A 561,005-nucleotide genomic window follows, 5' to 3' on the forward strand; every position below is an offset into this window, starting at 1 on the left:
GCCTGTCCTTAGGCCTCTCTGCCTTGTCTGGGCCTGGCGCCAGATTGTCCATCTGTCTGTCCTGGCTTGGCCCTTACACTCTCATTGTCTGTGCCCAGTCTATATGGCCCCTCCGTCTGTCTGTCCTGGCTCTTACACTCTCATTGTCTGTGCCCAGTCTATATGGCCCGTCTGTCTGGCCTGGCCTGGCCCTTATACTCTCATTGTCTGTGCCCAGTCTATATGGCCCCTCCGTCTGTCTGTCCTGTCCTGGCCCTTATACTCTCATTGTCTGTGCCCAGTCTATATGGCCCCTCCGTCTGTCTGTCCCCTGGTCTGTCTCTGTCCCTCCCCCCCGTCTGTCTGCCCCTGCCGGTAGATTGCCCATCTCCATCTGTCGTGCCCAGGGTCGCCCAGAGGATTCAGGGGGTCTGGGGGTCTTCCTTGCTGCCGAGTGAAGGACCCCGCACCAGGGCCCCCAAAAAACTCTTGCCTGGGGCAAATTGCCCCACTTGCCCCTCTCCCCCAGGTGGCCCTGCTCATGCCCTGGCCTGGCCCTTACACTCATTGTCTGTGCCTAGTCTATATGGCCCTTCCGTCTGTCTGTCCCTGTCCCCCGCCTTGCCTTGCCCTGACGGTAGATTTTCCATCTCCATCTTTCTGTCCTGCCCTGGCCTTTACATCTCATTGCTTGTACCCAGTCTATCTGACCCTGCCCTTAGACCCTCTCTCTGTCTCTGTCCCCCGTCTGTCTGTCCCCTGGTCTGTCTGTCTCTGTCCCCCGTCTGTCTGGCCCTGCTGGTAGACTGTCTGTCTGTCTGTACTCCTGTCTCTCTGTCTCTGGCCTCCTTTGTCTGTCTGTCACTGGCCCTTAGACTCTCACTGCATGTACCCCCATCTGTTTGTGCCTTTGATTCTCACCTTGCCTACTCCTGTCCTGACTTTCCCTCTGTCTGTCCTACAGTCTGACTCTGAAATAGAGGTTTTGCAAATTGCTGCATCGTCCCCCAGAACAATAGTGTTGTGGCAGTTGGCAGGTCGCATCCCATCGCAGCGCAGTCGTTTTTCAACAGTTGAGATGCTGCCATGCATGTTGCAAGATGAGAAAGTTTGGACAGTCCTGCAAATGGTAGGGCAGATAGCAGCCTTGCTGTGCCGCACTCCTCCAGCTTTAGATTCTCAAAGTGCCTTACTGACGTGAATGAATTAATCCTCGTAACTTGCTGTTACCAGGGCATAAACTAAGGCGTAGAGGCTGTGATTGACTAACATTTGTTCCTAAAATCTCTGTTATACTAGCACTAGTGTAGCCAAGGCACAGGCGCTTTAATCATAGTGTCTGAAGTGGAGTAGGTGCTGCTCTGTAAAAATTTATAAGTACTGTATGTCAGGGGTTCTCAACCTTTTTCTTTCTGAGGCCCTCTCCCTCCCCCCCGAACATGCTATAAAAAGTCCATGGCCCACCTGTGCCACAGTAACTGGTTTTCTGCATATAAAGGCCAGGGCTGACGTTAGGAGATAGCAAGCAGGGCAATTGCCTGAGGTCCCATGCCACAGGGGCCCCCACGAAGCTACATTGCTCAGGCTTCGGCTTCAGCCCTTGGTGGCAGGGCTCAGGGCCCTGGGCTTCAGCACCATGCGGTGGGTCTTCAACTTTCTACCCTGGACCCCAGCGAGTCTAATACTGGCCCTGCTTGGCGCCCCCCCTGAAACCTGTTCACTGCCCCCCAGGGGGCCCCGGACCCCTGATTGAGAACTACTATGTGAGTACAGTATATTGGTATAGTTTAGTAGGGAGCTGTTGGGAAAAACAAGCAGGAAGGGAAAAAAATGGCTCAAAATCAGCCAGAAAAGCATAGTTGTGGAGGAATCAGGCTGAGACACAGGGATCACGCTGGGGTGTTTGAAGAAATCAGTAGGGCTGTCAATTAATTGCAATTAACTCATGCGATTAACAAAAATTAATCGTTATTAAAAATTAATTGCAATTAATCAAACTTTTAAATAATAGACTACCAATTGAAACTTATTAAATATTTTCGATGTTTTTCTAAATTTTCAAATATATTGATTTCAGTTACAACACAGAATACAAAGTATACACTGCTCACTTTATATTATTATTTTTTATTACAAATATTTGCACTGTAAAAATGATAAAAGAAACAGTATTTTTCAGTTCATCTCATACGAGTACTTTAGTGCAATCTCTTTATCGTGAAAGTACAACTTACAAATGTAGACATAGGAATCTTTAGTGCATCTGGCATGTAAATATCTTGCGACGCCAGCTACAAAAGTGCCATGAGAACACCTGTTCTCACTTTCAGGTGACATTGCGAACAAGAAGTGGGCAGCATTATCTCCTGCAAATGTAAACAAATGTGTTTGTTTGAGCGATTGGCTGAACAAGAAATAGGACTGAATGGACTTGTAGGCTCTGAAGTTTTACATTGTTTTATTTTTTAATACAGTTATATTTTTGTACATAATTCTATATTTGTAAGTTCAACTTTCGCAATAAAAGAGTTGTACTACAGTACTTGTATTAGGTGAATAGAAAAATACTATATCTTTTGTTTTTTACAGTGCAAATATTTGTAATAAAAAATAAATATAAAGTGAGCACTGTACACTTTGTATTCTGTGTTATAATTGAAATCAATATATTTGAAAATATAGAAAACATTGAAAATATTAAAAATAAATGGTATTCTATTATTGTTTAACATTGCGATTAATCGCTATTAATTTTTTAAATTGTGATTAATTTTTTTAATCGCTTGACAGCCCTAGAAATTAGGCCTGCATAGGTTATCATCGGGGTAGGTAAGACTTTAGGTAGGTCAGGCAGGTATGTACGTAGACAGGTGTTTTAAAAAAAACTTTTTATCTAAATGCTTTGTTTCTAATGCAAAATAAACAATACTTTGTTAAAAAGGCTGTTTTGTCACTGTCAGAGATGCCTGAAGCGTAAAACCATAGGTGCCTGAACTCACTTGGACCTGCTAGATAACAACAATTGATGCATAAGGTACTGTAGCTCAGAGCCCAGTCTAGGAGTGGGGGAATCGTGGGATTCCGCCCTGGAATAGGTAAAGGTATGAGGCTCAGTACCGGGAGGAGATACGCCCAGGCCAAGTTACATTAAAAAATTATCTTGGTTTAACTACGTCAGTCTGGGATGTGAAAAATACACACCCCTGAGCGGCATTGTTAAGACAACCTAAATCCACATGTAGACAGAGCTAGGTTGATGGAAGAATTCTTCCATCAACCTAGCTACTACCTTTTGGGGAGGTAGATTACCTAGGCCGATGTAGAACCCCTCCCCTCAGCATAAGTAGTTTCTGCACTGAAGCAGTGTAGCTGTACCGCAGTAGTGTTTTAAGTGTAGACAAGACCTCAGAGAGGCCACAAAGGGGACAGAGGAGCAGCCAGACCTGTAACGATGACAGTGTCATTTAACGCTGCTCAGAGCAGGTCTACATTAAATGGTTTAAAATGTCGGCAGTTGCTGCTGCCTGATCTATACTAGAGCTACCTCCTTGGAAAGCACCAGTGCAGGAGCAAAAGTGGGAGGTTTTAAGAAAAATATGAAGTGTAGCTGAAGCCAGATTTTCCTAAATTCATACAGTGAGTCAAACTGAATTAGAACCCATGTCTCCTGACTGCTAGTCCTCTACTCTTACATCTTGTGTTTGAATCATGTTTTCTGAAAACTTTGCTTCAAAATCCTTCTTTTGGAAATCTTTGTTTATCTCCATGGGATCATCAGTAAAGTTATTGTTAAATCACTGCTTTTTAATTTCCATGAAATCTGGCAATGCCCTGAAAACATACTGCTGAAATGTAGAATTGTTAAATTACCCTGTGTAAATTAACAAACTGGACACCTAGCTCCAGTCAACCAAAAAGTTATTTTTAAATTGTTTGTTCTAGCTGAAAGGGATTTGGTTAAAAAGGATCCAATTTGTTCACGATAGAATATTTATAAAGTCAGTTGAATTGGGTAACAGGAGGAATCTGGCTAATGATTTGCCTTGAGTGGCTACATAATATTATGGGAAAGCAGATGATAGGGAAATAGGCAAAAATAAAGAGGTAGCCCAGCTCTTGAGCCTATGCCAGTAATAGGATTTATTAAACATGCATTAAGCCTAGTTTACTCTGTTCTTAAAGATATGGCTTCCTACTTGTTAAATTTAGTTTATTTTTTTTTAAATAAAAACTTTGATCATTAAAATATTGAGTTCTGGTTATGAATATGATAAGTATATTTTTGGTGTAGAGGAAACGTTACCTCTCGTGTGACTGCAACCTTTGTAATGCATTCTCTCTCCTAAAATATAAAACTTCCTTACCCTCTGCTTTAGAAACTGAGAACCAATCACCTCCCACATTAGTACTGTAACATATCTATTAATATTGTGGAATACAATACTTGCTGCTGTGGAACATAAAATACCTTTATATATGGCATCGTTTGCTATGTATTACAGCCATCTAAAAATACACCTTAAAGCATGTCTAAACAGACATGCCTTTCACTGTGTCCTGAAAACTACCAAACCCTGGGAAACTCAGAAGAAGCAAGTGTGATCCTGTAAGGGGCTTGATCCTGCAAAGTGTGGAGGTCCTGATGCAGCATCGCACATGGTTAACTTTAAATACATGAATAATCCCTATTGAAGTCATGATTATGTGTGTCACGTTACTGGGACTGCATGTATTTGAAGTTAAGGGCCTTGGGCTTCAGGGCAAAAAATTGCTGTGTAGACATTTGGGCGTGAGCTGGAGCCCGAGCCTGAACATCTGCATGGCAGTTTTTCAGCCCCAGAGCCCAAGGCACATGTGCCAGAGTCAGCTGACCTGGACCAGCTATGGTTTTTTTTATCCCCGTGTAAACATACCCCATATGGTTAAACACTTTGCTCGGTCACAGTGCTTGGCTTTTTGCAGGGTTGAGCCTTGAGTCTTTCTGATGAGACTGCCTTGTTGCCAGACCTAGAGAGTTCTATCCCAAGAACCAACTCCAAAAATGCTCCAGCAGATAGTCACAAAAATTAAGAAACATAAAAGGCAGAGGTAGTTTCTCAAGTAACCAGGTCCCAGGCTATTGCTGTTATCGCTGATTGTGACTAGCACCTAGAATTGCACCCGGAAGCAGAGAGAGCCCATGTATAGGATAGAACTCAGGTGTGATATGCTCCCAATGCTCCAGCTCCTTCCACTCAGAAGGTAGATAGCAACACTCTGCACCAGATTTAGCTTCAGGGATCAGCAAAAACGGCAACTTAATCTCTTTCTGGAAAGGTATTTGAAATACTGTACAAAACTTGCCAAACTGGTACCTGTTGTACTGCATTTTTAAAAACTCCTCCAGGGTGTGACTGAATCTTAATATGTGCAGTGTGTACCTACACACCTAACATACCTAACACAGTGGGCCGAAGAGATCCTTTTTGGGGACTATGGGCACTAATATACTGCAAACAATACCGATAAGTTCATGGAAGATAGCCATCAATGGACCTATTAGCCAAGATGGTCAGGGATGCAATGCCATGCTTTGGGTGTCCCTAAACCTCTGACTGCCAGAAGCTGGGACAGGACGACAGGATCCATCACTCCATAATTGCCCTGTTCTGTTTATTCCCTCTGAAGTATCTGCCACCAACCACTGTTGAAAGACTGGATATTGGGCTAGATGAACCATTGGTCTGACCCAGTGTTGCCATTTTTAACTTCTTATCCTTTTGTGAGTAGAATAATAGTTCTCTGCAATAATATTGCCACAGGGCACGTCTTGGTACATATACCGTATTTTCCGGCGAATAAGGCGACTGGGTGTATAAGGCAACCCCCTAATTTTACAGTTAAAACATAGGTTTTGGCCTATACTCGCCGTATAAGACTACCCCCCCTTCCGAGGGGGGGAGCCCAGAGCCTTTTAAATCCCAGCCGCAGCGGGGAATCAGAGGGCTCTGGGCTGCCCGCTGCAGCGGGGAGCCCAGAGCCTTTTAAATCCCAGCCGCGGCGGGGAGTCAGAGGGCTCTGGGCTGCCTGAAACCGCAGGGAGCCCAGAGCCTTTTAAATCCCAGCCGCGGCGGGGAGTCAGAGGGCTCTGGGCTGCCCGCTGTTTATACCCGGCGTATAAGACGACCCTCAATTTTTGGGGGTTGTTTTTTAGTATAAAAAGTCGTCTTATACGCCGGAAAATACGGTATGCTTTCAAAAACGATGGAGTGTTTCTCCGCATAGCAAACAACAGGAATTAATTTATCTACAACACGCTGAGTTTTCCAGCAGGCTAAATGGCATACTGGATCTGGATGCAGTATTCCTGGGGGCTTTTCCATCAATTTCTGCAGAATTTAGGTTTTGAATTTAAAAAATATTTTCATTCTTATGATTATGTAGAAAACCTTCAGCATGTAAACAGGCAGTGATGTCTTTTTGAATCTGCAGACAGCCTGAAGGCCCAAAGCCTGGCTCCAGGATACACCCAAAGTTCTCCTCTGCATGCCACTGTAGAAGTAGTGTTGCTACCCATCCGATTTTCATCCGGACAGTCCAGGTTTCGTGTGTCTGAGTGCCACTTGATAAGCCCTGATGTCCATTTTTTTTTTTATCTGTGGAAAGATGGCAACCCTCAGCAGAAGGAAGGAGGCAGCGCAGCAGCAGCAGACATCGACATCGCTTTTGGGGCTAGGCTGCTTGTGTGTCTTGTGGCAGCAGATAGCCCTGTGCAGCCCACACGTGGCAGGCAAGGTGGCTTCGATCATGCTGTTGAAGTCCTGTGAGCGATGGGTGTGGGGTCTTGGGGGGAAGAGGTGGAGAAGAGGCGGGGCTTTGGGGAAAGAGGCAGGGCAGGGGGCCAGGCCTCAGAGTTCCAGTTACTAGCTATTAGAAAGGTGGCAACCCTATGTAGAAATGGAGTCTTTCCTTGACCACTCCTATATGGACCATTCCCTTCAAGAGATGCTTCAGCTCCTTCTCTTCATGCAATGGGGAAAAGGGCGTGACTACAGAGCCACTGCTCCTTTGTTGTAGTCTAACTCCTTAAAACTGTTAAGTGACTGGAAGTTTTCATTCATCCCCACTCCTTTGTCCCAAGCCCTTTGAGCACTAACAGCAAGTAGATAAGTCTTCTGGCCAGTGGCCTACCAGATGAATTGTTTTAATACTGCTGGATCTACACAGAGAGATAAATCAATAGACCTAACTCCTAGATTTAAAAACCACATAATACAGATTTTAAAAAATGCCATGTATACAACTACAGTTGAACTCAAGATCTTTGGCTATTGTTACTTTTGTCCTTTCTCTCCACTCTTTGTTTTGTTTGTTACCTCTTTGTCATGTCTAATGTGGGCCCCAACCCTCCTCCTTGGGGTAGGGTCTTGTCTATGATCTGTCTGCTAAGTACCATGCACTGTTGCTGTAGGAATAATGGTGAATATTGTAGACCCAGAAAAGATCTAAATGCAACAGAACAAATCTCCTCTATATGTTATACCCTCTGCACAAGTGAAGTGATATTTGATTTCAATTTACTCTGTTTATATATATAAGCGCATCTTTACTCACTGGCATCATCATGTCTGAGATTTTTTTCACCTTTGCTGTTTGAAATTGATAGATTAGGACTACCTGAATGGCTTCATAGGTCTTTGAATTGTAATTAGTTGCAGTTGCAGGGATTTTACAAGAGCTCTTTGAAACCACTCTTGAAAAATATATTTGGAGTTGGTGTCAGAATCAAAAGCCTTAGGGAAAGTTTCTCACAGACCTTTAGCGTGTTCAGAATTTACTAAAGAGGTGGACTGCAATCTATAGGGTAGGTATTGAGACTGGTGTATTACACTATTCAGACTTTAGGATCGAGAATCAATCATTGGTAAGATCTAATGGGTTCTAGTTTGACATACTGAAAGCAGAAAAGTTGAAACGCTCATGTTATTTATGTTGAAGTTTGAACTGTCCAGAGCCATGTGTGCTGCCTGACAGTTGTTATAACTTATACAGACTTCACAGAAAAGAATTTGAAAGCCCAATTCTAATAATAAAATAGAGTACTGTAAATCCTTAAATAACTGGATTTACTCCAGATTTATATTGCTGTAACTGTGATTAGAATTGGGCTCTACATCTTTTCAATGATATATCAGAATCTGCTTTTGGCAGAGACAAAATAGCTTGCACTTGTCTACAGTTTCCTTAGCTACTCCTGTGAAAAAGAAAATCAATAAGAATTTGGGTATGAAATTAGAAGAAAGAACATTAAAATTAATCCCCCTATATTTCAGTAGAATGAGAGGGGTAAAATGACAATTCCAATTGGTTCTCAGGTTTATGGGTGGTCAACTTTCTTTATTCAACAGATCTTTTAAAATTGCTTTTTAGTGGAAAATCTTGGTTTGTTTCCATGGGGAATCCCTGGAACACACTGACTGTACTCTGAAGCAAAACAGTGAGAACAGGAAACCAAACATTTGGCAAGCTAAACATTTTGAGAACCACACCCAGTTAGAGGGGGGAAAAAATTCTGATGCTGAGCTGGTGTACTTTACATGGCAACATCTTCCAAATAGGGAAATATACAAATAAACATATGACCAAAACAAAATAAAGAAACATATAAACCTTAAGAAATTGTGGTTCTGCTTCAACCACTTGGATTGAATGTTAACAGAGAAGTCCAGAATGGGTTGATTTCTTTTTATGGCTCACACAATAAATGTTAGATTTGCTGGGTGATAACATTGATGACTTGGCTATGTTCCATCATGTCAAGGTGTTGAAAGTTCTGTTGAGTTTATGTCAGTTTTGGATTATGTTGCAGGCCAGTTTATTGATGTAAACAGTCTAATGCCTTTACTTTTATCAAATGGTATGTAGCGGACAGAGTTCTGTAAGCTCATTAGGAAAGCAGCAGCAGATTGTTAAAGGTTGAGCTTCTCTTTGCTTCAAAAGTCTGTGGTTAAGATAGGAACCTGATAAAAACCAGGTAATTCCAACTGGCAGGGTAAAGCTAATATGGATTTAATCTTCACTACAGATACACTGCTACTGAAATTGTCCACTCTTTACCAAGCAGGCTCAAAATCTTGGGGAGGTTTTGGAGCTTGGACATGGGTCATTCAACACGTTTTCATAGGTGACTGGTAAAGAATTTTATTTGTTAATTTATTTTGACTGAGACAAAATAAAAAGCACCTATTCACAAGCTCTGGGTGCCCTGCCAATTACAAAAATAAAATAACAGTGCAATCAGCTGAACTTTCTCCTCCAGTCGCAGCACCTACTCAGACAGTGACCAATACCTGAATTCACTTACACCTCTTTAAAGGCCAGATGAAGTTCATGGGTCCTACAGTGTGCCCAGAAAGTGATTACCTCTAGGCTATTTTGGACCGGGGCAAGAAGGCATTTATGGAGAACACACTATCAGCCACTCCCTCTCTGTTAGGGATCTAACCTCAACACCGCCACTTAGAGCCCTGCATGGATACAAAAAGGTGTATCTGCATCTGAGTCGTGATCCACAAAAATTGTCTGTGGATATCCATGTCCAAGCTGCAGACATCCACGTATCACAGGTCACCACACAGCAGTGAGGCAGGGCTGTGTCAAGCACCACTTCTCCCCAGAGACCTCCTGCCCTGCCTCCCGCTCCACCCCTACCGTACCTCCTTCCCCGCTCCAGGCAGGGAGGCTACAATTTGGCCTGTGGGGGGCTCGGACGCAGTTACAGTGGCTCTAATGCAGGCAGCCATTGCCGCTTGCTCCTTTAAAGAACCACCCTAACTTCAAAATAGTTGTTGGCTCACTCCCTTCTGGGAGTTGTAGTTTACCTTCTCCCTCCGAGCAAGCTAGGGCTACAACTCCCAGAATTGACTACAACTGCCCTGCACACTGCTGTGTGATTCAGAGAGCCGAGCTGGAGCCTGCAGGCTGGGTGACAACCGCTCCCTTCGGGTGAGTGTGTGCTGCAGAGCCCTGTGCGCCAGATACAAAATTTGTATCCGCATCCACACTGCGATCCGCAAAAATGATCTCTGAATATCCGTGGATCCAAAGCGGATACCCGCAGATTTGCAGGGCTCTACCTCCACTGACTGTAATGATGACAGGGCATCACAAGGAGAGCTATGGCCTTTATTTGCTGATCTGAACCTTGACATAGTCAGCCACACCTTTGTCGGATCTAGGGTGGGCTACAGCAAGGCATCCCCTTTGGAGTTACTCTTGAGGCCCACTAGTGGCAGAATGCAGTTGCTGACTCATTTAGCTGAGTGGGTGGATATGAGCACACATTGCAACTTTGCTCCGTGAATGGCAGTGGCAGACCTCAGCGATCACTTCTCTCCCTCAGCACCGTTGTGACAGCTGAGATCAGCTCAGACACTTTTACTTTATAGGCCATGATGTGCACTCTTCGTCTTCTGATGCAGTGATTTGTGTGTACATCTCGTGTCCTTTTTCTTACCCAGCTGAAACCAAAAGCCTGGTACTTGCTTTGTCTGTAGTCAAGCACCAAGCACATTAACAGAACTGATATTTTTTTTTTTTAAAGGTAATTTGCACATACCTCAGAAACTGTATCACCTATTATCTTAAAACAGTGGTTCTCAAACTTGGACCGCTGCTTGTTCAGGGAAAAACCCTAGCAGGCCAGGCCTGTTTGTTTACCTGCCACATCCGCAGGTTCGGCCGATTGCGGCTCCCGCTGGCCATGGTTCACCGCTCCAGGGCAATGGGGGCTGCGGGAAGCAGCAGCCAGCACATCACTCGGCTGTGCCACTTCCTGCCGCCCCCATTGGCCTGGAGCAGCGAACCGCGGCCAGTGGGAATCGCGATCGGCCGAACCTGCGTACGTGGCAGGTAAACAAACAGGCCTGGCCCGCTAGGGGCTTTCCCTGAATAAGCAGCGGACCAGCTTTGAGAACCACTGTCTTAAAAGACAGATGTGGGTCTATAATCCAATCTGATGCTTCAGAGTTTCAGGATGTCACGTGATCACCTGCCATGGGGACGGGAGAACTTGCCCCACCTCCATACAATGCATCACATAGCTAGTTGGATTGAGAAGTGAGGTATGGGGAAATTCACCATTCTCTGCAGCTTCAGGAATTGACCACTGTCAGAAGTAGGATGCTGAACTAGATGGACCAGTGGCCTCAACCACTTTGGTGGTTCCAGCCTTTAGTCTTCAAAGAATCAGGCATCACTCCTGGGATCTGATTCTCTCCCTGTGGGCTATAAGCAAAGTCAATGGGAGTTAATTGTATCTTTGGGTACGTCTACACAGCAAAAGCTGTGCACACCGCGGGGTAGCATACCTGAGTTAGTGCTGTGCGCAAGCTAGCTTGAATCCAGCTAGCACGGGAAACAATTATGAGGGGAAGACAGCGTAGCACGGGCTTCAGGGCAGGCTAGCAAGCAGAGTACGTACACAGGGGCTGTGCCAAGCTTGTACTACCCCTGCTAAAGTCTGCTGTGCGCTATCTTCACTGCTATGTTACTTGTGCTAACTGGATTCCAGATAGCTCAGATAGACTAGCCTGCCTGTGCACAGCTTCTGCTGTGCAGACTCCTCTGGGACCCGGGTGGTCTCTTTTCTTTAAGTGTAATGCTCTCTTACTCTAAATTAGGAAGCAAATCTACCCTGGGTTACATCTGTGAAACCCCACATACATAAATGAGGTTGGTTGGGTTTACCATAAATGAAGATAGATTCTGACCTCTGTTTTTAGATCAGTTTAGAGAAACTTAGGCCTTGTCTACACTAGGAGGGGAGCTCGATCTAAATTACGCAACTTCAGCTATGTGAATAATGTAGCTGAAGTCGACATACTTAGATCTGCTTATCGCAGGGTACAAATTATGCTAAGTCAATGGGAGAGGGATCTGCAGTCAATTTAGCAGGTCTTCACTAGACCCGCTAAATCAACCACCGATGCATCAATTGCCACAAGTCGATCCCCCGGTAAGTGTAGACAAATCCAATTCTCAACACACACACACACACACTTCGGAACATGCTACACACAGTAAATTAATTCCCTTAAACTCTATTCAGAGCTAATAATTGATAATGTCTGATCTTTCTGATTTTAAAACTAACACAGCGTCACTCTTCTTCAAACAAATGAACAATGCCTTGATCTTTTTTTTTTTTTTAAATGTAATAAGTCAAGCTTCCTGAACAGGCCTGCAATAGAAATAAAACTGGCAGGGTAGCAAGTACAAAATTTTTGAACAGACGGTCATCTTGTGCTAAGAACACATCTAAAAAGGTCAGAAAAGGGAAAATTACTGTCATCTGACTAATTCAAACTGTGCACTAGAAATAAATTACTAGATGTTTTTTGTGGATCTGTTTCTACATTAACAAGGTCTGGTGCTAAGCTTAGTTCTGGAGAGAGAAAGTATGCATTTTTTCCAGATTAAAAAGTAAAGGACAGTTTTCAATGATGGTGAAAGACCTATAGTTACAAGTCGTGCCACTGGTTGAACGACTTATTCTGTCTGTTCTAAGAGGATTTAGTGCAGCTTTTTTCACTGAAATTTTCAGAACACAATAAACCAACTTTACATTTTCTGTTCTGTGGAGGACAAAACAAGGAATTGGCTGAAATTAATTCAAATTCATTAGGGTAACATTGCAAATGCAATTTACATGCTTGTAAAATTATGTTATGAATTAATATGGAATTGCTGAGTGACAAAAAGTCTTGCATGTTGTATGTTACATAAGGCTTCCATGCTCTGGAAGATTTATACAATACAATAATGCATCACTGCATTTGGAGACTAATCTCACAATAACTGGCTTATTGAAATACCAAGCAATCAATGGCAGAATATTTATTTTGTGGTGTCACCTGCCAAAATGCATTTATGAATGAGGAGCTATTAAACATCTGCATTCTGCTTTGTTTTCTGCCACCCAAGTAAAATAAAGCTGTTTGGTCATCATGTAAGTGGATATAAAGAGTACTGATTGATTATTCAATTGAACAAAGTATCACTTTTCTCTGTATTCAAACAGGGCCAAAATCGCATTTTTGAGAAAACTGAACAAAACTAATAGATTTACAGAAATGAAAAAAGTATTCTGGATGAAATGCACTTTCTATATGTAGGATTTTATTATTTGTTATTACTCTGTGACATGATCTCCATACAAGGGATTAGACATGCCTACCTCATGAATAGCCCAACCACAAGTCATTTGTAGATATGTTAATAGTATTGTATACCACTAAACCCCTTGTATCACCCATATTATTTTGAATTTTAGTAAGGAATTTAATGTGGATCTTCCATACAGCCCATTTGGGGGCTTTATGTATTTCTATCAAACCCTGTTTTCTTAAATTAATCATTTCAGTGTTTAATCTGTATGAGCCTGATCCAAAGCTCTTTGAAGCAATGGGAATCTTTCCACTGACTTTGGATGAAGCCCTAAATGTGGTTTCAGTTACATTTACAAATGCAGCTTTCATAGAAATCAGTTAGATCATCAGGTAGAAAAAAATGCTTCTTTTGCACCCTGTGCATGGTTACTAATTTAGAATCATAACCAACCCAATGACACCCATTGGCTCTCACTGCACAAATACTGAAGAATGATGTTTTAATCTTACACAACCAGGAGTGAAGGAAATAGTCTAGATAACATCAGGCGTTTCCATCTCCAGTTTCTCTCATTCTATTATCTTTTGAAATTCTACTCCTTATTTATTTATTTATTTAGCAATCTCTTTTCAAGGTCTCAAGTTTTGTTGGTCTCTGCTGCTATATTAGAAAGACAGTGAGAGCACAACTTGTTATTCCTATTGTCTGTGCCCGGCCCTTCTTTGATAGCCCTCACTGTGGCTAACTCATACAGGTGTTCAGGGCACTATTTTAATGAAAATGAAATATACTCACATGCTGCATTCCTGTTTATCTGAGTGCAGGTGACCATGCTGCAGGGTCTTGCTGGCACCAGTCGCTGCCCCCAGATAGTTTTCAGCTGCTTGCATAAATGTGCCAGACTAATTACCTTTATGCTATTCATTAGCACAATCCTGGCCCTTCGGTCAGACTTACAGCCAAAATAGCTTTCAAGAGCCTGACAACCTATCGACACAAAGCAGAGATAAAAAGCTATGCAAGTACAGCTTTAAGATAACCAAATGATCTCCAATCCTTTTTATAAACCATTCTGAGTGCATGGTACACACCTTTCTTTAGGGGGAAAAGAAACAACCACCCCCGAACAAACAGTTAAATTTCAACAGCTCCCTGGTCTGGCTTCCTCATTGGTTGTACAAAAATTGGGGGGGTAGGGCTAGTTGATGATTATTCTGCATGTGCTTTTCATGCCTCTTTTTGTTGTGTGGCTCTACAAACTCTGCAGATTCGGAGAAATCATTCTTGTCATATGGAAGGAAAGGTTTCTTATTCATAAATATTACAATTGCTTCAAAAAATCTTCATGTTTTGTTACTTTTGTGATGTTAAATTGATCTTAATTTTGTTTTTATAACAATCACAAGCACGAGGATTGCTTGTTACTCAAGCTGAGCAATGTACAGAAGGCAACTGGGGCAGGGAAGATATAAAGCCCTTGGAGGAGAACAGATGGAGAAAATATTTTAATACAACATGCCATGCAGTGCAATCTGATGAATTTCAAAGGCTATGAATTTGTTCTTTAGAATTATCTTGATAAGACACCCCAGGAGAGGAGTAGTTTTGTAGTATCTAGAGACAAGGATGAACTTCCCCAGAATCAAGGAAATCTCCCTCACTGTCCCTCCCTTTCGTAACAGTTCAACCACTGTATTAGCCAGGTGGTAGTGTTTCCATTTGGGGACAGATTTAGGATTTTTCCAGTCCTGTATTTTTAGGAATAAAAGCACAAAAATTCTATTCTCTATTTGTTATTCTTTCACATAGCTTTCCAATAACTCTGTTGCTTTATATATGACTGTATGTAAATCCCTTCCTTTCATTTCTTCATTTTCCCCTCGCAGTGCTCAATATTGTGACATGGCACATGGCTTCTGAATTTCTGTGGTGGTACTGATACAACAAGTAGCTTCTGGAGCAGGGTTTCATTCAGGCCAGGTGTGCAATCTTGGGAAAGCGTTTCACTTGGTAACAGCTATTCATAATGTTATAAAGTAGCAACCAGGCCTGGACGAAGTGAAGCTATTAGAAACTGAACCCCCTAAATGCCTGATGGCACTTTTCAGGGTTCTCAAACAAGTGATTACAGAAGTTACATGATTATGTACACATTGTAAGGAGAGTTTCAGGAAGAATGTATTTGTAACTGTGTTTAAGGAAGAGGAAAGTCCCTCAGGGTAAAATAGAGTCATTTATGAACTGGTAGCAACTGTAAGACGTTGATTAAATTGTTAGGTTAAGTGTGTGTTGCTTTATTTTGATCTTAGCCCTCGATCCTCCCTATGTTGCTGTATATTAGAGTCTAATTAGAGGAAGGATGAAGAGGACCTATGTAGGAGACAATAGTCCCTGAGTTCTACCACACTGTGTTGCCCCTTAGGTTTGTTGATGTGTGAAAATAAAATACCAAATAAATTCAAGTGTCAGTCTTTATCTAATAATGTAATTTTTTCCCCACAATATTACCTAACCAATAAGTCAGAGAACCAATGACTGGCATGGGTCAGGCCAGATCCTCAGCTATTGAAAAATCAACATCATTCCACTGAAGTCCGTTGAACATAGCTCCATTGAGGTAGATCTGGCATTTTGCATGGCTGTACAACAAAAATGGCCGTACAGTTTGGATGCTTTGCAAAATCCTATATGTTGGTATCTACTTCTAAGCTTAGAGCTGCTCCCCAAAATGTCCTTGGTTCCAAGACCTGGTCAACAAATTTTGAAGCCAAAGCAAGTTTATTTTTGGCTTTAGCCAATTATGGCTTTGGTTAAGTGCACCAGAGTTTCCAATGTATGCTTCCTGCAATGAGTCTAGTTTAGCAAGTGGGTTTAAAAAATATTTGCTGATCTGTCTTTTCAGAGGCTTCTCATTCCAATACCATATTTTAATCTTTCCCAATTAATGAGTTAGATTAATTAATATCTTGAGAGCACTTTGAAGATGGAAAATGCTACATAAGGACTATTACTATTAATAACTTAATCAAACTTTCTCTACAAAAAGGAATATTAGCAAAAGTAATAAACACACATCTGACCTACTTTTTCTTATGTTTGTTTGCAAACTCCGTGCAGTTTTAACCCTACAAAACAAATGCATCAATCAGTACTGGCCACTCATTAGTTTATGATTAGTCTCACAAGATTTGGGGTTCTCTTTAAAGCTCCCTCCCTTCCTGGAGTCAGGGGACTACATGAAAATTTTAGCATTAATTGAAATAGAAGGTACGTTTCTAGCCTTCTCGGTTGTAAAATAAAGTTTGGAAAATCTGACGCATGCCTGCGACTCAAAAACAGAAGGCAAATGAAAAGTACTCCAAATGTACTGGTAACCAGCTCTCAGTTTTTAGGGGCTGACTCACAATTTTTGAATGCTTGGGCTCAGTAATATTTGTTCAATGCCCGTTTTTTCCCTAAACACTGAGGAACTGTATGCTAGGCCAGGCCAATAGCTTACCTATGACAATGCAGATATAATAGGCATGGCCAAAATCTGCTCTTATTTACCCTATATAAATCTGCAGTCTCTTCACTGAAATTCACTGAGTGCAAGTGAGAGCAAAATTTGGTTTATATATTTTGAAGCATCAAGATTCAACCACAGGAAAATGGAAGTGAAGAAATATGAACTTTCAGACCTAAAAAAAATTTTTTTTTAAGTTCACTAAAAGTAAACGTGAAGCATTTTAAAAAAGTTTTAATGTTTTTTAAATTTTCTCGCTCTGGCTTCAGGCTAACTGATGCTTCAGTTTCCCCCACTCAGGTTGGATCCTTTGACCTTCCCAGGAAGGACACACTCCCATGCTCAAATTTCCTTCCAGGCACAATTTTATTCTTCAAATATAAAACTTTGGCAAAACATCAGATCTGAAATTGTTCTTCTGCCCGCTACAGATCCCAGGGACTTTTCCCTTTGCGTCTCTCAATGCTGAAAGAATACACCCTTCCTTTCAGTCCCCCTGCATCAGGGCCTAGTACAGGAACCCATTTCCCCTCCCCAACTCCTCTCAGCTGATAGCCCTCTGTCCTTTACAGGGATCACCTGACACACACCCTCCCCCTTCCCAGCTGGGTCTGATAACTGATCAGGGCTGAATTGACCCAGGCCCTTAAAGGTGCAGATTACCTTGTTACAAACTCAGTTATAACAAATGGGGTTTTGAATAGGAAATGTCTTTCCTTACTGAAACTGGTTTTTGTTCATCATGCACATGTACTTCAATGTGTTATTGTGGGGTTGCTCCTCATGAATGCAAAGCTGAAGGTGTTAGTTTTGCACCCTTTAATCTCATTTGCTTTAGTGGTCTACCAAGGTTGATTTTCCTTTCTAAAACCTACTGCTTAGAGTGAGCTCTCTGTTAATACATTGATTCACTACCTTAGCTGCCAGCCTGGAATCAAGGTGCCTACAGACCACATGAAGTCAATGAGAGTTCTGCCTCCAAAAGGGCTGCAAGATCAGGCCTTTAAGCAGGCTCACAGATGTGAGTGGTTGAATGCCTGCTGTATCCCTGACTTGTGCACAATAGAGACACACTCTTTCTCTTCATGGAAACTGAAAATCTGTTGTCGTCACTGTCAATTTCACTTCTGCTGGGTGTCCTTTTCAGATTGCATGGGCAAAACTGATGCAATTAATTAAATATTTGCTTTCTTTCAACATACACCGGGGTACTGCCATTATGTAAGCCCCAGCCAGCCGGTTCAAAAACCATGATTTTAGTCAGAAGAAAATATTGCCCCAATTACAATTCTGATTCATGCCACTGGTTTGGAGTTGTCCCACTTGATTTTGGACTGAGAGGAAGAAATGTTATGAATATTCTTCATATACCAGGACGTGGAAACAACAGGTGCCCACCCACAGACCATATCAGCACTTCTCTGAGGCTATCTTTTTCTCACAAGCTCAGCTTTCATTCAGAAAAGAAGATTCAAGCTGTTATGGTTGCAAATAAAACCTCAAAAAAAAAATGAACTGAGGGCTTGTCTACACGTGAAACGCAACAGCAGCTTAGCTGCAGAGTTGCAGCTGAACTGCTGTGCCACTTCAATGTAGATGCTTACTACAGTGATGGACAGATTCTCCCATCGGTGTAGTTAATCCACCTCCCTGAGCGCTTGTCTTCACTTGCAGCACTACAGCATCCCAGCTGCATCCCTTTAGTGAAGATGCTACTATGTGTCGGTGTAGTTAATCCACCTTCCTGAGAGGTGATAGCTATATTGATGGGAGATGATCTCCCATCAACGTAGCGCTGTCTATACCAGGGTTTAGGTCAGTATAACTGTGTCACAGGGGTGTGGATTATGCCTGAGCAATGTAGTTATACCAATATAGGTCTGTACTGTAAACCTGCCTGAGATGCAGTAGCTAGGTGGACAGCAGAATTCTTCTGTCAACCTAGTGCACTGCTCTCTACACCAGGGATTAGGTTGGTTTAACTCTGTCGCTCAGGGTGTGGATTTTTCACATCCCTGAGAGATGTAGCTGAATCATCTTAACTTTTAAGTATATACCTGGCCTGAGTATAACAGATACAGAGATGAGTCTGCAGAGAGTCTGGAACAATAGCTCTGCAAGGGCTGAACTGCCCCATTGATATCAATGAGGTGTTAACTCAGATGCTCAGTGATTATAATTTGAAAGTCAACATCATTGGCTATTTCATTATGCATGAAAGAGAAGAGAGGGTGGGTCACAGATGTGCACAGTTTACTCGGAGTAATGTCTCATTTCCATGCCATAAGTGGGTGATGTTCGGGAGGTGTCACCACTTTTTGTTCCCCAGTCAAGAAGGAGCCAAACCCACGAACCCAGGAGAAGCCTTTTACTGTTAGAAAGACAGTTTAAGTGAATGAAATAGACACTTAAAACAATTCTCAAAAGAAAAGAAGCAATGGTTGCTCAGAATTGCTGGGTACATTTTAGATCTGGAATTTGGTGACCTTGAGCAGTCATCAAGTCCAGTCCCTTGCGCTGAGGCAGGACCAAGTAAACCTAGATCACCTCTGGCAGGGGTTTGTCCCACCTGTCCTTAAAACCTCCAGTGACGGAGATTTCACAACCTCAGTTGGAAGCATATTCCAGAGTTAAACTACTCTTACAGTTAAAACGCGTTTTCTTAATATCTAACCTAGATCTCCCTTGCTGCAGATTAAGCCCATTACTTCTTGTCCTGTCTTCAGTGGACATGAGAACAATTGATTCCTGGCCTTTGCATAACAGCCCTTAATGTATTTGGAGACTGTTATCAGGTCCCCCCTCAGTCTTCTTTTCTCAAGGCTAAACATGCCTAGTTTTTTTAACCTTTGCTCATAGGCATAGACACTGACCTAGGGTGCTCTCCCTGGCTCCGCCTCAGGCCCTGCCCACACACCACCCCTTCTCCAAACCCCACCCCTATCCTTCCTCTTCCCGTCCCCACTCCACCTTTTCCCATCCCGCCCTGCCCTGCCTCTTCCTGCCCCTTCCCCCGAGTGCACCCCACCTTACTCCACCCCCTTCCTCACTGTATACCCAGTGCGTCCTGCACACTGTGGAACAGCTGATCCATGGTGGGTGGAAGGCACTGGGGGGAGGAGATCACTTGATCATTGCCTGTTAGGTTCACTCCCTCTGGGGCACCTGGCATTGGCCACTGTCGGGAGACAGGATACTGGGCTAGATGGACCTTTGGTCTGACCCGGTATGGCTGTTCTTATGTTCTTATGAGGAGGCACTGATGGGCAGCTGCTGGTGGGTGCTAAGCACCCACCATTTTTTTTACATTTCTCTGGTACCTGAAATCAAGGGGGCTACTTATGGGGCTACTTATGTGCATGTTTGCAGGACTGAGGCCTATGAGACTGAATTGCTGCTTAGGGTAAGGCCATGTCTGTACTCCAAACTTTGGTCAATACAAGTTATGGTAGCATACAGCTGCCAAAGTTTGTACATCGCTCGTGCACATGCATATTTGTCTGCTTGCATTAGTGCTGCTCATACTCACCAGGAGTGCTTGTGTTGTTGCAAAGTGAGGTGCACGACAAGCAGACATTCCAGTGTGACACAAGCCACCATCTGGTGCAATGCTCTTTGGGAACTTTTCATAATGTGTTGTGGAATAGAAATGACTTGTCAGGCACCTCTGAGAGCCAGCGATCAAGTTCCCAGAATACAACATTTCCCATCCCATAATACCATCCAAATCCCGTAATTTTCATACCCTTTTTTTTTTAATTCCATAAACCCTTGCAGCATTTTTCGGTGTCCCATAGCTTGCACAGCCCCTTCTGCCCACAGGACCAGGAGATCCAATATCTCTTGTCTGCTCCAGGCAGGACCGTGTCTAGTGCAAGGAGCCAGCATGGTCGGTTGGGCAGTGGCACACAACAAAGGAGAGCTGCTAAGTGTGCTCACCAAGGTGAGCAATCAGGAAAAGGCATTTCAAAAACATGTAAGGTGTCTTAAAGGGGGAGAGGGATGGCCTCCATTCTCTGTGATCCCCTGGGCAGTGGAGTTTAAAATAATGACCCGTGTTACAGGGAATGGGGCATTGTGGGACAGCTGCTGAAGGACTGACAGGATCCACGTAGGTCATGCAGTATCTACACTCACATTGCGTTGACCTCAGTAGGTCAACCGTGGCTCCATGCGATTGGAGAGGCGGTTCTATTGCATCACTGAAACATATTTGATCTTAGACACATGGGCCAATAGGTCAACGCAAGGCGACTTACATCAGCCTAACCTAACTTTGTAGTGTAGTTTGAGAGTGAAATACATTTAGCAGAGCTGTGGAAGCAGTATTGAAATTGCAAGAGACGCTGCAGGTTGGGATTGAGGTGCACTGACAGATATGACTATGGGAATCCAGGGTTTCAGTAGCATGGATGTTTCAGATCAAACAGACGTGAATTAATAGACAAGGCTTACAAATCTCATTATCAGTCATAAGATGATACCATTACAGTGCTCTGTTTCAAAAATGCATATTATGTATTTTGTGACATTTTGATTGAACAGCTTTTCTTTTAACATGCACCGTATGTCAATTCAATGTATTGCTACAGCACAATGTGCCTAGGGCCATATGTGTGCTTCTTCCTGGGTGTAAGGTTTATTATCCAGAAACTTAATAAAGTAAACTCAAACAGAAGTCTCCAAATATAGATCATATCCAGAAGCCATCAGTGATCTTAATTGCAAATTCCTGACCACAGATTTTATGCATGGTCAAAGAAAACATCCCTAAAGAGATACTGTAGCTAATGTTCTTCAGCTGCTCATATTCGCTGATCACCTCTTCTCTTTTCCTTCTATGTTCGGTTTTCATCTGCCCACAAATACCAATGAGTTCAAATTGTGAATGCCTGTCACTTGTTTAAACAAATGCCCTGGAAGAATACATCTGTCTCTTTGGCAACCTTTGTTCTCCTCGTGTTGGTACAGTTGCAAAACTGTGTGCACAGAGAGTTAATTTTTTACCTCTGATCCTATGCTAGGCCTTGTGATTTTTCTAAGAGCAAGAAAGGGAAACTGATGAATGAGATACCAACTGGTGCCAAACATGGTGATCCATACTGGAGATGTGAGAGTAGCAATTTCCCCAGGAAATTCTTCTCAAATGAAAGCTAAAACAAGGGGGAAATAAAACAGATGTCATCTGTGAGCAAATGCTTTTTAATAGCACTGTAGATAAAAGTTAGCGTATATCTATCTATGTTGCAAAAAAAAAAGTGTGGGACAAAATTTGGCCTTTTGAGTTCAAATAACAAATCAGGTATTGTTATCTGAGTGGGAATAACAAAGCGCCTTCTGGTAAGACACATTTGGAACTATATAAATAAAGAATACATTTAATATCCTGAAATTCTCACTCATTTTTCACTCCTGTTGAAGTCTATGGGAATTTGACCCAAGTTGAAAACTGAGATCCAGATCAGGTCCTGTTGCTCTGAGTGCAGAGAAGGTCTCCAAGGTGGATTCCCTCCCTGCCTTGCATGGAGGAAATGGGCGGATCAGTTACCTCTTCCATGAGTCACCATACCCTCCACAGGGATCCCGCTCTGGCTGTGTGGATACATATGAACAGGGAGAGATGTGGGGGCTGAGATGGCAAGAGTGAGATGGAGATTACTGTGTGACTGTCTTAACAAAAGCTTTCATAAGAAAAAGCAAATTGGCACTGATGATTATAAAAAATCTAAAATAACGCTTCCCAGTAAACTAAGTGAAAAACCCCTAATGGAGTTAATATACTTTTATACTACCACCTAGTGGCCACATTTTGTTTTCAATAGTAAGAGGTCCTAGATATTTCCTACAAACCCCAATGCACAGGACAACAGAGCCACATTCAGCCAAATGCAGCGAGCTATTGTAACTAATTTGGTAGCTTTGGAGCCAAATTCAATGATGACATAAATGGTAGTATAAATAGGTAGTAAGATGGGTGTCGGAGTAAAGTACTGTAACTTGTACGGATTTGGGATTCAGCGGCTGTGCAAAACATGTGGAACTGATATGCCAAGGGAGGAGAAAAATAACTAACAGGAAGGTATATGAAGGTGCTGCACAAATACACCTAATTCAGAGTCTGGCTGTGAGCTTCAAGGCTCTTCTTATGCACAAATGTTTTATATTAGACATGCTTATGTGCTATACGGTTACTTTAGAAGATGTTAAATAAATGCAGAACATAATCTCAGTCCTACACTCTGGTCTCCTTTGCCTGATTCATGCTCCAAACACAGGAATGGAGCAATGGAAACCCAAGCCCAGTGTGTTATTTTTGCCAATTTTTGCAATATGCTGAACCTTGCTAAATGCTGCTATTTTTTTTTGAAGCAGCACAAGTGCTGCAAGATCCATTAGCCTTCCCACAGGGATGAAGATGTTGGAGTTTCCTTTGAACTCACATTAGGATCTGCAGTTGACTGACAAGCCACCATTTGGGCATGGGTAGACTTCTTCGGGAGACTTGGGAAGGGAGAGGTAGAAGGCAATGTGTCAATATGTGACAGGCGTTATGGTGGAGGACCTGTAGTTCTCATGCAGTTAGCCAGCCTGCTGCCAATTTTACAAGCTCAGTCAAGTGGCTCCTTGAATTGACAAATCTGGAGGGGTTTAAAAATACAAGACACAACACTGGGTTTTGCAAAACCCCAGCGATACCAGACCAGGAACAGAAAAATGGGTACAGTCCTGGTTTTCAGCAATAACCAGACACAAGGGAGACCAAACAGCAAATGTGAAAAACTGGGACAGGGGGTGGGGGTAATAGGAGCCTATATAAGAAAAAGACCCAAAAATCGGGACATCTGGTGACCCTACCAGACACAGAAGCCCCAGTGTGACTCAGCATTGGTGGTTATGTATTAAACCTCACCAAGCCCTGTGATGAAGTCATGGGAAAATCTCCTTACTCCACAACTCAGTGCGAGAGCACTGCACAACGTGGTGCCAGTGTGCGAAAACACCATAATGCTGCACGATGATGTTATGTCATGTCATGTCATGATGCCCCAGCTCAAGGTGATGAGATTTCATGGATTCCCAAAATTCATCCCTCTGGGGGACATGGGGATGTAGTCACCCAAGGGTGGCACCTAACTGGCATGAAATGGGGCTAACTACTCGCACCAGCTTTCACAGAAGATCCAGGGCTCCTTTGGACTACAACTCCCAGCAGGTACGGCTACACGCTATGGTACTACACATCCCAGCCTGCCCCACGAGAGCGCCGGCCACCAGGCGGCGCGCGGTGTGTTCTGGGAGTTGTAGTCGACATTGGCCGCGCGGCCGTTAAGGGCGGTTGCGAGGAGGCTTCTCTGGGCGGCTGCGCAGCCTCTCGGGGAGGGCGGGGGAAGGAGTGGGAGCGGCAGCGGCGCGGCGGCGCCTGCGCAGTGAGGACGCGGAGATCTCTCGCGAGGAAGGACGCCATTATCGCAGCCGCTCGACAAACACCACGAGAATTCGCCACCACACACGGTAACCGCGGCTTCCCGCGGCCGGATGGCTCGGGCCGGCCTCTCTGGGGCCCGAGGGCCGGGGCCCAGCACGGCTTCCCCGCTCCTCACAGCGTCGGCCAGGCAACCGGGCCGCGAGCGAGAGGCTCAGGGAGGGGCCGAGCCGGGGGGGGGCTCTGCCCCCGCCCCTACGGTCTGCGGGCGCTGGCGAGTCTCCGCCCCTCCCCCATGGGGCTGCTGCCCCCTGGCACTGTGGTGGGGTCTCCCCGGTGGGCTGCTCTCCCCCCACGTCCGGGGCTTTGGCGGGGGGGGGTGTCTCCGCTTTGACTCCCCCTCCCCCGGCACTGGGCCCCTCGCCGTACTGTGGGGGAGGGGCAGGTCTCTGCCTACCCCAGTGCTGTCCCCCCCCCATAGTCCTACTGGGAGGGGTGGGGCTCGGCTCAGCTCCCCCCCGCCCGCCCGCCCGTTGGGTTGCAAGGCTAGCACTGAGGAGCGGGGAGTACCCTACATTTCTCCTTCCCCCATGAGTAGCACTATAATGGGGGAGCTATTCCCACCCCCGGTTTTGTGATGCTCTTCCTGAGAGGGCTGTAATTCCACCCCCACCCTCCCAATGTAGCACATACACTGCCTGGCGAGGGAGTTTTTAGAAGGGATGCCTATTTCTCCAGGTGCACGTTCTACCCCCATAATGGATTGTAAATAAAACTAGAGCGGGTGTTTACTCCCTTTTCCCACCCCATGTATCACTTGTGGAATTCTGTAATGGAAAGGGGTTTTTGCTTGCACATACAAACACTTGATTGCAAAAATTATGTAGCTGGGTATGTTCTTCATGCAGTTGGAAGCGGTGGATGACCTTTCCCTTCTCACTCCCCCAATTGGAGTTGATATTTTCTGAATCAGTCTGCCCTTAGCCATCAGACATTTTCTTCCTCTTGTCTTTGGAATATTAAGATGTTTTTAATTTTTTTTCCTCCTTATATGGTGAAAAGTACTAAACTTGTAACCAAATATAGTCAATTCTGCTAGGGGGCTATATAGTTTGTATACCTGTTTATTTTTAGTATTCCCAAGAGAAGAGTTTTGTTTTATATTTTAACAGAAGCACAAATTTAAAGGGGCATTATGAACTTAAAAAAAACCTCATTTTCTGAAGATTGTTTGCCTACTGTTTTTACTGATAACAACACTTCATATTACTGTAAAGGAAAGTTTAGAGCATCTTTTTTTGGTTTTGCTACTTCTCCAGATAGTTTACTTTATGTCTAACCTTCCTTTCTGTATAGTTAATTTCAGTTTAATTATAGTTTCCCCTCTTTTGTAGTTCTTTCACACAACATACAGAGAGAGAGAAACACTTAAAATGTGGCTGTAAAACCATCAAAATATGCAGGGGCAAGAGTGGTACTTGAAACTTTATCGTTTGAACACTAGAACTTAAGTTGAGTGTCCCTTTAGTATTTTCTCTGAATAAAACAACCAATAAATTAATTTATTTAAATACATGTTAAATGAATGTTGTGTAAAATCTAACAACTAAAATCTAATTGATTCTGAAACACTGTAATAAACTTCAGTAAGTACAGTAAACTGTATTTTAGCCTAATAACTCAGTTTGCAATAAGACATTGGAAGATGATAGGTAGCAGAACTTTATAAATTGTTAGGGCAGTTAAAGGTTGAATCCAGTTTTGTGAACATTCTGCCTGTTTCAGAAAGTGTTGAGCACATTTTGTGGATGTGGCTTTGTCCCAAAATCTAATTTATGGTAACGTACAGTTTTTAAAATCTTTATGATCCTGTCAAGTTTAATTCATCAGGTGGCTGCAATACAGGCCTAAAATTGTAAGGCTCTTTAAAATACTAGTAATGTTTAATGCCTAATAGTATCGCACTAATCTAGTGGACATTAATTCTGGTGTCTGATAATGTTATGTTTAGTGTTTAGCAGAACGTGCACCGGCTGAATCCTTAATAAATTTTTTAAAAATAGTCCAGTGCTTATGTTTAAGGCCATATTTATGTCAGGGAAGTCATGGAATCCGAGACCTCGTGACATTCTCTGCTTCAGCCCCAGGGGCTGTGGGACTCGAGCTGGCAGCTAGCTGGGCCCTGGCAGGGTTCCAGTGACAGGTGATAGTGCATAAGAACATAAGAAAGGCCATACCGGGTCAGGCCAAAGGCCCATCTAGCCCAGTATCTGTCTACCGACAGTGGCCAATGCCAGGTGCCCCTGAGGGAGTGAACCTAACAGGCAATGATGAAGTGATCTCTCTCCTGCCATCCATCTCCATCTTCTGACGAACAGAGGCTAGGGACACCGTTCTTACCCATCCTGGCTAATAGCCATTTATGGACTTAGCCACCATGAATTTATCCAGTCCCCTTTTAAACAATTGTTTAAAATTGTTTAAGTGCACTCCCTGCAAGGTTCCAGCGAAAGGTGACAGACTCCTGAAGGGGCCCTCAGGGTCCCAGGGATGGGCGACAGCCTTTCATGAGGCGAAGGGGTATGCCTTGGGCAAGGGCTGGGCGTGACCCGTTTTGTCTTTGGGAAATATGGTCACCCTGCCGATCACAGGCACCATGGGTGGAGGGGCGCGCCCCCCCTCCCCAGCTTCCAGCTGCCCTGGGCGGAAGGGGAACCCCATAGCTCCCAGCCACCACGGTGGCATGGGAAATCATGGAGCCACAGTAGCAAAAGTCACAGACAGGTCACAGCTTCTGTGGATTTTTGGTTATTGCCCATGACTTCCATGACTTTTACTAAAATTAACCATGACAAAATCTGAGCCTTACTTATGTTCCCTGGACAAAAATCAGACTTTTCTGTGGTGCACAAGATACGTTTTATACTGTTTTCCATTGATTATCTAAGGAAAGGTTAAATATATGAGATATCTTCATACCATAAAAGATTATTCAAGGTTGTCCTGATTAAGATCCTGATTCTATAGTGAGTGCAGTGCAGGTTCAACCCACGTTAACCAAATTTGCAATGACTTACATAGGCATATTGTAGGTTCTCTCTACCTCTTATTTTCATAGGAAAAAAATGAGATGAATTCACAGAACATGTACATTCTCATCTTTTTATCAGAACTTCCATACTCTTAATATTTTTTAATGAGGCATTGCTTGAGTTGGAATTTCTGTGGTTGTTGTAAGAAATGTATACATAAGGATACTTCTCACAATAAAGTCAACCATTTGTTTTTAATGGGAAGAGATGGGAACTTGTCTGCATACATAGAAGCACATACAAAAACAACACTATTCTATAGGTCTGCAGAATATTTTTTGTGCACTGAATCTAACAGGCCAACCAATGCTATAATTGAAGCAGGAATATATGCAAACCTACCAGCCACACATTTTTGTTGTTGAATGCAGTTATGCTATGCATACTAAACTCATTTTCAATAAAATCTTTTCTTCATGGGCGTAATTTCTCTCGCCCTGGAATTTGGTACTTAGTTGCGATTTTTAATTATTGAAATTACTTACTTTTTATTTATATTTTAGTTTAAAAAAATTCCATATTTTCATTTTTTTTAATTTGTGTGAAAAAGGAAATAAACAATTTATTTGAAATCAGGTGCATGGCCTGTCTCACTATAGTTTAAGATTTTGTTAAAGCTACGTCTAAATCCTTAATTTGCTCTGTCATTGTGTTGCAGAACATATATTAAGGCGCTAATCAGAATGCGCAATAATTTAAAATTTCCTTATCTTAAGTTCACTTGTATTCTGGCCTATAAATGAGACTATGTTTTGACAAATAAAATCATCCACTGGACAGAGCCCTCTAATACCTTTCTGCAAAACAGTCATTTAAGGATCAGTTGGAATTTTGAACTTAATTTACTTTTGTTCTCTTACTGTAAATTAGAGCTTAATTATTTTACAATTAAAAATCAAATACTTCTTTATGTCTAGGGTGTGGATTTGTAGAAATAATGAAAATTAGAACTGGATCTATTGCATAAATTCACTCATTGCATTTGTCTTCTAAAGATCAGTGAGTAACTTTTGAAAGCACATAAACTTTCATAGGTTTAAAGGCTGTAGCTATCATGTTTTCTGGGAAGACTTACAAAGTGGTATAAGCACAACAGGATTGTGCTAGGAACATGAAGTAAAATTCAGAAGGTGAGGAAGAACTTTGAGAATCAGTGTTCTCCTTATGATTGTAGATTTTTCTTCAATTTAATTATTTTGAATTATGTATACTCAGCAAGAATTTGAACAATATTAGTATTCTCCCTGTATCTTAAAGCTCAGTGTGATAATTACATCAGTTTCCTAAAGCTTAATGCCCTGAATAAACAATTAAACTACTTCCTTTTTGTAGAAATCTAGTGTGTGTTTGCAGGAAGTAAACATTTTGAAACAGTTCTTTTGGGGAATAAGGAAGGGCCTCAATAAATGGAAGTAATCAAAACTGACTTGTTTTACAGTATATTTTACAGGTTCACTACCATACTTTTTCTAAATTAGCTTGATTGGAAGCTTGTATTAAAATGTTCACTTTTTCTAAAATGCTAGGTCGGACTATTTTAATATAGAAATTTAATAATACATGCTAGAAAGAGAAGATAAAGTAACGTTGCTCTTTCTGGTTGTGAAGCGTTCTGAGACGAATTGCATAAGAATAAAACAGATACAACTTAGATAATGTTTTCACCCCTCGAGCCAGAAGGCATACATTTCCCTCACCTCTCAGCTAGATGGAAGTGTATCCAAATCTGAAGTCTACAGATTTGTGTTTAAAAAAATTATTAAAGGCTAGTTTCCTGAGTCAAATAAGGCAACTTGAGTCAGTATTTATTACTAATATAAGTAATGGTGTCTGTCCTCGTACTAAGTGCATGCTTTTGCCTGATACAAATAACATTTCTCCAGGCAGAAACCTCCATGACACCATAACAAAGCAGCTTAACTAGATAGAGAAAGGAAAACTTAGCATGCAAGGTGAAACTTTGCAGTACTGTGTCTGGCAGTGAAAAGTCTGAATTAAGTGTTGCATCTTGCAAAGCTTCCTGAATGAAGCCAGATCCATGTATACGTCTTATTCCTTGATGGTGGCTAAGGTCTTTCACTGAAAACACTGCCTGCTGCTCCCTTCAGCTTTACCCTTATAAAACAGCTGGACAAATATAGTTGGTCTAGTGGGTCAGAGAGATGCTGACCGTTGAAAGAGCTGTGCCGTATGCTCTATACATAACTCACAAAGTCCTATCACTTCTAATTTTACCAGGAAGGTAACTGAAACTTACTGCAGAATTCATCTTGCTGCAGCTGTTTTCCGCGCTAACTAAAGTCTCCCAATGGTCTTCATAGTTAGCTCAGGAAGGTATTGTTATAGTTCTCCATCCTAAAATAAACACCGGCATGTATATAACCTTGGTGATGCAGGAAAAGGCTTAAGCTTTTGATCAGCCAAAGATTAACAAAGGCGTTTCTGGCCACTGTTGTAAGCTGGCAGTGAAAGAAGAGCTGAATTTAGTAAGACCTAAACAGAGATGGAAAGGTAGCGAATAGAACTTTCTTTGAATGGTTTTCCGTACCTGCTTTAAAGTTTTCACAAGTGATATTGAGTAGAACTCATCATTTTACCAAAAATAATATTGCAGAATAATTCATTTTTTGATATTTTTTGTTTTTTTGATGGAAAACTTTTTTTCTTTTTTTGGAAGAGTTATTTTGTTGAGGGAACCCCCTCCCCCCCGAAAAAAAATGTCATGGGCAATTTTGATAAACGTTTTCCCAACTAAACTTCCTATAAAACATTAGAAGTACCTTTTTTTAACCAGAACTTAAAAACTATTGAAACAACATATACTGTTTTGTAACAGATGTTTTTCAACAGGTACTAATAACATTTTCCAGGTACTAATAAGCAATATTTATTGATCTGTGAACCAAGGTAGAATTTTCTTCTGCAACATTTTTAACTTATTTGGTGTTAGCTTTAGATTTCTAAGGCAAATTGGTGAGAGCCTTTGGTTTAAATCACTCTCTCAGAATCTCATCCATCTACCCCAGTGGTGGGCAACCTGTGTGCTGCACGTGGCCTGTCAGAGTAATCCACTGGCGGACGGTGAGACAGTTTGTTTACATTGCCTGACTGGAGGCACAGCCGCCCGCAGCTCCCAGTGGCTGAGGTTCGCCATTCCTGGCCAATGGGAGCTGCCGAAAGCGGCATCCGTCATGTCTCTGCGGCCTGCACCGCTTACAGCTGATCCCACTGTCCAGGAACGGCGGCCACTGGGAGCTGTGGGTGGCCATGCCTGCAGACGGTCAGTGTAAACAAATTGTCTCGTGGCTGCAGGTTGACCACTACTGATCTACCCTTTTCTCTGTGGAAATGGTGTTAGCTTGCTGCCATGACTCTATCCTTCCCTTCCCATGAATATCACTCTGTAAAGCTGGGGTTCATGTTATAGAAAGGGTTGAAAGATATGGGGTGGCTCCTTGTAATGTGGCTGTATTGGAGCAGAGCTGTCTGGGGCAAGATCTGATGAAGAGGTGCATGACCTCCATGTGATTTCCATGCCGTCACCCATGTTTGGGGGCAGATTGTGCAGCCTTTTGCATGGAGTCAAACCCTGACCTGAACCCTCTCCCCCCAGGATAAAGTTGAGCTCTGCAAGGAAGAGTCCATCTTTAGAGTCCTTTCTTGTGGGTTTTCCATAAAAGAGGGTGGTTAAACTTTTATAATTAGGTAACTGCATTCATTTGAACCAGACAGAAATACTCTCTGTTTAGTTTTCTGTTGGACTCAACTTGTCACTGTGTTTGTTAAGCTATATATTGTAAATGCTAAAATATAGAGATTTCGTGTCAAAATCCTTACTTTGTTGTACTGAAACGTATGTAGCGGAAATCTGAAATTACATCTGAAGATAATGAAGAATGTGGCAGTTTCTCTAAAACTTCTTCATAGACACTAGTACAAATACATTCCAATCTAGTACAAAATAAAATGGCTTAATATTAAATAGGGATGTTTTGTTCAAAATATCAAAAACAAGGAAAGGCAACAAACAGATGTCATAAAATACCTAAGGTGGTGTATATGTTGTGTATTATTTGTTTAGCAATAAGAACAAAGCATTAGAGGAGAAAATAGGATATTAAAACAAGCAGCCAACACACATTTGTTGCCTAAAGTCCTGCTACCCTTTGATGCTGAAAGGCAGGTTTAACTTCTCCAGTTCAGCAGGTTCCGGTGTCTGTCTGTCTGGTTTCCTCCAAACAACTACTGCTTCTCTCTTGAAAAAGTGTCTTAGTGCTGCCAGAGTTTCTTGTTCTGTGCTTGGTGGTTCATAAGTAAGGCTGCATGTCTGTCACAGATTCTGTGACATTTCATGACCTCCGTGACTTCTGCAGTAGCTGGTGTCAAAAAAGTTTACTAGAACACCCAGTAGTTGGAGGCTGATATGAAAGAGGAATGGGGGGCGGGGGGCACAAACAAGGTACAGGAACAATGAGATTGTGAGAAATCTAGTTGCAACTAACCTACCCCTGCTGAGAAGGGTGCTGTCCCTAGATCCTGCTTGCAATTGCCTATCTTTCATATACAGAACACGCACATATTTCTGCTGGAAGGAAGATTGAACTTTCTCTTTTCCCACACCATTTTGACAGTTGTGGGTTCACGCTGTGTTGGCTGTATGGTGGGAGAGGTCTTTACTACTTTTCTTTCTTTCTAGCTGTCTTTAGTGGTAGTGAAACTCATCAGCCTTGTTAATTTCACTCTGCTATCACAGTACTTAGGAAAGCTGTGAGGTGCTGCAAGAAATGGTATTGGTTATTCAGTACGGGGCAGTCTTCATTCTGAATTTATACTAAGCCCATGGCCCAGCAAGATGTTATGAACAAAAGGGTTTTTTTGAGTTATTAGCTTTGCAGTGAGATACAAAATAAAGTTTGTAATCAAAGGAGTAAGAGAGTTAGCCTGGGTGTTCTGGCCAAGTTACCTCTGACAACTGTTTCCTCACCTAATTCATTCTGCAAGTTTAATAATCTTGCCAGAGCTCTTACAATATTTTTCATCCATAGTGCTAAAAGTATCATCCCCATTTTACAGATGGGGAAACTGAGGCACATATAGGGGAAGTGACTTGTGTAATGTCACTTAGCAGTCCTGAGAACCCAGGTCTCCTCTGCCCCCTAGGCAACTCTGCTTTCCTCTTTCTATTAGTTACATCTGATACTCTTCCTGTGTAGAATTGCTGAATAGCTATTACATTCCACTCTGCTTATGGCTGGCTTTCATTGGTGGGTAAATGATCCCTTAGCATTCCTTAACTATCTTCGATAGCCATTGTGTTTTGAAGCTTAATGTTTTAAAGTGCTTTGAGATCCACTGAGGGTCACCAGAAGTACAAAATATTTTTAAAATACTTTAAATATTTAAACTCACCTCTGCCTTTGTTGTGTATATATATATTTTTTTACACACATTGTGTCAATCAAACTAGTTTAAACAAAGTTTTACTAAGTATATCTTCTCATTCACCTAAAATTGTATTGCGGACAGTCAAGTCCTCTGTGCCATATGTTCTGGTTTACAACAATAAGGCACAATAACAGTGCTGAATTTTGGCTTTACTATATTAATGTTCTATCATTTCTGTCTTGTTCCCGCTTGTTACCTCAGTTCAAAAAAAAGTTTTGGTTTTTTTTTTAAACTGTACAATTGAATCATCATTTTGTTGGGAAAGTATGAGACCAGACCTTTCATAAAAGCAGTCCAAAATAGTATTTGAATTTATCATGTATTCATAGTAAGAATTGAGCCAGTATCTCTTTTGATTCCCTTCTGCCCTGAGACATCTTATGACACTGAGTTTCAACTGTGTTGTATGTGTTATACTGAGGAGGATATTCCTTCCCTGAACACAAACCTCAATGATTTTCATTGAGTTGAATGAAAACATGTTAGTAAGTGGAAATTTTTTTACCTCCCATGCAATCTACACTTCTCTGCATTCATCAAAAATAGGTTTAAAAATATCCATGAACGTAAACTTCAAAGCATATGCTTCAGATTGGTATAGATACATAGGTCAAGCTGTCTAGAGTAGCTCATGAGCATGAGTGCCAACCTCAGGGCAGAAGACTATCAAGGGACAGGACACAAATCCCCAACTGGTTGTAAGTTCTGTAATTAGATTTCACCAACCAAGTAACAAGTGTGAACTCCTAAAGCACTGTAATGTGGAGTGTCAGTCTCCTTGGGCACTCTGGTCTATCTTGCCACCTGGCATGCCTGTTTTTGTGATAGATGGTCCCTTACATCAAAAATCACAACAGTTACTTACAGTCCCAAAGGACCAATCACTTACCCAGGTCAGTTGTTTTTAGTTTGAGATCAGAGTTACAATATTTGTAGCCAAGCCTATAATACCAACTAAAGATTTATTAACTATGGCCTTGTCTACACTGGCAAGTTCCTGCACAGTAAAGCAGCTTTCTGTGGTGTAACTCCCGAGGTGTACACACTGCCAAGCCACTTAGTGCGCAGAAACTGCGCAGTTGCAGCACTGTAAAACAAAACAAAAACCCACCCCGACAAGAGGTGTACAGCGCCGCAGAGCCAGTGTAGACACCCTGGTCGATTACAGCGCTGCGATTGGCTTTGAGGAGGTGTCCCGCAATGCCTGTTCTTGCCTTTCTGGTCATTGGTTTGAATTCTACTGCTCTGCCCTCAGGTGACCAACCATGAGCCCCACCCCTTAAATTCCTTGGGAATTTTGAAAGTCCCCTTCCTGCAGTGGTCTCAGTGCATCTTTCCAGGTGACCATGCCTGCTCCACGCACCAGGCGATCCCCCTCTTGGAGCAATGCCGAGCTGCTGGACCTCATCAGCATTTGGGGAGAGGAGGCTGTCCAGTCCTAGCTGTGCTCCAGCCATAGGAATTACGATACCTGTGGACAGATTTCATGATGCATGACAGAAAGGGGCCATGACTGGGACACACTGCAGTGTAGGGTCAAAGTGAAGGAGCTGCGGAAGGCAAACGGCTGCTCTGGTGTTGAGCCCTTGAGCTGCCGATTCTACAAAGAGCTGGACGCAATACTCAGTGGCAACCCCACCTTCGTTGCGAAGGCCACTGTGGATACTTCGGTAGCTTGTGTGCCAGTCGAGAGTGGACCAAGCCAGGAAGAGGAAATCTTGGACGAAGAGTGGGAGGGGGACCCAGAGGCAGAGGACGACTCGGAGGTCAGGGATGCATGCAGCCAGGAGCTCTTATCTACCCCGGAGGAGGCTAGCCAGTCACAGCTGTTGGAGTTTGGCAAAGCGCAAACAGGAGAGGAGGGCCCTGGTAAGAGGCTTTGATTTTGGGAATCACTGAAGCGAGTTGTTGGGGGCAGGAGGGTTGCAGAAAGGAGGCTTGTGTCTGTATGATGACATACCACCACATTCCTAGACTGAATGGCAGAACAGAGTGTTGATTGACTCCCTCACTTCACGGGAGTCTGCCTTAGAGATCTCCGTGAAACTCTCATGGAGATACTGGGCAATCCACTGCCGCAAGTTCTTTGGCAGAGCTGCTTTGTTTCTTACCCCCATTAAGGGTAACTTTCCCGTGCCACTCTGCCGTCATAGGGTGGCATTACAGCACACAGGCGAGCTGCATAAGGGCCAGGGTGGAAGCCAGAGTCTTTGAGAAGACCCTCCCTTGATTCCCTGCTCACCCTCAGCAGCGAGATACCTTCCATAATGAACAGAGCCTGGGGAAAATGTGGGGACAGTAATGATTATAAGCCCCCCCACCCAGTGCTGGTTCTCCCCAAGAGCCATGTGTCCAGTGTCCAGTATGGTCCAGGGACCATGATTTCCCTTGTCCCTGTGGTTACTTACCATTTTGGGGGTCTTGTAGCTCATGTGTGCTTGGTTGGGGTCAGCCAGTTAGTGAATAGTGGCTGTTTTTTAACTCACTGAATGAGTGTTCTGTGTGTTGCAAACAATACTGCTTCTGTAAAATGTTGCATTTTGGCTTCACAGATACGACCTTGGGAGCCCAGCCTCCCTCTTTGGTAGCGCCGCTTGAACAGCTACACAGAATTAGAAAGCAGCCACGAAGAACTAAAGAGGACTTTCTGCATTGTGTTATGATGCACTCCACGGCCAAAAAACAAGACTTGAAGGAGTGGCGGGACAGCGATAAGAGGGACCGAAAGGAGAACGCGGCATGCCAGAACAAAGCCACGGAGCGTTTCTTAAACGTTATGGAGCACCAAGCGGACACGCTCCAGGTGCTACTAGCACTGCAAACTGAACAGCTCCGATCCCACCCTCCCCTACAGCCGCTGTTGCAAAACTCTTTCCCATGCGCCCCGCAGACACCCCCAACTCACTCTTATCAACCTCCTGACTCCAGTCTGTAACCGCTGCATTCCACTCCTGCCCCATCACAATCCAGCCCTGCAGACTCCCAGTACCCACTGCACTCAACGCCCATCTCTCTGCAGGTTAGCCCTGCTGAGGTACAGTACCTGCTGCACTGTAGTCCAAAGGAGAAGGTTGGATATGATACCTGGACATACACAAACCTGTAGCCATCCCAGGACTCCACCTCCTCCTGGGACCCTGCCTTCCCTCATCCCCCACAGTGCTGATGTGTTGTTTTTTGTTTCTTTCTCCTCTGTTTTTTTTTTTCTTTTAAATAAAAGAATTGTTTTGGTTTGAAAGCAATGTGTATTCCATTTATTGAAAGAAAAAAGAGCTCTGCAAAGTAACAGGCAATTTTCTTAAACCTTCCTAGTGCATCATCTGCACCAATCACAATCAACTCCTAGCATTACAAGCACCGCACTCCCGAGCATAGCAACAAATATTAGTGGCTTTCAGCTTCAAATTGCTGCTTCAAGGCATCCCTGATCCTTATGGCTGCATGCTGTGCCCCTCTAATAGCCCTGGTCTCTGGCTGTTCAAATTCAGCCTCCAGGCGCTGAGCCTCAGTGGTCCAGCCCTGAGTGAAGCTTTCACCCTTCCCTTCACAAATATTATGGAGCATACGCACGCAGCTATAAGCACAGGAATATTGTCATTGGCCAGGTCCAGCCTTCCAGATTGGCAGTGCCAGCGAGCCTTCAGTACTTGCTCAACCTGTTGAACCGCTCCTTGCTGCTGTCAAGGTTCCCGTGTATGGCTTCATAAGCCATGGCATGAAGGGGTAGGCAGGGTCTCCCAGGATCACAATGGGCATTTTGACTTTCCCTATGGTGATCTAGTCTGGGAGAAAAGTCCCTGCTTGCAGCTTCCTGAACAGGCCAGTGTTCCGAAAGATGCGTGCATCTTGCACCTTTCTGGACCAACCTGTATTAATATCCATGAAACGCCCACGTTGATCCACAAGCGCCTGGAGAACCCTAAAGAAATACCCCTTCCGATTAATGTGCTAGGTGGTCTGGTGCCAGAATTGGAATATGCGTGCCATCTATTGCCCCTCTGCAGTTAGGGAAGCCCATTTGTGCAAAGCCATCCATAATGTCCCGCACATTGCCCAGAGTCGCGGTCTTTCGGCGCAGGATGTGATTAATGGCCCTGCACACTTCCGTCAACCCGTGTCCAACGGTCGACTTTCCCACTCCGAACTGATTAGCGACCGATCGGTAGCAGCCTGGAGTAGCCAGCTTCCACAGTGGAATCACCACACGCTTCTCCAGCGACAGGGCAGCTCTCATTCTCGTGTCCTTGTGCCACAGGGCTGGGGCGAGCTCATCACACAGCCCATGAATATGGCTTTCCTTCTCCAAAAGTTCTGCAGCCCCTGCTCATTGTCCCAGACGTGCATGACAATGTGATCTCACCATTCAGTGTTTGTTTCCCGAGCCCAAAAGCGGCATTCCACTGTGGTCAGCACCTCTGTGAATGCCACAAGCAATCTTGTGTCATAGCTAGTACGCGTGGCGAGATCAATATCAAATTCCTCTTGCCTTTGTAGTTTAAGGAATAACTCTACTGCTACTCATGACATGTTAGTGAGAGTGAGCAGCATATTGGTCAACAGTGCAGGATCCATTCCTGCAGATCGAAAAGGCAGAGTGCGCAGTACACAAACCATTGAAAGATGGCGTGAAATGCAGATGGAAGCACAGGGATTGCTGGGATGCGAAGCAATGCATCACAGGACATTGGGACAGGACCCAGCATGCCCCGCGACTCCCTCTGCCTTCCCACAACTCTTAGCAGCAGAAGAGATGCTCTATGGGATAGCTGCCCAGAGTGCACCACTCCAAATACCTCTGCAAGTGTCGCAAGTGTGAACACGCTATTGCACAGGCAGCCGACAGTGTGAATACACGACAGCAGTTTCCCTTCAGTGCACTTTGAGTGGTGCTGTAACTGCCAGTGCTGTAACTCTACCAGTGTAGGCATACCCTAAGAAAAAGAAGTGAGTTATTTACAAGGTTAAAGCAGGTAAACATACACGCACAAATCAGATATAGTCTTAGGCTCCAAAATGTAATAGTTGCTGATGTAATACGCAAGCTCCGTATGTCCTTTAGAACTAATCCAAGCCAAGCAGCTTGGGGGTCCTTTGCTTATGCTTAGAAATTTTGCCCTCTCTGAATTTCAAGCAGCATAGTGATAACAATTCCTCTTTGACAGGGATTTTTATACCCTTCCCTCAGAATTCAGGCTACGATAGGACTAAGGCTTGGGGGGAAGCAATCAACAAAGTCTTTTGTCTACTGATGTCCCACAATGGCTTGTCTGGTATCTATAGGCCTTCTATTGTTGGGGAGAAGATGACACCTCTTGTGGTTAAAAGAACAGGAGTACTTGTGGCTCCTTAGAGACTAACAAATTTATTTCAGTATAAGCTTTTGTGAGCAACAGCTCACTTCTTCAGATGCATAGAATGGAACACACAGACAGGAGATACTCAGGGCTTGGCTACACTTGAGAGTTGCAGCGCTGGTGGAGGCTTTCCAGCGCTGCAATTAGTAACCGTCCACACCTGCAAGGCACATCCAGCGCTGCAACTCCCTGGCTGCAGCGCTGGCTGAACACCTGGTCTGCTTGGGGTGTAGCGAGTGCAGCGCTGGTGATCCAGCGCTGCTCATCAAGTGTGGACACACACACCAGCGCTGTTATTGGCCTCCAGGGTATTAGCAGGTATCCCGGAATGCTTTTAACTAAATTACTCTTTGTTTTGTTATGCAGCCTCTCTTTGTTTTGTTGTGAACTCGGAGCTCCGGTGCTCCGGGAGCTGCTTATCAAACACCTCCTGTTTGCTGTGATCAATCTGTACCTGACTGTGAACAATCAAATGAGAGAACCCCTGTGAATGAGGCAGGCAGGGAGTGAGTGTTTGCTTGACAGAAACAGCGGGGGCAGAGGGGAGAAAGGGAGTCCGTTGGATGCAGGCTGTTTGCAGTTAAGAGTTAAGGGTAAGGGATCGGGAACATTTTCTGATTTTGCAAGACAGGAAGCTAACACACAGTGTTGGCTCCAAAAATCCACTCTCTTTCTCTCCCCCGCTCCCTGTCACACTACGCCCCACCCCACCCCCCTCTTTTGAAAAGCACGTTGCTGCCACTTGAACGCTGGGATAGCTGCCCATAATGCATCACTCCCAACAGCGCTGCAAATGCTGCAAATGTGGCCACACACCAGCGCTGGTAGCTGTGAGTGTGGCCACACACCAGCGCTGTTCCTACACAGCTGGATGACCAGTGCTGTAAACTCCCAGCGCTGCAACTCTCAAGTGTAGCCAAGCCCTCATACATACAGAGAACATGAAAAGGTGGAAGTATGCATGCCAACAGGAAGAGTCTAATCAATTGAGATGAGCTATCATCAGCAGGAAGAAAAAAAAAACTTTTGAAGTGATAATTGAGATGACCCATAGAAGGTGTGAGGAGAACTTAACATAGGGATATAGATTCAATTAGTGTAATGACCCAACCATTCCCAGTCTCTGTTTAAACCTAAGTTAATTGTATCTAATTTGCATATTAATTCGAGTTCAGCAGTCTCTCTTTGGAGTCTGTTTTTGAAGCTTTTTGTTGCAAAATTGCCACCTTCAAGGCTGTCACTGAGTGGTTAGAGAGGTTGAAGTGTTTTCCCACTGGTTTTTGAATGTTATGATTCCTGATGTCAGATTTGTGTCCACTTATTCTTTTGCGTAGAGACTGTTCGGTTTGGCTAACTCTTGTGGTTAGTTAGCATTTCACGCTTGGTAATGCTTCTCCACTGGCTGTGGGGATTTTCAGTCTTAGCAAACGTTTTTATGGTTACAGAGCAAACATTTAAATGTTACCAAATAACATGGCATACAGATCTAATAAGCAAGATCTTACAAGCATTTAATAAAGTCTAAACACTAAACTCACTTTTCTAACTCTGTCTGTTTTAACAATACTAACACAAAGGTGAGTCAGATTGCTTTTCAGCTGTGTATTTGTCAATATTCAGTGAGGCCCAGGGGCTTTAGCATGAGCTGGCATCGTTCTGCCAGCATCACTACATACGCACAGTTATTCTCAAGGGATGACTATCTTCTGTACCATGCTAGAAGTTCCTTTCTGTTATTTGTTTTTAGAGGCAGTCTAAACAGCTTGGGTAACTGAATTAAAATTTGCTCAGGCCGAACTTGCAGACAGGTTGTTCTTGCACAAGCATTCACAAACACATTTCTGAATAGCAGATGAATTAAATTACGAGTAAGATTTTTTAAATCTTGGATATTTTCCCCTTTCTGTGACCATTTTTTTTTTTTTTTTCATATGTGAGTACTTCATTTGGTCAGAACTTTAAGGTATGGTGAATCTTCCTCTCCTACCGCCCCAGCTATTGGGTATATGCCGCCACCTACTTTTCTCAAACATCACCAAAGCAATATTGCTGAGATGTAGCCAACATTTAACTACTTGTATTTTTCAGACCCCCTACATAAGTACCCACAATGGCAACTACAGTTGTTACCCCAGGATGCCCCTTCAGGCAGCAAAGCATTGTTCAGTGTTCTTTGAATGGAAGATAAAATATACAGGAATTGGTCCCTGAGGTGTCCACCTGGAGTAATATCCTTGTCTAGACCAATTCTCTGAAAATTAGGAGCAATTGTCAGTAAAGATTCTCTACCTAGTGGATGCAAGCAATACAACTAAATAACTACATCAAATTCTGTACATTGTATTAACCCTAGGAAGGGCTATAACTGATGTGGGTAGCTCTTGTTTCTTAGAGCTGGTCGATACAGAAAACTTACATTGGCATAGCTACGTGTCTCAGGAATGTGGAAAATCCACACCCCTGAAAGATGTACCTATGCTAACCTAACTCCCAGTGTAGTCAGTGGTAGGCCAAGAATAATTCTGCCATTGACCTATCTATCTCCTCTCACAGAGGTGGATTGACTACAGCAATGGGAGAACCTCCCCTGTCGCTGTAGAGCATGTCTATATTGAACTGCTACAGTGGCACAGCTGCAGCCGTGCTGCTGTAGAGTTTTAAGTGTGGATTTTTCACACCCCTGGGAGATGTAGCTATGACGATGTAAATTTTCAGTTTAGATCAGTCCTGATTGGCTACTGACCAGTAATGAAACCTATGGCTGAAGTTAATTAATAGCCAGGATAATTAAGTGTTGCATACTGGCTATGGTACCTCAATGTATGCATAAACTTGGATTAATTTGGGCCTGGTCTAAACCTAAAACGTAGCTTGACCTAATTGTCACTCAAGGCTCTGAAAAATTCACACTCCCGAGGGACATAGTTAAGCCGACGCCATTGTGCAGACACTGCTAGGTTGATGAATGAATACTTTTGACCCAGCTACAACCTCTCAGAGGGTGGATTAACTACTGCAGTGGAAAAGCTCCTTATGTCACTGTAGCAAGTTTCTATGCTACCGTGCTACGGCAGTACAGCTGCACTGCTGTAGCGTTTGTCTGTAGACAAACCCTTAGGCTGACGTCATTCTGCACATACCTCTCTCTGGGTATGTCGACCTTAGAACCGCTACAGCGACACAGCTGCAGCACTGTAGTGTGGACACTTCCTACACCGACAGAAGGGAGTTTTCCGTTTCTGTAGAAAATTCACCTCTCTAGCTAGATCGATGGAAGAATTCTTCTGTTGACCTACGGCTGTGTACACTGGGGCTTAGGTAGGCTTAACTGAATCTTTCAGATATGTGGATTTTTCACACTCCTGAGTGGCATAGCTAGGATGACCTAATATTTTGGTGTAGACCAGCCTTATTTGTTCAAAGGCCTGGTCTGCAACTAAAAATTAGGTTGACCTAGCCATGCTGCTCAGGAATGTGAAAAATTCAGATCCCTGAGAGAGACAGTTAAGCCAATCTAAGCCCTGGAGTAGACATTGGTAGGTTGATGGGAGAATACTTCTGTCTATCTAGTTACTATCTTTTGTGGAGATGGGTTAACTACAATGATGGAAAAACCACTTCCATTGCTGAAGCAAGTGTCTGTGCTATGTAGCTGCCGCTGTAGCTCTTGTAGTGTAGATGTACTCTTAGAGGCAAATAACTTGTATGTAACAGCAACTCACCAAAGGGGATGAGTAGTTGTGAAGGCACTCATCACATTTCTTAAATGTGCTGTGAAAATCAACAATTTAAGACTTTGATTCTGCAAACATTTATATGCACCCTTAATGCTTGTGAATAATCTCAGTGAGTTCAGTAGGACTGTTTATATCTGTAAAGTTAAACATTTGCTTGTTTTGTTTGCAGGAGGAGGGCCTAAGTCATCAAAGTAGTGTTACCATTACTTTTTCAAACCAAGACTTGAAAAATTTACTTGATACCTGCTAGCCATAGTGAAAAATACTTGCACTGCTACACCTTCAAAGACACACTCCCTACAATTTATAAAGTAATAAAACAAGTTGTGTATTGTTCATTTTATACTATAGTTCATTGTAACCGATTATCATTGTTACCTGGTGAGCTGTAGTCATCATGGTGTCAGCTAACGTGACTCTTCACAATTATGTTTAAACACTAACATTTTTGTAATGTAGATAAGTCCTTTCAGTGTTTGGTTTAATAAGAATAAATAAATAAAACAGACATGGACAAATGGAGAAGTATCATGAGAGAGCATCCAAGCAAAGCTTAGTGGTGGGATACTGGGCAAAAGTAGAGTTAGAATGGTAAGTAAGGAGAGAAAGAAAAAGATGACCAAGAAAAACAGAGACTTGTATCAGCCAGGATGCAAAAGAAGGGAAATTATCCTAAGAGAATCAAGACAATGAACCTGAAGAGAACTGCTCAGCTCCCACAAGAGTTTCTGCAGATTGTGGAGCTTTTATGGGTTTAAAACTGAATCAATTTTATTTAAGTTTTTAAGTTCTGACTTCTTACCAGAGGAGGACCGAACTTCCAAGATCCTTTGCTTTTAAGGCATCTATTTCATTTTTCCTGCTGTCATCCTCAACTTTTGGGATTTGCACTGTATCCCATCAGCCCAGTGTCTGAGCACCACATTATCAAAGTGATGTTTTTAGGCTACCTACTTGTCTTACCTTCACTTTCATGCCAATTGACACAGACTCTCACAGGCCAGATTTCTGTGCTCTGGCTGCAGTAATATGTTTCTGTAACCTGAATTCCTGTCTTTTGATTTTTTTCAACACAGAGGTTGAAAGAATTCTCAATGTCAGCATACAATAGTAGCTCATTCTTAAAGGATAAACAGACTAACACCTGTGCATGAGGCTGTAATGACTCCCAGTTTGTCCACTTGCCCCACTCACAGTTGCCAGAAAGACAATAGTGAAGCATTAAATATAGTGATTTTTTTTAGTGAACAAAGTCTAGTATTGTGATGATGCCTGGCTTTTTGCCTATCGGATCTTTCAGGGGCATCTCATTACAAACATACATTTTGTTTTCTTCTGTATAGGGAAACTGAAAAGTATAATCTCTGAAATTCCTTAGCACTTTATAAACTTTCATATGTAAGCCCCCATAGTCCTCGGTCAGTTGTGCAATATCGTTAGGTATGGCCTAACAGGGACAAAAGCATTTACATTACATTTTGGAAACTAAGAACTTCCTAATATCACATGTAATAGAACTTGTTATAATTCTTATTATACATTATAATATCCTAGTATTTTTATAATTAAACAGTAACAGTTGTGGTCCAGTTTAGTTACAGAATATAGGGTATAAACAATTAATGTTTTTACTTACCATTTTTGAGTAATGTGGAGTGGGAAGAAGAAAGGTAAAAGTGCTAATAGCAGTTCAGAAATTTTAAGGTGCGTTCTTTTCTCTTCATAGTTTACAGTGCAAGTCAATGCAGTGTAAAATCGGACCTTCTATTTAAAATACTTTTGAGGTTTCATATTTCTATTTCCAATATGTTGGTGCATGAAGTCCCATAGGAGGCTTGGCAGTTCTTGTATTTACAATGCATTTGACCTTATACGCTATTAAAAAGGCTGCTTTTTATTATGTTTTACTTATTAATATGTTGATATCTAATGTACTTTGTTAGGGAATTATTCACTAGTGCAGGAAGACTCAGTTCTGGCTGCCAAATGGAGTGACTCTGGTCTAGACACAGAGCCAGACTTTGGGTTTATAAAGGTTTTGAAAGTCACAGAGTGAAAACCTGGGAAGAGCACTGTTGGGCTCTGTTCCAGCAAATATTTATGCACCTGCTTAACTTAACACATGGTGAGTAGTTCCATTGACTTCAATAGGACTGCTCACAGTGTGTAAGGCTAAGCACGTGTTTAAGTCTGTAGGACTGAGGCCTAAATCAGTAGTACGCACACTGGATGCAGGACAAATAAGGTTGACTGGCGGCCAGTAGGTGCATGGAGAAGAAAATACATATTTGCAACAAAAAATAGCTATTTGAAAATGTGTGCTTCTGTTGATCATTTTTTCCTCTTCTTTGGATTTATTCTTGTTTAAAACAAAACAAATGTAATTTAAAGGTTTGGAGCAGGCAGAGGGGAAGTAAAATGTCACATTTTGGATTATGTGGTAAATTGGAACAAATGTCCTCCTGTTACATACAATTTAAGTATTGTAGCAACCTTGCAACAGTAAAGTAGCACTCAGGAACATCAGGCAATGTTTGCTGTCACTGAAACAGGATCAGCTAATGTATACATTTCATGTACTGAAACTCTACATTTCTAAATCACCCTATTCACACCCCACCCCCTCAAACTTTTTTTAGAAAGTAAAACTATGTTTCATAGATTCATAGACTCTAGGACTGGAAGGGACCTCGAGAGGTCATCGAGTCCAGTCCCCTGCCCTCATGGCAGGACCAATTACTGTCTAGACCATCCCTGATAGCCATTTATCTAACCTACTCTTAAATATCTCCAGAGATGGAGATTCCACAACCTCCCTAGGCAATTTATTCCAGTGTTTAACTAACCTGACAGGAACTTTTTCCTAATGTCCAGCCTAAATCTCCCTTGCTGCAGTTTAAGCCCATTGCTCCTTGTTCTATCTTTAGAGGCTAAGGTGAACAAGTTTTCTCCCTCCTCCTGATGACACCCTTTTAGATACCTGAAAACTACTATCATGTCCCCTCTCAGTCTTCTCTTTTCCAAACTAAACAAACCCAGTTCTTTCAGTCTTCCTTCATAGGTCATGTTCTCATGACCTTTAATCATTCTTGTTGCTCTTCTCTGGACCCTCTCCAATTTCTCCACATCTTTCTTGAAATGCGGTGCCCAGAACTGGACACAATACTCCAGTTGAGGCCTAACCAGCGCAGAGTAGAGCAGAAGAATGACTTCTCGTGTCTTGCTCACAACACACCTGTTGTTGCATCCCAGAATCACGTTTGCTTTTTTTGCAACTGCATCACACTGTTGACTCATATTTAGCTTGTGGTCCACTATAACCCCTAGATCCCTTTCTGCCGTACTCCTTCCTAGACAGTCTCTTCCCATTCTGTATGTGTGAAACTGATTGTTCCTTCCTAAGTGGAGAACTTTGCATTTGTCTTTATTAAACTTCATCTGGTTTACCTCAGACCATTTCTCCAATTTGTCCAGATCATTTTGAATTATGACCCTGTCCTCCAAAGCAGTTGCAATCCCTCCCAGTTTGGTTTGATACCTGTTTGTATGTTAGTAAGGCTGTTGACCACACACCTGTAAGCTGTTTCCCCACAGATTTTAGTATTTTAAATGAAATTTAGCCAAAAAAGATAATGCAGTCATCTACATTTACTTATAAATATTTGTGTTCTTAAAGAAACATGGAATGTAAACAAAAATAGTTCTGCCCTTGTCAGCTGTACCTGTTATACACTGGTGCTTGTTTACAGTTCAAACATCACAAATAGGGCTTCTAGTTTTACGTTTAACTCCATGTATTTGTGAATAAATCCTTTCGGGTAAAAACCAGAGTTACCTCTTTCTGGGGTTTCAGGCAGCTTTCTGTCTTTGCCCCTTTTCCCATTCATCAGCTTGCACTTTTCCTAGTTAATTTCACTGTTGGAGTATCAGCAGTGATAGTAATGTTAAAAAAGCCCCCAAAATGTTCTTAGCTTTATACATTTGCTATCAACAGGCCTCTCTTCCCTCCTCCTCCTTTTCCCTCCTCCCCCCCCAAAAAAAATCTTAAACATAAATATTCTATTACGTTGAAAAAGAAACAAAATATGGGAGTCTGGAAGGTAAAAAAACTTCAAATATTGGCTTCATTAATATTTATTGTTAACCATACTTGGCTCTGTACAGAACATAGATTAGGTAAGGTCCCTCAAAGAGCCTACAGTCTAGGTATTGTGTTTATTTGAATTGATAAAAATTGTATATTCAAGACTCAAGTTATTTTACAGTCAGTCATTCTACATTGATCCAAACCGATTAGATGGAAAAACATCTCTACGCTATGATTGACATCTCCTTTTTCGCCCACTTCAAATCCTATTCAAAAACCCCACCTCCCAGAAAAATAGACTAATTTTGCACTGTGACATCAGGGTCACAATATACAGAATGTGTTAGGCCATGCCCAGAGGGATTATGGTTGGGGTGGAGGCTGAAAAGAGAGAGAGTCTTTTACAATTGAGGAACTGCCACAGAGAACATCCTGCCACTACCACCACCTCGTTTAAACAAGGGGGTTGTAATCTTGAGCAGCTCAGTTAATCACAGCTTCCAGAATTTTACATGATGAAAGAGATGGACCAAAGATTCAAACCCTTTAGGGACTGCATAGGCCAATACTATCACCATCTTAAAGTTCACCTAAAATGCAGTGGTGATCCTTGTAAAACATCATTAGTGAATGGGCAGCCCCATTCTACACTAACTGTGATTTTCAAATGATCTTAAAATTTAGACCTAGGTGGAATACATGAAAGTAATCCTACCACAAGGTGAGAAACTGAGACAAAATCTGAACCAAAAGAAATGTTGCAACTTTTTTTCGCTTGGTTCAGTGAAGCATTACTTTAATCTTATTTGGAGTGATTTTTTGTTGTTCAAGAATTAACTAAACAAAATGTACGGTTATGATCAAGCAAGTAGCATTCTGGATCCATCATCTCTCAGTCTGTTTTAATATGAATTCATATATAGTTTTAAATCATTGACACCCATCCCACCAATCACAGTTCACAGAACACTGTATAACAGGGGTCATCATACATTGGTTTATAGGACCATCATATGATGATTAGAAAAGCAACATCAGGAAGACTGAATGGAAGCACACAGAGAAATGGACCTGCATTTGGGACCTTGCACCACAGCACACACTGTGCTTGGGGGAGTGGGAACTAAAGTCACTCTTTAATTCTGTCTGTTCACAAATTACCATGTTTCAATCCTTAATAAAAAGTTTCCAGGTACTCTTTGCTAGCCTTTCTCTGGAATGATAAACTATTGCTGCAAGCCATTTGACAGGGTAGATTGATTGATTTAAATCAAAGCGATTTAAATACTGATTTTAATTATCCTAAAAAAAGATTGATTTTTCATTGGTCAGTCACCATTAAAATGTTGATTTGCAATCAAAAATAAACTTCATGCTAAATTTGGTGCTTCCCTTTGCTAACCAAGAGGATACACCATATCTACATACATTTATTTAAGCAATTATTTAATATATAGTTTTTTTGTGTCTTGTGTCAAGCTGGATTTGGATGGAAATTCAAATTCTATTAAAATGCACAAAAAGCATTTAAATTTTTATTAAATGTAACTACTTTTAAGAAAAAAATTAGCAAAATATGTTTTGCATTTAAAACTAGCCGATTAAGACTATGTCTACACTACAAAGATAAGTCGACCTATGTTAGGTTGACTTAAGCCATTGTATTAATTGCTGTGGTGGCTGATGTCCACACTACCCTTCTTCTGTTGGTGGTGTGCTCCTGGTGAGGATGCACTTCCACTGACTGAAGAGGGGCAGTGTGGGGGACTGAGAGCCAGGACTCAACCCCACCAGGAACTCAGAGTCCAGTCGACTGCCGTGCACCTGGCGGGGAGTGGGGAGCCTTGGCGGGAGCCCAAGTCAGGAGCCTGGGTTACAGCCTGGCTTGGAGTGGAGGCTGGGCAGGAGCCTTTCTCGGAAGCCAGGAGCTGGAGTCATGAAATTGACACGAACGACGGCCAACAGCAGATGTAAGAAACGTAGTGTCTACACAGACATGCATTGCTCTAACTACACCGACATAAGCCCTCCACCTCTCCTTGAGGTGGTTTTATTATGTCAGCATAGCAGGGGAGTTACACTGGTGGGAGGAGCATTAAATTTAGTGTGTATACTTCCTCTTTTGTTTCAACAAAAGCTGGCTTTTGTTGAAGAAACTGTGAAGTGTGGACAAGACCTTATTAAACAAAAGAAGTAATTGTTTTTGGTCACCTTGTCCTTCAAGATTTTATAACTAGAAGATTTTATCCTTTTACACCTAGTTTTTATGTACAGCTTGGAAGTGGAAAACAAGCTTTCCTGCTTTTACAACTCCAAATTGGCTTCTTAACTTCAAATGCAATAGTCATTGAACTGAACTAGTTGAATAAACTGAAATGAAGAAGATATTCTCTCTGCACCTGCAGAAGAGGCTACTGCTTTCAAAAGCTGGTTTAGCACTTCTGGAACCATAGTTTGTTGGTGCTCAGCCAGTGACTTCCACCAGGTCAATGGTTTGACTTTCTTTAAAACTTGGCAGCAGTCATATACTGATTAATATTCTTTTTTGCATTTAATTTAAATGATTTTAATATAATAAATTTAGGCCTTAATACAAGTTGTCAATTTCAAATTTAATTTCAAATAGGTTTGTTTTTAAAAAAGAAACTTGTATTTAATTAAAAATAAAAAATCCATTTTTATGCACTCTGCTATTTGAACAACTTCAATTAATGCTTATTTTCAGTTTAAGATGCTTGGAATTTCCCTAGGTATCTTTCGCCACTCTGTATAGCCCTTTATTCGCTGCTGCCCACCCTGTCTCCTTGGCTCACCAGATGTATATAGGGAGCACAGCTGGTGATGGGAAATAGATAGCTGATGCATCTGAGTTCATAGATTTTTAAGGCCAGAAGGGACCATTGGATCAGCTAGTCTGACCTTGACCTTATGTCCACTATTCTTTGTGTAGCTCTAAACTTGTTCTGAATAAGAGGAATCACTTCTCTTTTTATGTATTTAATTTTTAACATTTCAGAAACGGCCTAAGATTAGGATATTAAAAGAATGTGTATGACATTTGGAGTTTGTGAGGACTGATTTTTCAACTAGAGGAATCCAAAGAAATGTTGGGAAAACAGCACAATTTAAAAATAGGAGCATTTTAAAATGTTTCCTCTGGAAAAGTTAATAAATACTTGACAAGAAAAATTGTGTACAAGGAAAATTCTGTTGTGAACTGAAGTCTTATTTTGCAAAATTTGTGGACTAAAGGTAGGAGTTCCAAAAGTGCTTAGTGCTGGCCTAATTCTTCTCCTTTTGAAGTTAATAGGGGTTTTACCATTTACTTCAGTGAGAGCAAAGTTAGACCAATGTTGAACTCTTCTGAAAACTCTACCCTGAATTTAATCATTGAATGTGAAATGAAAGGCATTTTACTCCAGCTTTAATTTCAAATTTCTGTGCAACTTCTACTATGTTACCAGTGCCTCCATAATCCGTGTATTGTCTGTGTGTGTGTGTGTATACAAATAAATACATTTTTCCCTAATGTTTTGCTAGAACAGAGATTGACAATCTTTGGCACACAGCCCATCAGAGAAAGCCGCTGGCGGGCCTGGACGGTTTGTTTACCTGCAGCGTCTGCAGGTTCAGCCGATTGCAGCTCCCACTGGCCACTGTTTGCTGTTCCAGGCCAATGGGGGTTGGGGAAAACGGCGCGGGCCAAGGGATGTGCTGACCGCCGCTTCCCGCAGCCCCCATTGGCCTAGAACGGTGAATCATGGCCAGTGGGAACTGCGATCGGCCGAACCTGCAGGCGCTGCAGGTAAACAAACTGTCCCGGCCTGCCAGCGGCTTTCCCTGACAGGCCACATGCCAAAGATTGCCTGAGCCCTGTGATAGAGGTTCTTTTTGAGTCTGGGGGCAGCAGACTTACGTTGTGCTCTGCCCGGTGAGAATGTAGAAATGGCAGATTCTTGTTTGTAAAATACTATGCTTCATCATGACCTTGGCCAGTTGCCTATGCGCAATATCTGATTTATTGAAAATATGTTAAAAAAGGTGAACATTTCTAATGTTATGAAGAAACATTACCATATATGTGTGCCATTTTATAAATTACCATATCTTGGCTGTTTTAATCCTTTATATTCATTAACTGCTAAGAGACATCTGTCCAAGCTAGGATAAAGTGGGGGCTTTGTGCCTGGATTTTTTTTTTTTTTTTTTAAAAACGTATGCCAGTATTTCACCAGAACAAGACACAAGAGGCTGGGAGTGGAGAAAGGAGGTCAGAAACGGGAAATTGTTTTTCACTTGCATTAAGAGAGGGCTTTAACTAACTTGAACTAATTTTGTTATAACAAATGGATTTTGGAAGGGGAAAAGGTGAGCATTGTATATCGGCCTAAATTGAATTTAAATAAGTGAGTTCTAGATCCCTTGAAAGTGATTTATGATATGCTGATGTATTCATAACTAGAACAGCACTGCTGGGCAAGGCTAAAATGAACCATATGAAGTATGACTGCTATCTAGCATTGTAAATACGATTATTTTTTTTAACATCAATATTTGACATAGTTTGTCCCTTTTCTAATGTGTGGATTGAAAGATGCATCCCTTCAGATTAAGGGCAGGGTTCTGAACAGTATGCAGTTAGTGACATTATGAAACAGTAATTCTAGCACAGCTGTTTTCTTATGTTAAGACTGGCCGGTTCCCAGGACTTCTGAGAAATGGCAAATTTAACTTGCCAAAATGGCAACCACATGTACTAACCTATTGCCAGTTTTCTTGGGCACTTTTCCATAGTCTATACGATCCCAACAGTTTTCATAGTGATCAGAATTTCAAATGAGTCAATATTGGCAGCAACATCATTTTGAGTAAACAACTCTGATATTCGGTGGTGTCCTCATTCAAAAGATACAGGCTTTTCTAATGAGCAGCTGCTGCTGAGGCCAATCTCAGAAGTCTCAGAAGTAACACTGTATTTTTTTTTTTTAAATTGCACTCCACCTGCCTGGTTTAATTGCTTTCATGTGTTCAAGTGGAAGAAGGAAAGAGGAAAATGTTTATGCATAGTTGGATTTGATTCAGCATCAAGGTTAAGGGATAAATTACCATTTCCATTGGTAAACCTCAAATTATTCTTCTAGTATTCTTTGCGCCAGGTATTAAAAAAGACTGGTCTCCTGGCACGCATTGTCCATCCTTCTGTAACTGTGGGGAAACACAGATGTGAACTGTTCCTATGATTTTTATTCAACTTTAGAGGCTGAAGATTTTCCTTAATATGGTTACTAAAGACCTTTGACAGAGAATTCTGCAGGAGCAGGGCTGAGAAATGTTTGGCTCTAGAATCAGGACCACGCTTTGGAAATAGAATTAAGCTTCATCAGAGCTGAGCTGTAGAAACGCCAGGCAGAGGTTGGAGCCAAGAGAGTAAAAATTGAACTTTGGTTCAAATTTAGTTTTAATTAGCAGCAGAGAAGTCCCTAATCCAGTGTATGTTAACCAAGATTTTTACAGATCCCACAGGAATGTCACACTTGCAGGGACAATGTCTCCATATATGTTTGTATTGTGCATTGCAGAATGGGGGTGCAATGCTGATTTGGGTCTTTGGATGCTATTGCAATATAAATGTTAAATAATTTTCCTGTTTTAAAAAAGATAGCCCATAAATGAAAAGAACCCTGCAATTTAGGAATGTTATTCCCTTAGTAAAGAGGCCAAAGTGTCATATTATTTATTGCTGTATATGTATGTGTAAGTATTGTTGCTATTTTTTAAAATTAAATTTTAAACAAAAATTACATTTAAAATAAAACACAAACACTTTACAGTGTATTTAGTGCTGGTGAATGGCATTGAAGTGCCAAACTGGGGAGTCAAGGGACTAATTGTCTTTATTCACAGAAGAGGTACAGCACATACGTTGGAATAGTGCAGGCTTTCCTCACAGGTCCAGGTAGGACCAACTCAGAAGTGATAGGCGTATTTCAGTCTTGGTCTTCTTTGGAGATGTTACCAAACAAAGTGGCAATTAATGGCAGTTGGCATAGTAGTTTCTGGGATGTGGACACGTACCCACTAGGAACTGGGCCAATATTTACCCTGTCTGTTTCACAAGGATCACTGAATGTTCATTAGGTGGCCATAACCAAACCAATCTGGATTTGAACCAATGACCTAAAGGTGAAAGGCTCTGATTCTCACTATCAATCCTCTGAATCAGCTCCTTTTAAAGAACATGAATAAAGTATTAATTTACTTGTGTGTGTTAACATTCTTTTTTGCTGCTGTCTTTCAGGGTTGTACGAAGTGGCAGACCTCTTAGAGTGTGAGTTTGGGGCCTTCCGTGGCATTTGAGCGAATATTGTTGCCTGATTCTGAATGATGTCAGAACAGGATTTGGCAGATGTGGTTCAGATTGCAGTGGAAGACTTGAACCCAGATCATCCAGGTACAGTAGGGGGTAGTATTGACACAAGGAAGAGCAGTGAAATGTTACCTTCTAAACAGGGAATAAAAATCACTATTGGACTCCTTTTACAAATTCAAAATGGCACAAAAGTTTCCTAGAGAATTTAATTCTGCCTTTAAAAGTGAGTTTGTTAACATTACTTTCCAGTAACTTTATCAACATGGTCTGAATTTTCTTACTACAACAGTTTTTATAGTTAACATTTTGCATTTAACATCTTTAAAAATAGAGGGCTATATCCTCTCCCTGTTCTTTGTACAGAAGTACTTTTGTGCAAAATATCTAGGGTTAAACATTGCCTACAGTAAGTTTTTCTTCTTGCTGAGCATCTTTCTCAGGCTTTCCTCCAAATGAGAATTGCTACCCAACGAGTTATGAACCATAGTTTTGTACTTGGTATTTACTATTTCCTCCTTTACATGTTTGAAATTCTTTGTATTGTACCAAAGTGGTAGCAGATTGAAATCACCTCCAAAAGCATTATTGTGACATTCATTGTTCTTGAGAGTTTGCTCATTAAGGGAAAATATCAGTATTGGATGCTAGTTATTGGCCTCAATCCATATATGGCCCCATTGGAGGTAGTGGGTCTATGTGTATGAGTAAACGTGGGCAGGAGTGTTTGTAGGATTGTGCCCATAATTTGGGAAGACACTGGTGTTGTTAAGGCCCCATTCTCACACTCAGAACCATGTGGGTGAACCTCTGCACTAATGAAGAACTTCAGTGAAGCTGTTTGGGTTCTGCGTGTGTGCAGTGGTCTACCTATATAGTTCCTATAGCAAGACTGGGGACTAGCTTTGGAATGCGGTATTAGAGGATATGAGGAAGCAATGAAACACCAAAGACATTGTAAGCCTCTTTGTTACATTTTTTTTTCTTGTTTTTGTCCAATCTATATATTTAGGACGTATTATTTGTTTTTGGGGAGCTATGTTATTTATTTAACTTAGCTTTCTGCAAGATTTATTAATGCCAAATGCATCTTCGTGAATAGACGTTAATATCCAAGTGCCTAGATGCTTTGATAGGTACCTTTAAACAACAAATGTGAATACAGAAAATCTAGAATAAGAGAGGTCACAAAAACGTTATGTTGGTACATCAGTACTTTTCTGATGAAGTTTAAATAAAAGGTGAGAGGTGTGTAATATACAAATGTAACTTATATGCTAGTGATTATCTTAATGTGTAGTATTAGAGTTCATTTGCTGTAAAATGCTATATCCATGAAAAAGATCTGGAACATTCTTGAATTTTTTTTGAGTAAACATGGTTTTACATCAACAACATGAGGATATTCACAGCTGAGTGTAGATCTTAAGAAGGCTGAATATTAAAAAATATATTTCTCAAAAAACAGACTACAAATCCCATAGAAATCATAGAAACATAGGGTGGAAAGGACCTTGAAAGGACCCTGTGCTGAGGCAGGGCCAGGTATACCTAGACAATCATTGACAGGTGTTTGTCTATCCTGTTCTTAAAAACCTCCAGTGATGTGGATTCTGAAACCTCCCTTAGAACCTTATTCCAGAATTTATACTTAGAAAGTTTTCCTAAGTGTCTAATTTAAATCTCCCTTGCTGCAGATTAAGCCCAACACTTTCTTGTTCTATCTTCAGTGGACATGGAAAACAGTTGATCACCATCCTCTTTAAAACAGATTGTACTATATTCGAACACTGTTATCCGGTCCTCTCTCAACCTTTTTTTCTCAAGACTAAATATGCCCAGTATTTTTAATCTTTCCACATAGTTCAGATTTTTTAAACATTTTGTCATTTTTGTTGCTCTTTTCTGGGCTCTCGACAATATATCCACATCTTTCTTAAATTGTGGCACCCAGAAGTGGACACAGTACTCCAGCTAAGATTTCACATTTGCTGAGTAGAGGAGGACAGTTACCTCCGGTGTCTTACATATGCCACTCATGTTAATGTATCCCAGAATGATATTGGCCTTTTTTGCAGCTGCATCACACTGTGGACTCTCATTCAATTTGTGATACACTATAATCCCCAGATCCATCTCAGCAGTACTACCACCTAGCCAGTTATTCCCCATTTTGTAGTTGTGCATTTGATTTTTAGCTTCCCAAGTGTAGTACTTTGCACTTGTCTTTATTTAATTTCATCTTGTTGAATTCAGATCAGTTCTCCAATTTGTCAAGGTAATTTTGAATTCTAATTCTGTCTGCCAAAGTGCTTGCAATCCGTCCCATCTTGGGATCATCTGCAACCTTTATAAACATATGCTCCACTCCATTATCCAAGTCATTAATGAAAATATTCAATATTACTGGACCCAGGACAGATCTTGTGGGATGCCACTAGATATGTCTCCCCGGTTTGACAGTGAACCATTGATAACTAGTCTTTGAGTTCGGTCTTTTAACCAATTTAATCTAGAACACGTTTGCTTATGGGGATGTCATATGGGACTGTCAAAAGCCTTACTAAAATCAAGATATATCATGACATGCTGCACTCAGCATTTCAGTGATGCTCTTTATGAATACGCCCTTAGAATTATTTCATAATTTCACATAATATTGACATGATTTTCCTCATTCAAAAGTAAGCATATTACCAGTATCGCAGTAGTTTCTCCCCCAGAGATAAGATCACCCTTATTTTTTCTAGATAATCTACATGAGATATTTAAGAGGCTAATATGCAACACATCGTACTTAAGTTGTACATGGACATACCATATATGTACAGTGCTGGATATTTTCATTAGTCCAGGTGATGTATTTTAGGACTGACATTGTTTCAGAGAGAAATATGAGAGCAAATATGAGATCAAATAATTGAAATATTCAGTGTGCAAAAGGTGCTTTTCTTATGAAGTGGTAAGTAGAGTGCTTACCCATTGTTGTTACGTTTTAAAATAAATAAGCAAATAACCGCTCTGCATAAAGCTAAGTCAGGCTAGAGCTGTTTTTCTCTGTGCTGCTGGATTCTTTCAGTTAGTTGCTTCAGTGTCTTCATAATTTATTTTGCCCCCAGAATTGTAGTGTGACAATGCTTACTTTTGCTTGCAGTTGTATTGGAGAATCATGAGGTGACAGATGAAGATGTAGAACCTGCTCTGAAACGCCAACGGATAGAAATTAACTGCCAGGATCCCTCTATTAAGGTTGTGATAATATACTTTTCTGTTGTTCAGAAGATGAGATACATGCAATTGCTTTTCTTTGCTGGAAAAAGTATGTTAAAAGCAGAGGATGGATAATAAAATATAAATAGTATATTTAAATGTGAACCAGGGGCGGAGGGTGGTGGTTACCCTTTCTGCAAATGTTTTAGAATTATTATTATTTTAATTGTTTATCATTATTTATACAATTATAGTGCTATTAGTTACGGATCAGGACCCCGTACTAGGCAGAAAAAACACAGGAAAATAAAAGGTTCCTCCCTTAAGGGCTTACAATCTAGATGGTGATGTCCGCAGTGATGGAGAAAGGAGGTAGCAGGGAGGGCTTGCAGGGAGGGGGAGAAAAACTCTATTTTAGCTATGTTGAGCTTGAGCTGATTGCTAGATATTCCTAAAGAGATCTGAGAGAGAGAGACCTAGACTCTAGTTTGGACAGAAGGAGACAGGTCTGGAGTAGAGAGGTAGATCTGTGAGTTGTCAGCATAGAAATGTTAGTTGAATTTGTTTTGTGTGGATGAGATCACCCAGAGATGAGGTGCAGAGGGAGAAGGGGACAAATATGGAGTTCTGTGGATCCCCCATGGAAAGCTGTGGAGGGGGGATGAGGAAGACCCTCCTAAGGACACAATGAAGAAGTGATTAGAGGTAGGAAGAGAACCACGAATGGAAGTCACAGAAGCCAAGTGAGGACAAGATTTCCAAGAATATGTGCATGGTTCACAGTGTTGAAAGCAGCTATGGCAGGCCAAGGAGATGAAGATGAAATACTGATTTTGAGCTTTAACTAGGATTATGTCATTAAAGACTTTGGTGAGAAAAGTTTCAATGGAATACAAAGAATGGAAGCCAGATTGGAGAGGGTCTAAAATGAATCGGGGCGGAACTTCAGACAGTGATTATAAACAGCACATTCAGTGATCTTAGAACTGAAAGGGAGAAAGAAAGTGGGGTAGTAATGGGAAAGGCAAGCTGGGTCATGCGTGGGAGTTTTTAAGATGGGAGAGACTCAATAATGCTTGTTTGTATGGGGAAAGAGCCAGAGGAAAGTGAGAGGTGAATGAGAAGAATAAAGGAGGGGATGAGAGTAGGCATGAAGAAGATCAGGAGATGGGATGGGATGAGGTCACTGGGATTAGAAGAGGAGAGCAGATGAGAACCTTCTGCCTCCCTGACAGGAGAAAAGGACAGAATTGTAGGAGGGGAAGGAAAGGCAAGCTATGGGGAGTGGGAAAGTCTCATCAGATTTTGTCAGTTTTCTCTTGGAAGAAATTGGTGAGATCCTGTGTGTTTTATTGGTAGTTAGCACAAACACCCATATGGCTTAAAACCTGGAGGATTGCTAAATACCTTGTTATCTTCCAGAGCCAAATCAGCTCAGTCATCTTTTAATAATTCTTTTAAAATTATAGTTTTCTTTGAATCAGTCCAGCCACATTTGACTTGATTTCCCTGTGCTCACAACCCTTCCCCACCTCTCCCACATATGTTTCTTATTGGTATTGTGTATTGATAATGTTTCAGTCTTGAGCACTGACAAACATGTAGATAATATTCTGCTGCTACACAGTTTGGTGTATATAGTCTTACCTTCTTAAGATTGCCCTAGAAGCTGTGAAGGTCAGACAAGTCTTCCCAAATTAAGAGTGCAAGCTGGCCAGCAGCATTATCAAATAGTTCTATACTGCTCATTTTATACAATGTTTTCTGTAAGCTAGGCTAGCTGTTTAAATTAATTTTAAATGGAGGCCACTAGGTGGCATGCTGGCTGTTTCTTAAAGTCAATTCAAGGCATATGTATTATCACTAGGGCTGTCAGTTAATCACAGTTAATTCGTGTGATTAACTCAAAAAAAATAATTGCAATTAAAAAAATTAATCACGATTAATCACAGTTTTAATCACACTGTTAGATAATAGAATACTAATTGAAATTTATTAAATATTTTGGATGTTTTTCTACATTTTCAAATATATTGATTTCAGTTACAACACAGAATACAAAGTGTACGGTGCTCATTTTATATTATTTTTATTACAAATATTTGCACTGTAAAAATGATAAAAGAAATAGTATTTTTTAATTCACCTAATACAAGTTACAACTGTAGTGCAATCTCTTTATTGTGAAAGTGCAATTTACAAATGTAGATTTTTTTTGTTATGTAACTGCACTCAAAAACAAAACAATGTAAAACTTTAGAGCCTACAAGTCCACTCAGTCCTATTTCTTGTTCAGCCAATCACTAAGACAAACAAGTTTGTTTACATTTATGGGAGATACTGCTGCCTGCTTCTTTTTACAATGTCACCTGAAAGTGAGAACAGGCATTTGCATGGCACTTTTGTAGCTGGCATTGCAAGGTATTTACATGCCAGATATCTAAACATTCGTATGCCCCTTCATGCTTCAGCCACCATTCTGGAGGACATGCTTCCATGGTGATGACGCACGTTAAAAAAAAATGTGTTAATTAAACTTGTGACTGAACTCCTTGGGGAAGAATTGTATGTCTCCTGCTCTGTGTTTTATCCGCCTTCTGCCATATATTTCATGTTACAGCAGTCTCGGATGATAACCCAGCAAGTTGTTCGTTTTAAGAACACTTTCACTGCAGATTTGACAAAATTAAAGAAGGTACCAGTGTGAGATTTCTAAAGATAGCTACAGCACTCGACCCCAGGTTTAAGAATCCAAAGTGCCTTCCAAAATCTGAGAGGGACAAGGTGTGGAGCATGCTTTCAGAAGTGTTAAAAGAGCAACACTCCGCTCCAGAAACTACAGAACCCGAATCACCGAAAAAGAAAATCAGCCTCCTGCTGGTGGTATTTGACTTAGATGATGAAAATGAACATGCATTGGTCTGCACTGCTTTGGATTGTTATTGAGCAGAACCCTCTGGAATGGTGGTTGAAGCATGAAGGAACATATGAATCTGGCACGTAAATATCTTGCAACCAGACATGCCAAACCCATGAAAAAAACACAGAAATTCAGCTTGGTTTTGGCTTAATTGGCTTGTGAGTTGCCTGTTGGTTAGTTTTTGTCTTTTAGCTTGTTGCTTGTTGTAGCTTGTTGCTTCTTTTTTTTTTTTTTTGGATTGGTTTCCGGCAAGTAGGAGCAAGGGGCAAGCAGGGGTAGACGGGGGAGAGAGCCAGGGGTGCATAGCAGGCCCACCACAGTCCCAGACTGTGCGCCGGAAGGTCTCTAGTCACAGAGAGTGTTGGGGTTCTTAGGGATTCGCTTGTTAAGGTCTTGTTTTGAAATGGGATTTACTTGATTTTTGGCTTATTGTGAATGTCTTGGGGGCTTATTTACTGCGAGAAAGTTGGCAACTGTGTGTTGCAACGCTGGCTACAACAATGCCGTGCGAATGCCTGTTCTCACTTTCAGGTGACATTGTAAACAAGAGGTGGGCAGCATTATCTTCTGCACATGTAAATAAACTTGTTTGAGTGGACTTGTAGGCTCTAAAGTTTGATATTGTTTTATTTTTGAATGCAGTTATTATTTTGTGCATAATTCTACATTTGTAAATTCAACTTTCATGATAAAGAGATTGCACTACAGTACTTGTGTTAAGTGATTGAAAAACACTATTTCTTTTTTTTTGGTGGTGCAAATATTTATAATAAAAAATAAATATAAAGTGAGCACTGTACACTTTGTATTCTTTGTTCAAATTGAAATCAATATATTTGAAAATGTGGAAAAGTCCAAAAATATTTAAATAAATGGTATTCTGTTATTGTGTAATAGTGTGATTATTTGTGATTAATTTTTTAAATCATGCATTTAATTGTGATTAATTTTTTTAATCGCTTGCCAGCCCTATTTATCACTGTTTAATTGCGTAATTTCCTCTAGAAAAATCTTGCAAAATATGCCTTTCAAAAATGGATATATTTGCTTAGGAAAACAGATCTTATTTCTTTCTTTGTGTATGTCCAAGTTAGCTGTTTGATATGGAATGAAAGTCAGCTACACTTGTTGCCTTTGAGGTTATGTTATTTGTTTTAATGTATTGATATGATCATTCTACACATTTGTAAGCGCATAACTTTATCTTTTTGGGGAGATCTTTTCAGACTTATCCATTAGTGTGCTGAAGCATGTTTATAATCTTTTCTTTTTTATTCATGAGAGAGTGAGATGTTTTGGCTTGTCATCTTAAACTTTGTTGTGGCAGGTGAAATCACATTAATAAGATGTTTGGTTTGGATGCTGTTGGCTTCTACATGAAAAATTACAGGAAGTCTGAGAATGGTAATGCTGCTGGATTTCATCAGTTTTAAGGATGATCAAACTGTGACTAGAAAGGTTGATAGTGTCCCTTGAATTGTTTGCCAATCATATTTTAGGTGGCTCTTGCTATATGTAAGTTCCTGAAGATAAATTTGTAAGTTTCTAAAAATGGCTCTTTTTACCTTCTCTCCTCCTCAGTCGTTCCTGTTTTCCATTAACCAGACAATATGCCTACGACTGGATAGTATTGAGGCAAAGCTGCTGGCACTAGAGGCTACCTGCAAATCATTGGAAGAGAAATTGGACCTTGTAATGAACAAACAGCATAGCCCTATCCAAGTCCCCATGGTGGCGGGTTCTCCCCTTGGTGCTACACAGACATGCAATAAAGTGCGATGGTAAGAAAAGAACAGGCCAGTCATCAATGTACTTTTTCAATACTATCCCAAATCCATCTCTCTGGCAGTACCAAGCTCTGCAGCTTTATGTATACCTGTCAGCAGCTTGGTATTTTGGTTAGAATATAGAATTAATTCATCTTGAAGGTAATTGCTATGCCAGTTCATGACGTTACTTCTATTTAGACTGAGACTAAACATATCACATTGGTCCATGAATGGCTTGGAACTATTTCCACATTTCATTTTGATTTAAACCAGACTGATTCATCCTTCCTTTGGAAAAGTCGCATCAAATATTAGATGTATTTTTTAAGCTTTTCTTTTCTTTATTTTATATTAACATTTCTAGTTAATGTGTTTATTGATTGTTTACGCCATATCATTCTAATCACTTCTCATTTTACTTTTATCTACTACAAATTAAACAGAATTACTTAGTTACATGTCCCTGTTCCCTAAAAGTTCTCAGTAAAATAATATCTAGTGTTTATTTCTCAGATAGAATCATAGAGGTTAGAGATGGAAAATACCTATTAAATAATCTGATCCATTTCACTGCAACTGCAGACTTGACCACAGTACATTTACGTGTATATTGTCCAGTATTGTTTTAAATGTCTGAAGCATTGGTAGTCCATCCCTGCGCTTTGAGGATTCGTCCAGTCTAATAGATTTGACTGTCAAAGGGTTTTGTGTAATGATGAGCATAATTTTTCCCCATTCATAATTTCATTCAGTTTTCCTAGATATGCTTCCATAAATAATTTGACCTAAATAATTAATCTCTGTCCTTGTTTACATCTTTGTAATATTTATAGAGTGTTCTCATAGTCCATATCCTCCTTGGTCAATTTGTAGCCAAGGTACACATATTTAACTTTGCTTTCATAAATCAATTTTTCCAGCCTCTGATCTCTTTCATTACTCTTCTCTGAACTCTGACTAGTTTCTGAATATTTTTCTGATCTGTGGTGCTCAGAAATAAATACAATATTCTAGGTGCACTAAAGCCGTATATAAAAAAGCTATTACCGTCTTGCTTCATGCTGTAAGGCCCATGAATGTACACGTTTTAAAAAAAAAAACTTTGTCCTCCTTTTACTGCCATATTGAACCCCAAATATCTGTGTAATTTGCTGGCCACTGTCATGTCGGGTTCCCCTTAAGCTTTACTACTTTATAAGTTAATATGTCTTTCAGATTGTATTTCCCCCAAGATACACATTTATATTTTTGCATTTCTGTTCTGAGGGTTGTTTGCAGCTAGCTTCAATTTCGTAATGGCAGTTCATTAACATGCTGTTTACACCCTCTCTCAGTTCATTAATGAAGATGCTAAACCAGACTGGACCTAATACTGATACCTTAAAAAAACCCATAGATTAAGATATTTTACAGTCAGAAGGAACCATTATGATCATGTGATCATTCTTTCTTACTGCATAACACAGGCCATATAATTTTGCCCAGTAATTCCTGCATTGAGCCCAATAACTTGTAGTGGAAGTAGAGTATATATTTTAGAAAGACATCCAGTCTTGATTTAAAGACTTCAGATGATGGATGTTCTTTGGTAAACTGTTTCAATGGTTCAAATGCATCTTTTTTTTTTTCTAGTTTGAATTTGTCTAGGCTTCAACTTGAACTTTAATCTACTACTAGATAGTGTGCTGGTCACACATAACTCAAATGACTTCTTTGGGAGCAGTTGTGTGCCCAGTACTTTTGAATCTAACTTTTAAAAAAAATATTGGCCTCTGCTGCTTTACTCATGGGGGATAGAAGTTACTCATGGGGGATCCATAAATGTCAGGATTATTTTTCTTTGAAACAGGTACCTCATAATTGTCTATGATCTTAAGAAATAATTGTCAGCAATAGGTAATTCCCTTAATAACTCAGCTGCATTTTTCAGACTGTGGACTTGTATGGCAGGTGCTGAAATGTTGTATGTTAAAACATTCCAAGTACCCTTTCACCTACTCTTTATCATTATCTATTGTTACAGGGACTTCCTTTCTTATTATTCAAATTATTTGTATATATTTGTTTTTGTTATATACAGATTTTTAGAAAGGAATTCAGGGTCCTGTATATAATTTAAAATGTCCCCTTATAATGGGCTTTATACACAAAGCATACATTTAAAAGATTTATTCACAAGTATGTGACCTGGTCAGGAACCTATCCAGTGAGCATTATCCTTCCTCAGTAGGTTTTTCTAATTATACTGTTTTAATTCCTATGAAGCTTAGCAGTTAATCTCTCACTTTAGGATTTCAGATTTTTGTGACTGTTTTTCTGGTAGTCTGAAAACATTTTAGGTGATGAGGCCCCTGCCACCCAGCTTCACATATACTTTTCAGAATTATAACTGTGAACTAGATGATCTTAAATACTTTGTGCATTTGTTATTAAATACTAGAGAAAATGGATTCCTGATCCAATGATTTCCAGCTAGTGTGTGGCTTAGGGTACGTCTACACTACCCACTGGATCGGCGGGTAGCGATCGATTTATTGGGGATCTATTTATTGCATGTAGTGTAGACACGATAAATCTATCCCCGATCGCTCTCCCGTCGACTGCTGAACTCCAGCAGTGCGAGAGGCGGAAGCAAAGTCGACGGGGGAGTCGCAGCCGTCGATTCAGCGCTGCGAGGATGCGAAGTAAGTAATTTTAATTCGATCTAAGATACATCGACTTTCGCTACGCTATTCTTGTAGCTGAAGTTGCGTATCTTAGATTGATTCCCCCCTTTACCCCCCCCAGTGTAGACCAGGCCTAACTAGAAGCTAATAGCTTCTTCGCTACTCAGGGGAGAAGGTAGGGAGAAGAGATACTTGATATAGCTGTGTCTGTGTGTGTTTGAAACATTCAGTTTGGTTTTTCTATTTTGTAGAATTACTTTTGTCCTTTGATTTTAATTAAAAAGATATTTAGCATGATACCCAACAAACAGCAGCATTCCCTCCATTAATTATTTTTATGAAATATGACTGACAGGTATAGTACATGAACTTAAAAAAGTTTTAAATTTTTGACAGCAAGTAATAAATTGTTAGGAATAGCTTCAGCTTTGTTGTGAAGAAAACATTGACTTTCCCTGAAGTTCAGTTAAATTTCTGGGCTATATAACCAAAAAGAAAAATAGGAGTATATACTCAAAGGACACGTATTTAACTTACAGATCATTTCTGCTTTAACAAAGCTTCTGGAGAGTAGGTGAAGAGCTGTCAGCTAAATACCAGAGACTCATTCATGTGGAAAGGATCCAGACCTGGTTCTGAGCCAGCCCAGCTTTGTTAATGGCTGGCTCAGTTTCACCGTGATAGGATGTATCACTAAATGCCCTATCTCTCATCTCATAGAAACTAGTTCCACTTGTTGATTATTTCTAATTAAAAACCTGCATTGACTGTTCTGTCGTAGGACTCTCTCTTTATGTTCTCCCCCTTCTTAAAACACAGATGGCGGTGGAGAACTGCCAACTTCAGTTGGTATTTCAGACACAGATTTACAGATTCTACACATGAATGAGATCCTTCAACCCCTTTCTTTTCCTCCTGCCATTACACTGATACCAGTTCTAACATTGTAATAAAACCATTGTGTACAGATAGCAGAGCCATGTCAACCAGATGGTGTTACACTTCACAACAGTATCTTAGTTGTGTGTCAGCAACGCAGACTTTCCATTTTTTCCCAGTAAATGATTTAAGGTTGTGATATCTCCTCTTTTCCCTCCAAGCAACTTTGAATGTTGTTTGTGTATTTTATTTAGTGATTAGCTGCTTGTATTAATGTGCTATAGATTTACCACAATCAAGTTTCATTTGTTACAATATTGTACATAGTAGAGTGTATACATTATAAATTCACACATCAATTTTATTGCTCTGTGATATTTTGCTATTTTTAAATACTTGTTATATAAATTTGTTCCCTCAGGTATGTTGGTTTCAAGTGTGTCTAGGCCATCTTGTAAGGAGAAAAAGGGTGACTTGGATGCAAGCTATTTTTTTTCCTGCGTCACCGTGTGGCTGGATCTGACAACTGTAGTGAAGCAGCAGAGTTCATAGCTAAGCATTCAGGCCATCCTAGATTATGATTTGGAATGTCATACTACCTGCTTCTGCTGCAGAGGTCAGAATAAAATTACACAAGGCTTGTTTATAAGATTGAGTGATATAATGTAATCTGGCTATGCAACTGATGTTTTATAGAGCCAGGAGTCTCACTTATGTAAAAATTGGCAGCTTGAAGCTCAACTTTCTATTGTTTTCCCTAGTAAGCTTAACATGCTGATTTATTGAGATAACTCATGCTTTCCTCCTTTTTTAAAATGCCAACGTGTAGTTTCCAAGTTTTTAAAATTCTCATTAGGGAAATAAAGCAGAAGTTTCAAGGAGATTTGCAGTAAATCACGGATCTCACTACATTATTAGCTTTCAGAGCAGAAATTTGTTGCATTCAGAATCTGAATCTGATTTTGATTTTTATTAAACATAGGAGAATTGATATATCAGGGTAGAACTTTTCCAGCACTCTTCCTTGGTTTTATTTTTTTGTTTTGTTTTTCTTGAAGACTTGCTGACACCTCTTGGGAAAACTACAAAATATTGAAAAATGACGATTTCCCGTGCTTTTGGTGTTTTCACTAAATACAGTGCATAAAAGCTGAAGTCTTGTTCCCACAGTTGTTCTGCTCCTCTTAACTCCCACCGGCTGTCATGGAACTCTATGACACACCAACTAACTCCAGTGGAGATGGATTTGATGTTACTCTAAGGTTATAATCTTGGGTAGCAAACAAGCTGCATGAACATGTGGAGTCTTGAGAAACAAAAAAGATTAATCTTCAGAACTCTTAATAGAAAGGAACAGATAAAGAAGTCACAGAAAATCTGACACACAAGAGGAATTCTTTCTAAGCAGAATGTTACTGAGTTTTCCATAAGATGTTGGTAGATTTTTAAAAGGGACTTAAAGACAGTAAATAAACACAAATAAGCCTTGCAATCATTAAAACTTAATAAAAGAGACTTAGAAAATAATTTCTTAATGCTTAATGACTGTTGTTTAAAAATATGTGGTTTTCAACCTTATCTATGAAGCCAGGACTATGATGGTTCCATAATATTACTGTTAATATGAATTAATCTCCCCTCCCCCCCAAAATTAGTGGAATAGAAAGATGTTCTCAGGCTATATACAGAATTGTGTTTAACTGTATAGAGCCTTAAAATAGCCAAGAACAGTAGTACAGTAATGTAATAAATATCTTAGTAGGAGAATGTGTATTGTTTTGGTGTTCTGAGTCTTGTCTTGTCTGATGTCATTCAGCCTCTCACTCAATCTGTCCAGAATCTGACTGGCTCTGTGTCGCTGCCTTCATCATTTTTTGGTAGAATGACCATCAGCAGTACCTTATTTTTGAGATAACATGCAACCAGAACTTTCAATAGCTCCCATAAGATTGTTGGAGAATTTAAGGTAGTTCCTTCAGTTTGCAGTAGTGCAACACTTGATATCACTTAAATGCAACCTCAAACAGAAATTTGCAAACTTGGAACATGTTCAGACAGAAGAGAGGTGGTTCATAGGTTTGCTAACTAAATATATGGACCTGATAGTGCAATGAAACTCATGTTCGTATGTCTTTTTAAAACATTTTCCCTGGAAAAATTCAACCTAGATACAGCATTTTTTTATTTTTTTTTGTTAGCATACTGGTGTTACCCAGTTTCTGAACTGGGTTAATCTAGGTAAAAGCTGTTCAAATGGCTAGTTAATTGGTTAATTATGCCAACCACTGATTAAAAATCAACATTGTAGTTTTATATTTTTCTGTACAGAACATGGACTGCAAGGCTAAATGCACTGCTCACCATTGTCAAAAGATCTCGAGTGACATCTATGAATAGGAAGTTTTGCTCATGTTGGCAAGGGAAGGGGGATGGTGTCACCTTTTAAAAATGGAATTACTCTCCATAGACTCTCTTCCAGCATACCATGTAGGTAGCGTCTATCAACTTACTTTTTTTTTTCAAAAAGCAGCATTTGTAGCTTTTGACTAAGGTTGCTAAATAGAAAACAAAAGGGGCATGACACAGTTCCACTACTAGGTGGGATATGCAAACTTGTTTTTATTTGTTTTTATATGAGGTGGTGTTTATCCTCTAGTCAAGTAAAATCTGTCAACAGGGTGGGTTAGGTTTTGATTAATAGGATTTATTCTTCTAGTTTGTATCTCCAGTGTGCCAATTGGAATGCCTTTTGGCTTTGGATTTTCTCAGTTCAAGGAGTTCAACAACTGTATTTCTGGACAAATGTTTTTTTGTTTTCAAGTTGTTTTGTATTCCAGTGATATGGAAAATTAAAAATTAAGAGAAAGATTTCATTTAAATGGATTTGCAAAGCATTGAAGCAAGAAAACAGAATTAGAGCACAGTTGTAATTCAGGAATAAGATCAAAGAATGTAAGTTAAACTGCTGCATAGAAGGTCTTTTTAAGAAAAAACAAACATGAACAACAACAACAAAAAAAAATCCAGTCTATAGAAATTGAATTACAACCAGAATAGAAAAAAGTAATTAAACTATATATAATATGAAAAAATATATTTTCTATCAACTACGAGTAAGTAGCATTACGCACATGCTTATGTGCTTTGCTGGATTGGCGCCTGTAGCATCAGTGAAGTAACTAATGCAGCTCCCAGACTTCTGCAGTTCTCGGTCAATAAAACTGGTGTACAAAACAAAGCTATTTTAACTTGTTAATTACTATGAGCCCAAATCTGTAGCTCCAGCCTACACAGAGTTCCTTTTAAAATCAGTGGGATTTTTGCATGAAAATCAGCTCCTGAAAGGGCATGATTGTTCAGCCCTCATGTGAACAGTTCTTAATCACACAAGTCATCCCACTGATGTTAATGCATGGGAAAAGATTGGATGATTAGGTCTAAGATCTGTGCTAAACAAAATCCACCAAGTTAATTTTAGGTCTGTTTGCAAAATGGGGGAATAAAACCAGTATTTGGAAAATGGAAAAGTGTGAAAAAATATATCTCCAATTTTCCAGAATGTGTTACAAAAATAAAATGGGAAAAACCTTCAAAACGATAAAGAGAATGTCTTGTTCTTGTAAAGATAAATTGTATTTTTCATATTGAAGTACACCTTAAAATAATTTTGATATTAAAAATATTAGACTATTAAAAAATACAGAGCAAATCCTGCAATTTAGGCTGGTGAAGGTTAGTAGCATTATTGAGATGACTTTGGAAGAGAAGGAAGTTAGTGGTTATGTCCTTAGAATTGCAGTTGTTCCTTGGAGGAGTTTAGTGCATATTTTTTTTCTGTGATATTCCATGCCAGGGGAAATACTGTGGCTCCTAATAAAGGGATGGATGAAAATCCAAAGACACTGCATTAGTAGCACAGTCATTTTTGGGTCGATGATTGCATATTTGACAGTGCTGCTGGAATGTAAGGAGGGGCTATTTTAATTTAGTCTTTTTGAAACTGTTTAACAAATCAAAGACTGGAGTGCTTAGTGTAGTCTAGTTGCGTATCTTTCCCCATATCCATGTCACCCAGAATAGTAGAGTTTTAGTTTCTTGGATTCAGTCTGAACAAGTTCTGGCCTAGTTAGTAAACCTCCTCATTTGTCACACGACCACTTCAGTGACATGTTTGAAAAGTTTGATGTTGATTCTTCCTTTGTTGGATCATGCAGTTACTGATTTATACTGATTACTTACCTTGCTGGCCAAGCCACTCTGTGTGTCACGTGCATGTATTCATGCTCCGGACGAGGTGGACCTGTATCATTCTTTGTACTTAAATGCAGCATAATTCTGCACTGAAAATATTTTAGCCCAGTTCTTATGTTTGGTTTTTGATATTTTATCATTCGTGCTAGTTTAAGGGTACAGATCCGGTGGGTAGTAATCGATCTATTGGGGATCGATTTATCGTGTCTTATCTAGACGCGATAAATCGATCCGCAAATCAATGCCTGTACTCCACCTCGGCAGGAGGAGTAAGCAGTGTCGATGGGGGAGCCGCGGCGGTCGACTTGCCGCTGTGAGAACGGCCAGGTAAGTCGAACTAAGATACTTCGACTTCAGCTACGCAAATAGCATAGCTGAAGTTGTGCATCTTAGATCGATTCCCCCCCGTAGTGTAGACCAGCCCTAAGATGCACAGAAGCACTCTTCTAAACTACAGTTAGATCCTCATTCTGAATATTAGAGCTGGATACTAGGTACTTCTGAATGTAACCTTTCCCATTTCCTTTATTTTAGTTATATGAAGTCTTCATAAATTCAGACTTAGTGTTTGTATTATGAATTGTTGAACAAATACTGAAATGCTGTGTGTTTTATCATTAGTGTAGATTGCACTTCTTCGAGTGATTGCTCATGTTGATTCCAACTAGGTGTATGCGTGCCACATGCACAGTCGCCGGAAAGTTTTTCCCCTAGTGGTACCTATCAGGTTGGCTGTGGAGTCCCCTGGAGTTTCTCCTTCATGGCGGTGTATATAGGTCCGTGCCGACTCTCCGCCTCTTCAGTTCCTTCTTGCTGCCAGTGACAGTCATAGGAGCAGCTCCTCTCTTGCTAACAGCAAGCAATTCCATACTGGACTTTTTCTCATTACCTGTAAATAGTTAAAAAACTAAGTGTGTTAGTTCAAATAGTCCTAGTTAGTTTAGATAAGTTTCAGTTGGGGTCCCCCCCCTCATGTCCCGACCGGGGCATGCTTTAGGGTTTCAAACTGTGCGGGTCCTGTCTGAAGCCTATGCCAAAGGGAGACTCACAGGACTCCAATACAACCATGTGCTTGAGGGAAGCCCATCAAACAGATAAGTGTAAGATATGCAGAGGCTTCTGACCCAGGACCAAGAAGGAGAGGGACTTTAGGCTGAAACTATTCCTCATGGAGTCAGCCCTTCGTCCCCAGCCGGCACAGGCGGCGTCTGACCCCAAGCCCAGCACTTCAGTGCGGAGCGTGGTGAGCATCACCCACTATCAGTTCACGACAGCCCCTCGGATGTTCACCAAATGCATGGTGGTTGTGGCAGCCTTCCTGCGGAAGCAGCAAATGCAAGTATTCCCATATCTAGACAACTGGCTAACCAAGTGGAGGACCATGTGAGCCTTGTGTGGACAACATTCCACAGGCTCGGCCTCATTCTGAACGTGGAAAAGTCAACCATAGCCCCCACTCAGAGGATAGAGTTCATAGGAGCTCTTCTAGACTCCGGTCAGGCAAGAGCATTCCTCTCGGAATCTCGCTTCCTAGCCATGGGCACCATCATAGAGATTTCTCAGAAGATTCCCCACTACTATGGTGTGAAATTGCCTGAAGCTGTTTGGACATAGCCCAGGTATACCGGCTGAATTGAGACTGCCTAGACAAATTGGTCACACTCACTTCTCCAGTCCTCGAGTCCCTCCGGTGGTGGCTTGACCCGCAAGCAGTATGTGCGAGAATACCCTTCTCCAGGCTTCAACCATCGCTGTCCCTGGATGTGTCAGCGATGGGTTGGGGGGTCACTTAGGAAGATTCAGGACCCAAGGTCTCTGGTCTCAGGCAGAACTTTCGCTGCACATCAACGTCAGGAAGCTGTGTGCAGTTCACCTCGCTTGCCAGACGTTTCAAACTCATCTACAGAGCATATGTGTATTGGTATTGACAGACAATACCATAGCAATGTTCTGTATAAACAGACACGGTCGTGCTCACTCCTCTCTACTGTGTCAGGAAGCCCTCAAGCTGTGGAACTTCTGCATTGCCCACTCCATACATTAGGAGGAATCGTACCTTCTGGGCTTGCAGAATGAACTAGCCAATCACCTCAACAGGTCCTTTCATGGCCATGTGTGGTCCCTCCGCTCAGATGTCACAATCAACATCTTCCAAAGGTGAGGATTTTCCAGATAGACCTGTTCGTGACACGGCGCAACAGGAAGTATCAACAGTTCTGTTCATCCTGAATCACAGCCTGGGTTCGCTGACAGACACCTTTTTCCTCCCTTGGAAGGGGCACCTGCTGTATGTATTTCCGCCCTTCCCACTCGTTCACAAGGTCCTGCTGAAGGTCCAACAAGAGGGAGCATCAATAATCTTGATAGCACCAGCATGGCCATGTAAGCACTGGTTCACCACGCTTCTATACCTGTCAGTGGACACATCTATAACTCTACCCCTGGTCCCGGACTTGATCACGTAGGACACTGCTGCCTCCAACATCCCAATCTAGAGTCTTTCCACCTCACGACATGGAAACTCCATGGCTGAATCTGTTAGAGCTTGCATGCTCAGACTCAGGCTATGTCTACACTACCATGGTAAGTCCACCTATGCTACACAACTCCAGCTTCGTGAATAACGTAGCTGGAATTGACATAGCTTAAGTCGAGTTACCACAGGGCCTACACTGCAGGGGGTCGATGGGAGAAACTCGGCACCAGTCCTGCAACCGATCGGCGGAACGGGGTCACCGGTCACCCTCCTGCTGGCACCCATCCTTGAGACACGAATCCCCTCAATCAGGGAGATTCTACCGGCGATTGGCCCACTCTGACTCTCAGACCCACTCTAGATCTCGGTACAGGTCAAGCAGCGTGAGGCGTAGATCGCTGGTCTTTCGATGAAGATCCACCAAATGCCGAAGATCCCCAGGGTCCTGCAGGAGGGACTCGTCCTGATCGGAGAGGTCAGCGTCGAGGCACAATGGCCAGCACCACAGTGAGGAGGCCCACTGGGCCAGCCGATCATGGTCACTCTGCAGTGTCCGCTCTGCTTACAATTCTGGTGTTGATCAGGAGTCCCTGGTAGCAGAACAGGCTCTGGCACCAGTGGTACCATCGACTTCATCGGCACTGCAACTGACCCCATGGTCTCTGGGCCAATGGCTGGCAGTGTGGTACCCCTAGAATCTTTGGGAGTTCACCCAGCCTTCCCAGGCCGCCTGGTCAGTAGAGTATCAGAGAGGTAGCCGTGTTAGTCTGGTTCTGTAAAAGCAGCAAAGAATCCTGTGGCACCTTATAGACTAACAGACGTTTTGCAGCATGAGCTTTCGTGGGTGAATGCCCACTTCGTCAGATGCAAGAATGTCCAGCTTGTAAGCGGTTCAAACCGCAGCAATCTCGGGGCCAAGGGAGTCAACCCTGCCAGGAGCGCCCCCCCATAAGTAGAGTAGGAGCTACAAGCGCCGGCTGAGCCACCTACCTTCTCCCTCTGCCCAGTTGGGTTCGACCTACAATAAGCAGGGAGGCAAGCGAGCATTTTGAGGATGCGCTTGAGAGTAACCTACCAGACTTTACCCTGGATTGGTCTATCCTGCTGTTATCCAACCGCCTTCCTTTTTTCTTCCCTCCATGGACAACTATAACTTCAGACTGCTGGGTTCTCAATACTGTGGCAGAGAGTTATACCCTACAGTTTACTTCTTCCCACCCTGCGTCCCCCTCCCTCTTCAGGGACCCATCTTTCGAGAGTCTCCTTGTGCAAGAGGTTGCTGCAATTGGGTGCAGTGGAAGAAGTTCCCCTTCAGTACAGGAACAAGGGGTTCTATTCTCAGTACTTCTGTATCCCAAAGGCCAAGGGCGGTCTGTGGCCCATCCTGGCCCTTAGAGACCTCAACAAGTGTCTAAAGAAGCTGAAGTTCCGCATGGTTTCCTTGGCTTCTTCGAGATATGTTGCCCATGTCCATTCCCTGACCCGCCCTCCTTCCCCACTGTCAGAGTTTCCGGCAAGAAGGAACTGAGGGTTGGAGAGCAGGTGGTGCCCCTTATACCACGTCATGTTGCCACCACTCTAGAGAGTGCCAGAGCCAATCCCCTATGGATACTGCTAAGGGAAAAACTTCCGCCACTGGTGCATGTGGTGAGCGCACACACCTAATATGGAATGCACATGAGCAACGTCTCTCAAAGAACACCAGTTACAGAAAAGGTAACTGTCTTCCACTATTGTTGCACTAAGATGTTAAGGAGCCAAGTATGCAGTAATTTGGTGTCAGGATATCGCAAGTCCAGGAAAACATACAACTTCCAATGTAAATGTTTAGTGTTGAGTTTCACAAGGTCAATTAAAATAACCACTTAATAACAAAATTTCATCTACGTTTAAGAGAGGAATACAATACTTTATACAAATATGTTGCTTAATGCATCTGTCAAAACATTTTGATCTGACCAAGATTTGACCTGGGTTGATTCACATTTCCTAAGCCAATTGCTATTAGTTAAATGGTTTCTAATGAGACATTCTGAATGGTTGTTGAATGATTCAGGTGGCAGTTTATTAATGAAGATTCAAGCATTTGAAAGATAGAAACAGATTGGAGTTCACATTTTTTATTTGGGGCTTGACTTTTAATTAGGCATAAAACAAAAACCTACCTTTTAAAAAAAGATATTACTTTAAATTCTTTTATAAAATTTAATACTGTTCAGTGAAACTTTTCAGTAACATGAACTTAACATAAACCCTACTTAAAATCTCTGCAAGCTTTAGACTTAGACTGATTTTATTATTTTTTAAAGCAAAAAGAAATCTGAGAAAATAATCTTAATGATAAATAAAGGAATTTACAGAAGCACAAAGGTCTGTTTTATAATGGAACACACAGATATTTATAATAGTGCACCAAGAAACAACAGAGTGCTGAACACAAACACACACAAAATTGACCTTGACCTCTCAGAAATGAATCTAGTTTGATTATAAGTGGCCTGAGGATGAAAAACAAGAATAAACGCCTCTGGCTTTCATTAATAAAGGTTTGGTAGGGTGACTGGTTTCTAAGAACATAGAATAGAAGTGTAGGGATATAAAAGTCCTTGGATTAAAAAACAAAAGCATAGGATTAGATTAGAGGATTTGTGGTTAAATCCTAGTACCCCCATCAATTATTGGATTCTGTGAATGTTAATAAGTCATGAGTTAAACACTTCTGTTAGCCAGGTGTTAGATGCGACTGACTTGGGAGAATGGTTCAAGACAATCCCCTTCATTTATTAATTTGTTTCTCCCTCTGTCCAAGTAAATAGAAGGAGGAAGTTGTACAGTCTAGTTAATATAATTTTTATCTCAGCAATATAAACTATTTAGAATAGTGGCTGCAATCCTTGCTACGTAAAATCATCAAGAGAAATAGCTTCATTGAGTGTTTGTAAAGTGAAGAGTGACTATTCAAGATAATATTACAATGTAGCCCTAAAAATTTTGATTATATGTTTGAAAGCAATACAACCATGTCTTTGGAGCATATGTTATACACTGGATATTGATTGGGCTATAATATATTAAGTTTATAATAAACAGAAGGGGGCAGAAAATCCTTATATATTAATCTTAGCTTCTGTCAGTGAGAGTTTAGAATGTATTGCCAAATATTTTTATGAAAATGCAGAATTAGATTGAGAACCAATTTTTAAAAGCAACCTTCCTGAAATTTGTCCCATAAATCAGGGTACTTGCAACTAAGGTACCATAAAAAGAGTGAATCAGAAGAGATCATGTTACCAAATCATGACTGAAGGGGATTAACTTTCATCCCTCTTTGGAGGGCATTAGGTGCATAATGTCCAAGTTGTAAATAAATGTGCAGATTATTATGAGTCACACCAGAGTAAGGTGTCTATAACAAATATCACCCATTACAAATATCTGCCAGAAAACTAATGGTCTGATCTTGTAAGTTAATTAAAGTAATATATAAAAGTTAACGTTTTTTTTTAAAGTTTTTTAAAAAGGAAGAAGTAATATGACCCATGAGTGTGTCTTTGGTGGATTTCATTTAATTTCTTTGGGGTAAGTGGATTGAACTTTAGATGAATAGGGTGAGATAGCCCAACTTCAAAAAGGTCTGTACAAGAGATTGGTGTAGTGCCATATGCCTTAGTTGGCAGTTGATGCCATTTTAATGATACACTTCCAAATGTAAAACACAGATTATTTGGAATCTGAAAGACTTCCCAAATAGACTTTTTCCTTTCTGTAGCACTGTGTGTTTTCATACATCTTTATCCCACTCTCTGTTTGTTCCACACTGAAGGGTGAAGTATGAGAAACTGAAAGCAAAACTGTGCATAACTTCTTTTAAAAATTATTTTTGTTTTAAAACTGAGTAGCTGTGTTTGTTTAACATCACATACGCTCGTGTGCTGGAATGGCAGCATAATTAACCATTTTATAAAATGATGCATTATCATGGTGCTAAGTGTGGATACCTTCATGGCTAAATATGAAAAATAAGGTATCTTTCTATAATGCTAATATCAGTGGTTTATGTGCTTAAGGTGTCTTTTAGGTGTAGAAAAAATACCACACATATTTGTTATTCCATCTTCATTCTCACACTCTGTCTTCAATTGCTGCACTTTTCCTGGTGCTTTCCTTCAAAGGCTACTGTATAAAATTGTTTTTCCCTGGGTAAATCAGTTGCATGGTGAGCTGTGCAGCAAACATTAAAACCTTAAAATTGCCTATCATGTAATCATACTAATCAGTCACTGCGTAGTATTGAAGCTTTACACAAATCTTTGATCTAGGAGTAAAAATATTCTTCTAAAAATATAATATATAAAAATATATACTAATGTGAACATAATGTTTAAAGCAAGTACAGTATTCATTGGGCCTTTTGAGTATTACCTTAGTCCAGAGAAGCCTCATTAAATAGTTTTGAAGGAACATATTTAAAATTAAACTCTGGATGTAGTGGGCTCAGGTTGTGCAACTATTGACTTTTCTTATTTCTTCTGACGGTGGTGTTTTTTGAATACAATGGCTCCCTCTGACAATAAGAGATGTTGGCTAAAAAGCCCTCAAATTGAGAATATTAATTGCATGACAGGAATAAAAATGGTCCAGTTAATGCAATAGCATTCACTGAGGCACTGGAAATCTGTGGATAATTTTGAAAAATAAGCACAGATGTAATCAAATTTATGTGAGTATTAGTACCCAGGATAATTTGTCCCTTGATAGGAGTATGTCCTTTTTAGATAATAAAGTCTGCATTACTTAGAACTGTGGCTGCATTTTTTTGCCCAAGTGAAATCTGGATAGTTAAAGTCTCCCATGAATATTGTAAACTGTGGTTTCAGATACCTTGATAATTATAATTGGTGCAGGAATTTTTCATTTTCTCTCTTCTACACTCTTGATGGATGATAACTTATATGTTCTGTGATGCCTTTTCAGTTTCATTCCTTGTCTCCTTACCTGAATAATTTTACTATCATATTCTGTTTAATTGAATCTGTCTGACTCTGCAGATACTTTTGAAATCTAAAATGTGTAGCCACCCTTTTGCTTCTTCACTTTTTTACCTGTGCAAATTATATGCATCTATGTTGATATTTGGGTTATGTGAATCAGCTGATAGGTTTGTGGCATGCCCATCAGATCACTATTAGTTCTTGCTGTTTATTGTACTCCTTGCATATGAAGCTCTTTGACACAGGAACTGCCTTTTTGTTATATGTTGGGCTCATAGCTATAGATTCTAAAATGAGAAAAGGTTAAAAAAAAAACTGGGCATGTTTTGTCTTGGGAAAAGTAGACTGAGGAGGGACCTGAAAAGTCTTAAAATATGATAAGGGCTGTTACAAAGAAGATGGTTCTCAATTGTTCTCCATGGGAGAGACAACATGAGTGAGGTAATATCTTTTATAGGAGCAACTTCTGTTGGTGAAAGAGACAAGCTTTTGAGCTACACACAGCTTTTCTTTAGGTCTTTGTATAGCTTGAAAGCTTGTCTCTTTCACCAACAGAAGCTGTTCCAAAAAAAGGTATTACCTCATCCACCTTGTCTCTCTCTTAGCTGTGTTTGGTCCCAGGATGTAAGAACTCTGCAAACAATGTCCACTGAAGGTAGGACAAGAAGTAATGGGCTTAATATGTAGCAAGGGAGATTTAGGTTAGATATGAGGAAAAACTGTCTAACTATAAGGATAGTTGAGCATTAGAATAGGCTTCCACAGAATGTTGTGGAATCCCTATCATTGGACGATTTTAACAATAGGTTAGACAAACACCTGTCAGAGATGGTGTAGGTGTACTTGGTTCTCAGTGCAGGGGGTTGGACTAGATGACCTCTTGAGGTTCCTTCCACCCCTACATTTGTATGATTCTCTGCTACCACAATAAAAACAATAATATTTTTAGGTGGAGACTAGCGAATATAAACACATCTTCTTTCTCAAAGGTAGTCTAACATTCTGTGACCCTAGAATCCTCCTCTGTGCTGGTCTCTCTTGTCAGTCGTTCTTTCCTCTCACTCAGTTTGGAAGGATATCAAAAACGTTCTTCTTCACTGTCTTTGTTTCGCTCCAGTTGCCATATTCCCAAAGTTATCCTTGATATTTGCCAGATTTACAAAAGCATTTAGCAGATAGGTGCCTAGTGGGATTCATAAAAGTGCCTAACCTGCTATCTGTATCTTTAGGCACCTGAATACCTTTGGAAATTTGCCCTCTTATCCTGTCTTCCTTTTCTTGCATTTTTTTGTTTCCATATGGACTGTAATTTTTGGAAGTCTACCTTCGTTCTGCAGTGTCCTCCACTCTTCTTATCATATATCTCCTATTCCAGTACCAGGAGCCAGTATTCTGTACACTTGATCTGTAATCCAGGTAAGTCTGGCCAACTCCTTTCCTATGAAGAATTATGTATACCTCTTCCTTAGTGGGAAAGTTAGTGAGGATGAGATCAACCTTTCTGATCCCTAGTTGCATATGATCTTCAATGAGCTGCATTACCTGGCCATAACTCAGAAATTTAAGGCTCAGGGAATGGTTAACAGCCATACATTTCTTTTTATGGTTGGGTCAAATATTTAGTTACTCTAATGTTTTCATTTTATCTATATTTTATTCATATTTATATATCTATATTTTGTTCACTTTAAGTTACAAGTTAGTAGTATGTATTGTTCTATTTTTGTAACCTTTACCTGTCTCTGCCTAACAGTAGAATGTTAATAGTTAAAGGAGTTAATACAATTTCTGACTGTTTTAAAATAGCCCAGTTTTCTTAAACTCTGCCTCTGTCAATTGTAACACTGTCCAGAGCTACTGTTTTTTTCTATTTCTCTATATCACCAGTCAAGAGCTGAGGCCAAAGGGTTCTTTGGAGACCGTATATTGCTGTAAATTTAATTTTCAAAGCACTTCAGTTGTGTTAACAATAACAGGCGTAATAAAGAAAATGCATGACAGTTATATTTATGGACACACAGGTATTGTAAACCCCCTTAAGTAACCAGCCTTTTTTTTTTTTTGTGGTGGTAGGATCCTGGGGTCCCTTGTACCATCATCTTACTATTGCTTAGTAGGTAAACTTTTTGAAATCTTCATTTATGAATGGTTACAGTGGACCATGTCAATGTGTTAAATGGCATCCCTCAGAGAACAATAAACCAAAACAGACTTTCTTTAAATAGCTTTCCTCATTGGTTGGTGAAATTTGTCTTGAAACCAGTAAATCATCTCTGTGTGCTTGTCAGCCAGTTCAAAGGCTCTCTGTGTGTAGCTAAGGCTGATGGTAACACGAGCCTTTGTACATAAACTCTGCATAAATGTCTTTTGTAATTTGGAAAATCTCTGGTTCTGACTTACATATTTGAGCTGAAAATATCAGAATGCTTAAAATGTTAACACTATGTTTTAATAAATGCTGTTTTTTGCTTTGCCTTTTTGTACTATCAATTGCCTACAACTTCATAAATCTGTTAAATACATAAGAAATTATTCTGGGATGATGGCTGGTGTACTTTGGCCTCTGTCTGTAAAGAACCTAATCATAAATGCTAATATGTCTGTCCATATGGAGCTTTTGACACCTCATCCTCCAGACATCAGCTTGTTATTTTCCTTTACTGTGGTGCATGATGCATTCATTCTGATGATCTTTCCTCTCTGGGACTTTAGGGACCTGATTTTTTTAAAAAAATTTGGATTTGTGCATTGCTTTGCGTCCACCCATATAGTAATGCAAATCCTCAAGTCAGGGATTTCCCTATTCACTGGTAGTTGGGAAATCTCAAGTGCTTGTACAATTCCTGTTAGAAAGATCAGCCTAGAGTAGAAGGACCCTGTGAATGAAAGCAGTATTGACCAAGATAAAAAAAATCCAGTAATCTGCTGATCAGGAGAAGTGAAAAGATCTGTAAGAACAGATATACTTCTTAAAGATGCACTCGGGTTCCAGTGAAAGAAAAAAAGGTGTGGATAAAGAGTTAAATTTATAAAATTTATAAAATTTCCTGTACATTACTAATTTGTCTGCTTGTGGGTGCAGTTCTCTGATTTGTGCATGCATATGTGGGATTGTACATGCAGAATAGGCTCAAAGAGTCTGTCCAAACATGAGGCTCTGTAAGTTCCCCTCCGCCCATCCTACTTTCCTTACCAGTTGGAGTTTTGCTATAAATATCTCATCAGTCTATATAAGTGTGTCTAAGGATGCAAGAAGAGAAACTGCCTGTCTGAAATGTTCCAGTCTCAGTTTTTCCATAACTCATTTCCATCCATCTGAAGAAACTCTTGATCTTGTACAATATGGGAGATGAAATGTCAGTTGGTTCCTACTATTTTATTTTTCTCTCCTAATTAAAAAACTAATCTGGGAAGGGGAGGAGATGTTGGTTTTAGGGGCGGCAAAAGTTCTCTTCTTTTATTGTCTGCATTCTGTATGATTGAAAGGTGATTGTCCAAGAAAAAACAACAGCTAAGACTGATGGAGAGTCATACATTTTCCCTGTTAAAAATTACCTTTGGCAGGAACCTTCCTTTGCAAAGTGTACAAGGTTCTTTTGTTGTTGTTTTTTAAAAAGTCAGAGACCAAAATATGAATACTTGAAAATAATTATATTACTTGAAAATCATTGTATTTCATGTTCATTACTTATATAAATAATATTTTGTTTGGAGGTGTCATGGATTGTTGACCTGGTAAATTGCATATATTTTTTTTCAATCCATAAATATGTATTTACCTATAGACAATGTAGATTTTTTTTAAAGAATTTTTTATTGTATTCAGAGCTCAAAAAATAGCCATGAGTATTTTCTTTCCATACTCCCTCAGCTCCCTAATCTGTCCCCAAAAGTGTGTGTGCTGGCAGCATTGATAGGAAGAGCTGTCTCATTCTTCCTGTTGCTAGTTGATCTTTCTATATTAACACAGGAGTCAACGTCACATTATTATTCATCTTCACTGATGAATGTGCAGCTTCTGATAAGCTCTGTCAGTTTCTGCACTGAATATTTAGTCTGTTTATTCTGCTTCCTTCTTAACTATGGAAGAGGAACAATTTTAATAGGGCTACCTAAAGATGATAATAAAATGTTGTTATATTATTTTCCTCTTTCAGATCTCCTAAGGCTGGCTGTGTCCAGGATTTTCATAGAGTCATAGAATTGTAGGACTGTAAGGGACCTCAAGAGGTCTTCTAGTCCATTTCCCTGAACCCAAGGCAGGACTAAGTATTATCTAGACCATCCCTGACAGATGTTTGTCTAACCTGCTCTAAAAATCTCCAATGATGGAGATTCCAGAACTTCCCTAGGCAATTTATTCCAGTGCTTAACTACCCTGACAGTTAGGAAGTTTTTCCTAATGTCCAACCTAAACTGCCCTTCCTGCAATTTACAGTCATTACTCCTTGTCCTATCCTCAGGGCTTAAAGAGATCAATATTTCTCCCTTTTCCTTGTAATAACATTTTATATACATAAAAACTGTTATCATGTTCCTCCTCAGTCTTCTCTTCTTCAGACTAAACAAACCCAAGTTTTTCAATCTTTTGACCTGGTGTAGAGCTCGTTGGTAGTTTTGTAGGTATTGTGCAGACTTCTTCATATTGTCCCTGAAAACCTTGATCTGAAGGTCCTGTTCTCATCTAGATTTTGCTTTTTTTCTCTTGCAAGTGCAGAATTGAATTCTCTTTGAGAATAGTTCTGTAGATAGCTGTTCAGAATGTTGTGGTATTGTGATTTGTTTGTTTTAATAAAAAAGCCCTGGCATCTTGGAGGATGGAGGAGTGTTTGTAAAGGGGCTTTATTCCACAAACTGATCTATGAAGGCACACTCTTGTGCCTGTGTAGTGTCCCATGGATTTCAGTGGAACTCCATGCAAGGGGGCCTCCGGTGTGGAGCAATTTACAGGATTGAGGCATTGGTGTGTAACTGTTGTCTCTTAAAAAAGTCATTATGCTTGCAGATTGGTAAAGTGGCCTAAATCATAAACTCCTTTATCTCCCAAATAGGTAATTGCTTGGGCTTGAAAACATCAGCCCAGAATAAACTTCATCTGGTATAAAGTACAGCCGCGTACCTCAGCAACATGCATTGCCAAGAGCACATCAGCCACGCTGGTGGCTCCCCTATAGGATACTGATCTAAATTTAAGATTTCGATCAAGTTATTTTTGAGGTTCTGAATGGACAGGAACCAGGTTACCTAAAGGACTTGCCTCATCCTCCGGACATGGATTGCCCTCGACAGCTCCACTCCTCAGGAATGGTAGAATGCATTAAGAATTGTAAACTCCTTCATATTTAGGACCAATGTCAAATTCAATAATTAATACGAGTGTCTTTGGACTAGTAGATGAAAAGTTTCTGTTTCCATGTTCTGTATCTACCACCAATATTTCCTGGCAATAGATGGGGAGCTATGTACTGTTATTCTGAAACCAGATGTAGCCTCCCCACACTGTTAAATTAGCCAGTGCCAAAGGTTTAATAAATCTGTGTCTGGATTAGTAACCCAGGGTTTAATGCTTCCAGATAGAGCCTCTTTCTAGCTTTTTTTGTTTGGTTTTGGTTTTGCTGTGACCCAGTTTCCTCCCCAAAGAGACTATTGTCCCCAGCAGTTGTTGAAGCAGAGTAGCTATTTAGTTCCAAAAGAATAACATAATACACACAATTTGGCAGTTGCTTGCTTACAATGACTTAATCGTGGTAATTGTACATGGTGTCTGTATAAGTCTGTGTATGCACCATGATATACAGCACTTTTTCAACAAAAGCATGGTTAGTGGCCATACAAGGAGTATAGTGGCTTAAAATCTGAATCACCATGCTATCATCTCGCTACTTGTATTCCATTTGACCCATTTGGCCAAATTCATCCCTGGTGTAAGACCACTGATTTCATGGGCTTTTACTGGGGACAAATTTGGCCTCATACAGAAACACTGAATGAAGCAACCGTGAGCATGCTGTGGTGTGGTTGCAGAAGAGGTGGGATAAACAAAAAATTGCAGTGTATTGGCAAAGCAAAATTCACCCCCAGTACTGAGGAGCCAACACACTATGTGACTCTTAAATCCAATATTAATGGCTTATACCAGAGTGTTTCTTCTCCATTCATTTTTAAGTTGGCTTATGTTAACTAAACGCCATCAGGCACACTTTAAAATGCTCTTAAAAATGAATTAGTTATTTTCTTAAAAAATAGGTTTTTCCCATTTTATATCAATTCTGAGTTCTAAGACTTTGGGGTGGGGGGAAGAAAGCCCGAGGACTTCATAAATAGAAGCTTAATTTTACTGCATTTATCTCTATAGCTGCAATTAATTAGTCAGTGTATCCATTAAAAATTAAGCCTTGGTAAGTGACACTTTTAAACATGCATTCAAAATTTATTGAAAATGGGGGAAGTGATGATAAAAAGAACAATGTCTAAAAGAAAAATAAAATGTCTTAAGAGTCTCAATCTGTCCTTAAAAACTTCAATATATAACCTGTGGTACATATAAAAAGTAGAAAAGGAGGGGAGTAGAGCTGGGAAGGAGTGGGTAGAGCAGGGCAGCTTCCAGTGTTGCTAACTTTCATGATTTTATTGAGAGTCTCATGATATTCGGTGCTTTCTTAAAACGGCAGCTGCTGGAATCACAAGATTACATCAGAATCTGAGCTTTTGTTAGATAAAAATTCTATTACATAGTCATGGAGAAATGCTTGAAAATGTGACTTGAGTGCACCATAAACACTCAGAACCCAGAAAGCAAATAAAAAGAATTTCAGATGCATTATTTAAAACAATCTCATGATTTTAGGCCAGTCTTGTGATCTTTTGAGATTCATTTTAAACGTTTGGGGTTGGCACATACAAGGCCCAGAACGTTCTGTACTTGTTCACAGTTCGATTAAACCCCCTCCAGAGTATGTGAGGTTCACAGGGCTTCAGAGCCAACAGATGGTTGTCAATCTATAATGAATCCCATTTGTTCAATTATACATAGATTACACACATATCCCTTGGCAGTGGGGCTAGAATGCTGTTCTTTTAGCTCATAAAACACAGACTTCCATCATGAGAGATAAAGAACAACTCCCTTAATTTACTGTTAGTTCTTGTAGTATGTGGCTTATTGTCTCCGTAGGCCCGTCATGAAAGGGGTAACATCACATGCATATGGAGACATGCATATACACACACAAACATACAGTATGTAACAGCTGAAATAGATAGAATATTGCTATGAGATTGCTCATGTTATTTCTTATGTGTGATTCTAATATATGGCAGACTAAAGTTAAGAAAAATGAATAAATATCAGTGATATTTTTCAGATGTTGACCAATAAAAACAATAGAAAAAATGTGTACAGTGATGAGAAATTAGCTAGTCTTCTCTTGCCACCCCAGCAGGGGAAAATGTGTGTGTGTTTTAAGCGTATCATTGAGTATAATGAAAACATTTAGTTTTGCACACCAAAACTATCCCATACTTTTGAAAGATTTTTGTAATAGGATGATGATAATCTCTGAAACCAATTAAAATAATAAACTGCATGCCAAATAAGTTTATTTACTTTACCTTTATTTTTATATTAACCCAAAATGTTACCCTATGCATTTTTTGTTTGGATCGTGGAATTCTTATCAGATTATTTTTGCACATTAAATACACACAAACAATGGTCTAGTCCCATCAGTAACTAAAATTAGAGTCTTTTCCCTTTTCTCCATTCTGTCCCCATGTCCTAAAAAAAATAAAATAGATTTGTTAGAAGATCAGATGTCTTCTCGGTTAAGCCCATCAGCTCAGTTTACAGCAGAATGCCTTTCCCCTACTTTTCCTTTGGGGGAAATATTCCATTAAAATGTTGCTTTTTATTGTACAATGGCCAGTTTACCTCACAAAATCTTCACCTTCGTAGTAATTCTCCAAAGCAGAAATTTGAGGGCCCTTAGTAACTTTTTTGTTTACAGACTTCCTCCTGGTTATCTTGAGTTGATAAATTCTTTATCACCCTGGAAGGGGTCACAGACTGTTAATAATTTCAGTGAAGCAGTCAGTCCCTTGGAATGGTATGGATGTCAAATATGTGGATTACAAGCTGTAGCATTTGATACATAGTATATAGCTCTGATGTTGGGGGTGGGGGAAAAACAAACCCAGAAACAGCCTTTCAGTTTTAGTGTAGGAGTTCATTTAAATACAAAGACTTGGGTTAATGTATTATTTAAAAAGGTTTGCTTCTTTAAGTTCTGTTTCTCTCTGATTTTTGTCTTGTAGTGTTGTCCCACAGACTACAGTTATACTGAACAATGATCGGCAGAATTCAATAGTAGCCAAGATGGTTGGGCAGGAAGAGCCATTGAGCAGAACAGCGGATTCTCTGGAAAATATCCTTAGCAAGTTAGTAGCAACAATTGCAATCCTTCCCCTACACTTCATTATTTCTTACAGGAAATCCAATAGAGGTCTGCCTACTGCAATTACAAGTGCAAAATAAGGACATCCTAGGCAACTGAGCTTGAGGAAAAAATATTCACAAAGTAGTGAAAAGGGCCAAATTGACAGTCCTGCACAGCAAAGTCCTCTATCAACAGAACAGGTACAGCGCAGTGCCTCAACTTTGAAGTGTAGGGAGCATCTCTGAGGGGGAAGGGTTAATTCAGTCTCTTTGGCCCACTGAGTCCTTAGTATCCATGCTGAGCTTTCCAAGAAGGGGGCCCATTGTGATTGGTTTTGCAATGTCGACTCTTGTCCACTTCGAACTGTACTGAGACCTACCAACTCATTAACGAAAGGACATTCAGTGGCCATCTGTAGTAACTTTTGTTCTAGCCAAAGCTGGATTTGAACTAGTTACTTGAAAACAAAGGCTCTGTATAGAAAACTGTTTGAAGTAACTAGCCATGCTAATTTAACAGTTATGTAAAGAAGTTTCTTTATACTTATTGGTTATATGTTGTGTATAGACATTTCATTGATAAAATTTTCAAATAGACTTAAACAGCAAACTACTTTCTGAGTAATTAACATTAGATAGTAACTATAAAGCAAGCCAAAGAGCACTTACTTTTAAACAAATATTGACACTTACAAAAGGTTTTCATCTTCTAATGCGTTTATTTGTAAATAGTATGTATAGCTTTTTTGTGCAATTTGTATAACGTTAACACATGGACATTTATTTTAGAAAGCTGGGGTTATTGTTAAAATGTCTTTCATCTGTACAGAACATGTTTCTTTCTATAAACTTTTTTAGCTCTTTTTGGAGGCTAATGGAGTCAGTTGAGATGTCTTCAGTTCATTCATGCCATACAATTAATAGAATATACATTTTATTTAAAGCTTACTTAACTGAATAGCTAAAAGTTATGGAAGGAAATTAGTCAATTGAGTTTTCTATAAATTGTCCTTCATCTGAACCAGAGGCAAATGGATTTATTTTTATTTAATGTCCTACAGGGAATCATGTTTTGATGCTTTCTGAAGAAGAAACAAAATTCTTGTGTAGCTTCTTGTGTATTAATTTTTGTTAATATCAAAATATTTTTGGGTTTTATGTTAACTTAATTTGTAGAAATATAGTATGTAATTCATTACTTGATGTCAAACACCTGCTGAATGTAATCAGTTTTAGGGTTATTCTGCTACTGCTGTCAAGGTAGCTCTTAATCTAGACCAGCGGTCAGCAACCTTTGAGAAGAGGTATGCCGAGTCTTCATTTATTCACTCTAATTTAAGGTCTCGCATGCAGTAATACATTTTAATGTTTTTAGAAGGTCTCTTTCTATAAGTCTATAATATATAACTAAACTATTGTTGTATGTAAAGTAAATAAGGTTTTAAAAATGTTTAAGAAGCTTCATTTAAAATTAAATTCAAATGCAGAGCCCTCCGGACTGGTGGCTGGGACCCGGTCAGTGTGAGTGCCACTGAAAATTAGCTCGCGTGCCGCCTTCGGCACATGGGCCATAGGTTGCCTACCCCTGATCTAGACAGACTAGCTTTTACAAGAAAAGTCATATAATCAGTAAGAAATCAAGTTATTAATATTTTTAATGCACTAGAAACAGTATATTACATTCTTTGAGTCTGTAATCATGCTTTGCCAAAGTATGAATTCTTCTTTTCTTTCTCAGTGCTGTTCCCGGTCGTAGACAGAACACCATTGTGGTGAAGGTGCCAGGGCATGATGATAGCCACAATGAAGATGGAGAGAGTGGGTCTGAGGCCAGTGACTCAGTTTCCAACAGTGGCCAGTTAGGAAGCCAAAGTATTGGGAACAATGTTACTCTTATTACACTGAACTCTGAAGGTATGTGATCAAAATGAGCAAAATGAGCAGGGTGGAGGAATGAGCTAAAATTCTATCAGAAGCTCTTGAGATCATTTCGCAGTTCAATCCTTAAAGAACTATGAAAAAATGTTGAAGTGACCTATCCTATAGGAAGCATCAGATAAGACCGAGTAACAGGACAAAATAATTCAGTTTCCTTTAACTTGCTGTTCATTTTTCTAGGCCAAAGCAAATTAAGTGTATTTGTAATACTTAATAGGTATGCCCCAGAGCACAGCCCTTGATTTAACAGACTCTTTTGCATTAGCAGTATAAGAACACTTAATTTCAATGTTTTTAAATGTAAAGATTTGCAAAATGATAACAAAATACTTTGGTCCCATCTCAGAATTGAAATAGAGAACTAGGGAAATAACTGCATTCTCTGGGAAGCATCAAAATGTACCAGTTCATTGCCTCCTGTAACTACTTATGCCGTTCCACTGATGCTGAATTCATCTGAAAGTAAACAGTTAGTTATTTTGGAAACTCTAAACAGTTTTTTAACAGGAAATTCCTATCAAAAATGTATTGTTTATAGGATAGTCCTGTCAACAGCTTTCACAGTTTCCTACAACCTCTACACAACCCAAAATCTCTGCAAAACAAAGAGAGTGGAATCTAAGACTTTGAAATGTGTCTTCTGTAGACAATCTGTTATATGTTGTAAGTACTTAGGGTATTAAAATACAAAATGAATGCTAGCTGCAATATTTTATGCAATCACAAAAATGATGAAAATATAAAACAATTAGAAAGACACATGTTTTAGGTGAAAAGTGTCATGTAAGTAAAAAAAAAAATAGACAATCGCAATAAATCATAGGGTTTTTTTATAATTGGTTTGATTAATCATGTCACTAATTTTTAAACAGAGGCCTGTAATTTGAACCTTAGACCATAGAGTCTTTTAATTAAGATAATTACCCACTAACTCTTCTTTTATTGAATTCATAAGTGAACCATTCCTTATATTTATTTCATATATGTTAGTTTGTGTTTATATTCATGCACCACAGGGGAATATATTAGTATTTGGGTACTCAATTTATCACATCTTAATGCCTGATTTTTCAGAAAATGCTGAGCATCCACCCTCTGAAAAATATGTCCCTTTAAGGTATCTTACACTGAGCACCCAAAAACTGAGGCTCTCAGAATGACTAGCCACTTTTGAAAATGTTGGCCCATGCTACTTGGGGCAGAGACTATACATCTTTTATATATACACAGGTTATGGTCACTACCAGAAATTAATGAATAATGATTTGACTATTTCTCATGGAGAGCTTCTTGACTCTTCCAACCTCTGACATGTCTCCTGTGACAAAATCTGTGTCCAAAAAGTAGTTTGTATTGGGAGGAAAGACAGGAGATCCAAATTTTGAAGCTCCCACATTACAAAATAGGCTGGTTGAGGATAGTAATGGCATTGCCATTTGAAAAATCAGGTCCTGTAGCAATGGGACTTGGAACACCTTTATTTGCACAGTTGCTGATGTTTTTGGCAATTTATTTATTTATGTATGTGAAGAAATTGAGTTTCACTGTTCTGGTGTCTACAGAGTCAAATTCTTCTCTCAGACACATATGTTCATGTCTTATTGGCTCCCACTGTGAGGACACTTGTTCATACTTTGTGGATAAAATCATGTGGAATTAGTCCCGAGCTGACTGCTTTGTTAGGGTCAGGGAATAACTTAAAGGACGAATGCCAAGTCATCTGCTCTCAAGTTTCAGCCAGTGTCACTCTCTGAGATACTAGATGTGTTGGGTGTACTTCAGTTTTACAGTCCATGTTCTGGACATATGTGTTCTTCCTCACTGGAAAAAGCCATTGAGAAGGATGCTCAGTCAGATAAGACTGAGGTTTATATCGGTTAGCTGGGGGAAGCAACTGGAAGATATGGCACTGATGGCATTTGGCCTTCTGATTGCTGTTTTATTGTTTGTTTTCACAATGTGGAATTCTGATTAGATCACTGGCTGCTGCTAGATGATTTGGTAGGAGCAACAGCTAGGAGTGCATTTTCAATTTACCAATGCTTAGGAGGGTTGTGACTATTCAACTGGACCGTGCGACTGTCAGAAGTGCCTTTGTCACTTTGAGATTAGATTAGTGCAGTATGTTGCACATGGGGCTACATCTTAAATACATCCAGAAACTAAACCTGGTGCAGAATTTGGCAGCCCATTTGGTCTAAGCAGCATATGTTACAGTGAGCATTTTACACCAGTGCTCCATGATCTGCAGTGGCTGCCATTTGGTTTCTGGGTGGAGTTTAAGGTCCTGGTTTTGACATAGAAAGCCCTGAATGGCATAGGATCTGCCTACCACTCTCCTCCATGCCACGTTTGTGGCCTGCAAAGGTATTAAATTTGGAGTTCCTTCAGTATAAAAGATGGGAGCTGCAGACATGGTGTTCTCAATGAGGGCCCCTTTGTATATATCTTCATTGGAGCTAGGGGGCTCAAGGTAGCATGTTAAAAATAGATGTGTGGCTGTTGCGGCACCAGCAGAGGCTTGGGATAGCCACCTGATATTGGACACAGGAAGAAGAGTGAGCTTGAGCTCCAGTGGCTAGACCAGCTTCCGTTGGTGCTGCTATGCCCACTCAGCTATTAGCCTGCTAGCACAAGCCCTACCTGGGCTGGGAGGCTTGCTCCCAGCTGCAATGTAGACATATGCCTTGACTTTGGAACTCATTTTCACCTCCTTCATCTACTTTTGTCTAAGCCTGTTGACCAGTAGAGTGTACTGCAAACTCTTTGTATTTTCCCTAGCTTCCAGAGAGCTGGGAGGATGATGAGTAAGGGGCTTTCTTGCTGTTACATTTTTACCAGGCTGTAATTCGTTAGGATGAGTGAGGTACAATTGGTAGAACAGTAAATTATAACAACTGTATTTCTAAATATTGTCAAGGGCCCTAGAGGATGTGCTAAACTTTTTTTATTTTGTAAAACGGAAATTGAAATAAGTAATATAAATAAATATATATTTTATTTTTAAAGGTCAATGTCATGTTTGTGTTTGTTTTCTCCCGAAGATGGCCTTTGCAAAAGTCTAATGTAAGTCTGACTAGTTTCTGAGATGAGAATTTTGACATGCACAGTGTTGTCAGAAAAGACAATTTGTGACATTGTAATCCAGATATAGTTAAATACTTACAACAGCAAAAAAGTATTCAGTAACTCTTTCCTAAACTCTTGTCAGGTGGCACTAAAATGTTGCATGTTGCAAAGACTGTGCACTTTCTGGGAAGAGAGATCCTCTGCAATTTAAATTTCAATTATCTCACGTTTGACTGAAATTGTGCTGATTTTGCAACTACTCAGGCTTTCAAGACGGATTTAATTTTCCTGGGTTTAGGGCTTTTTCCTGCAAGGGAATCTATCTACAGGGGAGGCTGATGTTGCTCAGCACCTTGCAAAAACCAGACCCTTAATCCTCTGCTCCTTTGGAATGGCAAAATTCATCTTTTGGAACTACCCCATTTTTATCAGCAAAATACAGACCAAATGGTTTATTTGTTAAAATTTCATACAGCTCTGTGTCAGTTATTTGTTGCAGGGACGAAGTTTCTAATACTATGAAAATATTTGTTGTAATCTGCCCTCTTTGACATGCTTGTTTGGCATAGGTTTTTACAGAGACAGACGTTGGCCTTTTCTGTGATTGTTGTATATGTAAATGTAGATGAAACAGCTAATCCATTAATGTCTCATATCCGATTTACCTTGGACTTTTGGTAGAATCATCCATTAAAAATCTCTCTGAGATTTATGAATGCTTTGAGAAATGGATTAGCAATCCCCCTCTCCCCCACCCCTCTTTCACTCCAAGATTAGAGAAAGCTTTGCTCAGCTGTAGAGAATACTAAGGAAACGAGTTTACCATATGTCACAGAAATTAAATGATTAATAAGAAAAGTTCTGCAGAATGATAGATCTGTCTTGCAGATTCTTTTTCTTTACTGATAAAAGCCAGAAGTTCCAGTTTACTCTTATATTTTGCAAAGAGCAGAATTTTGAATGGCTAAAGTTGTTCAGAGAAATCTTGAATGGTCATAAAAATTTGTACTATTTCTTGAGGCCAGAATGGCACAGAATAAGTAAGCCTATCTAGTGGTAACAAAAATTATCTAGTCCTATCTACTTTACAAAAATAATCATGTTTAAACAAGTTTGTGAAATGCTATGGTTTCTGTCAAAGGATAGTCACAATCCTGTAAAGGGATTCACGTGTACTGACTACTGTGGACCTGCAGAGATCTAAGGGTCTGTCATTGCCCATTTAGATGCCTTTGCAGGAACAGCACCCATATGATAACATTTATATTACTTGTCAGTAAATACAAAAACCGTGTTATAACCATGTTGAAGAGCCATGTTTTAACTCTTGTAGATTACTAGACTAAAACATAGTTTTCCAATATGATTGTAACATGTTTTTTTCTATCCACAGAGGCAAGAATAAACCATGTTAAACATAGTTTGGCCACAACTGGCTTTGAATATGGTAATTTATGTTGTGACAGTGTGGATAAGGCCAAAATTATGTCAAGACATACTACAGGCTTTCAAGACGTATCACAAGATAATCCTTTCTGGGGGATGTTACTGTGCCTCATTCCTTGTAGCTTGTGATGCTTCATAAACTAACCTGGAAATTCAGTATATCTAGAGACTCAGCACTACGGACCGGATGCTTGTAAGGTGCTGAATGCTTCCTCAGAGGCCAGGGGATTTAGCACCTTGAAGAATCAGGTTCATAGTATTGGATAACCACATATTTAGGTGTTTGTTCGCTGTTTACATAGGCCATTTTCCCCTACCCAATAGTCTTGCTCAGTCTTAGCAACACAGTTTGTGCTCCATATCTGAAAAATCCAGGTACTTCTAGAGGTGCACTGAATCAAACCCCCAGATTCAAGAAGCTCCAAATCATGAATTTTGTAGCTTGTTTTTATTAATAGTTATTCAAAATAGTTTTGTATGTGAGGTAAGGGATAGTCTTTGTTTCTTAATAAAACAGTCTGCTTTAAAAAAAACTCATAAAAACCTAAGGTATTTACCCATATTATAAATACAAATTATTGCCTGCAGAATTTCAGTTTTAAAATTTTTGCAGTAATTTATATGAAAAAAAGCATTTGAAAGTGACACGCTTTTAATTTTTAAATGTTAAATTTCACCGCCTGAAAATGGGGCTCACAGTGGAAATACTGACAACTTAGTGAAATACAAATGGGACTGTAGTAATAAAACTGGTGCATATGAAGTAATCATGCTGTATTGAAGATAAAGCTCAACAACATGTGTTTTTTGGAGAACAATATCGGTCAAGAAATTCCCAGTGTGAGTCCGCATTAAACAGGCTGAAAGGCTTATTTTAAATAATAACCATTACTTTCTCATGTTCTTACATTAATCCCATATTTTTTGGCATAGAAAATAGCAGGTGCATCCTTAATTAGTCCACTAAGAAATAAGTCTTGATACTGAACTCATATTTTACCCCTCAGCTATTAATAATACTGTCAGTAAAGATTAGCCTATTGTCATTTTGAGTGTAGGCTTAATAAAGTGTGTGTCTTGTATAGTATATAACATCTTAGTTACAGCCTGAGTTTATCTCTGGGGAGATCAGAGAAGCGTGGTGTGTGAGGACTGGTTGTGTGAAGTGTAGTACAAGGACATGGTGAAGCATTTTAGATTAAAAACCATGTGTCTGAGGATGGGTGATCAAGTAATGTTGATGCAAATTGGAAACCTTTATTCCAGAGTGTCTCTTTTGAAGAGACTACCTCTTCCAGAAATAATATTGTAAAAATAAGCGCCACTGGTTTGCTAAGTGATTAAATGGTGCTTTGCTTTGGGCCTTCTGTTTCTGGGGTTCTGGGTTTAAGCCTTCACTTGATTCCTAAGTGAAAATAAGTTTGTGCTCACCTTAGTCCACATCAGAAAATCCCCCATTCAGTTAAAGCTGCTAACAATATTTTTTTTTCTTAAAGATGAGACTAGTTGAATATGTGTGCCATTAATTCAAACTTCTCAAGACTTTAATGAGGGTACAACATCTACTTTTTAAAGTTTATCATCCATGTGTTCTTTTTTAAGATATATTTTGACTTTTGTGTCTCTGGGTCTTCTCTTGTCTTGGTTATTATTTTGAATAAAAGTCCCCAATTAACTCACTGACTTTACATAAAATATTTCTGTTTATCAGAAACTGACTAGACAGCTATTGGATTTAGCTGACATGGTTTATCTGAACAGAATATAATTTTTTCCCCAATATTTAATCACTTCCAAAGCAAATTAAGCTAAACTGAATTAAGGTCAATAGACTTCTAAATGAGTGTGTCCACACAAGGAACAGTTTAACTAATCCATGTTAAATTCTCATTTTTAATTCATTTGGATTAATTTTCCTGAGTGTCCCTGTATAGCCAAGCCCTAATATACCAGTGAAAACAAGAAACCAAAATTATGCAAATTTTAAAGCATTGATTACATGCATCTATAGGAAGACAAAATAAATAATATCAACAATTACTCCATTGGAAAAAATGCCAAGAATCATAGCTAAATCTCCAGTGGAATACCAAAAACATGTGATTGAAAGCTGCCTGTCTTTTATCCTGCCTTCTGAAGTTAAATCTTTTACAATCTTTTTATATATTATTTTACACTCCAGGGGGAGCTCTGTGTCAAGTGAACTCAACTAAAGCTTTTTTGATTGCATCTAGTTTAATTTACAGACTTTTTAAAAAGAAATTTAAATGTTTCATAATGTTTGAATTAATATTTGTAGTTGATTATAGACCTAAGAAGGGAACTGAAATATAAACTCTTTTTCTGTATGGGATTTTCTTATTCTTTACGTAATTTGCCTGTAAAATTGTACATACATTTTATTGAACGTCCCACTCTGGTTAAAATAGATTGAAGTCTTTCTAGGTGATATAGGTTAAAACTTCCAGAAATGCTGAACTAACTTGAACCTAAATCTCATTTTCAAAACAGAGTTAGGCACTTAAAGGCTTATGTTTCATTGACAGTTAATGGAAGTAAGGCTCCTGAGTGCCTAAAGTCACTTTTGAAAATGGAATTTAGGCTCCTAAAATCAACTGTGTGCTTTTGAAAATGTTACTTATAGACTGAAAGATGTGTGTTAAACACTCTTTAGATCCATGACAGAGTTTGTTGTTCTTTCGTTGTTGAATGTGTGCTCAGGGTAACACTGAGCAATATTTGGAGGAATCGTTGGATTAGAATTGGCTAAACTGCTGGCTCTGTTGTGACTGTTTCGATTTACATTACAGTTATGATGAGAAAAATGAACTGTTTTAGTCTTTTGCTATATGCATTTCTAGTTGTCAAGGTCATAAATATGAAGATTATATCTTGTGGTGGAAGCACATCAATGGAGTGTCCATCTGCAGTGAAGTGTTTTCATATGAGCGACAAGGTGATAGGTTGAATATTTGTCAAAATGTAGCATTAAATGTTCTTATAAATCCATTTTTTCCCTCTGAAGTATGGCTTTTAGATATTTGATGAGTTACCCGAATGTTTCCATGTGCACACTGTTCCCATCTGCTTCAGAAGTCTTTTGGATAACAGTCATTCTCTGAATATATAGACATTCTTGTTTCAGTACAAATGCTTACTTAAAAAAACATTCTTATGAGTTATAGCATGACCTGTCAAGTGTTAAACAAAACATTTTGCCACGCTAGCATTTATAAATTTGAATAGAGACTGGTCTTCTCAAAAGTTTTGGTGGATAAAAACAGAGTTAACATTCATGAAAACCAACGTTTTTTTTCTTCTTTTTTTTTTCCGCTTTCTCATCAGGCATTTTACATTTTTCTTACTCTAGAGGAAACCTGAGTTTAAGATTGTCCATAGAGATCTTTTTCTTTTAATTGTTCTTAATTAAAAGTAACTTTTTTTGACAGTGCAGATTTTTTTAAAGTGTATTTTGTTTTGTTTTTTAAAGATTAAAGGTGGTTAAGGGGGAGAGATTTTATGACCAGGATTAATTTGAGGTTGACATTGGTGATAGATAGATGTGCCTTTGTTCTCTGTTTTGTTTAGCAGTCCAATATTATTGTCACATTAACATTTTCTTAATGTTGTTTTGGTGGGCAGCATATTCTCAACCTTTATTCGACTGTTGCAGCTTTTTTGTCTGAGAACTACTTTTAGTTAAAGTTTATAAAAATATAAATCAATCATTCTGAAAATTCTCATTTAAGATTCTGTCCCCATTTAGCTTCTAATGATGGCTCAGAGACCCTCACCAACTGCTATTTACAGCCTGGTTGTGTATAGGAATTCCAACAATATATATATTTTAGGTATATGGTGCATTTACCCACACTTGGTCTTTTAGCTTCTATTAGGTATGGGATGGATGTGTGTCTGTTATATTTTGGGAGGGTGTTGGGGGGAGAAAAAGAGAAGAATCATTGATCTAGGCTATCTTCTGGAAAGGCCCCCAAAGCATGGAATAAGTTACACTTTCTCTTTCTGAGTTTATGTATCTTGACTACAGCTGTGTGAATAACTGATATTTTTGACTTGCTGACAGTTCTGAATAATCAGAAAAAAAACTGGTTTGGGTTGAACCAAAACTGAAGATTTTCAGAGTTTTTTGGGAAATTGAAAAAGTCAGGAAAAATTTGTTGGGGGTATTTTTAATAAAAGCAAAGGCAGTTTCTGAAAGAGAGAGTATTAAAGGCACAACCTCAGATTATCCTGATGTGAAGGAAATATAGGAAGGTCCTCTCATGTATCAGTAACTAGTTAATATAGGAAGAATATAAACCGACCATTTATTCCTAGCCTTTGTACTGTGTGTACTTCCTTTTGTTTGTTTTAAACCTGATGCTTATGAATTTCATTGTGTGACCCCCGGTTCTTGTGTTGTATGAAGGGGTAAATAACACTTCCTTATTCACTTTCTCCACACCAGTCATGATTTTATAGACCTCTATAATATTCCCCTTTAGTCATCTCTTTTCCAAGGTGAACAGTTCCAGTCTTTTTAATCTCTCCTCATATGGAAGCAGTTCCATACCCTTACTCATTTTTGTTGCCCTTCTCTATAATTTTTCCATTTCTAATATATCTTTTTTAAGATGGAGTGACCAGAACTACATGCAAGATTCAAGGTGTGGGCAGGCCATGGATTTATATAGTGGGATTATGATTATTTTTTATCCCTCTCCTGATGATTCCAAACATTCTGTTCGCTTTTTTTGACTGCTGCGGCACATGTCTATCAGGGATGGTCTAGACAGTATTTGGTCCTGCCATGAGGGCAGGGAACTGGACTCGATGACCTCTTGAGGTCCCTTCCAGTCCTAGAATCTATTAATCGAGTGGATGTTTCCAGAGAACTGTCCACAATGATACCAAGAGCTCTTTCTTGAGTGGTAACTGTTATCGTTTTGGATGTATAATTGGGATTGTTTTCCAATATGCATTACTTAGCATTTATAATTTCATCTACCATTTTGTTGCTCAGTCACCCAGTTTTGTGAGATCCCTTTGTAACTCTTCACAGTCTGCTTTGAACTTAACTATTCTGAGTAATTTTTTTATCATCTCCAAACTTAGCAGCCTCACTTTCCACCTGTTTTTCCAGATCATGTATGAATATATTGAACAACACTGGTCCCAGTACAGGTCCCTAGGGGACACTACAATTTACCTCTCTCCATTCTGGAAACCGACCATTTATTCCTAGCCCTTGTTTCCTGTCTTTTAACTAGTTAATGGTATCTGAGAGGACCTTCCCTTTTGTCCCATGACTGCTTACTTTGTTTAAGAGCCTATGGTGAAGGACCTTGAAGTCCAAGTATGCTATATACACTGGATCACCCTTGTCCTCATGTTTTTGACCTCCTTCAAAGAATTCTAATAATTTGGTGAGGCATGATTTCCCTTTACAAAGGTTGTGCTGACTCTTAGCCAACAAATAGATTACATTCCACAATTAGTAGTTCTGCAATTTCATATTTGAGTACCTTCAGAACTACTAGGGGAATACCATCTGTTCCCTCCCCCACTCCAAATTTTGTGGTGCTCTGGATGCAGGTATTGTGCTTTAGGCCTATCTCTACTGAAAAGATAGTTACTTTATTTTAATTGTGGATTTGTACATTTTCATGGTTTGTAGCAGCAGTCATGACCTCTGGGTCAGGGATTTCCTGGCAGTTAAAGACTAGCTGTAAATGGGCCCAAAGCAAAATTAAAGCAGACTTGGATTCTTCACTGTAGCTGATCATTAGCTGACAGAACGTCTGACTTGAAGGTTATTATTGCTTAATTATTTTCTACTTATCTCTCTGTATGCTTGCACAAGTCTGTTACCACACCTTGGTCATAAGGTCTCTTTTCCTACACTTCGTAAATCAGTCACATTCCATTTATTGTTATTGGGTCATGTCTGGGCTGCATTAATTCCCTCAGGATTTTATGCCTATCATGGGCCTTTTTCTTTTGCTTATGTGTTGTTTTCACTACTAGATACATGGTTTATTCATTGATACATCCTACCCTTTGAACTGTCTTTACATTCATCAGTTTGTAGCTCTCTCCTTATTACTTTCCTTGTTCAGAATCCCTGAAATTGCAATTTAAGATGACTATCGGATGAGGATGTCATATTGTAGAACAGAGGTTCTCAGACTTTTGTACTGGTGACCAGGGGCGGCTCCAGACCCCAGCACGCCAAGCGCGTACTTAGGGCGGCATGCCGCGGGGTGTGCTCTGCTGGTCGCCGGGAGGGCGGCAGGCGGCTCTGGTGGACCTCCTGCAGGCGTGCCTGCGGAGGGTCTGCTGGTCCCGCGTGCCTTCGGTGGCTGCGCAGGACCAGCGCACCCTCCGCAGGCACGTCTGCGGGAGGTCCACCGGAGCTGCGGGACCAGCGACTGGCAGAGCACCTCCCGCGGCGTGCCGCCCTGCTTGGGGCGGCGAAATGGTGACCCCCTTGACACAGCAAGCCTCTGAGTGTGATCCCCCCCTTGTACATTAAAAACACTTTTAAATATATTCAACACTATTATAAATGCTGGAGGCAAAGTGGGGTGTGGGGTGGAGGCTGACCGCTCGTGACCCTCCATGTAATAACCTCACGACCCCCTTAGGGGTCCCAACCCCCAGTTTGAGAACCCCTATCATAAAACATCAGCAAGTCCTGCTCGATAATCTAGATAATCGGGGCAGGGATAGCTCAGTGGTTTGAGCATTGGCCTGCTAAACCCAGGGTTGTGAGTTCAATTCTTGAGGAGGCCACTTAGGGATCTGGGGCAAAAATTGGTCCTGCTAGTGAAGGCAGGGGGCTGGACTCGATGACCTTTCAAGGTCCCTTCCAGTTCTAGGAGACTGGTATATCTGCAATTATAAAATATAAAAAATATAAAGTTTTTCCAAGTCCTCCTATTGCGTTTTGTAACATATTTTCTGTTTCTAGTTATATGCTCATATCAACCCTGCATTTGTCACTGGGTTTCAGACTAGCAAATTATATGATGGAAAGGGAGGTCTTGTCATGTAACTAAGCAATGGGCTCATTCTGAGCTGTTCTGCCATTCTCTTCGGTGCTTTTCAGCTATTTTCTTTCTTGCCCTTAATGCCTGGGTAGAGGAACCTTTAGGTGATAAGTTGTGATTTGGCATCTGGTTTTTCTGCTTCTCTAATGTTTTATGTTGTCCATTAATGGCTATTAGCCAGGATGGGTAAGGAATGTGTCCCTAGCCTCTGTTTGTCAGAGGATGGAGATGATGGCAGGAGAGAGATCACTTGATCATTGCCTGTTAGGTCCACTCCCTCTGGGGCACCTGGCATTGGCCACTGTCGGTAGACAGGATACTGGGCTATATGGACCTTTGGTCTGACCCGGTACGGCCGTTCTTATGTTTTTATGTTCTTATGTTCTTAAAAGTGTCTATGCAGACTCTGAAAACATTTCACCAAGTTGAGAAGATACTATAGATGTTTTTGTACGTCTGCTGCAGCTAGTCACAGAGTTTATTTTAGCAATTGATTCCTCAGGTTTTCATGAAGTCCTTGCAAGTAGCTGCCAGGTATTTTTCTTCATTCTGATGTTACTAATTCGATGGTTTTGGTGTATGGCTGTAAACTTTCCAAGGAATTGTTTTTCTCCTGGTTAAGTTGTAGCATGGTAACAGCAGAAACTTTCAAACTCACCAGTCTGTTCTGCAAATACATTTGAGAATGTAATGGAAGAACTTTTATAAAACATGCATCTGACGAAGTGGGTATTCACCCACGAAAGCTTATGCTCCAATACGTCTGTTAGTCTATAAAGTGCCACAGGATTCTTTGTCACTTTTTATAAAACTCGTTAATGAGTGAGAAGTATTTGTCAGCATGAAGCGAAGCTCCAATATTTAAGAGTAGCTTTTATGTCTTGCATATTCTTTCTGCATAGCATCTGTAAGATATGGCCTTTCCTGATTCATCCACACAGTTAAAACTCTCATCCAGGCTCTGATTATTTTGTGTCTCAGTTATTGCAACACCCTGCTCTCTGGCCTTGACAAAAGCAATCTTGCTCCACTCAGTTCTGTCCACAATGCTGCAGCAAGGATAATTTTGCTAGCCATTTGTTTGACCATGTCACCTCTCTCTTTTTTATCCCTCTGCTGACTTCTCTGTTGCATCAAACATAAGCTACTTGTCTTCACTTTCAAGGCCTTTCACAGTCTATCCTTACCCTGCCTATCCTCTCTCATTCACTGTTGAGATGCCAGACCCTGCCTCTGACTGGCCCATGATGCCAGCCTCTGTTGCCCACTTGTTAAATTTTCAAACGAGCACCTTTGTGCTTTCTCCCATGCTGCCCCTCACATTTGGGTTCCCTATAAACATCTGCAAAATTAACTTATTTTTCTCCTTCAAAACCCTCATGAAAACTCTTTTTCTGTGGTCCCTCCAAAAAGCTTGACAATAGCTAATCCACTGGGTGCGCTGAGACCACTGCTTATCATGCTTACTAATACTGTCTCATTGTTTCCTTGTGTTCCCCTGTCTGTAGCCATTTGTTGTTTCTTGCATTATAGATACTGATTATAGATTATTAGATAGTAAGCTCGTTGGGGCAGGGAGTGTGGTGTGTATTTTGTGTTGTGTGGGTGCAGTGCCCAGCACAATAGGATCCTGGTCCATGACTATTGTTCCTAGGTGCTAAAGTAATACAAATAAAAAAATATCTCATAAGCTTTTTTGAGATTCTTTTATAGTCTTCCCTTTTTCTCCCTGTTGGAGATTAAAAACAAAAACAAACAAAAAAAACCCCAGGATTTTTTCCTAAGTTCTTTACTGGATTCCTTGTCTTTTTCTGTTTTGTTTCCTTTTTTATTTGTTTCTGGATTAAAAGCAAAGTAGTCATATCTTTTATATTTAACTGGGGTGTGTTGTGAGTCTGTGTAGCCAGATGTGGACTTTGCAGGGGTGAGGTGGTAGAAAAGGCCTCATGAGGGCCCTCCGTCCAGCAGTGAACTTCATCCAAATATTATTATTTTCCAGCTTGGAAATGGATACTGTAGAAAACATTAGATCCTCGACAGTTTTTAATTACGTCACAGTCATAAGCCTAATTGTAAACAACAAACATGATTCAACATTTGCTCTAATGTTAAAAACATAAAAGGAAAACTACAAGTGTTAACAAATGAGGATAAACAGCCTTTTCACAGAGGGAAAAGAATAACCTTAGGGTACAGTTGCTCAGTTTATTAAATATTGAAATCTGACCAAGGATTTTTGGTTCATATTGCTTCCAGACAGAGGGACAAAAATTAATGAGCCAATAATGATGATGATAATTAATTTATTGTATATGTCAAGGTTACAGGGGTAGCTGCAACTCTGTCCTCTTTCTAGTTTTTCTGAATGCAGCCCTCAGGTCAGGCCTTGTGCCATTATTCCTACTGAGGTGGAAGATCATGAGTTTCTGACTTTAGACTGGGCCCTGGGCTACAGTAGTATCAACCATTCATATCCTGCAGGTCTGCCTGAGTTCTGACACCTGTTGTTCTTCCTTTGGGAGTCTGTGACCCATTGTATACAGTGACAAAATAGCCTTTTAAAACCAAAAATATTATTTATTTTGCAGTAGGAACAAAGCATTTAGAGAAAAAATATTTTTAAAATTGCACAGTCTACAGTTGTCTATCTTACCTGAAGTCTTACCATCTCAGGATGGTAACCTAGGCAGGAATAATTTCTTCAGATACCCCAACCAGGGTCTTGTGTCTCAGCCTGGTTCCCCCGAACATCTACCCCTTCCTTCGGGAGAGTGTTACTTTTTAAGCTGCCAGAGGTCTCTAATCTTTTCCTTTCCTGGCATTGTCTCTTAACAACCCTCAAGTGTTTGCAGAGAAGTGGCTTATCTTGAGCCAGTCTTTCCTTTCCTGATTGTTTTCTCCAATAGTCCCCTATCAAACTAAACTAATATATTATACCACTACTTCCCAATAACCATATAAATGTATAGTATTCATAAATTATTACAGAACAACTCCAGATCTGTCACAACATAAAAGTGTGTACTGTCACACAGATTTTTTTGTACAGATACTGTCTACTGTCTGTAGAAAAGTCTGGTTTATTTTGGAAGGGTAAAAGTTACAGAACCCCACATTGTGGTGGAGAAAACTACTCCTGACTCGGTCGTCATAGTGATTTTCATCTTAGTAACAAACAGCAAGAGTATGACTGGCTGCTCTGTACATACCAATTTTGGTGGAAAAAAGTGACTTACTGAATTAGTAAATTTAGTTCAATTCTGATGACATTTGAAAAAATAATGTACCAGGATGCTACGGATGGATTCACGCATTTTTAGAAATACATGTGTGCAAACAAAGTGTGGCTAATTTGAATATGCAGTTACCATGGTTGTGTGAACAACTTGGTCAAGTGCACATGCAAGTGGTCAATTCTATAGTTATGGTTGTTTGCAATCTCAGTTGTGGCAGCTGCACACACAGTTGGTACTTGGATGCACAAACTATGTTTGTATATACATTTCTAAAAATTTGGCTCAGAAATGAAATAGAACTGTTAAGGAAACAACATTAGACAATTATACTCTTGGTTTTAACAGTTTTCACTTGAAAATTCTTTTTTATATTGAAATTCCATTTTGGATGTTTTAGGAAGTCTGAGGATTTGGAATGTGTATGTAACATTTTTTGGCTTCATACTATCTTTAGGCTTCTTTCAATTTGTTCAATGTCAGCAGCTAACTTGCTTCAAACAAATCAAAGGATGTTCTAGCAATTCCAAACAATGCCCTAAAACCAAAGCTGTGAATTTCGCCGTTTCAGATGAGGTTGTTCAAGTATAATGCTTGTATTTAACAGATACTAAAACCAGTTTTAGGCCTTGTCTACAATACCAAGTTTTGTCGACAGTAGTGATGTTGACTCTCAAAAATCGGCACAATAAAAATCGGAATGTCATGCGAGCAATGCACTGTGGGTACCTATCCCATAGTCCAGCTCAACATCTTCTGTCACTAGGTGGTGTGGGAAAGTGGAGAGGATTGCAGTGCATCTTGGAACTGGGCTCAATGTCCTGTGATGCATTGCTTTCTGTCACAGCACTCCCCGGGCTTCCGGCTTCCTTTTGTGGGTTTTTTCAACAGCCCTTCTTTGCTGTGCACCCCTGCATCTTTTGCGAGAAGAGATGGAACCCATACTGCTCTTCTATGCTCTGTTAACTGTCATGAAGACATCGCGGATTGCAGTGCAGTTAATCCTGAAGTTCCTAACTGAAGAAGACTCCCAGTTGCCTGACATGCTGTGTGATATGGATAGGAGCAACTTTAGAGTGCTTTTGGCATTCACAGAACAGCTGCATAGGGTAGACCGTTGCTTTTAGTTTTGGGAAACAAGCACTGAATGGTGGGATCATATCATCGTGCAGGTCTGGATTGATGAGCAGTGCTAATAGCACTTTCGGATGTAGAAAGCCACCTTCCCGGAACTGTGTGCGGAGCTTTCCCCAGCACCTCAATGCAAGGACACCAGAACGAGAGCTGACTTATCAGTAGAGAAGCATGTGGCAATCGCTGTGTGGAAGCTGGCAACTCCAGACTGCTACCAGTCTGCCATGAATCAATTTGGAGTCGGGAAGTCGACCACTAGGGCTGCGTTAATGCAGTTGTGCAGGGCAATTAATTGCATCCTGCTACGAAGGACCGTGACTCTGGGAAATGTGCATGAAATAATGGATGGATTTGTAGAAGTAGGTTTCCCTAACTGTGGAGGAGTGATAGATGGCACACACATTCCAATTTTGGCACCAGACCACCTTGCGACGGAGTACATCAATAGGAAGGGGTACTTTGCCATGGTGTTGTAGGTGCTTGTGGATCACTGTGGGCATTTCACTGACATCAACGCAGGGTGGTCCAGGAAGGTGCATTTTGACGTACTCATCTTCAGGAATGCTGGCCTGTATAGAAAGCTACAAGCAAGGACTTTCTTTCCAAACCAGAAGATTACAGTGGGAGATGTTAAAATGTCCATGGTGATCCTGGGAGACCCAGCGTACCCCTTACAGCCATGGCTCATGAAACCTTATATTGGAAACCTAGACAGAAGTAAGGAGTGATTTAACAACAGGCTGAGCAGGTGACAATGGAATGTGGCTATAGCAGATTAAAGGCATGCTGGCAATGCCTTAATGGAAGGTTAGACTTCAATGAGGATAATATTCCCATGGTCATAGCTGCGTATTGTACGTTACACAATCTTTGTGACGCTAAGGGTGAAAGGTTTATTCAGGGGTGGAGTGTTGAGGCAGACTGCTTGGTAGCTGATTTTGAGCAGCCAGATACCAGGGCGCAATTCGAATCAGGGAGGCTTTGAGGCAACCCTTTGGAAATGAGAACCAATAATGTATATCTCTTTGATTGGTACTGCAATGTTACATTACATGTAGTTTTCTTATCTGGCATAGATGCTCAGTCGTTGTGTGTGGGGTGCTCCGGAAGGCCACATCTGCCGAAGCACAAGGAACAAATGCACAGCAGCATGATTATTAAATTTACGCACAGCATTGAAACATTTCAGTAAAATACACGTTTTGTAATGTAACAATCACTCTCTCGTTGACCCTAGCCAGGCACACATCTCCGTGAACACCCAAAGCATGGGGAGTGTTGGCGGGAGGCACTCCACATGGGGAAAGGAGCACTTTCTCTACAAGAGTTGTAGTGCAGCTGAGTAGGGAAAGAAGTCTAAAATTCTCTCACACTTTCCCACAAGTGGGGGTCATTCTAGCAGATATCTTAATAAGACAGGACCTTAATAACTGCAGGGAAAGCAGTATCCTTTTGAAAACAGTCATCTGCATGAAAACTGATATGGTAAATTTTCAGCATTGTTTATGTCAGATCAAATATGCAGATTCTGCTATTGTTAATGTGTGTTGTATATCTAATCTACCATACACAAATCATTCTTGTGTTCAGAAAGGTACATAAGCACATGGCTAACTCAATATTGGTAATTCCAGGCATTCAAAATTCATGAGTCAGGCTCCCCAGAATAGTTAGAATTAAATAAATAAATTAGGTGCTTTTTATTTGCCTTCTGGTATTTGAGCTTTTAGTTGGCATTTGGGGTCACGTTTTCTCTGCAGCCATGAGGGCTAGAAACTTCCTTTTTTAAAACGAAAGCCATGATTCTCAAGATCACACAATTTCAAGAGCTGTGACTTTAAGTAAATATTAAATATAGCAAGACACACATTAAAATCACAAGAGTTGGCAACAATGCAAGTTAACTTTCAGCATCTGAGTAGTACTATTGAACTCAGTTAGAACTACCTGCATACTTAAAGTAAGGAACAACCGGTTAAGAACCTTGCTGAATCAGAGCCACAACTGGTAGAACTATACTTAGAGAGATTTAAAAGGTATTTTTGAAAATATCTTTAATTTTACAAGCCTAACCCTTTAGAAATTTGAAAATGATATTTAAAAAAGTTCTAAATAACTCTATTCTGTGTGCACATTTGTTTGGTATTGTAGGGTTATTTGTGAATGTTGTGTTGCTGACATTAGACCTGATCCAGAGCCCAAAGGAGTCTCCCAACTTGACTACAGTGGGCTTAGGTCAGGCCCATTGATATGTTTTTTTTGTTTGTTTATTTTATTTGAAAAAATAACACCATTTCCTGTCCTGCTTCTTGTACCTAACACAATAAATAAATAAATGTAAAGAATTATAGTTAGCAAAGAGGTGATTTAAAAAGTACATCTTTGTGCTTCCAACTTTGTAAGTGTGTCACTTTAAGAATAATTGCTGAAGAATAGATAGGAAAGCATCTTGACATATCATGATGCATTTGTATTTGGCAAAGTACTTGGAAAACAGCTAATAACTTACAGATTATTAAATATAATAAATAGGATTTAACAGTTAAAATAGATTAGAGATTTATTTTCCTACAAGCACAGTAGCTTGACAGTGTTTTTCATATCTTTTTTTGTTTTGTTTTTATTCCATTTTATGTTTTGTAAGTGTTCTTCCTGCTCCTTCTAATGCAAGGCTTTGATAGATGATTGGAAAACGTAAGAAAGCCTAAAATCAGGAAGAGGTGATTGAGGTCTGTCATACTTTTTCCTTATTTGTTTTCCACATACCTCTTTAAAATGGGTACTGACAAATGGATCTTATTGTCCCTAAGCACAGTGGTGCTTCTTTCAGTGGCCCTTCTTGGTAATTTATTCCAGATGTTTAGAACCCTTTGGGTGTAAATGTTTTTCCAAAAGTATTTGTGTTCCCAGTTTCCTAGTGTTGAGATCATTTTCCTCGGGTTTATTTTCTTGATCATTTTGAAGTGTTTGTCAGTTTCATAAATCCTCTTCATAATGTAACGAAAAAAAAAACAATTAAGTCACCAGAAATTCATTTTTCTTGCAAAAGTCCAACAGCAAAGGAGCCAGTATTACAGTAGATGTTGGAACCAGTGTCGTGTAGAAAATCACAGGAGGGTCTGTGTGTATTGTATGTGGGATAAGTAATAACTAAAACTAGCTAAAGAATAGAACCTCAAGGTAAATTTTCTTAGAAGTGGCACTTGTGCCATCCTCATGGCTAGTTGATTCTGCCAAAGTAGGAGCTTGAATTCAAGGCTGAAAAATTGGTTCAGACAATTGGCTGTTTGGTTGGTGCTACTTTGGAGCTGTTTTTGTATGTGAAGGTGTCTGGGTGAGATATAACTTAATCGAACCATCACCAACATACTTGCAGAGAAGGACAGTTTGTCTCCTTTTTAATACTATAGTATATGCCAGAAACCATGCTGAAAAGAATACCATACAGTTAGTGAGGGATAGCTAGTATCAGCCAAGGTCCTCTTGTAAGGCAGTAGCTAAATAGTAACAATCATTAACATTAAAGTCCCCATTTGCATAGCTGTCTTCTTCCATACAAGTTTCTGGCTATAACACCTATGAAAATGTTGAACTTTCCATTGTATATCTGCTGAATTTTCTGTTTTTGAGGGAGGGAAGCTTCTCCAAATTATTCTGTTTGGAACCTGTAATAAATTTCCTTTAATTCATATTTCATTTCTGTAGATGTACACTCCTATTTCCTGTTTGCTGCTTTGCTACATCTGCATGTTCAGCTGGAAGCATTAAGGACTTTTCCAGAATAATTACCCATTTCTTTATTTTTCCTCCTTACAATGCTATAGTGCTTTCTGTTTAGTGAATTTATGTATTTTTTCTTTGAATCAGTTCTTCGCTTCAGTACAGTTTTACATATATGTCTGCAGAGCTGCTTTTGACGTATAAGACCTCAACTATCCAAATTGTCCAAAATCATCCTTTCTAGCCTGCTATTTTAGACCTCGATCCTGCAAAAACAAATACATGCTTCATTTAAACCATGTGAGTGACCCCAATGAGTTCAGTGGGACTACTTTATGTAAAGTTAAGCATACTTCGAAATCTTTGCAGGAAATAGAACCATAGAATTTAATCTCACATATGAGACTTTGTCAGATGTATATTGTATTATCCCTGAGATTAATACCTACAAATAATAGGGCAAAGTTAGTGAAGCATGACCGTTCCTTCTGAAATGAGGGTTGCAGTATTGTATGCTGGTTAGAGCATGAGACTTGGAGTCAGGATTCCTGATTCTAGTCTTGTCTCTGCTGTGGACTAGCCAGATCTTTCTCCACTTCCATTCACCTTAATAGTAAAGTGGAGATAGTAACACCTACCTAACTTAAGAACTTTAATATCCTCTCCTTAAAAGGTGATATATAATTATAAAATGCTATTATTACATAAACCTTGTTGATATCCTTAATCAAACTTCTTCCTCCCTACAGTTCCTTTGTTTGATCACACAAATTGGGTTTACAGCCTTTCTTTCCTCTCCTTCCATCTATAATAAAATAAAATTAAATAATTAAATAATATATAAGTATATACCTTGAAAAAAAAAAATCATTTTCATTTCTCTCCTCATTCATTCTTACATACATTGCATCTAACCTAAAAGATGAACAAACAAAAAAGAAACACAACTGACAGTAGTAGTCGTTCTGGATCAAGAGTTCTGTTCTGCTTGAGGTTACATGCATGAGTCAGTGAGTGGGATTACATGTGTAAAGTGTTTGCATGACCAGCATAAACTATAGCTAGTAACTTCTTTTTCTTTTTTTCTTTTCTCTTGTCTATGAACATCTAAAACACTTAAAAAAATAAAAAAAATAAAAAATAAAAAATATTAATAATGTTGTGATTTGATTTGTTAATTGTTGTTTGATTGTTGATGACTAGCTTGTTGTTGAACAATTTTTTCACATTTGATGCACTTCTTTTCTTGAGTGTTCAATCGGCCTACTAAAGCTTTTAGTACTCTGGGATGAGTGTGGAGTTCAGATGTGCAGCCTTAGGTGTCTTTCTGTTTTTATTTTTTAATTAATAAATAACTTCTTTTTTTCTCTTAATTCTTTTCTTTTTTTATTCTCTTTTTTTTTTTTTTAGAAAGAAAAAAAAAGGGGGGAAGAAATAAAAGCAACTATCTGATCATATGTGTTGTGTTGTGTCTCCTCTCTCCCCCCCCCTTCTTTCTGATGATTTTTGCCTTTTTATGTTTTTCTGTTCTGATGTTCATGCCTTGTGTGTTGTGCTTTTTTATTCTTTTATTCTACTGTATTCCTTTTTGTTTTTTTTTTTTTTTTTTTTTTTTTTTTTTTTTTTTCATTTTTTTTTTTTTTGGATTTTCTTCTTTGGTTTAGATTTCTGATAATTTTTTTATTGTTATATTGTTCCTTTGTAATTGATCCTTAAAATGATTGCCCCCCCTTTGATTTATTTGCCTATTTGCTTGATTCTGTTTATTCTTTTTTAATAAACATTCTGCATGCCTTTCAATCTGCCCAATAAATAACAAAAAAAAAATTTAGTCTTCAGCACTCTCTTCTTAACCCTTCATTTTTCATTTTTCAGATGTCATTCAGAAGTATGCTATGCAAAAATTAAATCAAACATCAAATGTTGTTGAGTTTTGAGTTGAGGCTTAGTATGAGTATATTTGTGAATGTGCTGTTGGTCTTGTTCCCCTCTTCTTTAAATCCTCCCCCCTTCCATTGATTGCATCCTTGTTTTTGGCTTGGGCTTCAGTGTTTTGCTTTCAGCAATGCTTTTCTTTCCAAATCGATTCCCCCCCCAGTGAGCATGTGAGCATTCATCACATGTGCATGTTGCTTTGTGCAGTTTTTTGCTGATGGATTTTGGATGGTTGGATTGACTGGATGCTAGTTGGACTGTGTCTGGATCATCCAGATCTTCATCCTAAAGGGACTTTTGGAGTCGGAGAGAGGCACAAATAGCTTGTCTCCCAGTAGTAGCACAGGGAGCTGCCTATGGCTGCTGCCATGCTGTCTGCAGAGCTCAGGAGAGGAGCTCAGGTTTGCGCCTTTTCTCAAATTTCAAATTTGAATGTCCAAGTGAAATGAATGAATCAAAATTGATTGCCCAAATGAATTTATTTTTGAATTAATGATGCAAACCAATTTGAGTTTTTAGAAAATTAACTTTTTTTTTAAAACACAAAACAAACAAAAAAACAAACTCACAGTTGTGAACATCACAGTTATGTAACAAACAAGCAATCTGCTAAAAACAAACTCTGTGTGTGTGAGAGGGAGATGTGTGAGAGGGCTGTGTGTGCATGAGGCTGTGACACTGTTGTAGCTGAGTGTGCAGAAGTAAGGTGCAGAAGTAGTCTGTCTTGCAGTGAGGCTGAGACAGTTTCCTAATAAACAGCAATATGTATTGCAGGATGTAAATCCACAGTTCAGTTAGGAAGTAAATAATAATGATGATGTTTTCAAATACCGTATTCAAAATTTGAGCTGTTGCTTAGTTGCGATTGTTCAGGTAAATCTCTTTTGGTGTGTTGCTCCATGATTGGATAAGCTGCAAATATTAGTGTGTATAAAGACTGCATAGGCAGTTCACATAGTACTATTTCTACTAAGCTTTGAACTCAAACTAATCCCAACTGGAGCTTCAGAATTTTCTCCTATTCAGTCCTGTGTTACTCATCATCTGGTCAGTTTGTATTGTGCAGAGTACATCTGGGCAAATAATGCAAAAAATTGTCCAAAAATATTCATTGTAATTTTTCAATGAATTCTTTTCTGATGTGTTCATGCGCCTTTTGTGCATTGCTTTCAGTGAACATTCAAGGCATTGAGTTGTACCTTTACATGTTTTTTTCCCCAAGGAAATCTCATTGCAGAGTTCCACGTCTGAGTATTGGCAGAAACGGAAATTTTAATTTGTGTGCATATTTGCAGTTCATCCAGTCAAGGAACAGAAATATCCTGTGATTTAAATAAGCTGTTGCAACTAAGCAACACAGCTCAAAATTTGAATGTGTGTGAACAAGCCATAGAGTAAAATATTTAAAAATATCATGATTATTATATACTTCTCCTACTTCATGGATTTGTGGGGAGACTATTGATTAATATTGGTGCAGCACTTTCAAAATTAAAGGACTATTTAAGCGTTAAGTAATATTATGCATACCTTATATTTACATACTCTATTTATGGTGTCTTGAAATATTTAGGTTACTGTGCATAAGCATATGAAGTAGAGCTGCTGATATCCTTTGTATAGTGAATGTATTCTAAATTTGGTAGGATGCTGCATCATGCCTTTCTTTGAGATCTCTGACAACAAATGGCATTATTATTCTTTTTCTAGGATGAGAAAAAAGCATGACCTGTTCTCTTTGTACCATAAGATGCCCCATCTTTTAGTCAGTTTCCTCATGCTGGCTTAAAAACTGTTATTCTTTTTAATGTCTAAGCTAAAGTGTAGGCTTTGAATTACCAAGAAACATACTGTGTCAACTGTTAAGAGTCTCAGAGATATGTGAAGATGCATTTTTAAATTTCAGAGCACTCCACTTATGTGGTTAAAATAAAACTGCAACATTAGTTGCTTTAGGCTTCTAAGTAAAGCCTGGGGAGTGTGGGATCTGAAGCTTTGTTTTCTATGTTTTGAGAGAGACATTTACTTTTAAACATTTTTTTGGTATGTGTTATTGACACACATTTTACTGGGTTAGTAGCAATTAGATATTGATAATACTGTCTAAAGGCAGGTATAGTGTAGGCTGGTGTTGTATAAGCTTTCTCTGCACAGCTTGGCTGTTGGGTCTCAGGGCTGTCTTGCAACCAGGGTTAAAAATTATCTTTTTTGGAGGGCTAGGGGGAATCTGATCCACACAGATTTGTTCAGCAAAGGGCAAAAAGTTCTGTTTAAATATAAGTGCTTTATCACAAAAGTGCCTCTGCAAGGGTTATTTGTCACTATACTGTAACTGGCCAATGGTGTTCAGAATTTGTCATCTTAAGTTCTGGATACCAACAGCTTATCCAAATCGGCAGGCTGGAGGTTTAGGCTGATCTATCCTTAGGATTTTCTTTCACTTAACCAATTTAATTCCCAGTTTTTAAGTCCTACTTGCAGCAATGCTGGTTTTGTAGTGTCAAAGCTCCTTCTGAGCAGAGGCTGATAGTCACAGCAAAATCTGTGCTGGTTTTGTGATTTTTAGCAATGCCCACTGGAAGCTTATTAGAGACCTTCAAATTCATTTCACTTGTGATATCAGAATTAAATCTTTGTATTAAAATATGAAAGGCTGGTGCACTACAGGATTGCTCCACTTAAGCCTTCACATCCTCACCCCAAAATGTTTATTTTTTACATTAAACCCAAGCTATATTATAGTAGACATTAGGACACTGAACATAGCTCTTGTGAGAACAGTCTTTATTGAACTCCTCAGTGACATATTAAAGCCAAATAAAACTAAAGAAACTAAACTCTCTAGCCAAATGTTCCTGCTAAATTCCTTCTTGTTTTGAAAAGATTTTTATTTATTTTCCGATTACAGAGAAATAGACAAGTGAGGAATAATAGCTCTCAGGAGTATTTCCAATGTTTAAAATGACCCCGATAACAATACAGATCCAAGTCAATAAGTGTAAAGTTGGATATAATAAAGGAAAGAGAAACTGGAAAGTGTGCATAACTTAATCAGTTTAGATTGTCTAAGCACATGACATTAAATACTTTCCTGAGTGTATCTAAATCCACAGATGTTAATTTGTTGAATATTATCCAGGTTTACAGCTAAACAATTTTAAATAATGGCTGTTCAAATCATATTTAAATGCCCTAGCCCACCATGAGCCACTAAGTATGTGTCTCCTCTTTATGTCCCCAATTCAGCAAGGTACTGAAGCACATGCCTTATTTTAAGCATGTGAGTAATCCCATTGACTTTGTGCTTAAAGTTAGGCACACACTTCAGTACCTTGCTGAACTTGAGCGTATACAAGTGCTTTGATACAGATGTGCATGTGTTTTTCTCCTTAATATATATGGCATCACAAATAAATGTTCAGCGATGGAAAAACTAAATGATGTTTATATACAGTATTCAGAATGGCTCGCTTGGTAGTGCACCCATCTTCCAGCCTGAAGAGTATGGGTTCATAGAAGTATACTGGAGCTATCTACTTCATGTAATCCAATTTTTTGTGCCATCCTTCAGATGAGGCTTCAAACATAAGTCTTTTCTAACTATCTTTGATGGCTAATGTCCTCATGGACATTAAATATATATTTTCCAAAAGAATACAGGAGAAACCCAAGTGTTGTAGCCAAGGTTCTTCTTCAAGTGCTTGCTCATATCGATTCCAATTAGGTGTGCGTATGCTGCATGCACAGCTGTCAGAGAATTTTTTACCCTAGCAACACCCGGTGGGTCAGCTGTGGAGCCCCCTGGAGTGGCGCCTTCATGGGGCTCGATATATGCCCCAGCCAACCCACCGCGTCCTCAGTTCCTTCTTACCGCCCATGACGGTTGTTGGAACTGTGGAGTCCTGCTTCACTTCCGTGACCAAGACCCGTGGCACTGACACTCCCCAGCACCGCAACCAACATCGTCGGCCTGGCACCGCTCCCATTCTCCTGGCCAGAAGCAGCACTGGAAGCCGGAAAATGGTGGCCCACCTCCACAGAGACCAGCCTCCCTGGAACGCCCATGGAGATGCGTCCCGGAGAGGAGCGTCTAGGGGCACAGCCTACGGCCTCAGCACCGTTGGGGAGAACTGTTGAGTCCGGTACTGCTGGACTCCCCAATACGCAGTGTGGTTAAGGTCCAGTTGCTGTCTACCCCGGATACTTTTGCGGCCGCAAAGGATCTTATTGCCATGACGGCATCGGCATCTCCTCAGCCACACGCCAAGGCCCCAGTGCCTCTACGCGCAGCACCGTCCCGGTGCAAGCTGGCCCTAATCCACTTGTCGGCACCATTGGTCAAGCCACAGCACCAGTCCCACTGTTGGCACTGTTCCCATTCCCACCACCACTCACAGTTCCGGCACTGCGCTCCTTCGTGGCGTCAGTCATACTCGCAGCACCAGTCATACTCATGGCACCGCTCCAACTCCCATTGCCGGTCCCAGTCATGGCACTGCTCTGCCCCCAGTCGTTGTCGAGGAGCAGATCCTGGACCCGACACCGCTCTCGACACCGGTCATCTCAGCCCAGGCCCAGATCCAGATCCAGGTTCCGGTACCAGTCCAGGTCCTGGCACCACTCCCCAGAATTGCGGCACTGTTACTCATCGACATGAACTGGCATAGATCCGCTCGGCACCACCGTGGCCCTCACATTCCCTTTCTCGCTCTTCAGGATCGGAGGCAGAGTCGTGTTTTTCAGACCGCCGCCATTTGGACCATAGCTGCCTGGAGTCGGGACTGGGCCTTGGCATGCGCAGGGGCCGGGACCCGCTCAGGGGCAAACTCAATGGCCGTTTTAGATGCCCTGGGCGTACCACCAGGCCCAGGGTGCTCTGTCTGGGGCTTCCCGATCGGCCCTGGCCGAGCTGCGAGTGCCAGAGGCTACCGCCAGTCGGCCTGCCCTGGGGGGCATTGAGACTGTGGCAGCTTCTCTTCCCGCTACAGGACCTCCTCCAACACTGATTCCTGGTCCGGGTCCTGAGGTCAGTGGCACAGAACAGCTGGCCTCAGCTCCGCAAGACGCCCTAGATGACCCTCTTCCCCCCCGTGGCCGCCTACTCCTCCTCACCCGACGAGGCGGTGGCAGGCACTACAGTCTCGGGTCCCCCTCCAATAGACCTCCGTGCCCACCAGGACCTCCTATGCAGGGTGGCACGGAACATGAACCTGCAGGCAGAGGAGGTGGTAGAGGTGGGGGACCCCATGGTGGATATTTTGACCGCGGAAGCTCCATCAAGGGTGGCCCTGCCCCTTATTCAGACCATCCAAAATAATGCCAGGACAATCTGGCAGACACCTGCGTCCATCCCCCCAACTGCTAAAGGGGTGGAGCAGATATACGTTGTCCCCTCAAAGGGGTATGATTATCTGTTCACCCACCCACAGCCCTGTTTGCTCGTGGTGGCATCAATGAATGAAAAAGAATGGCATGGCCACCAGGCCCCAGTGCCCAAATCAAAGGATGCCAAGCGCCTTGATTTGTTTGGGCGCAAAGTTTATTCTTCGGGGGGACTTCAGCTCAGGATTGCTAATCAGCAGGCGCCCCTGAGTTGTTACAATTTTAACTCCTGGAACTCCATGCTGAAGTTTAAGGAGTTAGTACTGCCTGAGTCCAGAGAGGAGTTTGGGGCTTTGGTGGATGAGTGCAAAACAGTGGCACAGACCTCGTTGCAGGCCTCGCTGGATGCTGTGGACTCCGCCGCACGTACTTTGTCCTCAGGGATTGCGATGAGGCGTATCTCCTGGCTATAAGCCTCCGGCCTGCCACTGGAGCTTCAGCAAACAGTGCAGGACCTCCCCTTTCATGGAGAGGGCCTGTTCTCAGAAAAGACCGACTCAAGGCTACATACCCTTAAGGATTCAAGGGCGACAACGAAGTCCCTGGGCATGCACACACCGGCTACCCAGCGGAAACCTTTCAACTCCCAGAACAACGCTCCTATTCTCCTCCTTGGCCAAGGCAGGATTTCTATAGGAGGCGGGGGCGTAATAGCAGGACAAAGCCCTCCAACCCCACGTCTGGGCAAGGCCAGGGCACGTCAAAGCCTTTGTCAGGCTCAAAACTGGCCTTTTAAAGGGATGCCATTCAGGATCCTACCCCACCTTTCTTGAATCATTTATCCCATTTCCACAGTGCTTGGTCTCGTCCCAAGGTGGTGTTGGCCTTCCATATCAGCCATGACATTTTTCTCCCATTTTTTTATCCAAAACCACATGCCAGTTGCCAGGAACAGCGGCTGCACTCCCCCAATGTCAGTAGGGCCCTCACCTTCTACATTGAGCGTACAAAGCCATTCAGGAAGACGACCCAGCTCTTCATTGTGGTGGCGGACCGGATGAAAGGCCTCCTGGTCTCCTCTCAGTGGATCTCTTCATGGATCATGTCCTGCATCTGTGCTTGCTATGATCTGGCTGGTGTACCAACCCGCTCGTCATTGCTCACTCCACAAGGGCCCAGGCCTTGTCTGCGGCATTTCTGGCCCAGGTGCCAATCCAGGAGATCTGCAGAACTGCGACTTGGTCCTCGGTACACACTTTTGCTTCGCACTATGCCATCGTCCAGCATGCCAGAGACGACGTGATGTTTGATAGAGCAGTCCTGCAATCCACGTTACTTCACTCCGACCCCACCACCTAGGTAAGGCTTGGGAGTCACCTAATTGGAATTGATATGAGCAAGCAAAAAATGATGTTCTTTGAGATGTGTTGCTCATATCCATTCCAAACCTGCCCCCCTTCCCCTCTGTCAGGGTAGCCTGCAAGAAGGAACTGAGGAGGCGCTGGTTCGGCCGGGGTATATATTGAGCGCCATGAAGGCACCACTCCAGGGGACTCCACAGCTGACCCATCAGGTGTTGCTAGGGTAAAAAATTCTCTGATGGCCGTGCACGTGGTGCGCGCACACCTAATTGGAATGGATATGAGCAACACATCTCGAAGAACAACAGTTACAAAGGTGAGTAACCGTTTTTTCCTATTCCATAAATAAACATGTTTTATGTTTGTGTGTCTCTTTTTTCCTGAACTGTCACTTTTTTTGCTTAAAAGTCTTTTGGAGAGCATACGTTTAAAACTAGTTCTCCTGGGTTCTTTTCCGTAAGGTTCATGTTATGTGACTAGTCCTGGATTTTAACTCACTGCTTGTTTTCAGTCTGTGATGCTCAAGCATAAACCTGGTTTTAACTGTGCTAGGATTGGAAATTAATAAAGTCTGCACTCTAAAGTCTTCCCATTAATCACTGCCACTTTGAACTCTGGCAGTGGCAAAGGAGTCAGCCTAATTGTTGGAGGTTTATTTAAAAAAAAAAAGTTGAATCTCTTACAAATCTGCCAAAATATTATTTAATTTCTCTGGAGACAGGAGTTTATTTTTGTAGAGTAGGAATTGGTTTATTTTCAGAAGATTAATTCTGCTTTGTGCCTTTGTACTGCAGCTACCAGGCATTTTCCTCCGGCACAAGTGCCAGAATTGCACCCAGCTTTGTTAGTAAAATAAATAAAACTATTCTGAATAATGGAACAAGTTAATTCTTTAAATATTTACATGGGCAGGTGTTTCACTTTATTTTTCTTTGTTTTAAAGGGATGATTGACGGCACCTAGTGAGAGAGCGGAACCTAGCTTTGCTTCTAGTCTTATTGCTAATACTCATATATCAAGCTAGTTAAGGGAATGAATCCCAGAAGAACGAAGTGAGTAACAGTTAAGGGTCAACCATCTCCCTGTGCAGGAAAAACGCACACGCACACACATCAGAAAGTATTCCATGAGGCTGAAACAGCAGCAAACCTTGTCTGTTTTTTGTTCTCTTGACGCAAGGGTTTCTCTTTACTAAAAGTTTTAAGTCTCCCACTCTGTTTCTACAGCAACAAATGTTAGTGCAACAGCTCATAACACCCCTTTCACTCCACCTCTCTCTCACACACATACATTCTTGTTGAAGCCAGTACAGTCTCTGGTCACAGTGAGTGGCCAACTGTCTTGTGAGATGAAAGAAATTAACATAATATGGCTAAGAAGGATTTGAGAATGGCATTGAAAAGCAAGCTGCTTTTCTATGCAGTAGAATGGGGCTAAAAGAAAATGTGTGATCTTGAAAGAACAGCAGAGAAGAGCTAGATGTTCTGATCAGTGTCATGAACTGAGCTCCTGAATTAGTGAAGAGAGCAAGCCAGACAGAAACAGCATGTCTTAAAACTCTGTATTTAAAAGTACTGATGAGCCTAAAAGTCCAGATCCGACCCCCCCCCCCCAATATTTTGGAGAAGAGGTTCAGGATCTGAATGTGGATCCAAACGTAAATGTATACGCCTAACTGCATGCACACGTATAGTAACTGCTTTGCCAATAATCAGTTACCAGTATGCCTCTAACTCCTTGGCCTCTTCAGCTCCATCAGTAATGCCAGCTTTGCCCACCCCTTTACTTTCTCAGTCCAGCTTCTCTCACTTCAGCCCTTTCTGCATGGAACACTCTCCTTGTACACATCTGTAAAGCCCCCTCCTTTAAATCCCCTCTTCAGGACCCACCTTTGCTGCCATGCATACAAGACATTAGCTAATTAAGGACAGCTAGGTTGAGGGGCAGATGGAGAAAGTTGCCAGTGTTTTTGTAAATATATCATTATTTTTAAAAATGCATGTGTATATTTGACTGTGTCCCTGGTCCTACATCCTTTGTGTTTCTTTTATCTTTAAAAATTCTGAGCTCTTGGGGGTAGAGTCGAGGGCTTTATATGTGTTTGTACATTGCCAGGCATAGTGGGACCGCTGGCTACTAAAATATACATATTAAATAATAATAATTGGTTAATTGGATGTGTAGCTCCTGCAGCTAGAGTGCAGTCAGTGTTGGGAACTGAAAATCTGTCTTTTAATCTAAACTGCCTACCCCTGTAGTATTTGTGTGCCAGAATCATTCCCCTCTGAACCCCCTCCATTCCAACTCCACTGGCCTTCATTCTTCTTTTGATTGCTCCATTCCCTCATTCTTTCTTCCATGCCACTGGAGCAGACACTTAACTCCCATATGGCTGGCAACCTCCCTGACCTTTAATCCTCTCTGAAAACTCCATTGTTTCTATGATTCTTCCACCATTAACCTTTACTCATGTTCTCCTCTACCACTTGCATATCAGACCTTGACAGATGAACTAAATAAAAATAACCAAAATGGATTGTAAACTCCCTGGGGCTGGGACCTTGTCTTATTTTCTATGGGTAAAGTGCCAGTTACATCTATGATACTGTATAAATAATAATGCATATGTATATAATAATGATACTTAGTAGCTATATTGCCTTCATACAGTGTGAGTGTAACACAAATGCTAGCTAATTATTCTCCTGATCCTGCAAAGACTTACGCATGAGCTTAATTTAAAGCATGTGAATAGTACCGTTGAACTGAAAGTTAATTTAAAGCTTTTCAGGATTGGGGGCTTAGTATAGCAATATTATATGTATATGTAGCCTAAACTACAAACTCATATGTGTATCCTGTATCTGAATGGTTGGCAGACCCTTTGAAGTGTCTAGTCAATGTATTTTGTAATGTTAAAGATTACAATACGTGAATTTTTATGTATACTTTTATTAAATATATATAAGGCCTTGAAATACTAAAATAAATTTAAAAAGTACTACAATATTGTAGCAACTTTTTCACAATATACTTTGTGGTTCTGAAATAATATTGTACTTACAGGGATCACTGGTATGAAAATAATAAATATTTTCTATTTTTTAAAATAAGGAAAGGAAACAACATAGGTGTTTTTCTAAGAGAAGGCAGAAAACTCCACAAATGACCTGTTAAGCAACAGAAACTTATAATAAAATACAAATGAACAATTCAGTTAAAAAGTTTAACAAATTAGTACTACAGTTGAATTTCTTATATTATTAAAAAACTGTGCCCAACCCACAGAGGAAATGCTGGTGATTGATATCATTGTTATTCAGAATATTAGAAGTAACATTATCTGTTGTCACAGATTTCAGAAAAAAATTCTACCACGTTATTTGTTTTTCTTTATATTTTGGCATAGTTGTGGAATTTAGATTCAATTACACTTTGAGTAAGCTCTAGTCAAACTTGAAAACACTCCAGCTTTAAGATAATTCTTTCCTGGGTTTTTCAATTTTTCTTATATTGTTGGTTTAAAGATAGTATGACATGTTGATTCATCTTTAGATATTTGTGTGTTTTCTGTATCTCCTCTGTGTACTGTAAGTGCATTGTATTCAGGAAAAAAAGCTTCTGGATAATTTCTCCTTATAAAAACAGAAGATACTTCAGTTGCTGTTTATTCTGAGATGCAATTTCCCTATTAATTATTGGGGGTTGAATAAAGGAAAACTAATTATACTGTCAGTTTAATTTCTTTGCAGAAATACTAGGCTGTTTTAACCCACTGATCTCTCATCACTGGGAGCACTTTGGTACCATTTCCAGATGTCTATCAGTCTCCAGAAAGGTTTTCATTTCAAAGGCCGCACTCCAACGCAGAGAAATGCAATAGCCTGACACATTCAAGACGATTTTGTTTGGATTGAATCAAAGAATTGCTGTAAACATTGAGTAGAAATGTAAAAGGGCCATTGAAGGTTCCACACAAGCCATTTTTTGTTTGGTGAATTTCACATTTACCAGTCCTCCTGCTATGGGATATAGAGGCAAAGGCAGAATCTATTGTAATATTTTGAAAGTACAATGTGAATGCAAGAGCTGAAATCATTATGCAGGGCTTACTGTATAGGTCAGCACAATCAAGTGCTGTATTCTCTCCCAAACTGTAAGTAATAAAAGTAGAATTACACATAGTAAAAGCTGTAACTTCAGTAATCAGTACTACTAGTAAACTTGCATTATTCTGTGAATGGAAAAGTCTTTGATTCATATATGCTGAGATCATTCATTAGCATGGCTGCAGATGAAAGGTTCTTTATGATTGTAATGAATTATATTATTAGAAATATTTTTAATCATTTGAGCTAAATTGAAATCAGGCAAAAGAGTTCTGATAGCAGTTTATAGACTAGTTCACTCAAGTTTGCTAGATTCTCTTGGAAATAAAAACATAGGAGATATATTGGAAAACTAACACAGCCACACAGTCATTTCTCTGCTTTGCCTGGTGTGTCCTGTTTGATCATTAGTAGCAGGATATTTTTTTCAAATGTTATTAAATGCCAGGAATATTTGCATTCTGAACAAGTTATAATCAATCTGAGCAATTGACTTCCCTACCAAATTGCGCAGATGCCATCTTGCACATTGCAAAGTGGAACTAATGTACTGCAGGTTGAGTATTAAAAAAAAATATGAACAAAAACAATTAGGGTTCTTCATTTTTCTAGACCAGTGATAGAAATGTAAGAAACAAGCAAATTCATTAGGGAAAATCAGATTTTTCTAAATTAAAAATATAATTATAACATTACATTATGCTCACATTTTGATGCTCTACAATAGTTTGATATAACAGTAATGGTTTATGTGTGGAGGTAAATATTTTCCTTTACTTACAAATATATGACCATTTGAGATTTCTGTATCAATACTGTATAATTTAACATTTACTTCATATTACCACTATTCATTGCAATAAACTTGGATCTGATACTAGCTTCATCAGTCAGTCCCAGAGATCTTGTCTTAAAAGCATTCTTTAGAGTGTGAGTTTCTTCCTTATTGCTTGCTTCTGGACTATAATCTAACAGAATGCAGACTAACACAATCCAATAGCTGGAAATAAAGATAATGCTTTTTCAGGGGTCACATAAGCCTATTCACCTTGAAAAGTGCTCATTCATCTGAACTTTTTCATGGTTAGCAGATGAATAGGATGATTATGAAAAACAGGCATTTGTGCCTTTGTCTATACCATAATACTTCACTACATGCATGTCTTAAAAAACAAACAAACCATATAGTTAAAAGATCTGTTTCATATTTATACCACTTTTTGAAAATATGTAAAAAAGCAACACAATGCTAGCATGGCATGAATGAATGGCATGAATCCCAAGCCAGCAGTCTTTATGCCTTTTACCTCACAAAGCTGTGCGAACGTTGAAATTAAATCCATACAGTCTGTGTCAGTCATTATTGAAATGTTAGGCTTGACCACTGGGTTATTCCCAATATATTGTCAAGATTGTTATAGGAAATTTCATTTTAACTGGAACGAGCAAACTCAGCCTGGCTTAGCATCTCACCCAAAGGGCCTGTATATTTCCTTGCAGCTGTATTCCACACTCCAGGTGTGACTCTGGTGTCCACACTGAACTTTAGTCCAATTTGTGATTAGTGGCTTGAATTCACAGACTTCTGGCATTGCCAACAAAATTTTATTTCTATTAAGAATTCAGTGCTTCCCTTAGCTTAAAATGAGTATTTATTTTCCCAAACCATGAGAGGCCAGAGCAAGAGCAAAATCCACGGTCTTCTGGATACAATATAAGCCAGGTATAGCGCGGGAAGCCAGTATAACGAATACATTTTCTTCTGCTAATGACCTCACCCTTGACCAGGAGGAAAGAGACACTAGAGAGATGAATGGTGATTCATTCTCAGTGCTGGGGCTGGTCCTTTGGTATATGACATGTTTAGGAAATAATGCAGACTACCGTTCAGTAAGTCTGAAACAAAAAACAAAACAAAAAGTTTCATTTGGGATCTTCAGCTACAGTTGAGTAATTGTCCTTGGTAAACCCCTTAAGTAATTAATCAAGGAAATTACCCCTCATCACTAATTATTTATTTTCTCAAGTTGTCAGCCTTGATTAAGTTCATCTTGTTGCATTGCTTAAGGGGAAAATTGTGATTCAAATTAATGAGGTTGGAGGGACAAGCCTTACCAGAAAAGTGGCTCACTTTAAGATCTTAGCTTCCTTATCCCACAAATATGCCCTGATCTTTATCTTGAGGGGGCTGAACGAGCACGACTGAGGGTGAGAAGATTTTCTGTGTTCTTTTGCTCATTGGCCTCTTCAGAGACTGTTTAATTTCATTTGTGAGTTGGATGTCTGGACCAAGACCAATTGCTCATTTTTTGCAGGCCACAGAACAGCTGTTAATGGTAACCACTTTTGGTCACTGCTGATGTGGGTTGGATAAACACTCTTAATCCATTACAAATCTTGTGAGCCAGCCAGTCACTATGAGCTTTGAAACAAGTTAATGGAGGACATAAAGAAAATGGGAAGAGCTGATGATATTTATACATTTTAAATATAACTCTTGCAGCCTGTGCCATCACTTAGAATTTCCTCGTTTTCTGTTTTTAGAGGATTACCCCAATGGGACATGGCTTGGAGATGAAAACAATCCTGAGATGCGAGTCCGTTGCCCCATCACCCCAGCTGATATGCTGCATATCAGCACCAACTGCCGCACAGCTGAGAAGATGGCACTGACGTTGCTAGATTATCTCTTCCACCGGGAAATTCAGGCCATCTCCAACCTTTCAGGGCAAGGGAAGCATGGGAAGAAGCAGCTTGATCCTCTCATGATTTATGGTATTCGCTGTGAGTATCACTGAAGTTTCTGATCTTGTGCTGTATAGAGAGATTTCATCTGCTTTGTCTGACAATTGAGAGCAAAAGAGACAAACAGAGCTAAATCTTTAGAACCAAGTGTTCTAAAATGTTCATGCACATTCCTTTTTTGGTTTATTTGTCTCAATAATTTTGGGTAGGCCTTCTCAGTAATGGCTAATGTTATAACCTGCTCAGGTATTTGTATAAACAGCGAGGAGTATGCATCTCTTGACTCCAATCCTGCCTCTCCTTCTCCCCCTCTCTGGTCTTCTTCCCCCTCCCCCAAAAAACCAACAACCCATAATAATTAAATTGTCCTCTGGACATCACACATTAGATATAATGTTGATTGCCCTTTACTGAAATAAGAGTGGGGCCTATCTTATTTATTCTGGTGCCATCTATGCCTCTAATTTATTTAGTCTAATCTCTGTATGAATAAAGCTTCCATTGCTGTGGTACCTATGTGCAGTCATTAATGCAGCTAATCACTTCCACCTGCTTGTTGCTCAGATATTGCATTATCTGCTCCATGCTCTGTATTTTTTGTGGTTCCATTTTGAATCTCACTATAGGAAGTACAATCCCTGAAAGATGATTGGCCGACCTGGTAATATTATTCTAGGCAGCAGCCCAAGTCTACAGATATGGTCAGGCAGGTCATGCATCAATCTGACCAACTCCTCCTTTACTCTACAGTTATTTTGATCTGCATGTTTATTTTTAAATAATATATTTTATGTGGGAGGGGTTAGCTCTAAAGAACTACAGCACATTATAACAAATCATGGTCCAAATTCATTTTTCTAATATCTATGTTTTGTGAAGTGTGGTTCTGCTCTAAAAAGTAACTTCATAATGTTACTTCTTGAGTTATTTTTGTAACAGACATTTATGCTCATCCCTCATGTAACATTGAGCATACTTTGCAAGGTTTTGATTTAACAGCAGATATTATCTTCCAAAAATAACTTGTTCTGCTCCCTTCCCCTCTATGGCACCAAACTAGCTAATCCTAGGGAAACCTCGCTAGCAGGCTGTGTGACAGTGGATTCCAGAACTTGCAGTCATGGAAAACCTGGACAAAAAATGCATCAAATTCAAAATGTGTTCAGGGGTCAGCTCAGATGTATTTTCCTTCGGGTGAGTTGTAGACAACGCTCTGCCTCCCTGTTTCTGCCAGTCTCACTCTTCGGACAGACAGCTGAATGTAGGTGGCACGGTGGAACACAGAGGACGTTTGAAATTGCTACTACAGTGGTGCTGAAGTGTGTATTGCACAATCGTCTTCCAAAGAGCTGGGCTGAGACTGTCCATTTATGTTGGGCCCAATCCTTTTCTCACTGAAATAATTGAAAACACTTATCTTGACTTCATTGATAGCAGGATTAGGCCAATTATCTTATTTAGAAACATGTTGTGGGTATAGATCTTATGCTGCTGTAGTGTAGGAGGCAGGTGGATCAGTCCTTAGAAACACCACATACAAACTAAAATGCTTCTCTTAATTTACTGTGGTCAGAAGCGTAATGATAGGATCTGGAAACATAGAGAATTGCAGGTTTTAAAGATTCTTTTTATATCATGACAGTTTTCACCAAGTTTCTCATAGCTCATGGTAGGCTGAGTAGAAAGACATTTATGGGGAATAGTCTTGGTGAATATTCGAATTCTGGATTTGTTTTTTAAGTCATGAAAACATTAGAAGTAACATTAGAATTGTAGTCAGCTATCCCAAATGATCAAATTAAATTACATTCTGTGAGAGTTGTGTGTGTTTTTTGTTGCTGTTGCCACCAGACAGATGTTTTCTTAGCTTCTATTTATGGGAGGATCCTAAAGGAGCGATTTAAATTAGTCTGCAGTGGGTGTTTCCTAGAAATCTCTCGGGCTTTCTTTTTGGTTTAGGAAGCCACTCTGAGTTCATACTAGTTCACAGGTACAGAACATACCAAATGTAGCACATTTCTAGTTGAGAAATACCAACCATGGTGATAACTGAAATAACGAAAAAAAATCAACTTGTTTTTGTTAGAAATATAAATACAGTTCACGTAATCAAAATAATATGAGCTTGGATCTCAGTTTTGACCAGCTGGAAACAAATGGGGAGTGTGGATTGTCTGTAAATTCAATGGAACAAACTCATTTTATTTTTTATCAGTATGTATCATTTCAAAGGGTGGATCTCACTCAAATTGAGATGAAGGAAATTGTAGCAGGCTCACTGCAGTTCACACAAATGTTTCTCTACTTTAGGGAAAAGTTAAATACCATAAAGTGTGTGGATTCAAGATAGGAACTCTTTGGATGATAAAGCACTATGGTTCATATTGTCTCTCCTTGTCAGGGTGAGTGTTAGGAGGCTATCACAGGCCTACAAACAGTGTTGCAATGTATATTAGGGATATAGACAGGTTTTTTCTGTAGCTTTATAGGTAACGAAGATGCTGTGGGAAGTAGATTATGGTACATAAAGTGTCTGAAATGTTCTTAGACATGGGTGATGGACAGCCTGACTGTTTGAGTAAGCAGTAGGCACCATGCTGATATGACACGATGGTTACTAGCAGGGGATTACTCAACCAATTGTTTGACAGCAGCCAAGTTGACTTTATAAGCATAGTTTACAGTTTACATTTCAGGCAAGGTAAACCTGCAAATGCCTTCTGAATAGTTGAAATCCTGACACAAGCTATAGCACATATCGGGTACCTCTGCTATCCATATTGTCTAAAGCAGTGGTTTTCAAAGTGGGGTACTTATACCCCTAGGAGTATGTGAGCTCTTGTCAGGAGGTAAGTGAGAAAAATCCTGTAATGGTGGACAATGCATTTAATTTAGTAAGACTTGGTAATCTAATCATAGATATATTCTGACCCTATCTCAGATGGGGGTACATGGTAGACTACATTATTTGGAAGGAAGTATGCAGCCTAAAAAACTTTGAAAACCACTGGTCTTAAGTATACAAAAATACTAATGTTAACGTGGAATTATATGGGGAACCATTGAAAAAAATGAGCAACATTCCTGATTGAAACAAGCTTTATAGGCTACAAAAGCACCACTTAGAGCCTGTTTTAATTTTTCTGAGGAATTCAATACTGCATCATTATATTTCTGCTAGGGCAATAGAGAGTTACATGGAGAAAATCTGTGGAAAGTGATTGCTAATGAGCCTGATAGCACTGTTCCTTCTTCAGGCTGGACTGAGTTTGGGAAGTACGCTCCTAATGGCCTCATTTTGTTGATGGTGATGTCACCTGACTACTGTGGTGGGGACCAGTGGGCTAAACTAGAAATAGCCTGTTGGACTTGCTGCATTGTGGCCTATCATTGGTTCACTCTGTAAGGGAAACAGAAGCCTTCAAAGGCTTTCACGGTGTTGTTTGATCATGTAAAAAATGTGTTGATGGCTCTGTAAGGGCTAAGAAGACCTACAGATAATTTTGTTCTTGCAAATTTTGGAGACCTCTTCAGATACTTATGCAATGTAAATGGTACTTTTCTAGGTTACTGCATGTAACACACTTATTTTCACAAGTTTTTATAAGGCTAAATAGGTTTTGTTTGAAAATTTGTTCATAAAATGAAGGGGAGGGGGAAGCAGTGTGCTTGCAAAAAGTGCACATGCGACCCCCTAAACTGAGGTGTGCAAATCGGATTATTGTAGCCCTAAGTGCTGTTTATATGTGCAATTACCAGATTTGTATATGCAAAGCAGGCTTTTGAAAATGAGGCTCCTTAAGTGAAAGTGTGATCATATTGGCACTATACGACTAAGCTGATATAATTGAAAAGGGAGATTCATTGTAAAAGTAGCATTGATTGAAGTTAGGGGTACTTACAGCATCTAAAACAGAGGTCTATTGGCTTCACTCAGTATCTCCACTAACGTGTTGCCTTTGTTCTGGAACAAATCCCCATGCATCAAAAGAAAAATACACTCCCTAAATATAGACTGTTGCAAGAATACCCACATACCAGTGTGTTTAGAGAATCTGAAAGTGATTGTGTAGTTAGTGAGGCTTAAAATAACATAGCCAAGGCATCATAAAATTACTACAGCACTGAATATAGGCGAGGGGACCAAGTAACCTATCCAAAAAGGGGTCCAATACTAATGTGACTGGCTCAGCTGTAATGATTTCATGCTGTAAACTTGCATATCATCACTGGTAATAAGTGAGTGAAAATGAAATTCCCTTTTGGTAGCTTGTTTATTAATTGTCTGTAACGTAAGTGAGCATGTGGGTGACTGCATATCTGTAACGACTAGGGTTGCTAACTTTCTAATCGCACAAAACTGAACATCCTTGCCCCGCCCCTGCCCTGCCCCTTCTCCTATGCCCCGACCCCGTACTGCCCCTTCTCCAAGGACTTGCCACTGCACCACCCCTTCTCTGAGGCCCTGCCCCCACTCATTCCATCTCCCCTCTGTCACTCACTCTCCCCCACCCTCACTCATTTTCACTGGGCTGGGGCAGGGGTTGGGATGCCGGAGGGGGTGTGGGCTCCAGCTGGGGGTGCAGGCTCTGGGGTGGGGCCAGAAATGAGGGGTTCAAAGTGCAGGAGGTGGCTAGGGCAGGGGGTTGAGGGGTGTGGGTGTGGGAGGGGTCCGGCTGGGGGTGTGGGCTCTGGGGTGGGGCTGGGGATGAAGGGTTTGGGGTGCAGGAGGGGTCTCTGGACTGGAGCCGAGGGGTTTGGAGTGCAGGAGTGGACTGAGGGCTGGGGAAGGGGGTTCGAGTGCGGGAGGGAGTGTGAGGTGCGGGCTCTGGGAGGGAGTTTGGGTGCAGGAGGGGACTCAGGCTGGGGCAGGAGACTGGGGTGTGGGGTGGGGTGTGGGCTCTGGAAGGGAGTTTGGGTGTGGGAGGAGGCTCAGGGATGGGGTTGGGGTGTGGGAGGGGATGTGGGCTCCGGGAGGGAGTTTGGGTGCAGGAGGGGACTCAGGCTGTGGCAGGAGACTGGGGTGTGGGGTGGGGTGTGGGCTCCGGGCGGGAGTTTGGGTGCAGTAGGGGACTCAGGCTCTGGCAGGGGTTTGGAGTGCGGAAGGGTGTGCGGGCTCCGGAAGGGGGCTCAGGGCTGGAGAAGGGTGTTGGGGTGCAGGCTTTGGGAGGGAGTTAGGGTGCGGGAGAGGGTTCCAACCTCGGGCATGAGGGTTGGGTGTGGGAGGGGGTTCAGGGTGTGAGCTCCAGCTGAGCAGCATTTACCTCAGGTGACTCCCAGTCGGCAGCGCAGTGGGGCTAAGGCAGGCTCCCTGCCTGCCCTGGCTCCCCGTGGATCCTGGAAGTGGCTGGCATATCTGGTTCCTAGGCTCGGTGGGGGGGCCCAAGCAGCTCTGTGCAGTGCCCACTGCCCACACCCGCAGGCACTGTCCCTGCAGTTCCCATTGGCCTCGGTTCCTGGACATGCCCATCTGTTTCCAGGAGCCGCGGAGAGCCAGGGCAGGCAGGGAGCCTACCTTAAGCCTGCTGCACCGCCGACTGGACTTTTAACGGCGCAGTCAGCGATGCTGACCAGAGCCGCCGGGGTTCCTTTTCGACTGGTCATTCTGGTCGAAAACCGAATGCCTGGCAATCCTAATAATGATTCATAAACACCAAGGAGGAAAGCCTGTCCCCATTGAAGTCAGGGATAAAACTCCCATTGACTTCAATGTGGCCAGGATTTCATCCCTACAGTTTATCAATGATGCACTGAAAGAAATGCGAAGCCCTGCAGTGCTGTGTTCTCTTGGCCTCACCAGTCTGTAGACCAGCTGTCTTTTATTGCTGATATGTTGTTCCATAAACTCCAACAAAAACTAAGTACAGCAGTAGGGTGGGAACTGAATCATATCATTGTCCTCCATATGCAGTTTGATGCTGCTCTGTGCAGTAATACTGTGCTGCGTTTATTTTAAACTTACATGAAGATCTAATGTCATCAGTAAAGCATATGCCAATCATAGCTAGCAAGTTCAGGTCATCATGGAGATCTTTTTGGTTCAAGTTTCGTCTTCTAGTTTATCAGTGGAAAGATTTTCCTCCCTTTCTTTTTCTGGGGAAAAAATAGCCAACCAAATCTGTATTTAATAGAAAATATTTTGAAAAGTATAGCATGCAGAAGCCACTTTTTCCAAATGAAGAGATGTATGTTTATTAAAATTTCTTGATATATTGCATACATTCTGCCACAACAGAAAGGCAGAGTTTATCTTTGGAGGTATATATTTTCATTTAGTTGCTTGTGGGGTGACAGTGGTAGTGAAGAGTTTTGGGCAAGTAACCAGAGCAGTATAAATATACTATGGCTTTAAGTAGCTCATTACTTCAGCCTACCAAAAATGTAGGGATTTTCTGGTGAAATATGATCTAAGAATGCCAGCAGTTAGGACTTTCTTTATTGTAACTGAAAATGTAGGCTTAGCTCTTATGAGATTTTATGGTAGCGTCTGCAAACATGCTTTTTTAAAAAAGATCCCAAACTCAAAATTTGTACCGTCGAAAGTGAGAAATGCAATAAAATGATGGATTGCTAAATGGCTTTACTTGTGATCTTAGAAAATACTGTAAAAGAGGGAATTTGTTGTTGGTGATGAGCACTAGTGGAATAGCACTAGTGCCCTTATAAGTCACTTTCAATATTTCACAGTTCTTTTAAATTATCTAACAATATAGATAAGCTGTAAAATGTTAGTTACCGCCTGAATGTGAAAAAGACTTGAGGTTTTGCAGTTTTGTAATAATTTTCACATTAGCAAACATGATAGCTATGAAAACAATTCCATTATAAAATCCTCTCTCCCCTAGCTTGTAACTTTCTGGAAAATTTATCTGTGTAGAAAGTTTAGGCAAAATCTACGCAGCCTTTTTCAAGTTCTTTCTAAAAGGAAGTAGAAACTAAATCTGAAAACTGATGAGCAATACCAATGTCGGAAGTAAGAGGCATTAGATTAAAAATGTCTGTGTAATGCTGCAGAGAACTTAGTACTGTTCTGCTGAATCTTGCCCTCAGCCTGTTACAGCACAAACTGTTGCCGACTTCAGTTCATGGTGGGTTAACATTATTTCATCTTGAATACATCTGTGTGGAGATGTTTAAAATAGCACAGATCTACTGCTAAAATTGAAAACACAGATTATATGGCACTATCAAAATATATGTAGGAAAACAAGCTTCCACATTTTTCATATTATGTTAAAGTCCATCTGAGAATATGTCCGAGTCAGAGCTGTGCTATACAATGTGTCTTTTCTTTTTCACTTGGCATGTGGCTGTTACATTTTTTTTTTTAGGAAGGTCAAAATCATATGATAGAAGAGACTTGGTTACCAAAGTTTAGTACTCTTGTTAGGTCATACTCCTAATACCGGTAAAAGTAGATCTGTCTTTCTAAGTGACCAGATTAGCTCAAAGAGTGTAAACATAGTGCCTGATAGAAAAATGACCTATAGGTTTGCCTGGTCCAGGAGAAGTAGTGTGAACAGCTTAATGAGAATTAAGCACCCTACTCCTTTACAAAAAATCATTAACATGACCTTTCTTCTCATGATGGAGAGGCAGATCACCCAAATCTGTGTATTAGGAAATGCATTTGATTTGTGCCTGATTGTGTAATTTGTTCTAGTCTGACCGGTGTATGTATATAGACATTCATTCACATAACCCAAATATACGTTACAAGTTGTGCTTGTCTGAGCAGCTCATAAATTAAAAACGTATCATGCCCCAGCTTGCTAGGCCATGCATTGTGTGGAGAGGCCCTGCAGGTGAATTGTGTGCCGACTGCGTTTGAGAAAAACTGAGCTGTAGCCAATGAACTACACAGATCATTGGAGAAAAACTCTGCAGAGGAGAGCACAATGGGCTCAAACACTAGATGGCTATGTAGAAGTGTTCTGCTGCATGAAATGGGGATTTCTTCGCTTCTAGCCACCTACATAATTACCCCCACCAAACCTCTTTACTTGGGCATTGCACAGTTTACAATGACCTCAAGATGGGACTCTTATAAAAGTGAGGGAAGTGATCAAAGTGATTCCATGTACGGGGATTTCTTTTATTATTTTTTGGCCTTCTCAGGAAATATATTTGAGTATTATAAGCTGTGCATGTGATCTTGAATATCCAGATCTATGACTGAGGAGACTACCCTTTAAATATTAGCATCTTGACTGGTCAACAAGTTGTTGTTTAAAATACACAGATCACTATTAATTTATTGTTGTGTCAGCTTCAGCCTCTCTCTTTCTGAGGATTTTGGTCTTAACAATAACATAAGTTAAATCACAGATGTTCCATGGGTCAATTTCATCTTCAGTAGACACTGAACATTTAATACCAGAGGAGGAGCAACAGAAAGTCCTGCATTCACAGACCATAAGCCCTAGAACCACTACGCCAATGTGACTGCTTTATAGGTTACTGCTAGTAATTGCCATTATTATAACTATTGAATAAAGGGCTATCAAACTTCATTTATAAAATAACAGAAATAGAAAAGATCCCTAACCATTCTCCCTTTGTCCTTCTCTTTGCTCTCTCATCTTTTTATGGGTTTTTTTGGCACCCTTTAATTTTTTTGCCTCACCTCTATTTTTATGTTGTCCTTTCCTTTCAATGATTCTGCACTGCACCATGTGTGATGTATGGACACTGATTCTATGCCTTGTATCAGTCTCTGTATGATGGAATATAACCAGAAATACAGTTTAAAAACATTTGGACCAGATAAAACAAATGTAGCCACAAGCCCTTCTTGGGCCCAACACTTGGAGCCATGCATGCAGCACTTGGATTCCATCAGGAGAGCTAGAAACTCAAGCTGTTCTCATTTTGTTTAATGTCTTGTTCTAATAAAATGCTCATTAGAGAGCTTAAATGACTTGTAGAGCAATCTGTATTTTATACACCAGATGAACTGTGTAGGGGTATGTAGATTTGAGAAAAACTAAAAATCCTCTCTTTAAAGAGGGTGTATATTTTAACTGGGGTGGGTTAATACTCTAGGGAGCCCACTGTAGAAGGCCATGTCAATCATGTTTTAAAAAAACACCCATCACACTGATTTCATCTGATCCTTAATTCCAAGATCACTGGCAAACTAAAGAGAATGGGTCCATATTTCATACTTAAGTCCATAGCTGGGGTATTAGGGAGAATAATAAAGGAGTGTTGGGAAAACAACAGTCCAGTGGAAAGATTGGGTACAATTCAAATTCAGTGTTTATATCTAGGCTCCATTAATTAGGATAAATTTTGGTGTGATTTTTCCTTTCTTCAACCTGTGGCAATGACTGGTCATTCCTTATCAGCCTCCTGCCTTACTAATAGCCCTCCAATGGCTGGCACTATAATAGAACCTCAGAGTTATGAACTGGCTGGTCAACCACACACCTCCTTTGGAATTGGAAGTATGCAATCAGTCGTCAGCAGAGCCGGAAAGAAAAAACAGAAATACCGTACTGTGTTAAATGTATACTACTAAAAAAAGTAAAGGAAAAGTTAAAAAAAGATTTGACAGGGTAAGGGAACTGTTGTTTCATTTAAATTAAGGCAGTTAAAAGCAGCATTTTTCTTCTGCATAGTAAAATTTCAAAGCTGTATTAAGTCAATGTTCAGTTGTAAACTTTTGAAAGAATAACTATAAAGTTTTGTTCAGCGTTATGAATATTTCAGAGAAATGAACAACCTCTGTTCTGGAGGTGTTTGTAAGTCCTGAGGTTCTACTGCATATAGTATGCGGACATACATAAGGGGCCAAAGCAGGTTTGGACATGGTGCTTTAACTACCACCAGTTTACTGAACAGAAATAAGCCTGGCAAAAAGGAACAAAGAAATAAAAGATGCACACTTTCTTTTACCAATAACCTTTCCTGTGTTCTAGAGTAGCCCTTTGAATCCAGTCTCTTAAGACTGTGTAATGCAACAAGTGCAGGCAGGAACTGATGTTGATCCATATGTGGTGCCTCAGGATGACCCTTAAGTCTCCCACTGATGTGAGTTGCCTTCAAATATTGTAATCTCATATTACAGCTACTAGTTTCCCAGTATGCCTTGCTCTTAAAGGTGCCACACACAGAGTAATAATAATAGTGTGTTTTGTGAGTCTCCGTCTATGCTGGATTCACAGAGGATCTGAGTCCGTTACAGCCCCAGCTATTAGGGCGTGTGTGTCTGCACTAGTGAGCTGTTTTTAAGGCAGTGGGAAGTGCTTTTAGTGAGAGATTTCTTCTACCAGTAATGCTTTGAACTATGGCTGTTTGAAGACACACCATTACTTCTGCCTGCCCCCGTCAGATGCCATAGTCTATCTCTACTGCTGTCAGTGTGTTATGTCATGGCTTTGAGGTAGGGCAGTGCTATTATCTCCATTCTACAGACGGGGAACTGAGGCACAGGGAGATTAAGTGCCTTCCCAAGGTTATACAGGAAATCTATGGCAGCGTGGGGAATTGAACCAGGTCTCCTGAGTCCCAGGCGAGTGCCCTAATAACCACTGCTATAGTTTCCCTGTCTAACGAACCAGCCCCTTTTGATAGCCTCCCAGCACCTAAATCATGGGTCACTCTTGGGTCATGTGCTGTGGATTCCCAGTTAGAAGTGGTATTTTCTACAAAGGAGGACTTGAAAACAAAGGAAAAAGGAGGTGGAGGCAGTGCTGGCCTCCTCAAATGGAGGAGAGTGCTGGTTAGCATAGAGCCATTCAACAGATCTTTAAAGAGAAGAGGTAAATCTTTTTGTTGCCCCCTACCCCCAAAGAAACCCCATTATTTTTTGTAGAGTGTCTTAGGGGAGGGTGCTGATGCCACAATGCTGCGTTTTACAAACACTTCTCATTCCTTACAAGGAGCTGCAGAATTGTGGCTTCAGTTCCAAATGGCTCCTCCTTTGTAAATCAGTTAAATGCTGCCACATGGAGGGACGTGATAACCCTTTTTTGGGCTAGGCAAGAGGATGATAGGAGAGCCTATTGAGTTTATCTCAGCACCACAGTTCTAATCAATGGCACCAGTGCTGGCATCTGCTTATAGATTTGATGTAAAATACTATAATTTTATATTGGCAGGTGTTCCCCTCTTTTCTGGGTACTTGTGTGGATTACATTTACTTTTCCTGGCCAGTTACTGTTTAATAAACTGACATTAAGGCAGCAAAATTCAAGAAATAAATTATTGGCAATGTTTTTTTCCTCTCCTTCCCACCCTCTCTTTCCCTGTTATTTTGCATTACACTAATGGAGAATTTATTTTCCACATCTGAGCACAACTGTTTAGCCAGTCAATCATGAACATGATATCTTTTAGCTTGATTGCGCATAATATGCTATCAAGAAGCCATCTGTTCATAGACTTATAGAAGCTAGAGATGGAAAAGACCTCTACTGTATTAGGTCATCTACACCCTCCATTTCCAGCCAATGCAGGATTGTTCTATACTGTCTGTTCCGACTCCAGTACTTTGGTCAGACTAGTTTTAAATATCTCAAGTGCAGGAGGTTCCCCCCCACTTCTCCTGGGAGGCTGCTCATGTTGTAAAAGGCTTCAAACTAGGTTGAATCCCCCATCTCTCCTCAGATTTTGCATGTCACTCAGGCATACACAAGATCAGTTTACAGCAGGGGGAACAAAGATTGTTTAGGAAATGCTGATGCCTTTAAACATGAGAATTGGTGCTGCACCTGGATGGCTGAGATGAAGAGAAGGAGGAGGAGAGTGCTTGTTTTTTTTAAATGAAATCCAGTAAGTTCTTGCATTTTTTTAAGCCCTTGTGTGCAACGCCCTCCTTCACTGTTCTTTGCCCGCTGCAAACTTGCCATCTCTAATTACTAATATGTAATGTGTTGCATCATAAGAGCTTCTTTACTGTACTATGAATCTATCCAAAGCCATGAAATTACAGATGGAATGAAAGTGTGTTTGTATCACAGTTGTTCTAATCACTACTTGCTTTGGGTTAATTCTTCCATATGTGAAACTTTTCTAGAGTAATGGCTACTTGCCTGTTTATTTACAATGCAGGACAGTTACTAGAGTAACGGAGTGGCAATGTTGATTTAGGGCAGAGGTCTCCAACCTTTTTTACGCCCAAGATCACTTTTTGAATTTAAGTGCAACCCAGGATCTACCCCACCCCTTCCCTGAGGCCCTGCCCCTTCCCCAAAACCCCGCCCCACTCACTCCATCTCCCTGCCTCTCCCCCTGCTCACTAACTTTCACCGGGCCGGAGCAGAGGGTTGGGGTTTGGGAGGGGGTGTGGGTTCTGGGCTGGGGCTGAGGGGTTCGGAGTGTGGGAGGTGGCTCCAGGCTGAGCCTGGGGCAGAGTGTTGGGTGCAGGAGGGGGTCAGGGCTGGGGCAGGGGGTTGGGGTACAGGAGGGAGTATGGGGTGCTGGCTCTGGGAGGGGCTCGGGTGGGGCAGGGGCTTGGGTGCAGGAGAGGGTTCGTGGTGCAGGAGGGTATATGGGGTGCTGACTCCGGGAGGGGGCTCACGGCTGGGGGTTGGGGTGTGGACTCCCGCCAGGCGGCACTTACCTCAGGTGGCTCCTAGTCAGTGGCGCAGCCTGCCCCAGCTACACCCATACCCAGAAGGGCCCAATGTGCCCCTGCGGCTCCTGGGGGGAGGCATTTGGCTCCGCGCACTGCCCATCTCTGCAGGCACCACCCCTGCAGCTCCCATTGGCCACAGTTCCCTGTTCCTGGTCAATGGGAGCTGTGGGGGCGGTGCTTACAAGCAGGAGCAGCGTACGGAGACCCCTGCCCTCCCTCCTCCCACCTAGGGCTGCGAGTGTGTGCTGGCCCCTTCCAAAAGCGGCGTGGGGCCGGGGCAGGCAGGGAGCCTGCCTTAGTGGCAACCCTGCTGCACCACCGCCTATTAGTGGCCAGAGATCGCAATCGACTGGGATAGTCTCCGGGATCGACCAGTTGATCGCGATCGACCAGTTGGTGACCACTGCTTAAGGGCATGATTCTGAGATGTGCTTAGCACTCTCAATCCTCATTGACTTCAGTGGGAGCTGGTGTTTACTCACTATTTCTTTGGCTCAGGCCCTGAATAAGCAAAGTATCCTAACAGTGCTTGAATGGATTCTGGAAAAGAAACTATCAAAGGCCTTGTAAATGACGGAGCAATATTTTTATCACAGGGCTTAGAAGACAGAAAGCATCTATGAAAACATTTAATCCCTATTATCATGGTGAGAGGAAAAGCAGTCCAGCCACTGAATACAGATTGTTCGGTTGCGCAAGAATTAATGTACATCTCATCTGGAAAATGCATTGCTTCATGCAAGAAAAGTTATGATTTCATGAAACTCATAAATTGAATTCCAGAAAGTTGCATAGCCATTTCTCTCAGGCTTGGAAACCTACATATTTCCTTTTTGTTTGTTTTTTGTTTTGTTTTGAAAGGGTTAAACAATGAACTATAGAGATGCCTAAGGCTGATAGTTCCACTGGTGGTAAAATGTAAATAAATTCATACAGTGTTCAGATTTCTGTCATGCCAGTCCTTTCCAAACCCACAAACTCCTTCGGAAGGGGAGAAATTTTCGTTGTTGATTCATAAGTTAGTTTTTCTTGGCGGCACATATGGTGGCTTTTGCCATCCAGATGGAATTCTGAGACACTGTGGAAAGGGCTTATGTAACAGGATGTCTCAGAAAGGATTTTAAATTATATATATTTTAAAGTGACAGACCTACATTTTTCCATCAGCTTTGCTGCACATTGTGATGTCAGACTAAATTGTGCTGCTTTTTCCAGCATAAACATAACTGTTTTTGTTAATTTATCTTTCAATATGTGGATATCAGAAACTGTATAGAGCATGGCTGTTGGCAACAGCTGCTTAGAATCAGAAATATTTATTTTCACAGAGGAAGCACTGTCATTTCTGTTATAGGTGATTCCTTCTACTTAAACATCAGGCTTTAATTTCAAACTGTGGATTGCCCCACACAGCTGTAAATTCATCAATTATTTAGTTTTGTTCCAAGGCAAAACAGAATTACATTTGAGGAACACTGGGGATCTGTTTCTCCATAAAGATCAAATGCAGAAAATTACCGCTTATTCACCCAGGTCATAAATAGATGCTGTGATATTAGTACCTGCAGTTCGGAAAGGTAAATGTAATTACAGCACTTTGGGGGATGGCCTGCTTGAAGAATGAAAGTTCTAGTAGAGAGAGTTATGGTTACTCAGTAAGGTGACAGACAATATATCCTTTTTTGCTTGCTTGCTGTTTTAACAGAATATCTGGGGAAGGCTAAGGCAAGCAACAGTTGAAGTCCGTTGCAATTCTTAACACTGTTAAAAACCATTTAAGAGCTGAAGACGTTTTGAAGATCATTTTCAATCTATCATGAAAATGGTTGTGTGCTATTCAGTAAAAGTGCTTTGGTCTAGTATTGTAATTACAATTTATAATTGTTTAGATATAGGAATATAAAGTTTACACTATATTAGTATACTTGGATGCAGGTTTCAGGTAAAAATATATATTTGACAAAAGGAAATGAAATGTGAATTGTTTGTCCATTTAGAGGCAACTTCTTTTGTGTGCCATGGATTCCTGGAGCTGCAAGACACACCTCAGAGCCTGTTTGTGCAGGATGCTGCAAAGGGAAGGGTAGATCTACATGGTGGAAGGGAGGGAATTTTTGTGTTTTGTAGGGCTTTGAGCTCTGAGGGCGTGTGGATAGCTATTTAATTTTAATTTTGGTTCTTGTAACTTTTGTTCGGGGCACCTCAAGCCTTCGATAGATGCTCCTTTTAATTTCTCTGTAAATCAAAATAAATCAATATATTTTAAAAAATGTAACCCATGTTACTAATTAAATTTGGATTCATTGGTATTTTTTTTAGAAACATTCCAACATATTGGGAGTAGCAGGTAGTTTGCCTTTGTTTTATTTTAGCTTTTTTTTTTAAATGCTGATGCTGGCTCTTTTAATGTGTTAATATGTGTCTATGCAAGAGTCCAGTGGGAAATGGGCACCAGTATTTGAGTCCAATGGCTTTGGTTTGTGGTGTTTTGTAGCACAATATACCACTAACATCGCATTCTGGTCCAGAACTTAAACTCTGGACTAAGTGCACCTGTCACTTCATCATTTTACAGGGGGCAGGGAGAGGATTCCCTCCTTGGGTTTAATTGCCTCTCCCCAGCCTTCCCACTTTTGCTTGTCTAGCTATGGGCCCACTTTAAGTCAAAGTATTATAGTTTAAAATCAAAATACCATAGACAGTTGTCTGGAAGGGGCAAGATTTCTGGCAATTAACTGTAAAGGATGAACAATCTGATGCCCTCATCCTGAAATTTGTAATGCATGGGCAGCAGTTGCATTTGCGTGGAGCCTTGTTGACTTGAATGGAGCTCCATGCGGGTGCAGCTCATCTGTCCTCACATAGCAAATTGCAGCGTCCAAGACTTGCAGAAGAATGTGTTCTGATTGAAGCAGTGAAAAATATATATGCTCATTTCATCTAATGTGTGTAGATATTTATTTCCGGAAAAGTTGATTTTTGAAATTCTTTCTTGATTTGATGGAATAGTTTGGCTTTTATTATAGCTCCAGTGCAGCTTCTTGTGTGATCTTCCAAACTATTAGAGCTCTATTTACATAACACTTTCATCAGTAAATTGTCTGAACTGTCTAACAATTTTTACAAATACTAGTTAGAACCTGGCAGACTATAGTTTAACATTTCATCTGGTTGTCTTTAATGTTGGCAGATTAAACCATTCCATGTTGATCCCCAAGAAGTGTTCCGACCAGACAGACATTTAGTTAGAGCTCTGTTTTGTTTTGGGAGTTGGGGCAAGGGATGATGGTTTCGAGTTGGTTATGATGAAATGGCTACAGTATGTTTTATCCATATTTATTAGAAACTAGCATTTTCATTGTAAAGAGATGGCAGTGAAGGATAGGCTGCAATGTCAACCGGTCACATTGCTGAATTTAGGGACTTCTTACAGAGTAAGAAACAGATAGTACAAGGACAGGTACAGTTACAGCTGCATTATTGGATTTGGGGGAACAATGAAATAGACTAACAGTTGTATGTTCAAAGCTATATTTGAAATAGACTAATTTTTCTGTCTTTGTAGTTTTAGGGACATAGTTTCATTTCTCATTCCAAACATTTTGTAAAACGAATACAAATCTAATGTTTAGGGTTCAAGTCCTTAAAGGCTAACACGCAAATCTGTGCAACCTCTGCACATGCAGTAGACCCATTACCATAGTCTTTGGAAGCCAGCAAAATTATGCCAAGCAACATACTCTCAGAAGGACCATAATCTCCACCTTTCCTGCACTTAGTCCCCAATTCAGCAGAGTACTTAATCACATGCTTCACTTTAAGTCAGTTGACTTCAGTGGGCTTACTCAGGTGCTTAAAGTGAAGCACATGATTAAGTGATTTGTTGAATTGGGGCCTTAATGCTATTTGTGTGGGGGTTTCTTTTTCTTTTAATGTTGGTTAATTTCTCTTGCTTTTCTCAAGGGAAATGATTCCTGGGTCACTCTGCAATATTTATTGTGGGGAGGATTGTGCAAAGTGATGGACTCTGCGTTTTGCCATAACGTGACATGGGGACAGCTTCATTGTGTTCTCTAGTGGGATAACCGAGGGGTCTCGGCAGAGGAAGTATTGCTCTGCCAACTGAGAGTTTCCCTTTAAATCACATTTGTGATGCACATTTGTGATGCACAAAGGCTCCGAATATTGCCTTTTAGAGCTGGTAACATCTAGTTAGAAAATGTAAAGCCACATGTCTGAAGGGAGCATTTAAAATATTTGATTTCATATGCCAAGATTTTTTGTTTTTGGTGTCAGCAACAAAATGTTTCATAAACCTATCTGTAGCCATGTGATGGCATAGGACTTCCACAATTTTTGAGACTATATTTTCAAATGGGCCCTGTATACAATTTTTATTGTAGTGCACACATCTTGCACTCTGTAATAGTCTTTGAGTAGTAAGCATGCCTCTTTGTTTGATAGCTCTGGGTGTGGAGTTTTAAAAAGGACCGTGGAAATAAAATGGAAAACAAGAATTTTTACTCGGTAGCTGAGTCGTTTCCCCCTTTTTAAAAAGGCCCGTCTTTCTCCCTTTCTTTCTTTTTGGATGTGGGTTAGCTAGGGAATGAGAACGCTATTCTGGGATGTGATCACCTGATGCCATAATTGTGCTTTGGAAACATTGCCAAATGTAGGCAGTTCTGGCAACAGGCTAGCTTTTCCATGAATGTGCACATTTTTACTCTCTTCTCCTTCCTCTCCTCTTCCCCACAAACTTGAACATTTTTGGGTTATTTAAGAGAGATACGTTGGCCTCCATGCTGTGGATATGAAATATGGAATTTACAAAAAATAAAAAATCTCAAGCAAACAATGACTCTTCTAAAATTATTTCTGTATGGTCAGTGCATGACCACAATTATGCTTGGAAGAATTGAAACCTAAAGGCACAAAACCAACTTCAGAGGTGTATTACTCAGAATTTAGTTGTCACATGCTATTATCATTGCCAGCGTTAGACTCGCTGGGGCTCAGGGCACAAACCAAGGAGTGAGCCTGCAGACCAAGGCTGAAGCCCAAGCCCTGGGACTGGGCCCGAAGCTTGAGCTGCCTGGCGTCACTGCTCGCCCCTCTGCACCACCCTACGGGGATGCACCCCACAGTTTGAAAACCTTTGCTTTAAGTGTGATTTATTTCCACTTTTAGAGATTAAATTACTGTAATACTCACATTACATTTACCCACAGTGACTCTCTAGATATGGTGTAACTTAGCTTCACTGGCCCCCCCGTGCCATGGGGTCCCGGGTAATTGCCCTGCTTGCTACCCCAACACCAGCCCGACTATTAGTTTAGTAGAAATGACTCCAAATTTGACACCTTCTATTAAAAAGAAAAAAGAGTTTTGCCAGACAAAGCCCCAAATAATCACCCCACTTCACTGTTCCATGCATGCAGTAATTCAAAGCCTAAAATGTTTGACTTACAGTTTTCATCTTATTCTGGTCAATTTTTTGTTTTAAAAAAATGAAAAAAAATTGTGCATCTTTTAAATTTCTAGTTTGACAATCTACTTTTCCTTCAGAAGTTTGAAAAACATGTTGTAATTGTAAAAAGAAAAGAACACGACCTTTATTTATAGATTAAAATATATATTTATTTAAATTTATGAAAATGCACCTATCTAGTGGTTATGGGGTATGTGTATTTATTATATGTAAAAAAACAAAATAAAACAAAAAAGAAATCCCATGGTAACTAGGATCAGTGAGAAGTAAATATGGAATTCTCTCAGATACCTGACTATAATAAAAATATAAACACTCTTATCTTTCATATTCATAGAGCAAAGGCGGCATTCTTAATTGTCAGTATTTATAAATAAGCAGCAAAGGCTTATCAAGAATCCTTCTAATTTTATTATTAGGAAATTAAACTGTTGGTATCAAGTTTTGTGTTTTAGGGGATAAAATATTGCATTTCTTCTTTTAATATTATAATTGTATTCTCATACATCTGTTCTTAAATATGTTCCTTTCTTTATAATTTAATGCTTGCTGTGGATTGCTTCCTCTGCTGAATGAATTCTGACTTTTAAAGAAACAAGAGGGCTATTCTTGTGTATGTACTTAAACAAACAAGCAAAAAAAAGACTATCCACTTTTCTCAATACACTGCCCATCAGGTTTCTCTAGAACTTGAAAGTACATGTTGGTTTTACATGCAGATTGTGACTGGAATTTTTTTTCTGATGTTCGTTGCATAGATATTGTCAGGCCATCTATAAAATCTTCCAAAACATTTTTTTTCTGACTTACACAAACATGGTAAAGAAGAAACCTTCTAGTTTTGGAAATATGTTGAATCCTGTTTCATTTGAGTCATATTTTAACTTTTCCATAAATGTATCCCAAATTAGAATTCAAATTGAATCCCAAATTAGAATTCAAAAACAAACTTGTACTCCAATCCAGGGTTTCACCTCAAAGAGTTACTAAGAAATTCTTGTTTAGTTTTAGGGTGTTTTTTTGTTTCCCTGGACAATTTATTTTCTTTCCTGTCTTTGTTTAGTGTGATGGGACCATTTGTTTTATAACATTGCAAAAAATTGAAGACGGGAGGCAAACCAAATGGCTTTCTCTGTGTGTATTTCCAAGAACCCAGAAGTGCTCTATGAATCCTTTGTGCAGATCCCATGCTGCTCCTGCTGCTATCTGGGCCACAGAAATTGCTCAAGCTCTTAGCTCAGATTTGTTTTAAGTTGTATTTTGAGTCTCACGTGTATTTTTTTTTTTTTGTAGAGAACTTTGTTTAGGAAGTGAGGATCCCAAAGAAAGCAAACATTGACCCCTTAATGTTTAAAAACAAGCACATCCTTTGTTTTGAAAATTACCATTGCCCATTCACAGCCCTAAAGGAAAGGATCTTCTGAAAATATATTAATCTGTCATTACATAGGCTATATTCTTTACTTCCACTATTGCCTGTATAAGGGCATCTAGCTCCCAAAATACTGTTATTGCCTCTTTTCCCAAACTGGTGAATTGTAACTGTTTTTCTGTGCTTTTCATCAAAATGGTTACATGGTTCCTGCATTTATTCAGAGATGGATTCTGTTGGAATCTGTACTCTTTAGACACCAGAATGATTATTGTATTGTCTGAGTATTCTCCATGCTGCCTTTGTTTGTAGCTGATAGAAGCAATTCCCTTATATACTGAGTGATCCCCATGCTTTTCTAGTGTGGACACCCCCAAGTTAGGAATCTCATTCACAATATCTTATTTTATTCCTTCTCTGCCATTCTCTTTGGAGGGTTGGCATCATCAGAGTTGCAGTTTGTGTCCACTTGAGGCCCTTGACTAAATGCTGGTCCAGAATGTAGTCAGTTACTGCTCGAGGACAAAACAGGAGATAGTATTGTAGTTTTCTCATGTTATTAATGCTCAAATTGCCATTATCTGTACATGAGTCCCTGGTACATCACATCCCTAATTTAGTTATACTGAACCTTTTTGTTAGGATGAATTTATCCACTTCTAAAGGATTCCACTGTACTTCTATTTACCATTTAGCTGAATGGTAAAAAATGTTCTTCTTCGAGTGCTTGATCATGTAGATTCCAGTTTGATGTGTGTGCCGTGTGCACGGTCATTGGAAAGTTTTTCCCCTAGCAGCACCTGTCGGGTTGGCTGTGGAGATCCCTGGAGTCGTGCCTCCATCGCAGTGAATATAGGTCCCTGCCGACCTGCCGCCTCTTCAGTTCCTTCTTACTGCCATGGCGGTCGTTGGAACTGCGGTTGCTTGCTTCGCAAGTGCTTCCCCTAGTCTTTCTTATTCATAGTTGTTAGTCAGTTTGTAGTTTTAGTTAGTAGTAGTTAGTTGCTAGTTGTTACAATTAGTTTTAGTTGGGGTGGGATGTTCCCCCCCCCCAACCCTTTCTTCTCTTCTTGGGCTTCAGGGCATGCCTCGGTCCCAAGGGTTTAAGCCCTGTGGAACCTGCCACAAGCCCATGCCAATGGGCAATCCCTGCGACTCTTGCCTTTCGTGTCTGGGGGAGGTGCATCAAACAGAGAGGTGCAAAATCTGTAAAGGGTTCTGCTCAAGGACGAAAAAGGAGCTAGACTACAGGCTCAAGCAGATCCTGATGGAAGCAGCTCTTTGTCCCCAACCGGCCCTGGGCCAGCAGGATCTGGCACCAAGCACTTCCTTGCAGAGCGCTCCAGCCTTCATGCGTAAGACGGTGCCGAGGAAGGACTCTGGCCATAGAGACCCTCGGCACTGGCACTCCCCAGCACCGAAGCCTCTGGAGACGGCTTGGCACCGCTCCCACTCCCTGGTGCCACATAAGCTGCACAGGAAAGCGGACGGGGTGGCTGGAGTGCATCTGATGCAGGAGCAGTCTGCGCTGACTACACAGGAGGCTGCAAAGGGGACCGTTGAGTTCGGTGCCACTTGACTCTCCTGATCAGGAGTGACAGGTGTGGGAGCTATAGCTTCCTTCCACCCCGGACACTTTGGAGGCCGCAAGGGACCTGATCACCATGACGGTTCCCCAGCCAGCAGGGACAGGCTTCCAGTGCCGCAGTGAGCGGCATCGTCTAGAGGCATGCCCGCCATGATGAGTCCTTTGCCATCCCCAAGACGTCGCTTTCCATGGCAGTGGTCTCTGCACTGTTACCCGACACTGCCATTGTGGCTTCATTCTGTGGCACTGACGTCGAGACGGGGTTCCCTGGCACTGGCTTTGCAGCATTGTGACACCATTCTCCTGCACAGACTGCTCAGTACCGCTCCCCAGCACTGTACCGCCTGGCACCGCCATGGTCATCATGGTCTAGGTCCCGTTCATCGTACTCAGAGGCGGAGTCCTACTATTCTAGGTGCAGCCAGTACTGATCAGACCAGCATAGGTACAAACACCAGCATGGTGCTGTGGCAGGCGCAGTGGCAGGGGCCCGCGCAATGGCCATTTTGGACCCTGTAGGCTTATCACCAGGCCCAGGGCACATTTTCCAGGGGTTCACAGTCAGTGGCCTCAGAGGGACGTGCACCCCCACCAACCAGGGAGCGTCTCTCACCTCGAGGTTCTGAGGCAGCGTCGGCTCGTGGCGCTCAACAGGATCCAGTTCCACCTGCTCCCAGCACCGAGACCACAGTCGGCACCAAGAGCCACAGCACCAAGCAGGACGACCCCAGGGAGCCAGAGGTCCAGGAGGGCCTGGTGCCACCTCTAGCTTTGTCGTCTCCATCACCTGACGAAGCAGTGGCAAGGTCTTCCTCCTCTGGACCGCTCCGCATTGATAGCAGGGCACATCAGGACCTGCTGCACAGGATTGCCGCAATGTGGGACTACAGGCGGAGGAGGTGTTTGAACCAGAGGACCCTATGGTTTATATCCTAACACCTAAAGGGCCATCCAGGGTCGATCTACCCCTTATAAAGACCACTTAGGCCACTACAAAAAATCTGTGGCAAAACCTTGCTTCCACCCTCTCACGACAGCCAAAGGGGTGGAGAGAAAGTATTTCATAACCTCTAAAAAGATATGAGTAACTATTGTCACACCTGCAGCCCTGCTTTTTGGTGGCGGCGGCGGTTAACGAGAAGGAGTGACAAGGGCAACAGGGCCCAAGTAGAAAGACTCAAAAAAGATGGACCTTTTTGGCCGGAAGGTCTACTCAACTGGGGAGCTCCAGCTGAGGATAGCTAACCAACAAGTAGAGTTCACGTTAATAGTGGATGAGGGCAAGGCAGTGGCATGGACCTCTTTACAGGCCTCACTGGATGCTACGGATTTGGCCGCGCGAACCACCTCCTCTGGCATAGCCATGAGGAGGTGCTCCTGGCTATAATCACAGTACTGGATCCTCATCCCTGTTTCCTGAACTGTCTGTCCCACTTTTACCCTTCTTGGTCCCAAATAACATCAGACCTTCGGGTCCTTCACACAGTAGAAGTGGGATATTCTCTCCAGTTCTGCTCCTCCCCTCCCTTTCACCTCCCTTCCCTGTCCCTCTTCAGAGACTCTTCTTACGAGCATCTCCTCATACAGGAAATACAGATGCTCCTCGCCACAGGACCAGTGGAGGAGGTTCCTCGGGAGCTAAGGGGCAAGGGATTCTACTCCTGTTATTTCCTAATCCCCTAAGCCAAAGGAGGTCTCAGACCCATTCTAGAAAAAGTTGAGGTTCCACACGGTCTCCCTAAGTGCGATTATCCCCTCTCTGGATCCAGGAGACTGGTACGCCACCCTCTACCTCAAGGACACATACTTCCACATATTCATATTTCTGCCCACAGACAAGTCCTCAGGTTTGTGGTCACCCACTACCAATGTACGGTCCTGCCATTTGGCTTGTCAACAGCCCCACAAATGTTTACCAAGTGCATGTCAGTCGTGGCGGCCTTCTGACCGTCGGAGGCAGGTGCAGGTATACCCATACCTCAACAACTGGCTGCTTAGGGGGCGTTCCAGGTGGAGACACAGGTCCGCTTTGTCACATGCACCTTTGACAACTTGGGTCTCCTCTTCAACGAGAACAAGTCGACCCTGTTACCAACGCAAAGAATTGAGTTTATCGGGCCAGGCCAGGGCGTCCCTGCTGGAGGCTCATTTCCAAGCGATGATGGACATCATACAAGGCCTCAGAGAGTACCTTACCACCACAGCAAGGGGTTGCCTGGGGCTCCTCAGCCACATGGTGGCATGCACATACATAATACAGCATGCCAGGCTGAGGCTCAGACCTCTCCAAACTTGGCTTGCATCGGCTTACCGTCCAGGGCGCGACTGCCTGGACATAGTGGTCACCCTTCTGGTGCAGGTCCTCGAGTCCCTCTGCTGGTGGCTCAACTCACAGGAGGTGTGCGAGGGAGTCCCCTTCAACAGACCCCAGCCCTCTCTGTGTCTGGTAGTGGACACATCAGCACTGGGATGGGGTGTGCACCTGGGAGACATTCAGATGCAGGGCCTCTTGTCTCAGGACAAGCTCTCACTCCGTATCAACATCAAGGAGTTGAGGGTGGTCAGACTAGCGTGCCAAACCTTCCAAGCTCATCTACAAGGGCAGTGCATGGCAGTTATGATGGACAACACAACTGCAATGTTTTACATAAGCAAGCAGGGTGGAGCCCATTCCTCTCCTCTATGTCAGGAAGTCCTCAAGCTGTGGGAGTTCTGCATAGCCCACTCCATTCGCCTGGAAGCGTCCTACATCCCAGGTTCCCAAAATGAGCAGGTGGACTACCTCAGCAGATCCTTCCACAACCATGAGTGGTCCATCCGTCCAGATGTAATTCACAGCATTTTTCAGAGGTGGAGAGTTCCCCAGATCGACCTGTTTGCCACACGAGGCAACAGAAAGGGCACAAAATTCTGCTCCTTTCAGAATCACAGCCTGGGCTCGCTTGTGGACGCATTTCTCCTCCCCTGGATGGAACATCTGCTGTATGCGTTCCCACTAGTACACAAGGTCCTGCTCAAGATCTGCAGAGACGGGGTGATCATAATGGTGGCACTGGCGTGGCCTCACCAACACTGACACACCACGCTCTTGGAGCTGTCAGAGGACACCCCAATCGCACTGTCACAGGTCCGAGACCTGATCACCCAAGACTATGGTCGGCTTCATCACCCCGACCTCCAGTCCCTTCATCACACAGCCTGGAAGCTTCATGGCTGAACCCCATGGAACTTATGTGCTCTGAGCCTGTTAGGGAGGTCTTGCTTGGTAGCAGGAAGTCCTCCACCAGGGCCACCTACCTGGCCAAGTGGAAAAGGTTTACAATCTGGTGCGCTCAGAGCTGCACTCCTCCAATGCAGGCGCCAATACCGCTCATCTTGGACTACCTACTGTACTTGAAACAGCATCATCGATCAAGGTGCACTTGGCAGCCATTTCTGCCTTCCATCCAGGAGCAGCTGGGCATTCCGTCTTTGCCAACCCCATGGTTGGGCGTTTCCTGAAAGATCTGGAAAGGCTGTACCCGCAGGTTAGAAAACTGGTCCCAGCGTGGGACCTCAACCTGGTCCTTTCCATACTAACGGGACCCCCATTTTAACCCCTGGTGACTTGCTTCTATACCTATCATGGAAGGTGGCCTTCCTAGTCACCCATGTGACTATCCATACCATTTGTAGGGCTTCCATCGCCATATTATTTAGGTAGGAATTGCATGATCTAACTGCACATGTGCATGCATGGTTCTGAAAATCTGAGCCCAAAATCTGTTCTCTCCTCCTAGTTTAAAATCTGCTTCTTGCCTCCTTACCCCTGTTTAGCTTATGAGTGCAGTGATTTACAAAATCTCATTTGTGAGCTATTTCACTCTAAACAGGTGTCCTCATCTTTTTCCAGTGTTTCGGTATTACTACCCGTTACACTGGTGATATGGTGAAATGTATCCATTATCTGTTTGTAACAGAGAGAGGCCTCCTTTCCCTATGCTTCATCAACATGGCAAATTCTGAGGCATCCTTAATGTACAGCCCCAGTACGCAACATCTGTTCTCATATGCTCTTGGCATGCAAGCACTGATTCCCCTAGCATGAGCAGCTTGCTGCAGCTCTGATCATCATGTCTCCAACAGCTTATATTGTTTGATTCCTGTTTGTATAAAGTGACAGTTAGCCTGAGATGTCCCATGAATTACTTTGTAAAACTTAAACCTTCCCCTGCTGTATTATGCTGCCAGTTCCAAATAGTGTATGCCCTTCTCCTCAACCCCAGAATCCACCTGCAATTTGTTGATTTACCTTTACTGGAGGCAGTGTGCAACCTGAAGAAGTGTTTAAATGTATTTATTAATGACATTTGAACATACGGAAGAAGAATATATGGAAATCCAGGGTTACAAGAGTGATCGCCACAGTATGTGACAATATATCTTATCTGGAAAGCTTTGGCACATAGTGGCAGCTGAGATGTACTCAGAGTGAAAATGCAACTGCTTTTGCTGGATGTTATTGAAAAAAATTATAAACCTATTTCTGTGTATACAGCATATTAGGTTACAGGGCAATAGATGACACTCAGAAAAATGTGGTCTCAGTATTTACAGTACAGAATGTGCTTTCATTTTGCTGACACCTATGGAAAGGAAAATATTACACAGCAACAGATAGTTTCAGTCAATTTTCTGCCTCCTTTCTGAGGCAAAATGTAGTAGTTGTAAAACAATCTTGAAAAAGCATATTTGCTTGCTGTCAGTTGCCAGTGAGAACTTTTGGGGCTTGCAGTGCTTCTGTAATGGGCTCTTTGATGCCAATTCTTTCCTGACTTTAATTAGTTTGCCTTTGTTCATTTTCTGGTTGCTCTTTAAACAAATATGCAGCTAATTTAGACCAACAGTAAACAGAACCAGTGTTAAAAAATGGTGATGGCTTAATCCATATAATAAACCAAATAGACGGTAAGATATGCATATGAATAAGTGAAATTCTACAAGAACTTCCCTTTATTTAAAAATTAAAAGAAAGCAGCAAATGTTATAATATTTACAGTCTTGTGAATCTAGAATTTTAGCCCTTTCAGCCCCAGTCTGGCAAAGCACTTACACCCAGGTTTAACGTTAACCACACGAGCAGTCCCCATGATTTCAGTGGGACTACACAAAAGCTTGAAGTTAAGCACATGTTTAAGTACTTCACAGGATCAGGGTTTTAATGGAAGGCTTGATGGTAAAACTAGCTGGTTGTTGAGAGAAGAGACAGTTTATGTCAAGAGAGGAGGCATAAGAAACAACTGTATATTAAAAATCAGACATTTAGACTCAAAATAATGTTTTGTGTGTTGAGCCTATTAGAATAGGATTTTCAGCTAAATATATTACAATTAGCAAAGCCCTGTGAACAGGCCGACAAAATAAAAAGCACGAAGGAAGCCTAAAGAGAGCTTTATTGGTTTAACAAAAATGGTTGTCTTTCCATTCTAGGAATTTAGGGTGACCTCATAGTCAGCTGAGATGAATTGGAAACTCAGTACTATGTTGCTGGGCATATTGATTGGTTTAGCTGAGAAGCATCCAATTCAATTTTCGATCAGAAATTGGACTAAGTAGTAGCTGTGGGTTTTGTAACATGACTCTTTCATCATTAAGGTCGTTAGATGGGATTTAATTGCAATATTGCCAAATCCAAAAGTTTAATCGTGACTCAGCCCCTCAAAATCAACATTTTAAAGAATAATATACATATTTTTGTGCCTTATAGTTTTTGAAATGTTAGGGTTTATTCTTTCAAACTTTTCCTCTTCAACTGTGAGGGCTAGAAACTTCTTCTTGTTCTTTTTTTTTTTAAATGAAAGATGAGATTACCGTATAATGAAATGACTTCAGGCAACTGGGGCTTTAAGAAAAACACCAAATATTGCAAGACTTGCAATAGAATCATGAGAATTGGCAATGTTGTATTGGGAACTCGTGAAAATGCTGATAATGCCTTATGTATTTCTTTCCCATTATTTTTAACCATACTGTCCTGGAAACTGAACCCATTTCTGTTACAGTTGAAACACAACCCTGTGTTTGGTGCTTGCTGCTTCTGTTTCTCTTGAAACTAGGCCCATGTTTACTGCAAAGCTTGCGAACCTGGACTGAGTTTGCAACAAAACCAAACCAATGAGCTTCACTGGAAAATCTTCATGCAGCTTAACTCACAAGATCCTTTTATTTTTACACAGTGGATGGAGAAACCAAAATAATCTGTTGAAACGGCTATATTAGGAAAGTGTAGAAAAGCTTCCTTAGAATGACCTGACTAGATAGCACTAGGAATACCTTCAAAAGGTCACTTCTTTCATCTTCCAGTTTACAGTTAGGTGATTTTGACATGCTCTAGAACAGTGGTTTTCAAACTTTTTTCCTCGTGACCCAGTTGAAGAAAATTGTTGGTGCCTGTGACGCAACATAATTATATCCGTTGACTACAGTTTTCATAAAATCATAATGTTGCAATAGATTCCAGCTTAACCCACTTTACATAACTAACACTAGACACTAGCCTTAGTAGGCCTATGATAAGGAGTGTGGGAGGTGGCCCAGGGTGGGGTGAGGGCTAAGTCTGGGGGTGAGGCCTGTGGCGTGGGGCTGGGGATGAGGGGTTCAGGATGCAGGAGGGGGCTCAGGGCTGGGGCAGGGGGTTGGGATGTGGGGGAGGTGAGGGCTCTGGCTGGGGGTGCGGGCTCTGGGGTGGGGCCAGGGATGAGGAGTTTGGGTGCAGGCAGGCTGCCCCAGGGCTGGGGCCAGAGGACCCCCCGCCAGCCCTCTCCCTGCTGGCAGCAGCTAGCTTCGGGGAAGGGGCCTCTCTCTCTCCCTGGCAGCAGGCAGCTCCGAGCACGGAGCTCTGGGGGAAGAGCCTCTCTCTCCCCTTGCCCGCAGGGAGCACAGAGTTCCGGGGAAAGAGTCCTTCTCTCCCGGCCAGCAACAGCGAGATCCGGGGCCAGGGGAGAGGCCTGCAGGACCCCTGCAAGCTCCAACTTGCTCCTCTCCCAGTTCCCACCCACCCCCTACCTCTGTTCTCTCCAGGTCCCTGCTGTGGGGCCCTTTAGAGCTGCTGCGCGGCAATAATCATTATAATTTGAATCAGCAAGGTGTCCCAGTGTCTGACAATCCGCGACCCAGTATTGACTCACGACCCGTACTTTGAAAAACACTGCTCTCTATAAGGCCATTAAACAAAACCAAAAAACACTTCAGTTTATATATCAATCCTGTTAGAGAATTAGTCCTGGCATCGCGTCACCATTAGTTTTCTAGAAATTGTGACTGTAGGGGAGGTTTAAATATAGTTTTGTCCACATTTGGCCAAGGAGCAACTCATCTATCAAATTTTCATTACTGTGCATCTCAAACCTGATGGTGCCATTTCCACAAATGCACATGCAAATTGGGAAATTGCATATACTGGTGGCCAGTTAAATACACAACTGATCATTTGCACATATTCAGTTACTTGATTTGTGTGTGGTAATTTGTGTGAGGTTGCTGTAATTGCACACAACTGCAGTTTTGATAATCTCTGCCATCGAGCATCTCATGTTCCTTGAGGTAACTTTGGGCAATGCCTTCATCTCTTTGAATGTGTGAGAGTCCTTGCAGCCCCATGTAGATAAAAGCATTTCATACAGAATATGGATTTATATTCTGTCCTATCCTTTTGTGTTTTTCCCCCCCTCTTTCTAGGTCACCTTTTCTATAAATTTGGAATTACAGAGTCCGACTGGTACCGGATCAAGCAGAGCATAGACTCCAAATGCCGGACAGCTTGGCGGCGAAAACAGCGAGGCCAGAGTCTTGCAGTGAAAAGTTTTTCCAGGCGAACGCCTTCCTCTTCATCTTATAGTGGCTCAGGTAAAAGAAACATTGGAGAAATGGAAATTTACCCTAAACATTTCATTTGTCTTTCAAAACATTTGAAAACAAAATTAGCTCCTATTAATCTACATTTACAACAGGCTCATACGTAGACACTACACATTGCAGTATCTTTATGTAGCTATAACGTACTATCTATACTTGAATATAAACTGAGAAAGAGATGATGAAATTTCAAGTGATCATTTTGGAATAAGACGGTGGCTTGTTGCAGCTTTTCTTGCAAGTAGAGTTTAATGTTGATGAACAGACGTGTGTGTGTGTTTCTGGCTTGAGATGGAGGAAGAGAAGCCATCCACCAAACAATCAATAAATATGTTCTTGTTTTGAAATGAAATTGTAACCGATTTCAGTAGGTAAGAAACATAATAGTTTCAATGGGTTATATACGTATGTCTCAACTGCTTTCTGCAATAATATTCTGGTTTGACTACCCCTTCCCTGACCCCAAACAAAAATTTTGGCTGTTTAAATACAAAATCCTCGTATACTAATAATTTATGTGCAAGTTCATTCCATTATGTAGTATACCCACTACGTGGTAACCAGATTGTTAAGCTTTTTCAGTAGAGAGGCTGTATATTTATCTGTGATTAAGATTCATAATAAGAATAAAAGAAAAATGAATCTTGTTAAAGTCTTTTTCACAGTCTGTTCATACAGTTTATTAGGACATGTTTAATTTTGTTCACAAAATATTTATCAGCTATTCTTAAAAATCTAGTAGGCAGTTCTCTGTTTCCACATAGATATAGGAATGAACAATAATAAAATGAAAAATGTTGACCTAGGAAATACTCTCATGGGATATTTTTGGCTCATACTTATACTGAAAGCAGTATTGTGGGGTGTTTGTACATCATATATTAAAAGCAGCATTTTGGAGGTGAGCCCAAAGAAGAGGAAGTAAATTTGCTTGCCTCCATGAAGTTTTGGTTGCATGTTAACACTAACCGCTGGATCTTATGCAAAAATGTCAAAATCTGCTTTCAATGGACAATTTTATATACTGAAACTTGAAATAATTTCCAGAATTCTCAGATTAAAACAACTAATCAGCATAATGGTTACCATAAGCTATATTTATTGATGGGATTTTATTTTGAAGCTCTGTTTGAAATCTGTTTTCTTTATACGAAATGCAATAGTTGTGGACCTTAGAGCCACATTAGCATGTACATATTAACCGGTGTTGGAGTTCATTATGGAAAGCTATTAATCATTAATCTGCTGGATGAAAAAAGGACCAACAGTGAGATGTAAAGCCCACAGATGCAGGTTGAGGGCATTTTGTCCTCTGAAGTCCACTATATTAACTCAAGAGGCAGTAGTCTCCTATCTAAACAAAAACTGCATTCTCTCTGTCTCTTTCTGTAATAGCCTTTAAAGATTTCTTTTTATCCTGAATATGATGAAGTTCTACTGAAACATCTGCACATTTAGCTTTCAGGGCAATGAGACCCTCTTTGCCAGTGGTGGGACACAGACAGTAATAGTAGCCTCCATCTTTGATAAATGTGGATGAAATGTTCCATGGATTTCATGGTTTCTGTGTCTTGCGTTTTCCTCAGAACATGGTTGATCCTACTTCCTGGGAGTGTTTGAGGTCCTGTGTGAATCCACCAGGTACCTTCACATCCAGGAACTATGAAAACACTGTTAACAAAAAGCAGCAAACTCTGGTCAGGCTCCACTGCTGCTCTGAAAACATTTATGGCATCCCAAGAACAAGTGGGAGCAGTAGTCCTGAAGCTTCTCCAGCAGCAATTTGAAAAGAGTGGAAGAGGTATAAAGAGAGCAGGAAGGAAGGGATAAGAAGTAGGATGAGAGTATAAGGAAAAGGAAGAGGGGAAATATATATATTTTTAAATTGATTCATGCAGTGTGTGTGTGTGATAACTTTTGGATGACAGAGTTGTAATTCCATCTCAGTGTTCAGGTAAATACATGAACCACTTAGGCTTTGCTTTTGTGGTTTGACATCCCTGGAGCCCCTCGGTTGAATTACAGGCCCATAATTCATAGGCATCTGTTACTTATTATATATACACTGTATAATGGATGTGGCAAAATTCCCATTGCCAGCTAGTAGGGAAAATAAGTCATATTTTACAGCTCTGAAGTAATCTAAGGTCTGTATTTCACAGTTATGACAACATAGCTGTCAAATATGGCTTTTTAAAGTGTTACATATGAACCCAGACAACTTTTTATGGTAGCATTTGCCTCAGGGAGCAATGTAAGGTGAGCCTTGAATGATCTGAAATTCAGCTACTTGAGAAACTCTCTCTTTCCCTGTTTTTTGTCCAAGCTGTTGAGATAAGCTCGAGTGTTTCTTTAGTCAGGTCTTAGGATACAACACTATGAGATAAGGGGAAGGGGGAGGAATAGCTCAGTAGTTTGAGCATTGGCCTGCTAAACCCAGGGTTGTGAGCTCAAGCCCTGAGGGAGCCATTTGGGGATTGGTCCTGCTTTGAGCAGGGGGTTGGACTAGATGACCTCTTGAGGTCCCTTCCATCCCTAATAATCTATGATTCTATGATAGATTGCAGGGTCTTCTCAATACATATCCTTCCCTCACCTATGGAACTCTCTTATCCTGCTTGTTTGCTGGAGTTGATATATTACTGCTTTCACGTCATATTACTGCACCTACTTAGACAGATATTTAGTTTAGAATTTTGTTCTTGGCTGGTCAGTGAATGTTGCCATTGGGCAACAATAACAGTAATGACTGGACTGTCAAGTGTAGATGCTTCTGTTTGATTTAATTAAATTGTAGAAACTGTTAGGTGACTAAGTACAATGAGTGATCTGTATTAATAGGTATATAATGTATATTTTAATTAAACATCATCTACCTTTCAGGTAAAATATGGTAGCTGCTTCACGCAGTAGAGGAAGACTATGATTTACATAAAAAATACATCTCAGGATTAGTCTGCCATCAAAAACGATTCAGTTTTCTTTCTGTGTTCACTGTGATGTCATCAAAACATTCTGAAGAGTGTGTGGCCTTATAGCTCAGTTTCTTGTGGAGTATTACAGTGATTAACAGGAGTCGTAATCTTTGCACAGTCAACAATAATAGTAATTATTTTCAATGAACACTTTTGTGCACTCAAATAAGTAAAAAAGAGAGTCTAAATTTCACAGGATGTGATAAGTGAGGGTCATAAACAGACCAGAAAAGTAGGGTGGGAGAGGAAGGACAAAGTTTACAGTAATATCTCAGACTTAATCAATAAGGCATAGTCATATCTATATAGTTTCTTTAAACTAGTTTATCTGTGTTTCTTTTAATGCTTCATAAGACAAGGTGGCTGAGGTAGTATCTCTTATTGGACCAGCTTCTGTTGATGAGAGAGACAAGCATTCGAGCTTACACGGAGCTCTTCTTCAAGTCTGGGAAATGTAGAGTGTCACAGTTGTCTTGTAAATATTTGAGGCAGGCAGCGATGATGTCACTGTGAGGGATGTTGGTATATCGGGAAATAATATATATGGTGGTGAGGATGGTGTTCTGAGGGAGATAGTTAACATTGTGGAGTTTGCGGAAGAAGTCAGTTGTGTCCTGGAGGAAGCTGGCCCTTTGTGTAGTGAGTGGTTTGAGGATGGGTTCTATGAGTGCCGACATTTCTTCAGTGAGAGTGCCGTGGCCAGTTATGATGGGTCTGCCTGGGTTCCCTGGTCGAAGGACCTTGGGGTGGATTTCTGGGGGACGAGTTTATAGAGTGTTTCTTGGAGTTGTTTGGGGAAAGATTTGATGATATCCTTAAATTCCTGGGTAAATTGTGGTGTGGGGTCTTCTTTAATTTCCATATACTAGGTGGTGTCAGACAGTTGTCAGTTGGCCTTGTTAATGTAGTCGTCATGGTTGAGCACTATGATGGCACCCTTTGTCTGTTGGTTTGATCACTACCTGGTGGTTAGATTTCAGGGACTGTATAGCTGTCCCCTTGGCTTCATGGCAGTACAGAGCTTTTAGGATGGATGTAAATGAGGTGAGAGAGGTGGCTTGGTTGAATAGGTTTAGGAAGCTTGTTTCATACATAGGTGGCAGCACATAGGAAGGCCTACAGTATAGTAAAATAATATATAAAACATTGCCATTATAGAATTTAACAGTGAAATTATTCTACTGCAGAAATCATAGTTGAACAGTAGCATGGACATCCAATAGGTGGATGTTACTCTTCACTAAATTTTCTCTTTAATATGTGTTTAAAGTCCAAGATACTTTTATCTTCCAGCCACAAATCAGGTTCCCATGATGCATACAGAAGACAAGAATGTTTGAGGTACCTATGATGGCCTTTGGTATGGAAAACACATTTTTTAATAACTGTTTGTTTTGTAGATCCCATTCAGCTCTGAAATACAGCTAACTGCCGTCCACCCCAAACTTGGTAGTACTCCAGTCCGTAGTGCAGGATAGCAGTTTAAATCAAATGCATAATTCAACCAATAAATAAAAATAATATTCCAGCCATGTTTTTGTTGATGTGGACTGGAATGTTGTAGAGTCTGATCTGATCTGTCAAGGTTAGCTGTTCATACAGTTCCAAATATTTTTAACGTTTTAAACCTGAATAGCTTATCTCTGTTGCTGATGATGATAATTAGCAAGCCAGCTGTATAAAAAGTCTTTTAGCTAGTGGATTTCTGGAAAGGAAGAACTGAACTTCAAGAATCTCAGTGAATAACATATGTGTTTTAAAAACAAATAGTTTTTAACTGAGAATATCACTGATGTATTTTTTTTTTGCACAATACGAGGCATGTATTGACGATTGATTTGGGTGTACTTCTACCACAGCACATTTTAAAATTAGTTTTAGAATTTTACATATCCTTTTGGCATCTTTTGGTGTCCCTAGCCTCTGTTGCACGAAGCTGGGAATGGGTGACAGGGGAGGGATCACTTGATTACCTGTTCTGTTCATTCCCTCTGAAGCACCTGTCATTGGCCACTGTCAGGAGCCAGGATACTGGGCTAGATGGACCTTTGGTCTGACCCAGTATGGCCGTTCTTATATTCTTAATTAACTAAATTGAATGAGTTTGCTAAAATGTAGCCAGCTTAAAAGCCACTGTCAATTTATTAAGGGCTAGACCTTTGCTTCTAGCCCCGAGTGTGGGGTTGTGTGTAACTGTGCTGCCCTAGGAGAAACTCTCAGGCAGAATTGTGACTCCCTCATTATTCCCATGAGCTTCCAGTCTACTTTGGTTCCCCCCAGTCCATATCTCTCCTCCATCCCTTTTCCATTCACTTGTTTGCATATGGGGGGAGGGGACTAGTCGCCCTACTCAACTTATCTACCTCCCTGTGCCTGGAGCAGCCATCTGAGCAGGCTGCGCAGTTAGGAGGATGAGCCTTACAACCCCTTACTCCCCGTACATCTGCGTTAGGCTGGGCCACAATGTGGCCCGAAGGCTTTAAAAGCTAAAACATCTCAAAACTGTTATCTGGGGAGAAATATTCTGCAAAGTCTGAATATTTATTTTATTTTAAAATCCACCACTGTGATCCCCGAGCCCCACAGAAACATAACACGTCTCCATTTCAGTGTGATCACACCAGAGCACAGCATGTACACTGCCTGCCTGAGCTGCTCCTTTTTCTCTGTGGTAGCAGCCGTCTAACAAAACACTGCATTTTATTCAGAGGAGACTATAATGAACTGGGCACACTGTAGCAGCACCCTAGTGCAAGTCCCTCGAGAGGTGGGTGTAACCAACCTGGTGTCCTGGAGGAAATAAACTATACAGCAAGCTCATATAGTACTCTAGGGTGGGGAGCAATATAACGTTTACCAAATAATGAGGGACAAATTGAAACACATTTTCTAAGCTTGTAAGAAAGCATTGCAGGTAATGGAGAGTGGAAAAACTTTATTGACCCTTTCACCAGGTTCAAGGTGATAAAATAACTGTTGTTTTGTAGCTCTGTTTAAACTCATTGGCTGCCAGATAGTTAATGCTTCTTAATATCCCCTTGAGAAGTGTTAGTGGGGGTTCAGAAAGTATTTCTGTGTTCTTTTGAAAATGTATTTTCTTTCTTATTATTTCTGCCAACTGATATGTGAAGTGGGTGCACAGTGTCAGTTTGTCTGCATTGCAGCCCAGCTGTTCTGAAAACATCATTTAGAAGCTTAAAAATATTTGTGAGGGCTTGGGAGGGGGGCTGGGCATGAGGGTTTACTATAGTCTCTGTATTAGCTGTTTTCCTGAGTTTTAGGTTAGTTTTTTCCCCCTCCTGAGTTTATTAATGAACCCGAATCTTTATTTGAATATAGTGAATGAAAGGCACTAATGAGGAAAAAGATCTAACGTAGATCTGAATTACAGACCAGTAATTAGCATGCAGTGATGTTTTTAATCACATATCTCTAAGGGCTGATTAATCTCAGAATAGCTTTCAATTATAAATCCCAGTGTGTGTGTTTCAGTCAGGGGATGCTTATTAGTACTTTTTAAAAGTGCTGTAAAACAATGACATTCTCTTCTGTATGGGACATTTGCTTGCCCTTGTTCAAAACTCGGCAAGTACAAAGTAATAGTTTAATACTTTTATATTTGGGAATGGTAAATATCTAACACGTCTCACCATCATTTAAACCAATGTGTTCTATTAGTCCTGGCATTTCTTTTAAGAACACAGTGAATGAGCTGTTATATAATAGCTTTTGATGAAAATGCAGGCCCTAATTAATTTGTACTTTTATAATGACCATCCGTGTGGAAGAGAGCTTAATACATGACTGGGTTAAAATGCTTAACTACCTTCTTTGTGGTGGAAATGTGTGGTGGATGTGCTGAACTGCAGCCATCCATGTTGATGTGGGTAGTGCTGCTGAATGGCATATTTTGAGGAGCGAGACAAGGATTATACTGAGCGTGTAATTGTAGGGGACTGGATGTATGGCTCAGGGGATTAGTAATGGGTTCTAACATCTTTTATCTCTAGGTTGCTGGTCTGTCTGTAGTTCTGGTTTGTAGTAACTGATAGCTGTTCAGTATATGATTTGAAATGAATTTGGTGTCAGTCTAGTTCCCAGCAGAGAGGTACAAAACTCGCCACTATTGCCCTCCTTGTTGGCAGTCCCAGCAGACTGGCTAAGGACTGGGGTAGCTGGGAAGACTGAACTGTTGGTGGGAATGTGGAGAAGCTGGCATGGTCACTGCCCTGCAGTATGTCCTATTCTACAACCCAGTAAGTGACTTCAGTCTCCAGAGCTTCTGAGCTGGTATTTTTCACCATCACTTCATTTTTTAAAATGTGATTTCCTGAAACCTATCTGGCTTTAACGTTGGGTTCCTTTTTTGTGGGTCTGAAGAGCCCATTATGAGAATTGAATTGTTACGTGCTTCCTAGTCAAAATGATCTGGATACATTCACATTTAAGGAGGTTGCACATGCTTGAGTTGCGTTCTTAGATGCTTGTGCTGACTATCATTAGACATGTTAAACTTTATGAGTGAAATGTTCAAACTGAAGTCTTTTTCTGCTTTTGCAGTACAGATAAGTTCATATGATGTGACTAGCTTTATATCATATATCTTAAAAATAACAAATTTCCTCTTGTCTTTTCAATATATCACAATTAGAAGTTAACTGTGCTGACCCCTGGTCTGCGATGCCTAGGACAGCATGAGATGGATACTACAGTTCTTAATCAGGCATTGTCAATGTGAGTTTTGCCTGAGTAATTATTGCATCGTGATACTGAAATCCTAAACGTTCAAAAGTAACTAATTTCTCGACTACATATGTCTAATGAAGCTGTTAGGAAAAAAAAATGAACTTATGCCTTTTCACTGCTATTTCCCTCCCCTCCCCCCAAAGTTATTCATTAAGATTCTTCTAAATGTAATTGACTGTGCAAGTTTACAGCAGCCACAGGATTTATGGGCTGTGTAAAGAAATTAGAGTAGATTGTTGGGCTCAGGGAGACATCGTATTCCCATATTTCATCTGGCACTTCAGTTTGAAAATGTCACCCTTTGTTGTGCTTGAGGTATTAATTGCAATGGTCTGTCCTGCTCTTTTCCAAGCCAGGGTTTTAGTTCTCAACATGTGTATTTTTTCTGACAAGAGCCATACACATGGCTGCCAGAGTAGGTTAAGCAGATATCCTTTTAAAAAACATGCATGGGGGGTGGGGGTGGAGCAGAGGGAGGAGGAAATTGGGTCCATTTTTATTTCTGTGAATTGTCCAGTAGAGGGTGATGTAAGGTGACGTAGCCAGTACTTGTGCCCTTTTTTGGAAGGGTAGATTTCTTTGATTTTAATTTGTTTTCCTTATTCCTCTTTTTCTAAGAAAAGAGTTCAGGCCACCCAAAACTGCATTCCCATTTGTTAGTAGAGCACTGACAGTGTTATGTAATAACTGTGAAGTGGACGAGCACTCTGGATAATAATATGCAAATAAGCAGAGCAAGCAAAAAACCACTTTGCTCCAGAATCCAAACCTCCATCCCTTCTTGCCAGAAGAGGGGGAAGATCCTCAACTCGTGTAAATTGTCATAGCTCCATTGACGTCAATGGAGTTATAACCGTTTATTCCAGCTGAGGCTTTGCCGCCAGAGTCTTTGAAGAGAAGTAGAGGTACACTTATGGTGTTTAGCTCCTATTTAAAATAAAATTGGAGTGTGAAGACAAATATCTACCAGTCGATTTTAGAAATAAAGATGCAGAAACCCACAGGGAGATTTAAATAGAGATTAATTCAAAGAATGAATGAAGCAAAATGACAGTGGAAAAAGTGATACGGAAAATACCAGAGGTTTTTCCTTTGGCATAAGGAATTTTCAAATTGTTCTTAGTTGAAAGTTAAATACACACATGCTTGAAAGAGTTGTGAATTAAATTTGTCAGACAAATCCCATCTTGCTTTCACAACTCCTGAAGAGGATTAACTTTGAAAAATATGCCACAGAAACAAGTGTTTAGTGGGGTGACTTTGTCAAGTGTTGAGGATTAGCCCAAAAAGATAAAGACCTTTTTTAGATAGATTTACTTTTTTTGGCTCATGAGAACATACAGTAAACACATATTTTAAAGGATCTAATTTTCTGTTCATGAAAAAGGAACTAGTCATTTATAACATTTTCCATTTCATAACCCTCCATTTGTGAAAAGGTAAAAGCAGCATCTTCCGTTCAAAGGATAACTGCGCCCTCTATTGCATCTGATCCACCTGAAAAAAAAAAAAAGATGCTGTGATAATACCACACAGCACTAACTCAACTGTTCAGATGATGTCCAAGCAAATCCTCCATTCTAAAAAACGTGGTGGAAAATTTCAACATGAGAGTTCAGCTGTACAATTTCTCAGAGCCAGGGATTCTCTGTTATATCAAAGTTGTAAATGTGAGGCCAGATAGTTTACATTATAGTGATTTATAACTGTTGACATATCCTCCATTCAAGCTGTGTGCTGTTCAAGTTTGTATTTGTTTTTTATGGGGAATGTTTAAAAATGGATAAATATTACTTTTGCCTGGTCAGAGCTTTAGAGGGGAAAAAACAATTATACATAAAGGATGTTTTGTTTTTGGACACTGCTGAGTTCTCTTTTCCTTTCTTCTTTTTTTGTTACTAACTCTGGCCATTGCAATGAAGCCAAAGATTTGAGTCTATTTATAAGCAAGTTTGCTTCTTGAGAGATGTACAGTTCTGAATGCATTTGACCGCATTCCTCCCACTTCAGATTGAGTTTGGTATATGCAATTCTTACCAGCCCCTGTTTAAGCTTGTTGATGCAAAAATAGTTTTTAACATCTGTAAAGTAACAGCTGGACTACAGCAAATACAGGTCTCTTTGTATTATTCAGTTACAAACAAATTTCAATATTTCTTTAATGGGCTGCAGGCCTTGCTAACTCATGGATACTCTTGAGTTACAGGGTGTTCTTGGTAGGGAAATAAGAACATATTTATAATGGGGGTTTAAGGTTTTCTCTGAAATATTGTATTGCACTGATATAATTGTCAGGTCCAAGCTAGAGGAAATGTACTTTTAAAATGTTGCTGAAGTTATAGGTGAAACATATTTCTTACCCCATCATTCACTTCCATCTTGAGTCCAACAGTTACTGGATGGAAAAAAATGAGAATATAGGATTATGTGTATGGACCCCAGGACTGATCAGCTTTTGATTTGTGCAGTGGGGTTTGAAAAACATGCTGAAAGCAAGAAGTCACAGCTGGATGTACTAGAGGTGGTCTGTAAGGAGCAAGGTGAAAAACAGAATTGGCATTCCTTATAATCTAATAGCCTAGTATGTGGGAATAAATTGATGTTTAATAAAACAGAAATGATGGAAAATCAGTTACGTGAAGACAACATGAAAATTCATGGCACATAGACAGGAGAAGGTAAAAAGATGTTTGTTTTTCTGAAAGAATCATTTACTCAATTAATTTAACTAAATAATAATCCAATCCTTGATTCCCTTCAGTGGTGGCTCGACTGCAAGCAGTATGTGCGGGAATACCTTTCTCCAGGCCTCATCCATCGCTGTCCCTAGTCACAGATGCATCAGCGATGGGATGGGATGCACACCTAGGAAGACTCAGGACCCAAGGTGTCTGGTCCCAGGCAGAACTTCCGCTGCACATCAATGTCAGTGAGGTGTATGCGGTTTGCCTTGCTTGCCAGATGTTTCAAACCCATCTACAGGGGAGATGTGTATCAGTATTGACAGACAATACCACAGCGATGTTCTATATAAACAAGAAGTCAGGAAGTCTTCAAACTGTGGGACTTCTGCATTGCCCATTCAATACATTATACATTCCAACAGAACCCATTTACTCTGAACAGGGGTATCTCAGAGTAAATCATATGTTGGGCCTGATTAGTGACATCAAGTACAAAGTCTCTGGTCCTTATAACTAGTACAGGGAGATTTTGGTTTTCCTTCAGTGTGGGTCCATTAGGCCCCGGCCAAATATTTGGTCCTGACTCTTGTGCAAAAACTTGTATTACAATATATAGAAATCACATACCCATGAAACTTCATGAAAATTGTGAGGGTGTATTTAAGCACTGACTTTCTGTAAATTAGGATAATAGTCAGCCATATGGCAACTGACCCAGCCTCCATGAATAGCAGGAATAGAACCACAATTAGAGCATAATATATAACAATTATACATGAGTTACTTTTCTCTTTTTGGTAGCTTTACTTGGCTGCTTTATTCATACTTTCTCTTGACAGCCTTTTATGTAATGAAATGTAAAAGTAATTTAAAGCTATTTATTTGGACTACAAAAACAAGTAAACTTTCCACCAGATAACTAGATTCTAGCTTAGCCATATTGAGTTGGTTTTCAGTTTCTAGACTCAGGTTTAAAAGCACAAATTTGTTGTCTTGCACTAGTCTGTTCATAAACAATGAGTGTGAGAACAGATACTAATTAAACAAACTATTTTTTCAGAGCACTGCAGCTAAAATATTAGCACAGTAGGATAAAGCGACAAGGAGTCCTGTGGCACCTTATAGACTAAAGAACGCTCTAGTAAAAGTAGCCACCAATGACTGCGCCTCACATTAAGCAGGGCAGGGACGGCGACTGTTTACAATACTCTGGCAATGTAAGGAATCCTCTTGAAGTGATGGGATGCTAGATGGGTTGGGATCTGAGTTACTACAGAGAATTCTTTCCTGGGTGCTGGCTGGTGAATCTTGCCCACATGCTCAGGGTTTAACTGATCGCCATATTTGGGGTCGGGAAGGAATTTTCCTCCAGGGCAGATTGGCAGAGGCCCTGGAGGTTTTTCGCCTTCCTCTGCAGCATGGGGCAGGGGTCACTTTCTGGAGGATTCTCTGCAGCTTGAGGTCTTCAAACTGCAATTTGGGGACTTCGATAACTCAGACATAGGCTAGGGGTTTGTTATAGAAGTGGATGGGTGGGATTCTGTGGCCTGCGTTGTGCAGGAGGTCAGACTAGATGATCATAATGGTCCCTTCTGACCTTAAAGTCTATGAATCTATGAATCTATAAGTGGATGTAAATGTAATTTTACACCCACTTTAAGATGCCTTTACTCACCTCTGGCAGGTAAGGGGGAGAGAGAGAGAGAGTGATTTTGCAGCAGCTGCAGATCAGAGTGGCGATGCTGACCCAGGAGACCAGAAGAGAGAGGAAGTTATATAAGTAAATGCCAGGCAGGAGAAGCCCTCTTTTACCTGGATCAGGTGGAGCAGCACCCGTGGAAGTGGTGAAATAGCAGGTTTGGTCAGGATCCACTGTCAGCATTGCGCTGGTTGCTTCTTTCTCAGGGGAGCTGGGAAGGAATTTGTTCTTCCCTCCATTGGTGAGGGAAAAAGGGAAAGTGTGTGTGTGCGCGTGGTGGTGGTTTGCCTTCCCCACAGCTGGTTCAGGGAGGGGGCTTCGTTGGGGCGAACATGGCACAGGAATTAGGCCATGATATAGCAACTCATTATGTTGATTTGGGACGGATGTCCAGTGCAGGTGCTCCGCAGGGAAGGGATACAGCGATCTGATAAATGGAGTAGTAAAGGATTTAAAGGAGGTATTTGTTAAAGGAGCAGAAACAGAATAGTTCAGGGCTTCTATGACTAACCCCTCCCCCTTTATAGCCCATCTTAACACTCATTAAAGGATTGGGGGAGGGTAAGGTCCCAGAAGCAGGTGGGCTGGGGAACCAGGATGGGAAAGGGGGAGGGTTGATGGACGCACCCCTGTTGTATGTTGAAATGATCATGGAATTACCTGAACTGTGCACTTTTTTTTTTGCTGGGTACTCCCAGATAATTGTTAATAAAGTTGTGGCCTAATTAAACTACATCCAGTGTCTCCTGTCCTTCCTAAATAGCTGGACAGTGAGCACTATTGTACTAAAGATCATTTAGTGGTTCTAGAATAAGCCTTCAAAAAGATTAAAGTGGAAGTTTTCCATTGTGGAATAGGGTTCCTTTGTTTTGTTTTGTGTTTCAATAACTGAGCCCCCTGAACTGGGTCCTTTAAAATGAAAATATGTAGCTCATTAGTCATCTGCTGTAAGGACTAGGCTCATCTAATCTTTATTTAAACAATAAATAAAATGTTAAGTTATTAATATAACACAGTTGTCCACTGTACAAGCGCAGTAACATTTAATGTCTTTAATATTTTCATTATGGTTTCCTGTACTAATATAGATTCATACTCTCTTTATGGAATGCTACAGTGTGTGGCAAGGCGCACCCCATTACGTTACCATATAGTGAAGAAGTCATTATTGGGAGTGGGGGGGGGCAAGAATGGGGAGTGAAATCCACATTTCTAAGAATTTCCTAAATGTATATTTATATGATTTACCAAAATAGCACAGAGAAAACGGTTACAAATTATCAAGGAAATAAAATACAATTAAGTTTTTTCTAAATCCATGTTGACATGACAATGCTGTCTATATACATGAGACATTATGGTCTCAGTTAAACTTAAAAAATGCCCTCCAAATAATAGTCCAACATAAAAGGAAGGGAATACAGGACTGATGCTGAATTTTAATCATCCCTGTTGTGTTAGGTATTTTAAGGTTCATCCAAATAGATGATCTGACGTACCATGTGTGCTGCCAGAACCATGTGTAACTGAGCTTTAACTAGCTGTGTCTCAGTTTGTGGATGCACACAAAAACCTTGTCCCCATGCTCTGCGACTCTGTTCCAGTCTCTTTTTTCAGAGAAGGATTCTTGACTGTGTCAGTATCTCAGTATTGCTAACCCCAAATGTTACAAAATGGAATCAGGCTTCAAAAAAATTGTGATTAGTTAAAAATCCCGGAATTAAAAAAAATACACTTTTGGTTCTTTTTTATTTATCTTCTAGTTTTTAAATTTTAGGATACACTTTTCTCTGCAACGAGGGCTAGCAACTTACATATTTTTTAATGGAGGTTGAGATTCTCATGAAATCCTGACTCCAGCAATTGGGGCGTTAAGAAAAATACACAAGACTTGCAATAAAATCACAAGAGTTGGCAACACTTTGCCTGCTCACAAGAACAGAACAGTTTAGTCCTCCATGTTGCAATACTGAATGCACTGCAGATATGATATAATCTTCAATAGCTCCAGTCAGGCAATCCAGAGGAACAGCATGATTTGGTATGTGTATTACAGAAAGTTGCTTTCCAACCTTGAAGGAAGATGGTGTGCTGGCAGATGCTGAACAGGTGGATTGAGGATTAGAGATGCTGAGAAAAATTGAAAATTTTGCTACTTCGATGGTCCATTCACCTTCTTGTCACTACCTTCTGAGTTTCTTCTTGTAGCATAACTTGCATTTATAGCAAAAATACCTGTGTGAATTTGTCATGTTCCAGAGAGTAAACTATAACAAAAGCCTTTTTATTGTTCCTGAATTTGTAACCTGACCCGTAGGCTAGTAATGAAACTGCAGGCGAAGCATGAGGGTAACATAAACATTCTTCATCTGCTTATTCTCTGTTTGTTTGTTAGTTTCCCACCTATCCATTATTGCATGGCAACTGGCATGGAGATGTGCAAACGAAATAAGGTTGGATTTTGTCTTTTCTTTTTCTTTCCAGAGGGTACTCAGAGCACAGTGTCAGCAACTAATGAAATCCAGCCGAACCAGCCACAGGCGCTACACTATGCACTGGCTAATGCTCAACAGGTTCAAATCCACCAAATAGGAGAAGATGGCCAAGTCCAAGTAGTATGTACTCATTCTTCATAATCTCTTCCAGTTTAAAAAGTCCAGAACACTGAACATTTTATGTGCCACATAGCTCAGATTCAGCTCTTTCTGTGCTCCAAAAAGATGATTAGCTTATATCCCCACACCTGGGCCTCTTAATCATGTTTCAAAAAAATCCCACCCTCCAAATAGTAATCCATCCATTTATGATTCACGTGTCTTCCTTTTTTTTGTAAAATGCATTCAAAACCCTTTTGGGACATCTGTTAGCTGAATCCTTTACATGTGCGTTCATTTAAATGTATGTATATAAGCAAAAGCTGTAAATATTGATGTTAAATTATAAAAAAACGTTTTAATAAACTTAACATTTTGACCCAAATCCACAAAAGCCAGGAAATGTAAAAGTTAAGCCTGACACTACTATAATAAGTCAAGCCATTGTGCTTTTTAAATGCATGGTGTTGGTATACTCTGAGGAAACTTTCCCTGGCTTTTGTAGTTTTATGTCACAATCTTAATGCAAGAACTATTTTGTATGTAATTCAATATTTTTAAAGGAAAAAGCAGAAGTGAGGTGAAAAAGTTATTGGAATATGTAGTATTGTGGACCCCTGGCTTTCCGAATTAAGACGTTATTATCTGTATTAATGTGTTGTGCTTAGGAGCCCTAGTAATGGACCAGGACCCCATTGTGCTAAGTGCCGTGCAAACAGAAAACAAAAAGTTGATCCCGTCCCCAAAGAGCTTACTATCTGAGTATAAAATAAGAGAAGACAAATGGAGACAGAGGAGTACAAGGAAACAATGAGACAATATTGGTCAGCATGATAGGCAGTGGTAGAGGTAGAGAAGGGAGAAGCAATGGAGGGATGCAATGAGGAGAGAGTAACATGATCTGAGCAATGAGCCAGGAAAATGATCTTTGCAGCAGCATTCTGAATGGATATAGTAAAGCAAGATTGCTTTTGACAAGGTCAGAGAAAAGGATTTTACAGTAATTGAGATGTAAGATGATGAAAGTTTGAACAAGACTTTTAACTGTGTAGATGCACAGGAAAGGCCATACTGCAGAGGTGCTACGCACAAAGAATCTTCAATACGTAGACTTGAACATAGCCTGGCTGTGAGGACTTCTGAGTTGAAGATAATACCCTGAGTGACAGGCAGGATGGTGGTGGTGCCTACTGCAATCAAGAAAGGAAGTATCAGGGAGAGCTTGCGTGGAGGGTTGGGGAGAGGAAGGGAGCAGGAGATTAAGAACTCTGTTTAAGACATATTAAGCTTGATCTGATGCTAGGCATCCATTAAAAGATATCAGAGAGACATGCCAAGATTTTAGTTTGGAGAGAAGGTCTGGAGTGGAGAGGTAGATCTGCGAGTCATCAGCATAGAAGTGGTTGAATTTGTGTTTGTAGATAAGATTATCCAGACATAAGATGTAGAGGGAGAAGAGGAGACTAAGGACGGAGCCCTCTGGAAACTCCCTCAAAAAGTTGAAAACGGGATGAGACAGATCAAGGATAGGCTGAAGAAGTGGTTAGAGACTTAGGAGGAGAACCAGGCAAAAATAGAGTTAAAGAAGCCAAAGGAGGACAAGATTTCAAGAAGAGCAGCATGGTCAATGGAGTCAAAGGCAGCAGACAGGTCAATGAGGCTGAGGATAGAGTACTGATTTTGAGCTTTGGTTAGGAAGAGGTCATTAGAGACTTGGGTGAGAGCGATTTTAGAGGAGTGACAGGGTGGAGGCCAAATTAGAGAGGCTCTAGGATAGAATCGGAGGAGAGGAACTCCAAACAGCAGGTTCAGATATTTTAGAGATGAAAGGGAAAAGGGGTGGCAGTTTGAGAGGAAAATGGTGTCAAGGATGGGGGTTTTTTAGATGGCAGAGGTTTAAGCATGCTTGTATTGTGGAGATAACAAGCCAGAAGAGAGTGAGAGGTTAAGAGGAGGAGTAAGGAAGGTTGGATGGGACTGGGTATGAGAGAGAGAGTGAATCCTGGAGCTATGAGTCTGGCTTTAAGAAAAACAGCAGATACCATGTGAGACTTGCCATAAAATAGCAAGAGTTGGCAACAGTGCATCAAGCAAGTCTTTCAGGCCTAAAGATTAAGGCAGAGCTGATTTTCAGAGGTACTAAAAACTCACAACACTCATTAATTTAAGTGGGAGCTGCAAGTGCCCAACATGTCCGACAATCAGTTCATAAATACTTAGTGTATTTGCGATTTTTACTTGTCGATTATTATATAATTCCATATTTAGTATTGCAACAGTCTGTAGCAATCTGTGTTATTTATTTACGTAACATCAAGCAACTTTTCTCTGTTGTAGGGGAATTGCCTGGTGAAATAAAGCTGGCATAATCAGGGCCTGAAGGGAACATGCAATGTACTCTGATTTTTCACAGGCACAAAAGTACCTAGGGATCCATTCTAGCCAACATAAATTAGAGCAGGCCTGTAGCTACTGGAATTTGTGCCCCAGGATCAGAAGGAGGTATGGCTCCATGTCTGTCCTCCTTTTCTCAGAGGCACCAAGTGGTGATAAACTGGTATAAACTTTTTTTTATGAGAGTCTGTCCTAACTTGTACAGCATCGCACAATTGGCTTGATGCAATTATGAATTTTTACAGCTTTCCTTGGAGCATCATGCACAATGGATGGCAAATCCTATATTTCTCTGGAAAGGACCATTGCCTCCAAACAGCAACATATCACAGGCTAATTGCTTTCCTTGAGGGTCTGTAGGCTAGATTTCCTATTGGAGTTAGTCTATAGGCCAAATGATTAAACCTCTGAAATTTGGCAGACCTGTAAAGAAACTTTCAAACCCAGTGGTGTAAACCCTCTTCTGCAGTAAGCTTGTAAAAGAGAAACCTCCGTTTGAGAAATAGTGTTCTTTAAAAGAACTGGGAGTCAGGGCTATTGGGATCCACTCCCAGCTCTGCCATTGACTAGCTGTGTGATCTTGGAAATTCCTTTGTACCTTAGTTTTGCCATCATATTAATTCTTACCTACCTCCCAGGGGTTTTGTGAGGTTTTATAAAGGCTTTTAAAGAATGTTTGAGATCCTTGAATGAAGAGCACTCTAGAAATGCAAATTACCATTATAAGATATGTAGACAAAAAGTCTGTAGCAGTAGATGTAAAAGGTAAGGGCATGCCAAATAAAACTAAATTTTCATCTGTGGAATCAAAGTTTAAATCTAACTTGGAGTTTCGGAAACCTGTTGCACTCTCCAGTCAAAATCTAAACATTGCTGCTATAAATCTGGTCCAGTAGGTTCTGTAGAGAGGCCCAGGACTGCACCAGATGGAAACGACATTACACTTTGTTCTCTGGAAAATGATTTGCGTAGATCAAGCTTTGGGTCGTTAGCAGGGCATGAAGCATTTGTGGTTACATGCCCCATACAGTGTATGTGAATTGCTGATGGCCTTCAGATTTCAGCATTGCCCACGCTTGCACATTCAGTCACAAACAAATATTTACACAGAAAATGCAAAAACACAAACCAACAGTGCTGGAATTGAACTGGATGCCCAGGAATTGCAAATGCAAATTTTCTTTGGGGGATAGGACTAAAAGTAATGATTTCTTTTTTTTATGCTTGAATTGCTTAGGTGGCCATACTAAAATCATTGGCCTTGAAGATTAACTATGTATCTGCAATGGATGAGTGAGCAGGTTTTTTTTCAAATGATCTGTGGTACAAAGATGAACAAAGTCACCTTTTTGCCTTATTCTGAAAGAATTACCAAAACTATAAACGCAGCATAATAATACCTTTTTAATTTTCAATGCTCTTCCCTGGGAACTGCTGAGAGTTTGGTGTTAAGAAGGGAAAGCGATTCTTATCTCAACATGGATTGAGTCTATGCTCTAATTTTATATACAGTCCCTATTGTCAGTTTGATACTTTCAGTATGTTTTTTTTTCTCCCTATAAATAGACAGTTTCCTTTCAAAGGAAATGAAACTGTTTGAAATAGAGGGATCTGTGTTTCTTTGAAATTCACATGCAATTGTTCTTGTGTTATAAGAAAGGCTTTTGACCGTATTCCAAATGGATATCTTTAATCTCAGTTTCATACAGGCATATTAAAATGAAAACAAAGCCTTATAAACCCCAAAGTAGGTTATTTAGAATCCAATTTATCAGCAGGTAAAGTACAGTAGCAAAAGCTTCTTTAGGCCAGTCAGGATGCACAAGGAATTCTTTCACTTTCCTCCCCAAATTTTTACCTAATGGAATACTTGATTTCTTTCAGGAGTGGTTGTTAAGGGGCAGCAATATAAAGTATCAACTTTATTAAAACCACATTAGGGCCAGATTCTCAACAGGAGTAAAAGTCTGGCCACAATATATCCCTTCTTGTATTCAGTTCAGCTGTGGCTGCATTTCATCCGTGGCAGAAGTGATCCTTATATTTTACTGATATACATTAGGCCCTGATCCTGTAGTCTCTCTGAGTTGTTTGCAGGTTTGGTCCCATAGTTTGTGGAACAGTTAAAATTGCAAACTGCTCTGAGATCTTTTGAGGAGAAAGGCACTCTATAAATGTAATCATTATTCCCATTTGTGTCCTTTCTATCATTGGACAGTTAAATGCTTTTCCCACAAGGAGTTCTATTCCATTTGAACTTCCTATAAAAGAATGGAGAAATGTGGATACACTTAATTTTTTTAAGCAATTTTTATACGTTTGTGAGTTTCAGTGAATCATTTCCCTCCATCCTCGAATACATAAAACTATAACGAATCTGAGATAATAGGTTCTTCCTCTAGTTTTGATTTTCTTCTGATGCTTCTTGGTGTTTTCTTTTGTTGCGGATCCCACAGGGTCACCTCCACATAGCCCAGGTGCCTCAAGGGGAGCAGGTCCAAATCACACAGGACAGCGAGGTGAGCAAAAATGCCACGTCATGTGAGTAGATACTGGTCAGAGACTAGGGCTGTGGTTCTTAAAGCACTGTTCTCAGTGATGCTGAAATAAGCGAAAGAACCCAGTGAAAGTGGAACTGAATGCATGTGGTAGAGCCACATTGAAATATGCCTCAATCTCAGCAAATGTAGCACACTCCTTCTCTGTCTATGGTTTTATTTGGCCAACCAAGGAATGCATATGTGTTTTGTATTAGCAAATTGTGGCTTATAGCTGATGTGCTTTATAATGGGCTTCATGGGAGGCAAAGTATAGTACATTCAGGGTACTACTATAACTAGTAACAACTTTTGTGCTTAACAAGTGCTGCAGTTCAGCAGTAAAGGATTTTAGTAATGCAGCCTGCAGAATATTTCCAAAATACCTAACGGTGTCTTTCACTGTGGGAGCTGCAGAACTGTACTAGGAGGATTTTTGAGATTCCTGTTAGTGAAAGTATTTAGAGAATGAAGCAGTTTCTAGAAGCCTGGCAGTGACTACATGCCTCAATTACAGTTCTGTCAACCCCCTGGCATAAAAATAGTGCAGCAAAAAGGAAACTGATTCTCCAGAATTATAGCCCCAGCCTGGAAATTATTACACAGGCAAAACTCCCATTGGAGCCAATCTGTCCTATGTGTTTTAGAATGCATGGAATAGTGTGGTATACTGGGGTCCTTTGGTGAAGGGTATGTTCTGATTCCCTGCACTCTGAGGTTAAAATTATAACAATAAATATGAGTGAGTTTTAGTGAAAAGAATTCTCCTTTCAGGGGCTGGATGGGGTAAAGAGAAACAAGAATGATTTTTCAAATTCTGTGGCTCCGAATGCAGCTGAGGTCAGGTGGATATTTGTTGTGAAAGAGTCTAGTGTGGGCATGAGAAGTCACTACAGAGACTAAACTCTATTGACCTCAGTGGGAGTTGCCTGCATATAAAGACTCCAGGAACAGGCTTACGTTTTAGCCATGTGGTTTGAAAACATCTGGATTATAATTTATTCCAATATATACTCCTTTGAAAGAAAGTGGAATTGCAGCTAGTCCAGATGGATTGATTTAAACCATGATGATTTAAATAATTGATTTTAATCAACTTTTCCATTTGTTCTTCAGTTATTTTCTAAAGAAAGGTGCATTCTCATTGGTTGATATAACCATTAAACCATGTTGATTTACAACTAAATACAGCCTTTCCACTAGATTTGTTACATATTTTTGCTATCTAGCAGGGTACACTATAACTATATATGTTTATTTAGGGAATTATATAGCTTAATGCTTTTGGATTTCTATTAATTGTACATTTTTAGTATATTGGGAAATGGTGAATGATATATTGCTTATTTACTGGATAATTAACTTTTTGTCATGATTTGTGTCAAACTGCATTAGGATGGTAACTGTAATTTAATTAAACACACAAAACAAAATTTACTTTTATTAAACAAAACAGCCTTAAATGTTTTAGATACATAAGCTTTCTGTCAAAACATGTTTCACTTTACAACTAAATGATTTACTAAACAGAGGGATTAACTGTAGTCAGTAAATTCAGCTGATTATTTCAGGTCAGCCTGGGAACATTTTCAAATACGCCTAAGTGAAGGTGACTGGAGCTTAAATTCTCTTGAAAATGAGACAGTCGTCTAAGTTACTTAGGCTGATCGATTGTGCCGTATTCATAAAGCTTGGCCTCAAAAGTTAAATGTTTTCTTCCTGATTCTTTCTTTATATAGAAAAGCAGTCTTTAATTCAAAATTTTTGATATTCACTCATGGATTCAGCATATTTATTTTTTATTAAAATGTTTTAAGAGATTATAATAAATTAAAGCCTTGACATATTTTGTATTAAATGCAGATTTTATTTTAAACAGGTTTATTTTTAAAGAGAAAAACTTATTATAATTTAAATAACAAAATAAAAAAATCCAATTTAATTTTTTTTCATAATAAAATTGTTGATTTTTATTCACCGTGCTGGCAGTATTATGGAGTGTAAAAAGATGAAAATGAAAGAACTGGGTGTGTTTTTCCCACAGAAATTTGCCATTTTATCTCTTGTGCTTAAATTGTTTTGGGGAGTTTTTTTCTTGATTTGTTTTGTTTCTTTTTACTTAAACATATTTTTAAAGGACCTTTTTAAGAACTTAAATCAGAGTTTCTTTCTGTAATGAAGTTCCTTCCCTTTTCAATGTTCATAGCTGAAGGTCTTTTGCAAATAGTTTACAACATTTAGAATCTTTTGTAATACGTGCCTTGGAATTCCTATACTAGAACTCTTTGTTCACATTTTGGGTTGAGTTTTAATAAAGTAAAATAAATGGCTGTTAGTACTAATGATAGCTTAGTAATAACAGACATTATATCCATTAGGAATGGCACATACTATAAACAGCCACAGATTAAAAAAATTACTTTAGTAATTTTAGGATGACAAATGTTTTGAATTGTGCATGTTTGCAATTTTACAAAAATGAGGGAATATGAGAAGGGAAAATCTACCTCCATAAAAGCCATATAAACAGATTGCTCCTTAATCATTTTACTATAACACTCCCTTGCCCCCACCTCACCCCTGAAGAACTCTTTTTTAAAAAAATTGAAAAAACAGTAAAGTAGTACAGGCATCCATTCTCTGTGATTAAAGTGCAGGAGCACTTTACTTGAGTTTTACTGCCAAAAACATAGACCTTCAGAAGAATTTCCTAAATTAATAGATTTCCTCAAATAAATACACAGCTCCTTGAGAAGTGCTGCTTTATTTCTAATTCCTGAGTTCTGTTTCTTCTTCTTATTTTACAGGGTAATCTGCAGATACATCAGGTTCATGTCGGTCAAGATGGACAGGTAGGAATTGATCCTTCTCAGTTGAGTTTTAGGTAGTGTTGCAGTTCAGTCTTCATAATTAAACGTTACATATGGATTGACTTCATATTACCAAAAGTTGTTTTAATGACCAAAATGTGTGCTATGTCTTCTATTTAAATTTTATGGCATAAACAGAAAAAAATGTTAAGCCACCAGTTAATATTTTGCCTACTTATGATGAAACAGTTTGATATTTGACCATAATTATTTCATCACTCATGCAATAATATATTTCATCCATATGTTCTATAATTTCTTGTCTTTGGCTACTTCGTTGTTGTGCTAAACTAGACTGATTATCTTGTGCACAGGATGTTCCTTGTACATGCTTTTGTCATTGACTGTCAATGTGGCCATACGTGGACCACAAGCTATGCAGACATAAGAACATTTGTTGCTAAGATTTAAGCAGATATTTTTGTATTGTATGAATGTCTAGAGAGAGAGAGAGATCTTTCACATCTGGTTGTGTTCTTTTTGATAAGATAGCTTTATTAGGCACTTATGCATATGTGGGACAGGGTGAAAATGAGTCCCAAGCTGCAGCAATGACTCTGGGAGATTGTTTGAATTAACATCCTTTCCATATCAGGTGAAAGTGAAATTGCTAACATCTGATCACAGGACATCCTTTACCAAGTTATGTTAGGTTAAAATACCCACAGTAAAAAGTACTCATGTAAGGGAAGCTTCTGTCCAGGCCACTTGAATGAACAACTGTTTTTGTTCATGCTGAATATTATAATACAAGCTGTGTTAAGATCTATGACCAGGGGCTTGAGCTTTGGCAAGACACAAGCCACTTGGACTCTGAACCTCTGGGGAACTATTGGAACTCTCAATCTTTGGCCATTCCTGGCCTTTTGTGTGGAGAAACAACCTAACCTGTTGTTACAATTAATTTTCTAAAGAGATTTTTTTTAATCAATTTTAATCTGAAGTGTCTTGTTGTTGTACTATTATTAGGTCACTGAAACAGGATAATATGGAAGTCACATGTTGGAGCATTCTTTTTGGCATTTCACTATTTCCTTTATCCCCCATTGGCCCTTCTGCATGTAACAAAATGCCAAGTAAAGTCTTATTGGAAGAAATAGTGCATATTTAACCCTGGATCTTTTATTTCTCTGTGACACTAACAAGGTGTGCAGATTATTTGCAATTTTCTGGTATTACAAACCTAGCGGTTTTTTCCTTGAAATGTTATTTCATACCACATAGGGCACATATTTGCCATAGTAAATGTTCTGAATCTCTGCATCTGTAAATAGACCCAATACATGACAGTTAAAATATTTTTATTATTATAACAGTGTCAACTTGCAAGCAAAAAGATTTGGATGATCACATTTTGCTGATGGTATCTTTGCGGTGATGGTTAAGTGAACCCATTAGAGCAGTGCTTCTCAGAATTGGGCTGCTGCTTGTTCAGGGAAAGCCCCTGGCAGTCTGGGACAGTTTGTTTACCTGCCGCGCCTGCAGGTTTGGCCAGTCGCGTCTCCCACTGGCTGCGGTTTGCCGTTCCAGGCCAATGGGGGCTGGGGAAAGCGATGCGGGCCGAGGGATGTGCTGGCCGCCTTTCCTGCAGCCCCCGTTGGCCTGGAGCAGTGAACTGCGGCCAGTGGGATCGGCTGAACCTGCATACACTGCAGGTAAACAAAACGGCCTGGCCCACCAGGGGCTTTCCCTAAACAAATGGCAGACCGGCTTTGAGAAGCACTGCATTAGAGTATCATACATCCTATGTGGCTGTTTCCCAAGCTGGAATAAAAAGTTATGATGTAAACATGAGTTTTCACGGCTGAACTATTTTTTAAAGAGTTCATGAAATTTTGGAGATCTAATAAATGATTTCTAAGAGATGCAAACTTAGAAAGGATAAGTAAGAAAAATATATTCCAGAATTAGGGTTGTATTACAGAAGAGAAGAAGAATACAGATGAATCAGTTTTGGCTTGATTAACATCAGTAGTTCATGTATACTAGGGGATTTTTCACTGTTACTGGAGTTAAACATCAATGTGTGTTGATAAGAACAGTTCTGGCCCTGCAGAAGTGATTGTGGCTACAATTGGTTGGAAAACTTCTGCCTACATTTTTTCCCCCGATTTCTTATTAGTTTTAGTTGTGAACCACAAATGATAGTATTGCAGATATCATTGACCCTACTTTTCAAACTTCATTTTCACAGTATGTTACAGGATGCAAAACTAATAGTGTAAGTCTTTTTATTGTTTTCTTCACGCACGCTTGTATTTGAATTCACAGAACTAACTGCTACGCCATGTGAATCACCAGGGACTTTTGCATGTGTAGCAAAGCAAGTACCTTCCCCTAGGCACCAGTTTTCAATAACTTTTGCACTCTTGGAAACACTACTGGCTACTTCCTGTTTCCCTGCAATCTTAGAAGTGTGAACAAGTGTGCAATGGCTGGGGTGATACTAGCTCCAGTCTTAATTAAATGTATGTGCCCCTGATTTTCTGCATATTATCAATGCTTTATTATTTGGAGTGTAGAAGTGCCAAGTGGTCTCAGTGAGGACTGGAGCTCAGTGTGCCAGGAAGGAAGAATGGCAGCTCTGGGAAAGGCCCTTGTGTAGCATTGTAGATGTACACTGTGCTGTGTAATGGCTGTACCTGACGTTTCCTCAGTCCTTTCCCCAAGCGTAGTATATTATCTGAAGGTTGAATATGTACATAGGGTGACCAGATAGAAAGTGTGAAAAATTGGAAAAGAAGGTGGGGGGTAATAGGCGCCTATATAAGAAAAAGCTCCAAATATGGGGACTGTCCCTATAAAATCAGGACATCTGGCCACCCTATATGTACAATACAGCCCAGAATCAAACGGGAGAAGTAGTAGTGTGTGGTCTCTACTGCTGGAGTACTTCTCAGAACATTGCCCGCTGTATTCTCCCAACTGTCCATCACCACTTTGAAAAGTCACTTTATCCCCCCCCCCCTTTTTTTTTTTTGAGCTTAATGCACCTTACCAGGGGAACTTAAGGACATCAGTAATGAGGGAAGTGAATAATTTGTCACTTTGATGGCTTTCAAGCAGGTATTGAATATTCTTGCAAACCAAGATTTTATTAGATCTTAAGTTTTGCTGCCAGCAATCCCATTGGAGCACTAATCCCTGGCTTCCAGATTCCACCTATTAATGTACACGTTATTAGCACAAATATGCAGGCAGACCTTCAGAGGGCTTCCACTATTCAGATACCGTTTTGTACTACAGCTTTCCTGATCTAAATTGTCACCCTGATCCTCAGAAAAGGGCTTGTACATCAATTAGTCCAGGGTATAAAGAATAGGATTGTGTTAGCTCCATATTAACTAAAACAAAACGTAGTTTAAATCTACCATTACATTTTATCTGTGAAACTTTTCCAAACTGATAGCTATATTTCAAACCTTGCAGAGGCTGGTAATACTAGCTCTTTCTGCTTAATGTTGCCAGCTGTTTTAATTTTTTGTTTTTGTTTTTTCCTGTTTAATTTTCTGTCCTGGTAGTTGCATTGAATTTAGATCTTGCTTTTCTGGCATGACTGTCCATGGAACCAATGAAATCATGCCAGAAAGAAAACTCTACCTACACATGTGTTCTATTAGCTCAAAGTTTCATATTTCAGTGGACGTTTAATAAAAATACCAAACTGCAAAAATAATTAAACTTTGTATTAACTAATAGCTTAAGTCCTCAGACCAATGGGAGTTTTTTTGTATTTGGCAGTGATTGTGGATTACCAGAAGTTTCCTCCATTGTCTTTTCTCTCCCTTGATTCCACCCCTCGGCCCACCCCCAACCCTTCACTGCATCCCCTTCTTCCTTTTGCTGATCTTTAGGTCCCCAAAGGTATTAGATGTATACATGCTCCACAGCATATGTGAAGATCAGTCTATGGTGTTCAGAAACCCTATCCTATGTGTAGAGGTAGGCAGAAGTGTAACACATTCAGCATTTCAATACCCCTTTATTTCATTTTCTAGATTGTTCTTTGTACAGTTAGCCAATTTAGGAAGTATTTAAAATGACACCAGAGAAATGGTTTTCAGCTAGTCACTTTTAGTTTACAAACAAAACAAAAAGTCAATGCTGTTTTAAAAGTCAGAATTTGATTGAATTTATTCCTAATGAGCAAAGAGTTTGCTATGTGTATAGGTTCTTCACAGAGGGCGCATCCATAAGATTAGTTTGCTTCTTTATCTGAAGTGTGTGTGTGTGTGTGTGTGTGTGTGTGGCAGGCATCTAGAGAAGTTAGGAGAATCCAAAACAAACTGTAGCATCTGTCACAGGTTTAGTGAAGAGAAAGCTAACTATTGTAAATTGCTTTTGCAATATCTGTCTATGTAATCTATCTATTGCGTGTATGTGTAATATATACATTGTATATGATATTAAATATATAAATATGATATTTTTCTACCACCCAAATATATGCTAGGCACCTCACAGAAACAAGTACAGGCATGGTCCCTGCCCAGAGGAGTTTACAATCTCAAATCAAAATAACGTGCCAAATGAGGTTCATAAATGGAGTAGGTAGTGAAAGGATCCTGGTGACATTAACAACACATAGGTACTCAGTTCAGTGAGGCATGTATACATTGTAGTGGTAGCATTAGTTTTTTTCTGCACTGTTTTGCCCACCTCAGTCACGCCTCATAGGCTTCATGACAGCAGTGAGTTTAAAGAGTGGTTGGCTGTGGCAAGGGAGGTGGTTCAGCAAACAGGTTTTTACAAGAGCATCTCAAACATAAGAAACGGCATGGAAGTCACAGAGCTGATTTTTGAGAGGCAGAGATGAATCAGTGTCCTTGGTAGAGTGGAGAGAGTGATGGTGGAGGAATGTGAAAGGAGTTCAGAGTTGTAGGGAGGGGCTGCCTTCTGGAGGGCGAGTTCAAGAAGTGTGTGCATATCTATGTAATACGTGTGTGATGTTGAACTGTGAAGTTCGGGTCTGAACATCCCCAGAATGGATATGTGTCTGGTATGCAGATCAGACTATCTCTCACACACACTGCACTCAGTGTGCAATATGTTAAAATGATATATAGAGATCTGGAACATCATAAGAACACAAGAATGGCCAGACTGGGTCAGACCAAAGGTCCATCCAGCCCAGTATCCTGTCTACCGACAGTGACCAATACCAGGTATCCCAGAGGGAGTGAACCTAACAGGTAATCATCAAGTGATCTCTCTCCTGCCATCCATCTCCACCCTCTGATAGAGGCTAAGGACATCATTCCTTACCCATCCTGGCTAATAGCCATTAATGGACTTAACCTCCATGAATTTATCTAGTTCTCTTTTAAACGCTGTTATAGTCCTAACCTTCACAACCTCCTCAGGCAAGGAGTTCCCACAAGTTGACTGCACTGTGTGAAGAAGAACTTCCTTTTATTTGTTTTAAACCTGCTGCCCATTAATTTCATTTGGTGACCTCTAGTTCTTATATTATGGGAACAAGTAAATAACTTTTCTTTATTCACTTTCTCCACACCACTCATGATTTTATATACCTCTATCATATCCCCCCATAGGCTCCTCTTTTCCAAGCTGAAAAGTCCTAGCCTCTTTAATCTCGCCTCATAAGGGACCCATTCCAAACCCCCTCATCATTTTAGTTGCCCTTCTCTGAACCTTTTCTAATGCCAATATATCTTTTTTGAGATGAGGAGACCACATCTGTACATCCCATGTGTTTCTGTACGATCTGCTTGTTATGATCTGATGTGAAGGACAATCTATACATCTTTGTTAGGGGGAATGGAAGTGGAAGAGAAGAAGGGGCCCCAAATGTTTAAAAGATATCTAATTGGTCTGCCAGTTGATAGATAGTATACTCCAATGACCATTTATTTCCGATTAGCTTAAACCAAAAGGTAAATATGCTTGTTTATAAAGGAAATTATTTAGAAACCCATCTGTCTCTGAGAAAATTTTGAACCAGTCCTGTTAAGATCTACTTTCTGTTCTTTTTCCCTCGGTGCTAATTACTCCTTATTAGGTATCTCCCTTAACATGAAGTAATGGCACCATATAACTGATTATTATCTCATTAAGATGCAATTTAACCAGCGACTCCAAGAACAATTTTTAATAATAATACAAATTATATTGATTTTAATTCTACTTTTGCTGAATTTTAGGCTATAGAACAAGTTAAATATAGCCAGTGAAAATATTGGAAATAATCTTTTCTTATCTGAAAAACATAACCATAGACCAGTAAATAATTTTTTTAAAAACTATTTTACTAGGACTATTTTGCCAGTTAGATTTTTTTTCAGGGCTATGAAAATCATTATCAGGCAAAATGTCTCAGATGTATTGATTATATGCAGTATATTGCAGTGAGGAACATAACATTTTCATTATGTTTGTATGCAGCACCTCATTACCCAGGTAGCTAGCACTCTATAACTAGAATAATGTGTGTGTGTGTGTGTGTGTTATTTCATAGAAAAATCAATTACAATAAACTGTTTTAATTCTCTTTTCTGAATACTCATTTTAATTGTTCATTTTGATACTGTAGAGCAGATACTGCTAATATGTATTAATAAGGCCAGTATAAACATTTTTAATCATGCCTTGACTTGAACAGCTGAAAGAACACCTGTATACTACAGGTATTGTTTTGTTGGCACTGGGAATCAGGCTACTATAAGGTAGTGTTGAAATCCCTACTTCAAGTCCTTGACTATGGCATTCTGCTCTTCCTCTGTGCCTCACTTCTGAGCAGCAGAGGGCAGTGCTGTTAAGATCATTGTCAGATGCATGTTTCCTTAGCAAAAGGTTGAGAAAAGGGGGTGGATTTTTGAATTGCAGGCACGGTGCTGCTCTGATATCCCCCTTGTGAACTGTCATACCATGGGACACAGAGACATTCATATTGTGGGGGTTTTTTGCATATGCCACCGACAGAGAGGAGTGAGAGAGTGTGTGTGCGCGCACGCGCATAGCCCTCAACTTCCGTGCCAGCTGTGTAGTAGATTGTTGAAAAAGCTGTTTTCCTGTTTCAGCACATCTGCTTTGAATAATCTACATAGAGAAACAAACAGAATTGTTAGAACAAAAACAACAAAATGAAAAAGGCAATGTTGTACAGCTGGAAATTAGAATCTGTTAGTCTTGTTTTGAAAAAAAAAAGATTTATAACTGGCAATTCTTTGAGAATTGATTGTACAAAGTTCTTGCAGAGCTGCTTTGTTCTTCAGAAATAAAGGTAATGAGCAAAGCTCATTTACTTGTCTGTGCTTTATACACATTTGAAACAAAAGTGTTAAGTATTTGCGAAAGAAAAATAAGGTTGCTTGAAGTCATTGATTGTGATCATTTTAATTGTGAAGTGGTTTTTTTGTTTTAGTTTAGCTTGAAGACCATCCCTTATGCATGCGAGTGTGTGTATATATGTATATATTTATTGACATTAGTCCACACAGTAGAACAGCTGTTCCCCACTTTGTGCACTGCTCTTTCAGGTCCTGTTTACTATCAGCATTCACCGAACTGCTTACATTTGAAAGCTTAGCCTAGGCTGGTATAGTGGGACATTATTTTGCTGCGGTGATGAAATTTGGCAGATATTATAGCAAACTAAGACTGGAAAATGAATGTAATTAGTTTGATATGAAGATTTTTAGAATATTTTTCCATTTTATTTAAATGTACTATATATTGTAAGATATAAAGTACCTCTGGAAATAATAAGCATGGTAAAGCCTTAAGACCAGTATAATCTTTTTCTAAAGTAAGAAATGGGTAATAAATATCATAGAAATAATAAATTACATCTTTAAATACTGCATTTAAAAGCTGTATAAAGTTTAAATATTTAGAAAAAAAAGTTTCTGGACGTCTGTTTTAATCATTTACATGGAATGGTATCAATCACTCAACACACAAATATTTTTTCCACAGTTAATAAACGTTGATGAGGCAGGCTGTTAAAATTTGCACACTTGTACCCAGTTTGTAAAAGTTATGCACGTTTTCTATAATGGCAGACAGAGCACCATGAAATAATGTTCTGTGGTATAGTAACTGCTTTGGGATCATAGTCCTGGGCTCTGTATAATGCCCTTTGATATTCAGCTGAGGAAATTCTGATTTGACATGTAAAATGTCAACTACAGGTTATTAAATTTGATTACTACCGAGCAAACTTATTTGTGCCTTAATAGAGTGGAAAATGTATTATATACTGTGATGACAATCAGCACGAAAATAAAAAGATGAGTAAAATGTGAAAAAAATAAAGGAGGGGCGCTAGTGCTGAGGAGGTATTAACTAAGATAGAAGATACAGTGTACACTCCAAGTATACACATAGAAGATATCAGAGAATGCTTTTGATTTTTGAATGGAAGTGGTATTGACTTACAGGCCAACTACACAGTATATTTTAATAGGAATTAGAATGGTTGATTCGGTACACTACTGGTGTGATTTTTCAAAAGTGCCTCAGTGATTTCAGAGCACCATGTTTGACTGGGCTTCAGCTCATCTTTTGAATTACCTGGTCAGGATGCAACTGGATTCTGTAGTGGTTGTGTAGACAGGACCACACTGAACCATGTCTTACCATGTATAGTTAGACAATTCTCCTGTCTCCCAGGTATCTTTGAGAGAACATCCCAATGTGTATTAACAACTAGATTACATAAAAATATTTGAGTTCTAGTTATACCTCTATAACAATTATCTATAGTAAATGTCAGAGGTGAGTTGGTAGACAGGCCAACTTTGCCAGTGGTTACTGCAAGTCTGGGTTTCTCTAGGAAGAGACATCATTCCCAGATCGTTGCTTCTGTTTCTAGTTTCACTGTTTGGAGCCTGGTAATCTGTAAAATATTTTCCTTGTTTTTCTCCTAAGTCACTTAAAGAATGCAAAACTTTCTGAAATTCTTGCCAGACCGATACTTTATACTCTGTTACTTTTAAAGTTTTTTCTTTTCTTTTTCACTTCAAGAAGGACAAAAGTCTTTGGTTTTTTAATTTTGGTAACAGTTCCATCCCATTAATTTGACCACTCCTAATAATTTCAGTCACTATTTTTACTGCTTATGAATGTTTTCAAGACGTTTGGGCATGTTTTGGAACACAGCAGCACTGAGACAATCACTGTGTTCTTTTTTTTAAAAGAAACCTAGCAATATTCATAACCTCTTTACAGAGGACACCAAAGCAATATTAGTTACAGGGCTTTTCTTTCTGCTCGCTATTTCTCTTCTCACTGCACTATCCCTCTCTTCTTTCTTCTTGTTACTTTCCCTGAAATGCACTACCATGAAGGAGTTTTAAGGACTCCTGCTTCATTATACCACATAGTCAGCAAGGTCACACCCTGCAGAACTCTATCATACTGTAACATTGTTTAGCAAACCCAGACTGTCTACACTTAACTTCTTGCAGAGAGAGTTGCTGGTTTATGACCTTGTTTTCCAGAGAAGATCATCCACATCCAGTATGTTCTGATAAGCCACCAAGAACATGCTTAGCGCAGGACAAGAAACACAACTGCCTGCTTCCAATAATTTGGGCCACTCCCCAAGTTGTAGTCATGGAAGCATTGATGGCAATCAGGTTACTGCTTTTCACTTTTACTCTTCGCTGTTCATCAACAAACATTCCTGTTTCTCCTCCAAGAAGCTGCAGGGGTGAATGGGAGCACCTTGACGTCGCTCAGGTTCTTCTTCAGATCAGACCTACGGGGTCATTAGGAGCAACTGTTCCTCCACTTCCAGAGTCCTCACCTGTGAGTCCCACAAAACTCAGCCTTCTTCCCATGTTATCCAGCTTCTGTCTGAAGCCGTTGAGAGAGTTGGTGAGACAATGTGCCAGCTCTACTTCTCCTTTACTTCAAACATAGGCTGCACCATTTCCCCATCTTTCTTGATGCCTAGCTGTAATCAGCTGGCTAAATCTGAATCTTAAGCTAGGCAAAGATCATGCTAGTAGAAAGAAGGAAGGGCTTAGAAGAATTTGTCTCCTTTATGGCATCCCCCGTTATCAAGACAATTCTCTCACTTGTTTGTCCACAGCCTTGGCATCCTTTGGACTTTTCAGTGTGATTGGATGCCTGCATAGCCATGGCAGCAAAAAATGACCGCTTCCATCTGTCATTGACCAAAAAGTGATGCTCTATCCTGTCAGACTTAGACCTAACCATAGTGATCATTTGTGATCTCTAGACTTGGTAATTGCAACGTGTTATATCTAAGAATGGAGCCATGCACCCTGGAAGCTCCAAGTGGTACAAAATACAACAGGCCCTCTTCTTAGCAGCATAGGTAGTTGTGAATATATCACCCTAATGCGTTTCTTTGCACTGGCTCCCCATTGACAGCAGAATCCAGTTCAAAGTATCTGCCAGATAGTCAAAGCCATCCAAGAGATTGTACCTAATTTCCTGACAGATCGCCTCTGTCTCCATGGAACCACGAAGGAGACAAAACATTCATAGGAGCTTAACCTAGACTATGGAACTCACTCCCAAAAGAGACAAGAACCACCACAGGCCTCACTGCCCCTCAAAAATAAATGCAAAGCTCACCTCTGTAACTTGCAATATCTTTTAATATGGTCTTATCTTAATTCATTTTTATTTGTGTGGATGTGTTCAGTTCCTCTCATGTTAGCCATAGAAGTCCCTACCATAGGTAGATAGATGTACTCCTGTGAGACTGCCACAGAGAATTTCTTCAGCAGTGCCCAGCTACTACTAATAGTAACATGAGCCAGAGCAGCAGTGCATCTAGAGTTAGCAGAGAGAACAGAATGCAGCTGTGTGGAGATGGCAAAAACATTCTGTGGGTATTTGAAGCTATCTGCCAAGTTGCCTTCATGTAACCAGTTTATTCTTCCAAAGATCTCATCTTCTGTGATGCAATAAGTTTTTTGATAATTAATATAGTAATCCTGAGTGGTTAACCTGCCATAGAATGAATGGGGAGTTTAGCTAAATTATAGGTAAGCATTATTTAATTTCTTTAAGTCACTGTTTCCTGAGAAAGCTCACTGGATAGTGATTGAACAGAAGCTTGGTGGTAGAGCTGGCATTAATTTAGTTTAAATTTGTATTTCCCCCCCCCTTTTTTTTTTGTATGATGTGCATAGAGCAGCCATTTGAGTAATTTATTTTATCCTTGCAGAGTTGTGTGGAGCAATAGGCTGTAACTATGACTTTTCTTATTAATGTATACATTTGTGCCCATGTCATGCAACTGAACAAGTGTGTGAGGTTTTCATCCTTTAATACAGTGGTTTTCAGCCTGTGGTCCGCGGACCTTGGGAGTCCGAAGACTGTGTCTAAGGGGTCTGCAGACTCTGGGGGTCCGAAGACTATGTCTAAGGGGACCGCAAAAGGTTGTTGTTACCAGAGAACAGTGGTTTTCAACCTGTGGTCTGCAGACCCCTGGGGGTCTGCAGACTATGTCTAAGATTTCCGAAGGGGTACGCACCTCCATTTGAAATTTTTTAGAGGTCCACAAATGAAAAAAGGTTGAGAACCACTGCTTTAATAGGATAAAGTTTGGAAGCAGTATTTTGTATTTCTAGTACCTAATGCTATTAGACACATGGTTCCAGTTATATATCATTGTGGGAGGAAAAAGAAAAGCATGGAGGGGAAAAATGATGCTCAGATTAATTACTTATATCAAGACTAGAACAGGCTTTTTGAAATAAACTAAGATGAATGAATGTTTTTAGTGTACTTAGGGTTTGGTTTGAAGATGTTTGTATGCTTTGGATTAGCTGATATATGTAGTGTTTAATCTTTACTATAGTATTTTACAGTTCAGCATGTATTTAAAGATGCTAACTTAGCTATACAGTAGGCAAATGTACTGTATATCTGTCTTCCCTGGGGTAGGATAGTGTTCCACTGATGAGCATAATACTGCTCCAGGAGGTATAAAGCCACTTCGTTTTACAATTTGAAATGCGCATGAGATAAATTCTAACTTTAAAGAAGACTGTAATTTCAGAAATAGGGGCCTGGTCTTGCAAGGTGCTGAGTTAGTGTTGTGGTTTTTTAAACTAACTCATACACACACACACACACTTTTCAAATTACCACCATATTTTTCATTTAAAATCTATCCAATTTCTAGTACTTTAATCTACAAATGTAATTTAGGCAAGTTGGAAAAACGTGTCTTGCAGAAACTATAAACTGAGCTGATGTAATGAGAAGATGAAAGTCCAGTGTTATAAAACCTCAGGAAAAGAAAGCATGTTGTTGGTAATAAAAATGTGGGTGTGAGCAAGTTAAATACGATTCAACTTGCATAAGACGTCAAGTGTTTTTTATCAATAGAGCCTCTTGAAAAACTCCCAGCATTCTTGTGTATTTGTCATCAACCATTTTTGGACTATAATTTGACAGTAGCTGCTTAATATTAAAATTAAGGCCCTAATCCTGGAATGGGACCAGCTATTATTTATTTATTTATTTATTTATTTGTATTGTGGTAGCACTTAAGGGCCCCAATCATGAATCATGGCTCTGTGGTGTACAAACTCCTGACCAAAGAGTTTACAATCTCAGATTAAGAGCCTGGAGAGTTTACAGTCTAAGTTAGATTTGTGATTCTCAATGTTTTCCATAGTGTCAATATGTTACAACAGAAAACAATTATAATGATCCCTTCCTCCCTGCAAGACCTGTTCATAACACTCACAGGGGTCATTACTTCCAGGCTGAGAAATCATAAGTTAATGCATCCATACGACAGATTATTAAATTCAGTGGTACTTTGCACAGGAACAGGGGTCTATGCTAATGGTCACATAGCAGGATCATGACTAAAGTCAGCTGTTTGTGCTAGCACATGGTTGTCTCAGTCCTGCTGTGGATGTTGTGACGAGCTATTTGCCCAGATATATCTAGTTGTCTGTGGCAAAAATCAGTGCTGTTGTGGGTGCCCTGCACTTCTCAGGATGAGCTACTTACTATTTATTTGTTAGAAATAACTATCTCCTAGATATAACAAACATGAGTGGAAATATATTGAGATGTCTTGCAATCTGTACCTTGGGCAAACATTTAAAAAAGTGCCATAAAAGGAAACTAGATGCAGAAAAATTGTAAACACTTATCCCAGTTTTCCAGATACTAGTCAGTGGTTGGGAAATTTGCTCTGTTATCATACAACAAGTATTCTCTTTCTGCTTCAAATCCTTCCTTTGAAATCTACTCATTGAGCAATTTTTCTCTTCTTTTTCCAGTTATCAATAATCAACATACTTCAACTGTGTTGTCCACTGTCTTGTGGGGTTTTTGTTGTTGTTGTTGTTCTTTTCTAATTTAGGGCCCAATCCTGCAAATCCTTTGTTTATATGAGTAGCTCCACTGGAGGCAAAACAAGAAGAAAATCTTAAAGTTATATGGAGCAAAATGTGTAACAATAATATAATTATGGAGTTGTTTTGTCACTTATCCATATTTTAAAGGAAATAGTTTCAAATTAATAGTAAAGGATTTGAATTTGGCCACACTTTACCTGCCTGACTCTTACATGAAGCATGAAAGATTTATTTTGAGAGCAAACAGTATATTCCAGGGGATAGTTGGCTACATTCATATAATATAACATCTGTATTTTAAACTTTAAATTTACTCTTAGCACTTCCCATCAATTTTAGACATTATATCATACGACTATTTTTGTCCTCCATTCAGAGTTCTTTGCGTTCCCATTACTATATCAATCTTAATGGCCTAAAACATCATATAATATTACTTTTTTCTCTCCACACACCTGTTTGTTTGTTTGGCATGCTGATTCAAGGCATTGACAGAAAAGCAGTGAGATGTAAAATGCACAGACGCACATTCAAATCAAGTAACATAAAATATATTAGGAAATAATTTTTTGTGTGTGCAAATTATTTGTTTCCATTTGTAAAATGACCTGGGAAGTGGACAGATTTTGTAAAGGTGATTTGCTGCTAATGTTCTGCAGGTGCTTTGTTTTGGTGCACTTCCTGAGTGACAGAGTCCATAAAGTGGTCTCTTGTGATTGTAGAGCAAGACTGCATAATGAGTCTTCTGGAAAAGGATAACGTGTTTATCATCCTTTTGCCTTTCTCCTAAGAGGATGGGTTGTTCCATTGAAATTCCATTCAAGCAGCCAGGAGTATTTACAGTGCGTCAAAGAATATGTTCTCTACTTGGAGTATAATGTTTCTTTATTCACCCAAATCTTGTTTTAATATTGCTGTAAACTTAACAAGGAGAGATGAGATAAGAAATGATAATCTTTTAAATGTAGGCAAAATAATTTTCTGTACCTTCAAGGAAGACATATATGCCTAGGCTGTCTCTTATTACAGGTTTTGGTAATAAAATTCCCTTGCTTGTAAATAGCAGTGATCACAAAGCTACCATTCTGTGCTAATCTATGGAAATCATTCCTTTTCTATTTGTTTTTTAAATCCTCTTCATTTATGCTTTTCTCATTATCTGATATGACTATGTCTTTATGCTGCAGCGTTGCCCTTAGCCAAACACTGTCCCACTTGATATGTTCCAAAACTTCAATAGTTTTAAATAGTTTTGGTTCCATGCCCTTGTTGAAAGATCACACACTCGTATTATAGATTCCAATCCAAGAGAGGGCGTTAAGGGAGTTAAATCGGGATGGCAAGACCCATGGTCAGTGGAAATGGAGTACATCACAGTGCTGACACTCTTGGCTGGGTACCAGCCACTCATTTGCTGCTGGATAATCATGATGATGCCGTGGCTCTTTCTTTTGGAGAATCTAGTTATTTTGTCTTGGTGGAAAGCACTAAGTGTATATTTCAGAGAGACAGTGTGAAAATGTTGTCAGGCTACTAAAAAGCATATCAGAACTGAGGTGTTTAAAGGATACTAACCTCTTCATGGAGTCTACATTAAGCACAACAGTAAATGACTGATGAAAATCAAATCCATCTCTGGTCCACCATAAGGTCTGACTATGTCATTTTGTGCAGTGAGAATTTTATGACATTTCAGCCAGATGTCTTCATGTCAAAACCAGAAATCTTCTGCAACTCATTTAAGTGTGTTAAAACTAAAATGCATTTCTTTATGTCTCCATCTCCCCTAAGACAATTGTTTTCTTGGGGTTTAGATTACATAGGATACAGGATATATGCTTTTTAAGTTTAAAATATAATGTAATATTCTGCAAATGAAGAACACACTTGTCTTTTAAGAAAGTACTAGGCGATTTGCACTGAGTTTTCAATCCCTTGCCAAATGAGTGTTTAAGATATAGTAAAGTATGATTAATTGATTGACTTTTTATCTCTATTGTTCATCTGTCTAATCCTTTTCATAGCTTCTATTTTTTCAAGCCAGCCACACTAGGACAAAGTACTTATAATACTTTAAATCAGCTGAGAGAATATGCAGTAATTAGGGGAATATGTTTCACACAGCTGGGTGTATCATTTTGTGTTTAACATTATTTTAGAGGTGTGTAGAGAGAGAGAAATCCATACAGTTTGCAGTAGGGACTTTTAATGCTTTGTTTAGAGCTGTTTCAAACAGGTACTGACATTCTAGGACTATTAAATGACCAGTAGATGAGTTATTTTAGACACTGAAATCCCACAGGAACAACATAGAATGTTCTCAGTTCTGATCTCAGATGATGTTTTTATTAGATTTTCAAAATCGGTGTCTCTCTTACTCTAAATAAAATTTAGTAAGTGTATTTGGAAAAGTAGTCACTCTGGATTGCTCAGGCTCCAAGCCATTCTTTTCTAAGAATTAGTATTCTCTGTACAAAATTCTCAGTGTTAAATTGGAAGAAGCATTTTAACTTAAACTTATTTTATTTTCTCCCGCCTCCAGGGGCTATTAGTAGATGATCAGTTCTTGATTGAAAGCTAACAGTTCATAACTTGTATGTCTTGAAGCACAGATCAATTTTACTTGCAAGGATTCTTTTTTTCTTTGCTACATAGGCTCAGCTCAAAAGAGTCTTGAGTTCTAAATGATCAAGTTTTATAAATCACTTTGTTGTTTACATCTGTTTTCCTCTGAAACATCTCATTCCGTGTATCTGTTGCTAAATATTTGTGTTAAAAAGAACAAATGCCATAGAGCACAAAAGAAGGACTAATTAAGTTATTTAGCCAGTTGGTGTGATGTTTCAGTTAACTTTTTTAATATAGGGCTCTTGTAAAGACAGTGAAAAAAGGGATACTGCAATTCCAAAGTACGAAAACAAAAGGTCCACTGTCTTCAAATCCAGTCCATCTGTCCTAGCTTGTGTAGTGCTTTCCAAGACTCCCGGGACTTTTCTTCTCTCACTGAGTTGGCACTGCAGTGTTGTTTGCCAAAAATAGGTTGGTTCATTAGGTTGTCTGGTAAAAATGTTGAAGACGCCACAATTTGGTGTAATGCAATAAATTCAGACCTTGGTAAAGTTTTACTGCTACCAGCAAGTAAATATAACTAGTCTTATGAAACTTGAAGCGAGAAGAATACCAGCCAGTAAGTATTTTTAAACTCCAGAAGTGCATATTTTTGTTAGGAATGAGACAAGTATTACATTTCACTTTTATTAAAGTCAGAGAAGAGTGGTACAGCTCAGGGATATGAAAACATTATTGCTGTCTGTATGGTGTAAGTGTGAACAAATGAAATGCCCTAGGAGTGGGGAGGGGAGTCAACCTAGAGAAATCAGTGAAATTTCAGACACATGTAGCACAAAATGAAGTCACAAAGGCTGAACCAAGAGGCAATGCTCTAAAGTGAAGTGAATAAGGCTCACGTAGAAATGACACAACTCCTGTCCGTTGGAGTTTTGCCATTGACTTCACTGGGGTCACATTTTGCCTCATAATGAATTTGTTTTATATTATCGCAATGTGCAGTGAGGATCCTGTCTAACTACTATACTGGCTTTGCAGTTTTTAGACCTAATGTATCTGCTAGTACACACACCATAGTGTTTGAAAATCAGGGGAAGCCTTAGGCTTAGGCTGAGTAGGTGGCTGGTTAGGGCACCATGTCTAAAGATAATAGCAATGGGTCTAAGAGGTCCCAAACTCTGCTTCTCCAGCTGTGGAATTTTTGCCCACATGGTCTCCCCCTCTCTCCTCCATTCAGATATAAAGACTGGTCACCTATAAATTGCAGTTGTGACCCATAATCCTTTGTATTGACAACCACAGTGCAAAGGACTGTGAGGTGCCCACCACACACGACTGGGCAGAAGTCCTATTAGACTGGATGAGGAAATGATGTGGCTGGGAGAATAGATGTGTTGCTGAAATAAAGGAAGGGTGGCTATGAGCAAGAGGGTAGGGCCTCAAATCCCAGTTTTGCCTCTGGACTCATCACACCTAGGGCTCCTCTGAAAATCAAGCATCTGTCCTTAATCCCTCCCCTCCCCAGCACATGTACTCCTACCTTGTCCGTGTATCTCTGGGCTTGGCTACACTTGCAAGTTAGAGCACATTAAAGCAGCCCCAGGCACCCTAACTCACAACTCGTCCACACTGGCAAGACACTTAGAGTGCCTGGACTCTGCAGCTGGAGTGCTCCTGGTAATCCACCTCCACGAGAAGCATAACGCTTGTTGTGCCTCGGCTGAAACGCCCCAGTGTCATTGTGAACAAGGTGTTACATTACTGTGCTGTGATTGGCCTCCGGAAACATCCCATAATCCCCTTAAGTCAAGTGGCCACTCTTGTCATTGTTTTGAACTTGGCTATAGGAATGCGGCTATTGCCCTTTCAAAGCTCCTTCTCTGACAGCCGGCATGCTTATCTGGACAAAGCAACCATTAGTGTGGAATGTTGCTGCTGTGAGTGTGTGAGAGAGAGAGAGGCAGGGAGGAGGGGGGTCTGCTGCTGTCTGAACTTACAAGGCAGCATGCTGACATGCTCTCAGCTCCCCAAAAACCCACTCTTTCCCCCCACATACACCCAACTCACTTCCTGTCACACTCCACCCCCTCCATTTGAAAAGCACATTGCAGCCACTTGCATGCTGGGATAGCTACCACAAGGCACTGCTCTCTGTGCTGTTGCAAGAGCTGCTAATGTGGCCACGCCAGTGCGCTTGAATCTGACAGTGTGGACATACTGCAGCGCTTTTCCTACTGCACTCTCTGAGGGCTGGTTTAACTCACAGCACTCTACATCTGCAAGTGTAGCCATGCTTTTTGTCTCACTCAAACCCTTACACACTTATCTGTCTCGTTCACCCATTGTGAGCTCTCTAGGGCGGGTACTGTATTCTTTATTACTTGTTTGACAGCACCTAGCAGTGGGGCCCTGATCCTTGACTGGGGCCCCTAAGCACTGCTATAATACAAATAATAAATCATTTTACCATCAACACTAAATGTTCTATTGTTGCTAAAAACGTGATAGAAACACCATCTCTTTGGAATTTGAAATGCAGAGTAACCAAAGAATGACCTCTTTGGACATAAACAAAGCATGATTAACACTTGAACAAGAGAGATGGGATTTTCTAAAGCACTCGTGTTGCCCTAACTCTGCCCCCAGTGAAGTCAGTTGGAGTTTTATCATTTACTTAGTTGGGTACAGGGCCGGCTTTAGGAAGTGCAGGGCCCAATTCGAACAGTTTTGATGGGGCCCCGGCAGGGATGACTAAAAAACCAACCAAACAAAAAAACACATGTAAAAAAACACGTGGGGCTTGTACTCACCTGGCGGCGCTCCAAGTCTTTGGTGGCACTTTGGCGGTGGGTCCTCCACTCGCTCCAGGTCTTCGGCGGCACTGAAGGACCCGCCGCCGAAGTGCCACCAAAGACCCAGAGCAAGCGAAGGACCCGCCGCCGAAGGGTCAACGAAGACCCAAAGCGCCTCCAGGTGAGTAAAAATTAAAAAGGCGCCTCTAGCCAGGGAAGAGATTCTCACTGTTGCCCCATCTTAAGGACAGAATGTGCTTAATGGGGTACAACGCAAAGGCATACATGGAGTTTTACAGTCTAAAATCACAAATCTGTGAGGTTCCGACCAACTCCTTTAGGGTTGTTGAACTTTTTTTTTTACCTCCACTAGGATAAATGGTAGTTGAGGACGCTCTGCATTTTGCAGGATCAAACAGTAAATGGGAAGATAAAATTATGCAGACTAGACTGGTCTGGAAGGCCAAAGGGGAAGTTCATGAAGTTTTTAAATATACTCTAGGTGCGTAAGAGTCTTTGTTAGTAAAGTCGATTGCCACTGTTCTCTTGCTCATGATGCTCAAGATGAGAACTGTATTTTTTCCCTTCTGTGGAAGAAATTAAATGAGATTAATCATCACTGAAGAACAAAATAGAATAGAATAAGCTGCTCTTTTTATGTCTAAATCGAATGCTTTTAAGTATACGTGTATGAGCATGGGGTCTAGCTGCACCTTTGACCCCTGCCTTCTTAAAGTGTTGTTTAATCTTAACACTGTCACAGTTTCAGGGCACGCACTCCCAGCCACATCCTCTCTTGGGCGCAGACCCTCATCTCTCTCCCTCTTCACTGGGGGTTTTAAGGCTGCACAGCCCTCTGCCATACACTGTGACAACCCCAGCAAGCCAGTGAGCCTGAAGGCCATCCCTGTGCATTGCTTTCTCTTTGAGAACAATGACAATATTTTTACCAGTGACCACTCAGCTTTTCCAAAGCAAAGGACACGTATTCTTAAGGCAAAAGCATTATGGAGAAAACACAAAAAAACACTAAACAGGTTTAAACCCACACTAAACATACCAGAAATCATCCATCAGACTTATAGGACCCTAATAGGCTGAAGTCTTTTGAAACTTTCAGCACAGACTGGGGCCCCCCTATGACCCAAGCCCCTGTCTGTTTGTTGAATCAAAAGGAAGGCCTTGAGTCAATGCAAGCTTATCCTTTTATACTGAAAGCCCTTTCTTTGTTTCTTAGTCTCTGGAAAATTCAGCCTGACATAGTATATGCAATCCATCTTAAGGACTGGCACTTCTGTGGAGCTGTTTATGATCTCAGGAACTGTAGTAATCACACCCCACTGTTTATTGGTTCCTGGAGTAGCTGTGCTAACCCTTGCCCAGTGGAGTTGCATAGAATCCCCGACCCACAATGATCCATAAAACATTCATAAATGTAATAATATGATCCCCCAAAATACAGCATGGGGTTGCAATGTCTGTCACACACACTGCGTAACAAAAGAAAAGGATTTTAAAACAACAAAAGCATTACACACACCTGTCTTATCAGGAGTCTTTTTATCTTCCACCTAGGCACCATAATAAGTCTAACTTCCTACAGACACCCCAAACTCTTGGAGGTCTTCAGCGTTCAGTCTCTTCCCAAGACTCACAAAACCTGTCTCCTTTAGGGAGCATGTGAATCTATAAATGATCCCCGCCTTCCTGGGAGGGATGATGATGGTGATTCAGCCATGGGAAAAGCCTAGCTGGTGGGAGTGGGGAGAAGTGGAGGTAGCATATCACACTTAACAGTTCTGGGTGTTTGTGGAGGAGCTATTATCTGCCTTCCTGGGTAGTTTCCTGAGCACCTAGCTGTTGAATTAACCTACTATATGCATTCAGTGAACATCTTTACAATACTCCAACAAACCTACAGAATTCCTAGATTATTACAGGCAACTCCAAATCTATCACACATACCAAGGTTTGTGCTGGGGCTGTGGGTTTTGAACCCTGGATCACAGTATACTTAGGAGCCAGTATGGTCCAACCAGCCACCCAGTGACATGTTAACAGTCACCCGAACTAGAAGTTCAACTTTAGTAGAGGACTCCAGTCCTGGGATCTGATTGGCAAAACTCCAGGGGTCCTGTTTGGTTTCCTGCTTCTGTTTAAACCAAGCAGAGGAACAGGAAGTCATCTGTGAAGCTGGGTTTTCCCTGTTTAGGATGGTCTCTCCTGCCCTACTTGCTGCCTGACTCTGACCTCCTGGTATAGTGGTCTGGTGCCTTTTGGTCTGCACTCTTGTCTCAGACTCTGATCTTCTGGTAACCTAACCCAACCTGCCTCCTGACACCTGCCCCTCTGTCTGTCATCTGGCTTGCCTTAGATTCCAATCTCCTGCTATCCAGACCCGGCCGCACACCTCTTGGCTCCTGACTCCTGTACCGACCACAAGGTCAGACCCCCTATGTCCTGGTCATGACATTCTGCAGCCTCCTCACACTAAATATTTACATGGATAACCATCTTTTGTGTGTCACATAGCATGTTTTCTCCTTTTTTATGGCAAAAGAGTGAAATGTCAGCTCAGTGCCACTAGTAGCCATGGTTGAATGCTGCTAGATGGAGTAATTGTAATTTGTTCTTTCACTCCACAATCCAGCAAAGCTTTGTTTTTCAAGAGAGCTGTTATGAAAAGCCATACAAAGTCTAATGAAGTCAGAAGCTTCCTGTTGATATTGTTAGTAGTAGTAGCATTAACACATTAATATGTTTGCCATTTCTTGGAGCACTGTCAGTTTGCTGTGACATGTTAGTTATCCTTTTCTAAAGTAAATGTTCTGTTCACTTTGGGAAATGTTGATGGCTTCTGTGCAGAGTTTGGAAGCAAACATATTCTGAAGTGATGTAAGGACATTCTGCTTTAATGCAGTTTAAAAACTAATAACTCCTGTTCCATTAAATCTTAAATCTTCTAGATTCATAATCATATTAAGGCAAATTAGTTTTGTTTTTTTAATTTTATGGTTCTCCTTTGTCAACTGTTTCTCCTTTGTTAAATATAAAGCAGAAGAACCTTCCTTGCATTATCTTACGGTCTGTCAAAAAAAAATCTAATGATTACAAAATTAAGCTACCTCTGCACTGTCCCGCAGTTCACACTGCAGGGTGGAATAGCAATCTACACCAACGTGCTGCTCTGTACCTTACTCACATGGACACTGTGGAAAGGTTCCTAACTCGCGTTAATGTAGTGCTGTTTGGCGAGAACTATGTTAACACAAACTACTAACCTTTTTTGTTCGGGCCCACAGTGTCCACACGGGGGAATTGCAGTGCAGCACTTTGGTGCAGATTGCTGTTCATACCCTGTAGTCCAAACTGTAGGGCAGCATCAGTGGTGCCGGAACAGTTCTTATAGGGAGGGGTGCTGAAGGCAGAAATCATGTATTTGGGCTGTTACTACTTCAAGCCAGGCGGTGCGGCAGCACCCCCAGCACCTCTAGTTCCAGCAATTATGGGCAGCATAGACAAGCCCTTAGTCTTGAATCCCTGTGTGAAGGGACAGCACAAACTTTGGGTGAACCACATTTTGACTTACCTTGGTTCTCTCTTTTTGTTGCCCCTCCCTGCCCCCAAATCGTTTGCAAATTCCAGAAAAATCTTTATATTTTCTCTATACAGTGTTTTTTTAATAAAAAAATAATAATCAGCAACCATGTAACAACAAACTAATATCTACATGCAACAGATGAAAGTACGTTTGAGAAAGAAAATAAATCACTATTTAAAGCATGCCAGCGTTTGGGGAGATTTTTTAAATTATTAGAAAAACCTTGAATTTTTTTTTTAACCTGGTATTATGCGGTTTTATATATACCTGAGTAAAGATAATTGAGAAGTAAAGCTGGGACTCCATTCCTAATTCATTCAGCCTACTGTGATGAGATGTTGTCATATGTAAAGACACGTAACATCCATCACCAGTTGTTCTGAGCCTTTGTAAAAACCTAGAGCAAAGAGGCTGTGAGAAGCTTCAGCCAGATCAATTAATTGTCTTGCTTTCATTAATTTGAGTCAGATGCTTACATCTGTGCTTAGAGAATATTTATTTTGGATTTTTTGCCAGAATTCATACAAATGCACATATTAACTCCAAAAGCTGAATACATTAGCAGTGGCATTTTCTGTTAAAAGGAAATACCTTTTTCTTTATAAAAAATTTAAAAAAGATGTTTTTCCTACTCTCAGTTGTAACTATTTTTTAACCATGTAGCAGAGTTTGGTGGTGGTTTTATGGTGATATGTCGCAATTATATAATTAGAGTGGTTCAAAAAAGCTATATTTTTGGGGAATTTAAAAAAAAAATACATTAAAAAAATCTCATGGAATTTCTCTCTTTTTCAACACAACAAAATCCCGAAAGGTTTCAGTCTCTCTCCACACACACAGAGTTCTGACACTTTTTTCTCCTTTTTTTCCCCACTAGAAAAGGTGTAATGGGGGGGAGGGGAAACACCCAAAAAATCTCTTCCCCCCCCGCCCCCCCAATCGAAACCACTAGGTTTCTCCAGTGTTTCAAAACCCAACAATTTTGACCAAAACTAACATTTTTTGTATTCTAGATATAGAGAAAGGTTGACCAGTCATTTTTCATCTATTTTTTTCACAATATGTTTTTAACAGCTGTAGAAATAATATTTTAAAAGAAAACTTACAAATTTGCAGAATGTAAAAATAAGTAAGAGATGCCCCTTATCTAGCTATGATTATGTGGCTCCATGTATCAGTGTGGTTTTATGGTCGATGTGACGTTACCTGCATAGTCACTGCTGGAATCTCAAAGGGGGAAAGACTGAGCAATATGAGCAAAATGCCCCTGATTCTGCAAACATGCATATGCTTAACTTTACTAACATCAGCAGTTCCATTGACTTTAATGGGGCTACTCATGGTAGTAAAGTTAAGCAAGTGGTTAAGGGTTAACAGGATCAGGGCCTAAGTATAGTTTTAGTAATGCTGTGATGTGATTGAGAGGGAAGGAGGAGAGTAGTGAATTCATAATACGTTGCTCAATGACCCTTGTAGGCTGACTAGTGAGGAGCATTTGTTTCAAGGAATTTTGATAAATTCCTTTGAGCAGGTCACTTTCACGATACTTGTTGGATTGTAACAGCTGTGAAGAACGCCAAGTTTCAATGCCATGCCTTTGAGCTATAAACATCTGAGTGCTGATTAACCGCAATGTAGCTATGGGAACTCTATTAAACTGTTTTTATATTAGATAAGCAGCACTATCAGTCTGTAGACATCAAGTGAAAAATAGTTGCATAAACAGATGTGTAAGGAAGAAATTTGCCTCTTTTTGGAGAGCTGAAGGAGTATAATTGCTTAAACCAAAAGATAGGGGGTGAGAGAAACACTATCCAAATGTGTCTCAGCTAAGATGTTGATCAATACTACTGCGGATTAGTGGTGCTATAGGAAATGCAGTGGTTGCAAAATACAAAATCAGATTAAAATCATTTACGTAGAACTATAAGTGCTATGAATAGTTTGCAAGCTAAAGGAACATTTTCAAGGCAGTAGTTTGGAAGTCCTGTCTTTCTGCGGTTTCTCAGAAAGAGGTTATGTAGGTAAAGAAAGTCTTCTGGTGAACAAAAGTATTTTGTTTCAGTGAACAAGAAGCTTTGCAAGCTAATAACCTTGCCATGTAGCTAGCTAGCTAGCTTTCTTCCTTTCCTTTCCTTTCAACAGCAGAGTGGCAATTTGAAGAGATCTGAAAAATTTGCACTCCTCAGCTTTATTTGAAGACACTGGCTGTGATATTAGTTTTGCAAACTATAAATCACGGTTCCTAAATGATGTTATAAAACCATCATCCTCCCAAGAGTGAATGTATCATGGCTGAGACCAGCCGTTATTACTGATCAAAGAAAAATGTTGTCCCTCCATTCAGAAAATATATAAGAAACATGTAATGCTTAAAAATAAAGAAATAAAAAAAAATCTTGATGCATTAGAGGTTTTAGCCTTAGGAATTAGAACCATGTGTTCTCATTGTAAAAAAAAAAAAAGTTAAGGTCATTGTTTCAGATTTACATAAAAATTGGCAATACAAATAGCTTTGTTTTAGCTAATACTTAACACAAGCAATACTTTATTTTTTGTCTAGAATTTAGAGCATGGTAATATTTTGGTCTCCAGGATCTAAGAGCCTCTGTTAAATTTAATATGATTTGATCATCTGATTCCTTTACACTCCTTTATAAATCCCAGCCTCAAACCTTAGTGACTTACCTACAAAAGCCAGCTTTCATCCCTGTTATTCCAGTGTGTGCAGGACCAGAGATGCTGGCACAACACCATAATATGGTCCCAAATCATAATTTCATGCAAAAATTGTGACATTTGAGAGACCTGCACGTAATATTAAAGATCAGAAAATGCAATGTAGTGTCCAGTTTTTCTGTGTTTTCATTTCCTGTTTATTATTTCATTGATTCAGTACTCATGTCATCTTGATTTGATTGCATGTTTCTGACCGTTTTCCTCATCAGTCTGTAGTCTTTAAAAAATGAAAGTTTTCTGCCATACATTTAGACTCTCCCTTCCTTGGTAACAAAATAAAGACTTAAAATCTTTGCATTTTATGAGTACATAAACATGTCAGGATTCTGCTCGCTCAAATTAATCAACCCATAACATATTCTTGCATAAGAAAACCACATTTTTATTATATTGTACCAGCCATAAAGATAGATTTAAAAACATGTCTATAACTAACATCAGAAAGAAGGCACCAATACTTAGGGTTTATATTTATGATTGTTTTATACTGTGGCAAATTGCCGGCACTATTATGATGGGTCTTGCGCTTTCTCTTCTTTGGGGGGGGGTTCAGGGCACCATTTCTTGCCCCTGAATTGGAATATTAATTGCCCCACTAGTGTCTTTGAGGAGGGGAGTGGAGAGGGAGGGACCTGGGCCCGTCCTCTACTCCAGGTCCCAGCCCAGGGGCCCTGAGGATAGTGGTGAACCACTTGAACTGGTGGTTCCTTCCCCTGGGCTACTTCCCTCTCCTGCCCTTCAGCTTGTGGAGGGGCTTCCTGCCCTCCCTCTGCACAGGGCCGGCTCCAGACCCCAGCGCGCCAAGCAGGCGCGTGGGGTGGCATTGTCCCGGCAGGGCGGCATTTGGCTCCGGCGGACCTTCCGCAGTCATGCCTGCGGGAGGTCCACCGGAGCCCCGGGACGAGCGGACCTGCCACAGGCATGACTGCGGAGGGTCCTCTCTTCCCGCAGCTCCGCTTGAGCTCCCGCAGGCATGACTGCGGCGGGTGCGCTGATCCCGCGGCTCGGACGGAGCTCCCGCAGGCATGCTCCACCGGAGCCACGGAAACAGCGCACCCGCCGTAGACACTTCTGCCCCAGCCGCGGGACCGGGGAAGGGCGGCGAGCGCGCTGCCCTGCTTGGGGCGGCGTAATTTCTAGAGCCGCCCCTGCCTCTGCACAAGCCAGGTGCCCCTTACCTAGGGTCTTGGACTTCTTAGCCCACTGCAGAACTCCTCCAAACTTTCCTCTGCTTCTCTTCAAACTGTTCTGTGCTCCAATACCAATCTTATCTGCTCCAACTCCTTCAAACTGTTCTGTGGTCCAATACCAATCCTTTCTGCTCCAACTCCCACACTGTCTGATTGAAGCAGGGGTTTTTATCATGTGACTGACTGCAGGTGCTCTAATTGGCTTCAGGTGCTCTAGTTAATCTATAGCAAACTTTCTTCCCCTTACAGGGAATAAGGCTCCCTTCTAACCCTCTCCTGCTGCCCTCTGGCCATGCTGTATCACAATACCCAGGAAGAAATAAATGCTGACTGCCAAACAAGGCAAGACCGTACTAGTTCTCTTAATTTTCCTTTTGAGCTGATCTTTTAATTTGGGAGACATAACTCTTCCAGGTACACAGAACAAGCTACATTGTTTTGCCACTTAACCCTTTGAATGAAACCTCTCATGTCCTATTTCCCAGAAGACAATGATTATCTCTGGGTCCCTGCCATTTTCATCTACTTTTATCCTTCTTGAAAGAATCTATAAAGGGGATGATTCTTTAAGTGAAAATTCTTAGTTTCTGTTTTGTTTGTATGTAGAGCTAAAGTTCCCAGATTGTTGTTAGAATAACTTCAAATAATCTTTATCTTGTATCTCATTATTATGGTGATTTATATCAGTGATACATCTTTATAGGAAATTGCCTTCCTAAATCTAATACCCACCACTCACAACAATCTTTTCCAACAAATTATCTCTCTGGCAGATTTTATTCATTAAACCTATTTAAGGCACAGAACTGATCAGAACATACAGTATTTCACAACAGAATAAACAAAGACAAGTTCGTGGTCACAAGCATCTGACATGTTCTCTCAGTGATGCTGGGAAGCATTGGATTCATGTTCTTGTTGTTACTGTGGCTTTTAATTGCCATTGCTTTCAGGCTTATTGGAGCAGTCAGTGTGAGTATGGAAGACCCCATAAATTTCTCAGCATTTAAAGTTGGACTGTGAATCATTTCTTTCTTGGAACAACTTTAATAGAAAACAAAGACACAACCCAATGAGAAAAATGTGTAAGACCATTTCTTCCTTTATTTGTTCTGTATTTGAATGTTTTCTCCAAACTGTTTTTATCATGAATGCATGAGTAGTTTGAGAAACACGAGAAACTTTTAGAATTCTAACACTTGCAGAACCACAGAGTAGACTGCAAATCCTCTGCAGCACTTCAAGAAGCATTTCATTATGAGTAGAGCTGAGCAAGAGCTGGAATTTCTGTCCTATGAGAAGTTATGCATTTTGAGGGTGGGGGGGAATCCAATTTGGAGCAAAAAGTTGGAAATGCAAATTTCTTGTACAACAGAAATTTAAAAAAAATGTTTTGAGAAAAAATAAACATATTTTTTTCAAAAATTCCAGTCTGATCTCCCTGCGGCTGCTAGGGCTCCCAGTTCCTTGGCAGCCCACCTGGAAGGTTGCAGTGGAGCTGGGAACCTGGAAGCATTTTGTCAAAATTGACATGTTCCTGTGGAATTTTTAGCTTGTGACAGATTGGCATTTTTCAACAGAAAAATGTTCCGTTGAAAAATTTCCAACCAGGTGTAGTTATGAGTACTTTAAGAAACAGAATGAAGGTTCAACAAAGTTGAAGAAGAATACTTATTACCTGGGATATACATAGTTCACAGATTCAAACTTGCAAATTAGATATTTTTTTTACCCAATTTCTGCAGTTTCTGCAGTGCTCAGAAAATGCTGGATTGCAGAGTGGGTTATGGAAAAACATATACAGCACTGTTCCTGGTGTATTTAACTAAGAAGTATGTACAGGAATATTACATGGCTAAAACAAAGTGCAATTCCTGTATTCCTGCTGCTGCTGCTTTTGCTAAAACATTATAGTGTGTTTCCTTCTATGTAGCAGGGAAATGACAATTATATAGCACCTTGCGTCTCGATGGATCCCAACATGCTTTACAGGGTCCAAACATGGACACAGTCAACTCACCGAAGCTCAGTTTAATGATCTAAAGGAAAATCAGTCTGTCTCTCTCTTCCTGAGCCTGAAGTCTGCTGTTCTAGGGAGTTTAGGGTCCATTCCTTATATGGGCAGTATAATACACAGTATAATGGATTGAGCACTGAACAGAAAGCTAAAACTCCTGAATTCTAATCTTGTATCTGCCTCTGACTCACTGTATGACCTAACCCTAACATTTTTAAAAGTACCAATAATATTGGCTCAAAACACCACAGGAGAATTAATGCAATATTTGAGGCTATTGTTGAAGAATTCTGTAGTAATTTCTTTGTATAAGTGTTGGGCAAGTCACAAAGGCCTAAAGTTTCCATAGTGTGAAAACACACAGTCCCCAGTCTTCTCTAGTGCAGATTGTGGGGTTTGCACGTGCACTAATCTATATGCCCAGGTACATCTGAAAATATAGGGTTAAATCTTCCTGCCTCCATTTCATTGTCTATAAGATAGAAATAATACAAAGGTGTTGTGATTCCAGTTTAATTGTTTGTAGAGCACATTGAAGTTGTAGAGCATTGTAGGTACTAAGTATTATTATTCATCCATGATATGGTTTGACCAAAATTGTATTCAGCATTTGACTGTAACTTCTTGTTTGGCCTCTTGAGTTGCAGATCACACCCGGAATTATTGTAACTCAGTTTGGAGGTGGCAAATCTTAAACACAAGTACTTCCTTTGCACCTACCCAACCTCCCTAAGCACTTCAACATGGTTAGAAGAGATAAGAAAGTGCTTTGCTGTGCTTAAAAAAAAGACATAAATGGTGCAAAAATCTTGCAAGATTTACAATCGATTGCCACAGTATCCAGTATTTTCTAGCTATATATACTGAGCGAAAACAGTACAATCTTCTCTTTGCTACTGGGATTCTGATGAATTTCAATAGCAAATTTTATATTTAAATTTTTATAAGAACAGCCATATTGGGTCAGACCAAAGGTCCGTCTAGCCCAGTATCCTGTCTTCCAACAGTCGTCAATGCCAGGTGCCCCAAGAGGGAATGAACAGAACAGGGAATCATCAAGTGATCCATCCCCTGTCGCCCATTCCCAGCTTCTGGCAAACAGAGGCTAGGGACACCATCCCTGCCCATCCTGGCTAATAGCCATTGATTGACCTATCCTCCATGAACTTATCTAGTTCTTTTTGAACCCTGTTATAATCTTGGCCTTTACAACATCCTCTGGCAAAGAGTTCCATAGACTGACTGTGTGTTGTGTGAAAAAATATTTGCTTTTGTTTGTTTAAAACCTGCTGCCTATTTGGTGACCCCTAGTTTGTGTGGTAGGAGGAGTAAATAATACTTCCTTATTTACTTACTCCACACAGTCATGATTTTATACACCTTTTATCATATCCCCCCCTTAGTCATCTCTTTTCCAAGCTGAAAAGTCCCAATCTTATTAATCTTTCCTCATATGGAAGCTGTTCCATACCCCTAATCATTTTTGTTGCTCTTTTCTGTACCGTTTCCAATTCCAATATCTTTTTTTTTGAGATGGGGCAACCACATCTGCACACAGTATTGAAGATGTGGGCGTACCATGGATTTATATAGAGGCAATATGATATTTTCTGTCTTATTATCTAGCCCTTTCTTAATGATTCCCAACATTCTGTTCACTTTTTTGACTGCTGTTGCACATTTAGTGGATGTTTTCAGAGAACTATCCACAATGACACCAAGATCTCTTTCTTGAGTGGTAACAGCTAATTTAGACCTCATAATTTTATATGTATAGTTATGATTATATTTTCCAATGTGCATTACTTTGCATTTATCAATACTGAATTTCATCTGCCATTTTGTTGCCCAGTCACCAAGTTTTGTGAGATCCTTATTTTAGCTCTTTGCAGTCTGCCTGGGACTTAACTATCTTGAGTAGTTTTGTATCGTCTGGAGATTTTGCCACCTCACAGTTTACCCTTTTTTCCAGATAATTTATGAATATGTTGAATAGGACTGGTCCCAGTACAGACCCCTGGGGACACCACCATTTCTCTCCATTTCACACTATGGAAACTTTAGGCCTTTGTAGGGGGGAAGGATAGCTCAGTGGTTTGAGCATTGGCCTGCTAAACCCAGGGTTGTGAGTTCAATCCTTGAGGAGGCCACTTAGGGATCTGGGGCAAAAATTGGTCCTGCTAGTGAAGGCAGGGGGCTGGACTCAATGACCTTTCAAGGTCCCTTCCAGTTCTAGGAGATTGGTATATCTCCAATTATTACCTTTTTATTACCTATTACCTCTCTCTTCATTCTTAAAACTGATCATTTATTCCTACCCTTTGTTTCCTATCTTTTAACCAGTTATCTATGAGACGACCTTCCCTCTTATCCCATGACAGCTTACTTTAAGAGTCTTTGGTGAGAGACCTTGTCAAAGGCTTTCTGAAAATCTAAGTACACTATATCCACTGGATCCCCCTTGTCCACAGCTTCTTGACACCCTCAACAAATTCTAATAGATTGACAAGGCATGATTTCCCTTTACAAAAACTATGTTGACCTTTCGCCAACAAATTATGTTCCTCTATGTGTCTGACAATTTTGTTCTTTATTATAGTTTCAACCAGTTTGCCTGGTACTGAAGTCAGGCTTACTGGCCTGTAATTGCCGGGATCACCTCTGGAGCCCTTTTTAAAAAAATTGGCACCACATGAGCTATTCTCCAGTCATTTGGTACAGAAACTGATTTAAATGATAGGTTACAAACTACAGTTAGTAGTTCTGAAATTTCACATTTGAGTTCCTTCAGAACTCTTGGGTGAATACCATCTGGTCCTGGTGACTTATTACTGTTTAGTTTATCAATTTGTTCCAAAACCTCCTCTGATGACACCTCAATCTGGGACAGTTCCTCAGATTTGTCACCTAAAAAGTCCTGTCTCAGATTTGGGAATCTCCCTCACATCCTCAGCCGTGAAGACTGATGCAAAGAATTCATTTAGTTTCTCCTCAATGGGCTTATTGTCCTTGAGTGCTCCTTTAGCATCTCGATCATCCAATGCCCCACAGGTTGTTTAGCAGGCTTCCTGCTTCTCATGTACTTTACATTTTTTTTTGCTATTAATTACTTTTTGAGTCTTTGGCTAGCTTTCCTTTAAATTCTTTTTTTGGCCTTTCTAATTATATTTTTACACTTCATTTGCCAGAGTTTATGGCTCCTTTCTATTTTCCTCACTAGGATTTAACTTCCACTTTTTAAAGGATGCCTTTTTCCCTCTCGTTGCTTCTTTTACTTTGTTGTTTAGCCATGGTGGCACTTTTTTGGTTCTCTTACTATGTTTTATAATTTTGAGGTATACATATATATCAAGCCTCTATTATGGTGTCTTTAAAAAGTTTCCATGCAGGTTGCAGGGATTTGACTTTTGGCACTGTACCTTTTAATTTCTGTTTAACTAACTTCCTCATTTTTGTGTAGTCCCCTTTCTGAAATTAAATGCTACAGTGTTGGGCTGCTGTATATTATGGTCAATATTACCAAGCGATCCAGCTATAGTCACCTCTTGGACCAGATCCTGCGTTGCACTTAGGACTAAATCAAGAATTGTCTCTCCTCTCGTGGGTTCCAGGACTAGCTGCTCCAAGAAGCAGTCATTTAAGGTGTCAAGAAACTTTATCTCTGCATCCCGTCCTAAGGTGACATGTACCTAGTCAATATGGGGATAGTTGAAATCCCTCATTATTTTTGAGTTTTTTATTTTTATAGCCTCTCTAATCTCCCTGAGCATTTCACAGTCACTATCATCATCCTGGTCAGGCAGGGGTGCTGGAACAATGTGTTTAATGGGGGTGCTGAGAGCCATTGAACCAAACTGTAAACCAGTGGTTCTCAACCTATTTCCCATTGTGGGCCACATCCAATACTACCTGTATGGCCCTGAGGATGTCACATGGGCCTCAGCTATGTGCTGACTGGCCACAAGTAGCCCACGGGCCGCATATTCAGAACCACCGTAAACCCTGTATATAATGGAAACCACTTCAAGCCAGCGAGTGCGGCAGCACCCCCAGTACCCCTAGTTCCAGCACCTATGTGCTCAGGTGGTCAGTAATATATCCCTATGCTATATTCTTATTGTTAAAGTATGGAATTTACTATCCATAGAGATTCTATGGTACAGTTTGGTTCATTTAAGATTTTTACTTCGTTTGATTCTACGCTTTCTTTCACATATAATGCCACTTCCCCCGCAGCACGACCTGTTCTGTCCTTCCAATATATTTTGTACCCTGGTATTACTGTGTCCTATTGATTATCCTCATTCCACTAAGTTTCTGTGATGCCTATTGTATCAATATCCTCATTTAATACAAGGCACTCTAGTTAACCTGTCTTATTATTTAGACTTCTAGCATTGGTATATAAGCACTTAAAAAACGTGTCACTTTTTAGCTGTCTGACATTACTTGATATTATTGAATGGGATTCTTTTTTATTTGACTGTTTCTCATCAGATCCTACCCGCATTTTATCACCTTCCATCCTCTCCTACTTACTAGGAAATAGAGAATCTCCATTAATAGATCTTCCCCAAGGGATGTCTTTGTCCGAACCACATGCTTCTCTGCACCTGTCGGCTTTCCCCCAGCCCTTAGTTTAAAAACTGCTCTACGACCTTTTTAATTTTAAGTGCCAGCAATCTGGTTCCATTTTGGTTTAGCCTGTATAGGCTCCCCCTTTCCCAAAAGTTTCCCCAGTTCCTAATAAATCTAACTAATTATATTTAACTTTTGAGTAGAGTGCTTTTTTCTGAAGTTTTAAAAATTAATTTGCATATGTAATTGTGTTTAAAAAGTTTATTTTGTTTTATATATAAATCATTTACAGAGCGAAACTTCACACTGGCATAACTTAATTGGATTCAGCAGGTGTTATACTTTGGGATGAACTTGGGGCTCTGGATTCATATTTTACCTCCTGAGATCTTAGCCATATTTTCATACTGATTTATGTTTACAATGTTACGTATTTTTGGTTTGCATTCTTTAACTGGTATGGTGGATAAATAGAAGTAAGTTTGAATCTGTGTTGTATTAAAACAGTGCAGCATAACAAACATCTTTGCTGGTTCGAAGGAAAGAGTCTTTGCAATATTTGATGGTCTGAAGGAAGGACCATTGGATTGGGAGTCGGAAATTGTGCGTTCTAATCCAATCTGTAATTCTAATCCCAGCCATTTGGTGGATTTGGGCAGATCATTTCAGCTCTTGCTTCAGATTTGTTGTGTGTATAATGGGAAAATAACAGTTACCTGCCTCGGGTGTTCTGCAGTGCTTTGAATATGTAAAGTGATACGTTTATGATTAGTATTACTAATATATGATATATATTTTTAGTAAAGAAAAACTAAATTACTATTATCCAGTATTTGAGACTATCAGTGAGATCTTTCAGCTTGAAATCAGTGCATCCCACTTCTTTCAAGAGTTTTTTTTTTTAAACAATATTTATTACTAGGGCCTAAAAATTATACCCCAGTGATAAACCCTTTTTTTTTTTAGAAGATTGGCATCAACTGTTGGCTGACCTAGAATGTTTCTTTAATGACAGTGTCTATGATCCAGCTGGGTTTGCTGAACCATTGAATAAACAAAGACAGATAGAAAAATTTGTGGGAAGAAAGGCTATTTTTTTTCTTTTTTTTTGGTATTATGCAACTTGTCTTTAGCGAACTACAGGACTGATTTTTAATGCCAGATCTACAAAAATGCACCCAAGTTAAGTCCCCTTATGGACTCCATTGTATTTATGGAATTTCATCCCTGTGTCATCTAGCTTCTTATCTAGATTTAGAGGTGTTTAACACATGATAAATAAGTCACCCGATGCTTTATGGATGTCTTCACACAGTGAGTTAAGGATAGAAGAGAAACATTATGTCTCATTTGCATTGGTACTGCTAATTAAGTTTCTCACATCCTGACTTAATGTAGTCTTTCTTCATTTCATTTACCGTCTTTTTTTAGAGGAAAAAAGGAGAAGTTCAAAGTTCCATAGACAACAGGTGGTAAATTGGCCAAGGCCAATTAGTGCATTTCAACATCATTAGTAAACTGCAAGCTTGCAGCCAAAAGCTAAGCTGGCAGCAAATAACACTGCTGGCTAAGGATGCATTTTCATACCAGTACATATTTATACCCACACTGCACAGTTTAAAAATCCTTAATACATGTTTCCCACACCCTGCATCAGCCCTCCAATAGTCCTCCAATTTGTGTTGGGGTTGGAGTCCTCCAATTTGTGTGGGGTTGGAGTATTTATTGAGGGTTAAAGCAATATCTAAGTTTTAGATCATTTCATGCCGCTTTAAACAGTGTATGGTTTAAGATCAGTTTGAGCTGCTTGATTTTTCGGTTAAAATTTTCAAAAATAGGAACCTAAAGTTAAGCTCCTAAATCCATATCTATGCTCCCAAATAAATAAGCTTGATTTTTTAAAAGTGCTGAGCATGCAGCTGCACTTACTAAAATCTATTGATCCCCAGCAATTTTCAAAACAAGACCATTTATTTCAGAGACCAAATATATGTTTAGGAGCTCATTTTTTAAGGTCCTTCTTTTTGAAATCTTGGCCTAAATTGTTTTAAACTGGCAAATATTTTATCATAACACAGCCTGAGTGGGGGGACAGCGATAGTGATGGCAGGTATATTTTCAGCCATGGATGCCCTGCATCAGGTTTACAAAGGCTGAAGAAACCTGAATGCAGGGCAACTTGTAAATTGTTGCCTGAGCTATGGATTGTGTATTAATTATATCGATTACTTAAGAATTCCCAGTTAACATTCTAAAGCTTGATAGGTTCTTGTCCCAAAATCAGGCCCAGTATTATTAGAATTGTTGTTCAGTTGGAAACCCCGACATGCATGGCTGCAACACTCACGCTTAGGAAAAACCTTCTGTATTTTATAATAGCTCCCTCCTAGCAAGTAAGAAATAAGTCTTGAGAAGGGATAAGAAAAATCCAAGTGAGGTTGCATAGGTAAGGGAGGCTATTCCAGGCAGAAGGGATTGTCTGAGTGAGAGAAGGGAGGACACAATGATGGATGGCTTGAAGTCACTGGTGGAAGATGAAGACCAAGAGTCTGATCCAAAGCTCACTGATATCAATGACTGCCTTTCCATTTACTTCAGTAGACATTGGGTCTGGCCCTTGAGAGTTAACAAGGCAATATGAGTTGATACCATGAGCAGGAAAAAAAGGGTAAGATGATCTATGGATGTAGAAAGGACTGTACAAGGCTTTGAAGATGATGAATTTGAATGTGGAAGGAGATCAGTAGCTAATGCAGGCATTCAGAGAGGGGTGACATTCCTGGAGCAGCAGGCAAGGAAGACTTTAGTTGATGCACTTTGCATGGAGTTGAAGGGTATAATGTGAAAAATTGGGAAGGCAGAGAGAGGTTGCAGTGCTAAAGATGAGATTGTTACATCATATTTAGTTCCAGCTTCTTCAGAACCAACTTATTTATGAGGGCAACACTACAAGCAGACCAAAGACCCCCATGTAGTGAAGCACTCAAGCTTCCTCCTAGCAAACTAACTAGCATCAAATCTGCAACATTAAAAAGGAATTTCAGCAAACAACATGGTGCTTCTCTGTCATCTCCTTTTATTCATAAAGAAGAGCATTAAAATAGATCTGCCACCATGAGAGCAAGAGACAGTGGGCCAAATTTGGCACTGGCACAAATCCTCTTGTAAAGTTAGAGCAATATCTGGCACAATATGAGAGACTAAGGACCAGGTACTAGACTGAGTAAATGCCCCTTTCTTTCCATCACTTTAGCCACTGGCTTCAAATCCAGGAGCAGTTCAAAAAAGAAAAATTGCATTATGGGCTCATCTTAATTTTCATTTTCAACATATGGCTCATTGCCAATCACTTAGACACAGTTGGTAGTCTCTCAGGCAAACATAGCTGCCAGTACAGAAAGAAACCAACCAAGTCCCTAAACTCTGCAGGGCTTGGTAGCAGCTGGGGGGCAGAGAAACCCCATTGTTATTTTCTCTGTAGAAAATATTTTTGCAGATCAGAGTCACAACACAAATATTGTGAAAATATTTTTACAGTGAAAACAGCCCGTTGTATGGTATATTTGTAGTAGTTACTGTGTGTCAGAACAATAAGCCATTTTCAGTGTATGTAAATTAAAGAACCAGCTGCTCTCAAGCTATTAAATACCACTGTGCTATCAGCAGAAGAGGTTATTTCTACCATATGAAACAATTAGTGTGCCCAGCAAAAGCCCTCCAGAAACTTTCTACAATCATAATAATTATGTTTGTCTTGGATTAGGATTTATTAGCTTTGAAGGATTTATTTAGATTCTCTTCTGTTTATCTGTTGCCAGAATGTTAAAAATGGCCTTTCACGTGTAATATACTAAGCTTGATGGCTTAGTATAACTTTTCCATGGTTCATATTTTCTGTAGCAATAAATAAAATGTAATAAGAATAAGTTATAAATATTTTAAGAATGTTTTTGTCTTTCGTTAGGGCTTTATGATTTAGACTTTAACGAGCCAGCCAAAGTTTCAGTTGGAGCTCTTCAGTCTAATGTCAAAAGGATTGTTCAGAATTTTACTGCTGAAAAATAAGGTTGGCACTTTAGAATTCATCTTAACGACTGCAAAATCCTCATCTATATCCATGCCAAGGAAAGCATATGGTAACAAAGTTAGCCGAACTCAGACACCCAGATTGGGATTATAGGGTTCAACTGCCCCAAGCCTTCTTACTTCCAGTCCCATGCCCTAGCTACCAGACCAGATAGATTTGTGGTATCACAGTCTCTTGTCTAGTGCACAATGGGTACTTTAAGAAATATACTTTTTTTTTTTCCTTCTCACAAATCAAGAAAAGTAACTTTCTGTACTACAGGATGAAAATGAACTCATGCAACTAGCCTCAACTCAAGAGACTCCTGACATTTTGTTTGAATCAAATCTGTATTTCATTTGTAGTCTGCTTTTCTTGTAAAATTTGGAAGCTAGTTTTCTGGGCCAGAAGAACATGGGTGACAGTTGTAGAAATTAAATGAATGCAATCTGCTTTTACCCATTTGTTGTTGGAAAAATGTTCTCAGAGACACTTATTCTGTGACCAGATGTGAAAACTGAAATGTCACCATAGATGGGATTACTCTAATCTGCTGCGATTTTTTTTTTTTAGTTTGCTGTATGGAGCATGTTATTCTGAAACACTTCCCACTGGAATATATTACTGATGTTTAGTACATATAATGGATTAAAAATATACCACCTAAGACAGTTTTATTACACTCTCTAGCAATCAATTACACAGTCATTGGATTAGTTTCCTACTGTTACCAGTCCAAAAGTAAAAGTGGAAATCTCCCACTCTAAATCTATTAATGTTGGTGATTGAATAGAATGTATTGATTTAGATTTCTTGTTAAAGATGAAGCATGTTTTAAAATAATGGTAGAATAGATAACAGAATTGTTTACGCACTGTTTTTGTAATCCACTATATACTTTGTTCCTTGGGTGACATTTTCATTAGTGACCTGCTTAATTTGTTGTTCTGAAAAATGCCTTATTACCAACTGTCTAGAAGGTAATTGATTCAGTGAAATGAGTGTTTTCAATAGAGTATTTGTGTAAAACTATGTTACTATTTTAATTTTGATTAATATCTTCATATGTAAAAAATGTCCAGGGCAGAAATAGGGTTTTGCTGAGTTAGTGACTAAATTAAATACCAGAGGGGTAGCCGTGTTAGTCTGGATCTGTAAAAGCAGCAAAGAATCCTGTGGCACCTTATAGACTAACAGACGTTTTTCAGCATGAGCTTTCGTGGGTGAATACCCACCTACTTGCATCCGACGAAGTGGGTATTCACCCACGAAAGCTCATGCTGCAAAATGTCTGTTAGTCTATAAGGTGCCACAGGATTCTTTGCTGCTTTTAAATTAAATACATGGCTCGAATAAAAATATTATCTAACTTTCTAGTGTTTTTTACTGATTGATATAGTCTACTTAAAGGATTTAGAGAGAGATTTCCTATTCCTAATGTAAAACAGATCTTTTTAAAAATGAGATGACAGATTTCTGTTTTGATTAGATTCTGCAAAAGCTTTAAGTACTAGTTTTGGATTTCACAGATCACTAAGTTGGAGGAAATAGAAGTGAAAGAATTTTCTCACTAGATACCTCGGGAGGCTCATCTTAACTTGTTGTTGTTGTTGCAGAGTACGAAGTTCATACTGTATATACATAGAGAAAAGATAGTTTGATTAAATCAACCTCAGATAGTACTTTTATATTCTTAAATGTTAAGATATTAACTAGATGGTGATATATAGTAATTAGAAATGTATTTCTTCTGCTGTACCTGTTAAACAAAGCTATTAGTGTGCAGTCTTCTTGCTAGAATTTTTAAACTTTATTTTTAAACCTATTATATATTTCTGTTTTCTGAAAAATATGACCTCTTATAGCATTTGAGCTGGGTTCCCAACTGCAGCTGCTGTATCTTGGTGGGTAACATTTAAGTCAGTTCAGTATAATATTAAGAATATTAACATTGTTAATATATAATTGGAATGAACACCCAGAAAATTGTAGTTAGCCTATAGCAATTTGCTGTGAGGAGGGTGCTCATTTTTCATCAGGGATGTGTAAGATAAACCCATTTTAGAGAGTGGAATTCTTCCAAGCACTCATCTATATTGTGCCCAAAGACAGGTAAGGGCATGGAATTTGTAAGGCTTCTTATGTACCATTCTGCCATCTGATATTTTGTTATATCGTTTAATCTGAAGTGTATGGTCAATTTCAAGCCCCTCCATTTTATTTAAGGTGGTGCAAATTTATTTGGCAATGAAATTTGCAATATCCTTTTTTTAAGTTTCAAAATTGGACAAACTGTACCATATTTTTGGTTGCTGTTGGAATAATCCAAACTGGCTACGTGTATGTGTTTGTGTGTTCAATATATGCAGTGCTCAGAAGCAGTACTCAGCAGTATTAGTGGATCGTTTTCAGCATTTTCATTTTACATATTTATGTCTGTGTAGAGATATATAATTTTCAGCTATTAAAATGAAATATGGGCTTAAACTCCACATTCCGGTTCCCCATTTGCAGAATTCTTTCTGATGTTTGGACTCAGGATGGCCATTTTTCTTAATTAACAACAGCAAAAAAGAAAAGAGTAAGTGGATTGTTTTGGAAACATTTTTTTATTCATCTCAAATATGGCTTCATTTTAAAAAATATTCTATGCTCTCGGTCGAAACTCTTTTTTCCTCCTCTGACCTCTAGTTTTGTACTCAGTTCACCCTGCTATGCTTAGGTGTTGCAGCAGCAGCTGCTGATTTTAATGCTGATGTATGGTTTGAAGAGTCCTGCAGTACCTCAGCACACCAGTGTGAGCTAAAGATGGAAAGGTATCCTTAATCAGACATTTCTTAGCTTTGCTTCGTTTAAGAATATTGGAAATTAATGTTACCTAATATATAAAGAGAGGATATACCTTAAGTATTGACATAATAAGTCAATATATAAAGAGAGGGTATGCCTTAAGTATTGCATCAGCATTAGTTTTAAAAAAAAATGCTGCAAGAAGAGCTAAGATGAAAAATATCTCTTGTTATTCTACACTAAATCAGAGCAATTAATGAAAACAGTTTTTTCCAGTATTTTCTTTTGGACAGTCCATAGCAGATATGAAAGGAACAAAATAACTTTCATTCTTATATATTCATAATGTTTATTAATTTTTCCAAGTATAACAAATATACCAAAATACCAGATTTCCCATAGTACACAAAATAAATAAAGAGGCTTAGGATACAGAAAGGCGAAGGGCAGCGACTTGTCTGTCTTAAGGTCTGTGTTAACCATAAACCTCTAAAAAGTCAGCCCAAATAGCTTTGAATTTTTTGCGCATTCCCCTTCTGCAGAATGCCAGATGTTCATTAGCTACAAGGTCAGTCTTCCTTTCCTTGTGGATGGTTCTTCTGTCTTCACTCACCCAACCACCGTCTGCTTCGTTCATGGCCTACTCAGCACCTTCCCATCAGTGTGGAAACCTACCCTCTCCTGAGACCTGAATCTCATCCTCTCTGCCCTCAGTAAGCTGCTCTTTGAATCCCTTGCAACCTGCTCTCTCGCCCACCTCTCCATGAAGGTGATCTTTTTGATAGCCATCACCTCGGTTTAGCGAACTGGCAGCCATGATGGCCGACCCACCCTTTACTGCCTTCCATAAGGACAAAGTCCTACAGACTATGTCTTCTTGTGAGTCCTCGCACCCGCCTCCAGACTGATCACTGCTCTCTGTTCTCCCACGTCTGGAATCCATTTAGGGACCAGCACTCAAAGAAGAAGGGAAGATTGCTTACAATAACTTGAGGCTCTTGGAGATGTGTGGTTCCTATTTGGATTCCAATATCTTCCCTCCATCCCTTTTGCTGTGGACTCCATCGCTTGCTGGTAAGAGGGACCTGGAGCGGCGTCAACCCACACAACATCTTAAAGCCCCGGGCACACCACCTGGCTGACACATAACATACATGCAGGTCAATGGATACTACTACAAGCAGTTCCAGCTCCGCAGCATGGCGTGCATACGCACCCATGTTGGAATCCAAATAGGGACAACACATCTCAAAGAACTTTCAGTTAGAGTAAGTCACCTCCCCTCACATCTTTTTACAGTACTTTCCTACTTGAGTATTGGCTTTGTACATTTGTATAGTGTTAGGTCTCTTTTTACGCTATATCTTTTTAACTTGAAAATCGTATATTATCTTTAAAACATCTCTGTGTGAAAACACCTGCCAGATGAAGGTGTGTCTTATTTGTTGTTGTAATCCAGCAGAAAGCTAGACCATTTTTACAGGAACACTTCTCAACATATATTTTCAAACAATTCACAGTCAGCCAGCCAAGAATAGCACTGGCATCTTTCAACTTTAACCTTGTGTTCCTTGAAATTCATTTAACAGCAGCAACAGCAACATAATCATCTAATAACTTTTAGAATCTTTCCCATGAAATGATTGCTTTGAAATCCATATGGGAAAAGATATTAGGAGAGGTGAGAATGTTCATCTACTTCATATTTTATATGAATTTATATGCATAAAACTGTGTTTGTGTGTATGTATGTATATATACAGGAAAGTACTGTAAAACAATGCAACAAAAAAATTCATCCTGTTACTTCCTACCTCAGGTCAATTAAAATCCCTGAGATTACCACATAACCCTCATTGACCCAATGAATTTGACAAAAGATATAAAAATGGGATATGGATTCAAAGTCTGAGGAAGTTCAGATCCAGAGGCTTGGTAGGGGCCCATCTCTTTATTAAATGACCAAAATGTTTAATCAAAGCCTTTTAAACAATGATGCAACTCAGTAGTGCAGAGGTCCCCAAACTTGGGGGTGCACCCCCTCCCCAGGGGGGCATGGAGGAACATCCAGTTGGGGGTCCCTGTGGGACCCAGGCCAGCCCCTCTCTCCTCCCCCTACCCCCAGCCGTGTCCCTGGCTCCCGGCCCTGCACATGGCCCCAGTCCCAGCCTCGGCGTGACACTGCTCCTGGCCTCGCTGCTGGCCGCAGCTCCATTCCCAGCCTGGGGCCGAGGCTGAGGGCGAGGCCAGGAGCGGAGATGCACTTGGCTGCTGGCCCCCACTGCAGCCTGGCTGCAGTTTTGCTCCCACCCCCAGCCTTGGCACCTGGCTGCGGCCCCACTCCCGGCCCCAGATCCACCCCCAGCCTTGGCCCTCTTACCCCTATCTGCCCTGTCCCGCCCCCGACCCGTGGCCCTGGTCCCAGCTCCAGCTCCGGGGGTGGGAGGGAGCGTGGATATGGGTAAGGGGGGGGCACGACCCTCAAAAGTTTGGGGACTGCTGCAGTAGTGCATACTGAGACATCACAACAATGTACCGTATTAATATTTAGGAATGTGCATTGCAGTGCCAAATTAAACCCATCCCCAGAGAATTCTATGAAATACCACTATTACTTTGCTTTTCTAAATATTTTATATTTATACACACAGCAAAAAGTGTGTCCTGTAGCCATTTCCAAAAAGTCTTTGCCCAGCTTTAATTGTTTGTCACATATGAATGTAGCCTGATACTTGAATGGTTAATAATTGTATTGGTTGCCAAATGATAACCAATTTAATGAGCTGGGGGCAATAGGGTTCTAATCCCAGAATCAGACACAACAGAATTAAAACTAACAAGTTCAATATCTTGTAGGGAACCCCAGGGTGTACGGCAAAGACACTCACATTGAGGGCAAAGCAAAGCCTTAGCCACTTTTATTAACACAATCAATAAGACAAGACAACTCCAAACTATATAAACAAATAGCAGTAATATAGTGCTGGGGATATCTGTGGTATCATTCCTTGCATATGCTCATGGACTTACATACTCACATCTTTCCTTGGGATTCTGGTGGTCAGAGACAAAGGGCCAGCTGTCCCTAGCATGCCAAATGAGTCCAGTGATCCAAACCCCAATGCCCAAAGGTCGGTGGTAGATAATAACCGTGAAGAGCTGAAGGGTCAAGGACGGAAAGCTTGCCACCCAGCCAGCGGCGGCTCCAGGCACCAGCGCTCCAAGCGTGTGCCGGGGGCGGCCTGCCAGTCTCTGCAAGGGTGGCAGTCAGGCTGCCTTCGGTGGCTTGCCTGCGGGAGGTCTGCCAGTCCCGCGGATTCGGCGGCAATTCGCCAGCGGGTATGCCAAATCCACGGGACTGGTGGACCTCCTGCAGGCAAGCCACCAAAGGCTGCCTGCCTGCCATGCTTGGGGCGGCAAAAAAGCTAGAACCGCCCCTGCACCCAGATACATGGGGACCTAGCCTATTATAGGCCTGGCATGAGCATTCAGATGCCCAGCCTTCCATGTCTATATCTAACTTCCTCACCCTAATAACGTTGGGGTGCCTTTATCCTATATTTAGCACATTAATGTCTTTTACTTCATTACCATATATGTCAACTATTGCTAAAGCAAGTTTGTGGTTAAACATCTGCCAATGATTTTATCCCAAAATATCCAAGTCTACTATCAGTTCAGTATTCCTGCAGTTGCCTGATATCATTATGTACCAACTCTCCTCTTAAACAAGTTATTCCCACTTCCCCAAAATCTAGGGTAACTGTCGGGCCATTGTACCTATGCTAAGGGTCACAGGCCTGCTTCACTTATGCTGACCTGCTTAAGACAATGTCTTACAGGATAGAGGGCTATAGGTTCCTTTTTACTGCTAAGTAAAATACAAGGCTAAGCTAGCTCTATGGGCTATGGGGAGAATAATCTTAATGCAGCAGGCAAGCACATTCTGTCACTTTTCTTCTGACAAAAATGTTTCTTTCAAGTAAAAATGTTCCTGCATTGTATGCCAAAGCAAAAACAGAAATCTTGGAGAGCCTAGGTAGCTCAGGGAATTAATCCCTTATGGGAAACCCTTCCCTACCAGAATTAGTGGAAAATATCATTTAAGCCATAAGTGAAATGGGTTTGGTATTGACTAGTTCCAAGAAGCATCCTATTAAAGTCACAAAAACAACTGTACATCAAGTGCAGGTCTGGCAAAGGGAAATGTGGCCAAAAGAGGCCCATGACAGAATGCGTTAGATAAATATCCACTTTCAACAATTGATCTCTGCCGGCTATTGTGCGTTGCCTGGCTTATGTTGTCTCTGAATAGGAAATGTACATTTTTCCACTAAGTTTTCACTGTTAAATCATATTCCTCCAAATTATAAAATCATAAAGCTTAGAACTTTACAAATATTAACTACTGCTTACAGTGTGTCCGTGGGATAGGTGAGGGTTAGCTCTAATTTACAGAGTGTGATGCCTAGGCAGGAAAGTTCAGCAATTTGCCCCAAGTCACAACAAGAGTCAGAATTATGAAAGAGAATTTCCTGGCTGTTAGTTCTGTGCGCAGACCACTAGACCACACCTTTCTCTAAACATAATGAACTTTAACAGTAAAGCACAGCTGTCAAAGTAGGTGTAGGATTCAGCAGTACATAGCTACTCCTGTTTTTTCCATGTGACTTGCTATAAAAAGTTAGATTTAGGAATTTTCTATGGCCTGGCACATTGAAATCATAGTAGTTTGTTCCAATTTATATGCACCATGATCTATTTTTAGTGATACCCATCTATTTTTTTATTTTTTTTTAGTAGCGATTTCTAGTTGTTGCTAGCTAAAAGTGTTCCAAACTGGACAAAGAGCCCAAGATATTCCTGGAAAATAATTCTCAGCCGGGAAGGCTGTTAGCTTTCTTGGAGAAAAGGAAAAACCTGAACATTTAATGACCTTAATTACTAATTAATTTTTAGTAGTTCGTGAGACTGTTGAAAATGTGTAGACATGGCTAAACGGATATGTTAAAATATTCACTACATGAAGCTTTTAGGTAGCATGAGGTTTTTAGGTTTGTTCTGGCAACATTTCAAAAGGGTTTGTAATCTGATAAATGGAAAACGTGAGCAGTGTTTGCGAAATGTACTTATATCTTACATTAGTACTTGCACTTAAGTGCTCTTGGCTTTCTCTTTGCTTTACACTTGAACGGATATATTATCCTTCTGGTACTAATAAAATAATAGGTGGCTTGAGAGCCTGGTGTTTAATATTATATTACCACATACTGACATACATGTAGGTATTTGTGTACTCCTCTCCACTCTGATTTATAGAGCAGTGGATTGCTTATTTGTGGTTTAGTGACTCTATGGTACAATGCCAAACTGAGCAGCCGTGATGCACTGAGTAGGTATTGTTAAGACTGTAAACCTTTATATTAACACTAATTAGCCTCCAAGGTGTTGTTGGAGAAAGAGGGAAACTGGCCTAGGCATATACAGTAGTAGTTATTGTTAACTATCCAATGATTTAATTGCATTTGGTTGAACATACTGTTCAGGGTCTGTGGCAAGTCCATTAGCTTAACATGATAGAGAGTTTTTCCAGTTCAAGCATTTAAAAAAAAATACTATGGTGTTAAGCCAGCATCTGCCTAAATAAAGAGAGATACAAATGAGAGAATGGCAGCATTCCTCAGCAATGTCTTTGTCTGAGAAAAGACTTCCTGGATCTGAACACCTCTCCAGAATCTCACAGGAATTCTCAGCCACTTCATTTGTTTGTAGAATCATAGATATTGGAGATGGAAGAGACATATTTGGCATGTAGTAAACCTCCTGCTGGTATAGAATTTGTTCTCTTCAATGTATTCTCAAGAGCATCATACGCTCAATTTTTCATAGGATGGAGGTATTTTTTCTCCCTCCAATTATGGTTGCATTTTGGCACTAGTTTATACATTTCAAGAACAGTTGCCTCCTAGAGTGAGAGGAAAACCCGGAGAGACCTGTTTGGATGGAGTAGAATACAGTACTAATAGAGCTATAGCCAGAACTGGCTGGCCTCAAGACTGAACGTGTAAAATGGACTAAGGGGCTAATATTACAAAGGCACTATTAATACCAATAAGTCACTTTTAGGTAACTCTGAGAGGGGAACAAAATGACAATGGGCAGGAAGGTGTGTTACACAACTTATTATGTATTCTGATAAAACAGGACATATAACAACATCTGAGAAAAAGTGTTTTGTCTGGGCATTGATTAAAATAATCTCCAAGATGGCCTCCTGTTGGGACAGTTTTATTACAAAAAGAAACTCTGAGTAATTATTGTGAAATCTGGCACCCATTTGCAGACTTGGAAGGATGACCATTAAACAAGGGCAAATGTGAGATTCATTGTATTTTATGAAGACTGGTGATTCTTGTAAGCACTGAACCTGGACCCAATGGCCCCTACAACAAACATTTTGTTTAAAATAGCTGTTGGTAAACACAAAGACCAAACAACCTGGATAACTATTACATAAGCCTTTAGCATTTGTATTTAAAATCGCAATTGATTAATCAATACAAAAATGTTTGAAATAGTGTCTTTGGGAACTGAGAATTAATACAGGACTGTGTGTCTGAGAACTGAGGGCTTTTTATGAATGCCTACTGGAGAGAGATCCATATCACTCTGTGTGTGTTTATGTTTGCATAAAAACAAGACTGGCTAATTGAGAGAGACAAAACAGGAGGTCATGTAGGGCAGGAAACAATTGATAGAGCCCTATGTGATACAAAATTTGTATCCATTCCGCAAAAAATGATTTGCGGATATCTGCATATTTCAAGGGCCCTAATGATTGACCTTTCTAAGGGCCAGTTCTGCACTCATATTCACATTGAGTAGCAAGTTAAGCTACTCAATGAATAAGTTTATTCAGTGCTAGTAAGAGCGGCAGAACATATGAAGTAAATATTCAGTAAAGACTTACTGATTTTGGAACGTGATACTACAGCTGTGAAAAGAACGAGGAGTACTTGTGGCACCTTAGAGACTAACATTTATTTGAGCATAAGAGCTAAAACCCACTTCATCAGATGCATCCAGTGGAAAATACATAGAGAATCATAGAATATCAGGGTTGGAAGGGACCTCAGGAGGTCATCTAGTCCAACCCCCTGCTCAAAGCAGGACCAGTCCGCAGACAGATTTTTGCCCCAGATTCCTAAGCGGCCCCCTCAAGGATTGAACTCACAACCCTGAGTTTAGCAGGCCAATGCTCAAACTACTGAGGTTTTCCTGTTGCTGTAGTTAATCTACCTCCTGAGAAGCAGTACCTAGGTTGATGGAAGAATTTTTCCTAGAGCAGCACAAACTCCAAAGCCTGAGGTTATAGTTTTCTTTTAACTGACCTGTATTTTCAGTTAAACTGGTCACATTCCGTAGTAAAGTTCTGTGAATATCAGTTAGTACTTCATTCTCTTCACTCTATCGTAACATACCCTGTTATTTCAGGATAGGGCTCATTTCTATTCCCATCAAAGCCAATGGAAATTTTGCTATTGACTTTAATGGACATCAAATTCGGACTTGAAATCTTACACTCCATCTACAGATGCTCATTTGTTTGTTTAAGATTTTTTCTCTTTTTTGTATGCTCAGTAGTTTGCAGTTGAGACTATTGTTCAAGTTACTATATGCCACTTTGTGATATATAAATCCAATGCAATACATTCCTATACTTTTCTTCGTTGGAAATCTTATATTGTAATTGTTCTACTTAAATTAATTCAATATAAATCTTATTAAAAAATTCCCAGTCAGCTCTTCTTAAAGGTGTTTTCTCGTATTTTCCTCTTTCTCTGCAGTTGACAAAGTTCTGCAGTCCTAACACCCATAGACACATTCTTTCCTTTCCTTTCTCCATCAGTTAAAAAGTTTTAACGTTCCCAAATTTTGTGTGAAAATTCTCATGCAGTCCTTTGCATTTCCTCTCAGGATTCTGAGTCCAGGAATGAAATATGTGTGAAGTGCCCTCCGGGTTCTGGGAGGAGGTAGAGACTGGTTCAAATTGGCAAAAGGTGAATGTCTGAGAACATGAGATTTTTTTTTTAAAGTAACATTAAGAGAAATTAAAAGCATATTGAACTAGTTTACCTAATTGGCCAAGTTAGTGAAATATATATGTGTATGCACATAATATAAAAAAGTGAGTTCAGGAAATATTTTTATTCTATGACAAATGTAGCCATTTGTTTTCATACTTTGGAACTAGACTATAAAATGACTCCTAAGGCTGGAAGAAATGTGGTTGTGATGAGTCCAATTCTGTCCTGCTATTTGCAAAATCTGTACTAATTCAGCTATAGAATGAGTTGTAATGTCAAACATGTAAGATCACTAATTATGCAAAAGATAAAACCTTTTATTCTTATGTAATGTTCTACATACAGAATGCCACAAAGCACTAAAAGAGGATGTTGGCTAGAGCAAATACTTTATGAATCTGGATATGGCAACTCTCAGAGAGACAGCACAGGAGAAATAACGTATGAAGATAGAACAGAGTTAGATAGAACTGAGATTTACAAGGATGCAGAGAAGTATTTTTACTGGCTAGTTGCTGTGAGGGGAGCAGTAGTAAGAGAAACAAAAAGTGATTGAGAGTTAGAGTGAAACATTTTAAATCAAGCAAAGATTATACGTATACAATTGATCTTTTTATTTTAAGAACAGAACTATTGGTATGAATTCATTTACATCAAGGCAAATACTAACCCCTCTTTCCAAAAATCTCTTACTACTGTAGCCTTTTAAAATATTGCCATATAAATAAAGATTTTGAGTATACACCAACACAGTGTACAATACTCAGTGCATACAACATATGCAATGAAGACTATCCTTAAATATTTAGAAAAATGAATGTGTTGTATATGTGGCTGTATGTCAGCTTTCCCGCATCCTGTCTCCTGGGGTTTTATATTGATTGGTTTTTTAAATTTTTTTTATACTTCATTCATTTTACAACTGTAATTTTAGTCGGTGTACCAGAAAAGCCAGTATTCAGCCAAATACAGAATTTGCTTTCAGTGACAGGACTCAGTTCTTAAGTAACTTTGCAAAATGTTTTTGTCAGCTTTAAGTCATGAATAATCCTTGTGAGCTAGTCTGAGAAATGTCGTACTGCCAATTTTAAAATAAAAGTGGTCTCTCTTTTTTTTGTTTTACTGTCTTTGCTTTAAAACCCATTAAGAAGTGTGCTGCAGTTGTGCAATAGTTGCAGCCTCAGCCTCACTGTTCAGCAGTTATTGTAACGCCATCTTTTACATTTTAACAGGCTGGGAGAGAAGACAATGAAAATAAATATGTGGGCTTGTTCCAGGGCCATAATGTCACAACAGTTTATGCATAGTATGAATGGATATGGCAGTTGCCTTTGAATTGGAAAACATTATGCAAGGACATTAAAACATGCGACCCTCCTTAAAAGCCAGTGTATCACCACAACACTAGTAAAGTGATAATAATCAGCCACGTTTGTGTGCAACTGGCCTACATCGGCCTGTGCATGGAACCTAAGCTTTAAGTTATAATGTGAATAATGCCTAAAACTTATCCTAAACATAACATTAAAAATAATAACCGCCCCCTCAAAGAAACACACACAACCAAACAAATCCACTCCTCAATACACCAGATCTACTGTGGATATTCCCAAGTTCTGGGTATACAGACAACATTTTTAAGAGGTATCAGTCAACAATAAAAAATCATTGGTGTGCTTTGTGAGAAAGGAATTTGTCAGCCTCCACCGTTCTCATACCACGTGGTGCTTAGGGGTTCTGCCTTTGTGCTTTATCAGCAGCAGTGGTGCAGTGGAGCCAGAATGCCCCTGCAGTGTGAGGGCGGTGCTGGTAAGTAATCAAGCTTTTGCTGTGGCAGCCCCGACAGTGTGGCACTTGGTCCCTCATTTAATCTCGTCCCATTTTTAAGAAAAATGCTTGAACTTATTTTTTCCAGAGGTGGTTATTAATTTACTGCCACTGTTGTTGTTTTATTGTGTTTTGTTGTTGTTGTTTTTCTGTTTACCCAACTTGTTTGTAATTTTGTCAAGGTTGGGATGTTCTTTTTGTTTAATGAGAAATTGTTTTATGACTGCTGTTCAACACTCTCAGTGCTTTTGAGTGGGGTGCTTTGTAAATACAATTTATTATTATTATTGTAAACCCATTTTAGAATGCAGCATTAATTATGGAGTGACTATCAGGTGCTTCCATAATAATAGCATCTCTTACAGAGCACTTTTCATCTTCCAAACTTGTCACACACGCTAATGCTCTTAACATCCTGCAAGGCAGTATTATTAACCTCATTTTGCACACTAGTAAATGGAAGCAGTGACTTGCCCAAGGTCACCAAAGGCAGTAGAAGTGCTGGGGTTAGAACACAGGAGTCCTTGGTTCCCTGTCTGTGCACTCAAGCCATGGCTTTATACCCCTGAATGTCTGGGTAGCTTATCTTCTGCTTCATGTCTTCAATTGGGGTAAATCGTCATAGCGCCATTGGCTTCAATCAGTGGAAATCATAAAAACATAGGTCTGGAAGCGACCTCAACAGGTGATTGCGTGCATTCCCCTGTGCTAAGGCAGGATTACATATACATAGGCCATCCCTGACACATCTTTGTCTGTGGAGGCATGACAGTTTGCACCAGCTGAGGATCTTCTCTCATGTGTTTTCCTTACACTTTCTTAAAATAGTAGGAGCTTCCAAGATTGATTGTGCAATGTACAAAAAACTTCTCCTTTAGTTTTGGGGTAACCATAATAGCTCTCAATTTGCCAAAGGATCCCATTGTAAATGAAGAAAGCAGAGTTTAAAGGCAGATATTCTTCCCCGGGAAAGGAATAAGACAGTGCCCTTTGTTAAAACTCTCCTTACTCATTCAGTATCATTTCTATAGACTTCGCTGTGAATCATAGAATCATAGACTTTAAGGTCAGAAGGGACCATTATGATCATCTAGTCTGACCTCCTGCACGAATAATCCAATTTAATCTGGGGTATTAATAATGTACCTATTGCTGTGATATTTAGACTTTGATTTTAGCTTTTGAAGGAAGATCTGCTTCTTGACTTGACTCCATTCTCTCTTGGTCAGAGAGCATTTACTACTGAAAATCTCTTCACCTGGTCCTCCCTTGCTTAGGATTAGTACTGAAAAAACTAGCACCTTCCTCTTGTTGCATAGGCACCCTCCATGTAGACACCCCCAATATACACACTTTGCTTTGCTACGCTCTCAAAGATACTCCTGAATGGACCAACTCTACATAGTTGAGGCTGCATTAGAAAGCCTTTTAAATACTTGCAATCTATTCATCAGGTCAGGTTTTAGGCAGATTCCTGAATGTCACTGCATCTCCTGGTCCAGAGTGCAGGTGACTTGGAAGTAGGTTTAACATATGATGATCTGTACTGTGGCAAAAGCACTTTCCTCTGTATCCAGATGTCTTGTGATTTCAGATGGCCATAAGCATATTTGGGGGAAAGTATAATTCAATAGTTTGTGTTATTTGCTATTGGGATTGAGGACCTTTACTTTTCTGTGCAATTATTTCAGTGTGCCTTGTCTGCCTTTGGTTTGCTGAATGGTTATGTTTCGGACCACTCCATTATGATTCATTATTTTCAAAATGCAACTTTTTAAAGCAACTTTTAAATTAATGGTGAATTTTAAATGACTTGTTTATGCCAAATTTTATATTTATTTTAGGGTTTTTTTTAAATAACAGAGCTTGGCAAATGATATAATACACAGTTATCTAAAATACAGCAGTTAATTCATTATGGCTCAGATTTTGAAAAGCCTAAGGGGTTTAGGTACCCAAATCCTACTGAAATGTGTTAGCCAGGTGTTTAAAAATGAGCCTCTGTGTTTTCAGTACATATATGGTGATGGGTCTACTTATGGATTATTATTTCTGAGTTTCTTTAGGATTACATTCTCTATTTACTACAAGTAAGTAGTTTGAAGGACAATATTTCTACTGAAATACACTTCATTTTACATATCCTCAAAAATCATACTTTCAACGTGACTGTAATTTCAGTGATATTTATTCCATGTATCATCCTTGCTTTACTAGTGTAACGTTTTGTCTTTAGGATGTATTTTATTACACACACATATATGCACCTCTGTATTAGGAAGTGCCAGTATTATGGTTGCTCATGCAATTCTGTTATGTGCATCTGCAACAACCTCCCCCACCTTAGTGTTAAGGATTCTTGAAACTTTTTTTAAGACACTTTTGCACCTCCAGTATTTGCTACAGCCCTTTGTTTGGCTAGAGAGGATGCCTCAAGCTACGGAAATAGCTTTTCTTTGTCCCAGGGGTTTGGTTCAACTTTTGCTAAAATTTGCATACATCAGGAAAATGTTGGTAGCCATGCCAAATAATAACATATTGCTGCCAAAGCATCCGCAGCCACTCTACTGGGAACACCTTGGAACAGCCACAATGGGGAGTTGTTACAGTTGCATATAACATAATCTGTTTTACCTTTATTCTTAAGAAGGAAATTGCATATAAAAATTATGTTAGAAGAACATTATTTAGGTTCAAGCTCCGGAAAGTTAGGAAATGCCAGATTTGTGGTTGCCTGGGCAATCTTAATTTTGCCTCCTTGTGTTTCTGCATTATAATACAATATTTAATTACATGATCACATACAATTTTTGCCACAGGACCCCTGCTCCATTAAGTCCCTAGGATGAACACACAATGGGCAAAATTAAAGTTGCACAGGCAGCAGTAAATCTAGCACTTGTAACTTTCGAGTGCTTGACTCTGCAACATAAATAACATTATTTTAATGTGTTTTAATATAATTGTATATACTGGACTGTAACAGCCTCATGGTGTCTCAAATTGTTTTTGTTAGCAGCATTTTATGAGAAACAGAAGAGCTTTGATGAAATATATCATCCCCACATACACTCAGTATGTTACGTGTCAGATTGCTCTCAGTTGTTTTGTATCTATAGGCGCCAACTCCATGGGTGCTTGGGGGCTCAAGCAGCAACCGAAAAAATAGGACATGCTCATTAATCTTCTGTGAGCCCTTGTGCCCAGATCGTAGCCCTGCTCTGCCCTGAAGCCCCGCCCCCACTCGGTCTCTTCCAGCCGAGGCCCCAACTGCCCTTGCATGCGCGGGGAGAGTGGAGAGGAGCTCCCACTGGCAAAAACAAAAGTCAGTGCCTGTGTTTATATCCTTGTTTCTTGTGCCTAGTTACTCATTCAGTTTCTTTGCTTCAGTTTCCGGTAATGTTAACCAAGAGTCAGCAGTAATAGCCCAAAGCCAGCAATTTGTGTCTTTTGATATTGGCTTTTAATCTTCATAATTAAACTAGAAATATTTGTCTCTCATTAGTTGGCTGCAGAAATTTTCTATTCATCTAGTAGTTACCTAGAGCTGGAATATGAGACAGAGAAAATGAACTTGAAGTGCCATTTGTTTTCAGATAAAATAAATACTTTCTTTCAGAATGTTTTTGATTAAAAAATATCAGAGGCAACTTTCGAATATCTTCTGTCTTGTTTTTTCCCTTTACTCTTTTTCACATAATTAATTTACAAGCTAATGAAAAAGGTTATGAATTCAAGAAAGCTGTGTACTTTGGGCCATAAATTACAAAGTCTGTAAAAGTAGTTAGCAGTATCTGGTTAGATATAGATGAGATAAAATTTTATTCTGGCCTGCTTGGGTCCAGAAGGGTGTGGATCAAATCTGTCCAAATTCCCATCTCTGCTAGATCCAGGCAGAACAGAATAAGCTGCTCCTTAGTATCTATCAGCAGTCTCCAGCTGGAGGATGTACCTTGGTCAGATATTTCATCAGTTCCTCTTTCAAGATGTTTTGCTTTTTTGTTAATCCGTACAGCTAAAAATGCTCCACCTTTCATAGTCATTAAGAATACCTACTGGCAATTCCATTTGAATAGCTGGTTGAGGATGCATCTGAAGAAGTGAGTTTTTTTTTACCCACAAAAGCTTATGCCCAAATAAATCTGTTAGTCTTCAAGGTGCCACCGGACTCCTTGTTGTTTTGGTTGAGGCCTGTAATAGAGGAGGCTACAATGAGATCATATTTGTATTTTAAAAACTCCTCTTTTATTACAAGAAAATGTGATTTGACCTTTCTCTTGACTCTTGCCTTTAAGCAATCTTTGGAAACAAGTTCAGTCAGTTTCTTTCTCTCAAATTATTTTGTCAAGGGCCTCAAATTCATATGTAATTTTGATGATTTTTTGCTATAACATTTTTAAAGCACTAACAGAGTTCTTCACTTTGACAGAAGTATGCTAAACATTTTAGGAATAATAATACATATTACTTATGCATCTTTTTAAAACAGACCCATCTCAGACCATAGGCACATAAGCAACCAAGGTTAAATTGAAACATTTCAGATAGGCCTTTGATATAATAAACTCTTCCCAGCCCACTGCAAAATATATTTCAGCTTACTCCTTGCCATCCTAACTCAGTCCCTTTGCATATGCAGCACGACCCCAAAATCATAAAACTCAATCAGTGTTAGACCAGGTTCCATAGTCTTGGACCCTTTGTTGAGAACATTGTACTGTCAGTCGGCTCCTGTTTAACAAGTTACTCTACAGACATTAACTTATTAGCCGGATGAATCAGAATACAGATATTTTTCAAATGAATATTTATTAACAGTTGTTGTTTGCAGTGTAGTTATAGCTGTGTTTGTCCCAGGATATTAGCGAAACAAGGTGGGTGAGGTAATACTTTTTATTGGGACCAACTTTTGTTGGCGAGAGAGACAGTTTATGAGCTATGCAGAGCTCTTCTTTGATTCAGAACTTGGTGTAGCTCAAAAGTGTCTCTCTCACCAACAGAAGTTGGTCCAATAAAAGATTTTACCTCAACTACCTTTGTCTCTCTAATAACAAGGCCGCCTAAAACAACAAAACAAACCCTCATGGTTTAAGTGAAAACTCTGAAAAACTCTTGATTTTAAGCTCTTGTTTTTAATAAAAATGAAAAATCTATAACAAAAAGGTTTGAGCAAAGGAGCTAAAAGCAGAATTTGTCAAGTCGACCAATTAGAAGGGTCAGTTCAGTCTTAGCCCTGTCTCTCTTTACAAAATCACACGTGATTCTCTTAAGTACTGTTACTCATAACTAACCAACAGAATCTATAACCCATTAAAGAATTAAAGCCTTTCTGCAGCAGTTCACTTCGTTACAACTGAGTGAATAACAGGTCTGCAATGTGTAGTAGATTAGCATTTTATTAAGATTCATTTCTTTGCCTTTGTATTTTGGTGATCCATGAAGGGTTTTATCTAATGAAATATCCTCATATTCATTTCCTTTTTAAATTCCATGAGACACGCCTTGGCTATTAAGCTATTTTCGCTTCTCCAGTGTTAGATGGTCATTTGGTAAAGCAACATTGTCAGAGTAAAACAACTTAAAATGTAATTATAATGCATTAAAAAAAACATACTTTTTTTCATTTTGTAACTCTTCTCCATCATAATCCTTTGTTAGTTCTGCCAAATGAGAATTGAGCAGTCCCATTTTATTGTACTGGGTAATCCACTAGCCACAAATGTAGAGGTCTAGGTGGTGGTAATCCCATGTCCACTTCATTCTGCCCCTTGTAAGCAGCCAGGGTATTGAAACACACAAACATCCCGCTCTACCAGTTTTTTACAGATCTGGATTCTTGTCAGTTGTAATCATCTACCAGCTCACAAGCACATAGCCAAAAAGAACAAATGGACAGTAGTCTCAACAAATGAGACTCCTAGAAGTTTGTGGATGAGTTGCCAGTTTAAATCTGGGTTAACACTATTGGCAACCCTGTCTTTGGGAGGGGCTGATAATGAGAAGAATTACCAGGAGAGCAGTTTATAACAGGAAGGGTCAAATGTAACAATCCTAGTGTAACTCTACTGCAGTCAGTGAAGTTAAACCATAAATGACTTTGTCTTAAAAGCTCAGATACTTTGTCTTAAAAGCTCAGAGACGGGGCATACAGCTGAAGAGGGAGCTGTCAGCTCGGGGCAGAGAAGGGGGTGTGTGCGTGCACATACAAAGGGGTGACATAAGACTCGATACGCTGGATCGATGCCACCAGAGGATCCTCTTATGCTGATGGCTATTTTGAAGCTTCTTGAAGGCGAAAATCTGATTGTGCTTTAATACAAAGCTGTTACGGCCACAGGAGGATCTGGGCCAAAACTTTCAGTGCATGGGAAATTTTGGGTTTGTCAAACTCATGATTGTCTCTTCAGTCACACATAATTCAGCAGCATGATTTGTATCCTTAACATACAGACTGATTACTCTCTCACCCTGTGATTTGGAAGGTCAGGTTTAATTGCTTTGTTTTCTTTGGATGGAAAGCTTGTGCTGTTATCGACCTACAAATAAACAAAAATTCATTTTCAGACATGAGCCCAAATACTCTTTCTCCCTTCTTCAGTTAATAAGCTTGTATTTGAAGCTGAAGTCAAACTGCAAACCATAGTCAAAATGAGGGAAATACTCTTAACTTTCTCTGTAATGAAGATGCAGTGTTACAATTTTCATACATTTATCCGAAGTATTCATATGGTAGATTCTGTGATCCAGCCATGCCTATATTGTACAGAAAGGTGTTGATCAAGCTGTTAAAACTCAGTGTGGGGATAGAAAGAAGGTTTTGCTGCTTCTATAGATCAGTTATCAGAGGGGTAGTCATGTTAGTCTGGATCTGTAAAAGCAGCAAAGAGTCCTATGGCACCGTATAGACTAACAGACGTATTGGAGCATGAGCTTTCGTGGGTGAACACCCACTTTGTCGGAAGCAGCCAACGAAGTAGATATTCACCCACGAAAGCTCATGCTCTAATACGTCTGTTAGTCTATAAGGTGCCACAGGGCTCTATACATCAGTTGTTATAGCCACATCAGCAATTTCAAATATGGAGCTAAATGTAGCGCCTGGGACTCTAGCTACCTTTAAATTTTTCTCAATTAAGAAAATATTCAGAACTCACTTTTTGGCCTTTTGATTATATGGTTTTAATGGAGCTGGCAGAGGAAATGCAGTGTGCTATTCAAACTGCTCTTAAACTGTCTTACAGTCTAGTATTTCTTCAACGTCATGCCCATGAACTCTCAAATATTTACCATAAAATAAATTGAATCCATTGTACACTAAACTTATCTTTATGTACAGTAATAAAATTGTTTACAGTGTGTATTGCTTAACTGCAATAACATCATTGCTTGGCAGGAGGGTTTCTTAAGGGTTATAGATGGTCTACCCAGTTTTTCCTGTAGAGTAGCCTGTTCAGAATCAAACACTCTTGGATTTCTGTTAATTTTCCCCGCTTATATGTCTATTCTGAAATCTGTGATGGATCATCTCTGCCTTTTTTTATTAGGTGCTTATTTGGATGGTATTCTTTGAAAAAGCTAAATGTACATATGACTGTTTGAGTATGTGTGAGAGAGACCCCCTCATGTACATGGGCACATTTTCAGATTTGTGTGTTACTGCAGTTGTGTGCACAACCTGTATTTTAATGTGTACCACAAGGTACTTTAATAGAATTCCATTTAGTAGTTTGAAATGTCTAAGGATATGAAAACTGCTTTCCCCTCATCAGTTAAGAAATTTCAGACAAGCACACAACTAAAAATCTACTTGTTTTTGAAATCTCATCCTTGCCTTGGATTGAAGACAAATAAATGCCTTTTACCTGTCTGAAGAATTTGTATTTAGCAGTAACAAAGTTGATGAGCGTATCAAAACAGCTCTGCTCGTTGAAGGCACAAAGCTGCAGATGTGGGCATGCATAAGCTTCCTTTGTAAACTACATGGAATAGTGTGCAAGCAGAGGGAGAATATGTCTGTGGTCTGTTTTATGTTTTAATCTGTTGCTCAGTAGAGATCCTGAAAACTCCTATGGGAGCTGTGTCATGTAGCCATTCTGCTGTTTTCTTATACAATGCCTTGATAGCTTAGAAATTCATTTTGAATGTCAGATACTGTAGTCGTGTTTTACATAGTGAAACCCCACTGATTTGTAATGGTTCAAGGAAGTGCATCCATCTGTATGGAACTTGGCACTACATTCAAAAGGATTCTTTGTAAATAAAGCTTGTAATGGGTATAGAACAGGCCTGCGTGGGCCCCTGCAAAGAACACAGTAAATGTCATAGTAGGCCAGTTCAGTTATGTGAACAAAATGACAATATACTTTTACAGCAGTGGAAATTAGCAATGTGGCAAATTTTGAACCCGGTACAGAAATATCAAAGGTTATCAAAGGTTCATCCCATAGTATTTGCCTTGTTGTAAACATTACTTAAGGCTATTTTATTCCCTTGCTAGAGAGAAGAGTTGGGTTGCCTCTTGATATTTCAGACCATGGTAATATATTCTAATGTAAAACATTCAGCAAAAGACCTAGCACAAACCCATGAAAAATAATCTAGTATGTCGCTAGTCAGAATAATTTTCATATGTGTATTCATGTAGGGTTTTGGGAGCACGGGATGGTTGAAGTCTTCTGAACGTTTCATTTGTAGCTTTGAGAGTATATTGAAAAGTGACAAGTGGTGTTTTAGTATAAATACCTCCAAGATGAATTTGCCATCTGATTCTGGCCTGCCCCCAACAGGGAGGCCCCAAGAAGCAAACCTATTCATTGCTTAGTGGTTGAACCATCCTGTGATCCTCAAATCTTTTCTCTCACACTGCCCTGCGACACCCAGTTCTGCTGTATCTGGCAGACTCCGCACTTGTAGAGAGTGGGGCGAGATTTGCCCTTTAGGAAGTCCTTTCCAGCTGTCTGGCTGCACAATCAAGCAGGGAAACCCTACATAGTTGTGCTCAGGAGATTGCAAAGCTAAGGGCTAGGAATTTCCTTAAAATAAACACATTTTGTAGAAAATTTGATCTAAGGGTATGTGTACACTTGGAGCTGGGAGTGTGATTCCCAGCTCATGCAGACATATTTGTGCTAGGACTCTTCAAGCTAGTGTGCTAGAAATAGTAGTATAGCTGAGGTAGCCTGGGCAGAAGTGAATGGTGGCGCAGACTTTTGGTGCTGAGTACAAACCTGCCTGCACCCCATGGGCATGGCTAACCTGTGCCACCACTTGCCGTTACTGTGGCTGCACTACTATTTTTAGCATGCTAGCTGGATTACAGATAGCACAAATATGTCTACACAAATTGGGAATCACACCCTTAGCTCCAAGTGTAGATGCAGCATAAGTCTCTCACACATCTGGGAAAGTTTCCTGTTCACCAGGGGCAAGTATGTCTGTCAAGGCCTGCATGCTGCCGTTGACTTTTAAAGTCCAGTTTTTAGCTTGCTATATAGACATACAACATTAGCTACAGATGCCATGAGATGTTCAACAGTTTTCACCCCTATGGTGTTTTAGAGTTATTCCTCAAGGTGTTATCTTAGCATTTGAAAATACACAGTATAGGGGATTGCTGAAGGTTTTTGCTCTGGGTATGAAAGGAAGGAGGAGGCATTTTTAAGTTAATCTTTCCCAAAGCCATTCTGCTACTTATCTCCTGCCTGTGTTATCGACTGCTGTGTGTGCTGCTATTCTACATTGAGTGTGTGATCTAGTTTCTAAGTCAGACCCATGGGATTGATCTCATTACCACTCTATGAAAATTGGTATGTGACAGCTGATTTCAAAAGGTCATGGGTGCTGAGCTCTCTCAGCCTATGCTTGGAGTTCTCAAAATATTTTCGAATTGTTGTGACTTTTGTTACATCCAGTTCATACAAGTAATGAAAATAAAAACTGGATCTAGTAGAGGTCACGAGTTACGTAAACACATATAAAGTGAAGTTTGGAGTCCTTGCATTATGATTGCTGTCACAATTACAACAAGATGTAATCAATTAATTTTCTTCAGGAAGACTTTGGTACATAGGGATAAGATTTGATCCTGGAAATGCTGTCTTATTTGGAAGGAAAGGAAAATGTGTCAAAATCAGACTTCCCTGGTCCACATCATACTGCAAACGTAGGGGTAAAATCTGCCACTGTTATTCACAGAGATTAATAATTCACTCCTCCAATAGGCCAAATGATTTCAGTGGAGTAGCTTATGGAGAGAGCATGGTACTTATGACAAGTAACGGTGGCAGAATCTAGCCCTTCATATTTATTTATTGATTGACTGATTAAGCCCAAAATTGTGCTGTGGTTTTCTACACAGATGTAGCATGTTCTGTGTTATATATGAAGGAAAAATGTTTTGTTACCACATGCTATATGGAATCTTTATATTAATAGCATCTTGGCATTTTACATTCCCAAGTCAGTCCCAGAAACCATCTGAGAGCTGCAAATCTGGTTCATAAATACTGTAATTTGTATCAGGACCAGATTTTATCAAGTCCAAATGTTTTTATTTCCAAAATGTTGAATCTATTTTAAGTCTTTATACAAATCTGTAGAAATAGCCAGCCATACAAGGCCAAATTCAGAGGTGATATGTAAAGAGTGTACAGTAAGTTACTATGTGGGTACTGTGTCAATTTTAAGTTGAAGTTATTTACACATCAAGGAAGAAAGAGTAAATTACACCAATTTAGGCTTACCTCATACCACTTTACATATCACCTCTGAATTTGGCCATGGGATAATTTCTATATATAGACATATATGTTACACTTACTGATACCATTATTAGGTTCCTGCCTTTATCATTTTGAAGGCTACACGTTCTGAATCACTCACTTCTGCCAATCAAATGTGAGATTGTGTGTATATGCAAGAGAAGTCTATAGATTCAGTTTTATGAGTGCAATACCTGCTATTTAGTTCACAGTTTCTCTGTACATGCTTCAATATGCTTAGATTCCTAAGAATTAAACTTTTATCATTTGTTCTTCCCACAGTCTGAATGGAAAAAGGTTCATGCTGGCAGGACAAAAGATTGTCTAACAGTCTGGGGAATGTTAATACAATACACTTTTTTTTTTTAGTCATGAGAAAAACACTCTTTAAATATGTGTGTTATAAAAAGCTTGTGTTTTGATTGTAATAGTAAAACAAATTAAACATTTTAAAAGCAGGCTGTTTATGCTGCTCTTGTGAGTTTCAGTTCTGGTCTCGGATTGTGTGGCCACACACATGCATGGGGTATGATTTTGAGTGTGGTTTTTTTTTTAATTCCTTCTCATTGATATGACCTTTCTGTATGTTGGTAAAATTCTGGTCAGGTTCAACTTAATACATGCAAGTATTGCTGAACAAAAAAAGTGCTTATTGCATTTAATTTTAGGTTATACACTAGTTTTACATTATCCCAGCTGGGTATTAAACTGTGTTACAGAACTGGCAGTATGTTGGGGAAAACCAGATGTGTACTCTAAGAAAACATTAGTTTCAGGTCCAGAGCTTTCATAGAAGTCTGCTTCAAATTCACACCCCATATTATTGCTCTCCTTTTCCCTGAAAGAAATTGAGTTTTATTAAAAAATGTGGGTTGTTTTTGTTGTTGTTTTTTTTTAAAGTCCAAATGATGATTGGAAAGTGCAACATGCATGCAAATGTTATCTGGATATCGCTTCAGAAAGCAAAGAACTTTGGTTGGCTCAGTGGCTCAACTGGTTGTGAAATATCTTGCACTATGGGAAACCCTGTTTTAAGTTCAAGCACAGAGCCAGCAATGGCATGAAGCTCTCAGAACATCAGGAAAGAAGAGAAGAGCTGTGCAGATTGCATTACTGATGGACATTTCCTATTGACAGGCCACAGAGTAGCCATCGAGCTTGGCTTTCACTGCAGAGGAAAATAAATATAAAAGGTAAATGAGCAAATGGCAGCTCTAAATAAGGCAGTACAAAACCTTTCAGCCCCATTCAAACTGTCTCATGTGCTTGGGGAATAAGTGTGTCCTTGACAATAGGCACATGGTTGGAGTCAAATCTGATGAACAAGGGAGAACCAATACTCAGCTATCTGTGCCAGCTGTCCTCTACCCCATAAACAAAGAGAGAGAAGAATTGTGCATGTGTTTCCTAAATATGTTTACAATGAATTGAAGTAGTTTTCTAAGACATGCTGGAGGCGAAGTGCGTAAACAATTTATTTCTGCTCTTTTGTATTTAAACCTTATGTACAGCTAGGTTTCAGCTATCAGTAATGTTACAAATGCCTTATCATAAATTTTAGAACTTCATGGTATAGGCTTACATTGCAGGCAAGCCACAAAACAAACCTGAAAACCCCACCTCAACAAAGATTTCACTTATTTTCTCATTGTGAAATGTAACTGGGTCTCAACACAGATTTTTAATGGTCTGTATAATTCTTGTGTGTCAGATTATTGGCTCCAAGTCAAGGAAACTTGATTAAAAATAATAAATGAAAACATCCACTCAATAACCAAGCCCTTCATTCTCACAAATGGGTAAATATCATCTGTGTAACTGTAACATTTAGAACTTGACATATTCAAACAACTTGACGGTCTGTTAGGATTCATTCTGATTTTATTACTCTAAATAAGAAAGCGCATGTTTGCATCATTACAAAGTCTGGTGTGAAAGAAACATCAATTCACAGGCTTCTCTAGGGTATAATAAACATTTGTCCCGCTATTGCAGTGTCTAAAAGGAAAGCAGATGTGAAATAAAATTACTGAGAAGGTTCTCGCCCGATGGAGAAATTGAATGGAAGTGGTAAGGTCCCACCTGAAGAGCAGTGTGTGTGTGCGCACGTTCTGGGTCTGCTCAGTGAAATCTGAATGGAGTTCAGAGGTTCTAATAAACAGAGAGAAGTGATTCACACTAGTCTTAAGGCACCTTTAAATCCCTCCGGGTGGAGGGTGCAGAGAAAATCTTCTATAGAAATTACCATTGATGCAAGCGGGAGCATCCAACTCAAAAAAAAAAATCAGTGTTTCAAAATGCACTTATTTCAAAACTGCTGTATTTAAATTATTTTTGATGTTCTGAATTGTAAAATGGTCATTTTATTGTAGTGAAATGTATATGGTCAGTTTATTGTAATGAAATACTATTTTCAAATATACATATTTTATATACACACTTATACATAAAACTTATGTATTTGCAATATAAGTTTAGTTTTTTGCCACCATTGCAAAGTGAGTACATTTTCATTGAGGTGTTCACAGTGATACCTTTGTCTTTTTCTTGAGTAGTTACAGATAATTTAGGGCCCATCAATGTCTGTAAATACAGTTGTTAAACTGGATTACATAGGATTTATTAGCATGAATTTTACTATAGGGCAGTAATCAAGATTAGAGCCAGAGTTAAGTATCTAAAGTGTGTCCTCTGTGGAACCTTTGTTTTGTCCTATTAGTATTGAAAACAGGATTAACCTCCCACTCCTATTTCTGAATGATTGGGTTCAATTCCCCCTTTAGTTATTCTTCCATTGGTCTCTTATAGTCTGTTCTATATGTGTTTTGAGAAATTCAGGTATTTTTGCCAGATATTATTCATTCCATAGGCCATTTGATAAGTGTTTATTTCTGGATTACATTCTGCTGCTCTGTACATAGGATCTTAGATTTGTATTTCCCTTTTTCTCCACAGAGAGACTCAGAACTGTAGCTTTTCTGCTTTCACAAACTTACATTTGTTTTCAACTTTCTGAGTGATTGGAAGGTCCAAGAATTTAAGGGTCTCCTGTTTCTGTATAAACTGAGACAGATTGGATCTTTGTGTCTGAGAGAATTAAGGCTTGGGCACCCTTAAATCCATTTTACTAAGGCCATAACCATGTGTTGGGTAGAAATGATTCAACCATAACAAACGTTTCTCTGGATGGTTACATGGAATCCTTCTCTTTCGAGTAGGGTAGAAGTTGGTCTTCTAGAATGTGACCTTGGCCACAAGAATCTCAGTACCATATTTTAGGATATTTTCGTAGGCTTGGCTCTTTTTGTAGTCAGGTACTCTTTCAGGTTTTAACTAATGCAATTTTAATTTGGAACACAGTAATCTGAATTGTTAGATTTAATGAGCAGAAAGCATATTTTTTAATTTGTAAATAGTTTGTGAAATTCAGATCCACCATGCTGAAATCTGCCAAGCTTCATCTCTGGCTGGCATGTTAGTTTATCTGCAACTGTCTGTTATACTTGAAAAGCAAAAACAAAAAACAAACGAGACAGACAGACAAGATATATTTTTCCAGCGTTAAAATTCTGGATTCCAGTTCATGTATCAGCTTAATTGTCAGCCATGAGATTGTGCAAGAACCTCCATTTAGGCTGTATCTTCACTGGGAAAAAACAAAAACCCCATAATCTTCAATCTATTAACTCATGTGAAACCTACTACCTTGTTTTCGCTATGATTTTACCTCGACTTAGGTAATTCAGGTTAACACATCTTTTTTTTCCGAGTGAAGACTCCGCTTTAGACCAGTGGCCTTGAACCAAAAACTTGATTTCTAGGCACTGTGGAATAATTCCACTTTCTTCACCCATGGCTGCAAAGCATGTATGACTGGTATAAAGGGAATAGTATTGGCTACCTTTCAAACAACCCTAATTAAGATAACTTGGGTAGTTTTCAAAAGTACTAAACTATTGTAATGGTTCCTCTAACTGCCAAGTACTTTCTTATGACTTTCTCACACGTTAAATAAGATCTCCTGGTACTATGAGTTCATGTTCTGCTGGAGTTAAATTTTTGCCGAGGTATTTCTTTCCACGCTTTTTGTGAAGAAGCCATCAGATGCCTTTGTTTCTGTTTAAAATATAAATTGTGCTGAGTACATCATTTCCTATTTAAAATACAGGAGACAGTATATTTATTTTTTCTTCCTTTGAACTTACCAGAAACACAGTACAATGGCCGTCCTGTGCTTCTGTGTACAGGAGGTTTGTGCCACAGTCACATGTAGTTTTCTCCGCAGTTCTCCCAATTTATTATGAGCCTGCAGTGGGCTGTAGAAACAATGTTTTGTTACCCTGACAACAAAAGCCCAACTTTTGGATGTTATTTTGCTTGTGTTTTTTTAGATGCTGCCAGTTATGATGTAAATTAAACATTTGAAGAGTTAACTTTTTTTTTTTTTGGTTAACATTTTTCTGCTTTTTCATTCTGGAATTAAAATTAAATCACAGTTTTGAGTGTAGATAGATTGTTTTAGATTTTTAAGAGCCAAATATTATACTTATGTGATACTGGTAGATATTTGGCAGTGAGGAAATGCTAGTTTTAAGCAGTGCATTTGCTACAATTGTGGTTTTTTTGCTTTATTTAAAAGGTATAAGCCCCATTCAGCTTAGCCTCTCATCAGAAGTGGTATCCAAAATTCTACTGATAAGAAATTACTTTCAAAGGGACAGAATATTGTTTCTCATTGAAATTGTCTGAAGATTTTGGCAAATGTCCACACTTCATATTTCTCTTAAAGGGAAGTCCTTCAGCCTGCATCTTGAACTTCTATTTTTCAGCATAACTAATCCCATCAGGAATTTGATGACTGGAGGATGAGACCAGCAACTTGACATTTTAGAACCTTATTTACATTTATTGTGCGGCTGGGACTTGCCATATAAAAATGTAAAGGGGAAAATCCATGACCTTGGAATATTGAGTAATCGTCTCCCTCTTGGCTACGTTACGTCACAACAAAATATTTTCCACCAGCCAGACACTGTGGTGACTCACCGTTTATTATTCACTGAATAACTTTTATCTGTGCTGGGGAGAGAGTATGGGTCACTCTTTTATGGCTTGCTCCTCATGCTTTTGTGTTCAGCAACAGCATCCCAGTCAGATTTCTATGAAGTGGAAGTATTTTTCTCTGATATATCCATCTCTTAAGAATAATCAGTTGTAAATTTGACTAAACCCCTAAAATTCTAATGTGTAGAAAAACATTTAAGCTAAAAACCTTCTTTAGTACTCAAAATAGGGAGTTATTGTAGAATCATATGTAGTGTCTGCTTCTGAAACTCTTACTTATGGGTGTAAATCTAGTAAAATCAACGGAACAGCCAACATAAATAAGAGTTTCAGAAGCAGACCCTTTATCATAAAATGTTCCTGTTATGTGTATAGATTTAGATAATCTTTTCCCCTTTTTAGACTGAATTTATAGAAGGATTACAAGTGCATTAACAGAACCTACATGGCATTGAATTGGAATGCTTGAGTATGGAATTTCTGGAATTTTATTGACACTTTTTCTGAAAATGTGTTTGTGTGTAAAATTATAGATCACCTTTTTAAAAAAAATAATTTTAAAACTAATTTGAATCCCTTCTTCCTTATGGCAATGTTCTCATTTTTTCGACTGCTACAACATCTGCATCTTTGATAACCAAGAGAGCATAAATCCTCAGTTGAAGTTTGACCTTTGTTTAGGTGGAATATGGCCCCAGGAAGAAGGATGGCCATTAGGGTTGCCAGTTTTGGTTGGATGTATTCCTGGAGGTTTCATCACGACAATCCTAGAGGGTTAGCAACTCTAATGGTCATGTGGATTGGGAGTCTGCACTCATCACAGACTTTGAGCAGATCATTTTCTGTGCCTAAACATCCTCCCCTGTAAAATATAAGGGTGATTATACTTCCCTACCTCACGAGGTGTTTCTGATCCCTATTTTACTAATGTTTGTAATGCACATTGAGATTCTCTAATGCTGTAGAGGCCTGACCCAGTGCCCACTGAAGTCAATGAGAGTCTTTCAAAAGGCATTGGTTCAAGCCTTGTATATGCAAAGTATTACGACTTTCACCAGCAGTTTGGTTGGTAAAATGTCCAGTGCATCACAACATGGCATAAATGTTTCTTTGAGATATTTCCCTCACTGGAGCTGTCTAGTGAGAAAAGTCCATTCCCCCACTAGTATATCAGCAGCAGACAATAAAAAACAGGGTAAACCAGGTTCTCTAAGAATTTGTGATGAGTCAGATGCACAAATATGATTTGGTTACAAACCTCTGACCTCAAAATAGCCTCTCTAATTAATGACAGAAAATGAGTCAAGATGAAGTAACTCTTCCTCTAGTAACAAGATAACACCCTAAAATTACAACCTCGCCTAATCACCAATTCATGATAAATAACTTCTTTGAGTCTGTGCCATCTTTATAATCTGATCTGAACCGTAAGTGTTTGTTTTGTCTTGTGTACTGTAGTGTGTCTGCTGTGCTTTTTAGGTCCACAGGTTGGCTCTAACCCCCATAACAGTCAATGGAAAGATCCCTTTTAACCGATGCGAGTTGGATCGAGGCCCAGGCACCTTGGGGAAACGTTTGTTTCTTTGGCAGACCTCACCTGTTGTGTACATTTGTTTGTGGATATGGTGCTGCCTGTCTGCAGTATCTATCAGTCTCTGAATAATAATAAAGAAGTGCATTTGACGCAGATGTGAATTACTCATGCTTAAGAATTCTTGCAATCTCTCTGTATTTAGACCGAATGATATAAATCTTGGTTTAGACCATTATTTCATTGCAGCTAGCTTTGAATCCTTTTCAGACACGATAATAGTTCATAGAATACATTTTCATTTATGCTGATTACCCTTGTTCCTCCATAGCATGCAATTCTCCTAGGAGTTATTAGTCTGCTTAGAGCGCTCAAGCCTGTAATGCTACAGTACATTTGTCATTTCCGTTGATATAGTGAAAACAGGCACTAAAACATATTTGGCTGCCACACCTTTGTTTTCATACATTTGTTTTAGTTTAGGCATAAAGTACAAGTGGCAGGATGTGTTTTGGTACATTGGGCTGCAGGCTTTAAATGCCCATTATTAAATATTATATCTCATATAGTTTTAAATATATAATATAAATATAAATAGAGATTGGGCCAGATCCTCCAATCCAGCTGATCTCCTCTGGTTCAAGCCCTCAGCACTAGTTAGAACAGCCTGAGTCCTGGTCTAATTTATGTCAGCTGACCAAAGGCAGTGGTATCTGGGGATTACTGGGGCATAGGGATGTGGCCCTTTTCCTTAGATAAGCCCCAGTATCATGGACTGGGAGAAGGGATGACACAGGTACCACTATGGTGTTACTCTGATAATGAAGAGGGAAACTTCAGATAGTTTGGGGAGCTGCTGTGCACTGCCAGACCAGCCCAAATCAGTCAGGGTGGACCTGGCCCGCTGATTGTAACTGAGAGTTGGTAATTTTACTTCTTGATTGCTTTGTACAGTCTTTTCTGATCTTTTCAGGGTGGATAATTATTGGAACTGGTTTTAATACAGGAAGCCATCATGGGATACTTCCTTGTAGTATCTTTCAGTGTTGCTAACATTTTGCTGTCATTTTATCAAGAATCTTGCAATACTACGTTATTTTTCTTAAAGCTCCATCTCCTGGAGTCATGTTATTTCATGTGACACAGCTCTCGTTTTTTTAAAAAAGTAAGTTTGTAGCCCTCATCATTGCAGAGAAAAGCTTTAAACAAGTCCCCATGGTATGCAACAAGTTCAAAAGCCAGAAATCAAATAAAAAGAACTGTGCATTTACTATATTTTAAAAATCTCATGATTTTGGAGCTTGTTTTGTAATTTTTAAATGTTTGTGGTTAGCAATGCCATATGTTACATACAAGTTAATATAGACAAAATGTCCATACTGTAGCTTGCACAGAGCCTCTATTGACTGTGGCTAGCAGAGGGTGACAGAACAGTCTCACTGTGTTGCTAGAGGTGCTGTCTTTTGGTTGACACACAAATTGATGTCCTAGCTGTTAGCAGAATGACAAGGACATGTTTTCAAACACAGCTTCTGAAATTGTTGCTACAGATATGCATCCGACGAAGTGGGTATTCACCCATGAAAGCTCATGCTCCAAAACGTCTGTTAGTCTATAAGGTGCCACAGGACTCTTTGCTGCTTGCACATGCCATGTATGCCATACAAATGGGTAATTATTAATTTAACTACACACAGATTGAAGAGTGTGCAAAATTATCATGCACAGATTTATAAGTTGGTGTGTAGACAGCTGAACATATGACCTAAAGGTCTGGTGGCAATGTTTGTTATAGTGGAGGTATTCATTTAAGCTTTCTGGGCAAAATCCAATTATCCTGCCTCTCATTAACTTCCTATTTGTTGTTTTAGTTGGCTGTTATTCTGTGCTTCCTGTCCAAAACAGTTGTGTAGCTTTGTTACAAACTTTAGAACAGTGTTTTTATTCTAAAGTTATGGGTTGTTATCTTACACATTTGAAAACAAAATAGAAGAGCTATATGTCCTATCCAGAAGGTACTGGTGCTGCCTCAGACATTCTTTTTCAAAACTCAACTCCTCTCCACATTTATATTCTATTGTTTGAAGTACTACTATGGATTTTCCAGGTGATCATGCAGAATTAACAGGTCATAAAATATTGTTTCAGTTGATTAGAATCAAGAAAAGAGGAAAATAGATCAATTGATTGATAGATCGATTGATCAATCTAATCTATCTACAACATGTGTGTGAGAGAAAAAGATAATATGATAGAGAAATGTGTCTATGCTATTTCTATTTTATTACATTTTGGTTCTTATACTACACCCATCTCTGTGTTTCATAACGGTTCACGGTTTTTTAAATGAATTATTTTTCTCTCATTTGAATTATTTCCAAGAATATCTTCTTGTTTCTCAGTTATGCTAGTACTACAATAGAAAAATAAAAGCAACAAAACACTATAAAGTTTGTTAAAAGGCAAACGTGAAAATGGATGAAACCTTACATTTTGTGCTTATAATATATTAATACTTTTAAGGCAGAAACATTATTGAATCAAATCCATATTTTCTTTGGAGCTCTGTGTTGTAGCACAGTGTACAGCTTTATGTAAAGTAGTTATGGAAATTACCACCTTTGCTAAAAATTGTTGTTTTCCAAAATCTATGCTTCTTTAAAGCTAGATACCAATAATGAATGAACTCACAAAATGTTATGAAAAAGATTATTAGTGTTACTCTGCTGCTATCATTAGATCCTTTTACTCCTTATAGATTGAAAATTAAATGATGTAATGAATTTATTGGTTTATTTTTGCTGTGGGGAGCAGTAACATTTAAATGTGGGGTATCCCTTATCCCATCAGATCCTAACCATGATGCATGTTAAGAAGTACCCCCCCTTCCATCTAGATAGTTCCTTGGGATCTGAATGGAGGTCTAGGGGCTTTCCACCGTCCTTTCATAGACTCATAGACTTTAAGGTCAGAAGGGACAATTACGATCATCTAGTCTGACCTCCTGCACAATGCAGGCCACAGAATCTCACCCACCCACTCCTGTAACAAGCCCCTAACCTTTGTCTGAGTTATTGAAGTCCTCTGGAAGATGCCTTCTCTGTTTCCTACCATATTCTTCCCTTTGTACAGTGCCTAGCCTAGCCTAGCACACGGGGGTTTTGATATTGGTTGAGAGGGCTCTAAGAGCTATTGTAATATAAATAATAAGTGTTATAACAACATTAAACAACTGTGGCTAATTCCCTATATCCCATTCCGCTTCTCACAGGGCTCCATGGAGTATTGCACTGATCCCTACAGCTCTCCCTGATACCATTAATGGGGATTTTAGATTGGTGGCAATCACTCTGAGTAGTACTCTTACTTCACCAACGTAGGCTGAGAACTTTACTTCTGAGATCTCCTAGCCTTGAGGCACAAAGGGCTTAATAATCCATAGGCATCTGAAACCTGGATCTCATGCAATAAGGTGTGCTACAGATTTGTTAATATTCTTCTGAAGATGCATATAGTGAAAATACAGTAAACCACAACATGCCATGGTTTATCTAACTCAAACTAACTGCATTACTCAAAAAAATTGGCATTTTTTGGTTAAATTTGTATCATTAATCACAACAGCTGTGGTGTATGTTCTCTCCGCTTCTTCAGTTGTTTGTACAGGCACAATCTTAAAGTAGACATTACACAATAAATCTATGATGTAATATATGCTAAAAGTAAAAGCTGGTGAGACGGGTATTTTATTATTTGTTATGCAAGGAAACGATACAGATAATAAAAATGGACTCTGGAATTATTCTTTCCCCCTTTTTCCTTTTGGTAAAGTTGAAATTGGTTTTGGTTTTCATGGCACTTAGATTATACTGTACAGGTGTTAGCTAATAAAGTTTTGACAGATTTAAGGTCACTTTTACATGGATGGATTCAAGACGCTTAGAAACACACAGCAATGGGAGTGTCTCTCTCCTTGTATGTTGAACTTTTCATATGCTCAACCTAACTTAACTTCTTATTTCATTGGCTTATGGCATGTAAACAATGAGTTGCAAATTTAGGACCAGATTCTGAAATTGAAATTAAAGAGATTGTTGGTGGAGTGAAGGTGCTACTCTTTGTGAATAAGATTTTATGATGAGTCTGGCCCTTAACTTTTGAAGGATATCCTGATCTTTAAGAGAAGTGTATTGCTGCTATATAAATGTTTCCAGTTCATTTAAATCAAGTATAGCTTTCTTGTAAAATACAGACATTTCTTTTAAATTCCCTAAGTGGTTTGGGATCTGGCTTTCAGAGAAACTACTGTTCTCACCAAGCAGCACCACAACAATTGAGGTCAGAGGGGTGTTCTTGCTACCAGTCCCTAGATTTGAATGTCTTAGGCTAGTGATAGGACATTCTCAGCAAAGGGCCCTTGACTTTGGAATTCACTTCCCTGCCACTGATGCCACAGAGCCTAACTCTTCTGTTCTCCAGGGTACAGGGTCTGGCCCATCTCTTACTTATGTGGGGCAGTGGGGTTATTTTGTGGCAGAATCTTTTGTTGATTTTGGTCAGTGTATAATGCTTTTAGATATTCTGCATGCACTCAGAGAACTTTATCTTGGGTGCATTTTATAAATTAAATAAATAAGTCTGTGAATTTTGACAGTTCAGAGAATAGAGAAGGTGATTTGGGTGCACTTAGTAAAGAATTAAAGGACGTTAAGAATGATTAATATCAGTCAACAAGGTTTTATGGATTAGATCTTGTCATACAAATTTAATAATTTTTTGATGAGATCACAAGAGAGAGTTAAGCAGTGATTTGATTATGGTCTACAGGTACCTATATGGGGAAGAAATTTGACAATAGACAACTCTTTACATTAGCAGAAAAAGGCATAACAAGATCCAGTGATTGGAAGCTGAAGCTAGATCTCTTCAGATTAGAAATAAAGCACAGTTTTTTAACAGTGAGAATAATTAACCATTGGAGCAGTTTACCAAGGGATGTGATGGATTCTCCATCACTTGAAGTCTTTAAATTGAGACTGAATATCTTTCTAAAAGATACGCTGTATCTTAGACAGAAATTATGGACTTGATGCAGAGATTATGGGATAAGGTTCTTTGGCTTGTGTCATGCAGAAAGTCAGACTAGACAATGAATGGTCCTTTCTGGCCTTAAAATTTACGAATCTGTGAACCCCCGGAAATCAAATTGGATAAAAAAAAAATGTTGAGTTCGTACATACATGTCAGAGGCTGTCATTTCTTTCCTACTGATACCAGTTATAGTGGCAATAGTAATTAATGCAACTTCATCTTGAAAAAATAAGGAATTACTATATTTTACTCTTTTGGAGGATATGTCAACCTTTCATAGTCTAGCTGTTTCCTAGGTCTTGGTGTTATCGTAATAATTAAAAGGCAGATTGGCCCCAGATGTTTAGGAGTATCTTAAAGAGAATGGAAGCCTTATGTTGGGAGGTGTCTGTTTAAAAAATGATGATTGCCAATAAATTATCTAAAGCAGGAATTGCTCCTTCTATCCTCTCACTTGCACCTGTGCATGTTTCTCATCATTAGTTGTTGAGAGATAAAAGCCACTTTCATTGAAATCTAACAGTTTATCTCTGTGACACTGCAGATCATGTGTTCTTTATCTCTATGGAAGAGAAACCTTCAGTATTCCATTGTCATGATTTTAAAAAGCTTGGCAGGTAAATACTTCTTACAGTCCTTAAAACTACTGGAGTAATTTCCCAGAGGTTTTTAACAAAATACAATGATCATCACTTAATTTTTAATACTGTATAGAAAGAAAGTCATTATATAGAGGTGATCCCTCATGCAGATTGTCAATTCTTTGGTATTAGATGAGTTATGTATTTTACACTAATTTAGTTCTCTGGAAAGGTGCCAGAGTGATAGCTCTGGAAACTGCAGGCATTTTTTAGTATGGGGGTGTGCATGTATGTTTTATATCACACACACACACACACACACACACCAGCTTTGGCTTGGCCCAGACATAGAGAAGACCTCCTCTGGAGGGAGAAGGTAGTTCAGTCTCTATCTCCATTCACTCCTTTTCTGCTCTGCTGATGCTGCCAAGAGATCAGTTTTATGGGAAGTGGAAATGATTTTGCATCAGTCACCAAACAGCCATGAGATAATAAGAACTTTCAGTTGCTGATGACCTGGGTTGAATTTGAACCAGCGACCTAGAGGTGAAAGGATGTAACATAGATCCCATTACCAACACCTGGAAACCTCTACGCCCTTCTATATTGGGTTTGGTTTTAATGTCATACATTATTCTATGATTGCTCTGCATTCTCCTTTGGCAAACTTAGCAGAACAAATTTCTCCACTGAAGTGAACAAAAAAGAAATTATTCTTTATGGATGGATGGTAGAGCCTTAGAATTCCTCCTATTTGACTCACAATTGCACTGACATACTGTGTGTACCCTTCTTAATTCTTCAATTAGTTGTGTATTGTTTGAGAACTAGATTGGACCAGACCTCTGATTTCTTGGAGAAACCGATTAATTCACAATGATAAAAAATAAGTTAATGTTGTAAAAACTGCAGCTTATCAGAGTCTGGTTGCTCCAGTTATATTCATCTACCTGCCCAGTAAATCTACTGAATAAACAATGTTTTGCTGGCACCATCTATACTGGATCTTATTAGTCTTAAGGCTCCATGAAGAAAACATTGACTGGAAAGAATGTGTTAATGGGTGTAATAAATCTTATTTAAGTGAATAGATTTATCAGTTCAGCTTATAAATATTTAAAGAAACTACATGTGCTACTTTGAATGCCTTCATATTATTTTTGCTATCATTGCAGAAGGAAAGTGCATGCCCATCTCAGAAGAATAGGCAGATGTTTCTTAAATATATGCCTCAAGATTAAACGCAGCTTTCTGTGAATCATCTAAACCTATAGTTTTCTTTGTGCCTTCAGGCCCAAACTGCCATTTTAAACAAATTTATTAATTGGAATGTGTCACTGGGGTCTTTCCTTTTTCCTGGGCATGAATCTTTTCTTTTGCGCAAAATTTGCTGAAACACTTATTTGCCAACAACCAGCACTGCAGTATTTCAGACGTGAATATTCAATAAACCACCTCACTCTGAGTGATTCAAGGTCTCATTCTTTAAAGGAACAGCATATTTTATTGCATTCCAGCATTAGAAATATGAAGAAACGATGGAAAAAAGACATAAAATTCCTTTTGTGTGGTGTTATTGAGCTTTTTATAGGTAGACCAACGTATATGTTTGCCCAGGTTAATAAAAAAGCACAACACTACAGTAGCAAGAATTTGACAGAAATGAGTGTGAGTAACTTGTTTTTTTTCTGGAAAAAGACTTTCAACTTTTCCAAAACAATTACCCTCTTTTGCAATTCGGGGCTTAGAGAGTGGCTTCATATACTGTTGCTATCTAGAAGAATAATTTTCAGTGATAAGTATAAATCCTCTGAGAATGTGATATGTACTGTGCCAAGTTTGGAAACTATGCTAGAATGATTTCAGAAGAAACCAGAGGAAAGGTGCATTTTAATCTTTTTTTTTCTTCCTTATCTTGCAGTTGAATTCTAAATGGGAACTATTAGTTATGGACTGAAAGCTGTTTTTAAATGGGAAGGAGGAGAGCAGAGAATGTAGCTGGGTTTTATTATTATTATTATATTTTATTATTAATTTATTTATTATTACATGCATTTGTATGGCAACCATCACCATGTTACCTGGCTTAAAATGAAGTTAAAACTTTTTCCGGGGTTCACAGAGCTAATACCCTACACATACCCAGTGCACAGTCAACTTCTGGAACTCATTGCCAGGGGATTCTGTGAAGGCCAAAAGTATAACTGAGTTAAGAAAAAGAATTAGATAAGTTCATGGAGGATAGGTCCATCAATGGCTATTTGCCAAGATGGTCAGGGATCCAACCCTATGCTCTGGGTGTCATTAAATCTGTGACTGCCAGAATCTGGGACTGGAAGACAGGGGCTGGATCACTTGATAATAACCCTGCTTTGTTCATTTCCTCTGAAGCATCTGGAATGGGCAACTGTCAGAAGACAGGGTCCTGGACTTGGTGGACCATTGATCTGATCCAGTGTGGCCATTCTTATGTTCTTATCCTTCAGCAGCAAGACAGACTTCAAAGGAAAGAGATGAGAAGAATATTGAGAGAAGACTAGATAAAAAGGAGCAAGTGAGGCTGAAATTCAAGTCAATGAGAGGATAGTGGTATAATACTGCAAAACTCTATGTCTCTGTTATATTTCTAAGCAGCACACCTCCATAGATTGTTGCTGCTGGGAAAAGGGGTAGTGTGGGTTTTTGTGTGTGGGTGGGGGGGATCTGTTTGTTTTGTTTTAGTTCATTTTATCTAATCTACCTGCCTAATATGTTTATCACCTGTTCTGAAGCAGTGAGAAGGGATGCCAGAGAAAAGCCCACTGGAATTGGGAAAGAGAGTTCATTTTTAGGACAGATTGTTTGTTTAGTTTTTCAATACAGTTCCTTTGTTTTTAAGGTCAGTGGCAGGTAAGAATTATAGAATTGAACTGGTAGTCCAGAGATCTTATGAACAGCCAAACAAAGACTGTATTCTTCTCATTTGCTAAGGTTTTCACACACAACTCTTGGTTTCCTAGTGTTTTATGATATAAAACCTTCAGTCTTTTGTCTCTCTTTTTTTAGCATTTGCGACATACTTGATCCAGGAATTGCCATGAAATCTGTAAACACGTTAAAGTAAAAATCAGGCTGACTGAAGTGTCCAGCATTAAGATAATTTACTGAACTCAAGCTGCTGCAATTGTTTGTATTAGTGGGGAGCATGATCTATCGGTTAGAAAACAAGACTGGATTTTATTCTCGTCTCTGTCACTGACTCTCGGTGCGACACTGGGCAAGTCACTTCCCCTCTCTAGACTTTGGTTTCCTCATGTGTAAAATGAGGATAATAATATCCACCTTTGTAAAAAGTACTTCGAGTATCTTGGATTAAAAATGCCCAATCCAAAAGATGGAAACACTCCCATTGAGTTTAGTGGGCGGTGGATCAGGTCCTTTATTTGCAGTGGTTATTATTACTGTAGCAAGTAGAAAGTCAGAAGATAGTTCTTTTAGTATAAGCCATTTTCTAATATCTTTTTAATTTTGGTATTAAGGCAGGGATATACAGTAATATAGCTATATAACCTATCGCCTGTGAATGAAGAAAAGAATTTTCTGTAATGCCTACATGGAAATTACATGGGTGTTTGTTTAATATATTTCATCCAGTTGAGTCTTCCTCTGAGGGGGGACTGTACTTCTCTGATTATTTGCATTGTCTTATGAATACAGTGTGGTGGCTTTTGTTCTGTTTGGTAGGTCCTCTTGTCATTTGATATAGAGAAAGTGTGAAGTCATGTGGAGGGGGTCAAGTATGCTGAGCTGTGACTGAATTTGGATTGATCCTCTCTTTGGCTCAACAAATTGAAAATAATATACTGCACCATTATCGCTGCAGTTCTAGGTTGTGTTTCCAAGTTCTTTTTCAATAAAAAGGATGGGTCAAGTCAGGAATTTTCCATCTCCACTCTCATCCGTTCATGTTGTAATCTCAGAAGCAGGGCAGTAGTTTGAATAGAAGTTACAAGAATTATTTTATTTTATTTAGAATATAATCTGTAAACTTTGAAGACATTAAGAACTTTCCCCTTGCTCCCCTCTTTGAAGTTCCATCCTGGGTTTAATTTAGGGTTGGGATTTTTTTTTCTTGTTTTCACTTTTACTCTCTCATTTGTCCAATGGGTGCTTCACATGGTCAGTTACGCCACTTTCAGTAGTTAAGCATGATTTAATCAGATCTAAGACAACAATTAATATAATTTGTGCAGTGGCTGGGGAACACTAATAAATCATTGTCAGCATCAGATTATTTTATCTTTAATTCATAAATACCAGACTTGTTTTGAAGTGTTATAAACAAACTGTGGTTGGGCCTGGAATACAAATGTGTAAAAAGGAGCACAGAAGAGTTTTGTTTGTTTACTAGTTTTGAAAGAAGGCTGTGGTCTCACTTCCAAATCATAAAATAGCCTAGCGTGCTTGACGTTGCATGTGTAGCGTGTTGACACTAGAATTCCCTTTTCTAGACCACAAAATGCACACAATATTGCTCATACCTGTGACGTTACCTACTAATATGAAGTTAAAAGAAACTTTTGATTGCTGCTACTGTATAATCTCAAGGAAACATGCCTGTTAAATAATAATAATAAAAAAAGTAAACCATGAGATACATTTATTTTATTTGAACTACTGTAGCAGTTAGGGGCACCAGTCATGACCAAGGACCCCACCGTGCTCGGGGCTGTACAAACATAGAACAAAAAATAGTTCCTGCCCCAGAGAGCTCACAATCTAACTATAATACAAGAGAGAATAGATGGGTAGAGATAATTAGATGGGGGAATACAAGGAAACAATGAGACAATATTTGTCAGCATGATAGGCAGTGGTATCAGCCCACCAGTGGCCTAACTCTTGAAAAACCTGTGTTCCATCCTGTGACATACCATAAATAAACCATCTTGCTTTTTTTGCAAAAGTAGAGGTGTAAACCCCAGTGTTCTAACCAATTCCATTTTGTATAACTACATTCCTAAGATGTTTGAAATGTACTAAGATTTCCAATTACCATTTTAAAATGCATTTTTAACAGTTAAAGTATTTAGAATGAGACTACAGTATATCTTAGCCTCAGGTGAGATTTTCCGTCTCTTCAAGGTTCTGATAACTTTGTAAGATGAAAAATATGTTTGGTATTTTCACCAATATGGCAATAGGGATGGTAGATCTATTTATGAGATAGGAGATCTCCTACTATACATATCACTAATAACTTGAACGAAGAATATTTGAAATTATTTGATTATCTTTTTTGAATACTAGAATGTTGTTGCTTCAACTACATTTCCAATGGTCAAGCCATTTTTTTGACCAAGGCTTTCTTGCACTGTGCAGTTCACTTGTTCTCATAGATATTGCAATAATATATTTCATGTCATTATTGGTTAAACACATTGTGCACAGTGTATTCTTTTCATCACCAAAATCCTCATTATCTTTAGTGTTGTCTTTGTTACTCTTATCAATGTGGATTCACAGTGAGTCTCCTAAACAAATATGCTGACAGAGAGAGATGGGAATTGAACTTAAATGCACTAACTTTATATACTGTATACAAAAATGAGTTCTGTAATGCGAAAAAGTGAGAAAAATGCAGGTGAATAGGGGAAAAAAAGGTTTCACTCAATAAAAATAAATTGAGATGGATGATGCATGTATAGGGGTTCCAAAAAAATCAGTGAATGGAAATGTTACAGTATCTCGTTTTAAGTATTTAGATATTTTAATAGGCCAAGATATACACACAAAGCCATTCAGTTCATGCAGATTTACAACAGGTAGTTAACAATGCTTTATTACCATCAAGGAAACAACTTCTGTTTCCTTGTTTAATACTCCAGAGTGAGACTTTGGAATTTGAATAAAAGTTGAAGTGATAGCTGCCACAGTTTCAGTATAACTGCACCTGTGTTCCTCCTCTGTGGTCCACCAAAGGCACTCACTTCAGGTATCCTGGTCCCAGATGGCACCACTCTTGGGTGAAGATCTGCATCTCCCACCCTTCCTGCTGGGGATTTTAAGGTTATACAGATCCATGCCTTACATGATGATATTCCTAAACTGCCTAAAACGTCCAGCCTCTGCACTTTACTTCATCTCCAAGGGCTATGAGTCTGAGCACTGCATTGCCCATAGTTATAAGTTACCACACAGCTCCTTCCAAGCAAGCACAATTATTTTATGGTAAAAGCATTACAGAAAAAACACATTAAAACAGTAAAGGAACTAACATGCATGCTAAAGAGCTTACTAGAGGTCACCCCCAACTCCAGCCTAGGGCTCTAGTAGGTTTTAGTCCTTCAAAACCCACAGCTGGGTTTTCCCCGTGATTACAAGTTAATCCATCTTAGATCCAGAACCCAGGTTGGGCAGATCAACTGTTTCTTTATACACCTCAGGCTTTGATCTTGGCCTTCTGTAACAGGTAATCAGCAGACAAACACCCTTTTCTCCTTTGGGGGGAGAGATAGCTCAGTGGTTTGAGCATTGGCCTGCTAAACCCAGGGTTGTGAGTTCAATCCTTGAGGAGGCCACTTAGGGATCTGGGGCAAAAAAATTGGTCCTGCTAGTGAAGGCAGGGGGCTGGACTCAATGACCTTTCAAGGTCCCTTCCAGTTCTAGGAGATTGGTATATCTCCAATTATTACCTATTACCTCATGGTGTAGCTTCACAAGGCTGCATTTTTGCATAAGCAGAATTGGGGAATTTGTATTAACCTCTCCCTAGGGATTCCCAGGATTGTCCCAAAAGTCCACACTTGTCTGGCACATTTTCAATAAAGTGTTTTGAACTCCCAGGCAGGGTTGGCAATTTCCTGGGAAAAACTAGTTAAGGACAGAGTGCTGGTAAATACCAGCTTAAACTGGGAATAATAAAATTATTATTAGAATATACTAATAAAAAGTATTGCAAAATATTTAGCAATTTGATAATACTTTTGCAGTAATATAAACTGTTTAATTTTCATTAAAGGAAATAAAACAAAAGAAGAGCCTCAATCTAAAGCTATATGCTATTGAGTTGGCTACCTCAAATAGAAATTGAAACTTCTGAATCTGGGAATTCCCTTTCTTTATCAATGAAAATGTCATACAAACAAAGAAGGGGAATTCCCAGATCCCAAACTTTCAGTTTCTGTTTGAGGAAGCCTGCCAAACTAATTGTCCAGTCCAGTACTCTGTCTCTTGATGTCACTGGCTGGATTGCAGCTGAACTCCTGGAGTTCAGTGACTCAAATCCAAATATCTCAACATGAGCAAAGGTAGAAGACCACTTGCCCTAATTCACAGCTATTTTGAGAAAGTCCATGAAGATGGCAAAGAGATTTTTAGATGCAGAAATTGCAAAGAAAAAGTGATTGGAAGGCAGACCATATGAGGAAGCATTTTGTAAAATACAGTGGGAAGAACAAAGGGACACAAGAATCACTGCCTTTGGCTAAACGTATGCAAGTATCAGAATCTGAGGATGAAGGTGCTGATAATACTGCATTGCCATTGCCTACTACACCAAAACAAAGTGAGATTCAAGTTAGCCAAAGATGAAGAGGAGGAATTATCATGGTTTTTCAACCACAAACAGATATCTTAATAACAAAAACAACTATTTAACTGAAACAAAAACTGCAGAATTTTTATGGTGGTAATATTCCCTTTTCTGTTATTGAGCACAAAGTTTTTCAAGCAATGATCAGCTGCCTCAGGCTAGATTACAAAGCACCCAACCAAAAGCTGGTAGTGGGTGAACTGTTAGATGCCGTTACTGATGGCTTGAGGGTGTAAGTACACAATGAATTACATAGAAAAGCAGTTATATTGATACAAGACAGCTGAAGTAATATGCACGACTCACTAATAGTTAACTGTGTGCAGATAGGGAAAAAGCTGTGGTTTATGTATCAGCTGTTGATACTGGAAGCAATAAGAAGATTGGAAAGTACTGTGCTACGCTGGCAAGAGAAATCAAGGCATTAGCAAATAAACTGTATGATTGTGTTTTTGAGAGCTACCTGACAAACAATTTGGAACTGGATGATGCCACTTTGGTTACGTATGGATGTGTATCACATTGGCTCAACCAACTTGGACAAGACCTTACACCAATTGCTTTCATGAAACATGTAGATTTACAAAAGTATTTCCATAATCACCATCAACCTGGAGCCTGGTTAAAAGAAGGTATAGGATCTGTAAACACCAAATTCCTGGTGACACATGATGGAACAGTCAATGAACATGCCTGGAAACGTACATTAAAAACCAGCCCCATTCTCTCAGAATTGTGAGTGATCGTGAGGCTCACTTGAAGATAGAGTGATCAGTATAATTAATAATCAAGGGATTTACGAAGAAGCAAAGAACTTGATCAGTCAGTTGAAACCAGTTGTTGTGGCACTTGACACATTCCAAAGGGATGCATCACCAGTTGCTGCAGCATGCAAAATCTGGTTGCCTCTACTGAAAAATGAAGATCTTGCACCACACAGAGCAAAAGCACAAAAGAGATTTCATGAATCAATTGCTCCTGTACACACGTTGGACAATCTCCTTTATCCAAAATACACAGGAAAGAAATTGTCAGCTGAACAAGGAGAAACTGCAAGGCAGTGATTGCTCATCAAAAATCCTGACTTTCTGCCATATTTACTTGCATTTAAAGTAGAAGAAGCTCCCTGTCCAGAATCAATGTTTTCATCCATTATCAAGGAAACGGTATCTGCCTATAACATGGCTGAAGAATGCTGATATTCCATTTGGCTTCACAGAACTGGTGGTGCAATTGCATCAGTGTCCAGCAAGTTCAGCAAGCCAACTTTGGATACATCAATTAAAAACTGAGGAATAGGCTCATTCTATTCCACTGCATGGAAGTTAGTCTTCTGTTGCAGAATGCTGCGTGGCCAAATGGACCTGGACTGATAGTCTGCAACTCCGCATGCTTCTGATTGCTTGATGCTTCATGCCTACAACTCTGCATTATTATTGTTTTAATATACTCCATTCTTTTATTTTTCTGTATATAATATTGAAAACTGAAATGAGTCATGGCATGCATACCTTCCTTGAGAGAATATCAAGCCAAAATATATAGACATTCCAATGTTCAGCATTATAGTTATATATATTAGTATTACACCAACTGTTTTATTTTTTGTTTGTACAATCCTCTATTAATCTCTGAATCTACTGCCTTTTGTAACCAATTTGAATATGCAACTAAAACTAAGTGTAATATGGTATGCATTTAACGAAACAGTTTTAAAAATAAAAAATGCCTTAAACTAGCACTAAGTAGTTTTCCTGGGGTGGTAAAAACCACCTTTGGTAAATACCATGCCATCCCTGCTCCCAGGTCTTACATCTGTGTGTGCCCCCTCCCCTCCCCCCGAGAGGTTATATACTATCCTGGCCCACAATAATACATAAACTTAATAAAATAAGGTCTTTCAAAGATATTGCTGGAAATTGCCATCTCTGTCACAATAGCATCACAGCATCTACACAACAGTGAGACTGAATCAAGGGAAAAATTGTGAAACTGGGTTATTTTCTGAAATGTTGGTGGTTAGCCATTAATGCTGTTTATCCAGATGTTTTAGAACACTACTATTTTATGGTTCTGTCTGTGAGATTTTATGACTTGGATACAAAGGATTTATATGAGTGATTTCCTTTACTTCTGAATTCATGAAGACATTGCACAAATATAGTGCCAGAAGAGAGGAGAACTTTTTTTAAATGTATTTTAGCAATTTATTATACTGACCGGTATAAAGTGACATTTTAAAAGCCATCATCTTAGGGATAGATATGCATTGCATTTTTTTCTGTATGAACTGTAAAGAGCTGTCATAGTAACTCATTGGAAGCATGGTTTATTCTTAGTGTAGGGAAAACTTTTCTGATTTAAACACTTCTTGTGTATTACAGGAAGGGCAGATACAAGTCAATGTACTTGTTGCTATAGTCAGTGGAATCTTTGTCAGCCAAGCAGATGACTGCAGTGTTGTGATAGCCGTGTTGGTCCCAAGATATTAGAGAGACAAGGTGGGTGAGGTAATATCTTTTGGAAGTTGGTCCAATAAAATATGTTACCTCACCCACCTGTGTGTCTTTAAGCAGATGGCTGATATTTATTCTCCGATACACTTAAAAAAATTAAAAATCTAGGACTACTTAATCTCAAACAGTACTATTAGTTAGATAATCTTAGAAGCATTACTTATGGAATTAGTAACTGTTAAAAGATAGGAAACAGGTAGGAATAAATGGTCAGTTTTCAGAAAGGAGAGAGGTAAATAGAGGTGTCCCCCAAGGGTTTGTACTGGGCCCAGTCCTATTCAACATATTCATAAATGATCTGAAAAAGGGGTAAACAGTGAGGTGGCAAAATTTGCAGATGATACAAAACTACTCAAGATAGTTAAATCCCAGGCAGACTGCAAAGAGCTGCAAAAGGATCTCACAAAACTGGGTGACTGGGCAACAAAATGGCAGATGAAATTCAATGTTGATAAATGCATAGTAATGCACATTGGAAAACAATCCTAATTATACATATAAAATGATGGGGTCTAAATTAGCTGTTACCACTCAAGAAAGAGATCTTGGAGTCATTGTGGATCGTTCTCTGAAAATATCCACTTAATGTGCAGCAGCACTCAAAAAAGCAAACAGAATTTTGGGAATCATTAAGAAAGGGCTAGATAATAAGACAGAAAATATAATATTGCCTCTACATATATCCATGGTACACCCACATCTTGAATACTGCATGCAGATGTGGTCGCCCCATCTCAACAAAGATATATTGGAATTGGAAAAGGTTCAGAAAAGGGCAACAAAAATGATTAGGGGTATGTAATGGCTGCCGTATGAGGAGAGATTAATAACACTAGGACTTTTCAGCTTGAAAAAGAGATAACTAAGGAGGGATATGATAGAAGTCTATAAAATCATGACTGGTATGGAGAAAGTAAATAAGGAAGTGTAATTTACTCTTTCTCCTGCCATACGAACTAGGGGTCACCAAATGAAATTAATAGGCAGCAGGTTTTAAACAAACAAAAGGAAGTATTTTTTCACACAACGCAGTCAACCTGTGGAACTCCTTGCCAGAGGATGTTGTGAAGGCCAAAACTACAACAGGGTTCAAAAAAGAACTAGATAAGTTCATGGAGGATTGGTCCATCAATGGCTATTAGCCAGGATGGGCAGGCATGGTGTCTCTAGCCTCTGTTTGCCAGAAGCTGGGAATGGGCGACAGGGGATGGATCACTTGATGATTACCTATTCTGTTCATCCCCTCTAGAACACCTGGTATTGGCCACTGTTGGAAGACAGGATACTGGACTAGATGGACCTTTGGTCTGACCCAGTATGGCCATTCTTATGTTCTTATGATGGACAATAAAGAAGGCCATTGGATTGTTAGTCTAGAGCAGATGCTGACTCAAATTATAACCTTCTGAGATTCCTTCCTTGGACTGATCAGTGCAATAGCCAAATTGGAAACAATTCTGTAGTTAATAGAACTCCAGGAATTTGGTTTAAAATTAGGGGAAATTAATATGTGCTTTTCTCCCATCTTGACCTCCACTGAGGGAAACAGGCACCTCTGATCCCCCAGGTTTGCATGAATAGAAGGTGATCAAAAAGAAGATATTTTTGTGGTATAAACACCTATACCACAATCACATTTTTATCATTCTTGATGTACTAAGAAAGAAGCCTTTCCCTTAATGTCTGTTCTTTCAAATTTTGGAAAGGAAAAATTGAAAAAGAAATAGATCCCAAGAGAGATGACTGAATTACAAAGTTACCCAACAGAAAGGTATAACATGAAAAGTCTTTCTCATTATGTAAAAATTCAGTATAAAATAACATAAATGATTATATATCCCCTCCAAATTATACACCACTAAAATGAGTAGTACTAAAGCTTGCTGGAAGGAATGCAATCACAAAGGTACTGTAGAACACAACCTGGTACTATTGTAAGCTTTGCATTATTTTCATGTAATATAATTTCTATAATATAGATATAATGTAAAAGGGATGTAGAAGTCCAATCACCCACCCAATTCTGGGGTTTGGCCATCAGCGATAATGTACGTCAGAAATTGTCAAGAATTGCTGCTCTTGGCTGGTAAATACTCATAAATTCAGACTGTGAAGTGCCTCCAGTACAGCATATCACATGGTTACAAAATATATGGCATGGAGAGGAAATGGATAAATTAACATAGTCCTTTAAAACAAAATCAAGCAGTCTTTTGCAGTGTGGTCTCCTTGTGGGCCTCAGCACACCCAAAATCCCTGTGAGATTCTGAAAATGACCCTTGAGGTCACTCTAGGACAGGAGTGGGCAAACTACGGCCTGCGGGCCCGATCCAGCCCATGAGCTGTTTTAAGCCTGCTGGGTCAGGGCCTAATCACGCGCCTCAGCCCTGCTCTGGCGCTCCAACCAGGGCACTGGGTCAGGGCCACGCCATGCTTGAAGAAAGTGCCGCTCGGAGCCTGCACCCCTGAGCCTCTCCCGACTCTCCATCTCCCTGCCTCAGCCCTGATCCCCCTTCCGCTCTCCAAACCCCTCGATCCCAGCCTGGAGCACCCTCCTGCATCCCAAACTTCTCGTCCCCAACTCCTCTTCCCCAGCTCCACCCCAGAGCTCGCACCCTAACTCCAATTCTGTGAGCATTCATGGCCCGCCATACAATTTCTATTCCCCGATGTGGCCCTCGGGCCAAAAAGTTTGCCCACCCCTGCTCTAGGAGGTCACCTCCTTTTATCCCCTATACTCCTCAGGGAATTTCTGACTTACCCACTCCTCTGTGGCCATCCATAAATAATAATTTATATAATTATTTGTTCTTTGTTCTCTGTTGGGTTTTTTTGCTTGTTAATTTTGTTTGTTTAAATCTGCTGATCGATGTGGTTTGAAAAGTTTATTGTACAAATTACAGCATATGGAAGCTAATGATTTCAGCATTTGGTATAGGTTTAAACGAAGAGATTACTGGGGAGACATTATTGATTAGATATGCCTAAAATGTATGCTGACCTCATACTTCTCCTTAGAAAAGTACATACTTAAACTGTTCTGTAATAAGTAAGATGGTTTCTGCTTGCTCAGAGCCAATAATGAACCTAACCTAAAGCAGTCAGCATGCAGATCTATAATGATTCATTGAGTACAAACAGTCATTAGAAATAATTATTAAATCTACACATTTATTATACAGTAGGAACACAGTGTAACAATATATTGTCAAAAATTAATGTCTTTGGCTGTGAGAATGACTATCTTGGCTTTGTCTCCTTATTTATGCGGCAGCAAGAGGCCATTCTTTTATAAGAATGTTCTATTCCGTTGACATTATCACATAACTAGGCCAACCAATTCAAAGCCTCTACAATAGCCACTACCAGAATTATAACCCCTTCATTAGTTATCACAGCTGGCTCCAATAAGGTATTACATTCAGCAGAAGAGTAATAGCTGTTAAATATTTTTGAAAATGTATATAGATGTAATATGCTTCCCTAATTACTAGGGCTGTCAAGCAATTAAAAAAATTAATTGTGATTAATCGCACGGTTAATAATAGAATAACATTATTTAAATATTTTTTGATGTTTTCTATGTTTTCAAATACATTGATTTCAGTTACAACACAGAACACAGTGTACAGTGCTCACTTTGTTTTATTTTTGTATGCAGTTTTTTTAACATAATTCTACATTTGTAAGTTCAACTTTCATGATAAAGTGATTGTATCACAGTACTTGTATGAGGTGAATTGAAAAATACTATTTCTTTTGTTTTTATAGCACAAATATTTGTAATAAATATAATCTCAAACTTTAGAGCTTAAAAGTCCACTTAGTTCTCCTTATTCAGTCAGTCACTCAGACAAACAAGTTTGTTTACATTTGCTGGAGACAATGCCACCCACTGAGAGATGTCCCTGTGGGTGCTCCACTTCAGGACAAGGTGCATCCCAGCGCCTTTGATCGGAGATTTCTACAGTAGTACCCCTACGGGCCGCGCACGCACTGTGCCTGCCTCACGATCTGTCAGTGTTTGAATAGCGCATGCACGGCCTGGGCTCCTCAGTTCCTTCTCTACCGTCCCCGGCTAGAGATGGAGTGCAGCAGTGCTCTCAGATGTACTCAGAGATAGTTCTGTGTCTCAGTTTAATTTAGATAGTTTAGTCATAGAGTTACTATTTAAGAAAAATAGTTTAGTTTTTAGAGTTATTAAAAAAAACCAAACCCTCGGCTACGGACGTGCCCAGCTCCCCCGGCTTCAAGAGATATGCTTCCTGCAACAAAGCCATCCCTATCTCAGATGGTCATTCATAGTGTGTACGCTGTTTGGGGGAGTCTCATGTACCCCCAAAATGCATTCACTTTAATAAGCTTAAAGCGCAAATCCGCAAGGACACAGAGTTCAAACTGAAACTGCTCCTCTTAGAAAACTCCTTCAGACCTTTGTCTGACCCTGGCCAGCAAAGCTCTTTAAAACCCTCAAGGGAGAAAGGTAAAACAAAGAAATGGCCAGTTTCCTCCCTCCTCAGGGGCTGCTCCTCAGCAAAGAAGTCTCAAGTGACTTCCACCTCACAAGTACCCACTGCTCATTGGCTCAGCACTTTTAACTCTGCAGGCACCTCAGGCACGGCTGCTCAGCTTCCTGGTGCCGAGGCTCAGGGCTTTCAGCTGCCCGCCTCCTACAGCTCTCCCTCGGCAACCTTTGACAGCACAGTGCCGAGAGCTGTCACGGTGCCGAGAGCACAAACAGAGATCATGGCACCGCCGTTTGATCTTGTGGAGCCGCTTTCTCGCCCACCGCAGCGCTCCCGGCACCAAGCCACCTCATGTCACCTGCCTGCCTGACAGTGCCCACGTCTGGGGCACCTACTCCTGTGGCACAGTATGCACCCCAGTGCAACCTCCAGTACAGCAGCTGCCGCCACAGACTCTGCCTACATCAACAGCAGCAGCACCAGCTCCACTTCAGTTAACCCTGACTCCTCTCCTGCCTTATCATTCGGCACCTCGAGTCACTGCACCACCTCAGTTTTTACATCCAGGGGATTTAAGAGTGTCACATACCCCTCAATCTCTGCTACTCGGCACCAATCTATCACCAGGACCTTCAGCACCCTATCTGCAGTACTCCCCTACCGCTCCAAGCCTCTCAAGTGGAAAAGAGGAGGAGGAGGAGGATGACCATAAGTTTTCCTCACAATATTCCTCCCAGGTTCGCTTACCTACAAGTGGGAGATGCACTGTACTGCACTCCTCCTATCCTAGTGGCTACCCACAGTGGTATGGCAACCCCTGGATGGGACCACCTACCCCCTTTCCTGGGCAATGGCCACACTGGGGTCCATGGAACTACACCACTGCACAATCGAGCGTTCACCGTGCCGCCCGTAGAAAAGCTGTCAGGCGCTCCACGATGCTTTCTTACAAGGATAGGCAGATAAGACCTGAAATAGCTGCTCCGTCTGCACAGGACATATCTCCCCATCCTACAATGATAGCACCACAGGAGGCCACGGTGCCCCCACCACCTACCACTACCAATGAGCTCATTCACTATCAGGAATTATTTAAAAGGGTAGCTGATGAACTCAAGATTACCCTAGAGGAGGTACCAGAAACCCACTATGAACTCACTGACATATTACAAGCTACCACCTCATCTAAAATAGCCCTATCAATTAATGGGGCCATCATGGAACCAGCTAAAATTATCTGGCAGACCCTGGTCATGATAACCCCCTCTAGCAAGAGACTGGGCCGCAAATATTTTGTCCCGTTGAAGGATTAGGAGTTTCTATTTACTCACCCATCAACCAATTCGCTAGTGGTTGAGGTGGCCAACCAGAAAAATAAGCACCAGCCTTTCCAATTTACCCCGTCTTACAAGGAGAACAAGAGACTGAACTCCTTTGGGTGCAAAGTGTATTCATCTTCCACTTTGCAATTTCGAGTAGCGAATTATGTGGCACTCTTAGCAAAATATGACCACAAACATTATGCTAAAGTAATGCAATTTATTGATAACGTGTCAGAAAACAAACAACAACAATTCAAAGCAGTAGTGTCCGAGGGCCAATTGATCTCCCGCACAACTCTTCAGGTCGCTCTCGATGCAGCTGCCAGATACACGGCCATGGCCATCGTCATGCGGCGTGCCTCATGGTTTACTTCTTCCTCCTTTCCCAAGGAGATACAGAGCACTGTCCAGGATCTTCCCTTCGATGGGGACAAGCTCTTCACCTCTACAACCAATGAGGTCCTCCATTCCTTGAAAGAATCACATGCCACACTCAGATCTTTAGGCCTCCAGCCACCTGCCACAAAAAAGAGGCAGGACAGATATCAGCCATACCAACAGCCACACTACCATGCTTTTGTGCAAAATCAACACTTCAGACAATATGGTACGCAGCAACAACAACTCCATACACCCAGAACCCAACAACACCTCCTGCCTCAAACAAACAGATTTGAAGCTTTCTCTTCAGCATCAGTTTCAACCATCCATTTCTTTGGACACCGTCTGCACCCGTTCCTTACCAATTGGGAAGCTATCAGTCTGAACAGATGCGTCCTGGAAATTATCAGATCGGGTTATGCCATCCCCTTCCTCTCCGTACCTCCTACCCATCCTCCCACCCAGTCCCTCTTCAGGGACCCCCTCATGAACAGTTGCTCCATCAAGAGGTAAAACACCTCATAAAACTAGGAGCAATAGAGTGGGTACCAGCTCAATACAGAGGGAAAGGATTTTACTCCAACTACTTCTTGACAGAAAAGAAAAACGGCGGATGGTGCCCTATCCTCGACCTTCGACGCATAAACAAGTTTGTCAAGAAACAGAAATTCCAGATGGTTACTCTATCAATAGGAGAACACTTCAACCTCTCTGGCTATTTCATAACAGATTTAAAGGTGGCAATTTTCCCCAAAACCTCATGCTAATGCTTTTGAAACAGCAGTGCACATTCTTGATGTGTGCAGAGCGCTATCCTTTTACCTGGATAGAACAAAACCCCTGTTTAGGAAAATCCCCAAACTTTTCGTCTCTACCACTCAGTGATCACAGGGAAAAGCTATCTCTACCCAGAGACTCTCCAAATGGACTGCAGACTGCATAAGTCTCTGCTACCAACTGAAGCACATACAACCCCCGACATCAATTAGGACACACTCTACTAGAGCTATCTCCACTTCCACTGCCTTTCTCCGTAATGTCCCGCTTTCTGACATATGCAAGGCAGGTACCTGGGCATCGAACCTCACCTTCGCCAATCATTACGCTCTCGTGCACACGCAGCATCCGATGCCAGGATGGGTAGAGCTGTCTTGTCAACAGCCTTCTTACCTGGTCCAAAGTCCCAACCACCCTAAAGGATACTGCTTTTCAGTCACCTGAAGTGGAGCACCCACAGCGACATCTCTCTCTCGAAGAGGAGGGTACTCACCCTGTGCAGTAACTGACATTCTTTGAGATGAGTGTGAATCTGGAACGGACTCCCTTGCAGAGAAGGAACTGAGGAGCCTGGGCCATGCATGCGCTATTCAAACACTGACAGCTTGTGAGGCAGGCACAGCGTGTGCGCAGCCCATTGGGGTACTGCTGTAGAAATCTCCGATCAAAGGCGCTGGGAAGCACCTTGACCTGAAGTGGAGCACCCACAGAGACACTCATCTTGAAGAACGTCCTTTACTGCACAGGGTGAGTAACCTCCTCTTCACATGGCACTGTTGTAGCCGGTGTTACAAGATATTTATGTGCCAGATGTGTTAAAGACTCATATGTCCCTTCATGCTTCCACCACCCTCCCAAAGGACATGTGTCCATGGTAATGAGGGGTTGTGCTCGATAACGATCCAAAGTAGTGCAGACTGATGCATGTTCACTTTCATCATCTGAGTCAGATGCCACCAGCAGAAAGTTGATTTTCTTTTTTGGTGGTTCGAGTTCTGGAGTTTTCACACTGGAGTGTTGCTCTTTTAAGACTTCTGAAAGCATGTTCCACACCTTGTCCCTCTCAGATTTTGGAAGGCATTTCAGATTCTTAAACCTTGGGTCAAGTGCTGTAGCTATCTTTAGAAATCTCACATTGGTATCTTTTTTTGTGTGTTTTGTCAAATCTGTAGTGAAAATGTTTTTAAAATGAACAACATGTGCTGGGTCATCTTCCGAGACTGCTATAACATGAAATATATGGCAGAATGTGGGTAAAACAAAGCAGGAGACATACTATTCTTCCTCAAGTAGTTCAGTCACAAATGTAATTAATGCATTATTATTTTAACAAGCATCATCAGCATGGAAGTATGTCCTCTGGAATGGTGGCCAAAGTATGAAGGGGCATATGAATTTTTAGCATATCTGGTGCGTAAATACCTTGCAATGCCGGCTACAAAAGTGCTATGCGAACGCCTGTTCTCACTTTCAGGTGACGTAAATAAGAAGCCGGCAACATTATCTCCTGTAAATGTAAACAAATGTGTTTATCTTAATGATTGGCTGAACAAGAAGTAGAATGAGTGGACTTGTAGGCTCTAAAGTTTTACATTGTTTTGTTTTTGAGTGATGTACATAACAAAACCCCCAAAATTGGTAAGAACATAAGAACATAAGAACATAAGAAAGGCCGTACCGGGTCAGACCAAAGGTCCATCTAGCCCAGTATCTGTCTACCGACAGTGGCCAATGCCAGGTGCCCCTGAGGGAGTGAACCTAACAGGCAATGATCAAGTGATCTCTCTCCTGCCATCCATCTCCATCCTCTGACGAACAGAGGCTAGGGACACCATTCTTACCCACAAGTTGTGCTTTCACGATAAGGAGATTGCATTACGGTATTGTATGAGGTGAATTGAAAAAAACTGTTTCTTTTGTTTATCATTTTTATAGTACAAATATTTGTAATAAAAATAATAATATAAAGTGAGCTCTGTACACTTTGTATTATATGTTGTAATTGAAATCAATATATTTGAAAATGTACAAAAACATCAAAAATATTTAATAAATTTCAATTGGTATTCTATTGTTTAACGGTGCAATTAAAACTGTGATTAATTGCAATTAATATTTTTGTGTTAATCGATTGAGTTAACTGCAAATAATCGACAGCCCTACTACTTACCTTTTCCAAAGTGATTTTAAGAATGTAAAAAATTGCAAATTTTGTGAAAATGTGGCCTATGGCATTAACAGCAATGTATATCCTTGTAAGCTAGGGGCATCAGATACCTGGTCCAGTAACAAGAGCCAATCGTCCCTGCAAAGCCTTTCTCCTACCCCATATCATGGGCTTTAGGATACAGCTGTAATAACAAATGAAGCCAAAGGTTTTTATGCAAACATAAAATCTAGCAGAAAAAGCCCCAGCTCTGGTTAATTACAACACAGCAACACTGGTCACTGGCTGCAGGGCTGTAGCTCCTCCTCTCTTCTCACTGAGCAGTTTATGTAGAGCTTCTGGGTTTCTTCTGGAGGTGTCATTGGGCCATTAGCCCCCAGTGCTGCTTTATTACCCTCCCCCCGTATACTTATAGGCGACCTGGGCAGAGATCTTCCTCTGACTATTGGGATTCAGGCAGGGCCTCTGATTCTACACCCTGATTGAAAGGCCACTGGAATAATGGACATGCTCCCATTGACTTGGCTGGGCTTTGGATTAGGGCCACAGAACAGCATGATGTAAACACCAGTGTTCCATTTTGTTTCTCTCTTCAGAATGTTGGCGTAACCCCCACTAGACTAATGGGAATTGGGTGCACTCGTTACAAGGAAAATAGGTTCAGCAGTTAGTTATAGGAAGCAATGTGTAAGTGCTGCATAACAGCCTCATTCCGTTTGTGTTAATCAAAGGTGGTTTTATTTTAATTAAAGAAATGAAACCAGGAGTATTTAGCATAATCCCTCGGGATGGTTTTGTGCCATCACTAGTGCTGTTTTGTATTACAGAATCATAAGAGGTAAATGTTTCCAGGTATGTTGGCTGTTAACCGTTTCACTAAAAAACGGAAGGAATCTGGATTTTATAAAGCACAACAAAGTGCTTCTGGTCTAACTGTCCTTCAGTATGAATACCATATTCTCTTGAAAAACCTTGCAATTTAACTTAACCATTATTGATGGATAGTTTTTTGGTGGGGTTCTTTTTTTTTTTTTGGTCTCACATCTGTTTTGTAGTTACAGATGTTTCACAATGTTCACAAGGCCTTTGTAACTATGGTTGTTTACAGGATATTTTCTCTGTTGGTTTGTCTGCAGGTGTTACAGGGTGCTCAGTTGATAGCTGTTGCCTCTGCAGATCCTGCATCCGGGGGCGTAGATGGATCCCCACTCCAAGGGAGTGATATCCAGGTCCAATATGTCCAGCTGGCGCCAGTGACAGACCACGCTGCTACTAATCAAGTATGTATTTTTTCCCATTTGAAAGTACTTAAAAAGATGCAAATGCCTGTCAGAATAACTATGTTTCTGTCCACAAATATTCCATTCCTTTAGGGTTTATAATACGCAATTTCTCAACTCTAAAAATGTCTCCTATAATGAGTGCCTCCTTTTATAAACAGCCTTTGACTATTCCTGGTCTTGTTCCTACCTCTGAGTCCTTGCTTGATTGCTCCTAGAGTAGAGTCATTTTAGTCATCATCATTTTCCTGAATCAGTGAAAGAGGCACACCAAGCTGATAGGACAGGAGGAAGATGTTTGCCTGGAGTCATAATAGGAAAGCTTCTTTCAGCCTGAGGTTCTCAAGTCCAGTGTTCTTGAAGGGTGCCTGCCCTTCCTGCCTGCAGTTCAATCATTTTGATCCACTGCTTGGATTTCCCACATCAGCTGCAGTGTTAGCAATTATAAGCAAACACTTGAGGCTCTCTTTTAAAATGGAGGCATTATCCTTCACGCCAACATGAATGTTCATGTGCCTGGCTATAGAAAACTCTTGTTTTTCTCAGGAACTATAAAGGTACTTGAACTCGGCAGTGATCTCAGGCCATCTGACTGCAGCCTGACAGTCACTCACCAAGAGTACATGCCTAATTTCTCATCCGCTCAAAGCAGCGACTGATGCTGATGGCAACAAAACGAGGCTGGTCTCAAACAGTGTCAAATTTTCGAAGGTAGTTGCTTTACTCCCAAAACTGCTCAAAGGAGCCCAGAAGGAATGCAAACTGAACTGCCAGTTACGACAGCAGTGCCACTAGCTGGCTCCAGAGTTGGATTTTGTCACCATTCCTATTGTAAACCCCTATTTTGTGGGGATGTCTAATCTGGCTGCAAACATTGACTATGGGCAAAAAATTGCTTTGTCAGCTCTCTGGAAAAGAAAATGGTGCATTTTGTAAGTTAAGATGTTCTCCAGTATTGTGTATGTGTATTGAAGGTTACTAGTTTGACCGGCTTGTTTTGGACTGTTAAGATTAAAAAATCATTTTGTTTTACAAACCAAAGTCCTCCTTTTTTAGGGCCTCCTGAAAGCATCCTGGACTCAAATTGGAGTGAATGCAAGTTGAGGTTGCTCAGCAACTTCAAGTTGTGGGAACAAAAGAGTTTTAAATGGCCTGACTTTTACATGAATTTTGAATACAGAGGTATAATAAGCAAGGCCTGCTGCTGACAGCGTATTCTGTCGTGAGTGGAAAGAAACCCTTCCCAAGTGTGCTGGAAGTGTGCATATGCAGAATGACATGCAAGAGCGATAAGCCTTGACATGTAACCTGAAGCTGGTCTATTGTGTCCAGGAGCCTTCTGGTGTTTTAAGACCACCGTAAAAAATAATAATAATAGTGATTATGCATTTTTATTTATAGATCCCCTATGCCTGAAGGCCTCTGTGTGCCTAAAATAATATAGCCAGAACTATTCCTTAACAGAATATACAGCCCAATAAATTATCAAACCAGTGTTGAAACAAAATATTCCTGTACATTCTCTGCCCGTAACGTACAATAAATAAGGACAAAAATAGTGTTTTTACTAATGTCCGCATGGCTCTTCCAAAGCAAAGTACACTTAATCTTAAGGCAGAAGCATCACAGAGAAAATATATGAAAACAAAGAGAGGTCCCACACGCGTACTAAACATACTAGAAATTGCCCATCTTCCACATGAGGAGGCTAGTAGTACAATATCCGTTCCAACCCTTCAGCAAGGGTTGGGGTCTCCCCTTGTACAGAAGATCCCATCCGTTTGCTCACTCAAAATGAAGGCCCGGAGTCTGTTTAAATTCAGAGAAACATCTTTCTTTGTCTCTTGGTCTCTGGAAAACCAAGTTTGAACTGGTATATGCAAACCACCTCAGGGCATGGTATCTCTCTGGAGTTGTTTATAGTCTTCGGTCTGGTCTACACTACAGACCTATATCAGCATAGCTGTGTCACTCAGGGATGTGAGAAATCCGTCCCCCCAGAGCAACGTAATTACACCGAGCTAGCCGTCCATGTGGACAGTGCTATGTCACTGGGAGAGCTTCTCCTGCCAACAAAGCTACTGCCGCTCAGGGAGGTGAATTAACTAGCATCTTCATTAAAGCACTACAGCAGCACAGGTGCACTGATGCAGCATTTTAACTGTAGAAGTGCCCTTACCAGCTCATCTTAGTCTGTTTTGAGTTCCTGGAAGAGTTGTGGTAACCCTCCCCTATGGCGCAGAACACAATCATACATACATCATTCATAAATTTAAAACAACGGTCCGCAAAGATACTGCATGGGATTGCAGTGTCTATCACAAATGTCACAGACAAGAAGCTTCTCAGTATGGGGCTCTTGCCATATTTATTTATTTTAAATCTTTAAAGTGCCATGCATACTTCTGGCTCGATCCAAGTAATAAAATACTGCTGCATCACACATTCAGAGGTGCTCGTTCATAGTAAATTGCCATTGCAGATCTGGGCCCCCAGAGTGTTCCCATAAATCAGTTCCCACTGAATTTGTTAAGGAGCCAGTTTTTTGTGACATTATCATCCCTCTCAGCTATTAGATCTGACAGGCAGTTGGTTGTCGAGTCCAGCCGTTAACATAGGCATCTGTCTCCCACACGATTGGCAACCACAAAAGGAGTCACTTTCTTTCAGAGACACTTTGCACTGTGTTAGGTTTTAACATTGTGGCTAACCACAGAGATTTATACCAAGTTGTAGATAAACTGAAAGGAATGTAAAACAAGAGGGGTATGGAAAGAAATGCAAAAAGGCTAAAAATAAGTTCACGGTAAATATTTCCTAGTTTACGCAGACTAAAAACGAAGGAACTATAAATGTAAATTAGTAAAACAAACCTAATATTTGCGTCACCTTAAAATGTATGGATTACTATGAACTCATAAACAAATAACCAGTTTGGCTGAAATGATGGAGTGGTCCTGCATAACTGGAAATGAACTGATTGGATAAAGGGAAAAATATTAAATGCACATCTTAGCTCAGTAATGCAGCAGCAACCTGTATTATTTCTTTTTCCAGAAAGTTCTATGCAGAGATATTTTGGTGGTCTCAAACATTTTGAATCTGTTTATGTATCCAAGCTTGTCAAAAATGGGGCTCATTGTTGTCCTCCAGGGCCAAAATCCAGTACCCTGCACAAATTCCAAGTTGAAAACATCACAAACACCTACTTCAGGTCTGAAAATCAGCCTCTAATTTCTCATCTTTGTGCCCTCCAAACAGTGCCTTATTGTTTATGGATGCCGGTTGCACATGTCAAATTAGAGGCAGAAATGAGGCTCCTTTGAAATTAATCACTCCTTTGAGTTGAACTGAAGCAGATACGAATGCCCTGATGTTCAATACTAATTTCAGTTTATTCAAGTTTTGTATTTGCAAGTTAATTTAAGGCACAAGTGTTAATAACTAGAAGTCTGACTGGTAATTTGTGCTCACAAAATCAGGTACTTAGACATCTAACTAATAGTATGTCAGCGGCGCATCGCAGGCACAGAATTGCAACTACATGTCCAAAGGTCGGGTTGAGATCTGGCTGATATTCAGGGCCTAGAAGTAGTTTGCGTACTTTCATGTCCTGATTTCATTCTTTACTTATAGAAACTCTAACGATTCTTGACATATTAATTTGCAAGAACAAAATGTGGTAATATCACATATTATTTTTTCACTGAAATCTCCTGATTGGGGCTCAAATTTGGTTAACGTGGGAGGAAAAACACACAATGCAGCTCACTTGCAAGCCCTTCGAACACTCTCGTACTTTGGGCCTGACAGCCTGAATCCTGGATATATAGTCAGTGCTTGTGTTATAGATTTTTTTCCCAGGTGTTTAGGTGGTTGCTTTACAGCTTAGCTGTTGACAAGCTGTTAGCATCATTCTTCTGATTGGCACTGTTATATAGGACAAGTAAATAATCAAATGACTCGTAGAATTCCACAGGGAAAAAAATTGTAGCTACATGTAATTACTGGCAACAAAACACAAAAAAGCAGGGAAACCTTAATTTAAGAAGAAAGCTTTGACAAGTTGAACCTCACAGTATTTTTATTTGAATAAGCCACTACAGTCCAGCAGTGTTTGGGTAGGAAAACCATTAGCTGTGTTTCACTCCTGGTTTCTCTGAAGCCCCATCCCAAGTGTTGATGCTAGTTTTTCCGTATTAGAGGAGAGAGGGCAGTAAATAGGGTGCCAAAAAGTATCTTTTCCTGTAATGGCAGTGTTGCTACTCTATTGCTCTTGCACCCTGTCCTGTTCCCAGAGCATCAGTTGGCTCAAAGTACAACTTATAATGACAATCTGGGTTTGTTTGCTTCATGCAGAATCTCTGTCACAAACCCCTGAGGCTCGCCACATTAGCTACTCACTTGGAGGCCTCACTTGACTGGACCAATATGTGAATAACTCACATTCTTAATGCAAACATCTTTTTTTTTCTTTTTAAGAGTAAATCAGTTGTATGGGGTTTTGGTTTGTTTTTTGTTTTAATCCTGTTCATACAGGTCTATCTCCTCTCTGTAGGAATTGAGAATTCTTTACCTCCTTTTAGAGGGAAAAAGTTAATTTCCCAGAAAACACCAGGATTATTTACAGTATTTTTATTCTTATTTGACTTTTATTTGGTGTGAATTGCACTTAAATGCACCTGTCTTGTGTTGTCTGAGAACCCCAGGAGGAGTATACAAAAGGCCCATTGTACACGGTAAAGGTGGAATGCTACTGTGCTAAAACTTATATAAACTCCCATTTCAATTCCAGTGTATGCCTGATCCACACACAAGCTTTGGGTTGGTGTAACTATTTTGGTTAGGGTTTTGATTTTTTTCTATTGAAATGGTTGTACTGATACAACCTTTAGTGTGGATGGAGTTATATCAGTATAAAGGTGCCTTTTAACAGTAGAGTATATTCCCCTTCCCATACAAACATTAAGCACCTTTATATCAGTGTAACTGCGACCATGCTGGAGAGAGAGCTGGGGGTGGTGTACTGCTTAAAGTGTGTGTGTGTGTGTGTGTGTGTGTGTGTGTGTGTGTGTGTCTTCATCTTCATTTTACTTTGCTCTGGTTTAGGTCCCCTTGATCATCGTCCTTTCCAGCTTCTTTAAAAAAAAAATTGGGATTTACAATTTATTTCCTGAGCAGCTTCCTAAGTATTTTATTTATTTTAGATGGCATTTTACCAAAACTCATAACTTGGGTTGGCACTAATGGTTCTCCTACATTCTCTGCCCATCTTTGGAAAAATAAACTCCTTTAATTTTGGACACATTAGGAGGATCTGGTAATTAATTGAGATTTATATGTGGCCAAAAGGGAGATGAGAAAATATTTAGCATCAAAAAAATATAGTGTTTTAATAACACTTTGCATTTTTATTAGCTTTTATGTTTTTCAAAAAGCGATACAAACATGTACTCACCAGTTTTCCCTATACTCCCGTGAGCCAGGTAAGTGACATTATCCCTTTCTCCCAGGTGGGGAGGATGAGACGGTGAAGCAACTGGCATAGAAGTCCACGTAGCAAGTCAGTGGTGGAGCGGGGGTTAAAGATCTTGAGTAACTTGCTTTTAGCATCTTCTTTAATGCACTTGTGTTGAGAAGATAATATGAAGTAAAATATGAAATTCATTTTTTTGTGTTTCTTTCCATAGAGCACAGATTCCCTTCAATCAACTATCCAGCCAGAAATGCAGATAGAACACGGAGCAATCCAGATCGAGTAAAGCAGGAATTGTGGAAGCTTCATAGATCCAGATGCCAGTGACCACAGTCAGAAGCTAAGCGTTGCTGCCCACATACAACAACAGGAGAAAGGATGTGACCATCAGACTAACAGACATTTTCATTTACGTCTCCTGTAAATAGCACTGTTCTGTTGGTCTGTTTGTTTTTACACACATGGCTAGATCCTCACCTGGTGTAAATCAGTGCAGCTCTGACTTCAGTGGAACTACATCACTTTATACCAGCTGAGGAGCTGGCCCTCTAAATATACAGGTTCATCCCTTAGGTATTTAAGGAAAAATATTCCCTCCATGAGAAAAAAAAAAACCTAATCAATCAAAACATTAAAACCAAATTAATATTTTATCCCATCATTTCTTCTGTGAATCATACCACTGAATGTCCGTAGCTCTCTTATCGAACACATTGCTGCTTTGCAGTACACGCTTTATCACATATAGAAATCAAGAGCTCAAATATTTTTCATTGTTTAAATGGCTTTTTTATTTGCTAAGGTGTTTATAACAAAAAAAGAAAATGTTTAAAAAAAGAAAAAAAACCCATACTGCAAGTATTAGCCTTTTGCTGGTGATTTCTGTTCAGTGTAATGAAAAATTGTATTTGCAAAAGACTAACAATTTTGTTTGTATTGTTGCTTAACTACTTTTCTAAGGAAAAAATTCTATCAAATGCTGTAATTATGCATTTCTAAAGAAACAAATAAATGTGTATTTATGAACAGTGTAATTTCCCTCTCCCCTCCACCCCCCATTGTATGTCCTTAGCTGAAGTTGCGTATCTTAGGTCGACACCACACCACCCCCACGCCCCCGCTGTAGACCTAGCCTAAGTAAAGTCTACAGGGAAGACAAGGTTTAGTCTTACTTTGATCCCACCAAATAGGCATGATGCTGTTGTTAGCCAAACCCCGGTCTATGGATTTGCAGTGCATTTCCCATCATGGGAAAAATGTGGTTTGTTCCAATGTGAACCTTTCTGAGCTTCAGAGTCTGCAAATTGCATCGTACACAGTAAATTGATGAAGCCATTTCAAACCAAACTTTATAAGGGCTCCTCAGAATTCTTCTCCCTGGAGCAACTCCTAACTCCTGCCTCCAGCCCTGTGGGGAATGTTGCACTTTGAGTGACAACATTGCATGTCAGCTGTACTTTCTGTAAGCAATAAGTAAGTGGGTGTGGGTTACACCTGGTTAGATGATTTGTTGTCAATAACTTAGGCTGGGATTAAGTAAATTGGAGGTGGTCACCTGACTCCTTTAGACAGTCCCCTTTGAAACCCCAACCTTATTCTGTTCATTTTTGCTCTATTGATTGACTACATCGTTCCTGGATAGATGTTTTCTACTTAGGATACTGTTCTGCTGCTGCCACGTACAGTATATGCGATATGAGGGTTTCTTTCTCAGGAAGTGTTGATCTAGTTATTTATTCCAATTATTTATCTCTGTTGAGCCAGCTGAGTAGTGCCCTTTAGATTAAATGATTTTGTAAGATTTGTGATTCAGTAGTTCAGTAATGATGTCTAATTTAGTAGGATTCATGATCTTGAAATCACTGATCTCTCTCTGTAAGAGACTTTCCTACACCACCCTGGGTTCCTTTACATTCACAAGGGACTCTGAACTTACTCTGCTAAAAGCTTTCAAAAAATAGAGCAGGTCCATAGTTACCTCAAAGGCCACCTCTCCGCCTGCCCGCCCTGAAATATTGGCCCCATTGAAGTCAATAGGAGTTTTGCCACTGATTTCAACACAGCCAGGATTTCACCTCAGATGTGTTTATTAAGTAAGCTAATTTAAGGGGAAGAGATATTGTTTGCAGGACCATTATTGGCTTAGAGAACAGACCTACTTGTGTGTTTCAGCCAATGAGAAAAATATAGTTGTTTATTTTTTTAACTGAATAAGCTAGGTTCTTACTGACAGATAATATATTGTATACCTATTAAAATGTTAGTGAATGAGAAATAGCCACAAATTCTATTTGGCTTAACTTAGGAAAACATCCCTCCTGAGCTGTGGGCCTCAACACCCAAGATTTCTTGCAAATATTGTCCCTGGTAAGTAATAAGTTTACTATAAGTTCACACTTTTCATTAGGATATTTGCTGAGGTACAAATACAATACAAATTACCAGCCAGAGTCTGTCAAAACTACATTTACAACAGGTTAAAGAATATGGCTACTTGCCAGTTTAATTTTTTAATAGTGCTTCCCAAACTGGGTGATGTTTAAATAACTTTGCATCCAAAGGGAAGCCTAAAAATACAGTGATTCCTGCATATTTTAGAGTGGCTGTTTAATAAGAAAACACTATTTGGAAGTGATAGTGCAGAAGCTTGGGAAGGTGAAGTTCTGGTTACTGAGGACAAAGTTACATAATCCTCCCATACGATATTCCTGTTGGAGGTAAAACCTTCTTACTGTCCATCTTACTGTCCATTCTTCCCCCTGCTCTGAGACCTGAGGAAAACAACAAGTGCACACGCTGCATTGTGTAAACACAGCACACATGCATTTAATCCACAGAGTTCTCTCTCTCTCGTTCTCTATGCAGCTAGATCAATGGTCCCTAACGTGGTGCCCGCGGGTGCCATGACTGCCGCGGAGGCATCTTAATGCGCCCGCGTCCTGGCCCACGGGAGAGCACCCGCCGAAATGCCGGCGAATTTCAGCGGCATTTCGGCGGGGACACCTCTCGATGACGACGCTTGTCGCTGACATGTGATGTAATCGAGAGGCGTCGCCCCCGAATTTCGGCGGGGACGCCTCTCGCTGACGCTGCTTGCCGTCGACAAGTGACGTCATTGAGAGGCATCGCTCTCGAATTTCGGCGGGGACGCCTCTCGATGACGTCGCGTGTCGACGGCAAGTGGCGTCATCGAGGCGCCGCGAAATTCAGCAGCATTTCGGCGGGTGCTCTACCGCCGCAGTGGTCCTTCGGCTGGCACCCGCCAGCCAAAAAGGTTAGGGACCACTGAGCTAGAGTACCAGATGGAGCAGATGGCAAAGGCTTGTTGTCAAGTGATTTTCCATTAACCATTTGAGCACTGCATGCTCTTGGCAGGAGATGATGAAAGTGATGATAGTTGTGTGTGTGTGTGTCTATATATATATATATATATAATATATCAAAAAAGAACTAGATAAATTCATGGAGGGTAGGTCCATCAATGGCTATTAGCCAGGATGGGCAGGGATGGTGTCCCTAGACTCTGTTTGCCAGAAGCTGGGAATAGGCGACGGGATGGATCACTTGATGGTTACCTGTTCTGTTCATGCCCTCTGGGGCACCTGGCATTGGCCACTGTCTGATCAGGGTGAGTGCAAATCACTTAAAATAAATAAGAAAAGAATATTAAGGTTTTCTTATGGATTCAGATATTTAGATTGTGCACTCCTAGAGGTAGGGACTATATCTTCCTCTGTGTTTGGCTAACACCTAACACATTATGGGCAGTATCATAGTATAAATAATAGTACTTCAGAGAACAAAGGGCATCAGTGTTGGATCCAGATACTTCTATTAGTTGTTCCCCTTCCCCTAGCCTCTGTCTTTAGATTAGCAGCTCTTTGAGGAAGGGCCATCCCTTCTTGAATGTCTAGAAAGCAGCTAGTTCATCATGGGCCCTACCATATACAAATAATATTAGTCCTGCATGGGAGGACATAGGCTTTAATTCTAAACTGAGTTTCCCTCCAATGGACCCTTGCATCTGTGAAGAGCTGCAATGGGCCTCTGTGCCAGTGCAGGGGTCTGCCCATGTAGAGTTCATTGCAGGATTGGGACCACAGCGATCAAAAACTCTGTGAGGTCTTACAGTTTGCCTGGCTCTGCATGTGGCCAAGTTAGCGTTGTTTCGCTTAGTTTATGTCCAAAGTGGTGGTGGCTTGACCTTTTAAGCAGGCCTGTTGGGAATGGAGCTTTCTTGTTATGTCTCCCTCATTATTTTCAGTCTCTGCCTTTTTAATAAGAAAATGGCTCTTTTCCCTTGCAATAAAACGTCTTTAACATCCTGCATTTTTTAAAAATTGCATTTTTCACCATGCTTCTTTTGTTGGAGCTGCAGATATTGATAACATGTGACTGCAACTATTCAGAAAGAGAGAATGTTTATAACAAAGTAAGACCAGAAGAAATGGGAGTTCTAGTCCTAGTCTTGTCAGCAACTCACCTTATGACTGATGGGATAAATAATGCCTGAATAGTGTTTTATTATTTAATAATATTTAGACTTGAAGCTTTTCAGGGCAGAGACCTTGGATGACATCTTGGCCCCTTTGAAGTCGATGGGATTCTTTCCACTGACATCAAAGGGGCCAGGATTTCACCACTTCTATTCTCACATGTCTAAAATTCCTACCACACTGTTGGTGCTGTATCTACAATAATACTGAAAAATGCTTTGAGATCTTTTACCATTAGAGGCCTGATTCAAAACCCAGCTAAGTTGTGTGTCTGTCCATTAACTAATAAGGGCTTCTATGGTCCTCACCCAGCAAAGCATTTAAGCATGTGCTTAACAGTAAGTATGTGAGTAATTCCACTGAAGTCAATAGGATTTGTCCTTAAAGTTAAGTGACAGCTTTTCTGGATCACAGCCTTTTCCAATTCTAATATAACTTTTCTGAGAAGGGGTAACCAGAACTGCGTACAGTAGTCAAGGTGTGGGCGTAAAATAGATTTACCGGTATATAGTAGCATTATGATATTTTGTCTTATTTATTCCTTTCCTAATGGTTCCTAACATTCTGTTGCTTTTTTGAACGCCGCTGCACATTGAGCAAATGTTTTCAGAGAACTATCCACAATGACTCCAAGATCTCTTTCTTGAGTGGTAGCAGCTAATTTAGACCCCATCGTTTTATATGTATAGATGTTTATACTTTACACATATCAGTACTGAATTACATCTGCCATTTTGTTACTCAGTTTTGTGATATCCCTTTATAACTCTTTGCAGTCTGCTTTGGACTTAATTATCTTGAGTAACATTGTATCTTCTGCAAACTTTGCCACTTCACTGTTTACCCCCTTTTCCAGATCGTTTATGAATATATTGAACAGCACTGGTTCCAATACAGATCCTTAGGGAACCTCGCTATTTACCTCTTTCCATTGTGAAAACTGATAATTTATTCCTAACCTTCGTTTCCCATCACTGCTTGCTTTGCTTAAGGGTCTTTGGTGAGGGATCTTGTCAAAGGCTTTCTGGACGTTTAAGTACACTATATCCACGGGATCACCCTTGTCCACATGCTTGTTGACATCTTCAAAGAATTCCTATAGGTGAGGCATGATATCCCTTTATAAAAGCCGTGTTGACTCTTCCCCAGCATATTGTTTTCATCTATGTATTTGATCATTCTGTTCTTTACTGTAGTTTCAACCAATTAACCTGGTACTGAAGTTAGGCTTACTAGTATGTAATAGCCAGGATCGCCTCTGGAGTCTTTTTTAAAAAATGGTGTTACATTAGCCATCCTTCCAGTAGTGTGGTACAGAGGCTGATTTAAGCATAGGTTACATTCCACAGGGTGAAATGCTGGCTGTATTGAAGTCAATGACAAAACTCCTATTGACCCTTCAGTGGGTCCTAGATTTCATCCCATCTGTCTGCCTGTTTTAGAGTTTTATACTATTGCCCATCAGCGTAGCATCTTGTATGTAAAACTGAACGCAATAGTGAAGTCCCTGGTGGGCTTTGCAAAGTCTGAGCGCCCCTGCAATGTGCAACAGAAGCCAAAGTAACAGGAAAGGTGAAGTAGCTGCACTTCAACTTCCTACAATAAGTCAAGCTTTTATAGATGCTATTGGATTCTAATGGTGCACTAGCTGAAAGTTCCTACAAGTTGATTCAGAACTTAAGCTCAGGGATCAGAGCAGAGAATCATCTCCTGGTATTCTGTAAAGCACCAGTGTAAGTACTGAAGACAAAATGAAAACATCACAAAGTGCTTTAAAATATAATAAGTAAAAGGAAGTTTTAGGAATCCTGGGACTGAGGTGAGATTGATCTCCACATCCTAGGACTGCATTTGCTGAGGGACCGGAGCACCTCTGAAGACCTACAACCTTTCTATCCCCTTGAAGTCAATGACAGTTCAGACCTCTCAGCACTGGAAGCTCAAACCACAAGTGTATTAAAGTTTGATGGACTGGAGCTCAAATTTAAACTACCTAAAAGTATCTCTTTTTTTGGTTTATCACAGTGTCACTTTGTGCTGCAAAAGTGGCAGTGGAAGAATAGACAGTGACTCACTGCGTCTGCTGTAACCCAAACAACAGCTGAATTTGTTCCTTAGGTTTGGTTTTAGGCCTATTAATCCTGTTAAAATCCCTTTAAAGTAGGGAATGCTTACCAAACCCCTAGTAAATACCTCTTTCAATCTGGGAGTACCTGAAATGCATCTCTCTGCATCCTGCTTGCTGCATTGGTGAATATCTGCTTCACAGAGCTTCTTGTGAGCTTCACATTAGGAAGTTCAATGTGGCAACTAGCATTAAAAAAAATCCTTGCAGAATCTGATTTTAGGGAATTATTTCTTTGGCAATCTGTGAGCCTTTTGCATTTTTAAATGTCAGAAATAATAATGATCTTATATTTATAGAGCTCCTTTTGTACAAATGGATCCTAAAGCACTTTACAAGCTCTGCTAATTTAGACCAGCTATCTGCAGTCAAACTTCATTTATTTGGATGAGACTGGGGATGTGAGTCATTCAGATGTTCTGGGGTTTGGGGTAAATTGAGGCCTTTTCTTTTTTGAATGTGTTGGTACAAGCTAAGGTAAGTGATCTCTCAACTAAACACAGTTTGACAGTACGTATAGGAAATGCTTGACACCCCGCGAAAGCACAACTACTGAACAGTGAACAACAACAATACATAAGACTTAGGTACAGCGGTAAAGAATCCTGCTACAAGTTGAAATTACAGGGAGAATTTAAGTGGTTGGAATGTAATTACCCATTTACAATTTGGCCAGAACACTGGGGTTAACACCCCTATTCTTTCAAAAAGTACCCTGGGATTTTCGATAATGTTTTCTTCCGCAGCAAGATATATTTGGCTGGAAATGGACCAAAAAAAAAACTTGCTCTCAGCTGCAGCTTTACATGAGAAATCTTGATCAAGAGCAAATATTACATCTACTTTGTTTTTTTAAACAAGATGTATTCCAGTTGTGAAAATTTTCTCATGATTGTTTTCTATGAAAAAGAAAAAAATGCTTAAAAGAAACTGGCAAAGGAAAATGATTCTCCAATATTGTTTAAACAATTTTGGTTTTTGAGCTAAATACATAAAAGAATAAATAAAGAAAACATGCTTAAGGTTTTGCTTATTGTTACAGATACTACAGCTATCCAGTACACTGGAAAAAACCCAGAACCTCATCTAGTTTTCAGGTAAACAGTGCATGTTTGTAAGTGCTTCACCAAACTGTCCAGCAGACTGGAGTGGGCCTGAATGACTCAATAGCCTTCGGTGGAATAGTTTCTTTCAAATTTTTCATTCAATTTTTAAACACAACAGAAATCTTTAAATAATCTGGTTGTGAAACAGATCAACAAAAGCCAGGAAATTCTGAGTTAAACCTGACACCTCTGCACCATTATCCATGGTGTAAGCTAACTAAGGCGAGATTATTCACCTTCATTTTGTGGGTCACCGTCTGAACACCTGTGGCGTTTAATTTTGAAAACAAAATCCCTGCTTACCCCCTGGTCCCCCACTTTTTAAAGCCAAGCTCCCTCTGTGAGTCCCATTTGTATTTAGGATTCATTGGCCTTTGCTTCCCAGGTTACCCTCGGTGTCATAATGTAGAACCTGGAATTGGAGCAGAGGACTGGAAATCAGAGGGACTTTCCCATTTGTCACTTCCAAAGGGAAAAAAAAATCTTTCCTGAATTTATGTCTAAAAATAATCTCATTTTAAACTGTGAACTATATATAACATTTACTGCAGGCTTCCTGAAGAAGCGAGGAGAAGTTGGGGAGCTGGCCAGCACCAGCCGAGTGTGTGTGTGAAATATGAATTTGAACAGTCATTTTTTTTGACATGCATATAAGCTGCCGAGATGTCTTTGTTGCCTGAATTTGGCACAGCCATGCCTCTCCCTTCAGAACTTCGGATTCAATTTCTAGCTGAAAAATGCTGCTTTCCCCCCGTCCTTGGCGGGATATTCCCCCCCTTTCTCAGTAATACTTCTTTTTGAATCCAATGAAAAAACAGAACTGTTGTCACTGCATTGATCCTATCAGAGAAGTTAGGTCAGCTACTTTAAATTTAAAAAAAATAAATCATAAACCCATGGGCTGCTGGGTGCCAAACAGCTTTTAACAGAGAAAACAGCTGTAGGCTTTACCTTGTCCATGGAGAGTGCTCTCTCTTGCTGCTTAGCTTATTTAACAGCCAGGATTAATGTCACAGCTGGAACGTGTGTGTCAGCCATTAATTATTAATATAACCAGTTTTGTATTTCCCCTGAGCTGTCTACTGTAGCAAAATTAAACCTTCTGAGCATCCCCGTTGGCAATGAGATGCTGGTAAACAGTAAATCACCTTGCACAGAAAGGGCGACTTATCTCTCAAGCTAGGTTCTTATATGGCCAGGGGCGGCTCTAGCAATTTCGCTGCCCCAAGCAGGGCGGCATGCCGTGGGGGGCGCTCTGGCGGTCGCCGGTCCCGCGGCTCCAGTGGACCTCCCACAGATGTGCCTGTGGAGGGTCCGCTGGTCCTGCGGCTCCGGTGGACCTCCTGCAGGTGTGCCTGCGGATGCTCCACCGAAGCCACGGGATCAGCGGACCCTCCGCAGGCACGCCTGTGGGAGGTCCACCGGAGCCGCCTGCCGCCCTCCCGGTGACCGGCAGAGCACCCCCCGCGGCATGCCGCCCCAAGCACGCACTTGACGTGCTGGGGCCTGGAGCTGCCCCTGTAGATGGCAACCAAAATCATGATTTCAGTGATGGTCTTTCTTTCCCACAACCCCCATTCCCACCCTCACACCTCCCCATCCACTCAGCTGTCTTTCTCCTCCTAGCTGAGGGTCACTCTCTTAACGGCGACTTACACTCGTCTGAATCAGAGAGCCTGGATGATCCTGGTGCAAAGCTGTATGGTTTTGTCTCCCCTGCCCATCCCCTAACAGTTTAGAAATTGTCTGCTCTCCAGCTGGTCATGAGTGTCTGACTTGCATAACTGCTGTTATTTAACAGCAATTTTATTTCTCAATAATATCTCTTTAAATATGCAAATGTCTCTATTCCAGCCACCTTAATCCTGCTCTGATTGGCTCTGAGTATTAAAAGTTTCTTTCTCTCTTTTGGCAGTGACTCAGTGTGTACAACACCTTATAAATATGTGTGGTCTTTGTGCTATAGATATGCACCTGACTAGTAAAGTTTGTTCTGGAATCTCAATTTCCCCAGGATTTGGAGGCATGTGGATCTGAGCCCCTTTGAATCTTTCCTGCATTAATCAGTGTATATTGCGGCACTAGCCTTTAAGGCCAGAGAAGATAATCTGAGAGGCCAGTTACCCTGTTCCACGTCCAGGGAAGCAAATGTAGCAGTAATTGGGACAGAGGAAGATGGTCCCAGCGAGCAGTTAGTGTCTGGGCCCTTTAAGGATCTGATAGCAGGAGTCGGTCGAGTGGTTGGGACAAGGGTCCCCTCCCTCCCAGCCAGCACAAACAGGTGTTAGTGGTTATTAGACCCAGCTGGGGAAGTTCAAGAGACTGATTAATTGACCAGGTGGGTGACTCAAAAGGAGGCTCCAAGCTCAGTCAAGGAGCTGCCAGGAAGCTGTTGAGGGGAAAGCGCAGCCTGGACACACGCCCAAGGGGGAGGACTGTGCAACCCCCAGCATCCGAGGGGAGAGTTGACAGGCCCGGAGATGGCCAGGCCCCAAGGAGGAGGACTGTAAAACCATGAATCTTAACAGGGGAGCTCTTGTGGGAGAGCTGAATCAATGAGACCCCGAGAGGGAGGGAATAGCATTTTAACGGCTCTGGGTATAAAGTGAGGGCTTTGCTTTCTTTTTTTTTTTTAACTTCAGAGGGGAATTGAAGCAGGGTGCTTGCAGGACCATGCCGGGCCACAAGGGAGCACCCTGGGACAGCACCTGTCTATGCAACGTACAGCGATCAAATCCTCAAACACGGGGGTAAGTACAGGGTAAGACTCAGAGGCGACGTGATTAGAGTGTATAAGTATCTTTTTGGGGAGATAATACTGGTGCTGAAGGGCTCTTTAATCTAGCAGAGGAAGGCAGAACAAGAGTTAATGGCAGGAAGCTAAAATCAGACTGGTTCAAATTAGAAACTGAATGTTAACCACTTGGCAAAACTACCAAGGGCAGTGCAGAGGGGGTGGGGGGGTCTCCATCTCTTGATGTTTCTAACCACGACTGGATGCCTTTCTGGAGATCTGCTGTAGCCAAACACAAACTGTGCTTTAGTCCAGCACAAGTTATTGGGCTTGACACAGAGGCAAGGGGGTGAAAAGTAATGGCCTGTGATATACATGAGGCCAGGCTAGATGATCTAATGAAGTCTTTTCTGGCTTTAAACTCTGTGAGTCTCTGAATTTACAGCCCTAGGGATGCTCAGCTCCACTGGTGTGATTAGGCCTTGACATGTGTGCAGCTCAGATGGTTCGGCTTGAGTAGGTTTTGCAGGACTCTCTCCCCTAATTTAGGAGACGGGACTGGAACCTCATGGCTTGGGATATGCAGCTCCAGGCTGACCAACATGAGATAGTGTCCTGTAGGGAGCTGTAACACGGTACTGGCCCTTTAAGGCCAGAGAAGGTAGTTACTCTGTTCCATCCAGCCAGGGAAAGTAGAGGAAGGCCTTGACTCAGTCATCTGGAGAAAGGAAATTGGTTCCTGGGAGAAGACAGGTGTAGGAAAACCCAGACCACTGTTCCTTTAAGGGCCTGAGCCCAGGAGCCAGGACAGGGCTCCCCTCTCTCCCAGCTGGCCCAGACGGGTTTGGGGTAATTAGACCCACCTGGTAAAGGTCAAGTGGTCAGGTGGCTGGCGGGTAGGTTACTCAAAAGAAGGCTCCAAGCCCAATCAGAGAGAATGAACTATTAAAGCCAGGGTGGGAGAGGAAATCAACCAGGAGAAGAGAGCTGTGCGACCCCATAAACTGGAAGGGTGAGTTATAGGCCAGGGAGCCAGAGTTTAAAGCCACAGTCCCTACAAGAAGGGCTGTGCAAATCTCTGTGCGTAAGGAGAGAAGAGTAGGCTGGGGAGCATAGCTGCCAACTTACTCAGATCCCGGGGGGTGCTCAACCCCCGTTCCGCCCCAGGTCCCATCCCCACTTCACCACTTCCTCCAAGCCCCCACTGTCACCCCCACCCTGCCTCTTCCTGCCCCAGGCCCTGCCCCCACTCATATCCTGCCTCTTCTTGCCCCCACTCCTCCCCCTCCCCCACAGTGCCTCCTACATGCTGCTGAACAGCTGATCCATGGTGGGCAGGAGGCGCTGGGAGGGAGGGGGAGGTGCTGATCTGCGGGGTGGCCTGTGGGTGCTCCAGCCCCAGAGCACCCACAGAGTTGGTGCCTATGCTGGGGAGGCTGGTACTTAAAGGGCAGTCCCTAAGAGGCGGGCTGTGAAACCCTGAACTTTGGGGGTAGGAATGGGGGCTCTTTTGGGAGCTGGATGGTGCTTAATAAATTAGATCCCAGGAGAGGGGGAATAATCACTTTAAAGACCTTTTGCTGTGACTAAATTACTTCTGGGACCTTGGAGGGAAACTGAGGCAAGATGTCTCAAGGGCCATTCCAGGCCACAAGCAGGCTCCCGGGGATTGCACTTGTCTACAAGGAGAGTCTTGCTTTGGCTGGGAGATGGCCCAGATGATCTAAGAGGCCTCTCTTTACACAAGCCTTGATAATTCCAGAGCGGGGAGGCACAAATGGAAGCTGGGAGGATGCACTCTGCAGCCTCCGCTGTATGACTGCCCTAAGAACCTAGACACCCTGGCTGGATGCTATTCCGCATGGAAGCCATTGAGTCTATATTCTCCAAATGGCCTGCAGATTGCCCTCAACATCCAGACTAGGAGCACCCTGTGCCTTTTACCCTCTTACGCCTTGCCGGGCTAGGTGGAGCACTGTGATGGGGTCTGCAAGCACCACACTGGGGTTGTGAGCTGCTGTGGGCTCAGTCAGCTCCACCCTGCTGCACTGTCTGAGGTGTCGGGCCTGGAGAGAGAGGGGGCTTCAAAGGGGGGGGGCCCTGCTCGCTTGGGAGCTGACTCTGAGGGATGGCAGACTTCCAGCTCTCGCTCTGAGAGAGAGGCCTAGCGGGGCCAGGAACTGCGTGAGAGATGCTGCCTGCCAGACCTCCCCAGGGGAAGGTGGGCCTGGGTAGCACTGCTGCAACAGCCAAATCAAAACCTTTCCCCTTGTGCACCTGACCACAGCACGCAGCAGGGGGTGGCTCTGAGCCCAGGCCAGATCCCGTCACAAGCGCTCGGTGCCTTTCGCCCCCCTGCCAGGCAAGGAGAGGCACTTGGCATGCAGATAAAACCAGACTTTCCTTCATAGGCCCCCCGGATTTGTGGCTTGGCAGCTCTCACTTCCCAAGGACTTCGTGGCTTGTCTGGAGACCCTGTGAGGGGTCTGAATCCATCCTGGAGGGCTCAGGTCAGTCATCTCTCTAGCACATCAGGTGGCTTTTCAGACTGGTTTATGGAGGCCCCTGCAGGCAGGTGTGGGGGGAGCTCGCCCTGCTGTGCGGCTTGTTCTTTAGGCCCATTTACTGGGACTCTCCCCAGCTGCTCAGGAAGATCTCAGAAAACATCCTTCCCAGGCATTAGCATGTCGCGAACCGCCCGTTTAGGTGCCTGGGCCAAAGACACCTGCATAGGCTCCTGGCTCGGCTTGTTTTGTGGCCAGCTCAGCCGCGGTATGGCGGGAAGGAGGGGATGGGTGGCTAGGCCGCTTTCTTCAGCACGTTCACCTAGTATCTGTCAAAGTGCTGAACTCCTCTGTCGATGCCCTGCTGGGCAGCAGCAGGGCAAAGTTCCCCAGCTCGCCCTTGGCTAATGCTTCTCATCTGTCATTGGGGTCGGGTGGGGAGGCAGTTCACTCTCCAGGTCCCGTTCGGTCCATAGCCTGGACTCCAAGCCTGCCCTGGAGCACGGCAGTGAGGGCTGGTGGGGGTCATCTGTGGGAGGTCTCCATGGGGGAGGCTGAGAGGTTACATGACTATAGTGGACGCTCTAGCATTCAGGTTTTTCCTGTAAGGGCAGAATTCACCCTAGATGTGCTGGGCATGCACAAGTCCCTCCGGTGGGACTGCAGAGAGGGCCTCTACGCGTTGTGTGTTTCGGAAGGGTCTTCTCCCCAGCTCTTAACAGGCTGTTGCAGAAGGGGCCAGTGCAGGCAGCCTGGGTTGTGGGGTTGCCAGTAAAGGACCCTTTGGCTCCAAATCCAGACACTGATGGCAGTGGCAGCAGTTATCCCGTCCCATCCCACAAAACATCAGATTGGGGGCTGTGTGGTTCCTAATTGACTAGGGCTGTGTGGGACCGGGGTGAATTTCATCATCAGTGTAAACAGGGAGTGTGATAGGTTCCAGTTCATAGTTGATTGTTTGTGGTGGTCTAGGATGGGAGGAGGGGGTTGGAACGGATTAATAACAAATAAAACTCAAGACAGAAACAAGCAATTAAAAAAAAGTTCCTTGACATCTGTGATTCTCAATGAACAAAAATCCCTAAAGGTCCAGGATTAAAAAGAGTTTTCTTGAAGCCCAGAGTTAGCAAACGGAGCATCTGTGATCTTCCTTTCCCTGAGAATTCAGCCTTCCTGCTTTCTCTCTTTGCAGTCTCTGTACCCAAGAGTTTTCTGTGGGTGTTCACTAGACACTGCCAGCAGGAGGAGGGTTAAGTGAGTGGGAAGGGGGTGGAGAGGGAATCCCAGCTTGGAACTTGAGACTTTCCAGCTGAGAAGGAAAGATTCAGAGATGCAGACGTAATCATACAACACTGCAATCAACTCCTGTGTCAAAAGAAGTCAGGAAAAGCACATAAATAACTCCACAGCCACATTTAATATAGTGCAGGACATATATCAATAATGCCACCACTTCCTCCAGGGTAAGTATAGAAAAGCTTCATGTCAAAAACGCTTGCAAATGGTTTGAATACTTTGAACTGGTTCGGTGTGGACTTCAGAAATTGAGGTAGCTTTAAATTCAAGCTTTTCTGGTACCAGCTCAACTAGAAACTCTCTAGCTTAATGCAAGTTTCAGGCTTGCTTGCAAATAATCTCCAGAACTAAACTCTGATGTGGATGATGTGGAAGGAAGACAAAGTGTAATCTATATTGTTTCCTGCCGTAAATTCAAAACTCCAAATGGAGTGCCAAGAAATTGAAAAGCACACTCATTTAGTAGGAATGCAAATCTGTCTGTGATCTTTTATCTGCAAATGTAAGGGCACTTAATGAATTTACTCCTCGCTGCAGTCAGTTGGATTGGCTCTGGGTACCTTCCTGCTTCAGTGTAATGCGCAGCACAGCATCAGGTAATCCACATGTTAGGATGGTCTCTCCTGAAGCTGTCACTTTAATGCTCTCAAGTGTCTACAGAAAGTCTGGCGTAAGCAATAAATTTTGCTCTGCTTCATGTATAATGTACGATAGCTTCTGTGATCACTGAGGCGGATGTGTGGTCAGTCCATTTGTCTGAATGATCCATAGGGGTTTTGTTGATGTAGGCAGAATAAAATGGCTGGAAGGAGAGGAGGGATGATTCGAACTAGATTCTCAGCAGGACACTCTCTCCCTTACTTGGATGATGATGTTAGGAACAGTGATTTATTGCGTTCTGATTAATACCAGTCTGTATAGAATGGCTTTTGGTCAGTATGTTTCAGTTCAGAAACAGTTTCATGCCGAGGTATTTGTGTGTGTGTTTTTGTGAAATGTCTGTTTTCCATTATTAAACTGGGAGACAAACTAAGATGACTGTCACATTTTCCTAATATAATTTTCTCTCAAACCTTGAAAACCATTAATTTCAGCTGTGTGTCCTGATGATCCAGCTGTCAAAAAGCCACATGCTTGGAGGTGGGTTTGCAAGCCCAGTGTTTCCCTGGGTCAGGTCCTCACTGAAGGAAAGGATGGATGCCCAAATGGAAACATGGAAAGAGGGAAGGGTTGGAAAAGAAGGATGCACAATGTGGGAGGGGAAGAGAGAAGTTCTGATGCTGAGTCTCAGATGATGTAACTCAGGTGGCGGATGGGGATTTTCCGCCCATTTCCAATCCCAAGACATCATCCCTCTTGTCCTTCTGTTTCCTGCACTGATTGTTCTTGGCTATAAATGCTTGTCAGTTGCAGCTGTCTGGATCTGGGCTTGTTATTGATGTGAAGCAGCAATTGCTTACACCTTAGGACTAGTGCCCAGGGATCCTGGGAACCCATCTGAATTAGCCTGGGGTCTGCGCTCATTAATGAAACCAACAGTTAGCCCAGGTTGTGGGTCTGAAACCTTGAGCTGATTTGGCCTAGGTTTACCTACCCCGCAGGCCCTTTCCTTTCCACAGTAGCAGACTACTGCTCCCTTATCAATGAAGTCTTCCACAACCCTGTATCCAACATGCCCATCGCTGTTGTCTGGGTACCAATATTCTGTAGGGCCTTGGCCTGCAACCCTACCGTCTTCCCACTCTGATCTGCTCTCCTCTGTAGGGATTTTCTATGGCTGCTCCCCTTTGTGATGAGACTTCTGGGGAGCCCTCTGGTGTGACCATCCCCATCCCCCTGATCCAGGAAAGTCTTCAAGTGGCAGGAAGCACCTGGTCCCTTTGCCTCAGCTGCGACAGGAGTAGCGGTATGCAGCTTCCTGTACCGAGCCAGGCCCAGAGACCCTCTGAGGTTCCCTGCAGCGTTGCTGGGAAAACTCAGACCTACCATAGCTACACATTCTGAGCTTTGTGCTGTAGCTGGGGAATCCCTTGGCTGTTGAGATGTTCCTGGGGAAAGCCTTGACGTGCGCTTAATGAAGCGTCTCTGCACTAGGCCCAGTTCAGGTGTCTGATAGCAGAACTGTCATCTCCTGGATGTTGTCCTGGTTCCCGGGAAGAGTTATCCCTCCAGGCAGCAGCCCTCCACCCCCAAGGATTCTCTGTAGGGGGGAAAGGCCAGCTAGTACCCACTGAAAGTCACAGGAGAGTCAGGTTGGAATTGTGGCAGTGGAGGCTGGTGAATTGGGGTTATAGGCTGGCACAGATGCCAGCCCCAAGAAAACTTCCATGGAAAAGGCCAGGATCCCAGTCCAGGGTGATAAACACAACCCTGTAATAAAGGAAACAAATCTGTCTTTCCGCCTTGCTCTGGAAGTGTGTGGTCTTCTGCTGAGCAGGCCAGACAGATCTTCAGCTCGGATGACCTGATGCTGCAGCAGCAGGGTGATGGGTAGTCCTCAGTGCGCAGCATCCTCTTGCAGTGTATGGCCGGTAAATCCAGTCCCATGTAGAAATACGCAGTCTTCTCATTTGTGCCCAGGTGTGTTTTTTAGCCTAGTAGAATTTGCCACAGATAAGATTAGTTTGGGAAGAAAAAACCTCCCTGTCATTTTGCGTGGTTGGGTGGCTGCCTGTCCAGAGCTAGTCTGAGCTCTGGTCTTCATGCTTTGAGAGCACTCATGGCTCCATTACCACTAGGGTGGCCACCTTTTCAAAAGGCAAAGCGGGACACATGCAGGAGCCCCGTCCCCTCTGTGGCCCCACCCCACCCCTGCCCCTCCTCTCCTCCTGAGGCCCCACCTTCTGCTGCTCTTCTCCCCCCGAGGCCCCTCCCTCTGGCCAGGCTGGAAGCCGGAGCCGGCCTGTGGTAAGAGCCGCCCAGGTTGCTGCAGGGAGTCCTGGACCCTCCACCTTACGGAGGCTCTTATGGAGTTCACTACCATGGCCTGGCTTGGGCGGGGAGCCGCAGGGGGAAGAGGAGGAGCAGGGGTGCGGCCTCGTGGTGAGGGGGGGGTATAAGCCCACCTCAGCCCCCCCTGCGCCTTGGGCAGGCATGGAGCAGCACCAAAGGGAATCCGGGACAAATGCTGTCCCAGAGTCATTCAGCCTGGGACCAGGACTTGAACTCTGCGTTTCAGGACTGTCCCGCCCACTTTGGGCTGGTGGTCACCTTAGTTCAAATTCTGCCAGTGCACTGGAGTTTTGCTATAGATCGGCCTATTGAATAGTCTCTGTTCCGTTTACCACGTGTTTTCAGCCTGTGACCCTCCCACCCCCCTTCGGTGTTGTAAATTCAGCTGTTTTCATTCTTGGGGGTGGGGAGGGGAGGTGGCAGAAGACCTAGTACTGGGTCATTTCTTCACAGTAGCAGTGCTTGAATCGAGGCCTGTGGTGACTCACTGACACCTTGTTCTCCCTGAGGTTGTGTGGGGGAGGGTAAATTAGAGATGGGGAGGAAAAATAAACAAAGGTTTCCTTGTATTTATTGCTGGTGTAACAGTACCCCCCAGAGACACCAGCTGAGAGCCGGGGCCCATTGGGCTAGTTGCTGCACAGACGCAGGGAGAGACAGTCCCTGCCCTGAATAATTTATAATCTAAATCGACAAGACAAAGGGAATATTACCCCCATTTTACAGATGGGGAGCTGAGGCACAGAGCGATTAAGTGATCTACGCTAGGGAGTCTGGTGGAGCCAAGAATTGAACCCAGGTGTCCTGAGACCCAGTCCAGTGCCTTAATCACAATCCCTTCGTTTCTCTCGTTTCAGCATCAGAATCACAAATGGAGAAGCCCTTTTAGGTCTCATCTAGTCCATCCTCCCGTGAGTGCAGGATTGTTCCCCGCTGTACATGTTGATAGTGGTTTTGACTGGATTCGTTTTTAATGTTCCCAGGAATGAGTCGTCTTCTACTGTTGTAGCCTAGTTGAGCTCAGTTTCAGGAAAACTAGGCAGCTGAAATTCCCTTTCTCAGCCTCATCCCATGATCCCTAGTTATACCCACCTGAAATCCATCATAATCCATCGTGCTGGAGTTTACTGGTGCCATGATTTTTCATTTAAACTAACTGCTGAACAAACTTACCTAAATGGACAAGTGCAGTGGGCTGGGACTCAGGAAATGTGACTTCTATTCTGGGGTCTTCCACTGGCCTGCTGGGTGACTTTGGGCAAGTCACATCACTGCTCTGTGCCTCTGTTTCCCCCTATGTAAAATGAAGATAATGATTCTTATTCTTTTTTTAAAGTACTTTGAGATCTACACTGAAAAACATTCTAAGATCTAGGTATTATATTCTTCTTGTCCCTGAGTGCCATTTTTGTCCTCCTTTAAACCTTCATCTATGAATGCTTCTAAAAATTCCTGCGCTCACTGGTTTTGTTCCTGAACTGAAATGTTGGAAAGGCCATTAACTGGGGACAAGATTTTGTGCTTAGCCTGATCGTGTGTCTGTTTAGGAGCATGGTGCAAACCGACAACAATTCTCAGCCAGGAAGCTGCAGCCTCATTGTACAGAGATTAAATTTGATTGTTGCTCCTGGCTGCAAGGAACCCTCTGGAGAGAAATTCTCTAACTGTAGATCAGGGATTCTTCAGTAAGTGGGATACATGGGTTGGCGTATGTGGGGAGCGGGGAGAAGGAACTAGCAACAAACAGAACAATTATTCATCCAAATTGGAACCACACCGACTTATTTTGTATAAATCCTCTGTCACCAGGCCCAGTTTCAGATGTAGGTTGCCTCTTTGAAGTTTAAATTTAAGGGAGCTGTGATGGATGGACCAAAGCTGGTTTCTCTTCACTGCCATCTTGGCAGAGACACTAGGGAGTGGCCAGAGCTAAAAGGATGAGCTTGTGCTAGAGAGTCGGGCTCTGTAGCTGAGGGCTGTAACAGACTCACTTCCTCTGGGTTGGGCACGGGATATGTGTGTGTGTATGTGTAAGACACACTCACCAGTAGGTTACACTAGCACTCTTCAGAGCTGGGGTCTTGGAACATGGCTGCTCCTAAGCTTTCCAGAGGGAGAGGAAACCTCTAGTTGTTAATGCAGTATCTTCTCCAAGAGGCCACTTCAGCTTGAGCCAGCCCTGACTCATTTTCTAAAATAACCCCAGGGATGCTCAGAACAGAGCTCATCATTCTCCAGTGCTTGAGCACTAGTGACTTAGCTACCAGGTGGCAGCCGGACATTGGAGTGGATTTAGCTAGTTAGCAAATGTCTCCGCCCACTCCCCAGACTCACTGTGTCCCCTGACTCATAGCTGAGGCTGACTGGAGACCTTGTGTTCAGCAGGCAGCAAATTCTGCTAGGTGAGCCGATCTCCAGCCAAGCCAAAAGGAGCTGTGCCATGATAATCTTGCTCGCAGGGCCTCTTGTCTCAACCGGACCATCCAGCCCTGCCCTGTTCCAGCAGCAAGGGCTGCTGGGACTTGTGGTGTGAGGGCAGTGCTTGGGTGTTATGGAAGCCAACTGCAAGGCATCCTGGGTAGAGAACTCTGTCTCCACAGTTGTGAGGATCTGCAGTTTCCAATAACCACCCCTACATGGGCCAAGCAGCCAGAGATGGAGCCACAAGCAGGTTTTCAACCAGTGGGTGGGGAGACTGGTGGAACTGGGGGATATGAGCTGAATTCAGTCTTTGCATCAGCTTGCTGCACTGGGGGATGTGGGGAGAGCCTTGGCGGAGGAATCACGGATAGTGCTTTGATTGGTCAGGTTTGTGTGCATGTGTGGCCCACGGACCCCTTGATGCCAACTGGCAGAGGACACAGGGGGCGAATAGGGATTTACAGGGATCCCCAGGGTCAAATATCTGCAGAGCAGTTCACCAAAGGGTGGCATGGGAGGTCTCTACCAAGAGCCAGTAGCCCACTGGTCACCATCGTCATCGCGAGATGTATGTACGGACCTTATGTAAGGAGTGATGTATCTGTATTCAAACTCAGGTTGTTACGGTGCTGGCGTTAAGGCAGGTCACCAGGAGGTGATGTGCGCTGGAAATGTTCCTTTCAGGGAGGAGATAACAGACACTTGTCTTCCTGTCTGGAGTATTGGGTATTGGATGCCTATTTGCATACGGAGCCAGCTGTCTCTTAGGGTACATCTACGCTGCAAGAAAAAGCACCTGTGGCAGCACGTCTCGGGCTTGTGCTACAGCGCTAAAAATAACAGGGGAGATGTTTCCAGTCAGGCTCTGAGAGCCACGCCGCTCGCTGGGTCTCCAAGCCCAAGCGGGAACATCTACTCTGCTGTTTTCAGTGCCATAGCACGAGCCTTTCCAGTGCAGACATACCCCTAGGGCCCATGGAAGCACAGGGCTGTCGATGGGTCGGTGAATGCGTTGGTGAATGCTGCCACTAGCAAAGTGCCCTAGATAAAGTAAGAATGGACCTGAACTCTTCCTCAAATCCTTGAATGGAGCTGTTTGTGGCTCAGTTAAATATATATCCACACATCTCTGCACTAGCCCTGAGTGGGAGTATCTGAATATCATGCAGGAGACTATTCTGGCAGCATTTCTGACCTGGCCAGAACAGAAGCTATTGGGAATCCTGATATGGGGTGATGGATGGACAGGTCCTAGCTGGAAGCTTGGCATATTCTAGCCCAAAGCAGGTATCGGTAATGGATCTAATCCAGGGCTATGCATCTTGTCTGATTTTCACAAGCCATGACTGGCAAGGGTCCTACCCTAGCTCCCGTGGCACCCATTAAAGCCCGGTGAGTATTTGAGTGTGTTTGTGCCCTCCAGTTCTATCACTGTCAGGTTCAGAGCAGACAACCTGAGCAGACCATGTTCCGCACCGCCCTGAACCCCCCACACTAGGTGACCCTCCCCTATAATGGTCTATAATGGTAAACATCTGAGAGGAGAGGCCACTGATTCACAGCGATCTGGATCGCCTGGTACACTGGGGGCAGGCAATCAATATGTGTTTTAATATGGCTAAATGGATACATCAAGGAACTAAGAATGCCATACTTAAAGGATGGGGGACTCTATCCTGGGAAGCAGTGACTCTGAAAATGATTGGAGGGCTGTGATGGATTATCAGCTGAACAAAGACTCCCAGTGTGACACTGTGGCATAGGTGCTGGAAATAATAACAACCCAAATACATGGTTTCCGCCTTCAGCACCCCAACTATAAAAAGTGTTCCAGCACTAACTGCGCTGTGGCCAAAAGAACTAATGTGATCCTGGAATTCACAACTGGGAATTTCAAGGAGGAGCAGAGAGACTATTTTACCTCTGTGTTTGGCACTGGTACGACAGCAGCTGGAATCCTGTGTCCAGTTCTGGTGCCCACAACTCAAGAAGGATGTTGATAAATTGGAGAGTGGTCAGAGATGAGTTATTAGAATGATTAGAGGATTAGAAAACCAGTCTTAGAGTGGTAGACTCAGAGCTCCATCTGTTTAGCTCAGGGGTGGGCAAACTATGGCCTGGGGGCCACATCCGGCCCTTCAGATGTTTTAATCCAGCCCTCGAGCTCGCACCGGGGAGCAAGGTCCGGAGCTTGCCCTGCTCCTGCACTCCAGCTGGGAAGTGGGTCAGGGTTGGCCCCGCTCCGCGTGGCTCCCAGAAGCAGCAGCATGTCCCCCATCTGGCTCCTACGTGTAGGGGCAGCCAGAGGGCTCCGCACGCTGTCCCCGCTCCAAGTGCGGCCCCCGCAGCTCCCATTGACCGGGAATCACGGTCAGTGGGGGCTGCCAGGGCAGTGCCTGCAGACAAGGCAACACACAGAGCCGCCTGGCCATGCCTCTGCTTCTGGGAGCTGCTTGAGGTAAGTGCTGCCCGGAGCCTGCACCCCCCCGTCCCTCTCCCATGCCCCAGCCCCCTGCTCCCAGCCCAGAGCACCCTCCTACACCCCAAACCCCAGAGAGCATGCCCCCCAGCCGGAGCTCTCACCCCTCCCCACACCAACCCCCTGCCCAGGGCCGGCTCCAGCTTTTTTGCCACCCCAAGAAAAAAAAACAAAAAACGATTGAGCTGCCACCAAAGCCCCACCAAAGAAGAAGAGGGGGAGCAAAGGACCCACTGCTGAATTGCCGCCGAAGACCCAGATGTGCTGCCCCAATCAGGGGCGGCTCTACAAAGTAGGCTGCCCCAAGCAGCGCTTCACTGGTGCCTGGAGCCGGCCCTGCCCCTGCCCCAGCCCGGAGCCCCCTCCTGCACTCTGAACTCCTCATTTCTGACCCCAGAGCCCGCACCCCCTGCTGGAGCCCTCACCTCCTCCCCACACATCAGCCCCCAATTCCATGAGCAATCGTGGCCCGCCATACAATTTCCATACCCAGATGTGGCCCTCAGGCCAAAAAGTTTGCCCACCCCTGATTAAGCTTAACAAAGAGAAGGTTAAGGTGTGACTTAATTGCAGTCTATAAGTATTTACATGGGGAACAAATATTTAATAATGGGCTCTTCAGTCTAGCAGAGAAAGGTCTAACAGGATCCAACTGTTGGAAGTTAAAGCTTGACAATTTCAGACTGGAAATAAGTCGTAAATATTTAACGGTCTAAGTAGCTAACCATTGGAACAACTTACCAAGGGTCGTGGTGGATTCTCCATCACTGACCATTTTCAAATCAAGGTGGGATGTTTTTCTAAAAGCTCGGCTCTAGGAATTGTTTTGGGCCTGTGTTATACAGGAGGTCAGACTAGATGATCACAATGGTTCCTTCTAGCTTTGGAATCGATGAATATGGTGATACTCCAAACATCCAAAACATAGAAAACTGCATGGCCCTGAGCAGTAACTAACAGCTCCCTTTATGCTCTAGTGCCGGCACTGAAATGTTGAAGTTGCCCATTAGTTTAGGGTTCTTGCCTGACAACCAGGCATTCAAAGAAACAGGCATGGGCAAAAAAGCCAAATCTTGCCTTCCCTTTTTTTGTTGGTTTCATTCACTGGTTCAGCTGGCGGCCTCTCTAGAGGCTTAGCACAAACAGAGCTGATGTGTGGTGCAAGAAGCGGGATTGTCAGGATATTTACCTCCATGGTCTCTTTACAACATGAAATGTTTGATGGGTTTGGGCACCAAAGCCGCAGGAATTGAGTTAATTTTTTTTGTCAGCCGTCCACTCTGTTCAACACCTTTTTCCAGTGGCCTGTTTCTCTCCTGTGACTGGTTGTAATTAACGTCCTCTTCCCCAGGATGTGAATGGTCTTGGTCAAATTGCTGTCTTCAAATTGCTTCCATTGCCCATTTGCATGGAGTAATAGGGAGAATTTGTTCCAGTGTGGCTGGCTGGGTCATGCCTGCCTGAGTTTTCATTTGCTTGGCATGATTTCTTGCAGCTGATTCCCTAGTCCTAAATTCTCCTACCAATGTATGTGATAATGCGTAATGCTGTAGGATTTGACTGTTTCTCTAGTACCTTAGAGATGTGAAATGCTACAGAGGAGCTATGGACTACGCTAGCATTTATCACCTGATTCTATACAGGTCAGAACCCTGTCATCTTAGTCAGGTTCGACGACATAACAATGATGGGAAAAAAACCCTACAAATATTAGTTTTGCTTTTAAAATGAATTGACTTCTGTTGCACTAATACCCCTCTTTCGTTGACAGACTGTGATTCAGTGTGACCCAAAAGTAAGAACAGATCCACCTCCAGTGTTTTGAATTTCAGAGTCCCTGCATCTCGGGCCACTGAATGTTTAAAGACAATTCAGGAACTAACAAAGGCTGCTGCACCTTTCTGCTTTTCGTAGATGTTTCCCCACAGGAATTTAATCCAAACATCATGCACAGAAATATCCGAAGGCTACTTAGACCTAGGTACAGAAGAGTAAAATTTTCGCTTTCCCTTCAAAGATCCAATACCGTGTTCAAGCCAAAACTATCTGTAGATAGTGTAGAATATTCACGTGTTACAGTATGTGTGTGAAAAACTCTTACAATCTGCTTTCCTCACCTGTCTGTGTGCCTGAGCAGTGTTTGACCTCAAAGCTCTTCATCCTGAGAACAGCCAGTTGGGAAATACCCTACAGAATTTAATAGAAATCTATCCACTTCCTCTGTTTTTTTAACCCTCATAGAATTGAATAGAGAATCCTTGCTGTCCAGCTCTATAGGATGGTCCCTATACAGAGTATCTTATCCCCTATTAATTTCTATAGAACGCTACTAAGTTTCTATAGATCCCTGTTAAATTCTGTCGGTCTCATTCATAATTGTGTGCTTCCTTGGTGGTGGTGGGGCATTAACTAATGAAACCCCAGAGCAGGCTGACTAGAAACATTTCTGTTGTAGACAGTTTCTGTGCACAATCACTGGTTGTGGTGGTAAAGGAAGTGATGGCTTCTCAACAGGTGTGGCATTAAGGGTAAAAGTCCAGGGAGTAAAGGCTGGGGGGTGAGGGGATGGGGGGGAACTGAAGGGGGCTCAAATGCAGAGACACTGATTAGGAGTCCCTGAAGTCTCTTCACTAAGGGCTCTATCTTGCAAGGCACAGATCACCTCTAGGGAGGGGCTGATTTACTCTCACCTCTCGTTGATCTCAAATGAATTTGTGGGTGCTCAGCAGCTCCCAGGAGAAACTCCCCATCTTGCAGGACTGGGGCCAAGGAAGGCCCAGTAGGCATTTGCCAACTTTGCCCATCCATAAATACCCCTCTGGTTCATGATGAATTAGAGAGGAAAAATCATTCCATAACCATTGCCTCACCAGTGTATGTTACCATATCTTATCCACTTCTAAGCAGAGCAGGCTGGAAAATGTGAATACATTTTTTTGCAGAAGATTTGGATATAACTTTTTCAAAAGGGAATGCATTTTTGTTTTTTTTAAATGCTGAGTTTTTCAGACCGATTCTCTCCCAGTGTTTTGGGGTTTGTTTTCTTTTTTGCCTTTTGGTGTTTTTCCCTTTCACCCATTTTGCCACTGAAAAAGGGGGGAAAGTAAAATAAGGGGAAAATCAAAAATCACTCATAGTCCACAATATTTTAAGATGAGCTTTTTTCTATTTGTCCTTTTTTAAAGCCTTTGGGATTGCAATGTCATGTTGAAATCACTTTTTTGAAAATAAATATGATCTGCAACCTAACTTTCACACTAGTAGCCCGACATATTTAATGAACACGGTTGTCAGTTGAATCTGTCCGTCTTTCTCTCTCTCTTTCTCTTTCTTTCTTTTGCTATCAGAAAAACTTCCAACGCCAGATGGAAGAGAAGCAAGTTTTTTTCATTTCTTGCTAGATACATAATTAATGACATACTCTCTAATTGGAAACATTTAGATCAGTTTGCTTCATCTTAAGTAAACTGTAACGGGAGTAAAAATACCCTTATAGTTGGGAAGAGTATAGTTGTGATTCCTTCTCCTAATGAAGCTACTGTGGGTTCTGCCACTGGGAGTTTGGTAATTAATTACAGTTTCTGACTTTTCTGTTTGAATGTTTGAATGGGTTGGGATTTATTTGTAGAGTTTCTTCCTAGCACTTGACTTCTCTTACAGGGAACACTGGCAAATAATTTTAGGCCCCAGTAATTAAAACCCTTTCTAAAAAGTGATGCAAATAGAAAGCGGCGATTAATCTTAACTAATGTAAATGAAGGGTTGTGGAATGTAATCTGCTGCAACGCTGGAAGACCCAATGCCTTCTGCAAGAATCCACACTCCTGAGTGACGCAGTTATACTGACCTAACCTCCCATGTAGACAGCGCTATGTTGACAGGAGGACTTCTCCTGTCAACATAGCTACTGCCTCTCAGGGAGCTGGATTAACTACGCTGACGGGAGAAGCTCATAGTAGCATCTTCACTAAAGTGCTGCAGTGATCCAGCTTTTTAAGTGTATACCTGCCCTCAGTGTGTGAGGACAAGAAAGTGAAACAGAAATGAAAAGTGCAAATGACTTTCTTATATGCAGTAGGTAGGAGGGCAGTGCCAAAGTAAAACATGAAGCAGAAGGCATGAAAATGAAATTAGACTTTTAAACGCTTTGCATGGTTTTAATAATCTGTGATATGTGGAAGAATAAAACTAGTAAACATTCACTTTTAAAATTAATAATGCTTGTTGCGGGGGCACCTGGTTACCCTTCTGAAAAACAGCATCAATTTAAAATCAGCACAGCTATGTCCTGCAGGGCAAAAAGAGCTTTATGAAGTTTAGTCAGTGTGAATGTATTCAGTGGTTTTTAAAAGACCTGTGTATATCTCTATCTATGTCTGTGAATAGAAAAAAATCAAATAATGCTTTATCACTTTTTAAAACACTTTGGGCTAGATTCACAAAGAGTAGTGAAGCATTGCAATGCTAAACCGTTAGGTGCCCTGCTTCCTAATGGACTTCACAACCCAGAGTTAGGTGCCCAGGCTCCCTGTATAAAGCACAGAGAGAATTAGGCATCTAAAATGGGATTAACAGAAGCCAGCACATTGAGCAGGGAGCTAGCCAGCTGGAAATACCAAGGAAGAGATGGAGCCTAAGCCTCACCCCTCAAAGTGAAGTTGATAGTAATGAATATAAATCAGATGTTAGAAATTGTAGAAAATTGATAAGGGAAGCCAAGGGACACAAGGAGAACTCTGTGGCCAGCAGAGATAAAATCCTTATTTTCCTTAAGTTATATTTGGAACAAAAAGAATCCTGACAATGGTATTGATCCATTACTAGATAAAAATGGTTGAATTATCAATAATGATGCAGAAAAGAGAGAAGTGTTCAATAAATATTTCTGTTGTGTATTGGGGAAAAACAGATGATCTTGTCCCATCATATGGTGATGGTTACACTCTTTTCATTCCTCTAGTATCTCAGGAGGATGTTAAACAGAAGCTATTCAAGTTAGACATTTTTAAATCAGCAGGTCCAGATAACTTGCCTCCAAGAGTTTTCAAAGAGCTGTCCGAGGAGCTTGATGGACCATTAATGTTGCTTTTCAATAAGTCTTGGAGCACTGGGGAAATTCCAGAAAACTGGATGAAAGCTAATGTTGTGCTGATTTAGTAAAGGATAAATGGGATGGCTCAGGCAATTATAGGCCAGTTAGTCTGACATCAATGCCAGGCAAAATAACGGTGCAGCTGATATGGGTCTTGATATATAAAGAATTAAAGGAGGGTAATGTAATTAATGCAAATCAACATGGGTTTATGGAAAACAGATCCTGTCAAACTAACTTGATTTTGTTAAAAGATTACAAATTTGGTCAATAAAGGTAATAGTGTTGACTTAATATTCTTAGATTTCTGCAAAGCATTTAACCTAGTACCACATTATATTTTGATTAAAAATCTAAAATGATGTAAAATTAATGTGGCACACATTAAATGGATTAAAAACTGGCTGGCTGGCCTCAAAGTGTAACTGTAAATGAGGAATCGTAGTTGAGTGGGAGTGTTTCTAGTGGGGTCCTGCAGGAATCAGTTCTCGGCCCTATGCTCATGAACATTTATCAATGACCTGGAAGAAAACATAAACTCATCACAGAAGAAGTTTGCAGATGACATAAAAATTGGGGGAAGCAATAAATAATGAAGAGGGCAGGTCACTGATTCAGAGTGATCTAGATTACTTGGTAAACTGGGCGCAAGCAAAAAAATATGCATTTTAATATGGCTAAATGTAAATATGTACATGAAGGAACAAAGAATGTTGCCCATGCTTAGAGGATGGGGGACTCTATCCCAGGAAGCAGAGACTCTGAAAATGATGTGAGTGTCGTGGAGGATAATCAGCTGAACAAATGCTCCCAGTACAATGGGGTGGCCACAAGAGCTAATGAGATCCTGGGATTCATAACCGGGAATTTCGAGGAGGAGTAGAGAGGCTATTTTACCTCTGTATTTGGGACTGGTATGAGAGCAGCTGGAGCACCATGTCCTGTTCTGATGCCCCCAGCTCAAGAAGGATGATGATAAATTGGCGAGGGTTCAGAGAAGAGTCATGAGAATGATTAGAAGCTTAGAAAACTGCCTTGGAGAGGTAGACTCAAAGCTCTCCATCTATTTAGCTTAACAAAGAGCGTTACATGATTATAGTCTATAAGTATCTGTATGGGGAACAAATATTTAATAACGGGCTCTTCAATCTAGCAGAGAAGTGTCTAACATGATCCAGTGGCAGAAAGTGCTAGAAATAAAACAGACATTTTTAACACTGAGAGTAATTAACCACTGGAACAATTTACTAAGGGTCATTGTGGATTCTCCATCACTGGCAATTTTCAAATCAAGACTGAATATTTTCCTAAACAATCTGTTCTGGGAATTATTTGGGGGAGGTTCCGTGGCCTGTGTTATACAGGAGGTCAGACTAGATGATCACAATGGTCCCTTCCGGCCTTGGACTCTATGTATCAAAGGAACCTAAGCACCAAGCCCTAGCCTAGAAAAAACAAGGAGATGATGTCAGTGTCGCCTCCATATCCAAAAGCCCAGGGGTTAGACCATTCACCCAGGATGCAGGAGACCTGGGTTCAAATCCCCTGTTAGCCTGATTCAGAGGAGGGCTTGAACTCCAGTCTCCTGCGGCCTCGGTGAGTGCTCTAACCAGTGGGTTATAGAGTTATTCTCACTTCTTCTCTGGCCCAGTGTATGTTTCATATTTTTCATACGAAGTGGAATGGTGTCAAGAGGGGATATTGAGCCCCACACCAGAATCCCCAATAGCATGGTGGTCAGGTCACTCACCTGGGAGGTGGGTGCCTGGGTCTCTGGCGCATGGTGGTGCAATTCTGGTTCTGCCCAGCAGACGGCGGTGTTGCACATAAACACTAGCCAGCTCACTACCATGTTATAGTTGTTGACACTCTGTAAGAGAAGAGGGGACTTGGTTGATGACATTCCCTGTGTGTTTCCCTCTGGGGTTTGAAATACAGGTGCAGAATGGCATCACCAGAAGTCTCTCATCAGCCAGTCAAATGACAGCGCTGGAGAGGCAGCGATTGTTTGTATCTGATTTATCTCTAGTCTTGCTTGCAGTCTAGAGTCTCTTCCCCGGGGAGACAGGAGGAGATCTGGACACCCTGGCTTTATCCCCAGGGCTGTCTGAGGATAGCTTCATGTGTAAAGCTGTCGCGGGAAATGTGTGGAGATCAGCTGCTTGCCCTAGAGCCATTGCCAGCAGCTCTTAGCAGGCCCACTTGAACAAAAAGCAATGGCGTTTAAGCCATCCCTTCCAGCTGGTTACATCTGTGTGGTCTGCTGTGTTGGTGAATTATTGCTTTTGAATGTCTCCCTTGCTCGGGGAGGGCTGTGGTGGGGGTTAGTACACTGGCTTTCCTTCTCTGGAGACCTGGGTTCGAATGTTGGCCTCAGCCCCAGGAGGAGGTGAGATCCACGTCACCAAACCACCATTTGGCATGAGTGGTGAAGTCCAGCGTGGCCCAGGAATGAGGTGGCAGGGAGGGGTATTACAGGTCAGCCTTACAATGCCCTGCTGGTGCTTTGTGATGGGACTGGAACGTGACGGGTTAGCCTGACGGGTACTGGCAGAGCTGTGTCACAGGCCCAAGGCGGAACAGCAGGGTCAGGCTTGAGGTGCATTCGCTGAGCTGCGGATGAGGCCCAGGAATAGCAGGACAGAGATGCACTGACACAGCTTTTGGGGCTGGCGACGGGCGCGGTGAAAGCTGTTGGGTGCGGAGCAGCTATTGGTACAGATCAACAACTGGGCCTTGTCCATACTGGAATTCCAATCATTGCCACAGCCACAGTGGTGCAAAGCCCCTGATGTAGACGTGGAAGATGCATGTAGAGAGCTCTGTGTTACCTTGTGCCTGCCTGCCCTGTGCCTGGGTGAGGACAGCACTGTCAGGTCCTTATTTACAGACCTCCCAGGGCTAACCACATCCACCCATATCCTTAAAAAGGAGCAGGGGGCTCGATTGGGAGTTATCCTGGATTCACATGAGTTTGATGATGCCAGAGTCTGGTCCGGAGTCTCTTAGTTACGCAGCCATTTGTTCTGCTCCGAGCTGCCTCCTCCATTACTGGTATTTCCAAAGGCTGGCCTGCTCTCTCCCTTGTGGCAGAGGTTTTCTTGCGGTTGGACACGCATTAGAACGAAGCAGATGATGATGAATTCGTTTCTACGTACGAATTTTTTGTTTCAGTTGACACAACGGCGTCCGCGCCTTCCAAAGGGAGTTATTAGCTGGTTGTGGGATTTAAATGAAAATGACTTCTAAATGCACTGTTAATAAGAGACAGCTGTTACCAACAGCACCAATGGCCTCACCTCTTTAGCATCAGATTAAAAATCATTAATAATAATCAGTGGGAAGCCAGCAAATTTCCACCTGGCTAAACGCTTGCCCCAGCTGATCTTGATGGCTTGGGGGGACGGTGGACACGAGTGAGCTATCCCCAGTGACGGGGGCTTGTGAGTGCAGCCAGGGGCGGGTTTGACTGAGCACACGTGGCTCTCGCATTCTTCGGGCACTAAAAAAAAAGAGTGTGAAATGAGCAATCTTTGGAAAACGCAAACGGGTGGAAGTGCAGAGCGAAGCACTTGGCTTTGGGTTCTTTTTCCCTCCTTAGAGTGATCTGGATTTAAACAACACAACTGGCAAGTGAGCAAATACTCTCTCTCTCTTTCAATTCCCACTGGTCTTTATATTAAACTCCCTCAACTTGTCCAAGTTTGTGAGCAGAACAAAAGCTTTTTTCGTTTAAAGTTATGTGCTCGTTTCCAAATACTCTCAGGGGTCCCTCTACAGATGCCCTTGCTCCGCACGCGACATCTCTCACCTGCAGGCTTAAATGGGAACTCCATGCACCAATCGAGGGAAGCGTGTGGCGCAGTCATTGCATCCATCCAAGGTTCCCCTCTGTCTGATGCTCTCTGAGGAGGGATCTGCTAAGGGCTTGTCCTCACATGGAGTTGTTCCTGAATAACTTCATCAGTGGCAATCTTATTCCAGAAGAAGAGTGCCTTTGAAAATGGATTAAACTAAACGGGCTCACAGCTCTCTTGTTCCGGAATAAGAGTGTCCACACATGGTGTTATTCGGGAACAGCTATTGCTCTTGAAAGCCACAGCCGACCTTAATCCTTGTTAGCTTTCAAGAGTAGACAGAGTGAATGGAGGTGTCTGTAAGGTTTGCTTGGGAAGATGGGATGCTGCAGAGCACCTGACTGATGGATTCAGTTTGCAAAACAAACTCATTTCATACAGGCAGCAGAAGTTTATATTGGCGAGGAAAGACAGTTTTGTGGTCTCTGCCACAAGCTCCCTGGCTGATCTTGGGCAAGTGGCTGAGGGCCAGATGTTTCAAGGTGGTGAAGCACCTGGCTCCCATAGAAATCAGTTGGAGCACCATGCCTACATACCTTCTAAACATCTGGCTGTGAGGGCCTGATCCAAGCCTATTCAAGTCAAAGCGAGCCTTTCCACTGACTACAACTGGCTTTGGCTCAGGCCCTCAGTCTTTCTGTGCCATCCATAAAATGGGAAAGCCGTGCTTTTCTACACTCAGTCTGTCAGACCAGTTTTAACTAGCGCTCTTTGGGCAGGACTGCCTCTCGCCACATGTCTGTAAAGCACATGGCCCGGATCTCGGTCTGGGCCTCCAGACCCCACCCAAATACAAATAATAATTGTGTCCTAGCCTGGGAAGATTCCTGACCCAGACTTGGTGGTTACCAAAGAGACCGAGCCTCAGAGGTCTGATATGGAGCTAGTGCCGGCTCTGTTGATGCCCATGCAGTGCAGATGTGATTAGTGAAGCTCAGAGGCATGGCTCATACTGGTGAGCCTCCGTGCATTGATTTAAGGTGCTCCCTGTAACCAGAGACTCAACAGAACCCTCTTGTCTTTCCTGAGTTCCCAGAAGCACTGAGAACCTACAGCTTCTACTCCGCACTCCAGGAAATCAGCATCACTTAGAATATTGCAAGGAGCTAAGACCAGATCCTAAAAGGCCCCTAACTGCTGTTGAAATCGAAGGGAGTTAAGTGCCTACGTACCTGTGAGGACCTGAGCCCTAAAGCCCAAACGAGTCATTCTCTATGATGTGGAACTAGCTAACACTGCATTCCTTCCCCATTCCACAGATGCATCCAGCTTCATTCACTTATCCTGAGCTTAACACATACTGCAGGTGCAGGCTAACAGTTGTGACTCTTCCACATTGTCTATTTCCCAGACTCCTCTAGCTAGGAGGAATATAGCTTTGCTCCTAGTTAACCCAGGGGAAAGAAACCCCAATAATTAGCCCTTCAGCTGCCAAATAATGCTATTGTGCAAAGCACAGACCTCGTACCATGAACTTCTGCTGTCCCTCCACACTGCTTTAATATGCCATGAATAATATAAAGGAACAGAGCCATTAAACAGCCTCTAGGTGAACTAACAATTCCCATCTCTCTTGATGACATTCCTTCAGGGAGCGAAGCTGCACTTTGTAAATTGCAGTTGTACGGTAGGATCCCATTAAAGAAGCTTGTAAACATTCAGTCCAGAATAGATAGAATCCTTTTTTTGGTGACCAAGACTTTGCATGAAGCTTGTTGCCCTGGAGTGCCCAGATGCTGTCTATCTCCAGCAGACATTTGGCAATCAGGTTGTTACCGCTCCAGTCCCATTTCTAATTTGTCCCAGCAGGGAAACGGCAGAAGGCAGGAGGCCATCTGGATCAGCGGCTTTGCAGGCAACACAAGCTGTAGAGCAGAGTGTTCCGAGCAGATGTCTGAGCCTGGAAGCAGTATCTGCAGGGATCCTACTCCCACCAAAGCCGGGGTCGGGCTGCAGAGAACGGAATATTCCTGTGATAGACATGACCTGTGTGTTATATGCATTTGCACAGATGCTCAGCAGAGGGAGCAGGAAGCCAGTTTTCCCACCAGCCCCAGGGGAAATGACAACCCCACCAGTTATGCTCCAGTAGGGCCAAGTACAGGAGAAGTGATAATGAATGCCACCTGTGTTATTACACATCTCAAAGTGGGTGTGGCGGGTCAGGGGCATGTCCTTAGCCTCACCCTCACTCAGCACAAGCTGATGTTCCAGGTCTGGCCGCAGAGGCTGAGTCCACGCTGCTCTCGCATGCACCTCCCAAGCCGCATACAGGCAGATAAAACACCAAGCAAAACTCGGTCCAACCCAGCTAGAGCTCTGCCCAGTTTCAATCCACGTTCACTAGGATTTGGAACTGAACCTGGTGAGAGCTGGTCAGGATTCTCTAGGGCTGCTGAACAGAACTTGCCTGAATCGGGGATGAACGAAGTGAGTTCTCTCTCCCCCTTTGGGCTGCATATTCAGAGGCAGCCTGTCCCAGAGTCAAGAGGTAACAGTCATCCTCTCTGTAGCTTTGGTGTGACTATACCTGCCCTATTCAGCTCTAACCGCAGCCCTGATCAAAACGTTTGTGTCATGGGCTGCATCTAGGGTGATCAGATAGCAAGTGTGAACAATCGGGACAGGCGGTGTGGGTAATAGGCACCTATCTAAGCCCTGAATATCAGGACTCTCCCTATAAAATCGGGACATCTGGTTACCCTAGCTGCATCATAGGAATAACAGACAGACTTAGGGTGACAAGCTGCTATTCACTGATCTAGCTCTTTGCTCCAAGCCGCGGAGTCACTACTCAGCTGTTGACCCTCTTCCTCTGCATTTTGGGGTGAAACAAACACATCCTTATTTTGGCCTTCCCCTGGGTTCTGCCTCTCTCCCTATTAACTCGTGGCAAAAAACCCCCCGCAGCCCGGGCGACAGCGTGCTCGGCTCAACACAGCGCTAAAGCCTGCACATGTCGATGTCTGCGCTCGGCTACTCCACCCATCTGGAACTGTACGTGTCTCTCTCATTCCGTCTCCTTCCCAACTCTGCTGAAAACACGTCTGTCCTTTGCCCGTGCTTGTCATTTCTCTCTTCCTCCGCTACTATTTGGCTTCACTTGGTCACCCTAATTTAGGCCCACGTGCTCCCTGCTGTTCTAGGAATTACAGCCCAGATCGTCAAAAGGTGTTTAGGTGCCTAACTTCAGTTGAGCCTCACTACTTCGAGGGTCTGGCCCTACAACCTGGGCACTATTAACGTGGTGCTACCCACAGATCTCAGGCCACCTCACAGAGTTTGGGACGTGTATTTACCCCCAGCTTACAAGTGAGGAAGGTGAGTCACACAGAGCTGACGGGACCTGCCCGAGGTCTCACAGGCTGAGTCCGGAGTTCAAATCTTTGGATGCCAACTCCCGTCTGAGCCCCTGGACCCCAAATTCGTTCATGCAGGCAAACGTTTGGAGGCTCTTTTGCAGCTATTACTCTTCAAAGCAAATTGCCAGGTGCTATCTCGTTTCTGGGGATGTAGAGCTGCCCAGTTGTCCCATGTGGCTCATGCTTCCAGAGTAGGCTCCTGAGAAAGGGTGAGTTCCTGCAGCATGCTCCGGTCACAGGGAAAAAGAGGCAGGAGCTCCCCCGCCATCCCAACCCATTCATTTGCCTTCTGGCACATGATGATTTTGCTGGTTTCGCTCTACAGCAGATGCACGCCTGCAAGGCGCCGCTCCAAACGTGCCTTCTGCTTTCAGATCTGATGGCGGCAGAACCTAATGGGCTGGCAGGCTTCAGCCTCCTGCTGCAGCCTGTCGCAATCCCCCAGCAACCAGGAGAATATTTAGCTCCCCAACGCAGCTTACTGCACATAGCCCTGATCTGTCATCTGTTTCTGAGAGACAGGTTTCCATGGTGGCTCCAGGACAATCATAGACGCTTGGATTTTAAAGTTAGAAGGGACCATTATGACTCTCTAATCTGACCTCCTGCACGACGCACTGTCTCACACAGATTCCTGCATCAAGCCCATTTCATGTGGACACTCTTTAGCAAGACGTTCGCTCTTGATTTAAGGATTTTAAGGGGCAGAGAATCCACCATATCCCTGGTAACCGACTCTCCTCTTGGAAAGAGGCTCTAGGTGCACAGTGTTTTATATAATAGTGCCTCAAGCTGGATATTTATGGCTCCAGGCACCATACCAGCTGCATACCTCACAACCCCAGTGTCCTTGTTGGACACATGGAGACTGGAGGAACAGAGATGAAGTGACTGGCCTGTCTGTGGCAGCACCAGGAATTGAACCCAAATCTCTGCCCAGGGCATTAACCCAAAGCCCCTCCTTCAAATTCTAGGAGATTTGTTTCCTCCTTGAGGGGGGCAAGGGGAATCCCATTTCATTTTCTCTCTCACCTCCCCCATGCAATCTCTTCCTTAAAAGCCTCCCCTACATCTTTAAGCATCGTGAAGATTGTGCCCAAATAAACTTATTTCTTTAAATGCATGGGTGCCGACTGCATGGGTGCTCCGGGGCTCAAGCACCCACCCCAAAAAATAGGGGGTGCTCACCACCCGCAGGGCTGGATGAATCTTTGGTGGGCCCTGGTGCCTGGACTGCGGCCCGGCTCTGCCCGTGCTCTGCCTTTTCTCCCCAAGGCCCCACCCACCATTCCGCCCTGAGGCCCTGCCCCCGCTCAGCCTCTTTGCCCCGAGGCCACGCCCACCGCTTGCGCTGGGGGTCGGGTCGGGTCGGCGCACCCACCGGCAAAAATGAACGTCAGAGCCTGTGTTTAAATATTTCCAGTATCCCGGGGCCCAATCCTATAGGGGCCTCTCCCCTCCCTTCTCAGGCTGCAAGTGAAAGAGGAAGCCTGACTTTGTGTCTCTTCAGCCTTGCGAATAAAAAAATAATACGTCCCCCCCAAACCATGTGCCTGGAGCACTGAGTGATCCTTGAAGCCAACGGTCAAGACAGTAACTGCCTTGTGAGCTGCTTCTAAGTGAAGTCCTCTGAATAGCTGTATAGACTGGAGCTCTGTCATTGCTCTAACGGGTTACTGTCACAAATCCTACCTTTGGCTGCAAATGCACTTGGCTGATTGCCAAGGTCAGTGCAATCATTTAAAGATTAAAATCTTCAACGAGCCACTCACTGTCCCTGCCAGCCTCAATGCACTTTGGTGAGTGTCACCTCAGGAAGGTTTTCACGGCCCATAGGGTAACGGGGAAATGCTCTGCCTGAGTGCAGCTCGGCGCTCTGTCCAGAGGAAAGAGCTGAGGGCAGCCATCTCTCCATTTATGTTGACTAGCAATTCGCTGGTCTGTGCAGTCTGAATGAAAACCTATTAACTAGCCTTGCAATCAGCTTTGGCCCAGACCTCTCAAGATCTAGGCCTTTGTGGGAATCACAGATGGTAAAGCTAAGAAAGATGCTAAAGGGATCCTGTGGTCCCTCTCCCTAGGGAGGAGTATGGGATGCTTTCTAGTGCTTAGTCCAGTCTAGTTTTTGAAATCTCAAGAGATGGGGCTTCGACAAAGCCCCTTGGGAGATCGTTTCACTGTCAGGGCACTGACAACGGAAAGATGCACGTATACAATGAATCCTTGTGTTTTTATCTCCATGAGTTTAAACTGAGCTGAAATAAAATGGAAATAACTTCCTGTAGAATTGCCGTTGGTCTAGGCTGGGATTTTGATGGGCTCAGTGCTGGGTGCAGCTTGAAAGGTATGGAGGCTGTGATTACACTTGGCTGCTTATCTTGGCTATCAGAACTGCCTGGGCGTGGAAGTCTCCAGAGGGATGACTCTCTCACGTCACTTCAGCATTTCTGCTTCAGTTCTAGCTTGAACTGAAGACGTGCAAAATAATGGGGTGGGGGAGGAAGCAAAATGTGTGATCTCTCATTCTGGGAGAGCGGCAGAACTCGGGCCTTTGCCGCTTGTGAGTTATGTCCTATCCCTCACTCATGCCAAGAACTCTTCTACAGCACTGCACCAACCGCATACCCTGGATATTACAGAATTGTCCCCTAGATGTCTCTTCCCTTGTCCTCCAGGAAAACAGCATCAAGTGCACACATCCTCTTTGCCTGCTGCTCAGGCGGAAGGAGACTGCCCTCATGCCACCCCTTTTCCCTGAGGCTCCGCTCTTCTCTGTCCCCTTCCCCCCATCACTTGCCCTTATGGCCAGTAAAAGTTGGGGGGAGCATGGTCCCATGGCCCTCCCTCTGTTCCAGCACCCCTACAACACAGCATAAACCTCAACTTCTTGAAGTGGCTTCCTACTTTGGGTGCCCCTTGGGATACACAGGGCCTGATATTTTCAGAGGTGCTGAGAACCCACTGAATTCCTTTTGAGATGCTGGATGCGTTAAGAACTCTCAAAATCAGGTGCTAGTTTCTAAAGCTGAGTGCCTCAGAAATTGAAGACCCCCAAATTAGAGGCCACATGGGGCCGTAAGGTTGCTGCACTTCAATTTCCCCAAATGAAAACTTAGATCTGGAGAATGAGTTAGTGTTTGTAAAACACCCTGAAGGTCCCATGACAGAAAGGGCTTTATAGTCGTTATTAGAGCTGCAATTAGGCAACATGTGCAGATGAACTCTTTAACTAGCACCTTGGTTTCATGCAAATGTCCCTTAGTAACAAGGGCTCTGATTTTCTATGGAAGCCAAGTGAGTTAGGTGCCGAACTCCCACTGTAATTCAAAATACCCTGGCAGAACCATCTCTAAATTGAATACTGGTGAAGTCTGCAATGGCACTGTCATCCGGAGGCGATGGGCCTGTTGGAAAGGCCTGAATAGAGCATCTCAAACCAGTTCCCCAACAGCCAGTTAAATCACAAAACTAGCCACTCCAGCTGGCAAGGAGCGGCCCCAGTAGAGTAGCTAGGGATTGACTAGCCACTGGCAGAGACCTGTGCTCTCTCTCGGAGGGGTGTTTGCTCCAGCCACATGCTGAGGCACGTTGATGGAGCAGGCCTGTGCATGCCAACTAGCTCCGGATCCCTAATGTTGCAGGTGTGGCCGGTGGGGGAACTCATACTGGTGCTGTACCTGTTCTTTGGGATTGGCAATCTCCTCGGCTGCTGGTCTGGCTCCTTTCACCAGCACTTACCTCCATGTGAAAAAAGTGTGCTTTAAAAACCTTCCATCAGTGGCTTTCTACAAGCAGGGCGACTTCCTCCAGTGTTTCTCTGGGGAGTTGTTTCGCGCTTGGTGGACCAGGGTGCCTTATGTTTTGGCCTCTACAGGGTCTCTTTCTGGATGTCTGGTCGCTCCTGGGGCATAGGCCATGCTGAGCGCTTGCTATTGCTCAGCTAGGGAGAATTGTAAAGGAAGAATTAAGCATTTAAGCAAACAAAACTTGGAAGCTCTGACGGCCTGTGGTCAGAGGAGACACCCTATTGTGACAGGACACCATGTTTTCTGAGTTCTGGTTGCTTTGCCTGGCTGAAAAATCCTCTGGCACATCTTGGATTTTAGGATAAACTTCTCCTAGCTGGGCATTACATCTTTTTAAGTTGAAGGAAGCGATGCTGATTCAGGGCAAACCAGCAAAAGTTATTTTATTTTAAAACTGGCAATTCTTACATGGAGCAGTTCAGAGAGTGCTTCCGACATCTCTTCTCTCCTTAGCTCAAACACCCGCTTCCCGTCTGGTCATAGGGTGGCCTGCTCAGCGCACGCCTGTGGATGAGCTGGGAAGGAGGGGGGATGGATTATAACAGAGGTGGGCCCAGGCTGCCAAATCAGGATTTTTGAGCAGCCAAATGTGCAGGAGCTTTGGTTTGGGTCCCTTTCTTGGGCCCCTAGAACATCTTGTCCTCCCAAGAATGACTGTGGTGCAGCCACAGATGAGGTTGAATCAGCAGCTGAACAGCATTCCGCTGGGTTGTAATTTCGGCTGGGGTAATGGCTTACAGAGAAAGCACCAGGGAGAGAAATCCAGGCCATGCTCTGCCAACTTATCTAGTCCCATTGCCCAAGCAGGGGAGCAGTGTTGGTGGCCAATTGTTAGCTTATTTTCCAGTCCCAAGGGTGGAAGACAGATCTACACCTTGAGGACTCCCCCCTGGCTACCCTTGTTACTTGCGTGTGTGACTGGGCTTGCTCCGTGGTTCTTGTGACTCTGACCCCTCTCAAGTGACTGAGGTCTGGAAATTAAGGATCGGTCTTCAAATACTTGAAAGGCTGCCGTAAAAAAGCTGGAGAAAAGATGTTCTCTCTTGCCACAGAGGGCAGGACAAGAAGCGATGGGTTCTAAGTCCAGCAGAGCAGATATAGGTTAAATCTCAGGAAAAACTTCGTAACGGTAAGAACAGAAGGACAGTGGAACGGACGCCTGGGGAAGTCATGGAAGCTCGCTAACTGGAGGCTTCAAAAAGAGACTGGAGAGCCATCTGTTTGGGATGGTTTAGACACAACAAATCCTGCATCTTGGCAGGGGGTTAGACTTGCTGACCTTTCTAATCCTATGACTCTATGAGTCTGTGATTCAGTCTCTTATTACAATGGGTGTCTGGGTGGTGGTAAAGTGTTAGGATGGTACTTTTCATTGGATGAGGTGAAAGGGAAAGGAGTAGACAGCTCAAGGTTGTGTAAGTGGCATGTGTCTGTGTGTGTAGGGGGGGGTAGAGGGATGCCATATTGAATCTGTGCTTCTTCAGGTCAGCATGGCCCAATGGGTAGGGTGCTGGACTGGGAATCAGGAAACCCGGTTTCTAATCTTGTCTTGATTCTGATCAAGGGCAAGTCACACCCCTTTCTGTGCCGCAGTTTCCTCGTCTGTAAAATGGGGATAATGTTACTGACCTTTCTTTGTAAAGTGCTTTGAGATCCACAGACCCAAAGTGCTGACCAGGAGCAAAGCTTTGGTAATAACGGTCAGTCCATCCAAATATTGCTTCATCCCTGTACTGAAGGGCAGCCAGCGTGAGAGCCAACAAAAATGTGGCTGGAGCACAGTCACAGACCCAGGGCCTCTGGGAGGGTGGAGGGCAGACGGCCGGGCAGCCTGACAAATGGAGAGAGCTGCATCTCTGTTTCAGCTGATGTCATTTTGTAGCACCAAAAAGCTGCTCCATGTGTATAGCTTGGCCCTGCTGCAAGTGTGATCTGCAAGTGCTGATGGGTTTAATGGTCCCAGCACGCCATGTGAAAGGGGACAAACTGGAAATGAATGTTAATTCTTTACTATCCACCTCTTTGAAAGCACTACATGACTCCAGAGCTAACGAGCCAGCCCTGCCTGCGTCCCATGCTCCCTTAATTGCCTCACTGCGTGCAAACCGAGCTAGTTTCTGTCAGTGAAAGACATTTTTTTTGTTATCTGCAAAGCATTTTTTTAAACCAAGAGACATGCAAGATAAGAACAGCAAAATATCATCCCTTCCAAGTGCCGTGCAGAAGGAGAGGGGGCTGTGGGCGGGGAGGCAGGGCTGTCTCCCATGCCCAGGGATTGCCAAGTATGTGCTGACTAAACACAGCAAACTACTACTAAAGGGGGACTGTAGGGCTCTGAGGAACTGGATGTGAAGCCCTTCACCTCTGGAGCACGTCTGTCCCCGGTCTGGTAGTGGTGAGGCGATGTCACTATCTGATAAACAAGACGCTGTTGTGTCTATGTAGCCGGGGTGGCCAAACGGTGGCTCATGAGCCACATGCAGCTCTTTTGCCATTAAAGTGCAGCTCGTTGAGTCCCCAGTGTGCCCCCCCCACACACCTACCAGACTGGGTTGGGAGCTCAGGACCTCTGACTTGCAGCAGGGTGGTGCGGTCTCAGGGCTTCTCCCCAGTGGGGACAGGGGGGTCTCAGAGCTTCAGGCACGCACTGGCTCTCAAACGTCTGAAGATTGTCGCATGCGCATTGGAGGGTCGATACGTTTGGGCACCCCGCTATGTGGTATGGTGCTGGGTGCCTTTATAAATACAGTGTTAGATCCTGGAGAGGTCTGCTTGCTGCTTTATGTGAACTTAGCGTGCTGGCCTCAGGCTAGTTCGTACAGGGCAAGTGTCCATTTCACAAAACCCCGCCGGAACGATTAGCACAATTTGGCATCTTTGTTGAAAGCCTCAGCAAACTGGCCAAGGAACATCTGAATGTTGGAGGCTGAACTTTTCATTCATCGTTAGTGGATGGGCTGGAGGGACAGAGTTTGGATAAGATTCAATTTCCCCAGACTAGGGGGTGATTAGATTTAGTGTTGGGATACAGGCCCAGGGTTGTATGTAGGGAAATGTGCCCTGCGTTTGTCCATGTTGTACCTGCTGTCTCGACAGAAAGTATCCCTCGCTGTCAATACAGCCCCGCTCACCAGCACTACGTTCACTTAGATTTCTTAAAGGGGACATCTGCTCAGATTGCTCATGAGCACAAATTTTCTCAGGGGACATCCTGTCTCCAACCAGCCTGGAAATACGCTGAGAATAACTCTTGGGATATTTTGATTTGTGGTCCCAGGCTAACCCCCACTCCAAACTCAAAAGGGGATGGTGCCTTTAGAAATAAATCCCTTTTGTTCCATTAAAGAGATGACCCAAACTTATCCCAACTCTGCAAAGTAACCCTATGTGGCTTGCAAACTTACTCTTCTTTAGGTGTCTCTTTGCGACACATCCTTGCCGCTAGGCTTCCAGCCCTGACTTCCAACCTGGAACCATGCTCATTTCAACTCCAAGAATGCACCAGCAGATTGCATAACAATGAGGGTATCCCAGGAGTCAGCTTGTGGCATGCGGGTGCAAGAAACTGGGGGAAGCTCTCTGGTTCCTTGTACACCGTCCTTGGGACCATTAGATTGTAAACAGTTGTGGGCAGAGACCTGCTATTTCAATGCTATAACAGCACCATAGGAAATAATAAATGGCAAAGCACTGCGTGTGCTAGTTAGCAATCTTTGCTGTGCATTGAAGATCTCCGTGCTGCTCCCTGTCACCCCAACACACAGCAGAGCCTTTCCTTCGCCTCCCATTCGCTCCTAGATCTGTCTCTCTTGGAAATGGTTGATCCTGTGCAGAGATGGCCCCCAACTGGAGTCTTTTATCTGATCCTTCCTGAACTCTGGGTAAAATGGAGCTTGGATCGGAGCAGTTGCTGAGTTTGCTCTCTTTTTTTTTTTTTTTTGCAAAACCACAACCTGACCGATGAATTTTTGCAACCTCCAGAGATCTCCCAGCTGGATGTAGCAAGTTCCTGGGGCCTGTACCTTGCCCATTCCTGCAGCTGTGTCTCAAACCAATAGCAACAGAGCCACTCCAGCTCATCACCTTTTGCACAGGTTGCAGGGGAAAAAGAGCTTTATGATGTCACCTGGCCGCTTGTATGAAGACAACACCCAGCAGGCCTGATTTCGTAATGCCCTGTGACTACTTCTCACCAGCTACCTTGGTGCAAAGGGGTTGCAAAGAAGCCACACAGGGCTCCCATGGGATAACCCGGGCAGAGTCCCTGGTGCAGGAGGTTGCTGGTGGGAGGTTCAGGAGTTGGAGCAGGCATGGCCAGGGCGTCCCTATGTTCCAGCTTCTGTAAGGCCCATAGGCATCACAGCTTCCGGATTGGCCTGCATGACGATAAGGGAAGTGCAAACTGCCTCTCCTTTGTTTCTGTACCAGATTCTGCACCACAGATTGGGCCCAGAGGATGGATTCAGAACTGCTTTCTACCCACCTGGTGCCTAGCAAGTTTTCCACCATCCACTCCATGCCTTGCAGCAGTGGCCATTTGGTTTGCTCTTTAGAGTCCGTAGCTGGTGGCTGTTGATGTTAATATCCTGCCAAAGACAGATGGATAAACAAGCCTTTGAGAGCTCTGTGTGTGTTGTCATCACACCCACTGAAGTCAAGGCATCGGCGATAAACACTGCAGCCTGGCAGAGGAAGAGTCTCCCCTGTTCTGTGCACAGTACACATGGGGCTGATTATAAATGTGCTTGCTTGGGTGTTGTGGCTTGGAGAGTGTAACATGCCCCACGCAGACAACCACAGGCTGGAGGAACTGCCTCTGCTGGCAGGTCTGAGGTGCGAAGAGAGAGAGAGTGTGTGTGTGTGTGTGGAAGATAATCTGTTCCATTGAGCAGAAATTGCAAGGGGGAGGGGGCACTGTTTTATTTTAATTTTGACATAGCATCAAAAAACTGTCCCAGGCCCAGTGGTTTGTTCGCAGCTTATCATCATCCCTTTCCTGTCACGTCCTGTAAACAGGCAAGACACGGAACCAGATGTTGGACAGTGTGGAGGCCAAGAATTAATTAATTGTATAAACAAATGCAAATGTTTACTTTTACTGTCTGCAAGTATGCTAATCATGGTCTGCTAGAAAGGTATAAAGATTGTTATGATTGTTTACTAATTAGTATTAAAATAAAGTATTTGTTTCTGCTGCACCTAAACATAGAAGTGAGAACTGAGTTTTTCTTCGACAACAGGGAGTGCTGTGAATGAAACCAGCGAGCCATTCTGCTTTCTCCTTTCCAACTGGATCTGTGTTAGCTGAACTCCCTGGGCCTGACTCCCTGTTGACCTGCACTTTGTGCAGCCATTTACTCCAGTGAAAAGGATGTGAAAGTGGGTGTAAAATCAGAGGTGTAATGAGTCTCAGCCGACTGCGTTTGAGGGGTGGGAGAGGCTCTGGTTACATTTTCAGCCTAGCAGATCAGATTGTTTGGAAGGTGATGGTCCACAGAGCAGGCACGGAGAATGGGAAGCTGCTTTTTCAAAGAGATTGGACAGTAATACAAACCAGGTGGGATGGTTCTGGTGGTGACACTTATTTTACTGGCAAAGAATGTATCACTGACAGCTCTCTGCAGCGGTGCTACTCCGACTTTCCCACGTGGACAGCTGCTATGATATTCTTCGCCGTGTTCTGCTGGAGGCACGTAACCTGTGCGTGGGTGGGAAAGGTTTCAGATTTGCCAAACTTGAGTTGACAAACAGTTCATCTGATCTTATATCTTTGCCCAGCAACAGCCACTGTAATAGGACGCAGGTGAACATGTAACATCCAAATCTTATTATTTTATCATTTATATGTTGCCATAGGGGCTCCCGCCCGATAATGCAAGTAAGTGCATAGCTCTATATCCCATGGAGGAAACCGCTTCCCTGAGGCCAGCCTGCGACCAGCTAGGGTTTGCTTTTCAGAAGACCTGAGCATCTGCATCTCCTGCTGAAGACAACTGGCACTATTCTGAAAAATCAGCTCTCTAGAGTCCAGATGCAAGAGGATCGATGCACTTTAGAATTTGTATCCTAGCATAATCCCAGAAGCAGAACTGGGTAAAAAAGGGAAGTCGCTATGAATGCCTCTGAGAACTGATTTTCAAAATTAGCAAATTCCCCCCCCCGTTGTTAAAACCCATTACACTGGGAAAATCCATCTTAGATCCTATTGCGTAGTATCCCCATGTTGACGCCATTGCAGACAAAAAGGGTTGGACTCCAAAAGGACAAGAAAAAGCTAAGTTGTCTTATATATATATATATATATATATATATATATATATATATATATATATATATATTTGTAATGTTGCTAAATTTATCACTCAGACCAAGATAGCAATTTCTGAGGCATGAAATAGAGAATCTGGTTCTATTTTCCTCAAAACGTCGCTGTGTTCTGAAAGCCACGACGTTCAATTTGCAACCTGTATCTGCTGACCTTCACCGTGTGTTAACATGTGCTCGGCAGAGCTGCAAGCTCGCCCGCAGAATGTGCAGCGTGACCTCAGTTAAGAAAACACTCGGCCTAATCGCCTCCAGATCTGCTGCTGTCTTTGATCAGCTTAAATATCAATCTATCTTATGGTATAAATATGTAAAACATCCATTTGTTTCCACGCTGGATGCAAATAAATCATTGCGTAAGTTTATGCATGAGCGAGGGAGTGTGGGGAGGGGCAGCGATGGGCTCATAACTCAGGAGAGGTGCCGACTTGAAGGTCATTACTTCATGAATGTTGATGTTTCCTTTTCCAGCAAGTCCCCGTTCTGCATTATTTAAATATACCAGATCACCCACCCTAACCGCAGCAATTGCGAACAGCACTGTCAATGACATTCGGGTGCGCTCCGACTTGACATTTCGGATTAGCCTGATTTCAATACTGCCGTGGTGCATGGGCATTGCCTTGGTTAGTATGTATGTCACCGCTGCCCCCTGGTGGGTGGAGTATGTCAAGACCTGGTCGTGTCTGTTATAGTTCTCTCTCTTCACCCAGGGAGGCGGGGCTGTTCCTCTCCATCACCAAGCTAGATTCCTGTTTTGTTTTTGAAGCCGGTTATGGCACTGGACCTGTGTGACCTTGGTCAAACACCTCACCCTTTTTTCCCCTTCCCCTTGCTCTGTATAGTCTGTTTAGATTCTCAGCTCTTCATAGCAGGGACTGTCTCTTGGTATGTGCTTGTGCAGCGCCTTGCACAATGGGACCTCGATCTCAGTTGGGGCCTTTACAATGTATGGTGTAATACAAATAACCTGTGCAACTGGCTGCTCACCGAGGTTTATGTATATGTACCAAGCATGGTTACGTTATAGTCTAGATTTTGCTTTGGATTAATTTTAATTGTGTGACTGTTGCTAGAGTTTCCCCTACATGTCTATCCCAGATCCTAATAAATCCATTCTTATGTCTTGGTTGGAGCTTACGGAATCCCTCTATTAATATTACTCAGAAGTAATTCCAACATACCTTCACGTCGGGTTCAAGCACCTGACACCAGGATGACTCTGTAGAGTAGGCTTACATCCCCAGAGTCTGCCAGACATTATGCTGATCTTTGGCTGAAGGACAGGGTTAAGCCCCTCAGCATGCAACAATTCCCATGTGGTATTAAATCAGCTTATACAAATATCTGGCAGGAAAATTGAGTACAACACAATCAGCTGTTTAGCGTACTGCAAATAAAGCCCTTGTATCAGGACATTGCCAAAGGCTCAATGTCCCCACTTTGTTTCTGTCTGTACGTAATAATCAGTGACTGCTAGTCTGTGTCAGCTGACCTCTTCCTTGGATCAGGCCCAATACTGATCTAGCAGTGCTGCTGGCTGTTTGATTTGAAATAGCAATTTGGGCTTATTCATGCCTCTACTTGTACGTTTCATTTTTCAGCCTGTTCCCTTCTAGGAATAAATACACCCCATATTTACCATAGCAGAGAATTGAAATCAGTGCCAGAAGGCTCTGTAAAAATATAAAGCAACATGATAACTGATGATTAGGGAATCTACTGTACTGCTGATCCATAAACCAGGAAAATAAACAGAATCTCTTTCATGTATGGTGGAAAACTGAATCCCTAACCAGCTGTGGTCACCTAAAATCCCATAACAATTTTTCCCAAGAGAAGGGGCTTCAGCTTTAGTGTTCTGCCTTAATTCCTACTTGTGTCATTATAGTCTACCTGCCTAAATTCCCCACGCTGTCTCTGGCTGTTAGAGAATCCTTCACTTCCTATCCTAACCCGCTGGGAGGCATGCTTGATATGTTATACCGGCTGCCACAGTCCCCCTTAAAGGTGGCTGCATTTTGGGCAAAGTGATTCCCATATGCAAACTTCGTGAAAAAAGCAGCATCAGTAAATAATATTAAACCATATTTCACTGGTGTTATTGTTGCTCTCAGATGTCCTGTAAAGAGAGCAATACGGAGATAAGATACTGTGCATAAAATAGTGCACCATGATGAATGAACCCCTTGTCCCAGTGAGTGTGATAGGATATCTTGTGCTACTGCCCTGCATCAACAGTATTTATATATCACATTTTTCTTATTATTCTTATTCAAAAGGTATTTTGCTGTCTCTCGTTGTTCAAGGACAGATGTGAAGCCTGGTGAACCGAACACCAAAATCTGTCATTTGTCCTGACTGAATTTTATTCTTCGATCACAAAGACCTTTTTTCCCTTCTTGTTTGTTTGTTCCATTTTGTCGCCTTTGCCCTGAGTTTGTCTAGGCTTCCAGCAGTGTCCATGACAATTAAAAGCCCAATTTATCAGCATCTGCTAATATGGCAGCACCAGCAGCTGGCTGCAAAGGGGCTTAGGCCTTTCTGTTTCCAACTGTAAAATGTACCGTAGGAAAAATCTGATGACACTAGCATTCAGTTCCTTCCCTATAAAGACTGGCTCATGTGGTGTCCAAAATTAAATGAAATACAGTGCAATGGTGCCATTTGACCTTTCCTATTTTCTGGGTATTGAGTTTTATTTGAATTTATACCTTTCCCTTGGCTGCTTAGCAGCAGCTGACAGATATTTGCCTTGCGTACAAATCCGTCCCACCTCAGGTACACACTGTTGCCTTTGAACTGAGCTCGAGAGCCATAAGTAATGGTGTGTTCGTTTCACATCTGTTCCCAACATCTGTTCTTCTCCACATGTGATTTGGAGTGTGGCGCTGACAGTGCATAGGTAGTACTTTGCACTAGCTTCCCCCCTCTTCTAGTGTTCATCCTCTTTTGGACAGGTTTTATATTCATGCTGGTTAATTCTTTTATGGCTGATCCTGTGACACATTGTGCAGCTGGTTATGCTTTTAGATTATAGAAATAGCACTGAGCCTGTGATAAGAAAGGAGTGTTGTGTGCTGTAATTAGAGGCCTGAATCTGATCCTGCAGTGGTTTTACACCAGTTTACACATCCTTTGACTTCAGTGGAGTTACTCCTCATTTACACCAATGTACACGAGGTGAGAATTGGTCTGTTAAAGGAACAGAATAGCTTTTTAGAAAGTTGGCTACCAAAGTAGCAAAAGTGCTCAACTGTCTCCAAAGTCTGTCCTTGGATGGTGACTTGTGGAGGGTCATGTGCAAGGCCCGAAACAGGCTGATGGAGCACTTTAGTCTTCTCAATATTGAGTGAGAGTCTGAGGCTTCGATAAGCTTGTGCCAAAATATCCAGTGTGGACTGAAGGTCATTCTCCATGTGTGCAAGCATGGCCCCATCATCAGCATGCTGAAGATCAGTAATGGACGCCCTGAGGACTTTAGACTTCCAGCGGAGACTTAAATCTTAATTTTAATCTAGCAAAGATTAAAAAGCCCCCCATCCATTCTGTATTGAATGTCAACTTCACTGGGGAGGCGATCTTTAATGAGGACCAAAATGACTGCTAAATAGATGGAGAACAGGGTTGGGGCAAAAATCGACAGTGAAATCCAGCACCAGACCCAGTGCACAAGTGTTTCCTTTGGGAAATTGCTCCGACGTGTTTTCACAGACTGTGACCTACGGCGGGACACCCAGATCCAAGTCTATAGGACAGTTGTTATTCCTACACTCCTCTATGGATGCAAAACCTGGGTGACCTATTGCCAGCACCTCATACCTCTGGAGAGGTACCACCAACGATGCCTCCGGAAGATCGTTCTCATCAGGTGGGAAGATCGCTGCACTAACGCCAGCATCCTCACTGAAGCCAATGTCACCAGCATTGAAGCAACGATACTTGTGCACCAACTCCACTGGGCTGGACATCGTGGGTGGATGCCAGACTCTCACCTCCCAAAACAAATCCTCTACTCTCAGCTCACCCATGGTCAGAGATCCGTGGTGGTCAGAGGAAATGTTACAAAGAGACACTGAAAGTGTATCTCAAGAAAACTGATGTGAGCATCACAAGCTGGGAGGAGCAAACCACCGTCCAGTCCCAATGGCACCACATCCTCTGTCAGGAAGTGTCCTTGCCCTTGAAGCTGAAGAGAGAGAGAGAGAAGGAAGGAAAAAGAAAACTTTCTCCTAGCAGGCAGCTGGCCCCCCACAAAAGATCTGTACCTACTGTGGGCGGATCTATGGTGCCAGGATCGGATTCCTGAGTCATCTCAGGGCCCATATGTAAATCCGTGGTAGAGATCATCCTCGAATTGAGAGATCACTGATGGTGATGATGAATAGCTTTTTAAACATTTCTGCTGCCTTGAAAAAAGGAAATTAATGCCTAAAAATGAAACTAAACTGGAAAAAAAGTAGACTGTAGTTTGGGTGACGTTGCTAAGCACAGTGGCCTCATTTTCTCCTACCAGGGAAAAGCAAGATGAAAGACTGCGAAGCCTGTCTCATCCAAGCAGCAATTTGAAGTGCAAATCAGAGCAAAGAATCTGCTAGTGCTCTGAGTTCCGGAGCACAAGGAGACCCCAGAGAGCACCAGACACCAGAGTTCAGCTCATAAATACCTTTCCAGGATCTCGACCCAGGTTCTTTTTCTCTTTATGGATGGAGACTTCATGCATCTCTTCTAAATCTGGGGACATTGAAGAGGGCTGTAATTAGCAGAGGATTCAATTCACCCCTATGCAGAGAGCCAGCACAAGACCTGTTCACCACATAAGCCCTATTTTAATGACTTAAATGGGACTGAATTGGAGTGTAGACAGTGAACTGGCCCTCTGCACAGGGGTGGATTTCACTTGGAAGAAACTGTAGGACGCCCTCTGCCAGTTGCTCCAGAAGGAGACGCTGGACCTATCATTCTGACCCTTGCTAATTTTTGGGGGGTGTTCCAAATACACAACCCTGCAGATTAACCTTTCCAGAAGAGAAACTCACCAGTGCAGATCCTTCTCCTTTGTATTTTATTTCAAAATTTCCCTTCACCACTCAAAAAAAAAAATTCTACCCAGATGGCAGGTGAGTGGTGCATTAGCTGCCTCTCGGTTGTCCCAGGAGGTGTGTCAGTACCATCACTGCTTCCCATCCTCCATACGGGTAGATGACTGCCTACCATTGATCGTCTCCAGGGACCTACTCTTCCTCTCATTGATAATCTCAGATGCACTGTGCCTGGGGATTGCAAAAGTGATTAGCCCCCACCCCAGCTATCTGTTATATCTATCTCACGTGTAAGGCACCGCTCGTTTGTATTTTGCAGCCCTGGGGCTTCAGCAGATGTGCTCTTATCACCCACCTTCAGGTGGTGGCGGCTGAATGGCAAATCAGGTTTTTTTTTAATGCTGCTAATTAGAACTCTTGCTTTATGGGTTTCACTGCTCACAAACCTAGACAGGAAGACGATTCCTGGCAAATGTCTGCCCAGCTGGCTGGGTTCTCTATGGCATTGGTTGGCCCTGGTGAAGCCTGAGTGGATTACTGCTGCCTCTGCCCCCTTCCTTTCTGGTCTACATTCCTCTCTCTGCCACATGGCGTTTCACACGTCCTGTCACTGGCTGCTGCTGCTGCATTTTAACTTATTTGTTACACATTGGAAAATAACCAAATTGCTTAGTGCGAAGAGCCCTTCATCCTTATGTCACGGGCAATGGAAGGAGAGTTTGGGCTTGAACCTGAGTCTGGGCTTATGCTGCAGTGTAGACATACCCTCAGTTGCATGGGGAAGGGGCGTTTTAAATGGTCTATGGATGGAAAGGGCTGGCCAAAAATAAGAGAAACTGAAGGCTGGGATGGGATCTTTCCCCTTGTTATAGCTGGGCTGGGCTGCTACCATCACTCCTTGCCTTCTCTTCACCCAGTCCTAATGATACCATCTCTCCTCTGCACTTTAGGTAACTCTACAGTGGAATATATATATATAATTGCTTTCACAACTGACCTAAGGGCTGTGTGATTTTGTGATCAGAGCATGGGTCAGAGAGTCAAGAATATTGGATTCTGTCTCCTGTCCTGCCACTGATTTGTGTGACCTTGGGCAAGTCTCTTAATCTCTCTGCCTCAGTTTTCCCAAGCTGTAAAGCCTGGCTAATATTTGCCTCAATCACAGAGGTGCTGTCAGGGTTCATTAATGTTTGTACAGCCCTTGGAGATCCTATTATTAGCTGCCTTCCTCCATTTACTATGCTTTGGCCACCTTTGCTCTGCCCTGATCTATTACCCATCATCATCCTGTTACAATTCCCTCACTACTAGGGAAGAGGCTGATTTTTGTACAAATTTCTGATCTGCCCAGTACAACCCTCGTGCATGCTTAAGGATTGGAGTGCATCTGCGTCTCCATCAGAGGATCTAATCATGTGCAGAGGATGATACGTGTCAGGAATGGACAGAAGATTCAGTTCTATTGGGATAAACACTCTGAAGTTGGAATTCTTATCCAGACCTCTTAGACCTGCAAAATGTGGGTGGAGGAGGCAGCAAGGTCGAGCAACTAATGTGCAGGACTGGACATCAGCACCTCAATGTCTCAATGAAATGTGCAACAAATTCCTTCATAAGAGAGAGATGCTTTAAAATTGTGCCCTAAAATAAATGCAACATGAAGGATTCCCACTTCAGAGGAGAGAGACATGGGCAGCTCTGTCTGCTTCTTGGAATGAGACAATACTAAATGTGAGGGATTAATTATCGCGCAGCACTCAAAAGATCACTGCATTAGAAAGCTCCAGTACGAATGAAATACTGACCTGTGCTGGAATAGAGGCCCCGTTGGGAACCGCTTCTTGCATTCTCTATGCAGGCAGAAGGAAAGGAGAATTGGATTCCTGCGTGCAGAGGGAGTTCAATATTTGTTCCTAAAGGTGAGATTTCCAAAAGCCTCTGAGAGTTAAGAGCACAGTTTCCATTGACTTTCAGTGAGACTTGTGCTCCTAACTCTCTTAGATGCTTTTGAAACAAATCTCCTCCTAAAGGCTTCGACCCAACTTGCTAGAAAATGTCAATTAATGCCTGTACATTGCGCACCCATCTCTGGTATGTAAATACTGTGCAAGATTTAACGGCAAGATAACAGCTGCCCTAGCAAGGCCTTTTGCTCTGTTTCTCCGTATTCTGGTAGTTTTCAGGCCAGGCTGTTGGGTCTGAGTGTATTATTAGTTCTCGGCCCTGCTCTGGATTCATTCGTGGGCTGTTATCAACACACTCTTGGGGTTCTTCTCTTCTGTCTCTTTGGGGAATACTAGCTTGAAGATGTATTGATTGCACATTAAAATTCAGGCATGACACATTGATAGGAGCTGATCTTATTCCATTTATATTGTAGCTGCTTTGATTAAATTTGGACATAAATACTGGTGATGTGCCCCTTTCTTTTTATAAGAAAATATTCAGGTTTCCATCGTAGATAGAAAGCCTGCAAAAATTCACTTACCATCAGGACAGGCTTGGTCTGGATAACTAGACAGGTGCAAAACAAAACTTCAGAGATGCAACCGGAGGAAATGTTTGACTGTGTGTTGGTGACGGAATTATAGAAACACGGATATTTAAAAAAAAAGTGTTTTGAAAATTTACTATTGGGCAGAGATTTGTGCTGAGAATTACTTTTTATTACAGCTGATTTATTACCCTGTGAAAATGGGCTTTACTCTTGGAAAAACGTATACTGCAAATACCAGAATAGTACTATCCTGTTTCCTAAGGGCCCTCCAGCATTCATATAGAGCGTTTTCGCAAGGGGTGTCACAGCTGGTTTCCACTGGACCACTTTTTGTTGGGGAAGTAGGAATCTTGGCAGTCGTGATTTTTGTTGCTCCTCCAAAGGCAGACTTGACACCGTTAATATGCCATGAAAGGTTTCTCCATAGGAATTGCACGTCATAAGTTGAAATGTGCATATAGGATTGAAGAAGAGCTGTCGTCTTCTGCATTTTAAAACGTTTTTTGGTGTGAGGTTCTAGGCTCTGCACCCTGTATTCCCTGCACGTGCCCAAATCACTGATGTGGGTTTTCAGATTCCGAGAAACACAGTGTAGCAAAGATGATAAAGTGAACTTGTTAATAACTTTATTGCAATAAAGATTTAAGATGACGCCTTGCAGAGGTGTTAAATGTAAGGGCAATAACTTGCACTCTTCTCAGTGTCTTGAATGCATTAGAAAAGCAACCCATTCAGTGCCCCTTGATTGGCCCACCAGTTTGGTTAAGAAGTTCATTTCAAATGTAGTAGGTAAGGTTATAAAGGCTGCCTCTTTGTTAGCAAGACAGTATAATCCCCTTGATGAAGATAATATGACTCCAGTGGGACGCTGGTTCTAATGAGTCCCTGCTTGTATTAATGACTTTCAGGGGTGCCGCTAACACGAAGGAATTGATTGTGTTTGGGGCAGGGTTAAGATAGACCTAGACAGCAAGGGAAGGACAAAATTATAAAGTGTGTTTAAGCTCCCCACCTCTATCTACACTATGTCAACGTCAGGGGACTTGGTTACAATACTGATGATCACAGCTTGGATGGACAAGAGAATCTAGGCTGTTATTTTTCTACTTAATGAATCCTGAGAAGCCCAGGAAGCATGGGAGAAACTGTTCTTTTTCTCTTCTGTAGTTTGGCAGAAAAGGAGCATGATTCAGCTGCAGCGGAAATGTTCTTAACAGCTGCTGATCATAAAGGATTTTACAACTGATAAGAGATTAAACTGCTTGTTGCCCAGAAAGTGGAGTGAGGTGGGGAGAGGCACCTCTGTGCATCTGCAGTGGATGTGCAGTGTGGATACGTGAAGCAACAACTGGCGAAGAAGCTGTACTAAGTAGTTTTGCAGCAGAAGGCTGCGTTCCAGCTGCAGAACGAGGCCAGTTAATTTTATGAGTCATTAGTATGGCCTTCCTTGGGAGAAGGTGAATGGTGTCAGCCTTTTTATTGATGAAAAATGGGAGCTGCCTGGCAGGTCCTGTGGTGTTACCCCATTGCAGATGGGTGCATGCATAAGATCTACTTCTCTCTTTTCTAGAGCTGGCTGGAAAATTTTGACCTAGCGAAAAATCAAAAAGTGAAATATTTCAGTTCAGAAATGCAACTACTGTGTGTTATAGGACTTGTTGTCCGGATGCTTCTTGCTCCCATTTTCTTCTGTGGCTGGGCTCACGGGCTGGACTACAGCTCTCATAATGCACCAAGGTCTTCCATATTGGTGAAGGGAGGCTGTGCAGCGTGGGAGTCCCTGTTAATGGTGCATCATGGGAGATGTAGTCCGACTGGGGAGCCCATAAAAAAGAATGGGGACAACTGAACTGTAGTTCTCACGAGCCACTGTGGCAGCATATAAAATACAAATATCTTGATTTTTGGTTGAAATATTTTTTTTTGGCTGAAAATTGAATTTTTTTTGGGTTTCAAGTTTTTTTTTTTAAACAAAAACCTGACACTTTCCACAGAAAGCAAATGCTTTTCATGAAGAATTTCGTTTTACTGAAAACCCAGTTTTTCATCAAAAAACAATTTCGGCAGAAACTTTTGCCCAGCCCTGCTCTTTGATTCCCTTGTTGGCGTCACTGTGGGCAGGCTGGATTGAGGAAATGGGTTTTACGTTTCCTTACCGCATTGCTGAGATCTGCACGCATCCTGATCTCTTCTAGGTGTGAGTTTCAAATTTCTAGGCCAGCTGATGAGAAAACTCCATATTGTGTACACAGGAGCCTCACCCTTGAACACAGTCCCTGTGGAATACAGATGTCTTGGGGGGGTAATAATTGCACACAGTGGAGTGGCCTGTAGCTTACTAGGGCCAGTCTCATAAAAGTCTTTGAAGATGAGGACTTTGAATTTGAATAGCTGTTCAATGGGAGGGAGGCAGTGCAGAGAGCAGAGCGCTGGGGTGTTGTGTTGGGCAGATGGGTTGCTGGTTCTAAACCACCAGTAGCTCTTTTTAAAGGTCACTGGTTTCAAACCTACATGTGACCTTGTGTGTCTTTTACTGTTTTAAAAAATAAAGGAAAGCTGCTGATGCTTCATGGAGAATTTTAAAGAAGTTTTCTTTAGAGGCAATTCAGCTGTAGACACTTCCATGGAAAGAGCAACTTTCTTTATTATGGGTCCTATCTTGACTTCAGTAGGCACTCGGCTCAAGGGAAGACTACAGGGTTGGAATCCATAGGAGCTTATCAGGCCATTATGTCCCATGATGGGGATACCTTGTCTCAGAAGTGTTTGCTCGGGGAAATGGATATACAGTAACACCACACACCAGAGAATCACATCTTCAGGTGAGAGAGAAACACGATGAGAAGATGGTCATATAAGAAATAAAGAAGATGCTTTCACACCCAGTAACCTTAGCAATGGAGAACAAGGGAAGAGAAACTCAGAAGGTGCAAGGTACAGTATATCAAAAGGAGTGGTCCTCAACTACAGACTAAGGTCCCGATCCAAGTCTTTCCATTGACTTTCCAATGAGAGTTGGATTGGACTCTGTGCTGTTTGTTCATGTCAGGGGTCCGGAGTAGCAGTAGGCTGGAGACTAGATCTGACAGCAAGCTTAGTTCATAAATTTTTGCACGACTTTTGCCAGGAGCTGGGGGATGGATCACCTGACGATTACCTGTTCTGTTCATTCCTTCTGGGGCACCTGGCATTGGCTACGGTCGGAAGACAGGATACTGGGCTAGATGGACCATTGCTCTGACCTAGTCTGGCTGTTCTTAAATGGGCACCTCCCTTTTCTACCAGCTTGAAGGATGGAAATATCGAGGGCTCAGCTCTTCTCTTGAGATTTCTGGCTGAATTTGATAAAGTATAGCCCTTTTTTATGGTTTTGGCTCTGTCCTAAAACCAAAACTATTGACAGGTGCAGGCCCAGAGACTTGACATTCAGATCTGAGGTCCTGACTCTGCTGTGGTAAAAACAGAATGTCTTTCACAAGGCTCCCGTTGTCCCTTTAATCCGCAGAGCAGCAGCAGCATAATGCATTTCTTCATGAATGTGCTGTTGGACTTATCCTTGAGGTTTCATGCACTATACATGACATCTACACTCTGTACTAGGCCTTGCTTGTTTCATATGGTGCCTTGGGATGTCAAGCATGCAACCCACAATAAAAATGTTATTGTATTGTATAGAGCAGCCTTTGATTCAACCCCTCTCCCACCCCCTTAACTCCAGATTAATTATATTTTGCTGTGGGCTTCTGGATATTATGATGAAGTCTTTTCCTGTCTGATCTGTAACGTACCTTCAGATACTAAGGACCTGATTTTGAGTGATGCAGCCAGGGGAGGATGACCAGATGTGGTTTTGTGCGGTCTCAATTCTGGCCTGCTCCTTGGGCCAGTGCAATCTGTGGCATAAATTGACCCACTGCTCAGTGTTGGTCCAATTTATGGCAGCCTCCTGAGGGCTGGCTGGAGGCTGCATCACAGCCTGAAACCTCGGTAGCAGCATGTACCCCATGCCCACGCAGTGTCTGCACCAACGGAAACTCCCTTGAAGCATCTTCCTGGTCCCCATGTGTTGCTAGAGCAGAATATAGGGCTGCATAGGGAATCTCTCCCAGTGGAAATTGTGCATGCTCAGAATGTCTGAAAACCAGGCCCTAAGGCTTTTAAAGAAAAATCAGAGGTGTTGTCTGCAGTAATTGAAGGAGTAAGACTAAGCCATGTGATGGAGAATGTCTCCAAGGGGTTTAAAACCCTTCCTCCTGCTCCCCTCCAGGGCGACTGCTGTGTCAGCTCCTAGCAATGGGAGCAAGTTGCCCCTCCCTGGGTGAGCTAGTCAGTGAGGGAATCTGCTGAGGTCAGTTAAGAGCACAGGTGAGAGAGCGGTGCCCTGGCTTTCTCCTCTTGGTGGTGTGCTTGACTGATTGCAAGAGCCGGGCTGTGTGCTGCTCCGGAGGGAAGGGATTCTGTGCGAGCTGGCATGCTGGTGCCACTGAGACTATGATCTCGTTTCTTAGTTAATAACTCCCTAGCATATGTAAATGAGACACAGCTGGGCTGAATGGGCCTTCTGGGATGTCTTGTCTTGGGGCCAGCAGGCTGACCACGTTCAAGCCACTTGGGGGCTAACTCCTAGCTTAAAAAGCAAATTTACCATCTATTTTGTGGCCTGGCACTTCTTACATTAACCTGGGGCATGGAACTTCACACATATTCCCAGCTATGTAACCCAACTTTTTGACACCAAAGACGTTTACAGAGAATATTGCAGCCCGCTCTGGGGTGTAGCGTGTCAGTTGTTTAACAGCCCACAGAACCCCTGACTTTCTACATAGGCAGTAAAAAATACCTCTGAGCCTAGCAAATTATTGAAGGCTATGGGGGTATTTATTACCCCCCAATTTACAGATGTGCCCTCTGGGGGAGCTAAGACAAAAGGGCAAATGATCTACTGAAGTCCATGTGAAGAGTCCTTCTGAGAGTGGGATTTGACAGCTATAGACCCTGGCTCCCACTCCTGTGCTTAGCCCATACCCTTGTCTGATATTTAGCTAACTGGTGTATGCAGTGGGTTTTGATCTTCTGTTTGTTTAAGGAACGCTATCTTGCTGGACTCTTCCCAGGTTATCGCATCCAAATTCAGTAACCTTTAGATTTGCTAAACCTCTCCAATTTCTCCACTAGCTATTGTCTGAAAGCATTATTTAGTACTAATCCTTTGGCCCTGGGGCTGTGAAATCTCATCATATAGCCAACGGTGACCCTATTTCAGAGGAATATTCCCTACTTTATTAGCAAAATAGTGATCATTTTTCCACTCTGTCCCTGCAAGAAACTCTCCCCGTCCTAGTGTTCTGATGTGGTTTAAAGGTGTGTCCGTATTTTTCTCCCCACATGTCTCTCTTTGGCTTTCAAATGTTGGCAGGTGGACTTGGTGAGCCTCTAAGTTTTATCATTGCCAGATGTCGATATTTATCCTCCTTTTGTTTTCCCGATCTTGTGTCCCTGTAAATCCGATTTAGGACAACAGCTTTCTTAAACTTAAATAATTACGTAATGTCTCTGCTATGTACCACACTTACCTTCTGCTTCTTCACTGTCGCTCTGGAGAGGGTCCGCTTTCTTTCACTAACAGCTGTCCATTTTGTATAGCAATAAACCAAAACAAAACTACCCCCAAACCCACTGTTGCTCCTAGTGAAGACAGGTGGATATTGATCAAAACGCACTATCTGTGTCACATGCGTGAAACTTGGTTGACTTGCCCGCTCCTGTTTCCCACTCTCTCTCTTGTGGTTGGGAGACAGCGTGATCCATGAGATAAGGCACTGGACTGGGAGCTAGGAAGTCTGAGTTCTCTTCCCAGTTCTGGTGTGTGACCTTGGACAGGTCACTTCAGCTGTCGGTGCCTCAGTTTCCCCATCTCCAAAATGATCACCTCTCTTTTTGTAAAATCTGTGAGATCTAGGGCTGAAAAGTGATCTACGGACCTGATCCAAACCCCATCCAAGTGAATGGAAAGGCTCCCATTAATTTTTAATGGGGTTTGGCACAGCTCCCATAAGAGCTAAGTATTTTATTAATTCACTCTTTTTTTTACCTTCATTAGCACGTCCGCAGCTTCCACATCGGTTCTTGTAGCTGCCCTCGTTTCTGACTGTACTGAAGTGAAACCCCTCGATCAGTTCTAAATGAATAGTTTAACGAATTCTTTCAGGCTGTCCCTCTCAATGTGGTAACAGTCCTCTAGGCTGACCTTTTACAGTTGTACATTCTTATAGGGATCCTTAATTTTCAGACAATACAACCACACACCAAAGTGGAAGCCACACACCTAACTGGAATATGGGCTCCCCATGGGAGTTAGGCACTTCTGAATATTCTAACCGGCTTCTAGCTGCATCTTTAGGCACCTAAATACCTTTGAAAACCTGCCCCAAAGTTCTTTCTGTTTAAGGTTCCTCTGTTGGCCCTAGAGCATCTTTGCAAACCTTCCTTATGGCTTTCTGGAAAGTAGCTGGTGTCAATTTTAATCCATCAAAGTCATGTTTAATTAAAGGCACCTGATGCGGTTATTTCCTATTCCTTCAGTGTTTGCTTTTGAAAGTACAATGTGCTAGCACAGCTCTAAGACATAAGTGGAAGCAATTGTTTGTTCATAGGAAACCATGGCAAAGCTCTCCCTGGCTACCTCACACCGTGCACACATTCATGCTGCCTCTGGTATCATGTCCCAAGTTGCCTTTCTCTAAAGTTTGTCTGAGTATAAGAAAGATTGGTCCTTCTTCAATGTGTTATGGTATCCCTAGCGGCAGCCTCTGTAATGGTGTTTGCCTCTGTTTGCCAGAAGCCGGGAATGGGTGACGGGATGGATCACTTGATGATTCCCTGTTCTGTTCATTCCCTCTGGGGCACCTGGCACTGGCCACTGTGGGAAGACAGGATACTGGGCTAGATGGACCTTTGGTCTGACCCAATATGGCCGTTCTTATATGAATTTTTCACCAAGCCCATACCAATATGATAACTAGAGGGCACATGCTTTCTTCAGAACAACGTTCGCTTCCGGGCTGGCTCTCATTTACTTTAGTCTTGTTTCCATTGTTGGGTTTAGTGTGCGGGCGCTGGGTGCAGGTTGTGACTGGTGATACGCAGGAGGTCAGACTAGGTGATTGGGCCTTAAACTCGGACTCGCTAGAGAAAACAAAATCCCTGTCTTTGAGGATGGTGCCCAGGGAGGAAGGATGGTCTCAGAGCTGATGCACAGGGCTAGGTACTGAGACAGCTCAAGTGAAATTCTGCCTCTGTGGAAATGAACAGCAAAATTCTCACTGGTGTCAGTGGGGCCAGGATCTCACCCCTCAGTCCTGTTCCTCATTCTACCATTGATTGTGAAAGTAAATTGTTTTCCCAGTCTGAGCTTCAGTTTCCCCATCCATAAAGTGGGCACAATAATATAACTTGAACCCATAACGTACAGGAGAAAATCCAGCCTGGCCCTAAGGGTGAGACTCTGTAGAGCACAGGCAATGGGGAGACTTTACAGCCCAAACGTTCTTTTGGTGTAGCGGTGTGAGACTCACCGCCATGGCGCCTCCTGCTGGCCACTCTGGAATTAGCTCAAGTCCTTCCTCAGGGCGCTTTCCTGCGGTGGTGTCTCGCTTGCCGTTACTCCCGCTTTGCTGTCTCCACTGCTCTGGGACCCGCATCGCTCCCTGGACCGTGGCATCCTCTTCTGGGCACAGCCCTTTGGCTGTGCCCTGCTCAGCTGTTGTCTTCCTCCCTTTTGAGGGAACCGGCAGTCTATAGTCCAGCCACTCGCCTTGGTGGCCTGCTGCAGTCACCAGTCTAGTCCCTTGCTCCAGGGGCAAACTGCAGTCTCTTGGCCACTTCCCTCAGGGCAAGTGGAGGCAGCCCTAGCATCTTATTTGCCTAGCATCCAGGGCCTCAGTCTGGCAGTGGTCAGCTGGAAGCTCCTTCTGCTCTGCTACCCAGCACTGCTCTAGTCATGGTGCTCCTAGGCAGCCAGTCCTTCTCCCTAGCAGGCCAGGGAGAGACTGCCCTCTGCTCTGTTGAGCGGCCCTTTATATATGACCCCTGCTGGCCCTGATTGGCTGCTGCAACAAGCCACCTCCCAATTGGCTCCCTCTGGCCTGCTTTAACCCTTCCTCTTCCTGGTGTGAGGCAACTGCCTCACTACAGTATACATTGTACAGCTGCAGTATGTCCAGAGTCTAAATGGCTTGCGTTCTTTCGGCTGGAGGGAGGTTTGCTTTACATTAGAGAGCATGAAAGAAACGTGCAGACCAAATTTGATAAGATTAAGGTCCAATTGTAACGTATTAGCATCCATTTTCCATAACGACCTAGGAATGTAATCTCGACGGTGAGATGGAAGTATCAGAATGTCATTTTCATGGACTCTGCCGCTGAGAAGTCACAAAATTATTCTGTTGAAATGGGACTTTAATAGACTTTCTCCCTTTCCCTGATACTCTTCACAAAGGCTTTTCTGCAGCAAAAGGTGCAGGAGCTTGTATGAAGATTGAGCTTTTGCGGCCAGCCTAGTTAACATGTAATTATGCTGTTGACCATTCAGTAAAAACCTGGCTCCAAGAAGCGCCCTTTTAGGAAAGGAGTTTTTTCTTAGAGATGAGAATTGAAATGTGGAACATTTGATACTTAAATGTCTCTCTGTTTGCTACTCCTTTACCATGCTAGTAACAACAAAAAAGAAAAGCAGATCATTGTTTTCTGTAAGGCCAGGTCATTCTAAGTTTTACTAGCTTGTTAATTTCAAGTTGTTAATTTAAAGTGATGCACCCTCCACATGCAGTGGTGAAGCCTAGAAATGCTCTTTGTTTGACTTTTGAGATAATTAGCTAATACAGGGAGATTAGATCTCTGGAAAGGATACTGGGCGGGGGAGGTGGGGTGAAATGTACAATAAAAACAAAAATGTGGACATAAAATTGATGCAAATGGGAAAAGTAGAAAAGTCCCTGCAAAACACAGGAAATCAGTTTTAACTGCTTAATGATCTACTTTCAAACAGGCAGAGATCTCTGCTGTGCTGTTGAGTGGTGTTCTCATCTGGGAGTTTTTTGTCCTTCAGATATATTGTAGCAGGTCAGCATTGGTTGCTACCATTGGGTAAATGTTTTCTTTGTCATACTCTGATGCCACAAGAAGTGCTAAGGTGAAAACTTGGGAAACAAAGTCGGACCAGGTGTGTGAAAAAAACGTTTTTTTGGTCAGTTTGGTGCCTACTTTTATGCCTTTAGGCATAAAAGAGGGTGTTTGACGGAGCTGGCAGGCCTGCGTACAGATAGGTTTGTTGTTTTTGTCACCACAGTGCTGCTTTCAGAGGTTCACCTATGGGGGTGACCGATGGGGTTCCCAGTACCAGCCTCTTTGACACTTTTCAGGTTTACCTGAGGTGTCTGGGGGGAATCGATCCCACCTCCTTGTAGCCTGAGGGAGTCTAGTCTGTGCCCATCAGAGGAGGTTCTCGGAAAGTGACCAGCTGAAGGCAACACAAGCTCTCCACTCCCAGCTCCACATGCTCTGCTCTCTCCCTGTGTAGACCCCCATCTCATTATAGTCAAGTGCCCAGTCCCTTGTCTTCTGGACACCCATAACATGCACTGGTCTGCGGCCTCTGTGGAAGCAGTGTGTCCCGTTCACTCACTTCACCCGAGTTCAACACAAGGCACTTAGACAAGCTTATAGGAAAACCAAATTGAAGTTTGTTTAACAAAGCTTGAGAAAAAGATTCAAATAAAAGCCAGTAAAAGGGGTGGGAAATAGAAGGTTACAGGTAAAAGAAAAACATAAAACTCAATGTATAGCTTATACTTATTAACAAGTTACTCTCTCGGCTAATATATTTCTGACCCAGTGGCCAGTCAGCCCATACAGTGCTTCTCCAGTCCAAAACCTGGGATCCACTTTTCACGATACATTGACTAGCAGAGTATCTTGTCCATAATGCATAACATCTTGTGCCCTTTCTTTTTCTCTTATACAGTCCCAGGCCTTTTGGCTGTTTCCATAATCAAAGTGTTTGATTAACTTCAGCTCAACCCTGAGGGTCCCCTGTTCAGAATCATTTCTTAGGGTTCTCTTGTCTTTGTAAAAGCTCAGGCCTGCATCTGGTCCAGACTGTAAACCCAGGGCTGGGCTGGGTTGAAAGATTTTGATAGGTCTCACTCTTGAGTGAGTTAGCAGAGATCCCCCCTGCTTCTGGTGACTTCATCTCCAACAGGTTGCTTCATCTCCAACAGTTTTGGACCATAGAATATTCTGTTTTACATATCTATTAAAATATTTCCCATACAAACATCTCACAATAACCATGCCAATCAGCTAGTTTTTAGCTTTCGGCAGAGACCATACTCTTAGCAATGTAATTTTTGTCATATATTCCTGGATTAAACATGCCAGACTTACTTTAGAGAAAGGGGTGATGTTGATTCTTGGATCCCCATTGCTAGAAATACGACTATCAAGGGCTTCCTGGAATATCGGGAGGATGATCAGACACAGGTGTAATGTACCGCTGCCTAGGCATGTCTGTGGGTTTTGATGGGAGAGAGCGGCTTTAATTTCCACCGGGGGCTCTGGAGGAGAGTCACTGGTAGAGGCTGCAGCTGGGATGTCTTTCATTGGCTTAAACCCTAGCTGACCACATCACCTTCCCAGGTGCCTGGCCTGCTGAGATAATTTCAAAATGTTTTGTTTTGAATTTTGACCTTTTAAAAACCTTTGTTGCAGTCTAACTAGGTGACATTTTGAAGCAGTCATTTTGAACTGGAAAATAGGAATTTTTCATTTCAAACTTGTTTCATTTTGACAATTTCAAAACTTTTTCCTCAACTCTTTTTCGAGTTGGGAAATAGTTTGAGACTGACACTGTTTCGCAGACAGTTTTGGTTTTGATACGTCAACGTTTGATGAAAAATGATTAGTCAAATAATTCCCAACCAACTCTCCTTTTGTGTCTACTGCTAGTGTGGTGGGATCTCCTTCCTAAGTAAACCTTGCCTTGATCTCCCTACCTAACCTGGACTTTCCATTGGCACAAAGGTTTTATGGGGATCTGGTTACATGAAAACACATCCCTGCTCAAAATTGGAACAAAACACTCTTATTTATTTATTTAAAAATATATATAACTGCAGTTTTGGCCCTTGGAAACCAGTGGCAGGTGGGAATGATGCAGTAGCATTGATGCTTCGTTGTTAACAATTCTGGAATGTTGACAGCGGCAGGCACAGTATCATGTAATCCAGTGTTTCTCAACCCTGTTGCAAGTGCAGGGCCAGTGTTCGGGGGTGGCAAACAGGGCAATTGCATGGGACCACACACCACGGGGGACCCCACACAGCTTAACTACATGCTTCAGCCCTGGGTGGCGGGGCTCGAGCTTGGGCGTGAGTCCTGGGCGGCAGGGCTGAAGTCCCAGCTTAAGGAAGGAGGTTGCAATTTTTTTTGAGAGTCCAAAGGGGGTCACCAGCACACACAGGTTAAGAAACCGATGTAACCATTTCATTGGATGGTCTCACTCTGCCCAGGCATCAAAGGAACCGTGAGTTTGGACTGCCTTGTAAACTCCCCTGCCGTGAGCATTTCAGAGGGGAACAATGCAGCTGAATCAGAACTAAACCAAGGCTTTGGCAAGGTGCTACGGGACACCGTGCTGGTAGGAGGTACCACCGCTCAGGCTGCTGTCGAGAACAGTGGGGCAATGGTGGGTGCTGAGCAGTACTCACAACTGGCTGGAGAGATATTACGTCAAAGAACTGGACTGAGCCCAGGTGTAAATGGCAATTCTGGAGAGCATAGGATTTGAGCCTGCTTAGGCCAGGATTCAACTTGTTCCCGGGGGTTAAAATGGTGCAGAATCAACTGGAGATGAAATCAAACCAAACCCAGTTTTGATCACCCCTGGATCTTGCAGAACTTTTGGATCCTGATCCAAATATTGCAGCTTTGGACCACTTCTGGTATTGCCTAAATGAAGAATCGACCCATGTAATGAAATTCCTAGGCACTCTTCCCCCCCCCCCCCTTAGTATCTCCCTTCTCCCCCTGCAGTTCTGACATTTCCCTTGTACAAGTAAATGCACTTTAGTATTCTCTGGACAGTCCTCATTGCAGAGGTACCTGATGGCTGGAGCTGGGCTCTGGGCTGTGCACGCTTTCCCTGCATGAGCACATCTCTGCTAAACAATGTACAGCGTGAAGCAAAGCTGGCTGCTGCTCTTGCACATCTGTTTGAATACTCCCTTTACAATGACAAGTGCCTTTGCCTTGTCTTCGTCCACAGAATACAACATTGTCCTTGTTGTTTGTAGCTTATTGTGTAATTAGGCAAGCTAGACAGAAGATGAAAGAAAAGTAGTCATAGTATCCCCATTTGTTTACAGGTGGGGAAACTGAGGCACAGAGCGATGAAGTGACATGCCCAGGGGAACACAGGGAGACTGAGTCAGATCTGGGAACGGAACCCATTTCTCTTGAGTCCCAGACCACTGACTTAACCAGAAGACCATTTTTCCTCCCCTCAATGGCTGGCTTTCTTAGACATCTCTGGAAAGTAAATCTTTCAGGCATTGGCTTAAGTGTGAGGGGCCATCAAAAACAGGAGCACAGCATAAAACATCCTGGGTTCTCACCAGATGCCTGGTAGAAGATGCTGACGTAGCCTGCACTTGCCTTTTCCCCCCACTAGCCCTAGCACATAACACTTGCAAAACACTTGAGCTCCTTGACTTGAGGACCAGGAGAAAGGTGTGTGTGTGTGCGGGGAGGGGGGTGTCGCCCTGTGGCAGGATGTGGAGTTCACTCCTGGTACACTAGACTCGCTCAGCAGCACTTTTGGCTCCTTTGTCTTCAACATACCAGTGTTACAGCAGGATGCGTTGATACCTCACTCAAAGCTAGAGCTGGCTGGAGGACAACAAGTCAATTTTGCAGCAGCTTTCGAGGTTTCAGAATTTGTTTTTGTTCCGCATTGGAACAAACTTGAAACCTTTCGATTGTCTGCATGGAACTGAATTGTGTTGAAATACCCAGTTTTGGCTTGAAAAGGTCAGGTTTTTTGATTCGAGTGGGTTTCTCTCTGGAAGTGACTGGAGAGCCCACCTTGGAATACAGAAACCTTTCCACCGAGAACATTGCCAGAACCTATAGGTCTCCAAAACTTGGTGGCTTCGACAAAACTGCATTTTTCCACCCCCCCCCCCAAAAAAAAGTCTTATCAAAAAAGTTGCGACTCTAGTCACAACAAAAAATTCTGCTGGGTTCCCATGTCCTGGAACCATGCCTCAGAGAACTGGGAAGAGAAGCCAGCCTCCCATGCCATAAAGGACGCCCCATTTACCTATGCCGACCTCTATTATAAAAAATAAAATAGTATTCTACTGTAACTCTCTGAATCACTCCAGTTTAGGGAGTGACTGAAGAAGCAGTGTGGCTCAGTGGTTAGAGCATGGTTCTGGGATTACAAAAAATTGGGTGCTGTTTTTGGCTCTGTCGCTGACCTGATTTGTAACCTTAGGCCAGTAGTGTTACTTCTCTCTGCCTCAGTTTTCCCCATACATAAAACGGCAGTAATGCTGCTTACCTCCTTTTAAAATGCTTTAACACATATTACATATTGCAACATTTCTTTTTTATAAGGGTAAAGCCAGCCTTGTTTTTCCACATACTTTTAAAGACCTTTTGGAGCATGATATTTTTGGCTCTTTGACCTTCAAAGAAGTATTGGGTTGCGGAAGGCAGCAGTTGCCAGTTTCGGTATAAAACACCCTATTAGTCAAAACCCCCTTTGGAAGTGCCACTGAATAATATATCCGTTCCTGAGTGGCTGCTGACTGAACTCTTGCTTTAGTTGCTTGGGTGGAGGTTTGACGCTAGTGAGGGTCAATCTGTTAGCAAAATAGATTTCGAAGATGGGCAGTCTGTCAAGGTCCCGCCCACACCCCCATTTGTGTTCAGATTTGCCACCAGGCGTTTTTTATCGTACTAGCTGACCATTTCAGGAGGTTAGGCTGTCAGCAATGAAGAGCTTATCAACCATTTTAAGAATGGATAGGTTGTCTATTAATGTACCCATGATCTAGGGTATAAGTTTGTCCAACGGTTCTAAAAGACGCTGCACATGGGGTGCTGTGTGTCACAATAAGACAAGTGTTTTCTTGGGATGAGCAGTTTTTCTGTTTTATTCTTTTGGAAGTGCAGGTGTTTCAGAATACGATCGTAAGAGTCATAGGCAGCCGATTCCTATCTGTTTTATTTGTACTAGGGGAGTGTAATTTAACTCAAAGGACATTTATATTGAATATCTGGAATATCTTTTACTGGGTGGGACACTCACGGTGTCTAGGGAAGAGTCCTGGCCCTAGAATCTACCAGAACAACTGTCTGGAAATTGGACTTGATACTGTTTTGCACTTACAGCATCTTCCATCTGCAAATCTCAAAGTGCTTCTATTGGAACATTAAGGAATTAAGCTTCCCAGCGCTTCTAGCCTCTCCATCCTTGAGTTTGATATTGTATTTGTCATTGCAAGCGGTTGGACTGATTCAAGAGAAGCAAAACAGGCAATCAGGAGGGAGGTTCCTGAGACAAGAAGTAACGGAATTTCCCCAGCCCAGTGTCCTACGGCCTTTGTGTCTCCTCCACATCTGTGTCTTAAACAGTGGACAAATATTCCTTCCCTTGGGCACCTGGGAAAGGGGGAACTGAGCTAAAGGTAACCCTTTGTTCACTGGGGTTAACCTGAGCCCAGGTGCCATCTGCTCATGTATACTGTTAACAAGAATGCACCCTATTGTAGTACATGTGGTGCTGTTAGGACTGGAAAAATAGAACTGAAATAGTCAATGTGATTTTTGTTAGCATTTTTCCGCACAGCAGAGCAAAGGGTTACTCAAAGCTCCACGTATCTGTATGCGATTCACCACCATGCGCAATCTCTCTGCCATCAGAACATTATATAAATTGCCTCTTTGAATAGTAAGATTTTCATTAAAGTCTTATTCATCTTGGATAAAGGACAGTTCAAGCACATTTCTTAAGTCTTGATTTCATTAGCACAGTACTGCAGTTCATCAAAACTCATAAATATTTATCTTTAAACATTCTTTGCACAATTTCAAAAACATTTGCCATATTTTAACAGGAGGTTTCATGTTGTTTATTGTGCAATAACCTTTCCTTTCCATAGATGCACTGACAAATCTCTCTGATGGCCGTAATGAATGGGAAGACGTGTTCTCTTCCAGACATTTCATAAAACCTGGCATCTCATTTTTGCAGAAGCACTCCCAGAGGGGGAGTGACACACAGGGATTCCTCTGGCGCATGTCATGAGTCAAAAGGGTTTGCAGTATTGCCAGCCACAGCCACATAAAAATCATGAATCAGGAGCTAAAAATCATGAGATTTTTTTTAATAAATAAATTTTTGTGGGGTTGGTTCTTTTTGGTTATTTTATTTGCCTTCTGGCTTTTGAGCCTTTAGAGGTGCCCTGGGTTCATGTTTGCAAGCTTTTATCTGCAGCCACAAGGCTTAGAAACTTACTTTTTTATTTTCATGAAGCTGAGATTTCCACCTAATCACATGCCTCCGGACACTGAGGATTTATAAAACACATTGAATATTGTGAGATTCATGATAAAACCATGAGTTGGCCACACTGGGCTTGCTAACCATTGATAAATTAGGGAAGCCTCCAGGATGGATGCAGGACCTTTCCTTGGGCATTAGGGACCAGCAGGGAGAAACTGATGGCCTGAAGAACTATTTACAGAGACATGAAAATAGCAATGGGAGAATGTACAAAATGTGAGACATTAATTTGGGTTAAGAATCCTGACCTTCCTTCTCGGGTACACTACAGCTCCTTTGTACTGCTGCAGCTATTCTGGAAAAACGGGAGTAAATTACAACATGTAGCGGGGCCTTACTGTAAATGAAAGTCACGCCCCTGACATTTGGGATGTTTATTTCAACTCCTCTTGCAATATTCCTGATATTTTCTGGTGTTCACCAGGTTAAAAATGAAATGGAAACAGCCTTTCTCCTTCACTTCTACTCTCAGTAGAACACAGGAGCAGAGGCACCAGAAAAGTGGGGTAAAGGTGCTTGAAAAGAGATCCATCTATTATATGTATGGATAGACATAACTTGAGATGTAAATACATTTATACATTAACCAGACTTTTATTAATATTAAAATGTTTGATATTTAAGCAAGGTTTTTAAAAAGCTTTGGCTTTTACTCCAAATAGGCTGCTCACTTTAATAAATAGACACTTTTGTTTTAAAACATGGATTTTTGAGGGGCCACTGAGTATTTCACATTGTTGTAAAAAACGTTTTTGATTTTTTTGTTTTTCACATTATGAAACAGATTCTCTGATTTAAAAAAAAACAACCCTCAACGTGTTATTGAAAAGTGGGTAGGACTGATCACAAATTGTTCGATGGAAAGATGTTTGGCGGAGGGGAGATGGTCACTTTTTATTTTAACAGGTTTCAGAGTAGCAGCCGTGTTAGTCTGTATCCAAAAAAAAAAAGAGCTTTGTTGCACCCTAGAGAGAAACAATCAGCATGCATGAGCAGCAGCAGCTGCTAAAGCTTCTTTCTCATAGAGAAGAACACACAGACAGGATATACACACAGCAGAGTACAACAAAGACATGAAAGAAGGTGGGTATGCAGAGAGACTTGAGCAGAGTGAGATTGAGAGATGATGAGCAGAAGTGGAAGGGAAAAAAAGTTTGAAAATATAGAAGATAGATTCAATAGAAAATAGTAGGGAACAATTGTAGTAACATATTTTTAATTGTAATAATTAACATTCCACACCATACAATTAACTTTAAACCAAACATAATACAATATGATGCATTGTATATGGTGTGGGACATTATTACAATTAAATACAAACTTAAACACACCTCACCTGGGCCAACTTAATTTTCATCTCACTCCTTCTTTTCTAACCTCTTTTCCTCTACTTATCACACTTGCATCCTTTTTTTCTCCTCCTCACAGTGATATCTCTCTTGTTGGTCTGCATATCTGTTGGCTGTTCTCTGTATTGTGTTCTCTCTGTGTCTGTTCTTCTGTTCTGTCTGTGTCGTAAAAAGCTCTGTTCATCTTCAATGCTGATGCTATCTTCTCCTAAAGCTCATGCTGTTTTTTATTTTAAATTATTCTCCCCCCTCTCTTGTTTGTTTTCCTGTCTTAGGTGGCCCATTGATTCCAAGCACCGAGTCCATCCCGAGTGAAGTCCTCTCCAGAAGTCCTGAACCTGGTATTTATTTCTTTCATTTTAGTTACATTAAAATGCCAGGCCTGCTTCTGCTTTCACTTACCCCAGCATATCTGCATCCAATTCAGCGGCGTTACTCCTGGCCTAGAACCTGATCCAAAGCCCATCCACTCATTGGAAGGATTCCTGTTGACGTCAATGGACATTGTGTGTGTGGTGTATGTGAGGTGCATGGAGCCCATTGGTTTTATCCCAGTTCTTTATCTGCAATAAAGTGGCCAGTGTATCTGTCTTCCTAGCTGACAATTGCAGGAGTTCAATTGTTCTGTGAACCGTATTGGTATACTAAAGGGACACATCACCCAAACCTATTTGTGTTATATTTTGCTTTTTATTGTGTTAATTAAGCAGGAACCTTTTTATTATTAAACAGTTTGTTTCAATTTGTCATTGTGGCAGGTGGGGCTGCTCTGCAATGCCCACCCTATGGGACCAGGCGTGGTACTGCAGGCATGCCCACCTTACTCTGTAAGTTGCCATCAACTCAGCGTCATTTTGTTATTCAGTTGTTGAGAGACTAGCAACTCACGATCTGGCTGTCTGAGCCTTTGCATAAAGAAACAAAATCTCAAATGCAAACACTTCCTTGTAGCGCTTGGAGGCAAGGCCCTAACCTAGCCTAAGGGTTCTGTGCTTGCACTGACGAACTTCTCTGCTCCAGTCTTGCCCAGCTCTGCCCCTGGGGAGATGCAAGTAATCCTTCTTAACTGGCCTGCTGGCTCTTGATTGGTCAGTGTTTCCTTCAGGCCCTTCTATGCCCCTGGAGGACTGTCTTGTTGGCAATCTGGTCTGAGCAGGTTTTCTTTGAGCATAGGGTGTCAGGGCACCAGGGCCTCCAGCAGAGGGCAGGAAGGCCTGATGGACCCTCTCATGGTCATGATTCAAAGTAAAATTGCTGTGGAGTTGCTTTTTAATCGTTGCAATAGAAATTGCTCGTTTTATTTTCCTTTGTGATATTGATTGATAAATGCTAGTTTTAAAATAATTTTAGTGAGTGATACAATGTTTCATTCTTCAGCCCTCATATAGTAGTTAATCTATAGGCCTCAAAGCAATTTACAAAAGAAGGTGAGTATAATTAACCCCCTTTTAAGATGGGGAAATTGAGGCACAAAGGTGAAGTGAGTTACAGGCGATCGCACGGCAGGTCAGTGTCTGAACCAGACCCTCCTGTTCCCTGTTCAGTGCTCTGCCCTCTGTACCACAGGCTAATAACTGACTGCCCTTGAATGGTGCTGACGATACCAGAAATAATCAAGTAGAATACACCTGCAGTTTTTCTGAATGGACCAGGGATAAACTAACTTTCACTGCAATGGAAAGTTGCAGCAGGGTGTGTGCAGCTGAGAGCTAGATCATTGTCATGGAGAATGCCAAAGGGCTGTGGCCTCTGAGCAAATCAAGTGCCTCCTTCATCCATCCAGGAGACAAGAACAACCGTGTTAATTGATTTATTCAGTGTCAGTGAGATGCGGTGAATGTGGGACAGGCCTTGGTGTGTCTCCAGGAAGGAATCCTTATCTCCTTATTAACAAGGGTGTCCTTAGAATCTGCTTGTTAGCATCCAGCACAGTCATATGCCCTAACAGAGGAGCTAGCTCTCTGGTCAGCAAGGCACCAATCGGTTCCCCTAGAGCAGGCTGGTTGGGGATATGCAGCTAATCAGGCCCGGGGGCTGATGAACCAATTAGCATCAGCCAAGGGATATAAAAGAAGAAACGGGAAGGCAGTGGGGGAGAGTAGACCTGGGCTAGCTGAGCTCAGTGTGTGTTGAGATCCCAAGGAGGGGAGACCTCTGTTTCTCTCTGGATCCGTGGGAAAGGGCTAAAGCAGTGTTTCTCAAACTATTGTACTGGTGACCCCTTTCACACAGCAAGCCACTGAGTGTGACCCACCCGCAGAGGTGAAAGTAAGCCGGTCCGGTCCGGTCCGGTCCGGCATAGCGGCAAGAGCCAGTACACTGTGCCGGACCGCACCTGCTTCCGTGGCGGGGATTTAAAGGGCTCTGGGCTCCTCGCTGCAGCAGGCAGCCCAGAGCCCTTTGAATCCCGCCCGCGGCTCTGGCAGCTGGGCTGGGGCTGGGATTTAAAGGGCTCAGAGCTCCCGCTACTGCGGGCAGCCCAGAGCCCTTTGAATCCCGCCCGCGGCTCTGGCAGCCGGGATTTAAAGGGCTCAGAGCTCCCGCGACTGCGGGCAGCCCAGAGCCCTTTGAATCCCGCCCGCGGCTCTGGCAGCCGGGCTGGGGCCGGGATTTAAAGGGCTCAGAGCTCCCGCGACTGCGGGCAGCCCAGAGCCCTTTGAATCCCGCCTGCGGCTCCGGCAGCCGGGCTGGGGCTGGGATTTAAAGGGCTCAGAGCTCCCGTGACTGCGGGCAGCCCAGAGCCCTTTGAATCCTCCCCGCAGCCCTGGCGCCTGGGCTGGGGACGGATTTAAAGGGCTCAGAGCTTCCCGCAGCAGCAGGAGCTCTGGGCCCTTTAAATCCCAGCCCCAGCCTGGCAAGGCTCGGGATTCCTCGCAGCCGTGGGAGCTCTGGGCCCTTTAAATCCCGCCTGCAGCTCCGGCAGCCGGAGCTGCGGTAGGGATTTAAAGGGCCTGGAGCTCCGCAGCGGCTGGAGCCCTGGGCCCTTTAATTTGCCCGTGAGCCCAGGGGGCTCCCAGCCACCTGTGCAGCTGGGAGCCCCAGGTTGATTTAAAGGCCCTGGGGCTCCCAGCCACAGCCGGTGCCCCATGGCCTTTAAATCTTGAGGCCACGCCTCTTCCGGATGAGGCCACGCCCCCCTCAGGACTCCAGCAGTTGCCGGTAAGTCCTGTAAGTTACTTTCACCCCTGCCCCCCCCATACATTAAAATACTTGTTTATATATTTAACACCATTCTAAATGCTGGAGGCAAAGCGGGGTTGGGGTGGAGGCTGATAGCTCGTGACCCCCCATGTAATAACCTCGCAACACTCTGAAGGGTCCCGACCCCCAGTTTGAGAACCCCTGGGCTAAAGGGCAGGAAACACTGTACACAAGCCTGTATTGGTGCGGGTGATGGCAAGGTCATGTCGGGGCGCTGGAGCCATGTGTAGAATGGGGGGGGGGCTGAGAGCCATTGAACCAAACTGTAACCCCTGGATATGATGGAAACCACTTCAAACCAGGGGGTGCTGCAGCACCCCTAGATCCAGCACCTGTGTTTCATGTGAGTATTTATATTCCCACTTGCTGGAGAGTCTGAGAGGTGTCTGGGGCATCAGAGGGTGGCGATGGAGGTGCCCTGTTACGGGGCCATATAACCCCCTCGGTCCCTGTCTGCTAGTTTTGGTCCACTTCTTGCAAGCTGCTGTGCAGGGATGGCGTCTTGTGCCTGTGCAGAGCCCCATAGACTTCCCAGATGCTTCTTATCATAAATCTGATGTGTGGAAGAGGAAAAGCCCTGCACGTGTCTCGAGAAATCCTACATTTCTAAAGTACTTGAAATCTTGTCAATTCTTGTCATCCCAATCCTCAGGCTCCTTTCATCACGTTAAAGTGAGGGCTGTATCACGTTCTCAAGTGACCGCAGAGACCCTGGGAGGTGTGTGAAGTTCTGGTTGTGCAGTTAAGCCATACTGAAGTACTTCACCTACGCATGTGATAGTTTTCATGTGTCTCTTCCCGGTGTTATTTATTACTGTACATTATTTATAACCCCGTTAACATAGACAGAAGTAGAGCTGCAAGAATACAGCAACAAGAAAAAATCATCTGGGTAAAATTCACCCCTTTGCAGAGGGCCAGCATAAGAGCTATACGTCTCTTTAATGTGGGACATATGTGGTGCACAAGCACTGAGCCATCCATTTGCATAAGAGTCAATGTCACGCTTAGTGAATATTCTTCCACATAGAAACCGCTGATCTGCTTTCCTGGTATTTGTGACTCCCTTTTCTGTGCTTATTCCCCAATCGATTCAGATGAACAAGACTGCATTGGCAGGAACATTTATAGGAAAGCAAAAGTACAGCGTGTACTTGTGCGAATAAATATTCACAAGAGGATTTACATCGAAAGTGCTCGCACGGCCATTTTGGACGCTCTTCTTATAACTCACCAGATAGACGTGTTGAATGTTTATGAATGTTTGTGGGCAACTAGCAAACAGAAGAAGTTGGGGAGACTCCTAACAGAGCAAGTTTTGATCACCACGGCTGCGACAGAAATGAAAGTATGTGGCTGGGGTGAGTAACTGGCTGCCATGAATAACAGAGACTTGTAGCAACTGGTTTGTGTTTGTAACAACCACAATAGCTTTCCATTTTTGTATGTAAACATCTGTTAAAGCAAGTGAGTGGGGAATCATTTCCTCTTGTGCTTACATTTCAGGGCTTTGGTCTATGGCTCTGCTTCCCCATCACAAAAATCTGGGACAGGGTAAAGAGGGCAGCTGCTGTCAACACTTGTTGCTAGAGAAACACAGGAGCCTGATGTTGGGACTTGACAGGTTTAAAAAAGAGGTTTCCAATTCCTGATGATTGGGTGAGCTAAAGTGGGGGTGCAAAACATGTGCAGTTTACACGCTGTGGCAGACGAAGTGTGTCACAGGTAAAGCAGCCAACAGGAGGTTGTACCTTTTGGGAGCCAAGTCTGGTTAGATTTTTCCTGGCAAAACTAACAAGTTACTGCTCAACTCAGTGAAGTTAGGTGGAATTTAGATTGTTGCAACTCAGATCATAATCTGGCCCTATATTTATTTTCTCTCTGTGTGTCCCTGCTTTGCATTACACCTTCCTGTTAGTTGTTTTTCTTGCTACATCCCTCCTTCCACCCCTTCAGCACTAATTTTTCACACCCACTGGATGTTAAATCAGGACAAAGTATGCTACTTAACGACTGATACCTTTTTTCTCACTAATTTACAAATTCGTCCCTGATATCATTCCAAGGCCCCCGATTTGTAACATTTATATCCGTGTTGAATTTGACCGGAGAAGCTTAGATCAGTTTGGTTAAGAGTCAAATAAGTATTCAAATGTTAGGTTTCTTATCCAGACAGAATCAAATCTCTGAACCTTTCGAAATTCTCAGCACCACATGTATAACCACTGGTTTCTGCCCGGCTGATTCCTGTAGCAAAATATGGGTTGTAATGCAGAGTTCATTTTCTGTCTAAATGCAAGTCAGCTGCAATGCAGTAATCTTGAAAATGATAATAGTGATAATTGTGGTGAAATAAATGGTCTGACTGCGAATGGAAATCAGACTGGGAATTGCGATCACTGGAGTGGAGAATAGTTTAAGATATGAAAATGCTGAATTAATTGGCAGCTCTGATTCTAGCAACACAATTAGTTTACTCAGAGAAGGTCTAATTATTTGGACTAGCACAAGTATTTTCCCTTGTAGTGCATGATTCAGTTGTGCGTTATCCCCTCTGCTACAGCACACTGCCCTCTGGTGTCCAGACAAGAGATGATGAGGAGAGATAATAGAATCCTTTTCTGTGGTAGAAGCAGTTTTGGAAAGTCAGCAACTGTTTTTGTAAACAAGACAGACCTGTTACTATGAACCACATGCTGCTTTCAGCTTTTTTCCAGTCTTTAATAAAGTGTAATCGCTTTATTTAGTATGTGAACGTATCTAAATTTGTGGCCCAATGTTGAAATACAAACAGATTCTGTCTGTTAAAACACCAGCAGCTGTACTGCCTGGCTCAGGATAGATGCCTTGTTTGGGGATAGAAACTGGGTATATTATAGAGGGGATGCATGTCATTTGTAGAGGTGTGGAATAGAGGAAAAGTTAGTTTGATAAGGAGAGACACCATTTGCCTATCCAGGGCTGGGTCTAGGATTTTTGCTGCCCCCAAGCAAAAATTTTTTTGGTTGCCCCCAGCCCTGGGCTCTCACTCCCCCCCACCAATGCCCTCCCCCACCCGCACCCCCTGCCACGCGAGCCCTGGGCTCTCTCACCCCACCCGCACCCCTGCCACCCGAGCCCTGGGCTCTCTCACCCCATCTGCCGCCCCAGCCCTGGGCTCTCACCCCCAAGCAGTGCCCTCCCCACCCGTACCCCTGCCGCCCCAGTCCTGAGCTCCCCCCGCCAGTGCTGACTCCACCCACTCCCCCCTCGCCTCCAGCCGGTCCGGCGCTGGCAGGGTTGGGGGTAAGCAGTGGGGATCCTGGGCTGTGCCTCAGCCCAGGGTCCCTCCAGCCAGAGCTCCCACCTCCAGGACCGGCCAGGACCCAGGAGGGCAGAGCCGGGGGACCACCCCAGCAGGGGGCTGACGTGCTGGGGCAGGATAGCCCCAGAGGGAGCGGAGCCCCAGAGAGTGGGATGCAGGCCCCACATGGCAGCACCCCGCCATCTATGGCCCCGTTGCTGCTGCTGCTTCTGGCCACCCTGCCGCAGTCCCTGGGTGACTCCGGTTGCTTCGCCTAGCCCCGGCTGCAGCGCTGCAGGGCGGCCAGCCTGCGGCACCTGCAGGCGGCTCCATGTGCCCCGCGGGGCAGCCCCCAGCCAGAGTGTCCCCTGCTCGGATCCTGGCCAGCCCAGCCACAAGGTGCGGGCACTGCTCCCCCACGGCGTGAATCGCAGTGGCCCCAGGGTGCCCCCCGTGCACGCCATGCTGCTGCTGCCACCAGGGCTGGCTCGAGACTTTTGCTTCCCCAAGCAAAAAAAAAAAAAAAAAGGTATGGCCGGTATGCCGCCCCTGAAAATGTGCAGCCCCAAGCACGTGCTTGGTTTGCTGGTGCCTAGAGCCGGCCCTGTGCCTACCTGTAGTTATATTAACCCTTTGGAGTTTCGTCTATTTCGTCTTTGGAGAGTCTCTGTCATGAAATCTCAATTATTTCCAGATCTATAGATATAATGCTACTCTTCCTCATAAGCATCAGTTTTGCTGACAGTGTCTGGAAATTGCCTCTGTCATCAAAGTTTTCACAGTGCAAACGGAAAGAAGCCAAATACTTCAATAGAATGAACTAGGGGAAGAACACTGATTTTTTTTTTTAATTTCCTTTCTTTTTCATGGCTGTTCGTTGAATATATTTAATGCATTATCTTTAGTCCATCAAAGTACATGTTTAATAAAAGTTTTACATTTCTTCCTGTATCTGACCATCGAATGATGGTTCAGAATGGCATATCCTAATTTCATGGCAACAAGCTGTGGTGAAGGTGCAACCCATGGCCTTTACAGTGAAAGGAAACGTTAAAAAGGAGAAGGCAGTTTGAGAACAGTGCCAGCTATTTGATCCACAATGGAAAAGAGATTCAAGGAATAAACGAGTATATTTTATATTGCTGATGAGTTCTTGTAAATATGTGTTGCATTGCAGTAATGGCAAATAGTGCTGTGTTTAAATACATCATGGAATAAGGGAGGGTCTTGTGGTTAAGGCACTGGACTGGTAATCAGGAGATCTCGGTTGAATTCCTTGTTCTGTCACAGGCGTGACCCTGGACAAATCATTTAATCTGTTTGTGCCCCAGTTCCCCATCAGTAAAATGGGGATAGCACTTCTCATCTTGCAGGGGAGTTTAAAGATAAATGCATTAATGAAGGTATAGTCTACTGGGTGGGCTTTTCTTTGTGAACATCGTTGGAAATAATTACTCAAGGGGTAGGACTCAGATACCTTCTATGAGAATAATCTTGTTTTGCTGACCCCGTCAAGATCGGCTGCTACGAACGGAGGAGAGAGGATTCCTGTGTTTGTGGAATGCATTAAGGCCATGTATATCTGGCTGGATTTATTTAAGCTTCTCTGTGTTGGAAGAATGTATGTAAAGTAAAATAAACATTGACTTGGGCATTTTGCAGAGCTTGGTGCAATTTGCCTGATGTTTTGGGAAGGGTGATGCCTTTGGACGGGTGATTATAATAAGCAGTCTGGTTCCCTTTGAGTTTACTCCAGTTGCTGAGATTGATGTCCAGAGAGAATGTGATGAGTTCAACCCAAGAAAGGTGGAAATTAACTGGAATTTTATCTAGCTTCAGGCTTAGTTCACACAGGTGCACCTCTGTACCCATGCTGAGTCCCAATGAAGGTCTGCGGGAGCAAGGGTCTGCCTATAGTGATCTCATTGCAGGACTGGGGCCATCAACTGCATCAACTTTGTTCACTCCCAGTTTTACCTATAATAGACCTGTTGGCACAAACCAGGGCTCCTGATCTAGCTTGTTATGTTGGAGGATGTTGGCAGCTGTGATTAAGGGTGTCTTTGATTTATGCACAATCACAGACCTCTCTGAAGCTGGTGGGAATGCTGGCTACCCTTGATTCTGGCTAAGTAGAAGAAGCAATTAAGCTTCTTTTATGGAATAAGATAACAGAAACCATGGAAGCCACCACCCAAGGTACTGGCCACATGGAAGGCCTGAGAAAGAACTAACTCAAGGAAAATAAGAAGGGTTTTCCTGGGAATTGTTTGCAAATACAGGGACTGGGGCATTGATAGGATTGCAGCTGTGTGTCAGAAGCAGAAAACGGCTAGAAAAGTGAGAAGAAAGTCACAGAAGCACTGGTAGCATGGCCCTGAGAGAAAGCCAAGCAAGAGAATTTCTTTTGGGCAGAGTGCTGACTGGAAAGGCTGGCTTGGAATTGTGAGCGATGAAATTGCCTGCTGCTGTTTGTCCTTGCTGTGCTCAGGGACACAGGAGGTTGTGTTAATTCTTTGTAAATAAACAGGATTGCACCAAGCAAATATCAGACTCGTGAAAAATTTCTCGTCATAGTGAAAACAACCCAGCAAGCCTTTGAATATAAGCTAACTGCTGGGACTAACAGGGGCAAGAGTTTCTCTCTGGTACTTATTCCTATAATGTGTCTGAGTGCCTCAAACACCCCTGCAGTTCCATTTTCCCTTCCTTACAGAGGGGAGCTGAGATACAAAAAGACTAAGTAACTTGCCCAAGGTCAGACAGGAAATCTGTTGCAGAGCAGGGAACTGAACCTGGCTCGCCTGAGTTCCAGGCTAGCATCCTAACCACAGAACTGTCCTTCCTCTTTGTCACAACAAACTAGTGTGCAAAACCTAGCCCTCATGATCAGCTCTGAGTATCCAGTGTGGAAGCATATCCAAGAGGAAAGACGCATTGACTAAAGGGGCTTGAAAAGGGGTGGCTATAATAAACCAGCGTTTAAAGTGACGGAAAAATATTTGGGGCCTGTCCTTTTTAATGTTGATTTTGCTGGTATGTGGCAGTGGCTGCTGGATGGATGCTCATTTCTCTGGGTTTCCTGTCTCTTGTGGATTGAATGAAGAAATGTAATGTCCGATAGGACATCGCTTTTGTGTTTAAATGCAGTAAAGGCAATGCCATGTCAACATAATCAGATTTTAACAAACGAGCGCACACGCAAAATAAAGACGCTTCACTGCAATATCGTTTTAATTGTTAAGAAAAAAATTACATTTTACAAATTATGATAAATTGAATTTGATTGCAGTTCATGTGAGGACTTATTGAATAGTAAATTACATTAGACACTAACAAAATCCTTTCCCCCTCTAAGGTTTATTTGAAGCTTGTTGAACTTTAACTGGAAAAATGAGCTGTGAATTGACTCTGAGGCTTGCAGAGGCAGTCCAAATGGTGGTTTGTATATACGGTTTAGATTAGCCCAGTTTAATTCCAGATTGCATGCATACATTTCTAACATCTGTGAAATCAAAACCAGACACTTCTGCTTTATTAAAATAGAGCTTCTCATGTGTCCCCCTTCCCCCTAGTTAATTTGGTAGGATTCAAATACTGAGCTGTGCCTCTTTTGTTTTGGAGCAAATGTCTCTTTCTTTTTCCCCCCTTTATCGGTTCATTCTAGTTGATAATCTCTGGGCTCTGACAACTCAGACCTACCTCCTGAGCCGCCTATCAAGTCCTACAGTGGAGTGGGTGGCGTTTGTGATAAGGATGCTGTGTGTCAGCCAAGAACTAGAATTAAACCACATGGAGACGTTACACATCACTCTTGTGCGAGTTGACTCACTACTAGTGTGCAGCACATTCCAGCTGGCCAGCAGTGACTTTCCTCTCTCTCTCTCCTGCATCTCCCCATTCCCATTCCCCTGAGCTAGCCATTTGTCCCCAAAATCTGTCTTTTTTTAAAAAAAATTCTCATTCCTCCTCTTTTTTTTATCATGGCTGTTCAATTTCATTGTGACTGGCATTGAGCTTTGATTTGTCTAGGGGGACGGGGGACCCCACCTGCATTTAATAAATAGGTGAAACCTGTCTTGGTCCGGTCTGACAGGACCACGTTATCAATTGCTTCAAGGAGGTGGCATTTTAAAAAAAAAAAAGCACAAAGAGTGGACTGAGACTTGGGGGTTTGGGGGGGTAGATACTTTGTGGTGATATCTCAAGGCAATGGGATGCCTAGTACAGTGATCCATAATCCTTACTAATAACCAGATAGCCTCGTTACTTAGGTTTGGGGAGGATGTAACTTTCTATAATGTCTCCCAGGGGAGCAAGGTTGTGAAACTGATCTGTGCCATCTTGGGTTCTTCATTAACTCATTTTAAAGAGCTTTGCCTATTCTTTACATCACACCATTCCCGAGGGCCCTGATTCAGCAAATCCCTTCGTATGTGCATCAGACTGGGGCCTAGGACGCTGATTTTCACTGAACAAATACTGAGGAGCTCTATTAACAGACCAGACCGGCAAGACACAGGAAGCTCAGTCTATCCAAATAACTGAACCTCCCTCTGTAAGTATCGCTGTGGCGAGAAGATTTTGGAGAGTAGAGGGCTCTCTGATATAGCAAACAAAGGCACCATAAGATCCAGGGGCTGGAAGCTGAAACTAGATACATTCTGGCCAGGGCCAGCTCCAGTGTTTTTGCCCCCCAAGCAGTGGAAAAAAAGAAAAAAGCCGCGATCGGTGGCACTTTGGAGGCAGCTCTACCACTGCCGCTTCATTCTTCGGCGGCAAATCGGCGGCAGGTCCTTCCCTCCGAGAGGGACTGACGGACCAGCTGCCGAATTTCCGCCGAAGAGCCGACATGCTGCCCCTTTCCATTGGCCACCCCAAGCACCTGCTTGCTGCGCTGGTGCCTGGAGCCTGCCCTGATTCTGGCTAGCAATAAGGTGTGAATCTTCAACAGGGAGGGTAATCAACCATTGGGACATATTACCAGGCAATGCAGTGGCATCTCCATCACTTGAAGTCTTTAAATCAAGACTGATCTTATTGTTAAACAGCAGCAACAAAAACCCCACTCGAGCTCAACCACCAGCCATGAGATTGATGCAGGAATTACTGGAAGAAATGATCTGGCCTGGGTTATGCAGGAGGTTGGACTAGATAGTCGCCATAATGGTCTCTTTGTAGATTTTAAGGCCAGAAATCTGGTATTCTTCCTTTGGCAATGGCCATTATCTAAGGCTGTAGAGGAGAATGAGCCCCTCCCCACAACTGCGTGGCAGTGCACTTAATCAACTCTTCAGTGCTGTACCCGAGAGGAAGAGAATCCTCCCTGATTCCTGCAAGTAATCGGTTTATGCCCTGATGCATAAGATTTGATAACCATTCTGAGTAGCCAGTGGCTACCCTTACAAAAAGGGTAACATTACAAGCAGTGGATCATAGAATCATAGGCCTGGAAGGGACCTCAAGAGGTCATCTAGTCCAATCCCCTGCACTCATGGCAGGACTAAGTATTATCTAGACCATCCCTGACAGGTGTTTGTCCAACCTACTCTTAAAAATCTCTAATGATGGAGAATCCAAAACCTCCCTAGGCAATTTATTCCAGTGCTTAACCACCCTGACAGGAAGTTTTTCCTAATGTCCAACCTAAACCGCCCTTGCTGCAATTTAAGCCCTTTGCTTCTTGTCCTATCCCCAGAGGCTAACAAGAACATTTTTTTTCTCCTTCCTCCTTGTAACGACCTTTTATGTACTTGAAAACTGTTATCATGTCCCCTCTGAGTCTTCTCTTCTCCAGACTAAACAAACCCAGTTTTTTTCAATCTTCCCTCATAGTCATGTTTTCTAGACCTTTAATCCTTTTTGTTGCTCTTTTCTGGACTTTCTCCAATTTGTCCACATCCTTCCTGAAATGTGGTGCCCAGAATGGGACACCATACTCCAATATGAGGCCTAATCACTGTGGAAGAATGACTTCTTGTGTCTTGCTTACAACATTCCTGCTAATACACTCAGAATGATGTTTGCTTTTTTTTTTTGTTGGCAGCAGTGTTACACTGTTGACTCATGTTTAGCTTGTGATCCACTATAGCCTCCAGGTCCCTTTCTGCCGTACTCCTCCCTAGGCAGTCATTTCCCATTTTGTATGTGTGCAACGTATTGTTCCTTCCTAAGTGGAGTACTTTGCATTTGTCATTACTGAATTTCATCCTATTTACTTCAGACCATTTCTCTAGTTTGTCCTGATCATTTTGAATTTTAATCCTGTCCTCCAAAGCACTTGCAACCCCTCCCAGGTTAGTTGTTATCTTGATAGACAATGGGCCAAATTTGCCAATGGAATTATACCAGGGATGAATTAAGTCTGTTGCAGGAAAGGATCTGCAACTACTTAAGTGTGTTCTATTTATCTTAAAGTGTAATTGACGATACTTATGTGCCCTGCACTGATTAAGAGGGAAGAACTAGGTTAATATAGTCCAGGGTTTCTAATCTTGAACATACTGTGCTGTGTAAATAGATAGCAGGTTTATGCTTCCATTTTAATTACATTCCCTAAAAAAAGTTGAAAAGAATAAAATAAAATTATAAACAGTTACAAACATTTTCTGATCCAGTGGCCACATCAAACATATGCTTGAAAGGGGCTGTTTCATATGGGCATAATTGAATATGCACTCAGTCAGCTCAGCTTTCCCTCCAGAATGTTAGAAGACAAGAGTTTGTGTACAATTTATAATAAATTATTCATCCCTTTTTTTATTAGCATCATAATTGCTTTTTGTGGTAGCCCAAGTGAATGCTGAAGCTGTATGAAAGCACAGAAATTCCATTAATAATTTTTCCAGGGTTTTTTTTTTCATTTAGTTTTGTCCTGGATTTTTCCCACTCTTTGGATTTGGATGTTATCGGAGCGCAATGCATTTATTGTTTTCTGTTGTACAGGTAAAAGGCACAAAACATTTCCCCCCCCAGCATTGTGCACTAATACTTGCAGTGCTAAAGAAACATGAAAACAGTTTAGTCAGAGAGGATGCCAGTCCTTTCCACACACCTCTGAGAGGAAACCTACCTGTCAGCAGCTATATTCAGAAGTATTCTAGTGCTCTGTCTCCATCCTGGATTGAAATTCTTAGCAGTGACCTCCTATGCTTTTATGTCAACAGAGCCGCAGATTTGAGTGTCTCACACTCTATGCATTTGCAAACTGTTGTGCCTTAAGACTGCTGAGGTCACTGTTAAGGTTTTGCGTTAGAGCGCAAGTTTGATGAAGTTGGGGTATGTATTGCTTTTGAGCAGCTGCTGGGGATGGAACTGAAAGCCTCATGAAGTGTTGGAGTGTGTAGTTGACAGCATTATATGCAATATGAAGGGGAAAAGGAATGCACAAGTCTTTCCCTTTGACTTATTATTTCCGGGCTTTTCAGGTTTTGGGTGGGTGAAGTGTGTCCTGATGCAGTCTTAACTGTCACTAATTAATGCTAATTAATTTGAGTGGCTTCCATGAGATCACTAGGTCACTTAGACTGCATGTTAATGGTCCTTTAAATTAAATAGGATTAAACCTAGGGAACCCTTTCCTTCCCTATCATTTCACAATAAAGTAATAATCTTGATTTTTATTTAACGTAGGAGGGTGAATCCAACTTCTAAAATTGGCTGCTTAAGTTGTATGTATAAATGGCAACTTAGAAGTTCAGTTGCTTGTTTTGCATGCTGTGGGGGTCCTTTGCTGTGCAGATGTGGGGTTTGTGCACACAGTTCTTGCGTGACATTTTTCAGTAATGATCTGCCAAAGAGTAAAATTATAACCAAACACACACCTTGTGCCATTGAGTTTGGATCCTATCTGATTCAGCACTTTATTATGTCTCTGGTGCTCCAAATCTAACCTCCCCCAATGAAAGTGCTCTCTGTCTTTCAGCATAGAATAAACCAGTAAAGTCTCAGTTAAGCAGTGTACTTAAGCATGTGCCTAACTTCAAGCATGTGAGTAGCATATGAGTACCTTGAGGCTAGGAACCATATCAACTTCTGGCTCTTGCCAGAGCCAGACTGGTGCTTAACAAAGTCCTACTCATCTGTCTCATCTCTCTAGTTTAGGTCATAAGCCATTTGGAGAAGGGACTGCACTTTCCTCAGCACTGAGCCCTCTGCTAATGCTCAGTAAACTCAACAGTCTCTTTTGAGAGTTGTATCTGTATTACAAAGTGCCTTCCAGCTTTAATAATGGTTGCGGGTCTACATTTCCGAGCCGATAACAGAACTAGATCTGTATGGAATTACACAGTACAGTTACATGCAGCATGTGATTCAGAGAGAATAGCACAGGAAGACAATTGCACTAAGTAAGGGAAGTAAAGCGAGATTTGAAAGAGGTGGCTAGTTGATCAGGCAGAGAGATAGAGGAAAACCTTTTGAGGTGATAGGAGATGCAAAGAAGATGGTTCTTGCACCAGCATTGGTGGGATTGTGGGAAAGAACAGCAGTTAGATGCTAGATATGGGGATCTGAGAGAGAGAGGTGATGGGATAAAGCTGGAACAAGTCCAGAGACAATTTCAAACCAAACCAAGACTGAGCTAGGGAACACGGTCAGTTTCTGCAAGAGGATCTCCTGCTACCTACATTTCCCAGCTTCACCAGACACAGTATTTCTACTTGTGATTTTCACTGTAGTGGTGGAAAGTAATATCCTTGCTTGGAGCTGACACATCCTTCAGTGAACGCTCTGGGAGGTCTGTTTATTACCAATGAGTGACAAGCTGAAATCCTGACACCAAAGTACTTATGTTCCAACGTAATTATTGACTTTCTGCCAGGGAATGTGCATGTCCTTCCAAGAGCTGCTTTCATCCATGCTGTGACAGACACACACAGACACACACACTCTCTCTCTCTCTCTTTTGAGCTGCCTTTAAAGAAGCAAGCAAGGAAGGGCATGATGTAGGTTGAACACATTGCACTAATCATTGCTTAGCCATGCAGCTTGATTTGGATGCAGGAACGCTGACGTGAGGCAGTCCTCTGGCATTTCAGTGCTTCTATATCAATGCCAGCAGATGCCCCTGGTGTAGCAAAAGATGAACCATCAATTTAAGATCTCCATTCCGGGGCATCATGGTTTGCCATGAAGTTGCCTCTCCAATATCAATCAGAGCAGGAGAGAACATGGAGGAAAGATGGCAAACCTTAAACTGAGTGATGAAGCCCAACCCTTTCTCTCAGGTGTGGGTAAATGTCCTGGATTATTTGTCAATGGAAATTTTAAAATAAATGTAATCCACATGTGCCTAGAAGGAAAAGGGTTAATAGTGAAATGTATGGCTTGTGTAAATCCTGGTGAATCAAAGAAAATGGGGGTGCAAGTAATTGTGCAGTCTCCATTCATTATTTATTAATTAAATAAAAATATTAATGGAAATAATTAAAAATAAAACAATAATTAAGATAATGCAGGCTAGCAATATCATCTGCCCGTAGCATTTGCTATTCTTGTTTTATACACCAACTTAATGCCGGATCACTGCATTACTTGTCTTCACCCATTTTTTTTTAACCAACAGAACTTGCGTTCTGCATCAGGTGTTGAACTTGGGTTGTTCTTGTCTCCACCAACGGCTAAGCCTGACAGTGTTCTACCATGTTTGGAGGAAGCAGGTAGCTTTGTTTGGCATCACATTTCAACTATAGACATGGCCTTAGAAGTGGAACACGCAGAGCAGAGTGGTATTACTTGGCTTTTGGGAAGAAGCAGAGGGAAGCTCATTATGGATGGAAGTCATTGGTGACAAATGCTAAGTAATCCTACCTCGGAGGAAATAATTGAATTGCTCCTACAGTTTTCTATGTTCTAAATGTACTGTATCAACTCAGGAGAAAGCCCTGGATTTCTTTTGTGGACTGCTCAGTGAAGATCTCAGCTCAATGGACAGTAGTGGTAACAGAGGAAAAGAAGTGAACAGCGATGTTAGGGTTCATTAGAAACTGAACAGAGAATAATAGGGATCATGTTATAATGCCATAATATAAATCGGTGGTATATCTTCCGCTGGAATACTGTGCTGAGCTCTGTTCAACTCATCTCAAATAAGATATAGCAGCATTAGGAGGGATTCAGAGATAGGAGATGAAAATAGAGAGGTAGGAAAACTCAGGAAGAGAGCTGGGACACTGTTTACTTTAGAGAGGAAGTGAACAAGAAGAGGAATGATAAAAGCATAAAAACAATGAAGGGTCTAGAAAGGGGAGAGCTGCGAAAGGCAGACTAGCAGTTCTCTAATATAAGAGCAAAGGGGACTTTCAATGATGTGGAAAACTGGCAAATTCAAAACCGATAAAAGACTAGGCTTTTTCATACAATGTGTAATGAGCCTGTGGAACTCATTGCCACAAGATACCATTGAGAAAGATTCAAAGAAAGATCAGACATTTCTATGGAGAGTGAAAATGTCTGTGCCCCTGGGAGGTAGGGAAGTATTACCCCTATTTTACAGACTAGGGGCTAAGGCAGAGAGACTGAAGTGACTTGCCCAAAATCACATAGTGTGTCTGTGGCGGTACAAGGACTTGAGCCCATGTCTTGGACTAGTGCCGTAACAACTGGCTCATCCTTCCTAACTGACGGGTGTTAAGAATAAGCTTTGTCTGGGGACAGGTTATCCCATAACTGTCCACCACAGAATTTCTTACATCTTCATCTGAAGCAGCTGGTTACTGGCCAGTGTGTGAGAGAGGTTGCTGAACTATATGGATCTCTGGTCTGATCCAGTCTGGCAATGCCATGCTCCAGTAGCTGGCCTTCCCTACAGGGGCATCTCTGGGAAGGAGAATTTAAAACCAAAAGCAGCTTCAGGAAAAGGTTTTTGATTTATTTACCTGAAATATGGCCCTGTAAGTCACTGGGATCAGAAAGTGGTGCTGTCTTGCTGCATACCACTGAACAGCCTCTATTTCTCACCTGTCGCTACTTCTTTCCATCACCTTTCGTCTGCCCGTAGTTAACTTTCCCCATTCTACAGCCAGGTACGTACCCCAGAGGTTAATGTACGAGGAAACACAGAACTTCAGAAGAGTTGAAAATCAATTTGTCCTCTTCCATGTGCCTGCCACAGCCTGAGTTCAGGGTTGGAGTTTGTCTTCCAACATCGAATGGTATCGCAGCTACCTACAGTCACCTGCCCTTCACTGTTAAAAGGAGTTAGCAGCGATGCCCTAGCTAAATTTCAGTTTGAATCATTACATTCAGTCAAACAGGAAGTGTTGATTCTTTGTAAGAGCAGGGAACTGAGAATCAGGTGGTCTAATAATGAAGTGAAGGAAACGGGAATTCCGGATGCCTGGGTTCCACTCCTCTCCAGGGTTAGTCTCTCACTGCTATTGAACTGGACGAAGAGTCTGGTTTTGCAGCTAAATACTCCTTCATCCAAAGTAATGCCAGTGTGCAAAGTAATCATCAATAGCTTGCACAGTTTCATTAGCTGAGCCGCGTGATAGGCTTCTGCGTTGCCAGCAAACCGTCTTTACTGGTGTTTGGTGCGAAGTTACGTAATATCATCTGCGCTAGTGATATGCCAGAAACTGTACAATTATGGGGTTAAATCATGTTGTATACTCACCTCTACCCCCAATAAAACCATTACAATGTAGATCCAGGTGGGACCTTGAGGTTTTAGATCTCTTAGTATCCAGGAAGTCAATTGTTTACATTTTTTAATTTCTAAGTATTTTATTTCTATAGGATGCAGTGAGGCTGAGTGGAGAAAGAGAAATACCCTACGGAATGCTTAGGCACATGCAAACTGAGGGATATTCCAGTGAAGCATCGTGTGGTAGAGAGAAATCAAATGCCCTTAGTGATTGAACTGCATGTTTGTGTACTAGTAGCAACAAATAACACCCCTCCGCTCCCTATAAGGATTAAACATAGCCAGAGAAATGCCAGCCAGTAACAATTAGAGTATGACATACAGTGGTGGGGTGGTAGTTTTGTCACAAACCCTGTATAGAGGCCAGCACATAGTTATGTGGTTCCGGAAGCAGACTGGAAGCTTTGATTGAGAAATATGGGTCATAAGCTGCCTGCTGGTGTGGTCTCTCACTACAGATTCTGTGCCGGCGCTAGACCATCCTCTAGCGTTGGAGATGGCAGATGCAAGACTCCATCCACATAGGGCAGGGGAACGTAGCATCCTCATGGGAGCTGCTCTCCCCTCCTTGCTGCTCCTCACGGTACAGGGCAGGCCTTACATGCCATTAACCCTATACGGAGCACACAGGCGTGGGCCTTGACTCTCACATGTACTATTCCGTCAAAACGTTCAAACCTAGATGCCTGAGCTTAGTCTCCTAAATCTATATATAGGCACTTACTTGCTGTACTTGTGCTTTTTTCCCCCTTACCCCTATTGCCTTCTAATTCAATAACAACTCAGTTGACTGGCTGGATTCTGAGAGATGTCCCATGGCTGAATGGGACATGGAGATCTAGATCCGGCATGTGCTTAGATACAGTAACTTCTCGCTTAACACTGTAGTTATGTTCCTGAAAAATGCGACTTTAAGCAAAATGATGTTAACCGAATCCAATTTCCCCATAAGAATGAATGTAAATGGGGGGGGGGGGGGGGTTAAGTTCCAGGGAAATTTTTTTCACCAGACAAAAGATTTTATATATACAGCATAAGTTTTAAACAAACAATTTAATACTATAAACAGCAATGATGATTGTGAAGCTTGGTTGGGGTGGTGGAGTCAGAGGGTGCAAGAGGATGGGCTATTTCCCAGGGAATGTCTTACTGCTAAATGGTGAACTAGCACTCGGCTGAGCCCTCAAGGGTTAACACATTGTTGTTAATGTAGCCTCACACTCTACAAGGCAGCACAAATGGAGGGAGGGGAGACAGCATGGCAGACAGAGACAGAGACCGTGTGTGAGAGGGAGAGAGATATGCGCATTGCCCCTTTAAGTACGCTGACCACACTCTAAGTACATTGCCTTTTTAAGTAGATCAGCAAGTTGAGACAGCTGCTGCTGCCAGCAAGCTCCCTCCATCCTGAGCCCTGAGGGACAGCAAGCAGGAGGCTCCGGGGAGCAGCTCCAAGGCAGAGGGCAGGAGCAGCACATGGCAGTAGGGGGAGGGACAGCTGAACTGCTGGCAATCGATAGCCTGCTGGGCTGCTGCCGCACAGGGAACTTAGGAGAGCGGGGAGTTGATAGGGGGCTGCCGGTCCACCCTGGTTCCAAGCCCCCACCAGCTAGCTGCAACGGGCTGCTCTTCCTGCAAGCAGTGGACAAAGCAGGCGGCTGCCAAATGATGTTAGAAGGGAGCACTGCGCAACTTTAAATGAGCATGTTCCCTAATTGATCAGCAACCTAACAAGGAAACAACGTTAACCGGGACGACTTTAAGTGAGGAGTTACCTTACTATAGGATTTGGGAACCTAGCATCCAGCAGCCAGATTGGAAAAGGAGCCTAAGAGAGAAAAATGCCCCAGTGCCATTACATTTCAATGCGATGTGAGTGCCCAATTCCCTTAGGCTCCTTGGAAAATCCTAACCCCAGAGTGTAGGGTGGTGGTGTTCTAACCGATCAAACCAAAGGGTGTGTGTACTTGACTTTCTAACTCTTAAGCACCCTGGTTTTTAGCACTATCAGCTGGTGGGCAGACATGCCAGCTAGGGAAGGTTAAGTAAAGCCTCGAACTCCAAGTCAGTCCAAGGCCCTGTGCTCAAGGCTGGCTTTATTAACACCATGAAGATTCCAATCCCAGAACAAAGGAACTCACCCATTTGGTGACAGCCGCCAGGATCCTTTCCAGCTCCCAGCAAGTGGGGAGGGGAGGGACAGGGAACACCTCCCCCTTAGGTAGCAGCTGCTCCACCAGCTCCCTATTTGCTTTCATAGATGCACATGAGGAGAGGAAAGAACTGAGACAAGAGCCCACTGCATAAGCACCTCTTGTTGGCCAGCTCGGTGGGTAGCCCTGGCAAGACTTTAAAACACTGGACTTGAGTATAGTTCTCTCCACCAAGCTGATGTTTGTATTAAATTCAAATGCATTTTCAGGACATTATTTCACTTAGGAGCAGGCAAACCAATGAATAATGCACTAGGGTGATCAAGACAAGTATTTGCAGAAGAGCTGCTCTTTACACAGCCCAAACATACTCTGTGGCCAGATGTAAAGGTGGCGTGTTATGTCCCAGTATAGTTTTTTTTTTAGATGTTTCTCTAGTCGGTTGCTCCCAGTTGAAACGGCATGTCCTGAAGATGCGTTTGAATGTAATATGATTAGGGCTTGGCCTACACTACAGACTTATGTGGGCATAACTATGTTGCTCGGATTTTCCACACCGCTGAGCAACACAGTTATACCAATCGCACCCCTGGTGTAGACAGCGCTGTGTTGACGCTGTATGTGTAGACGAGCTTGAGGGTAGCCTCCAGAGTGGCGCTAGCTAGGACGACAATCACAAGCGGAGTTGGTCAGAAAGACGTTGATGGAACATTTTTCATCAGAATTTGCCAGTTCTTCAAAATCGAAACATTCTGCAGGACCATGGAGATTTTGATCAAATTCCAGCGCAAACCTGCCTGCTTCCCTGCCAACTCACCCACTTGACCCCTCAGCAGCCTGCCTGGCTCCCAGTCCTCCTGGCTTGAGTGCAGCCCACCCTGGGGCTGGGGCACCCAGTAATGCTGGGTGGAGAACAGTAACTTGATTTTTATAGAGAATTTTGAAGGTTTTGGTTTCCGTTCTGAACTGGAACTAAACCGAATTTAAGAATCTTAAAATCCTCCATGAACGCGAATTACCATTCTCCACCCAGCTCTAATTATGAGGGCTAGCACCCCTCCTGCTTCAGTGCATAAGCTTCTTCTGCTGAGCTGAGGAAGAAAAGCCGCCTGGTGTTACAGAACTGCAAACCTAGGGACATCCTGGGGAGAGTTACATATTCTGCTGAAGCATCGTGTGCTGCCCACTCACAAAAACAGGTTACCAGAGTATGGACCATTGATCTGTTCACAGATTTGAAGGCCAGAAGGGACAATTATGATTATCTAATCTGTCCTCCTGCACAACATAATCTGGAGAATTATGGTTCTTCTGCCTTTAAATTTTATGCAGTATTCTTTCTCCTTTTTTTCTTTGTTGTTGTGATTGGCTTTAGCCTAGTTTTCTTTTCTTTTCAAATCCAGTAATTTGTCAACATGTCAGTGAATGAGAATAAAACTTACTCAGGGCCAAGACAATACTTGGAGAAACGGCAATGTCAGAAGTTGGGCATCTCTTTTGTTTTAGGGGAAAGTGAAACACAGATCATGAAACTAATTGTCCTGAACTGGTAATTAATGGGCTGTGATTTACAAAAAGAGATACTAATTAGGAGGCTCCGAAATGCTTTATTCAGCAAATAGGCTGTCGGTCTGTTAGATTTCAGGTGTCCTGGAACAAAAGTTACATTGAAAAATTATTTTTATTTCCATTGTTCTGCTCTGAATTGCAACACTGTACTGTTTCTACTTTAAATTAGTGCTCAGGCGTTTTATGATTGGAGTTCTGGTCTCATCCAAGTGCTAGCATGTTAGCCAGTATCTAAAGTTCAGTATCTGGGTTAGGAACCAGAGCTAGAGTTTGGTTCGATGGCATGAAATCATACAAGATTTCTACCATCCTAGATAGCTGTCAGTTTGGAAAACCAACCCCTCCTGGTTTGGGGCCTGATCTGGAACCAAAATTGACAGGTCAGATTTGGAGCTGGGAGTTAAAAATCTTAGGGGGAGGGGAAGAAGGGGTTTTGCCGCTAGATACACTGTGGAACTCCACCTCCCCTTCCACCGTCATCCAGTGATGACAAATGGGGGCGGAGGAGGGGCTACATATTTTTGGGTCTCCAGATCTGCACTTGCCTGTTCAGTTCTTGTCCCAGACAGAAGGGGCATGTTTTCCAGGTCTGATTTGGATGCAAAGTAGGTTGCAGGTTATCGTGTATGATTTCAGCACCATTAAATCTGAACCCTAACTCTGGTTTAACTTCTAACCCCAGAACACTGAACTTCAGTTTGGGCCTGCCCCAGCTCTGAAGTCTGCCATCTTAGCCTGTCTCCCCTATAGACGTTTGATGTATGAAAGAAAGAGACCTCTCCCGGCTAGAGACGTTATTGAAGCATACCCATGCTTTTGCTCCCTTGGCGCTTGTTATGGGAAGAGGGAGGAAGGGTTCTTCAAATAATTCTTCTGATTTTTGCCAGAGTTTCTGCTTGAAAATTACTTAGTGGGACAGATTTTTAAGGACCTGATTGTGACTGGCCCTTGCACAAATGTTCGGGAAGGTGGGGAGGACACGAGTAACCTCACCCCTCTAGAATGCCCTGCACAAGTACCAGTCACAATTGCAGTCCCCACACTCAAAGTGCAAGGACCCAAATAGTGCAATCTACATACACTCTGGCCTGTGCGCTGGGTGTCTTAGAGAAGCACTGATGAGGTGGCACTGCACTGCGCCCTCGTGGGTCAGTGCCTAAATGGCAGTGTTTGGCCCAGAGGTGAAGTAGAGGGTATTTGTGTTGTGGTAGCACCTAGGAGTCCAAGTCATGGATCAGGCCCCTACAGTGCTAGGTGCTGTACAAACACAGAACTCAAACTGTCCCCGCCTCCAAAAGCAGCATGTGCATGCATATTTTAGAGCATACAAGCTATGTGCATATGCAGATAGGTCTCAGAAACCCATTCACTTGTTTGTGTATTTTCTCCATCTCCGCACGCATATCCAGTAAATGTCCATGCAAAAGTAGGTGTCGAGGTGCATGCACAAACGATACCTCTGGTAGATATAAAAGCCAAGAGTTAGATGTCCATCCATCCATCCATATTTTATCTGGTCCTGGGTTTTGAAGCACATGGGGAAAGTACATAAGATTCTTTTACTGCTGCTCCAGTTTCCCCCCCAACAACAGCTTTTGCGCTGGTATGTGACTGGTGGTTATACAGACTGTGAGGCAGCCTGTGAATAAATAACAAAAGACGTGCGGCCAAATAGCTAGTTGCATGCCCATGTGGTTTAACTTTTAAAAAGCCATCCATCTATTCCGGGCTTACCTCCCAGTAACATTGGCACTGTCACTTCCAGAACCCGGTGGCTTATTGCTTAAGCTTGTCTGAGAAGGAGCAAATAGGAGGATCTCATGTTTAAAGCAACTTCACCAAGGCATAGCAATGCTTTTGTTTAACGTTATGACAAATCTATGGGCATATAGCTGTCCTTGCTGGCTTTCCCTTTGGGTCTCTTGTATTTTGCAGGTCCATTATAGATGGGTCAGAACTAGAACCAGCACAGGATGCTTACCAGAAAGAGCTGATTGCTTTTATTGGAAAGTGGGTTTATGAAGTGGGGAATCTGATTTAGCTGATACCAGGTTTTGACTTTTAGTATTGTGACTTATTTGCATTACAGCAGCACCTAGAGACTCAAACCAAGATCACGGCTCTATTGTGCAAGGCAGCAGGTTTAAAACAAACAAAAGGAAGTGCTTTGCCACACAATGCACAGTCAACCTGTGGAACAGGGGATGTTGTGATGACCAAAACTATAATGGGGTTCAAAAAAGTACTAGATAAGATCATGGCAGATAGATCCATCGGTGGCTATTAGCCAAGGTGGTCAGGGATGCAAACCCATGCTCTGGATGTCCCTAGCCTCTGACTGCCAGAAGCTGGGGGTGGATGAGGGGATGGATCGGACAATAATTGCCTGGTCTGTTTATTCCCTCTGTAGCACCTGGCATTGGCCAAAGTTAGAAGACTGCATACTGGACTAGATGGACAGTGATCCAACCCAGTATGGCTGGTCTTAGGTTTTTATATTCTTATGCTGAACCCAGGGCCGGTGCTACCGTTCAGACGAACTAGGCGGTTGCCCTGGGCGCCAAGATTTGGGGGTGCCAAAAAGCAGTGCCCCCAAGTTTTTTTTTACAGCGGTTCCTCCCTGAGCGCGCGGTCGCTGCTCCACTTCTCCCGCCTCCCAGGCTTGCAGCACCAATCAGCTGTTTGGCGCCGCAAGCCTGGGAGGAGAATTAGAGCAGGGTCTGCGTGCTCGGGGAGGAGGTGGAGCAGAAGTGAGCTGGGGTGGGGAGGTGCCGCATGGCTGGGGGCGGGGGGAGCTGCCGCGGCAGGGCACCTCAGAGCGGGGGGGGGGGGGTGCCACGGGTGGGTGCCTCAGGGTGGGGGGGGGGCGGGGAGCTGCCGCAGGGCTGTGGGGGGAGGGGGCACAAGGTGGAAGTTTTGCCTAGGGCGCGAAACTTCCTTGCACTGGCCCTGGCTGAACGTACCCAATAAGACACAGGGTCTGTAGTCTAAATAGACAAGTCAAACAAAGAGTTGGGGAGAGGAAATATTATTGCCATTGTACAGATGGGGAACAAAGAGACAGAGATTAAGTGACTGGCCCATGGTCACACAAGGAGTCTGTGGCAGAACCAAGAATTGAACCCAGATTTTCTGAGTCCCACTCTAGTGCCTGAGGTGGGTTCTATTTCAATTGGCCAAGATGAGTCTGACTCTTAAAATTCAGGGCTGGCTCTGAATTCTCCTGAAGTCTGCGAAGATGTTGCTTCCTATCTCTATTTATGCTTCCAAGTGTTTGGAGTGATCAAAGCTAATTGTTACCAAAAATGTAACCAGGTTTGACCAAAGCAACGGCACACTTCAAGAAGGGTAGCTCCTTAGAGGCTGACCTCCTTCAGTCTCAGTGACATTCATCCTTTTGCCTCCCAATACAGCTGAAGTGTGTGGGTGTCCCGCTAACTTCACACCTTGCTGTACTTTATAATCCTAGACTCATGGAAATGTCGGACTGGAAAGGACATTGAGAGGTCATCTAGCCCAGCCCCCTGCCCTGAGGCAGGACCAAGTGAACCTAAACCACCCTGACAGGTATTTGTCCGACCTGTTCTTAAAAAACTCCAGTGATGGGGATTCCACAACTTCCCTTGGAAGCCTGTTCCGTCCCTGTCTCTAGCATTGCCGATGGCTGCTCCATCTCACTATAGAACAACCATTCACTGCTATTGTTGTTTTTCCAGTACAGCTGATTGTAGAAACGACCGGCAATTTCACGGTGACTTGCATGGGAGATCACTGTCAGCGAGCTGTAAAGCAGAGGAGAGGTATAAAAAACAGCTGAACCTTCCTTGGGGAAAATGTCAGACATTTCGAAGCAATCGTGTACATTCCATCCACTGGAGCTCTCTTTCTCATGCCTCGTTACAAAGGACATTTTCATGAACAAAGTGTGTCTTGTTTTGCCCTGACTTGTGTACTGTACCACGCCACTAAAAAACAATTGGGAATTACTGGATATAGATCAGGGCTGAATTTAACTCAGGGTCTTTGTTTCTTTGGCATTTCTGCTTATTCCCCATCTGAAGTTACAATCCTCGTCTGTCAGGTTGTCGTCATTTCCTCAGTAACACAATATTTTGATTGTTTTGTGTTGAAATGACTGTGCTGAAATGTTTTGATGTAATATTCTAGTTTACATTATAATCCAATACAAAATAAGAATGTGTAAATGGAAACTAAATCTTTTGGTTGACCCAGAATGTTTTTTCCCCCAGAATTTTCCTTCACAGAGAATTTTGATTTTTTTTCCCCATTCTGATTCAGAACAAAGCCAGATTTTGAAATCTTGAAATCCCTTGTGAAACAGAACATCCGTCCTCTAGCCTTTAGCTCTGCATCAGCGTCAGTCTGCATCTTGCTCTGGCTGGTAGGGATGAGAAACTGCAAGTGGTTGCAGCTGCATCGGTTCCTGTGGCTGTCCTGTGTCCATTCCACAATCCTGGGTTCAGTTCCAGGGCTGGACACACGTTATTATTAGATTGTGCTTGTAACTAGGGACCCCAATGATAGACCAGGTGCTGAATACACACATAATGAAACGATACTTCCTTGTGCCAAGGAGTTTACAATCTAAGTATTAGGGGCTTCCAGAGTTCCAAAATGAACCGATACCCCATAGTTGTGAGGTGCACCGTGTGCGAATGCACCAAAATAGTTCTGTCTACAGCAGTATTGCTGTGCAGAGGTGCTAAGGGTCTGACCCAGAGCCAAAGGGAGTCTTTCCATTGACTTCAATCAGTTCTGGATCAGAGTCTAAACCACTGCAAGGACAAGAGAGTTGCTCGCCCGCTGTGTGGAAATGACAGCCCTGCTGTGGTTTCCTGGCTTAGTATCAACACATTAAGGCCCTTGGGACGGGAAGATTTGAAAGGGTGGGGAAACCTTCGCTTCGGTTGCTCCAGGTCTACATGCGCTTTTCATCTGGTCTGGTTACGATCATCATCCTGGGGAGTAACTGACCATGATGATTACTCTGTAGCAGCTCCGTCTATGACTCTTCAGTCACGCAGCTGTATCAGACTTACAACAAAAACAACCTCAGCTATCCTATTTGGATGTAAAAGTGGGAGCGTGTTCCATGAGAAACAGTGATGCCAGAACATAGAGGTCAATGTTGCTCAGTGTTTCTTGGCAAGCGAAAGCACCGTCATGTGGAAGCAGGTGCCTGGGGATCCACATGAGGGATGAGTTGAGCTCCAAAACATGACTGGAAATAATGGCACGCGGGAAGGTGATTGAGCCAGAGAAAGATCGCAGAGCAGCGCTGGCAGGCAGCCAGATCACCAGCAGTCCCCCAAAACCCACTGGCCACCCTCATGTGCGATGAAGTCATTAGAAGCTACACAACTGTTTAATCTGGTGTGGGTTGCCAGGGAGATGACAGCTGCCAGTGAGTTCCTGTAGTGCACCAGTGGCCATGTGTGAAGACAAGTACATAAGTCTGGAGCTTACATGGACGCTCTCACTACTGATACCCTAAACACTCTCGGATCAGCATGTCGAGCCAGCGTGTTTCCTCTGTTCAGGCGATCCTGCTTTTCTTCCTTGGAGGAAAAAGTGCTTAGTGCCATCACCCCAGTACTCGGGAGGGATCCTACAGTAACAAACCAGTCTGCACAGGGGTGCAGGGAAACATCTCTGTAAAGGAACAGACTTTGGTTTCAGGTATCCACTGAGATTATTATAAATAACAAGTGGAGACAGTTATGTTCATAGAAGTATGGAAAACACCATTGACTGTGTTCTTTCATTTTCAACCTCCTTTGATAGTGTGATGAGGCCAGGGCACAAAGTTTTGAGTCTTGATTTTCAGTGTCCAAAGGTTCAGGGGTATTTGGATCATAGGTGGGTTTCTCTCTTCATCTGCAGCAATGGAGGTCTAGGTTGGACATTAGGAAAAACTTCCTAACTGTCGGGGTAGTTAGGCACTGAACAAGTTACCTAGGGAGGTTGTAGAATATCCATCACTGTAGGTTTTTAAGAACAGGTTAGACAAACAACTGTCAGGGATGCTCTAGATAATACTTAGTCCTTCTTCCATGCAGGGGACTCAGTTAGATGACCTATTGCAGGAAAGATGTGGATAAATTGGAGAAAGTCCAGAGAAGAGCAACAAAAATTATCAAAGAGCTAGAAAACAGGACCTTATGAGGGAAGATTAAAAAAATGGGGTTTTGTTTAGTCTGGAGAAGAGAAGACTGAGGAAGGACATGAGAAGTTTTCAGGTACATAAAAGGTTGTTACAAGGAGGAGGGAGAAAAATTTGTTCTCCTTAATCTTTGAGGATAGGGCAAGAAGTAATGGGCTTAAATTGAAGTCAGATAATACTTAGTCCTGCCTCGAGTGCAGGGGTCTGGTCCAGAAAACCTCTCAAGGTCCCTTTCAGTCCTAGGATTCTACGATTCTGCTAAAGTCTAAGCTAGTCTCCAAGGGGCAGGACTCGGGGGTGAGAGAGTTGCAAACCTGGACAATAAATGGAGCTATTTCTACTCTCCTGGAGCAATCCAGACAGGCTGCCCTGTTGCTCAAATTACTGTGGCCCCATGTAATGGCCTATAATGCAGTTTTGATAAGTTTCACATTTTGCTCTGAGAAATCTGCAGCTTTTCATTGTCACTCTCAAGAGCTGGATCCACTCTGAAGTGCAACAATACATGGAAAATGGAATATTTTGCTTATTAAAGTAAGTTGGAATCCCATTTTAGGGGCTGGCAACCAAAACTCTGAGAGCCTAAGGAGCTGGAGAGCATAAAGCCGCCCCCTTCCAAAAGAAACCTCGGTGCGTGCCAGTTCTTTTATTGATATTGTTAAAATAAGTTGAGTACATTAGAAGGTATTATTGAGAGCACAGAACTTAAAATATATCATTTTAATGTTATTAGGCCTTTCTAAGTGAGGTGTCCTACTGCAACCAGATAAGCCGTCCCATTGCCTGGATTACATGCTGGAACTTACTGGAAGCTTTTCGCCACAAGAATTTGAGGGAACAGATTATTTTCAAGAAAATAAATGGGAGAAAGAAGAAAATAATATCAAAATACATAACCTCAAACCACACTGGAGAAATTTCCTGACAGAAATTCTGTGTCTCATGACCACCTGATTATTTCTGTTTATATTAGGGGGTTTTGCTGATGCCCTGGGGGAATCTCAACTAGCTGGGAAGGGTTTGGGTGGGGGCGAGGGAGGTCAGCTGCACCTGGAAGCTTGGAATCTGGAGTCAGTTTCCCCCCTCTTGCATTCCACTCTTTTTTATTTTACGGGAAAGAAAGCAAGGGAAGTCCTGAAGGAGTCCAGACATTTTTAAGAAGTGTAAAGTAATTGACCATACTGACTGGTCTATAATGTTTAATGTTTTGTGATTTGAACCAAGACTTGACCAGATACTGACATCTGGGAAAAGGACTCTGGTGTACTAGGGGGGGCTTCTAAATGAAGAAGCAATTACAATGAGAATAGCCAGCTAAGTATTAAGACAAGGAGAAGAGAAAGAGGTCATAGTTAATACAGCTGCCCACAGGATGATGGAATTTAAACATCATAGGATACATTGCAGAGGGTAAAGTCTCTATGCCCAACTGCATCCCTGCAGTAGGGAAAATACAAGGGTTACACTTTCAAAGTTGGGTGTGCCTGTACAGGGAGATGTGTGAGCATGTAGCAGGCTTTTGTGCACAATGTATGTCCAGTTTGACACCCGAGTGGCATATTCACATACATACTTGATGCGTGCGTGTATATTGGGTGTTTGTGTTCCCATTAGGTATACATGAATTTACGTGTGCAGTTGCACATGCCTAACTTTGAAAATGCAGCCTGTCATTTTGGCATTTGAATGAGTGTAGAAAAGAGAGGAGTGTTTATCTCTGAACTGGAAACAGAGAAGGAAAAAATATCTGACAGGTTAACAGAGGGAGAAGTGATCCTACCTGCACACACTCCTAGCTTAGGGTAAGAACAGTCTGAAAGACTGGTTAGCTGAATAGTGCTGGAATACAGAAATACTGCTATACTGTCCGAATGCTGCAGGCACAAAGCAGGAAATACAGCCAAAGGAACGAGGAGTCCTTGTGGCACCTTAGAGACTAACACATTTATTTGGGTATAAGCTTTCGTGGGCTAGAACCCATTTCATCAGATACATGGAGTGAAAAATACAGGAGCAGGTATAAATACATGAAAGGATGGTGGTGCTTTACCAAGTGTGAGGTCAGTCTAACAAGATAAATCAATTAACAGCAGGTTACCGAGGGAGGAAAAATAACTCCTGACGTGGTAAGAGAATGGCCCATTACAGACAGTTGACAAGAAGGTGTGAGTAACAGTAGGGAGAAATTAGTGTTGGAGAAATTAGGTTTAGGTTTTGTAATGACCCAACCACACCCAGTCTTTATTCAGGCCTAATCTGATGGTATCCACGTTTGCAAATTAATTCCAGTTCTGCAGCTTCACATTGGAGTCTGTTTTTGAAGTTTTTTTGGTTGAAGAATTGCCAGTTTTAGGTCTGTTATTGAGTGACCAGAGAGATTGAAGTGTTCTCCTACTGGTTTTGGAATGTTATGATTCCTGATGTCAGATTCGTGTCCATTTATTCTTTTGCATAGAGACTGTCCAGTTTGGCCAATGTACATGGCAGAGGGGAATTGCTGGCACATGATGGCATATATCACATTGGTAGATGTGCAGGTGAATGAGCCCCTGATGGTGTGGCTGATGTGGTTAGGTCCTATAATGGTGTCCCTGGAATACATATGTGGACAGAGTTGGCACCGGGGTTTGTAGCAGGATTTGGTTCCCGGGTTGGTGTTTTTGTTGTGTGGTGTGTAGTTGCTGGTGAGTATTTGCTTCAGGTTCGGGGGCTGTCTGTGAGTGAGGACTGGCCTGTCTCCAAAGGTCTGTGAGAGTGAGGGACTGTCCTTCAGGATAGGTTGTAGATCCTTGATGAGCGCTGGAGAGGTTTTAGTTGGGGGCTGTAGGTGATAGCTAGTGGCATTCTGTTACTTTCTTTGTTGGGTCTGTCTTGTAGTAGGTGACTTCTGGGTACCCTTCCAGCTCTGTCAGTCTGTTTCTTCACTTCACCAGGTGGGTATTGTAGTTTTAAGAATGCTTGATAGAGATCCTGTAGGTGTTTGTCTCTGTCTGAGGGATCAGAGCAAATGCGGTTGTATCTTAGAGCTTGGCTGTAGACAATGGATCATGTGATGTGGTCTGGATGAAAGCTGGAGGCGTGTAGGTAAATATAGCCGTCAGTGGGTTTCCGGTATAGGGTGGTGTTTACGTGACCATCGCTTATTAGCACTGTAGTGTCTAGGAAGTGGACCTCTTGTGTGGACAGGTCCAGGCTGAGCTTGATGGTAGGGTGGAAATTGTTGAAATCTTGGTGGAATTCCTTAAGAGCCTCCTTCCCATGGGTCCAGATGATGAAGATGTCATCAATGTAGCACAAGTAGAGTAGGGGTGCAAGAGCTGAGGAAGCGTTGTTCTAAATCAGCCATAAAAATGTTGTCATACTGAGGGGCCATGCGGGTGCCCATAGCAGTCCCGCTGACTTGAAGGTATATGTGATGCTGTACCCCATAATGCTTTATGGGAATATGACTATTCATCCTATTTGTACACATATATCATTTTTGTACTTGAAGTTAAGACTATTGGCTGTATATTTGCTTGATTTCTAAGTAAGCTTTGTAAGGCATTTGGTCAGCTTCTTTAGAAAGGAATTTGCAAAGCTAAGTGCCCAGTCAAGAAGCATTTAAGGAACAATGGAGGAACAATGGATCTTGGAATGTTCCAATTCACATAAGAAGTCTACTTGAAAGGCGTTCAAGGTAGTATATGAACCATGGCTGATACCTGTAGTTCTGAGTCATGCATGGACATGTGACTTGCCCATGTGACTCCAAAACTCCATCTTGGAGCTGGACTTTGCATAGGAGAGAGGAGGGGGTCTCCACCCACAAAAAAGTCTATTTAAACGCCAGGAGACCCCTCCATTTTGTCTTCAGCTGGCTAAAGAGAGAGCCTCTCCACCCCCAAAGATACTTGAAAGAAACTGGAACAAAGGACAGTAACTACAGGGGGTGTGAGTGATTGCTGGACCCAGACTAGCAGGAGACTAGTCTGTAAAAGGAAGCTTACTGGAACTGGTGAAGTGTTATTTGTATTAAGTTTCTTAGACAGAGACTTGCATGTTCTATTTTATTTTACTTGGTAATTCACTTTGTTCTGTCTGTTACTACTTGAAACCACTTAAATCCTACTTTCTGTATTTAATAAAATTACTTTTACTTATTAATTAACTCAGAGTATGTGTTAATACCTGGGAGGGGGCAAACAGCGGAGCATATCTCTCTATCAGTGTTATAGAGGGTGAACAATTTATGAGTTTACCCTGTATAAGCTTCATACAGGGTAAAATGGATTTATTTGGGTTTAGACCCCATTGGGAGTTGGTCATCTGAGTGTTAAAGACAAGAAAACTTCTGTAAGCTGCTTTCAGTTAAGTCTGCAGCTTTGGGCAAGTAATTCAGACCCTGGGTCTGTGTTGGAGCAGACGGGAATGTCTGGCTCAGCAAGACAGGGTGCTGGGGTCCCGAGCTGGCAGGGAAAGCAGGGGAAGAAGTAGTCTTGGCACATCACTTGGCAGTTCCCAAGGGGGTTTCTGTAATCCAACCCGTCACAATATAAATTGTCCCCAAATCTGAAATAGTTGTGGGTGAGGACAAAGTCACAAAGTTCAGCCACCAGGTTTGCCGTGATGGTATTGGGGATGCTATTCCTGATGGCTTGTATTCCATCTTTGTGTGGAATGTTGGTGTAGAGAGCTTCTACATCCATAGTGCTAGCTTGGTGTTTTCTGGAAAATCACCAAAGGATTGTAGTTTCCTCAGGAAGTCAGTGGTGTCTCGAAGATAGCTGGGAGTGCTGGTAGCGTAGGGCCTGAGGAGAGAGTCTACATAGCCAGATAATCCTGCTGTCAGGGTGCCAATGCCTGAGATGTTGGGGCATCCAGGATTCCCAGGTTTATGGATTTTGGGTAGCAGGTAGAATACCCCTGGTCGGGGCTCTAGGGGTATGTCAGTGTAGATTTGTTCCTGTGCTTCTTTAGGGAGTTTCTTAAGCAGATGGTGTCGTTTCTTTTGATAATCCTCAGTGAGGTCATAGGGTAATGGCCTATAGAATGTGGTGTCAGAGAATTGTCTTGTTCATATTCCGACCTGTTCATGATGACTCCAAAAGGAGCTGGAGATGAGACTAGTTTGATCCAAAAGGAGCTAAAAACATGTAAATGGAAATTATGATGATCCCATTGCAGGGTGCAATCCAGACCAGTGAGAGGTTGTATTACCACTTCCCCTGCAACTTCACAATGATTTGCTGCTGTGGCTCCCAACCTGGGCCTCACACAAACAGCCTAACATGCAGGTCACACCCTTTATCAGTTACCATGCCCCACAACTGATGCCACCACAGAAAAGGGTTTGTCTTTCTCCCCGTACAGCTAGGCTCAAATCATGCCCGTTTAGTATCTGTAATTTCTAGACTCAAATATTCTCGACGCCAGACAGAGGTCTCGGTCTTGAGAAGTATCAAAATAAATATCGTAGCAGTGCCCAGCTGTTTTAAGTGAAATAGAAAGTGGTGGTTTATAGCTGTAAATAAATGGGTTGGGGAAATTTTCAGACCACTTATGTATGCAAAGGTCCAGGAAGTTGTGAACGTAAATTATAAGCAGTGATTATATCCTTTAAATCCCCTGTCTACAAAGGTCTGCATTTCCACAGAAAGGATTCATTGAATTTCAGCATTTTCCGTCAGACCACATCAGACCTGCCTTTGATGCTTTCAGTCCCTGCAGCTTGCCTACAGCAGCAAACAACTATGAAGAGGATGCTCAGAGCATGGACAAAACCATCAGCTGCCAGTGTCTCGCTGGGTCTGCCAAAGGGTGATCAGGCCCTGGAGTGCACTTAACTAATTAGCAGAGCCCCCATGCCAGTGGCTGTGTTTGCCAGGTGTGTTGGCGGAATGTTGCCATGGCTAAGTCACATAAATCCACCACAAAGGGTCCCCCTATCAGGAGACCCAGAAGGGAGCAGCTCTTTTGCCACATGGAGAAGGGCTGTGTTATGCGGGTCTTAGCAGAAAGTTGCTCTTTGCATAGCGTATGTTGCTCAGCTCTGTACCGAGATAGAAAAATGAAGAGCCGGACTATAAAGGCAGCGAGCCCGGGGCAATTTTCCTTAGCTACAAGACAGAGTGAGTATTGCTGGTGAATGGAGTGAACCAGATGCTATGTCTACACTACCTTGCAGTTCAGACTCAAGGAGTGTGAATAGCAGTGCGCACTGAAGTGCTGAGCTGGAACTCCCCTGTGTGAATGCTGTGTGTGCAAACTAAAAGGTTCCTAGTTCCCATTAATGTAGTTCTGTTTGAAAAGGATTGCATTAGTGCGAACTAGGAACCTTTTAGCTCATGCCCCCAGTGTCCACATGGAGGAATTACAGTGCGGCACTTTGATACGCACTGATATTCACACCCCAGTAGTCCGAACTATGGGACATTGTATAGACAAGCCAGGGCCGCCCAGAGGATTCCGGGGGCCCGGGGTCTTTGGCGGGGGGGGCCTGTCTGGGACCCCGCGCGCCGCGCTCGCCGGCGCGGCCCCGGCGCCGCCCCGCCGCCGCCGCGGGCCGCGCCGCGCGCGCCGCGCCCGGGGCGGCGGGTCCCGGGCGGCGCCCCGGGGCCAGGCGGCCCCCGCCCGCGCGCCCCCGCCGCCGCCGCCGGCGGCGCGGCGGGCGGCGTCCCGGCCGCTTTGGCGGGGCGGGGTCCTCCCCTCCGGGAGCGGCGAGGACCCCGCCGCGCGAAGACCGGGAGGCTCGCTCCCCGGCCCCCCCCGCCCGCCCCCCCCCCGGGGGAGCGAGACCCCCCAGGGGGCCCCCCCCCTGCGTGGGGGGGGGGGGGTCTGGGGGGGGGGGGGGGGCCCAAGTGTCCCTCCCCCCCCCCTCTGGGCGGCCCTGAGACAAGCCCAGAATCGGCGGATTCTCAAACAAAATCAGATTAGTATGTCCTGCCAGGTTTCAAGTGTGGAGAGAATGTTTCCCAAAGAAGACTGTTCCTCGTGCCCACATGGCCCACCCTGCAGAAGGGATTGCCTAGTGGATCCTCTCCCTTGGAATTCCACCAGACATTTCCCCCCATATGGGGCATGCAAGTGGTGAGAGGCTATTCTAGCCTAGAGGCTGGAATAATGGCATGGGAGGAGGGAAGGTTTCCTTCTTCCCAGCCCCTCACCCCCTGAGGAACTCCTCAGCACACAGTCTGACTGCTGAAGCCATGCATTGTGGTCAGAGCTTTGGCCTCAGTTATTTCCCACTAAAACATGCTCAGTTTGCCAGTGGAAAAAAATCCATTTTTCTAACTGTCAAGACCAAAAGCTCCCCTTGGGCTCAGAAAATCCATCTGTGTCTTCCTGCCTCAGATATCCTCAACAGTCTCTACAATCGGACCTGTGGTGACCATTTCGCTGCTGATGCACAAATGGGAATAGAACTCGGCTTGCCGCTTTGGTAGATACAGATAAGGGCAAGTGGAATGAGAGGTCGGGACTCTCATCGGTCTTTCTGCAACTTTCTTGTAAACAAACTGATGCTTCGCTTTATTTTAGTCAGTTCCTCTAGTCCAGTAGCACAAGAATAACAAACAAGCGAGGCAGGGAGTGTCTTTTTGTTCTGCATCTGTACAGTCCCTAGCACAATGAGTTTGCATCGTGTCAGTATTTTTAAAAAATATTTTTATAATTCTAAAATGATTAGGCTAATTTTTGAGGGTAGGGAACTAACTTGCTCCTGGCTTTGAGGTGAGGGTTTGAACTGGTTCAGAAGGATACTGTGCCACTGGTGTGAGGCAGAATGGCACAAGCAGGGTTAAAGTCTCCTGGGGTAAGCAGGTGTGGCTCCATGGACTTCAGCGGGGCTGGAGTTGCTGAAGTGGTGATCGTTCCCCGAAACATGAGCCAGTGATCACCTGTGTTCGTTCGGGGCAGGTGCTCAGTCATTATTGGAGTTAAAGATCCTGAAAAAGGGGCTTAGTGTGGCCTAGTTGGGAGGAAGAGTGAAAGGAAAAGTAGATAAGAAGCGTAATTATGTCCTCAATGCACAAGGTGGTACTGAGGGGTGTCATGAGCTGCTCAGAGACAGGGTACCTGCAATACATCTCTTGCAAGTACCGTGTTTAAGGTCTTGTCTACACAGGGACACTCAGGAAGATGAACCTGAATTAACTTTTAATGTGGATTGTTAAACTGTATTGAATGCCTTTGTGGATAGTCTTATTCAGAATTAAAGGGGCCTTAATTTGATTTTGCTTAATTTAATTTGGAAGTGAATTAAACTAAACCAAATGAAAGCTGCTTCCGTTCTGAATAAGAGCATCCAGTCAGGGGTTTAATGCAGTTTAACTAATCAGTTTTCAATTCTCACCTTTAGTTAATTTGGATTTACTTTCTCGAATGTTCCAAGCCCTTAGTGTAGGATATTGCCGGGCAAGTAAGCCACCTGCTCTTAAGTCATCCTGTGTAAACTACATAGCAATTGCCTTAGGGGATCAGACCAGCAGTCCATGTAGTCCCATACCAGATACTTGAGAGGAAGGGGAAATGCCCTTTAACTGCAGGCAATTTTGGCCTAACCTGCATCCTCCCACCCCCTAGGAAAGTTTGTTTGTTTGATTTTTGTCCTGACCTCTGTTAGGCAGTTATATCTCTAAGGTACTTATACAACCTCCATCCCTGTAGTATCTGAGCAACTCACAACATGTATTTGTGCTCACAGTACTCCTGTGGGGTGTAGGGCATGTATAGGTGGGGAAACTGAGGCACACAGCGACTAAGAGACTTGCCTAAGTCACAGTCTGTAGTGGACAGAAAGTAGGGCTAGCACCCTAATGACTAGACCAGTGGTCCCCAACCTTTTTCGTCTGGCAGGCGCCAGACGACGAGCCACAGAGGATCGTGGTGGCGGATCAGCATCTGCCAAAATGCTGCTGACAAGTGGCAACGTCAATAGGTGTCACCGCCGAAATACCACCGACAAGCAGCGTCATCCAGAGGCATCACCACCGAAATGCCGCCGAAAATCCGCGGCATTTCGGCGGCGACGCCTCTGGATGACGCTGCTTGTCGGCGGCATTTCGGCGGATGCTCATCCGCTGGCCAGTATGCGGGCACACTTAGATGCTCCGGCGAGTGCCATGGCACCCACGGGCACCGCATTGGTGACCCCTGGACTAGACCCATCCTGTGCCCTGAGACAAGTGTATTTGCAATCTCTGCTGAAACTCTCATGTTTTTTTAAACACTTTTTATTATAATCCTGGATATCTTCACCATCCATATACATGTCCAATCCTTTTTTGAATTGTGCTAAGCTCTTGGCCTCAGTGATATCTTGGGGCAATGAGTTCCACGGACTAAAAATGTGCATTGTGGGAAAGTTAGAAAAGACTGCATGCAGCCATGAAATTGACGTATCTTCCGTGATTAGTAGGGTGACCAGATGTCCCGATTTTATAGGGACAGTCCCGATTTTTGGGTCTTTTTCTTATATAGGCTCCTATTACCCCCCACCCCCATCCCAATTTTTCACATTTGCTGTCTGGTCACCCTAGTGATTAACCTTGTCAATAGTGCAGACATCACCTTGGATCTTAGTGGTTAAAGAAAGAAGAACCCAGCAGAAAATAAAAGGGCTGTGTCTGTTACTATTTTCATTTCTCTGTAATTGTGTGGTTTATGGCACCTTATAGACTAACAGACGTATTGGAGCATTGGTGCCACAGGACTCTTTGCTGCTTTTACAGATCCAGACTAACACGGTTACCCCTCTGATACTTATGTGGTTTAAACTCCTAATCCTTCATTTTACAATTTTGTTTTGCTTCCCTTCTATCCTGATCTAGGGGAAAGCTTTTCTCCTCCCAGTTGAGCCAGATTATCAATGAGGAAAAATGAAGAGGTTTTCTTAATCATAATGCATTCTCTCCTTATCCCCTGCCAGTTGGGTTCCCTTGCATTGCTGCTGCTGCATATTTTTGGGATGCAGTGAGGTTTCTCCTGTTTTTTGAGGTTTATTGCTATTTGCTTGAATTTCAAACAAGATCTTCAGCACAAATGTGCACACGGATTTAATTGTGAAAAAAAGCCAGCACAGAGATGAACTGTCTCTGGTTCTGTTTTGTTTATATCCTCAGTGCTTACTTTGGGAAAAAGCATCCACTCTCATTTGGCACAATCTGCTTTAGATAAGGCTAGAGATGTTTTGTCTCTGAACAGTACTAGACAACACTTTTGTTTCTAATTGCATTTTATGTATTTACCAAACCTAATAAATAAAGGACAAAGAGCTTCAGCACGGAATTCATATTTTTTTCTTAATTTCCTGATCCAGCTGTTTCATTATCAGCTGTTTTTGTTCTCTCTAGTCCGGATTCCAGATGTGCTTGGAATTAGCGTCCGCTGAATTAGAGTGAAATGCTGGCTTATTTTTTGTTGATATCCACTACTTGCAGTGAGTACAGCAATGGTGAAAAGTGCCAGGCATTACAGCTTCAAGCCTTCTGTTCATCCAGAGTGCTGGTACCACTGAGTCAGCTGCAGTGTAGACATCCCACATATGCTGCCTCCCGTCAAAGTGCCTCAACCTTGTGCTGGAGGAACTTGTGGTCTCTCTGCTAAGGCATTCCTTGGTCCCTCCGCTGAGAATGCCAGCTAGGGGGCCAGCCTGTGGTGCTGGTTTTAGTACTGTGGGCACCAGTCCGCAAGGAACTGGAAAAAAGACTCCCCAGTTCATTGCACATCACCCACCAAACATCAGTCTGATGGTAACAAGTTTTGGTTACTACCTCTTTGGCTTGGATTTGAGCTGGTGATCGGCTCCAGACCCCATTACCCGTTCTCTAAGCCTGGAAAAACAAATACTTTTTGCAGTAGAACATAGATGAGAGACTGGGTGGGCTGGGGACTAGAACCAGCCATATCAGAGTTTTAATTTCAGTGGTTACACGCACGGTCTGTGTCAATTTGAAGCAAGTCTCTTAACATTGCTGTATGTTGTTCCCCAACTGTAATGTCGCCAGAGTGTTGCAAGGATCAGTTAGTTGGTAAAGTGCTTTAAAGATATAAAGTGCAATATAAATGCCAAGTATCCTTAATGACTAGCTCAGGGTGTGGGCAAACTGGACTCCTGGATTCTATTTCTGCCTCTGCGAGCTAATGAGTGTTAAGCATTATTATATATAACTCTTCACAGGAAAAAACCAGCTATGCCATAAAAAGGCCAGTATCACTTTCTTTTAAGGAGTTACATTTTATTATTCATAACATGCAGATCACATGATGGTAATTAAATTTGGTGTTACCAGGAACTTGAGAACATTCGGGGTAGCTGCCAGCAAGTACATGGCATGCACCTCAGTGAATTAAACGTTAGCAAGACAGGCTGCTGCACTAGGGTAGGCTTTGAAGGCTGCAGTATCTAGTGCAGGCATCATAACTTGGTCAGAACAGTTTAACCAGAGGATGTGGGGTGTTGAGGGGGAAAAGAAATCCACACTCTGCCCCCACAAAACAAGTAGCTTCTTATGGATCCAAATCCCTGCATTCAAACACTCCCATGGCTCTGTATGTACATCCCAAGCTAGATCCAGATCAGAATTTTAGAAAACCCTACCAACTTTATTGTGGGCCAGACCAAAAGCCTCTCAAAGTTTGGAGTATTCGCAATGTAACTCTGGAAGCACGGGCCACAGGTTTCAAGAGGTTCTGAGTTCTAATCCAGGTTCTGCCCCTGACCGGCTCTGGCTTTGGTTCACATCTCCACTTTAACTTGTCTGTAAAATGGAAGTGACAATAATGTAATGCTTCCTTAGCTACCTCGTGGGGTGTTGTGAGGATTAACTAGTCAGTGGCTGAACACACACGGTGCTATTTAAGTGCAAAGTGTTATTACAATCAGTATCTGAACTTCATAGCTTCATCCCATTTTTGCTTTTCCCCGCATGATGTTAGAAGCTGGTGGCACATATTTGATGATACCGTGTCAACCTGTGCTGGAGAGTAGGAAGTAGAGAGCTATAGTGCAGGAATCTCATGTTAATTTACAAAAGTAACTTGTCCTTTCTTTTTCTGTTTCAGTAAAATCATTGTTGTGTTCGGGTGAACAAGTGTTAAACTTATTGGTAAGTGACAGAGGAGTTCACTCCACTGCTTCTTATTTTCCATCTATTTTTTTTCCAATTCAGCTGTCTCCTTTGCTAATCATCCCTTTGCTCTATCATGTCTTTGGGTCACAAACTGGAACTTGCTCTAAACAACTTTAAATGCATGATTATTACGAGGTGGAATGAATCATTAGGAGGTGGAATCAAAAACCTTTATCAGGAAGATCTGCCTTGACTCCTGAACCAAGACAGCAAAGCTAGTTATCAGTGTCTCCAAATGGAAAATAGAATCTCCATCCTATGGGGAAATTCTGACATTTGGGGAATAAATCCTCCTGAATCATGATGAAAAGTCATTTTTTCCCCCAGAATGGAAATTCTGAAAAAATTTCCTTTTGGAGACATTGAAAAAATGTTGATGATGTGTAAGCATTATAACAGAATATTACATTCTTCATATAATATATAAATATATTAAAATAATAGTCAAAATGAAATTAAAGACTGCTACAACTTTGAAATGAAATGAGAAAGTCAAAATGAACCATCGAAATTGTCTTGTTCCCACACAACATTTAGATTTTGACGAAAACTACATTTTCTGACCAAAAAACCCCAACCTGGTTCATCAATTTTTTTTTACCAGCTTTATTGATAACTTCAATGTAATGTCATTTTAGGGGTATGTTATTAACTCTAATACATGGTTAAACAAAATCTTTTCCTCTTCTGTCTTTGGTCCTTCGCTTCCTTCCCATTCTCCTGCTAGTCCTGTCTATGGCTTTGGGGCATTTTTTAATCCATACTCTCATTTCCACAGCCCGTGAACTCAATGGTTTGAATTTTAAGTTGAGATAGACAAAAGAGGAGGCAGGCTTTGGTTTTGCAAAATCTTACTAGCAGACACATCTCTTAGTTCTGTGTCAGCCAGGACTGTCTTTAATTCCTTTATTTATTTTTTCCCTGCTGAGCTCTGATTGCCTCATTTCTGAGGCTGTGAATGTGTGTGGCCTGCAAGATTTCCTACCCTTAATAGAAACTTTCTCTACAACTTCAGAAATAACTACTGTCTAGTAGCTAGTCTAGTAACTGCCACAGCCTTCTGGATGTTTCTGGGCCCTTCAAGCTGATCTGCCCTGCTGTCAGTATGAGTGCAGAGAGAGATGATTCAAACAAAACTCCACATCTCCTTCCTATGGCTACTTCTCCCTTTCTTTGGACTTAAAAAATCAAAAGCTGCAGTATAAAGCATGCAGGTTACATTAATAACTACAGTTAACTGATATCTAGTTGTGCCACCTTTTCTGTTTGCCCATCCTGCATGTAGCAACATGGAAATTGGGTGGAGGGAATTAAAAGTTAGGGAGTAGCGTCACAAAAATTGGAGAGAAAGGATGACCTAATGGTAAGAGTAGGAGACTGGGAGTCAGGACACCTACGTTCCGACTTCAACTCTAGCATCGACTCGCTTAATTGCTTTGGACAAGCATCTAGCACTGTGAGGCTCTGGGCACATTCACGATATAAATGATAGAAACTAGAAATTGGCCAGACCACATAACCTGAATCTGAACTTAGGGAAAGCCTGGATCCACATTGTGCAGATTTGGCTCCTCTCTCCTGTAAACATTGTGAGCATGGGCATTTTTTGATGCCTCTCAAAACATCCAGATCGGATAATGCTATCCAGAGAGAGCCTCTTTTGCAGTATCTCATAATTTCCTGAATTTCTCAGACGGGCAGCAGTTTACGAGCACAAAAGTTAATGATTTCTCTGCCATCAAAAATGTGTCTCTTCAGTTGAAATGTTGGCGATAAAGATTTCTAGGCGGGGGCCAGTTCCTGCTCATCTTAACAAGCTGTCTCCAAATAAAAGATTTGTAATTCTAAGCAATAAAAAAAAAAGCATCTTGAAAAGAATCAAGTGGAGAGCTTCCATATTGCTGTTTTCTTCCAAATAATATGAATTCCCAAGCATTTCTGAAGAATAACAGCATAGCAGATGTGAATAATTTAGATATTGAACAATAAACCTTTGATCTACATATTTGAACAGGATCAACTTTGCTCCTATGGAATGCCTGAGCCATATTTCCTCCTACCACAGTAGAGTGTTAATACAATACAATCAGAGGTGAAGCTGTAATGTTCTGTGACTTTTAGGCATTTTGCATTTCAGTAACAAGTGTGAGAAGTATGGCCTTTGGTATAATCCTAGGTGTAACAGAGCTGGGCGGTTCATTTTGCTATATTTGATATATGCCACAATACATAGCCCAACACAAAATGGCGTCGTGAAAGCGTCATGGCTGCTGTCTTGCCCAGTGCTATGGATTGAACAGGAACCCTGCAGAGCTAGTTGCATGAGTTGTTATCGCTTGAGCTACAGAGCCAGATTGCATAGCTGGAGCCTGTAACAGACTCATATCCTCTGTGGATTTGGTACAGATGGGGATGTGTAACACATGCTAACTAGTGAGTTACAAAAGTATCTGCTATTACGGGCCTGAACTGTCTACCTCTGGATGTACATGTGTGCACACACCTCGTTCTTCCCTGCTGCATGGGGTCAGTTCCCTCCACCTCACATGGACTTCACAAAGTCTTATCCAGAATCTGTGCAGGGAGGGGCCAGATTGAGGCGCATGTGGATGAGCAAGGGATGAAGCTGGAGGCAGAACACCTCTCGTCTCATGGAGATTCCCCAGAAAAGATAATACAGCTTGGGCTGTTTTATCTTCTCTGCCAAGCCCCATCAGGGTCCCACGGGCCAATGGCTCCAATGATACAGTGTGAGGCAACCAGTGGGACATGCCAAACTTAAATCTGACCATTTGACTTCTCCATTTCCACACCATAGAATGAATTTGGGTATATTTTTATTAACGTTCTCACTGACTAATATTGCACTTGTTTTGTAGCCGAGTAAGTGACTGTAGACTCTTTTGAAAAAGACTCTGAGCGTGAATGTATCGCACGTGATTTCTGAGATGTTAGTAATATTTTACCATGGCAATGATGCCTTTACTGTGAAAGATGCAGGAAGCCTGGGGGGAAAAAAAGTTTGTCTTCAAATTTCTCTAAGTTTGCCATTTTCATTGTTACCTGCTTCAGAATGAAAATAAAAATATTTAATCTTTCCTTCATGTTTATATATGGCAAATCATCGGATCGCGTCTAACCCATATGGTGGATGAGATTTGCTCCAAAAATTGTTTACTTTTATATCAATAACAAACCATAGAGACCCAAATATAAACTTGTGAACTTGACTCTATGATCATTATTAGAAATCTTGCATAAAAAAATATACTGAATACCAAATAATACAGTACGTGGGTATCAATCAGTGTATAATGTAAACCATTCTCATGTGTCACTCCCAGGGATGTTTTTAAATTTGCTTTGGATGATTTTCTTAATTGGAACTAGTTTAAAATCTTGTTTGCACATATGCCAGTGATCTCCTTAGTGTTTGCATATATAAGAAAGATTATGTTAAAAAAGGATGTATTTTATGTATAATTTTATAATTTTATGATATATATAAAAATATCAGTCCATTGCTTTAGGAATAGTTAATGTGAAAGATGTTCAGGTGGGAGAGCCCGTTAGCACCCAGGTTTGTCATCTGTGTATGCGTCTGTTCACTTTGACTTTCATTACTGAGTGATGCCAATTTGTGGTCCTGTAACTTCTCACTAATGGACTTCTGCTCAGGTCACAAAGCCTGGTGAAGTCATAATGCTTCTGATTAGGGTGATGAGGACAGTCTAATAGGAGCTGTCCATGCTCTGTCTGATATGTAGTGCAAAAACCAAGATCACTTTAAAGTGAAAGGAATATGTGTGCTGATGGGAGATGGAGGATTGATAGCCCTAGGGACAGAAGTCTTCTCTTTATTTGCAGAACGGCACTGCAGGCTTCCCTCATGCCATCTCACCTTTGTGCTTCCATGTGGACTGGGATGATCCTGTCTGCTGGACGAAAGAAGAGTTCAGTCTCTATGGCCCATCCAGACCTTGGCCTCTCTGTCAAGACTGGCCAACCAGGGGGCTGAATGTGACAGTGGTTTCTCTGATGTGCAGTTGGTAGCTGTCCTCTAAGAATCAGCTGGGGGCTAGCTCATTCATCTCAACAACCCTCAGATGGGAACAATGTTTGGTCATTACTGCCCTGTGCTAAATTTAAGCCAGCGACCTAGATTTGAAGTCCATTACTCCTCCACCATGCACCATCTTCACTCCATATACACCTTTTTAGAGAAAAGAGGTGGGTACTTGGATAATTCGGTTTGCCCCTGCTTTTGCGCCAGATGCTCGGCTGGTGTAAATCAGTGTCTGAAGTCAATGGCGCTGCACCACTTAACAAAAAGCCCTTTTAAAGAAAATGTCCTGCAGACGGAATTCTCTGTAGCATAAATTTCATTACTTAAAAATTTTGGGCTGTGGTAGACAAATGCTAAATCCAATTACAAAAGAAACCTGGAAAAGAACCCAGCTATCTTTTAAAGAAAATCTAACCATTTCGTTAAGCTTTCATCAGACGCTTCAGATTGCACAAGGGGCCAATGAGTCTGCAGCTGAGGGATTTGGTGGGTCAAAGAGAATCCTAGTAAAATGTCCTACGCCCAGCTGTTTACTGTGTTTCTGCTATCACTTATTAAACCTGAGCTGATTTGGTGGGGAAAAGGCAGGCTGAAGATGGTTCAGCTGTTTTAACCACCTGCATGCTGGTCGTTTTAGGAACATCCAGTGCCCCTTATGGGCTATTGAAAGGATCAGGTATTTCCTAAAGTCTCATTGATGGTAACAGAATGTTAATAGACTGAGAGCAGCATAACAAAGCACCTGGAGGAAGAGTTAAAGCAAATTCCTGCTGTTTGGTGGAGATTGTCATTTTTTAAAGACTTATGATTGTGGGCAGAAGACTCAAGAAATAGGGAGGCAGAGTAGTGCGGATATTAGAGCTGAAGACTGAGAGTCAGGGCTCCAGAATCTATCCCATGCTCTGCCACTGACTTCCTGTGTGACCTTGGGCAAGTTGCTTAACCTCTGTCTCTGTTCACTTACCTGTAAAATGGGGGTCAGCGGGTGAGCAATATTCAGCTCGGTTTCCCCAAGTGGTGTTATCTGTAGTAATGTGTAAAGTGCTTGGATGAAAGATGCTACTGAGTTCCACAGTGCCTTTGCCATTATAAAACTGTAGCCATGTGGGAATTCGGGGTTGTTAATGTGCCTCACAGGCACCTGAGTAACGAGATTCTTGTTTATTGGTAGCAGTATAGGGCCTATGACATGGTTGTGCAATTAGGATTGTGGTGGAGGCAGTGAAGGACATACTCTGCAGCCACTATGTTTTATTATGAGATGGGCAGGTCCCTCTGGCATGGTAACTTTCAGTTGCTGATTGATTAGAAATGAAACATTTCACATTCTTTGTTTTTACAGGTGACTGTCTGTTTTAACTGGAAATGCTCAGAAAATTTAGCAAAAAACAGAAAATATTTTACATGAAAATTTTTGAAAAAAAAAAGTTTCCCGTTTTCTAGCCAGTTCTAATTTTACCGTCCCATCAGTGCTTCCCTTTCTTCAGCTGACCCCAGTCTTTAGAGAGGGCTTGACCCACTCCCTCTCCTTCCTGGAATGCAGGGTCTTTCTTTGCAGATGGCATTTGTTTGTATTGTGGTTACTGGTTTGAAGAAATTTTAAAAAATAGTTCCTTTTTTAGGTTTTGGGGGAGGACTTAGTATCTCTCTCTTTACATTTTGCATACACTAAAGCCATCACAATCTATGCCTGGCTGTAATCAAATCTCCATTCCAATCAGATACGAGCTGAGATTATGAGGAGTAAGTACAGACTTGGGTTTGCTTTGACGAACAGGGAGTTTACAAAGGTATAAAGAAAGGAGGGTGTGCTGAAAACCGGTCACATATTTCTATACTTTCCAAAAGACCTGAGCCAGAACCACACAGGGCCATAGTCACAGCAAAGGCATAAGTTACACATCAGTAAGTGTTCAAGTATCTGGAACAGAGTCATTAAACGCAGAGGGACTCCAAGTTAATGTAAATGAAAGCAGGTGCCGATGAAGCAGAGGTGAGTGTGAGGACCAAAGAGTCTTGACTCTCAATCTCCTGCTCTAACCATCTTTCTTGTCAGTGATGTCCCTTCCATGTGAAATTCCTGAACTGCGCTATTTAAAGATTGGCTGTTCCATTCCCTTATGTTGTGAAATGCCTCTTCCTTCTGCTGGTAGTAAGTCTTCCGGCTGCGATGGTAATGGCTGTGGTAAAAAAGAGGATGGAATGTTGTTTTGGTTCCTACTGACTTTTATCAAAGTCTTGCCAGTTTCACTTCATATCTTATAGAAAACGTATGTTTTAGAGATAGAGATAGAAATAGAGACAATCAGCATGTCGAGAAATGCATTAGAGATCTCCAACATATCTAATTAAATAACACTGAATCGTAGAAATGTAGGACTGGAAGGGACCTGACTAGGCATCTGGTTTCATGGCTGATTCAGCAAACTAATGCATTGTATTGAAGCTGCTGTGGGTTTCCAATCTTTTGACCCATAAGAACACACAACTTCTGTTTTATTTTTGGTTGTTTTCCCATATCAGGGGAAATCTGCACTTTTCCTCTCCGGAGGCAGCGTCTGGCACTGTTTGCCTCCTGACTTTGCTCTCTTTGAAACCTCAGTGTAGAGAAGAGAAACTGGATCACTTTGAAAACCCGTGTTGTATCATAACACGGGGCATCGGAATAACACTTAAGGTCTCGCGCTGCCTTGAATAACTCTTGTTTATAATGGCTACTTCCAGTAGTTCAGAATCTGTTCTTCTCAAGACCTATTGCCAGTGGCAACATTTTTATGCTTTGGCATCTTTTAGTTTGGCATTAATGAAATGCAGCTGCATGGTTGGACTGAGTGATGCTTGGCCAGGACTCTATATGATCGGGCCTCTAGTGCACTGGAATGTAATGCAAAAGTCACACTCTGGACTCCCTGGATGGATTAGGACTCAGAAAAGGAACAGTAAGCTCTGTTAAACTGCTTCCTTCCCTCCTTCTGTTCGTATCTGCTGGAAAGAGAGTCCAGAGTTCAGACACAGGATTAGGAGGTAGGAGACTTGCTGGGCCACAGACTTCATTAGTCACCCTTGGCAATATCTCTGTATTTGGATTTTCCCCTCCTGTAAAGCAGAAATGGTACACGACTGCTTCACAGAGTTGGTGTGGAAACAAAATTAAGAGAAGTGTGTGTCCAGCACTCCAACCTATAGATTGAGATGCAGCGATAAAAGCTATAGCTCAGATAGAAGTAATAGGCTTGATGCAGAAATTACTGGGTGAGCTTTCTATGGCCTGTGTTATACAGGAGATCAGGCTAGATGATCACAATGGTCCCTTCTGGCCTTTAAGTCTATGAAGCTATGAACCTTCAGTAAAATAAGAACTTTATGGGATCATAGAGGACTAAGAGTAAACATGATATGGATCTACTAAATCCACTCACTGTTTAAGATCAGGCTTCTTTTGAGGAATCCAGTATTTGGCAATAAATTGATAGGAGATCCAGAAATGCACCCAAGAGTCCCTGAAGGAACCATAATGAATCTGCCCCTCCATAGAAGCATTGTGCCCTAAAGGCTGGACTCTTAACTCAGTGTATGAGCAAAACTTCCCTATCATTTAAGGTGTTCATGGAGAAAAGGAGGGATGGGATTTACACACCTCAGCAAATGTTTGTTAGACTTGGACCAGCCATATCCTGCCTTTGATCCATGCATGGACCTTGCCCTGGAAGTGAGGAGCGTGGTCTAAAGTTAAAAAATAAAAAATCTGTGGCATAAAGAATAGTGAATAATGCCTGGCCTGGACACTGCATGGATATGTACAGCTAAGAGCATGCGCCACGGCATTGCCATGCTCATCAAGAGGGACCTGTGGAGGGGTGCCCCAGGAAATAGAACATGAGCAGCTTCTCACCCCAGCCTGGCTATGGCATGGCGAATCTCGTTTTCCTGAGGTAGTGGGAGGGAACACGGGGTATAAGGAACAGGGGAGGAGGGTAATGATATTCCATGTACTAGAAGTAGTCTGGAAAAATAGCCTGGAGAAGAGGAGACTGAGAAGGGACATGAAAATTGTTCTCCTTAACCTCTGAGGATAGGCCAGGAAGCAATGGGCTTAAATTGCAGCAAGGGCGGTTTAGGTTGGACATTAGGAAAATCTTCCTAACTGTCAGGGTAGCACTGGAATAAATTGCCTAGGGCGGTTTTGGATTCTCCATCATTGTAGATTTTTAAGAGCAGGTTGGACAAACACCTGTCAGGGATGGTCTAGATAATACTTAGTCCTGCCTTGAGTGCAGGGGACTGGACTAGATGACCTCTCGAGGTCCCTTCCAGTCCTATCATTCTATGATTCTTCCTCTGACAGAGAGGGACTTCCTAGCCCCTGGATAGATCCTCATAACCTGCCTCCCACACGGCAGCAGTGCAGCTTTTGCCCTAACTCTTGCATGCCCAGTGCACCGGACAAGTGGAGCTGTGTCCCAGGGAGGCAGTGGGGGGCAGGGTCAAGCTACTGCTTGTGAAAAAGCCACACAACCCCGTAGTTTCTCTTCCTCGTCCCATATACAGAGCATCCCACCTACTCTGAGGTCATGGAGTGAGGGCGCTGGCTCGGGTCACGGCCCTGTTTGTATCAGCCAACAGAATCTGCAAGGCTTTTCCCGAGGGGAGAGGAGAGCGAGAGGGAGTCTGAAAGGCTTTGGCAGTCTTCTGGCTTTTTTTTTGTCTTAATGATTTTTCTCTGTTTTGAGCTGGAGTCTTGCCTAGAGGTTGTGTCGTTGTTGTTTGTTTGAAGGAGTTAAGAAATCAAAGGGCCTTTTGTGCTCCTTGCCTTTGCTGAGAAATGGAAACGTGCATGTTTTTTGAAGTTTTGAAATGCTACCAGTGAGCCTCATCCATGTCCGCTTGCTCTTTATTCCAAAGTCACATTTAATTAAGGATCTTTATTTAGTTAAAGGAGAAAGACCAACTTCTGGAGGTGCTTTTCAGACAGATCAAACCGCAAAGTTACCTATTTCTTTTGTCCTCTGAACTCATTCAAACTTTGTCCTGTCTTAATTCACTTCCTGTGTCGCACACTGTAAAACAGAGACCTGAGCCCATACTGTATCTTGCAAACGGTAGCCAATAGCCTTCTGCCCATTTGAGCATCTGAAGATAAATTACTGACAATGGGTCTGATCTGTTGAAGTCACTGAGTTTCCCATTACCCACCTGTAGTGAGGCGGAGTGGCCTCCCTGCTCTGGGGTGAGCGAGGGTCCACTACACTCCCCTTGGAGGGCGGAGCCTAGGTCGCCGGAAGTACCAGGGTGTGGTCGGAAGTATAAAAGGCAGGCCCCGCAGCCCAATGGGGGCAGAACCTGTGGAGGAGGAGGACGCTCCGCCTGTTCTGCAGCGGCCTGGAGAGGAACCTACTCCTGGCGGTGCCCGAGCCCTGGACGCCGATGAGGACTGGCCCCAGAGTGCCCACTGCTGTGTACCCCGAGGAGCCAGACGAGGCCTACAGGCCAGAGGTGCCAACCCTTGGGGAGGCAGGAAGTAGCCCGGGGCAGCCACAGTACAGCCGGCTGCAAAGCCAGGTGCGGCTGAGTCGGCGTGTTGCGGCTGGATCCTGCCCCTGCCAGGGCCCTGGGCTAGGACGCAGTGGAGTAGGGTGGGCCTGCATCCCCCCTGCCCCCACCCTTGGGGGAGCCAGCTCCTGCCTGGCACTGGGAGGCTCCCTGCCCAGGCACCCCCCTGATACTGCTTGGGAGCCCAGGCCTCAGCCCGCTTTAAGGCTGGATTGTTTGCTGGCTGCTGAGCCCTGCCCAGGCCGAAGGCAGCCGCTTGGAGACGGTTTGTTGCGGGTTACCTGAGCCTCCTTAAGCCCAGAGCCCAGCCCTTAAGACTATATTGTTTGCTGGCTGCCTGAGCTGCTTCGAGCCCAGGCCCCAGCCTACCTAGAGACTGTTATTTGCTGGCTGCTGAGCCCTGCCCAGGCCAAAGCCAGCGCCCAGACTGTGTTGATTACGGTGGGTCTGAGCCTCCTCAAGCCCAGCCCCAGGATAGACTGTTGGTTACCGGCTGCCTGAGCCCTGCCCAAGTGAAAGCCAGCCCCCAAACTGGTCTGTTACAGCCTGCCCGAGCCTCCTCAAGCCCAGGTCTGAGCCTCCTCAAGCCCAGGCCCCAGCCCCATGATAGACTGTTGGTTACCAGCTGCCTGAGCCCTGCCCAAGTGAAAGCCAGCCCCAGACCTGTTCCGTTACAACCTGCCTGAGCCTCCTCAAGCCCAGGTCCCAGCCCACATAGACTCGGTTTAAGGGCCATCAGCTTGAGTCGCCCAGATCGGGCTAATGCCTGACGGGGACTGTGTCTCTCCCAGCCCTGTTGTGAGCTTGAGACTGTCCTGCGGACTCTGGTTCTGGCCAAACAGGACCGGACAGAGTGGCCTCCCTCCTCCGGGGTGAGCGAAGGGTCACTACATCACCTTAAGAACTTTATGCATGTGCATAGTCCTGTTGAACTCCATTGGATTATACATGTACATAAAGTTAATTGCATGCTTAAGTGTTTGCAGCACTGGGGCCTTGGTTTCCAGGCGCAGTACTGAATGCAGAAACATTTGTGCATGCAAGAAAGAATATGCGTATGCCAATAGCGGTGTGCATGTGATTGTGTGTGCAAAACTAAAGGTTTAAATTTAGAGATCAGGTTTAGGCTCCCTTTGAGGATCAGACCTTTGGTAATGATAGTTTTCAAATTAGTGCCCCTATTTACAGCATATTTATATATTCAGAGGTTTATTTACATAGTGAAAGTAGAGGCATGGCCTGCCCTTCAGTGATGGCTCAAGAATAGTGCCACTTACACACAAGGATGGCACCCAGGGATTGTTTTCATTGAATGTTGTCTTGGGATGTGTGGTTTGAGACTTGGAGTTTTGTGTGGGAATGATCTTGCTTTTAAAAACATGTTGTGCCTTTACAGAAATGATCTCAGGAAGCAACCGCAGATGACTGGTTTTAAAAGCCAAGAGAGGGATTTAAAATGTGACCAGAAGGCGTAATTCTCTCGCCACGTGCTTACTTTGTTACCGTGAATGGCAGTTTTACTGCATTCATGAGGGGTGAATGGACCTCCCCCCCGCAAACATTAATTTAACTACAATCAGTGCCGTGCTATATGCTGTATACTATATACACCAGATGCTACAATGATGGGTACTTTAGAAACGCATGTGATAATAATGCCACTGTGGCAAACCAAAAAGGATAGGGCCAGATTCTCTCCTCCATTGTATCCCTGCGTACCCGTGCCCACAAAATGTTGACTTGATTGTGGTAGAATTGGGAAACTTTGATGAAAAATGTGAATCTGTTTTAGTTTATTTGTCAGCCATTGCAACACATTGCTCAGCGTCACCTTACTGTGAGATCAGGCAGGAACTGTAAGGATGATCCAGAGGACAGAGTGCTAGCCTGAGATTGAGAACATTTCCTTGTTCCCTCACAGACTTCCTGTGTGACCTTGGGCAATGTCTACACTGCAGCTAAATATCTGTGTCTGGCCCCTGTCAGCTGACTCAAGCTCGCTGGAGCCCAAGCTCTGCGACCCTCCCACCTTGCAAGGTCCTAGAGCCAAGTCTCCAATCCGAGCCCGGCCGTCTACACAGCAATGAAATAGCCCTGCGGCCCAAGCCCCGTGAGTCTGAGTCAGCTGGCACAGACCAGCTGTGGGTTTTTCAGTGATATGTAGACATACCCTTAGCCTCTCAGTTTGTCATCTGTACAATGGGATTAATAGCACCGTTCTACCTCACAGAGATGCTGGGAGAAGAAATACATAAAAGGTTGTGAGGCGCTCAGATACTCTGGTGGTGAGGGCCAGATAAGTACCTCAGGCAGACATAGACCGAGTTGGTCGCTGGCACTCAAGCCATGAAAGGTTGCATCGTGCTGATAAATATCTCTTAGTGGTGACATGCAGAGTACATACACTGCATGCCTCCCCCCAGCCAGGTTCACAAAGCAGTAAGGTGAGTAGAATGGAGACACGCCTAGGGCATATATGCTGTACGTCTCTCTACATGTGCCTCTCATGTCTACACTGCTATTTTTAGTAGTGTAGTGTCCCATTGCACGGAGGCTTTCTCAGCTACCTCTTCCCTGCTAGAGCCTTTCACTGCAGCACACATCCACACACCGCAGTGTGCGTTCAGCCTGTTTTTCATTGTGGTGTTTAGCGACACGTACCCTACGCACCGCCGCAAGTATAGACAAGACCTTGTACAGCAAACTGAGACTCCACTTAAGCCTGTTCATAAGATGGTGACTCTACAAAGTTCAAATGTTTTAAAACTATTTGTTGTTTTCCCACGATGAGTTTCTCTCTTTGCTGCTGGTAGCTCAGAAGTAGTCAGCTGAGTTAGCAGTGAATCAGATAAACTCCATATGGGTATGAGTAAGCTTGAAGACTTCTCAAGGAATCTCTCCCTCTTTGGAAAAACTCTGGCCTGGATTAAGTGGTGTTTACCATTCTAATGGAAAGGTACTTAACATCCAAGTGTGCCTGTCAACTAGAACTGTTCAAAAAATTTCTCATTTTCAGCATTTTGATGAAAACTCTTCACTAAAAACATTGACAATTTTTCATGGTAACTTTTCCACTCCCCCCCACCCCCGTTTTTTTAAATTGCTGTCACAGACTGGTAACACTTACCTGAAGCCCCCTCTGAGTTGCCATTGATCCTGCTGGGAAATGATTATGGGGGAACTGCTGACTATCAAGGTAAGCGACTCATCACCCACATGGATATAAGGGAAATGGGAATGGAAAGAGAGAGGATCTAGGGTGTGGGCTGAGCCATCCTGAATGAGGATCCCTAGAAGCAGCCAGTGCTGGATAGGAAGTTTGAGCTGAACTTGTGTTCCTGTTAATGTCTTTATTAATAAAGCTGCACTCCTGGAAGACCTTGTTTTAAGGAATGTTGGAAAAGGCACCTGCGTCACAATTATCTTTTTCTTTACTACTTCTAATACTTGAGTACCTGGTTTCAGTGCAAGAGAACAGCACTAAAAGATAAGCCCATTTGTGTTTGAAAATGGTTTTTAAACCACTGATTTAGGGAGAACCCGCACTGCAGTATATCGTGTGCAGAGTTACTGGGAGCTTCTAGAATCAATGCATTAAGGCCATGTCTACATGGGGACACTCAGGAAAGTGAAGTCAATGCACATAAAGTAAAACACATTAAGCCCCCATGTGGGTGGTCTTGTACAGGAGTCAAGTGGCTTTAGTTCACTTAATCCCAAGGAGAGTTAACATGGGGTTGTTAATGTGTTTTAACGTATGTGCATTGACTCAACAGCTTTAATTGATTTGCCTTAGCTTTGCTGAGGGTCCTTGTTTAGAGAAGTCTCCAGGGTGAAATTCATCCCTGTGCACCCTTCCCCCAGGACAACCAAGAGTGAATCTGGTTCTCACCCTGGTTCTGGGATTTGTCTGAAAGCTCTAAAGGGAATAATAGACAGTTAAATGCATTTCTCCTTTTTTGATTCAGTTATTATTCATCTAGGGTGTAGCTCACCTGTGCAGAGACCCAGCACCAAGCCTGTTCACCACTTAAGCCCCACCTAAGCCCTTAAGCGATGCATAGGGGTGAGATCAGCCTGAATAGCTATCCTCTTCACTGGATGTGTCTACCCTGCTTGGGCATCTGCCCCCACCAACTCCAGCTCCCAAAGTTCTGTCCTAACATGATAAAAGGGCTGGATTCTTTGGGAGCCATCGGTTTTTCTGTCACCCCAAAGTCCTGGTCAGGAATCTGACTGCGTTTTTTCCCAGCATGTCACACTATATAAATTGTGTTTCATTAGGGCCTGGGCTCCACATAAGGGTGTACGTGGTGGCTCTTCACATGGGGGTGAAATTCTTCCTAGATGAATAATAATAATTAGATCAAAAAAGGGAAAACCACATAGAGCTGTTAAGTTCAAATCCCAGAACCACGGGTGACTAATAGATTTGCTCTTGGGCAAGTTGAACATTTTCTATTTTCATTATTTATTTGGGTGAACCAAAAAAAAAAAAGTACAAAACCCCAGACTGCTCTGTGCTGACTTGAGTCATGAAAACCTTTTGCAATTCCATCCCATTCTCTGGACCCAGACACCAGAGCCCTGCTGAGCTTTGCTGCTTTGGGCAAGTTAGAGCCCTGGAACATTCCAGTGTGAAATAACGTCAGGGTAACTAAACCCAGCTTGAATCCACTTTGACTCATGGCTGGAACGTCAGGATCAAATTGCCACGTTCAGGCAGAGGGGATGGGAAATGATTTCAAGTTCTGGTTCTTATTGATGAAATTATTGTGTGGATTTATAGGACCTATGATATCATTAAGCAGTTATGATTCTATCCAGTAGGAGGCAGCAGCACGTGCACATACCAACTGAGTATAATATCCTAAGTTATTAAGGTTGAAATTCACCCCGGTGCAAAGAGCCAGCATGAGGCATATATGCCACTGAATTCCCATGCTGAGGACTTAAATGGCTTTGAAGTAGTGTCTAGGCTGCGTGTTGGCTCTCCACACAGGAGAAACTTTCCCCCTAACAGAATAAATATTACACTTAATTGAACAGCGCGATCCAGGGCTATAGTTTGAAGGAGTTGGGTCATTTCACACTTTTGGGTGGAAACCAGGTGGAACATGACTGAGGGTTATATATATGTGTGTATGTACGTGCGCGCACGCGCACGCACACACACACACACACACACACACACACACACCCCCCAAAAAGGCAAAACGTGATGATTTGTACCAAGTTACCCTTTGAGTTGTTGAGTTTACTTCCAAGGGAAATTCTAAGGAATTCTAATCTATGCAAACAAAATCTGGACAGAAGACCTATGCAAACTCCAAGGAACCAGAGAAACAGCCCAGGTCTGCGCAGGTCAGGGTTTGAGTTTCTCCTTCAAAAGTTGATGTAGACCAAGGCTCCAATTCTCCATGCTGGCGGAGTCCTTTTGACTTCACTGGGACGCTGTGTAGGCATAAGCATCATGAGTGCATCCAAATGCAAGCTCAGGGCCCAAATGTGTTCATGAAGAAGGGACAGTTCCTATATTTCTCCACTCTCTCCCTCTAATCAAAACAGTTGGGATGAAACCAAGTATTGAAATCTCAGTACTTCCCGCAGGATAGAAATTCCATGTTTTGACCAGCTCTATTAAAAAGCATGTCCTCATTTTTTCCTCCTCAGATATCCCGTAAGTTTCAGATATTGCTATGTCCAAAATACATAAGACCTCCTGAACACCTAACACAGCATAAAGAACCCAGATTCTTATGCTGGTTTAGTTGCTTCCTGTGCTATCAGCAGTTGCAAGAGAAACATGAGCCTTGATCTCAGGGATGGGCAGGTAAACAGTCACTCACTTGACTCTTAAAAATGTCTTTGTTTGAAACACAAGTAGCAGGATTCTATTCGGAACCAGTTATTTGCTTTTCTAAGGAGGCAGTCTGGCATCTGATGAAAAGCACTATGTAAGAGCCAGGTATTATTTCAGAGAGAGAATACGCTCATCCCAACATTGAGCAGACTTCCTGCAGGAAATGCTGTGGCAACATTTACACTGAGCTGATTCTTCTTTACCCAAAAGAGGGGAGGTTGGATTTTTGTGAACAATTTTTGTTTAAAAAATTACCAGTTTTTTTCAATGAGAAACTGAGGAAAATTTCCACAACAAATGACACACACCCACACACACCCCTGGGGAAAAAATAAAGATGACTCTGTTTTGAACACTGAAACACAAACAGGTTTGAAATATCCCTAAACTACTTCTGGATTTTGCAACCAGCTGTAGTTCCTTCTCAGAGGATTTCCTGCAGCCCCCAGTACTGAAATTCTATGTAAAGGGTATAGGGTGCTTCTGTTTTCCAGTCATTTCGACCCACCCTCAATGCACCCACTTCTCAGCACAATTAAACCCAGTGTTTGCAAATCAGTTGCAATGTTATGACATACAGTTGCATGACTCAGCCTGGGAACCTTTGATGCAATTGTAGCTATTGCTGTCTGGTTAAAGATGACTGTGTGCCCATGGGGTGAAACTTACCTCTTCACAGAGGGCCAGCACAAAGCGCTCCAAGCTGTTAATATCCATTTTAAGGGCTTTAGGGGAAGTTAAGTGGTGCATAGGGGCCTGTGCTGTACGTGTTCAGTGCTTCTTAAACCGGTAACGTTCCTCGTTCACCCTGGATTTGTTACATTATTATTATTACTTATTTTGAATAAGGACAGAGCCTGGGGCAAACTGCCCTGTTTTGATTAGTACAGTGTTCTGGTCCTGGAAGTGGTATATATCATATAAACTGCGGAATGCACTGCGAAATGTAGGTTGTTTGTTTTTTAACTAAACTGGGTATTTCTGGGCCTTAATTCTGGGCCTGGGAGCCACCTGGCTGAGAAATGATGTCATTTGCAAAGCGGACAGTGTTGGGGGCGGGAGGGGGCCTGCCTTGCGATCCTAAACCACTTTCCATCTGCTTTTCATATTGGCTTCATATTTTAAAAAGAACAATTTAGCGTTTAATATTCACACAAACTCTTTAACGTTGGGACATTGAAATTGTTCTGGCTTTTGTCCAGGAGAGACATCAGATGTGAGCTTGTTTCATATTTCTAATACTGGGAGGAACCCATACCGCTGATGTCATCATCACAGTGCCTTTTGCCAAGAAGACTGCCGCCAGCAGGGGGCTCCGGAATGCTGATTGTCATTGATGAACTATTATTTCAGCACAACTCTTTTATACAACCATCTTTTGGGTGAGATATAAAACAAGGTGCTCCATATCTTATTAAAAGTCCCTTGCTGCTATTCAGAGAAACAGGAGTGTTTGTGCTGGTGGACCGAATTCTGATCTCATTTACACTGGTGTCAATCTAGAGTAGCTCCGATTGACATCAGTGGAGTTCTCTGTGTTCACATTGGTGTAACTGAGATGTGAATCTGGCCCAGTGACCAAATGCCATGTTAAGTGATTACATTCTGTATATATAACATTTGGATTTGTCTGGGGTATTGTTATTTGCTTTCTCTCCTGTTATTGCTTTGGTGGTATTTTTGCGAGCTGCTACATTTCACTCCAGAGGTGGCTGCCTTTTATGGAAAGGTGAGCTGATCTGTATCTATTTAGTGGAGGTCTGTGACACTGGGAAAATGGGATGGTAGGCAAAACTGTGACACACAAAGTGTACACTTGTAATTGACAGCCATGAATTGTGAGCTATACCTTCCAAGTATATAGCTTGGGAAATGCTTTGGTGATCCTTCAGGGTAAAAGATGTGAGATTCTAGCACTGCAAATATAATTTGGTTTCTTCTTGCTCTGAAATAGTTCCTTCTATTTGATCTTTGACTGCTTTGCTGAGCAAAATGGGTGAATTTTACTTTGTTTACTCTGTCTCGCCCAAACCTAAAACAAACCCTAGACGTTCATATATATCTCTTTACAACCACATACACTGCGATGCTCCACTTTTCCTTTTTTCAATTTACAATTAAACTGAAGTATGTCCAAAATAGATCATGGGTGATATTATGTTGCCAACATGACTCCCTTATAACAATTATTTCAGGCTCATCAAACAGTCCTCAAGCAGATACATGGTATGTTGGAATGGGACAGTACGAGCTTCTTAGTTATTCAGTTATGTATTTTGCAGGTGTAACCCAACCATTTACAACTTAACTCCTGAAACCTTTGGCAAGATTACTAAAATAAGCTCTCTTTATATCGGCAAATGGTTTCATACTGCTAAGTTTGCTTATTACTAAGGAGAGGCATAAAGAGCAGCAATGGGTGAACCTCCAGAGATTGTTTGATTTGGACAACAACCCATCGGTTTGGATGATTTCACAAAGCTCATTCAAACTGTCAACCTCTTGTATCTGCAAAGTTGGCCTGGGACTTATGGAATGGCCTGAGTTGCACAGTTCTGATCTGAAGAATTGGAATGCCTCCAAACTTGAAGTGGTGTTGGAGATTCTGAATTTTGGTTTGGTCTGTGGGAGAGGGCAACTGGAAAATTGGCCCTCTACATTTATATCTCCAAGATATCGGGCATGGACCATTGGATGCTTGAGACTTTGTGTGCCTCCAAATTAGACTCTCTGAGTGAACATGCTGTTTGTGCACGCTAATAATTGACAGATATAGAGAGACAGAAATCACACAGGGAGACTGGATCAGGGCTAGAAGTTGAGTTCAAATCTCCTGACTCCCAGTCCAGTGCCTTAACAATGAGGTTGTCCTTCCTTAGACACCTTTGAGAATTTAGCCTGAGTGGATGCAGGACTACAGTATTCAAGTCTGGATGTTAAACACCTAACATTTCTGGAGTGTTTGAAGCCAGAGTTTTAGTTGTCTCTAATATAGACGTAGGGGACAGCTGTTAAATTTGAATCCGAATCTTGGGTTTGGATGTCACATCCAGCATGAGAATATTTGAATCTGGGCCTAGGCCCATCTCCTGTAAAAATGTGGGAAAGTATGGTGATAGAGCGGGTAAGACATTGACCACAGAGGCACCTGGGTCGAAAGACTGAATGCGTCTTTGGATAATAGCTTCTGAGCTTCTATTGGGAATCTATTCTTGCTAATCTACATAGAAATATCCCAGCATCTTTCTTGTTTTCATAAACTCCATTGTCAAAATGCTGGAAAAAGATATTTTGGGAATGAGAAGAGTAAACATTTAAAGTTCAGAGTCAGGGACTAAAGACAAAACTCCCATTCAGTCCAGTATTTTCATGTGAAACAGATTATTTAATGTGGGATTCTTGCAAGAATTTCCCCCTCCAAATGCTTGAAAAGCCACATTAGTACAACTCAAAGGAGACAACCTTTGAAGTGTCTGACATTCTGTGCATGTATTTACACTGTGAAGGAATGGGCCAGCGTCAGGGACTTAAGCAAACAACCAGCGTATCGCTTCTAACGGACAGAAAGATGACAGAGCTTTCGAGTGTTTTTTTCCCAATGGCAAAGTTCGTGGCATTTTGCTCTGACTATCAGAGAATTGCCAGCCACACCGGCTCAGGTTCACAGCACAAGGCCAATGGGATTTTTCTTTTTTCCAGCTGCATCTAAACCTGTTAGGCAGCATTGGAAATTGCAGCTATACAACCCTAAGAAAGTAACAAAGAGGTGAGTAAAAAGCAGCAGGGAGTCGGAGCCCAACTCCAGACACTTGCAAATGTGGGAAAAGTCTGGGTCCAGAATATAATGTTTTGGATTGGCTCCTTGTGTTTTAAGAAGGCCCACCCATCTGGATAGCAGATTCTCTCCTCTCCTTCTTTCACTTGCCTGGGGTTCAGCTGAGCTGATGCCAGCCCTCTGCACAGTAGTGAATTTGACCCATTTTTAATGGGGCTTTAGATTTCCCTGCAGATTGGAGGCTTCCTTGTAAGCTTTTTCTGAGAGGCATGGCAGAATGGTTCTCTCTCTCATACTACGGGAAAGCGTCCCTTCTTAATTTGAGTTTTCTAGACTCCCTCCCATCCTCATGTTGATCAGCATATGGTGTTCTGACCTCCAAATCTAAATCATGCATCAGACCAAGACAAACTGCTTGTGATGGCTATGGATTTCCAACCCATAAGTCAGTTAGTGGAGAACATACACTTGCAGTGTTGTTAATTGACCACTTTGGTGCGTGCCTGGATGAATGAGCCATAATGGGAGTCTGGTTGTTTCGGTTGTTTTTGTTTCTTACTGATTTTTAAATCGTTCACCATTTTTGTGGTGGTCTGGAAATTTGGGTGGAAAGGTGTCCAAGAGCTGTGCATTTCATTTTGATTTGTGAGGACTTGCCAAGGCACACTCTTTGCAAGGATGTTGAGGCTCCATTTGTCAACATTCAGAGCTCCCATTGATTTGAGCTGGAGTTCTGTGCTTGGCCGGGCCTTCCCAAGCATAGTAGACATGGAAGATCAGCAGCTGGTTCTATCTGTGTTGGGTGGTGGGGTCCTGGACAGGCTGAGAGGTAACTGAAGAATTCCTCCAATGAGGAAAAATTTAAAAATCACAAATCATAGAAGATTAGGGTTGGAAGGGACCTCAGGAGGGTTCTAGTCCAACCCCCTGCTCAAAGCAGGACCAACACCAACTAAATCATCCCAGCCAGGGCTTTGTCAAGCCGGGCCTTAAAAACCTCTAAGGAAGGAGATTCCACCACCGCTCTAGGGAACCCATTCCAGTGCTTCACCACCTCTAGTTTTTCCTAATATCCAACCTAGACCTCCCCCACTGCAACTTGAGACCATTGCTTGTTGTTCTGTCATCTGCCACCACTGAGAACAGCCGAGCTCCATCCTCTTTGGAACCCCCTTCACGTAGTTGAAGGCTGCCATCAACTCCGCCCTCCCACTCTTCTCTTCTGCAGATTAAATAAATCATCTTTCCTTTGCGGTGAGGAGGCCTTGCTCCCCATTTCCCTGGGAGCCCTGTTTTGTGTCTGGCCAGAATCTGGGCAGCCCCAATACAGATATCAGGAAAGCATTCGGATACCCCAGTTGTTGGTGCCGATAAAGAAACTAAATAGAAACTCCCCCCCCACTTATTAGTAAGTAAAGTCACTGAGAAACTTCAGCAAGCGCAGAACGCAGCCGCCCACTTACTTAGCAGGATTACGTATGGGGCGTATTGTACATGTGCGCCATGGGCTGCACTGATTTCCAGTTTGTTTCTGGGCGTAAGATGCTGGTTTGCTCTTTATGGTTTGCGTCTTTTGCAGCTTAAAAACCAGCTCTCTCTGAGTTGAGATCTGCTGGGCCGCTGAAGGATGACAGTCATTCATCTTGCGGGGCTGGGAAATGGGGTACTAAATGGGGGGCCCTTGAGTCTGAAATCCCTTCCCTCCTTGCCCCCTGCTTTAGTTTTACAGAACTAGGGTTTGTTGATGATCGGGTCCCAGAGCAAGAGCTATCTCTGTTCTTAGGCTCTTTCTACCGGGAGGCTTGAGGGAGGGGGAGTATAGGGAGTTCATTAATATTAATTAATATTGGTTCAGCTAATGAGTATAAGCCTGTGGCTCTGATGGTTTTCGGTACATGCCCATTGAAGCCTGTAGAACTGCATTTTCATAAACTGGGGAAATAACCAAGGTTTGTTTGTATTTTGAAAATAAGGCACTCTGACATGTCACTATTCCCGACAGCCCTGGGAGGTTTTCTCCTTGTGATGAGTATAGCTCAACTTAGCCTAGAGTTCTCCCAAAGAATCCACAAGCCTTTGGCGTTAGATCCTCAGCTGGGGGAATTCGGTGAGCTCCACTGAAGTGAGTGCACACAATGCCATTCTCAGTTTCCTAGACAAACAATTCTGTTAACTGGTTTATGTTGGCAACTTGGGTTGTCATTTGAGACAGGCTTCACTGGATTCACTTTTGTAAACATGCAAAGATCCCTTAGCTCCCTGAACTCGATTAAAGAAAGGGAGTTCTGAGATTACAAGCATTACAGAAGACACGTAGGTGCCCGGCTACTGCAGTGATAAGGCACGTATGATCAGCCAGGTAGATCAGTATTCTAGACTGTAATAGCATTGCACAAAGAATCCTGACTCTCTCCTCTGTCTGGCGCATGGCATTGTGCAAATAATCGCTCTGATCCTACTCCCATTGAAATAAATGGGGTCACATTGCCTTCAGCTTTTATGAAGAGATGGCTCTGGCCTATTAATAACCATAAATTAGTTATGGAAACCTAAACTGCAAATAAAACATAGAAATAATAGGAGAAATGGACCCATCTCAGGTGCAAATTCTGGGGCTAAACCCTGTTTGCCATCATTTACATAGATAGACCAATTGACTGTGGTGCAGTTACATGCCTAAATCTGGAAAGCAGCGATTTAGCCCTTTAGTACTTTTGAAGGCAGCCTCTGGAAATTACTGACTAATCTTAGTGCTTTTTGGATGACTTGGGCAGGGAATCCTCCCTCCTAAAAGCACTGGGCATGTGTCTCGTGTTTATAGATTCTCAACATTGCATGCTAAGGAAGGGCGATGCTGGTTTATAGAATTGGTTTCCCAATCTCAGGAGCAAGATTGGGGAGCTGACAGGTTGATTATTTGCACTCCACAGCAAACAGCTATGTTGAAAAGTTTTTCATGTAGCCGCTAGTAGCTGGGATGGGGGGAATCTTTAACAAGTTCCATGTCCTAAACAATCCATACTCAACCAAGGGTTCTATAAACAAATTCCTAAATAGCCTAACTCCCTCCCCGCACCCTACACACACACACACACTCCATTACCATGGGGGAATGTAGTTCAAAATGCAATGACACTTCATTTCCCACTAAATAGATATGACATCTTCTGAATAGTACAAATAATTAAATCATGTGCTTATAGCCAGCTGGTCTGCCTGGACTACTTATGTAGGAGTCTGTCTGAAATAATATTTACCTTTTGATAGGACTTTGTCTCCCTTCGCTAGACTCGCTCTTCCTTTCTATTTTGGCTCCTCTTTTTCTGTGCTTAGTGCCTTGTGGCAATGTGGTCCAGTGAACAGAACACTAGATTAGAGATCCAGGTTCTAGTCCATCTCTGCCACTGGCCTGCTGAGTGACCTGGGGCAGCTCATTTCAGCTCCCTATGCCCCAGTTTCCTCATCTGTAAAATGGGGACAATGATACTGACCTGCTTTGTGAAGGATTTTGAAAACTGCTGATAAAAATACTATACAACAGCTAGGTGGTATTATTATTCTGCTGCCCTGTCTTTGTATTCTACAGCAGCTCAACCTCTGAGGACTGAGAAATACTTCAGTGGTTTCAGTGATTTCCACATTAGGCTGTGTGTGCCTACTTTTTTACTCCATCAAACTACTTCTCTAATTCCACCAGTTCTGTGAAGCTTGCTAGTGACTGCATCTCTCTCTGTGTGTCTCTTTCTTTGACAGCTGTGTTGTATCTGTCCATGGCTATATGTTTTAGACTCTCCAAGACAAGGGTTTTGTGGTTCAGTTAGTGTATTTTACATGTTGTAAACCACTGCCTAAAGTTATCTTTATGGTGTAGAAATAATATTATGCAGATATTGCTTCACCTGCCTCTGAAATGCAACTGCCTCTGGAGTGGAGTGTGGCAGCTGCTTAACTGTGCACAGGAAATAAAGAATTCATATGCGATTTTACGTATGCCGTCAGATTCAATATTGAAACTAAAGCTGGTTGCAGTAATGTCAAGTTTCAGAATCTGAATTTATCAAGCAATTTGCAAGAGCCTTTTCACCCCTCTGGTGTTTGCAAGTTGATGGCTAAGGCGGGTGTGATCCTGCACCTAGCTACACCTTTCACAGAGTCCTCTTGATTTCAGTGGCAGTCTGTGCAAGAGTAATTATAGGCATGCGCATAGCTCTTTGCAAGATACAGCCCTAATAGCCTATATGCCTCGAGCCAGATTTTCAAAGGTAGTTAGGGACCTGAAGAAGCAGACAGGTGCCTCGTGGCATTTTCAAAAGCGCCTCAACATCTAACTCAGTGGGAGATAGGCACCGAAATACCTTTAAAAATCTGATGTTTGGTGCCTGCTCCAAAGCCCATTGACATCAGTGAGACTTCAACCAGCTTTGAATCAGGCCTGCAAGGACTGATCCTGTTCCCACAAAAGTGAATAGGAGGCTTTTTTCCCCACTGGCCACAGGCTCGGGCCCAATGTCATTTCCTAAGAGCTATAGCTTGGTTTGCACCAAAGCCCCTTATCTGAAACCTCTCTCATGTTGGAGTGTTCCAGAGTGGAACATAAATTTTGTAGCTCCGTCCCATTTCTGTGAAGAGCGTGACAGAAAATTCAGCCTACAGACACAAGCTGCCTTTTCTTTTCTTTATTTCTTGCCTTGCGTTCCTTCGCTTTGGTGCTGAAATCATAATGGAAAGCCTCTAAAATGATTTATTTAGCAAAAGGAGCAGCCCAATTATCTTTGTGTGTCCGTTAGGCGGAAGTGACACCATTTTTACACTCAGCAAAATAATGGTGTTTTTACACCAATCTATCATGCTTAAACGGATATACATGAACAATTTTTGTAAATGATTACGGAACATTGTTTTATGGTTCCACACAAAATCTGCATTAGATGGTTTCTTTCTGGTATGAAATAAAATCACATTAATTATCAGCAAGCTGGTACCATTCCAGAGCTGGCAAAAAGCTTCAGGGCAAAGCCCAGAGCTCTTGGGCTTTGGAACTGGCACCAAACAAATAAATAAAAAAGAAGAGAACAGCTCCGTAGCGAAACATGTGGTTGCTCTTTTGCCTCATTTGTATTGTCAGCCCAGTGATTTACACTGGATCAGATTCAGTCCAGAGCACAAGAGCAGATCACTGATCAACTGCTTTCTGTGCGGTTCTCGCCCGGACCCTGATTTGCGGCCACAGCAACATGCACAGCAGGTTGAGAGTCAGATAAAACTTTTCTACTGCATCCCGCATGATTCAGAGTCTGTTTTTTAACTTTGAATGTGTTCTTGGCTGGCCCAAAAGACTCACCAACTTCTGGATGGTCCTTCGTAAGCCTGCGTTTTTTTTCAATAAAACTTTATTTCCACCAATAAGTTGCTGGCCAAAACCATCTTACGCTGTGAGCCTGACCCTGCGTAGGGCTGCCAAAGAGACAGTTTGGAGAGCTCCCTCTTATTCTAGGCTTCATCATAACTTCAGCCTCTTCCCATGACAGCAGCATATGCATGGGGGAGAGAGACACAAACCTCCTGATTGTTCTTTCCTGAGATCCATAAAGATGTGAGTTATCTTTAAGCTTCACCTCCTGAGGCATGCAGGCCGGGTGTTATGTGTGTGCCTGTGTGCAGGTAGCTGTATTGCTATGTATATATGCACATACACAACGCTTACGCTGTTGCTGTAGCACTGAATTATCCAGGATTCTCAATCTATCTGTGCTAAATTGACGCCGCAATTTTTAAATGAAAATTGTCTTAAGCAAAACAACCCTTCCAAACAGCTTCCTCCAGAAATGATTGTTTGGAGAGCTACAAGTTTCTCTCACATGGATGAGTCACTAACGCTCTCTGAGTCAGTCCCCCTGACAGCTCCATGAACATGACTTCATTGTTTTAGTTTTAGACTTATTGATAAATGAAATTTTCCCAAGAAGGAAAAATGATGACAGTGGAAGTCAAAAGAGTAGGAGTTGCATATTCATCCTGATGCCAGTGAAACGTAGAGTTGAATAAGTGATTCACGTATTGGGGGTGGGGATGAGTGCTAGCATATATCGTTATGCTAAAAGGGTACACGGGAAAAGAAAAGCACTAATGTGTAATAAAGATTTGCATAATTCATGAAGACTGTGTGTGTGTGTGTGTGCGCGCGCGGTGTGTGTGTTTGGTTGTTATCCCTTTGTTTAGTGAAATAATGAAGAACTCTGATAATGTGTAGGAAGACAAATTCAGTTTTGTGAAGGTCCTAAATTCTTGATCTAGGATAGGAACATAGGGCTAGTCTGAATAGCAGAGTGTGCGTTCTGCAAACTTCAATACATATAAATGGTCTGGTGGAATCATGTCTAAGAAGTAGCATTACAGCAACCGAGTCATTAGTAGCACTCTGAGCTCCCAAAAGTTCTTCTCATGCCTTCCAGCTTCCATGGCTGGACTGGTCTCCATTCACCCTCATACTCTAGTGATTGTGTTTGGAAGATCAGAAGCTCTGATGCGATTTTTCTTGGAGGATTGACTTATCTCACCCAGTAACAGGGCCGCCCAGAGGATTCAGGGGGTCTGGGGTCTTTGGCGGTGGGGGGCCCCCCGCTTTGGCGGTAATTCAGCGGCGGGGGGGTCCTTCCACTCCGGGACCCGCTGCCGAAGTGCCCCGAAGACCCGTGGCGGGAGCTCCCCGCCGCCGAATTACCGCTGAAGACCCAGCTCTTCGGCGGCGGTTCCTGCTTTGGCGGTAATTCAGCGGTGGGGGGTCCTTCTGCCACCGCCACCGAAGACCTGGAGTGGAAGAAGCTCTGGGGGCCCAGGCCCCATGAGAGTTTTCTGGGGCCCCCGGAGTGAGTGAAGGACCCCACTCCAGGGCCCCCGAAAAACTCTTGTGGGGCAAATTGCCCCACTTGCCCCCCCTCTGGGCGGCCCTGCCCAGTAACATGACAATGTTTCCTTTCTTTTAGTAGACCTTTTGTTTGGTCATTTCTTTCAGAAACGTCTGGCACTTGCCCAGATCACGAAGGACACACATTGTCCCCTTTTATCATGTGTACATGAGAGGCCAAGGACTGAACTAGAGTGGCTCCTGTTTCTCACAGAAGTGCTTGCACAAAGGTTACGGCTGACAAAGCACCGTGTGGGTACGTGTTCAAAGGACAAATGCAGGACTGTGGTCTCAAGGCATTTCAGTCCCAATGACTTGCACTCTCCCAATATTCCTTAAAACAATGCTATTAAAAAGACCAATGCAGCGGGTGTGAATGTGATCACAGAGAGCTGTCTGTTTTCGGTCAAAAAATGTTGATTGCTGCAGCCCCTTTCTCACTCAGGCACCTGATTTAAATAAGATACAGTCAGAAACAGGCCTGACTGTTAGAGAAGAATTCCTGTTTAATTATAGACTAATACAAAGTATAGAAAACAAATGAAGTTCAACAGATGAAAACATGTGGCTGCAAAGAGAATCTTGAGATGAAGGTGTTGGTGCAATGAATCCTTTTGGATGCCATCAGTGGAGAACACAAAGTGAAGCCAGATGTTAACTCTTGTCCTGGCTAAATTCCAGCTGTGTGCTTAGTTAACTTTCTGTCTACCTGTAACTCCCCTGGAACAGCTGTTCCAGTGTACTTCGCTGTGTTTCTTGCTCAAGTCCTTTGAGTTGGCATCACACAGCTGTGGTGGGATGTACGTTTTATGGAAGGAGAGGGAGGTTGCCTAGGTCATCAGAGTCAAGCTGAGTTGTTTTTTAATAGCCTTAGCACCTCTCCAATGAGTGCAAATAGGCTTGGCAGCTGCTGTTCCATTGAGACGAATGAGTGGAAATTTGCCCATCTTGGCTTTGCCATTTCACTCTGGTGATTTTTTCTCTCTTTTTAATGTTAAAATGTATTTGAGGAACTTCAAATTCAAGATATGTCTGAACTACAAGAAGGACAACAAAGTGGAGACCTCTGGATACTACCCTCACATCCTTAATCCTTACCCCTTTGCTGTCAGTTTATTTAGACCAATAATCTGTCACCAGTAATGAGCAGTACTCAGTTCTTCAGAGACAGATGCAACAAACCCTGCAGTAGGCAGTTACAGGCTAACTTACCCTCAGGGAAGATTCCCTCCTAACCACTCTACAGTTAGAGATTGGCTTGAGTCCTGAAGCATGAGAGTCTATATCCCTTCTCCAATTCCAAACTTTTTTTTGTAGCATTTACTATTATAACTGTTGATATTATCATTCTCCATAGAAATTTCTAATCTATTTTGAATCCTGCTAAGCCAGGGGTCCCCAACGTGGTGCCCACGGGCGCCATGGCGCCTGTGGGGGCATCTAAATGCGCCCGTATCTAGGCCGGCAGTCGAGCATCCGCCAAAATGCCGCCAAAAGCAGCATTGTTGAGAGGTGTCGCTGCTGAAATTTGGTGGCATTTTGGCGTATGCTCGACTGCCGCCACGGTCCTTTGTCTGGCGCCCGCCAAACGAAAAGGTTGGAGACCACTGTGCTAAGCCATTGGCCTCAGTGATATCTTGTGGTGGTGAGTTCTACTGGCTGATTGTAGCTGTGTGCAAAAATGTTCCCTTTTATCGATTTTGGATTTTCCAGCTTTCAGTTTCTGTGAAGGTCCTGTTGTTTTGAATCATCCCACCATGAAACTGGAGATAGAGGCCTTGTGATCGGGTGTACCAGTCATTTGCTGCCCATCAGAGGCCCTGCTGCTTTGGTACACCCTGCCATACAATGGTGTCCTTTTGAAAGAGAAGAGCAGTGAGTTCAGACCTGCAGGGGTCGCATAGGGCGGCCTCTCAGGATCATCTTCTGGCAGAACCAGTGAGAATTGGTCCTCCAGTGGCTAGAAGGGCTAGAAGCAGGCAGTGGCCAATCTGAGCCCAGTAGGCCAGATAAAAAGGGTTAGCTGCTTCTTTCAAGGGCCTGTTCTGGGCGATGTTGGGACTGGAGAAGAAAACTCTCCCTATTTCACCCAAGAAATCTGGTTCAGTCAGGGGCCTAACTCGAACAGCATTTTAGTTGGCCCACCGACACGCTGTTTGAATTTGCCCAGGTGACCATTTTCAGTTAAGCGTTAATTAATTTTCTGTAAAACTGAGGCGAGCCCCTAACATGCCTCCTGGGCAAATTCAAACTGAGCAGCTAATCCACAGTAAGTACTTTATTTGATTAATTTAGCCTCTTTCTGGCTGTGAATTGCCTGTGAGCAGTTAGGATAATTGTGAATAATTATCAGTCTCTTCATAGTTTGCGAGCCATTCATTTTGATTATTGAGAATTGGAGTGCCATTGGTTGGTGCTGATTGGGCATGTTACATCAAATGATATTGTTTCTGTTCCTTGGTTGGATGGACCATATCTGTTTGGTTTTGAGCGTGAACATGCACATTGATCAGTTTGAACTTTTTCTTTCTGTGTTCTCTAATATTCTTTTACAATTTATTATTTCCATAAACATTCTCTCCACGAAACACATTCACGGACAACAAATACAAAGTTATTGTAAGTAGTATTTTATTATTACTAATATTTATATTGCAATAGCACCTAATGACCACAAGCAATTTGGGCCCCATTGTGCTGGGTGCTGTACAAACATGTGACAGTCCCTAATCTTAAGTAGTGCCTAGAGGCCCAAACATGTTCTGGGCTATATTGTGCTTGGCAAAGCACGTGCACATAGTAAGAGACAGTCCCTGCCCTGAGAAGCTTATAGACTAAATAGTCGAGACAGATAAAGGGTGGGAGGAAAAACAGAGGCACAAAGGCAGGTGGCTAGGGCTAGCAGGGGCTCAGCTCCCCAAATCTATCTACCTGCCAGCTCATCAGCAGCCAGCCTCCCTGGTACCTATGCCCAGCTCAGCAGGCAGAGTCCTGATGTGTGCCACTTGACACTGCAGTGGGCTCCTTGAGCCTCCTGCTAGTGGTGAGAGCCAGTGGGCCGGACCGGGGAGCTGGGACCAGGCCAGCACTGCAGGCCAGACCCAAATCAGTGCTGCCTGGGCTTGCTCTCCAACCCCTGGGCCCAACACCATGGGACAGGAGGAGCCGGAGAGCGTGAGGGGCTCTGCGCAGGCTCGCTTTGTAATCTGCGAGCCTAGTGGGACAGGAGCCAAGTTGCTACTGCCTAGTGTGAATGCAGATTGGTCTCACGCTTCAACCCCCCTGGTGGGGATAAAGCTGGCCCCACCCCTCTCCCCAAAATTTTCATCCTCCCCCTGTGGGCATAAGGAGGTGAAGTGACTTGCCCAAGGTAACACAGCTAGTTAGTGGCAGAGCTGGGACTAGAACCCAGGTCTCCTTGCTCTATCCAGTAGCCTGCACTGCCTCCTGAAGTCAAGGTCCATTTATTTCAGCAGATATTGGTGGGAACTGTTTTGAGGCATTTGCCTTGCTTTTCGGTAAATGTGTTGAGCTTCCTGCCAGAGAAGTGGTACTGTAGCCTGAGGTTCACAGACCAAACTCGCAGGGGTCACATGTTCAGGCCCCTTCTGAGGCTACGCCTCACGGCACTCAACACCAGCTGAGCAGTAGCATCGACGTGGAGGTCTCGTCCTGCTTGGCAGGGGCGAGGGGACTGATTACTAGAGGAGGCTGGAGATCAAAGTGAGGTGAAAAGTAGGCAAATCTCCCTAGCTGTGTAGCAGTGCAGTGAACCCCCTTTGGAGCAGGTGGTGCATTGACAATGCATCTTTCCTTGCTTGTGCAACAATCTGTGCTCAGGAAGATACAGGAGGCCACTGATGCAGAGAATTCTGTCTAGTAATCCTGTGCAAAACACATATACATTAGCCATGCTTTAGGGTTGCATTTGCATCCTAATTCTCCTCATGAGGAGCATGCAAGCAGCTTGTAAACGGAATGTATTTACTGGGCAATATTACTCCAGTGCAACCCTCCTTGAAGTCCTTGGGGTTCTACCAAGTGTTTCTGTGAGGGAGAATTTGGCCTGAAGCATGTTCATTAGTCAAAAGCTGGCCCGAGCTCTGAAATGTGGTCATTAGCGTTACTAATTCCATGTTCAAAAAAGAGAGAGAAAAAAGTAGAGTTAGCGTTGGTAATCACTGTGTGCATTTGCCAGGAGGTTTCATTAAAAGATAACAGATGTTTCAAGGATAAACTAGATTTAACAGTTCTGTGGGATTATTAATTTGTTTTAAATACATCTGCTACCACTGAATACTGCAGGCCCATTCATAACTGTGGCTTCAGTTATGCTAACAAACAGATTATGTATATTTTCCTACTGCTGAAGAATTCACACGGGCAGGTCCTTGATAACCAGCATGTCTAGGGAATGGGTAAAGGACTATGTGGTTCAGTGACTGCCATAGGGTGTTCAGGGCTTTGGGGGCTTATTATTCTTGTCCCAAATCTGATGGCCCGACTGATCCTGTGCCAGTTTCCACATGGTCAAAGCAACTTCCAGAGATCTGCTGCATATCCAAAGTCCTGGGTGAATGCACTCCTGGATCATTGAGACAAAACTAGATGTTCAATTACTCTTCCTCTTCGAGTAGTGACTCTTGGTGGTACCTGCACAGCTTCTCTTTCCCTGAGGTGTAGGAGAGCAGGGCAGGCTGGGAGCTGTAGTCCATTGTGGCAACCCACAGTCAGATTCTTGTCTTCTGGCAAGATGGTAATAGGGGATTACATCTAAACGCCACCTTTCTACAGACCAGAGAGACCTGGAAGGAGCCTTTCCAGGAAGTAGTGGGCATATAAAACAGAAAGAAACCAAGTCTATTTTGTAGTCGTTGTTTTAAAATGGCGTATTGTAGATGCCATGAGACTGTGTAGCTTTCACTCCCTTTCAGAGCTGCTTAGAATAAAGATGCCCAGACAAAGGGATTTTTAAAAATATTTATTTCTTTACTTCTTGCTCCCAAAACTTGCTTTCTAAATATATGAAGAGTGCCAACAAATGGGGGGCGGGTGTGTGTGTGGGAGGGGAGGGCTGAGAGAGGTAAAGACAAGGTCGCCGTGATCTCATTGCAGCAGACACAATGAGCAGCAGTTATGGCGCGCTCATTGCCCAACCGTGGCCGAGTGTTATTTGTCGGGGTCAGTGTAAGGAATGAAGGGGCTCAGTGCTTCTCAGGGTCAGACCATTTTAAAGGTCACCGGGAACATTTTAAAAAACACTTAGATTCCATTTTCAAAAGTGAATTAAGCACTTAAGGCTGAACTTTCAGATATACTTAAAAGCCTAAACCCCACTAGGCACCTACTCTGATTGAAATCAATAGGAGTTAGGAGGCAAAACACTTTGGAAGATCCCAGTAGGTGCCTGGCTGCACCTTTAGGCATCTAAACACCTTTAGGAGTCTGCCTTGTTTAAATTCAAAGGCACGGACAAGCTTAAGTCCCATTTTCAAAAATTGCTTAGGCCAGGTCAGCAGTACAGACCTATATCGGTATAATGCTGTTGCTCGAGGTGTGAAAAATCCACACTCCTGAGCGATGTAGTTAGCCCGACCTAGCCCCCGATGTAGACAGCACTACGGCGGCAGGAGAGCTGCTCTCATTGCCATGGCTACTGCCTCTTGTGGAGATGGATTAACCACAGCATTGTAGCGTCTTCACTAAAGCTACACCTGTGCCGCTGAAGCATTGTATGTGAAGACAAGCCCTTAGACACTGTTGAAAAATTCCCCCTGGGTCTCATTTAGTTACCTATTGAGCCTGATGATGCATGTTCTTACCAGCAGAAAGATATCCCCACTGCATAAGTCCTGAGATATATTTGGCCACGGCTCATTTTAATGGAGGCTAGCATGCATTTAGTTGTGGATTTATGTCTCAATTGTATAGCTTCTGTGATATCCTCAGTGAAAGCAATACCTTCTCAAGAGCATGAAAGGATTAGAATCCTGAAAGTTTTGGTTAAACCCATAAAGAGCTACAACTAATAGGCAGCCAGCACACAGCAGGTACCAGGCACTGGCTGCCAGTTCCCAGCTATAAAAACACACCACTCGTACAGTTCACACAACATGCACAGATGCACTGTAAATGGCTGCCAGCAGGGAGGAGGAGAAAAAAAGACCATTTGGATGGGAGAGGAGAGGAGTTGTGCATTTCTTCCCAAAACAAAAATAGGAGCTCGATATGAAGGCAAAGCTCTTCTGGCAACAATAACTTATGGATGGGAAGCACATTAGTAGATTTTCCTAGAAATGGAGCATGCAGCTGTTATGGTGTCCACTGAAATTATGGCAAAAGGCATACAGCATTATTCACCTAGTGCACTGGCACAATTTTGATCTCCCCGTGTAATCAAGGAGATTCCATTGAAGTCAATGCAGTTGCACCAGTGTATGCCAGAATTTAGGCCCTACTTATACTGATCCCAGGAGTGGTATTTTGATAGGTAGAATATTAAATGCTGAAGATGAACCTGGATGAAACCTCTGGACTTTATGGAAGTTCAGATCTAAACGCAGACTTCACAGGTGCACCCCATTGTCTCTGAGCCCAATAAAATCCTAGATCTGAACCACCCGCAAGCCCAGTGAAAGTTTAGATCCTGATCAGGTTTCATGGCTTGGAGCCATCACTGTTAAACACGTGCAGTATGGTCCTGACTCTCCTTTCACTCAAACTGGTGTAAATCAGAATTAACACCAGGGAAGTCAACTGAATTTCCCCAGTGGTGTAAAGCTGGAGTAACTGAGAGCAGATCAGGCCCAAAGGATTTCTTGAGGAGGAAATGAACTCCTCTCTAACCCTGACCTAGACTGAAAGGTCATCCTCCTTCAAGAGGAGCATTGCTGGAGCCTGAGATTCGATTTGGACTAATTACCAAGGCACGCTGTTGGGGAGTATGAAGCTGAACAATGGCTAGTTGTGTTTCGAGCTCACCCTGTTCTTGGTTTGTTAGGAGAGCTGATGCAGCGAGAAGTGGAAATCTAGAATGAACTCACAAAGGAAAATAAATGATAGAAGCCCAAAGCACGTTATCACTTGTGGATGAACACTTTTCACAGCAATTACTCTATATCTGACCCATCAGTTCTCACCCTCAAAGGAAACCTGCACAACACCTTCAAAAGATGAGCCTGGGAGCTTACATTGATACCTTTGTTAGACACTAAAAATCATGGACTGTACAGAGCCTTTGGATTTATGGTTTATTACAACAGTCTGTAATCTACTAACACCCACTTATTTTGTCTTATGACTGCAGAGGCCTCCATCTTGAATGGCCCCTTAGCTTGTGTGCTGACTACCTATTCAAAACAATCTGTTCCAACTTGTATTTAGCTGTGACACTCCGAGTACCTTTCCCAGACCTGAAGAAGAGCTCTGTGTAAGCTTGAAAGCTTGTCTCTCTCACCAGCAGAAGTTGGTCCAATAAAAGACGTTACCTCCCCTCTTGTCTCTCTAATAAAAAGAAAAGAGAGAGAGAAGAACTTAACTGCTTGAGGGGCGACACATGGACATCTCCTTATCATAGGATCATTTCTGTTACCCAAGTTAAGTAGAGCCGGGCCAGTGGGAGTGCTCTCCACCGAGATACTGGCGTGTGCTGGTTCATGGCAAACAGATGTTTGCTTGTACGGTAACTCACTCTTTGACTTCATGAAGGTGGATGCAAATGACATAGCTCATATGGCAGCAGTTTCTCTCTCAAAGGAGGGAATGTGTGCTGGTTAGAGCAGATGATAAATTGCTGCATAATGCTGGGCAAGTGACTTAATCTTCAGTGCATCAGTTATGCCATCCACAACACTGGAATAAAACGTGTGCCATGTCCCTCGCCGTAGAGAAGAGACAGGACTCAGGTGTCGTAAACCCAAGAGGAATTCTTTATTCTGAATGCTGGATGCACGTGGGCCCAGGTAGCTCCTTGGTTCTGTGGCTTGGTTCTGAGGAGCACAGTTTATGCTGCTGGTGTTGCCACGCAAGGTCTGCCTGAGTCCTGGCCCACGTTAAGTCATTAAGAAATGGGTTGGGGACTGCATTACATTTACCAAGCTGGGGAGATGTAGTCTGGCCGAGGAGTCTGCTTAGAGAGGAGAATGGGGGTATGATGCTTCTGAACTCAACTCCTGTGGGAGGCAAACTCCCATCCAGACCAGGGCTGCTCGTTCAGCTACAATGACACCCCACGCACACCTCCACTGTGGCCTCAGGAAGTCATGAGAACTCCTCATCAGCCTCCTCCTGGTGTTTGCCAAGGTGGCCGTCCATAATGCCAGGAGGAGGCTGATGGACAGGGGGCTGCTCTGTGACTGTGGGGCCTATTTCTGTTCCTCCTTTAGGTCATGTCTCTGGGCAGAGTTCCTTTGGGCCGCGTCCACTGGCTCCTGGACGCCTTCGAGGAGCAATGGGCCCTGTCCAGGGTTCTCTGTTCATGTCCCCCTCTGGCTTCCTGATTTGGACTCTGTGACCCTCACTCCCTTCCCTGTTTTTTCATTTGTTGTCCCCTGGAATTGCTTGAGGGCTGGGTTCAGTAGCTCTTCCCCTTAGGGTGAGGGAGGAGCCTTTAGATGTGGGTGGGCTCCTGCCTGCCCATTGCCCGGAACTCAGTAGACCTCCAGCAGCCTGTCCTGGGCAGGGCCCAAGTCACATGTCCTCCAGGTACAGGTATTTTGCTCTCATTGCCAGAGCTGCAAGTTAGTCTGGGAACCTCCTGCTGCCTCGTGGTGTTACAGACTCCCCAGGCTTCCAGCCTGTCCTCGAGCCTGTCCCTGCTCCTGCCCCAGCCTTGCCCAAGGCTTGTTCCAGCCCACTCCAGCCTTTCCTATGCCCTATTCCAACCCTGCACCTGCCTCCCTGACCCCTAGGCCCAGGACTGACTCCATCCCGGCTTCACCTTCGGCCTGTGTCTGGACTCTGACTCTGATCCTGATTTGGCTTGTCCTACGGACGCTGACCCGGTTCTAACCCATGGCCTCTTCCCGGAGCCCAGTATCAGCCCTGCCCTCAGCCCAGTCCTGCCTCTACATCCGACTTTGACCCTTGGTACCTGTTCTTGACCACTGCTCCAACCAGGTCTGGCCACCTAGAGCCCAACGTCTGCCATCTGTGAGGCATCACTGAAGCGTTTCTGAATCAACATTTTTGGTTTTCAACAGTAATTTTTTGTGCTAAAAAGCCAACATTTTGATGGATTTTTTTTTCATTTTCATCAATAGTTTTCATGGCGGAACCCCCCCCTCCCCCCCCCATTTTCCAACCATCCCTAACCTGATTCCTAGTGTAAATCTTTGTGAAACATTTATGTTTAAAATCGATTCTGCCTTCAGACAATATGCCCTCTGTTATTTTTCCTTCCCTCCTTCTTTATTTTGGACCCCTCCCCCCACTACTCAAATGAACATGGTTCCTCACTGAGCTAAAGTTTTTCAGCTGTGAATACATGGGTGTTAGGAGGAACCACTAGAAGGAAACATTTTCACCCGCACTAGACCAATGCATCCCCAAAGCAGTCAGAACCGATTAAAACAAAGGACTCATTGTCCACTTAATGATTTGTGAAGCGGGGAATGAATGAAAACATACAGTCATCTCTGACTAGAATGGCTTTCAGTGTTGTCCATGAGTCATCAATGTTCCTTTTACTTTTACTATATATGATAGAAAAGCCACTCCTGACTGATCTTCTCAGAAGACACAAACAAACCTGATTTGCTTAAACACCACCAGTACAAATTTGCTTAACGTTAGAGTTTGGACAACCCATAATAACAAATACAGCCTCCTGTCTCAGGGTTTTGTACCCATGTCAGTCACTCTAGTAACCTCAGGCCTTCTTGCTCTCTACTAGATTGCCAAAGCAAACTCTCTAATGGAATTCTTGGAGTGTCAGATCCTTCTCCCATCCTTGCGCGAGCCAGCACGCTAGATACAGCTCCTGCGTTGTTGGTTTTTTTAATACTGCAATTTCCTGAAGAATAATCAATTTTTTCAAATCTATTTTCATAAAAAATACTCTCAGGATCAGTGCATTTCAAGTCCTGCTTCCTATGCTTTCCTGGTTGGTTATTTTTCCATGACATTATTAACGGTGTGTTTGAACTTTCTGCTGTTATTATTTACAGCTTCTCTGTGTCTCATCTCTCACTAGCCATCCATCATGCAGAGGTAGTCCTTTGCTCAAAGTTTGCTGCATGTGAATTGATTGGTTTAGTTCCATATGCAATAGATCTCTGTGTCCATTTGCTTTTGTTCTTGGACTATGCCATGGAAATGCTGCTGGAAAAAATTCTCCAGTCGAAAAGAGGTTAGGTGCCTGATTATTGGGATTCTAATTTGCAGGAGTTTAGTTCCACTGTTTTTTTTCTTGGAAATCTTGCTGTTTTCCCAGATGGTGGAAACATTGTGTGGTCGAGCCTGTCAGCCATTAAAAAACCCTTCAGAAACCAAACCAGCGTGGCGCCAGGCGTGCCATAAGTATCTAGTGGGAATCGCTCCGAAAAAACCACCTGATCTCTATTTATAAAAATTCCCGTTATGCAGTACAACAAGGCAGGCTGGTAAAGCAGATAATGTTTCCATAACATTAGCAGCTCCTTGACTAGTAAGTAGTGGGTGGTGAGTATTTGGAACTAGCACCCTCTGGTGAATGGAATCAGACTTGCCCAAGTATCTAATTGTAACAACCTTGAAGAATTCTACTCTGCAGCTCCCTGTGCCGATTTTTTTTCTTTTCTGAGGTGTGAGCAAAATATCATTAGTTTTCCTGTCCTCCTCCTCAAAAGAAGGGTTGGGCAAGTTGATTTTGTGTCTAGGCTTAGTGCTTATGTGTTGCTTTTATATGATCAAAGTGCTCTCTCTATGTTTCCCTCCAGTGGCTGCGAGACATTCAGAGACCTCTTGGTACTCCAGCTGCTGTGCTGGAGATTCTCTTTTAGCTCAGTTACTAGAGGTCTCCGTTTCTGGAGCGGAAGGTCCTGAGTCGTAGCCTTCGTGTCGTATCTTTGTTCCATCTCTGCCCCAGTTTTCCCACCTGTAAAAGTGGGGATGATAATATTTACCTGTGTCATGTCGCGTGGGTTAGTCAGTCAGTGTTTGCCCCAGGCTTTGAACATATGAAGTTCAGAGAGCCAAGTTCTGCCCTTGGATGGACCTGACTTCAGATTTCAGTGGGAGTGGCACATAGCCAATTAGTGCCATTGAAGCTTTACCATTGGCTTTAGTGGGCACAGGATAAAGCCATGAACGTAGAGGGCCAGATACTGATTTTAGTGAATGCCGATGTAAATCTGGAGTAACTCCACTCATGCTAGAATGTGCTTCTCTGAACTGCGCAATTCATTGCACATTAGGACAGTGTCTACGTTTTTTTGGTTGAGTCCATGCGATTTCTTATTTCCAAGATAAAGTACTTTGCACAGTTAAAGCGAGTCCCCTTTGAACAGATGTGGCTAGTTTGCAAGGACTCTTCCTCCCAGAGTTCTGATCCCAGCCTTCTATGAAGAGCTGGATTTGAAAGCCCAGGGTTCAGACATGGTTTTACGGCGCCGGGGGAAGGTGTGCAATGAAGGCTTCATGATGTTGGTAGGTTGTTGTGTGGTTAGTTAATGTGAGTATCCAATGCTTGAGAAATCAGTGGAAAAATAAAAATAGCTCAGTAAATGGCCTTGTAACTATATAGTGTCCAAGTTACATTGCATTAAAACACCATCCATCATGCAAGTTTGTCTCTGAGTATTCCCTGAGCATGCTGTCCAAAAGTCCTAGCAACTCCAGACACAACATGTAATTCCATCTGCCTGCCGTAAACAGAGTGGAGCAAGCAGCTTGGCTTTTAAACATAACCCATCTTGAAAGAGAGCAAATACAATTGACAGCGTTCTGGGTGACTTGTTAGCCTGGGTTTCTGCTGGATTTTTCACTTCTCTAGCAGCTGGGGCAAATGGGAGGAAGTATTTAGTAAAGCCAAAGCTGTGCACTGTTGTGTTTAGGTATCCTGGGTATCAGAGAGATCTAGACGTTAGTCCCAGCTCTGCAATAGTGTAGACATAAAAGGGGAGTAAGCAGTTTATTAATAATCACACTTTATGTTCAACAGAGAGTGCCCAGTTATCTCTCTAGGTTACTTATCTGGTCCCCATCACCAGAGTATCTGAGCACCTCACACCCTTTAATGTATTTATCCTCACAACATCCCCGTAGAGAAAGCAAGTGCTATTATCCCTGTTTTACAGATAGGGAAACTGAGGTACAGAGAGACTGAGTGTCCTGCCCAAGGTCACACATGGGGTCTGTGGTAGAGCAGCTAATTGAACGTAGGTTTCCCAAGCCCCAGACTAGCACCCCCTAACCATTTCATCAAGATGGGATGTACAGGCCATTTTGGTGCCTCACTGTGTAGCACTAGGAGGAGTTCCCATCAAATCAAGCCACTGCCTGGGATTTTAGGGGCTGATAACCAGCCAGGGTGGCGAGAGAGGTAATCCCAGTTTGGAAGTTAAGTGGGGGCAGCTGCGCTGTTCAATCTGAGGACTTTGCAGAGGGGTGGATGAGCTGTAGGGCTCTGAGAGATGCAGGGGACTTGTGCTGACCACAGTCCTGGGCAGAAGCTTCCCTGTTGGGTTTGTGCCGTGGTTTTGTGTGTTTGAGTGTGTTGCCCACAGCCTGGCCGGGAGGGACCCATGGAGGGAATGCAGCCAGCGAATGCCACGTTTGGAACAATCTAGGCTAAACTACAACCTTTCCAATAGACACCCCCCTGGAGCGTTCAGCCTCGGGGCTACCCATTCATGGGTTTAGCGGGACATCAGCCCTCTCCCACATTCATCGCACCGGTCGTTGGCATGTGTGTATACGCTACGTACTGGGACAGAGGAAGCTGGGTGGCTCTGCCTCCCCAAAGCATTTGCTGTAGCACCTCTGATGGCCCTCAGGAAGTTCACCAAGGGCGTATAGCTTATCTAAATGTCCATCACCCAAGAGTGGGCGATTCTGAGCCCTGTGTGAAATCACAGCCTAGGTGACCAGGGGATGATGAATTATTATTTGTCCTTTGGTAACACACAGTCAGGATTGAGGCCTCCTCCTGCTACGCAGTGTACAGCAAGTTCACCTCCTCAGACACGATTTAGGATCAGCTGGCTCCGTATTTGTTACTATAATTTCATATTTGTATCACAATAGCACTCAGAAGTTATGATCAGGATCTGGGCCTTGTACTTTTACAGTCCCTGCCCTCAAGAGCATCCGGTCTAAGGCTCTGTATCCTGACTGCAGACAGTTGGCTCTGTGACGGCAATGCACTGCCCTATCCCCTCCATCCTCAAACAATTAGTTTCCCTTCCTGTCACCATTCATTTCAGCCGCCAGCTTCTCTTCATTTATAAACGCCTTATTAAACTTGCCCTGGGCTGTCTCCCTCTGTTCCCGCCACTACATTGTCGTCCCCTCTTTCCATTCACACCGTCTCTCTGCAGCTCCTGCCATCTGGAACGGCTCCTCTGTATCTCACTGTCTCATCAGCGCTCTCTGTTGCTTTACATCTCATCTGAAAGCCAATCTGTTCTCCCCTCTCTGTGCCTCTCCCTTTCTCTGTACCACAGAGAGTCACATTGAGCACTGCAGCTGTATTGTCTGGCTCTGTAACATGTCTTGTGTGGGTACAATTGCTTTGGAAGGTGCTATGCACAGAGAAGTTGTATTGTGCTGTTCGGTGATGTTTCCAGGTAGAATCAATGGCTTGCTGGCAGCCTCTCCCCTGTATTCTGCAAGGGGCTGGGTTTCATTGGGGCCCTCGGTCCTGCCTCATCTGACACGCACACAGTGTTTTTTATGTGCATCGCACTTGGGGAACTAACACCTGCAGATTTTGCACACACAAACCTCCTTTGGACAAGTGGGCTTTGTACCTGACAGTTCCATCACCTGAGCATGCAAGTGTTAGTCTCTGTCAAAGCTCATGCATACAAATGAAGGCAAGGGCCCAGAAATCAGCCCCCTTCACCCCTTCAAAGAACATAAGAACAGCCATAGTGGGTCAGACCAAAGGTCCATCAAACCCAGTATCCTGTCCTCCAACAATGGCCAATGCCAGGTGCCCCAGAGGGAATGAAGAGAACAGGTAATCATCCAGAGTTTATTGGAATCTCAGTTTAACTCTTTGGCATCTTACTGCCATATCTACAGTGGACCTTTTATTTTTGGTTAGTGTTGAGCATATGCAACTAGTGGTGTGGTCATAAAAATACAAGTGGGTAAACTGACCTAAAATAAACTCCATATCCCCCAGATGAGAAGTTTGTAAACTCGCGTTTACCCTTGACTACATGACTATGTGGAACCACTGGAAGTCCTTTCACACAGTGGCTTTTGTGTGACTCCAATTAGAACCACCTTCCAGATCTTCTGCACACTTGTGATAATTCCATGCACAAATGACTGTGCATTAATTATCTCCACATGCCAGGTGGATCCACAATTATGCATCTATTTTTGTGCATGCATTTGCACACCTTAAGTTCCGGATGCTTAAGTAGAAGAGAGAACGTTTTAAAGAATATAATTCTCAAATGCCTGTTTCAGAGCGGCTTTGACTTTCCCCGAGTGCAGTGAACACAAACAGATGTCCTCAAAGGCCAGGGTGGCTGGGAAATTATTAATTAGGTAGTGAGTGAAAGAGGAGATTGCAGTGTTTGGATTTCCTTTAAAGATAATTATTTTTATCCTACGCTGACATAGCCCAGCACAGCCCAACACAAATTTCCATCTGGGCAGAACAAAAAGAGAGAGAGAGAAGTCCTAGAAAGATGGAAAGAAATGAGATTGTTGCACATTCTGATAGAGACGGTGGTTGAGACTGAACAGATGGGCTCAAGATAAATTTTAATCAAAGTCTGGACACTTATTTTGAGAAACAAAATGAAAACATATTCCCCCAAAAGAGTGAAAAATAGCAATTCAAGAAGTGATTTGAGAACAAGAACCAAACTGGACCTCTCCCCAATTCTGGAAGTGAATCCAAGTCAAACTCTCTTTTTGAGGCCACTTCCATTGTCCTTTTTCTGTATCATTCTGCACTTATACATTTCACCCAGAACTGGGAATTCTAAAATCTTCCACAGAGTGTACTGGAATTTATTATGATCTATCCAGCCATAGTTTGCAAATCAGAGTGTTTTAAGACCCAATCCTGCAAGGTCCAGAGTACCTTCGGCTGCAATGGACCTCCGTGGTTGTTGAGGACACCTAGAGCGTCACAGAAAGTACCTTGCAGAATTAGATTCATAGGTAGTTTGGAGAAATATTCACACTTTGGGGTACTTATCCAAGACAAACATCCCAACTCCTTTGATCTTCACTGATCAATAGTAAAAGTGATAACAAGAGACGTCTGTCTGGAAATAGGCCCAAGATGCAAAATTAAAATCCATACCTAGACTTCAAATATGCCAGAGTTTTGGATGATCCTTGGGGTTTGGTTCATGCCCTTCTCTGTATGTTACTTCTCTTCTGTCTCCTTGACCGTTAAACCAAACCCTGTTGTGTGTGCTGTTTCTTTTAGGTTCTCAGGAGGTTTCTGCTGCCATTTGAATCAAACTGCAAATGATGATGCACTTATGAAAAGAAAAAGTAAATCATCTGGTTGGACTGTGCAACCAGCCCCTAGAAAAAACTGACTTGAAAGGTATGTGAGGTTTAGCACGTAACTTCAGAGGATGTTCATTTCAATTTGGAAGAACTGTTCAGTTCATCCAGTGTTTTCCCCTTTTCTGTTCACAATTTTTTCAAGAGTTTGTGTGAGCTGGTATTTGGGGAACTTATTCCATACTTACATGCTGGCAAAGATATTGGTGTGGGAGTGTGGATATTTGCCATTCATGAAAGAAACGCTTGTGCAGTTTTATTACATTTATCATCTAATCAGAGAACAGAAACAACAGCATGTGGCTAAGGCGGCCACTCGTGCACCACGAATAGAAAATAGTGATGTTGCTGAAGTGAACAGTGTGTGAAGAACTCAGTGGCTGAGATTTTTTTGCATAAAGGTGTTGGACAGACAATCATGCCTAGTAAATAAATTAGTCAAAATCCAAGCTTGTTAATGGGTAAGTTGTGAAAAGAAAAAAACGGGTAAGATTGGAATAAATTGTTTGCTCCTAAAGATCCTCCCAGCTCTAGTGATGTGCATTCCTTCTGCACAGTAACAATGTGCCTTCCCCTCCCTAGCCCTTTCATGGCAACCAGCCCTCTGGGAGGCTTTCAACCGTCCCCTAATTAGTATCACAATAATGAAGCTTGACCTGGCAAATATTATTTTGTCTCTGACGTGCTTTGCAATTTGATATCAGAACAGCCTCCCTTCTGGATGAATGAGCTCCTCTAAGGGTCAGGCAAGCCAGCTCACTTTGCTGTCCTAGGAGATCACCAAGTTCTAGGAAAGCCTTGTGTGGAGATTAAGGGATCTGTGGCAAGGAGCCAGCCGTATGCAGGCTTCAGGAATTGCTCGTACTGGACATACTGTATTAATGATGCAGGATTATGATTACAGACAAAAATACTCTATGAATAGACAATACGTTTCTACCCTCAGTCCTCCACAGGGTAATACCAGCATTTCCTTAAGACAAGATTAGCGTGCAGCAGACTAGTAATAATAATATTTGCATACATGTAGCCCTTTTCATCAATAGATCTTTTCTCTCTAAGGCCAGTTCTTAATTTGTGCCAGGGATGAGCCCTGTCACCTCTGGGCTTGGCAGTTCATATCCCATCACCCAGGACCAGCTCTATAGTTTTCACCGCCCCAAGCAGCGCGCCGAATTGCCGCCGCTGGCGGTGGGGGCAGTCCGTGTGCCCTTAGGGCGGCAGGCACGTTTCCGTGGCGGCGGCAATTCGGCGGCAGCTTCTATGTTTAGCTGAAGCCGCCGCGGACAGCTAAATATAGAAGCTGCTGCCGAATTGCCGCCACTGCGGAAACGCACGTTCCGCCCTAAGGGCACACGGACTGCCCCCGCTGTCCGTGGCGGCAATTCGGCGCGCTGCTGGGGGCAAAACAACAGGGACTGCCGCCCCTTGAAGATTGCCGTCCCAAGCACCAGCTTGGAATGCTGGTGCCTGGAGCTGGCCTTGCCGGCACCTCTCGGCTTGTTGCATCAGTTATGAATGTTTAAGCCCCAGCACCTCTTTCATTACAAATTAAGCCCCATCTAAGGCTCTACTTGAATTGCGGGATGATTGTCAAAAAAGTGTGGCTGAGTTGTGGACAAGCCATGGAAAATTCCGGAAAAGTAATAATAGACCTTATTATTTGCAGTAATAAAGTCTATTATTACTTTTCTGCAATTTTTTGCTGTCTGCCGCCCGGGGCTCAGAGTGGGGGCTCCTGCTTCCGGCCACTCGGGGCTGACAGTGGGGGCTCCTGTTCTCAGACCCAAGGCAGCGGGGGCTCCCCCTGTTAGCCCTGCACATGGCAGGGCTTCCGCTGTCAAAACTGGTTGAAGCCTACTATTGCAGAATCCACAATATCACAATTTAAACATGACCTTAGTTATTTCCATTTTAAAGATGGGGGTAGCTGGGACCTAGAGAAACAATTTGCTCAAGGTCATCACAGCAAGTCTGTGGCAGAGTGGGGAATAGGAGGGTCATGGTGGATAATCAGCTGAACATGAGTTTCCGGTGTGACACTGTGGTCAAAAGGGCTAATGCAATCCTGGGATGCATGAACTGGGCCATCTTGAGTAGGAGCAGAGAGGTTATTTTACTTCTGTCTTTGGCACTGGTGCAACCGCTGCCAGAATCCTGTGTCCAGTTCTGGTGTTTGCAATTCAAGAAGGATGTTGATAAATTGGAGAGAGTTCAGAGAAGAGCCACAAGGATGATTAAAGGGTTAGAAAACCTGCTTTAGAGTAATAGACTCAAAGAGCTTGATCTGTTTAGCTTCCCAAAGAGAACGTTAAGGGGTGACGATCACATCGGGAACGAACATTTGAAAAAGGGCTCTTCAGTCTAGCCACAGCCTCTCCAGAACATGGGGTTATCCAAACAGCAGCAAAAAGCTGGTGAGCCCATGTATGACTGCAACCCTAATTACCATGAAACCGAATCCTGGATTCCTTTGTGTGAGCGTGCGAATGCTTCCCTTCGAGGGACAGCCTCTGTTTCTATAGAAAACACAACGTGGTGAGTGATGGCAAGGAAGAGAGAGAGGCTTTTAGTACCTTCTGCAGGAGTTTGCTGGCTTTTGTTTGATTTCAAAGCTTTCCTCTCCTGCAGGGTTGGAGGGAATTTGCCAACATGCAAATCTGGCTGTGGTCCTTGTTGTCTTTCCCTTTCACACCTTCCTTTGGGCCAAATTCAGAAGTGATGTAAACAGGTATGAGTTACATGTCCTGGGGACAGATTCTGATCTCTGTTGGTGTAAACGATATCAGAATCTGGCCCAGTGAGTGTTGGTTGTCGTATATACTGAGGTGGGGAAAAGCTGAGATTGTTTCAAGAAAAAGCACCAGCAGCAGTGAGTGAGACGAGGCAGGATGCCTGTTTCCTTGTAGACTTTCTTACACTCTCCTGGTGTTTGCATTTCCTGGGCATGTGCATGGGCACTTACCCATGTGTGACTTTCACTGGCACTTACCTTGCCTCTAAACTGTGTGTTCATAGAGTTGAACTTTGCAATGGCAAGTCCTGCCCAGAGGTAAATTCATTCTGTAGGATAAGTTGCGGTTGGTGTTGGCAGCAGGAAACAAGCTCACAAATCCTTCGTAGGTAATAACTAGGAAGAAAATTTTCTCCTCTGGGTAGGCAGGGAGATTCTTGAAAGACTGTGTGATTCTCACAGAGTATGTAATCAGACAACCTTCCTGTCACCCTATCCACATACTATTGTCACAATATGTAGCTAAGAAGGACAACTAGTGTGATGGCATTTATCTTAAAGTCTAAGGAGAGGCAACTAAGGTATAAGTAATAATAGGTGAAGGTCTGTGGCCATGCAGCGGGAACATCATTAGACACCTATGCTATGAGAACACTTCCTCGTATGCTTTTGAAGCCAACATAAACATAGACAGATGAGTGATTTGCACAGGTGATGGGAAGATGTCTGGTGCATCAGTAACCTGCATCACACCCCACTTTGGATCTGCTCCAACTCCCAATCTGGCTAATGGGAGTCTTTCCATTGACTTGCATTGGAGTTGGATCAGGTCCTTAATCCCCACAGAACACTGAGAATTTGAGGTCCTGCCAAGAGCATCAGAACCTTTGTAGAAGTGTGTGTGTGGGGGGGAAGCGGTGGTGGGGGAGAGGACCAAGGCCAAAGAGATCCCTCCCTCTTTGCGGCTGGCTGCTCCTGCTGTGAGCCAACTGCCTTCTCTTCTGGCACCACAGCAGCCTCTTGTGGGCAAATGCTGTAATTGCAGTGCCTGGCAGAATCTATTATTCTGCTGAGGAAAAAAAATCTGCAGGGGGCATGAATTCTGCGCATATGTTTATTTTGTTAAAAAGGTGGGAGGACCATGGCCTCTGACTCCCCTGGTTCTGGTGCCAGTTCTGGGCCTGCTACATAAAGGCCCAAATTTTCAAGTGCAGCCTCTTACTTTGCCCTTGGATAATTGTAAGAGCATACCAGGTATAGTTGTGTCTCTACTGATGAAATATGACAGATTTTTTTCCCTAAGGCCAGATGACAAAATGGCCAGAAGAGTGTCTCTTGGCTTTCTGTTGCTTTAATTTCTTGGCACCATACTGGCAGATGTCTAAAACTAGGAAGCCCCTTCTCCCCAGACTGATAAAGCTTTTACAGCAGTTTAATGTTGTGTCTAAGCTGCCTTTCAACGTTTTTCTGCAGTATAAAGTGCACAGGAGTGAAGTGTGGTTTAATATGTTTGGTTCCTTTGGAACAGGGGAGCTTTGAATGCATTGACTAGTTACGTATTCCAAACATGAATTGTATTATCCTGCTGTAGATTTTTTTAAATAAAAAATGGGTTGGCTGAACAATGCTAACAGTTTGAGCGCTCACTATATGATGAGCAGTGAATTAAAATAATGTTTACTTAACCTACAGTGACAGACTCAAACTTTATTGTTTTTTATTTTAATACATATTTTACATAGGTGAGATGACATTGTTATTAAAAATGAAAAGATTTGTTGATCTAAAGCATAAATGGACTGTAGCCCCAAATCCTTTGAAGTGGTCTCTCTGTCTCTTAATGTAATACACCTGGGCTTGTGAGCATAAGCAGAATCCACCGATCCCATGATATGCATTGGGGCCAAAACCCAATATAGAAAATCATCTTAAAAACAGAAAACAACTGAACATCCTACTTCCTGTTTGACCTCAGTGCCTGCAGTCACTCTGGGGAATAAGCTAGGACCAAGTTTCATAAATACAAGTTTCATAAGTGCAGCTGTAGGCTGACTTTGAAATGCTGTGCTAGGCAGAGTTAGATTGCTAGGTGTGTTGGTATGGATATATGGCTTAGCTTGAGCAAAAGTTTGAGGTATATCCAAACAGCGATAATTACAGCTCTGAATGAGCCATAGAAAACGAAAAGACGGCAAAAGGAGAAGGCGACGTGTATTAGAGGTTAGCATGAGGTCTAGGGGGTTTTTTGTGTGTCGTTTGTATTTCAAGTTCTACAACAAAAAGATGCCTGTCCAAACCTTTAGATGACCTGCCGTATTTTAGAATTGCTTACATCATGCAATAAAGAAAGCAACCCTCAATCAAGCTTGCCTCTGAGCTATACCAGCTGCAATCGAGTCATAGCATAAGCAAGCCAAAACTGCTATCTGCTTCAGACATCGTCTCTATTTGCACGTTTTGCTGTTAATCGGCTTTCACTGGCAGAGAGGAAGGATAGTCATGCGGCTGAGGGTCCTTGGGATCAGATCTGAGTTCCATTCCTAACTTCACTGTATAACACTGGTCAAGTTACTTCACTGCTCTGTGCCATAGTTTTCCCATCTGTAATAAGAGGATAATGCTTATCTTCCTCAGAAGAGTGTTATGCAGACAAGTGGCTGGATTTTCAAAGGTGTTAAGAGTTTGCCCCTCTTTTTGACTTTATTGAGCTTTCTGGGTCTCAGCACTTCTGAAGATCAGGACATTATTAATTAATCATCCTAAAGCACCTGGAAATACTGGTGTGGAAGGTCATAGTGCAGTACAGATAGATATAAGTGCAAAACATATATTGCTGTTGATGGCTAGATGATCTCAGCCCAAGACAACTTGGAAGTGTTCTCATTTCACCCAACTGACAATATCCAAAAAGCACCATCAATTATTTCACAGAGTACAGCAACATGGAACACTCATGGCCAACCCTTCCAATTCCCTGTGACATGAACATAGCACAGGGCTGAAGCTATAACTCTGTGGCTCTGTCTTTTGCACAAAGTTAGCAGTCTCATGTGGATTGTGGTTTGGAAAACAGCCTTAGTCAATGACATGGTCCATGGGTTCTCAATGTGTGGGTTCCAACCATCCTACTTTTCTTTATGGCCAGATGAGATGGAGGGGCCAGGGCCCAAAAACAAGGGGAGGAGGATGTGAAAACCTTGTATTATAACGTTGAGTCGTGGTATGGAAAACATTCAGAACTGCTGCTTATGGGCAGCATGTCCCTGTTGGACAGGCTCCCATAATACTTGGGAATACACACAACTGTATATCAGATATGTCCCAGATGATTGACATAACAAGGCTCCAGCCCTCCACTTCTCTGAGGGGAATTTGTGATCATGGAACCACTGTAAATATATGACTCTTACTTTTGGCAGCCGCGGCCAAAGAGCACTCTGCGTTTGTATTCTGGGAAGGTTTTTCCCTAATGTTCTTCTTTGTGAACTTGTATGAAATGCATCCCAGAGCCAGGAAACCTTTTAAGTCTTCTTCCATCTGCTTCTTTAGTCTACAGCACCCTGAGGTGTATAGCTAAAGTGTGGGAAGCATGTGTGCGTAGGTCCTAATGTGCTATGATCAAACAAGGACATGTTTACTTCTTTATATAGGCCCCACTACATATACGCTTGATTACACTGTACCTTCCTTGGGGAGAACACAGCAAATACCAAAGGGCTCTTTAATCTAGTGTAGAAAGTCAGAACGAGAACCAATAGCTGGAAGCTGAAGCCAGGAAAATTCAGATTAGAAATTAGGCACACATTGTAAGCAGTGAGGGTGATTAACCACTAGAACAGGCTGCCAAGGGAAGTGGTGGATTCTACATCTCTGGATAGTTTCAAATTGATGCTGGATGCCTTTTTGGCAGATATGTTTTAGCCAAAGACCAGCTATCATCCTCATTTCCTTTTTCTGTTACCATGGTTGGGTAAGGCTGACTTCTGTTGCTTGCTTGGCTTAGTAAGGACCGCCAGCCACCTCAAGTGTAGGCACAGTGAGTACGTCTCCTGATGAGTCAGCTGACTCAGACTCGCAGGGCTATAAAATTGCAGCGAAGGTGTTCAGACTTGCTGGACTCTGAGTCCCTGCAGGTGGGGAGGGTCTCAGAGCCCAAGCCTCTACGCTGCAATTGTATAGACCCGCAGCCCAAGCCTAGGGTGGCCAACTTTTCAAACGGCAAAAGCGGGAAGCAGGAGCCCTTCTGTCCTCTGTGGCCTCCCTCATGCTACTACTCTTCCTCCCGAGGCCCCGCCAGAGAGCAGCCCCTGGCCTGTGTCCCCACCCTCAGGGCAGGTGGAGGGTCTGGGGCTCCCCACAGCAGCCTGGGCAGCTCTTACCACAGCTTGGTTCTGGCTTCCAGCCTGGCCAGGGTGCGGAGCCTCAGGGGGAGAGGAGGAGCAGGGATGGGGCCTTGTGTCGAGGGGATGCTAAGGCCCACCTCCGCTCCCCCATTGGGAAGAGGCTGGTGCCGCCCCTGAGCCTCGGGCAGGCGCGCAGCGATGCCACAGGGAATCTGGGACAAATGCTGTCCTGGAATCATTCAGCCTGGGACCAGGACTTGAACTCTGTATCTTGGGACTGTCCTGCCCAGTTGGGGATTGGTGGTTACCTTACTCAGGCCCGAGTCAGGCTTCGAGACTCAGTGCTCTGGGAGTTTTATCTCAGCATAGATGTACCCAGGGAGGGTAAGTGACTTGCCCAAGGTCTCACAGGAAGTCTGGGTTGGAGTAGGGATTGAACCCAGGGTCTCCAGTGCTGTAGGCTCGTGCCCTAACAACTGGACAATCCTTCCTCTCAAACTTAGTAAAGTAGAAATTATTGTGCTCCATACAGGAGTAACTGGATGCAATTTTATGGCCTGTGATATCCAGGGGATCTGACTAGATGATCTAATGGTCCCTTCTGCCTGAAGCCCTATGAATCTGTGAATCTAGGCCATTTCCAGCCTGCCAGGTCCTGTATTTTATTTGAAAAGTTGCAAAGGATGAGTCGGAAATGAAGTAAACAAAGGTCACATTTGTGCTGGAAAGGATAAATGCAGAATGTCGACTGTTCACTGCAGATATACACACGCCACCTGGGCTGCAGCATCACATGGTTAGAAATCGATTGCCGTTGTACTTACTGTTAGGATATAGATAGTTACAGAGGTACAACACAAGAATCAAAATCAGTCTGCCTGTTTATAGGCCTTCTCTCACTAGGATAGTCTAAGGCAGGGGCAGCTATAAGCAGGGAAGTGAACCAAGGCCGCCCAGAGGATTCACGGGGCCTGGGGTCTTTGGCGGCAGGCGGCCCCCGCTTCGGCAGTAATTCGGCGGTGGGGGGTCCTTCTGCTCCGAGACCTGCCGCTGAAGTGCCCCAAAGACCCACGGCAGGGGCCCCTTGCCGCCAAAGACCCGGGGAGGAAGAAGCTCCGGGGGCCCCAGGCCCGTGAGAGTTTTCCGGGGCCCCCGGAGCAAGTGAAGGACCCTGCTCCAGGGTCCCTGAAAAACTCTCGTGGGGGCCCCTGCAGGGCCTGGGGCAAATTGCCCCACTTGCCCCCCCTCTGGGCGGCCCTGAAGTGAACGGTCATGTCGTCACCAGTCACACTGAAATAAGGCAGCTTTGGGCTGTTAAAAAGGTGCTCCAATCTATCACCTCCACAGAAAGGGAAGAGCCTAGACGATTTAAAGAAAACTTAGTTTAATAGCGTCCTGTCTGGCAAGAACTCACTGATCAATAGCTGGGGTGTGAAATCCTCATTTCTTTGTTGTTCTATCACTGTAGGCCCCACTTGCCTATTGTTTGTCTGTATAATCTCTGTCTGGTTCTGTGATTGTTTCTGTCTGATGTATAATTCATTGTGTTGGGTGTAAACCAATTGAGGTGGTGGGATAGAATTGGTTAGATAATTATGTTACAATATGTTAAGATTGGTTAGTTACATTTCAGTAAAATGATTGGTTGAGGTCTAGCTAAAGAGAACTCAAGTTTTACTGTCTAGTCTGCAGTCACTCAGGAAGTGTGTGGGGGATTGGAATCATGTTTTGCTAAGGGGAGGAATGGGAACAGGGACACGGGCAAGGCTCTGTGGCTTGGGAAGGGGGACACTGAGGAAGGAAATCGGAATCATTGCTTGCTGGAAGTTTAGCCCAGTAAACATCAAATTGTTTGCACCTTCGGATTTGGGGTATTGCTGCTCTTTGTTCATGCGAGAAGAACCAGGGAATGGGGGGTGAAGGGATAAGCCCTTTAACACTTAACTTCACAACCACTCAGAGCAGCTGTCTGTGAACCTCTGGCCTGCTGTTAGGCATATGGTAGCAGGTGTCGGTTTTGGTTGTGGGCAAGTGAATAGGTGGTTTTTTGTTGTTGTTGCTAACATAGCAGTAAGGCAACAATTAAATCCCACCAGTCTGTGAGCTCTCAAACGTATACCTGTGGAAGTGAGTGCTGTTAAACATCACACGTCTCCCTGACATTGCAGTGAAAGCATCTCCCGAGTATTCATATTGGGAGCTCTGACCACTGGATGTTGCTGAGCTCTGACCACTGGAGCATGCCTCTTTCTGCCTGTGGCAGTGCAGGGAATTGAACTAAGTTTCCCAAGTCCTACTCTAATACCCTGCCCTCTAGATCAGTGGTTCTCAAACTTTTTTTTTCACGGATCACTTGAAAATTGCTGAGGGTCTCAGCGGACCACTTAATGATCTTTCCAAATGTTGTTTGTACCCTTAGCTAACTACTGTAAAGTGCTTTGGATAAAAGCGCTATATAAAAAAACCCTTAATAATAATTAACGTTTTTTTGTCTACAAATAAAAGCACACAACTCATATTTTAATATCAGTAGTCTTACCTTTGTAATGCGATGGATGTGCCCTCTCTCCCCCACCATGGCAGCCTCTGAGCTGGGGCTAGGAAGGAGGTGGGGTCTGTCCCTCTCTCCCCCACTGCAACAGCCCCCGAGCTGGGGATGGGAAGGAGAGGGATCTCTCCCCTGCCACAGCAGCCACAGAGCTGAGGCTGGGAAGGAGGGCCATCTCTTCCCCTGCAGCCGCAGCCCTGGAGCTGGGGGAAAGTCACCTCCTTCTCTGGCAGCCGCAGCCCTGCACATCCCAAATTCCCCCCACCCCCTCTTCTCACCCCACTGCCCCCTCCCACCTACCTCCTATTCCCCCCAAAGCCACCACCTCACCTTACATGTGCGCCTTCTCCAGTGTCTAGGCACCTAATTAGTGGAGCCACGCCTGCATGGCTCCACTAATTAGGTGGAGTGGCCCTTCATTCTCTTGTGTTTGGCTGCCCAGCCACACACCTTAGGGTGAACTATCCACGGACCACCTGAATGGAGTTCGCGAGCCACTGGTGCTCCGCAGACCATAGTTTGAGAACCTCTGCACTAGACGACACTAACTTTCCCAAAGCTCCCTTTCCCCAATGTTTCCAGTCTGTATACATCCCTACGGGCACGTAGGCTGCAATATAGATCAGGTACAGTTATGCTATGTAACCTAATGAGCAGGCGCAGAAGCCATGCAGTGCTGGGAGGACACATGCCTGCACAGGTGTAATGTGTCGCTGTGCATCTTTCCTTTGAGAATGCATGTGCCTGTATCGTGATGTTGGTTATGATCCTATGGGAAGGCAAATTGTGAATCATATAATAATCCTGGAAATATCGCTTTCCTTCTTCTGGGAAAAGTGTAATGCTGATGTAACTCGAGCCTGTGCGGCTATCTGATCGCTCAGGACTACGTGTGGTAAGACAGGGATATTTCTAATATTACGTGAATACCTTGTACGTTCTGGTCTGTTAGCAGATATGGCCTTAAAAACGCAATGCACATCAAACATTTATTATTGTTGCTGTTTGTCCTTGGTTTGGAAGTAAAACCTTTCTGGCTGTAAATGACCACACCAAATCTGATTAAAGAGCCTGCAGTTTCCTCCTCTCAGGTCCCTCAGATACCTCCAATGCTTTCGAGTTATCTGTTTTCTAATACACAAATAACACCACTAAAACCAGGAAAAGGAAGCTATCTTCCTGTAGGCTGCTTTAATTCCACTTTAGACAAGTGCCTACACTTCCCTGATTATTATAGATGAAAATGTAGCAATTATTGGCACTTTCCTTCCCTATCAACAAGCTTTAGGATTGAAATAATTTAGGTCTCTGGGTCCTTTAGGATCTTTTTCAGAACATACCTTCCTCCCTAGTTCTTGGTCTGAATGATGCTGCCTAATCTAATTTGTAACTAATTACTAAAAAATAAACAAACTTAAATTGTCTCCGCTTACTTGGCCTGTTAGAACTTTGCCAAGATTTCTTTTTTTTTATTGGGTGTTGAAATATGTACTTGACTCATTAGAATGTCAGTTCAGATTAGCCTCATACCTTTCAGCTGTGTCTGGTTTGCAGAGATATCTGATTTAAAGGGGCTCTGCCAGACTTTCACAAAAACACAATTCTTTCAGTATTCCAAATCAGTACAGCAACATGGGACAAATCCTGAAATCCTTACGCAGGCACAGCTCCCGTTGGCTTCAGTGCGTTACTCTCCTAGGCCTCCATTCAACTTTTCTGCCCCTGGGAAAATACATTCAATATATGGAACTTTCCCTATTATGCTGGCTTGTTTTTGACAGACACCCCTTTGGCTCTGACATCTCCAAGACACAGCTTGGTGCTTAGTACAGTGTGTGATGTAGGATTCCCGGGAAATAAATAATCACAATTACTATTTATCTTTGGGAGGTCTGTAACTGTTTTTGTTTTCAATAAGAAATCCCTTATACAGGTAACCCCTTCACCCCGGACCCCCTTTTCCCCCTCTTGGATTATAAAATAAATAGCATCACCTGAAAAATTACAGAGCAAACCCAAGAGGTTTGTAACATTTTGCATATTTCTTTAAGTCCTAGAGTGGGGTTTAAACCTATGATGATCTGGTCTAGAAGTGTATCCTGCTAACTGAGCCATGGTCACGACTAAATGGATAGCCAGAGCAATCATTTGTTTGCACTAATTGAATGTCACTTGTTTAACATAGAATTATCATAATGCAAAGACTGAGCAAATCACTGGGGATGAAAAAGGGGGACTCCTGCACTTGGACAAATAGAACCCTGTAAAATTTCTTCCATCTCTAATTATCCTTCTAGCTTATTATTTAAAGCCTTTCCATTGGGGTTCTTTAAGAGTGGAGCAGACAAAATTTCAGGCTGTTTTTGCGCAATGAACTATAAAGTCTCACTTTAATAATTGTTGTGGAGTAAATAAATATATTAGGACCAAGTTTTAAAGTGCAGATACTGGTAAGTGTGCTAAGGGGGGGTGTAATCTAACAGTAACATGTGACCAACAGGTACTGGGGACAAAGCAAAGCGCTTCCTACAAGAGACCTCACCAGGGAGACAGTCTGTGTGTCCGATCAAAGATTGCAGCTGGTGGTGCTGAATCAATTTGAACAGGGTCAGCTAGGAAATGAGAGACTAAACTGAAATCAGAAGCTCCGTTCCAGGGCTTTTCAGTTGCTTGTACAAGTTTCCATTGATACTTGGCAGTTACTCTAAAGCATCACATCTAGGAGATTTAAACAGAGAGTTCCTCCTTATGTGCTTAATATCTGGCTCCTGCTGGCTGCTGCTGGCCTTGAGGGGAACAGACGTGCTCAATAACAGGTTGCATGGCATGTGGCGGCCCTCTGTTCCCATTCTGCTGGCCCAGTTCCGTTCTGCTCTTCCGCTTCTGGTGGTTTCATCATTCTTTATGGAATTGTTCTTAAAATCTGATAAGCAGACACTTGGCTCAGGGTGTGTTAGTCTGCAGTGTAGCTACCTGCTGAGGATCAGCAATGCAATCAGTCTTCTTGGTGTGTTAAGACTAGATTTTATCATAAGAAGACAGGTTCTGGGCGCGGGGAGCATGCACAAACAGTAGTTGAATTAATGCAGGTAAAGGCTTCTGGTGAACAGATTAATTCATCTTAGCAGCTTTGCTAGCGGAGATGCTCCTTTGTGACTGAATTGACCGCCCAAGAGGAATTCATCTGTGCATAAAAATGGTATGTGCTGTGATGTTTTTCCTCTCTTCCCCACCTTTCATGTATCACATGTTGTCTTAGATTGTAACTTTTTCAGGGCAGGAACCATTTCTGTCTCAGTCTGTACAGTGCCTAGCAGAGTCTTAATTGCGCCCCCTGGGTGTTACCATAATATTAGTAACAAATGACAATACTAGCTCTCACCGTGCCCCTAAAATGTCCCCATGAAATACTTTTGGCAGTAGAATTGGGTCAGAGATTAAAAGTTTAGATTCCAATCTAGATTGAAACCTCTCCGGAGTTCTAGGCTTCCAGATCTAGGGTTTTTGCTTGGGTCCTAGTAGAGATGAAATACTTACCGGAAATTCCTCAAAGTTTGAGTAACTTCACATCTAAACTTAGTCTGGACCTGTCTTTCTTGCCAGGCTGAGTCAGACTATTGGTCTGTGTAGTCGACTCACTGCCAACAGAGGCCAATAGCTGGCACCTTGGAGAAAAGTGGAAAGTCGCCATGATGTACTTGATTGTCACTGAAATGCCACATTATATTATGTGTAGGCCTTGCCCTGTTGAAGATGAAATCAGGCACATTGTTCCAGAAAATTAAAGGAAATGTTTTCGGAGGCTGCAGGAAAAAAGGTGTTTTAAAAGATTGAATAAAAGCCTGTTTCAGCTTCACATTGCTGATTTTATTAGAATAATGTAACATCAGTAAAAGGAACAGTGCAGCTTCAGACCATGCTAAAGTTGCATTGATCAGATATTCATGCTCTGACAGTTGATGGGAGCTATAGGGGGAGCAAGAATGGGGATTAAAGATGTTTGCTGTTTTCATCAACTTTACGAAGGCATTTGATTTGGTTTGGAGGGACGTTTTATGGAAAGTAGTAACTTCATATGAAGTGTCAGATAAGATCATTGCAATGGTAAAAGCTATGTATGAAGACTCTTGGGCTGCTTTAAGAATTGATGGAAAATGAAGCAGCTGGTTCAAGTCGAGGTTTGGTGCAAGACACGGGATCATGGAATCATCATCACTTTTCATCCTGTTCTTAAACTGGATGTTAAGAATGGTAGATGAGTTGCAGGGAGTGACATTGGATGATCTCAAATTAAGCTCCTTAGCTTACGCAGATGTTATTGTACAAATGTCAGACTTTACTACCTTGGAAAAATGGTGTCGTCGACTTGGACTTACAATAAATGCCAAGAAGACAAAGTGGTTATATCTTGTAAAAGGGGCAGTAGATGAAGTGTTGAAATGCAGAAGCGGTGAGGTCATAGAATATGTAGAATCTTACGTGCACGGAGGATGCTTGATCAGAACTGATGGTTCCATTGAGGATGAGGTTAAAAGGAGATGTCTCTTAGCCACGAGTGTTGTGCAGAAATTATGGACTGATAAACGCATTCTATTTGGTAGCAAAGTGAATATTTATTAAAGCATTGAACTACCAGTATTACTCTATTGTCTAGAAACAGCTGCATTAAATGAAACAGACACCAGAAAGTTGGAGGCAGTAGAGATGACAGTTCTTGGAAACATGGCAGTGTCAAGTGGAATGATTTTAAGACGACTGAAGTTAGAAGGAGAGTAGGGTGTGAAATCACAGGGACTGCAGAAGACACACACGAGATAGGATTGCCAACTTTCTGACTGCAGAAATCTGAACACCCATGCCCTGCCTCTGCCCCACCCCTTCCTCGAGGCTCCGCCCTGCCTAGCCCCTTCTCCGAGGCCCCGCCTGCCGCTCACTCCATCTCCTCTTCCTCCATCGCTTTCTCTCTCCCACCCTCGCTCATTTTCACCGGGCTGGGGTGCAGGAGGGGTGATGGCTCCGGCTGGGAGTGTGGGCTCCGAGGTGGGGCCAGAAATGAGGGGTTCAGGGTGTGGGAGGGTGCTCCGGGTTGGGGTGGGGGCTCTGGCTGGGACTGCAAGCTCTGGTGTGGGGTTGGGGATGAGGGGTTTGAGGTGCAGGAAGGGGCTCTGGGCTGGGTCTGAGGGATTCCGAGTGTGCTCAGGGCTGGGCAGGGCATTGGGGGGTTGGAGGGGATGCGGGCTGTGGGCTCTGGGAAGGAGTTTGCATGCAGGAGGGGGTCAGGGCTGGAGTGAGGACAGTGTGAGGGGTGTGGGCTCCAGGTGGCACTTACTTTCCAGGTGGCTCCTGCAAGTGGCGGCATGCCCCCCATCTGGCTTGTAGGCACAGGGGCAGCCAGGTGGCTTGGCTCCATGCACTGCCCTAGCCCGCAGGCATCACCCCTGCAGCTCCCATTGGCTGCAGTTCCTGCTTGAGGTGAGGGCAATGCGTGGATCCTCCCTGGCTGTCCCTATGCCTAGGAGCCGGAGAGGGGACATGCCGCCACTTCTGGGAGCTGTGCAGAGCCAGGGCAGGCAGGGAGCCTGCCTTAGCCCTGCTGCATGTTAAAAGTCCGGTCAGCAAGTTGCCAGGATTCCTTTTCAGCTGGGCATTCCAGCTGAAAACCAGAAGCCTGGCAACCCTAACACAAGATAGGATGCCAATGAAAATAATGCAAACACAACCAAGCTTTGTCCGACCCCGAGGCTGACCGCCAACTAGATGGTGGGACATCATATGCAGGACTTAATGAAGGAACAAGCCATGGGCAGGGGTCAGTGGCAACACTGAATTGCTCCCCATGTCTGCAAAGATACAGTGGGATTTTTTTCTTTCATACGTCTTAAAACCCAGCAATGTTAGATGTCCAAGTCTAGGTTGGCAATCCATGGATTGATTCAGGTGACGCGGCGGGGATGGCAGAGATACCACTGGGCTGGGATTGTTTGGGACACTGACTGATGAAATCAGTCCTGTGGTCTGCCCTGTGACTTGCTAAGGCACAGCCAGTGTCATCACATTAGCATCCAAATGCTGCTCAGTGAAGTGCTGGATTGAACAGCAATGGAGATGGTTACGTTAGGGTGAAAGAAGAAGAAAGTAATAGCCTTGCTTTTTTAGCAATGATTCTCAAAGCATTAGGGGAGCTCAATTACTGTGAGTGCATGTGCAGAGAATGGTGTAGTGGAGCTGGTGGGAAGATGCAGGGTGTTTTCCATGAACTGATTTCGACTTTTTGTTGAAAAAACAAGTTTTTGACCCAAAAAACTGAAAAGTTTTGGGGGTTTGGGATTTTTTATTTCTTTATTTTTTGGATGAAAAGTTGACATTTCTGTGAAAGTGTCCACTTTCCAGAAAAAAAAATAGTCAAAACCCAGTTTTTCATGTAAAAACTATTTTGACAGTAGTTTTTCACCAACCCTACCAGATATACATCTGCACATACCTGATTTGTGTGCACAAGTTAGATGTGCAAATAAACACACATTTGTGTGCCTTAACTTGCAAATCTGGTCCCTGGAGGGACTGCCAAAAAAAAGCTCAGATTGACAAGTGGGAATGACTCCAGTACGGATGGTTGTATATTCTTTAGGAAATAAAATCTCTAGGCGGTCCCTAACAGGCCATTAAGATTGTAGGTACCCACCAATCAGTCATCTTATTTTCAATAGCTCCCTCACAACAGTGCAATCCCTTCTGTCCACAGAGCACTTTATAGCAACTAACCACTGGAACAGAAGTGCAAAGACTGGCATATCCATGTATTTTACACTGGTGACGTGCAATAGACATGGAGGTACCTTCTGCAAATAAAGCTTCTGCTAATAACATGTTGCCCTTCTCTAATGCCTTCCATGTAGGAATTTTTAACTATATGACAAATATTAATGGATTTAGCTCAGTAACAATCCTCTTAAGTTATGACCTTTTTACAGGTGGGGAAACTGAGGCACTGAGTGGTTAAGTGACTTGCCCATGGTTGCAGAGGAAGGAGCAAATTTGTCCTTTATATGCAACTTCACTGGTTTCAAGTGGAATGTTTTTGGCTTGAAGTCCCTGGCAGAGTCAGGAATAGAACCCAGAACTTGATCATGAAGGGCAGAACGGAGCTGTCTGTCTCTGTCTGACTCTCAGTTGTGCACTTTGACCTTAATGCTATCAATCACACTAGTAATGTGTCAAGTTGTCGGGAAATATTGTGTAGCTTTTCAGACTAATAGAGCTGTTCAGTTAACTGTTAGCAGTGCATGCGTGGCAGTCACAATCCATTCATGACAATACCAGCACAGAGATTAGAGTCATTTCCTTTTCTTAGATGAAGAAACTCTGACCAGATAAGTCGAGCACCTGAAAGGATATTTTAGCTCTTTATCGATTGGGTGAAGAAAAGTGAATATCTGCTCCTGGCTATCTGCTAATCAAAGGGAGGCACTGACTTCTCAACATTAACAGAGAGGTGAAAAGAGAAAAAGGGGCAAAGGAAATTGATTACTCAAGGAAATGCTGGGAACCCACTGTACCTAAAAGTCAGAGATCCATAAGCTGTGCTTACTGCTCTGCTGCCATCACAGTGGGATCCCTGTGGTGGTTGTTATGCTAGAGGGGCCTTTAAAAAACCTCAGACATCACATTTTTGCAGTAGTTTTCATGACCACTTGGTATTATTTTTTGTCCCAGTGCTCCTAAAAACTGATGAGAACAGCCAGAAATGAAGCTCGGGCTTGTGAGGAATCATAAATGACAGAGTCAGTGTTTCAAAGGCCTGTGCAATGGGTGAGATGTGCAAAGTGAACAGCCGTATGCGGCTGACTCCTGCATTCATGACTCCACATGTGGGGGTGCATTTTGCATGGCTTCATTTATGGCAGGGGCCATGGTCACTCCAGGCTAGTATCTGCCTCTAGCACTGGCGTATCTACCTACAATCCTTCCCCTTTCACCTTTACTGACTGACCCAACTGTGCATGGGCTGCGTGTGGTATTCTTTCCTTCCTGGATCCTGTTCTACAAATCTCTGGCTTATTCCCTGCAGTGCGGGTTGAAATGGAGCATGTGCTCTCCAATGTCCAAATAGAATTTGGATTTCGCTGTCTCTAAAGCTCAGTTCCATTGAGTTTTCTTCTTTTCTTTTGGATTAATTATTAGCTTTCTATCCCAAGAGCAATAATACTTGTTCTGGATGGAAGCTCATGGCAGCCAAGTTCTTAATATATCTCTTCCATAAACATATTCTCCCTACACCTACATTCTGAAGCCTTCTGCTCCCAATACTGAGTGTTAACAGAATGTTTTTCTACTCTAAAATAAAGAAAAAAGTGCCGCTTTTATCCTTTGGCACACAATCCCTGCCAGTGCATTTGAGTGAGAGACACCCCACTAAAAACCCATCTATCCTGCAGAAGGGACCAGGGACTATTGCATCATGGAAACAATTCTTTGCTCAAAGGCTTGCAGTTGGCTTTAGCCACATGATAAAGGGAAAGGCCCTTTCAATGCAAATTAGTTTGACACCAACGCCTTGTATGTGCCTTTGTTGCTTTCCTTGGCACACCACATCATCTGTCAAGCCAGGCAAGGGAGCTGGGGCAGCTGGGAGATGTGCTGGCGCTGAAAGAAGGGAGACCTCTGGGGCTGTACAGGGCAATTGAAATCCCATGCCTTTTGCATTACGAACCCTGATTGGAAAAGCTCCTGGGACACCCACAGGTCAAGATTGCTGTTTCTAGCTGTATCGTTCATTTACAGGTTGTAATGACACACATGGAAGCTGAGATCGTTTACAAACAGCAAAGAAACAGTTAGAATCCAGTGTGACTTGTATATTAGATTTGGGGAAAACAGGGAAGAACAAAAGTAAAGTGTCAGAGAGAGAGAGAAAGAGAGCACGCACGCAAGTGAGCATTCTCTCTCTCTCTCTCTCTCTCTCTCTCCTGGAACAGGTTGCAGTAATGCTGAAAAACTATGGCTGCTGCTTCTGCAGGCAAAACCAAGTTCTTAGAAATGTAAATAGCAGTGTGATAGGGGATGCTGTCATTTTAAGATGTCTCTCCAACTGTGTTGCTGTAACCATTGCTTTCTTTTCTTCGCATAGCTAAACATTAGCCAGCATACTTCTGTCTTCCTGGCCCCTTTTCAGTGATCCTGCAGAGGAAAATGGATAAAGAAGGAGTAGCCCTTCAAGACGGGGGCATGATGGGAATCCATTCTAGGGTATAAAACAGAAATTGCTCAGTTGGGTGGAGGCTGTGGTAGAGGGAGAGCTTGTGAGAATTGAAGGGACCTGGAGGCTGTATGTGTCTGATTTTGTCACTTGCTTTTCCTTTGCTGCATTTATTTTTAATATTACTAAACTCAGATTGAGGTTATGTATTTGCATATCTTAAGTCCTTGCTTTGTTTACTAAGAGCTCTGGGATCCTGGTGACCCCCTGTCACAAGCAGTACACTGAACACCAGTGCATTACAGGCCTGATCCAAAACCCATTGAAATCTAGAGAAGGACTCCCATCATCTCTACAGGCTTTGGAATACGCCCTCTATGCATTGCAGGCACACAGCTGCAAGCACAGCAAGAATGGGGATGATCTGAACACTTCAGACCTGCATCCAAAGTCCATGTGTTTTCTGGATCTTTTCAGGTGTGTCTAGTGCTAATCCAGAAAGCCCGTACAGAAAATATGTAACTTATTACATAGCGTCTCTAAGTGGCTCAACAGCTGGACGGAGGTCCCAGACACAAAGAGAAAATGTGAGAGAAACCACCTGCAGTGTGACTGCCCCCAAAGCCACCCTACCCAAGTGAATCAAGTTTTCCTCATTGGCTGAAAACTGCTGGCCTTGAAAATACAATTGTGTGCAGCTGTGGTGTTTTGTGACTCCCCAATGAGCTTGTCCCCAGTTCAGCTTCAGACCCACCCTTATTGGATGCCGCTGTGGTGATTTGAAGGTGGCGGGGGCCAGAGCCTCAGAAGGCAGTTGGGAGCGGTTCATGGTTCTTTCTAACAGCCCTCTAATGGAATTGCCTTGGGTGCATTTTGAATTGAGAAGGGGCTATCTAGAAAGGTTTCAATAAGATGTTCTTCTGCCAGCCCCAGGCATTCAAATACTGTTGTCTTACTGCAGAGCAGGATCATGGGGTTGCTGTCATTTTGCTGCTTTTGCAGACCAACACGGGAGACTATAAATTAATTGGGAAGAAGTTTTGTTACTGAAGACCATTCAGAAGGGTCTTCTCCAAATACTGGGCCATGGAAGTTACGCAAATGGGCATGATCCAAAGCCCATTGAAGTTAATGGAAAAACTCCTATTGACTTAAAGGGCTTCGCATCGCGCCCATAGATAGCATCCAGGACTGTGGCTAGTATTATAAAATCAAGTGGTGTCTACTCTCTGGTCTGCCAGTGTACTGCAGCCATGTTTTAGAAGGACCTACTGTAAGGGTAAGACAGGAATTCAGTCACTGGCCTCTACTCTCACCCACAGTGAATCTGCCAGTTGTGATGCTGTTTTATTGAAATGTGGGCTCTTGTCCCCCGGGAAATGGAGTGAGAACAATATTGCTCTGTGTAGGTCTTGCTCATTTCTGGGAAGCACTCCGTGCTATCTGGTAAATGTGGGGTGTTTGCTGGTTTGAAGGTGACCATTTGGGGCCTGCTCCTGCTCCCATTGAAACCAGCAGCCAAACTTCCATTGCCTGTGAAGGTTGTAGGATTGGGTCTGTTGTGAAAGCGTTTTAAGGTGTGGGGGGATTCGGAGGGGTTTTGTTGCTCAAGATGGTAATCCTTCCATCTCAAGCTGTGATCTTGTCACATGTCATACGTTAAGCAGGGTAGAGCATGCTCTGTTCTTAGATGAGAGAACCCCAAGTAATGCTAAGTATCAGGGGATAGCTGTGTTAGTCTGTATCCACAAAAACAAGGAGGAGTCCGGTGGCACTTTAAAGACTAACAGATTTATTTGGGCATAAGCTTTTGTGGGTAAAAACCACTTCTTCAGATGCCAAGTAATGCTAGCGACTCTTCTGATCATTAGTGGACAAATACCCCAGCATTGGACAGGATGGCACCATGCTCCTGGACAATCCCATCCATTGCATGAAACCTAGTGCTGAATTGCTGGTCACTCATTAAAAGGCCTTTTTCTCTTGTTGGGTGGAATCATGCTAATAAATTCACATCCTCCTGAAGTCATGACTCCCTTAGAATGGGCCAGTAGTTCTGAGACCTGGCTTGTATACCTAAGCAACAAATGCAATGTATGTGATTAAAATCACGTCTGCTCCTTGGAGGCATAACAGAGACACAAGATTAACTAGCTGATGCTTTAAATGTAGGTATCCACCGCTACTGTTCTTCTTGTAGTGTCATTGTATTAACAGCCCCTTCACAAACATGCATGTATTAACCGCGTCAAACATTTTTAAGAGGTTAATGTTTTAAGCTTCATCAAGATAAATGAAACAAAAATTGCGCGGTTGACAGCTTTAGTAATTCAATATTTTGAAATGTTTTTTAAAATCTATTTTTGATAACTTTATTTTTTGAGCCAATAATCCGCAGCCCACCCTGTCTGATTCTGCTCCTCTCAGCTTTCTTTCTGTTTAAAATAAAATAAAATCCTCTTCTCTTTTAACAGCTGCATTCTTACTTGGTGTTTTTTATTTTGGAACAGGATTATTTGCTTCAGATGGGTGAGATTTTACATAAGGAACGCTAAGCATTCCTAGTCCTTCTCACTACATTCAGCCCTCTCTTATCTCCTGCTGTAGCCTTTTGGAATGTGGAACAGTGAGGGCAAAATAGGAGTGCTAATAATTCTCTCAGGTTTTCAGTGTGGAAGTTAAAAGCAAACCTGTGGGAATGTTCTGGATACCTAGGCAATTAGCATCTTTGCTAGGTGATTAGATGCCACATTTACCATCAGGGAAAGTTTTCCAAAGGTCTAGGGTAAGCTGTGGTGGCAGTTTCAGCGCTTGAGTAATTTAACATTGGACTTGATTATATACGGTAGTGAACATTCATGCCTTGGGGGAGATTGGAGATAATTAGGTCTCTTCCATCTCTAATTTCTGTACCACTTTGGCATTTGTCTTAATGGCCATTTTATACATGTGCCCTAATCTGCAGTTACGGAGAATGTCACAGGTAGGTTATGTGTGTATCTGTATTGTAGATGAGACTGATCTTCAGAGTTCTGATCTAGATGCAACATTTCCTGGTGGTTGGAGATGAGGCATCTGGAAGGTTGGTTTGACCCATTATGAAGAGAATGATCAGCCATGAGGTTCCTGTCCATATCCCAAAGTTTCCCAAGGTCCAAAGAGCAGGGTGGGTATTTGGTTTGGTCCCATCCCTGCAGAGTGTGTAGAGAGGCATGTGTACATGCGACATGACGAAGCAATGCTTGCTGTGGACCTCTTTGTTACATCAGTGACTGATGAGATCTGGAATTTTGACAAAGCCCCTTTTGTAATATTAGGGCCTTTTTGAGCCTTTTCGCTAGTACCTCCAACACTACAGCCAGGGAAAGGGAAAACTGAAAAGAAAACAGGACTTCAGAAATCTGGCTGGAGCCCAGTCCGTTGTCAAATTCTTACTGCCAGAACGATTTGGCAACATCTGTGCAAGAAAATAGGCTTTAATTTTGTGCCGACATATCCAGAGTATGGGGTGGGTGGGACAGTCTGAGTTCTGATTTTCAGGCTGTATTGCTGAAATAACAACATGCCCAAAACAGACCCTCTTGGGCTGATAAACTTCAATAATGGCTTGAGTGAAAACTGGTATTTGTATATTGGACAGGTAGTAGCAGCCACGGGGTAGATGAATTTTGTCTTTGTGGCGTACTTTGCTCCTAGAGTTGGGAAGTAAAGAGGTGTAAATAGTCCAAGAAATGCATGCTTCTCTCTGGTGTGATTTTTAAAGCATAGGCTACTGGCTGTTGTGTAACAGGGTTACTCTAGAGGGAACTGTTCAAATGACTGTTTAGGGCCTCTAAAATATTCTCATCTGGAAATAGAAGAAATTGGAAAAAATTGTATTTAGTTGCAACCAGCCCTGTTGCAGTTGGTGTCTTGGATGCTTTCCTTTACAGTGTCCTCTTTGATTTCTCTTGACCTTATTCCTGTTACTCTGAGTGCCTAACTTTGCCTACTTTTGCTGAATGTTTCAGAACCATAAACATGATTGATCACTAGGCTCAGCAAGCTGTTGAGTTATTTATGGATCTGCTGGGATCCCCGGACTTGCCAGTTACAGGCATTCAGCCAGTGAGGAAAGGGGCCAAATTGTGAACGGGAAAGCCTCAGCACACACTGAAATTAACTTGAGGAAAACAGAATGTGTGGTAGTTCAGTTATTGTTCTCGGCAAGATCTTATGTACCCATCCGATTGGGTCCTATGCAGTAATGTTCCAACTGCAATGTAAAAGGCCATAGAAATTCTAACAGTGGAATTCTTTTGGTCTTGATTGTGGTAAAATGCTATTAGTGTCCAGGAAGGTCAGACACTGTGGAATAAGATGAACTTAATTCTTGATCATTAAGGTCTAGAAAACGGTGCATAGTCAGGATTGTAGTGTATTGCAGCTACAACCGGCTGTCTCTGTTCACGGGATGCTGCAGGCCAGGACTGCGGTGCATTAGTAGAGCTATGTGGGAGGGAGCAGGGGGCTCTCATAGATCAGGAGTGACGTACATTGGCAGAGAGGTTTGTACGCTTGGGAAAGAGAAGGAATACAAAAGAGCCAAGTGCGTATGGGGACCCAGGAGTGGAAGAGCAGGGTGTGTTTAGTCCCTGGGTGAAATGCTTTGGCAGAACTTCCCATGGAGACGTTGTACTGCTAGGACTGGATCATGTGTGGAGAAAGAGGAACCAGAAGGCTGGGGTGTGGGTCTCTGGACTGGAATAGCACAGAATGCTGCACGTCAAGCCTGGGGTGTGTTAGTGGAGTTCGGTACAGCAGCTGCCATTCTTTTGCCTGTCTCTAGCCTGCACTGTCAGGTCTTTGCACCAAATTCCTACAAAACGAAATAAAATTGTGAGAGAAGTGTAATGAAAGCGGTTAGCAAATGGGGTGGCTGGTTTTCCTCAGCTGTTATAGCCTTTAATTACCCTTTTCGAGTTCTAGTCCTGTTAGGATGCACAGGCTTTGGGAGAAAATGCTGAAATAATAAAGCCATTCATAAAGTGAGAAGGGGCTGCATAATCCCGACTCCATTTGTCATTCCATTTTTTGGAGGGGGTTGGGCTTCAGAGCCCGAGCTCCGGCCCGAGTCTGTTGACCCAGGCTGGGAGGCTTGCTGCCGCGGGCTGTGTAGATATATCCATAGATAACTGAAATGAGAACAGGTTGGCTAAAGTCTGAGATGGCCACATGAGTTAAGAACAATGGGTCAGATTATTTCCTGTGATCTAGCCCCTTTGCGCTGAGCTGTCCATTCCAAGGTCCTGGATAGCTGCCAGATCTCCACAGCTAGGGATTAACCCTGCATGGCAGAATCCCTAGCTAGCATAGTACCAGAATAACCAGCACCCCCAGCAGGCCCCAGAATTAGGTTGTCACAGTTGTCTCCGGTGCAGTATCCCACCAAATAAGTCATGCCCAGCAGACAATGGACGCGGCTGAGAATCTAGCCCAGTGAAAGGATGAGGTTATCCCATTTAGTCTCTCCAGCCTGATAGTTCTGAGGCTGATTGTTGCTGGGGCATTTTGCCTGGATTCCCTAATTCCAAATGAGAGATTTTAAATAGATTGGAAGCTTCTGGAGCTCCTGCCCTTACGAAGATTTATTAAGAGCTATTGCAAAGAAGATTTCTCCTGTCACTGGCCAGGAGGTATGAATAAAACAGAAAATCTTTGTTTCCACTTTAAATGCTTTAAACTGAAATGCTTAAAAATAGTTCATCATTGGAACAAAGCTTTGTGATGCCTGTTTGGTTTTTGTTTGTTTGTTTCTTCTCCCTGAGCAAGGCACTGCCTGGAAGATAGACAGCTTAACACAACAACAACAAAAATCATTAACATGACATTTTGTACAGGCTGGAATGATCCATTTGTCATTGCTGTTATCCGCTTGGTTTTGCAGCATTGCTGGAACAAGGTAAGCCTCAAGGTGCCATTTCTACCGCCCACATGCACAGAATATATTTTTAGTGTTCGTTACAGTGGTAGATTTCTTGAATGAGTTGAGAACATATGAGTCTATGGTCTAAGGAGACAGTTGTTAGCAATATACATCTTATTCTCTGTATATGTTGTAATGGAATGGCTAATGTGCATGGACCAATGCCCTCTACTGTATAGAATCAGAAATTCTCCACCCTGTATCAAAGGGCCTGTAGAATTCAGTCATTTTCCTTTAGATCAAGAGGTTAGAGGCCAGTGCTTTTGAATAGGAGGATCTGAGTTCTATCTCTGCTGTTGCCATAAAGTTGCAAATGGCCTTGGTGTGCAGTACTGCGACAACTTGGAAGGCTTAAATGGCCGCAGGTTTGTTACAATACCAATTACATTCAGGCTGTGACAGCTGCCTTGTGGAGCATGCATATGGTAAATGATGATAACTGTCAGATTTGGCTTCAAAGACCAGATAATCTGGATGGGACAATTTTAGGCCTCCTTTAAGTGGTATTTGGAAATGTGTTGGCACCTTTCTCGAGAACCATTTTCAGGTTTCTCTAGAAAGCGATAGGTTTCAAATCCCAGTGCAAAGAGGGCTGCGGTATTGCAGTTAAGGCCACATTAACTTAATAGCTGATAAAGCAAGTGAGCACTTAACATTCCTTTATACCTACCCGTGGGACTTGGAACTGTAAATGAGCTTCTCTTAAATGATCAAACACATCACAGAATTGTTAATAAAATTCTCACATTAATAATATGCATTGTGCCTTCATTCATCTTGGCGCCACCATCCATTCTTAATTAGCCAGGTGGTTAAGTTAATATTTATTTGTATTCCAGTGGCACCTTGGAGCCCTAGCCTCAGACCATTGTGCTAGGGGCTGTACATACACAGTACAGAAAGAAGGTCCCTACCCCAAGGATCTCACAATTGTCCAACATTGGTAAGGTGTGAAAAGTCACCTCTTCTTTCCCAGCAGTGTCACCCAAATGCAGTGAACGCTCATCCTACTGTAGGCTATGGCAGTGGGGTAATGAGCTAAGTATGTGCCAGCAGCAGTTTGTAATCCACTGTTGGCATCTCAGTTATCTGAGCACGGTCTCTATGTGTGAATCATCCAAATGGCCAAAAAATGCATAAATTTATCATAGGTGAGTGGCAGCAACATTCATTGAGGATGAGGTCCACAAAGCCTGAGTTAGCTGGGCTCTATGCACGTGAGCAGTTGGGGAGATGAATTCTATCTCCCTTAACCCAGGGCCAGGGTGCAGTGCTACTGGGAAGCTTGCTTGCAGCGGCTCTTTCAGCCTATAGGCTGGAATAGCGACCAGAGTTCCTCTGTATCAGTTGTGTGAGGGTACTGGGGGCAGCTGATCTGTGGATCTGCATGGATTCACAACCCTTTTCTTCCCTCCTTGTGGCCTTCTGGGTTGGCATGGAGACCCTTTCTGGTATGTATAGGGTGTGTGTGTAAGTACCCATGGGGGGCTGCTCTGCCATTCATTCCTCCCCACCCCATGCAGTCCTTATGCAGGGATTATGTGGTACAGAGGTTATTGCCCTGGCCCACCACACCATGTGTGAATTCACCCTTAAACATCACAAACCCTGCTATGCTAGGTTCCTATGTGTCATTTATTTTAATGCTGCTCCCCAGCAGGGATGATGTAATTATTAGATTAATATCTCCAAAACTCACCAAAACCCCACGTTCCAGTATCAGGGGAGGTCAACTCAGCCCTTCATCCTTTTGAGATGCAATAGAATTCCCTGGAGTTTACTGTGTGTGTGTGTGCGCAAGGCCGGCTCCAGGCACCAGCTGAGCAAGCAGGTGCTTGGGGCGGCCAAGTGGAACGGGTGGCACGTCGGGCTCTTTGGCGGTGGGTCCCTCGGTCCCTCTCAGAGGGAAGGGCCTGCCCCCGAATTGCCGCCGAAGAAGAAAGCGTCATGGTGGAGCTGCTGCCGATCGCAATCACGGCTCTTTTTTTTTTTTCCCGCCGCTTGGGGCAGCAAAAACCCTGGAGCCGGCCCTGTGTGTGTGTGTGTGTGTCTGTCTCTTTCTTGTCCGCTTCTCTTTCTTTGTCCATCTGTCTAACTGACGTGAATGTGAAAAACAAGTTTATGTTGGTTACTCTGGACATATTTTATAGGGGCAGGAGTTTGCCCTAATGTCACTGGACAAAATCTCTCCACTGTTGTTTTACAGCATCCTTTGGATTGATCAGGTATTCCCCTCCCCCTAATAGGTGGCTGCATTTCTCTGGCATTGCGTGTACAGAGGTTGTGAAGCACTTTAGAATGAGAGGTGGTATAGAGCTGTGAATTATGATTGCTAATAAAAGGCCTTTATTAACAATAAATTCCTTTTTAGTAAATCAGACGCAGATACAAAATAAGAAAATGCCATAAATTATCAGCAAATATTACATGCAGCCTGACAGGCACAAGAGTATAACAGGTGTTAAACAGAAAAATTGAATATCTTATAAAGATGAAAAATAAAGAAGGTTTACTGGATTATATGCATTTGTGTGACTTCACTTCTTGACTCCTTTTCCCATCTACACAGGGTTAGGGATGCACATGATTCTTTGCCACGTCTTCCTGTCCGTGGCACAGGTTCATAGGTCTTGGAGTTCCAGTCCTTTTCTCTTCAACTTCTCTTAACAGAGTCTTTCCATTGTATCCCAGTCTTCCATGTCCTTTCTTGCTATCCTATTTGTCCCACACTTTCTTTGCTGGTCATTCTTTTCCCATTCTTATCACATGTCCATCTCAAATGTCTGCTCTCCAGTCCATCTATAACCGAGAGTCCCAAGCTCATCTTATCCCTGATTTCATCCACACACACTCTGTTTATCCTCCACTTTCTACCATTCTCCTCGGTATATTATTTTCTACTACATTCTTCCATCTCTGGAAGACCCACTGTTCCAAACCATAGAGAAGCCAGGGATAAACAGGCAGCACACACTTTTCCTTCCAGTTTATTACTTAATTGCCAGTTCCACAGTACTCCTACCACCTTATTCACTGCCGTCCATGCACAGTGGTTCTTCTTTTCAATTCTCCAGAGCTCTCTCCAGTGGTACTAAACGTACTTCCTAAGCACACACATTTTTTTCTTCTGATTCAGCTTGTCTCCTGAAACTTCAATCAACATCTCTTTTTGTGTGACTTCCAAGTATTTAATAAATGAACGCCAGTTTTCAAGACCCCGGTAATAGCTATAATTTCTAATTCTGAATATCTAGGCTGTTTTTGTTCTGTTTATAGGTATGGGACCCTCACATTGCAGGATTGATCAAAAAATTATAGCCATTTTTGAGAGATTTGGAAGATGGGGTTTTACTTTTGAGTGATTTGCCTAGGGTTAGGATGCTGCACTGTATTACTCCTATAAATCTTGTGGAAAAGGAATCACTACCCTTGGAATAACCTCAGCATTAAGGCAGAAACCCTGCAAATATCAAGCACATGTGTAAGGTTACTCATGTGAGCAGCGCTATTCAACTCTATGATGCTACTCCTATGAGTAGAGTTATGCATATGCATAAGTGTTTGCAGGAGTTGAGGCCTAACAGAAAAGTCTCATCGTCTTTAAGGCCCGAAAGGACCATCGTGATCTGACCTCCTGCACGTTGCAGGCCAGAGAACCTGGCGCATGCACTCCTGTAATGGGCCCATAACCTTGGGCTGAGTTACTGATCTAAAGACTTCCCTGTACAGAGAATCCACCATTTACTTTAGTTCAAAGCAGCAAGTGACCCATGGCTCAGGCTGCAGAGGAAGGCGACCCCTTGTCCCATCAGAGTCTCTGCCAGTCTGACCTGGAGGAAAATTCAAAGGCAAGGCCCTGTATACTCTGCAACAAGCTGGACCTGGATCCTCTTGCAAGGCCCCATAGTGTTCGCATCACCCTAGTGCTGATTCCTGTTGCAGCGCTGAAGAAAGCGTGGGCGTCCCTTTGGGCTTGTGTTTCCCCAGAGGTAGCTCAGGCCTGTCTCTGGGTGGGGACCTGTTTCCTTGTTCCTCTCCATGTTGTAGGCAGGGGCAGAATGACTTGAAATTCTTTGCGGGGTGTTGAACTCCTAGGTCTCCAGTTGCCCCACTGCCCCTACTTAATGGAAACTTCGCCTGAGGTAGGACTGGATAAAAATAGCATCAGAGAGTTTAGGGCCAGAGGTTTCACAGGCCGCCAACCCCACCAAGCACCCACACACGAAACTCAGCAACAGAAATGAGACCAAAGTAAATGAGACCGCCAGGAGACTAGACTATTATGTGCCACAGGCAGAGAATTGGAGTGACCGAGGTGCCCCAGCACTGGAGGTCCCCTGCAATGGCCGGGAAATGTTTGAGCACTTCTGAATTTGGCTCGTAGTTTTTACTGGGAATTTTGCCTGAATAATTCTTGAGTAAGAACTTTGGCATTTGGTCCAGGGGTTGGCTACAGCCAACCAAGCAAACATCCTTTTAAAAGTCAAGGGAAAATTCAGAGATGACTTGCAAAGAGAAAATATTTTTGCATTTCTGCTTTTTGATGTACAAAGGGCTGAACTAGAAACATCAGTTCTGCTTCTTTTTTTCACACTAGAAATACCAGTGGGGGGGGGGGTGTTTTGAATCTTCCACAGAGCAGTTTTCCCCCAGCTGTGCAGTAGGAGGTTGAGTTGAACAGGTGTTGAGAATTTTAGGAATTCTGACCATAAATCCCTCCCCTTCTCACAGTTGCTCAGGTTTCAATCTCTTGTGAGGTTATAAACCGACCAGTTCTCCAGTTGTCCATGGAGTTTCAGGCTAGACTGGACTTGTAATTCTAATATAAAAATGAGCAAACTTAACTCATTTTGGCCTATTTTATACATCATAAAGAAGCTAAAAAGGGTCACAAATGCCGTTAATTTTCCTTTGTGGGTCAATTTTAACCAAAGCACCATGATAGAAACAAAGACGCAACAAGAGTAGCCCCCCTTTAAAAGGTATTGAGGCTGAGAATGAAATCGTTAGGTAGGCTGCATTCCTGATCTATTATACTGAGAGAAGTACATTTTTTTACCTGGGCTTGGGAGCTGCCAGCTGACATGGTGCCAATTCTAGATGCCTGCCATTAACCTTAAAACAGTCTCACATTGTTGGATTAATGAGTCACCCTTGTATCAACACAGAGACAAGCCAAGCATATTATTTCTTCTCAGGGAAATTACTGGAAAAGACAATTCCTTCCTTTTCAAATCCCACTTCACCTCCAGCTTTGGCATCCAGTAGCCAGTGTCAGCTGTTACTCTGCAGCATGCTGTGAGGTTGGGCAGGGGTTGTCTGAGGGATAGGGAACTAGCCCAAACCTGGGCTGGGGGCGAGTTTGCTTCTTAAAATATACTCTGATGTCACAGCTCCTCGGTAAGGAACACAGTTGGTGTCTGGCATGGGAATAGGACAGGCTGGCACTTCACCCAGAGGAAAATAAACAAAGAGGAGAAGCCTTCTATTGAGTAGGACTCCCAGCCAATCAGAGAGGAATTTGTTTCACGTATCTGTATGTTTTTCTTCTTACCTATATTAAGATTGAGTTGATAATCCTGTGCCTCTGGTTGCTTACAAAATACATATATAGATAGATTAGATAAATAGATATTTAAGCAACACTAAGACTAGCCAGAATGAGATTGGGAACTCTAGCAGAAGGATTGTCTGTTGTAAATGCTAGGCACCATTACAGCGTGAGGATGGATTTTTTAAAAATGAATATTTTTGCTAGGAGGGGTCTGGAGACAGCAGACTCAGTCCTCAGTGACAGGGAAGGAGAATGTCACACACGGCCTGGTTCTTCTAGATTCTCAGCACCTTTCTGGAAGGTACTGAGCACCCTCAAACCTTGCAGGATTTGGCCCACAGTTTTGCAACATCCAGCTGTGCCGCTTGGGAGAAAGGTTTCCGTTGGGCAGGGGCAGTGACGATTCCACTCTGAGATGGAAGCAGAGAGGGAGGATCCTAGAAGAAACAGACTAATCTATTTTTTTCTTCCACCCCCTTTTCTTGCCAGGTTGGTGTAAGACTAACTCACTACATTATACTGTATCTCATTCCTTCAGTTGTTATGGTTAGGGCATAAGCACTACCATCTAGGAGCAGACTGATCCTCCCTCTCTCAGTTGTCTGTCTCCAAGAGTGGCTGATGCCAAGTACTTTAAAGAAACATGTAAACCTTCTATAATGCACCTAATTGTGCAATCCAATCCTGTGGGGGGAATTGCTTCCCGACCCCAGCTGGTGCATCTGTAGGCTGTGTGCGAACATCATCTTGATCTAATATTCATTTGGAAAAAGCGCACGTCTCTGCATGTCCAATAATGAACTCAGAGTAACTTCCCTCATGCATTCACCTTTTGAACATGCTCTCATGTCTTGAATACACTTTCCACCCAGATGTCTCTAGTGTAGGAAAAACAGTGACTTGTCCATGAAATAAACACAAATGGAAACCCTTTCCCGTGAGAGCTGGGAAGTGAACATTGGAAGGTTAAAATATGCATCTTTTGCACTAAGGATTATATCCTCCTCTACAGGCAAAGCCTCAAAATGAAGTCAACAGTATATTCAAAGTATCATTGCAACATTTACAATAATTAGAAAAGCACATGCTGAGGGCGGGCGGGGTATTGTAATGGGATATCTAGTCTGTCAGCTATAGGTTACTAGTTCAGCTCTCATCCAAGGTTCAAATGCTGAGGTTTTATTAAACCCAAAGAGTCTAATTTGCAGAGATCTGAGCACACAATCCATCCATTGACTCCAACTAGGGATGGGGGTGTTGCGCCCCTCTGAAAATCAGATCACTCACCTTGGTGCCTGAATGTGGAGTTAGCTGCCTAATTTCAGGCATCCATGTCTGAAAACTTGCTCAAAGTCCTTACTCCACCCGCATTTCCATTGGCTTCTTTGGGAGGAAAGCTGCAGTAAGGGCTTTGGGTTGGACTCTCAAAGGCCCAAAGCGCACTTGGGCTCCCAATTCCCACTGTCTTTCAGGATGCCTTGGAAAATCTCCCCCTTCACCATCTGTCCCTCAGCTGGCGGTGACCAGGTGCTGGTGACTGTTCAGGAACTTGAAAGGAATGACTGGTGGTGGGGATCTGAGCTCAGGTCTTAGTTGGGGAGGGGTCCAAATAACAAAAAAAAAATGACCGGTCCGGTTGGAAATATCAACAGACATCCAATAGGATGGGAGACTCCTCTATCCATTAAGAACCTGGTCCCTTCCAAACAAGGATGAGGTAGATTTGCAGGGAGCAATAGGTGAGAGCAACTTGCAGAACCATTGCCCAGGATGTACCCATTCTGCAGATAAAGAGAAGTCACTCTGTAGGGATGTTAGTTTGGAACAAATATGACCCTCATGTTAGTAAGAGAAAAGACTGGATGAAGTTTCAGGTGGGACGCAAGAGGGAAGGAAAGTCCCCTTATTGTAGCTGATTTGGCTCACCCACCACCTAGCATTCATACTGATTGCTCTATCAGTGAAGGACCTGCTGTGAAAGAACTTATATCCAGTGGCAAAGCAAGCGAGATTTGTTTGCTGACTCATGTGGCAAGAAGGTCATGGAACTGTATTGTAAATCAAAGCAATGTTAATATTAGGAAATTCCATAACAAATCATATTTTCTCTTGACCTTTCTGTTTCTGGAAATGTAGACATAATAAACCAAGGTGGAAGGGATGAGCTTGTACTGAAATATGAGCATATGGCAGAGTGGAAAATAAAGAAAACAAGGAAGCAATTAAATGCACAATGAGGGGAATTAACCAATATGCAATCCATTACATATTTATTTATACTCAGGGGCTTAGCAAATAATAATAAGGTTTCCACAAGGAAAATGGTCTCTGTTCACTATTTAAACACCCTTGTGGAATCACAGCAGTTACAGATGGAAAAGTCCTTTCTATCTCCTTGTTCATTCAGGGTTCTTCCATGCAGCAGATTTTCTAATTCTTTTGGCCGTGCTTATAGAATGGTTGTAGAAATGAAGTTCCTGCAGCATCTTAGATTGTAAACTCCTTGGGACAGGGTTTGTGTCTTCATATGTGTTTGTACAGAGCCTAGCAGAATAGAATTCTGATCCTGCTTGGAGATTCTGGGCAGTGCTGTAATAGAAATATTAAATAACCACAGCTGTAAGAACTGGCTGGAGGTGGGCAGGAAGGAAAATTGGCTTTGCTTTTGCCAGCGCTCACTGATCAAGGTTCAGTTCTGCAAACACAAATTCAAGGGGTGTTTGGCTCTGTATCCCATGTATGCAACCATCCTAACATTCGGTGGAGAGAGTTTGGGGAGATTAAATAGGTTTTGGTCTAGGCCAGTGTTTCTCAATGTTTTTGGTACCAGGGACTGGCTGGGAGATCTCAGAGACCAGTGCTGGTCCACGTACTGGTCATTGAGAAACATTGGTCTAGGCCATCTGTAATTGGCTGATTTGAAATGTAGTCCCCAGGTTCAACTCACCACTGCTCATGTGCTTAAAATTAGGCAGCTGCTTGTTGAACTGCAGCCTGAGCGTCTAGGTAGGTAGTCTGATTTTCAGAGGTAGTGAGCACTCGTAGCCTCTGATTACCTTAATGGGAATTTCAGATGCTCAGTTACTCTGAAAATAAGACTATTTTTAGGTGCTTAAATATGTGTTTGGTGGTAAAATTGTCAAAAGCTTCCAGTGGGTTCTTAAGTCACTTGAGTGCTTTCAAAAATTTTCCCCTGGGTGTCTAACTTTAGGTACTCGAGTCTGAAACTTTTTGGTCCTTGTCTTTTGACAAGACTGAAGTCCTGCTTTGGAACTGCCCATGGAACCCAGATGTCTCAAAGCTTGGCTCCTCTCAGGGCTGGCGTTGGACTGCTCATGATGCTGGATGTGTTACTTATTGCTTGCCATTAAAGGCATCTTTTCCATCTTGCTGAGCTGCTTGATGGATTCCAGCCTCAATGTGGTCTTCTCCGATTCTGCTGTTTGTCGTTGGGAGGGGCGGGGGGGCTTACGTCTCACACTAAAGGTTGTTCCATGTCTGTGGTTATACATGGAAACATTTCCAAGTCTTTATCCTATTATCTCTGGAGTCCCATAAAGTTTGGTTTGAGGACATAGCTTTTTTCCCCATTTTTCTCTGGCATTTTGGTTGGCACGGTGCTATTTGTGAGCATGATCGAAATTCTTCTAACCTGGGTGATGCCAATCTAGCATACTGTTTGTTCCCATGTAAAAAATGACAGCGATGCAGTTGACATAATTAACGAGTTTGCTGGAACGGGGTGAGGTCTCCATAAGGATAGGATATCTGTGCATCTTCTCTTTGTGACTCAGAATTGTTCATTGTTGGCCCTTCTTGGGATGCTAATGGAATGCAGAATTTCCCTTTTACATTTGGGTCTGGATATTATTATACCAAAAAAAATTGTGATCCCTAATCTTGGTTTATTTATGGACCTGGCTTGAGCTGTTAAAAACCCTGTTTCAAGTGTGATTAGAGCTGCCTTTTGTCAGTGAAAAGCTTTGGCATCCGTCTGTTTCCCTTTGGATGATTCTCCTATGGCCATCATTATCCTGGCTGTTTTGCTCTAAATGAGTCTGCACTGCATTTGAGCCTCTGCTTTGCTAATGGGCAGCCACCTTCATTCCTGAAAGGCCAAGGAGACAGCTAGAGTTGGTTGAGAAATGATTTTCGGAGTCAGACTGCCTCCCATTTGGAGCCGTCTACTCAGTGGCATTTACATTGCTTGTGGGATTAATTAATTAGTTGGTGTGCACAACATTTTGGAGGTGTAAAATGTTATACAAATGGCGTTAGGTGCTGTTAATTATTCATCATTTATCTCCAACTATCTATGGCTATCGTGCAAAAAACCAACAACAACCCACCACCAAACAAACAAAAATGAAAAAACAAATGGGTTAATGGAATCTTGTGGTGGAAATATCAAACACTGAACATTAGTGAACATATGGGGAAAGTATGGTGGGGTTTTTTCTTCAGTTAGAAAAATGATGTTGCTCCAACTTTGATACGTTTCCTCCCCACACACTTTGGACTCAGACAAAGCACGGAAAACTTCAGCTTGGAAGGCATTTGAGAACATTATGAGAAATTGAAAAGTATGGGGTTAGAATAGAATTTGGAAATCAACTTTAAGTAGAGTGGGGGGTGCTACCCAAAGGCATTCTGGTATAGATTCAAACTTACTATCTATTTGAAGTACCAGTAGGGCCTCCATCACACTAGTACCTAAGCACCTCACAGTCTTTAGTGTACAGCACTTCTCTGAGGCAGGAAAGTGCTATTATGCCCATTATACAGAGGGGAAACTGAGGCATAACCCAGCTAAGTGACTTGCCCAAGGCAGTCTGTGGCCAAGCAGGGTCTTGAACTTCAGTCTCCTTGTCACAGGTGAGCCCCTACCCACTGGACCATCCAGCCTCTCTATTTTCCATACAGTAAATACCATCAAGTGCCCCATTTGTTCTGTGCGAGACTGATGCTTCTTAGAGATGCATCAGAACCCAAACCTTGGATCCAAAGATCTTTGAACTTTGGATAAGTCTAAGTCCAGATTCCATGGCTGAACCAAAACCTTGGCTCCAAATACCCCTGAACTTTGCTTTGATTTGAATACTTGCCTTCTGAGCCACTTAAAACAGAAATTTACAAAGTTGGGGAGGGGTTGCTTTCATTGTCTGGGGCTCTTCTTTTCTCCGTGTTATGCCACACCCATTGTACTAAGTGAGAGTTATGTCTGTGTCAAAGGGAGCAGAGACTCCCACCTGTATGCTAAACATTCCCAGAAGGCTGTTCGGGTGCTGTAGTTGCAAATGTTGATTTAATAATGTGAAGACCACGCCAACTCAACTGAGTCTTTAACTGTGAGGAACTTATCCCAGACATGCTGTGCACGCCTCTCCGTAGAGCAGTTAACAGCGATTCTTGTGGCTGAATGCCCACTATGCTTCTGTGCCCAAATTCTGCATTTTTATTTACTAACCTTAATATCACAGCATATAATTTATCCACGCTCCAGTGCACTGGCATAAAATAGAGATGTCAGCTCAAGCAGTGACTACACAGTCACAAAGGGGCAATTTAGAAAAGGTTTGCAGATGAAGATGCATTACCCCATGTGAAAACTGTTCATTTGCACTGTCTGGCGTTGGATCCAAACTGGAGCTATTAGCTTCTTTCGTTAGATGGACACACAATGCCACTTTCTCCTCCACGTTCGATTACACCATGATGGCTCTATTGGACATCTTTGGGAGCATCACAAACCACCAAATGCTTCAGAAGGGGAAGAATTAGTACCCAGGTTCAGAGAACACGGGAGAGTATAGGAGATTGGTAATAAGGAGGGAATCTTTCACCGTTATCTTGCTGGTTTGAATCCAGTGCAGGTCAGTGAAGACTGAAGAGCATTGCTGTCTGATGATGGTGTGGCGGCCTGCATGAAATGAGCTGGTGGCTCTCCCTCCCGGTCCTAGCAGGAAAGGTGTCACATGGCAAGTAACTGGCAGCCTCAATAGAGAGGCCAAAGCCTGAATGAGGCCTGGAGACTGAACACATCTCCTACTCTTGAAGGAGCTTCCCCCAGCGTAGGATCAGCGGGTTGGGGGTATGGCGAATACCGAGAGGATGTAACTCAGGCCCTCCCCATGTTGTTAAATTACCTTTTTCTATTGCCAGGGGGGTTGTTTTATTCCTCCCATTGTTTAGAAACTTAAAAAGTAAAGCTCCTTTCTCGGTGGCCAGTCTTGGTCTACAGAGCAAAGAGCTTTGTGCCCATGTTGGTGCAAAGCACCGTGACTTTTGTAACACCAACCAACCCTGGTCATCGGCAGGCGGGATTGAATCTGGGATCTCTGCAGCTTAGTGCATGAGCCTCTGCTGCATGAGCTAAAAGCCACATGGTTCTTAGCTAAGGCTGTAGCAGACTCATTAATCTCTAAATGGTGCCACCACATGGGACAGATCACCCCACCCAGGAGGTGTGTGGGTTACACTTTCATTTGTTGACGTGTTTGTTTATTCATCACGGCCAGAGATGCTGCTAACAAGAGTGTGCAGACCTCTGGGACCTACTGTTCCCAGCTCGATGTTGCAGACAGAGCTTGGAAACATGCACATTGTGGTGGAGTGGCTTCCTTTTCTGATGCTCCCCAAGGGAACAAAAGCTGCTTTTTGGTAACACAGTAGTGTAATTTCTGTGGCATTTGTTGCCTTGGGAGGTCACGGAGAAAGATATTGTGGCTGGATGTTAAAAGCGGGTGGGGGGATTTGTGCCCATAGTTGAGCTTGACATCTGAAGCTGTGGAAGATAAGGTGGTGAGATGGGAAGATAAAATGTCATGTTTCAGGCCAGGAGGAGATTTACTATAGGTATCAGGAATTAAACTCTCCTGAATGTACAGCATTGTAAAATTAGCTAGGGGTATTCTGAGGGCATTAGGCATTGGCTACCATTGGAGACTGACTACTGCAGTAGATGCATTGATGAACAGACCAAATACAACAAACCCTGTGCCCTCATCAGTTTTCTAAACAAAGGGTTCTCAGCATTTGTCCTAGCGTGAACCACCTTCTTTTCCAACAGGGATCAAAGAACTTCCCTGGAGGAGCTGCAAAAATTGCTCACAAGTGGAAGTCACGTTAGGAGAGTATGGAATGTAATCTTAGCTGTTTTTAATGCAATTATTTGGCAGCTGGAAATGAGGAAGAGCCAACACCAGATGATCTCTTGGCAGACAACTAGCAAATACTCTATGAACCTCTATTTGGGAAGTGCTGGTCCAAAAGACATTGTAATATTGTCTCTCTCTAGGGGCACGGGGTGTGTGTGATGCTGTCCTCTACTGGCTGGCCCATGGAGAAGATAAGAGACTTGGGTCAGCTAAAGGCGATCTTTTAGCTTAGGTAATAGAAACCGATGTGTTTTGACAATGAAGAACCAAAGTGTTAGACTGCTAGTTCCAGCTTTCCAGGGGTGTGCGATTTATTAGCTCATCAGGACTGATTCTCTATTGCCCTATACCTTGTATATTCATTTATGCCCATTTACCATTCTGATCTGGTAAAAAACATGTTTTTACCCATTTTTGCTCTGGTGTTCATGACCATGCAAGGTGCCCAGCAATGGAGAATCAGGCCCCTTGTGGCTGTTCTCTGTATTACATGGATTCATTACAGCATCAGCCAGAGAATCCAAAGAGAATTTATAATCACTCTTTCACCCTTCTCGCTATACCATGGCATTGCCCTGTTTATGATCTCCTGCCCCTGAACTACTGGGGCTTAGAATCACTCTCGAGTTGTTCCAGCACGAGCAACTTCAATAGAACGATACAGTTGAACTATCTGTAGCATAGTGTTCATCAAAAGTGCTCCTTTGGGTCTAGCTTGTCTGCCCCTGTTCTGTTTTGTTTTCCCTGTGGTCAGTTATTGTCTCCTTGATTCAAAGCCGACAGTATTAAATATACCTGTCCTCTGGGAGCATATGAAGTAAATAGATCATTCATTTATTTTTGTGACAATTACAAGAAATTTTTTTTTACATCATTATTTTTTATTGTCGGGTTGTTGTTTTGTTTGACAGTTTCTTGGCCAGCATGCTTTGCAGGTGCCCTCATTATGGGTTATGCCAAACACAATCTCTTAGATATTCAATATTCCAGTATGGGCTGGAACCCCAGTTGGCACGTGCACTAGCGATTGAATCCAAGTACAGCTGTGTAATGCTTTTTAAATTGGAGGCCCTGTGGGAGAGGGCTGCTGAACTGCTCACTAGTGAAGTGACTTCCCTGGCTTTTCACCTAGAGGAGTTGATATAAAGAACAATCCACAAGAAGCCACCATATGGAGTGACTATGGACATCAAAATGACTCCAGTATAGGGGAGGCAGCGTTACTTATCGGACAGAGCATTAGACTGGGACAAACAAAACTTATGTTCCAGTCCCAGCTCCCCTAGTGACCTGCTGGGTGATCTTGGGCAAGTCATATCACGTCTCTGTGCCTCAGTTTCCCCATCTCTAAAATGAAGGTTATGATGCTAACCTCCGTTGTAAAGTGCTTTGAGATCTACTGATTCGCCATATACTCTATAGAAATATATATATTTAGGTATTAGTAATATACTTTATATAGGTATAAATTAATTAATATACTCTGCATAAGCATTAATAATAATATTCCGTATCACAATATGGGTCATTACGTTTTCTCTCCTATTCGAAGTCCCCCTGCAGTTTCAGTTGGATGTTACATTTTTCATCTCCTCCTCTTCCAAGCGGTTGTGTAGTCTTGCTGTGCACTGTTAAACAGCTGCTGAGCTCTACCCCAGAGAGGGCTGCGGTTGACCAGTGACGTGAAATGATTCCAGCGTAATCAATAACGTAATAGAGAATCTGTACCATTGGTTTTTAAAATGATACTATCAACCCATCCAGCGAAAAATGGGCCTTATTTTTACATTGTTCTCAGGTGAAGAGAATCATCCTCCAGATTCTAAATACATAATTTTAAGACCAGAACGGACCATTAGATCATTTTTGTCTGACCTTTTGCATAGCTGCAGGCCATAGAATTTCATCCAGTTATTCCTGTGCTGAGCCCATATCTCTTGTGAGTTTTATTTCACCTCTCATTATCCCAGATTTATCACAGAGTGCAGTGGGAGCAGAATTAGGCCAACACTGAGTGCTTTTGAAAATTCTACCCGTTGGCTTGTTTGTTTTTTAGGAAGGGTGGGAGGAAGGAGGGAGCCAATTCCTAAGGGAGTGGTGGAAAGGTTTCTTAAAGGATCTGCCCTACTCACAGAAGTATTCCATTGAAAATGCTGGCGGAAAGGAAACAGAACGCTACCTACATGCATTTATATTGAGAAAAAGAAACTGGGCTTATTGGGAAGACGGGAGGAGGAGATTAAAGGATTAATATTATTAATCATTTGTATTGCGTGAGAACTATTGGATAAGGGCAAGAGACCCTGTATTGGCAGGGAAGTGGGTGACTGCTACAGAAATGGCACCGGTGCACCTGATCAAAGCACCCATCTAAAGACAACCAGGATGGGGAGAGGAGAAGCTATTTTTTGGGGGGCCCTTCCTGCGAGAGTCCAATTAACACTAGTGCCTGCAGCATCTGAGCTAATTTCCGCAATGTAACTCCCCTGCATAGGCTGCAGTCGCTGCTTCCGGCTGAACCAATTAAAAGTGACTTACAGACTCAGTCTTCATAAATGCAGAAACTGAAACTGAGAAGAGAGTCAGTGGTGCCGCAGGCAAAGGGCAAGAAGGATGCTCTCTTGTGTGACAATCTGTTCTCAAGGCAGTGCTAGTGTCTCTCTACAGGATTTATACCAACAGGCAGAGTCTAATCAATTGATTAGATGTATAATCAATGTATAAATGTATAAATATTTGCCTCTCTACAGGCGTTCTCACCACCATTCTCACCACTTAGGGTCAAGAGGGAAAAATGGAAACACCCCCAGAATGCTTTTGGCAGAAAACCTGTCCTTACATGCATCTTGTTTGTGCTGATCACCAGTGCCTGTTGTTACTGTGTTTGCTTCCAGATCCTGTTCTTTCCAAATGGGTCATTAACTGGTTCTCTTGCCTGGTCCAGGAATCCATCCAGCTTCATCAGTGCCGAGTAATAGTTCGGTAGGGAGGGGACAGTGCTGTGTGTGGGACTGAAGGCTGCCGAATGAGTCAGAAAAGGTATCTTACAATTTTAGGTGGAATCAATTGACCTGATTTTGCTGTTTATTTAATATATTTAGAGGGGGGAAACAGTTTACCTCAAATTTTTGTTAGCTTTTGTAGCTCTCATGTCTATAGGGCAGATTTTCAGCCCCAACTATTTAAAAAACAAATTGTACATAGACTAAAAACCGCATGGTGTTGTGAGTTCCCGTAGGTGGCAGACCAGGATGGCTATACAGCTCCCTAACTCTGTTAGTTACCTAGGTAGATACCTTTCCAGTGTTTTGCCTCGTGGGGTGAGTGGCTTATTTAAGCATTCTGCATTCAGAAATGAGGAGCGTTTGCAGCCTTGAACGCCCTCCCCCAGCGCTCTCTAGGACACTCTCTAGCTCATAAATTTCCTTCTCAGCAGAGCTCATTTGTGCTGTAAACTAATTAGGCAAGTGGTCAAATACCACAAAAACCTTTCCTCCCATTGGAGACCAATAACTGTCCAGAGTGGGTGCTGAAATGCCTCATTAACAATGAGTGGGGGCCTAACATTAGCGGGGGCCTGCTCCCCAGGATCTGTGCTAGAAAAACAAAACGTCATCTGAACGATGCAGGAGGTTATAACCCTAAATCTGCTCCATTGCTAATGTTTTAAGTGCCAATTAGCTAACCTTGAATTACGCCCTCCTGGATTGTGGCTGTGCCTGGGACATTCACATGGCAAGAATCGTTTTTGTTTGAAAAGGAAAGGAGCAGTTCTGAGGTTACAGCGGGTAGAGGAGCCTCTCCCCCTTCCATCAACCTCATACCACCAGTCCTGCAGGCTCCCTCCCCTCCTACTTCTCCCTTGCCCCCTTCTCCTTCCTCCCCTTCTATCATGCCCTCCCGGCCTCTTTCTTTCCATGTAGCTCTGTTCTTATACTGCCCTCATCGCCACAGTATGAAAGCGCCTTGCGGCAGTGCCTTACACAAGGTGACTAACATCAGTGGCCCATGGTTCATTCTCTCTCATCTCCTGCCTTAGAGAGAATCGTGCGTGCAGTGGGGATTTCGTTTTGGTAGAGTTGGGGTTTTGGTTTGTTTTAAATAGTCGTGCTTCTGCCGTGTGTGTGTTGGCGAAGACAGGTCGGAGAAATGCGCCTGGTGGGCAGGTCTTTAGATAATCCCCTCTCAACACTCTATGTATGAAAAAAAATATGGTGGGATTTTTGCATGACATTTGCAAGCCCTAACTCTGCTCACTCGGCTTGTTTGTTATATCTCACACTCACTGCCCCCCGCCGCTCCCGTCTTGTCTATTGAGATAGAAGGCCCCTGTCCTGGAGAGCTTCCAATTCCTTGGTCTGTACAGTGCTTAGTACAATGGACCCTCCTTTTCAGCTGGCCCCCCAGCACTACTGTAATACAAATAATGATACTAGTGGAGACGGATGACATTCTGTGACACCGGCTCTATGGAAACTCAAGGCCAGGATCCTGAACCTGGGCCCAGTGGCCTTTCCACGCTGGTGTATGTAAGCGGGGTAATGTGAGCAGAACGGATATGCTTAAGCCTGGGTACAGGAGCATTAAAATTCACACACCCCCATTGCCTGACCCATAATGCCTCTGTGTAGGATTCCTGCAGATCTGGATGGAAGCCAGAATCGGGCTGGGCAGTTTTTGCCCCTTGACGTCCCTTCTGTCTGCAGCTTTCCAGGGATCTGTCTCTCACAGGGTTCGTACGTGGTCTGCATCATTGGAAGATGGGGGTGCCGCCCCTGAGTTAAAACACGTGCGATGGCATAGCGAAGACCAGAGTGTGGGTCCCAGTTTTACGTCCCTTTTCAGATTGTGAAAGCCGGGTAGAAACTGGGAACCAGGCTCTGGCCTTGGGTTCTCACAGCAGTGTCACAAAAGTGGGCCACCAGCCAGAGAATCAGAAATGCCAGCTGGATTCAGAGAGAAGCTGGGTGAGGTAATATCTTTTATTGTATCAGAGGGGTAGCTATGTTAGTCTGGATCTGTAAAAGCAGCAAAGAATCCTGTGGCACCTTATAGACTAACAGATGTTTTGGAGCATGAGCTTTCGTGGGAGAATACCCACTTCGTCGGATGCAAGTAGTGGAAATTTCCAGGGGCAGGTATATATATATGCAAGCAAGAAGCAAGCTAGAGATAACGAGGTTAGTTCAATCAGGGAGGATGAGGCCCTGTTCTAGCAGTTGAGGTGTGAAAACCAAGGGAGGAGAAACTGGTTCTGTAGTTGGCAAGCCATTCACAGTCTTTGTTTAATCCTGAGCTGATGGTGTCAAATTTGCAGATGAACTGAAGCTCAGCGGTTTCTCTTTGAAGTCTGGTCCTGAAGTTTTTTTGCTGCAGGATGGCCACCTTAAGATCCGCTATTGTATGGCTGGGGAGGTTGAAGTGTTCTCCTACAGGTTTTTGTATATTGCCATTCCTAATATCTGATTTGTGTCCATTTATCCTTTTCCGTAGAGACTATCCAGTTTGGCCGATGTACATAGCAGAGGGGCATTGCTGGCATATGATGGCGTATATTACATTGGTGGACGTGCAGGTGAATGAACCGGTGATGGTGTTAGGTCCTGTGATGGTGTCGCTGGTGTAGATATGTGGGCAGAGTTGGCATCGAGGTTTGTTGCATGGATTGGTTCCTGAGCTAGAGTTACTATGGTGCGGTGTGCAGTTACTGGTGAGAATATGCTTCAGGTTGGCAGGTTGTCTGTGGGCGAGGACTGGCCTGCCACCCAAGGCCTGTGAAAGTGTGGGATCATTGTCCAGGATGGGTTGTAGATCCCCGATGATGCGTTGGAGGGGTTTTAGCTGGGGACTGTATGTGATGGTCCTGTTGGTTTCTTTCTTGGGTTTGTCTTGCAGTAGGAGGCTTCTGGGTACACGTCTGGCTCTGTTGATCCGTTTCCTTATTTCCTCGTGTGGGTACTGTAGTTTTGAGAATGCTTGGTGGAGATTTTGTAGGTGTTGGTCTCTGTCTGAGGGGTTAGAGCAGATGCGGTTGTACCTCAATGCTTGGCTGTAAACAATGGATTGTGTGGTGTGCCCGGGATGGAAGCTGGAGGCATGAAGGTAGGCATAGCGGTCGGTAGGTTTTCGGTATAGGGTGGTGTTAATGTGACCATCACTTATTTGCACCGTGGTGTCTAGGATGTGGACCTCCTGTGTAGATTGGTCCAGGCTGAGGTTGATGGTGGGGTGGAAGCTGTTGAAATTGTGGTGGAATTTTTCCAGAGTCTCCTTCCCATGGGTCCAGATGATGAAGATGTCATCAATGTAGCGTAGGTAGAGAAGGGGCGTGAGTGGACGAGAGCTGAGGAAGAGTTGTTCCAGGTCGGCCATAAAAATATTGGCATATTGTGGGGCCATGCGGGTGCCCATAGCGGTGCCACTGATCTGGAGATATATATTGTCATCAAATTTGAAATAGTTGTGTGTGAGGATAAAGGCACAGAGCTCAGCAACCAGTTGTGCTGTGGCATCATCAGGGATACTGTTCCTGACAGCTTGTATTCCATCTGTGTGTGGGATGTTTGTGTAGAGAGCCTCTACATCCATGGTGGCTAGGATGGTGTTTTCTGGAAGGTCACCAATGCATTGTAGTTTCCACAGGAAATCAGTGTTGTCACGGAGATAGCTGGGAGTGCTGGTGGCATAGGGTCTGAGTAGAGAGTCCACATATCCAGACAGTCCTTCAGTGAGAGTGCCAATGCCCGAGATGATGGGGCGTCCAGGATTTCTGGGTTTGTGGATCTTGGATCTTTTATTGGACATGCTTACAGGCTACACTGAGCTCTTCTTCAGGTCGAGCTCTCTGTAGCTGGAAACCTTTTCTCTCTCCCCAACAGAAGTTGGTCCAATAAAAGCTATTACCTCACCCACCCTGTCTCTAATATCCTGGGACTGACACAGCTACAACAACACTGCATGCAATGGTTGGAGTCAAAGACCTAATTCTGTCTGGGGACAATGCTGCACACTATGGCCATTTACTTATTTGGGCCAGATATTCAAAACAATTAGCTGTTTAGTGAAAATGAGTTCCTGAGTCATCTGCTTATCTTGTTGATTCCCCACCTTCCCTCAGAATCCTGTGCTTGCGACTTGAAAATATTGCAAGCTGGTTTGGGGATTTTGATCAATGGTGCATTAATTTATATGCCAGACACACTTGAACCATGGCATGATGTCACATCTAGCCAGGGGAGGCGGGGGAGAGAGAGAGAGAGGGGCAGTGATTAGCCTAAGGTTTTCTCTAATGCCATCCTAGCCAATCACTGACACACTGTTTAAACCAATCAGAAATACATGTTTTACAACTCAGGCAGAGGTAAAGCAGTTCTAGTTCTTCTGCCTAGACTTGCCTAGTTAAATACACTTGCCAGCCAAATCACAGAGGCAAAATGCACACACTGCATTCTTTGGATGCCGTCCAAATTGACATGTATGAAAAAGAGCCATTATTTACTGCCTAGCCAATAGAGGATGTGTTTGCTCAGAATCAATATGTTACCTGGATGACTTTTTTGCCTTAAGGAACAAAGCAGATCAAATGGCAAATTCCTCAAGAAAAGTGGCTTTTTTGGAGAGGGGGGGGGGACAGGTTTCAGATTGCCAGCTGCAGCAACATCCAGATGTAAGATGATGAGTGACTTATCAGATCTGCAGCCCCTCCCATTTCAAGGTCTTTAAATGTTTTGCTCGTGCTCGACAGTCCATCCCAGAAGGCTAGTTAACACCTCTGCACAGATGTGGCTGGGTGCTGATGGGTCCCTGATTCATTTGCTTTCAAAGCAAAAACTCACTCACAGCTGGCTGAAAAATCAGGGAAAGGTTTTTTACATGTAATAATAATGTTAAATGGACCAAAACTCCCCCCCCATGGTCTTTCTGAACCTTTGCTGATTAACAAACAAATTGATTCAGCCTGTAGTGTGAAATGATCCTTTCAAGGATCTTAGAGCACAGCCACACGAAGTAACGGGAGAATTCGCTGCAGAATTTAGGTTAACAACCCAGCGGTCTGGAGGAAAGAGAAATAGGATGCTCTCCAAGTTGATACGGATGGGTGAATTCATTCAGGATAAGACCTCTTCCCACCCACTTTTCAGTGCCATTCCTAACCCTCATGAAAGAGTCTGAAATGTTCCTTTGACTTGTTGACTGTTGCCTGTTTTTACTGTGTCTTAACTCTGCTTTTTCTGGTCATATTGGGACTGGCAGTGCTGCGCCATCGCTGCTGAGATTTTTCTTGATCGTTTTCTTTCTCCTCTCCTTCCTAGTCTCACCTTCCCTTCTTTTGTTTGGCTCTTCAGCTCCTCTTGGTTGGAAAGCTTTAGGGAGGAGGTGAGGCTTGAATTGGGCTCAGGTTTGGGGCATGCTGGATTCCCTCTGGTATGGCTTCCATCCTGTAGAGCGCTCTGTTGAGGACTTTCTGACCTCCAGCATTTGAAAGTTTTACCTGGGGCACCATCGCTGTCATGGTGGTAATTCCAGTCTGACCATTGGCATAGAGTGCTGCAAATCTCCTTCTGGAAATTTCCAGATTAAGGATTTCCTGCCCTACAGACCCTTTATGACATGGGTATCCCCAACAAAAACAATTGGACTGACTTGCATGAAAAAGAATTACTCACCTCCCAAGGAATTCTGACTCATGCAGGTAGCCCCACTGATCTTAATGGTGATAGCATTCAGGTTTGGACCTTAATGTCACAGACTGACGAGGTCTGGATAAGCTTCAGGTGCTCATCTAAAACACACCTAGCTCCAAGCCCTCTGCAGTTCTCTCAGCACTAGGAATTATTTCTCAAAATCCAGCTTGCTAAGAAACTCTGCTCCTTCCTCCCTAGTGAGAATCTAGCCATAGTCATTAATGTGTCCATCAGCCTGGATTGATGAAGCTCCTCGAATGTGGGTGCAATGCAGAGGCTTGTGGAGAGTCCAGCTGCCTGCCTCAGTAGGATGAGGTGCCATGAGCATCCAGACTCTTCAAAGCCCCGGTCTTGATCTTCAAAGTCACTAACCTGGCTATACCTATGACTGCATCTGTAACCTTCCATGTCAGCTTGACGACGGAAATTAAAAAGCTCTTTGAGATGATGAAACTTACAAAGCTCCAGATGAAATTCATAAAAAGCTTTGTCAGTTATGGAATAAACTTTCCAAGGAGGTCCAGATAAAGAGTCTGACCACTTTCAAGCAGTATCGGCAAACCCTGATATTTGACCAAGCACTTCCATCATAACTGGTGCGATGATTTTGTCTATCTATAAAAACCATGTGTGTGGGTGTGAAATATTCTTCAAACACAGCTTCTCTGTCTAAGGTGGCGAGAGCAGCAAAAAATGCCGGGCAGATTTAACGTATGTAGGAAGCACTCCGATACTAGGCGATGTGTATTAAGAAATTCCTGTAATAAAGAAAGAGCTAGATTAGAGATGGGAGCAAACTGCACAATTCAGGCCTGGATCTGATCTTCCCTGCAGTTCTTGGGTTTTGGGTCAGCCCATTAAAAATATCGGATCCAGCTGCCTGTTCAGATTCAGATCAAACTTCCCCAGAGTTGTGCAATATTAGGAGCCATGATTTTGGCTCAGGACCATCTTTAGTCTTCATTAATAACTTCCATATAAAATCTATTCTGTTTATGAGACAAAGAAAGATTTTTCTAATTTCCCAGTACCGTCAGCTCAACATAATCTGTGAAAATCCAGCTGTTTGTTATGCTTCAAATCTCTTCTCCAGCACCAGCAATAAAGATTGTGGAATCTGAAGCTGGCTAGTATATTTTGTGGATGGTGTGTGAAGCAGAACATAATCCAGGTTTCCTCTTCTGCAGTTCTATTGGCCTCTGACAGTAGCAAACACTTTTTGGTTGGTAAACTATAAGCAGATGATTCAGGAGACACACAGGCAATAGCTATGGGCAACAGTAATAAAATAAAGGGCTATTTTCAGTCACTTCTGACCATATCCATACTTTAACGGAACACGATCCAAGTTAACAGGCTTCAAATCTTTCCCCCACCTCCCAAAATATGTTATTTGACAGACCTCTTCCCCTTCCACATTGCATTTCTCCAGAACCGTTCATGCCAAGATTCTAAACTGCTTTACAAAGCTAGGTAACAGAACCAGCCAGTTTTTCCCTCTTGATAAAAATGAGGGTTTGATGACAAGATTTTTCCCTGAAAAACAAATTCTGTCCATTTTTTTTCCATTTTTTGACAATTTCTATTATGGGGAAACTCTCAATGTTTTGAAAAAACTTCCCTTCCATTTTTCACTGCAAAAAGAGGGAAAAAAAGGTTTTAAATAAAAGGGAGTGAGAAAGATTCTCTACTTTCTCTGGCTTTTTTACTCCCCACTCCTTTTTCCAGTGAGGGGTGGGGACAGGGGAAGGGAGGAATTTAAAAAAAGGAGAGAGAGAGAGAGAGAGACTTTCCCCACCAAAAAAAAAAAAATTGAAATTAAATTTCATTTTCAGATTTTTAATCAAAAACCAAAAGATGTCATGAAAAGTTCAAAACAAAATGAAAACTCCCCCTCCCAAAATGTTCATTCAACAGACCAGTCTTTTTTCAACCACCTCCAGTAAGGCAGCATCCTTTTTATGGACTGTCACTGCTGGCCAGAGAGTCACACACCAAACCAGTGGCACTAGAAGGCCTATGTCCCTGTTCAATGCCCTGTCCTCTGGACCAGGAGCGTCTCAGCCATCTCCATTATGTAGGGTTGCCACCTGTCCGGTTTTCCACTTGTGTGTCTGGGTGCCATTTAACAAGCCCGGATGTCCAGTTTTTTTAATCTGGGGGGGAGATGGAGCAGGGACAGGACCTTGGGGGATGAGGCAGTGCAGGGGCGGGGCCTCAAAGGTCTGGTTACCAGCCATTAGAAAGGTGGCAACCCTACCACCATGGCTGTGTGACAGAGTGCTGAGAGCCAGTAGCTGATCACTTCCTTAAGGATTAATTAGCTCCTCCAGAAGGTGCCTGATGGAGGAGAGGAGTACTTAATTGCCTAAGCAGAGTGGGATTGATGAGCTAAGGAGCTAGTTACCAGCTGTGGAGGCTAGTTAAAAGCACAGGAAGGCAGTGCAAAGGGGGAGGGAGGAGTCTAGTGGAGCCAGGAGCAGGGGCGGCTCTAGGAATTTGGCCGCCCCAAGCACGCTGGTCCCGCGGCTCCGGGGGACCTCTTGCAGACGTGCCTGCGGAGGGTCCGCTTGGCGCGCTGGGGTCTGAAGCCGGCCCTGGCCAGGAGAAAGGAAGGTCTTAGGGTGGTGAGAATCTTTCCTTTGAAGAAAGGGCTGAGGGTTAGCACAAGCTGCTGCACGGGATTGTGATGGGGGTTTGGTGAAGGTAATAAATACAACTCGCAGAGGTGATAACCACTGTAAAGGCATCCAACACTATTTGTGAGGGATCTCGGGACAGGAGAGAAGCCTGGCCTGTCTAGGCTGTGCTCTTAAAATCCCAGCTGTTAGGATGGACAGTGCAGATAGAACAGAGATTCCAAGGCCAGAAGGGACCACTGGGGTCATCAAGTCTGACTTCTTGTATAACACAGGCCAGAAAACGGCCCCAAAACAATTGCTAGGGAATCAGCTTCTGGTGCCCTCTGCATGGACTGTAATGTTTGTGTTCCCGTTGCACATGCTCAATATGGGCTAGTTGAGTCTAGGAGCCTGAGCAGATTCAGACTGAGCTGAGTGCACATGTGGTTGAGCTTGCTTTTTTCTTCAGTGACCTTTGTCCTCCTGTGTGCTTACGTATCATTGCTCTCCTGAGGTAGGCATGTGTCTGATCTAAGCATGATGTGTTCCCCTTGGGCCACTGCCTCATCCCTTCCTCCCTGCCAACTAAATGCCAGATTCTATCCCTATCCCCCTCTAAACCTGCTTGTTCTAAGGAGTAGGTTTGTAAATTTCCAACTTGCTTCATCTTGGGATCATTCCTTAGCATGTGTTACTTTTAGGATTTCCTTTAGTCTTCTGCATGTTTTGAGTTTGCTCAGTGCATGGAACCTCGCCTGAGATCGATGGGACTGCAGTGTGACTATGGGATGGGACTACATAGAGTGGCTGCAGGATCAGGCACTAAACATGCCACTGGAATCTGCATACTGCACTCCTGTCAGGAAGGGGCTGGGAGACCAGCAAAACTCGGTTAGATTTACAGTTTGGCCACACATGCTGGTTGTGGCTTACAATAATGATTAACGTCACTGCCACAAGATACATTGGCTCTCCACGGTATGCGTCTCAGCTCTAAATCAAAAGGGCTGGAAAGGAGCTGATACAAAATGTCACAGCTTCATTCTGTCTTACACTGGAGCTGAATTCACAGCTGGTACTTAGGAAGTTCTCCCAGCCCCAGGTGCTCGCAGTGATGCATCCAAGCTTGATTTTACCCATGCTGGTGAATCCTTGGTTGAGGTTCTTGGTTATGCCATGGCTGTTCCTTGAAGAGGTGTAAAAGCAGATGGGAAGGGAATGATTTTACCCAGGTAGCTCTGTTCTGCAGACCACACTGGGGCCAGGAGTGGGAAAGCAGTGTTTATAAGTACTGTAAGACGCAGGGTATCTGCATTATAGGCTCACTTACATCACTTTAGTGCTGACGGAAGGTACCTCACTGAGTTAATACCCCTGGAAGCTTGTTCTTTGTTGTTAGCATGGGCAGCTGCAGGGCAAATTTCCTTCATGCTATTCCAAGTTTTGTAGAGAGTTTCACACCCGGTTAGTCTTACACACAATGTAAAATGTGGGTAGATCAAATTTTACTGGTATATAGGTGAAAAACTGGAGTGACTCCACTTGATTCATGGCGCAGATGTGTGTGAAATAAACACATGCATGCATCTTGGGCCCCTCCCATTATCCCTGCCAGCTTAGAGGTGTCAGTAGAGTCAGTCTGGTTTTACATTAGTGTAACAGAAAAGAATTTGCCCCCAGGATTTTACAATCACTTTACAAGTTATACCCAATCTCTCAATTCACTTGTCAGGAGAAATGTCTGGAATAGTAGGGCTTTATATTGTTGTGCAAACTATAAACCAAAATTTTGATTTTTGTAGGGGGAAATTAAAAAATAAAATAAAAACCTAACAAATAGAAAAGACTTAACGAACAGGACAAACAGAAAACCCAACAGATTCTGGAGAGGTCTTACATGTGCTTCTGTCTAGCTGGAAGCCTGGGTTTCAGGACCTGACTCTGCACCATTGCAGTCAATGGGAGTTTTGTCATCGAGTTCAGTGGGTTCAGAATCGTGCCCTCAGGAGCACTGAGGCGGTGAACAATAACCAGGAATCAAAACTGACTGAAACCAACAGTGAAGCCGTCCAGTCCAGTTTCAGTGCCCAAGCTGGGTGAAGTGCAGAAGGTGAACACACACCACAAAGGAAGCACAAAGTCAGTTAAACTTGTAAAGTTCTTTCAGTCTGAGATTTTATTAGTAACACAAGGAAGGGGAAATACAACCTGTTGCCAAATTCAGTCAGTTCTAAAGGTACAATAATGGCCCTCAGGTATTTTTTTTAACTCAGCAGTATCCTTTTAATTTGGACTGTTGATGAGATTACCCTGTCTGTTGCCATCTTTGCTCCTGATACTAATCATTTTGTAATCAACCCTGAGCTTGGGGTTGGAATTGAGCGGTTCCCCCAGCATTCTGCAAAGCAGCGTATGCTGTGTCTGTTAGATCATTCGGATAAGGGGAATTTAGATGCCAATGTGAATATCCAGCTGTTGGACGTTCCTTTATTTTGCATACCCGTAATTCTTCAATGACTTCATTCCACTGACTGTGAGACTAGAGGGAGATTTTCTCAAGGAACTTTTGTTCTTATTCTGTGGGCCACCAAGAAGATCGCTGTGATGCACTGGTGCTCTATGGGGGTTGCAATTTGAGAGCCACCGTATTATATAGAAAGGATAAATTCTTCCCCTTTATCCTAGTGTAAATGCTGGGTAAGTCTGCTGAAGTCAGTGGAGTGGCCGCATTTACACTCAGGTAACCGAGAGCAAAAAATGGCTCAGAAGTGGGTCCAAGCCATACAATTTGGATCCAGGTTCAGATTTTCAACACTCTAAAGTTCCATAATGAGGTTTTCATTCAAGCCCTCATAAGGGCAGGGGCCATTTGCAAAATTGGGATTTGGGTTTGGGTTTGGATTTTGAAATTTCCTCCTCCCCATAATTCCATGGTGCTCTGACCTGGGATTTTGGTTCAGGCCTGCCTCAGATTAGAGAGTAATAAACTAATATGTCTGTTCAGAGAATTGCATGAGCTGTTGTCTCACATACAAATGGATCAAACGTAGTGCTGGAAGAACTTCTGAGGATCCGGAGGGTCATTTCAGAGCAGCACCCAAATCTTTGCATGTGGAGTTGCTTGAACATCAGTGGTTTTGGTGTGCCAAGAGGTATTGTTCTTGTGGGTTTCCACCCCAAGTTTCATTGGAGTTTCCAGTTCAATTGAACCCAAATACTTGACCCACACAAAACAAACCCTTGCTTTTCATGGTTTAACAGGAAACCATACAATCCTCTCCTAGACCCCTAGAGAATAGGATGGGATTCATAGGAAATGTGGCCCAGGTTTGCTTGAAAGATTCATGGTCATCAGCAAAGTTCCTAGAACAATCGTTCATGTGAACAATTTTCCATAAACAAGTTCCCTAAGCAGGTGACACTGTTGGGTTTGTTACAAAGGTTTGGCCTAGAACCGGTCCTGGACCATGATGCTCAGATCTGGATAGAACTCCTACAAAATGCAAAGTAGCTTGGATCTGAGGTTCTGGTTAAACCTGTTATAGCACTAGGGACCACGGGCTAAGTCTGTATCTGAATACGAACTTCTCTGCAGTGGATTTGCTCATTGGTCTCTTCTTTCAACCTTCTCCAATGCCCCAGAACCTCGTTAATCTGCAAAATCGGGCTGGAAATCTCACAAGAACCGACTTTCTTATGGAGTTTTGAGGGCTCTGTTTGGTGCTTCCAGTGAATCTGGAGATACCAGGGAAATAGGATTTTCCTGCATTGATTCAGTGCTTCAGCTTCCAGCGGAACCTGGCAGAGCAAAAGACACATGAGGGTTTATGGGATCAGAAGAGATCTGGAGAACGTGTCTGAAATCATCTTCTAATTGAATGTGGTTTCTTTGAAAGCCGGGTTAGCCCCTCCACCTCCTTCCCCTCCACCCCCAGGCGAATGTGCTACTGCACAAGGAATGCAAGTGAGTACAAGGAATGCATACAGCATAGGGCTATCTGGAAATGAGGAACGGAAAATAAACAGACACTTGTGGAATATTTTTTCCTCTACGGAATAGGCAGCTGCCAGGCAGAGTTTGATTCTGAAGGCCTGCAGGAGAGATCTATGCGCCTTTTGTTTCTACCTTTTTTAAAGTGTTTCCATTACGACTGCAAGTGAATTAATGTATCCAGCTAACAGCCCATCCGCCCCCTCTGCCACCGCTAATTAGCCATCAGAGCAGAGATTGCTATGGATGTCAGACCCCCCAACATGCAGGTTAGTTTGTGCTTTTGGGGAGTTTGGCTCAACTAGAGAGAACGGTTCTCTGTGTCAGGGACACTGCAGTTTCAGGCTGGCTTGTGATTGTTTGGTACTATCCCTGTTTATTTCATTTGTCTCCTTAGGCCTGGGCAGTCACCAGACGGAGGGGAGCAGGGGAAAGAGGCCTGAAATACTGCAGGGATGTAAAGAACGTCCTTATGCTGTAACGTTTCCGAGTGCCTTCAGACCAAAGGGAAAGCTGAACAATAACAGAAAGCACCCAATACGTCCTCTAGAGTAGACATCCATCCCTCTGTTGCTGGAGAATTTCCAGGGGCTTCACTGCTAAATCCCTGTCTGGAGAATGAATTGTCACATCTCTGAGCAATGACACCCCCTTCCCACCCCGGCATCGTTTTCCACTCACCTCCAGCTTCTCAGCAAAGGCCCACTCCTGCTTCCCTGGAAATCCGTGGGATTCATAGGGGGCTCAGCATGGGATTGGGATCAGTGGGATTTAGACCAGGCCCCAGGTGCTTAGCCCCCTCTCGGGATCAGGGCCTTTGGGGCTCAAACCTGTGCCAAGAAAATGAATAGGGACAGGGGAAGGCTCATGCATCTCAAAGTCATTTATGCTCCATCTTGCCTGCCATGACGTGTCAGCTCCGCTAAGATCATGTAACCTAGGCTGTGCTGTTAATAAGGCATCATGTTGATTAAGCGTCAGCCTGGAATGTTACCTTGGCTAGGTCTCTCCCCGTGATGATCAGGGAACGTTGCCAGAACGACAGATCCAGGAAAGACCTGGAGGCTCCGTGTAATGGTTTAAAATAAAAACCAGCCTCTCCTGTTAGCAGGAGGGGTGGAGAAAGGCTGATGGCAGATGGCTCTGAATTATTCCACAGCTCCTCTGCGTGAATCTCAAAGGTGTCTCATTTGGCCCAGCTTTGTATCTAAAACCAATTACGAGCTGCAATGGGGGTGGATTGCACTAGAGAGTCCATTGTAGGTAATTGCACACTTAGACTGCAGTGTATAGGAGTGACACGACTTGAGAGCTCCAGGGTCAGGACAATATCAGGAGTGAAAGGGCAAAGGACGAGTCCAGCAGTCAGGAGTGAGAATGGGGACATCCAGTGTTAATCTTAATGGTACGTTTCCTTGCTATGCAGGGATGCCACCATAAAGGAAACAGGAGGCTTTCAGGACTGTTAAACTCCCTGCTGATTAGGCCTCAGCTGGAGTGTTGTGTCCAGTTCGGGGCGCCACATTTCAGGAAAGATGTGGACTAGCTGGAGAAAGTCCAGAGAAGAGCAACAAAAATGATTAAAGGTCTAGAAAACATGACCTATGAGGGAAGATTGAAAACATTGGGCTTGTTTAGTCTGGAGACGAGAAGGCAGAGAGGAGACATGATAACAGGTTTGAGTACATATAACGTTGTTACAAGCAGGAGAGAGAACAATTGTTCTCCTTAACCTCTGAGGATAGAACAAGAAGCAATGGGCTTAAATTGCAGCAAGGGCGGTTTAGGTTGGACATTAGGAAAAACTTCCTAACTGTCAGGGTAGTTTAAGCCCAGGGAGGCTGTGGAATCTCCATCACTGGAGATTTTCCAAAGCAGGTTAGACAAACATCTGTCAGGGATGGTCTAGATCAGGGGTGGCCAGCCTGGGGCTCCGGAGCCACATGCGGCTCTTCAGAAGTTAATATGCGGCTCCTTGTACAGGCACCGACTCCGGGGCTGGAGCTACAGGTGCCAACTTTCCAATGTGCCAGGGGGTGCTCACTGCTCAACCCCTGGCTCTGTCACTGGCCCTGCCCCCACTCCACCCCTTCCCGCCCTTTCGCCCGAGCCTGCCATGCCCTCACTCCTCCCCGCCCCCCCGAGCCTCCTGTACACCATGAAACAACTGATTGGGAGGTGCGGGGAGGGAGTGGGAGGTGCTGATTGGTGGGGCTGCCAGTGGGTGGGAGGTGCTGGGAGTGGCGGGGGGCGGGGAGCTGATGGGGGCTGCTGATGAATTACTGTGGCTCTTTGGCAATGTCCATTGGTAAATTCTGGCTCCTTCTCAGGTTCAGGTTGGCCACCCCTGGTCTAGATCCTGCCATGAGTGCGGAGGATTGGACTAGAAGACCTCTCGGGGTCCCTTCCAGTCCTATGATTCTCTCTCCCTCCATCCCTCTACTCTTCCCCAGTGGCTTTGATCTGTCAGTTCAGCTATACAGAGTTTGGAATATATCTGACACATCTGGCTATTGTCCATTGATTCCAGCCCAAATCCCTTTGATTTGCCAGAGACTGCAGATTTTGTCATATTTTGGCCAACGTGCTGTACCCCAGAGACATCAAAGATGCCAGACTGCTGTGCTGGTGGGCTCTGGGAGCACTGAGGTGATGTCTCCCTCTAGCAGCACTAACCCCAGTGACTACAACAACCTACTATGTAGTGCTAATGGTGATCTCCTAGCTCACGTGTTAAAGGCTTATGCTGAGTTTGATGCCTGCTGGTGACCATAATGCCTGTAATGTACACAGACACCTGGGCAGTGCAGGGTTGAGGCAGGGTTCCCAGGGATCTGGGCCAGGACAAAAAAGCAGCCAGTCTGCATTAGCATCTCTGCAAACACCCCTCATCTGTGAGATGATACAGCAGCCATCTGCACTTCACTTGTTTCTTTAACTCCCGCTACCCTGACTTTGATAAGAGTAATTAGTCATTCGTCACAGGCCACAACAGTGATGTAGCAGAATGACTTGCTCCTTGGTGTGGAGCACATGGCTGCAAGAGGCAACAAGTGCTGGTTTGATCACTTGGGGAGGGAGGGGGTAGGGCGGAATGGATGTGAGTTTTCTTCTAACAGTGAGGTTTAGCTCCTGTGCTTTAATTGCTAGGTTGTAAGTAGGAGGGTTTCATTTCTGGTAGCCGTGGGCCAGGATTTACTAGACTGATGCTCCTCTGGCTTTACTCTCCACTTGTTTTGGCTAACGGAGGGTTAGGCAAGCTGCCATGAAATGGGTCCTGTATCCAAACAGGCGCTGGGTGACGGCATGTTGACAAAGTTGAGCATAAACCTTCCATCTTCTAGCCCTTGTCTGAGGCATTGTGTGGATGGGAAACTAAGCAGGACGTTGCGTAAGTCACTGTGCCCAAACCCTCCACATTCTGTGCAGCTCTGGCTTCTAGTTACACTTAGAGAAGTGTACAAGGATAGGTCCATCAATGGCTATTAGCCAGATGTGGAGGGATGGTGTCCCTAGCTTCTGTTTGCCAGAAGCTGGGAATTGGGCGACAGGGGATGGATCACTTGATGATTCCCTGTTCTGTTCATTCCCTCTGGGGCACCTGGCATTGGCCACTGTCAGAAGACAGGATACTGGACTAGATGGACCTTTGGTCTGACCCAGTATGGCCGTTCTTATGTTCTTAAGTGCCCATATCATAAAGTTCCTGAGAGTTTGGTGTGTTTGTTTCCAGGCTTTTGGGGTGGGATATGCTGGAAAAGAACTGGCAACCAGAAAAACATACATGCTTCTAATCTAGAATGAGCCACTCACTCACTCTGAGAGCCCAAGGTAGGTCCAGGTGGGTCAAACGCTTCCTCAGCTGGAAAACTGGCAATAAACCTAACCTGCCTGGAGAGGCCCAGCTGAGCTTTCCTAGGTAAAAGAACCCAATGCACTGAGTAAAGTTTTACCACAACCAGCTCCTCAAAACATGGGGATTCCATGCAGGTAAGCAAATGAATTGCTAACACACTACGCGATACTGTGGAACCAAAGCCATTTTTTCAGTATTTGGGGGATTGTATATTTTTAATCATTCATATTTTGTTTATGGTTCTTGCATTCAACATTCTTAGCCTGTTTAGTATCTAGCCAGGTTATACTGCCTAGTTCAACTCTTCGGAGTTTGAATGTGTGTCTAAAGATAACTGTTCCCACTGACTCATAAGCATTCATTTGGCTAGTAGTTTAGGAAATGCTAGTTCATATAGTCTTGGATCTACTGACGCAGTAGGAGTTATACACACAAAGCAAAAGTGGTATGTACCATTTACATCTGCTACCACTGTGGTTGACATCTCATTCTTCTCTTCAATGTTTTTTGCCTGGTAGGTGGGAAATCCTTTCAGTTACTAAACCAAAACCTCATCTTGAATATTCAGGTCAGCTGTTCCCTCCTAGACATGTGGTGAGGAGTTAGTTGTTCTTGTGAGGCTTTGCCTGCCTGGGACTGAACTAGAAAACTGTCCTTTTCTGGTTTGGTCCTTGGACCAGAAATACAAGAAATGACATCAGATCTGGGAATTTGAATGTTAATCTTCCCAAAATATAAAGAGTTTCAATTTCTGAGGCTTAGGTTTTGGCCTAAATTCTGTTACTGTAACCAGCAACCTTTCAGCGATGTTTGAGGAGAGGGACCCCACCCAAACAGGGGGCTGGCTGCTCAGTTCTTAGACAGCAGCCCTTTAAAGTAGGAGTGAGTAGGGGATTGACCACCTTTGACTTCCAGTAGATGGCGCTGTCACACTGCTTGGCTCTAGCTGCTGGGGCATCTATCTGGCTGTTAAAGTCAAGGAGAAAATTGGGAAGAGCAGGTTCAGGTCTCGGCATCGCTTCTAATGCTTGCAAACATGCAGCTGACATCTGCTTCTGCCATGGCCTCTATCCCCGATCCTGCTTCCAAAGTAAAAAGATGTTTAAAGATGGTCCCTTCTTTCCCTCTCCTCCCGCCCCACGATGCTTGCAATCAGACAAGTCCATGGGCTAAAAAGTCATCTCAATTTTGTTATTTAATCCCTGAGGAGAAAGCCCAGATACTCTTCATAAACTGACAATTGCTGTAGGAGGCAATTGCTTATAGCAGCTCCTTGAAAGGTCTTTATTTATTTATTTTATTTTATTTTATTTTAAAAGGACAGTGTGTTGATTTGGCCACATGCCAACCAGGAAATACCAGAAAGCTGAAGATGGACCTGCTACAAACAGACTAACCAGCCTCAGATGTCCCTTTAATATTGGAATATGGAGAGTAATAAAAAGCACATGGATAAATAATGAGATTATTAACGAATATACAAAAATAAATCTGTTTGCATTAGGGAACCCCAGTAAACCACCAGTTTCATACAGAGTCTCTTAATCTCCTCTAAGTATGTTTTAATGGGGGCATTATGCAGATTATCATGGTTTATAGCTCTGTAATCACTTGTCTGCGTTACACTGTACATATGTGTGTACTGCTGCTTAGACCCTATCAGTCACACACAAGAGGGAGTGGGCAATAGAATAAAGATGGAATTACGTGATGATACGTAAACTGGAGGGAGAAGGAAAAGGAGGCAGATCTGGGAGGGGAAATGGGAGAACTCAAAGGTCTGAAAGGCAAGTAGCTTTCAAAGGAAGGGAGATGGGAGCGTGAGCAGATTCACTTCCCTGATCTGCAGATGCTCCTCCTGCAACTGCCACTTTGGGAGGAAGCTATTTACCAAGGGAGGAAGCTACTTAGAAACAGAGACACATTGGGAAAAGCATGTAGCCTGAACTTTCAAACCTGGGATCCCAATGTCAGGCTCCTCAATCCCTATCTAGGCAGGGATTCTTCTGTGCTTCCGCTTACGTGTGGAACGTCCTCCATGAAGCTCAATAAGTAAGTGCTGAGTGGCCGCAGACCCCAGTGAAATTGACGGCAGGTGCAGGTGCTCCGTGTCTTAAAGAATCAGGCTGTTTGTCATGGTGCCTAAGTGTGGATCAAGGAGCTTAACTTTCGAGCACTCAAGTTTGAAAATGTAGGTCAGGTTTTCAATCACTGTGTCTCGGGGGTCGTTCCTTGGGCTGGGAGCATAGGGGAGAGCCTGGGTGGGGGAGCCTCTTGCATAACTGTACAAGGATCCCGCTAGCTGACTGAGGATGGAGCCAGTCAGTTTATGTAATGAATGTCCCCCAGGCCTCTTAAATTCAGCTTCCCTCCCATGCTCTAAAATTTGGGCTGGAACGTTTCAAGCCATCCCGAGCTGAGGGAGCTAACTGGAGAGAGAACGCCAGCCATGCGGTTACCATGACAGCACTGGCACGAGAAACTTTTATTAGGCCTGGTCTACACTAGGGTGGGGGGGTCGAACTAAGGTACGCGACTTCAGCTACGCGAATAGCGTAGCTGAAGTCGAACTACCTTAGTTCAAACTTCTTACCTGTCCAGACGCCGCGGGATCGAAGTCCGCGGCTCCCCCGTCGACTCCGCCACCGCCGTTCGCGGTGGTGGAGTTCCGGAGTCGACGGGAGCGCGTTCGGAGTTCGAACTATCGCGATAGTTCGAACTCCAAGAAGTCGAACGCTACGCGTCGACCCGGCAGGTAAGTATAGACCTACCCTTAGCAATTTTCCATTGTATCCACAAACTGCCAGGCTCATTATTACCCTTGCATGCGTCCCGCTGTCCTGGAGAACTAGTTCTTCTCTCGGATAGGACAATCGTTTTCACCCGGTGTTAGCTCCGGGGTCTGGAGTGGGACCCAGACATCGCAGATACAGTGCACTAGTTCTGCTGACATTGGAGGTGCTCACTTTTGCCTGGTGGTTAAAAATGAAAACAGACTGTAAGAGGCTTGCTGCCGTCATGGGGTACGAGGAGCAGGAGGCAGGTGGACAGTACTGCTATTCTCATGGAATGTACTGCACTTTTCAGGGGAACCAAATAACAAGGCATCCCTGCTTACAAAATGAGGATGATAAAGACTTGATTTTTGCACAGGGATAACTCAGTTGAGGATCCTGAGCACTTGGGATCCTTGAAGAAATTATATTAAGAAATATAATATAGAGAAATGATTGGAAATTATTGTCCCCCCCATCTAAAGTAATGCCCCCCATCTAAAGTAATGCCCCATCTCCATGGTATCTAAGCACTTATATTGCACTTAAAGGTAAGCTCTTAGGGGGAGGGGCCATCTTTTTGTTCTGTTTGTACAGCACCTGGCACAATGGAATCCCGGTCCGTGACTTGGGCTCCTAGGTGCTACCATAGTACAAATATTAAATAAGAATAATAGGCGCTGAAGCACCATTCACCGAGCAGACACCTTGCTGGGCTCTGACTAAGCTATGCAGCTCTTACCTGGGCTTGATTTGCCTAGGCTTGAGGGCGCAGTGTTGTTTTAATAAAAGTTGCCAAACAAAACATTTTGCAGGAGGGTGGGAAAAATCATCGCTAGTGCAGGTCGACAGTTCCGCCATTCTTGGCTCCTTCTCCCAAAGGAGGAGTCACAGGAAGAGACAAGTAGCAAAGAGTCTTTTTCATGATTTATAGAATCCAATGCGTTAGTCAGGTCGCCTTAAGAAATATGTCTTAATGAATGTCAATCCCGACCCCGTTCTGTTCCCCACTCTCGTCCGACACCCAGCTCTTCCCTCCTTTAGAAATATGGCTTGTGAGTCATCTCTAGAACCATGCCAAACCTTAGAAAGAAAACTCCAAATTCACGTGCCCTGGGGTCTTGTCCCGTGCTCAAACCTTCTACCAGGGTTTCCTAAAGGGTCGCGGGCTGGTTCAGTGAATTTGGTGTGATGCAAGATTAGATGCTGTTTGACTAAGAGAGGCTGAATGAATGCGCCGCCCTCTTTCCAAAACGTGTCTTTATTAATGCTTAAGCCAAGGGGAAATGTGAGCCTCTACTCTACAATGAAAAGGTCATGGTGACACTAGTCTGTGGACGCCAGCCTGCTCGCAGAAAAGAGCTTCGTGTTTTGTTGCCATCTGGAGAACAAATGTGCCCTGGTGAGGGAACTTTAGTCTGACCTTTACTTGCTTTGTTTAGCAATGAGAACAAGGCAAGTGTGTAACATCTATATGGAGGATCTCCTGACAGTTCACGCAGCAGACCAGGTCTGGAGAGCTCACTCCGATGTTTTATTCAGGTGTCAGATGTTACTTTTTCTGGTGAGGAGCTGGAAAGCTACAGATGATGTGAGGGAAGAGGGAGCTCCCATTTGAGGGAGGGTTTTTTGATCTGTGTTTATGAGCCCCGATGTGAATAGCACGTCCCACCATACGCTGACAGCGGTGCACAATGCGCCCGTTCATTGCCGCAGCATGAGCGTCGCCAGTAGGCGACTGTCTGTGTTATGTGCCCTTTGGTTCATGGCGCCCATTGCACGGATCAAGGCCAGCAGTTAGTCTGTTATTCTGCAGACCGTGAACACTTTGTTGCTTGTTTCATCGGTTATTAGTGCAGATGGGCCCTGTTGCTTTTGTGACCTCTGATCCTTGGGTAGTTCAGCAGCCAGCCGGTAGCACCAGAGCACTGGAACTATGGCACTCTGGAGCCGGAGAGGTTAGGTAGTGCTGCAGCCGTGGTGCCTGAGAAATCTTTAGAGGACACGACAAAGGGGCCTTAGTGTGTGTAAACGAAGCCCTCTGCCCGCAGCCATTTCTGCTTATGAGGTGAGCCATGATTTTTTTTAAAGAGCAAATCCCAGCTTAGCCTTTTAAAAGGTAGATGGGGGTGGAGTTGGGGGAAGGGGCTTTTCTGGATTGTGTTCAAATGAATTAGGAAAGTCTGGGTGTCCGCACTGGCGGAAGGCAAGTCTCCCATAAGGCTGTCCACTGGGCAGATTGATAATCCACCCAATCTACTGTCCTGCCTCCTGAAGTGGCTGGTACCAGATGGGTCAGAGAATGGTATTAAATCCCTCTAGCATCCCGTCTAGTACAATATTGTGTGTGGGTGTGTGAATTCCAAAGTATTCCAAAGTGTGTGAATTACTTCTTGTTGCTCTGGCTTGGGAGCAGTTTATGCTCTGAAGCATGAAGACTGAGCACTGTCCTTTCATTTTTTTCTGAGTCCTGGTTAGTATCACCGCAGATTTCCCTGCATCTAGATTCTCTTTCTGATAAATATCGAACCCATGTCTGTTCCCTCCCTCCTGCCAGTCAGCCTGCCTGCCCGGTGAGATGGGCAAGTTGGAGCTGAGGCCCAGAGCATCTGAAATGGAGTATGAAGGGCTAGCTTGTCACTTGGGCTGTGCATCCGTGGAAGGGAGTCAGTAACGTCCCTCACACACGCTCCCTGGTTCCTGAATGCAGGTGGGTGGTGAGGGCTGTAGAATGGGGAGGGAGTGGGTGGAGCCTTGAGATCCACTTATGTCCCCTTCTGATCCATGTGTTGGTCAGAGTGGCTGGGCCAGCGTGGGGTTGGATGGCAGCTTGCTGCTGGTACAGGCCAGGAGTTAGAAGGAAGCAGTGAAGGATTTGTGGCTCCCAGAGGGGGCTCCGAGTCCTAGAACCGCTGAGGATTGGTCCTAGTCTTGATAAAAATGTTGCACTGTAAGTTAGAAACCTTTCGAATGCTCCATCCTTCGATGTGGCTAGGCAGTCAGAGCACTTGTTCGGGCCCTGCTTGTCCCATCCCGCGCTGATCACTGGAACCTCCTCCTCTCTGGCCTCCCCAGCACCCACGCTGCCTCCTACAGATACATGCTAAACATGGCTACTCGGATCACCTTCCTTGCCTCTTGCTCAGCCCACAACACAGCCCTCTCTGGATCTCTCCACTCACTCCCTCTCTTTCCCCACATCAAGCTCACATTTCTTTTTGTAACTTCCAAGGAGCCTTCACAACCCCTCCCCTCCCTGCTTTCTACTCTGTTACTGCAGTGCCCTCTCCCCCTCTCAGGGCCAGTCTCATCTGCTTGTGGGTCAGCTTCTCCCACAAACTTCCCTGACCCTTCTGCTTTGCTGCCGCTTACGCGTGGAATGCCCTCCAGGAAGTGCTGCATGAGGCCATTAACTTTCCCTCCTTCAATCCCCTCCCCAAGAAGGACCCATTTCTTACCTGCAGTCTGTAAGAAACAAGCCAGTTAATAACAGCTTGAGGGGAAGTTGGTGGAGAATAGGAACTTACTTTTTTTGTAATGGGAAATAATTATAATATTTTGCAAATGTTTCTGTGTATCTCACTACTCCTGTGGTATGACACATGTCATCTTAGGTGACTTGATGATTAGACGCTGTCCTCATGTATGTTTGTACAACACAGAGCACCATGGGGCCTTGATCCTGATTGGGGCGTCTGGGCACTATTCTGAATCTCAATCCTTCCTGTGCAATCAGATGTCACCAGCATGAACAAAGCTCCGCCATCCCTGTCTATCATGCTGAATAGCTACCTCATGTTTCTAGAACATAACTCTTTTACAAGGATAGTTTGTTGGGATATCGCTCAACCCCCACCCTGGAGGACCAGTGGGTTGCATTTCATCTGGCCCTTATCCTTTGACCTGTCAGGCATCGGTGGCCCAAGCAGGAGTTAAAATTCCCACTGGCACTGCTTGCAGGGTCACTGGAATGCACAAGCCTTTGTACTGTGTCAAAGTGCAATCCCCAGGGAAGGACGGGCACCCTGGCAATATAAAAATTAATTATACTGCCTTGTATGTTATCTCTAAACGGACACCATTAAGATAAAATCATATAATACAGAGCCAAATCTATGCCTGAATTATGTGCAAGAATTATATAAATAAATGTTTTTAGTAAACAAATGGCTGGTTTATATTTTTGCCTTACACTCAAGTGCTGGTGTTGATCTGACGTCCACTGATTTTTACATAGCTATAAGTCCATCGGCTTAGCTGGAGTCACTCCTGATTTACACCAGCCAAAGCAAGACCAGAATGAAGCTCTTAGGTTGGACAATGAAACTAGACTGGTCTGTTTCACTCTGGGTCCTTGTCAGTTTCACTTGCCAGTTTTCTCCTGCTAGCCCAAGAGTGTGGTGCTGGTTGGTTTTCCCATACTGCTGGCCAGCGCTTCCATTTTCACAACCAGAAATGGTCATTGACATTTGTTTACAAAGAACCATACAAACATTCCTGGTGTGTGTTTCATAACATTATTGTGTTTTAAAACACAAAACTTAATTTGGAACCTAATATTTACATCACTGTTCTTTTAAGTGAAATGTGAATTTAGCAGAAGAATTTTAGAGGCCGTGGCTTTTGACTCAAGCAGGTAGGGTGACCAGATGTCCCGATTTTATAGGGACAGTCCCAATTTTTGGGTCTTTTTCTTATATAGGTTCCTATTACCCCCCACCCCCTTTCCAATTTTTCACATTTGCTGTCTGATCACCCTACAAGCAGATGGCTTTAGTTAGGGTCATTTTGGTGGCAGGTCTCTGGGATGCCAAAAATCAGTCTCCCTCTCTCTCTCTCTCTTTGCAGTCAATAAAGCCATTGAGAGAATCCTTAATAAATAAACAAAAAACATTTTCAACAGACAGTGGGATGGAAAATGACTCATAGGAAAACAGAGTATAAAGTATACTCTAGTATTAGGTATTACATGTGTCAAGTTTCTGTTTTGCGTCCAAGAATGCTGTGGTTTTTCTCCAAGGATTATGCCATTGTGGAATAATGTCATTGTGGAGTATTTGGTCAAGATGAGTTGATCGTGTCTGGTGGTTACTTGCAAATAGATATCTATGTATTTTTCAGAGTTTGGAAAATCTTTGACAAGCAGTTTTCATGAGACTGCAGTCAAATTGTTGCCATCACTGTTCCCAGCCTTGCCAAGTACCAGGCGAATTGCTGGAGTCATGCTTCCTTATCTCCTTTTCCACTGCCACATGGGAACCTATTTGTCCCTGGGGTTGATCTGAGCAGTTAGATCATGTTTCTTCAGCCTTCACTAGTGTGACTGGACCTAGTAAAGCCGGTGGGACCAACCACATGTGTGAGGGTAGGAGCGGGTTTCAGTTGTTTGTATTAATGCCAAGTTAATAAAGCCCCCAAGTTATTGAAACGAGAGAGGGAGAACTCGATCCTAGCAATTTGCATGGTATTTAGCAGAGCGGGAAACTCTCATTAATGTTAACAAGGCTGGCTGTGGGTTACTGGTGGACCCTTTGCAGAATAAACCTCCAGTTCCTTGGCTTGGTGAGTATCAAGAATTTCCTGCCCAGGCCTCAGTACACTACACTGTAATTTATTGTGTCTGTCAGCCAAGGATCTCAAAGCAATGTGCAAACCTTGCGTACTCAGTCCTTGCATCTCCCCTGTGAGCGTACTTGTACCCCCCGGTAAAATGTGTATCATCAGTGACTTGTGGAGTAAGTCATCAACTGAGCTGAGAAGAGAATGCAGGAGTGCTGATTCCCAGTTCCCTGCTCCAGCTGTTCCTTTTGTCTCGTGTTCACACTTCCAGGGCTACAGTGCCCAGGAATATTGCTGCATCTGTTTCGGGGGTGGGTGAGTGGAGTAGCATGCTTTCTCTGGTTATTTAAATCCATTGAAAATTACCTGTTAAAAATAAACCTTTTACAGTAAAGTTTGGCTTCCAACCTCTCTGTGGGAAAACTGTACTTGCTGACTGTTCAAAATGTTATGTAAATTTACTGTGTAATTGCTGTTAACTGGTTCTCAGATATTCTACCTATACAAATCCATGTTCCACAAAGGCCTGGCCATGGTTTTGACAGCCCAAGGCCAATGCAAGACAGACTGTAGTTAAGAGGCATTGAAGTATGTCGAGAAAGTGTTGACGGATGAACTCTGAGGAAGGGGTTCCCACGCCAGGTTCTGTCTTTTGTGAGTCAATGAAATACTTTTAGAACAATACACACGGTTGGGGACTATCTTTAAAAATACTGAAATCACAAACACTTGAGGCAAACGAGATCATTTGGCTGTAGAGGGGCTGGTTTTGGACTCTGCTGGCAAAAAGTGGGCACAGTTGCAAATTTAATTGACACACATGCAGGGACTGCGTACACAACTAGGGTAATTGCACACACAAATTGCCATGGCCATTGGCAAATGTTTTTATTCTTATTGCCACTAGCACTTTACAAGCCCCCAACTGAGACTGGAGCCCCAGTGTGCTGGACACTGTATCTACACATAGCAAGAGACAGCCCATGCCCCAGAGAGCTGAGTCATAATAGACAAAACAAACAAAGTGTAGGAGATGAAGCAGAGGCAAGAAGCACAGTGATTTGCCTATGGACACACGGTAGGTCAGTGGCAGAGCTAGAAAAAACCATCTCTATTTTCTTTGGCTTTTTTGTGGCTGAGTAGTGCAGTGAGGGCATCTAGGGACTGGAGTGGGGTGGGGGGGTATTTATGATTGTGGGGATTTTTGTGTTTTCGGTTGGCTATTTTCTTGTTTTGGGGAAAGCTACTGCAGTTTCTTCTTGTTTCTACCAGTACGATTGTAGTTCAAATATATGTTGAAGGTGCCAGTGCCCAGCACAGGTTCTTGTTTTAAAGTATAGGATAAAGACATCAAATAAAATAGTGTCTGGAGTTTTGAAAATCAGGGTCCCTGGTACGACTGCTTGCAATTTTGAGAGCTACTGCCGATTCCAGTAACATCTTACTTACCTGGGAGAGCTGGCTGAAAAAGAAAAAAATACAGTGAAAATTTAGTCTGGTTTTATTTTGCATTTCTCGGACGTCAGAATTCCAGATTCCAATGAAAAATGTCAAAACTTGAAAAATTCTACCCAGCTTTATAGTTGATTGCAAAACCCGGAAAGAAGTCATGAAAAAACCCACTTTTATTTCCATAAAAACTTGATTTTTTTTTGCAGGTGGCGGGGGTGAAACAGCAACTTTGCCAACAATTTTGATCAGCTTTCTGATCTGGATCATTCCTCCTCCATTCTCTCGCACCCCCACTACCCCAAGTGCTCTCTTCTCCCCTCCCAAATACACATACTTCACTAATAAAATGCTGAATGCCCTCCACAATTTTCAGGATAGAACAATACCTGTGTCACAATGGTCTACCTTGGAGGGATTTTGGATATAATACGGGTCAAGAGACAGCAGATCAGCCAGTGTACGGTGAAGCATCTAGTGACAGTACATCGCTGTGTACAATCAGGAATGCAATATCCTTGCTGCAATTATTCTTCTCAGGTCTGTTGACCTGAAACTAAACTCATTGCAAACTAGAGCTTCCAGGCAAACCTATGTCTATATATACACGTATGGACTAGAAAAGAAAATCCAGTTCTCCATCCACTTGGATATTTTAAGTGGATTAAGCTAAAAAAAAACCACACTGCAGGGCTTTCTTAATTGGAAAGTCTGAAGACTTACCTGTAGGGCCTGCTAGCATCCATTTCCGGTTGACTGGAGATTTTGTCCTATTAGCAGTGACAGAAAGTGTGTCCAGTGGTCTGGAAGTGTACCCCATGCTGTCAGAAGAATGATGCTTAGTTTCTTCAACTTGTTCTGAAAGTTCACCCCTGTCTGGTTAGTACAGTAGCCAGAGGGAATTTTTGGTCTATTGTACCATCCTTTTACATGCTATCGGTCGATATGCCAGAGGAGGCGTCTTAGGTTTTTGATGGAGGAGCAGGGAAAGGGATAATATAATACTCTTCAGATGACCTGGGGGGATACTGGTGATATCTGAAGGGAGGTGTGTCAGGTTGTACTTGTTCAATCAATGGGTCATCCCAATGCATGACTTGAATGTGGGGGAGCAATGAAGGGAGCTAGAGAGGGGATCCAAAAGATGAGATCTGCCTAGGGTGTTCTCTTGGGGGATAGTTCCTCATGGGAATTTTTTTTTCTCCATCAAACTGATTTGTTGGTCCCCTATTCTATTTTCTTGAAACATGTAAATTTAGTGCTAGGACAGTGGTGGCCTCTATCTATCCAATAGCTCCAGCATGAGCAGTTTCCAGTTTCAGCTCTAGCTTCTCACCACTAAACCTCAACCTGACCTGGAGGAACCACATCCAGGAAGGGAGTGAGGCACAGCCCTTTAAAGCCAAATGGAATGGATGTTTTGTGGTGGGGACGCCTTCTCAATGGCAACTTTTGGTCTCTACACCTTGGGCTGGATGTGGACCAGAGATCTAGTTGTCTGAGATTCCATGGAGGTCTTTAGAGAGTGGTCATGCTATGTTTTAGTCTAGACAATTGCCATCAAGCATGAGCATTAGATAGCAAGAGATGTTTTTTCTGCTACTTTGGCTTGACTCTTTCCTTCTAAAAACTTCCTAGGTATTTTACTCAGCTGTGTTTTTTATCTAGTATCCTAGGATAAAACAATTAGTGAAAATCAGCAAAAAGTGACACTGGTCTTTCTATGGATTCTTAAATAAAATCCTCTAACAGCTATTTCTTCCTAAAGTTTTCTGGCAGCAGATGACAGACCTGGATCATGATGTGAGAAGTAACATGGATTAGCTCCATGCTGAAACACATCCAAGACTGTATGGCTGCCCATCAGAATGCAGAATAGGTCAAGCAACAGTAAGAAAATGCTTTCGTATTTCCCTTTCGTTGGTAAATCCTCTACCATAAATACTGTACAGAAGGCTTCCTATATGTAGGGCTAACTTAGCTGACATGAGCAGGCCCAAGTTAAGATGCAACAAGCCTGAACAAGTAACTGCTGAACAAGCCCAACCAAGCAATTGCTGAAAGAACTAACTCTCTATATTTTTTCAGCACTCACACACAGACATGAGTTGCTCTCATTGCTAACTATTGAGAATATGTTTATAGTAGATAAAGGAGGCAGAAGCTAACTATCGTCGCTATGTTAGGATATTTGAGAGACAAGATCGGTGAGGTAATATCTTTTATTGGATCAACTTCTGTTGGTCTCTCTCTCCAACAGAAGTTGGTGCAATAAGATATTATTACCTCATCCACCTTGTCTCTCTGTTGTGGGTATGTTTATAGTAAACAAAGTAGGCAGAAACCCCCTACACTGATAAGTTTGCCTTATGCAATCAGCAGGAGGATTGGTCCTTATGTGCAAGAAGTATAGATATTAGTAGCTAGGAAAGATGTAAATAAACTGCAGTGTGTGACATGAATTGGAATTGTGGGATCACGCCCTGCATCTAAGCCTGGCCAGTATGGGCAAAGAGCTGCTACATGTCTAATAAAATAACCCGACTGACAAGCTAGAGTTGAACTGAGGTTTTTGGATCCCAAAGAACTGGATGAGGAGTTCTGGATAAGGTCTTGGAGGGAATCCCAACACTATATAGTTCTCCCATGCCCCAAACAGGGTCTTGGTGACTGGAGGAAGCACTTTAATTGTTACATTTTAAAAAAATTGTTGTTTGAAGGCACCAGGCTGTTTTCTTAGAGATTTGTGTTCTGTGCTATCATATGAGAGATCCAGGGCTTCCTAGAGGTCTTTGCTATAATACGGGAGACCCAAGATAGATTCCCGATCTTACCCATTTGGTGGATCCCTGGTAGAACAGGTTTTTAAGGTGCTCCAGAACCAGCAAGCTTAATTCATAAGTCAAATGGTGACATCCTTGAGTCCGGTTCGCATATTTCATAGAAATAAATAAGCCCTTCTGTACCAGGGACATACCACCTATTATTAGCTACTCACTAGTTATTGTTAAGGCTGGTGTTTGTACAAGTTCAGGTATCCTATGATTTTTCTGAGTTTTTTGGCTATTAATTTTCAGATTTATGTCTGAGAGTTTAAAAAGGGTGTGGGGCGGTTTATACCTAACCCATAACCCTACCACACAAAGACCCATAACTGCTGGTGTTAGGGTAATATATTATGTTACAAACCCTCCAAACTGTTCATTCTCAGACAGGAAGTAATCTAGGCCCAAAGTTCTAGAACTTCCTCTGCAAATATGCGCCTACATAATTGGTCTATATAGTGCTTTGATGGCATGGAAGTGGGAGGGACAGATCACAAGTTAGATGCCTACCTGGACTTCTGCATGTGCACTTGCAAAGATCATGCAAGAAATCGCAGTACATACGCAAGTATATCTATGTATCTTAAAGTTTTATACTGCCATCTATCACCACAGTATCCTCCCACCTACAATTAATAGCAATAGCAAGGTCCCTAGTGGAGTGGATGGCATGACTGACACTCCCTCTTTACAAGTTCAGAACTCTTTTTGGAGTAGGTTTCTATTTGGGTGGGGTGTATTTTGGGAGAGGTTAGGGAAAAAATGATGTTTGAATAGTGTGTCACTTATGGTTGAAAGGTTTCAGAGTAGCAGCCGTGTTAGTCTGTATCCACAGAAAGAACAGGAGCACTTGTGGCACCTTAGAGACTAACAAATTTATTTCAGCGTAAGCTTTTGTGGGCTACAGCTCACTTCTTTGGCTGCATCCGAAGGAGTGAGCTGTAGCCCACGAAAGCTTATGCTGAAATAAATGTGTTAGTCTCCAAGGTGCCACAAGTGCTCCTGTTCTTTCTATGGTTGAAAGGCATTCTAACAGAGGAATCCTCTGCCACGTTCCCTAAAGATGGAAGACTTCCTAAAATTAGCCTGGGGCATTTCTGTGCATGCAGTTCCAAAACTCTGGACCCTAGCAGGACTAGCATGATGGGTTAGGATTACCGTAAAGTGTCGAGGTTAAATACATGTGTATTATTAACAGGCTTAAAAAACAGTGACCACAGCCCCATCTGCTGCTTGAAAGTACGGATTGTAGCCTCCCTGTTGTGTTTGTAGCCCGCTTGTTTAAAGTTTCAGCACTTCGTTTTACATTTTTTAAAATACATCAGTAAAATAGATTTTAAAAAAGCAGAGAACATAAGACTGGGTTTTCTTTGGCATTTTAAGTTTTAATATTTATTTCCAGATATGCTGGTGTGATGGTATGTTGCTGTTAATGATTTTAAGCTTTTAATTGAAAAATAAAGAAAATCTTGTTTAAAATAACCTAAAACTAACTTGGTCAGAGATGGTACTTTGGAGGTCAGCTGGAACATGAAAGGGGCATGCCTTTATGGGAGGGGCCTCCATGCAAGATTTGGTTGGATCTTTGCCTGGTCAAAATGCAGCAGACCTACTTCTTTGTTTGGAGGGAAATAGTTTGCTGAAAATGTATTTAGCTTAGATAATAGGATCTTAGGTTGCCAGCTTTTCAGTCCAAGCAGCTTATGGGCCTAATGCTCCTTTCACTTGCCTACCGTAAATCAGGAATAATTCAATGGAATTATCAGTGTAAAATCACGTGAGACACAGCAGAATCAAAGCAATAATTATTGTTCTGTAAAGCACCATGGGCCAGATTTTTAAAGGTATTTAGACACCTAACTCCAACTGAAAACGGTGGGAATTAGACACCTAGATACCGCTAAAAATCTGTCTCCATGTGTGTTGATGATGTCATGCCAATTAATGGGTGAATCATGATTGTACTCCACCTCCCATTCTTGCTGGTGCATTCTTTTATCAGTCATGTCTGTAGAAAGGCCAAAAGCACAGCCCATAATTAGGTTCTGCATTCTGATCCCATGTTCTGTCATTTGAAAATACCTCAAGCAACATGGAACTCTATCAGTCATCCAAGTTAATGTTGTTTGTGTGTGCGCGCGCATATGCTACACGCTAGTTTGTTTCCACGTTTGCTTGGCTTTATGCCATCCTCCAGCTATGCCAAAAAAACAAATGCAGGTGCCCAACAAAAGCAGCAAGAGGGAGCACATGTTTAAAAAAAACCAGATCCATTGGTACATTTGAAAGGATCGTTTTTGATCTGGAGCGTGGCTGAGAGGTAAGAAAGTGAGCAGGTATCAGAAGGAAAGAACAAGCCTGCTGTCCCGGTGGAGCGTGAACCTCTATTTCTCATGTTTGTTTCATGATTTATCTCCCCTCCCCACCCTGTTTTGGTCATAATGGATCGTTGTTTTAGCCCAAAGTTTGACCTAGTTTTTTTTTCTCATTCTATCTCTTTGCAAAATCCGTCATTCTTTGTGGGTGATTTTCCAAAACAAAAGCTTTATTGCAGTTATTTTCTAAAGAAGAAAAATCAGTGCTATCAGCTCAGCACTCAACAGCCTTCCAGTAGAAACCAGTGTTTCTTTGGGATCCAAAAAACTCAGTTCAAGTTTCTCAGTGCTCCCAAGCAACCCACACTACAATAATAAACGAAGTGTGCAACCCAGAATTATGGAATAACCTTGTAACGAGGCAGCCGTCAAAGTTCTTGATCAGCCACTATCGTAATAGCCGAGATCTCCTGAGCAACTCTACGATAGCAAACCAGTATGTGAAGCTACAAGAGAGCAAAAAGAAACTTAATACTAAAGAAACAGATTTCTCTTTTGAGCTTCCGGGGAGATGTAAATAATGTGAAAAAATGCTTTTTAAACCTGATTAATTCTATTCTGGTGGTATCATTAATCAAATATAATCATCAAAACATTTTGGGGATGGAGTGGAGAGCAGGGAGCAGACATTTGTATGCACTGTTTCTGATTCCCAGCTAAAACAAATTGCATCAGTATTTTCTTGTGTCGAGAGTGAAAAATATCCAATGTCATGCTTTTCTGGTGACCACCTAAAAACTGCTTTGTAAAGTCGAGAGGGCCTGGTACAGTCTCTGATAGCATTAAGGGCTTAGTCTGGTATTTTCAAAAGAACCCAATAGAGTTAGATGCCCAACTCCTTTAGTCTACATTGAAATTCCCAGCCCTTGTTTTTAAAATCTGAGCAAGGGCATTTGCAGGGCAGGGCATCTCAGGTTTTACTCCAGTCTTGGATGACATTGATAGTGATTTATTTTACTTCATTTTACTGTTGTCACAAACCTGTGACGTATGCTAAACCCCGTATTTGGTCATGCACAGGCTGGGGCGGGGCGGGCGGGTGGTTCCCAAGCATGTCAGGAAATTAACTTCCTCCTGACTCTCCAATATGCAACTGTCAGTGCGCTTCTCAACGCAGCAGGAGCAATAACAGGAGCCCCAGTGAAACATCAGACTTAATGAGTGTCCAAATAAAGACTGTAAAACTTGGCACGTGGGAGGTCGAAAAGTGAAATTCAGAGTATATAGCCATATAGGAGCAGGCAGGCAGCACAGCAGGAAATCCGTGCAATCAGTAGACTTTTATAGGCTTATATAGATTTCATGGGACATTTGTACGGACCCTAAGGAAATCATACAAGCCTTGGCATGCTCGCCTTAGGTTTTCAATTCTCCTCCCATGTATGTGCACACACACAGACTTTACAGTGCATGATACTGTAATCCCAACCTCAGCTTTCTGATTATTTATTTGTATGATCATAGCACCTAGAAGCCCCAGTCATGGTCCCCGATCCCATTATGCTAGCTGCTGAACGAAAAGACACTCCCTGCCCCAAAGCGCTTATAGTCTAAATATAAGACAAGACCAAGGCTAGAGTCCACCAAGGCAGAGAACACTGAGACGATATTGGCCAGCATGGTAAGCTGTGATCTCAGCACACCTGCAGCCTAGCCATTGTCAAATTATTTTTCCTAGACCACAATGAACCCTATTTTCCCCTCTGGGTTTGGACTCTCACCTTCTTTGAGCCTCAGACCAGCCTTGGGTTTCCAAATGGATCAGACTCCAACATCCGACCTTCTCGTGAGGGTGGTTCATGAGCCTTCACCTTCCTCAGATTTTCCTTCTCATGAATGCAGCTGGTTTAGTGAACAGTGGTGGTTCTAGATTAGAAGTTCAGGATGAATAAATATCCATGGTAAAATGTCTGAATTTCAAAAGTCTCCTGGACACCTTGGCAAATACTAGACTCCCAGTCGAATACTTGCAAATAGCGAACAGTGTGGCCCCACAAATCATAGTGCTTTGTGGAAATGTTCGCAAATTGAAGTTGGGTTTTCTTCCTATTTGATCTGTTCAGTTTGTTAATCCAGAAGGGATTTACATAAGGACTGAAAAGTCATTTGGACCTTATGCTAGGGTGACCAGACAGCAAGTGTGAAAAATCAGGACGGGGTGGGGGGTAATAGGAGCCTATATAAGAACAAAACCCAAAAATCAGGACTGTCCCTATAAAATCAGGACATCTGGTCACCTTACCTTATGCACTGGTTTTGTGACTGCACGGCAAATATTAAATTCATTAGCCAGGGTAGGACCCTGGATCATTTGTGTGAAGAAAGGAGAATCTTTAGTGAGGTGCAGCAATGTTAAGATTTATATCCTAGAGTTGCAAATGGTTAAGTGTGATGTTCCATCCAGCCGAGGGCAGGGATGCCCCATACACACAGTATCAACACTTGATCCATGGAGTGTTCAGGCAGCAGTCTGTGACCAGCCCATGACTGCTGATATAGAAACATGGTCGTCATTTATCCCAACCACAATCAACATTAAAACACCTTATGGTGTAATTGAGACGACAGTTTCAGTTTAGAATATAATTATTTTTCTTCTCTAGTTTCTTGAAGTGATCCTGTAAATCTTGCCTGCCAGTGATATTACCTACCTAACCGATGCATAACCCCTGCTAATATCCTTGTGAAATGGATACATCTGTCAACGAAACATTAAACTTTGCCTTTTCCACACATTTTCCCTCAGTCTTTCAGCTAACTTTTGTGTCTTTTAAATGACAAACTTTATTTCCCCCCTCCCCCCCGTGAGCCACTTGCTAAATACATTTGCAACCTCAACACTTTGTCTTCTGCTACTTATTTAATTACCTTCTCTTGCTTCCACTTGATTAAGTTCATCTGTCTCTGGATGTTTTGGTTAGTATTAAGTTCCCTTTATTTCGGGAAATTAATTTCCACACTTGTGTTTTCTCCCAGTTCCTGTAAGTGAGGAGTGTAGTTTTTGGTCCAGGTTTTTCCTCCCTGTTTTGCAGTTCTCCCTTAGCTTAAGGGATTTCTTTGAGCACTTTTTCCCAAGCAGACTGAAAGGTTCTGATGCTGTAAGGCAGAGCACATGGTAGTGAGAACGGCTAGATAGGTGAGGAGCTGAGACTATTGAGTACTATGCAAACTGTGCTTGTATTTCTCTTGTCCTCTTGCCCTGCACTCCCCCTCCTTCCCTGTTCCACCCATCTGTTATGTCTCATCATAAACCTAGATTGTGAGCTCTCTGGAGCAGGAATTGCTTTCTTCCTAAGTGTTTTTATAGCTTCTAATTCAGCGAGGTCTCGATCTTCAACTGGGTCATGACTGTCATTCAAATAATAAAGAATATTGATGGCGGTGATGTAATTACCAGCTAAAATGCTCCAACTGGAAGCAAACCCAAATTAGAGCTCTCATTCCAAGAGCTCCATGACTTTGGAGAAGTTGGGATCGGAATTACAGTATTAACAACGTAAGCGCATTTTGAAATGATGCCTCTTTGCTAGATTAGTGGCCAGTGTGGAGAAGGCTATTGGATGGACTGACTGAATGATTTGATCCAATGTGGCCATCCGATAATCAGAAATCTCCCTCGTCTCCAATGATGTTTTGTATGTAAATTTTACTCTAAGCAAAATTAGTGTTGAAAATGTGTTGGAAATCTCCCCCCAAAACATATAGTCATGGGTCGTACAAGAAGTGCAGGAAATTAATGAAATCGAATGACACTGAGCAAAAATATCCTGCTACACAATTCACATGCTCTTAGAGAATTTCTAAAGGTTTGGCTACAAATTTTTGCAAACCTAATGAAATTTTGCACACATCTGTTGAAAGCATGAAAGAATTTGCCTCAACCAGTTAATGAGTAGAACACCAGAAACAGGAAGAAAGAGTCATATCCAAGGGCTAGTCTACACTTACGAGCCGGGTCGACGCGGTGAGTTCGACTTCTCGGAGTTCGAACTATCGCGTCTAATCTGGACGCGATAGTTCGAACTCCGGAAGCGCCAAGGTCGACTCCGGTACTCCACCACTGCAAAAGGCGGTGGCGGAGTCAACCTTGGAGCCGCGGACTTTGATTCCGCGGCGTCTGGACGGGTGAGTAGTTCGAACTAGGGTACTTCGAATTCAGCTACACTATTCACGTAGCTGAATTTGCGTACCCTAGTTCGACCCCGCTTCTTAGTGTGGACCAGCCCCCAGAGTCACTTGGGTTCAGCTGAGTTTTATGTTCTGTACAATCCTGTTGAATTAGGGACTTTATCAAATATATAGACGTGTTGGTATCTTAGTGCCAAGTCTATAGTTTCTTGTGTGAGCTTATAACCTATTAATATTTCTCTATCATCTAAGCATAGTTCTGCTGAGAGGAAAATCATTACTGCATAGTCACTTCAAATAATATAGGGGGCCAAGATCTGGTCTTCTGTATGTATGGCTTATGTGCATATGTGCCAGTAAGTCTCTCAGCCTGCGTCGCTTCTAGCAGCTCTCATTGGCCTGGAGCAGCAAACCGCAGCCAGTGGGAGCCGCAATCAGCCAGACCTGCGGACGGGGCAGGTAAACAAACCAGCCTGGCCTGCCAGGGGCTTTCCCTACACAAGCAGCAACCCCAGTTTCAGAAACACTGAGCTAATGCTTAAATGCTTTGCTGAGTAGGAGATGTAGCGTAATAAGAATACTATGTTCTAATGTATATATAGGGCATGTGCCGCATAGACACAACCATTCCCACTTTCCAAATAGGACACTTGTGTTTTTTATTTTTGAGCCAAACGATCCCGACTCCTGCAGAGATCAGCATTTAACATATTTAAGTATTTACTGCTCTTTCAGGGGACAGGAAATGCCTACAGCTGTGTGGGAAGCTCAACGTTAGATAGACAGAAGGGGCGGGGGGGGGGGAACAAGATATTCAGAAAACACTTTGCTTGATGCAGGCTCTCGGCAGGATGTAATTGCATATAGCACTGGGCTTCCCCTTTTCCTTGCAAGGTTCTCACAAGACTCATCGTGCTTTTGGAACGTATGGGCCTGGCTGGTTAAGTCCAATCGGTGCAGCTGATTGAACAGTTACAGATGTACCAGGAGCTGACAGCCTGTGCTGTTGCACGAATGAGGCAGTTGGGTAAAGTAATCCACCATCCGTGCAGTCTTCCTTGCACAGCCAATGAAATTGTTGCATGCAAGCTAGCTGTAGAGGAAGGGTGGTGAATGGTTGAGTTGCCTCTGATACTGCGATGGTCTAGGACTCTCAGCATGGCACGAATACATGTCTTACGGTAGCCGTACACTGCACAGGTATACTTCGTACTGTAAAAATGGCTGAGAACTTAAAAACTGGGCATTAACAGACTGTGAAACTCAGGAATGATTGAACCTGGTGGTATTCTGAACAAAAAGAGCTCTCAGCTATGCTTGTAGCTGCTTACGTTGCTCCACGCTGACTCAACAGCTGGTCTAGGTTTCAGAGTGACACACAAAGTGACCATCCTGGAATCTTACAATATAGATACTATCAAAAAGGTACCTCCACAGTGTCTGACTGATTGCTGAAACTGCTGTGACCCTTGGACACCCTGGACACATGTGCAGAAGGGTTAGGCTTTCCTATAAACAATAAGTTGAGTAATCATAAAAATCAAGGAACTGGATTCAGATTATCCAAACTTTTCAAGGTTATTGGCTGTGTTTTCCAAGTGGGCTCCAATTCCTTTTGCTGGAGTGCACATGGCTCTTTTGTTCTCCTCACTGTTTCCTGGCATCTGTAACGAGCTGTTGGAAGAGAAAGGAAGAGAAGGTCCGGCCCCCTCAGAATCAGGTGTGGACTGAGATTCTTTGAAAAGATCCCCGTGTTACTGTAGCAAGCTAACCCCTGCCATCAAGTTCCAAAAGAATGGGGCCAACACAGAAGAATCAGAGAACCAAACACAACAGGTTGTTATGGCAACTGGAATGTTTTGGTGACTTTTTAGGTCCTGAGAATTTAATAGTTTTGCAGGAGCTCACAAAATATCCTGGCTGGCGTTGCCTGGCTGTGACCCCTTCTGCTGCTTGTGGCGTTATCTGTTCTAATCCTTAGTCTGATTTTATGTGGGCCACTGAACCTTCTGGCAACTGGAATGCTGGCAATTTTGTTTTGCGCTTGTCGCAGGTGAAGTAGTATCTGCCATGACGCTGTCCATTTGAGGAGCAGCTAGAGACGACATCTGGTGCAAAATGCAGTTACCCGACTTTTGAATGTGAGCAAGTAATGCCCATTGGGAGGCTAAATACTTCAGTGTTTGTAAAGCTTTGGGCCATTTAACCAGCCTGTGCAAAGGTAAAAATAACCCCCCAAGCAGTCACTTTAAATCTCCTTTCCTCACAATTTGCTTTAACAAAAGAAGAGCCCAAAACAAGAGCCGTTTGACACAGAGTACTGGGTGATAATCACCCGAGGCTTTTCCAGCTGGGAGGGGAAAGGACATGCTGTCCCCTTAGCTTGCCTGAACTTCCCCATACAGAGCTGTCCTTTTCCTTTATATAGGTCACAAAGGTTCCAGATCCCCTGGTCATGTGACCTCTGACCTCTCAGTTCTCTGGAGAACTACAATTCCCAGGATTCATGCTCTTAAAGGCCCAAGTGCACAGTGGAACTGGAGTGTGTTGATACTTGCATTATATCACAATTTGTCTTTGAGGCTTCTGTTATGGTGAAAAATATCAGACCAAGCAACAGGAAAAGCTCAGAAGTTTTGGAGGGTAAGTTCACTCCAATCTAGATGCTTTCACTGAACCATGTCTTGGGACAAATTTATCCCTAGAGTAACTCTGCTAACCTCAGTGGGGTTACCCCAGCCTGCAAAGTCTGCAAAGTCCCGGAGTCTGCAGAGCCAGAAGTCTCCTAAAGAACAGGTTTTGCATTAGATTTCCAGGATGTTGTGGTTCTGATCAAGCTGGGAACAGCCTAGTAATAGCCTTTCTGTGCCCAGAAACACAGAGGGGTGTGAAAATTAAACAATGACTCTGGAACTGTATTCCGACTGTTGAAATCCAGATGCTGAAATTCCGAGAAGAGAGGGAGATTTAAGAAATTAAAATAGCCATGAAATGAGCCACATCTAGTCTACTTGGTTCTTATCTCCCTTCCTGGTCCCGGTAACCACATTGCATGTTGTTCTCTGCTTCTGGATGGAGAACAGTATAAAGAATATTGATATTTGCAAGCGTTTAATCTCCCTGGGTATTCACCATGCACAGTTGGATGTTCTTTCCCAAGAACTGTTTTTGAAAATCCTACATAATACCAGGCCAATCGGACAAAACACCATCGAGTTCCAAACTCTCCACCCAAGCAGGAAGGAGATACAAAGCTTTGGCTGTTTCCAATACTGATATCGTTCTGCCCAGCCCTCTGTTGCACAACGGAGCTTTAAATTGCAGACAGAACCACAAACTGCTGGAATGCAGTTGCTATAAAGGCCTCGATAAGAATTCAGGAACACATTTTGAATGACAGGCAGTATCAGCGAGTCCATCTGAGAGCAGTTTGTAAATCCAAAATGAAGCCTGTATGTAAAGTAAACCAGCCAGCGTGAGAAAGCTGTGAACCCCGCTTTATACAGCATGCTCTTCTAAGGCTTGTCTACACGGCACGGGCAAAGGGGTGTGGTTTGCAGAGTACTCTAACGTGTTGCGATCTAACTGCCCCCTGTAGATCCTGCTGGCACATTCTAAATGTTATTAAAGAAATCACTTTTTAAAAATCCCAAATTATGGCCTTTCTGATTGCTCCTTTGAAAGGTAACTGAACCTTGAAGACCTCATCATACATTAAGGTTAATTGGGAGTGCTGTACATACTCCACCGACCACAGTGCAGATATATATTATGTGACTTATGTGTCCAGTCAAAACTACCCAATATGGTTTCAGCTTCAGATAGATAAAATTTAATGTAAGAACATAAGAACAGCCAGACTGGGTCTGACCAAAGGTCCATCTAGCTCAGTGTCCTGTCTTCCGACAGTGGCCAATGCCAGGTGCCCCAGAGGGAATGAACAGAACAGGGAATCATCAAGTGATCCATCCCCTGTCGCCCATTCCCAGCATCTGGCAAACAGAGGCTAGAGACACCATCCCTGCCCAGCCTGGCTAATAGCCATTGATGGATCTATCTTCCATGAACTTATCTAGTTCTTTTTTTAACCTTGTTATAGTCTTGGCCTTTACAACATCCTCTGAGAAGGAGTTCCACATGTCGACCATGTGTTGTGTGAAGAAATACTTCCTTTTGTTTGTTTTAAACCTGCTGACTATTAATTTCATATGGTGACCTTTAGTACTTGTGATATGAGAGGGAGAAAATAACACTTCCTTATTTACTTTCTCCACACCAATCATGATTTTATAGACTTCTATCATATCCCCACCTTAGTTGTCTCTTTTCCAAGCTGAAAAGTCCCAGTCTTATTAATCTTTCCTCAGTGGAAGCAGTTCCATACCCCTAAATCATTTTTGTTGCCCTTTTTTTTACCCTTTCCAATTCCAATATGTCTTTTTTGAGATAGGGCAACCAGATCAGAACGCAATATTCAAGATGAGGGTGTACCATGGGTTTTTATAGAAGTAATATGATATTTTCTGTCCCTTTCCTAATGACCTCTTCACAAACAATCTGCGGACCAAGAATTCTTCTCTGAATTTATTTGGTGAATATTTTTGAAGAAATAAATTGGTCTTCAGGCTATGCTCAAAAGTTTTCCTCTTCCAATAGGAAGGCCCATCACTGCTGTTACTGGTTGAATCGAATCTATTATCTTCGCACCAGGAACAAGTGGTAATAATGAGCAAATACCTTTTTCTGGCTTGATCTGCCATCTAAAAATAGATCATGCATAGAAATGGAAAGGATTTAGAAAACTGACAGCATTCTCCTCAGCAGTCAGGTGAAATCTGTCAGCTACTCCCTGTATATTGCTGCTACACTGATGACGGGTTAGATAGTAGCTATTCCTAATAGACAGAATTTTTTCTCCCATTAAAGTTCCCTGGGAGGTCAATTCACTTGAGGGTTTGGGATTTTTTCCCCACCCTCCCTAGTTGTAATTTATTTATAGACTCAACCACAAAACTGGCATGGGACACAAGTCTGTGACTTACCTTGTATGGTGAGTTACCATTTGCTCCAAACCCTAAGGCGAGTGTTGCATCCATAGCTCATGCATGTCAGTGGGGGATCCTAGAACTTTAAACTTGATCAGAGGCTGCTGACTGAAGATATTTTCCCTAAGTAGAGGAATTAAAGTATCTATGGATTATAGTGATGGAAGGGTGAGGGCTGCCTGCATTGTGTATGAAAGCAAAAGTTTGGCCTTACAGGAATAAGGAAATTTATATCAGAATATTCAGCAGGGCGCAGCGCCCACAATTTGGCTTCTGAAAAGAACTCAGGCACCTAAATAAAGAGCTCACAGTGGAGAATCCCTCCCCTCCAGTTGCCTTGAGAGCAGTGGGTGCAGCTGTAGGCTGGGCTGTTTTGGAAATCTGGCCTTTAGCACTCATACAGCACTTTTCATCTTCAAAGCACGTGAATATCACTAATTAACTGAGCCAGTTGAGTTCTTACTGTCAACATGAAATGTGGTGAAAAATGGAGGAAGAATGTAGGGTTTTTCCCTCCCTGTTTTCCAACTAGCTTTACAGATCAGCTCCCCTATGAATTACATAAATATCAGTATCCGTATTTCACAGATGAAGAAAAGGAGGCACAGAGGGATGAAATGACTTCCCCAGACCCACACCGAAGAGCCAGGATTAGATTGTGAGTCCTTGTCCCTCTCCTGTACTCCCGTCTCTTTCTCAAAACAGATTTTATAAAATCTGAGATCCCAGTGCCTGATGGGGCAAAAATCCTTCCTCTGGGAAAGCAATGGCAGACAAGCACTGGATTGCCCTGGCAGATGCCATAGCATGGCAATCATGGAGCCTGTTTTGCCTTTTGTGACTGTCAAGCAGCATGCTTTTGCATGACAGCAGAGATGGTTATCAGCCATACTGTACCATCTACCAATCCATAAATTGGTAATAAGATGATCGTGGCTACTAGTCCTTTTGCACTGTTCCATTAAAATAGAATCAGTCCTGCATAGAATATGGGCAAGTGTACTAGAGAACCACTGTATCAGAGAACCAGAGAGCACAGCTGCTCTGTGTCAGATCCTGCAGAAATTATGAGCTGTATTCTATTCACAAGGGTGCTCCTGCAACAACCCCACCTGTTGATTCCGTTCTTCCCTCAGCCTTCCTGGGCTACCCACTTGTGTGATGAAGTAATAAAGAATGCAGGAATAAGACACAGTGACTTGTTAGTGAGATATGGGTGGAAGGCAGCCTCCAGCTGCTATGATAGTCCAGACAGGACAGTAAGGATGGATATCAGCCATACTGCACCATCTACCAGGCCTAACAGATGCTGGTCATCATGAACAGATACCAGTCATTTTGTACCATCAGCCAGCCTATCTGCAGCATTCAGTAAAGATAGGGTGACATGTAAAAGAGTCAAGAGGATTGTTTTCCCTTTCACTTCTCTAGAAGCATTTGGAGCTCAGCCAAGAATGCAAATGCTTTTCAGAGACTGCAGGAACTGTGGGATAGCTTGAGTCCTCCAGTCCATGCATTTGATTCTTTGGCTTCAGTGCGCTGAGTCCCTGATATGGCATCTGTCTGGAGATATTTAAAAATGATTTTGAATTTCTCTTTATTTTGATTTTTAACTGCATCACCAGTTTAAACGCGTAGTGTAGACCAGGCTTCAGACCGCACCCCTGTCAGAATTAGCCCTGGCCTACACGATGAACTTATGAACCAGACCTCTGAGCAACGCAATTATATCAACCAAGCTTCCTGTGTAGACAGGGCTATTCCAATGAGAGGGCTTCTCCCATCGACATAGCTACTGCCGCTCGGGAAGGTGGATTAACTATGCTGCGGGGAAAAGCCATCGGCAACGGTAGCATCTTCACTAAGTCCAGCAGGGGTATAGTTGCACGGGTGCATCTGCGCTGCTGCAACGCTGAAGTGTAGACAAGCCTGCAGGCATGCTGGGTAACTTAGGCTCCTAAATCACTTAGGATGTGTCTACACTGCAGTCAGAGGTATGATTGCAGTACATGTAGACACAGCTGAGCTAGCTCAGGTACCAGTAGCAGTGAAGCCATGGCGAGACGGACTTCAGCATGGGCTAACTGCCCGAGTGAGAACCCAGGGTCCCAAGTTGTTCAGTCTGCTCTGAAGCCCCTGTGGCCACAGCGTCACTGCTGTTGTTTCCCATGCTGGCTCCATTGCATGTGCTGCAATCACACACCCCAAGCGCAGTGCAGACATACCCCATGGGTCTTTTGAAAATATGCCCCACTGTGTTTAAAAAGCACTTATGGAAGAAAGTGCTGTCTAATGGCTAGAGCAGATCACTCCAGAACCCCAGGGTCTATTCCTTTCTCTACCACTAACTCACCGTGTGACACTGGGAAAGTCACCTAATTACTCCTTGTTCCTCAGTGTACGCATCTTTTAAATTGTGCTGTCGAGGTTCTTATATTGCATCTACCGACTTGGGATCTGAGCACCATCCAGAGCGGAAGATAAAGAAAATAGCTCCCACTTGCAAAGTGCAGTTCCGCTCCATTCCTCCCCCAGGGGAAGAGCTTATCTGTGCATGGGTATTTTTTATTCCTCTGATTTTATTAGCTGATATGAATGAGGTGTTGGGGAAGGTGAGGTGAAGAAGTGCAGTGAGACTCAATCCTAGTTTGTAAAGTACCCTGAGACCCTTATGTGACAGGTACAATAGACAAGTGAGTTATTATGGTTTGCGTTGATTTGCTTGGCATCAAACTTGAGTTTGAGGGTGTGCTGTATAAAGGCAATGCAACAGAGACAGGCAGTACATTGCATGCCTGTCAGAGATAAACTGGAGGCTCACAGATACTCCAGCACCTTTTAGAAGGGACCCTCGCTTAACCTGAGTCTTTCCAAGCAGCGACAGGTGTTCTTTTAAGATGAAACAGCCTTAGAGAAGGTTTACGAAGCAGCCAACCAGCCTCGTGAAGTCCAGGTGCCTTACTCAATTTATGGACGCTCTGCTGCAACACATTCAGGCATTCATTATCTTCCCAGTCACTCTGAATCAGCTGCAGAAAGCCGAGAGAGGCTTTCATGTTGTTGCTGGCTTTGGCTCCTGAGTAGCTGAGGGGTGATTGACGGCTCTCCGTCTTACCATCGTGACACCTGCGAGAAGCAGCTGTTTGAGCTCACCAAGCAGTGTGGACTTGCAGGAGAGAGCATGTGACTGCGTGAGAGTTTTCCTCCAACCGTATATGTGGGCAGTGTGCAAATACCAGCATACTTGGGACGCCAGCCAGGCTGCGGTTGCTCAGCACAGGCCACTCTAGCACCCTGCCCAGTGAGTTGGGAATCGATCTGTGCGTGACCTTCTTTGCGTGTAACCCTGCGGATGAAAACATGTGGCTTCCATGTTTCTCCAGTGACTGACAACTCCACCTCCTCCCCCACCCTTGCTCAGACTCTCCTCTCCATGCTCCTTGCTCAGACTCTTTTGTCTCCCTGCTCTCAACACCAGCTCGCACTCAGCATGTAAAAACTTTTCTTTCCTCCAAAACACTCACCTACTCTTCCTTTCACTTCAGTTGTCAGCCGTCCCACCATCTTCCCAGCTCCACAGACAGCTGGGGCTGTAGGTGTCATTGTGACCCCTCTGTCTCTCTTCCCCCTTTCTCTCATGTGAACACAGCTGGTTTTAACTTCCCTGGCCCATCCTTTCTTCTTTGATCCCATCACCAAAACACTTGTCCAGGACTCAGTCATCTTGCTTTCCAGCTTCTGCTGCCTCCTGTCTGATGTCTCTGGAACTCAGCTCGGCCCTCTCTGGCTCATCCTACTGTCTCTGATGCTGTATCTCACATGATGCTCCATCTACATTCAGAATCTCCAGAAATCCTTCACTGGCTCTCTGTTGCTCATGTTCTCTTCACCAAGGCCCTGCCTGACTTAGCTCCTTCCCATTCCTCTGCTCTTGTCTCTTTTTACACACCTCCCATCTGCTCCCCCCCACCCTGTCCCCACTCCGCCTGCCACTGCTCATGTGACCGAGCCTGTCAAGTCATTCTCCTGCTCCTGCATCCCTTCCTCTTCTCACACCTTCTGCTGGCAGGGGAGTGCTGGTCCTGGTTCTCAGGGTTCTCTCTAGGAAACAGGCATGATTCCTAGAGAGATTGGTCTTGCTTTGAGCAGGGAGTTGGACTAGATGGCCTCCTCAGGTCCCTTCCAACCTGATATTCTATGATGCATCTGTGCTACCCTCTCTCCTTTATCCACAGTGCCTCCTTTAACCTTTAGGAGCTGGCTGGTCTGTAACACTTTAGGATTAGCCAGTGTCCCAGGGATGAATGATTATAATTATTTACTATTTTTCATTGTCTGTTAACATAGGAGATGGTGGCTGAAGGACAGGACGAGGGGTCTGGACTTCTGGGTTCTGTTCCCATTGTGCTTTCCCATAAACTCTCTGCGTAACTTTGCGCAAGTCACGTAGGCTGAGTTTTTCAAAGGAGCCAATTTGCGCCTTCAAAAATCTTCTCTTCAATCTCTCTCTGCCTCAGTCTTGCAGTCAGGAAGAGGGGGATAATACCTACTTACCCACCTTCTAAAGCTCTCTGAGATCTTTGGATGGGAAGATCTGGAGAAAGGCGAAGTGGAACTATTATACTTAATTCAATTGCTTTCTTATTCCTAATCATAATAAAACTGTTACACCATTAGTCACAGCTGCCTCATTCACTTGTAAAGCCCGCCAGACTCAAATAAACTAATGAAAATGGCTTGAAATGATATCAAGTAAGATTCATAGATTCTGAGGCCAGAAGGTACCATTGTGATCATCTACTCTGATCACCTGTATAACACAGGCCCAGAGAACTGTCCCACCATAATTCTCAGAGCAGAGCTTTTAGAAACACATCCAATCTTGATTTAAAAATTGTCAATGATGGAGAATCCACCACGACCCTTGGTATCTTGTTCCAATACTTAATTACCTTCACTGTTAAAAATTTATACTTTATTTCCTGTCTGAATTTGTCTAGCTTCAACTTCCAGCCATTGAATCGTGTTATCCCTTTCTCTGCCAGATTGAAAAACCCACGATCAAATATTTGCTCCCCAGGTAGGTATTTCTAAGGCATTGGGACGATCCTATTCAGCGTCTACGAGAAGATGAGTTTAGTCATTCAGCAGGGCGGTGTCAATTACCACTAGTTTGATTTAGGAGTCTAGCTCCCTGAAAGGCACTGTGCCCTGGAGCATGGAAATGGCTTCCCGAAGAGTAGTTAAAGCAGAAATATTTGTCTCTGCTTGCCCCAAATGCTGCTCCCATGGCCCCCATTCTCTCCTTTCCGGTACCCTGCTTCTCTCTTTCTCTCTCTGATGTTTAGGGTTGTTTGTACTGTACTCTGCATGAGATGCAGGGTGGGTGGCCTAGTGGAATCAGACATTGAACTAGGAAGCAGGAGCTAGAGCTTCTCTACCACTGACCTGCTGTACGACTTTAGGCACATCACGTCAGCGCTCCGTGCCTCAGTTTCCCTTCCACCCTTTGTTCTGTCTATCAAGATTGTAAGCACTTTGGGGTAGGGGCTGTTGCTTACTGTGTGTGTACAGCATCTAGTGCAAAGGGTCCCCAACCTCTGCTGGGGTCCCTAGGCTCTGCTATAATCCAAATAAATGACACAATCCTGCTCTTTTTCCTGTGGTGTTTAACTTTCTCAGAATGCGTCACACACTCACGGACTATTTTTGATTGCATAAACGGTTTTGTAAAAAAATTTTTTTAAAAAAATCGCAAAGCACACCACACAACATTAAATCGGTGGGTGTGGTGTCGGTCATGGTCCGAGCTAGCGGTCCGATTTCTGCTCTGCTGTGGGTAGCTAGCTAGCTATCCATAGTTCCCATAACCTCGCAGCCTCCCCGCCCCTTTGGAACTTCCCAGTGCCTGATGGGCTGAAATCAAAAAAATCATGGTGGGGTAAAGTAAAATAAATGTCAGTCAGTCACTCCTGCAACTGGGAACCTTATTTCCCTTTTTTGCCTGGATGGCCCTGGCAGATGCTGGCAATGGCCATGCTGCACTTGTTGTTTGTGTGACTCTGTGGTGTCTGTATGTGATGTACTAGATGAGCCAGAAGCGAGCGCACAGAAGCAGCCTTTTTTTGCTTTTTTGCTTTGCAGAGATGGTTACTAGCCCATATAAACCATCCCAAACCCTTCCATAATTGGAACTGAGGATGATCATGGCAATGATTTTGTACCATTTTTTTGTGCCATTTTGTACCTAATGCCCCAGGTGCAAAAGCCAAGGTGGTTGTTTGCTAGCCATGCACCTTCCATCATTTTGTACCATTGGCTGTTGTCAAAATTGCCCCTGGCCGAGATCAGCCCAAAGGCCAGGGAAAAAATTGATGATGACTCCCTCCCCCTCCTTTCCACTCTGAAAAAAATCTGAAATTGCTGCTGTGCTGCCTAGATGCTAGAGACCCACCTGCTGTGTGTGTGTGTCAGAGCCACCATGATGTATCTGTCAGAGTGCAGGGGCTGCTCTGCCAACCCCACCCACCTGTTCCCCCAGCCTCTCCCCCCCTTTCTTCGCTGTCCCCATTGTCCACCCCCCCCCAGAATGAATGCAATAATAAATAATTAATACAGACACACTAGTGAGTGAGTGGAGAGGAAGGAGTGGCAGCTGCTCAAGATGAGTCCACACAGGACAGTGTGTGACAGTGTGACAGAGGCCAGCATCCCACTGCTAGTCCAGGGCAACTGACTGAATTCTTTACACATGAAGGGGGGGGCTGATGGAAGGTGGGGCCTGATGGCATGATGAGCTTGGATACCATCATGCCATACACATCCCAGAAAAAATCCACCAGGAAATTAGAATTAACCAGCTATGAGTCCTCCTTTTGTCCCATCCCCTGAAGCTGTCAGCCATCATGGATTTCTGATCATCATTTGCCATCATATGCTGATGATGGATGATGATGATGGACATCATTTTTTTTCATCATGAGGATTCATATGGGGACAGGGATTTGATGGGGGCAAGGATGTGCATGCTCATTGCTGCAGGCAGCATTCAGATAATGAAATTCAGTAAAGATAGGGTGGATTTTTTAGCTTTTAGGTGGTGGGGGGGTGGGGTGGGGGGGGGTGTGGGGGGTGCTGACCTGCGCTGCCGTTTGACTCAACAAAAGCATTTGCAGCAAGGCTATGAATGCAAGAGTTTTTAGGAATTGTGGATGGCTGCATAATTTTAGGAGCTCTGTCCCAGCAGTTCGCTTGATTCTTTTGGCTTCTCCTGTCTGTTCCACGCTGCAGTTTGACTTCCTCACTGCTTGTCTGTCTGCTGATTTTTATTTTTAATTGATACGGAGCGCTGATAGAACGGATAGATAGGATACCTTTTATATAATATACCGGATAAATACCTAAGAATGCTATTTGATAACTAAGTGTAATAGAGAAAGCCACCGAATCATAGAACCAAACCAGAGATGCTCTGTTGTAGAGCCACCAGACTCTATCTGTGCTCTATTAGAGATTCACCTGTAACAACCCCACTGTATGATTCTGTGCTGTGCGTTCTTGCTGTCTTCTTTGCACAGTTCCCAGTCCCCCCTTTTGTGACACTTTGATAAAGAGATGTGAAATAATCAGACACACTGACTTGATGAGGAAGGAGATAGACACAGCCAGAGTGAGTGGAAGGTGGAGACAGAACCACAAGACATCAGGCAGTCCAGAGCAGACCAGCCCAGCAGTGTGAAGTAGAAGCTCAGGAGAGCTTTACTTCTGGGGGCACTGAACTGGGCCCCAGCAGCCAGCTATCTCAGGCTTGAGGAAAGCTGTGCCATAAGGTTGATGGCCACACCATCCACCATGCATGTCAGGATCATTTCCATTATGATCCCAGATTACCAGGCTCATCAGCTGATCAGGATCATTGATCGAATTTCCAGCTGGCGAGATGATGCTGATGCTGATTGATTGATGAGCTGATTTGCATCATGAGGATGATCTGATGATGATGCATGGATATCAAGATGTGGTGTTGACTGAGGCACTATGCATGGGTGTTGATGCAGTATTCAGTAGCATAGGCAAACATGTAAGTGAGCTAGGTTTGTTTTACCTTTGACATGTAGGTGGGTAGGGAGATGGTGGTGGGGCCATGACAGGGGGCACTGGGTTTTGCTTGTGTATCAAGAGGCTGGTGCCTGATGCAAAAATGATAGTTTGCATTTGGGCTGCTGCAGCAGAGCTCAGAATTTGTGCAACGGATTTCAGGCAGAGATCCTTTCTTTTATAGCTTCTTCCCTCCTGCTCGCTTGCGTGCTTTGAGTCTTTTGTTTGCGCTGCTGTCACTCATTTGAAATCTTTCTTGAATTTCATCTGGAGATTCGGAAGCGCTCTGAGAACGGATCTCTGTCTGGAAGCGCTGATTTCCGCACCATTCCGCATGGTCAGAGCTCTTTGCTGATCGCATGATTGCGGGAGCACTCACCACACGCTGATTGCGCCGCACGCTGCTGCAGCTGCTCGCGCATTTTCGAAAGTATTTACATGGCCCCTGATTCCATGATCACTGCACCTGACCACCGGTCAGTGTACACCAGTGGTCCAGGCGGAGGCCAATACCGCTGAGGCCAATACCGTCGATCAGATTATCGCACAGATGAGTGTCTGAAAATGTTGGTAGGATTAACGTTAATTGCAGTTAGCTGGATAGGTGGAGAACTATAGTTTGCTGTGTATTGACAATGCAGCATCGGTGATAGAGTCCATATAAGAGGATGTATGAAACAGGCCACTCATTGATGTATCCTTTCTTCTATGGAGTCAGAGGCACAGGGGCCTCTTTTGGCATCGTGATGCTTTGATATGGTGATAAAAATTTTGACTTATAAACAACACAATTTTAGCAGTTCCAGTCTCAAAAACCAACAACTAGGCAGTTGTGTTTCATTGTCTTTACTGGATGCTGTAAATCCAAGCTTTCCCCATCAATCTGTTTGGCATGTATTCATCCCACTCCAGAATGTTGTCTGTTTTATACCAATTCCTGGTGTGAAATTGACGCCTAATGCTGCAAGACCAAGGGAGAGATTTTATGGCTGTTGCATGAAGATGTTTGATTTGTGTGCTGTATGTTTAGTGCAGTGGTTCTCAGACTTATTTGATTGCACCCCCCTTCTTTGTGTCTGTTGCAGTTTACGCCCCCTCTCCCTGCCACATAAGTACATATACCGATATATGCAGCGGTGAATCGGTTTCAGCTTCTTTGTTTTTCACTTTTTTTTTTCTCTGTTGCACAAATGAGCCAACGATCCACTGTAATAAGAATAAAAGCAAAACTGCGACAGTGGCCGATGCTTACAATTAAATGTGTGCACCACATCATAGCAAACGGATTAACGTACGGATGGCAGCAACGTTGTGTAATGCTATGCAGGCTTAACAGAAATCCACCAAAATGAACATCGCCACTTAGAGCCAAATGCACAGCGCCATCTGAGGACTTGATATGGCTGACAGCTTTGCTAGTTATTCACTGCTGTGGGCAAACTGTGCCCAGTGAGGGTTTTTTCCTAAAGCTTCTCATTCCCCGCCCCCAAAACGTTCCCCGGTTTGAGAACCTCTGATCCTCAGCTCCTGTCAGTGAAGCTCTGCTGATTTACACCAGTTGAGGCTCTAGCGATTACATTTTATATCTTTCTTTCTCCCATTGATTTCTTTACACACCATATTGATGTGTAGATTTGCACACATCACACTTCGTCACATGCTTCCTTTTCATGTTAGGTGTTGACATGAGATCAGGGGGGGTGGACAGGGCAGGTAGCGTCCCAAGGCAGAACCCAGCTGCTCGGGTTAAGCTATCCTGCAACAGGAGCAGCAGAGAGAGAATGAGCTGTATCTGTCTGTTATATGCTCGTCATATTTATACAGAACTCTGTTCTACCTCCCCGCTTCCTGTTCAGTGTAGTGCTTCCCTTGGTCTCCAGTTCAGGAAAGCAGTCAGACACAAACTTAAGCCCATCCCAATTCAGGACAACATTTAAGCACATGCTTAACTTTAATCACTTCCCTAAGTCCAGTTGATCTCAATGGGACTTACTCACGTGCTTAAGTGATATCTTAAATAGGGATGCTTTACTGAACTGGGCCATCCATGGAAACGTGCATTGAAATCTTCTGTGTAGTAGTTAGACCGGAGTTTATAATGCTTACTCTGCCTCCATTTCTTGGTGGGAATTGCAAAACTCCATAAACTTTTTGGAAATGCTCTGACCTTTCTTGCGGTTGGGATTCCCTCCCCTATGTTGCAGGACACATTAGATTTCCCATGAAGAATATATTATCTGAGCTTAAAGCGGAGAAAGTGATATAACTGGCTCACTCCAACATGCTTCATGGCAAGCAGACGGCATCGGCAGCCCTACAAAATGCTGTCTCTCATCCTCATAAAAACGTTGACAAATCGTATGCTTATACTTGACTCTGCTACTCTGTTTAGATTATTACCAGCCCCGGTACATTTTTTAAAGCAAATGAGGTTTCAAAAAGCCTGTTGATAAAGATCTTTCTTGCCCTCAGTGGAGTCATTAATTCAATATGCTGAAATACCATTTTAATTAGTTTGCATGACAGTCCCAGGAGCTATGAAATAATGCTCTTTATTGTATGAATATGTACCATACTGTGTATGAGCCTATCCTTTATCTCTGTCCACTGTTCTGCATCTTTGGCAAATATTAGTGAATCCTGTCTCATAGCTGTATTCTTTAGGGAGCCCGCCAATAGTTTTAAGTTAAATACTCACCATTAAATTAAAATAGCATTAGAGTTATTATTTAACTGACCCCAAAGCCAGGAAAATCAGAGTTAGACTGCCTTTGATTGCTTGTGTTGTGGCCAGCTATTACAAAAGGCCTAGAATAGTGTGTATGATTATCTATCGTTATGCCCTGCAATATCTAGCCCTAAAGGAATGCGTTGAGAATATAGCTTTTTCTCTCACTCTTTATGCACTGTTATTTATTATGTGTATTGTGGTAGCATCAAGAGGCCTTTAAATTGATCGGGGCCCCATTATGCTAGGGTGTTTACAAACACATCGTAAATGACAGCACAGGTGCTGACTTTCGTTTTTGCCGTTGGGTGCTCCTCTCCACTCCTCCCTGCCCCCCTGCGAGTGGCAGGTGGGACCTCAGGGGTAGGGTTGCCAGGCATCCAGTTTTCAACCAGAATGCCTGGTTGAAAAGGGACCCTGGTAGCTCTATCGGCACCTGGAAGTGGCCGCCAGGTCCCTGCGGCCTGGAGTCGCATGGGTGGCCAGGGAGGCTTCATGTGCTGCCCCCACCCTGAGCTGCGGCTCCGCAGCTCCCATTGGCTGGGAACCATGACCAATGGTAGATGTGGGGGCGGCTCCTGCAGGCACGAGGGTAAGCACCGCCGGGACCCTGAACCCCCTCCTGCACCCCAACCCTCTGTCCCAAACCTCATCCCTGGCCCCACCCCAGAGACCATACCCCCTTCTGCACTCCAAACCCCTTGGCCCTAGCCCAGAGCCCCCCGGCACCCCAAGTCCCTCACCCCCCACACCCAACCCCCTGCCCCAGCCCGGAACCCTCTCCCACACCCTAAATACCTCATTTCTGGGCCCACTGAGAGCCCGATCCCCAGCCCAGAGCCCATACCCCCATTGCACTCCATCACCCTGCCCCAGCCCAGAGCCCTCTCCCGCACCCCAAACCCCTCATCCCCATCCCCCCTGAGCCCTCCCCGTCAGAGCCCTCACCCCCCCTGCACCCCAACCCCCTACCCCAGCCTGGTGAAAGTGAGTGAGGGTGAGGGCGAGCGAGCGACGGGGGGAGGGGGAATGGAGCAAGCAGGGGGCGGGGTCGCGGGGGCGGGGCAGGGGTTTTCGGTTTTGTACAATTAGAAAGTTGGCAGCCCTGCTCAGGGGGGGAGAGGCTGAGAGGCGGCAGGGCCTCGGGGTAACGTGTGCATGTGGCCAAGTGGGGAAGAGGCCAGGTGGGGATGGGGCCTCAGAGTGGAGCATGGGTGGGACCTCACGGGGAGTAGGCTGAGCGGGGGCGGAGCCTTGGGGCAGAGCAGTGGGCCGGGCCTCGGATGGGAGGGGCAGAGCACAGGGCAAGTGGGGGGTGAGTTAGCACCCCCTATTTTTTTTGGAGATGGTGCCTATCGATGACAGTCCCCAGTTGAAAGAGCAGACAAAAGTGACAGGTTTCAGAGTGGTAGCTGTGTTAGTCTGTATCAGCAAAAACATCAAGGAGTCCGTTTGGCACCTTAAAGACTAACACATTTATTTGATAGTATTATCCCCATTCTACAGATGGGGAATTGAGTGACAGAATGATTAAGTGGCTTGACCAAGGTCACTCACGGATTCTGTGCCAGAGCCGGGAATTGAACATAAAAAGAGCTTGCATCTACTGTATCTGTCTCCATAGGTACTTACCTGGCTCCTTCACAAATAGTATCTAAGCATTTCTCAGGGCTTGTCTATACATGGAAATTGTGCCGATTTAAATAGTCAGTTTAGTTAAAATTGGTGTGACTTCTGCGTGCACGCTGCTAAATTGTTTACCTTGTGTAAATGAACAAAGTCTTTTGTCAAGTATTATGATAAGCTTGAGGATGTATTGCCCTTTTAAGCAATGTCCGTAGAATGTCTATAGCCTTAGAAAATCCTAACCATCAAATTCTCAGTTAAGGTTCCAACACCAGCCTTAACTCTGCCCTCTTATCACCTGCCTCATCTGCCTTCCTTCACCTTTGCCTTTCACTTGGAACATGGCTGTTACCTTAGGTGTCTTTAATAACTTATTGTTGTTTGAATGGAATGATTTCCTGCTCAACATTCTCACAGGAAAGGCCAATACTCCCACAAGGCTGTGACTGGGGTGCCCAGTTGTGTAGCGCACTACCCTAACATTTAGAAGGCCTGGGTTCAAGTCCCTGTTCAACCCCAGACATCCTGCATGACCTTGGACAAATCTCTGTAAAATGGGGATATAAGCACTGCTCTACCCCAGAGGTGTGTTGTGAAGATTATGAGACATTCACTTTAGGCTTTTAAGCCGTTCTCACACAATGTTCTTCCTTGGAAGTATCTCCACAGCAGGGAGCGGTTGGTAAAGTTGGTCCAGTTTCCTCTGTCTGCTGAACAGAACACTTTGGAAAATAATGAAACCTCAATGGACGGCTGCACATGCCAGTTTCTTTATCATAGAATATAATTTGCAAACCATAAAGAGGCTGTTTGTGACTAAATAAATATGGTCGGTCAGATCATGTAGCATAGGTTCAAAAAAAAAATTCCCAAGCAAAGTCGCTCCCAGCAGATTACAGGGATGAGGCAGATGGAAACCAGAGAACCCAGAGTTTACCAAAGTAGGCAAGGGGGTGTCCAAAGGGATGTGATTTACAAGGTACCACTGGACTTCAGCTATCAAAATAATAGGCCGCAAGGGTTTACCCATATGGGTTTATGAGAGTCCAGTGCTAGATGCAGAACTCTATAAACTGTATCAGAATGAATATATTGGCTAAAATCCTGCCAACCTTTTTCAGCCCACTTCCCGTGCGAGTCAGTGGGAGCTGAACTAGTGAGCAGTGCTTTAAGGACCTCACACACTTTGGCTCTGCTGCCCATTCTCCTCTGACCTAAATCAGCTATGCCTTAGCAGACAGATCGATTGCAGGCTGTCCCTATAACATTCTTTCCTGTTAAATAACAACAGTTCTTGGGAGTTTTATATCATTTTTCACCTTCCAAATGCTGTGCAAATGTCAGCAGTAGTAATCCTCGCCAGCCCTCCTGTGGTGTAGTGTCACACCCATCTTACAAAAGGGGAAACTGAGGCACAGATGGTTAGGGTGCTAGTCTGGGACAAGAGAGACCCTGGTACAGTTCCTTGCTCTGACAGATTTCTTGAGCAAGTCACATAGCCTCTCGGTGCCTAAGTTCCCCATCTGTACATAAGAATGGCCATACTGGGTCAGATCAAAGGTCCATCTAGCCCAGTATCCTGTCTTCCCACAGTGGCCAATGCCAGGTGCCCCAGAGGGAATGAACAGAACATGGAATCATCAAGTGATCCATCCCCTGTCGCCCATTCCCAGCTTCTGGCAAACAGAGGCTAGGGACACCACCCCTGCCCATCCTGGCTAATAGCCATTGATGCACCTATCCTCCATGAACTTATCTAGTTCTTTTTTTGAACCCCATTATAGTCTCGGCCTTCACAACATCCTCTGGCAAAAAGTTCCACAGGTTGACTGTGTGTTGTATGAAGAAATACCTCCTTTTGTTTGTTTTAAACCTTCTGCCTGTTCATTTCATTTGGTGACCCCTAGTTCTTGTGTTATGAGAAGGAATAAATAACACTTCCTTATTTACTTTCTCCACACCAGTCATGATTTTATAGCCCTCTATCATATCCCCCCTTAGTCATCTCTTTTCCAAGCTGAAAAGTCCCAGTCTTATTAATCTCTCCTCATATGGAAGCTGTTCCATACCCCTAATCATTTTTGTTGCTCTTTTCTGTACCTTTTCCAATTCCAATATATATATTTTGAGATGGGGCGACCACATCTGCACACAGTATTCAAGATGTGGGCGTACCATAGATTTATATAGAGGCAATATGATATTTTCTGTCTTATCTATACCTTTCTTAATGATTCCCAATGTTCAGTTTGCATTTTTGACTGCTGCTGCACACTGAGTGGATGTTTTCAGAGAACTATCCACAATGACTCCAAGATCTCTTTCTTGAGTGGTAACAGCTCATTTAAACCCCATCATTTTATATGGATAGTTCTGATTATGTTTTCCAATGGGGATTTCCGATTATGTTTACAATGGGGATAATATCAGTGCCCTATGTTGTAGAGGTTTTGTGAGGATAAATACTGTAAAGATTGTGAGATGCCCAGATACTACAGTGGTGTGTGTCATGGACAGACTTGCCTCAGGTCACACAGTGAGCCAGTGGGACAGGCAGGATTCTAGTCTGGTGCTCAGAGAGGAAAGGTGGTCTTGTGTTTGAGACACTGCACTAGAACTCAGGAGCTCTGACTTCAATTCATGGCTCTGCCACAGACTTCCATAGTAACCTTGGGCAAGTCACTTAAATCTCTCTGCGCCTCAGCTCCTCCCCTGCAAAATGGGGATAACACTTCCTTTGTCTTGTCTCTTTAGACTGGAAGCTTTTCGGTTGTTAGTATGTTCATGTCCAGCTCCAAGCACATTCAAGCCCTGGTTTCAATTGGGCCTCTTGGTGCTATTGCAGTGGCCCCCAAACTTTTCCCGTTGTACCCCCCCCCCTTGCCTTTGTTGGCCCCCCCTCCCCTGGAGCCACAGTTCGGAATTGGGGCCAAGAGCAGGGCAGCGGTTCCCGGGGGTGGGGAAACGCAGGCAGGGGTAAGGAGGCTGAGGCTGGGGCCAGAGCCACAGCTGGGCGCCAAGGACTGAGGCCGGGGTCGCAGCAAGGGGTGGGGCTGGGAGGGAGTCGCGGCTGGAAGCCTGGGCCGCGGCTGGGGGTGGGGTCGAAGCAGCGCTCGGGGCAGAGCTGGGTGGCGCTCCCTCTTCGCCCCCTCGTGGGGGCTGGCCCGGGCCCGCTGCACTCCCCTGAATGTTCCTCTGCACCCCCCAAGGGGCAGGGAGTGCCCCACAGTTTGGGGACCACTGTGCACCTGGAATACGCACGCTAGGCCTCTCTGCTTCTAAAACCCCACTCATATTGCATGGGAAACTCCGAAGAACTTCTAACTCATATGTTGCCACATAGCTAGCACCCGGCACCATGTGTCCCTCTCACTGTTACCCGTGTCCTCCCTCACCCAGTAGACCCATGTGTTTGGACTTGTCTCCACTTAGTCTATAAACTCTTTGGGGCAGGGGGACTGTTTGTATAGTTCCTAGCAGAGTGGAGACCCCGATCCTCACTGGACTGACTTGGGGTATTACGACAGTATTAATAACAATATATTCTGTACATCTCTCCTATGGATGGTATGACTAGGGAACCTTTGTTTTCAAAGAGTTAATCTGTTAGTTCTGCTTCATTCATCCATTTAAAATCATAGGGCCAAATTCAGTCCTGGAGTAAGCTGAGTGACATCTGGCACCCACCTCTCCCAGTATCTGATGGTCACCCAGCGATTTCAGGTGCAACATATGCAACGGGAACACTTGAAACCCTTAGGGAAAACTGATCCTATTTTCACGCAAAGAAGGGTCCTTAAAAAAACCAGAAGAGAAGTACAGAAATAACGAAAGTGGCTGCTATTGAAAATCCATTGATGGATAGGCAGAAAAATTGAAGCAGGTTGGTCTTTAAATAGATAGACTAGACTAGACTAGACTAGTCTATCAAGGTTCTTATATCATGCTCATCCTTAAAGTATCTAAGTGCCTTCCAGTCGTGCATCAAGCAACATGACTAACATCTCTCGCGTTATTTTCTCAGCCCCTCCTCAGGGGGAGAAGTATGTGCAGTGGAGTGTTTTTGTTTTGGAATTTTTTAAAAATCTAAGTGCATGTGGATAGTGATGGGGAACAGACTAGGTGACCTCTTGAGCTCCCTTCCAGCCATGCATTTCTATGATTCTGTGTCGTTATATGGATGTTAGAGAAGGTGAGATCAAAGAAATGAGCCTTGACTTGGAGTGGAAGGTGGCGAGGTTATGATGGTTCTTAGTTCCTGGGGGAACTCATTCCATAGTCTTGTGCCAGCCCTTGAGAACGCACTATGTTCTGCACAAATCAGCTTTTCCTCTTGGGCCAAAGGAATAAAGCGGTCAACTTTGGTCTTCATCTTGGAACATTAGTTGATCCTTTAGATACCCTGGGCCCAAATCATTGAGTACGCTGAAGATAAAGACCAAGACCTTGAGCTTGATTCGATGTCCGTGTAAGGAGCAGCAAACAGGTCTGATGTGTTTCCATGAGCCAGTGTTGCTGAGGAGACGCACTGCAGCGTTCTGGACCAGCTGGAGTTTCCTAAAGGCTGAAGGCTTCATGCTAAAGTACATGGCATTGCTGGAGTCCTGTTAAGAGGTGACAAAGCTGTGAGACCGTACATAGAGTATAGCCTGGGCTATATACTGCTCTCGAGTTCCTGCTGAGTGGTATGTATCATGCGGGGAATATGGCTATAAACACAGTTTAGGGCTATCAATTTGAATTCTAAATTAGTAGCTCAGCTTTGTGCAAGCCCTTCCAATGCATCACGTCCCCAAGTCTATTTTAGTCAGTCGGATGTCAAGATTTATCCACAAGCCCTAACCAACCCTAATACGTTCAGTGGGCCTTACACGAAGACTGGAACATAGATTATTTATTTTCATCCTCCCTCAAACCAGTACAGATGTTTTTGCATTTTGTTTAAGTTGTATGGAAAAGATATATGTGCCCATCATTAAAGCACAAGAGAACAGCAGTTTCTGAAGTACACTGAGTATCCTGGAACATGGAGGTGGAACTAATGTACAGCAGAACCTCAGAGTTACGAACACTTGGGAATGGAGGTTGTTCGTAACTCTGAACAAACTCTGATTGTTCTTTCAAAAGTTTACAGCTGAACATTGACTTAGTGAAACCTTACTCTGCAGAAGGAAAATGCTGCTTTTAACCATCTTAATTTAAATGAAACAAGCACAGAAACAGTTTTCTTACCCTGTCAAATCTTTTTTGTTTAAACTTTCCTGTTAGTTTTTAGTAACTGAAGTTTAACGAAGTATTGTACTGTATACACTTTTATTTTTTGTCTCTGCTGCTGCCTAATTGCCTACTTCTGCATACTGGGTTCCAAATGAGGTGCATGATTGACGGGTCAGTCCATAACTCTGGTGTTCGTAATTCTGAGGATCTACTGGACTGTATCTAGTCCTTTCCCCAGCCGGGGCAGGGTTGTGACCTACATTCTGTATGTATGTGTGCATATATATTATGTACACACACATATATAACATAGGGCATTAATATATAGAGTGTGTGTTTGTGTATTTCATGTGTGCATGAAATATGTATATATGCACGCTGGTGGGTTTGGCCAGTTCAATTTTAAATGACCTAAGGGAGGAGTTTTCGTAATTTCCCGTGGTTTAATAGCTCTCCCCAGACATTTTCCTTTGAATGTCATCAGCTCCCCTTGATGTGCTAGAAGAAAAACTTTGTCCAGATAAACTCTATCTCAAAATTCCCCCAAAGAGGCAGGTTAGCATTTCTCACTGTGATCCTTTTTTGCAAATTGCCGTGAGGGGTTAATAGATTTTTTTTCCCTTTAAGATCTATTCAAGTTTAATTTGTAAAATAGGGTAGGAATAGACAAAGATCTGGGACATTTAAAAAAAATCCAATATCTTTATTCTCTTCAGACGTCACCTGAGCCGGCAGTTCTGGACATATGCACTGCCTTGCATTTTACTGGCCATTTGCAAAGTAATTAGCGTTATTAGTCTTTAAGTGTACTGTAAAAACGTAACCTACTTTTGTTAATATGGAACAGCAAAGAGATTCTGTTACATAACATAGCCTGTTGCTAACCAGAGAGAGGGGGAACTCTCTGAACTGTTGTTTTTCCAGTAGGATGGCTGCTTTCTTATTACGTTTATTAAGTAATATGAAAAGCATGTGGAAGTGGAAATACCATTGGGTCATCATGAAGTGATTACATTTGTTAGAAAGTGAAGCACACATGCAGTAATTTCTCATAACCAGTGTTGAAAAGATAATATCCATATCAGCCTGTCTACACGTCTATCTGTTGTATGCTCATCAGCCCATTCCATTGGCTTGCACCTTCAAAGCATATTTACCTTAACTGTGGGCCTTTTCTCTCTGCCAGGTGAGAAGCAATCATGATTTTCTCCTCATCTAATTGAGGAAGATTTTAAGAATTTGCCCCAGTGTGTTTTGCACTTTTACCTGTTTTATCCTTTGCAAATCTTTCCTCTACGATTTTGCTGCTTCAGCAAATCTGTCTCCGACCTAATCCAGCTACAGTATCTATCTAATCTAGATAATGCTTCTTATTTTAAACCACTTCCTCCTTTCTGCTTAATCATCTCTGTTTACTATTTCTATGGGCCTTTTGCTTAGCTGGGGCCTACGCCAAGCATTTAAACACGTGCTTAACTTCAAGCATGCAAATAGTTCCATTGGAGGTCAATAGTGCTTCCCATTCAAGTTTAGCTCTGCTGAATCTGCTGCCTTAAATTGCAGAAGCGCCAACGTTATGGGCTGTGATCTCATCTGCTCCCAGACGCTTACCTGGGTGAGAGACCGCAATGACCTTGCTTTGCTGATATGATCTGATGAGAACTGAGCTATGGCGATTGACAGTGCATCATTAAAGGGGTCATTAGCACTTGCCTATAACCACAGCTCAATGACAGCACCATGGAGCAAACTGCAGCAGAACATGGCCGCGTTTTATAAGCTCAGACCCTGGCACTGACGTCAATTTTTTGTGTAGCCGAATGGCTTCTGAATTTGCTGGGTTTTTTTTAAGCATGTACATATGGTGGTGTCCTGCGACACGGGTGGAACATAGTAAAATGTCACCCCCCAGGATAGCACAACCTGTGACTCCATTAAAATATTGTCTCACTACAGCCACCACCAGGTGTTCTGAAAGCAGATGCTTTAAAACAAGCAAAGGACTTCATCCATGCACAGTAATTGCCCATAATTTCTATAGTCCTGGGGATCTTCTGTAGCATAGGTCTGAGGCTTCGACATAGCCAAGGCCAGAACAACTTAACCGGAACAAATAGCACCTAACGATCTTTGGCCTTTGCAAGCCTTAATTATTGGTGTACTAATGAGATGTTTCTATGTAGCTAATTTAAGAGGGAGTGAATTTGTGCCAAGGGGGCAACTATAGGGAATTGCCTGCTGCATTAAGACCTAGAATACATTATTCAGTCAAACTGGATCAGCTATTAAATGCTTCTACGCTGACAGAAAATTAAACCTCAGATGTGTTATCAAACCTACAGTCCCCTCCAACTTCTCTCCAGACCCCACCAGATTGGGGTTTATTCCATTTAATCACCCCCCGTGTGATGGCAGATTTGAAATTTCACATGCCGTATACAGTGGCTGAGCCAGGTTTTGCAGCCGGGGCGGCTATGGGTCATTAGTTGTGCCACCTTCGATTATACCGATTGGCTTGCTAATTTCACACCTTATCATGCCTGGGTAGTGTGGCCACCAAACGAACGTGATATTGCAAAGTTCAGCAGCAGACATAGCCTCCCTGTTCAGTGGGTGCGCTCCTCTGCTGCTGCTGCCTCCTTTCGTTCTTGTCCGCCAAGAGGGCACCGACTACCTGCAGCAACACCCTTTGCCCTGGCACTGCACCCCTAATCCTGGCCCAGTGTGACGTGGGGGGAGGGACTGGAGAGTAAACCTGCCCCACGTTTACCTAGCAATGGTGGCTCCTGTCCCATAGGGCCAGCCCAGCTCCCCTCTCCAGGCATTGCAATCTGGCCCACAGGGTCACAGTGCTGTTAAGGTTTGGCCCAGCCACCCCCTGTCAGAACAGTGGGGCGGGTGGGCCAAATGTGGTGAGCGGCGTGGTTGCATCACACGACCCTGCGCACCAAGTCTCAATGCTTGGAGCCGGGAGCCCGGCCGAGCCCTCCAGCATAGGCACTGCCCTTGCCAAGGGAGTGTGAGACGGGCTCACTCTCCAGCTCCATCACATCCCAGGCCCTCCCCACCACACTGGGCTGAGATCAGGGGGGCAGTGTGGGGGCGGAGGAGGCTGCTACGGGTGGCACCACCAGGTTGTATAAATGCTTGTGTCATACACCTCCTTTTATCCATTGCATAATATGCTTGAAAAGGCACCAGACACACACCTTGGGGCGGGTGCCTCCCCAGCCCTTTTAACTCTGCCACTTGCCATATAGCAAGACCCCAACCACTGCAGCAGGGTACGGGGATTGTCACCTTCCCTGCTAAGTGACTCTTATCCGATGCTGCTCCTCTCAGGTGGAGAGAACTGCAGATGCAAGAACCCACTGGTGCGTGCTCTTGCGTGATTAGAAACCAATAAATAACGGAGAATAATGCGGGTTTTGAAGGCGCGACTGAGGCATGGATACATTCATAAGGGGCACCCTTGGCAATGGGGCGCTTGTGACTATTTTGTCTCTAGCGTTAGGCTGTAGTTTGGGGGGGGTTGTTTTTAAATGAGCCTTAGCATCTGTTTTGTAGAGAAGAACAGATGCTACTTATGTGTCATGGCTGCCGTTCGACTGAATTGCTGCTTCTTTCCCCACCTTCCCATCACCGTCGATAATGTCTTTTCCCCGGTCTCTTTCAGAACTCTTTGAAAATCTCTGACTATCCCACCTGCTCTGTAGGAAATCCTTGCCCTGTTCCACCCTGTCTCACACACAATGCTCCCCCACTGTGATTCCAGTCTAGACTACACTATGGCTAATCTATAGAGTTTGACCCCGTTACTCCCACAGATGAGCTGCTTGCACACCCATTCCCATTGAAATCAGTCAGCCTACACATATGAGTAACAGTTCACCCATGGGGTAAGAGATTCACAATGTGTCCCATTTCCCCCACCCCCCCCACCCCGCTCCAATGAATAGCAAGAGCAGCATAAATCTTCTGCTGATGAAACCAGTCCAAACTCAGGCCAGATTTGTGCAGAGTTTTGCATTGGTGTGAACAAGGGCTGAGTTCTGAGTGAGCCGGGGCTTATGCCCTGCCGTGGGTGCTCACCAGCACTTTTCTTCCTGGTTTAGACTAGAGATGGGCCTGAGCAAAAAGATAGATCCGGATCCAGACTGGGAATGCCCCCCAAAACCGGGAATGTTCAGATGAGCCCTCTATAGCAACAGGAGCCAATTGTAAAATTCAGGCCCAGTTTGTGATTCTGTAACCTTTCCAGGAAGAGTCTGGGATCTGGTTTGGGCCCACTGGCAAAATGTTGTGTATTTTCCTGAGTCTCGTGACTTATTTATTGGGTTTGGTGAATGTGGGATGGCTATTGAAACCCCAGCCTCAGAGCACAGATCCAGGGGTGCAAACCCCTGAAAACCAAAGCTGAATTAAAGGTTGGTGGGAACCCCTGGTGACATGGCTGAATTGTGCCCAGGTCTGTCTCTGGCCTTCTCCTCTCAGCCTGTGAAATTCCTCCTTCCAGCTTATATCTTCCAGTATTCATAAGCTGCTCTTGCGTTTTCCACTGACTTACGGCCCCAGTTCAGGAAAACACGTAAGCACTTGGCGTCAGGGGGACTTAAGCACTCAACACGTTAAAGTTAAGCGTGTGCTTAAGACCTTTCCCGAATAAGGATGAATTTAAACACATACTTAACTTAAAGCACATGCTTAAATCTCATTGGCTTCAAGTGTTTGTGCTTTCCTGAATCAGGGCCTAGGTTAGGAAGCTGGAAGACCGATGAAGCTCTTACTCATTTTTCTCACCTCTAACCCAGTGTAACTGCCTCTTTCCCATTGGTCACTTTTGTTCCAGGCCTGTCTGGTTCAAGAGAGCAACGTACAGATTTCTTGCTCTACTTTTTTTTTTTTCCTGTTGAAGGGAGGAAATAAAACCCAACTCGAATGATGAATGTATAACGTGACCCAGAGCATTACCATATAGACTATTTACTTCAAAGAGTCACCCTTTGCCATGGTAACTAGCAGCATAAGGCACATGCTGTATAAAGGAAAATGTCCTGCTAAAGTAATTCGTGCAGACTACAAGGTCCAGTTACAGTACCTTGTTGTACTGCTGCATGCACCAGCACAATGGGAAGCTTTCCAACAATTCCTCTGCACTAGACTTTTTTTTCCATAGGAAACTTCTCTCCAGGGCCCAGAGTTCTCTATGAATCGATGATTGCACAACTGCAGGGGCTGCTGCTCCAGTCCAGGAAAGGGAAAGTATTGCTTAAAGACGCTGCTCCAATTCCGAGTCCTATTTCTAGCCAGCAACAGCTAAGACCTGGCCTCCCAGTCCATGACCCACTGCGATGGCTGTGCTCCACTTGGAAGATGTTGCTGGTGGAGGCTAGGGTGAATTTCTTGGGAGCTGGGGGAACGCCTTCAGCTTTGGAACTCCTGACTATAGCAGAGGAGATTGAGCCTCACCATCTCCAAAACATGATGCAAAAGCCTTCTACCAATGACGATCCAGCAGCGAGCCAGCATCTAGAGGAGCATGAGGAGGGAGAATCAGAATGGAAGGAAAAAAGAAACAGCAAAAAGGGTAAACAGGGGGATGTTGGAGAGAGAATCACTTTGGGCAGTTTCATCAACCTCTTACTTGATTAATCTGACATCTGAGTACCATAGGCTGTCTAGGGTCTCTGTAGATAGAGATACAAGATGGCCCAGTCATGCTACACCCTTACTCCCAGGCTGTCTGTGACACCATGCATTCCACATCACCTTCTTGCTGCTTTGTTTAGTATTTGGTTTTCAAAGGGTACATTTGCAGCAGGTGGGCAGTGTAATTCGCAGCTGGGATGGACAGAAGGATGTTAGCGCTGATCAGTCTAGCATGCTAAAAATAGCAGTGTGGCCATGGCAGCATGACATGTAGCTAGGTCAAAACAAATATTGTGTGTTTAGTTAAAGACTGTGTCTCACTCTGTGCGTGTGTGTGTGTGTGTGTGTACTATTCTTCAAACACTGTTTTAATATAGTTGGTTGTGTAACTTCTGTTGTATTATGTATCATAATTTTTTTTATAAATCAACTTGTTTTCTTCTATCATGGACTGATGTATTTCAGCATTTTTTTCATCCTGGAGAGAAAACCTTCTTAGTTGCATAATTACTAAAATAATAAAAAAAAGAGTTTAAAAAACGCTGTCACTTTTATTGGATCAGCAAATGCAATGACAATGCAGCAATCAGGAGATGAGCCAAAAAGAGAAGAAGTCACCTGGGCCAAAAATCTGATGGGCTGTTACACCTTTATTTGCCAGTCTCATTAAAAATGTCACATTATCTACCTTGACCAACATTCTTCCAAAGATGATTAGGAGAGAGGGACAAATGCTAGAAGTATCCAGCAGAGAGAATTACGCTCCAGCTATAGCTCCTCAGAATCAATTTTCAACTCACATTCACAGATTTTAAAAAGCTCACAAAGTGACCTCCGGTCTGTGTGTGGTTATGTCACCTTCACAGCAAATTTGACATGCCTGATCCACACTAAGATCTGCCCACCAGGTTAACGTAGCCCAAGTGTGAGCAGCCTCCCGGCCAAGCCCCACCCAAGTTACTATTTCCTCACTAGTGCTGCACTCACCCTAATGTGTCAGTAGGACTCCCATGGTTCTGCGCACTGGACTAAGCTGAGCTGCTCTAGGATTCTGTTCCAGTGAATCGTGGAACAACTTGTCTAACCTTCTGGGCACAAGAAGGGGAATTGTGGGATAGCACTGGAGGACTATCAGCACTCAAGTAATTTATCCCTTGTCCTCACTACAAAGAGGACAGTTTACCAGCCTGAGTGAACTCAGAACTGGGGCTCAAACCTATATCCCAAGACGGACTAGCTAATCTGAGTTTAAAACACTACTAAACTCGGGTAAGAGGGTTTTGTTTTGTGTATGTGTGGGAGTGGATTTGAGGCAACATCTGGTAAGAAACAAGGCCAACTCTGCAGTGTAGACAGACCCTCTGTGTAGTATTTGGGACTGTAAAAAGCACAGACATTGGCTCTTTTACATGCTTTCAGTTACACTTTTGCTTTTTTGGTTGAATGGCCAACTCTTCTACCTTTGAAGGACTGATTTCATTTTGACAAGCAATGGCAAAGTAAATTAAAGAGATACAAGTGGCAGCTTACTTTAGACCCAAAGCATAGGTTTTGTAACAAAAGGATTTTACAAAACCTAATATGAAACAGAAAGGTTTCCATTACTATTTAATTTCCATTAAAATAAGTTGGGCTTTTGTAGTTATTTAAATCAATCCCCTGCAGTTTTAGGAACATAAATATAGCAGCATTGTGCTAGTGCATGGAAACTGGAAAGTGAAACTGACTGACAAAGCTGGTCAAAAAATGGAAAAACAGTTTTGTGAAATTTTGCAACATTTTAAAGTTGTTACATTTTAAACCTTGCAAAACAGAAATAATTTTCATTTTTTCAAAATATTTTAGTAAAGTTTTTCAGGTTTTATTTGCACAATTTTTTTTTCAAATTTTGACACTTATTTTATTTCTTTTTTCCAATGAATGAAATAAAATGTATGATATCCAGAAGGTGTGCTCCCCTTATTTTCATTTATAACTTTTTCATTTTGCCCCAGTGTACATTTTCAAAACTTCTCCACTGTGAAAAAGTTATAGAATTTAATTTCGCCTTTGCCAATCTTTAGCTTTTCCAAAGTTGGAGAAGTTTCAAAAAGTTACATTGTGGCAAAATGGAAAAAAATGAAAAAATGAAGGAAACCCCCCCAACAACTTTAACATAATTAATTTTATTATATTCAGCATCAAAAAGGAGAAAAGCGGGGAAAAAGGGGCAAAAACAAAAAGTAAATTCAAAATTTTGGTTCTGATGACAAACCAGAACAATTTCAAAAACTAAAAGCTTTTTGTGAAAATTTTGGTTTCAACAAAAAGGCCATTTTTCAATCAAAAAATTCAATACAAAATTTCAAATGAAATTTCAAATGAATAATTTTGACCAGCTCTACTAAATATAAACAGAAAGAGAAACTGACTAGTGTAAACAACAAGGAGTCCTTGTGGCACCTTAGAGACTAACAAATGTATTTGGGCATAAGCTCTTGTGGGCTAAAATCCTCTTCCTCAGATACACGGAGTGGAACATATAGTCGGGAGGTATAAACACACAGCATATGACTAGCGTAGTTTTACTGGGCAAAATAAGTGGAATGCAGAAGGCAAACAAATGGAATGAATGGTGAAATATACCAGGTATTCTTAAACTACTTCACTTTTTAATATTAAATTAGGAGATTTGGGATGAACTGAGCATTTGATCCAGGCCCTTGTTGGGGAGGTTTGGAACTGATTCCACATCTGAATGTTGTGATTTGGGCCTATCTCAGGATATTAGTAGATTGAGTGAAATGCTAGTAAAATGTCAAATCAGGCAAAACTCACCTGGTTTGGGGGTTAGTTTCTTATCTAAAATGTAAGTTTTTGTCTCTTCTGAAAGGCAGAATGTCAGCACTTGCTAATGCATTAGATGTGTACTGTATCCCACTTGGTGAATCTTCAGCATGACGTCTAGAAAGAAGAATTTGGGTATTAGTTGGAGGTCTCCCATCCAAGTAATTACTCAGCTTCATTTAGCTTGTGAAATCTGACAGTATCCTAGCACAAGACAATCTGCTTCCTACTCTTCTCTTGCAGTCACATGAAGGGGAACTTTTCAAAGAACAAGAAGGAACTCAAAAATCACTGTGATTCTGAGTGTACTGGTTCTGATCAGTCGATTGAGACCAGGTGGCTCAAAGCCATTCATTGGAATTTCAACTCGAAGAGTGAATTTGGTTTTAATTGCCCATCTGTTGGGCGAGTGGTTGTATATTGGAGCCAGGTTTCCTGGAAGGTCAATCAGCAATGATACATCAGAACACAACCCCCTGGTAAGTTCTTCTGTCTTGTATCACTTCACCTTATATTTTGTTTGGCTTTTTAAGTCACATCACAACTTAATAAAAGCTTGGAAAATGTAAAGAGAATGTTACCAGCTGCATCTGTAAGCAAACACTCATTTTCCATCTCTGAAAGCAGCTTCAGTGTCTGAAATGGCTACTTAAAAATAGGTGCGGGGGAGAAAATATGGTGCCAAAATTTTAGAGGATGAATAAAGGGCCTTGTGAAGTGTCCTCTCTCTAATGCTTCGTTTCCACAAGGAGAGCTCTCAAGGGAGCACAGATCCATCCTCCTTTTGTGTCAATAATTGCCTCCTTATGTGGCACCACTGTCTCTGCCTCTTGTCTTCCTTTTCTGCTTTTCCTATTTATCCCTCCTATCTGAGATCAGCACTTTCACTGGTATTTTAGTAACTCCGGCTGGTATTGTTTGCAAGTCCTTGATGTGAGTAGCAGACTGTCTGTGGCCTGTCCGTCTATGGACAGAGTTCATCTTTTCTGGAACTGCTGTGGTTAGGGTGACCAGACGTCCTGATATTATCGGGATCGTCTCGATATTAGGGGCTTTGTCTTATATACGCAACTAGACGCTCCCCCGCCCCCGAAAAAAAAGTGTCCGGATTTTTTACACTTGCTATCTGGTCACCGTAGCTGCAGCACGGTTACATCAGGAACAAATATCGCCTTGTCTTTCTAAATGGTACAGATAGCGACACTGTCTCTGCAGGGGCCTCTTGTCTTAATAATAAACGGCTGGCGCTTCATAGCGTATGCCATCCCAGGATCTCAGTGGGGTGTAAAAGCCTTAATTATTTTAATGGTCATTGTAAAACGGGGAGAATGAGACAGAGAGGGTAAGCATCTAGTCCCAGGCTACATGGAGATTCGCTGGCAAAGTCAGGAACAGAGGCCAGGGGTCCATGACTCCCAGCCTGCTGCTGTAGCAGCTAGACCACACACCTTTGCTGAAGTCTTTTGGTAGCAAGAATCTGGCCTGTTTTAGCTCAGTGAAGAGTCTAACAGTAGAACCCTCCAGTCTGGTGTGTTCGGTGCATGTAACAGTTTAACAGCTCGTGAGCCTCGCCGCTTTCCTTTTTCTACCTGGGAACGGTAGGCAAATGGAAGGAAAAGTGAGATTGGGCTTAGGGGTTCCTCCTCCCCCAGTTTGACAGGGTTCTCACACAACTGCTCTTTGTCTGGATATTAATGGTTATTTTGCTTTCTCCCATCTCTTGGCCTCAACTCCTGCCACTTTTAATGTGTGTCAAATTCCTGGGTGGCTTTTCCAGGCTTTAGGAAATCCGATTGCATATTTGCATTAGGAAAGAAATGTTTGTCTGCTTTCCTGTTTATCAAAATGTGGATGAATTCAGTGTTTCTAGCAAGGCTAATAGTCCTGGCTTGAGTGCCCCTCGGTTTATATATAATCACGGTGAATGGGCACAAGTTTGCCTCCATCCAGAAAGCTTAAGTATTTGACTATTTCCCTCTAGAGTCTGTGAACACTTATAGCGTACTGGAGCCCGGGCATTATGCAAAGCTCCTACTGCCAAGGCGGGACACCACGCAGTTTCCAGTGGGGTAACTCCTCTCCTAGTGTATGACCCTGGCTAGTTATTTCCTGCTGTAATGAGCTGGCACCATTTCAGCTCCGTGTGCCACAGGGTGCACTGTATTCCACCTAGCTCTTTGTTTTTGTGGACAGTCAGTTCTGCAGCAAAAATTAGATCTTTTTTTTTTTTTAAAGAATCATTAATATAACACATGAGACCGCCATAAGGCCACTCATCTCTGATTCTTCAGCCTAGCAACAGCAATGCTAGTGTTGCTTTTAAACTGTAGTCTGGTGTGCTAACTTACAAATCTGGGATCCAGGTTTGGCCATGCAGAGCCTTCCATGCGCCATATCAAATGTCACCTCCATTAAACAAAAAGTTAGCCGTTTGTAGTGAAAGAAACAGGCCCTGCTGCTGTTTTGCGCCACTGCCTCTGTACCAGCTTGCCCTAGTAAAACACGAGTGTGCGTCCGCTGGTATGTTCTCAGAAGTTCAGACAGCTTTCTAGCCATTGCTTTCGAGGCTTCTCACTGCGATCTCAGACCTTACATGTGAACTCCGTGAAGTGTAACACGTGTCAGCCTGTTTCAGCTCTCCAGTCGCTGCTATTGAAAACTGGATTTCCACTTCAGCGGAGGTGTGGTTAAAAATGCACATTGAGGTTTCTGTATAGCAAATGGATGATCTTTTACAAGTGACATCCCCTTGCCTATTTGCCACTTAATATATCAACCATCTGCCTGGGGAACCTGCTTATGAGTGTGTTAAAGAGGTCAGTTGCCAGCAGCACCATCATGCCAGGCGTTGGGTTACTAATATTTTCCCTTTCTTTTTATCCAAAGGAAATCTTAATACATTAGGTGCATTTTGTATGTGCAACTGTGTTATTTTCAACAGTGGTTTAAGTAAAATTTCGAAAGCACTTTGAATACAAAAAGGGCTAAGAGGCAGATCTGCTCTCCATTATGCTGATCTGATTTTCATGGAGTTAGTCTAGATTTAGACACATGTAACTGACACTAGAATCTGGCATTGTATATTATCATTAGGCTTATTCCACTTATGTTGCTTCCAGAGCGCTCATATACACACACACACACACACCCTGACCATCCAGAATGCCACTCTTAGCACTCCATTCTATCCACCTGTTCTCCCCTCGCAGTCCTGGGTCAGTTGTTCTCTCTTCTTATTCTTCTCCCAGGTCCTCCCTCAACTCCTTGAAATGATTTCCTTCTGCCTCTCAAGCATCTTCTGTTGGTGTCCCCTCTTGTCTTTTCTTGAGGATGAAGAAGCAGCAGAGCAGGGGCCGGAATTGCAAAGGTACTTTGCAAAAAAGGAGTATTGTTACCCTGTTTTTACATCCTAAAGAATTTTAAAATGGACAAACATATTTTTATTCCGGTCTGTCCATATTTAAAAACAAACATCTTCAGTTTTCCTCTGGGAGCAGATGTTCCATGGCCGAGTTAAAAACACTTCTTCAAAGTAAAGGGCCATATCAGACCCTTTAACTTGGTCTTGCTTATATCAGTTTTACAGCGGTATAATTCCATTGATTTCAGCTGGGTTATGGTTTCATTGTTTTTTAGGGTCAGAAGGGACCATTGTGTCATCTAGTTTGAACTCGTGCAGTACACAGCCCATGGAATCTCATCCATTAATTTCTGCAGCAAGCCCGTAATTTGTGTTTGAGCTATAGCATATTATTTAGAAAGACATCCGCTTTTGATTTAGAGACTGCAAGCAATGGAGAATCTACCATGTCTCTTGATTCACACCAGTGTGAGAACAGAATTTGTCCCCTTAATGTTACTGGCACCATCATGTCACTAGAATATGCTGAGGTTTTGAAAGGCATATTTCTTTAGTGCTCTTATTCTGGTATATAATTAATGTAATAACACTCCTGAGCCAGAATTGCTTGAAATCCATTTCTAGGAGTTGGCTTTTGTTACTAGGCAATTGTTGAGAACAGCTTTTAAGACATAAGATGACACAGAGTAAAAATGACATTCTGCTATTTCTTAGAAAGAAAATAAAATTAACCTCTCCTTTACTAACACTGAAGTCTCCTGACTACAAAGAGTATTTACATGAGAGTGGCCATACAGGGTCAGATCAGTGGTCCACCTAGCCCAGTATCCCGTCTTCCGACGGTGGCCAGTGCCAGATGCTTCAGAGGTAGTGAACAGAACAGGGCAGTTTGAGTGATCCAGTCCCAGTTTCTAGTAGTCAGAAGTTTAGGGACACCCAGAGCATGGGCTTGCGTCCCTGACCATCTTGGCTAATAGCCTTTGATGGACCTGTCCTCAGACAGACTGTGACACAGTTACCTAAATTATATGCAGATGAATCTGAGGTTCCACTGAAGTCAGTGGTCCATTTTAAAATTGGGAGAGTTGGAATCTATGTTCTTAACAGTTTTGGAAAAATCTGTTTGCATTTTGAGCAGAACGGTCGCAGTCGTGGCTGATTTCCCCTCCACTTGCAGTTGTACCATTGCTGCATGTCACTGATCCTATTTATAGGCCTGAATCAGGCCTACACCAAGCAGAGAATATTTCCAGCAATTGCTCCTCCTAGCTGCCGGGAGGTGGGGCAGCACTGGGCACAGGAATGGAGCAGGAAGGCTACCCCCTTCTGTACTCTCCATGCTACTGCCGCTGGTGCCCTGGCAGGGTAGAGGCCCAAATTGCACAGGGGCCAAGAGCACACCTGAGGGAGTTGATATCATACTGCGTATACACCAGGGGGCCCAATCACAATTGCACGGGCAACTTTAATTCTGGCATTACCTACATTTTGAGTGCGTGACTTTGCAACCTTTATGTTATTCCACGGGGTGGGGAGGGGGTAATAGTTTATATAGCAGTATAAGTCTCTATAGAGTTTTGGGATAGAAAGTGCCATACAAAGGCAAGACGCTGCTTGCTATGGACTATGTCAGATTTTTCACAAAGGGGTCCAGCAGTCTCAGAACCGAACCCACGTGCAGTTTGAATGAGCGGCGGAAATTCTGTCTCTTGAGGCTAAGGTTGCTATTTCAAAGAAATCCGTTTGGATACTTCTATGTTCTTTTAATGGAAGAGAAAAAATCTGATCAGACTTGTATGTACCTTGCTCTTGATTCCCAAAAGATCAAAAATAACCTCGCCCTTAAATAAACCACCCTCAAATCCTCGTTCTACCCGAGAGGAAACCATGTGGTCGTCATGCTAAGTGCAGCACAGCTTTGATATGTCACATGGTGCAGATGCATAGCATGAAGGTCCTACGGTACTGAAGTCCGTTAAGAAAAAACAACTCAGGAGGGTTCTCAGCTTATGCTGCTAACGTTTTGAAACCTGTGACTCAGGCAAATGTGTCAACCGTCAGGGGCCTGCAGTGCTATAGAATAGTGGGTGAATATTCAGTGTAGAGCTGTTCGTGCAGGACCCAATCCTGAGTGGGGATGCGCACCTGGAACTCTTGGGGTGTGGTCAGTCAGCAACTTGCCAGGATTTGGACCTGTAGACAGTGGGTTTCACTTCGCCCCTGCTCTGTACATTTGCAATGTTCTTTGCCAAAGGGTGAGCTGGAGCTTCCGCTGTTTCTGCTTTTTCCGCCTTTCTGTGTATGTATTTTTTTTCTGTTCTTTTTTTAAAATCAGGGACTGATCTTGAATTTACACGGGTAATATTATAATAACCTGGCAAGGGGGCAAAGCTGGAAATAACATAGGAAAGTTCCTGCTTCTCCTGTTTCCATTATTCTTGGAAGGGAGGGTAGTATGAAAGGCGGAGGTTAAGGCACAGAGTGACAGAGCTCTTCTCACAGATTTCTGGCTGAAGCACTGGAGAGCATGAAAAGGAATTTATTTGTTTTGTTTGTTGGTGGGAATTTAGCGCTGGTGACAGGTACTTGATTGATAACTCTGGAAGTGAAATCCCTGTAAGCCACAAAACAGATTTTTTTTTAAATGGAGATATACCTATCTGCTAGAACTGGAAGGGACCCCAAAAGGTCATTGACTCCAGCCCCCTGCCTTCACTAGCAGGACCAAGTACTGATTTTTGCCCCAGATCCCTAAGTGCCCCCCTCAAGGAATGAACTCATAGCTGTAGGTTTAGTAGGCCAATGCTTAAACCACTGAGCTATCCCTCCCCAGCCTGAAGGGAAATGGTGCCAGTTTCTATACATTGTCCCCACCAACATGCTTCTGGGCAGGTTCCCTCCCCAGGGGAAAAAAGGTGTGGACAATCATTTCTGGCTTCTCTACTGAGCCAGCCTACAAGGGAAGGGGAAGTCATAATGGTGGTGGCTGTGACATGAAAATCTACCCACCAATGACTGGACTGAGACCTACCAGCTATAGGTGACTACCCAGGATTGGACCCCTCTCCTCCCCCATGTATCATTTCCTTGATTTGGGTGCATCTGCTGGCTATTCAAATGACTTATATGACAAACTTTTTGAAGCCTGGTATGTGGATTATCTCTTCTGTACAGCACCTAACACCTGGAGCCTTAATCTACTTGAGGCTTCTAGACTTTAGCACAATAGGTAACAATGAATGTAGAAGAGAGCATTCCACACCCTGAAACATACAGGCAGTATTGATAGCTCTTGCAGTTTTATCAGGAGTCTCATGATCCTTGGAGTTTTTGCTCCTGGAGTCAAGTGATTTATGTGGCATCTTGGCTTTTGTTTTAAAAAAATCATTTCTCGCCCTCCTGGTTGTGGATCAAAGCTTGAAAAATGTGCCTCCTAAAGGCTCAGAAATAAGAAGACAAATAAAAAGAACCCCAATTTTTTTTTTAAATCTCATGATTTTAAAGCCAATCTTGTGATGGGGGGGTCTAACTCATGATTTTTGAACGTTTGAGGCCGACAGTATAGGACATGATAGGCAAATGTATTTCTGTGATGGCTCAAAGAATATGGAGCTTAAAAAATGAAACCAATACCTTTGTATTTTCTGTAGCTCGTAATGATCAGCTGCCCATGTTCAGTGTACGTCTAACTCCCATGCGCTACCTGTGTGCATGACGCCATAGGTTAGATATCAAAATTGCCTCCTAGCAAGTCACTGAATTAAAATTCTTTCCTGACCTTGGGTTTATCGCTCTGCTTTCTCAGGCTTGGCATGTGTCAAGCTGCTAAAAATCCCACATGCCAAGACTAGTTGTGAAAGCCTTTAGGGTAGGGGGAGCTAGCGCAGGTGTGATTGGAAACAATGGCCCACGCAGAAGATGTTCAAATGAAAATGCGTAGCCACAGGCCATTAGAAAGTTTAGTGGTACGCAGACTATAAAGGAACAGTTTGGCTGGGAGCCATCGATGACAGCAGCTCACACACTTTGTGGAATTACCTGCCCTTCTGAGCTGAGACTTTCCAGTTTTTAGTCCTTGTGCTTAGGAAAATTCATCTCTGGCTTTCAAAGCTCTCCTGACCGCACATCAACCTCTCCCTGTCTTCACAGCACTGGGAAATGCAGAGCCTCATCTGCTCCTGTTGACACTTATGGCAACTGGGTCTGATATGTGCATGCCTGGATTGTGGGTGGAGGCAGCATGCATCCTGGTAGACAATTTTTCTAGGGTGATATTTCTTCTGTCACTTAAATGGTTTGTTTGCCTGTTCATCAGGCCTTTTGCTAACACCCCGGAGCTGTTCTGTATTGCATCCCGTTTGCTGGCGACCAGATTCTGTGAAAAGAATGGTGACTGTCGTTTTGTTCTGTGTCGGTGCATCATCTAGCACACTGGTCCTTGTGCTCCTTGACTTGTGCCCCTCGGTAATAAATAATAATAAAGAGCTTGTGGTTAGCCCATAGCACTGGGCGGTTCTGTATCCGCTGCTTCCACAGACTCCGTGTGACCTTGAGCAAGACAACTAGGGGCAGCCTTTCAATGCACATTCAAAACCATGCCCAAAACCACAAGCCTAATTTGCATTTGCATGCAGATCTGGTATACGTTATTTGCACATGCAATCACACAACATCCAAGTCTGCCATGAAGTTTGCATGTGCATTTTTGTTTATGGATATTTCTGAAAATCATATCCTCTATCTCTGTCTGTAACTCCTCTGTAAAATGGGGATAATTCTAACCTCACGAGGTGGTTGTGGGGCAAATCTCATTATCATCACTAAAGAATGCAGAAAACGTTTGACAGAAGGTACTACCGTACATATCTGCCCAATGTTGTTACATTTCTATCGTACCTGGGAAGATTATGGGGCACAGTGAGTGTATGATTTTATGGCGATTAGCTGCGCCCCAGGCTTGTATGACACACACATACAGATGTGGGGCTCTCATCATCAGCGTAATCAACAAGATGACAATCTGGCGATTGTCAAAGGCTTAGAAGGCCTGAACTTTTTCTCATTGCATGCTTCTTGTTGTGTTTGTGTCTCATTTGTTTGTAACTGGGAAAAAATAAAAGGAGTTGCAGCAGTGCCCTGCAATTTGGCTGCAGAATATGGTGCTGTCTCATAAGTCTCAGGTGTGTCTCTGGGACTTTCACTCCCTGGGTTCGACTGGCTCTTCAGAGAATTCCATGGTACCTGTGGCCTCTGGCAAAGGAGGATCTCTGGAAGCGACGAGTCTATTGACTAGGCAGCAGAGAACATGGAACAGGCCTGGGTTTCAAATAGAACTTTGAATTGATCTGAACCTGGCCATTTATAAAGGCCTCTGCCAAGCATGAGCCAAGGTGTGTTCTGTTTGTAAAAGGGAACAGACCACACCCCCCACACCCCTCTCTGTCCTAACTGTATTGCTGGCAAGGGTTCCGGTCAGGAGATCTGGCAGGAAAGAGGAGGATCTGTTTGGAGAGGGAGGGTATGGGGATGTGGAGAATTGATGGAGATGGGGGCAGGGAGACCTCAGAAGTGTGAAAGCGTTTTGGATTTGAGGGCAGCCTTTTCTGGGCAGAGGGAGGAGGTGATGGTGAAGATGAGCAGGAAAAAGCACTTAATCCAACCTCCTAGAGGGTTGCTCATCAGGCGTTCACAAGCCTGTCTGCTCTCTCAGCCTTCCTGACATCAGCTTCAATCAACACCACAGCATCAGCCCAGAATGGGGCCATGTGTTCACACTTCCAGCCAGAAGAGAGACTGCGTGTGAGTGGAGTGCACGGATGAAGGGAAACATGGAGAAAATGGCCATTAAACTGGGCCAGAATGAAGTGATTTGGCCAGAACCACCCTAAGGTTTGGGTCCGGCAGCACTGAGGAAGCCTGGGCTTGTGTACTTCATAGACAGGCTGACAGAAAAGGCAACTAAAAGCAGATTGTGTTGCATGAGGAATTTATTGACGGAGGGCTGCATGCCACACGAGGGGAAATGTTTCTAGCAGGGGAATGTCCTGTAGTGCCAGGATCATCGCAAATAGTTCTTACGGATTCTAAATTCAATGGACCAAGATGAACATTCTAGAAATCATCAAATGCCTTTTGCCTTTGTGGTTAATCAGCCAATAACTGAAATCTTTCACCTTAGTGCTGTTGCTGAGTGAGTGATCACACGCATTTTTGGAAGACATTTTCTCCAGTTTGTTCTGGAAGATTCTTCCTTTTCAGCATACGCCAGCCATATGAAATACCGTTTTGTTTTGTTTTAATTCCTTAGGAGGGCTACAATAGTTGAAGGCTTTTTAATGAAATTATACCACCAGTGGGAAAAAGACCAAGCGTATTCTACAGGCACACCAAAGGACTTGAACTGCTGGGGACTGCATAATGCGAATCTCCCATGTTGGCTGATAAGCTGTGCATGATTCACACTCTGGCAACATGCATATTATGAGTATAGGTGTCGGTTAAAGTCAGAGCCTTAAAGCTGTTTTAACATTGGAGGGTTTTTTTTCAATGTAATTTCCTTTGTTTTTAACAGTAGTATGCATAAAAAGCCGCCAAAAAAGGCTGAAAAGAAGCCCAACTCAAATTAAAAAAAAAATAACACTAAGCGATGGCTCTGCCCCAAAATCTGATTCCATCCAGGTTCTATAGGAGCCTATGATGTGGTTCTCTGAGATGCAGGAATCTGACACCCTGACAAAGAGCCACTGTGCTACAGACATCTGGAATGTTGCTTGTCCCACACGGGAAGGGCGGGTTACGTTATTCCCCAGGGCAGCAAGGACCTCGAGAACCGCCAGGACTGAATTTTTCCCTGGACCTAGCTACCGTCTCTTGGGGAGGTGGGTTAACTACACCAACGGGAGAACCCCTCCCGTCGCTGCAGTGAGAGTCTGCGCTGCAGCTGAGCCGTGGTCGCCTTTCAAGTGTAGACAAGCTCCTAGTGCTCAGAATTGAGTTGTGACCACATGAAGCTTTGATGCGATACATGGACTAGCAGAGTTGGCTCAGATCTAAGAGTATTAGTCACCAACGCCCCAAACCACCAAAGGGTGTGAGCATGTGCAGTGCTTTAAACCCACAGGTAGGCCTATTAACTTTGGCGGAAATACTCACATGCTTAAAATTATATACAAGCTTAAGTGCTTGGCTGAATTAGGTACTACATGGTACCACTGTCCCTTTTGCTTTAAACTTTGTGAGCAGGGTAAACAGATCTGAGAATCCACATGTCAGATGTGATGTATGATCCACCATCCTCATCACAGACACTTTTAGCAAGAGATGCGTTGATAATCTCATGTCCTGGTCAAATTCCAAATGGACTGATTACTGTCCTCCAGCAGTTTCACCAGGATGGAATATCAGTTTTCTCTTCCTGACCTGAATGTGTTCTATAGTGTTGCTGTCTGCATTTCAGAGATGGCTATCGCCCATATAGCACATCATAGATTCCTAGAATTTAAATTCAGTGCCAAACCCTGAAACAATCATTATGTCTTTCAGGATCAGCTCTCATCCTGCAAACTCTTAGGTATGTACTGTATTAAGCACTTGAGTAGTCTTGCTGAAGTCAGCGAGGTCACTCACATGCTTGAAGTTCATCATGTGCCTAAGCGCCTAGAGGATGCAGGCCATAGACTGTATGTTTAAATCCCCAAGGTAGTTTGAGAGCATTGGGGTTGCAAAGGTGTTACATGATTGGAAGTCACTAGACCACCATGATTACTGACAATTCAGGAGATAATTCACAGGCACAAGCCGCGATCCTAACTGCACCTTTTGAATTCTTTGCTCTGCTTCATGTCTTCTCCTCAGCTGCTTCTGTTTCTTAGTTATATTATGGCAGCTCCCAGAATTCTCTTTTTTGGCTCCAAACAACCACCTCTCTCCACTCCACTGAAAGATATGATCCCCCGTTAGCCTTTCAGCTACAATCCTCTCAAGAGGCAAATAATCATTTAATTCTTTCTTAATTCACTCTCTGTTTGAAGTTGGACCTCCACCTGGCTCTCTGGCATGGTCTGATTTTCAAAGGCGCACAGCTCCTGTTCTGTTCTATTCGGGTTCTTGTATCAAACCTAGTTCCACCTGGACTGTCCCAAGCGGTGGTGCTTCCAGCCCTGCTCTGCATAAACTATACTAGCTCCAAGCTTCACTGCATTACAAATGTGTGGATAAGGGACAGGCTGATGTTTTTCAGACAGAACTCACTTATTCTTTTTCTTTAAAAACAAATCTCTCATTTTGTGAGGGGGGGGGGGGAATGCCAATTACTATTAAAGCGTGGTTTGCCAATCTGCATTTGATTACCCAAGATGCTCTTTGAGTTCATAGCTATTAAACAGCAACTTGTCGGCATCTGAGTCCTGAGAACCCAATGAAATACACTGGCACGATATCCCCAGCAGATGTCATTAATAAAAAATAACATAGCCCTTCTTTTCCATTTCTGTAATGGGGAGGGAAGAAGATGAAGGAGGATACCCACCCCTGGAAATTAGGCAGCTTGCTACCTTTGCGCGGGGCGGGGGGGAATCTGCCCTTATTTAATTTAAAAATGGCAAAACTGATTTATTTTAAAAGAATAAACTATTCCTCCCCTGGGGGCATGCTTTATTTTCTAGATGTGGCATTAATTCTCATGATACCGGCTCCCCTCCCTAGAGCGAATGGGCCGCGTTCCCTCTCTCTCACACACCACAAAGGCCCCTGAAGCAGCGCAGCAGCTGGTCCCGCATTATTTCGGTTACAAGCATGGCTCCTTCGGTTTGATTGGCAGGTGCAGAGAGCAGGGGAACGTTGCCCATTTGCTGCAGGGAGGGAAGGGCAAGCCAGAGACAAGAGGAATCCGTGCTGTGCTCTGGAAGGGAGTGAGCACCACGTGGGCATGTGAACCAAGAGTCACTTATAACCACTTGTTACCCCGTGGGAACTGGATTCCCAGATTACCTCTCGGGAGTGTGCAGGTTAATGCAAAAAGGACACGTGTCTAATGCCCAAAAGATGATGAGAAATGCATTCAGTACTCGCCACGGCCTATTTCCCCATGTAAGCGATAGTCACAGGGATTTCAACGCGATTGTGTCTGGGTGGGAGTGGTCTGTTGGCAGTGATGAATGGGGCTGGCTGGGGGGGCCTCCTCCCCTCAACTGGTGATGGTCCAGGGGTACATTTGGTCTCTGACCTAAGGGTTGCACTAACTTGTGCCGTCCGCAGCTTTTCTCAAGGGCTTATTCCAGCGGCCAGGGATTTTTGCTGTAGCACAACCGAGCTTTGGCCAACCTTCCAGTACAGTTCCTATTTCTGGGCTGGTGGGAGAGGTGTGCTGTAGCCAGCTCTACACCTCTAGGGCTTCCCTTATGCTGAGGGAATCCCCGATCTGCTGACTAAGCAAATGGGACAGGGGCTGTGACCCCTGCACTAGGGAAATACTGAGGAGTTGTGAAAGCTGGTAATCCTGACTATGACGTTCTGTCCGACTCCTGTTGTCCCAATGCGTTTGTGCAACCTCCTCCTCGCTCCTGCATTCTGTCTCACCTGGATATTGGATATTTTCATTTTCTACCCATGCAGCTTAAAATCTGCCGTGTGATTTGCTGCCCAGCTGGTTTCACACATAGTGTTGTGTCGTCTGTACCCGACCGGGTGCAATCCAAGAGCTCCCTTTTAGAAAGAGGCTGTGCCTTTACCTGCTTTTCCCTCCCAGCCCCATCTCAGCAGAGATGTCAGATGGGGCTAGGAGTGGCATGCAGGTCCAGGGGGTGAGGACAGTCTTCTCGGCCTTGTTGGACAGCTGGTAAAATCCCTTCTTCTCTCTGTCACTCTGAGGTGTTAGCAGAGGCTGCGGACAACAGCGGCGATGTAATAATCGATTGAATCTGTCTCTTCTCTGGGCTTGTTTCCTTTTGGGAGACAAGCGCCATATCTCCACCTCTGAAGCGGCTTGGCAATATTTCCCATCAGGGTGTTTGCTTCCAGCGCAGCTGTTCATGGCATCTGCACTGCACTCTGTTCACCCTCGTGCTGCTGGGATCGGCCGCTTCTCTTGCACGCCCTCCTCCCCACCCTGCAGTGACGGGATCAGCCAAGCTGAAGTCCAAAGAACGCAGCATCAAAAAGCTTTCTGCCCCACTCTGGGGGCTGTTCAGTCCCTCTGCTGCCCTGAATTACTGAACACAGAGATTGTGTCTTTGATGCTGATGGTTTCTCTGGCTCACAATTGCACTAAGGTCAGAGTCACATGCTGGTTATCGAGCCCTCTACAGAGAGGATTGTTTTCAAAACACAGGGTGACTGCCGGGGTGACCCCCTGCTCTATGAATCACGACTGATGTGAAGCCTGGGGTCAGCGACTCAATCCAGATCCCCTCCTTCTGGGCTCTTTCACATGTGGTAAGAAGTTACTCACTGCCAGAACTGCTCCTCCTGGATTCGTATTAGTGGTGGGAAGGGGAGGATGGAAAATGTGTGTGACAATGGGAACTGAAAGATCAGAACATAAGAGAGGCCAGACAGGGTCAGACCAATGTGTCCATCTAGCCCAGTATCCTGTCTTCCGCCAGTGGCCAATGCCAGATGTGTCAGAGACTCAGAGGGAATGAACAGAACAGTGTATCGAGTGCTCCATCCCCATCCCCTGTCTTCCAGTCCCAGCTTCTGACATCTAAGGTTCTTGTTTGACTTCTGGAGTTACCAGGCACGGCACTAGAGTTCATGGGTTCCAGGCCATGAGGGCGTTTAGCATCTGCCAGCAGTCAGGTTTGAGTCCCTGTTCTCTAGTTGCATTGCATCAGTGGAGAAATACAACTCTACCGATGTTTATTTTGACTCTGGAGTATTTTTACATGGGTTTTTAATGGAAAATGCTGCCATATATACATAAATGAAAGCCCCATTTCCAGTTGCACTAGAAATGCCAGGACACGTTTTTCACTGGCGTAGCTCCATGGAAGTAATTTACACTGGTTGAGAATCTAGCCCCGCCTCTGATGGTCACCTGACTTTTTTTAATCCAGATTTTCCTGGAATTCACCAGTAAGGAATTAGCAGGAATATTATCTCTTTGAAATTCCTGGTGCCTTTTGTACCTTTACAAAGATCTTATCCCTTCTGTATTGTTATTTTTATTATTTATATAGTACCAGAAGTGTGCATGGCTCTACATAGGGGAATGGGGGAAGGCCAAGTCCTTGTCACAAGACCTTAAAAGTACAGCTGGGTGGGAAAGAGGTTTCCCTTCCCATGAAAATATTTGAGAAATTTTTAAAAAAATCCATCCAAAATCAGGACAAAAAGTCCAAGTATTGAACATTTTTACAAACTAAAAATCCACCCCCCCAAAAAACAAACTTTGGGAGGGGGGGGGTCAATAGAAATATTTCATCATTTCAAAATGTTTTGTTCAGATTTCAACCATTTTTTAAAATGATCATTAGCATAAATTTCAAAAGAGAAATGTATTTCGAAACGGAAAATTGAATATTTTATTTAGAAAATGTTCAGATGTTTTGTTCATCAAAAGTTTGAGTCCAAAATAATTTGTCAAAACCGGCTCCTTCCTGTGAACAGTTTTGGTTTCAACAAATCGTCGTTGTCTGATGAAAGCACGTTGTCTTGGAAAATTCCCAACCAATCTGCTCACAAGCTCAATTAGATGAATAACAACAGCCCAGAGTGAGTTAGGGTGACTGCATGAGGTGCAAGGCAGTGGAGAATCAGGACCAATTGTCTATACTTGGAAGGAGAATACTGTTCTTTGAGAGGGACATGGGAGGTAGGTTTTGCAGCAACAGCGGGTCATAGGCCATGTCTACACTACCACTTATGTCAGCAAAACTTACGTCACTCAGGGGTGTGAAAAACTCCCCCCAAGTGACATAAGTTTCGCCGGCATAAGTGGTAGTGTGCACAGCGCTGTCAGCGGCAGCGCTCAGAGAAAGAGCTGCCCTCGCTCACTGGGGGTGGTTTAATTATGTCGATGGACAGGTCTCTCCTGTTGGCATAGAGCGGCTAGACGAGAGATCTTACAGTGGTGCAGCCTCATTGGTACAGCTGTGCCGCCGTAACATCTCTAGTGTAGCCATAACCATAGATGTTGATTAGATTCTCACATTACGCTTGTGCCCTCTCCAGAGACCGAAGTGGCTCCATCTTGTTCAGTTGAACCTCCCTGGTCTGTTTGCTGACTTTAGGAGCAGGTTCCAAATTACTCTGCTGCTTTGTTTACTGTCCTAATTTCCCTCCCTCCTTTCCACCATCTCCATTCTCTCTGTGCTGGAAGCCAAACATGTTTTTTGCAGTTGTTTGCCAGCCACACTTCAGAGTCACGCTGCAATGTGCACACCCAGTTTCCTGATGACATCTTGTTTGGAGCCTTCACAAATGGGCATCACGTGGCCGGCGTGTGTGTGCAGCGGGGTGAGGGGACGCTCACTAGATGTCGCAGGGGCAAAGCTCTCAGCGCGTCCCCTCCTTATGCTGATTGGGGAAGGGTGATGAGGAGAGGAGGGAGAGAGGGCGGAAACAGTGCAGCACAGGGTGGGATTCTGCTGTCTCTTGTGGATTTCCAAGTGCCGGCTAGTCTCTCAGTAAACAACCAGGAGGCATTCAGAGGAGCCCGGAAAATCAGTCAGATAAGTCCATTTAATCAGAGCCTGTTAAAATGGCACCATGCCGCCTTGTGACCCACACACTGTTCTTTTCCCCCCTTGTTAGTAAGAGCCACTTGCTGGCATTTACCTCCGTCTCTCATGGGCTTAGTGTGAAGTATCTCTCTGTTTTTCCCTGAATGGTGGCAGCGTTAAATACTGAATCCTGAATATACGCACTGCTTGCCAGCTGCTGCCTACTGCTGATAACCAAGCCCACCGTTCTGGGGAGCCAGGGGGCAGGGTACACTGTATGTTCCCAGCACGTTGCCTTCGCTGAGAATGGACCACTGAAAGCGCTCTTGTTACACCTGTGCCAGTGATGGAACTGGTTCAGATGTAGCAAGGTGGGAAGCATCCATCTTTGGCTTGGCCCCTGGCAGTGCCACTGGACAGAGCCCAGGGCCCATTAGTGGGTGGTTCTGCCAGGGCGAGAGGAGGAAACCGAGGTATTGTAGTCATGTGTCCCAGAAAGACGGGATGGCCGTTGAGAGAGAGAGAGAGCACCGGAAGCTAGTCAACAAGTAGCCTGAGCAAAGCTTGCAGCAGTGGGTGGGGAAAAGGAAAGCAGCATCAAGCCAGCCTCTAAAATGCTTGGCCAAGTTTTTGCACATGCAGTTTTGGGTGGCAAAATATTTACAGCCCACAACTCTGACTTTGCAAATGCAGTTTGTGACCACAAATCTGAGCAACAACTTGCGGGTGCAGGAATGTAAAGGTTTGCTGTCGAACAAGCGTCTCCTGTCTGTTTACCATAGATGTATTGACAGCAACGTTCATTGCTTGTTAAGTAATTCAGCCTTTTCTTTCATAGGAGAAGATGCTTTGCTGCTTAGGCAAACGGCTCTTTCTGATTTGGAGGGTTGCAGGGGTGAAAGTAATATTAAACTCTTGCCAGTATGGGGGCACAGCTCTGGGTCCCCAGAAGGGGCGGGGCTGGGGGTCAGCCTCACCCAGCCAGCCTATCCGCGCTGCCTGGCCTGCGCTGCCCGGGGCTCCGGCGGCGATTTAAAAGGGCCCAGAGCTCCAGTCGCTGCCGCGGTAACAGCGGCCAGGAGCCCTGGGCCCTTTTAAATCGACGGCTCTGGGGCTGCTGCTCCTTTTGTTGTTCCCCCCCCCCCCACCATTGGCAGCCCTGTCGGCAGGGCCATTGACGGGGGTGAAAAAGGGACAGCGATGTTAAAGCGCTGCTGTGATAGTGTTTCAACGTTGGCTGCGTATGGGCCGGTACCGGCTTCTTACTGGTACGCCTACCGGCCCACTTTCACCCCTGGAAGGTTGGCACGGGGTGGTTTTAAATCAAGATTCGATGTTTTTCCAAAAGATCTGCTGTCGTTCAGACAGGAATTAATTCAGAGAAGTTCTCTGGCCTGTGTCACACAGGAGGTCAGACTAGATGGTTGCAATGGTCCCTCCTGGCCTTATAACATCTGTAAATCGGGGTCTAGTTTGGCCTTTGTCTCTCTCTCTGTCTGCCACGAGTTATAAAAAGCAAGCGGTGCCAATCTCAGCATTTCCCCCATTATTCTCCATTGACTAGCATGAGCTCATTAACATTTCTGTATGTTTGTTATTTAAGAAAATATGTTGCTGCATTTTTTTAATTTTTCCCAAGTTGTGTTTTTTATGAAATTGTTGAGTTTCCCTTGGTGGTATAATCCAGAGGAGGAGAGGGTGGCGGATGCGGGGCGGAAGGCGAGAGGACAGAGTTGCTGAGGTTCATCAGCTCCCCATATTCTGCTGTGTATGTCGCTTTCTCTCTCTTCTGTAGCTGGGGGAGCGGGCAGGGCCGGGAGGAGTTCTCTGTGGCCTGGCCAGCCCTGCTGTTTTTGAAATCGTAGAGAGCTCGCTCTTTCATCTGTGACCCGCCCAGGGTGAAAGTAATATTAAATTCTTACCAGTGCGGGGGCCAGGCCTTGGACAGAAGGGGCGGGGCTGGGGGGTCAGCCTCCCCTAGCCAGCCCATCCGAGCTGCCTGGTCCCCGCTGCCCGGGGCTCTGACGGCGATTTAAAAGGGTCCGAGGCTCCGGCCGCTGTTACGGTAGCGGTGACCGGGAACCCCGGACCCTTTGAAATCGCCACCCCTGGGGCAGCTGCCCCTTTTGCCTCCCCTCCACCCCGTTGGCGGCCCGGAGAGGGGCAAAAGGGGCAATGATGTTAAAGTGCTGTGGCAGCGCTTTAACGTCACTACCCCTTTTGCCTCCCCTGTCAGCAGCCCTGCCGGTAGGGACCCTACCGGCAGGGCCGCCGACGGGGAAGGGGCAGCACTTTAAGGACCCTCAGTAGGTTCAGGTTTGACTTCCATTTGGAGAAGGAGCCCAAAGCTTTGCTGCTGAGCTTTCAGCTTCAAGCTATCAGCAACCCCTGACCCTGCTCAATGGGTCCCCCATCCTGAGAAGCACTGAGGGCCCTCAGCTCCCATTGACTCTAGCACCTTGGAAGAGACTCTCGACACATTGTGGGGTTGGGTCGTTCCACAGGAAATCCAGCTGGAGTTGCTACAAGGACAGCCTCCTTTGTGGTATGGCTGGATGGAAACACCTCTCTGAACATCTCAGACACTCCACAAAGGTTCCATTTCCATTTGGGTCTGAAAATGGGCCAGGTTTCAGCCGGGTTCCTGTTTTTCACAAAGCAGTTGACCCACTCCGAGTCTTAAATGCCTTCGAAGGTACAGGTGACCTCTGGTCTCCTTGGAAATCTGCACCTCTTTGGCCCAGTACAGGATTTCTTGTTCCAGTTCATGCCTGACATTTTGCAGCTAGAGCTTGGCTCTGCTTCCTCTCAAGGAAGTCTTAGAAAACAGAGAAGAAGAATTAATAAAAAACAGTTGTTATAAATTCCACTGCCTTTTATTTCCAGAGGGGCCCCCAACTCCCTGTTGTCCCAGAAAGAGCTGGGTGAAATGTTTTGGACAAATTGTTTATTTGCTGAAAAAGCACAATTTCAGGTAGATCGCAACTATTTGTGAATTTGGGTCAAATTTGTCAAATCATTTTGGCTGAAAATAATGGGGGAAATGCAAAAAAGTTTCATTTCAACTTTTTCTAAATGAAACATTTCAACTTTCCAAAAGAGAACATAGTTTTGAAATGAAATTTTGCTAGATTTAATTTTTTTAAAAACCCCAAACCAGAACAAAATATTTTGTTTGGGGTTGAATGAAAGGGTTTCTTGTACAATTATTCATTTAGCTCTAGTCCTGAGCCTATCCATTGGTCTTTCTGTGCGGGCTTTGAAACAGAATTATATTAAAATGCACAAGGGCAGTGGTTTTCAACCTGTGGTTTGCAGATCCTTGGGGATCAGCAGACTGTGTTTGAGGGGTCTGCGAAAGGTTGTTGTTATCATAGAACAGTGGTTTTCAACCTGTGGTCCACCGACCCCTGAGGGTTTGCACCTCCATTTGACATTTTTAAGGGGTCCGCAAATGAAAAAAGGTTGAAAATGACCACACTGGGGAACTTTTAGTGAGCAACTTCAGAGTCCACTCTGCCACTTAGGGTGCAATCTACACAGCCAGCGGCAGCCCACGGCAGGAAGTCTCCAAGCCTGGGTCGACAGACTTGGGCTCATGCTACCATGCTAAAAATAGCTGTGTAGGCAGCACTTTTAATGTGCAGCTGCGGACAGAACTGGGGCTCTGAAGCCAACCCCCTTCCCTAGGCTTCACAGCCCGACCTGCAATGACCTCGCAGCTATTTTTAGTGCAGTAATGCGAACCCATTGACCCAGGCTGGGAGGGTTGCTGCCCTGTGTAGGTGTGCCCTTAGAGTGCAGCAGAGTAAATTCACACCTCCGCTTGCCGCAGAGCCAGCATTCCTATAGACAAGCCCTACATCTAACAGACAGTGATGTGTGCAGCTGAGTTTGTGAATCAGTAGAAAAAGATGCAGGTCACCTCCTGTGTGAAGAAATTGACGTTCAGAGACTCATATACTCTTGACTTCATCTTGCTGTGTCTGAATTGGGCCTTCAGTTCAGTGGGACCCCACAGCTGCTCAGACTACTGCAGCTTTCTGCTCAGTGATCAAACCGCACATGAGGCTTTTATTAAAAGCTTTTCGGGCCAGTTTCCTCAGTTGCAATGATAGGGCGCTAATTGGATAAGAGCGCGGGAGGGGATTGCCTTTTTCTTTTCTTTTCTTTTTCCTATAAAATTAATCTGGTGACATTTAGTGTTCCCAGAGCAGCGGCTGTAATGGCACTGGTTAAAACCAAGCCAATTCCGAGCAAGTTTCCCAATGCACACAGATGCACACAGTTCTAACCTCTATTTCTTTCTACCCACCCTTGCTAATTCCACATCTGAGGCTGTCCTCAGATAGAGACTTGGGACTGGTCTACACCTAAAAGATAGGGTGACCTACCTGTGTGGCTAGGGAGAGATGTTGCTAAGCCGTCCTCCGCCCTGTTACAGACGCCGCTATGATATTCTTCCTTTGACTTAGCAACACTTTTCGCGGGGGTGTATTTCCTATAGTGATGGGGGAAAAAATCTTCCTTCGCTCCAGCAAGTGGCTACACTATGCACTGCAATGGTGCAGCTGCATGCTGTATCTGTTGCATCTGTGATGCAGACGAGCCCAGAGACAGGTACCAAACTGAGGGGAAGCACAGCAGTTAAAATAACTGTACTGAAACTTGGGAGACCCAGAGTCAATTCCTGCCCTGTATGACCATGGCCAAGTCACTTGATTGCTCTGGGCCTCAGTTTCCCCAACTGTAAAATGGAAATAATATTACTTTCCTGCCTCCCAGGGATAAACTGAGTAATGTTTGTGAAGTACTCAGATGCTGTGGTGGTGGAGGCCACAGAAATATTGATACACAGATAGCGATACTTCTGGAATAAGGACAAGATTCATTCTAGGCATTGTCTGAGACCACCATTGCAGTGGTGATCTTTGAGTCCTATGTCTTTTAGTGGCGAAAGGCTAATGAATCTGCTACCTGCACCCCTTAGTTCACTCACTCTGATATTTCTTTAAGTAAAGAATTTTAAAGTATTTCTTTAGGGAGAAAAAAGCTCTTCGTCTCAGGACACTGCAACCGCTTGCATCTTTGCAGTCGTTCACTTCGAAAGGTCCTGTGCAATTCAACAAATCGGTTTTGCAGGGTAACATTGTGTCCTGGTTAAGAAGATAAAATTGGCGCGTATTCAGAATATATATTGTGACAATGAACTGCAAACGTCAATAGCATTTATTGCTCTTGGACTGGGGCTCTGTCTGGTGCATGCGGCGTGTAGAATTTCTGCTCCTGTTCATCTTTTGTTGCCTCACAGGGCTTTTAATTTCAAAGCCCTAGAGTCAGGAAATAGTTAAGTGCTACAGTATTTTGATTAGCAGAGCCTTAAAGTCAGTAAAAGACAGTCAGAGGAAACTATCAGGAGCATGCTAATGAGGTGAAGTCATCAGCAGACACCAGAGACCCGTTCATGCTTCCTCCACTCAATATAGTGGTGTTGGATGTGAATAACTTGAGTACAGGTGGACCGTTCCTTTCTCTGTCGGTCAGACAACTACAGCCAACCTGGAGCCCTGTTGCATAGAGCTGGACACTACCATTGTCTTCTGGAATTTGGATACTGTTTTTTTTCCCCTGTGATTTTGGTCTAGCTGGAGCCTAATGCTATCCCCAGCTCTGAGAGCTGACTGAAGACTGGAGGTAGTGCAGTGAGACTATAAAGACAGCAAAGGGGAGCTGCCATCTCCAAGAGGGAAAGGTGAGGGAGTGCTCTGGACAATCCCTTTGATTTCTCTGTATCACAAATGGGGGGCATTGCCAAATTGCTGGGAGGCTGAGGGGGAGTTTTCAGCCTTTTTGGGTTAGCAGCAATTGGAAACGGCAGCATTTCAAGATCTCTCTGTGTACAGAAACTTTTCTCTGTGGGTCTGAAGATGCCCTGACAGTCCTGTAACCTAACACCAAGTAAGGTAGCGCTGACAGATGTTTTTGGCGAGTGCATGCAGATGTTAAAACTTATCGAAAACCGGCGGGTGTGGGGGGGAAGCCAATTGCTGCTTTCAGAGGAGAACTAATAAAGGAAACAACAGAGAAATACTTCATCCTATTTGTCTCTGTTTTGCATAGAGAACTCTAGTCCCTCTTTAGAAAAAATATGGAAAATTTACCAGCTGTCAGAAATAAACTTCCTCGTTTTGAGAAATTGAAAAAAAATGGATCAAGCTTTTAATCAGTGTGTGTGCATGTGTGTGAGAAAGCACTGGAAATTTGCAGGATCATAACCCATCTCTTCTTTTTAAGACGAGCTCGACTGCAATAATGCAGAAAGTAAAAGCAAATAAGATCTTTCATTAAAACAGTTGCCTTAGGGCTGAATCTGGCAACAGCTTTCATTCAAGCAAAATTCCCACTGATACTGATGATTTGACAATATCATGGAATTTATAAAAAGTTCCATCCCTCAAAGAGTGCATTTATTTGTTGTATCCTAAAGGGGGAAAACTGTACAGAAAAGACTTGATCCTAAATAGTTTGCATTAACCCTTTGGAGACTATGAACACACACAATGATTTGTGTAACACCACACGTCTACTGGTTGCTTTACAGTCAGAAGTTATGGATACGCTTATGACATAGTCCCTGTCCCAGACAGCTGCTAGTTGACGGGCTTGATCCTGGTTGGTACTGAGCACCCACAATGCGTTGGTTTTAACAGAACTTGTGGGTGCTCATCACGGCTCGAGGTCTGCCCCGTACATAAAACCAAAGGTATCGCCATACAAAGAAAGAGTGGTGCTATATACAGTAATGCATGGGGGCACCGGGGGGTTGGTGGGGTGGGTACTGAGAATTCATTTGGTTGTCAGGATAGAAAAATGCCCAGGCTCTGAGTTAATATGAATTCCTCTGATATTTTGGTGTTTATTTCAGTTATCAATTTCCTTTTTTAAAAAAAAAGCCTTTTATTTCAGCCGAATGGAAATGAGCATTATGAGCAAGTGAATTTTCATGGGCCACTGCTACCAAAGGCTCCTGGTTGGTTTGGTGACATGTTCAACTTTTCACTTTAAAACCAGAAGTGTTTTTTTTTAATTAATGAAATTAAGTAAACATTGACGGGTGTTATGGTATCAGTCTATCAAATCTATGCACCTGTCTAATCAAGACATCTATACAGAATGCGTCACCATCATGTATAGGCTTGGAATAAGATGCTTCTCCCTGCGACCACCAGCCTCTTCCATTAGGGATCTGCTCCATGGGAAGTTTTGGTGCTGCTGTTAGCAGGTGCTTTCTCCTTTCCATTTCATTCAGAATCTGTTCCCGTGCTGTGGATACAGCTTCATCCACAGGCGTCATTAGCTAGCGCAGTGACAGCTTCCTCCAGGCAGGTTCACTACAGTGGGGTGGGTAGGGCTATGAATGTATTCCAACATATCTTGGGGGCCTTAACAGTCCCTGGAAGGCTTTGGTCTTCTAGTGTGAGGCAACTGTAATCTAGTAGATTGATCATGGATTTAGGGAGTCAAGAGCGCTGTTTCCTAATCCTGATTCTGCGATTGACTTGCTGGGCCTGATTCCCTCCTGCCTTGCGCCCTGTGTGATCACTTACATCTTCGGTAGCACTTTGTACAGGTGTAAGTGACACCACAAAGTGCAAGTCCGGTGAGATATGGACCTGGGAAAAGTCTCTTCAACTCTGGTACCCCTGTCTATGTGACAGGGGTAAGATAGCTTGCCTCGCCTTGTTAGGCGTATTGAGGTCTGGGGATGAAAATTGCTTTGTAAGGCCCAAGTGGTGGTGTTTTTTTAAAATGATTATTAGTTTATACCTTAACGCTGGGAAGCAGAATGATTTGCCACGAGGTTATGAGCCATCCTGGAAGGTTGTCAGTAAGGCAGTTTTATGTATTTAATAGCATAAAGGAGCTAACTTCATATTGCCAGTGTCTAGGGTTTTTTAACTGAATAGGTCGATTTTTGCGTCTTTGCGCCATAGTATTGTAAAAAGCATTCAATTCTCTGTGCAGACACCATCTTGCCAAGTGCCCGTTGCAAAGCAGCCGCTGCTTGCAATCAAACTGGTTTTTGCTGCTTTCGAAGGGAGACAGGAAAGCTTTCTGAAGCAGGAATGTACCTCATCCTATCGAGGAACTGATTTTATTAATCCCCAGAGTCTAATTCCAGTCATCGTAATTGACTGGTTGCATTACTCACATCCAAAACGAAATCTGTCAGTAACTAGTTCCACGGTTGCAGGCTGCAGCTTTTTGTGTATCATTGCAGTGATTATCATATCAACTGTGGGACTGTGTCCACTGGGGATTTGAATGTTTGCTGGGCAGAACTGACTGCAGCTTCGATGCCATTTGCCTTTAAGGATCCTTGAGATGTCCTCTGTATAGTTTGGCTTTTGGTTCCTGGAGTAGAGAGCTGTTCCAGGGCCAGTGCCCCTCCGCTAAGCAACAGTTACCAACAACCTTAAGCAAATAAAATCTGTGAGGCTGAAAACAGGGGAACTGTAGCTGCTCCCAGCATCTCTAATGTGTGAGTTAGTGGTGCATATATGTTGCTGCCTGTTCATGACAGCATCTGAACATCAAATTGGTTGGCCCTCAGAATTTAGACAACTCTAATATTTATGAAGGCTTCAAAATAGCTTGTATTTTACCAGCTATTCTGACAACAAAAACAAGAAGTTGGGATTTTTTTCTTCATGGCCTTAAGAATCTTTTTGAAGTTACATTTACAGCAAATTGCAAACCTGGCTCGCTATTTTTAAATGATGCCACCCACCTAGCTCCATTGGGTCATATTATTGCAGAAGAGGTGATGAAATATCCTAGAGACCCGTGAGCCACTTAAAGATTAAAGCAATTCAGCTAGTGGGCTCATGAAAGGGCGGGTGTCAGCCCAGTGGATTTACCTACAAGCGAACTCAAGATCTGAATATTATGGGGAACGCGGGTAGAGGGAATAATGAATTAATACATAGCAAATGTTTAACAGCTGTTCCCAGCAAACCTCTCTGATGCAATCATTTAAGTCGAATGCCGTGCTTCAAAGAGAAGTTTTCTTGTGATAGTAAAGTTCACTGCTGAAATTGCAAGCTTGGAAACAGTCACTAGAACACATCTCTTGGAAGGTCCCACTCAGCATAATTTATCAGGACTTGGGTATGATACCTCTTCCTAGGACAGTTGGAACTAATGTGGCTAATTAGGGAGCCCCTAAATCAGACAGCCTAGCAGAGCAAAGAAGTCATGCTCACCAGCCGATATAGAATTGGTTATTTGGTTTGTGTTCAGAGGTGGCGCCGCTGCTCATAAAACACAAGAGCACAGGAACCAGGCTTTGCTTAAAGCATGAAGAGTCCTGGCATGTTTGCATTCTCAGGTCACCAGAGAAAAGCATGTATTTTCTGGTGTGGGCAGTAATATCCAGGGGAATGTCCTACCACCTTGGGAACAAATCTGTGATTTCTCAAGCCCCTCAAAAAGAACGAGGAGTCCTTGTGGCCAGGGGCAGCTCTAGCCATTTCGCCGCCCCAAGCACGGCGGCACGCAGCGGGGGGCTCTCTGCTGGTCGCCAGTCGCGCGGCTCTGGTGGACCTCCCGCAGGCTTGCCGCGGGACCAGCGGACCCTCCGCAGGCATGCCTGCGGGAGGTCCACCGGAGCCGCCTGCCGCCCTCCCGGTGACCGGCAGAGCGTCCCCCGCGGCATGCCGCCCCAAGCACGCGCTTGGCGTGCTGGGGCCTGGAGCCGCCCCTGCTTGTGGCACCTTAGAGACTAATACGTTTATTTGAGCATAAGCTTTTGTGGGCTAAAGCCCACTTCATCAGATGCATGCAGTGGAAAATACAGTAGGAAGATATATATATACAGAGAACATGAAAAAATGGGTGTTGCCATACCAACTCAAATGAGACTAATTGATTAAGGTGGGCAATTATCAGGAGGGGAAATCAGTGATAATCAGGGTGGCCCATTTCAAACAGTTGACAAGAAGGTGTGAGTAACAGTAGGGGGAAAATTAACATGGAGAAATAGTTTTTAGTTTGTGTAATGACTCATCCACTCCCAGTCTTTATTCAAGCCTAATTTAATGATGTCCAGTTTGCAAATTAATTCTAGTTCTGCAGTTTCTCATTGGAGTCTGTTTTTGAAGTTTTTTTGTTGAATAATTGAGACTTTTAGGTCTGTAAATTAGTGACCAGGGAGGTTGAAGTGTTCTCTGACTGGTTTTTGAATGTTATAACATCTGATTTGTGTCCATTTATTCTTTTGCATAGAGACTGTCCAGTTTGGCCAATGTACATGGCAGAGGGGCATTGCTGGCACATGATGGCATATATCACATTGGTAGATATGCAGGTGAATGAGCCTCTGATAGTGTGGCTGATGTGATTAGGTCCTATGATACTGTCCCCTGAATACATATGTGGACAAAGCTGGCAGTGGGCTTTGTTGCAAGGATAGGTTCCTGGGTTAGTGTTTTTGCTGTGTGGTTGCTGGTGAGTATTTGCTTCAGGTGGGGGGGGCTGTCTGTAAGCGAGGACAGGTCTGTCTCCCAAGATCTGTGAGAGTGAGGGATTGTCTTTCAGGATAGGTTGTAGATCCTTGATGATGCGCTGGAGAGGTTTTAGCTGAGGGCTGAAGGTGACGGCTAGTGGCGTTCTGTTACTTTCTTTGTTGGGCCTGTCTTGTTGTAGGTGACTTCTGGGTACTCTTCTGGCTCTGTCAATCTGTTTCTTCACTTCAGCAGGTGGATATTGTAGTTCTAAGAATGTTTGATAGAGATCCTGTAGGTGTTTGTCTCTGTCTGAGGGATCAGAGCAAATGTGGTTGTATCTTAGAGCCTGGCTGTAGACAATGGATTGTGTGGTGTGATCTGGATGGAAGCTGGAGGCGTGTAGGTAAATGTAGCCGTCAGTGGGTTTCCGGTATAGGGTGGTGTTTATGTGACCATTGCTTATTAGCACTGTAGTGTCCAGGAAGTGGATCTCTTGTGTGGACAGGTCCAGGCTGAGGTTGATGATGGGATGGAAATTGTTGAAATCTTGATGTAATTCCATGGGTCCAGATGCTGCAGATGTCATCAGTGTAGTGCAATTCGCCACTATGTGAGAGCTGATAGGAAGGAGGGCGCGTATTCTGGTGATCTCAGTGTGGGACTGGGAGTCAAGAGTTCGGGGTTCTGTTCTTAGCTCTGGCATTGGCTTGGGTCTGTGATTTTAGACAGGTCACTTCACCTCTCTGTGCTGCAGCTCCCCCATTGGTAAAAAGAGGCTCGTACCACCTGGCAGGGTTGTTGTGAAGGTTAAAGTTGGTAAAAGGCTTTGAATTCCTTGAATGAAAGGCACTGCAGAAGGGCAAAAATCTTATTTATCCCTCTAAGAGCCAAGTGCCTTTTCCAACCGGCTCTTAGGCACCATTCACAAACATTATAGAATCCAAACTCACCATCTTCCCAGGGTTTGCTTTTATTGACCCAGAAATTATCAGTAATACAACATAAGGGTCACCACTAGCCTTTCCCAATCTTTGTTGTTCTTAGGGATCCTCCCTCAACAGTGCTCAGCCCATACTCACAGTCCTCACTCTCCCTCTAGTCATTCAGACCTCCCTTATACCTGGGAGCAGTAACAAGCCACCTGCCTCAGTGAGTCAGCAGATCCCACCAAACCCTTTTCCAGCATGATCAACACTTGCTAACAGGATGGGAGAGTTCAGGCAAAAGCTGCCAACCTGTCACACTCTTTCCTGAGACACCATCTGGCCCTCATTTCACCTTGCTCTCCACTGTCTGCATTTAAGAGAGAGGAGACTCTCTGAGTTTCAAAGTGAATGAGGCAAGAGTTGGTTCCTACTGGCAGAGACACAAAATGACCAGTGGCTGGGGTGGGATAATTGTTTCTCAGTCAGAGTTTGGACTAAAGTTATCTACTGAGGCTCATTAGATCCATTTGGTTATGTTCATGCTCTGCTTTAAAGATTAATTGACATTGTCCCAGCCAGTTTCTGCTTCCCAGCTGGCAAAGGGATGGGGCAGGGCTTGTGAATGTCCCATTCTGAACCAGCTGATGCCCCACAAAGTGAGAACCAAAGAGATGTGATTTCACTGCAGGAGTCTTATTGGCATGCGAGTCCTTTACAAGCCCTAGTTGCCTGTCCCACACAGAGAGAGCTTAGCCGCTGTCTAGCATGACTGCGGTTGGGTTAATTGTGTGCAAAGCTCCCTCTGCTTGATCTTTGCTGAAACTCAGCTCACATTTGAGGTTGTTATTCCCCCAACCTCACACGGGCCAGTCTAGGGTCTGTTTATACTTAGGACCCAATCCTGCTTCCATCAGAAGCGAATGGCAAAATTCCCATTGACTTCACCAGCAATGGGGGAGAGCTCTTGGCATTCAGAGTGGGAACTGGAGAAGCTGATTCCTGAGGTACAGGACAGGTCGGAGCTGGGAAGCAAAACCCAGGGGCCTATGCAGGACCCATCCAGTCAATCACCCATTTGTTCCATGTCTCCAACAGGGCGTCTCCTCCTTTCACATTTCATTCTGCTTTGCTGTCTGTTCCAGTCCAGTCTTTCTTGTTTCCCCCAGTGGGGCAAGCGGTGCCAGCACTCAGACCCTGGGATTGCCTGCTTGTTTCGACTAGTTACACACCGCATGGTGGTAACCAGTTGATTTCATTTAACACTTGGGCGGGGGGGGCAGCACATGGTAGAAGAAATCACATCTGCCTCCTGAGGAAAAGGCCTCTGAGGAACTCTGGATTGCTATGGAACTTGTGTGGTGTCCGGGGCTGTTGCCCGTACAGAGGCGACGCGTGAGGGGAGGGGCACGCGGGATCACGGGCCCTCCCAGTTTTCTGCTGGGGTGGGAGTCAGGCTGAGCGCAACTCAGGGGGACGTGCCTGGGAAAAGCACCGGCACCCAGCGCTTCTGCTGGGCCCTGCTAGGAGGCGTGTGGAGCCGGGAAGAGAGACCGGGGGCATGGGGAAGCCCACTGAGTCCCATCCCTTCCTCACACGCAGCTGCAGTTCCCTGCTCGACAGTAGGTGTCTGGAGCCTGCTCCGGCCCGTGCTGCGCCCGCAGCGGGGAGGCCCTGGGAGCAGTGGGGAAGGAGCTGTAACGCGAGTGAGGGCAAGGTGGTGCTGGCTGGGAGCAGGCGTGGGAGGTGAGGGGAGAGTAGGAAAGGGGTCAGAAGAAACATATGGAGCAGTCATGGCCCCCCCCCCAGAACATTTAAATTGTGCCGCCCCCCCCACTATCAAGAGTTACCTGTCACCTCTGTGCCAGTGGGCACTGTGCCCTCTAGTGGGGAATCCTGTCCTGTGACTATGAGGGCTCCATGTGCTCGGTGTAGTTCTGCTGCTAGGGTGACCAGATGTCCTGATTTTATAGGGACAGTCCCGATATTCAGGGCTGTGCCGTATATGGGCACCTATTACCCACCCCCATCCCGATTTTTCACACTTGCTGTCTGGTCACCCTGTCTGCTGCATGGGGGTGAGATTTGGGACTCTTCTGTACACCCCCAATTCTGGGGACGGCAGGGGGATGGGCAGAATAGCAGAGTTTGATGACGTGGGGCCGGAGAATCCTCCCTTACAAGGATCCATCCTCTTTTGCCTTCAGAGGAAATGGGGCATGGCAGAGACTGCTGCAGCGTTAGGACTGCACTGGCAGCTGCAGAATGGCTCCACTGCTATTCCGAAGCCTGGACGGGGTGCTCAGAAACCCACCAATGTGGGTGAACGCTGGTGGGACGTCTTACATCGTAATGTTGAGAGCACAGTCACTAATAGAATCATAGGGTTGGAAGGGACCTCAGGAGGTCATCTAGTCCAACCCCCTGCTCAAAGCAGGACCACTCCCCAGACAGATTTTTACCCCAGTTCTCTAAACGGCCCCCTCAAGGATTGAGCTCACAACCCTGGTTTAGCAGGCTAATGCTCAAACCACTGAGTTATCCCTCCTGTTCTATTAATGGCAGTGTGGTCTCAGTGGATAGAGCACTTTACTGGGACTCAGGAGACCTGGCTTCTATCCTGGCTCTGCTGCTGACCTGCTGTGTGGCCTTGGCAAGTCACTTCCCCGCTCAGTGCCTCAGTTTCCCCTCCCGCCCATTTGTCTGTTGTCTTTTGTGAGTGTAACTTTTTGGGGCAGGGGCCTTACAGCACCTGGCCTGATGGGATCCCTACCTTGGTTGTGACCCCAACGTGCTACTGTGATACAGCTAAATACTAACAATATTCTGTCGGGGCACAATCCTGCGCATTGCTGAGAGCCTGCTGCAAGGCACCCTGCACTCTTCACTCCCACCGACACAGGCTCTGTTTCCATTGAAGCCAGTGGCAAAACTCTAATTGGCTTTGCTGGTAGAGGATCTTGTTCTGCACTGGGCACTGAGGGTGCTTAGCCCCTTCCAGGTTAGACCTTTGTTGCTGATGCTCCAGTGCTTGTCAGAAATATGCAAGAAATTGGTGAACAGCAGAAAAACCTCCTTTGTTGCTGTAATTTTTATCTCTGTTTCAGACGCAGGCTAGTAACGTCCTGGCCCCATGCTTTCTCACAGCATTTGTGCATTAGATCTAGAAACCACCCTGCCTTCCTGAAGGATTCCGATCCAAAAAACCGGTGAAATCTCCCTTCCTTATCCACTTCAACGTGTTAGGCAAAGACATCCTAAAAGGGGACGAACTTTTTTCTTTACAAGTGGCCCTTGTCTCAGATTGGAAAGGAGAGAAGAGAGAGAGAGAGGCTTAATTCCGGAAGGAACGAATAGGTTCCTCATTTTTTACCTTTCGCGGTTTATTTTCCAGAGGCCTCGCGCAGAAAACATGGGCCTAGGGAAGCTCCTGAATGCAGATTTCTGACAGCAACCCAGTTTTCTCCACTGAGGGAGAAAGTACCGGAGTGCAACATCGCCACCTGTTTGCCACACGCGATCATACAGCAGCATCAATCACAGATTCAGTCAATAAGGCAAAGAACCTCCCCCTGAAAAACATTCTAGTCTGATACCAATCACTTGTATGGACTTGTATGAACCTGAAGCAGGACAAGCGGGCGGGGGGGAGGGAGTGAGGGAGTGAGGGGAATAGACCATGATGCATTGCACGAGCGAAGAAATCCAAGAGAACTGCCGGGGAGTGCGGAAGTGGTTACGTCTCCAGAAACGAGAGTGGGGCACCCCGTGGGGTGACTGCTGGGTTCAAAAGGTTTAAGCAGGTCATTGCTCCACATGTGTGCGATCGCTGTCTAGGTCAGGTATAGGTGCTAGGGTAAGACTATGAGAGTATGTAAAATGCAGCTCAGAGGGGTGGTGGTTGCGATGGAAAATAGTACAAGTGCGTATGTAAAGCGAGAGCAAAGCTGTGGCCGTCGAAGGATTCTTCCCGTTTGCATCATGGCTTTTCCTCACCTTGTTGATCAGAAATGGCCTCTCTGGAATCCTGACATTGAAATATGTTTCCTTCCTGACATTTCTTTTCCTCCATCACTTGTGGCCATTGGTTGGCTCTTGTGGGGCTGTTTACATGTGCAAGGCTGCCCATGCTGGTCAGTTACTGCAGGGACGCTTCTGCGTGCTGGGCTGTGCGCTCGGCTGTGGTATTGTCGCATTGCTCGGATTGTTCTCTGTTCATACAGAGCTCTCCTTCCCATGTGTGGGGACTGCCCTGCAGCGGACGTGAAGCCTGGAGCAGGCTTGCTAAATGAGCTAACCAGAGACACCTGGCACAGGGAAGAACCGTTAAGCAGCTGATTCCTTAGAAGGGAGTTCCGGGAGCAGAGAGGCAAGGGACTGACTGAGACGCTTCAAGGGGGTCAGCTGGGGCAGGGCAGCTGCAAGGTGATGAGAGAGACACTGTGAAAACCATTTTCGCTCACCCAGGCTCTGAGGTGAGCGCCATGCCCTGGGACAGATTTTGGGGACTCTGTGAGTGGCTGGAGAACATTCCTTTTTTAAGGTATTTTGGGACCCGACCCTCCCTGCAGAATGAGCCCGGATGGGTTGTGTGTCGGTGAGACAAACTTTCATTAAAGTTTCTTGGAATCTTATAAAAGACAACCAGCTCCCCAGATCGTCCTGGGAGGGGAGGTCAGGCGGGGAGCAGGCAGGTCACCCCTCCCTCACCCTTGTACGTTTGGCACCCCAGGTGGGACTTGAACCCTCC

General features: G+C 43.0%; 1 protein-coding gene and 3 long non-coding RNA genes across 9 annotated transcripts; 3 read left to right on the forward strand and 1 right to left on the reverse strand.

Moving 5' to 3' along the window:
- The first annotated feature begins 23,952 nt into the window (after window positions 1-23,952).
- Window positions 23,953-271,815, forward strand: LOC120384706 (BTG3 associated nuclear protein). Of its 3 annotated transcripts, none has more exons than XM_039503693.1 (13): window positions 23,953-24,145; window positions 52,070-52,222; window positions 55,293-55,387; window positions 59,850-60,049; window positions 83,614-83,736; window positions 85,473-85,648; window positions 120,598-120,837; window positions 149,546-149,713; window positions 164,311-164,441; window positions 169,262-169,333; window positions 172,159-172,203; window positions 265,170-265,313; window positions 271,004-271,815. In XM_039503693.1, the coding sequence occupies exons 2-13, from the start codon at window positions 52,153-52,155 to the stop codon at window positions 271,073-271,075; spliced, it is 1,536 nt and encodes a 511-aa protein (XP_039359627.1). In that variant the 5' UTR covers window positions 23,953-24,145; window positions 52,070-52,152; the 3' UTR covers window positions 271,076-271,815. The 3 variants fall into 3 exon arrangements, with proteins under 3 accessions (XP_039359627.1, XP_039359628.1, XP_039359629.1); XM_039503694.1 differs by having other exon boundaries at window positions 23,954-24,145; window positions 169,271-169,333; XM_039503695.1 differs by lacking the exons at window positions 23,953-24,145; window positions 52,070-52,222; window positions 55,293-55,387; window positions 59,850-60,049 and adding an exon at window positions 80,371-80,607.
- A 4,545-nt stretch (window positions 271,816-276,360) lies between these two features.
- LOC120384686 lies at window positions 276,361-479,916 on the forward strand. 2 transcript variants are annotated; one of them, XR_005589022.1, is made up of 8 exons: window positions 276,361-276,387; window positions 278,453-278,507; window positions 281,159-281,266; window positions 283,662-283,760; window positions 340,141-340,206; window positions 379,945-379,988; window positions 421,772-421,894; window positions 462,246-462,384. It is a non-coding gene; the product is annotated as an uncharacterized LOC120384686 (long non-coding RNA). The 2 variants fall into 2 exon arrangements; XR_005589023.1 differs by lacking the exons at window positions 276,361-276,387; window positions 278,453-278,507; window positions 379,945-379,988; window positions 421,772-421,894; window positions 462,246-462,384 and adding an exon at window positions 479,823-479,916 and having other exon boundaries at window positions 280,920-281,266.
- LOC120384687 lies at window positions 355,914-358,143 on the forward strand. The gene is made up of 2 exons (XR_005589024.1): window positions 355,914-356,008; window positions 358,089-358,143. It is a non-coding gene; the product is annotated as an uncharacterized LOC120384687 (long non-coding RNA).
- An 8,034-nt stretch (window positions 479,917-487,950) lies between the features above and the next one.
- Window positions 487,951-500,005, reverse strand: LOC120384238. Of its 3 annotated transcripts, none has more exons than XR_005588701.1 (6): window positions 499,043-500,005; window positions 496,354-496,581; window positions 495,207-495,351; window positions 493,836-493,931; window positions 489,009-489,106; window positions 487,951-488,298 (listed from the first exon to the last, which is right to left on the reverse strand). It is a non-coding gene; the product is annotated as an uncharacterized LOC120384238 (long non-coding RNA). The 3 variants fall into 3 exon arrangements; XR_005588700.1 differs by having other exon boundaries at window positions 489,009-489,143; XR_005588699.1 differs by lacking the exon at window positions 493,836-493,931 and having other exon boundaries at window positions 489,009-489,143.
- Window positions 500,006-561,005: the final 61,000 nt, after the last annotated feature.

The sequence above is a fragment of the Mauremys reevesii genome, linkage group 16 (assembly GCF_016161935.1).
Source record: "Mauremys reevesii isolate NIE-2019 linkage group 16, ASM1616193v1, whole genome shotgun sequence".
Classification (NCBI taxonomy): Eukaryota; Metazoa; Chordata; order Testudines; family Geoemydidae; genus Mauremys; species Mauremys reevesii.

What these genes read in the sequence shown, in the direction of transcription:
- LOC120384706 (XM_039503693.1), top strand. Translation starts at nt 52,153, where the DNA reads ATGATGTCAGAACAGGATTTGGCAGATGTGGTTCAGATTGCAGTGGAA. An exon ending in CTTGAACCCAGATCATCCAG is followed by an intron (nt 52,223 to 55,292) that starts GTACAGTAGGGG and finishes TTTTGCTTGCAG; the next exon opens with TTGTATTGGAGAATCATGAG. An exon ending in CTGGAAAATATCCTTAGCAA is followed by an intron (nt 83,737 to 85,472) that starts GTTAGTAGCAAC and finishes TTTCTTTCTCAG; the next exon opens with TGCTGTTCCCGGTCGTAGAC.